The 576,716-nt window shown below is 40.1% G+C and overlaps 1 protein-coding gene and 2 long non-coding RNA genes across 3 annotated transcripts; 2 read left to right on the forward strand and 1 right to left on the reverse strand.

The window, feature by feature from the left end:
- The first annotated feature begins 4,219 nt into the window (after positions 1 to 4,219).
- Positions 4,220 to 33,569, forward strand: LOC122458724. The gene is made up of 3 exons (XR_006278916.1): positions 4,220 to 6,637; positions 33,009 to 33,148; positions 33,494 to 33,569. It is a non-coding gene; the product is annotated as an uncharacterized LOC122458724 (long non-coding RNA).
- On the reverse strand, positions 7,010 to 455,539 carry PIEZO2 (piezo type mechanosensitive ion channel component 2). Its single transcript, XM_043508112.1, has 54 exons — positions 454,727 to 455,539; positions 361,461 to 361,556; positions 289,479 to 289,604; positions 230,370 to 230,412; positions 190,800 to 190,962; positions 177,090 to 177,297; positions 172,322 to 172,535; positions 141,319 to 141,481; positions 136,478 to 136,597; positions 133,281 to 133,319; positions 131,627 to 131,765; positions 129,865 to 130,007; positions 127,556 to 127,792; positions 121,417 to 121,540; positions 118,533 to 118,753; positions 117,484 to 117,632; positions 116,261 to 116,434; positions 108,685 to 108,899; positions 102,997 to 103,157; positions 101,995 to 102,171; positions 101,679 to 101,804; positions 100,002 to 100,202; positions 97,867 to 98,071; positions 97,633 to 97,734; positions 96,897 to 97,062; positions 87,129 to 87,372; positions 85,314 to 85,410; positions 84,133 to 84,292; positions 82,030 to 82,119; positions 78,368 to 78,489; positions 76,950 to 77,021; positions 72,242 to 72,345; positions 71,256 to 71,354; positions 68,766 to 68,877; positions 65,470 to 65,535; positions 61,307 to 61,473; positions 59,228 to 59,403; positions 49,979 to 50,146; positions 47,371 to 47,760; positions 45,656 to 45,914; positions 44,891 to 45,073; positions 43,144 to 43,396; positions 42,179 to 42,311; positions 41,550 to 41,697; positions 41,223 to 41,437; positions 39,340 to 39,498; positions 37,413 to 37,560; positions 29,371 to 29,559; positions 26,357 to 26,449; positions 24,740 to 24,912; positions 17,742 to 17,861; positions 15,546 to 15,625; positions 9,585 to 9,762; positions 7,010 to 8,396 (listed from the first exon to the last, which is right to left on the reverse strand). Exons 1-54 carry the CDS (start codon positions 454,788 to 454,790, stop codon positions 8,144 to 8,146), a joined length of 8,427 nt encoding a protein of 2,808 aa, XP_043364047.1. The 5' UTR covers positions 454,791 to 455,539; the 3' UTR covers positions 7,010 to 8,143.
- Positions 455,540 to 564,823: 109,284 nt separating this feature from the next.
- On the forward strand, positions 564,824 to 568,294 carry LOC122458460. Its single transcript, XR_006278515.1, has 3 exons — positions 564,824 to 564,900; positions 565,102 to 565,188; positions 567,121 to 568,294. It is a non-coding gene; the product is annotated as an uncharacterized LOC122458460 (long non-coding RNA).
- The last annotated feature ends 8,422 nt before the right edge of the window (positions 568,295 to 576,716 follow it).

Raw genomic sequence — 576,716 nt, forward strand, 5'->3', positions numbered from 1 at the left:
ATAGCTGTGGTGGAAAGATGTTGCTGCAAATACACTGCATTGGCCTCCGACGTATAGGCTCTGCAACATATTTAGAAACAAAGTCATCTGAAAAGGGTCATTAATAATGTACTGAGTTACATCACTCTTGTAGCCACAAAGCAGCATAATTCATTATCTAATATAACAAGTGTGCTTTCCCCAAATGTATTGTTACAAGAGTTTGAAAAGCGTATCACTGTGAACACGCCACATGTGTTCTGGCAGCTTCCTCAATCACATTGTCTGTTCCCCTCTGAATATGAGGTAGCTGTCTGAAAATAAATGAGCCAACAAAAGTATGAAGGTGGATAAAACCCCTGTGTGTTGTAATGAATTCATGTGCTGCAAATGAGACAATTATTACAGAAAACTCAGTTCTAGGCCTAGGACATAGACTACTCATGCCTCCCCATACGGGGGGTGGGAATGGGGGTGCACATTCTCTAAAGGGGAGGACATGTGACCGCCCCATGTGTCTTCTCTGCCCAGCGACACCGCACCTCTGCACCCAGCCCAGGGCTGTTGCATTCTCCCTGCCCCATGTTACCTGGGAGCAGTGGGGAGGAGGCTCTTTCTCCCACTGTGCCTCTTTCCCCCGCACTCCCCCCGGGCATGTTCAGCCACTCTTCCTGGCAGCTGTGCTCGGAAGGGAGCCACTTGTCATGTGGCAGAAGCTGGCCACTTCAGAGCAGCCAGCAAGAGAAGCAGCAGGTCCTTCCCCTGCCTGGACCGGCTCACAGGGAGAGGGGGCAGATGGAGTGGAAGAAGGGAGCCCCTCTCCCCCCCCAGCAGGCCAATCGGAGGGGGCACTTGACCCCACATGCCCCTCCATGCGTTGCCTCTGCTAGACCCATAATTCTCTTTCAAAACAACCTCCACTACTTGAGCAAAATCCTCTTATGCAGAATTCATACAAAGTTTTACATGCAAATGTAGCTGGAGTATACTGTACTCTGCTGATCCCCAGCTTGTGTAATGGTCCCTAACGGGCTTTTACAAAACTGCATAATTTAGTGTAGCCTAGAGGCATCTCTAAATTACACCAAATGGAGACAGCCAAGAATCAGCCATCTGAGGATGAGCCCATTGTGTAGAAGATAGATGAAGGAAGGCAAGATGCAGTGGGAGACCTAGAGGAAGAAGTTGGTTTAGATTAACTTTTTACTTCTCACAGTTTGGTAGTAATCATATTTGTGGGTCCTTTCAGAAGGCTTTGACTGGAGAGGATGGTGGTGGATTTCGAGGACATTCCCAATACATAGGAGGTTGCAAGGAGGATGGCACCAAGACTGGAGCAGGACAAAGAAATGAAAGAGGCACCAAATCTGGCATTTATGGCAAGGGGGGAAGACAATAAGAGAGGGTTAGTGACCAAGGCCAGGTTAGAGCTATGCATCTACACATGCTGGGGCTCCTCTGCTTTAGTGTATGGCAAACTTTGGCTGTGGACTTTCTGCCTCAGGTTTCCAATGATCTTCTCATGAATTCGGGACACAGGGATTTCTTAGTGCCTATATCCAGTGCATCTTAATATGTGAGCAATTCATAAAGAATGCTGGTGCTTTAGTTGCAGCCTGGAACATGAGTGTCTTTATACATGGCCGTTGCAATCTTCTAATGAATAACTTTAAAATCCCCTTATTTTTATTTTTTGCAGGTGCTTTGCACACAGCTGTCCACCTGTGAATTCAGCTGTTAAATCTTGTAACACCCGCACAGGTTAAAGATGTCTACGAAGCTATGCAAGAAGAAGAGAAATATTTGCAGTTCGTCTGGGAAATAAATGTATTTGGTGGACTAGTTGAATCCAATTTCACGCAGTTTGTTCATCCTGGTCAGTAACCTCCCAAACCATTTATTTCAAATTACCTCTCACACTGTTAAAAATATTATTTTCAAGCATAGCAGAAATCTCATTAGAACTTCAACGTTTTTATCCAACTCATTTCCTGACTTGCTGTTCTCCCTTCACCTCAGTTCCTGACCTCCTACAAGTCACTTAACATCCCCTTCCATATAATAATGTTCATCTAACCTCACAGCCATGCTATTGGGTATCTTAATGGTTTTTAGATGATTCCCGGACGAAAGGCACTTGCGAGATGATGAAATGTCTCACTCAATAACCATGAAAGGACTAAATAAAATTCTCTTAATATAAATTGAAAAAAAATGTGATGTAAAGAATCCCTGTCTGATTAGTCCTGATTTTAAGGAGTTCTAAACAACCTACAGCACAAACAAGCATGAATACCGCTGGAGTGAAACTGTTTTTTTTTTCCTGTTCCCGGAGCAGGTGGAAAAATCCAATTTTATTTCCAAGAAAACTCTTGAACAAAACAGTTTTGTTCCAACCTTTTCACAGAAAACTTCACATTTTAACGAAAAATCTGAAATTTTAATTTCAATTTGAAATTTTTATTTCATTTTGGCTTTTGAAAACAGAATTGTGTGTGTGTTTTGCCTTTCTCTGTTCTCCTCCCTCTCTACCCCCCCTGAAAAAAGGGGGGCAAAGTGAGTAGAAAAGGGAGAGACCTTTCCTCAGACACATTGTCCCTATTTTGTAGTCTATCCTTCCCCCTTCTCCTTTTTCCCGTGGAAAAAGAAATGAGGAAGGCAAAGTAAAATGTAAGAGAGGGTAAAAAAATCTGAAAAAATGCACCTCTTTTGGTCTTCAGAAACCCAACTGGCAACAAAAATGTCAGTTTGAAATGTCTGTATTTTCATCAAAAATTAAAATTTTGGATGAAATTGACCTGATTTCATGAAACACTGACAAAACAACATCTTTTTTACTTAACCGAAAAAGTCAGTTGAAATATTGCAACCAGCTCTGCCTGTTACCTCTAGGAATACCTGAGTTCCCCTGCTGAGTGGGCCTCTCGGGGTATGTCTACTCGGCATGGGCCAGCTACAGGTGTCCATGTGCCAGCTGACTTGGGCTTGCGGGGCTCAGGCTAAGGGGCTGTTTAACTGCAGTGCAGACATCCAGGCTCGGGCTGGAGCCTGGGCTCTAGGAACCCATGAGATGGGAGGGTCCCAGAGCTCAAATATCTAGACCACAATTAAACAGCCTCTGAGGCCTGTAAATCCAATTCAGCTTGCAATTAGACACCTGTAGCTGGCCCATGCCGAGTAGACATACCCCAAGAAGCCCACTCAGCATGGGTTTTCAATTGCAGTGTAGATGTACCTCCCCCTTGGGCCCCTGCCTAATCCCTTGTGCCTTTACCCTTCTCAGTTGCCCCTGTGCTCTTACTAAGATGTTAGTTTCTACTTAAAAGGGAAAAAAGATAGAAAAGCAGTAAATAAGAGATGAGCAAAAATCCTCTAACATCCCTTAGAATGCCAACGTAACCCACACACCTCCTGGGTGTGGTGCTCTGTCCCATCTAGTGGCACGGAGACCACTTAGCTAAGGCTGTAGAGTAAACTAATTTTTTTACCTCTCTCAAAGAGCCAGTTAGCTTTTAGCTCATGCAGTAGAGGTTCATGCACTAAGCTCCAGAGCTGCTGTCAGCGTTACACTGGCACACAGATTCCCCCTTTTTACATGAAAACATGTCCCTTGAATTTTTGCTTTGTCACCTCTGTTGATTAGATTAGTCACTTCAGGGCAGGGACTAGATCTTTGTACATTTTTGTACAGCACCTAGCACATGCACGAGGACCTTATGCCAAATGTAGTCTTTGGGATAATACAAATAATAATTAAGCAACAATCCCTTTAGTAAAGCCCCATTCTTAAATTAGAACTCTCTGAACCTGATTGCTACAGTAGGGCTTCTTGTTTACTCACCTGTATTTCACCGAGCCCAGGGGTCTTAGGAAAGTAGAAACTTGGACCTTAAGTATAAAAAGCCTGAGCAACTTTATCCATTAAAGGGAGATAAAAACTGCTAGGAAAACAGCTGAAGTATGCACCAATGTGACTGTTCCCCACCCCATCAAGCTTACTGTAGCCACTAGGTCCCAGCGGCCAGGCAGCTCCATGCACTGCCCTCATATCCACAGGCACTGCCCCCGCAGCTCTTATTGGTCGTTGTTCCTGGCCAATAAGAGTTGCGGAGCTGGCACTGGTGCAGGGGCAGTGTGTGAAGCCTCTCTGGCTGCCCATGTGCCTAGGGGCCACAAGGACCTTGCAGCTGCTTTGGGGAGCCACATGGAGCTAGGGCAATCAGGGAGCCTGCCTCAGCCCTGGGCCCTTGCTGCGCCACTCACCGGACTTTTAATGGCCTAGTCAGCACCAGGGTCCCTTTTCGAGCGTGCGTTCCAGTCAAAAACCGGATGCCTGGCAACCCTACTGTTAGTGCAGGGTGGCTTCGCTGCTAGCACTGCTGATTTCACAAAGAAAAAGAATTTTCAAGTTTGTCCTAAAAGGATGTGTGGTAACTAGGTTCTACTTCACTTCAGGTATGTAAAATGCTCTGATAAAGCTGTTGGAAGGAATATGAGCTACTGCATTTATTCATTGAGAGAAAGGAAAAAAAACATTGGCAAACAGGCAATACACCAAGCATAGGAGAGAGGGGTCACATCTTATGTTTTATATTAAAAAAGAAAACAAGAAAAATGAGCAACGCTGCAGATGTTTTTTGTTGTTTTAACATGCTGAATGCTGACGAATAGCCAGTTTAGGGCTAATTTCTAGACATACTTTGATTTAAAGTGTTTTCTTCTAAGTGTGCTGGTTTAAATATTGTCCTTAGAAACTTAATGCATCCGTCCCAGCCTGGATCCTGACCATGGGGTTTTGTTTAAATCATACTGACAAACCAAGGCAGTTTTAAATTTGAAATTAAAATGGAGTAAAACTGAATTCAACTAAACTCGTTTGCCCCCCCTCCCTCCCGATAGCAGTAGAAATGAGACTAGTCTCAACAGGTGATGCCCCCTTTCATATGGTACAGTGGTATGTATCATTACTAAGGCACTTAACGGGCCTCAGCTGACATCAGGGCCTCTTGTGCCAGTACTGTACAAAGCTCAAGTAAGAGTGTAACAGGGTGGCTTGCCCTGGGAGCTGGAGGTTAAGCCAGCTTGACTGAGGGGAATCAGGGAAATTCCCCATAAAGAGCAGAAGGTGGCTGCAGTACTGGAAACGAGAGCCAGGATTAAGTGGTGGTAAAGCCCAGTTGAGAAAAGGGATGGAGAGAGTCAGGCAGAAAGCAGAGAGAAAGGAAATTACTCCAAGCGGGGACCGGGGAGAGACAGAGGGACCTAGAGGAAATACCCATGGAAAACTGCTGCCCCAGCTAAAAGGAGCAGCCCAGGGCCCTGAGCCCGAACCAAGAGTAGCAGGTGGCACTGGGCTCTCCTAATGGTCCCAAGGAAAGGTGTGCACAAGCCCATCGTAAGGGCTATCAGCTGAGCTGAAGGCAGGCTGAGGAAGAGCTGCAGAAAGGGGAATGACCATCGGCGGGGGGCACCAGCCCAGGGAGCTGCTACGCCACACTTGGCCATGAGGAGTTGTTGAGTAGTAAGTGGACTATAAAGAGACAATGCCCCTCATAGTTTAGTGTCTAAACCACTGTGTACTCATTCCCTCTGTTAGTCTGCACAAATGCCTTTTAGACTAGCATAGAGTGCCAAAAATTTAAAATGACTGAAATTGTGTGGGAACTTGGCAGCATGTCTCTTAACAATCTTTTCCCCGCTAACCTTCCAAAATATGGCTGTTTGCAATAATAGGAAATCCATATTGAATTTATGGTCAGATCCTTGTACTGTTCAAAGTCAGTGGTTAAAGGTTCTATTGACTTTAACGGTATGTCTACGCTGCAGCCTATAAGCACTGAAGTTTATAAGATGCAACGTCTATCAGTTTCTCTTATTTTTACCTAGCATCCACCTGCTTGAGACTTGAATTTCTTGCATTGAACAAGCAAGCTCAGCACTTCAAGTTAGGGCTCAGTTTCCCCAAACAGTTGGCAGGCATGAGCTCTTTCACAAAACCATGCTATTGCCTAAGGCCTTTGTAGCTTGAGCTGGAGGCACATGCACTGACATGGCTGAACTACGGAGTTCATGACAGGTCAGTAGAAAGATTGTTTAGTCAATTAATGAAAAAGAAGGAGCTGCTTTGCAAGTCTAAAAGGCTGTCTGCGACCAAGTTTTTCACCAGTACATAAGTGCCTATTAAGGAAGGAGGAGGGACAACAGTGGTCAAAGTAGGCTGGTTGGCTGGTACATTTTGGAAGCGTTACACACCAGCCACATTTAACTCCCAGTACCTTATTCTTCAGTTTAGAAAAGGGGAACACAAAGTATTGCCTCTGTTATGTCAGCCAGTCCCTATATTGGTTCTATAGTAAACCCTGCATAGAGTCACATGATGGCCATGGTGTGAGGAAGAACTAGACTTACAAGCTGAAGAGTAAATTACTCCACAGAGGAATGTTCAGCACAACCAGAAATCTTGCCAGCCTATAGAACAACTGCCACCTTTTCTTTATGGTATATGAAGAAATCAAATAGCCTTCCAGTCACCAGTTGATTTTATTGTTACAATATAACAAAGCAGTTTATTTTCTTGTGCACTTCATAGTGTCCAAAATGTGCTGCTAGGGTATAGAATGGAACTGACACCACTTTCATGGAAGTACTGAATAAGACGGTAAGTGTGTTGTAATTTCAACTGTGCTGTTTTTATAAAGCCCCGCACTAAGATGTGCCAACAAAGCTACAATTGTCCCTTTAGTTGAAAGTTACCTTGTATTTTTTGCCCTCTGGTAACTGACTACATCATTTATATAATAAATAGCAGCAGCTAACTGAAAGAATTTGATTCATTTGTCACTGGCCTTAACTCCACTGTGAATAGCTTAACTATATAAAGACGTTTCCCATTTAGTGTAAAGAGGAAGAAGAAAAAATACTTCTAAAATGACTTTGCATCATGTGCTTTATTTTAAGTCATTACTGAATCAAAACTACACAGTATTACCTTTTAACATACCCTATCCACTCAATGATTTTGTTTTTCAGAAATTGCATTTTTTAACATGGAATTAATCCTACATTGCAATCATAAATTTTCATGCTACAATGTTCTCTAATGAACCGTTTGTGTCACCAACCATAGTAATTTAAGAAAAGGCCATTTTTCAAGCTCATATGTACTTCTATATTTGGGAACTTAAAAAACCCGTCTCAGCTGTAAAAATGTAAATTGGAATATGTAAACATTTTTGTATACCTGAAACACTGGAAGGAGAATATCAGATAACAAAACCATTGCCTTAAATCATCAAAATGGGGGGGAGGGAGGGAGGGGAAGCACAGAGTAGCACACACTATTCAGTCTTCAAAGAGATATAAGAAGTGAAACAGCTCCTTAGTCGTTCAGTTGGCTTTTCTCTGTCTAAAGGAAAGCAGTAATTGTGGAAAGATGGCCCAGCAGAACATCCCAATATTTCACCATAATTCTTTAAGGTTTAACTAAGGGATAAAACCAAGTTTTTTTTCCTGAGAAAAGTCATTGATGTTTCATGGAAATGTCTCCTGGGACTGTACAAATAAAATAAGGTAATTAAAGAGATTGTCACTTGTTTTCTTTTTGCTTACAGAGGATTGTCCACAGAGTCTTCGGTACATCAAAACCTCTGCTTTTCTAAAAACGGATATGGCTAGCATTTCTTCAGCTCCCCCTATAGCCTTTTGGCATGGCTGTCCTGAAGGCTAGTCAGATTCCCATTACTATATCTTCAAAGTCAGTGACGTACAACAGCATATTGCACAAACTGTATCGCTCCAGAAAAGGTCCAGTGACGTCATCTGAGGGATCGTTTCTTTCTTTCCTTTTTCTTTAAGGGTAGAAATTTAATGTCTGGAAGATTAACTTACCCAGACAAGGATGCAGAACATTTGGTTGATTAAATTACAAAGCAAGGTCCCCTGATTTTAGAGGAGTGGGCATTTTAAAAAAAAAATCAAACCAATCTTCTTCACCATTAATCCTTAATTTGAAGGCAGCATGGACTCCTAAGAAAACAGCTTCCTAGACTCAATCAGTGAAAAATCATTGCTACCTAACTATAAAAGGCTTAGCTCTTATGAGAATATTGTGCTTTTTTAAAATTCAGATGAAATCATCTTGATTTGCAGTGTGACTCCAAAGGGATCAATTAGTTTTTTCCCTAGTCCATTTGATCATAGTCTCTGGTGAGCGGTACAGGAATATTAATTTGGCGTACAGGTCTTCCTCTAGTTCCAGTTCTCCAGTCTCTCTTACTAAGAAAATATCAGTACACAACTTCAAGATACGGTCCACGTTTGGTAGTTCTTCAAACATGATAGAGTGAGAGATCCCGCTGAAGAACTCACGGACAAACTTCCCTATCACCAGGACAACTGAGGCATAAAGTCCCATGATACTGTAAAACAAGAGTTCAGAGATATTTTTCTAGTCTGATTATAAATCCAAATACAGGTAAATGCTGATAAAACTAAGGTGGTGATGGGTTTATGAAAGATGACCATTTCTACTGAATCAACTGTGTTACACATTAGGAATAATAATGTGTAATCTTCAAAATCTAAACATTTCTCATAAAATCATTTCTAAAAATCTTTTTAAAAATTGTATACTATTAAAATCATAAAGGGACAAAAACCCCACCCCCAGGTGGAAAATATGCTGAGGAGAGGAATCTTCTTGGGGATCTCCTACTGCAGGTTCCCCCAAATCATTCCTACAGAGAGAGCCTCCAGCAGGTTTATCTTTCTGCTAAGGTTTCTCTACCAGAACTTGCAGATCCCTGAGATATGCTGGAGGCTAGGATTAACCATAATGCTCTACAAGGTCTGGGGCCTGTGGAGTTGGGCTGCTAATGCTTCCTCCATTGGCTGCTCCCTTTGGAACCCCCATGAAGGAATATTGCACAAAGTGGGAGGGCATAGGCAGAAAAGCCTCAGACCCTGTTAATTTCCCTGCAGGGTTATGGGAGAAGACAATGTATGTCTTCTCTTCGGCCTTGTCCCCTTCTCCCTCCCAGCTGTTGCTTCCTGAGCATGGAGAGGGTTCTTTGGCAGGGTAAGCAGCAGGGTGGTGAAGCAACCATCATGGTCCATCCCCCTCTCCACATGTGTAGGGGGAGCAAATCCCCAATCCTGAGAGAACATGAATGGAAAAACACCAGGGAGCAGAACTCGGTCTCTATTTATAATTGAGAATGACAAACCTATTTAAAAATTTTTTTTAAAATCAATTTCTTTATCCAGCTGCTAGGGCCGGAGTGAAGGGTTCTTATTCCACCTAAGATAAGGAATACTGTGTCTCAGATACCATGATGTTATAGCTATGAAGGCCATTAAAGATTCTAAAAAAAGATCTTAATTGCTAGAAAATCATGAAATTTACTCCCTTTTTAATGCCCTTTTTTGGGGGGGGTGGGGCTAGGGCCAGTCCTACACCTCTATGATTTATTTTAGGGATTTGTGATGCTGTCATCTGTTACAATAGGAACACAAAACCCTGGTCAACAGCAGTTACATTTCCCAGTTCACTTTAAATTATTTCTGATAGATGGTACTGTGGTTTTAAGTACAAGATTCTCTCTTACCCATAGCCAGCCAAGAATCCAAGGCTAGGAGGGCTAACTTTGTCACTGAATACAAAGAGTTCAAGACTTTCTTCCTGTCTGTATCTTTTTCCAAGCTGATTGAGAACCCACCATTCACGAACCCCATCTTTAGACTCATTTTTGACAAGAGAAACAGTGATGTTTTCCATCCTCCCCTCTATTGAAAGAGAAAACATTAACACAAAAACAAGCATGATGTCAATAAGTCAAATTTGTTAGGATCAGATGCTTATTAATATGACAAAGTGTCGGTGCAACCTAAAAATAAGTCAATTAAAACAATCTTAGAACCCATTTTAAAATAGTTTATAGAACAGTACTACAATGGTTCTCTAGCCTTTTAAAGTTTGCGTTTTCCCTCCCCAAATCTCTTTTTTTAAAATTTTTCTCACATAACCAGATTTAAAACTGCATAGAAACAAATATGGCCAACATTTTCAAACTTGAGTGCAAATGTCAGGCACTATCCAAATTTAGGGACCTAAATAAATGAAGCCTGATTTTTAGACATGCTGGGCACTCACAACTCTAAATGAAATTGCTTCGGAAAACTAGTTGTATCTAGGCCCTGCAAGGACTCATTTAAGAGCTTAACATTAATTCTGTTGACTTCAGTGGACTACAAAGTGTGTCTCCTCAAGATCCGATGCCCTAGATTGAAAGTTCTCTATAATAGACTTTGGGAACAGGGGCGGCAGGTGTGTATAATTTTTGGTGGTGCCCAGAAAGGATCCAAGTCCCACCCACACCTGCCTTGTAAGCCGATATATATGTTTTTAAAATAATGTAAAAATGGACTGGAAACAGTAAGCATTTAACAGTTTCTCTATATTGCACAATATCACTATTGTAAGAAAAAAATATTTAACTAAGAATAGCAACTTTATTAATACTCTTGAATATGGAAATAACCAAGCACGCTTGGATCAATAACCCTCAAAAGCAAATACTTTTTAAAATTAAAAAAACCATAGCCTCTTCTTTTGCGATGTTCTTCAGGAGGCAGCAAACACTTTTTGTCGTTGTTCGGTTCTTGAAATGAAGTCATCCAGGAGACTTGCAATGTCCAATTCAGAGGTAGAGTTCTTATGAATGTGCAGCAATGCCAAGTAATTTAGATGTTCTTGGCCCATTGTCGTTCGCAAATAATTTTTTCAGTCTGCGCAGGCAACTGAATGATCGCTAAGTGGTGCAGGTTGTAGTCGGACTTGTGTAGAATAATTTCAGGAGAATTGTAACTTCTGACAACATGTCACTCAAGCTTCATTTTGTTTCAGAAATTGCTTCACTTTGCCACCGAATTACGTTGACAATTTCTCAATCTGCAAATATCACTCCACATTTCTAAATGAAGAGAGAGCCTCTCTGTGTTAATGTCACCATGGAAAGCTTCACTTATTGGGGCAATGTCCTGTTTCGAGCCATTTCATCAGTTATATTCTTCTCCAATTTTACTGCAAATGTGAAGCTTTCTGTTGAAAACCTCTGTTCAATGGCAACTTTGCAAGCATCAATGATCCTGACATATGTTTTATGAAAATACCCTTTGGGGTCACTGAAGGTGTGAGGAAGGCTTCCAGGGTCGAGCCATCTCATGGCTTCCATTTTCTTGGAGTGTAGGGTCATCTAAATAAAAATTTCTTGCCTTCTCTACTGTTGTTTCCAGAAGTGATTGTACGATGAGTTGGTGTGCATCCCACTCAACACCTCTTGCAACAAGCCAACTTTCTTCATAATGCTTGCAATGACATGTTTGTTCGTTCATGAATTTTTTGAATTAATGCTTTGAATTTTGAATTAATGCTTTGAATTTTCGCATTAGCTTCTTCTACAGGACCCATGGCTTTCTCAAGAACCATTAGTATAAAGTACGTTGAAAAGACTGAAGTTCTTTGAGAGCTTCGAGAATCTACTACATTTTGAGCCAAATTCATCTGAAGAGTAACTAAATTCATCTAGGCAGTTCATCATAGCCTCTTAATCATGGAACAGTGATTTAATGCTACTGATCTTTAGTGTCCATCTTGTTGGGTGCAATGGTCGTAAAGAAGGCACCCCTTCAATCTCTGAATGCTGCCATATGCTTTGGTGACTCCCTGAAGGCACTGATGAGATCTTTCACCATTGAAAACATATCATGAAATTCTGGAATATTATGTAGGGCAGCCTGCATGGCAAGGTTAAGGGAACGTGCAGCATAGTGCACAAATTCTGCTCTCGGCTCTTGATCCTTCACTCTGGCTTGGACCCCAGTAAATTTGCCAGACACATTACCGACTCCACTGTAACACTGCCCTCAGCAATCAGAAAAGTGGAAATCACACCTGAGAAGTGTATCTTCCACAATTTGGAAAAGACACGCAGCATCCATTGCATCAGTTTGGTAAAACCCAATAAACTCCTCATACATCTCCCAGTCTCCACTGGAAAAGAATCCTAAAGAAAAACTTACTTGTTCTTTTCTTGACAAATCAGTAGTCTCATCCATTACAATGGCATATAACTTTGAAGCCTTGATCTTTTGCACAATTTGTCTGACTGACATCATTTCGATTTCATTAATAACCTCATGTGACAGCCAGTTGTATTTTGTGTGACTAAGCCACTGTCTCAGTTCCTCTGACTCTGTACTTCATAGCAACAAGAGCTGCATCAAATCTGAATCACTCTCATTATGTCCACGTAATGCTATTCCTTTGAGAGCTACATACTGAATAGGTTGTGCAGCGCATATGATTCTTTTCTGTAATTGGCCGACATTAGTGCAGAAGCGTTTACCTGTGATTGCAGAGCAGCATACTTCAGTATGGTTTCCTTGCGACAGGAGGATTTTTCGTGTGATGTAAAACCACGCACTGTATGTCTCCAATCTTGAAATCCAGATGAAATAAACGTTGGTTCGGCCTTGGTAGAAAATATTAAGATCTTCTTTCCAGAACAGTTTTTGCAGACTGAGCAAAAAGCTCTGTCTAATTTGCTATTGTACTCCAACCATGTAAATCTTGATTGCCAAGATTGCTGAAAACTCCTTTTCTTATCTTGTGGATTTGCCAACCAATTATATACTTAAAGGGTGTAAAATAATCAAGTATTGTGCTAAACATGACCCTACCCTCATGTAGCCCTGGGGCTAGGGCCAGAGAGGACTCCCCACAACCCTCTTCCCCACTGGCAGCAGCAAGCTCTGGGGGAGGTGGCTCCCACTTCTCCCCAGAAGCCCACTCACCCTTCACCACTGTCACTGAATGTGCTCCTAGGGCCCCTCTCACGTCCAGGAAGCCCCCTTGCCTCCCCTGTAGTGGGAGTGGGGGGCTGCCATCACATGTGACCTCCTCCCCTGCTGCTGCCCCTCACCATAGCCTCAGTGAGGGCTACCCCTTGCCCAGCATGAGGCAGGAGCAGTGACTGCAGGCGGGTGGGGGGGGGGGGATCAGGGTGTCACAACACTCACCCAAGCCCCAGCTGCTCAGGTCCAGGAAGCCTCCTCACCTCCCGTGTGGTGGGTGCCGGGGTGAGGGTTGGCCTCCACTGCTGCAGCCTGCTGCCCCTCACCGTAGTCTCCCGGGGGATGGGGCTGCCCCTTGCCCAGTGTGGGGCGGGAGTGGTGGCTGCAGGCAGGGGTGTGAAAGGCATGGATCATACGGTCAGGAACTCACCCAAGCCCCAGCAGCTGCTCAGGTGAGGTCTCCCGGAAGCAGCGTCAGCGTTGCCTCCTGGGGGTGCCGGAGGGGGGGGAAGGCTGCCAGTCATGTGCTCGCCTCCTTCCCTCCTCCCTCCGCAGGTGCAGCAGCCACCTCAGCCTGCCACCAGCGCCGCTCTTGTGTTGTAGGCAGCAGCGGCCGCTGGCGGTGGCAAGGGAGTGCAGTGTAGAGCGGCAGGGCAACCGCCCGCTTGAGGCAGGGATGCTACAGGGGACGCTATGGGGGGAGGCGTGCGGGGGTGGCAGGCAGGACTGAGGGGGAGACCTGGCTCCAAACATTGGTGGAGCCAGGCCCCTGGGCCCTGAATATTCCTGGAGCCCAGGCACCATGGGCCCATACAACTCACCGCCTCTGTTTGGGAAAGGAAGGGAGAACACCCATTAAGAGGAATGGGTCAGTTCACACCTCTCAGAGCTGTTGTGTTAGGCTGGCTTTGTCTCCATGGAGTGTTTAGATTCATCTGAGAATTTCCCGTTGAGTGGGCTACTCCCCACTTCCTATTCTGCAGAGAGTTGGACTCCTTCCCCCTGTACTATCTGTGAAGAGGAATACAGAGCCTGGGGCTCCTCTCCAGTACCCTGGCTGCCTCCTGCTGGTAGATGTGCTCCTCACAAACCATTGGTTACCATCTTCCTTCCTTCCTCCAGCCCTGCTGGGGACATGGAGAGGGACAGAGCTGATAGCTGAGTTGCAGTCAAGTCTCCCCTCAGGTACTCCGTAGTCATGACCCCCTCATTACCATCACCTCCTCAAAAAAACAAGGGAAATTCACTGTCTGAAAATGTAAGTCAGTACCGAGTTCAGGCAGAGCAGCAATGCCTCATGCCCTTCCAGAATGTTGAGTGCACCAATACTTAAACCTCTGAAAAACAGGAAATACAGAGTTAAGGTACACACCAGCTCCACTTCGCAACTTTCGCTCTGCCCTCTGGCACTAGCAAAAGCCACTGCAGTTATATTTTAAGTGTGTTTTAGGAAGGCCTGCCCTATAATAAGAAGACATGAAGAATGACTTGGTAAATGTGCCATTTCATGTGTATTGTTTCCCACAGAATTGTATTCTCTTATTCGCCTGCATGCACTCGATCTGACCTTGCTGTGTTAGGGACACTGTACTGACTGGTGCAGGGATTACTTGCAGCAGATTGCCACAGCTCACACTGTGACATGAGAGGAGCAAATGCACCCAAAAGGATCACAATCCCCTTGTTTCTGGGCTGAGTTATGTTGGTTGCAGAAATAGAGGAGCACAATAGTATATTCTTGCCCTGGGGATTTATAGTAGTCAGGTAGCATACGTGACAGAGCACTACAGAGGTAAGTGTAGGTGGTCGATCAGAGAAATCCTTAGCACAATGGCCAAGGGGTTATAACAGCTGGTTTCTCTGAGGTAGTCAGTGCATGTAGGAGTGGTTGAGTACAGGCTAAGTGTAGTCAGCTGGTGTTCTCTAAGCCTGCCATGGTCTGATGGTTTCTTCTACTGTGCCCACATGCTGTGTCTCCTCAGCGTTCCATATTATTTGGAAGGATAGAATGCTACAACATCTGTCAGGAGTGTGTGGGGGCATCACTCAAAGAGGGCAGAGTTAAGGTTACAGGCTGAGGCTAGTGTGTACCTTAACTATATAATTCCTGGTTTTCAGCAGTTTCTGTACAGGTGCACTTGTCACTCCAGAAGAGCATGAGGGTTCGGGTTAACCTTAACAAAGTTTTAACTGCATTAACAAAGTTTTTGGGCAGTTAATTCTTACTTGTTGGTACAAGGCCTAACACTATGGGGCCCTGATCCTCGGTTGGATCTACCATAATGCTAATACTAATGATTATAATAATAATAAATGAAAGCCCATGAGGATGCCTATGAAATTTGATGACTGACTTCAGGTATCGAAGTTTTAAAATGTTGCTATTAAATTCTCCGTGCCTCCATTTTCCCATCTCAAAAAAAGGGGGTAAACAATGTTTACACACCTTTTGCAAAGTGCTTTCAGCCCCTCAGCTAAAACATTCTATATAAGGGCTAAGTATTTAAACACAGCTTTGTGGGCTTTTCTTGTGTGAAAGGTGCTGGGTCGATAGCTCTAGAGCCCGATATCCTCCTTTTACCCACACAATAGGTACAACAGAGCAGAGCAACAGCGCAACCTTCCTTGACACAGTTCCATTATTATCTAAACAGCCTTGTGTGTTTCACAATGAAAAAAAATATACAGACATAACCACAGCCTGGAGTACCTACCTTTCCATAGTTGCTTTATGGGTTTTGCCAGAGAATCACTAGGTGCCTTGATGTAGTACGGAAACATCATTTCTAGCGTCCTGCAAGAAAAATGGGACAGCAAATAATTCCATATTTTTGTATCTTTATAAATTCCCTTAGACATCCCTCTTGGGGCAGTGGTAGAATATGATTCCAGTTTGAAGAAGGAGAGTACTTTGCTGTAATTTTTGGACTGGATTCTGATCTCACATCAGCTTTGAACCAGTGTCACTCCATTGACTTTGATGGACTTACCAGTGATGTTCTGCCAATATTTTAACAAAAGCGTTCCATTCAAAATTTCCCCACTCACCGGTCATCAACCATGAATGCTGGGTATGTGAGTGCACAGGGAGGAATGAGGGACTGGGGAACACATTCCTTTGTTTTCCCACTTAAACAAAAATATTGTATCACACTATCAAAAAGGAGAGAGGCAACACACCACCACTTGCTAAATAAATGAAGTACATCTGATGGAAATGTTTATAATCTCAGAATAGTACAGTGTTCAGCTAGTGCTAAGCTCAGGGAAGACCATGTGGGAGTGGGTGTAGCTTTTATAAAATTACTGCCTTCTGAGAATGGGGCTTACAAATACATCATTTACTTCTTGCCTCAAACAGATCCATACCCTCCAGGAAATGCCTTTATTAAAAAGTATGAGAAATAAAATATTTAAAAGACATGCAAAGGCATACACTATAGACCTATATGCAGCCATATATCTGTGCAACAGACCTACATATATTCTGAACAAAAAAGAGCTCTCAACATGCGTGTAGCTGTATCTGTTGCTTTGCACTGACTCACCAGACATTTTAGGCTTCAGAGTGATGTTCCTGGAATCTTAGGGTAGGTCTATGTTAAAAACATTGCAGTGATACAGAGTGATCGCAGGGTGTTTTTTCCTTTTATTATTTTTCTGTGAGAGTTCATTTGAGAACATAGCAATTGTCTGGTTTCACCCACATATTTGCTTTTGGGGCATTTAGTGATCACTCTATATCTGACCTATCAGTCCTCATCCTCAAAGAAAACCTGTACAACACTTTCAAAAGACAAGCCTGGGAATTTAAATTCATAACTTTGCTAGATGCTAAAAATCATAACCCATTAACAACTCCCCTTTCCGCCCCCAGCTGCTTTCTCTCTCTCTTTCTTCTCCCCTCTGGTTTCCTTTCCTCCCTATGACTGCAGGGGTGTTAAAGGGCTACTTCACCTTGAATGGTCCTTTGAAAGGTGTATTAACTACTTATGCTAAACAATCTGTTCCACCTTGTGTTTAGCTGTGACACTCTGATTAAGGCCTTGTCTATACTGCCACTTTACAGTGCTGCAACTTTCTCGCTCAGGGGTTTTAAAAAACATCCCCCCTTAGTACTGCAAGTTTCAGCGCTGTGAAGTGCCAATGTAGACAGTACACCAGCCCTGGGAGCCATTCTCCCAGCGCTGGGAGCTACTCCCCTCGTGGGGGTTTTTTTTTACAGCACTGGGAGAGCTCTCCTGCAGCACTGGTGCCACAACTACACAGCCACGTTAAAGCACTGATGCGGCAGCACTTTAATGTTGCTAGTGAAGACATACCCTAAGTTTCCTAGACCAGAAGAAGGGCTCTGTGTGCTGGAAAGCTTGTCTCGCTCACCAACAGAAGTTGGCCCAATAAAAGATATCACCTCACCCACCTTTTTTCTCTAATATCTTGGGACTGACACAACTACAACACCACTGCATATTACCTTTGAAGTAACATTTATTAGTATAGGGCTAGAATGTCCTTAGCCTTTGTGTAGGTGCTAGGAATTTTCACCCCTTTATAGTCTGTGCAAAAGCCAGGGGCTCTGCCAATCCTTGTTGCCAGGAAAGTGGAGTTGGCGAGGAGGACACAGTATGCTGCACCATCCATACATGCTCCCCATCCCCTGGTGTGCTAGAAAACACAATTCCTCTCACAGCTGCCCCACTGGTGGTGCAAGATGTGGCCTCACTCAGAGCTTTGAGTAATGTATTCACTTGGGTGATGACTGTCCATTTCGCTGTACATTCAGTGAAGTATGTTTCAGTTTTGTGGTATATGCTATGCTATGAGATTACATTATAGGTAACAACTGTGCACAAGTTAGTTATCTGCTTTAAGAGAAACATCTGTATGAACAAGTCAAGAACATAACTTACACCTTCTTTACCGTGTGATCCCCAGACATCATAGTAGCGATATTTTCTCTAGTTTTGTTCAGTAGGTTACAGGAAAGCTTATCCGATGCTATTTCTGCTTTTGCACCAAGAGAGAGGTTTCTATAACAATAAATGAAAATGAAAACAGATAGTGAAGCTCAGTACCACACAATGCGCAGTTCTCTGAGCTGTGCTTAGCTGATGTGCGGTTGCTAGTCTATCTGCATGGTGCTGATGGCCCTTCCCCATATCCTGTCAAGCATTAGGCTACCAAGACAGCCTGCGGAGCCCGCAGCCGATGTTTTGTGGCCTAAATCCCCCTGCCATTATTGATCATGGCTTTGAGGCAATTTTTGATAGTACAATGTAACTATAATTTTACTTACTGTGTCAAAGTCAAAATAGCAGTCTTACACAGAAACCTGCCTGACGGCTTGATTTTGAACACAGAGGCCAGATGTTGGCCTTGGCAGACGGCACATGACACCTCGTTGCCTGACTAACCACAACTTCAACTACCAATGCTCTCTGAGTGATTCTAAAGACTTTCATTATCATCAGTGGCCTCATGTACAAATGAAATAAGAACATGGTATTCATTCCCTCATTCAAACACCACATATAAATCAGGGTGTTTAGGCTGAGGGCTCCTGGAGCCCTCGAGACAAGATGAAAATGTGTATTTGATTATGAACAGAAAACATGTTTCCCCTGATGATTTTTAAATGGAAGTGCCTGAATCAGTCCTGTGCACCCTGGGGAGATGGATGGCGGCACTGCTTTCCAAGCTCCCTCCCACTACTTCCTTTGCAACCCCTAGGGCACTGATGGGGTGAGCCAATAAGGTTCTGTCCAGCTGCTCAGCAGCTGCCCTACTGATTGCATCACAGGACAAAGAGGAGGGTAGTTCTGGCTGCTCCATTGCCTGCTTCCTTGCTGGGCTGTGGGAGCTCCACGGAGAGTAGCAGAGAAGCTTAACTGGCTCTACATGAGCCTAGGGGAGCATCTAGTAAAGGCAGACCACCCTCTAGTCCACTGCTTCCCAAAGATAAAGGATCCAATTCATGACTGTTTTTAATTAAACTAACATAACTGATAGATTAGTTGAGGAGTATTAAAAATGGACTGTAGCTCTGAATAATGGAGGAAGCTATATTTCTACTGGATAACAGACTATCCTTTCACGGTAATAAAAAAGGTCTAATTAAATATTTTTTAATCTTAAATAAAGTATCTTATTTATTATGGGCCCAGTATTTGTTTTTGTAGTTTTTCCTAGTAATGTAGCTGTGAAGGGACAGCTGTTATGATAAGAGCCCAGGTGTCCATCTACATGATTCTCTTATCAGGGTTAGCTATTACAATTCCCAGAAGCTAGAAATGGGCAAGACGGGATGGATCACTTGATGATTGCCTCTTCTGTTCATTCTCTCTGAAGCATCTGGCATTGGCCACTGTTGGAAGACAGGATACTGGGCTAGATGGATCACAGGTCTGACCCAGTATGGCTGCTCTTATGCTCTTATTAATCTGCAATCTGTGCACACCACAGCATGGCTCTTACAGGAGTGTAGCAAAGCTTGAAGGGAAGACTGTACACCAGGGGGCAAATGAGCCCTAGAGTAAATGGGCGCAAGCCCCAATGAAGGGAATGGGCATTGGCTCTACTTAGTTCAGGGTGGCTCTAGATCAGGGGCAGGGAATCTTTCTTCTATCGGGGTCACTGACCCACAGAAAAAAACAGTTGTGGGCCACACACACACACACACACACACACACACACACACACACAGTCGTGGGCCCTGCGTGGGGGTGCGGAGGATCTGGGTTTCCCCTAGGTAGATATTTCCCCTAGGGGTGGGGCCAGAAATGAGGGGTTCAGGGAGGGGGCTCTGGGCTGGGGGTTGCGGTGTGGGAGGAGGTGAGGGAGGAGGTGGGGGTGGGGATGAAGAGTTTGGAGTGTAGAAGGGGTTCTGGGCTGGGGCCAAGGGGTTTGGAGTTCGGGAGGGAGTTCCGACCTAGGGCAGGGGGTTCTTGGTGCGGGCTTCGGCCAGGTGGCGCTTACCTCAGGCGGCTCCTGGTCGGTGGCACAATTGGGCTAAGGCAGGCTCCCTGCCTGCCGGGGCTCGGTGATGCTTCCAGAAGTGGCTGCCATGTCTGGCCCCTAGGTGGAGGGGCTGGGGGTTCTGTGTAGGAGGTGGGGGGCAGTGCGCTGAACTTCCCTGGTTGCCCCTGCTCCTAGGGGCCACAGGGATATGCCAGTCGCTTCCGGGAGCTGCATGGAGCTGACCAGACTTTTAAAGGCCTGGCAACACTAGCTTCCCCCCACAACGGGGCAAGCAAGTGCTAGTGGCTCCAGCACTACGAGGGGACACTGAGGCTCGGGGCTTCCGGCCCACGGCCTGGAGACTTGCTGCGGGCTGGATGAAATGAAGCAATGGGCTGGATCTAGCCCTCAGGCTGTACCCCCCACCTCCCTCTAGATGTTCAGGTAGTTAACTGCTTTTCATCTTGTGTCTTTCTATTTAATTCCTTACAGCATAAAGGGTATGGCCAATAGCGCTTGAGGCTGTAAAGCCTCAGCAAGAGGACTGATCGTTTCTCTTTTGTACCTTAATTTCATTTCCCCTTTAAATTATCTGCTAATACCAAATATTTTTCCAAAGGCCTGATCCTTCAAAGTGTTTAATTTACATAACTATTGATGAGCATGTTGTCTGAAGCAGATTTCCTATTAGTATGTTCATTGTTTTTTAAAACCTAAGGTTGGGATTTTCATGTATTTCTCTTAACCCACTTTGGGGCACCCCAAATAAATGGTTGTTTTTGAAGATGTAGGTTAGGATTTCAGTTTCTGGGTGCCCAACCTGAGGCATCTTAAAATTACTGGATTTTCAGAGAGCAGAAGCTCTGCCCTGTCTGAAAATCAGGCATCTCCAAAGTGTTGCAGGTTGGGCACTCAAAACCTGAGGAAGCAAAGACCTCTAGTCACTTTTGACAATCTTGGCCTACACTGCGTGCACTTTGTTTTAAAAGTGTCTTTTGGTCACAAAAGCTACAATATCAGCAGAAAGAAAAGGAGTACTTGTGGCACCTTAGAGACTAACAAATTTATTAGAGCATAAGCTTTCGTGAGCTACAGCTCACTTCATCGGATGCATTTGGTGGAAAAAACAGAGGAGAGATTTATATACACACACACAGAGAACATGAAACAATGGGTTTATCATACACACTGTAAGGAGAGTGATCACTTAAGATAAGCCATCACCAACAGCAGGGGGGGAAGGAGGAAAACCTTTCATGGTGACAAGCAGGTAGGCTAATTCCAGCAGTTAACAAGAATATCAGAGGAACAGTGGGAGGTGGGGTGGGAGGGAGAAATACCATGGGGAAATAGTTTTACTTTGTGTAATGACTCATCCATTCCCAGTCTCTATTCAAGCCTAAGTTAATTGTATCCAGTTTGCAAATTAATTCCAATTCAGCAGTCTCTCGTTGGAGTCTGTTTTTGAAGCTTTTTTGTTGAAGTATAGCCACTCTTAGGTCTGTGATCGAGTGACCAGAGAGATTGAAGTGTTCTCCAACTGGTTTTTGAATGTTATAATTCTTGACGTCTGATTTGTGTCCATTCATTCTTTTACGTAGAGACTGTCCAGTTTGGCCAATGTACATGGCAGAGGGGCATTGCTGGCACATGATGGCATATATCACATTGGTAGATGCGCAGGTGAACGAGCCTCTGATAGTGTGGCTGATGTGATTAGGTCCTATGATGGTATCCCCTGAATAGATATGTGGACAGAGTTGGCAACGGGCTTTGTTGCAAGGATAGGTTCCTGGGTTAGTGGTTCTGTTGTGTGGTGTGTGGTTGCTGGTGAGTATTTGCTTCAGATTGGGGGGCTGTCTGTAAGCAAGGACTGGTCTGTCTCCCAAGATCTGAGAGAGCGATGGCTCGTTCTTCAGGATAGGTTGTAGATCCTTGATGATGCGTTGGAGAGGTTTTAGTTGGGGGCTGAAGGTGATGGCTAGTGGCGTTCTGTTGTTTTCTTTGTTGGGCCTGTCCTGTAGTAGGTGACTTCTGGGTACTCTTCTGGCTCTGTCAATCTGTTTCTTCACTTCAGCAGGTGGGTATTGTAGTTGTAGGAATGCATGATAGAGATCTTGTAGGTGTTTGTCTCTGTCTGAGGGGTTGGAGCAAATGCGGTTATATCGTAGCGCTTGGCTGTAGACAATGGATCGAGTGGTATGATCTGGATGAAAGCTAGAGGCATGTAGGTAGGAATAGCGGTCAGTAGGTTTCCGATATAGGGTGGTGTTTATGTGACCATCGCTTATTAGCACCGTAGTGTCCAGGAAGTGGATCTCTTGTGAGGACTGGTCCAGGCTGAGGTTGATGGTGGGATGGAAATTGTTGAAATCATGGTGGAATTCCTCAAGAGCTTCTTTTCCATGGGTCCAGATGATGAAGATGTCATCAATGTAGCGCAAGTAGAGTAGGGGCATTAGGGGACGAGAGCTGAGGAAGCGTTGTTCTAAGTCAGCCATAAAAATGTTGGCATACTGTGGGGCCATGCGGGTACCCATCGCAGTGCCGCTGATTTGAAGGTATACATTGTCACCAAATGTGAAATAGTTATGGGTCAGGACAAAGTCACAAAGTTCTGCCACCAGGTTAGCCGTGACAGTATCGGGGATACTGTTCCTGACGGCTTGTAGTCCATCTTTGTGTGGAATGTTGGTGTAGAGGGCTTCTACATCCATAGTGGCTAGGATGGTGTTTTTAGGAAGATCACCAATGGACTGTAGTTTCCTCAGGAAATCGGTGGTGTCTCGAAGATAGCTGGGAGTGCTGGTAACGAAGGGCCTGAGGAGGGAGTCTACATAGCCAGACAATCCTGCTGTCAGGGTGCCAATGCCTGAGATGATGGGGCGTCCAGGATTTCCAGGTTTATGGATCTTGGGTAGCAGATAGAATACCCCAGGTCGGGGCTCCAGGGGTGTGTCTGTGCGGATTTGTTCTTGTGCTTTTTCAGGGAGTTTCTTGAGCAAATGCTGTAGTTTCTTTTGGTAACTCTCAGTGGGATCAGAGGGTAATGGCTTGTAGAAAGTGGTGTTGGAGAGCTGCCTAGTAGCCTCTTGTTCATACTCCGACCTGTTCATGATGACGACAGCACCTCCTTTGTCAGCCTTTTTGATTATGATGTCAGAGTTGTTTCTGAGGCTGTGGATGGCACTGTGTTCTGCATGGCTGAGGTTATGGGGTAAGCGATGCTGCTTTTCCACAATTTCAGCTCGTGCACGTCGGCGGAACCAGTCTATGTAGAAATCCAGGCTGCTGTTTCGACCTTCAGGAGGAGTCCACCCAGAATCCTTCTTTTTGTAGTTTACCCAGAAGTCACCTACTACAGGACAGGCCCAACAAAGAAAACAACAGAACGCCACTAGCCATCACCTTCAGCCCCCAACTAAAACCTCTCCAACGCATCATCAAGGATCTACAACCTATCCTGAAGGACGAGCCATCGCTCTCTCAGATCTTGGGAGACAGACCAGTCCTTGCTTACAGACAGCCCCCCAATCTGAAGCAAATACTCACCAGCAACCACACACCACACAACAGAACCACTAACCCAGGAACCTATCCTTGCAACAAAGCCCGTTGCCAACTCTGTCCACATATCTATTCAGGGGATACCATCATAGGACCTAATCACATCAGCCACACTATCAGAGGCTCGTTCACCTGCGCATCTACCAATGTGATATATGCCATCATGTGCCAGCAATGCCCCTCTGCCATGTACATTGGCCAAACTGGACAGTCTCTACGTAAAAGAATGAATGGACACAAATCAGACGTCAAGAATTATAACATTCAAAAACCAGTTGGAGAACACTTCAATCTCTCTGGTCACTCGATCACAGACTTAAGAGTGGCTATACTTCAACAAAAAAGCTTCAAAAACAGACTCCAACGAGAGACTGCTGAATTGGAATTAATTTGCAAACTGGATACAATTAACTTAGGCTTGAATAGAGACTGGGAATGGATGAGTCATTACACAAAGTAAAACTATTTCCCCATGGTATTTCTCCCTCCCACCCCACCCCCCACTGTTCCTCTGATATTCTTGTTAACTGCTGGAATTAGCCTACCTGCTTGTCACCATGAAAGGTTTTCCTCCTTCCCCCCCCTGCTGTTGGTGATGGCTTATCTTAAGTGATCACTCTCCTTACAGTGTGTATGATAAACCCATTGTTTCATGTTCTCTGTGTGTGTGTATATAAATCTCTCCTCTGTTTTTTCCACCAAATGCATCCGATGAAGTGAGCTGTAGCTCACGAAAGCTTATGCTCTAATAAATTTGTTAGTCTCTAAGGTGCCACAAGTACTCCTTTTCTTTTTGCGAATACAGACTAACACGGCTGCTACTCTGAAACCTGTAATATCAGCAGAGTCACAAATGAAGTTGTTAGGATTTTTTTTTACTTTTTATGCTACCCTTAGCTGTACATTTATGACAGACGTGCTCTTTAGCGTACTGCATGTTCGAATAAGGTCTGCAGTAGGCTTGGTAACAATATTTCACTGGTAGAAAAGCTCAAGCACCATAGTCCTACTCTAGAACTTGCTTTTCCCCTATGTTCTTCCATGCTGAATCTCAGATCATTTTACTCCTGCTTTTATAGTTTCCATCTTGGAGGTGCTAATGCCTGGCAAAGGGCATTCTTGTTCAGGAGTTCTAAGGCAAGCTCCCCTTTAAAATTCATGAATGTTATCTTTTGTTGCCAGGAGGGCTCATTGTTGAGCGACAAAGATCATTCCCTTCCCCATCTCCTCTCCAGCCACCCACTCTCAGCCTTCCTGACCTGGTGAATGAGAGAATTGGATGGGAAAATAAACACATCACACATACGGGGCAATGCAAAACACTTCCATTAAACCAGCAGCCCTAGCCCAACAATCAATCTGCCAATATCATCATACTATTTACCTTTGAATACTCCATGAAAGAACTAGAGTGAACTCAGCAGAAAAATCCCGGAGACCTTGAATCATTTTCTTTCTACTGGGAGGGCTGATAGTCCACAATGAATTTGAATTCCCTTCTAGTTCTGCTACAGTTATATCTTCTTTTCCATAGCCTTCTAGAAACTGCAAAGCACCCTGTACATGCAAAAAGAGAAAGGAAAGTTTAACATACACGAAACACACAACTATTCTTACAGGTCAGCCAGAACTGTAGGTGTACTACTAATTATAAGTCTAGTGATTTGAATTGATGGTTTTTCTCAGTCACCGGATAAGGCATAAGAGAAGAGAGGTTTACCCAAAATACAGCCCAGACTAGAAGTCATTGATGTGAAAAAAAAAATTGCATTGCTAGTGAAACTGATTTAAAAAACAAACAAAACCACCTAACCTGGTAAAAAAAAACATTTGCAAAAATGGGCCTGAATAAAATTAAGCATATGGATTCTATGCTTTTGTTTCTGAGGTCCTCAATACACATTTAAGCTAGTGGAGCTAATGAGCTATCCAGAACACATTTTAATTTGAGATAATATATGTTCTAGTCCCCACTTGTTTTGTGTGGCACCTCAAACTTACTTTAAGCAAGTTCACAGGGGCGCCACACAGCACAAGTGGTTACCATTATATGTCATTCGTCTGACAAATTCTATGCGATGTAGATTACCAGACATCGCATTGGACCACATGGTAACTTGAGGCTTTCTCAAAGTGCAAGGTAGAAATCAGGAGGCCCAAGATACCACAGAACATGGCCAGGGGTATCTTCTTTTGGCTTTAGCCGTGTTTCCCCTTCTACTCTGGGTGAGGTGAGTCAGGGAGAGTCCAAATTAATGAATTTTACATTTCTATCCCCAAACTCCATCTGCTTATATAAGTAACACTTTTAGCAAAGTGAAAATGGGGAATTCTGCATAGAAGAATGGGGCTTACAGACTCTTGTTACCAAAGGAGAAGGTGAGTATGGGACAAATATTTGTTCCAACTGCTGGCAAATAACATGGCATAAGATGCAATGCGCTTGTTTTAGGGGAAGGCATGTTGATAGTGTTTATAGTTTTAGATAATGATATGATGCAAAGTGTGTTTGACATCTTTTAAATAGAGTCTACTGAAAAACTGGCTACCACATGCATTTAAGGTCTGCTTTTGAATGCTTTTCTCTTACCAAGGAAACCTAAAGTAGCTTTGCAGACACTATTAAGTGAAATGATTACTGACAAACACTCAGGGTTCGTCTTAGGGAGGGTCCTAGAGCCTGGGTTGGAGCCACAGCCCAAATGTATACACTGCAATTGTACAGCCTCAGGAGCCAAAGTCACCTGACCAGGGCCAGCTGTGGGTATTTTATTGTAGTGTAAACATACCCTTAAAGGTCTCACCCTTGGAAGCTCTTATTCATGTAAGTAGTCCTTATTTCAGACAAATTCAATGAAACTAATCATCTTAATAAGGCCAGCACTATTGATCCCTTATTGTCACCCAAAGGAAATTAAACAGAATGATTTGGCCAATCAGAATACACTGGACGTATACACACAAATTCTTAAAATGATGAAACACTCCACATTTTACTTACAGTATTACCCGAATATTCTCTTTGAAATGAATTGAACTCAGTTTGATTCAAATCCTTGAGCTGGTTCTGCTGAGCACTCATTGTAAAAATAGGCTGGAAAATAAAATAACACATCCTTGTCAAATGTATTTCATTTTGTTTCTACATTAAAAATAAAACATTCTGTGAATTTCAGACTAAGACTATGTCAGTCCTCGGTGCCACAGGGAGAGATTCTCAGGGATGGAAGAAAAGGTCACACATGAGATCTAAAAACTTCCAGAACTGAAGCTCTGAATTTCTTGTCAAATTTTCTTAAATGGTCCAATTTTGGGGAAAACAAAACTACCCCTAAATCAAAACATTTCACCAAGCTTTGTTCCAAAATGGTCCTAATGTTAAGGAATCCCATCCAGAAATATGTGGAAATTCCAACATTTGAAATTTCTTTCAGGCAAACATCTATTTGCATTCGTCGGAGCAAACTTGAATGAGACAATAAACGGAGGCTATTCTGTATATGCTATCACACTTCTGACAGCTGTCATTTTAGATTTACTCCTTCAGAGAAATGAATTCCTGTGGCCGTTTGTGAATGTCCCAAGTTAATATTCACTTTGGAAATCTTGTGTGTTCATTTCTGTAATTGCTCCACAGCATATTTTAATCTGGAAATAATATTTTTTAAAATTTCACAAAGGACCATGAGACTCGCTCCTAAGAAAGGCAAAGCGAAAACGGACTCTCTGATCATTCCTCTCCCCCATAACCCCTTTCCTGGGAAATATAAGGTAAAATTTTAGTGTTTAAGGTACTTAGGTGTCTATGTCCCATTTTCAAAGGTGATTCAGACCCAGATTTTTAAAGATATTTAGGCATTGATTTGCTTAGCATTGCAATACCTCACTCATTTAGTAGCCCGGAGAAGAAGGGGAACAGGTTTGTAAAGGTATTTAGGCACCTAACTCCCACTGATTTAATGGGAATTAGGTTCCTTAATTCCTTTAAGAATCTGTCTCCAAATCTCATTTTCAAAAGTGACCAAGACACTCAGGTTTCTAAGTCCCAGTGACTTTCAGTGAGATAAATGAAGGCATCCCTACAAACTACATTGCTAGCTGGGCTCTTTCAAAATCTGATTGGACCCCGAAATTGGCCAGCTAGCACAAAAGTAGGCCCCAGTGAAAGAGACGAGATAAATATGGAATGATCAGCCAAATATCTGACTCCAGTTTGTTTACATTCTTTTCACTTTCCAGATTGCACCAACACTTGACAGAGACTTAGGGCTTGGCTACACTTGCGAGTTAGAGTGCATTAAAGCAGCCCCGGGCACCCTAGCTCACTACCTGTCCACACTGGCAAGGCACTAGAGTGCTCTGACTCCATGGCTAGAACGCTCCTGGTACTCCACCTCAGTGAGTAGATTAATACTTGTTGCGCCTTGGCTGAAACGCCCGGACATCAGTGTGAATGAGGTGTTGCATTACTGCGCTCTGATCAGCCTCCAGAAACGTCCCATAATCCCCTTAAGTCAAGTGGCCACTCTTCTCATTGTTTTGAACTTGCTGTAGGAATGCAGATAAGCCCTTTGGAAGCTCGGTTTCTGACAGCCGGCTGCTTATCTGCTCCAAGACAAAGCAACCATTACCGTGGAATGCTGTGTGTGAGAGAGAGGGGCAGGGTGGAGGGGGAGCCTGCTGATGTCTGAACTTACAAGACAGCATGCTGACAGGCTCTCAGCCCCCCCAACCCACTCTCTCTCCCCCCCATATACACACAACTCATTCCCTGTCACACTCCACCCCACCCACCACATTTGAAAAACACGTTGCAGCCACTTGCATACTGGAATATCTACCACAATGCATGCCTTCTGTGGCCATTGCAAGAGCTGCTAATGTGGCCAATCCAGTGCGCTTGTAGCTGTCAGTGTGGACAGACTGCGGCACTTTCCCTACTGCACTCTACGACAGCTGGTTTAACTCAAAGCGCTCTACATCTGCAAGTGTAGCCATGTCCTAAATGTTAGACCACGACTACACTAGCCAGCTTACAGATGGCTCATGCAGCCACTCTATGTCGACAGGAGAGCTCACCTAGTCTGACCTCCTGCATAACTCAGTTGACAGAGTTTCACCCAGTAACTCCAGTACACTCATGTCATAAATATAAAGGGAAGGGTAAACACCTTTAAATCCCTCCTGGCCAGAGGAAAAACCTTTTCACCTGTAAAGGGTTAAGAAGCTAAGATATCCTCGCTGGCACCTGACCAAAATGACCAATGAGGAGACAAGATACTTTCAAAGCTGGAGTGGGGGGAAACAAAGGGTCCTCTCTGTCTGTGTGATGCTTTTGCCAGGACCAGAGCAGGAGTGCAGGTCAGAACTCCTCTAAAGGGCTAATAAGCAATCTAGTTAGATATGCGTTAGATTCTGTTTTGTTTAAATGGCTGATAAAATAAGTTGTGCTGAATGGAATGTATATTCCTGTTTTTGTGTCTTTTTGTAACTTAAGGTTTTGCCTAGAGGGATTCTCTATGTTTTGAATCTGATTATCCTGTAAGGTATTTACCATCCTGATTTTACAGAGGTGATTTTTTTACTTTTTCTTTAATTAAAATTCTTCTTTTAAGAACCTGATTACTTTTACATTGTTCTTAAGATCCAAGGGTTTGGGTCTGTGTTCACCTATGCAAATTGGTGAGGATTTTTATCAAGCCTTCCCCAGGAAAGGGGGTGTAGGGCTTGTGGAGGATTTTTGGGGAAAAGACGTTTCCAAGCGGGCTCTTTCCCAGTCATATTTTGTTAGACGCTTGGTAGTGGCAGTAATAAAATCCAGGGACAAAAGGTAAAATAGTTTGTACCTTGGGGAAGTTTTAACCTAAGCTGTTAAAAATAAGCTTAGGGGGGTTTTCATGCAGGTCCCCACATCTGTACCCTAGATTTCAGAGTGGGAAGGAACCTTGACAGCTCAATGTAAAGAAGAGCACAAAGAAATATAGGGCAATAATTGACTTTTCTTTTGTCATTTACCTGATAACCTCCGAGGGTTATTGTGATTGATACATCAAGAGGCCTGTTGGTGACGCCTGCAACAGATTTGACTAAAGACATGAAGAGCAGAGGGAACCAGACAATACAAATCAGCAAGACAACGATCATGCCACCCATTCCATACTTCACAACTTTCTTTTTCTTCTGGCCTCTTGGCTGTGGGTATCTCTGCAACAAAAACAGTCACATGGTAAAGCAAACCATGTGTTCATCAGTGGGACAGTTTTAATATGAACCCATGTATGAATAAACAATAACCTCTTTCATGGCTCACGAGAAAACCTAGTTAAGGACAAGTTTCATGAACATTTTGAGTCAAAATTGGGCTGGGATTTGACTGAAACTTGGTTGAGTTTCAGGCAAACATGGAGGTAAGTTTCAAGTGAATGTGGGTCATTTTAGGGCTTGGGGTGAAAACCTTGCAAAACTCTGTGGGGTTCAGTATGTTCCCAATCCCAAATGAGATAACACTGCGGAGGTTCATTTGAACTTTCTTCTCAAACAGAAGGTATGAAACCATGTGAACCAAAACTTAAAAAACCTAAAGGTTTGCTCAATTCTTTGCCAATTGAAGCCATCAACTTTCACCAAACTGTGCTTTAAACACTGTTTTATCTCAGATCCCTTTTAGACAGAATTGAACCTTTTAGCTCCTGAAAATGTTGTAGTTTTTCTTCCAGAGAAAGGTTGTATTTATTTTTCAGCAATACAACTTCAGTCTTACACTGCACTAACTCCCCATACACTTCAGATATATTCAAAACTGTCCTCCTTGTTCTTAAACTCTCTGTGGGCTTGCCCCAGAGTGCTTCTCAGCCCACATCCCTTGTCTCTGATCCCCAATCCTGCTCTTTAATCTTGCCTAGCACCAGGATCTTTGCTCTCCCTTTCCACAATATGTCCACTATTGGAGTGAGAGCCTTCTCTTCTGCAGCTCCTGGGGTCTAGAACAATCTTGCATCTCTTCTTCTCTTTTCCCATCACATCAGAAAATAAATCTTCCCTCCCCCGCCCCACTATGATTCCTCTCCCCCTCTGTTACTGACCTCATGACTGAATGCTTTAATGGATTCACCAGCACATACAATGTCTTTGCATCACTGTGATTTATTCTGCCTGTTCTCTTATAGGATTTAACTCTGTACAGAGACTAGGTGGGTGAGGTAATAGCTTTTATTGGACCAACTTCTGTTGGTGAGAGGGATAAGCTTTCGCACAGAGCTCTTCTTCATGTCTGGGAAAGGCAGAGTGTCCCAGCTAAATAGAAGGCAGAACAGATTTTTTAGCATAACTAGTTAACCCATAGTCTAACCATTCAAGGTGAAGCTGCCAGTTAACACCTCTGCAGTCACAGGACAATAAAGAGCAGCTAGTGGGTTACAGATTGTCCTGGGACCAACACAGCAAACATTAACTCTGTACAACATTTTGAAATAAAATGTATATGAAAGATGGCATATACAAAATAAAGTTGCATTGCACGCATACACTTGCCAGAAATCTGGCTTTCAGGAAATTGTTCTTGCTTTACAACATGAATCCATAAAGCCCTAAGAGAATATTACATTTGTAATACAACTCTATATTTAAAACAAATCAGTTACATTTTAGAAGGATTGTGTCAAACCATTTGTCTCACACTACAAGACACTGTTTTCATTAATATCATATTGAGCTCACAAGGGACATATCATTTATCTGTAGAAGGTTATTTCAGGCACCTTTAATGCTATTACAAAGCAGCTCAGAGAGTTAGTAATAGCCAAGTTACTCAGGAATACCACTCAGAGAGGTACCTTGAACTACTCTCAGTTACCATCAGTTATTTTGTTCTTAACATCCAGATTTTTGAGATATGCAAAATCCATTAGCAAGTATGGCAATGTGTGTCATTGGCACACACATCATGACTTAGACTTGGAAACTTATATATTCTAGAATTATTCCATAGCACAGTATAGAATGTTCCTATTATAGAAAAAACAACACGTAGAGCACAATTGGAACTGGATTACTCCCTGTATCTTTCCCTATTAATTTCTGAAATGTGTGATGTGATGCAATTCAATTCATGGTAATGTAAACAACTAAATGCCGGGTATGTGTGGATATCTGGTTAATTTACTTGTAACTAAGTGACACACCTTGAAATCAAGTACAGTTAAGAAGTAGGATTATAATAAAACTAGAAATATGTCAGTAAACACTCAAATATAAGGCCATTTTATTATTTTCTGAATGGTTGGGTTATTTCCTATTCCTAAAGTAACACTTAATTTCTTTTTAAAATTGGCAAAACAACCAAGCATCTGGATGCTGTTTTTTACAAAGGTAACATTGAATCCAGGATCCCCGATTTTTATTCAAACTGAACCTTAACTCATTTAAACCGTCTGAGTCTAATGTTTTAAAAATTGACAAAAGAAAGACAAAGAAAGGCTACATCAAAGAGGTGGAAACAAATAAAAAGGTAAAAATAGGGGAATAGTGCAGAAAGGAGAATGAAGGAAAAACTAGGGATGGGAAGGAAGCAGGAGGGGAATTCTTTGGACCTCCATTGTGGTCTAGGCGGAGGTGGGGGCTATGTATTCTCATCTGCACTGACCTCTGTTACAAGCTGCCAAGGCTGTTCTACTCCTGGCTACTCAGCTAGGCCTTGTCTACACTAGAAAGTTACGTCAACGTAAGGCACCTTGCGTGGATGTATTTGTGCACTTGTCTACACTCAAATTTGTCTCCCACCCATGTAAGCATGCTGTTAAGGTGATGCAATAAAACCAGCTGCCGAAATAGCACTGAACCATGGTTGACCTACAGAGGTCAACACAGTGGGAGTGTAGACACTGTGAGAGTGTAGACACTGTGACCTATTTGTCTCACACTACAGGACACTGTTATACCCTAACAGTCCTCCAGCAACTGTGCCAAAATGCCCCACAGTGACTGCTCTGGTCACAGTTGTGAACTCCACTGCTCAGGGGTCAGAGACCAGAACCCCTTTAAAACATCTTGCATATTTTTCAAATGCCTGTCCCTGATTGTCCAGCTTGATGAGCACACACAGCATCTCTTCCTTGTGGTGTGCAACTGCCCAACTGACCATGCCAGCTCCACACACTAGCTGTGCTCCTACCTAGACCAGAGAAAAGATATTGGGTCTCTTGGACCTGTGAGGAGAAGAGGCTGTGTTGGCACCACCAGGGACCAGTCGTAGAAATGTGGACATCTGTGAAAGGGGATGCAGACAAAGGGGTATGACAAGAATCAGTCTCTGTGCTGCATGGAAGCAAAGGAACTGAAGCAGGCGTAGCAGAGGCCAACAATTGATCTGGGACTGAGCCATAGACCTGCTGCTTTTCTACCAAGCTTCATGCCATACTTGGTGGAGACTCCACCAGCACCCTGCAAACCACTTGGGATACCCCCAAGGAGCTAGAGACCCCTGCTGTGAGCAGCCAGGAGGAGGAAGGAGTGGAGGAGGAGGAGGAGGAGGAGATCTGCTCTGAGGCGGGGTGGGGGTTTGTTTATGTACATAGGGCTGTCCCTTATATCATCTTGAGAGATCTTGAATAAACTTTCATGGAGATACTCTGCAATCTTCTCTTGAAGGTTTCTAGGAATGGCAGCCCTATTTCTACCATGACACTCTGGGATGAGTACCAATAGTACCAGCTGAAAACAGACCAGCAGCATATGGACCTGGACAACTTCAGGATGTCAGCAGCAGCTGTACTCTGTGCCTTTGTTACCCTCAGGAGTAAGTTATCAGAAAAAAATCACCACCGCCTTGGAAAATAATGCCAATATCCAGTGCCATTGCCTTATAGTCATACCCATGAAACAGGCACTGAAATGTTGTTTCATGCAAGCAAAAATCTTAATGCCTTCCTCCTTTGCCCCCATACTTGCCCTTGGTGGGCCATGCTCACCATGGCTGAGGATGGAGAGTGGTTCTGTGCAGAAGCACTCCAAAAATGAATTGCCAATAAACACGCCTGGTTAAAAAGTTTTAAAGGAATAAGGGAAGGGAGTTTTGAAACTTAACTTTCACTTTCCATTGTGGCTGTAAATCCAATTATACATGCATCTATTTTATCGGCAGCTGCTGCTATATTGGCCTGAAGGGGTGCCACCCACAGAACACCTGACCGTGTGGAGGAGAAAGAATAGGAGGAGGGAGGATATGTTCAATGAGACCCTGCAAGCCAGTGCTGCATTGGACTGCAAACAAAGGGCCTGGTGGGCCAACATGGCAGACTGCCTGGAATGGCACAGAGAGGACAGGAGAAAACAGTGAAAAACCCAGGAATCTCAGCAGCAGCAGGAGATGCACCCAGATATTATGGGGCTTCTCAGGCTGAAAACACAGCAGACCCTAGTTGACCTACATGTCCAATAATCACAGACTCGCCACCCTTTGCAGTCCCTAGACAACTCCATGGTTGCAACTCCCTACATCCCTGTCATAAATATAAAGGGAAGGGTAAACACCTTTAAAATTCCTGCTGGCCAGAGGAAAAACCTTTTCACCTGTAAAGGGTTAAGAAGCTAGGATAACCTTGCTGGCACCTGACCAAAATGACCAATGAGGAGATAAGATACTTTCAAAGCTGGAAGGGGGGAGAAACAAACGTTCTCTCTGTCTGTGTGTTGTTTTTGCCTGGACCAGAGCAGGAATGCAGGTCAGAACTCCTGTAAAGGGCTAATAAGCAATCTAGTTAGATATGCATTAGATTCTATTTTGTTTAAATGGCTGATAAAATAAGTTGTGCTGAATGGAATGTATATTGCTGTTTTTGTGTCTTTTTGTAACTTAAGGTTTTGCCTAGAGGGATTCTCTATGTTTTGAATCTGATTACCCTGTAAGGTATTTACCATCCTGATTTTACAGAGGTGATTCTTTTACATTTTCTTCAATTAAAATTCTTCTTTTAAGAACCTGATTACTTTTTCATTGTTCTTAAGATCCAAGGGTTTGGGTCTGTGTTCACTTATGCAAATTGGTGAGGATTTTTATCAAGCCTTCCCCAGGAAAGAGGGTGTAGGGTTTGGGGAGGATTTTAGGGGAAAAGACGTTTCCAAGCGGGCTCTTTCCCTGTTATATATTTGTTAGACGCTTGGTGGTGGCAGCAATAAAGTCCAAGGGCAAAAGGTAAAATAGTTTGTACCTTGGGGAAGTTTTAACCTAAGCTGGTAAAAATAAGCTTAGGTGGTTTTCATGCAGGTCCCCACATCTGTACCCTAGAGTTCAGAGTGGGGAAGGAACCTTGACAACCCCACAACATTCTGCATGGCATCAGAGGCCGCATCCCTATACCTACCACTCCATGGTTACGGACAGTAAGGACAACCACAGCTTCACATATGCTTACCTGTGAGAGGCATAGTTGGTGTATGGATAGCCACAATGGACTTCATTTGTGGACTGAAGTGGATAAAAATGTTTGCTGCCTTCCTAAATTTAAATTTCTGTTCTGTTATTTTATGTTAGAAGTTTGTATTGTATTGCCCTTTTTTATTTACAAGTTTTTCCCCACTGCTTTTGTTGGTCAGTAAAATTCTGTTTTTTGAAAATAAATCTTTATTAGTTCACTATACATAGTGCAGTGAGTATAGCAGTACTCCAAGCACCCAGTACCATAGGACTCAGAGATTCAACAAAACACCTAGTTCTATGTGTAAATGTGCAGCAAGCACCACCCAATTCATAGCTTCAGTGAAAAACAGTAACAATTATAAATGCATAGCAAAGTCAGAATAATTCATACAGTCATTAAGAGACAAAGTGTTACATATACAAATGTACACCAAGCACTACACACAATTCCTAACAGCTCACAAACGTTCAGGGCCAGAATGAAGTGGTTTTCAACATGTGGTCTGTGGATGCGGACTCCTGGGGGTCCGCAGACTATGTCTAAGATTTCCAAAGGAGTCTGCACCTCCATTTGAAACTTTTTAAGGGCCAGCAAATGAAAGAAGATTGATGGCATGGCACATTAATGTGGCTGATTGTTAAAGTGCTCTATCAAAGTCTCTTGCAACTACATAGTTCCATGTTGGGCTTTCCTAATAGCCCTGTGTCAGCCGCTCTACCTTAGCCCTCTACCCCATGGCAAATTTTCCTTCTTTGCTTCACAGATATTATGCAGGACACAGAAGGCAGTTATAACCATTGGGGTATTTTTCTTGCTGAGAGCCAATCTTGTGAGTAAACACCGCCAGCATCCCTTCAGTCTATGAAAAGCACATTCAACAGTTGTTCTGGACTTGCCGAGCTGGTAGTTGAATCTTTCCTTGGTGCTATCAAGGTGGCTAGTGTACATCTTCATAAGCCAGTAAAGCAAGGCATAGACTGCGTCCTCCAGGATCAACAATTGGCATTTCAATATCATCCAGGGTACTCTGCCAATCAAAAAAGAATGTTCCTGCTTGTAGCTTTCTGAACAGCCCTGTATTCTTAAAGATGTGAGCATCATGCATCTTTCTTGACCAGCCCATATTGATATCGGTGAAGCATCACTGGTGATCCACCAATGCTTGCATAATCACAGAAATTCAGAAAAGTAGCCCTTTCTGTTGATGTACTGTGTGGCAATGTGGCTGGTGCAAAAACAGGGATGTGTGTGCTGTCTATCGCCCAACTGCAGTTTGGGAACGTCAGTGCTGCAGATCCATCCACTATGTTCTGCATATTGGCAGGAGTCACACTCCTGCGTGGGGGAGATGACTAGGCTGTACACACTTGCACGACAAAAACCTCCACTGTGGATTTCCCACTGACCCATACCAATCTGGTGTTGAAGAGCAAGTGGCCATCACACTCTGGAAGCTTGCAGCTGTTAGTGCAGCTCTTATTCTGCTGTCTCTGCATTGGAGGGCCAGGATGAGCTCAGCACACAGACTCAGGAATTTGGCCTTTCGTATCCAAAAGTTCCGCAGTCACGGATTGTCATCCCAAACCTGCATGATGCAATCCCATGGGTCAGTGCTTGTTTCTCGAGCTCAGAAGCAGCGCTTCACCATCTGCAACTGCATGAATACCACCAGCAACCTTGAATTTTTTTTTGCTATGTCCCTTAGCAAACTGTCCTCAAAAAATATTTATGTCCCCAACTGTTGAAGTTCTTCCTGTGACTCTGATAATAATTGATAATCATGTATCCTGCATTTGTAACATTCATGAAAATAGCACAGAGCTATTTGGGCTCCATGCTTCTGTCAGAGATGGCAGACACCAAACAGTGCCATGCAGGTTTGTAGGATTTTAAAAGAGGGAGCAAAAATTATGGGATATGAATGGCATTATGGGACAAAGAAAGTTGCATACTGGGAACTTGACCCCTAGCTCCTAGAGATCCCTGAGCAAATTATTTCTATCCCACAATACATTGTGAAAACTTCCCAGAAGGCATTGCACCAGATAGTGGCACATAACCCACTGAGATACTTACCTGTGGTGCACCACTGTTCGAACTGACAAATATCCCCGGTGAGTATGCACAGTGCTAACACAAGCAGCCAAGTATGCATGTGTTTGAATAATACAGTAACTGCGGTGGCGTTATTCCAACATAATTTGTAGTGTAGAGTGGGCCCCCGTTGTTTGACTATTCTTCCACCAACTCTGGACAACCTGAGTTCATTTGCTTACCTTCTCTTATTCTTAAATCCACCCCTGAAATCTAGGTCTACAATTGAGTATCTATGTTGGCAGACACAAATTACCATGATTTTACATAGAACTTGTATGAATGAAAGGAAAATTAGTTAGGCACAAACAAGAAGTTAGATGCTGGAAAGCCATTCAAATTTTCATCTGCAGAAATTGCACACAGACACAGGCACATAATTGGATGAATATTTTTGCACATGAACCTTAGGCCTCTCTGATAGAAATCTGGCCTTCTGATATATTTTTCTTAATTTAGAAACTCATGAATTGGCAGCTTTTCTTCATTATTACCACAATTAACTTTGGGTGTAAAAAAGGGTTTAAATCACTTGCATAGCTTTCTTACCTTTTCAGACTCTCGCCAACATTTCAAGATAAATATATGAGCATAAATATCCTCAACGCAGATCCAGCTGGAAAGGCTCAGAGTGGTATCTGTCCAAACCCAGTCCATTACTGCTCTCAACTCAGTCAAAAATGGAACCAGACGGAATCTAAAAGGAGAGACAGTATAGTAGATGAACTATCTTACTGTGCGGTAGTGAGGTATAGCATTGTATCTAATTAAGGAACACAGATAATTTTTAGTGATCTTATAAAATTACACCATGTGTGGGAAAATTACACAAATGTTAAATATCAAAAAGCTTAACGGAGGGGTTCAGAATTGAAAATAGAAAACATGAATGTGAAAACAATTGCATTTAGTCATTTTCTGGGGTTGCTTGGGTATTATTGATATTCACCATATTTTAATAACCCTGTAGAAAAGTCAAACATGCACTTATGTTACTTGTAATCAATAATCATGGGTGTGATGGCAGCGTCATAGATGCAACTTTATGGGATAGATTCTCTCTTGGGCCAAAGCCCCTTCTTCCCTTCTGCCATAGCTCCTAAACTGAGAGGGAAAGGCAGAAACTGATATAAGAACCGACTGCAGTTCAGTTGGAAGGGAATTTTCTGCTAGTCATTTGCTTTGTGGTGCTTTTGCACTACCTGATGCAAGGGCTGTAACTGTGTAGAGAAGTTTGGCCTTATGACTTTACTGTAGGATCAACAGGAGAAGCTGGGCTGTGAGTACACAAAGTAGCTTTTGCACAACTTGAATACTTTCTGAGGTTCAGAAATTGTTTGGTTACCTTTTAAAAATATTTTAATTAAACTGAATTATTTAATATTTATCCACCTTTCCACTTTCTTTTTCCTAGTGCCAGTGAAACCAGAAACACTGTTATAGTGAGAGGAAAGCTATTTCTGTGATTTTTCTAGCTGGACTGTAACCAGTACATACTAAAAATCTTGGAATACAGCCTGGATTATTAGAACAAAGGGATTGTGATAAATTTGATTATGGTATGAACTGTTTAGCTGGCAAGCACAGAACCCCAAAACTTTTCAGACTCGCAGTCAGTAATAATTAGCAATAATGGTAAACAAAATATAAGAGACAACTAAAATGTGAATGATTTAGGCAAGTTTAAATTTGAATTTCTCCAACATGAAAGACCCTCTTTAATAGGCTGAAGAGTGTGTACGTAGTCTTAAAATGTTATGATTCATCTCACCACACTTTTGACATTTAAAAAAATTATCACTTGTTAATCAACTTGTGGCTCATGTTATAGCTATTTCATAGTATATATGTGATGGCAATATTTATGCACTGCATTTAGAGTATCATGTACTTTTATTTTCTTGCCTGCATTCTGCCCACTGAGCCATCTTTCCAAGGGTAACTACTAATATTCCATATCTCTGAGCAACTTGAGAGACACTATTTTTTTCCAGTGACAGGTTTAAAGTCAGATATCTTGTTTCTTTGCAGAGTTAGAAAGAGCATTTTAAACTTGGAAAAGTGGAGAGTCCAAACTTTCCAATAGGACACACAGCACTTGTTTCTGGACCTGGAAGGTCCAGGGATATAGGAAACTACAGTGATTTTTATGTAAACTATGTAAGGTAATTGTTAGAATTCTAAAAATGGATTAATTACATTTTCTCTCTCCTTTAGAGGTCTGTATTATTGGGCTCATAGCAAAACTCATAGATTTAAAGAGCAGATAACATTTCTAAAATAGCTTTTGTCTTTAATTATGTGCAGCATATATTGTGGTGGTATGATAATATGATATGCAATAAAGGTTTTATTAGCACTCATTTGCAATGACCTGCAGAACTAAGTCATGAATAATGAGGCCTTCTGAGTGACAATTAAACCTTCATACTACATATATACAAGGGTGGCTGAGAGAGAGTGGGAATACACTTACCCTTGAAATAAGAAGAGGTTTACATAGTTGTAACTTTTGGTGAGGAAGTTGCCAAGAACACGGGTTGGGTAACCACAACGTATCTGATATGCTGATAACCCAAAATAAACACATTTCACAAAATACCAGAGCTGGGCAACTGTGTTTTGGCTAAATTTCCTGCAATTAAAAGGAGAGAGAAAAAATGGATGAGTTTTATATCTATGTTCTACAGAATTAATCCAAAATGCTTTGCACATCTCTCAGCTCTTCATTTATGAAAACCTGCAATCAATCCTTGGTTTCAGGTCCCTCTGTGGCTGTCACCCAGTTCTAGAGAAAAACTACATCTGAAAGTGTAGATATTTAATAACAAAAAATCTACATAATTGGGCTAAATCCTGACTCATGTTTGCAGGGCTGTAAGCAACACAGTAGCACTGTACAGCTGTTTCACCTGCTGTTCATTGCGCTGAATCTCCCAGTGGCAGATTCAGTGTGCTTATGGAGAAGTCCCACATCCATTCCTTGAGCAGCTTGCTGTGAAGCTGCAGCCGGGTGGATGGGGTACACATGCAAATGTATTACTCACCCTTCCACAAGCAACACTGTGGATTTCTGGTCTTGCCTCTCTCCCAAAAGAGCCTGCAAGTATTAATGTACCTCTAGTGATGATAAGGGTCAGAGACAGAGGACCAGGGTCCCTGGAATGTGTGAGAAAATCACTGATGGTTGGGATCCATCTCTGTTTCTCAATGACCAGGGATGCTGATTTAGACCATGTAAACTGGGAAGAGGCTATTTATGTGGGCATCTCAGAAGTGGAGTGGTCCCTAGCATGATTACAGCTCAGCAGCATGCTGTGAACTCCTCACCAAGGACAGTGTTTGGGGAGTAAGATATGAGCCAATGTTTTCAATGAGTTGTTTTGGAAAACTATTCTAGATAAGGAACTTTCATGGGTTTATAGAAATCAGTTTGATTTAAATTGACCCTGACAGGTTTCAAATGCAAATTCAAGATTTAAGATTAGGAGATACATATTTCTTAAAGACAGGGTAAAGATCAGGAGGGATTTTGTTGCCTTTTCTTTTAAACAATAAATTAAACTGACAATCCCAAACTTCATTTTTCTCTCCCTTTTCAATGCTCAGTAACTTTTGAGGTAGGAGGTCATTGGGAGAATAGCAGTTTTATTCAAGCATGGTTGTAATTACTATTGCACTCGGAAAAATATAATAAATACATTCAAGGACAATTTTTAAATGCAAAGGAGGGTCTTTTTGTCTTTTCTAATTAGTTTGTTTGTATTCTTCACATGCAATAAACCATTTTTCCCCTCTCAGTAAACTATTCTATCACTATATGCAAGGTACAATGCAACTCTCTTGGAATTTTAAGTTTGCACTTTTTCATTAGTTGCTGGGACAAATTATGACCTAATACTCAATAGCTGTATGACAGGTACAAAAAGGTCGCGTATTTAATGTTGAGGGGGTGGAAAATAGAGCTATTATAGGAAACAGGAGGTTGTTAGGAAGCATTCATTAAAGCAGGGATGGCCCAAGAGTTTGCATTATGTCAGTTCTGACTACCTTAAACTCAACTTTGAATGTAGTTCTCTGTGTCCAGATCTTCATGATACAGTAACTACAAAATTATCCCCCTAAAGTCAGTTCTAATTCAGTATGGTTTTACGGAGTTCAGTCTTTCCCCATTCAAGCAGTTCCATATTTGCAGCACTAATTATTCTGAAAAGGTACTTAAACAATCCATTGGTAATGAGATCAAGAAGAAACCTGTTTATGATTCAGTCTTTAGCTGTAATTCATTCAAATTAAATTAGGAATAAACTTGAAAAATGATGTTATTCAACTCTTATGCTTTATTTTTAATGGGTTTACCTTTCAGTTACTCCAGGTAAGATAAAGAACATCCAAAAGTGTATCCCAAAAACAAGAATGACCTGGAAGATGACTTTTCCCATGACAGTCTTTCTGAGGTACAGTGCTCGGTCTACCACCATGGTCCCAAACTGAATGAGCACCATCACAAGGAATGCCTCTGGTACCTGGTCCTCTGATAATGAAGAGGTGATATCTGCTGCTGCAGAATGTTTCTGGGAAGGAAAACATCACAATAACTTTGGGATAACAAATTCTACATGGTATTTCACAATTGTGGCGAAGATTCTGAAAGAGGATTTACAGAACAAGCCTCTCATAACATACCCCAAAAGCCCAAAACCCAAACACAATGATGATGAAGTCCACAGTATCTGCGAGGAACATCAGCACATAAACATCAGTCACAGCACTGTATTCCGGGTGAATGAGATTGTAGAAAAACTGTCTGATGGGCACATATATTTGAAGAGTCCTGAAACAACATACACCACAATCTGATTTAAGACAAGTACCTTGAACTCAAGTTCCTAAGCTTACAAAAGGAAGGGACTGATATCATTAATTTGCTTAATTATACACTTCACTTTTGGGGTTCACGGTGTTTTACAGAAGCCAATTATTACCTGTTGTGTTGGCCATTTTTGTAATGTTCTGCAAATACCTGCCCACTAGGAAATTCACTTAGTCCACCAACTCATTCACAAAGGACAACAATTAGCCTTCAAATGGACTTTGAAAGCCACTGTTGTTTTGTTTATATGTGAATTGGTGACCAAGAGTGAAAGCATCTGTATTCTATCACCAATCTACTGAATCATCCAGTCCCCTGATAAATTTATACTTTTATAACTTATTTTTTTACTAAGAGTAGCATATTTTTAGTTATTTAAAAAGTTATTTCACTGTAATTTCCCCTATCCACCTCTCCAGTCCCCTAGAGAAAATGTGCTTACTTTTTAATCGTAAATGCCTTTGCTTTGATCATTTGTTCTCGAAACTTTTCCATAAGAAGCTCTTTTCTAGATTTTTGCTTGATGCTTAATACACTGCTTCCTTTCTGACTGCTGTTTCGTGTACTGGTGCTCCCTGGAAGTGAGGATGGGAGGAAGAAAACAAGAAAGAAGGCATCCAATTAAAATTAAAGTTTAGATAAAAATACTGAAGGAATAAAATCACAGATGTAAATAAGTCACACATTTAAGAAGTTTTTAAATGAAGCCAGACACCTTTTTTTTAATATATACATATATAGTAAAGTCTTGACTGTTTGACACAGACTTGACAACTGGCTGAATCAAACCTTGACTTAATATGGCTATAAAAAAGAGTTTGTACCAAAACTGATGTGACTAGCCTGCTTCAATTGCCAGGATGGTGTGTGTATATATAGAGAGATTGATAGATAGATTTGTGATATTGATTTGGATATCTATCTATCTATCTATCTATCTAGTAAAGTCTTCCTCTTCAGGAGATAGGGAAGGTGATCCGTCACAATATCACAAATCAATACTTGCCTCACTTCAGGTACCATATGAACTCAGATGTTAACAAAAAGAAGTTCACTATGAATTCCTGCTAATTAGAGATGGTGCTGAGCCATAAAGTTTGGATCTGGACCTTCCCAAAGATTTGGAATGTTCAGTGCTAGCAAATTATAGAGAAAGCGCTGGCTGTAGTGCTTGGAGCTGGATCTGAACTTCATCAAAGTTGAGGGTGTTCACTTCTGGGTGTTGGGTTGGGCCCATCTCTATAAGTATCCGGGATTTTGATTCGCATATTTCCCAGTCTCACAAAGCAGCCCTTGTGTTAAATATTTTCTGAGCTCTCCACAGAAATACATCAAAGGTCTCAACAGAATCATCTAATCAGAACTGAGCTACTGGTTTTCAAGGCTCAGTAGTGCTGTGACACATACCTCTCTTTGACCTGTGTGAGGACAAACTGGATCTGTGTGAAAGTTGTGACCCACAGCTGGAACTTTTCCTCCTGATGGCAGCCTGCTGTTCTGGGAAGTGGACATGTATGGATTCCACAGAAGCCGCAAGGTTCACTGACTTTAAAGAGTCAGCAGAATCTCTCCTGCCTGCTGTCAGTGAGAGCTCATCGCCATATTCCTCTTTACTACTGCAGCTTTCACCTTCATCATCTTCATCCCATAACCCATGGCACTAGTGGAGAAAGGAGGAAAAGCATGTCACTCTTGTATTTAAGTTAGGGTGATATTTATTATGCTGCAAAACAGACTATATAATTATGAGCATCTTCTGTCTTTGTATTCTGATATTTATAAGGTTCAGATCCCCTTTTTAATTTGAAGTCATTAAAGTTTGTTTGACTAAAGAGATATAATAAATATCTGAAAGTTACATAGCAATCAGTATGTGTTCTGGGACACTAACGAGGCAAAGGAAGTGCCTACTTAATGTCCATTTTAGAATAAATCTAGTTAGAGATATTATTATATTTGTGTTGTAGTAGGTGCCAGTTTTAAATTCTGCAACGATATTATGTGTAGGGCAGTACTGTCCTTAGGTTTTTGGGGAAAAATTATGAATGAGCCACAGCCATAAAATCAGGGATTTTATCAAAATATATCCCTTCCATGATATTTTCCTTGGTTCATTTCAGCCGTACACCTCAATTCTCCCCTCCGTTTTCATCCCATTTCCAGAAAGAAAAAAAAAGAAAAAGATCAATTGTCCATTCACACAAATGTCATTAAAGTATTTCAGTATGAAAGTAAACAATACTGGCTAAGCAGCCCCAAAAGATGTGTGCTGAAGATAAATCTCAGGTGTCATATCTATTGTTCACACATAAGACTTTTAGTTGCTTGGTGCTGGACAATTAAGATTTGACTGTATTGATAATTTGAAAAATTCTTAAGGACGAATAAATGATTCACTCATTGCTATGGACACACCAAACATAAGAAATGGCCACTTTGCCTACCTTTGGGGACATACAATCTGCAAAGTCAGCAATGAGATCAGTATTTTTTTGTTGAGATATCTTTAGGCTTTTAATGAGTTTCAAGGCCAAACATTTCCTTAGAAAATGGAGTCTTCACAATTTAAATGGCAAAAACATTTTAAAATAAAGACAGGTTTCAGAGCAGCAGCCGTGCTAGTCTGTATCCGCAAAAAGAAAAAGGAGTACTTGTGGCACCTTAGAGACTAACAAATTTATTTGAGCATAAACTTTCGTGAGCTACAGCTCACTTCATCGGATGCGCATCTGATGAAGTGAGCTGTAGCTCACGAAAGCTTATGCTCAAATAAATTTGTTAGTCTCTAAGGTGCCACAAGTACTCCTTTCATTTTAAAATAAAGTAACTTAATTAAAAAAGTTAAAGTAATGTTAACTCAACACCTGTAATTAAACCTGTAAAAACGCTGATTAACAAGGGACAGAGGGAGAATGGCACTGCACAGTGGGACCAGAAGGTTTCCACTCTATTCCTCGTTCTGCCACAGCCAACTTGTATGATACTAGGCAAGCCATACAATCTCTCTGTTCTTCAGTTTCCCCATCTGTACAATGGGCATAGTAATATTTTATTTCACAGGGGTACTGTGAAGACAAATTCATTGTGCTGAGTCGTCATAGGAATGACTATAAAAATTAAATAAAATAAAGACATGCCTTTTATCTCAGTTTACCTTTAAAATGGATCGATGGAAGAACAAAGCAAGGAGCTGAACAAGGTCATAGTGCACATAACCCTCTTTCTTTTCTATACCAATAATATTGGGCGGATGGTAAGGTTTATCTTTGGTGTAATCCACATGTTTATTCCAGGGAAAGAAGCCAAACTGGAAGAAGTACTTGATAACAATGGTCACCTATATAGAAACATAATGTATCAAGAACAATTATCCAAACACCATTCAACTGACAGACAAGTAACCTCATGTCAGTAACATGAAATACCATGTGACTATTTCATGTTTTTTTTAAAATTAGATTAATTAGTGCATTTATTGTTCTGTAAAACTAATTATGTTTTCATACATTCCAATTAGAGGGATCGCCATGAAAAAAATCAGTGTTTACGAACAGGTGCTACCCAGTGGCATTTGAGATACCGCAGTTATTTTCCTATAAATACAAGAGACAGTAACTGCAGTATCTTGGATACCACTAGATGGTAGCTATTAGTAGATGTTGCCTTTTTAAAACTAGAAGGAGGTCAGCCAAGTGCAGCACAGAAAAATCAAACAATCACCTCTCACCAATCACACCAATGCCCAAGGATGTTATTTTTAGTATATATTTCTATTATAATGCCCAAAGAAGAGATATACAAGCACAGAAAAGAGACAATTCCTGCCCTGAGCAGCTTATTATTCACTTTTATTTGCAAAAAAGCATGTTATCTGTTCCCAATGTGTTTGTCAAATAAGGATGTAGGAGTAATGGCATACCTCAGTGTAGACAATGGCTGTCATCCAGAAGCGTTTGCTAGGCCTGGGGACAGACAGCATGGCCCAAAGGAATATAAGGATGGGAAGCACAAGGGTAATCATGGAGGCAGAGATCATGTGATTAAGGATAATCACAAAATAACACACCATTTCTGACCGGGCCACCAGTGTATTATACAGGGCATAAACGAGAAGCAATAGTCGAGGCTGACCACTGTAGAATTTCTCTGATTCCTCCAGCTCTTCATCACGAAACATCCTGTGAGAAGAAGAATTCCATGAATGACATCAATATGAAATTCACGAAAGCTGATATTTATTATTACCATTTTCTCCTTTATAATGGTTCCAGATTCTGTTGGAAAATCTGTAGACATGAACAGAATTTGGTATTCTAAACAAATATATGTAACATAGTCTGATGCTAAATAAATTCATGTAACATTAAACTCCAGCCACAATTTACAGTAAACCATTTGTAAGTGCTAGTTTGGTATTTAATACATGAAAACAATCAGCTTCCCTATAAACACCTAATCATTGCACCTCATCTGCAAATCATGTTCTGGTAGTGAGACATTGGATCCAGTTCTGATCTACTTATACCAGGAATCAGGAATAACTCCATTAAAAGTCAGTACAGTTACACTGGTGTGAAATTAGTGTAAGTGAGATCAGAATGAATGCCATTTTTATTTTGGCCACCAGATGTGCCTTGTCTCCTTTGACTGTTAGGGTAAACCCGACTGTTAATAAAAAAAACAAGTGGATGTTAAAAACATAATAAAATTGTGACAAAGTGTAAAATTATTACATGAACTCACATAGATTTAAATCTCTCCGCTTTTCATTAGTGTCATTTATTTATTATTATTTGTACTATAGTGGTGCCTAGGAGCTCTAGTCATGGGCCAGAACCTCGCTGTAGTAGGCACTGCACAATCACAGCATAAAAGAAGAGCTTTTTTTTGTCTTGTCAACACTTTGAATTTTCCAGCCTTTGGAAAGATTTGGTTGAATACATGAAAAACAAAGGAATATGGAAGCATAGACGAAAAAGCACTTGATTTGCTCAGGCAGTGTGGTGCCTTTTGGTCTAGTTATAACTGAGCTGATGGGATCATTTCTGGGATTTGAGATTCTGCCTAGCCCTTATGCAAGTGCACTGTGGTAAAGGAAGGAATAAGGAGACTTTTCACATCTTATGTGGCCTGCATAAGGGCTGGGCAGAATTTCAGTGTCTGTAGGCAACGGAGAACAGGGAAAGCTGCCTCCTTACTGTCCTTGGGAAGAATGATGTCACAAAGGAAGATGAGAAAGAAGAGCTATTGGCTCCAACTCCCAAGCACTGACCAGCATAAGTTGTTGGCTGCCTGGTGGGGAGGGGAGTATACTGCAGCCCATGAAGGAGTGCAGCATTGCCATTGGATTTCAACTGCAGAAATCCAATGGCAATGGGGGCTATTAACTAAGTGTATGTTGGGGGAGAAGCAGAGATTTTTTTCCCATGTAATTTTAGAAGAAAGGACCTTTCCCAAATAAAATTAAAACAATTAGAGAGAAACAGCCCCACCCCAACAATTAAAACCAATTTTTGAGAGAAAAATCCTCACTAATAACAGCAGTAGTTAGACAGAAAACACCTCCTAAAACAGGAATTAAAGTATTTAGGAAAACTTCAAAGACTAAGTTTTTTCTTCTCTAAAGTTTCTTACTTGTTTAGAAGCAGCTCACTGGCAGTCAGGTCGTGTGTCAATGGAGGGAGGATAGCATCATTTAGCTTGTCAATTTGACTGTCATCTGGGCTCACCATCATGAGGTTCTTGCCAGCAGAGTCATCTTGGGAACTGAAGGAAAGATGATCAAAGCTGACAGCTTTGCTGTATGAAGGTGGGATTTCGGCATTGCCATCTGCAGCAGAGTATGATGGCACGTCAGTATCAGGAGTGTATGCAGCTCCTTCTGAATCCAAGCCATAATAGTCCACCTCATCTTCTCGTCTTGATGTAGAACCTGCCCCTTCTTCTTCATGCTCCCCTTCTACTTCTTCAATGGTTTCTGTTGTGCCCTGACGAGAATACAGCATGGTGACCTGGGTAGGTTCACTGTCAGGAACAGGAGGAAGAAAAAGGATTTCTCTCTTAACACAATTACTCAGAAAACTTTGCTAACTCTGTTTTAACATGGAAATATTGGCAAGCCCTCACTCTGCTCCCAAACTTTGAAAATGCACTGCAGTTGGCAGAAGATGTACTGCTGTCACCTCTTCCTTATACATAAAAAACACTGATCCATTTGCACGCGGAGTGATTGCATGTTGAGCTTGCAGTGATTCAATACAGTTCCAAACCAAGACAAGACAAATTAATGCTGACAAAGAGGGAATTTGCACACAATTTTTTTAGAACAAACGAATTCTAAACACAATTAGAGCATATTTCTACATTTGTTTCAAGTGAGCTGGATGATGCTACAGTATAATATAGGAATGCACATACTTAATTGTAAATGTAACATTTCTAACAATCATAGCTTTATCATTTCAAAACTGCAGCTTGCAGGCAAAATTCAATTGGACACACAGAATCCATCCCCTCACGTTTCATGCTATATTTATATAAAAGGATAGGCCAATTGCAAACATGGAGTAATGCCATCCAGAGTAAATAACTGTTTGAGTAGCAGGGTATTATGGTATCTTACCTTCAGTTCACTCTACATTTTTCTTCTTCACTTTTTTGGCTTACCTGCCTCTTTCCTCTTCTGTGTGTACTTCCTCTTTTCATATTGTTCTTACTCACTTTTATCTGCTCACCTACCTCTCTGCTTCTCCACCTTGCTTGACAAAGCTCTTCTCCACTTTATGTGTTTTTCATCTCTCCTGTCTCCATTCTGTGTTTGCTCCTCTCTGCACCAGCTTCTCAGTTGGTGTAAACTGTTGCAGCTCATTGACTTAACTGAGAATCTGGCTATCCCCCTTCAGCTACTTTCCTGTCCTTGCTTTGCTTCTTGCCTTCTTTTGGCTATGCCCCACTCTTCCCCTATTCCTAGTTTCTTCTCTTTCTTCGCTCCCATATGTCCCTTTCCAGTTTGCCCCCATCCCAGCTCCAACAGTCAGATAATAAAAAGGAACAACATGGATTTTACATGCATCACATCCTTTTACTGCTTGCCAAAGAGACAAAGTTTGAAATACTGGCTGGTAATGGTAGAGCTCCCTTTGACTTCACTAGGATTTTACCCTATATAGATATAGATAGATATAGATAATACGCTTGCTATTGTAAAAGCCAGTTGACAATACTACCTCCTGCCAAAATTCAAAATAGATTTCTATACCCTTTTCCTTTGAAACCACTTTCAAACTGCAGCTATGTTAGGTCACCTTTTAACTTCTAGTGAGTGTTTTCAGAAGATACTGATGGTAGCTGTTGCTTGAATGTACATTTTGATGATTCTCAATAGTAAATAGTTCCTTTAAAGATGATTAATGAGTGAGAATGTAAAATGCTGAATTTCAAAATAAATCAACACCCAGAAGTTGCTAAAACAACTTGCAATATGGAAGTAGAATGATCTAATATGCCATACAATTTTATTTTTGAAATGAAATTTGAAACATTGCTTTTATATCTTGAAGCCATATAAAATTTAGGCAATTTTAGTCTTGAGTTGCAAAACTAAGTGAACAGCTCTGGAACAATTCTCTACTATGTTTTTTCTTTCACTGTTTGTTTATATTGCTCGCTATCTTTTCTTAATAATTTCCCCTGTCTTAATTCCAAAACTTCAGAGTCTGTAAATCAGTGGAAGAGAATTCAAAACATATTTAACAATTCTTTCCTCTGAAGAGAGTAGCTAAAAATTAAAGGAGCGTGGCCAAAATTTGCATACCTGGGTGCCTAAAATTAGATTCCTAAATCCATATTTAGGTACTGGATTATTTGAAGAGCTGGAGCTCCCATAAATTCCACTGAAGTCAATGGCAGCTGCTGGGGGTTCAGCACCTTTGAAAATCAGCCCCTTTTTTATTCAGGTTCCTATATATGGATGCAGGAGTCAACATTCAAAGGTCAAAATTACAGATCAAGTTATAATGAATAAAAGAATAGGGGACTTTTTTATTTTTAAAAAGCAAAACAACAAATACATAACTGGTTTATGATACTGTCTTGTACCTCAGTCTTGTCACAATATACAAGGGAATGAAGCTTCCAATAAGCATGCAAATTGTTTTAAACACACACATCTTCACACGTATACAATGTCACATGTAGAATGGCCAGGGTAAATGAGTGAACAAAGCATGCATGAGTTAAGCACCTTGACACTATACTGCCACTGTCAGCTGATGAGGAGGACATATCCATGCTGTACATTTTACGAAGCCTAGGTCGAGAGCGCTCACTTGTTTTAGGAACAGTGTCTGGTCCATCTAAATCATCAAGGGTTGACTGCCTTGAGAACAGCATGGTTGCTTCAGTGTAGCAGCTAGCAGCGCAAACAGTTATAAACACAATGTTAAATACCAATGACATTACTTTATACACAGTTCAGTAAATGAATGTGCTCGTCATGCAGCAAAACACAGACACAAAGACAAAAGGTTCAGAGAGAAGATAAGGACCTGATTAGAGTCACCATAAAACCAAATTCTTATGTAAAGCCAGTTTGTGACTATAAAAATATAGAAGCCATAACTACAAATCATAAAATATAACCGCTATGCATATAGATATTGGAATCAATACAGTCTCAAAGTTCCCATAGTGCCTAGAGATAACTTTGTACAAGTGAGAGTTTTTACTTTTGTTTGCTTTGAATAGAAATTCCCAAAATGCAATTAAAACATTTTGGAAGCTGATCTCCTCTGTACAATATCTATTTTATTAAAAATAGATTCTGTGGAATTCTTTTATACAGGTGCAGGCCAATTTCCTAAAAGGGCTTTCAGAATTAAAAAAACCCTCATGTTCTACTAATAGAAAAAACAGAGCCAAATCAGTACTTACTTGATGAATGCCATGTATAATTACCATTGCTTTGGATTTTGTATCTAATAATATTTGTATCTAATATTATATTGTATAATATTGACATTGATAATTAATCATTTTAAGAAGATTTTATTTATTTTGAATCATTTAAAAATATTTTCCCCATTATTTCAAAATTTGTAAAGCACACACAATATCAAAGAAAGGACATTTTCAGTTAAACCCTTATCTCCTTTCACTTGTCACTACAATGGGACAACAGAGGCATATATTATACATTCATATGCTACTGGATAAAATGAGAAGTAGATGAGTAATGAAAAAGACAACACTAATGTAAATAGAAACATTAGCAATGGGGAAGGGAAGCAAATACATTAATGACATATGGTAGGTAAACGCAATGTATTTTGCTGTAATTGTGAATGAAGTACACAGATGTGCATGAACTGAGCTGAGGGAACTGTTTGGAGTTTTAATCCATGCAGTCACCTCTCTGGGTCTCTAAGATTCATAAGCGAGAAAAGAAAGCACTAAACAATGAGGGGAGAACCACTCTTAGAATCTGATCCTGCACCACCGAAGTCAGTGCGACTTTTCCCATTGACTTCAGTGGGTGTAGGACTGAGCATCTGGAAGGTCCACACTATACATGGATCTATAGGGCACTCTAGTTCTAATTCTTTAAATGAGGTTTTTGGTATTGAATTATAGGGAGCTAATAGCAGATTGTATAATTTATGATATTTTAGTGTCCTTTTAAAACCCAAACTCCATCTCACCATCTATGCTGGGAGCTGGGTTTCTTTTCTGTAAGCACTGAGGGACAGATTTCCAAAGGTATTTAGGCATATAAAGAGGCAATACGCACCTTGTGGGATTTTCAAAAGCACATAAAGCAGATTAGGCATCTAACAACCATTGAAATCAAGTACTTTTGAAAATGTGATCCATTGCCCTTTTTCACTTTGGTGCTTAGTTAATCCACAATATAGTTATTACCTTGTAAAATTACAAGTTCCTCTCTAAATGTATATATGTGTGTATATAGATGTATTGTCTTGTAAATAACAGTGGGGAGAAACAGGGAAGGGAAACTAAGTAACTCTGGCACCTGTGCCACCAACAAAAGATGACTCATATTATAAGAAGTGCCTCCACTGGTACATTTTCATTGAAAAAATGTATTCCAGTTTCCCTCAACTGCTCCCCACCTGAAGGGCATGATCTGGCACCTGTTGAAGTGGCAAAATGGCAAAACAATTACTGATTTAATTAGGGGCAAGATTAGAGTTAGTCTTTGCAATGATTTTGATTACAGCTCAGTGACCAGAAAGAAAATCTACATCTACTGAGCAGCTGATGAGAAGCCTCCAACGTTTGGAAAGCGGCACAAGATTATACTGATAGCACAGTAAATGTGCTTCCGAATGTTAGGAACCTGCAACACCAATAAGCTGTTAAGGAGGATTTGATCTATACTGTGGTGTACAACTGGCAAAGTTTGTGTTGACTCAGTCACTAACCAGCACAAACATTTATCCAAGCAGATCCTTCCAGGTCATTTTTCAAATTGGCATCTCTAGAGACTTTGAAAAACACTAGCTTCTTTAAAAAACATTCAAAGAATAGGTATTTTAAATTGAAATGTGCATTAAAATCCCAAGTCAAAGTATTTGTAAATAAATTTAATCAACTATCCATTACAAATGGGTATATATTTAGCATAGATGTTTTTATTCTGAATGATAGGATTGGGTAAGAAATTTCCCATTCTGCTAGCTGCATTTCCAACAATTCTACCTTCCCTGGATGACTTATTAGCCAAATTTTTATAACTACAGTTTGTGGTCCAGTTAACCACTGTACATAGGCCACTGGTTGGCATTGAAGTTATTGTTATTCATCACATCCTAAGAGTTTTCACACAGCTTTGGAATAAATTGCCTGGTGGCAAACTGGAGAAGGGGGTGTGGCCAGCACAGGCTGCGTTACAATACTGAGCTGCCTACAGAACTGCAGAGGGGAAGGAAACAGAATTGTGGGAGACTCTGGGCTGAAGAAAAGCTTTGGTGAGAGCTTCTGAGCATCACACAGTTCCTATTAAAGTCAAAAGAGTTCAGTAGGTGCTAGGATTTGATCCTTGCTTTGACATCTAAAAACATTCAAGGTGAAATCCTGACTGCAGAAGTCAATCAGAGCTTTGCATTTGACTTTAATGGAGCTAGGGTTTTACCCTCCATTTCAGGGGTGGCCAAACTTACTGACCCTCTGAGCTGCATCGGAAGTTTGAGAGCTGGGGCATACTTACCGGGGCTCAGGGCTTCATCCCCGCTCCTGTTGAAGCCCTGAGACCCTGTTCCCCACTGAGCAGAAGCCCCTACTCCACCACCCCGCTGCAAGGCAGAGGTCCCAAATTCTCTGCTCCCCAAGTCTGGTAGGCGGACAATCGGTGTGTGTGTGTGTGTGTGTGTGTGTGTGTGTAGGGCTCTGCGAGCAGCACTTTAATGGTAAAAGAGCCGCATGTGGCTCGCGAGCTGCAGTTTGGCTATCCCTGCTCTATTCCTTTGTAATCTTAGGTCACATTCCACAAAAGACAACTAATTGGACTTTATCATCTCCCAGCCATTTTACCAAAATTGATAAGATATTTAGCTAATAAGTTAACTGGAAATAAAGGGCAATGAGCTCATTATGATGCTGGCTTGAAAAATTTTCTGGCAGGGCACAGGAAACAACTAGTTATAACAGGGCAAAACTGTCTTCTCATCTCTTCTGTGCCAAAGTCCACTGCCTACAATCACCATCCTCCCTCCCTAATTTGGTCACAAATATGCCGAGTGTTTAGCTATATCTGCTGTGGGCATTACGCTAGCCTCCCCACTACGGGGGGGCTGGGAAGGAATTTTTCCCTTACCACCATATCGGCCAGATGCAGTGGAGTTTTTTTTGCCTTCCTTGAAGCAGGTTCAGGTAGGCTCTATTCATGCACAGCATGACGGGCGGTAGGCCATATGTCACAACTCTTTATTTAACTGTATAGCGGATGTTCAGTGCAGGTACTCCATAAATGAAAGCACAAAAGAACGGAAAAATGGCATGTAAAAGGAATTAAGGAGAGGCGCTTGGTAATTAAGCAAGTTGGGGGGCAGTTGGGGACTCCTATGATTGGTACAGAGGGAGTCAACCCCCCCATCATCATAGTTCACCTTAACTCCTCCTGCAAGGGGGGTGGTCGGAAAGGTCCATGTACATTTTTTATCCACCAGGGTAGTCCCAGACATCTATCTAATAATAAAGTTGCAGCCTGATTAAACCCATATCTCATGTCTCCTGTCATTCTTTCGACCTAGCCAGATAATGTGCTCACTTTGCATTTAGGACATCCAGTGCCATCAAAAGTGCCTAAAGCATCAAATATACAATAGGGATCCACAAGGGACAGATCCACTGTTGATTAGAGAGAAGAATTTTCCCCTTAAAAATTAAAAAAAATGAATATGATAATTTTACTGACAGGACCTTTATAGAAGCCAGACAGATGTTTTGGTGTGTGATATTTTAAAGTATAATTGCCGACTTTGCTTTTTCAGAAAATAGTCAAGCAGAATCCTACAGAATTCATGGACATTTGCTTGAGTATAAACTGAGTTAAGATTTAATTATTTTAATTCAGAAATAAGCATCCAGTTTTTTTCCCATCACTAAGCACCTTATTAGACCAACCACGTATATGCTAAATAAAATCCATAAACGTGGTTCACTGACTACCTAGAATGAAAACTTTGTGCTGGCACAAACTAAAGACCACAACAACAACTTAATTATAGAGGAAACTGTCCCTCAGAGCATCCAGATACTGCTTAATCTTCAAGTGATGAAACAGGGATTAATCTCAGTCACTCTGAGGCTTGGAAATGAACTGGTATATAATGGTTAAAAATTATTATTTGAATCACATTCACCAGAAGTGAAAAGTACAGTTTATAGGCTAATAGGGAAATAATGTGAGTATAACAGTGGATTTCATAAAAATAATAGAACTGTGTATGAGAACATGTTAAGTATAAAGCCCAAACTGACTCTTGGTGACGTCAATTCGTGTTTTGCTATTAACTTCAGCTGAAACAGAATTAGCCTTACAATTAAGAAACACTGGCACATTTTAAAAAGTAATCTTGTTGTTGACAGGGCAAGCTCTATATTTAGCAAAGGAAAAAAATTAGCAAAGGAACTGGTGCAAAATCTGATGAGCTTTTGAGTGAGGTTTTTGACATGATAAAGTTCTCTTACTGTTGTTTGGGCAATGAAAATGTCACTGACTTGTGGTCTGCAATACTTTGTATTGCTAAAACAGCTCATGAGACCTCTTCATAATCCCAGAAAGAGACAGGCAAGGATGCTTTTATAAACAGACAGAAGATCTATCATTAGATCTAAGTGACTGGTTATTGCTTCCTCCATTTAGAGGTCATTAGTGATGCAGCAGATGCACATACTCTACAAACACTACTGATACACAAACACGTAAATATCTATTTCCAGGAAAAGAGTTTAAGATTAGAAAATCAATTGTGACAATTCTTCTGTTGTTCATTTATTAATGTGCCCTTGTGACATCTTATTTTGGGGAAACAAAGTTTTTTCAAAGATTATATTAGTGGGTATACAACAACTGTTAAAATGATAAATGTGATTTATCCTCTTGCCCAGTTTTGGTTCAGCATCACCATCAAAGTCTAAAGGTTTGAAAGAAGCAAGTGAGGTGTCACTCAAAAGCAGAGAGTGGGGGGGAGGGAGAAGAGGGAGGCAAAGAGGTTATTCCAACAAGAATTGATTGAATTTCAACAGTGGATACAATTTTACTACAGAGACTGAATTCAAATATTGAATTTACAAGAATTACATAATTTTTTGTAATTATGTTTGGCAACTGACTTCCTTTTATAAAACAAAATTACCCTCCCCAACATATGGCTTTCATTGTTGTCAGCACGCCAGCTAACACTGCCATATTGCTACTACACACTGCTAAACAGCTGATTTCAATTTCTACTGTACACCAGTACAGTATATATTGGGTAATGTGACTGAAATATTATTTAATGAAAATGGTTTTGCACCTATAAGTACTGTCTCTTTAAATGATCAGATGAATCCAGAGAGCCAAATTCTACCTCTCAGATAGCCATGTGAGACTCAAAGTAAAGTCAATGGGTCTTGCATTCAGGTGAGAGCAGAATTTGGCTGAATGACATTTTTCTTATACAATCTGACTCCAGTGAATTTTCAGACAACACATGCAGGTGCTATTTCTCCTGGTAGTTAGCCATGAGGAAATGTGTGCTAGCTTTATTACTGCATGAAATAAAGAATTTTGACAGTTAAACTGCAGTAAACTATTGAATATCTTATGAGTGTCAGCACTGCCCCTGGGTTTTTTTTTTGTTTTTTGTTTTTTACAGCCTGTGGAAATGCTGGGTCATTTTGTGGGTATTTTGTTTATGCACATTGTTTACACATTTTTATTTCAGATAGGTGTTCAGAGACTCAGTTACATTTACTTTTGAATAAACTCTGGAAGGAAGACAAGCCCTCTACTATTTTTAGCCTGTTAACCTCTTACCATATGTCATTAGTAAAAGCTGAGCAGAGTTACTGTACATACAAGCAACTGAGTTTGCAGGGGAATATCAAGTGTGAGCGGGTACTGCCACGCTTCAGAGAAGAAGAAACTGCAGAAAGCAACTATTAGATTATCAGAGGTCTCCCTGACCCACTGTAGAACAGCTTCTGCAGGCTCTCAAAGGTCAAAAATGCATTGGACACAGAGAAAACAGGAAGTTCTTGTAACACATGGAAGTGGACGAGTGAGAGTCTGTGCATGTGCGAAACAGCAAGGATGTGCTAAGCCTTTGGCACTGAACTCTCCAGAAAAGTGTGGAAAGGGAAGGTGGATTTACTCCTGGGGGGATTCTGCATGACTGTGTACCCACAGAAAATGCTGCCCCCCCACAGCAGAATCCCTGTGCTTCTCTGTGGAAAATGGCAGGGAAGCAATGGGAAGCCAAGTGGGGTGGGGGGAAGAGGCAACCATTGGCGCAATTTTTTTTGGGGGTGGGGATTTCAAACAGAGGTGAGGCATGGGAGAGCACATGGGGTTACATGCCACTGCCCCCCGCCCCCCATTTTTGCAAGCGCAGGGCTTCCCAGCTGAAGGAGGCTGAATCTTGGCTCTGCTGACTCTGCAGCTGAACGCCACTTCCTGGATCCAAGTGCCAGTTGTGCTCCTCTTGTGTGTGCTGGGAGCCTTCCTGTTTTTTGTGCAACAGTGAATGCCTGCGGTGGGGCTGCATAATGGGAGGTGGGGGAAATGAGGGAAGGGGGGATGAGGGAGTAGGGAAAGAAGAAGGGTGGAATGGGGCTGGGAGAGGGAATGTGGGATTGAGGGAAGGGGGATGGGGAAGTCGGGGAGAGGGATGAGATGAAGAAGAAAAGGGAATAGGGGAATCATAGGGGGAAGCAGGCATCCCTCGGCAGCAGCTAGGGCTCCCCCATTAAGCAAGCCCATCAAACTCTCACCCTGACAAGCCCTACCGCCCATACACCTGGATCCCTATGATGAGCACCCCACACCCAGACCCCCACCCCACCAATCCCCAGCCAGCTGCACCTGGACCTCCGCCCCATGAAGCCCCACTCCCAACAGCACCCAGAGCCCCCCCACTGAGTCCCCCCATCCAGAGCCCACTGAGGAGCCCCATTTCACCACACCCAGACCTCCCTGCTGAGCCCCATCCACCTTCACCCTGCAGAAGCCCATTGCCCCTGCACCCGGAATCCCACAACAAGCCCCGGTGCATCCAGATCTCCCACTGAGCTTCTCGCACCCAGACCGCCTCACACAGAAATCTCTCTCCCCACACCTGGATCCCCCCACACTAAGTCCCTCCACACTTAGATCCTACTGGGATAAGCCTTCCAACCAACACCTGGTGCACCTGGCCCAGAGGGGCAGAGCCCCAGGGTGTTTCTGAGGCAGACCCAGCCCTTGCACTGTGTCAGGGGCAGGTGCAGCCTCACTGCCAAGTCCCTATACCAGAGGTTCAGTGTGATCTTCCACCTCAATGCAGCCAGTGACCTGTGATCCTCACTGCCATGCTGGAGCCACATTTAATTATTGACAAATATCATTTGCAGAATTTTGCAGAATTTAAAATATTGTGCACATATTTTTTAATTTTTTGGTGCAGAATTTTACATTTTTGGGTGCAGAATTCCTTCAGGAGTAGGGGCTGGTCAGGTAAATGGTGGGGGCACAGACATGGGCCCATAAACTGCCCTTATCTAGTGGACCATTCCAAGATGAATGGAAAAATGCAGCAGGGAGGCACTTCCAGGGCTCTGTGCCCTGCCTTTGTCTTGTGAGGGAAAATTATATTCCCTCAAACCCATGTAGTTTCCCAGGACAAAGTCCTTTTACTCAGGCTATGTGCAGGAGACCAGAATTTAACTGTCCAGAACAAAACATTTGTAATAAGGATGGAATTCCTTCATTCAGAGCCTATTCTCACAATCAAAGTGAAATATCATGAGACTGTCTTCAGTGTATTAATCTCTATAAGATAGTTCAAAAACCCTCTAGAAGTTTGTCATTTGGTATTGACATGCAGAGGAAAATTAGTTCAGCCAGATGTTCCTCCCAGAGCTTGGTGACCGTGTTGCCTCTGCAAAATATCCATGCAGCCCCTCGATTGTGCAGGAAAAGGACTGAGGTCAAGGGTAAGAGGGAGCTGCACTAAGGAGTATGCCCTGACCCCCTTCAAAACTGCAGACAAATGGAGAGATAATGGTAGCATTAACATGAGCGGCATTCAGTGACTCACTCCCCTCTGCAAAGTCACAGACCATAATTGAGAGCACTGAGCTAATGACAGCATGGCAATTGCTCCTACTGCAGAATGTAGACAGGAATCATCCATGCGGCTGCCCAGTACCCATGAGGTTAGGGACCAGGATCCCTTCAGATTCCTGGCTTTGTCTTCCTTTTGGGGCTCTGCTCCATGCTCCCTGCCTACTTTGTGCTCCAACCAGGTCTGGTGGACTAGTGGTGGGTGGGGGTGGGAGGTTGGTTGGTGAGTTGGGAGAATAAGAATTAATTCACTCCCTTTGTGCACTTTTGCACAGAGGGAAACACATGGGACTGTCAATTTGATCATCTTTTATCTACTGTACAGGTTTCAGAGTAGCAGCCGTGTTAGTCTGTATTCGCAAAAAGAAAAAGAGTACTTGTGGCACCTTAGAGACTAACAAATTTATTTGAGCATAAGCTTTCGTGAGTGAGCTGTAGCTCATGAAAGCTTATGCTCAAATAAATTTGTTAGTCTCTAAGGTGCCACAAGTACTCTTTTTCTTTTTATCTACTGTACAGTGACTGATAAATCTGATAAATCAAAGGGTTCTTCAACTTCAGATGTGAAGTCCAACATTATGAAACAATTTCTTAAAATAATTTCTATCACATGATTTTTCTATCTATACAAAAAACAAGTGTTTTGTTTTTACAATAAAATACCTGGAAATACTGTCATGAGAAGCAGCTGAATCTAAACTATCCATCCTCTCAGATGCCTGTAAACTAGAATCTTGACCAGGATTTTCATCAATTGTGTCCAGTCCTGATTCCTTAGAAAGCTTCATCATATGGTTCTGGTAATACATATGGATGCTCTCACGAGTTGGAACATTCCCCTGAGAAAGAGAGAAGAGCTATAGTAAGGCATTTGTGTTGTGTGAGATTTTGGTTTCTTCAGTCATTTGGCTGCATGAAATGAGTCTTTGCAAAGAACAAATTGGCAAAAGTCCAAATTTCCTCAAACCCATTTCAGACAAAGTCAGATTATGATCTCACTTACAAAGGCATAAATATGGGGTAACTCCATTGGAGTTACTCCAGATTTACAAAGGTGTAATTGAGATAAAAATTTGTTCATAGAATTGTCCACGTAGAAAGAAGCTTCATTATCTATTCTCTCAATGACTTCCTGGTCAAATTTGTCAACAAAAGGATGGTTTCATTCACTGTAAGCACAACCCTGAGCACAGGAGCCAAGCAGAGTTCTTTCTGTCTATCACAACTTTATTGATGTTTCCTAAGGCCAAACAGTATCCAGCTCACTCCACCAATAGCTGTATTGACTTTGGAGCACGCATTGGGTAAGAAGTTTGCTATTTTGCAAAGTCATTTTTTTGAGTTTTATTGAGACTTTATGCACAGATTTCCTTAGTTCAGTGAAGTGATCATTATAAATTACATGAAAATATGTTGGCCTGTCCCTTTGCTAGTATTGTTACTTCTTCAAATTTCAGTTCTCTCCCTCTAAATTAAGTTTGATTCAAAACTTTTTAATTTGAAATTTTGACAAAAAAGAAACACATTTTAACCAAAAGTTTTGGGGAAATTTAATTTTTTTAAATATTATTTACCCACTGCTTCTGAGTGAAATTATAATCAAGTGTCTGTGACATTATAACCCTTTGCCTTTTAAATATTTATAAAGGCAAACATACATTTGACTTATGAGGAGAGGCTGAGGGAGCTGGGATTGTTTAGTCTGCAGAAGAGAAGAATGAGGGGGGATTTGATAGCTGCTTTCAACTACCTGAAAGGGGGTTTCAAAGAGGATGGCTCTAGACTGTTCTCAATGGTAGCAGATGACAGAACGAGGAGTAATGGTCTCAAGTTGCAATGGGGGAGGTTTAGATTGGATATTAGGAAAAACTTTTTCACTAAGAGGGTGGTGAAACACTGGAATGCGTTACCTAGGGAGGTGGTAGAATCTCCTTCCTTAGAGGTTTTTAAGGTCAGGCTTGACAAAGCCCTAGCTGGGATGATTTAACTGGGACTTGGTCCTGCTTTGAGCAGGGGGTTGGACTAGATGACCTTCTGGGGTCCCTTCCAACCCTGATATTCTATGATTCTATGATTCTATGATACAGCATTATAGCTTTTTTGTAGGTCCATAATAAAGAAGAATCACTGTGAAAGCAAAAACACTCTATGTTTTATATGTACATTCAGGAGTGACTATATTAATTTATATGATAAGCCACACATGCCCAGTGTGAGTTGCATTTCTAGGAGTCTGAGCAGATCCAGACTGAGTCGAATTCTTGAGCATTTATGTTGTGCCTTCCTCTCTCCTGATGTGATTTCTGAATGTCTACTATAAATCCCTCTCTTCAATGGGAGTTTCAGAATTAAATCCCCGAGAACATTTGTTTTTCCAATCAGCCGCTTTGGGCTCAGAGACAGAGTGCTGAAACTATTTTTATAGTGGGGCTGCTGAGACCCATTGAATCACACTGTAAACCATGTATATGATGGAAACCACTTCAAAGGAAGGGATGCTACAGCACCCTTAGTTCCAGCACATATTCTCAGAATCACAGTTCAAGATTTATCTGTTTTTGTTTTTTTGAAATAGAACACAACAGAAGATTACAGAATTCATACTATTTCTAAAATCTGTGTGAGACTTTTACAAATATCCATCTCTAGTACACCGCTTCAAATTAAGTTGGAATGATAAACCTCTCATTTATCACTGCCATGCAAATGGTACGAGCAAAAGTAAAGCACAACATATGTTACCTTTTTAATTTCCCTGGTCAGCATACATCTCTCGATTCTCAGCACAGTAGAGATATCAATGTGCTCTCTTGAAATGGAATTGAGCCAAGCTGTAAAACTATCTAGCGTTGCCAGGAAAAGGACCCAGGTGAACTTCAAAATATTAAATATTCTTTTGATGATATTATCTGAGAGAGGGGAAAAGTGACAGAGTTAATGAACATAAGCTTAGTTTATTCACATTATGATCCTGTTCTGACATTTCACAACAGCTTGTTCAATTTTTACTTTATTGAATATAATAATCCAGGCTGCAAGACCTTTCTATATCAGCAGCAGGAATGTTTGGAAATGGCTGAAAGCCATGTGGTTTGTTGGGGTTATTTTCCTACCTTTCTATGACCATGACAACATGTGAACACTCAGGAAACTTAAAGTGAATCAACTAAAGGTGTGAAGTCAATGTGCATAAATTAATCCATATTAATACCCCCACCTACCTCCCCAATGTGGCTGCTCTCATTCAGGAGTAAAATGGCCTTAATTTGCTATAACTTAGTCCTGGGGGTTTAACTTTGACTTCACACCGTTAGTCAATTTGCCTGAAGTTTCCTGAGTGTTCCTGTGTAGACATGGCCTGTCTGTCTGACTAGTGTTTGTAATCTTGGAATGCCTTTTTCCCCTCTAAAACGTTGATCCTGATAGTCACATAAGTAATTGTCACCAGCTTCAGAGGAACTCCTCAAGTGTGGAAGGGTTTTGCAGGGTAAAGCCTTAAGGGCTAAGCATCTCCTGAGAGGTGCAGACACCCTCAGTTCCATAAGCTTAATGGAAGTTGTGGGCGCTCAGCACCTTGTAGAACTGGGCTCTTTATTCATCCATCTGGAACATTAATTTTCTTCTGTCCAGTGGAATTTCTCCTAGCCAGGTCTCCATTCATGCCTGGACCTTGTTAGCCTGAGCTGGTATCTTTGACCTGCCTACAGTTATTACTCTTGTATCTGGGCTACACTGCCTCATCTTATGAGCCCTCTTTTTCTCATATATTCTTGCAACGTGTAATCAGTTGACTTCTACTCTCAAGTCTCTTCACTAGCTGAGATCTTACATATATATTCCTATTCCACAATAAGACATTGCAAGGAGCGATGGTTAACAACTACTGCATCTAAACACAAAACAGCAGTTTTAGTTGGATTTCTTTTTATGATTTCAATTCAGCAAACTTGGATTGAGGAGTACTTTCAGACTTGAATAGGGCTGTTGGCACTATCAGTGGTACTTCTCATATAGGTAGGTGCTCCTCTGGGTATTTAGGGGTTTATAGAATACCCCATAAATAGGTGTTTATGCCACTATTTGCAACCCATCGCCATCCCTCCTGCTCATAGTTTGACAGTGCTTTATGGGCTGCTCTTTCCAAAGCAAAATCTAGCCCTATGTTGTGGTTTCCAAATCTGAAAAAACCAGATATATGTATCTAATGCTGACCAAGTGGAAGAATCTGCAATATGCAGCTAGAATGTTTACAGTATGTGTTACGGAACAGATCTATGTCAGCATTATAGCTCTGCTGTTGAGAAGCTTTTTAACAGTGTCAGTACCCAATGTCACCAGACTATGTTGCTCAGCACTTTGGGGTGTGAGTAGTTTGTGTTTTGAAAGACATGCAAAAGTTGTATACTAACAAAGTAATATGCAGTAGATATCTAGAAATGTTAAAAACAGATTAAATTTCTAATTCAGGGAGCCACCCCACTGCCAAATGATTCCATTGACCCTCCCCCCATCTCCTCCACTTTTTTTGCATTATCATTATCCAATTGCTGTTTTCACTTCCAGTCTTTTCTGTAATATATGGGTTTGAAGGGATTTTATTATTTACTTACCGAAGCATTATTCCTACATACTTTTAGGTACTCATCTCTGGGCTAACCAAAATCTTGTCACTATAAGTTTAAGGTAAAGTTTAATTTTTGTTTCTGATGAGCACTGCAATTTGACTAAACTTCAGACATAGATGCTGACTCTGTGGGTGCTCCAGGGTTGGAAAAAAAAATAGTCGGTGCTCAGCACCAACTGGCAGTCCCCCCAGTCAGCTCCTTCCCCTTCACTCCCCAGCACCTCCTGCCCACCAGAGATCAGCTGTTGAGCAGCATGCAGGAGTGCTGGGGGGGAGGAGCAAGGATGGGGCATGCTCAGGGGAGGGTGTGGAACTTGGTGGGGCAGGGGTGGGAAGAGGCGGGGAGGGGGTGGAGTGGATGGCAGGGCCTGGGGTGCAGCGGGGATCGAGCACCCCCCGGCAACTCATAAAGATGGCGCCTATGACTATACTCATGCACAATTTAAAAGAAAATGTGATTCTCTATCTCTCACATACACACAGAGCATGTATGCAGGCAGTATAAAATGTGTTGAAACACACCCTCACAATTGTTGGGGTACCATTTGCACAGTTGAGATTAATTGCGTGGCAGTCTCTGCTTATTTACAAACAAGAAGTTTATTTTACTATTCAGCTATTATAGGTATCCTATAGTCTCACTGAGATGCTTTGCCAATGACTTCCAATTTAATCTAGAAGGTCATTTTTCTCTCAGGGTTGGAAGCAATTTAGTATACATTTTTAATGAGTTTGTGGCTGCTCTGTTCTCTGTCACTTTTTAAAAAACAATCTTTTGGGGATCGATCACATGTAAACATCTTCCGAAAGGGAAAGATATTTATTTTCTTGAGAGACTGTAATACTGTCGAATACCGAAAGAGAATGAACACCTGCTGCCCCCATTGACTTCAATGGGAGAAGCAGGTGCCTAGCAATTTGGTCCAAAGCTGTTAACTAGAATAACCCTTTCTAATAATTTTTCCTTCCAGTTTTGGTAACACTTTCTTCAATGAATTTTATCTAGGGGATGTGCGAAACAGTTAAAATCAAATATGAAAGATGCTACATGCTTGCTCCAATCAAACCCAATGGTAATCCAATTAGCATCATATTTCCCTTTCCTCAACCCTCATCAGACCATCCATATTTACTGAAAAATTCATCTCAGTATGTTAGTTGACCAAGCTACGCCATGAGATAGTAAAAGCTGAAAGAAAGTAAGAACCTTTTCTTCTTTTGAGAAGGGCTGATCTTATGGGAAAGGGACAAGGTATCTCATGCTTTTGACCTTTGCTACCTTATGGTTCACTCTGCGGCACAAGTTTTGCTGGAGAGTAGAGTGCCCTTTCCATTATAAATACAGGAGATAAATAGCTCTAGAAGAGAAGGTCATACTGGAGCAAATGAGAACTGGTCAAGGCTAGACTGAAGGGGAAGTCACCTTCTTCTGTTCACATCACCTGAAGCCAAGGAGCCAGTCCTGACGATCTGACACACATTGTTAGTTTTAGGATGCAGCATAGCTGTACTAATTTCCTAAGCCAGAGAAACCCCTTACCAGCTTATTCTTATTGGCCAAGTTGTTGACTGCCTCTTGTGAGGTGCTGAGCACTCTCAAATTCCATTGGGAATTAGAATCAATGGGATTTAAGGGCATTTATTACCTTGCAGGAGACATTCAACATTTTGCAGTATTGGTCTCTAACTGAGCCAGAACAGGGTGCTCAGCCGTGCACAACACATAATAAATATAAGGTCCTGGCTCTACTGGCCTTAAAATTTGAAGGCCAGATCCTGCACAATAAAAGTCAACAGAAGTTTTGGCACTGACTTGAACGGAAGCAGGACTGGATCCTCAGACAGGTATAATACAGTACACAAATGTATAATACAGATACATCCACCGGCCAGAAGACTATGCAAATGTTGATGTCTGTTTATGTACATAGGTTGCGGAAGAGCTTGAGAGTATTTGCTTCTATTGTGAAAGAACTTTTCCTTTAGATTTTTAAAACTGCTGGATAAAACACCTGAAAGTGAGAACACTTCTGTACTGACAGGGAAGTGGACTGGATGATTTAGTAGTCATTATCTCTTCCTCTGTGATTCCATGAATGAACATGGCCGTATTTGGTTAGACTAGAGTCAGTTGTGATTCTGTCTAAAGAGATGAAAGGTGGAGAGAATCATGTTGCTTGTATGTTGCCCTTGGATGATTCACACATTGACCAAACGCCATTTATCCCTGCAATCACAATTACAATGCAATACTAGTGCAACCTTTCTTCTGCTTGCATACCTGGCCCATCTGATTTCTTTTTGACAGGTTCATCTTCTCTCTCTTCATGTTCTACATCAGTAGCACCTGCCAAATTAAAATATAAGCAATGAGTAAAGCCTTTCCCTCAGAGGTTAACGTGTAAATCCCACTAGAATTGAAGTGAGATTTCATGCTTATTAAAAGTACTTGGATCCATCCTGTCTTAGCAGAGAAGGTTTCTCCAGATCTCACATGATCCAAATGAGGGGAAATATTCTAACAACACAGTTGGAGCTGGTCCATGAATGATACTGGTTTATTTTTTGTAAGGACATTTTATCAATTACCTTAAAAGCCAGATCCTTAGATGGTGTAAATCAGTGCAGTCATGTAGATTTCAACCGAGTTATGCCTGTTTACAGCTGCTGAAGATCTAGCCTTAAAAGTTTGCTTGTTAATCCTCTAGAAACTTTAATATGCTAGAATACTTTTTTAAACCTACTTTTGCCTTTAACTGATTGAACTCTAATACTGTCATGCTGATTGATAATAAATGAATTGACAACAGCATGAAGATGGACCCGATTAGCTGAAACAAAGCAGAAGGGTTGTTTTGAATCCATCATGTGCTGTTTTATTTAAGTATAAGTGGAACAGTCAGTATAGTGCAGATATTTGTCATTAAAAAAATCACAGACATGACAAAGTGGGTCAAAGAAGTGATCCAATAGTATCTGATACCTGAACATAGCTGTTGTAGCTTCAGTGATAGAAGAGAATTAAATAAGTACTAGAGGAAGATATCAGATAGAGGGACTTCTAATGTAACTGCTTCAGGATGAATGTTTTTTTCTAACACACATTGGCAAGAATACTTCTGGTGAGATTTCTGTTTAAATGTAGCAAAAACTCAAGAGTTGCAAATCACTTACAAGCTGTTTATGACAGGTTTCAGAGTAGCAGCCGTGTTAGTCTGTATTCGCAAAAAGAAAAGGAGTACTTGTGGCACCTTAGAGACTAACAAATTTATTAGAGCATAAGCTTTCGTGTAGCTCACGAAAGCTTATGTTCTAATAAATTTGTTAGTCTAAGGTGCCACAAGTACTCCTTTTCTTTTTGCGAAACTGTATGTACTCTGAAATGTTTAGTTTTGTGATGCTAAGAAAAGAATGTTAAATTTGAATGTATTTTCTTTGCTGCCTGCCAAATGCATTGTGAATTTAACTGTTGCTGGAAAATGTGTGAATCTACCATAATGAAGTATTCTACATGAAAACTGAAAAATAATTCTTGATTTTTCATGCCTGTATGCCAACTCAAGCACTTCTTTTCAGACAATGTGAAACTGGCCATTAAAATTGGCAAATGCAGCAAAAATACTGTGTGACTATTCATCTGAATTTTTATATAGATTCATTTGAACTGCGTTAGCTCTTCTATTGTGTTTGTTTTACATATATACATATATTGTAAGGAACAAGTTTACCGGCAAGAACGTTCATAGAAACAATTTTTAAGGTAATATTAGCTAATGTTTGCATAATACAAATTTTGAATTGCAAATTCAAGTCGTTGCAATGGAAAAGTTATGCTCATCAATGTTGGTCTTTGGTGATAAGTGAATCCATTCTACATAAGCCCTTTTTTTAATACATATATTTTTCCGGGGGCATTCCTCACTTACAAAATAACCTCCGAACTATTCTCTAGCTTCCTAGATTATGCAGCTTCACACAAAAAGAGGCTTTTTCAAGAAAAAAGGATTCGGAGCATAGCTATCTGTGGTGAGTCAAAGCAATGTAGGGCTAAAAGGGACCTCTAGGGGTCATCAAGCACAGCCCCCTGCACTGAAGCAGGCCCAAGTCAATTCAGACCATCCCTGACAGGTGTTTGTCCAACTGGTTCTTAAAAACCTCCAAGGACAGGTATTACACAGCCTCCCTTGGAAGCCTATTCCAGAGCTTAACCACACTTATAGTTAGAAAGCTTTTTCAAATATCTAACTTAACTCTCTTTCTTCAGATGAAACCCATTATTTCTTGTCCTTCTTTCAGTGGACACAGAACAATTGATCCCCATCCTCTTTATAACAGACCTTAACATATTTGAAGACTTATCAGGTCTCCCCTCAATCCCCCCCCCCCACAAGCCGAAACATGGTCAATTTTTTTAAGGTCAGGTTTTTTAAACATTTTATCATTTTTGTGGCTCTTCTCTCCAATTTGTCCACATCTTTTCTAAAGTGTGGCACCCAGAATTGGACATGCTACTCCAACGGAGGCCAAACCAGTGCTAAGTAGAGCAGGACAATTATCTCCCACATCTTACATAGGACATTCCTATTAAAACACCCCAGAACTATCCTAGCCTTTTTTGCAATTGCATCGCATTGTTTACTCGTATTCAATTTGTGATCCGCTATAATACCCAGACTGTTTTTTAGTAGTATTACCACCTAGCCAGTTATTCCCTGTTTTGTAGTTGTGCACTTGATTTTTCCTTCGAAAGTGAAGTACTTTGCACTTAACTTTATTGGATTTCATCTTGTTTATTTCAGACCAACTCTCCAATTTGCCAAGGCCATTTTGAAATTCTAATACTGTCCTCCACAGTGCTTGCAACCTCTCCCAGCTTGGTGTCCTCTGCTAATTTTATTAAGCCTACTCTCAACTCCATTAATTAGCCCAAGTCATTAATGAAAATATTGAATATTACTGAACCCAGGACTGACCCTGCTGGGATCTCACTAGATATAACCTCCCAGTTTGACAGTGAACCACTGATAACTACTCTTTGAGTATGGCTTTTCAACCAGTTGTGTGCACCCACCTTAAAGTAATTTCATCTAGACCACATTTCCCTAGTTTGCTTATGAGAATGTCATGTGGGACTGTAACAAAAGCCTTACTAAAATCAAGATATATCACATTTACTGCTTCCCAACTATCCACTAGGCCAGTAACCCTGTCCAAGAAGAAAATTAGGAATTTTGGAATACATCTAAGATATATAAATATTCTTTAACCTGTTCTTTCCCTATTTAGGCTTGTGTTCTTTCCTCCTTGCTGTTTCATGTTAAGCGGCTGGTCTTTTTAGTGAAGACTGAAGCAAAACAGGTCAGCACAGTATACAGAACATTATACAGTGTCTTCCAGGTAAAGACACAAGGCAAACTCAGTTCAGCACAAAGCACTCCTCCTATTCCCCTGGCAGAATTGAGAGCATTCTGTGATGGTATGGTTGCCTGCCACACCAGGGATTGAAAGAAGAATACATTTTTGCTTCATTTGTTTGTTTAAAGGGGACTTCTGAAGACCATCCAAAAGCATACACACCATCCCCAGATCCTTTTCGCCTTCGCTTGTCTTCCTTCCCAAACTTTTTCTTCTCTTTGCGCCTCTGTCGAAGTGCAGTTTTAGGATCAGTAATCCAGGCCTGATACACAAACTGGAGGAAACAATTCATTTATTTCAAAGTTCTTAATGTTTTGAAAGTAAACAGCAAAAGAAACTACACACAGGAATACATATTTAGGGTAAACACAGGGGTAAGCAAACATTTTGAATCTCAATCCAAACACCTTCCCTGCAGATCTGCTGAGTTTTCTTGAACTATTTTTGTCAACATGAAATCAAATATGAAAATGCTTGTGGGTGAACCAAGTTTCATAAGAACCCACAAAAATTAAAGTTCTGGGAATTAAATTTGGGAATTAACACAGTGTTGTACATATGGCTCACTTCCCCCAAATCTTTCTAATTTATATTTCTACTTTATCAGAATTACAAGTAAGGTGCAATGAAATGGAAACTTTAATAGCAGGTGTTATAACCAATAATCTAAAACATCAAAAATTGCTATAAATATTTCAATGCTAGTATTTGTGTTGGCAAATTTCATATACTTTATGTGATTTTCTTTCTATCTGAGGATTACAGACAGAGGTCTAGTAGTCTATGAACAGTCTACAACTAATAGCCAGGAACTCCTGAGTTTTCATCCTCATTTTGACAATAAACTTCGTCTGGTGCTTTGGGTAAGTCACTTAACCTTTCTGCCTCAGTTTCTCTATCTGGAAAATGGAGATAATAATACTTACCTGCATCCCTGGGATTTCATGGGGATGAATTAGCTAACAGGCCAAATCCTGCTCACCATACTCATATTAATCTGATTTCCATGAGTGAGTAAGCAGGAGTTTGTCCAATGTTTATTAAGTGCTGTAGCAGTGCTAAGTATTATTACCATGTAGTAGTAGTTTGAATAGCTCTTCTGAGAGTGTGGGGAAAGGTTACTGAAAAAAGCAATAATAATTTTATTTTTTTTCCAGCACAGCATAACATGAAACAGGAACAAAAGGCATTAAATACTATTTCCTAGCAATTTGAGAAAAAATATGTGTTTTTGTTTTTCTATGATTTTCATTCAAAAATGAAAATCATTTGCAACTGGCATTCTTCTTTTCTAGTCAACAGAAGTTGTTAAGCAAGGAGCACATGATTTCATGCATGAGGGGAAAATAAAGCAAACCAATACAAACATGCACACAACAACATGAGCAACCCTATGTCTCAGGGAAGCTGGAATTGTCCATTACAGGAAATAACATTGTAAATGTTCCTTTTGTTTATTTGTTTTTGCTATTTTATGAACAGAAATCACTCTGAGATATTCCAAACACACTCTTAAGAACTTTCACACAATTGGCTTTTCACTGAATTTACAGAAAAATAAATCTTCTGACTGGTTCTGATTTGTGAATGTGCGGTCAATAATTGTGAGGGAAAAATGATCTGGTACAGAAGGGAAGCTGGTCTCCTTCCTAGTCTCTCAAGATCAGCTATTTTATTTTTCCTAGGCTATTTGTCCAATGCAAATGTCTTGGCATAGGAGGCATGGAATCCTCTTTGCTTTTTAAGGAGTGTTTGTTAATGGAGAATGATCTAGAGGTATGTTTATCCAATTTTAATAATGACTTAACCTAACATACCACATTGGATACTATAGGTGAGGCGCTGTCAAAGGCTACTATTGAACAGCTTGCAATCATACTGTAAACAGAGGAGAACATATTGATGATGGAACAGACTGAGATAATGGGGGAAAGGAAGACTGAAGGAAAGAAATGAAATTAATAAACTGACTATAACTCTAGTTATGTTAAACGACAGGGTATTTCAACTTCTGCCAGGGAAAACATATATCTTGCTTTAGAATTTCAGTAGTGGACAACACTTGACAAGCAAAAACTTATAGGCTTATGGTCTGGTGTGGTTAATCAATAACGCATTTAGTGCTTACTCTAAAGTAGTATCATGTTGTGTATATGGAGTGCATTACCATGAGCACTATAAAAGGCTGGAATGTGCTAAATTTATTTGAGAAAGACAAAAGAAAATGCTAAGGATGCACAGATCAGATTTATCATGACCTAGCCCAGGAAAATAAAGTGCTAGGACAATGAGTTTGGGACAAAATGTGTATTTTGTTAGTTTACTTTTAAGATCTTACCACACTGTCTAAAGATGCATGCAACTTGATGTGACTCTCTTACAATACCATAGGCAGTAATATCAAAAGAAAACCAAAATTTGGATCTGCATTTTCTCTGAGGTCATAGTTAAAATAAGACAGACAACTTATTGTAGTTTGCACACTTCAAATAGTTCAACTGATGACATTTAATATGTAAAAAGCTTTGGACCCTCACAGCTCCTCAAACAGTTCATACAATAGGGAAAATGCAGGCAAGGGCAGTTGGGTACATTATACCAGAATATTACGTAATGAGGGAACATATTGCACACTAGTGAAATGGCAAATACCTTTGCTGCTCTGATTAAATACTGGAGAATAGTTTTGGGCAGTTTAATGACAGACTTTGGCAAGGCTAAAATGGCTGAAGCAAATTTCCCAATAGCTCTCTACAAGGAGGGACAAAGAAAGAGCAATTAGTAGAAAGAAAGGAAAAGTATTAATAAAAAGTTACCTTTTGTATGATTGTAATTATATACTTGTTATTAAAGGGTTTACATTAATTGAAAACAATGTGATAAAAAGACAACATGTGCTATTTGCTGTAAACTTTCAGCTAGATAATTATTGAGCTTTTTGTATTATCCTAATAAATAAAATGCTTATATAAAACATCATCTTTAAGTCCATAAATGTAAACCCTAGTGAATGGTCAACCTGATAAGGATATAATTATAATCCCATGACAGATGACTGTTAGAGGCAATTTATGGTAAAGGCAAATATAGCAGTTAAAAGTAAATATTTAGTAGGGTCTATAACAAACAGCAAGTTAAAGGTTAGTATTGTGCTAATAATGCTACACACATATACAGTGATGGAAGTTGTATGGAACGTGGAAAGCTGACCAAGCAGTTGACAAGCTACTCACAAGCTAACATACTTTTCTGCCTCCTCAACTCCACTCTCTGGCAAAAATGCACAGTATTAAGAGCCATATTCCACCCTCAGTTCTCATGTGCACAACTGGAGATGTGTGCATGGATCAAGAGCCTTATATGGTCACAGCTCCTAGGTACAAGTAGGATCCTCTAGTCTTAGAAATCAATGATTTCAGTCTCGAAGGTAATGTTTTAACAATATGAAAAACAAAGGACAATGTCAAGTATTTGAGACATCAAAATTGGGTTTTGTTCAAAAGCTAAACATCTGGCACCACCTAATATTAACAATTACAGTCAACTTTAATGTATGAGAGTATGTTATGAGATGCTTATATCTTAACTCATGCTCTCTCGGTAAGAAATTCAACTGACAAGCACATTATGTAAAATACCTGGAATGCGGATCTTCGCCGAGGTTCTTCATCATCTTTTTTTTCATCCTCCTCCTCTTCTTCGCTATCCGTCTCGAATAAATAATAATCTCCACTTCTGACCACTAAATGAAACAAAATATTTGCTTATTTCTTGTAAAAAAAGGAGCTCTAGGCTGAGCTAAGCCAAAGATGTATAAATAACCAGCCAGTCATTAATGGACTCCAAAGCAGGAGAAATGGAGATGAATCAAGAGATGAACAGGATTCAATGTCAGACAGATTATTTGGTCTTAGAGTAGAGTAGTACTTTGGGCATGAAAGAGATAAGAATAAGCTAAGAAAACATCATCACAAAGAGGAACAGGGCTGGCAAAATGTAAAGAAAAAGCTTGAAGTAGACCAAGTTATTACATTAAAATATTTGACAGGAACTTGATACATAATTAAACCTAAATGTATCCAGGATTGAAGGTTGCTTTCATTTTGTTAGAGAGTAAAATAATCTCAGCAGGTAAATTAATGATTTTACGAAAATTGTACAACTGGACAAAGAGTACAGAACTGCTTTTTTAAATGCTGAGGCATCCTTTAAACTACATAATGGGATGTATGAGTTATTTTCTTCAAACTTTTAAGCTTTGATGAGGTAATGGAAAACCTTGGCTTGTTTAAAATGAATCACTTTAATATTATTAAACATGATCACAAATGAGGTTTTTGCCCATGGATTCAGAAATGATCTGAAACCTCCATACATTAAAGATGCAGAGTGAATGAACTGGGCCTTATATCCTTGAACAGAAGCATTATTTTGGTATGTAATAAGGTAACAGGCCTAACATGAATGAACAAGGAAAACAAAAGAAATGAAAAATAAGATGATGAGCAAGAGAAAAAAAAAGTCACGGTATTACGTTTGGCAGTGAAGAATGGTAAAGTAAAACCTACATGTAAACGGAAAGATTTTAAAGGAATAGTTACTTAGACTAAATATCACATAGTCACCCAAGACATATGGAACAATATATATTTATATAAAAAGTGTACATTTTACCCTCATTATAAACCTTTAGAAAAATCAAAATAGCTTCAACCCTACTCAATCATATGTGGCAGTCTACATGTCTCTTTTGTGCTCAAATGGACACTAATAAATCATATTAAATTTTAAACCTGAGATGAAAGTTGCCAGTTCTCTATACAATCATAGACATGGTACAAGTTGCCATTAAAAACAGAGACAGTCATGTCTGCTCAGGTGGACCTCTGGGCTGTGCAGATCTCCATTTACATCAATGGGACTCTGTGGGCTTAAGAGTCCACCTGAATGGATTTGATTGCAGAATTGGGGTCATAAATATTGAGAAAACAGAAAAATGTTGAAACAAGTAAAAATATTTCACACAGGCCTCAAAGAATGTCCCCAGAAGAGATGTTAAAAATGAAAGCTTTCAGAGACATTCATAATTTAAGGCCCCTAACCAGGAGTTGTTTTTCAGGAAAAATTCCAGTTGCTGATAACAGAAGTTGTCCCCACAGACAGGTCAGCAGGATGAGATCTACAGTCTGTGTGATACTTATGGGTTAATATATTGCAGAGTATTACTGTCATACATTTGCAACTACAGACACCCTTAAGCCTGGAGCCCCATTGTGCTGCAGTAATGTACAAACACTCATGTAAATTCTCTCTCTCTCAGCTGTGCACTCAAGTATTTCTGAAGAGACACTAACAAAACATTCCTCTAACAGCTAATAAGGAATGTTTTAATTGAAAAAGAAAGTATGACTGAACAATAACACGCTCTGGCAGATACACCTCAGGATGGAACAGAGAGTACATTAACCACCTCCGGGCATTATTAAAACATTTAATAAGTAAAATAATTAATTAATGACCAGATTTGTGTTCACTCTCAGATCCCCTCTCCCCTTCCCATTGGAGAAGGGGATTTTGTGGCAACATTCCTCTTTTTTCCATGCGTCATGGAGAACTCTGCACAGATGTGGGGATTTGCAAGGGAGGAAGGGGCAGGTCAAGGGAGGAGTAGGGCTGGAGGAGCGGGAACTGTACTATTTTCTCCTCCCCACTCATATCCCATAGTGGGAATCCCCATTTGGGAGTTATCAGAACAGCTGGGAGCTCTGTTTACATCACTCCATTAGAGTAGAACTGTGAAGGGTGGGGATACAGAGCCCACAGAGAAGCAAAGAACCTCTATGCAGATGGCTCTGCCACCTGCTGATCCTTTTAGGGCTCGGGGCCTGTTCCACAGGGACTGAAGGAGCACTGCTTCCCTCATTGGAACAATTTGGGAGACATCTCAATGAGGAAAATCTCACAGATGTTTCCCATCCCATTGTCCGAGTGTGATCGGAAGGTAACTGAGTACATAACTGTATAAACGGAATGAAAAGGAAACACGGTCCAATTAGCGAACACCAGAATTCGCATAAAACACTGAGCTCCAGTACTGCAGGCTCCTCAACAAAAGTAAACACACCTACACCACGAGCCAAAACACTAAAAAGGAAATGTCTTTAGCCTTTTACGGAAAGTGGTTACAGGGGTTGGAAATACTATAAAGGATTTACAAATAGTGGTCCTTCCATGGAGAAGACCTTCCTTTCAGTCGGTATTAATGTCCAAATTGTGGGCCTGATCCTGCAAACACTTACTACAGTAAATACTATTGTGCTTCTACTCTGTGTAGTCCCCTTTATTTGAATGGCCATGGTAGTGAGTCTGCATAGCAGGGCAGGCAGTGTCTGTAGGCTCAGGCTACATTATGCTTTCCACAGGTTTCTGCATTATTGCAATAAATAATTTAAATAAGGCTCACTGCTTAAACACCAAAATGCATGTTGTTCCCTAAGAACATGATATAATGAGGGTGAAATGAACCAGAAATTGCTGAAATCAAGGCCTTGTTTGGGAAGTTCTTCTGTTTACTACAAAACCAGTGTGAGGATTAAGACAGACCATATCCAATTCCTTCCAAAAATATTGTAGTTTAAAATTGTAAGAAAACAGTTGCTAATTGTAGCTTGTGTTTATTTTGTTATTGTTGTTTTAAATGAAACTAAAATGACAAGAAGCAAGCTTTTGAAAAAGGATAGGTCTCTCTAAAGTAATATTATGCTCTTTAGAAACAGAAAAACATAGGCACAGTTTACTTGTGACTTGACAGAAACAGGCATGTAATATACTATAAAGTACTGTTGGCAAGAACACACATACACAAAAATACAGACGTGGACACAAAGAGCATAAAAATATGTCTGGAAGGGAAAAACAAGCAACTCTTGACGTGCAAGACTAAAAGTGTTCATTCATAAATGTTTCAGTTTAACTTTGCACTCTGATCAGTACCATTCACTTGTTAAATAGCCAATACTGTGTAAAAGATGACTTCTGTGAGCTAAGATCTAGTAACTGGACATATGAGTTTAGGCAATTAAGTGCCATACTCTTCTCTCTTCTGATTTATAAAGGGTGTAAATTAGGGTAGAACCATCCATGTATTATCAGGCTAGCTGAACTGAGTTTTAGGGCTGAAAAGGAATTATAAATATTATAAGGAGTCTGGTGGCACCTCAAAGACTAACAGATTTATTTGGGCATAAGCTTTCATGGGTAAAGAACCCACTTCTTCAGATGCAAGTTTTTCCCAGAAAAACCTTTTATTTCCTGTCCCCAGTTTAGTAAAAACAAGCACCACCGACTGAACATCAGCTGCACAGTCTAGGGGCAAATTTTGTTGCAACTGCAATGAAGTAATGAGGACAATTTTTTTGGCGGGGAGAGATCTATGGAAAGATTTGACTTGAGGAAGAAGTTGAAGATCAGAACTGTTCGCCAGTATTAATATTATAAACTTTTTGCTGGAATGGCTCTCTCAAGTCTCACCAATAACATCAGAGATTTTGGAAGAAGACCTTCACTGGCACCATCTGTTCCTATCTCAGAAACATGAATACATTTCTACGCCTCACATTTAAATGCTTTGTATTTATACAAGGTGGGATTTTCGAGAGCCTTTAGCCTAACTTTACCCTCACTGAAGCCAAGAGTAAATCTCCAATTGACTTAAGTGGAAACAGAGTTAGGCAAGCTCTCAACACTTTTGAAAACATCACACCAATCAAGGTTCTTATGGTTACTGAGGGACCCATCCTACAGTTTTTATTCAGGTTAACTTCTCATTGATATAACTGATTAGTGCGATTTTTAAAGAAGAATATTTTCCATGCACATGGCTTGATTCCATTCTCATTGAAGACCATGGTGATCTGTGCATGAGATGACAATTGGTGAACCATCTATCTTTGAAAAATAAAACTAATAAGGACTAAGCTCCGGCCCCAAATGCATACGACTAATCAGTATCGGCAAAGCTTCCACTCTCAAATTTAAAACCATTTTATCATCTTTTTGGAGGCTTCCCCTTCTTTGTATGTGAGATAGATTATTTTGGTTCATGTTTTTCTTTGACTGGATATAACCGCAAATGGTCAGAAATATCTAAATCCGCATTATAGAACATTACTTATTTGTCCCCTTGAGGTTTAAAGTTGAAATCACTGGTTTATACAATCAAGCACTCTATCAAGTCACAATCATAAAACCATGCATAAAAACAAACAAGTTGTGGGAATGCTTTCATTCTGGTCAAGGATATAAGGGGTAAATCCATGTATTTGTAAGATGATTGAGAAAACCTACTGGAAGCATGATCAACCCAAGGCCGCCACCACAGCTTTTTTTTGCCCTTGGTTTTCTCTTTGTCTGCTTCTCCTAAAATAAAATATGGCCAAATATTAATTTTACAAAATGAAAAACACATTTTTACACTTTGTTTAATCACTTATTTTTTGTAATAGATCTAAACTGCATAAGCACATCAGATTTCAGCTTTATTCAATATACTCAATATGAATGATATTTATGTTTTAAGAAGTAGCCCAGAATGTTAATGATCTTACAGAATAAATAAAAAAATAGTATTCCACTCCAAGTACAACAAAAAAGTTCACAGTTTATATATATACACACATACACACACACACACACACACACATATATAAATAAAATAAATCATCACCATGCAGACATGCATTACACACTGATGGATTTCATTGATTTTCCATAAAACTAATGGAAAATAAACAAAAAACAAGGTTTATATAGATGTCCAGTGACATTTGTTAAAATGTTATTTTCTAATAGGCATAAAACTTGCTTGTAAATGCTATAAACATGATTTGGAAACAGTTTCTATTAATCATCGATGAAGTTAAGTTCTGAAAAAATAATCCATTATTTGTTAACACTCTGAAATATTTCAGAGTAGCAGCCGTGTTAGTCTGTATTCGCAAAAAGAAAAGGAGTACTTGTGGCACCTTAGAGACTAATAAATTTATTAGAGCATAAGCTTTCGTGAGCTACAGCTCACTTCATCGGAGTGAGCTGTAGCTCACGAAAGTTTACGCTCTAATAAATTTGTTAGTCTCTAAGTTGCCACAAGTACTCTGAAATATGAAATTCATTCATAAAAAACAAAGCTGTAAAAGTACATTTCAAATGCCAATAACTTTTTGATCCAAAATTCAACCCCAGCTAGGTATGATTGGAAACAATGGAACTTCATGATATTTTAATCTATACTGTTTCAAACAATAAAAGATGTTTGTGTATTTCAATGGTTTCAAAAAAACTCATAGCAGCCAAGAAAAGGTTGCTGGAAAAATCGTAAATCTTTCTCTTCCTGAAACACTAAAATTTTTTATAAATACAGCTGTTTCTCAAGCAAATGTCCATTATTCAGTTCCTTGCTAAAAGACACAAATTAAAACCAAAGGTATGTCTGTTTACCTCAAAGCAAATCATTTTCTTAAAATGGAAGTACAAAAGCCAGATATTTATCTGGATGAATCAAGGTTTAAAATGGTATTCCACTAATAAAGCCCATCACATCAGTATTTCTCTCTCTCTCTCTCTCTCTCTCTCTCTCTCTCTCTCTCTCTCTCTCTCTCTCACACACACACACACACACACACACACACACACTTAGTGCTAGGAACTCAGTAGGCTTGAGTTCCAACTTCTGATACATTTATAGCATGGAAACATGCTAGAGATACCTTCATCATCTTCTTCAGAAGCCTTTTGAATTTCTTGCCCTTCTGTTGAATCTTGGGTCATGCTCAGCATTCTCTCTTTACCCTTTTTGTATTTTTGTTGCCTAGCTTTGATGCGGTCCATCCTAGCAAATGAGATATCATATTCAGTCCTTCATCCCTCTGGACCCACAAAGAAACATGACTTTTAAACATATATTACTTATAAGTATACATGTACGCGCGCACACACACACACAGGAAATTCTGGATGGGATTTTAATAGATTCGCAAATGATTCTGCCATTTGCAAATAAGCCCTGGTCTATACTGGGGGGTGGGGGGAAGTCGATGTAAGGTATGCAACTTCAGCTACGAGAATAGCATAGCTTAAGTTGACGTACCTACATCGACTTACTGTGGTGATTTCACGGTGATGAGTTGACTGCCGCCATTCCCCTGTTGACTCTGCTTGCGCCTCTCGCGGCGCTGCAGTTCCGGAGTTGATGGGAGAGCACTCGGGGATCAATTTATCACGTCTACACTAGCCGCGATAAATCGACCCCCGATATATCGATTGCTACCCGCCAATCCATCCTACACAGACATACATTAATCTCCCATTTAAAAAGTAGTGAGGGAGCCCTGAAGATGAGCTCTACATGGCCCTGTGAAATAGACCAGAATTGAATCTGCGGCCCAGTGTCTCACTCCAGAGGATGGCAGGGTGTGAGAGTGCTGTGCAGACAGAGCCTGGAGACTGAGAGCACCTTGTATCACATGGCTGCCCTAGTTGATTCACTCTAAGTGCTCAACTTATTTCAGGAGGAAAATGCCAAACAGTAAGTCGGAACATAGAATGTAGATACTCACATTTTCCTTAGTTCAAGCAAATGGCCCCTTTACTCCATGTTTATAGTCAGCAGTGAAAGTGAGACAGTACAGGCCAGTACGGCGTACCGATAAGAACTGCACTGGCCCATATGCAGCCCACATTAAAGCACTGCCGCGGCAGTGCTTTAACGTCCCTGCCCCTTTTGCCTCCCCCATCAGCGGCCCTGCTGGTAGGGTCCATACCAGCAGGGCCACTGACAGGGGGACGGGGGAGGTGCAGCAATGTTAAAGTGCTGCTGTGGCAAGGGACCCTATAGTGCTTTGACATCCCTGCCCCTTTTGCCCTCCCGGCTGCCAACGGCCGGGTGGGGGGGGGGGTGCAAAGGGAGCAGCTGCCCTGGGGCCGGTGATTTAAAAGGGCCTGGGGCTCTGGATGCCGCTGCTCCAGTTGCAACAGTGGCGTCCAGAGCCCCGGGCCCTTTAAATCGCCACTGGAGCCCCGGGCAGCGTGGGCCAGGTGGCCTGGGAGGGCTGGCTGGGGGATGTTGACCCCCCCAGCCCCGTCCCTTTTGCCCAAGGCCCTGCCCCTTTTGGGGGCCAGAGCCATCCCCATCCTGTTAAGTGTCTGGAGTTACTTTCACCCCTGTTTATAGTATAAAAATTCAGGCTCAGTCCTGCACTGGGGGCATTGGGGGCTATACTGCTGTAGAAGGAGCTCTGGGGGGAAAGCTGCCTCATGCAGAACTTCTCCTGAAGACTCCCACAACTCAGCAGGAGTGTGCATGGTATTACACCCCTTTAAGGGGTGCAGCATACTTCCTCCTATGCACTCGTGACTATGGCCCTAGCTCCTTTGGGAGTGCAGGGACTTCAGTTTTGTTCAAATGTAGCATGGGGTGCAGGGACTGGGGGTTGGGCATTTCTCATGCCCTCCTTCCTCTGAGCCTGAGAAGCCATCTCCATAATGTGGTGCTCAGTAAGAGACTGATCCATAGGCCACTGAAGCCAGTAGAAGTTTTTTGATTCACTTCAATAGGGTTTTGGATCAGACCCTTAAGTACCCAAATTTTGCAATAACTTTTTGAATTTTTTGAACTTGTTTAGAATCATCAGGGTCAAAAATTCTAGTGACTAAAAAGTGTCAACATAATTTTCAGTTGATGGATCTGACCAGTCGTTAGAAAAAAATTATATTCTAAGTCTCTAACTACACTATAGTACATATTCAGTTATATATTTGTACTACAGTCCAATGGATGATCAGATTTCTCTTTTTCCTTGTGTTCAGCTACTGTTGGAATTTCTCTAAGTCAGTCAAACTGGTACAGTTGTTTTTGATTTCCTGCTGTGTAGGCAGTTCTCTACATTCTATTGATGTGTATTATTGAATAAAATCAAACAAAGCACCCTTTGGCTTTGTTTTTGTTGAAGTCAGATTTACTGCAAACCCAAAACAATGATTTTTGAATACAGTACATTGGATTTTTGTTTGTTTTTTTAAGTAACATGATCACCTTGACCTCAACATGTCTATGCAGAATTAAAACAACGATGACTTCCAGCACAGGCATATTGTCTTTTTTTACAGTTAGGATGAAATTCACCCTAATGCATTGCAGCACCCTCCACAGCACTTATACACCAAGGAAAAGATTTACATGAGGAGAATGGCCACAGAGGAAAGCTTTGTAATGACCTCAGTTGGGCAGTTGGTAGTGGGTCAGGGGAAGGGTAACTGGATGTTTTGGCATATGAGTAGCAGATAGATAGGACTTTTAGCACTTAGGGTGGCACAGAAGGCAGATTGGGAAATGAGACAAGAACATTAGCAATATGTGATAGAAGTTGGGTGGCTGGGTTGGCTTTATACAGGAAAGGATTCTCCAGACCAGTCAGAGTGAAAGAAAATATTTTCAGTCAAGATAAAACAGATTCTCATTCTGGGCAAAAGCAGCACAAACTAAACAAAAGAACTTACACACAACAAAGGTCACTATGAATAAAGACACAAGAGATGAAATCCTGATCATACTGAAGTCAGTGGGGGTTTTGCCATTCACTAGCCAGCTCAGAATCAGAGCTTTGCTGACTAACCCCACTGCTACTGAAGTTTTTGTTTTTTATCCTGTTTCCTGTGTCTCAAGGTCCCACCTGGTAACCTGTGACTCCAGAAGGATACGACTAATCTGGCTCTCCAAGTTATTAGTATTCTCAAATGGAAAAACAAAACAAATTATATTAACTGACGTAGTCCCCTAAAGAGACAGACCAGGCTGCCACATTGCTAAAATGATAAGCAATGAAATAGTTAACAATGTTGGAATTTAAGTTATCATCCTTATATTTCAAAGGTAAAAAACCCCACCTTGAAACTAGTGGGGAGGTTCACACCTTCTGTTTTTATTTACAGTAAAGGGCTATTTATAGTATATTTTCAGGTTTTCTACAGACTAAGGAAGTCAATATTGCATTGGTTTACATGTTGTTCACATTTTAAAGGTTAATTGCACAACCATTAGTTATAGAAAGACAATTTTATTTTTAAATGAAAATTTAGATCCTTTGGCTTAATTGTGTAGCAAATTCTGCAGTCACAGAATAGTGGAATAGTGAAGGCTCTCAATTTACAGAATATAATTTCTATAATCAAGAAATTATATTTAAAAAACGAACAAACCAGCATATAAGCACTTGTTTGGTTGTGTGCAATAATATGCAGAGAAGTAGGAAAGGATGCTTTAGAAGACTAGAAGAATGCAAAAGAAATATCCCTTCCGGCTCCCAGAAAAGGGTTAATATGCTGTAGAGTAGAAGTAACCAGTGAAATAAATATAATTAATAATAATCCATACTGTCTCTTCAATTGATCCATTGATTTTTTCTCTTCTTCGATTCTTGCCTTTACTGCCTTGACAATTGTGGCCTGGAAAAGTTCAGCACCTCTACAGAAGAAACAGAGGGGAAATGTAACACTATTATGATTCCACATTCTCTTTATAGCAAGTAAAACATAGGGAGAAGCTTACTTTATAAACTACTTAAATAGTTTGAGACAAAACACTACCACCAGAAGGACAGTACAGAAATGATGAGCAATCCCAGCATAATAATTCATTTGTTTTCTGGCAACCATTACCAGATTTTGGGCCAAATCCTGCAGTCACCACTCAACCATTTAGTTACAATAGTCATTATCCAGTGCTTGGGTTCACTGGCCTCAAGGACTCAAATCAAAGCCTGAGTGAGAACTCCTTGCACAACTGCAGAATTTGATTCTTTACTTGTAAACGATGGCATACATTAAATCCTCTTGTCAAGCACGGGCAGCTCTGCCTCTGAGTGGGTGGAGTTCTGCCTGCCTAGGCCTCAGTGAGCACAGCACGTGCTTCGTGTTCACAACACAAAATGCAAATGCGTATGACTCCTCAAATGAGTACGTGTTCCACCTCCAATTTGGAGACATACTTGAACCTCAGTTAGTTAGTTAGTAGGGGGTAACAAAATGGTGAGGGTTAATTTACAATCGTCAGTGTGTATTAATTTAAACTATTTCTTGATGCATATCACCAGTATTTTGCACTTGCCTATGCTGAATTTTATCTGCCACTGTGTTGCCCAGTTGCTTAGCTTTGCTAAGTCCTTTCAAAGTTTGTTGTTCTTAGCCTACTTCCATGTTGACAACTGACTATTCCTACCCTTTGTTTTCTGTTTCTCAAGCAGTTTTTGATCCATGACAAAACATTTCACTCCATGACTACTTAGTTTCATCAACAGTCTCTCTCATGAGGTACTTTATCAAGGGTATTTTGAAAGTCAAAATAAATTGTGTTTATTGTACCTCCTTTTGTGGTTGTTGTTGACTCTCAGAGAATTTTAGTGCACTAGAGGCCTTTATAAAAGCCATGCTTGTTTGTCAACATCGCAGTGTGCAGACATCTAGAGGTTTCATAAATCCATTTTAATTATTTTTTAACCAGTTTATCTGGTACTGAAATGAGCCTCACTTATGTGCAATTCCCAGGATGCACTTCTTAAAATATAGGTACAATACTGGCATACCACGTCAGTTCTGTAGCACAGAAGATTATTTTAATAGGAAGTGCATATTGTTTGTAGCAACTCAACCACTTCATTCTTAAATGCCTGGATGAATACCATCTGGCTTTAGAGACATATTGCAATTGTCCTAAAAACAATCTAATCTTCTCTGGGTCAGAACTGTATGTTTCATAATGTTAACTGTTAACTAAAGATGGGCTCAGGTCTTAATGTTTGGATCCAAATCTAAACTTCCCCAAAGTTCAAGAATGTTTAGATCTCAGATTTTAGTGAGGCAAGGGCCCATCTATGAAGTTCTGCTCTATCTAGCAATGTATATGATCCTCATCAACGTAATATCTCAGTGCCTTACAATTATTCATAGATTTTATCCCAATGACATCTCTGTGACATAGAAAGTATTATCTTCATGTTTACAGCTGAGGAATTAAAACATTAGGTAGATTAAGTTTCCAACTTGGGGGGATGTTACTATCCAAGATTTGGTTTGAGCTAGCTTTACTCTAAACATACAATGGTAATGGATGCATGATTATATCCTGAATTGGCTAAGTTGTACAAGAAAGGGAAAGGGTCACAGAGACAGCTACAAAATGAAGCACAAGCAGCCTTGGGCACATTCAGTAAAATTCATCCAAGTGCAGAAATCAGAGAGCTCTATGGCATCTGATTCAGAGGCCTTTTGCCGCCAGACAGAATTCCCTTTTAAAGGAAGAAATGTGTTTGGAATTTTTATTTGGTATTGATTGTCGAGTAGTCAAACTTATGTCAAAGTGGCTGGAGCCTGGGTTAGTCAGACGCTTTATTGGCAATACTCAATATAAATACTAATAAAAACAAACCTAACAATGAAGGATTTGGGTTTAATCAGTTTTCATTATTACACTGAATGCTACCTTGAGGCCAGGATCTGTGAAGCTTTTATATCAGCAACCACATGTAGGAAGTAGTAGCTCATGAAGACTCTTCTTTGCAGCAGCAGGAAAGCAAAGCATATACTGTCCCAAATAATTCCTGCCTCACCGCTAGGTAATTTACAGTCTCCAGTTTCTTTAGCTTATAAAAACAAACAGAAATCACCAATGTAAGGATTATCATCTTCTTAAATATGTAAGCACATCTCCATTCTGCCCAATGGAAATAAGCCAGTGTTCTGAAAAGCCTTTTTGGGCCTGTAAATCATTTTTCTTAAGATAACTGAAACGTACCATTCCAGCCAATGTATGCTGTATTTTATCTTTTATATAGGGAGTTACTTTTTGGATGTCACAGAACTAAACCTGGGTTTTGTGGACCCAGATTGTAAACTCCACCTGCAAAGTTAGCTGGCCTTGGGGAAGCTGGACAGTACTCTGGAGTTAGAGGATGGCGAGGGCAGCCTGTGCATCAGAGCTCTAAAATCAGAGAAGCCAGCCTACTAGGTTTTGAAGTCCGTACTCCAAGTTGGAGTTTCAAAGCTTGCTGCATGAACCATCTTGATTTTTGCAAGCCCCAGAGAGGTTTCTGTTGCCACTCAAAACTTTTGCATAATCAGGGCTGCATTGTATGTAATTTTGTTTGGTGAACTGCCTTTGTATATCCTTTCCCTATTTAGATCAGAAAAAACAAAAACAAAAAATTTGAAAAAGAAAACAACAACTTTGCAGCAGAATTCCTAGGCAGGACACAGGTTCAGCCATTAACATTTCACAGAATTCTATGTTCTACTGTTTTACAGTAGAAACCATTAAAAAAAAATCTACATTTGCAATCCACTAGGCACAGACATTACAGTTAAATCTGTGATAAGTTAAGATATCAGTATTTGTTATCTTTTGCCAAATACTGATTTTTAAAAATGGTTATCACTGTATAAACAGCAGATAGTACTCAGTTTTATGCAGTATTTTCAGTATTTGATCATGTTAGTCTATTTATGTCCCTAGACCATACCTAATTTAGTTTGCATTATATAATATTGTTCTCAAGATATCAGATCAGTCAAGGGAAAAATACATTTGTCTGAAATTTTGAAAGGAGCCAGCGTAGTTAACCTTTATTTATAGAAAAGCATTGAAAAAAAAATCTAACTGCTTACGTTGATGGTATCCTTTAACTGTACAAGCCAGGCTAAATGCTTGAATCAACCAGCAACTGTTTCGAATTAATGATTCAATGTAGCCACATGCTCCTATCTGAAAAGCAAATGAAGAGACTGCTACATAAAGATCAGAAACAAGTGATAAGAATGTTAGCACATCGGTTTATGTCACTGTCACAGTTCCAGGGTGGCTGCATCTGTATGTCCCTCTCTGTGTTCCACTCCACACACTAAACATACCAGGAGTCACCAATCAGTCTTAGGGGGCCTTAGTGGACCAAAGTCTTTTTAGCCTTTCCACCAGGGTTGGGGCTCCCCTGGGACAGAAGGCCTCATCTGTTTGCTGGATCAGAAAGAAGGTACTTTAAAAGCCTTTTCTTTGTCTGTTGGTTTCTGGAAACCCAACTTGAACCTGTATATGCAAACCACTCCAGGCCGGTGGTATTTCTGTAAAGTTACTTAGACTCACTGATTCACCTTTATCACCTTCCACTGTGTTTTGTGCTTGGAGGAGCTGTGGTAACCCTCCTTCATGGAACAAAACACAATCATACATAAACCATTCATAGATTTAATACAGTAGTCCCCAAAGGTATTGCATGGGGTTGCAATATCTGTCACAGTTACATAAAAATGTGACTGCTAAGAGTTACACGTCTGCATTATAAATAAAATGAAAGAGACTAAATAAAGAATGTATGTCTTTGTCAGCGTCATATGTCTTTATACCATTTAAAAAAATAAAAAGTATTTCTGCCTTTTGTAGTGTGGGTTTTGGGGTTTCTTTGTTTTTTTAAAAAATTTCTTTGCTTTTTTTGGTTAGGGCATGCATGATACATTTGCAGTGTGACACAAGCTGACAGTTTAAACAACTGTTATAGACTGGTCACCTGATTCTGCAAGCATTTATGAACGTGCTGAACATTACACATGTGTAATCCCATTGAATGCACCTGCATAAAATTAAGCACATATGTAAGCATTTTAGAGTATTTGTAAAATCAGGTGACCAACAAATCAGCCTTGTTTCAACACACTGATTTATATATTTTTAAAATGAAAAATGCCCGTTTTTCTCAGTCCAGCAGTAAAAATGTTCAAAGGTAAGCTACAATTGCCAAAAATACATTAAAGTTATCTTTTATAACATTGTAAATTATTGGCTTTTCTCAGCTTATCGGAGGCATCATAGGAGTGTTCTCTAACTAATGGTTTAACAGTCATAAAAAGAACGCTAATAGTTAAAGAAGAATTAAATATTGACATTTTCAATTGAAACTTTGACCAGAATTAAAGGAAACTAGAAGCTGGTTTGCCATCTCTTGCATCAGGCCCCCATATTCTCAGTGTCAGAAACTACAAAGCTTCTTAGCATGATGACTGCCCAGTGGCTCCAAAATGCCAATTATAATTAAACACCATAATGACACAAACACTCTATTCATTGTAGACCTTTCAGACTTGTAGTCCTTACAAACTTCTTACTCACACAAAGCTTCTACAGACGTCAAAGGAGAGATTTCCCAAGTAAAGAATTCAGGATTTGGCTCCTTGAGAATTGCTTCTTACCTTGTGAACTTTCAGACTGTTGGACTGAGGAAAATAGGTACACATTTTCTTATAATATAGAAACCCACAGTAATTTTGGATACTGTATTTACAGTTTCTGAATGAAACATGGAAGACTCTTGCAGGCATTAGTACAATTTTGTGATGCTGAAAGGAAGGTTTTAGGACTGCTTAATGACTACACACTTTTGCAGCTAAAGTACAACAGCATTCAGCACTGAGACTATAGATGTAGCCACTTACCGACAGTATGTTTTTCATTGTAATCACAAAGACATTGTATGCAATCAGCCAGTCCCAATAACGTAGAATGCTTCGGATAGGTTTCAATAATAGATCACCACCAAAGAGCAGGAAATAGAAACAGGCCACCAAGTAACCCATACAAAATATGCTGATCCTTGTAGTTCCCGTGATGAAGATGATAGTAAGCACAAACCAGAAGAGGTAACTAAATATTATCACTTTATACATATCTAAGTAGGATCTGTAACAAGAAGACAGAAACAAAGAAAAAAATTACTAAACTTTTTCTGATCATTTTCCTACACATTTTTGCCCACTACTGACTTAACTTTACAAAGTGCAGAACACTCTACTCAGCAAAGCTCTTACACACCTGCTTAACTTCAACTCTAAAGCCAATGTAACTTCTCCCATCATGTGCTTGATTCAAGCTTAAGTGCTTTGATGAACAGTGGCAGAGTGCTCAGCCCCTTACAGGATCAAGTCCTTTATCATAAAAGGATGGAAAATACATTCTTCACAAACTTCATGATGCTGCGATTTATGTGGCAATGTTATATGCATGTAAAAGACTGTTTGAGCTCATTGCTGAAGAAGTTTGGGTAACTGTTCAGCAAATCTATTTCTAAAACCCACCTGCATGACCTCATTGCAAACAATTCTATACTTATTGATGACTTCTAGAGAATTCAGTCTGGTGAGAGGCCCCATTTCCAAAGACAGCTGCTAAAAATATCTTTCTTCAATGCAGATCAACTGTAAGAGGTTTGGGGAGGTCTTTTCTGCAGAATGCCAGTGTGTTATAATTTACTGAAACCTTCGCTAAGAGGCCTCAGACAGGACAATCTGAAATCCATCTTGATTGGGAGAAAGGAGGAACAATTCAGTATTTTCAGATTCTTCAAAAATCTTGACTTAATATTCACTTACAAGGAGAACAGAGACTACCATTAGAAAATGTGCAGAAGGCTGTAGGGAGTAGTAGGTATAACTAACAATTTCCAAACCAATGAATTCTTAGTTTCCCTTACTGGAATATTTTGCTTCCAGATGTTCAGGATCAGCTCACACAAGCTGTGAAACCTGCTGTTCCAGGAAACCATGCAGGGAGAGCATGACATGAACATTCACACCTTCTGTGCCAAACTACCTAAGGAGTAAATGAGCAACTGTACTGTCGATTGCCATGTGAAGAAACCCCTGCTTGACATTCTCATGCCTCATCAGAACTTTCTGGAGCTGTCTTGCTGGTCTATATTTATACATTCTCCCTGCTTAAATTGCACTCCCAGGGAGATACTTAATGATAGGTGACAAAAAGGTTCCTTTTTGTTTACTTCTTGTAAGCAATAAGACTACAGGGACTAAATAGGACTAAACTGCAGTCAAAATTTTATAGATGTTGTTGAGTTTTGTGTGATAAAGCACCAAATAACATATTGTTTATAAGTTTTGCAGGAGAATAAGTAAACGGGGAGAGGGGGCGCAACTGAACAGGTCTTCAGGGGCCCCTGGATGTGACTGAAATGGCTCTGTCTGTGATTCTGCTGAAAAAATGAACTGTTCCTTTACATAATAATTATTGATGTGTGGGATGTCTGGAAAGAGATCTGCTTCCTGGCCATACTTTTATCATCCTATATTTGAGAAGCCTTGTCCCATTGTGCTTACATATTCTGCATCAGCATTTTTGAGAAAAACTAACAAGAAAAAATACCAAAAACTGAAGCTGAAAAGAAATCTCTCAAAAAAGATCTAATCAAAAGCATTTTCCTACATTTTTTACAGACTTGGGCTATCAGCCTCAAGGGTTCTGTCTGGATGCAAACATCTCCAAAGTTCAGGTATATCTGGGGTTTTCATTCAGACAGAGGTTTCGAACAAAGTTCAGTTCTGGAGCAAAACATCCACACAGAGTTTGGGAGGTATTTGGATTAGGAAGCTGGTTTTGGAATAATCTCTTTTTGAAATTTAAATTATGTATGGATTAAATAGACTACATAACACTATAAAGCACATATTACACACTCATGCATTTTTTTTCCTCATTTTTAAACATGTAAAAAATTCAGTGCACCTTAATATTCTTATCTTAATATTCTTACACCAAAAGAGGAGAAAAACAAGAGCTTGGCTGGGGGTGCAGGCTCTGGGGTGCAGCCAGGGTTGAGGGGTTTGGCGTGCAGGAAGGGGCTCCTGGTTTAGGGGGGCTCAGGGCTGGGGCAGGGGATTTGGGCACGGGATTGGGGCATGGGCTTACCTCGGGCAGCACCAGGTCAGCGGCGCAGCAGGGGTGCTAACGGAGGCTTCCCGCCTGTCCTGGCACCGCAGACCGCGCTGTGTCCCAGAAGCAGCCAGCAGAAGGTCCAGCTCCACATGACTCTACCTGCAGGCACTCCCCACCCCGCTCCCATTGGCCAGGAACCAGCCATTGGGACTGCGGAACCAGTGCTCAGGGCAGGGACAGTGCGCGGAGCCCTGGGGTCCTCCTGCCTAGGAGCCACACCTGTTGCTGGCCACTTCTGTGGGGCACAGCACAGTGTCAGAACAGGTAGAGAGTAGCCTGCCTTAGCTGGGCAGCACTGTTGCCAGAACTTTTAATGGTCCGGTTGGTGGTGCTGACCAGAGCCGCTGCGACCCAGTGTCTTGCACCCAGCAGTACTGGGTCGTGACCCGTAGTTTGAAAACCAATGTTTTACACCACAGGGGATTGTTATTTATGCCTCAATGTTTAACAAGAGGTTCCAATATTGTCAAATCTGCTGTGAGGCAAAAAACAATGATCTGCAAAGAGACTGATCTATGTTAAAATCTACTCCAGATAGTCTGAATGACTATGTAATGTTGGGGCTTAGCTGCTGGCATCCTGGTGCCAAGACTTCTCAGCATGACGACACAGGTCAGCATCAATATTACAGCATCATCCCCTTTGAAACAAGGATGCTATTGCCCAATTAGTACTTTGGAGCTTCAAGCAAGGTTACCAGCTCTGTTGATAACTCAGCCAAAGGTTATGAATCTATTACAGGAGTGGGTGGGAGAGGTTCTGTGTGGCCTGTGATGTGCAGGGGGTCTGACTAGATGATCACAATGGTCCTTTCTGGCCTCAGAGTCTATGATACACCAGCCAGACTCTTCTGAACCCACTAAGGACAACCAAGATGTTGGTGTTCTGTAGCAGTAACTGATGTCTCAATGCTTTTTCAGGCTAATGGAATTGTCTCTCTCTCTTGCCCCCCTTCCCATATCACTCTCCTGCTTCCCTCTCCATCTTCTCAGCTCTCCCCTCCCCATCTCTCTTGCTTCCTCTCACTCAGGTCACCCCCCCCACTATCTCTTTATGTTTCCTGACCAGTCTCTTGTTCCATAGGCACATCTGTGCCCCAAGACTTTCACGTCAGTCTCCTACCCCTCATATCTTCCCTCTCTGGCCCTATTCTAATGCACCCCGATGTTTCCTTGCATCCCTGTCAATCTCCTTTTGTGCCCTCCATATTGCTCTGTCCCCTAGTCTTCTTCCTGAACCCCACATTCTCCTCCTTTTCCCTGCTGAACCCTGCAGTCCCTTTCACTCTGCTGAACGCTGATTTGTTGATTTTCCCTTTGCCTTTAGCTATATTAGCACTTTCAAAAATAAGCTTTATTTTTATTGGATTTTCCATGTTTTCTTCCAGGATATGCAAGAAAATTGGACCAAGTTCATAAGATCTCTGCAGGGCCTTTCCTACATGTAAGGGTATTTTTTCTTCTCCTGTTTTTCAAGATCATCTCCTCTATCAGCAAGTTCCTTTTTTCTTGTCTCCGCCTGCTTTAGGCTATGAATTCAAAGTTGCACTGGTTGTTAAAACCCTTTTTATTAGCAACAAAATGTTTATTTCATGCAAGTCTGAGCTGAAGTCTGTCATGATGATTTGCAGATCCTCTCTCATTAATCTAAGTCAGAATATGTATGGTTCCAAAGAATGCATTACATCTGCCTATGAGAGTGGTCTGCTGTTTCACCTGCTGTTGTCTCCTTGGTTGCAGGTGTTACAGGGGCCAGCTCTGTGTTAGATGCTGGTATTAGGTCCTGGTGTTAAGGGCTAAAATATTTTGATGTCTCCATATTTTTTCTGTCCATTTCTAGGTTCTTGCACAGGAGTTCTTCTAAATTGGGATTTTCCCACAACACAAGCAGTGGGAACAGAGATCCGCCTGTAAAGCCATCTTGGCTTTGCCTCTAGAAAGTCCCTACTTTTTTCTCTTTGGCTTTGTTTTGTCTTTTAAAATTTCTTCACTTGTGGTTTCCTGCAGGCTTAGTTGTGCATCCCCTGAGAAATCTGGGGGTGGAGTGAAATTTGGACTTTCAGAAAATCTCTTTCTTCAGGTTCATTTGTCACTGTTGATCTCAAGTATTTTTCCAGAAACAGGAAAGTTAAGTGATCGGTTTGGTTACAAGTTCTTTTTTCCGATTGTTCCAGTAGGCATTGCTAAAAGGCCTTTTATTACAGTAGGAACAGTTACTGTCAAGTGTTTCCTCAGGGGAGAAAAATCAGAAGAAAATCTTCAGATTGTTACATAAGATTTTAGCTATGTGACACTTCATGGAGAGTAATAAGAGATGTTTGACTAAAACCTCATATAACCTTTGGAAATGTGAAATGTCCCAACAGAGAGGACATGGGACAAATTCAGCCCGGTGTTAAGCAGGTGCTACTCCCTAGTTTACATAGGCACTCAATTCAATACAATTTTAGTTTAGATTGTAAAATCTAATTAGAGTGCAAGCTCCTTGGGTCAGGACTGTGTCTGCTATTTGTTCTATAAGGTAACTAACACATTTCTGGGTTCAAGAAAATAAATACATACTGATACACTGGGCATAATCTGATCCCACACTTACAAAATAAGGGAATTAAGGGAAAATTACTCAACAGCAATTCTCTTTTCCCTAGTCCTCTCTTCTTCCTTTCTAAACAGCAAATCCAAAACCAGGAAGCCTGTGGCTTTACCAACCAGAAGTAAGAAGACAAAAGATTAGTCAAATCCAAGACTTCCAGAACAAAGACATATATAATAAGATCAAACAAAAACTACACCAAGCAGCACTTCTTGAGGGGAGCAGGAGAGATGTTGCACAGGAAAAGAGGACTACAACAAACAGAATTACTGGTGAGTAATCTTCCCTTGTTGTATGTCCTCCTTCTCCTAGTCTACCTAGCAACAATTACAATTAGCAAATATCACAAGCTAGGCCTTTGGAGGGAGGGGAGGAGGGGTAGGAACTTATTATATATAACTATTCTTGGAGAATCGAATGCAAAGTAACATTAACAAACAAGTACAGATCAATCTGGTAGTGTAAGAGGAAGTTATGAGGAAATGAACAGGTGGCCACCTTATACATTTCAGAAGCAGATGCTTCTGCACTCTGAATCAATGAAATTGGCTACTGCAGAATGGAAATTAATAATTTTGTGTGTAGCTATTTGGTTAATGGAATACAATCTTGAACAAATCAATCATAGTCAGAGAAGTGATTGTAAAAATGGCATCTTGTCATGACACTGAACTCTTGATGGCTTTCTGTCTAGAAAAACTGAAACTGTTAACTTTTACAAAACTTTGAGTGAGAGATCAGTACAATTCCAGAACTTGCTTTGCACACAGAAAGGCACTTTCTCTGATACAGCAAAGGAGGACTGGGACACAGCGCAGGTAAACAAAAGACTAATTAACATAAAACTGCCCGAGTTTTGAATTGGACTCAGTGAGCATGTGAAAATTCAAGCACAGGTCCATTACAGAACATGGGAATGGGAATGCACATTCAACTTCTTTTGTAACTTGAATGGGGGGAAAGTGTTTCAAATCTAGGGATCAGGGACAGAAGTTGACTGCCCCTGAGCATGACCCAGTCACTAAACTCCTTGGAGAAACCTTTAGCAGTCTATCTGCCTTGCTCAATCTCCACACGGTCAGTGTAAGCATTCTGGGCTGAAGAACAGGATCAAACCTTCAATGCAGTCGTATAGGGCATTTCTAGGAATGCATTGCAATCACAGATTTAGGTTCTAAAACCAACAATGGTTGGACCACAGGGGCCAACACTCTGTCATGAATGTTCTTTTCTCCAGAATCAGAGGTAGGATCCCATGAAAATATATCATGTCCCCAGAGTCTTAGACTCAAATGATCATGAGCAGGAAGGAGATAGTTTTGCTGATAGGGTGGAGCTAAGCTATTCAAATAGGTGTCCTAGATTATAATAAATGTCCTGAAACACGGAGGTCCAAGCTCCACTTGGTAGGGACCATTATTATTCTTGTTATTAATAGATAGCTCATGCTGAACCAATCCACCATGATGGTCTCCTTCCTTTAGAGGGTCACTTGCTCAGAAATAAGGAAGAAGAGACTCTATCTAGGAAGTCAGCCAGGAGGCTTTAGAAAAGATTTGAAAACTTCCAGTTAGCATGGTAGGTGTAACATAGCTATAAGGAATATGACTCTGTTCTGCTTCAGAATAAATGGTCAGCTAAATTACAATTCAGAATCTTTATTACTAGTGATGACACATCAGTGAGGAAGGAGACACTTTTTGCGAATACAGACTAACACGGCTGCTACTCTGAAGCTTGATCTTTAGATCTCAGAGTGAATTTGCAATACTGACAGCTAGAAAAATCATCTCTCTGACTTGTGAGCTGAGCATATTTTACATGGGAGAAAAACTGGCATGATATTATATCATTTTTACAGTCACTTCTTTGACTATGACTGATTTAAGTAAGTCTAATTTGTTTAGTTTTAGGGCTTGTTCTAATTTCTCAGTGATACTAGTAAAAAGGATCTCCTCATTCTGCTCATCAGCATGGGTGTCTTCCTGTAGTCAAGTGGGAATCGCTACATTCAAAACTTCTGAAGACCAGGCACTAGTTCACTTTAGATTAAAGGAAGATACACCCCTAGTTCTTGCAAACAACGATGAGACATAGCCAATAGATATGGGTCAAGGTTACCTGAAGGCCTATCAAAATGCTTGGCTCTATTATCTTAAAGAGAGGAACTTTTATCATATACAAGAGTTTTCTCAGTCCAACTAACATGCTGTTACTCCAGTCTATGAACAATGAACAATTCAAAATTCAGAATCTCTAAATATGGCTAAACCAGTTGATATTTTAGTCTCAGAGTCTCCATATAGTGTATACCCTGGTAAAATACAGTAACCAACGTGAAAGTCATGAGATTGCTGTTGCTTATTCAGTCCCTGAGTTTTCTAACAAGTTTCCTTTTCTTGCTCCTTTTTCTGCCTTATTTTTCATTTTATTTTCTATAAAACATGAGTCTCTACACAACAGATCTACACAACATAAATGCATTAAATATAAAAGGCACATACATTTCCATGCTTAACCAGAATAAATATAGTCACAAACTTGTGTATTCACCCTAACACAATTAAACAGATTGTTTCTCTGGATTTTCTGTTTTTCATATCCAATACTTTCCAGCGACAACATTGCCAACCCATAAACGTGAGCAGCAAACCTTTTCTGAAAAGGCTGTATACTGTTAATTACCTATATAAGAATCTATTTTCTCATCACATCCCAAATACCGCCTTTGAATATGCATAGAGCGATCTAGGACTTCAAGGAATTTTACATATGAATCAAAAGGGAGAATTTGGTCCTAACGTTTATGGAAAGGCTGCAGTCCAGTTAAGGTTGAGGTTTATTTCCCAATAAAAGTCTGATTTTGCCTCCTATCCAAAAATCTTCAGAGTACATTCTTTGTGCTGCAGGTTCTTCATATTTTGCCAGCAGACAATTTCTCCCATATTCCTGGGATTCTAACAAGTTATTCTCGATTTAGATAAAAATAAGTCGATCATTACTTTTTGAAGATCTGCTAAAACCAGCTTTTCCTAAAAAAGCTAAAATGAAATTTATTTGAAAGAGCTTGACAAGTTGCAGTGCAAAGGACTAATTTTGTGGTGGGAAAAGGTGTAGTTGGGTAGTTATTCCCTGGAGTGATAGGCATGTCCACCAGACTTCTGAGGACATTAAAAAAAATGCCAAGCGAAGTGAGCCTTTAGCCCTTTTATTTCTGAAGAGAATTTTTAAATGTAGACTCATTGACATTAGTCACAGTGATTTTTCTGACCTAAATCAGGAAAATCACAACATGTTCGCACTGTCCCCTGGCATTCTCACCAGTGATGCTCTTGCCCAGAACCCCTAACTCAATGACAGCTTGGAATCATCTTCATCTCCAGTGCACTCTCCTCAAATATGAGCTCAGAGCTAAAGTGGATGTGGCAGCTGTGGCAACAAGTGGAATTTAATACTCTTCCTGTAGTATTGGAGCCAAAGCTGCTTCCTTCCCTTCATTCCTCCCAATTAAGCTCCACTGTGGCAGACATTTTCTGTAGGTATTTCTGGTTGCTGATAAGACTCCAGGAAATCATCTCCACTTGGTGCAATATCTAGTAGGGAGATGGTGGCACCAGGCTTCACCCTGCTATCAACAGTTGCCTGTTCTCAATGGCAGCAGAGTGCATCAAGTGCTATAATCTCCAAATAAGCATGTCAGCTGAATGCATTTCAATGAGTTCACCTTCAAAGCTATTCATGGCTTTGGCCATAGTTTCCAATAGAAACAATAGGATCCATTTAAAGATTTTATGAAGGGATTGCAATTACAATGAGTGTCTGGTGAAATAATAACTATTTATCAATTAAAAACAGCTTTCCACTCTGCTTCCTCTCAGCCCTCTGAGCATAACATGCTTTCTGAGTCACAACATCCATCTAGGGGGCAAAACATAGATGCTAATGAAGTTTCCCCCATAGTTATTCTTGTAAATATTGCACCAACCCTTCAGAAACGCATCAGGCTAGATGGCCAGCTGTGCTGAGCTTACACACAGAGCAGCTGAGGAGCAGGGAGAAGATGGCTCCAGGATTATGAGCTGCTCTAATTTTCAACAGCTGAAGTAGTTACATAAGAGCTGCTCCATCTGTCAAAGATTGGCTGGTGCAGTGTGTTTCTGGATACACCACACCACAACAACAGACCTCCAAAGTCCATGGGTAGGAAGGGGGTGTCATGCAGGGGAAATCCTCAGCTGTCCATATGAGACAGCTTTATGTCCCCTTTGCCCTTATTTGGGTTGAGTGAAGAATCTTTTTCTTTTCCAGAAAAGATTTTTGTTTGTTTAAATAGTGTATGAGATTCTTCAATTTGGAGCAAAGCAGCAAGATGTAATTAACTGATAAATACGTTTGTGATATTAAAGAGATACATAGACAGGGCCAGACTAACTCTGTCTCACACAAGTGCATGGGGCAGAGAAGACAAGGAATAGATCAGGTGTACCACCATGTACTCACCAGGAAACCTAGGGAAGGATTTTGCTCCTTCAGGCACAATCCCTCCTTGAACTCCACCTGCAATGTTGTTGATCTGTACCTTCTGCATGGCACCATCGAGGCCACCATCAGTGGGCCAGCTATACAGAGATATTCAGAAACATGCTCACCTAGGTTGGAAATAGCCTTCTAGGTAGTACCATATACCCTTTCCAGCTATTTCTTATGGAAGATAAATAACTTACTGCTGCACAAGTCGCATGTTGTAAAATGGGAAAATTTAAGACAGATCTCAATAGAGTTGGAAGCCAGAATTCAAACACTCTTATATTACAGATACCTTCAAAACAGAGAACTTTAAAAAGAAGATACATTGTAATTTCAAAATATTCCAGACCCGACATTACCGGCAATGAATGAAGTCGGGAACAGGGTTGTGCTGGCTAAATGACGCTGCATCAAGGTTCATGCAAATTTCCACATTGTCCCCAGCCATGATTCGCACAGCAGCCTTATTTTCATCCTCAAACATTTGCCTTTGTAAGGATGCACAGAGCAGCAACATGAAATCGTCTGGAAAAATGAAGATATCACCGTGAGAACTTCAGCCATTATCTCAGACCTATGGTGTGGAATGCTGAATGCTATCGGTGAAATGTTATCATCTAATCATGGCATAGTAGTTCTCACAATGATCCCTAGGAGACTGCATTATCTATGATGCACTGTAATACAAATCTGACATTTGTTACTACATTTCATTTTCACCTGATTATTCCACCGCCATGATTTTTTCTGAGAAAGAGATTAAAGGGAGGAAACAGAATTCATCACTTTTTATTCAGCTTTATTAAAGAAAAATGAGAAAGTACCAGTTGCATAAATTACTGAACATTTGAATGCACTGATTTGATAAAAACACAATTAGTGTTCAATGTACTGTGTTGGTATAGTGCCTAGCACAATGGGGTCCTGCTCCATGAATAAGGCCTTTAGGTGCTAGGTAATAAATATAATAATAATGCCCTGTAGAATATGCCAAGTTGCTTCTTCGAAACAAATAAAAGCTTTGTATTATACTTTTGCATGATTTGAAACCAAAGAAAAGTAAACAACTTTCATAGCCTGTGCTAAAATACTTACAGACAAGAAAAATAGGATTTGGTCTTTCAATGAAGTCTGGAAAGTATAACCACTTTATGATATTGGAGTTGAAGTTGGCATTAAAGCTTCTCCATGGATAGTCTACAATAAAAGGAAGCATGCAAAAATGTAATCAATAGTTTATAACAATTACTTCATTTTCTTTAAAGTATCTGTCAGTTTTCCAGCAGTTTCCTGTAAGACCAAATGACCATAAAAGGTAAGTGACTCTACCTTTACAAGGAGCAGGTGGAATGCCAATGCAAATGAAATACTGGAATATAATGGTGCATGCCAGAAAACAGCAGTACTTTGGCCAGATCTCTGCAATAGCTTTTCTTCTACGTCGATATAATACAGCAATTAACCAGAAGGCATGAATCATGGCAAAGAAATCCATTCGTTGGCCAATTACATTAACTGACAGTAGGAAACAGGTCTGTGGAAGAAGTAAAGAAAAATAAGCAGCATTTAGAACCCCTGAGATGGTCAGAGCAGATATAATAAATTAGCTTTTCAACCTGATTCTTGGAAATTTGATGTAGCTGAGTGTAGCTCTTCACATACTAAGCCTCTGAAATGGTTAATAGTCCTCCACTACCCCACACTTTGTGTAATTTTCTATCAACACTGACTATCTCAATACAACTGTAAAACAAGTTTCCATTTCATGCTACTAAAAAGATAGAAAATGGCCAGAACATTGTCATGATAAAGTCTAGATAGGAAATGCTTAATTGTTGCCAAGCAATGCATGTTACATAGACATATATTTTGATATTACTTACAGATGTTAAAAGAATGAACTCATAAATAAAAATAGTAACTGGAGGGCATCCTCAGATGGGAACCACATAAAAAGAATAAGCTTTGTGACAATGTAATTTTTATTTACTATAGACAAACAGCTCAATTGTTCTGAAGTGGTTTGCCATTATGTTTGAAGCTCTTTTTCCCAGGGTAGTTTCTACTCTCTGGTTGCACTTAAAACAGTGCCTTTAGGTGATGCTATGACGTGACACTTTGTTTTAGAACTCAGTGAATAATTCATATTGAATCATTTAGTCAATGAATTTCATCATTTCTCTCTCCAGGAACTGCTCTCAAACAGCGATGGTCTCAATTTTTGTGGCTAATTAATTTTGGTGAATTGCTCCCAAGAATTGCTTGTTAACCATTCATTACATTGACTATTTGGAATTTGAGATAGATGTTAGTTAGTTCTGATTAGACTCATAGGCACACAGTAACTTATAATTGGGTTTCCACTGCAAATACTTATGCACATGAGCTGAAAACTTGCTTTCTCTAAAGTTTGCTTAAAACTTGCCTTTTACACAAACATTCTAGCCACTACACTAAATTTTCTTCATTTGAATATTAATGAAAATTGAACACAAAAGGTGTGTGAACGTACCTGAAGCAAATTCACTGTTCTATTCAAGCAAATATTTATAAGTGTTTTATGAGGTATTTACTCAGCATTACTTTATTTTCAAGATGGATTCAATTTTGCTTTGTCTGTATGAGTTGGTGCCAGACTGGCAGGGAAGGGAAGGCAGAGGGAAGGTGGGAGCTAGACAGAGATGCAGGCCAAACAAGAGATACAGAAGGAGGAAGGAGAGTTGTCTAACCTCAGATCTGCCCTACCCCTTCCCCCACAGCTGCGGCTGGCAAAACAGAGCAACGTCATCCATGGAATACAGCATTGGTCTGGGACTCAGGAGCTCAGGTTCTACTTCTAGATCTGCCACTGACCTGCCACGTGACCTTGGGGAAATCACTTCCCCTGTATGTATCTTTCCCTGCCGATGCTTTGTCTATCTTGTCTATTTAAGTAGTAAGCTCCTGAAGCCAAGAAGCACAGTGGGGAATCAAGCTTCTTGGATCTACCAAAATATAAATAATACTAAAATAAAGAGTGACTTCTTTCTTTTCCCAGATCCTGCAACAGTCCAGAGTGCAGCAGGTGCAAGAACAGCTCACTTGTACTTAGCCATAGACAGTAGCCTGCCAGCTGCTGCTTTTCTCCTCTGCTCCCATGGTACTCAACTCAATTGTGGGTGACATCAGTGGATGCCCCTTGCCAATCCCTCCCTGAATAGCACACAGCCTTCCCTTTTGGTGAATTAGAAAAGAGCACAGGAATGAGAAACAAATAGATTGAAAAGAAAAACAAGAGAAAAAGCATGGGGAGGGGAAGATGGAGAGGGGAAGGTGGTGGTAACTGTGCCTAGACAACTCTGGCCCTAGTGAGAGTAGCAGATGAGGAAGCAGCAGGCTGTCAGTACATCTCTATCTGGGACCAACAAAACAAAACACCACAAGGTTGGGAATCATTGTCTTAACCACATGAATATGTTATTTACCTCCAACCCAAACTTGTAGAAGAAGTAGTTTATGAAATACTTGGCACAGTTTACAAGTCCATCATCCAAATGTAATCTTGTAATGTCATGGAAAATGGTTTTAGTCACAGGTGCAGTAAGATTATTTCGACATCTGTAGTACTCCTGATGCCGGTAAATTGTAACTTCAAAGGCCAGAATAGCCAGCATCAGTAAGTTATTCTACAAAAGAAGCAATAAAAAGAAGATAAAATCAAAACTGAAATATGAGGAGTTGGAATTTTTTTCTGAGAAGCATAATCAATGAATATTCTAGTGGATATTATTGTTTAATATTGCTGCAATACCAAAATGTTCTGGAATTCAATTTCAAAATGGGAAGTTTACTTGAGCCATAAAATGCATCAGGGGTTTACCAATTCCACAATTTCTGTTCCTCTCTCTTGAGGGGGTAGAGAGACTTACTGTTCCTCACTGCAGGTGTCATGACAACTGAGACTCTGAATTCATACTCGAATATCTGCAAGGCCACTGACTTCTGTTTTCACCAATGAAACAATGGAAGTGCTTGATAGAGTTCTTTTGGTGTTGTTTTCATAACCCTAATTTACGTGGGCTGTTCACTTTGCCTGCGTTGGTGCAAGAGGGAACAGCAGCACTATTAAGTACTGCCAGACAGCTCTTTTGTTATAAAAGACCAGAAACTGTGCATCTGTCCCAAATTTTGGCCTTGTCTTGCTGAAATCACATGAAGATAAGAAGCAGAGAACCTGAAATGGGCTGGGTCAGCACTGAGAAAATTACCCTCTGCAGAAGGGTGTAGTTCTAACTTCAACAAATCTGATCACTGTGTTCAGAACGAACACAAATCTGCAGGCCAATGAAGGTACCATACAGGTAGGTGAAGTAAGTCACTGATTGTTTTTTTTTAATTCAGGAGGAGTCACAAATGGTAATTAAACCTGTGATATAATCTAAATGTGCAGTGACTCAACCATGTTTTTTTCAGCCATTTTCCATGCAGAACTTCTTATCCTAAATCGTTAAGAAAGGGACTTCAGAGACTCTCTAATCCTATGGGAGTTAGCCTTTGGGTGCTGACATAGAGTAAAACTAAGAAATGTTTAATCCGAATGAAAGTAACAAAACACACCCTGCCTGCATTAAACAAAACAAAAACTAGAATAAAGACAGTATTATTGCTGTTTCCCCTCCCCCTCCCCCCACCTCCCAAAAAACCCACAAAATTTTTTCCAAGTTGTTTCTAAGGGATAAAAGTTTTAAAAAAATAATTGCAGGTGAAATGTGCTGGCAGCCAGAGACAATTATCCAGAGCAAACATTTATCTTAGATCTTATAACATCTGAAATGGATGTATGTTGTTACTTCTTACAAATCTTGTAAGTCAAATTTCTTGACATCCTTTTAATCCATAGTAGTGCAAGGAGAGCTATGGTTCTATGTGCATTTTATCTGAATTGTTGCATGGAATTTCCTTGAGTTAGGGCTTAGGAATCCCTGCATAACAGGACACTTGCCCCTAACCGTACATCACATTTTTTTTCTCCATTGCCCATAGCTCACAATTCATGGAATGATGTATTTTGTGTGTGGCACATGATCCATTTCAAGGATATTGAAAAGTTCATCAGAGTAAGAGACAGTCAGTCTAAACACAGAAAAATGTAGAGCAGTTACCCTTAAGTATACAAGCAGGGGATAAGACTTCCTTAATCCAACCCACTCTGTAGGATCAATGGGTGCACTGTAGAGAAGCGACGTCTTCAGTTCTTCACTGCCTATGTCAGTTTCATTTTCTGTAGGCTAAAACGCAAACAACGGTAAGTTCTTTAGTTAGAATCTCTTTGGAGCCACTGGGGGGGCAGGAATCATGATGATTCAGCAGAAACACATCAGCTGAACCGCAGCTTTGAACACTTCACATGCTTCCTTTGGCTCTGTCCTTTCACTGAAGTACCTAGCAATTAAACTCTTAATATGCACTACTACTCACCATTGTACAGTTACTGGAAAAGGTGCTAGGGTCAATAGATGTGAGCTGATATAACATTTTGCAGACGATAATCACACATGTCCAAACAGTGCAGACACTTGATGCCAATGGGCGGAATTGAGCATATGGCAAAGCAAGAGCCCAGGCAATCAAAAACACAAAGTTAAACAGAGACACCTGAAAACACAAAACAGAAATTACACAGAGCAGCCAGATGACCAGGCACCTTAATGTGACCTTTTATACCTACAATTCCTCACACACAACAGTCATTGAAAAATCCTTCAAAACAAAGGGCTGAAAACAAGATCTAAGAAAAGTAATGAAATAAACATTTAAAACAGCTCTCGATGTGATGCTAGACATGGATGTCACTGAAACTCAACAGTAGTTAGTGGCTGGTGGGAAACGTAGCAATCAATTAGGTTGGAAAAAATTCTAACTTCAAAATACTATTAGCACCACTAACCCACACAGTGGCATGCTCACTCTACAAGTATGGTTTTAAATAAAAAGGGCCCAACCTGTGGCCCTGCTTTTTTGCAGCAACAAGGTGTACACAGTGGACTGTTGGGGGTGGTAGAAAGGCTGATTTTTGTGGTAGGGGACTCACACAAATTATTTTCTAGGCACACCAGAGTTCTCCCTCTCATCTGAAGGGGCTGCTGGTGGGAAGAAGAAAGACAGAGGGACTATGACTTTGGCTCCCAAAAAAATTAAACAAAAACCCTAGTATCTTCATTGGTGGAGAGGACTGGCGGTTTCCTGTGTGAGAGGGGTCCCCGTTCCCAACTGATGACTTTAAGTGAAGATGGGACTTCAGAGTTTGATTAGGAACCAGTATCTGGAGAGCCCAGCTGGACCATAGAACCCCAGTTAAGCCTGCACCTAAGAAGTAGGTTGGAACGAGGTTTGGCCCAATTTGCCAATTTGCTCCATTTGCTGTGGAGCCAAGAAGCGTCAATAGAAGGATAAGATTTTGTCAGCCCAGGTTTTACTTGCCTCTTTCACTGTGACCCAGATGATGTATGAAGAAACAATTTTGATAATATGCAGCTCCAAAAGCCACCACACAAAAACTTGCAGTTTATGAAAATATTCCAGGAATTTCAAGAATAGCACTGTGAGGCGGTCGATCACCAGATGCCACTTATTCTTTAAATCTGCAAAGACAAACCCAATGGAGTCACTGAAAAACTCTTTACCTTTGTTACTTCCCTTTTTCAGTAGAAAATAGTAAGACAGGGTTTTTTCCGCTCAGACCCAAAATAAGAGACATTAAGGTGAGTAAAATCAGCTCTGACTTTCAATGATGGATTAAGACAAAATGGGGCCCACCACAACAACAAATCAAAGCCTGCCCACTACAAAAGTACTTGTGGCACTGACTGTGCATCCATTGGCCCTTGCAGACCCAGGGCCTGGATCTGTGAACCCGTGAATCCATGGATCTCTGCCTTAATCCACCCATTAATCTTGTAGAACTAAAATAGTTTAGTTTGATTATATTTAGTGGATATGGTCCTATTTTGTTCAGAAAAGTGTAAACATGAAAGTAATTCACAGAGGATATTTCTTCCTAGACAACTTTTATGTCAGCTTTGAGCAGAATCACATTCCAACCCTGAAAATAGTATTGCTGAGAGTGACAATGTGAAAATGGAAAAGACTGCCTGACACTAGCATATGGCCGAACACTGCTTTCTAAAAGCTGAATATGCCACTGAGATGGTTAAAAACATGTTCACAAGTCTTTCAGATGTTTACACAGTCCTCTAGGAAGAGCAATATACTGTAATAGAGTTTTCTGAAGAATTTTGCAGTCTGCAAACCCTCCTGCAGAGTTTTGCTTGAAATACAACTTTTTAGTTATCTTCATTGTACACTTAGCATTAGTACTGCTCTGTTTCATATACATAACACACTACATCATAGAATTCCATATTTTGCTAACCAATAAATGAAGGACTTGATGAAAAAACACAGAGATAGCATCACAGATGTACTTTGTTCATTTATTTTGACAAATGTAATTTGCAGGGAGGAGCCAGTCACAGACGTAAGTGAGCAGGAGCAGTTTAAGCAGGTAGTGTGGCACCCAGGAAAAGGAAGGCGAAAGATGGGGCCAGCCAGAGGCAAGCCTCCAGTGCTCCCGAGGCCCAGCATTATGTGGGAGTGACCCCACTTAGGCACTGTTAGGTTCCATATCCTTGGTGCAGAAAGGAAAAAACTGAAGGGAGGAGCCAGACAGAGATGGAAGGTGGCAGAAGCAGCTATAGAAGCAGTTTAAACAGGACCTGTCAAACAGCAATAACGTCACCACAAGGCTGTCCACAGTTTTCACTCTGAATATTCTCTGCCCTGTACTGATTGGCTGTTTGCTCCAACCCCTTCCTGTCTCCTCCCTTAGTCTCTTCACTTTGACTTCACTCCACCTGCCCTTCAGGCTCCTCTCCCCTTCCTTCTTTCTTCATTGCTCTGTTCCCCTTACAGTTTCCCCTCCCTTCAATGTCCCCTCTCCTTTCCTTTATTTTTCCAGGTAGCAAATACTCTCCTAACTTAACCTCACACAAAGGAGTTTAATTCCAAAACAACAACAACACAACAAAAAATGGGGAAAAGAAATCATGGCACTAACATGACCAACCATCACTCTGTTCTCTCTGCCTGTGTGTTCTGTCACTTTCCCTAGACTTTTGACTGTCTTGTCTATTTAGTCTGTACGATCTTTGGGACAAGGATTCTCTCTTATTTGATATTTGCACATGCCTCGCGAGTTGGCCTCTAGGTACTAGCGTAATACATAGATTCCAAGACCAGAAGGGACCACTGTGATCATCTTGTCAGACCACTGTATAACAAAAGCCATAGAACTTCCCAAAATAATTCCTAGAGCAGATCTTTTAGCAAAACATCCAATCTCGATTTAAAAATTATCAGTGATGAAGAATCCACCACAACCCTTGGTAAGTTGTTCCAGTGGTTAAGTGCTCTCACCATTAAAAAATTATGCCTTATTTTCAGTCTGAAATTTGTTTAGCTACAACTTCCAGCCATTGGATCCCATTATATCTTTCTCCTCTAGGCTGAAGAGCCCATTATTAAACATTTGTTCCTTCATGTAGATTACAGACTGTAATCAAATCACCCTTTACCCTTCTGTTTGTTAAGCTAAATATTGAGATATTTGAGTCTATCACTGTAAGGCATGTTTCCTCATCTTTTAACCAATCTTGTGGCTCTTCTCTTAACCTTCTCCAATTTATCAACATCCTTCTTGAACTGTAAGCACTAGAACTGGACACAGCATTTCAGCAGCAGTCACATCAGTGCCAAAAACAGAGGTAAAATAACCTCTCTACTCTTACTTGAGATTCCACTGTTTATGCAGCCAAGGATCACATTAATGCTTTTGGCCACACCATTACACTGGGAGCTCCTGTTTATCTGAATATCCTCTATGACCCACAAGTCTTTTTCAGAGCCACTGCTTCCCAGGATAGAGAGTCCCCCATCATGTAAGTATGGTCAACATTCTTTATTCCTAGATGTATACATTTAGCTGAATTAAAACTCATTATTTGCTTGCACCCAGTTTACCAGTGATCTAGATCTGAATTGGAGACCTGTCTTCATTCATACTACTCCCCCAATTTTGGTGTCATCTGAAAACTTTATCAGTAATAATTTTATGTTTTCTTCCAAGTCATTGTTAAAAATAATAACTATCATAGGGCCAAGAACCAATTGGTGTGAAACTCCACTGAGAACATACCTGTTTGATGAAAATTCCCCATTTATAATTATATTTTGACACCTAACGGTTAGCCAGTTTTTAATCTATTTAATGTGTGCATTGTTAATATTATATCGTTCTAGTTTTTTTAATCAAAATATCATGTGGTACCAAGTCAAAAGCGATACAGAAGTCTAAGTATATTTTATCAACATTATTACCTTTATCAACCAAATTTGTAATCTCATAAAAAAAGATATCAAGTTAATTTGACAGGATCTATTTTCCATAAACCCATGTGGATTTGCATTAGTTGCATTACCCTCCTTTATTTCTTTATTAACTAAGTCCCATATTAGCTGCTCCATTATCTTTCTAGGGATCGAAGTCAGGCTGACAGGCATATAATTATCTGGATCATCCCATTTACTCTTTTTTAAAAATTAGCACAACATTAGCATTCTTCCAGTCTTCTGGAACTTATTGAAAATCAGCATTAAATATCCAGTTAGCTATTCAGCCAGCTTTTTGAAAATTCTTAGATGCAAGTTATCTGGTAATATTAGTAATAATTTCATTTTAACTAATTGTAATAATTTATAAGGTACCATAATACATATGTATTATAAAAACAATATAGTCTTAGGACCTGATCCTGCAAGTTGATCCATGGATGTGGACCCATATGCCTGTGTCACTGAAGTCAATGGACTCCATCTTGGAAAAGGATCTGCTAGCCAGATCACTTTGCAGGATCAAACATTAGTAATCTGAGACTTCACTTAGCTCACAATACTATTTGATGACAAGTAGAGTGAGACCACTTTTTAAAATGAGAATTAAGTCTGAAGATTGGGTTAGTAAAATGTAGACGAATGAGGACCTAACGTACAGTAAGAATGGTTGCACAGTTAGTACTGGAGATGAAAAATTAGACGTGGTTACCTAAATTGGACTGAAGATGCAGAGGAATTTCAGGGCTCCTTAGACAATGATGTCAAGTTTTCAGATAATTATTTTTATTTAAAAAGAAAAAGAACTGTCTACTGAGTGCATATTTTGTATGAAATTCTGCCTTTTTGGGTGTCTGGCCACATAATTTCAGATTATTCATTTTGTTTTCTTCTTTTTTCTTCAAAAAAATCTCCTTTGCAAGTATGTTTCTGTATGCACGTGTATGAATTAAGATAGTCTTTCATGATATGATCACATACTATTTCTCAAAGAATAAAAATGTTATATTGTGCAATTTTTTTTTTTTACCATACTGGAAAACAACACTTTGAAGGTGCCAGGTGAATGAAGCAGGGCATGCAAATTACAGTCATGAGCACTATCTGGCACACACAGAACAACATATGGCACAAGATGCTACACATTTAAAAAAATTAGATGGAATATTGTATTATTCAAGAAATAGCATTTAATCATGCAACAAAGACTGTATGCATTACTCTGCTAAAATAATGCTGGCAACTCCAGACACTTGAGTGCTTAACAGTGCAACTTTATGATATAGCTTTTTGGTATTCACACGCACACACACACACACACACTCATTATATGTATATGTAATTTAAAAGTACCTCACATCCAGTCACAGATATTTTCTGTGCTGCTGCCAAGATCCATTCAGCGCAGCACAGAGTGGAGGCCTCCAGGGAGTCAGTTACTGCTCCCTGATTCTTGGCTCTGCCCCAGTTTAGGTTAACTTTCAACAGCTGGCCAATGTTCCCAAGGGAACTTCCACCAGCTAGGGATAAGCCAGAGTGCACCATATTCCAATCATGCTCTTGCCTGCACAGAAAGAGCACAGGAGCTGGGTATGTCAGGGCTATACCCTCCGCGAAGTCCTCTATGCAGATGGAATCCCCCAGCTAGGGAAGGATGAGTGGTTTCTGATCCCCTGGTGCTGTATGAACTAAGTGCAGGCTTCTTAGAGGATATAAACTGGCATTTTTCTTTGAGCAGGTCTCATTTCAAGTCTCTATTTCTGTTCTAGAGCTCTGGTAACAGTAGTTGCCCAAATTAATAAAAAAAAAAAGGAGTACTTGTGGCACTTTAGAGACTAACAAATTTATTTGAGCATAAGCTTTTGTGAGCTACAGCTCACTTCATCGGATGCATCCGATGAAGTGAGCTGTAGCTCACGAAAGCTTATGCTCAAATAAATTTGTTAGTCTCTAAGGTGCCACAAGTACTCCTTTTCTTTTTGCGAATACAGACTAACATGGCTGCTACTCTGAAACCTGCCCAAATTAATGTAAGGCAATTTCCAGACAATCTGATTTTTCTCTGTTCTAAACACTCTTCCCTCAGTTTCCTGTCTCTGACGTGTTATTTCTCTTGCTAATCTAAGTCATGCAGGGTTCATGTTCATAACTGTATTACAGAAATTATTTATGTTTTAGCCAAGGATATCCAAGATAACAGCATTAACCTCACCCCCCACCAAACTTCGGCATTTTTATATTAATTTAGAATCAGTTAGATATTCCTCATTCAAAATTGAAAAATGTGACACTAATGCTGTTCATGAACAATGAAGCAGAGAACTTACTGAAATGAATAACCTTAAAAGCATACAATACTAAAGAAAGAAAAACATTATTTCTTTCAGAATTCACATGGAAGGGGCTTTCCATGAGCTTCAGGAATCTCCTCATCCATCACCGGCTTTGTAAAAAGTTTTCCTCTAGTAGAAGTTGGAGGGTTTTTTTCATTTTGTAAGCATACTGTAGCTAACAGTAGCTGTTCTCATCTTAAGAGACTGAAGCATGTTGAATAATTAACAAGGACCATCTGCTCAATCCATACTATTTTGGCAAAGACTCTAGTCAAAATTAAAAGGAAACCATAATGTTACCTAAAGTAAGATGAGCTCGTCAAAGATGAACCTACAACTGAAGTTAAGTAAAGTTAGCAAAGGGCAACATTACAGCCTCAAAGCCTACCGGAAGTTTCTTCTACATCAGATTCATCATCCTCATCCTCTTCCTCATCTTCCTCCTCCTTCTCTTTTTCATCCCCACCTTTCTCTCCCTCCCCCTCTCTCTCTTCCATTCTTTCATCACCATCCTCTTCCAGATTTTTATCCTCTTCCTTTGCATTGCTGGCAGTGAAATTCAGCATGGTTAGGTCAGGCAGACTTCCATCTTGGTGCACCAGTCTGTTGGTAAATAATGAGTTATCAGCAAACTGAGCCATATTGGTATCAAGAACGATTTTTTTCAAGCAGTATAATTTTAAAAAAATAAACAATGCATGTATAAATGCCATTGAACTGGAAATGTTAATGATTCTGGTACTTTCTGCAAACAAACACTGCAAACTCAGTCAGAATGTATTAGTAATTATTTCTCACTCGGATGCTAGTGATTAGTTAGTAATGAGTGGTTTTGACACCTAAACTTGACATTTTCCCCAATGGAGAAAATGGTCAGAGTTTAAGGTGTAGAAGCATGAAATGACACTGTGAGAGAGTGAGCATTTCATTACTTCATGGGGACTTACTCATTGTGATGGTTTGGTATTTTTTTCTTGAGGCTGCTCAAAGTAATTGAAACAGAAAGAAAAAGGGAAATGAGAACAGAGGAGTTATAAAAGAAGATCAGAGATAATAAATACATCATGCTACATAACTACTAAAGCATTCTCCCACTCCATCTGCAGCAGTCTTCTGATGTCAAGAGCATGCATCATGGCATTAACTGGGCACTTCTAGTAAGAATCACAAAATCAGAGCAAAATGGAAAGTGTGCCATATAATTATGCTAAAACTAATTGCTAAAAAGTGCGCATATTCTCCCATGCTTTTAGTAATGCAATTGAATTGTCACAGGTAAGCTATACAATTCATATTTTGAATACATTTTCAACTTCTTGACATGGAAAGATGTAACTGGGTAGCAAAGAAACATGTTAGTTTCAAAGGTGTTTTTTTTCCAACTGCAGATTCATAAACAGTATAGCAAAAATTCCAAGGTCACTCCTTCAATAGATCTGATATCATGTAATTTTGGGAAGGCCTACACATTCCCTCTCTTTTCTAAAACTTGCAGAGGTCATACCTCAAATCCTGAACCATGTCTGAATGAATCACTTAGAAAAGTCAAGAATAAGCTGAAATACACAGCATGCAAATTATGTATTTTAAAGTAGAAATGATAGTAATGTTAAATCTTTTGAGAATTATTGTGATATTTAAACTCTTCCTCTTCTATCATCTTTATTAATTTTGTCTTCTCTTTTGTAAAAAAGCAATCACTCATTTTCTATGATATAAAAAGTTTTAGCCTAATATGAAACTCACCAATTCATTTTGCTTTTCACATGTATTTAAATAATATACAAATTGGAGACTGACTGCAACCAAAACCTTAAATCCCAACACCTCTGAACTTTGTGGACATTCAGATCTGGGTCTGGACTGGCACTGCACTGCCATATCTCACAATGGATCATGTGGCTCAGACTCCTCTCTAACATAGACTCTTCTGACATTAACATATTACTCCCCTCCTTTCTTACTGCCAGATCCTGCACACACCTCTAAGCATAGTGACATACCTGCACACATCTCTATCATGAATAGTTCCTTTTGAATGAGACTATTCCTGTAGCACTCTGTTTGGCAGTAAGGATATGCAAGATCAGGTCCCTAACCATTTAGCTACAGTAATAAATATCGTATAATCAGGAATGTTATAAAACATCTACTGTATTTTTTATTCAGGGAACTAATTTTAATAGGCTAAAGTATTGTTTCATTTTTATTTACAGGATGAAGTGCTAGCATATTATTCAATTTTATTAATTGTAGACAATAACCCCTGAAACTTTTAACTAGCATATTAGAAAATTGAAAATCTAGAAATACCTATTTACTCTGTACAATGTATTTCAAAACATTGCTTATAAAACATGAACAGCACAGCATGAGCTGCCAATGCAACAGTTAAACAAGCAAAAGCATCTTTCAAATAATTGGGACTTGCAATTTCTTCAAGTTGCAAGTTCAAGTGGCTTAAATAAGGGAAAGGTTACAGAAAACTGGCTAATTGATCCTCAAGCAGCAAATTAATTGCATGCTAATTATTGAAAGACAGAAAAGGTACAGTGCATAATATTGCTTTAATACAATAGTCAGTCCCAAACATATATAATCTTACAAAGTATACCTATGAAAATGATTACTAAGAAAAACACCATGGAATATGACTGGAATCTTATGCCCATTAATCTCATTTGACCAAATCCTTAACTTTCAGTAGACACCTCCCCAAGATATTTGATTTCAGCAACAAGCAAGAGTATAAATAGATATTAAGGGTGCTTGCTCCCAGCTGCAGCATAGATATACCCATATAGGCCCCAATTCAGCAAGGTATTTAAGCATGGCTAAACTTTAGGTACCTGAATAGTCCCCCAGACTACTGAGATCAGTGGCACTACTCAGGTGCCTAAAGTTAGGTATGTGCTCAAATACCCTTGCTGAATGAGGGCCACATTTAATTACGTTTAATATATTTACTAGAGCTGAGTGAATAATTAATAGTGAATAACGTGTTTGCCACATTTATGCCTCTTAGGCTCTTTGTGAATTTTCTGCCAACAATTTATGTTTTTTTTTTTTAAAAATTCACTTGTTCAGAATCATTTGCCAAATAATTTGTTAATAATGCTTGATCTGTACAATATTCCTGAGCCAACCATTGAGAGTACTAAATATCCAAGATTCAAACTGTTAGTTTTGAATGGACGCACAGCTCACATGGCATTTTTTCTGTTCTCTGACTGGATGGGTGTTCCTAGCATGGATGCTCAAGTTTACAAGTTAAGCATTTATTTTCTGTGATAATGCCTAATACTTACTTAAAATTTACTATTTCTGTGACCATTCCTGCCAGCAAACTCATTCACTACACCTGGGATTTTTAAAGGCACCTAAGGGGTTCAGCTGCCCAAGACCCATTCTCCTTGAGAACCGCAGCCTGAAATATTGAGTGCAAGTGCCACTTGCATAAGCACAGGATAAGAACATTCATTTTTCATTTAAGCAAATATTCACAGAAAACTTGTTGAGGTATTTGCCCAATTTTTGTGCTTATGTTCAGGAGTAACAAAAAACTGACCCCACTCTTATTCTTACCCTAATTTTAAAAAAAAATCCTTGAAAAATTGAAAGGAATCTTGCTTATGGAAATATTTTAAAAAGTTAATTTTATGATGGCATGATGATAATATAAGTTTTGTGGTTTAGATTCTGTAGCATTCAACTCAGTACACCACTTAACTGGTTTTAATATACTGAAATGTACAGGTGTTCTATTTTTGTCTATACTTCTATTACTTTGTATACAAGAAAGCTAACCCAAAGGCACAGACTTTCATTTTTCTTCAGAAAAATACTTCTTGTGCATATTTCTTTAACTCTTAAATGCACTATCTAAAGTACATCTGAGGTAAGTAGGCGTGTGGATATGGGTACCTGTAAAGCGTAGCTTTACCAGCCTTCTGAACTAATTCTGTTAACTGCAGCCAATTAGAAATAGTATTGACTATGCCTTTATTGAGCTTGAATGAAGTTTAAGAGAAGAATCTGAGTTGGGGAGAGAATTCACAGCCTCTAAATCCATGTGGCAGATGTGTTAACCACTATAAACCATCCGGTGGGTTTAGAATCTAAGCATTGTCTTTGCTTATTTCACCGAACTGCACAGCATCAGTGATTTTTGTTTCTAGGAACTGAAGAACTAAAAAACAAATTAAAGTACATTTTTTTAAGAAAAGGAAACATTGAAGTATACCCACCTATTTATTATTAGATAAACACGACCATTGACTTTAGCATGGCTACGAGGTAAGAGATGAAAGCACAAGAATGCATGCGATGGCAAAGGAGAAATGAGTTAGAGAAAGAAAAAAGGAAACTGTTAAACTGGAATGAATGTACTTTGTTACTTGTTACAGAAGCAAGTATTGTCACAATGAGACACTAAGACTAAACACTTATTACTAATCTTGCAGTGAAAAAGGCCTATACATACAAAAGCATTACTAGATGGCAAGCAACTTCCGTTAGAAGGACTGTAGATAAATCTCAGGGACCATAAAAATGTCAGAACAGGTGTTATTCTTTAGCTTGATCTCATATTTGTCACATACAATATTTATTGCTTCTTTCAATGGACATAAGTCTATTTAAGGTATTAATATGATCCCCTTAACTGTAGTATCTAAGCAACTCTCAGTCTTTAATGTACTTATCTCCACAATAACCTATGGGTTAGGAAAGTATCATTTTCTTCATTTTATAAATAAGAAATGTTGGCATAGAGAGATTAAGTAGCTTGCCTGAGGTCACAAAGATAGTCTTTGACGGAGCAAGGAATTTGGGAATCTGGATCCCAAATAAGCGCCGTAACCACTGGATCACTCTTCCTCTCACTTGAATATACTATTCAACAGCCCAATTCTGCCACCTTGAGACATATCCATGAGTTAATTCCATTGTGCCAGGTTCAACCACCCTTCCTTCTGGTAGAAACTTCCTCGGACCTTCATTGTGCCATCTTTAATCATGTTTGAGTAGTACCTTACTCCACAAAATAGTCCCGGTGATTTCAATGAATCTTAGTTTCAGATTAAAGCCTTAGTTCAGGAAAGCATTCTTGTTCAGGACAGAATTTAATAATGGGTTTAATTTTAAATGTGTTCCTAAATCCTATTGACTACCATGGGAATTAAAGCACGTGTGTAAGTGTTTTCATGAATTGGGGCTTAATATCTAATTAACAGTTTCTCTGTGAAAATGACTAAAACTCCAGTGTTGTCCACATACTGAAAATAAAGGTTTGTCTTCCTGTAGCAATCAGTTGATACAACACAGATAAAATTAACAGAAGTAGAAAAAAACATAAATAGTAGGCACAATAAATGTGGTGCTAAGTCACTAGATCTTTTAAAATGAAATGAATGAATGACTGCACGTTGCTTTGATGGCTTTATAAAAGCTAGACCTTGCTTTGTACATAATTACTTTTAATAGATTTTCTGTATCACATAACATCTTAATTTTCTGCACAACCAGGTTTTTACTGCTGACAGCACTGCCAGACCAGTATCGGTAGCTGTGCCAAATCCAGATGCATCTTATGCTGCTTCATATACCATGAAAAGAATTGATAGCTAAATTCTGGTTCCAGAAGCCTTTCAGGTGGTGTCAGTGCCAGCTGTCAGTTGACAACACACTGTGTCAAGAAGGAAGAAAACAGCTTGATTTTCAAATGTCAGGTTGTGTTTGTGTTAATTACTGTAGTAAAAAGGAGAAAACTTATTTTGATTTGCAAATAGGAAAGGCTTGCTGTGAAAGTCACTGATGAAGAACAAATATGATATATGTGACAATTATGGGTTTCAAAATACTATAAAAAAGTAAATGTTCTCACTTTTAGAAAACAATTTTAAAATCTCTAGCTCCTAGTATAACAGTTGCTCACCATCCAGTCCCACAGCTAGCTGTTTGACATAAAAACTGTGTTGTATTAGCATGGAACGAAAGATAATGTAACAATAGATATTCTTTCTTTACCATTTTAATAAAACAAAGTCCTAAAATGCTGACTGCAACTAATAAATCAACTTCTACTATCAGGGTCCTTAGACCCAGGGGGCCTAGAGCATAAGGATATTTTCATTGGCTTAAAATGAAAATCCACACAGTCACCTTCCTGTTTACTTTTTTTCTAATAAAAAACTAACTTTGATTGTTCTGCTTTCAATAAGATACCTAGTGTCGATTGTACCACTGGCTCCTCACTTTGGGCAATTACATCAGTTTTCTTCATGTCAGCATTTGAAGATGGACAATATTTTATATCCTCTGTCCCTACATATGGGTAATGGCAACAATAACAGAGGATGCAAAGACAGCTGTTTTGCAGGCAGAAAATGTTGCAGCATGAGTGCATCTGAAGGACTGGAACTATGTCAGGCAGTTCTCTCATATTGTGCCTTTGGAACGCATATTGGAAGTTGCTGCTTTGTTACTGAACACTGTGCAAAGTGCTCGATCTACAGTAAAATGTGTGGAGTTACCATATGCTATATATGCCTCCCAAATGGCAATCCCTCAGCCCAGGTTACACCGCTGCTCAAATGCAATCATCAAACTGGGCCCAGATTCAGGTGCACAGTTGCCTGGTAAGGAAAAGTTCTTTTAATTGAGTATCATGCACCTTTTGCTGCACAAAGAATTTGCAGCACAAAAGAAGGTTCACACACAGATTCTCTCAAGAGAGCCTTGCATTTACCATGTGATTTACTACTTTGCTAACATTAAAAAAAAAAAATGAAAAAGAGAAAGATGTTTGGAAAAGCAAAGAAAAGTTTGTTAGGAATTTATCAACAATTTTTTACAGTCCATTTAAAATATATACTCAAGAATTCTGCACACATACATTAAAAAAATAGAGCTTATTCTAAATACAATGCTGAATATGATCACAAACATACCTATATTCTACTGTTTATGTATGCTGTACATTTAGGTATAAACATATGTATACCAGATATCTGATCATGATTACCAGAGACATTCCTTTATTTCCTACATTTCAAGCCATTAAATAAATTGGGCCAAATTCTCAGCTGGTGTAAATTGGTATTGCTCCATAGTTCATTTATGGCACAATGCAGTCTTCCCAAGTTCATGACCATAAAAATGTCATTGTGTCACACATCACTACATGTTATATTTAGAATGCAAATGTTTTACTTCAAATTAACCTATCAAAATACAATCTAAAGCACTTTGCTACTTCACAAAAACAACAGTCAAATCCATTTCTAAAAGAAACTCATTTTTATCTCCTATTCTTTTGTAAACATGATGGAAGCACAAATTTGCTTTTGTGCAGAAAAATCTGTAAGTGTATAACAGTGAATATCTGAAGGTGGAATGGCTGTGAGAACCACAATACTCTGTTAGACATTTTGATGAGTTTGCTTAATAGTCTAGCGAGCTGGCACAGTATAAAGGCGAAGATTTTCAGAAGTGCCTAGTGGTTTAATTTGTGAGAGCTCAGTATGAGACACCTTAATAAAGGGGCCTGATTTTCACAGGGCAGATGTGGAGCACTTTCTAAAATGCGGGCCTCTTGAACGTGTCTCAATGTGGGCCCTCAAATATTGGGGACTCAAAATCAACAGTCACTTTGAAAATCTTCCCTATTCTTGTCAGGGTTCTTAAAAAGCACATGTGGCACTTAGGCACCTAATGCCCATTGAAAGTCAATGGGTGTTAGGTGACATAAGTGTCTTTTGTGCTTTGAAAATCTACCCCAAAGTCTAAACCTAAATATGTGTGTGCGTGCATGTGTGTGTGGGGGGAAGGGCGGGGAGGGGACGCTAATCAGTGGGTTATAAAAAAGGCAAATAACATTTCCTGCAAAGTAAATTGTTAGAGAACAGTAGAAAAGAGTACTATCTTATGGACAACTGGTAGCTTTGTTTACTTTGCTTGTTTACCTGTAAATAGTGCTGTCCTGTTTGCTGGTTACAGCTTTTAAGTCAGTAAGCTGGAGGAAATGGTCATGGAAGTAATGAAGGTGTAATATACACACCAATAAGAAAGAGGTTGGAATAAAGATACGTGTGAACAGCTCAGCCACAGAAAACTGTTTTAAACCGAGATCCTCTAGTCTGAAAAATAAAACAAGTCACTAAGTCACCTGTTCAAAATGAATTTTGCAATATTTCTCCCATATCACATTAGGTGAATAGTCACAAAATGGCACAGTAAGTAAGATTGTACTTGCTATGTATCTTTATTTTTTATTTTTTCTGAACAAAAAGGTAAGAACAATGCAAATGTACAGTACCTTACCTTGTCACTTAACCCTTTAAAGATACGAGTCACACTAAATGAGCACTATTAAATAAATTACCACAGCCACAAAATTTGTAGATTTAATTTCCTTCTTATATCAAATATTTTCAGTGTAGTATTTCAGAGCCAGCTTTTTCAGTTCCAAGCCAACAACTACATTGTTACAATATTGCTGGCAATGGAAAGCAGTAAAAGAGGTTTGTTCTGCTTCTACAAAACAGTTTACTGGAATCCTGTATAAGATGGCAGATTTGGCATATAGTTGCTGTTTCAGAAGATTTTGTTTTGTGTTTATATTTTTCATTTTTTGTTTTGTTTTTGTTATAGCCTTTAAGTCTATTTTTTAAGGTAGAGTTATGCCTTTGGGAGAATGATTAGGGAAAAGCAAAAAAGGTTTCGCAGGACACCTCCACTTGTCCACAGTGTAGTCAGAATTAGGGCTGGTCAGAAATTAGGGCAACCAAATAGCAGGGACAGCAAAATGTTCAGTGGCATTTTTGTGTGGCTGACAGCAGAGTTGCAGGGGCACATATTTGCTTGTGTACATGAGGCAGCAGAACCCCCGAAAGCCAGTAATAGTTGGAGAAGGTTTCCTGACATTTTTCCATAAAAATAAGGAAGTGGAGGAAGGAGATCAAAGGATGAAAAACATCACCATTTCTCTCATGTCAAAATTAATGCGAGTCCAGGTTTGCAAATTGTTTGCAAATATTGGTGAAAATCTCAGCTTTTTACTATGCAAATCTGCAAAGCAAAATAGGGAGTTTCACACAGACCTATATAAAGTCTTTGTAACAGTATGAAAAAAATCACTACCCATCTGCTTGTGCACAGTAAGTCCAAGTAAAATGAAAATACTCACTTTTTTTCATCTAGCCCCGTCATGTTCATCCACAAGCCAGGAAATGATTCAAACTGATATGTATAGATGAAGATAAGCACCAGCATAGTGTAAACAACCACTGACATCCAAAAATATTTTAGGATTCGCCTCCACCATTCATAGTGCACCTGGGAACCAGCCATTGAAGATGGTAAGGCAAACAGATCCAAAGCGGAAGAATCCACCAAACTATACTGTTGTGCAGGCAGATGTCTATAAAAATATAATCCTTCCCTCTAAACTAACACCATTTTTTATTCTTGACATGGAGGCTTAACTCTCATTGTTACTTATCAGAGACATGTCCAAGTAGCAAAGGGAGAACCAGTCTTTGTAGTATCATAGTATTGTTTATTTTGTGGTCTACAGCTAAGCAATGGAAAAGTGACCATCATCAGCAATCAAACATGAAGTCACGCAGTTCTAATGTAAAGATCATTAGTATTCCTAAATTCAGCTCGGGATGGTTAAATTGGCCTGGATAAAACAACCATGGTGAATCTTAGTCCAAAATTCTAAACAAACCCCACCTTGATCCATTTTTAAGTTAACTTTTTTCATTTCCCCCCTCATGTTTACATAAGCTCTATTCTTCCAAGTTCTAGCCAGGATCGGAAGGAAAAAAGTCAGAAATCTCATGAAACATCCTGTTCTCATAAGTTACCCAGATCAATTCTTCAGACCCAAAAGGTTTTGAGTGGTTGATTATTAGTATTATTTACTAATTTAGTTCTAGGGTGCCCATCACCATAGAGTCTGGGTTCTTGTTCAGCTAAGCATTCATATGTTTGGATGCTTATCCAAACTACAACTTTTAAAACTTTGCTTCTCTCTCCCATCAGCCAATCTATTGAGGTTTAATAGAATCAAAACTCTTCAAATGGTCTAAGCTGTTGAGAACTAGTGAAAGAAAAAATACACAGTGGATTAAATTATTAAATGTTGTTCTCAGTTCCACAGGTGCTGAGTCAAGAGGATGCACCAGTGCAATCAAATGAAGAATTTTGCTTAGTATTGCTCTCATTTACCTGGTACAGGGCCACACAGAAGAGGAAGAGCATCATATAGATGATTTTGTACATGACAATTCTGCCCTCAAAGCTGACGAAGAAGAACATTCCTCCACAGACATAAATCCAGTACTTAATGAACATAGCCATCACCAAGTTTCCCAGGACTTTCATAATGTCCTCTTCATCCTCATCTTCATCTGCTTCCTCTGTCACTTCCTCTTCTTGCAATTCCTCTTCTGCAAAGACACAAATCAAGTTGCATCACCCCCATCCTATTTTTACAGCATCTTTCCTTTATAGGATCTTTCCTTGTAATTGTAAACGAGGTAAAGCATAAAAGCTTTATGCAGGACATGGAAGCTTATGCAGAAATTTAGCAATGGTACATTTAGATGCATGTCTGAATTGACTTTATAATCTCTGCTTCTGATTGAGGGAGAAAATTCACCAGAAGGCTCCAGAGAATATTGGTCATGCATTTCCTTCTAAAGTATGTTATTTTCCTCCTCTACAAGTTGATAGTAGTGTCTCCACGACCACACTCCTAAGCCCAGGTGCCTAGTTGGTAAATGTACTCACTTTTACGCCCCTTTCAAAAATCTGAGGGCCAGATTCTCTGGTCCACTAAGGTCACTTTGTGCTGGGTAAGCAGCACAAAGTGTCTTTAAAACAGCTGGAGATAGCCAATAGAGTATTCCCTCAAATTCCCGCAAGTAGAATATTCCCTCTATGTCACCTTGTAAGTCACTAGTGTCCACCGCCACCATAAGGGGAAGAGACTTTTCTGGGGCATTCTGGAAGGTGGGTTGGGACAGGAGAAGGCATGCTGTGGCAGAGCTCCATGATCCTTCACTGGGCGTAAGGTCTGTAGCTTAATTTGCTTGGACTTCCACTGGGGCAGGGAGGCCAAAAGGTGAGGATGCCACACCAATTCCTTGCGATTACCGCTCCCCACTTTGTCCAAGCTGCACTCAGACATAGTGGAGAACTGTGCTAAATGAGAGCGGGGATACTCCCTTTTGTGGACACCCAGCCAGTCAGTTGGCTACGGAATCCTCTTGGTGGTTGCTCTCTACTTGCTTTACCTGTAAAGGGTTAACAAACCTATAGGTAAAAGGAAAGGAGTGGGCACCTGACCAAAAGAGTCAATGGGAAGCCTAGAACTTTTTAAAATTGGGAAAAAACTTCCCTTTGTCTGTGTGTTGTGGTTCTCCGGGAAAGAGGGGAACAGGGAGCAGTTATGCTGTGAGAAACTGAAAGCCAGGTATGAAAAACCATCAGATCATACCTAGAGATTGCTTACCTGAAACCCCAGATATATAAATAAATTAGGGAGTGTCTAGGAAGATGCGGTTAGGTTTATTTCTGTTTATTTCTTATTGGCTTGTGGACTCCTCTGTGCTAACCCTAATGCTTTCTGTTTTACTTGTAACCTTTAAGATGGGTCTCAAGAAGGTTGTTTTTGATGTTTAAATTTTGTAAGTGGGTTTTTTAAATCTGGCAAAAGCCTAAGTTCCAGATGTATTTTCTTTCATTTTGTATTTAATAAAATTTACCTTTAAGAACAGGATTGGATTTTTGGTGTCCTAAGAGGTTTGTACATGTTATTTAATTAGCTGGTGGCAACAGCTGATTTTCTTTGTTTTCCTTCCTCAGCTCTTCCCCGAAGGGTGGGGGGGTGGATGAAAGGGCTTGAGGATACCCCACAGGAAGGAATTCCCAAGTGTGCCTTTCTGGTTTCAAAGGGGTTTTTTTGCATTTGGGTGGTGGCAGCATCTACCATCCAAGGTCAGAGAGAAGCTGTGGAGTGGCTAGTATTAATTTTTAAAATCCTTTTGGGCCCCCACCTTCTGCACTCAAAGTGCCAGAGTGGGGAATCAGCCTTGACAAGAACCATGGCCTGAAGGCTATGTATTGGATCATTGTCAAAGCAAATATATACTGTAATGCCTATATTTTCAGGCAAAAAACATTGTTAAACTGGAAAAAAGCGTATCACTGACATCCAGAGACATAAATTCCAAAGGGAATACTGTGGTTTTGGCAAAAACCACGAACGTTAGACAGCTTTGAAATTCAAAGCAGAGGTTCCTGTTTAAAACCAACCAACCAAACAAACCTTAAAAAAACATAGATGTGTCATATCAGGTGGGAGTTAAATGCCGCATTTCAAAAGAATGACTATCTCTCCCTCTTGCTCTACTGTGACCAAACCATGAAAAAAAGGGCAAGTTACTGCTGTCCCATTAATAGGAGCAGTAAGGAGAAATCCCTATTCCTAGTCTTGCTATGCTAGGCGTGACGTGGGGGCCATCAAAAGGCATCTGCATATGTAAATAATGCCAGGGCCTGGCAATTTCAGGGAGTGACTCGTGGCTCTGATCATCACATCCCAGGTCTGATTCTGATCTGATTTAAATCAGTTTAAAACAAGAATAACTACACCTCACTGAAACCTATAGGCCAAATTCTGCTCTTGGTTACACAGGTGCAGCTCCCATTGAAATCACCAATGGTCATTATCCATGTAGGCCCTTCTCCTTTTATGGTTAAATTTTTGTACAGTGATCTTTTTTTGGGCATGGAGGGGGCGCAAGTGTGGTGGTAGAAGTGCATCTATAGAAGATTTTTCCTGTATTTCCCATTCAAGTTATTTATTTTGTCATATCATTTACTGTCATTCAACTGTAAAGAGAGTTTATATATTTTGTTTGATATTATCAAGTTCAAAGCTATTTTATTATGTCCCCTGAGAAATTTGTAGTGCATGGATTTAGCAACATATTGTTTTGCCCTTAGTCAATAACAGATGCAATTTTCCGATTACTTTAGCAATAAGAAAAGAAGTAACCATAACCTCCTACATTGATTGAAGCAGTCAAACTTGATATTCTTTTACCTTTTTCTTCATTTTCTTCATCTTCAACTTTGACCTCAGCTAAAGTAATTTCTTTTAGCTGGAGCACTTTCCGCTCTGTGAGGTGTTGCCTAAGCAGGAGCCAGAAAGTAATCGTGAAAAGGATCTGCAAGCAAAAATCAAAACAAAAACAAGAGAGACAGATTAATTGTACATCCTAGATCCTGCTAATGTTAACAGATATTTTGAAATGTTTTTCATGCTTTTGTTTTCCACTATCCAGCAAAACTGGCAACAATATCATCATTGCCAAAGAACACATTTCTGGAAGCTACGTCATTTAGGCAACCTATTCCGTTAAAAGCAAGTTTATTTTACTTCAGTTGTCATCCAGTTTGGGTAGGAAACTGACACTTCATTCTGTGGCTTTTGTTAATAGCTTTCTCTTTTGATTCCTTGCGCTTTTAGGAGAGGATAGTCTATTATTCCATAACCAGGTACATAAATAAATAAATATTTTAAACAAAGAGTGTGTACTTTTGTGTTTTGTATACTGCCAACTTCAGCAATGGTCAGTACCGAAAGTCAGCCAGAACACAGAAAACAGTATGGCACCTGTTTAACATGGGCTTGAGCCTATATCCACTGAAGTCAATGCTCCCATGGATTTCAGTGGTTCAGGATCCAGCTTCATTTCATTACTTTATACAGAAAACAAGAATAAAATTTTAAACAAGACATACAAACAACCACATATTTGGTATATTCTACTGTGGTGCTGCTGCTGCTGCTAACCAGGCTGATGATGTGACATAAAAAGTAGGGCTGTCAATTAAACTCACACGATTAACTCAAAAAATTCATTGTGATTAATCGCATGGTTAAACAATAGAATACCAACTGAAATGCATTAAATATTTTGGAGGTTTTCTACATTTTCAAATATATTGATTTAAATTACAACACCAAATACAAAGTGTACAGAGCTCACTTTATATTTTTTATTACAAATATTTGCACCATAAAAATGATAAAATAGTATTTTTAATTCACTTCAAGTAAGTACCATAGTGCAATCTCTTTATAGTGAAAGTGCAATTTACAAATGTAGATTTTTTTGTTACATAACTGCACTCAAAAACAAAACAATGTAAAACTTTAGAGTCTACAAGTCCACTCAGTCCTACTTCTTGTGCAGCCAATCGCTAAGAGAAACAAGTTTGTTTACATTTAGGGGAGAAAATGCTGCTTGCTTCTTATTTACGTCACCTGAAAGAGAGAACAGATGTTCACATGACACTTTTGTAGCCGGCATGCAAGGTATTTTCGTGCCAGATATGCTAAACATTCATATGCCCCTTCATGCTTTAGCCACCATTCCAGAGGACATGCTTCCATGCTGTTGACACTCATTAAAAATATAATGCGTTAATTAAATTTGTGAGTGAACTCCTTGGGGGAGAATTATATGTCTCCTGTTCTGTGTTTTACCTGCATTCTGCCATATATTTCATGTTACAGCAGTCTCAGAGGATGACCCAGCATTTTGTTCACTTTCACTGCAGATTTGACAAAACGCATAGAAGGTACCAATGTAAGATTTCTAAAGATAGCTACAGCACTCAACCCATGATTTAAGAATCTGAAGTGCTTTCCAAAATCTGAAAGGGATGGGGTGTGAAGCATGCTTTCAGAAGTTTTAAAAGAGCAACACTTAGATGCAGAAACTACAGAACCTGAACCACCAAAAAAGAAAATGAACCTTCTGCTGGTGACATCTGACTCAGATGATGAAAATGAACATGTGTTGGTCTGCATTGCTTTGGATCATTATCATCGACATGGATGTATATTCTCTGGAATGGTGGTTTAAGCATGAAGGGACATATGAATACTTAGCGCATCTGGCAAATACGTATCTTGCGAAGCCAGTTACAACAGTGCCATGCGAATGCCTGTTCTTACTTTTATGTGACATTGTAAATAAGAAGCGGGCAGCATTATCTCCTTCAAATGTAAACAAACTTGTTTGTCTGAGCAATTGATTGAACAAGAAGTAGGACTGAGTGGACTTGTAGGCTCTAAAGTTTTACATTGTTTTGTTTTTGAATGCAATTATTTTTTGTACATAACTATAAATTTATAAGTTCTACTTTCATTATAAAGAGATTGCACTACAGTACTTGTTTTAAGTGAATTGAAAAATACTATTTCTTTTATTTTTACAGTGAAAATATTTATAATAAAAAATATAAACTGAGCACTGTACACTTTGTATTCTGTGTTGTGATTGAAATCAATATGTTTGAAAATGTGGAAAACATCAAAAAATATTTATATAAATGGTATTCTATTATTGTTTAACAGAGCGATTAATTGTGTGATTAATCAAGTTTAATTTTTTTTAATTGCTTGACAGCCCTAATAAAAAGTGATTCTGCTTTTTCATGTAAACTGAAAGCAACTGATAAAACAATGACTTTTTGTTATGTTTTTCAGCCACTGATAATGGTTATAAATACTGACAAAAATGACTGTTTCTTTTAAGGAATTTTTAATGATATTTACTTCCTGTTTGTGCATTCAGATGTAATTTACATTCTGATCACAGTGTTTGTTCTCACTTGCTTCCACGCGACACATACCAGTAGTGTGAGAAGTGGTGCAGGAAGCAAGTGTTCCAAAAATACTGAATGGCCAGAAGTTGAGTGAGTGATCCTGCATCATTTCATCACCATTATATTATAACAAAACAACTGATTTCATCTCAAATCGATGAATTTACCATAAAAATGAACCTGATTTACACTGTAAGCTCTTTGAGGCAGGAACATGTATATGTAAAATGCCTACCTCCACAGGCCCCAATCCCTGAAGGGGATGTCTATACACTACCACAAGAGAAATAAATAATGACAGGGAAACCCAATTTTTAAAGGAGTGAAAAGGCACCAGATTAGCTAAAAATAAATACAGAAAATAAATATCAAAATTGCTAAACATACAAACATAACGGATAAGTGAAGCCCTTTCATGAATGGCAAATGCACAGAGAGTTTGGGTCAACACTTTTAAGCTATTTTTTGGGGGGTGGAATCTCCCTCCACTGTGTACTGCTCAATGTAATCCAGGGTTACAGAGCAGAAAACAAATCCTTGGGGTAAGTGGATGACTTAGGGAACTGATAGTGGGGTACATAGACCATCGTTTCAAAGTAACTAGTATGAATCCAGCCCAAACTGGCAGTGTCACAACATTCTTTTCTCAAGGTGGCTGTTCGTGGTGTCCGTAAATCAAGTTGGCAGCCTCATTCCAGTTTGCAGAATACATACATCACAAAAACCATTACAACTGTCACTAAATGGTATCTCAAGAGAGGTGGGTAATGGAAACAGAACTACTCTCTCCCTTCTAGAGATGGATGCTTCACATGAATGTTAAAGTATATTGGCAGATCAGCATGGAGGAAACCTACTCTGCCACTACCACCATCTCTTTGTTCTGTGGGGTAATAGAGGAATTCATTCTCAGGTCATATTAACACAGCACCTTTCACACACATGAAGGGCCATTTTATGGCTGTTAAGCTAAGCCCATGAGAATGGGTAGCAACAAGAGGTTCCACCTCATCAGAAGTGACTTTCAAAAGCATTGTGCTGACTCAGAGACAATGGGGGCAGATCCTCACTGGGGGTAAATTTTCATAGGTCCACTGAAATTAATGATAAATTTACACCAGCTGAAGATCTGCCCTAATCCTCCAGGAGTGCTGGGCAAATTCACAGAGAAGTGGCCATTGTTATGCAACCTTGAGCATCGGATAACATGCATTTACCCTTACACTGACTGAGCTCTATTTTGCTCAGCTGTTGCCCTCTTTGGAGTCACTGCCAGCATTAGACTAGCTTTTGGAGCTTTGGAATATAGAGGTGTTTTCATACTGCCTCTGACAGCCAGCCTCTGTGCAATGCAGCTCTATTTACCTTTCAAGCCAGTACACACTCTTCAAAGCCCATACAAATATATGCAGGGAAATTATGGTACATTCACTTCTCTTTTATTCCACTGAATTTTTATTTCAATCCACAGAGTGCATTTTATCCAGTCTAACAAATTCAACAGATGTCCTTCAGTTAGTTTTATAGGTGTAACTAAAATCATCCCATATACAAAATAATTTCACTTTCCTGACAGCAGTTAGTTTTAAATATGACATTCCATGATGCAATTCATTTTTGAAATTATTGAAAAGGGGCTGGCAATATATCAAGGCAGCTAAATCTCTTAAGAGAGATTTACAAAGTCAATGAAGAGAAATTGCAGAACTTGCCTCTTGACTATTTAATCACTCTTATCAAGACTAGCATTACCTTCCATAGGAAAAATAGTAGAACGTTCACTAGCATTCAAATACATTATAAATCCAGTCATGGCTTGGCAAGGGGCACTGCCAAGCAGGAAATACAGGTACAGAACCTCTTCAAATGGAAATCAAGTGTATCATGATGGAAGTGGCTCACTCAGTTATAAGGGAATTGGGAAAAACTATCCGCATTCTGTGAGAAGCTCCTCTTGATTGCTCTCTGAAGAAGCTTCTATTGTGTGCTCACTTTCCTCCCTCAAAAATAATCTGCCAAATGTAGTGGTTTCAAGACAGGGCAAATATCTGGGTGAAAAAAGCCTCATTAATTGAGACCAGGAAACGCTTTCATTTGTGATCTAAGGGGATTCAATTCATGTTTCTTCAACTGAATGACTAAAGAATTAATTCCGCTAAGTACTTGCGTGTGTGCCCAATTTTATGCGTGAAAGTCGTTCCATTAACTTCAATAGACTATTCATGTGCTTAAAGTTTGGCACATGCTCAAAAAGCTTGCTGACCTGGGCACTTCTATTCTTAGAGACAAATTTGTGTGTTTTTATATAGTCAAATGAACTCAGCTACTCTTCACAAATTAAAAAATATTTGACATTACAGGTTCAATTATCTTTTCCCACTGCTCTTATAGTGAGGCTCTTATACTTAAACTGGCATGACATCTCAGGTGTTCATTAATATACCAAAAATGGTACCTACGAATATTCTGGTGAATAAAAGCCAGTGATTCCACTCACTAAAATGTACAGTCCTTTTTATTCACTTGTTCAGAAGCATTCAGATGATTTTTTTATTCATAAGAATGTTTATGGACAGCCAATGTTCAGTGTCATGAATAATAGCACAGAGAAATATTCCTAAAAGTATCTGGACCACAAGTGTTCTCATGATATTTTTTTATTCTTCACACAGTACATTTATCTAGTATTTCTGATTGTGGATAACTTGCTAAGCAAAAAAGAGCTACACATGAGATTTTCAAAATGCTGGCCTAAACTCTGCTCTCGTTAAAGTCAACAGATTTTACCATATACTTACAAGTGTCTGGATATGCAATTTTTAATTCCACCAGACTCCACATGCAATGTGTGTTCATAACAAAAGTGTTCATGAATAGCTGAGACAGCATGTCATGGGCTGTGAGAGGTGAGGTGATAAAGTGTTGCCACACACAAATTCTGCCAACAAAATAACTAAAAATGGAAGGGAGAAAGGAGGGAACAACCACTGTATTGAGGTCTGCTACATTAGTCTTCATTCAAAAAAAAGAGAAGGGAATGGAAATCTTTTATTTAAGTACAACTACAGCACTGAGTTTTCATCTGTACTGGCTGATGCTAATGACAAAGCAGAAATGCACTTATAAAAATGTGTAATTTGTATATGTATATTGTTTATGTATAGGATGTGTGTGTATGTGTAAGTACAAGCAGGTTTCATCAAACAAAAGCTGCCTTATAATTCTATTTAATTTATCTCGTATTTAACAAATCCAAGTACATATTTTTTCTCTTCCCTTTCCTTCTGTTTTTACAGGGCCAAATACTAATGCTATTTTCTCCTTGGTGAGAACTATTTTATAAAATTATCTAAATTTGAAACATTCATTATAGTATTTAATTTACCGGCAAGAAGGAATTTTGTGCTATTGTATTTTTAACCACTCATCCTGTTCTGTAAGTCCCATGCTGAACAGGATTATTCATTGTATTAAACACCAAAGGACCTGAAATTTTTACTGATGGCTAGTGTATATTGTTTAGTTCTTTAAACTACAGATGTTTGTAAGCAAACTACACTTACCTTTGATGCTAATTCCCCAGGATCCTTCTTTTCTAAAAATCCTGAAACTTTAGGAAGCTCGTCATTATTTAGGTCAATACTCCATATATATTGTAATGTTAACAGCAAATTTCCATAAACAACCATGAAAGGTGAACTGATCATAGCATATTTCCTTCGGTCACGAATCATCCAAAGTGTGCAGGACCAGATCAATAACACAAAAGTCAACCAACTGTGATAAGTGATACTCCAAGCCTTGGGAGGAAGGGGATGGGAGAGAGAGACAAAAATGTTCATAGATTCACTTAGTTAAGTATTACTGCGTACAGTCAGTAAAACTTTACAGCACTGCCCAACCTGACACACATTGTCTAGGATATGTTTTCATATTTCATTATTTGTATGTAGATTTAGCCATGTGACTCCCATTTACGTTAATGAGAATTGGGTCACTGACAGCTACAGTAGATCCTCTGGACTACATGCTGTAAACAGATTCCTAGGAAATTCACAGTTTAGATAAAAAAAATTTTGCCTGGTACTTTTGCGTCTTGGTACTTCAGTAGAAGTGTTAGTTTAGGTCTCCCAGAGTTCAGCAGTGACTATAAAGCATGCTTTAGATTTCACTCTCTGTTGTACTCTAGATATTAGAGATGGAGTAGACTTAGACTGACCTAGCCTAACCCAACCCAGTGTAGCATTGTTTCTTACAGTATATTCAAATGCTCTGCTCATTTTACAGGTATCAAACTGGTTACTTAAAACTGTTCTGGACAAAACACTGTATTATAGTACAGGGGGAAGTGTATTTTTATTAAACACTGTTATAGATTTTGGACTAGATTCTGGTATTGGCAATGCACCAGTATAAATCTAGAGCAACTTAGCTGAAGTCAATGGAGTCTTAATTTCTTTTTTTGTTTAGACAGAAAAGCATGAAATATGAAGAATATTTTAATCAAGGCTGGATTAGTCCTGAACTGATAAAGTGTCCATTATAGCCTCTGAGAATTGTGCATATGCTATTCTTCCATTAAGATACACAACTGTAACACAGACAATGGTCACATTTGGGCATGGTATAAGTGGAATAGCAACTGAATTTGGTTCACAACACTTAGAACAAAGATCCTTCGGAGCTGATATTATCTCAATTTAAGACTAGAAGAAAGCTCAGAACAATACAGCTCCATCACTGATTTGAACACTGAATGGAATTTAAAGTAATTAAAGCACATGTGCAGCAGTCACTTCAAAAAAATGAATATACCACAGCAAGAAAGTAACTACTTACTAACATCTCAAAAAGCACCATATTCAATCCAGATTGTGCACAAAGAATCTGCTATGTTTTGTTTATCTCCAGAGACTTTTCATGCTAAGGGACAGCAAACAAAAGTCCGAAAACCAAACCAAAAAAATCTATTTTCTTTTGCTGTATGCAAACAAAAAGTGGCCAAACTATTTTTTAAAAAAAATTTAAGGCAAGATTGGGCCAAGAAACTTTATGGTAAATTGCATCCCAGTTGAAACCTTTTCAAAATAGTAAAACCAGACCTTGGAAGTGCTGACAGAGAACTATCTATCACGCTGTGAACTTGCTACAGTATAATCCGAGGCTAATTTGCACAAAATGACCCTATCTTTTAAGGGATAGGCAGTGTAATTTCAAAAAAAAGAAAATTAATGACAAAAAAAATTGTTGGCACAAAATTGTATTTTCCTAGATGTCTTCCCTGTGTAGATGAAGAAAATCAAGGTTTATTTTCATACAGAGTTTGAAGATTTATCGATTCAATATGAAGTAGAAATGGCAAGTTTAGATTTACTGTATGACTATGAAGTGCTTTACTTTTACAGACAATTTCTGATTTAAGTAAATGCATTAAAACCCACTAAAAACGCTTTTGAATCATCAGAAAAATTAGCATGTTGAGCATTTTCTGATCTGCCGCAAGCAACAAAATACTATGTAGTTTAAAGCTAGAATTTTAAGCCCCAATTCTGTAACGGAATCCCTGTGAGCAGAAACCTGTGCCCTACCCCATAAGGAGTTGATGGTAGGATCAAGGTATAATTTGAGGGGTAATGTTTTAATAAACCACATGCATCCAACGGATTCAAATCTCAGGTCCAGATTTTACAACGTTAAAGTAAACACCAATGAAAAATCAATATGACAAATTACCCTTCACCGAGACATTTGGAAGATAAATATATTTATGCTGTCAATAATGTGGCAGAAGCTCATTTCCAGAGTTAGATGACATCTATAATTAGATTATGTATAGTATCCCAACTCAATTATTTTTGTCTTTCTTACATACCATCATTGCAATCAGAGCACAAATGTAACTTTGTTTCATGATAAAATGGAAGACAGAGACCATGGCATGTATTTTAACACTTTCTTTTTTCTCCTGAATATCTTCCTCCTCTTCTTCTTCCTCATCTTCCTCTTCTTTCTTTTCTAAGTAGAAAAAGATTCTTATAGTGCAATTCAAATAAGTCTAATGGCAGCGCATGCACACACAGTTCAAAACCCTACAGTCTTTGCACAAACTGAGTACATTTTGGCGATCACGACATCCCCTAGCGATGAATTCCACAGGTTAATTGGACATTGTGTGAAAAAGTATTTTCTTTTGTTTGTATTAAATCCACTGCCTATTAATTTGAGTGACCCCTGGTTTTGGCATTGTAGGAAAAGGTAAATAACCCATCTCTATTCACTTTTTCCATATACCATTTATGATTTTATAGACCTCTATCATACCTTCCCTTAATCATCTCTCTTCTAAGATGAACATCCCTATTCTTTTTAGTCTCTTCTTGTATGGAAGCCGTTCCAGACCTTGGTTTGTCTTTGTCACCCTTCTCTGAACCTTTTCTATTCCCACTATATCCCTTTTCAGCTGGGGTCTCTAAAACTGGACACAATATTCAAGGTGTGGGTTTATCATGGATTTATATAGTGGCATTATGATATTTTCTGTCTTATTTTCTATCCCTTTCCTAATTAGTATTTTTTACCTCAGTTGGGCCTTCAACTGAAGTTTTCCAAGAACTATCTATGATGACTCCAAGGTCTTTTTCTTGAGTGATAACAGTTAGTTTAGAACCCAACATTATACATGTGGATTTGGGATTATTTTTTCCAATGCACATTATTTTGCCCTTATCAACACTGAATTTCATCTGCCAGTTGGTTGGCCAGTCACTCAGTTTTGTGAGCCCCCCTGTAATTCTTTGCAGTCAGCTTTGGACTTAACTATCTTGAATAATTTTGTGTCATCTACAAACTGTGCCACTTCCTGGTTCACTCTTTTTCCAGATCATTTATGGGTATGTTGAATAGGACTGGCCCCAGTACAATTCCCTTGGGGACCCCACTGTTTACCTCTCTCCATTCTGAAAACTGACCATTTATTCTTATCCTTTGTTTCATATCTTTTAACTAATTACTGATCCCTGAGAGGATCCGTATTATCCCATGCCAACTAAGTTTCCTTAAGAGCCTTTGGTGAGGGACCTTGTCAAATGCTTTCTGAAAATCCAAGTACATTGTATTGACTGGATCACCCGCATCCACATGCTTGCTGACTCTCTCAAAGAATTCAAATTGATTGGTGAGGCATGACTTCCCTTTATAAAAGCCATGTTGCCTCTCCCCCAACCAATTGTGTTCATCCACTTTTCTGATAATCTTGATCTTTACCAATTTGCCCAGTACTGAAGTTAGGCTTACTAACCTGTAATTGCCAAAATAATCCTCTAGAACCCTTTTAAAAATGAGTTTCATATTAGCTACTTGCCAGCCATCTGGTACTGATGCTTGTTTCAGCAATAGGTTATATACTACAGTTAGTAGTTCTGCAATTTCATATCTGAGTTCCTTCAGAACTCTTGGGTGAATACCATGTAGTTCTGAGACTTATTGCTGTTTAATTTATCAATTTGTTCTAATAGTTTCTTAAATCTTATGCCAAGCTGCTTAACAAAAAATGCACAAGGCAAAGAATTTAACTATAGAGTAAATAATAAAGTACCAAACATGCGGGTTTATTCCCATATAATTCATGTTACTACCTGACATGTCATCTGATGGCTCCCATTTGTACTGTGGGGTTGAGTACATATCAGCTTTGGCAGGGCCATTCTCCAAGTGAAGTGTGGGGTGTATGGTGTGATAATCTACAGGAGTCCCATTCACTGTTACGAGCAGGACCTGCCAAACGAGGATTGGAGAAAGGCATTCCTTTTAGAAAAGCTTCCGTGTGAGTGAAACTGCTACTTACTAACTTTCACTAGGTATTGTTTTTAAAATCTGAAATAAACTTAATGAAATCATTTCAGCAGGTTTCTCTATATACTAAACAATCACACATTACACATGATGTTAACACAATTGTCCTAACAATAAATTTTAGCAGACTGATTTATGCTAAAAAGAATTACACTGATTTCATTACAGTTTTTTTAACAAAACAGTAATAATAATGGTGATGGTGCTTTGCACTTCTACAGTAACTCCCATCAAAGAATCTCAAAGCTCTTTATAAACGTTACTTAATCCTCAAAGCATCACCGTGAGGTAGGCATTACACCTACTTTAAAGACATGCCAGTGGAGACACAGTTGTGCCTTCTGTTAGGTGTCATAGGCAATCTCTGGTCAAGCTATGAAAGAATCCTGATCTTCTGACTAGTTCTATTCCATAGCCATGAGTCCTATCCTTCTCTTTGAGGCAGTCTTGAGGCTGGATAGTTTTCAAGGTTAATTTTCTGTCTAATGGTTTCCAGTACCGATGAAGATGATGGGTACAAAAGATTTCCATTTTTAAATAGGTAGGGTGATCTGCATTTGTTACAATTAGTAAAATTAGGTGCGTTTGTTACAGTTGTTTATTACTCAATGTTTATGCTACTATTTGAACTTTCCTTTCTGCAACGTGTTGACTATTGTCCTTGTTTGGCAAGGGTTTCTAGCAGTTGACCAATGCAGATGAGCCAGTTTTACAGACCCAATCTCATTGCAAAATATATTTTGTGATTTCCTGATGCAGTAGATGTCACAAGGCCAGGGGGCCATATTCAGGTTTGGTTAAAGCTCTTTCCAGGCTGCATGGAGGAGGAGACCTGCAACTCCATTTGTTAGAGTATGGGAATGAAACAGAGCATTTCCCTCTTCAAAATCTGCTACGATTTCCTGACTTTGGGCTAATTAGTTTGTTGCCTGTTCAAATAAAGTTTTATACTTTCCACAATTTTAATATTCAACTCAGGTATGGGGTCATTTTTGCTGGACCTCAGCAATTCAACATGAACGCTTTAAAAACACATCACAAAGAAGGAAGTAAATCAAATTTTAGGGTCGCTTATGTTAGAAAAGCAGAGTTGCATGTTTTCTTTAAAATACAAGGAACTAAGGAAGATCTTTTGCTAGTTAATACAACCTCAAATATTCCAATGTCATGATTGATACTTAGTAAGTTTAAATAATCAAGATTTTGGATAATCAAAGGCGTTCTCAATGTAATTAACAGACAATGGGAAAATGATCCTGTTTTAGACAACAGGGAGGTTTGGATAATCAAGGCTGTAATATAATGGCTAGACTAATAAAAAGATGAGAACATTTTAAAATTTCATGTAAACTTGTCTCTGTAAGGCATATGGCATAATCCATATTTACACCATCGATACAAATACAAATAAATTGCAAAGACTGATAGTATACTAACATCAGATGGCTTGTATTCATCTTGAGTCATTGACAGAAGCTGTAAAAAGCAATGCAAGGACAGATTATTAATGAAGAAGCATAGCTCAAGCAGTAATAAGTTTAATAGATGCATGCATATTTGCTGACCCTCTCAACAGATCTGAATTAAGAAATTCAGTAAGAATTTTTAAAGAGTCAGCAGAATTGTATATTATGCCCAATAAAACATTTTAGCATAATTATTGGCATAACTTTATTTTTAAGTGTCTTAATTCCAAATCACAACTGAAAATGTTATATTGAAATTATATGTGATGGCCATGGGAATTCATCAATATGTTATTACAGTTAGTATGAAATGACTTTCTAATGAGACATTTACAATTAAGGTTTTTTAAAATGATCATTAGAATTTCTATAAGTATAAAATCACTGTCAACAGAATTATTACACTAGGATACAAATGTTATACCTACATTTCAAAGTATTAATATCATTTAAATTACTGGAAGAGAGCACTACATTTTCGTCAATGGCATCTAATTACTGCCCTGCATCATTCAGCAAAAATTATTTATATAATATGAAGCAGTAGATGGAGATATAAAGATCATCAAAACACACTCTAGTAATTTCTATTTGTTGGAAATTTGATAGATAATAATTACATAGGGTTAAAGGCTGCAATCTTTTCTCAGGCAAAGCTCATGATTGAAATCAATGGGAATTTTGCCTGAGAAAGGACTGTAAGATGTGACTCATAGAAGAAGAAAATATTGTAACTACAGTATTTTGAAATTTGTTAAGAATACACAAACTCATCTTCCTGCATCATATTGGCTTTGCCAAGATTACATTTATTTCCCCATGGTATTTCTCCCCCCCACCCCATCCCCCACTGTTCCTCTGATATTCTTGTTAACTGCTGGAATTAGCCTACCTTGCTTGTCACCATGAAAGGTTTTCCTCCTTTCCCCCCCCTGCTGCTGTGATGGCTTATCTTAAGTGATCACTCTCCTTACAGTGTGTATGATAAACCCATTGTTTCATGTTCTCTGTGTGTGTGTATATAAATCTCTCCTCTGTTTTTTCCATCAAATGCATCCGATGAAGTGAGCTGTAGCTCACGAAAGCTTATGCTCTAATAAATTTGTTAGTCTCTAAGGTGCCACAAGTACTCCTTTTCTTTTTGCGAATACAGACTAACACGGCTGCTACTCTGAAACTTATAGAAAATGTATTTTTTAGACAAGAAGACACATTTCTTTACAAGTAATCAGTACCACATGTAGTGAAACCGAGAATACAGTGGAAGGTTTTCGTTTGGTTGGTTCTTGGTTCTTTTTTTAAAAGAAAGCAAGCTTTTGGACCCATTTTTTCAGTTTTTATTTATGAAAGTGGCCCTCTTGAGTTAGGCTGATAGGGTTGGGCCCTTGCTCTGTGACATGAAAGCAGTATGTGGAGCACAATAACCCCACCACATTAATCAGCTTTTACTGTCTTAGACTTTTAAGTCTACATGAAACTTTGTAGAGAACCATGGCCTTACAATAGGACATAGCAAAGTCTACAACTGTATTATAGGATTATATATATTTTATAGTTTTTATAATAAACAATTATGACTGGGGCAGTCCCTTTCTGTACTCCAAACCATTAGTGCGTCTCTTGGGTAATAGATCCTTCAACAAATTCAATGCTATCTATTCTAGTTCCTTCTATTCCTATGTGTGTGAATGTCTCTATCACCTGTTGTCCACATATTACACTCCACTTCTGCTGAAACCCTCATCCATGCCTTCAGCTCCTCTCACCTAGTGCACCTCCTTTCAATGGCTTCCCCAGCCCCCAGCTTTCTAGAATCCAGTGAGTTTAGAATACTACCCCTCTTTAAAAATATGCAAACATTTTCAAATAACTCCACTTGGTCGGTTTCATTTCAGGATCTGGTTCAAAACTTTCTTTCTTGTTTATAAAATCCTGCATAGAATTGTTCCTATCTAGAAGACTTTGTCCTCCTGTTCTCCCCTCTTTATTCCTTCCCCTCATTGAACACATGCTTCATCTCGCCCTCAACATCTCAGGACTGTCAACTTAAGAGTCTTTTTCTCTGCAGCTCCTGTACTCTGGAACTGAACTGTATCTCTACACTTCATTTGTTATTTAAATGTTCTTTCCCGCTGTCATCATTTTACTTTGTAAATGTACACTACCACAACTCTGCAAAGCATTCTGGAATACAAATTGTCTGAAAGTTGTGATACCATATATATCATTTCATCTTTTAACTGCCTTTGTTGGCTTGTGTTATCACCATTCCAGATCAAACAGTATGAAGTTGGAGATACTTTCAACGTATGTCTTCACTGGCTTTTCTAATAGCAGCTGAGCATATAGGAGTACTAAAGTTACTACTGCAACTATTGGATATGGGAATATAGCAATCTGTCTGTTGTTATAGTTCAGTGTCCAGTTCACTCAGAGCAGTTTTTCTTATTACACTACTACTACTATACTGTTATTACTTCCATTTATTGTTACTTCCATCACAGTACTTGTGGGGATTGGATATGCTAATTTAAGGCTCACCCTAATATTTTTGGAGTCAAAATCTGGAGACAGCTAGCCATATGAGAATTCCCCTAGTGGGCAAGGAGAAGGGGACTCCTTGGTGCCGGGAAGCTGGTAGAGTTGGCTCCTACACCAACTACCCTCCCCACCCTAGCATAGGGGTGTACAGGGAAGAAAAGGAACATGTTGGTGGCAGGCTGGGTTGTGTTGCGGGAGGGTGATGGCAGCTTTGCCTCACTATTTAGGGACCCTAGTCAGCTGTCATTAGATAGATCAGCCTTTATTGCAAGTATCTGGCTCCCTGACAGCCCTCCCTGCTCTTCTGTCCATAGAGCCACCCAGGGAAGGAAAGACTCTAATCCTGGATCTTTTTTTTTTGGAAGCTGGAAACACAGGAAACATTCTGCTTTCACTTCCTTGCACCGTCCCTTGTTTTTCTTCTTCTAAGTTTTACAGAATAACAACATTCCTTTCCCTACCTCAAAATTTTGGTGTCATGCCAATTACATAATCACTCACACATTTTTACTTTGAACTTACACCACTATGTCCCCAAATAGTAATACATTACTTTACAAAGCTACAATAAAATGAACTGCATGTTTGAAACATTTTGATGTAGGGAACCCTTCCCCCAGGTCTTACTTTTCTCTCATCAGTTGTGTAGTGGCTTGCATACCACAAACTTCGCCTCCTTGAGGATGGGTTGCAGTCTGTTTCTTTGTCTTCTTCGCTGATACCAGATTTCTCTTCATCATCGATTTCCTAAACAATGGGAATGGCAAGGATAGTTGTAATTCTTAAACAGTGATTTTCTAAGAGTAACACTATGGTACCTAGATGCTGTTCTTCCTCTAAATTATATGCCTTGAAATATTGTCTAGTGTTTAATGTACTGTATCTATGATGGATGCGTTTTATTAGTATAACATTTTCAGAAAATGATGACAGAGCTATTCTATAATTACTAAACCCATCAATATCAAGATGTTTCCTGATTCCTACAGGATACCATAAGTAACCAGACTTCCACATCCTGCTTTATAGTATAAACCAAACCATAAAGTATAATACAGATATGTAATCATTTTAAAGCTAGATTTACTGAAATTAAAACTCTCTGCTGCTTGTCTATTTGAATGTGGGAACAGCATTGTCTTGCTATATTGAGCAGTAAATTAAATGAAAAAAATATTTTCTGGGCATAAGCAATACATATTCAAAGACTACAGAATAACACACTAATCCTGTTCCTGATATATGGTAACACAGTAAATGGATCAGAACAGTGAACAGATTCAGAACATCTAGAAACCACACCTTGGACAACTATGGAATCACATGCCCAATGGGAAGTTTCTTCCAATCCCCTACCTCTTAGTGGTTAGGTTTTAATCTCACCATGAATAGAAAAATTAAGGATTTTTAGGATAGAGTGTACATGCTGTAAAGTGAGTTATCCTGTCAGGAAAAGCACTCTATTAATAAGTATTTGAGTCTAACAAACAGGAAGCATTAGAGTCTGATTCTGCAATGCTGGAGCAATAACATTATAGTTACTTTAAATCATACTTCATCTCTATGTAATATCTATCAGCCCTGGCTAAACAGCAGGCAGTTTAGAGAGTTGATTACACACAAGTATTAAGCCAAATTCTGATGTTATTTATACTACTGTAAGGCCCCAATTCTGAAAACCAATCCCTATTTAACAAAGCATTTAAGCACATGCTTAACTTCAAACACACGCTAAGGTCCTTAATGGAAGTTAAACATATGTTCAAGTGCTTTACTAAATTGCAACCAAAATCCAGAGTATCTACTGACTTCTATGGTGTTGCTCAGGATTTATACTGATGTAAATTAGAACAGATTTTGATCTAGTCAAGTAATTTTCATATTTTTTTCACTTTCAGTGGTCTGGCTCAACAGGATGAAAAATGATGATTTATTTGGGGATTGGTCCTGCTTTGAGCAGGGGGTTGGACTATATGACCCCTGAGGTCCCTTCCAACCTCGATATTCTATGATTCTATGATTTTTTTCTTCCCATTTTATTCTATTTAGTAGACACATTTTATTTCATTATTTCAAATGAAGCCTGAATTAAATTGGCTTTTGATTTACTCCCCACCTCCCCCCCTTTTTTTTTTTTTTAAATAAAGAGGACAGTATCATAACCATTGTCCACTCAGCTCTGGGAACGTTTGTCAGTTTATTTGAGCTCCATCTGCTGACTCTGTTCAAAAAGCAAAGCAAAAAATTTTACTTTTGTCGACTTCCTCAGGCCAAGATTTTCAAAACCAAGATTCTAAAGTAGGGCTTTAATAGGGGTTGTGAGGTTCTCAGCCCTTCTATATCAGCCCTCTTATTCTGAAGTCACAAAAGCTTATGCTCAAATAAATTTGTTAGTCTCTTAGGTGCCACAAGTACTCCTTTTCTTTTTGTGAATACAGACTAACATGGCTGCTATTCTGAAACCATGAAATAGAGCTGAGATTACAAATCTGCCCATGGCAGTAAGGTGTCTAAATAATCTAGGTGGATTTGCAAGCCTGTAAGCCTCATATTAAGCCACTCTGCAAGCCTCATATTAAGCTCCTCTTTTTAAAAAGCTCAGCCTAAATAAGCAGTAGTTTTTATTTTTACTTCTCAAAAGCATAGCAGCACATTTCACACATGTATGTATATTTATATTTAGAATCTAGAGGATATTCCAAACCAAATTTTAACAAATGTAAAATAAACTAATTATGAGGCTTAAATTTGCCATGCCACTTTCATGTATTGAAAGTTTTCATATAAAAGTGGCCCACAACGAAACATTTACCAGCAACATTTTGTTTGGCATTGATTTGACCACACAAACACTAAGTATACTGAGGTATTGAGATAATGATTTTAAGTTATATGAACTTCAGGTGACGGTGGGTGTGGGTGGGAAATGGTGTCTTGTTTAATCTATTTCAAGGATGAGGAGAAAGAGGTCAAGAAGAGCATTATCTAGCAGACAATCTCATAATTCTAGGCTGCCTTTGACTTGTCCAACACTTTCAGTTCTCCCACCATACAAGCAACTATGATGGTTGAGTGCACAGCTCCAGGAGAGTTTAAGAGTAGCACTAACAACGTTCTCCCAACCCCCACCATCCCCACCAGACTAACTCAAACAACATTGTAGAGGCCTGGTTCTCTTCTCACATGAGCTTCACAGTGAAGTTTTTCCTGATTTACATCAAAGTGAGCGAGTTGAAGAATCAGGCCCTAGATTTATATTTTAAATATTATCCAGTGAATAAACTGATTCCTGATATAACTTCACTGAAGTCACAAGAGATACATTGGCTCCTCTTGTTTTATTAAATTATTGCAGGACTCATGGGCCCAAACATGAGGTCCTTACTCAAGAAAACTTTCAAACAACTTTAATGGGAATTTTTCTGAGTAAGGACTGAGGGTTAAATTCACTTCTGCGCAGAAGTAGCACAATCATGCACTATTTAAAATCCCACTTATGCTCCTTTTTGAGTACTTTTTCTCACCCTGAAAACTCAGGACCCAAATGTGGGCATAATTCCTTGAGCATTTTTCTGAAGCTGCATCAATCAGAACAGGGAAACAGCATCTGCTCTTAGATTGACCCATTCAGCAAATTTATCATCTTTGCCTTCTGAACTTGGTTAATAATTTAGAGGAGGTACCATAAGTTAAAGATGAGATTCTCACTACTATGCTGCTTTGACATTGTTTCAGATTATAAAAACAGAAGACATAGGCAGCTCCAATAAAAGACAAGGACCAAATTCAGGTCTCCATTAAAGTAGCATAAATCCAAATTAACTCTAGTGACTGCAATGGAATTACAGTGGATTTAGACTGTAATCTAAATTACTGGTGTAACTGAGAACAGAATTTGGTCTAAAATCTTCTAAGACAAAACAAGTAAAAAGAAAAATCAATCCCTGATCCATGGCACAATCAAAGGTGAAAACCATCTATAGCAAAACAGTCTATAAAGCCGCGATGATTTAGAAACCAGAACATATCATTTTATAGACAGATGTTGTAATGGTGTATCTTCTTCATCAAAAAAGAAGTCAGAGTACAAAGACAGCATTTATCTTACCATGTTTTTTCATATTTTGATATTTTCCCTTTATAAGAGTTAACTTTTTCAGACAGACAACCAGTTTCCTATCCTCCTAAAAATGTCTGACTCTTAACAAAGAGTGAGGTAATAAAGGTGAGTGAGGTAATACAGGAATGAAGACATTAATATTCCACAAGGATGCAACTGAAATTTAGACTCTTTGCAGTTTTAGTGCTGCATACCTGTACTACTGTGTGCAGCATTACCAAACCCAGCTTCAAAAATTGTGAGTCAGGCCTCTACAAATCATACCATGTTTATAAATAATGAAATTTGGGCTCATTTTATTTTCCTTTTGTTTTCTGAGTCTTCAGGGTGCCTTTGTAGTCATGTTCCACACTTTTCTCCACAACCATAAGATCTAAGAACTTTACTTTTTTAAAAAAATAGAAGCTGAGATGTTCACATAATCACATGAATCCTGGACTTGGGGCTTTAAGAAAAACACCAAAAGTTGCTAGACTCATGACAAAATTGCAAGATTAGGCAAAATTATGTACGTCTTACAGTATCCTGCACCAGCTTGCAGCTGATATTTTGGTTTTTGGGCAACGAGCCCTTGAGGCTGCTTTTAAATTTTCACTCTTTATTGCCTTTGGTAAGAGGAAACTTTCAAGGATGTGTAAAGACCATGAAATACAGAGTAACTCCTGTGTGCTGCACTTATTGCTCATTTTGCTGTGACTTTATGGTGCTTTGCATTATGAGAAAAAAAACCAACCCTACCTACTGTAGACAATATTCACATAGACTTTCACAATTCAAAAGTAAGCTAAGGACTGATCTACACTAATGCTGTGAGAAGATCTAAGTTATGCTAATTCAGTTACGCAAATTATGTAACTGAAGTCGACATAACTTAGGTCGACTTACTTTGGTGTCTACACTGTGACATGAGACGATTTCCCATCAACACAGCTTCTGGCTCTCAGGGAGATGGAGTACGCAAATTGATATGAGAGCACTCTCCCATCAATTTAGTGTGTCTTTACCAGACCCACTAAACCAACACCATTGCATTGATCACAGCTGTGCCGATTTAGCAGGTAGTGTAGACATGACCCAAGTCTTTGATTCTGTAGCCTTTAATCACAGAAGTAGTCCCATTGACTTTACGAGGACATGTAAGAGCTGGAGGGACTTATCAGAATGAGTGTATTTAAGACAGCAGCTTGGACATGGCTGCCTCGCATAAAAAAAATTATTCTACTGTTTGCAAATGCCAGTAACAATCTGAGAATCTTACAGTCACTAGTGAGCATTAGAAAAATTCTACTCTGGCGGCTTCATTCTCTTCATAAAGTGGGAAGAAAAAATAAAGTGGGAAGAGCCTTACAATGGGCTCTTGTAGCCAAAGGCGAATAAGAGTTGCCAGGGTGTAGTACATCACCAGCAGTAATATGGGATTGGCATGGTGATACCAGACGAGGTCTTGGTTTGCTATGATCTTCCAGGTGCTTGAGCAGTTGGTTTTAATTACTGAAGTGACACCAAATAACCTGTTCAAAAAGAGTAAGAAAAAAATTTAGAGAACGAATATTGTATTTTAAAATGTTTTAAAAGTGAAATTAACAGATACATAATTATCTTTCTTAATTTTGTTTAATTTTTTCTACTTGTGAAACATTGACTTTAATACAGTTTGATCTGATTAAAATTTTATTTGCTTAAAGAGTCTTAACTGAAATGCAGGTCAAAGTCAACATTTTCATTTCCCAACATTTAGTGAGTACAAAACAGGAAGGGTTATTTAAATATCAAGACAGAAAATAAGGACATTATATCTTTGCACCTCTCTGTTCCAATGAAAAAACTACAGGGGACCTGACCCTTGTAGACTCAGGTCTGAAGAAAAGGAAAAAGAAAACTTCATGGCAAATCCGCACGTTACATCGTGTCAGCACTCTGCCACTCCCCTGGGTCCAACCTTTAACATTTAGTAAGTTATGATTCATAACAAATTAGTAAATAGTCCCACATCATCTTTGTCCAGGACGGAGTTGGAGAGTAACTCTTCTCAGTAATATCTACTGAGGCTTCAGAACTTGTAACAGCTAGGAGTTTTAATGCACTGTCCTAAAAACCTAGGCCTCAATCTCCCAATACTTATATACATGGGTAATTTTACACAAATGAATAGTCCATCTGAATTCAAAACTGATGGAAAGTGAAGCCACTCAAGAAACACATTTTATAGGGAGCACAAGAAAAGTTATTTGTGAAATTACTTATGAAAAACAACATAGGTGAAGTTTTCCAAAAAGAAAACATGAAACATCTCAAAGAAGGATTTTTAAAGTATTATTTTGCTTTGGCCTGGACCTCACAAAAATTTCTGGCAGGTAAGAATGGCTATTTGCAGATTGAAAATTATTTCAGACAAGAAAACTGCTGTATTTTCTACAATTAAAATTTAAAGCAAGATGCTAGAAATTTAACAAAATTGGTGAAAACTCCATAATTAATCTAATCTCTACAGTTTAAAATATTTTTGTAGAGTTCTAAAGCAGAGTTATTAAAGTCTTCACCATGGTTTATCACTATTTAACTAAAGATTAACTAAAGATGGCAGAGCTATGATTTCTTTGGAAGACTTAAGCAGGGATCTCTATTCACTTAAGTACACTGTATTTTTTAATGTCTAATTAGGCAATGCCAGATAATGACTTTCTGCAGGATTATTGCATACCTTACCTTCTGGCTTCAACCAACACAATAATTCCACAGAAATGTACTGCCTGATGTGTGTCTTTTTGAGGTTATGAAAGACAGAGAATTAAAAAGAGGAGAGTTCATACCTTTTCATTTACTAGGGATTAGCAATATGGGTGTAACAGCAATCAATCACTAGTAAGAAATCTCTAAGTCTGGTGTTCTAACACATTCTATTAAACAATTTCCTTAGTGGTCATTTCTCATTCTGATAGCTAACATGAGCCAGGGGCTCTAAACTTTAAGACATTTTACAGTTTTTGGGTGGATACCACTGCTTGGAAAAGTAAAAGAGAATTCTGCATACAAAATAAAATGCTGTAACTAGAGAGGAGCCTGAGCAGCCAGGTTTGGATATGAACCAGAATCAAACTTCCTCTGAGTTCAAGCACATTTGGACCTGGTGATTTGGTTCAGGTCTATTTAACTGCAAAATATGCTAAACTGTGTTATGTTAATATTTCTACTACCATAGTGGAACATCCTCTGTTGCCTTCTGCCCAGTCTCTCAACTAACTCGCATCTCCTCTCTTACTGATCAGATACATCCAGCTCCCACCATTCTATCTTTCTCCTTTATTTTATGCTACATTCTTCTCGTTACTATTTTAACATTTTATTTATAAGTACAGCATTGAATCACACCAACTCTGTTTCACAACTGTATCATTGTTTCAGGTCATGATCCACTCTCACTGAAGTCAATAGAAACCTTTAGTTTATACTAAAATCAGGAAAAGAAAAGATCTGTTACTTTAGATCATCTACTTTATCTCTCTGCCAGTGTAGAAATGATTCCTACAATATATATTCTACTGCTTTGTACAAAATCTACAGTAATTTTAAAGTTTCTAGATTTAAATCTTCATTTAACCTCCCTTGGAAAGCTGCTACACATTCTACATGGTTTTTCTATTCAGAAGATTTTCTTGACATTCAGCCTAAATATTCTTTGTTTTATTTTCATCCCCTCACTCCTAATTATTCCCACTTTGTACCACAGTAATTAATTCAAGTCTCTTCTAGCTGTTTATTCCCATCAAATACTTGTAGATCATTACAGTGTGCTCCACTTAGATGTCACATAGCTATTTAGCTCTTTTAACCTTCTCATAACTCAGTACCTCTAGATCCATCATTCTTTATCTTCTCTGAAGTCACCCCAATGTTTCAGCACTCTTCCAGTATGAAGGTACTCAACACAATATTCACTATGTGCCTGATCCAAAGTATACTCAAGTCAAATGGAAATATTTTCATTCATTTAATGGGCTTTGTACCAAGTCACAAATTGCCTTTCATGCAGCATTTGTGCCTGGCCATTAACTTCAGTTCGAATTGTGGGTGCACAGCATCACTCAAGATCAGACCCTAAAACCTTTTTGTTATTCAAAGCTTTTAAATACATAACAAATATTCTGGGATGACTTCCACAATACGAAGTTGCATGAGAAGTGATATATGACATACCATGCTGTGTTCTAGATATTTTGATGTCAGAAACATGTCACAAAATCAGCCCAACTGAGGATCAGCTATATTTTGAGCTTGGTTCTGACCTTAGTAGATGTATTTTCCAACATACATAACATATACAATGAGGAAATAAAATGCAAAACTTGAAAGGATCTAGCTTGTTCAGTCTGGACACTGAAAAAACATCTGGAGAAACCCATCTATTACTATATACTCTTTGCTTAAAAATCATATTTAGCTCCTTGATAAACAAATGATTTTCCAGGTACAAAACAGTGAGCCATCCCGTTTGTGCATAGAGGCAGAAGTTATGTTTTTCAAAGTACAATTTAGTATTCCAAAAACATATTTTATAGAAAACAGTGAATTCACAGAAAGGCAATGATCCAAGAAGTGTTTTAAATTATGAAGGCCAGGAGGAACTTTATTACTCTGCTGAGGAACATTAGGAAACAGCTCACTTAAAAATAGCTTTTAAAACAAAGGTAACAGGTGGTTGTCTCATTGCTGCTTTTCAAGCCCATCTTCCCAGCAAAAGCTTCCTACTGAATCTGTGAATTATCCAGTTGGTGGATGTACTCTGAACTTCCAAGACTCTAGTTGACAAATTTGCAAGCTGTAACTATGATAAATATTTAATAATAATTTAGCATCAAAATCACATTGACTTAGAGTGGAAATGTTGCTTTTAATTGAAAACCATGAAAAACTTACTTTCTCATGATGTTCTGAATTATGAAGTTGAAGTGTCACACAGATATTAGCTGCATTCAGCTCACAGCTAACACTTGTCCAATTTACAGCAGTTTATTGGTACTTTAAGATGTTATTAGTATCAGTGCTATGTTATGGTTTTAAGTATCCGCTGATTAATGGTTAAGCAAACTTAAATGGAAATTAAACATACATTATCCACAAGACTGCTGAACAAATTAATTATGATCAGCTAAAGCAATATATGCTACATACAGTTGTCATGAACTGGGACATTTTTCATTTTAGAAACAGATTCACAGGCCCAGATTCTGGTCATGTTGATGTTATTAGCATTTTATCCATTGATTTCAATGGGACCAGGACTTGCTCCATCAATTTTTAAGCCAGAAGGGCAATTATGATAATCTAATCTGACTCACTGTGTAAACCTAGTAATTCTTGCATCAAATCATAAATTGCGGTTGTATATATTAGAAAGACATGTAGTCTTGAGTTACAGATTCCAAGTGATGGGAAATCTATCACATCACTTGGTTGGCTTTTCTAATGGCTAATTACCTTTATTGTTAAAATTTTGCACTTCATTTCCAGTTTGTATTTGTCAAGCTGCAACTTCCAGTAATTGGATCTTGTTATACCTTTCTTGGTTAAAGAGTTTGCTACTATAAGATATCTTTTCCTTGTGTCAGTAATTATAAATGTAATCAAGTCATCTCAATCTTCTCTTTGATAAAGTAAATAGATTGAACTCCTTGAGTCTCTCTTTTTAAGTACTATTTTTTAGACCTCAAATTATTCTTGCAGCTCTACTCTGAACACTTCAACAACCTTTTTTCAAGTACAGACACCAGAACTGAATTCCAGTAATAGTCTCAGCAATGCCATATGCAGAGGAAATTCCACCTCCCTACTCCTACTCAATATTCCCTTGTTTCTACATCCAAGGATTACTGTAGCCTTTCACCCACAGCACCACAATGGAAGATTATGTACATTTGGTTATCTACTATAATAACCAAGTTCTTTTCAGAAGCACTGTTTTCCAGGTTCAGTCCTCTATCTTGTAAGTATACCCTAGATTCTTCCTATATACATAACCTCAGATTTTGCTGTATCAAAACAAATATTGTTTGCTCCCAGTTTACCAAGCAATTCCAGTCATGCTGTGTTTGTAGGTTTGGAAGGATTAGATTTTTATCAATGTTGATAAGTGTCAGTTTCTCTGTATACACACACAAAATATTTCCATCGAGAATAATGGAAATTTACAGCTATGAAAGTAAGAAAAATCCTTCTTGAGAAATGATTAGTGCTAGATTTAAGAATATTTACTTTGTATATTTTGACATGTGATGTTGACAATTTGTTTCAACAGCTATGAAGATTTAACTTTTTGAATCTCAACATCTTTTCTCATAAATAATTATTACCTGACCCCTCACAATTCCCCCCGTTAAAATTTAAATTGATAAAACTTCATACTTCACTGAACAACAGTGATATGAGTACCAACTGTTGTATTACATCCTTACCACGACACAAGATAAGGACTGCAAAAGGAAACTAGTTCCACTTAATTCTTCCATGTCATAAATAAAAAAATATATTGGCTAAAGAAGCCAGTGTGTATCATTATCAAACATTAAATGAATGCATTGTTGTTACATTATTAGATCTGTCATTGCAAGTTTTTCATATATGACAAAGCAAAACAAAAATCCTTCTTTGGCAGTGAAGCTTTTCTTTATTAATGAAACGTTGTTTTTTAAAATGTACCACACTTCTAATTTCAGATTTTACATTTTAGAAATAACTGAGTATGTGACTTCATTACTGAAGTTCTCACTTAATCTGACTCCTATTTCTGGTGTTTAAGGTCAGGGAACAATAGGATATAAAAATGCTGGTTTTGACCACTTAATGCCAGAAACAGCCATTTTACATTAAAGGGTTAGGAACAGTCATTAAGTAATTAAGACAACTAAAAGCCACATGTTTACTGTAGAAAGCCTGCAAGTGAAAAACTAACAAGGTCATAGGGATTTAGATCCTGATTCACTAGATGGAAGTAAAATACACAGCAGTTTTTCTCATGAGCATAGACTAACGTGCAGCAATGTGCACTCCACACTTTATTCAGGTAATTACACATAAAAAATTCATTCAGTGCTTTGGATCAAAGAGGACATCAAATGATTCATAATGGCAGGAAAATGTCTCTTATGTACTATTGATTATGCTTCTTCTGAAGGGGCTTAGAGTGCAACTGATTCTCAGGCTGGCTAGAGTTCTTATGAGCCTCTCAATGGCCTAATCACAAATACTCATAAGCTCAACACACTGTTTTGTTTTTGGTTCTCATGTATTCTTGCTGGACCTCAAAATCTGGTGATTGAGAAATGACGGTTTTTGTCCCATTCTAATTGCATCTGTTGGCAGATTTATAAAAGCTAAACCTGTTTCCAGTATTGTCAAAATTCTCTCTGAACACCTGCCATAGATCATTCAGGTCAGACACACAACCTCAAGCAAACAACATGTGTACATATATGTTAACGTATAATAGTCTTGTAGTGTTCTACCCCATTCAGAGATGATAAAGTGAAGAGATGGAATACTTTACATCCTAACAGCTATTGAAATGCTAGAGAGGTTTTGTTTTGGTAAATGCAGAAAGAAAGAAAAGGATCTAAATGGTTCTCTGAACACAGCTGAGACTTACTTTTTTTTCCAAGCTGTCAGGGCCAAAAAAAAACAAACAGAGATTAAAACCAACCAGCCAATTCCCACCCACCCCAACCCCCAAAAATCTGTACAGCTATTGCATGCAATGTTACCTCATCTGGCAGAAGCCAGAAGCCGCTGCTTCCGTAGGATATAAAGACAAAAGGAAGTATAAATTCCCAGAACAAATGTGATTGTGTTATCTTTTGAGCTGGGGAAATGATAATAAAAAGCTTCACCATTATAATTTATAAGGAAAGAAACAATATTTGTAGAGGGAGCAGAAGCTCTTGGGCCCTCACTACAGGGGAATTTTTGTAACCAGTATAACATAAGTAACAATGCTGTCCAATTTTAGAGACAATAATGCAAAATGCTTTCACATGGTGCTGGCTCTCCTTCTTGTTTCCAGTTGCTACATTGCAGTCAAATAAATTAAAATACACTATTAAATGTTTTTCTAACATTACTTTTTTATACACCACCTTCTCAGATATTCTGTACGCTGTGGGGCCATATCCCCATGCTCTGTTATGTGGCTGCAACTCCTATTAATTTTAGTGGACAGTTATTCCATTAGAACTAAGAGTACGTGGAAATAATGGGCCCATCCCTGCAATTGGCTCTTCAATGGGCTACACATGGACCCAGAGGTCTCCCTGCAAGGATGATGTCTTTTTCCTTTCTTTCTCATGTAACTAGTACCGCTATCTGGTAATGTATGTTACAAAGTATGATCAATGCAGCATCATAGCATAATAGTGTAAAATGAAAATGTAATTAGGGATTGGAAAACTCAAATTGCAGCTTTGCAGAACATTTAGAAATTTATTGAATAAAGACATTTTCCCATCAAAAGCCTTCATATCACACAAAAGGATTTTTTAAATAAAGATTTCTCTCTCATCTTTAGAGCTTAATTTTTATGCTAAAATATTCCTGTTACTGCTAATACAAAATGTTAACACTTAAATCACGCAACAATATTAATGCTAGGTCCGTATTATAAAGGTAATTTGATCTGAATGGAGAGAATCCCTGATTATTCACACTCGACCTGCTCTCCTCTAGCATAAAAGGTTTACAATAGATGTACAAAAAGTGAAAAATGAGTATGGGTAAGTCTATTACAATGTAAAATGCTGACGCAAAATGGGAGATGATCAGAGAACAGGACAGAGAAAAGATCAAAGTTTTATACTGCTGAAGCAAAGCTTTATAGCAAATTCCTCTAGGATCAGCATTTCCTCTTTATTTACTTTTTTTTATTACAGAAACCTTTTGCAGTGCCTGATGCTTATAAAGTCACTATTTAAAATAACAGCAAGATTAACAGAGGCTTTATTTAAAGTAGTGTAATGCAAATTAAAAGAAAACCCTAGTCCCCCAGACTAAGATACAGTACTAGAACATAATGCAACTTTCCTCCTTGCTCAATATTTAGTATAAATTGAGGGGATTTTTTCCACTCTGTTTGAGCCCAAAATATAGTTATCCTAACAAAAGGGAGGTTAGCAAAACCTGAAATGAATATAAGTAACAGATTTCTTTTTAATTTCTTTGGAAACACAAACATAGTCCAAACATGAATATTTTTAGAAATGTTGGAAAAATTTACATCAGCTGATTTAAAAATCAGCTGAACATGAAAAAAAATGATTTTTCATGCTTTACAAAAATTGTTCAGCTACTTTTCCTTGAGTCTTTTAAAATGGTGTCATCTTTTTTAAACTGCAGACTTGACTTTGATTTAGCCCTCAGTGATGAATGTGAGCTTTGTCAAATCAGAAATTGGCTGGAATAAAAAATGCATCTGGAAATAAAGCAATTGCATAATAAAGAACAAATACCATTATTACGTATCCTTTTCCTCAACAATGCCAGTAGCCCTTACTCACACAAGCTGTCCCACTGATTTCAGAGAGACTAACAGGAGTGACTGAAGGCTACTCACATGAGTAATGGTTTGTAAAATCAGATCTTTAAAAAGTGCTCCAAGTTCTGTTATCCAGATAAACACACACACAAACATATATCACTCGATACATTACACAGTAAAATAAATACATACTTTTGAAAAGAACCCAGCAGGTCTGACAGCCTCTCCAGACTTTATCTCTACCCCAGAAGTTTATTATAAATTGTACATATACTATAGGATGTAGCACACTTTGGGGCACAAACCTCCAAAGTACACTAAATTTTAATTGACCTACATTTTAAAAGACACACCGGAGGATGGGGACTAAAGAATAGGAAAAGGTGGCCAGAGTATGTTGAGGGTCCAGAAGGATTAGGGTTAAGATGATCAAGTCAACTGTTACTAGTGAAAAAATTGGCATTTCTTTTGCCAACCCAAATTTCCTTGAAGATTCCACAAACACTTATCTTCACCAAGGGCTTGATCCTGTAAGTCTCCTCTTCACACAGCTCAATGGAAGTCCCAAGTACAGAGGGCTTGCAGAATCTGACAGGGTTGAAGCTTTTAAATTAGGCTGGTTTTGAGTGATGCAAAAATGTTCAAAACATCTGTGATAACCAAGTTTATAACATGTGAAAAAAACCCTTTTATTCATACTTGGATAATTCAAAATTGGCTTAATGGAATTTTTGCCATGCTTACAATAATTCATTGTTTGCTCATAATTCTTCTCAACCCAATTTTAGCTTAAGGAGTTTTTTTTTTTAAAGTATCTGACTTAGAATGAAAGTGCCTTCCCTCAGCCATAACTACAGTGTTGCTATCACAACACTACAATATACACATTGAGCGTGAGGCTTGATGGTTAAGCAGATCATTGTAACTTTTGTTTGAATGTCATCATGTTTCTATAGCTCTTTAGCAGATGTCTGTTTGTACTTTTTTCTACCAAGACCTGGTTTCCATAGCTCCAACTGGATCAAAGTTTTGCTGGCAACGACAAAACCAGTACTAATATATTCCCCACCCTCTTCTTTTAGCCAATGACTTTTCCTTTAAAGGAAAACTAATCTCAAATACAGAGCTGTTACATGTGAAACCTCATGAAAAAATACAGAATTTAAACCTTGTGGGCAAATATCATCTAAGTAATGTAAGTAAAGAGAGAAATTATGAGCCATTAATCCAGGGATAAATGCATAAAAGAAAGGGTTACACCCTGAGGACTGAGATTTATATAAAGTTAGCAAAAACTTTATTTAACTAAAACATGGCTCTTAATTAAAAAAATCTTATAAGCAGCCATAAAAAATTCACTTTTCTCTCAAGTGTATCAACAACTTTAAAACAGGATGTTAAATATTATTTGCTACATAACCTATTTTTGTAAAAGCAACCTAATAATGGAATTTTTTTCTGAGGCTGTGTGACTGGAAGCTGTTAGGCTTAGGACATCCATTAAAAACAACTGGACCTCAGACATTCAAATACTTAATGTGTGTGAAATAAAGCAGCTGTCTTCTGGAGACTTAAGTCTGGATATATAGATTTGGGAGTTACAGCCTGTTTCATACAACATTAGGGCTTTGGAGTTACTCTCTGCAGTGGTAGAAATACAAATGTCTTTACTTCACAGGGAATAATATCCCAGGGGTTTTACTAATGCTCTGGATACAATCAAAGCCCTTTGGAGCTCAGACGGAGGCTACTTTCTGAAACATGGCATGAAAAAGATATATCCATCTGTCAAATCAGTCCATTTCCCCAGGTTTACATTTTGTTTTCTCATCCATACTGCATCTCTGTTATAGCCTGAATGCTCTCATGGACATTAACAATGCTTGTTTTACAGTAGATCAATGATCTATATCAAAAGTTGTACAACCTGTAACCCTGAGGGCAGGCCTGGATTAACCAATGTGCACTCTGTCCACCTGCGTAGGGACCACACCAGGTTTGGCCCTAGAGTTGCCACTTGTTGGAGTTTAATTGTCCTGGACATTTTTGATTCTGCATTGCCAGTTGCAATGTGCCAGGATTTTTTCACTGGTTACTTAAAGTTGTAATTTCATAGAAATCATACGACCATAGAATCGTAGGACTGGAAGGGACCTCAAGAGATCATCTAGTCCAGTCATCTGCATTCATGGCAGGACTAAATATTATCTAGACCACCCTGACAGGTGTTTGGGGATTTTTAAGAGCAGGTTAGACAAAGATGGAGATTCCATAACTTCCCTAGACAATTTATTCCAGTGCTTAACCACCATGATAGTCAGGAATTTTTTCCCTAATGTCCAACTTAAACTGCCCTTGCTGCAGTTTAAGCCCATTGCTTTTGTCCTATTCTCAGAGGTTAAGGAGAACAGTTTTTCTCCCTCCTCGTAACGACCTTTCATGTATTTGAAAACTGTTATCATGTCTCAGTCTTCTCTTCTCCAAACTAAACAAACCCAATTTTTTTCAATCTTTCCTCATAGGTCATGTTTTCTAGACCTTTAATCATTTTTGTTGCTCTTCTCTGGACTTTCTGCATTTTGTCCACATCTTTCCTGAAATATGGCACCCACAACTGGACACAATGCTCCAGTTTGAGGCTTAATCAGCGTGGAGTACAGCAGAAGAATTACTTCTTGTGTCTTGCTTACATCACTCCTGCTAATACATCCCAGAATGATGTTTGCCCCTTCACCTTTGGGGGGGGGGCAAGTGTTACCCTGTTGACTATATTTAACTTGTGATCCACTATGACCCCCAGGTCCCCTTCTGCAGTACTTCTTCCTGAGCAGTCATTTCCCATTTTGTATGTGTGCAACTTATTGTTCTTCCTAAGAGGAGTACTTTGCATTTGTCTTAAGAACAGCCATACTGTGTCATACCAATGGTCCATCCAGCCCAGTATCCTGTATTCTGACGGTGTTCAATGCCAGGTACTTCAGAGGGAATGAATGGAACAGGCAATCATGAATAATCCATCCCCGTCACCCATTCCCAGCTTCTGGCAAACAGGCTAGGGACACTTCAGAGCATAGTTTTGCATCCCTGCCTATCCTGGTTAATAGCCATTGATGGATCTATCCTCCATGAACTTATCTAGTTCTTTTTGAACCCCCCAAGAACTAGATACGTTCATGGAGAATAGGATATATAAGTCCTTATTGGATTTCATACTGTTTACTTCTGACCATTTCTTCAATTTGTCCAGATCATTTTGAATTGTAATACTATCCTCCAAAGCACTTGCAACCCCTCCCAGCTTGGCATCGTCCGTAAACTTTATAACTGTACTCTCTATGCCATTATCTAAATCATCGATGAAGGTACTGAACAGAACTGGACCCAGAACTGATTTGCCATGTTGTAGTAGCAATGTGTATCCCAGGAACTGAGAGAGACAAGGTAAGTGAAATAATATCTTTTGTTGGGGGACTAATGTCTGTTGGTGGAAGGGACAAGCTTTCGAGCTCCACAGAGCTCTTCATCAGGTCCACAGAACTCTTTACATAGGAGCACCACAACTGTTTCTACTAGGGCATTCAGGTCATCTGGCCACTGGCAGCACTGCCAGCCCAGTATCTGGCTCTCACTCCATGTGCATAGCCCTCAATGTGCCCACAGTGGCGGCTGAGACTCCTGCTCCTCTCAGCACAGGAAAGCAGCATGGACCTGAGAGATTAGGTGCAGAGACCAGGGTGAGAGAAGCAAGGGCTCCTGGGAAGGGATGGTAGAGGGAGACCAGGATGAGGGAAGCTGAGGCTCCTGGGATGGGCTGGGTGTAGGGGTTATTGGAAAGGGGGGTCAGGTTGGTGGTTGTGGGGGACACCTGAGGGAGAAAGAAGCATCTCAGGCTGATGGAGGCAGGGGGATGCCTAAATGGAAGGTCAGGCTGGTTGGGGAAGCAGTGGCCACTTTTTCTAATCCACAGAGATGGCAACCTCAGTTGGTACCCAACCAAGTTTGTCCCAGTAGTCTCCCATCATGCCAGGCGCAGGCCAAATTTCAGTGAGTGGCACTGCAAGCTGTCGCACAGGGTTACATTGCCACTCCGGTTTGGTGCCCTAGGCAGATGCACAAGCAGGTTTGGAGCTCTAGGCAGCTGGGCTTCTTCTTTTCTGTCTAGTTTAAGGAAGTTGGAGAGCCCCCAATTACCATAGTGCACAAGGCCCCAAAATTCTTTAATTCCGTCCTGCCTTAGGGCTCTTTATGGTGATTGGGTTAAGAAGAATATCTGGTAACTACATGAAACTGTGTTCCCAATAGCTTTTCTTTCCCCCTGTGAGGGAAGGAGGGAGGGGAAAGAGAAGGGAAGCCTCTGAATTGCTACTCCATTAAGAGGAGGAGAGAAGGTAGAGAGAGACCAGAAGACCGTTGCCACATAGTCTTCACAAAGTGGTGAGAAGTGTGGAAGTGAGCAAGCAGCACAGCAGCTGGTGCAGGGAGAGAGGGGGCACCCTGGAGAGAATCCAGCAGAGCCAAGATCCCACACAAAGAGGTAGGGGCACCTCATTCCAGTTGATTTAAGGAGAGTTGTCAGGCTCAGCAGTTATCTTTCATTGGTTATAGAAAGGGAAAAACACATGTCCCCTCCCCACCTAGTCACTACCTTCCTAAAGACCTGGGAAGTCAAGACAAAGGTACCTGACTTTGGAGAGACCAAGCAGCAGGGCTCTTTTCAATGAATGGATTATTTCTCAATTCCTTTCCCACAGAGGCCAGGGTAAGAGATGGCCCCCTTGATTCATTTCCTCTTCCCCTCTATAGGGAGGGTTTAGAGGGAAGAGTTTGTGTTGGTAGTGGGGGACCTTTGCTCTGAGAAGAGTAGAAGCAAACACAGAAACAGAGGAGCACACAACAAAGATCCTCTTTGAGTACTCCCTGCAGCTCAGTAGGTGAGTGGCTTCCCTCCCAATACGCTGATGCGGACAGGATTTACATATCTGCACCAGAGACAGGAAATGCTGAGGTAAGAACTGGCCTGGCATGAGGAGCCTACAAGCTGCTTCCTTTCATTTGGCTCATGCTCTGATTTCGCTACCATAAAGTGTCAGGAGGAAGTCTAGTTGGGGTTCCATCTAATTCTACTTGGAGTTTCACTTACAGCTCCATCTCCTCTCATCCCCAACATTGTCTGTGGCTTTAAAACAACAATCTGGCCTACATATGCAATAGTCACAACAATCTGTCACTGAATACCAACTGCAATTCAGTCACTAAATCAGGACTAATATTGCTATTCTTCAAAAAGTGCTGTGCCACTTTAGTCTGGGCTCTCTTTGGAGGTCTCCCAATCAAACACTGACCAAGTGTGACACCACTTGATGATCACAGCCCAAAATGGTATAGCTTCAAAAGAAAAATAAACCTGGAAAAATGAAAGACAAGCAAAACCAGTGAACCTCATTTCCTGTTCTCATTATTGGGTCACATGCCATATTGCTTTGCTGAGGTACTTGGAAGAGATTTCTGAAATACATGGGAAGTGATACATTAACATTGATGCTGCTGGAACCTTTTGCAGAACCTCCAGGATGGGAGACAGAAAAAAGAAATGTCAAGAGTCAGAAGGAAGGAAACGTATTGGACATGTTAGGTGGCCATTCTCTCTCACTCCCTCATACACACGTTTAGTCAGAAGGACCAGAGCAGGAGAGGAAAAACAATTCATGTTAAATAGCACTGTCTAGGGGAAGGACTAGTATCAAGGAAATACAAGTGAGTTTTTATTTTTTATACACAGATGAGCGAAAGCAGTGAGCAAGTAGGCCCAGGTCTCTAGGAACAGTGTGGAAGGGACATAGGGGGAAAAATGGAGGGAATATTCAGAAACAATGCATAGTGTACAAAAAGGATTCTTCTTGCCAAAGGATGAATTTGGATACCCCTACGCTCAGCAGGAAGCGTGGTTTAATGTTGTCTTACTGTGCCAATTAGTAACTGAGGTTACTAGCTCTTTAAAATGAGTTGGCAGAGTGACTGGAAGGATAGCAGCCAACAATTCCACTTCAGAAGTTTCACATACATAGACGGGTGGATATTACAGAAGGGCAGATTGAGCGGATTTTCCTGAGCAACCAGGTAACTCAGGCTATCAATCTCCCTCTTGCCTTTAGTTCAGATGCTGGTGGAATTAAAAATTTGCTTGTGTGGTTAGCCCACCAAGTGTATTTTATGTCAGTGTCTTCAACAGAAATCACGTGGCAAAGGGAACACGTGCAAAAATAATGTTGGTGGACACAAGCATTTAGTAAAACAGAATTATCTGAATAAAACATTAGTGATTCAGGCACAACAACTAAGCATGTGATTGTCTGTTAGGACAATAAGTTTTTAATGGTCCATGGAGATTACTGTTAGCATTTTATTGCAGAGCAAAGGCTAAATTAAGTTTTGACAAGAGCAGTATTTGCCTTGACAAAGTATGGCACATATTTATTTCAAACTTCAGATGGAGAAAGCTTACAGCAGGATCTTCTGAACTAAGTTCAGCAGCTTGAGCCAGGAAGGCTAATCCAAGCTTTGAGAGACAGTGTGGGTCTTGGGCAAGTGATTTAATCTTCCTGTGTTAGTTTCTAATCTGTTAAATGGGGATAATAATATCTATCAACCTACCTGTGAGAGGCTCTAGAACTGTGCATGGAGATGTAGATCTATTCTGTTGATTCATCTGGCAGCCAGACCAGGAGGATTTCATTAGATTCTACTCAGCTGGATCAAAAATAGTGAGTTGTTGAGGCAAAAGAGTGACTAAGATCTTGCAGGGAAAACTCTAATAAGTCAACTCAGGAGAAAACTCAAGCTCAGGTTTATGTTTGTTGATCTTAAATTAAGAATAAAGGAAAACACCGGGAAAGTGACTGTGGATGCAGGGATGATGGACATGAAGGCCCAGTCAATACTAGAAAAGTATACAGTTCAGCTAGTTACACGACTGCAAACCTGTAATATGTATATGCACTTAAATGGTAGTAAACACTGACTAAATAGGTTTAATTTGTGTCAGCAGCTTACCAACATAAGATGAATTGATATAAGCAAGGGTTAAACTGGTTTAATTACATAAAAATTAGGGCTTTTCACTTGTTTAATTAGACTGATTTTTAAATCACACTTCTCTAGTAAAGGAGTACTTGTGGTACCTTAGAGACTAACAAATTTATTTGAGCATAAGCTTTCGTGAGCTACAGCCCACTTCGTTGGATGCATGCAGTGGAAAATACAGTGGGGAGATTTTATATACGCAGAGAACATGATACACTTCTCTAGTACACACTTCTCAAGTCTCTGCTGTGTTGAGACTGGGACCAGGATCTGTCTCTTCCCACTACCTCATAAGACAGTGGGATGATTCATTAGTGAATATTTGTATGATGATTTGAAAATATAAAGAGCTACATACGTACTAAATATTATCATCATCATTGGTAGGCATGCCAGAATATGAAAAAAGAAAGTTGGCAAGTAGATGTTAGGGAAAATTAAGGAGAGGTGTGTCCAGCCAAAAGCAAATTGGTAATTATAATTCTTTTCTTTTAATACCATAACGTGGTAGAGATCAGAAGCTGGTAGGACTATGATTTTATACAAATGTATGTATGTTTTCTGGGCATGGCAATGGTCCCTTATTTAGGAATCATGGCATACAGCTGTGCATTCAGTTGGTGATGTTTTCTAGGTCAGAGGACATGATGTGGCATCTTCTGTCACCAGCGCTTAATGCCAGCTTCTGAGTTGTGGATGGAGGAACACTTAGGAGAAGTGAATGGGCAGAGGCAAAATTCACAAAGCTTACCATCCCATTTGAGGCATACCCTTTTAAAAATATTACAAAACAAAGGACAACTAGCTTTTGATACCAAACCGAGGGCCCAGTCCCGTGAAATGATGAGTGCCTTTAATTCCCATTAAAATCAGTCCATCATGCAGGACCAGGGCCATTTCTTTCACTTAGATTTTATGCTTGTTATTAATGCTATATTTAAAATATTCACAAACTGATCGTCCAGATTTATCACATACTTTAAAGGCTAATATCACCCATTTGGACCCAGGCATATTAAAAGCTATGATTAACTATTTCTCTATTAATTATATGACGTTGGCATCATTTTAAGGATTCTTCCCCTTCCAGATAGAATCATAGAAATGTAGTAAAAGCCCTCTATTGCAGCCCTTTGAGCTGAGACCATACCTGATACTTGTTTGTCTAATTTGTTCTTAAAAACCGACAAAGGCAACCTCCCTTGGAAGCCTATTCCAGTACTTAACTATTCTTAGATAGAAACTTTTTCCTAATATCTAATCTAAATCTTCCTTGCTTTAGATTAAGTTGTTTACTTCTTGGCCTACTTTCAGTGGATCAGGAGAACAACTGATCACAGTCCTTAACATATTTGAAGACTGTTATCAGGCCCCCCCCCACTCAGTTTTTTTCCCCTCAAGTCTAAAAATGTCCTGTTATTTAACTTCTTTTCATTCTAAACTGTTTATCATTTTTGTTGCTGTCCTCTGGATTCTCTCCAATTTGTCTATATATCTCATAACGTATGGTGCCCTGAACTGGACAAAATACTCCAGCTGAGGCCTCACAGGTGCTGAGTAGAATAGGACAATTACCTCTCATTTCTTACTTATGATAAACCTGTTAACACACCTCAGAATGATACAAGATTTTTTTTTTGCAATTGCATCACATTGTTGACTAATATTTGTGCTGACTATAACTCCCAGATCCTTTTCTTCAGTACTACTACTTAGCTAGGTGTGCATTTGATTTTTAGTTGTGCATTTGATTTTTTTATTCTTGAGTGTAGTATTTTATACTTGTCTTTACTGAATTTCATCTTGTTGATTTCAGACCAATTGTCCAAGTTGTCAAGGTGATTTTGAATTCTAATCCCATATTCTAAAGTATTTGCAACCCCTCCTACCTTGGTGTCATCTGCAAATTTTAGAAGCATACTTTCCACTCTGTTATCCAAGTCAGTAATGCAAATATTGAATAGTAATGGACACAGGACAAACCCCATTGTCACCCCACTAGATACGTCCCCCGAGTCTGCCAGCGAACCTACTTTTTGAGTACAGTCTTTCAACCAGTTTTGTATCCACCCTATAGTAATTTCATCTAGACCATATTTCCCTAGTTTGCTTGGTATATTGTTCCAGCTGGAATACACTGTTCTTTGGCAAGCTTTACAATAAGAAGCATTAAAGAGTTTTGCATCAGGGTACCTTTGCCCAAACAAATTTGTGTAATTATGTATGTTAACTTAAATTTAATTAATTAAATGGACAGATTTTCAAAGTTATCTTCATGCGTACATTGTTCATGTGTAACATATGGGTGCACATACTCAAACCTGAATGAGCAAATCAGGTCTTTGTATATGCACATGGGACTGGATCCATCTCCATTTGGCTGCAATTGGAGTATTTCACATTAACTTTACTGGGGATTGGATTGGGTCCATGGTGAATTAGGTGCCTACTGGGCACGTGAATGTGAAAATATCTGCTGTGAGTGTGCATATACCTGATTTGCTCAAGCACATTTGACATTTGCTCACAGTTAATTAAAACTTTGAAAATCTGCCCCCAAAATCTTAACAATAAACCCAAAGAAAGATATGTCTTCCAATACTGGTAATATGTACCAATTTGGCAGCAGAAGGAGGGGAATTTAGCCAATGTTACGTCATGCAAAGGAGACTGATTTTATGTTAGCAATTCAAGCCTGGTTTCTGGATACAGCTTATCCATTGTTCTGATAGCCAAGACATTTTCCTCTCATATTAATGAGAGCCACCTGTACAGAAGGCCAACCAACAACCAGGTATGCCAAAGAAAACCTCACCAATTGCATACTCACTCACCACTGTAGCAAAACACATCTTGGAAACTGGTGTTTACCATGTGAAGAAGGCAGTTGTTTTTAAAAGGTCTTAGCATATCAATTTATTTACATCAGTTTCAAGTAAGGGGAAGATACACAGCCAAATTCATCCCTGGTGCAACTCCAAAAACATGAATAAAGTTATGTCTGCTTTTGCCAGGACTGAATTTGCCATATATAGTTCAGCAGCTACACTGAAGGAGCAACTCTGGTTGTTGCATCAAATTAATGGAGATACACCACATATGACTTCTATATAAAGACAAACAGAGAGGGGAAGTGGGGTATTCAAAAGGAGATTATCACTAACAAGCTGCCTAAAACAGGGTCCCATTGCCTTCCTCAGAAAACGAGTAACTTACTGATAGTCATGGAGCAAAAATATTACTGATCTTCAAGGAGTGCACCATTACTAAACTCTTAGTTGTATGAATGAACCTCAGAGTATTCCTCTTGGATCATCACTCCAACATTTGGATGAATCTGATTGCCTTTACTGCAGAAATTAAGCTGGAAATCTCACAAGAACAAGCTTGTGAAGTTTCTGATACTTTCTTCCTACAGCCAGTTGGGAACTCTTCCAAAAGGTCTCTTTCTATATTTTCATACTTCAACTTTTGGAATCTATCAAAATCAGAATGTTTAAAGGCACATGAAAAATAAAAGAAAAAACAAAACAACAAAAGTTAACCCAACTTTTTCAGTCTTGAAAAGATTCTGTTTGCGGTGAAAGCCTGAATTGGACTCATCATACATGTCTCTTATGTGGCCAATAAAATTGTGTTTGACAACGTCTGGGTGCAATAACTAAGACCCTGATGTTCCCCTTCTGAGGAAATACCCATGGGAGAAGAAACAAATAACCGGAAAAATGAGGTTTTGGGGGAATTGGCAGATTCCTGAGACAGGAACGATGACCTCATAAAATGGTCAGGAGGGGTCCTGCATAAAGCAAAGGATCTGTGAAAAACTCAGACCAAGGATATCAGGTAGACTCACCACAAGGCTTCCACAGTTCTCACCCTGACAACATCACCAGCTCTTCTGCCCCACTACCATTAACTCTCACTGCTGTGTCTACACATTTAATCCCCTCTATAGGTGGTTTTCATTGTCAGGAGGATATCGGCATTAGTATATACTCCACTGTAGCCTGTTATGGTTTGTACTAGTGGTCAATCAGTTCAGCTATGATCACATCACTAAGAGTGGTCTGACATCAGTTTGTGGAGTATTAAGTGTTCTCTGCAAAGTCATGGAAGCTTAGTGTTCAGTCGGGCCCTGTAGCTCTGATTTTTTTCTGTCTGGAGTTCATTTTCATAAAGGAACACTATCAAGGACTTTTTGACACAAAATTAAGGATATTTTAAAAAGAGTTAGGGGTGACTTATTAAACCATCTAAGATTAGTAATGATCCACAATTTTTATTTAATTAAATTATTCACCTGTAATATTAAAGCCCCCCAAACACAGTACGATGACAACACACGCAGAGGGAAATGAATTATAAACAATGGGTCCATGTCACTTCAGTGTAATTTGCTGGATATCTCAAGGGGATTAGCCCCAAGTAAGAGCAGCTTTAATCTCAATCAGAGATTCTTTAGCAGCGCTCACGGCAAGGCTGTTTACGGGATATTAATACTATCATAGTGGCTACCTGGACTGGCTGCAGGTCCCCAGGGAAGAGGATATTGTAGCTACTTTGTGTCTCTGCCTGTTGGCAGACACCAGTACTGACCCCTCATAACTTTGACCCAGAAAACGAAATTAACCAGTTTAAGCTTCACAGTTCATGAGGAGTGAAGGGCAAAAAGTAAGCCAAAAGCACAGAGAAATGTCAATTAGATTAAGGTTTCAGAGTAGCAGCCATGTTAGTCTGTATTTGCAAAAAGAAAAGGAGTACTTGTGGCACCTTAGAGACTAAGAAATTTATATGAGCATAAGCTTTCATGAGCTACAGCTTCATGCATCCAATGAAGTGAGCTGTAGCTCACGAAAGCTTATGCTCAATAAATTTGTTAGTCAATTAGATTAAGGAAAATGAAAGAATGTTTTAAAAGCCATGATATCTGTAGTAGCACAGTTAAGGATGTATGTATTTTATTACAAATAATGGCTAATATTTTTCAAATGAAGGAGTTATTTTCTCCTAAAGTTAGGAACCAAAATTTCAATCGAAGTTGCTAGGTGCTCAGCACCTCTGAAAATCAGGCCACTTATTTAGGTACCTAAATATGGAGTTAGGTTCCTAACTTTACTGTTTGAAAATATTGATCACAATTATAATGTTGTATCTTTAAACATACTTTGGCCAAGATCTTTCTGGGGGGGAACCTTGCACATAGGGGTCTGACTGTGTCTGGTTCTCCTCTTGTCTCTCCAAAAGCGGGGACATCCCTCTGGAGAGGTCAGAGAATAGTGTGTGTGTGTGTGTGTGTGTGTGTGTGTGTGTGTGTGTGTGTGTGTGTGTGTGTGTGTGTGTGTGTGTGTGTGTGTGTGTGTGTGTGTGTGTGTGTGTGTGTTGGGGAAGAGTAAGTCAAAGGGATGGAAGCGGTATGCTGTGGAACTGCTCATAAACTACAAGATTGAATGCTTAACTTTCCTTACAGGCAGGAAAATCCCTGGCAGAAATTCAAGGTGATTTTTAAAAAATAAATAAGATATTAATAGTTTACATTTTGAAAACCCAATTTGAGTTTACAGTGTTGTTATATCTAAGAACAGGGAGAAATCCTGGCTCCATTGAAGTCAATGGCAAAAATTCCATAATGTTTAGGGGGTTCGTTGTACCTTAAAGTGATAGCTTGGTGTTGGAGGAGGCTTGAAGCACACCATCCATGACCCAGAAGTAGCAGCACTGAGCACAACCATCCCTGACTCAGGTGGAGCACAGGTGGTGCATAGTCACTGTGCACCAACCTTTGTAATGTACACTCTCATGTAGACAGGGCTAACTCCACTTTGGGAAGGGTAGCACACAGCAGACCCTAGCCTGGTGAAGTCACTAGATTCAGGGGAGTGCAAAGACAAGATTGAATCCAATGACAAAGACTCAACAGTGGCCGTTTCATGCACAGTACATATGGTATTACAGTTTCTGCATTACAGCATACACAGTTCAGTTAGTTTTTACTTATGAAGCACCTGTGAACATGGGTGGTATTTTTCTATTTTGGGCAGTTGGCCAAGAAACAAAGCACATTTATTTTAATCACTGTATTCCTGATCTGTCGTGGGATGACTAAATATCTGATAACTTTTCAGAGAAGCAGTCTGAAGACTTTCTAAGCAATAGAACCGTGAGGTCTTCTTTGTAACTCTCTCAATCACACTGTCTCTTAGGAGAAATATAGTGTTGTCTTATAGCTAAGGAAATAGCCAAGGTAACTTTTTTCCATCATCTGTATATCTCGTTAGTCCTAGTTTATAAAAATAACACAGTCTTTCTGCCTCTTTTAATTTAACTCCTTGTCAATTTAACAGAATATCGTATTTCTATTAAGTAACTAATTACTACATACATTTTGGACATAGCAGTGAGGCAAGAGGAGTCTCATTACACAGCACCTGCTGTGCAGATTTTAGTAAAACTGTCTGCAATTTCACTGGATATATAGGGATTAACAAAGTAAGTGAAAACCAAAGTGTTAGGATTATTGACATAGTGGGAACAGAGAGATATGGCTATTGGGATGTGGCCTAAATTGAGACAGTTTTTCAAAGTTTTCCTTGTTTGAGTTAATAAAATGTTTAAATGGGTGGAGTTATTTTTTTTAAAAGTGGGCACAGTATTGAATTCCAGTATTTATCCTTAAAGTTCTGAGGGCAGTGACTTGTCCTCAGTCTTCATCCTCCCATCTCCATCCTCACTGGGAAACTTCCTCTTTCCAATACTCTCTGAAATGCTCCAGGTCACAGATATCATCTTCAACTAATGGGACCAAATGGGACTTCATGTCACTCCTAGCTTGGCAGTATGGATCAATGCAAAGAGACAGTAAACACTCCCATTCTTCAAATAGGGTTGCCAACCCTCCAGGATTGTCCTGGAGTCTCAAGGAATTAAAGACTAATCTTTAATTAAAGATAATGGCATGTGATGAAACCTTCAGGAATTCATCCAACCGAAGTTGGCAATCCTATTTTCAAAGCACCCCCCAGTACCTGCTGTCCCAGTAAATAAGAAATTAGGCTCAGGAATGAAACATGGATCACAGGACCAACATCATATCCCATGAGCTTTGTTTTACGATGAAGGCTTTGGTCATCAGTAGAATAAATCTAGACTCTAATCATTCAAGATAAAAAATGTTTTGTATCTTGACATAAAGAAAGAGGAGCCCCAGGGAACATTCTGAATTTCACTCCGTATTTTTCAGTAGTTAATATCCTGTGCATTGATAGAGCAGATAAAGCAAATATATACTAATAACAGTTTACAGAAATAATCACTAATTAATGATACAATAATCCATTGTCTCAATAAGAACTACTGCTCTTGACAAAAGACTGTATGATATAAAAATAATCATTTGAAGATAGATGGGGCTCCTTAAATATATCTTTATAACTGGATAGTTTATAAATTGAAGATGGTGGTTTGGCAATGCATCAAGTTCAAACTTCTTTCTGTCATCCTTGACATCTTTCACAACTCTGATCCTCCCTGCTTTTCCACTCATTTCTTACATTGCCCTCCCAACCCTGGCTCCAACAATGGTGCTATTTGTCAGCCTCTTCCACAGCCGTTCTTGCTTTCTTCCACCTCTAGATTTACACATGAAATAGCCTTCTGAACTAGTCCATAAAGCCATTATTTCATCCTTCTCCATAATCCTCCTTTAGATCTACTTCTATCATGAAGATTATAATAACTGTTAACTAACAATGTCTAAGTTGTTTAGCAGAGGTAAAAAACTAACACTGCGTTAAAAAAACCTGAGGCCAGATTCTCAGCTACAGCCAATAGCCATTTGGCATAGTAGGACAAGGACATCTGTCAGGCGGCAGGTTCTGGATATTTGATTCTCTGTCCAGTTCCATCTCAGCCTTAACCCTGGGCAGAGTAATTTGCCTAATGATCTGCTTTATGCTATACCATCTGACAGAAGTCCCCAAGGGACCATCCCTCACTAGGGATAGTTGGAGTACAGTGCACTTCAGCCATACTCTTCACTGCCTTCTACCCTGGAGGCTGCAGGGAGGTGGCATGGAAATCAGCTATGCCAGTATTACATATTAAGGAATTCCCAAACTCCAGGGGAATCCTCAGATGGCAAGATGGAAGCAGTTTCTGCCACCTTGGTATAGCATGAGTGGTGTAATGTGATTAGAGCAGGTCTAAGAATCTGGTCCTGTATTTTCTCTCTCCCCCACAACACTTTGTATGGGGCTTGTCCTGTGAGATTGTGAGCTGCCTGGGACACTTGGAAAGTGTCTAGTACCTAGTGGGCTCCATCACAGCCCAAATATTACTAAGTATAATATCACAATAACAGATGCAAGGGCCCTGTGTTTGGACAGCTCTCAGTAGAAATGGGATATTCACAGAGAGTATTGACCGTCCAAACCATTTAGAAAATATATGATTCATCATGCCACCCAGCAGTAAAGAAATGACTCCTAATGAAGGATTTTGTTGTATATAATGAAGCTCATCATGTCCTTGCTTGTTTGGTGGATGAAAACCTGGGACAAAACACTTCCAAAGAAAGGTGTTATCCAGAACAGCACATGCCTTGGGCTACCTCATAATTTAGATTTAATACAGGCAAGAGATTAGTATAATGGCAAGGACAAGTATTGCCTTTTACCAACAAGAGCTTGAACTTGCCTTTCCAAGCTGCTAACAGAACCAGCCAAACCTGTAGCAAAAAAGACCTAAAACTTCAAGGGAATTACATAGGTATTATTTCTAAATATTACTACGACTGTTCTGAGTTCTGGGATGTTTCATTATTAATATGCATCTCCTTGGGAAATTAGTGTGAGGACAATGACAATTAGCTACCTCTGTTGCTCTTTTACGTGTAAATCTTCCCCTTAAATCAAGTTAAAGTAGGCTCCCTGGCAAAATAATTAGTGCAATTCTGCTGTGAAAAGAGAAGTGTTGTGACAGGAGGACCATCCCTTGTGTGGTCTGGAATACCACTCTATAGGTGCTCAGTGTGCTTTCACTGGCAGAGGATGATGGGTAAGGGGCAAGGGCAACAGATAAGATCCATATAGCATGAATCCACTCATTTCTTCCACCACAGAGGGCACTCAGACATCATGTAATATCAATGCCTAGAAGGATTAGAAAGGGGACACAAGGAGCAGAGAGTCTACTCCATCCATATAGTGGCTCCATATAGAACATGCAAATGGATTTCTGATCTTCCTTCTGATTGGACATCCTTATCAATACTTGTCATTAGTATTGGGCCTCCAAGGAATGCCCAGGTCCAGTGGGTTTGTGGTTTGAGAAGAATGTTCCACTTGTCTCTAAGAGTTTTTGGGGGGGGGGGGGGAAGAGGTGAAGAAACCCAGAGAATTAATTTGTGAGAAAGAATATTCTAATATATTGCTGCAATGCAATTTGTGTCTGTGACTATTCTGAGTTACCCATTTCACTATTTTTCCTAGACATTTTTTTATTCACCATGTATACACATTTTATTCCCCTTGTATATCAGAGAAGGGATTAGGCTGCAAACTCTGAATCCAGATCCCAGCTCTTGGGGATGTTCAAATGAAGGGTTCTGAGTTGGGCCCAGGGAAAGGGAAAAACTTCCTCTATTTTGTAAATATGCAAATAATTCAGCCATTATGACTCTACCAGTATTTTGCATGATCAGAGTGGAAGACAACCTAGACTGGTCATGTGATGCAGTGCTTAGATTCTACTGTGATGGCTGCTATAAAAAGTAAACCCCATAAAAGATAAACAGACGTTATTCAGAAGGCAATTTCCCTTATGCTTAAAACAAGGTCTCAGATTTGACCTATATGTTCAGGATCTAATACAGCAACTTGCTGCGCACCCTCAATTCTCATTCACTTCAACTGGACTTGAGGTGCTTTCTACCTTTCAGACAATTGACACCACAAGATGAGGCCCTCAATACAACTGGAAGTTAGTGATCTCCATACACACCATATAAGACAACAAATCTACAGTTTTTGTCTTAGATTGTCTAGATTTTTATTAATTTATAAGGGTAAACTCACTCATTCTCTAGACAAACTCATTCATTTTTAAACTGTAAGTTTTAAATACTAAATCTGGCATTGATTGGCAGAGAAGCACACTAACTACTTAGTTATATACCTAAAGGATATAAATCATTCGGTGAATATACTATGTTACTAACAATTTTGTGAAGGAATAGGGTAAATGACTTGAGATAAGCCTTATGTTATTAGATTGATCCAATTTCTTCATCTTGGCAAGTCCTCTGCTACCCAACATACTAGATATTATATAAATAAACCACACCTGAAAAAACTGCAGGAAACACTTTGTGCAAGTGCCAACATATTGTTGCATATTTTTTCAGGATGCCACACTTTGTATATAGTTTCTAAGATCATTTTGTTTACTAGTCAATGTAAAGAATATATATATTGTGACAAAGTTCCTCCTTTGCCTTGGTGGGTCCTGCACTTATTGGCGGATTTGCTTGCCTCAGAGATTCACGGCAAACCTCAGTTTGGCCCCTTTTGCTAGTGGCTCAAACCTGCCGTCCACTCAGCTAACCCCATCACTGGCCAGCATGGGGGAAACAGAGAACAATCCCCACAGTCTCTGTGTCCCACCTAGTGGGTTGGGGACAGGCCAGATCCCTTTCCAATTTAGACCTTCCCTTCTAGTGTTTCTCACAAACCAGGTCAACTCCTCCTGTGTCCGATCAGGAGTTGCGGGGGATGGGGGGAACCTGGACCCACCCTCTACACCGGGTTCCAGCCCAGGGCCCTGTGGATTGCAACTGTCTACAATGTTCCCTGTATCAGCTGCGTGACAGCTACAACTCCCTGGGCTACTTCCCCATGGCCTTCCCCCATCACCTTCTTTATCCTTGCTGCAGGATCTTCCTCCTGAAGCCTGATCACGCTTGAACTCTTCAGTCCTCCAGCAGCACACCTTCTCACTCCCTGCTCCTTGTACACTCCCCTACTAACTGATGGGAGGTCCTTTTTAAACCAGGTGTCCAGATTAGCCTGCTTGCCATAATTGATTCTAGAAAGTTCTTAAATTGGCTCTAGGTGTCTTGATTAGCTTGCCTGTCTTAATTGGTTCTAGCAGGTTCCTGATTGCTTTAGGGCAGCCTCTGCTCTGGTCACTCAGGGAACAGAAAACTGTTTATCCAGTGGCCAGTATATTTGCCTTCTACCAGACTCCTGTACCCTACTGGTCTGGGGTACAGGAGTCTGGTAGAAGGCAAATATACTGGTCACTGGATAAACAGTTTTCTGTTCCCTGAGGTCTGGGGTACAGGAGTCTGGTAGAAGGCAAATATACTGGCCACTGGATAAACAGTTTTCTGTTCCCTGAGTGACCAGAGCAGGGGCTGCCCTAAAGCAATCAGGAACCTGCTAGAACCAATTAAGTTCTGTCACAATATTTATATGGCAGAAATATGATATTTTCAGAACTAATTTTAAAAAATGGTATCTTTTTGAGTTGGTGCAGTTTTCCCTTTCAATAAATCACCAACTTACCAATGATAAGGCATTGTAGAAGGAATCTGTATTTAAGAATTGGAAGAATATCTGTTTAAAAAGACAATAACAGAACCAATGTGGTCTAGCTGGCACGAGCTCAATTAATATTTGTTCGGTACTTTGAAACTTTACAGCACTAAGTCCTACTAAAGAGTTGATTCATCCTCACTGTGTAAAGGTCTCACAAACCACACCCTCCTGCACCAGCAAGGGACCCTGTTCCCTGAAAGAGAGGCACTGCTTGTGCCTCCTCCCTCCACAGGGACTGGTCGAGGGGAAAGATATCTTGAAACTGAAGATGCAGCTCCACAGGAGCCCTGCCACTGCAGAATGTCAAGGGCATATAATGAGTGCCCTGGCTCTATCTCCTCACTACCAGCTTTTCAGTCTACTTATCAGGCTTCAACATGCAAAACCGTTCTGTGCACACTGAGTTTTATGAAATGTTGCATGAAAATTACATCTGCATATAGCAGAGGCATAAATATAAGCAGGCTATGTGGCATGATTGCTGCTTTAAAGAAGTTTCATATATTTATCCTAGATAAAGCAGTATGGTAAAGACACAGTGCTATATTTTTCCATATCCTTTTTATGTTTTAATTTATTTATTGCTGCAGCTCCTCAGGAGGATTCAGATCAAAACATTCAAGTTCACCAACGTACACCATCCTGTTTTTATTTTTGGTTATGCCTCTTCTCATACAAGCGGTCAATTGATGCTTTTATTTTTATCACTAGTGCTGGATTTTGCAGTGGGGGTTTCTTAAAGGTACAGCATAGGGGGAAAACATTAGTGGATGAATACAGTTAACATCAGAACTTCTCTACTTGTCCGGATGTAGTTTAACTTAATCTAATCTGACAGAAAGTGGCATGCTGGCAAACTGATGTGTTTTGCTATCCAAAGCCGATTCGTTATTTGACCAGAAACAACTCACACATTTCTTGTGAATCCAGGAATGTCAATGTTAACGGCTTTTAAAAGTCCAGCCTTCTACTCCTTTGAGAGAAATATTATCCCTCATTAGCTCAACAGGATTTATTTTAATGTCAGCCCTTACATCTGCACAAAGTGAAAGAAGGGAGGAATCTAACCTGGGAACAGAGTCTTTCAATTTTACAAAGAAATAAAAGCCCTGTTTCAGGTGGATCCTCTCTATTTTGTGGATGGGTGAAAGTCACTTTCTCCTTGTAACAAAGCCGTGCCCCGCCCCCCAAGCAATAGCAAATACTTGCTGAACTGATTTCTCTAGCAATGATTTTAGCACAAAGAGGTGAAGTGATTTTCACATAAATTAACAAAGCTGAGAATTGTTACCGCTTTCTCTTGTAAGTGACTATAAAAAATATATTTGGATAGGAAAGAGAAAAAGAAAGCAAAATACAGAATAAAAGAAATAACTGGTAAAATATATTAAGAATAATGATTATTATCTCAATGTACTGGGATTTACGTGTGTGAGCCAGACACTCGTATTATGGGTCAAACTTGGCCTCAACTGAAAATATTGTGAATAAATAGCAATATACCACAGTTCTTGAGGTATGGGAAATGCTAAAATATTTTTCTGTGCCACCCCAAATACATCTGTATCTCATTTTTTCTATCCTTATCCACAGCCTAAGCACCACCCGTGCAGCTCTTTTTAATCCATATTTGTTGGCTTTCTCTCACTCTCAATCCAGATTTGTACATCTCTTAATGGCCAACAAATACCACTACTGCTCTTTCTTCAGCACTCTCCTAAAATTATTACTTCCACAAAGCCCATCAATAATCAATTCACTCAGATCAAGATGTGTGATTACAAAAGATACATGTACTACTTAGAGATTAGACTATCTACTGCTCCGTTGTCTTCTATTATTATTATGCATCTGAACATTATTGTCTGTGTAATTTAGAATATAAGATCCTTAAGACACATCATATATTTATAAGAACAGTTTCTAAAGCCCAAGGGTCTACTTTTCTGCCCCTACTGTCAAGTTACTTTGCATATTTACTAGGATGTTTTACTCATGCATATCATTTTTATTCTAAAACTTTCATTAAGAGGTGGCTAATTAAACTTGGTTCTTTAAATCTGTAAAGAGTTTAGGATAGTGAGAAATGTAAATAGACAATAAACAAAACATGCCCCAATATAATAAATTGTATAAATTTTTCAGCTTTTTGAGGTCTTGTATCTTTAGGAATCTCATTAGAGTCCTCTTTAAGTGAAATTCTATTATGAAAAAGCACAACTGCACTATTTACGAAGAAATTTAAAGCAAAAATTAAGACCTTAACTACATTAACTGCAAACTTTTAGCTGTTTTCATGTGTGGATTTGAAATATGTGAAAAGAAGAGTAGTCTTTATAAATGTTCAGATTAAAGAGAGAGCTTTACTGCTTTAAGTAAAAATACTATGCAGCACACTGAAAAGTAGATTAGAGAAGCTTTTCTACCTTGATAAGAATTTATTGGTGTGTAATAAAGGGCCATATCCTAGTACACAGGTAGTTAATGGGATGTTTGCAATTTTCTCCCAACATATTAAAAAAGAAGCAAAAGGAAGTTCTATGGCCTGTGTTATACAGAAGGTCAGAGTTGATCCCAGTAGTCTCTTCTAATCTTGGAATCTATAAACCTATGAAAAGAAGGGTTTTAGGCTGCTTAAGAATCTATTTTAAAAATACTTCTCTTTTTTTTCTCCCTCTAGGTTATGAGAATTCATACGATTGCCTAAGTTGGCCTCTAGATGGTAGAAAAGAACTTACATCTAGGAATCTTTTCTGATATACATGTGAAGATTTATATTCCCTGCACCATATGGCTACTTAAATCATCCTCCTAAAGTCAGTAATCCCAACATTACAAAATGTAGTTGTGGAATAAATAAAATGTCAAAAAATATAAATGTCAGAAACTGAACATAACGTGCCAATGTACTTAACATACCAACTGTTGTACGAAAACAGTTACATATACAGTTGTGAGACTCTATTTTTCACTTGTTTTAATGAATTGCTTTGAGACAAAAAATGATTAATACTGGCTCATCAAGTGTTCTTTCATTTTCAGTTTAAAATAGCTTAAAGTAACATGAAACTCACTACAGACAACATGAACATTAAAGAGTTAAATTAAATTTAATTCAATTAAATATTGTGGCCCCAAGCATTATTTATCATAAAGGCAATCTGAGGTCACAACCCAGTGGAACACATACTAACCAATAAAACACTTCCATGACTTCATATACTTTAGATTTTTTTTAAAAAAGATTTCTTCTTGTATGTTTTACATCCAATAGATATTTATTACAGACATGCTGTCTGGAAACTTCAGACACCAGCATGTTACATTTTGATCCAAGCATCCAGGCTGCCTGTATGACCATAGGTTTCAGAGTAGCAGCCGTGTTAGTCTGTATTCGCAAAAAGAAAAGGAGTACTTGTAGCACCTTAGAGACTAACAAATTTATTAGAGCATAAGCTTTCCGATGAAGTGAGCTGTAGCTCACGAAAGCTTATGCTCTAATAAATTTGTTAGTCTCTAAGGTGCCACAAGTACTCCTTTTCTTTGTATGAGCATAGAACTGGTGCATGATGTATTAGCACAGGATATACCTCTATATTCTTGAAGGTAAGGAAGGGTTCATGCTATTTGCCTAATATTATGCAAAGTAGGCATGATCCTCAAACTCCTGAGAAGTTATCAAAGTAGCCCTCAGTTCAAAGTAAGTGCACTGACAATGACAATAATGTATGCACACTCTCTACCAATCAAGAGGTGGTAATGTTGTATTTTATATCTTCTTGTCGGCACTGCCACAAACGTGTGTGTATGTTCCAGGTGATGTACTGCCATTCTCTTCATCCGTGGGTTATCATATCTTCTGGATTTCTCTGTCTTCTTATCTTTTTAGCCAGAGAACCTCTCTCTTTCCCACTGAGGATTACTCCTGACTAAAAAGAGTCATTGTTGTCATCTCTCACACAGAGAAACCTCTAGGGCCAATCCAGTTTACTTCATGCTTTGACTCTCAAAGGCTGAACATGGATTTTCCTAGCATTACACATTTTCCTAGAATTATGTTAAATTATTTGTAATGTGGAAGAGCAATTCCAACAACATCTATCATCAGAAAAGTGCACCACTTGTCTATAATTAAACAATGCAGACAGGTCTCTTACCTTGCATAGTAGTCCTTTGGGGGAACAACTTCCTGAAAGAATTGTAACTGGTACAGATAAAGTCCAATCAAGTGCCCCGCACTGTATATAGCCATTAATACACACAGACAGCTGAATATCAGCGGATCAAATGCTAGGCAACAGGACCACCATGTGCACAGCCCCAAAAATACAAAGAAATACACAGCTGACGTCAAAGATGGCAACATCATACCTGCAAAAACAAATATTGAGGATACTTTGAGAATATTAGCATTAAAAGCATTTATTAATCCTAAAACATTATGTAGTTATCAAAATAATTTCAAAATCACATTTCTGTTTTGATAGTTTTTACTTATTATACGTAACAACTAAGACTGCTATTAACTGAAAAATGGCCCCGGTGGGCCAGTCTATATTCCACCTTAGTCCCAAGGCCTGCCGGGGATGTCAGTTGGCGGCTCCTTCACGGGGCCACGGGGCGTGTACTTGGCACAGTTCACCTCAATCCCAGACATCTGCCCCTTTTGGCATGAAGGAAACCCTGACACACATATACCTGGAGTGTGCCAGGCTGCAGCCCCTATTCCGGCTCCTCACCAATATTTTATTATGCTTTTGGTTGCACTTTTCCCCTCATCTTCTTATTTATGCACTCCCTATCCAAGGCCCCACGAAGTCACGGGATCTCCTGGTCAACCTCCTCTTGGCCCTAGCTAAAATGGCCATCTATAAAACCAGAGTGAGGAGGTTGGCCGACGGAGTCTCCTGTGACTGTGGGGCCTATTTCCGATCCTCGGTCCATTCACGTATCCGGGCAGAGTTCCTCTGGGCGGCGTCCTCTATCTCCCTTGATGCCTTTGAGGAGCAGTGGGCACTGTCCGGGGTTCTCTGCTCGGTGTCCCCATCCGGTTCCCTTCATTTGACCCTTTGACCACACTCCTGTCCCTGTTATTTCATTAGTTGTCCCCTGGAATTATTTGGAATCTAGGTCCTGTGGATCCCCCTTTTAGGCTGGGGGGGATCCTTTAGCAGAGGACGGGCTTCGCCCACCCACTTCCCGGATCCCAAAAAGATTAACTGAAAAATGCCATAAAACATATATATATTTTCTTCATTTTGCTTTTTCTATGACAAAAAACACTTGGTATGTAGCTAAATTTAGAAGGATTAGATTTATATTAGTAAATGTTGATTTCATACCAATGAAAAAATATTTCCATCAGTACTAATTGAAATTTACAGATAAGCAGAGTAAGAAAAATGCTGCTTGATAACTTATTAGAGTTTGATGTATTTTGACACGTGATGTTGACAATTTGTGTTTAATGGTTATAAAGCTTTAACTTTTTGAATCTCAACATCTACTGTAATTAAAGAATTATAAAATCAAATTCTGCCATGCCTATATATAGTCAATTTCAATATTTCCTCTGAGTACTTCGTGTCCCTAGTTTGTGCAGCTCTTTCCCACAGTAAAAGGGGAGAGAAAAAAAGAATTTGTGATCGTAAACCCCCAAATCAGCAGGGAGACGCAGAGGTAGGTACTGTACCTGAAAGTACTTTTAACTTTTTTAAAAAAATTGTTAGATTTCAAGTTAACATTTCTGTAAAAAAATCTGTAGGATAATAAAATACTATGATTAATGAACATGGTGTGAAAGTTTCCCATGTAATCATTGAATTTCTAATCACTAGAAATTTGTGTCAGTGAGATACTGTGTACACTGGAAATAAAAGAGCATCTACAATATATCCAGTACATGCGGTCTATGTAAGTGCCAAATATGGATGAAAAGTAATCCAATTTATATCTCATAAATATTTGTAATACTTAGTGTATACCAAGGATACCTTGTATCCTACGTAGATTTTCTTTTACACACTTAAACAACATTTCATTTGTGAAGTTGCTATTTTCACTCTTCACAGCTGGAGCACATCTCATGAAACGTCTACTGTACCCTGCAAGAGGGGGATCTGAGGAGGTGGGGATGGGGAGATGCTCATATCTAAGATGCAGGAAACTGGAGGAAGTGACATAAGGAAGAAACTTTCATCCTACTTAATGGGCCAAAGGCATCACCAAAGCAACTCCACTGAAGTCAATGGAATCACACTAAGGATGAATCTGGCCCATTTTGCTTCAAAAATCTTGACAATTGAATACTTGAATGGAAGGTGGATACAAGAGATCTGGGGCTCATTCATCTGAGTCTGGGCAGTCATCCTGCAGCAGAGCGGCCTGCTGTGCCTCAGAAAGATCCAGGTCTTGGTGCAGTGGTTCTCAAACTTTTGTACTGGTGACCTCTTTCACACAGAAAGCCTCTGAGTGTGACCCCTCCTTATAAATTAAAAATACTTTTATATATTTAAGACCATTATAAATGCTGAAGGCAAAGCAGGGTTTGGGGTGGAGGCTGAAAGCTTGCAACCCCCCATGTAAGAACCTTGTGACCCCCTGAAGGGTCCCAATCCCCAGTTTGAGAACCCCTGCCTTGGTGCATGTGGCTTTAAACTGTGTTTGGAGCTCTACCATCAGACAGAAGCCACCTGATGGATGGGATGAAACAATGCATTCTTCAGCCAGCGTGCTCTCCTGGCCAGCTCCACCCACTCTTGGGTGATGATGTCTCCCTTTCAGCTCCCAAGCTGAGTAGGGTTGTGAACTCTTTACACTGATGAAAATCCCCACTTGCTGTTGTGTTTCAGCTGACCAGGGTCTTTCATCCTGGGTTATGTTAGCAGAAGCTAACATAAACCTGGGGTGCCTGCAGCCCTTACTGCTGAGGTGTAGGACACACAGTATTGTACATACTAAAGTTAGCTTTATATATCTGTGCTAAAAGAACTTTCCACTAACAGTAAATTGGTCTGTGTTGTATTAGCATAATCACAGGCTTGTACGCGGTACTTTAGGCCAAGCTATTGTCTCTCCTCCAGTATATAATCTGCGAGTATGTACCATTTTAATGATTCATATATTTAAAGGTCAGAAGGTTCCCTTATGATCATCCAGTCTGACCTCATGCAAAACAGAGGCCACAGAAACTCATCCAATTTGCATCAAGCCTATAACACTGTTCTTTCTTTTAAATAGATATCCAGTCTTGATTTAAAGACTTCAGTGATGGAGAATCTACCACATTCATAGGTAAGTTTTCAGAGTAGCAGCTGTGTTAGCCTGTATCCACAAAAAGAAAAGGAGGACTTGTGGCACCTTAGAGGCTAACAAATTTATTTGAGCATAAGCTTTCATGAGCTACAGCTCACTTCCAATTGCTCATTACTTTTGCTGTTAAAAAATTGCACTTTTTTCTAGCCTGAAGTTGTCTAGTTTTAGTTTGCAACCATTATGCCTTTTTCTGCTAGATTAAAAAAATGTCTACTATCAGAAAAATTTTTTCCCTTGGCAGGTACTTTCAGACTGTGATCAATTCACCTTTTAACCTCCCTCCCCCAACTAAACAGATTGAGCTTATTAAATCTCGCATGATAAAACATCTTTTCCAGACCTCAAATCATTCTTATAGCTCTTTTCTGAGTCCTCTTTGATTTTTCAACATCCATTTTGAAGTGCAGACACGAGAAAGGAAACAGGGCCACAATGATGTTCTCACTAATTCCAAATACCGAAGGAATATCACCTCTGAATTCCTCCTTTATATTCTTTACTTATATATCCATAGAATGTATTTTCCCTCTTAGCTAAAGCATCACATTGGAAACTCATGTTCATTTGGTTATCGACCATGAACCTTAAGTCCTTTTCCATGTTATTGCATTCCAAGATATAGTCTCCCATCTTTTAGGTGTGACCTACATTCTATGTTCCTAGATTTGGCTCTATTAAAATGCATGTTATCCCAATAAGCCCACTTTACCAACTGATCCAGATTGATCTGCATAACTAACCTGTCCCCATCACTATTTACCACTTCACCACTGTTTGTGACTATCTGCTGCAAATTTCACCAGAAATTTTATACTTTATTCTGTTTTATTCTTTGATAAAGACATTGAATAGCATTGGGAGTACAGACTCTTGCAGGACCCCACTAGAAACATCACCCTAGGATGATGTTTCCTCATTTACAATTACTTTTCATGATCCATCAGTTAATCAATTTTAATCCATTTAATATGGATTACATTAATTTTATATAGTTCTATTTATTAATCAGAATGTCATGCAGGAGTGTGTTGAATGCCCTACAGAAGTCTAAGTATATTATGTCATCAGTGTTACCTTTATCAACCAATTTTGTAATTTCATAAAAAAAATCATATTTGAACATTTTTTATTACAGAATGTATAACAAACCAGTAAATAAAGAGTAGCAATGTTTTGTTTGTGTATGTTTAATATTGTGTGACATGCAGGTTTGTGACATGTGAGACGTGTGAGTGTGAGCGAGTCAGTGTGAGTGTGCGTTAGTAGAAGAAGCCAGCACCTAGTCTATTAATGCACATTCCTCTTCTTACCTACAACATGTAGCCTTTCACAGTTTGGCCATAAAAATAGCTTTAAAATTAATATATGCAATGAGTGGGCCACTTAGTACTAGCACCAAAATAAATAAATAAATAAATAAATAAATAAATGAAATTAAGCAACTCAGTGTAATTCCATGCCTGCCAAAAAGCTAATTTAAATAAAAATCAACAGCAATTAATTTTCCTTCCAAATTTCCATTTTTATTCCCCAGTGTGCCAAAGTTCTGAAAATTCATTTGTACAATGCATAACCTCAGGGACTCTTGATGAATTTATCAAAAGCACCAACCTGTTGAACCAAGTAAAATTGTAACAACAACTTTTCCAGCGGTGGTTATAATGTTTCCAATAAACTCTTTCAGTTTGGAAGCCAGTGAGGCAATTCTGCGCAGTAGTTTTAATTTTGTGGTTTCTTCAAATTCCTCTTCGCTATTTTCTCCACCATCCAAATCCTCACATATCAATGCATCATCTGGCTCTAACTTTTCTCTTCCAGCCTTAGAAAGAGAGAGAAAACAATGTGATATGAAACAACGGACCTTTGTCATATAGGTTATTTGTCAAGTCTTTTTTATAGTGATTGACTCTATAATCACAAAATAATCCAAATAAAGAGTTGTGAAAGATATATATTAGAAGTCCATTTGGATATCTAAGGCTACCACCTTAGACTTGTCTGAAGAAGAAAGAGATGACAAATATTTCAGAGTGAGATTTTCCCTGGCAAATGCAATTCAGCTGGTTCCTCTGGCAGCTAGCAGGTAATTCCAGTTCTACATGTCTCTATTCAAAATTATGACCACTCAACATTCTGCCAGATTTGTTGACTAGATTGTGTTAAGTCCCTTTGAGACACAGATCATTAGTATTATTTCCAGGTCCAGGCCAAAGGTGGCTCCCTACCAGATGAGGTTCCTGAGGGTAACCTCCTTCTTGGGATGATTACCATTCCCTATTGCAGGTTCTTTCCTCCCCCCTTCTTATGACCCTAGAGTTTATCCAATGGATGGAAGGGTGAGTTAGCTGCCTTTTCCTTGATCTTTCCATGGATTAGTTAGCAAGAGGCACTGGCACAACGAACAGCCATGACAACTATCAGTAGCATGCCTGGACTCAGAAATCAAAAAATCTAGGCCTTCTTCCAAACCTAGATTTGCTTCATTATACCAAATAGTGCTACTATCAAGGCTAGTTTTCATAGAGAAAGAGAATTCTATATATGTAATTTTAGCATGAATGTAGAAAGAAGAAAGCGAAGTGTGCATGTGTTTGGGATAGGGGAATAGAATGAAAGAGCTGTGAGGAGGGTGATAGCTCAGGATGGATGGATGGATGAAGAGACTAGGAGGGAAAGAGATGTACCATGGAAGCTCAAAGAAAGGTGGAAGCCTGGAAGAATGAGAGTGAGGGAGAGAATGTGAGAAAGAAAGATGGTGAAGAAACAAATAATACAAGGGACAGAAAGACAAATTTGAAAAATGTTACGTAGCAATTAAACAATGAAAATGGGAGGGAAAGGGGAATTAAATAATGAAAAAAAGAGAAAGAAGAAGAAGAAAACCAGAAAAGACACACCCAATAGGTAAGTAATTTGTTAGGACTTGATGGTACCCTGGTCCAGGGAAAGATAAACTTTCTGAAGAACAGAAAGATATTTATCATTGAGTGAAGGGGGTCTTAATCACCCTAGCTAGCCTGATACAGGACACGGGGGCATCTGCATTACCAGGAGGCCAGCCATGAATACAATTGAAGGAAACTATATTATTCCAGACACAAAATAAAGGACATTTTAAGAAAAATCTAACAATAAATGGGCCAGATCTTCACCTTGTGTAACTTGGCATAGCTCCATTTGTTTCACTGCAGTGACTCAAAATTAAACCAGTTGAGCATCTGACCCAATTACTTTCTTTTTGATAGCTAGGGGCATGTGTGAGTATTATATCTGTAATGACTTTTCAAGAGAACAACATATTTATTGCAGCCATTGGAAATGACAAATTAGTCAGCATTGATTGGGAGGCTTCCAGTGGCAATTGCAGAACTGTTATCCTGAGTATTTAACTGTACAGAATACTTCATTACAATTTTGTTAGGTGGATTCCCCAAGGAAAAGAAACTGCCTCTTGTTCCATTTCACCTTTAAACTTTGTGCCAACTTTCTCTTCCCATTAATACTGTCTGTGACTGCCCAGAAAAAGCTTGTTCCATCTAGAGTTTCTATTTTTCAGACAATGAAATATGTATTAAATGTCGTAGAGCTGGTCTGGGAAATCCTCCTCTCTCTCAGACACATCCAGCTGTTTCACTAATTACGTCCATTATAAGTGGAGTGCGCTGGCGTCACAACCACTTTGTCATCTTCACAGTTTATTTTCATGGCTTTCAACAAACAAGGTTAATAGCTCTAGAAGCAATGCAATCATTAGGAGGTTGCAATGTGCACACCCAGTAAACACTTCCCTGGGGGGGGAGAGGGGTGTTAGCATGGAGAGGAATTACTGTTGTCTGCTGCCCTTGCTGGAGCTCATGTCTAGAGAGCTCTCTAATTGATGCTACTTTACTTAAATAATTAACCACAAAACAATGCTGCAGTTCAGCTAAATGCTGCATAATATTCTTCCTATCACTCTATCAATGGGAAGGACACAGGAAAAAGAGTGCAATGACACCTTCCTGTGTACTACAATTACAATTACTTATTTCGCCCCATTGGGTCCAATCCTGTGTTTCCAAGCCAACTGTAGCTCTAACTACGTTTCTTGTTTAACATGATCATTAAACAGATAACTCTTATGTGCATGCAAAAAGCAAATGAAATCAGTGGAAGTTCTGGATATTCAGGGATGTGGGATTGAGCTTTTAGTGTGCACGGACCTATATAAAGGAGGACATCTTCAGCTCTTCCATTTATTTACCTGTATCTATGGAGATACTGTTTACAACAAAAATAAAAATATAATTTCAAAGTAATTGCTATTATAAAAGAGACTGGCAGACGTTCGATATAAATGACAATGTGAATTCAAACAATGAGCTCAAGTGGAAACTTTGAAAACAGATTTTGTTTGTATATATACAAATTATGCTTTCTACTAGAGATTGGCATGTCCAGTAATTGGAGCACAGACCTTTGGGCTAAGAACTCCCAATGTCTAATCCCAGCTTGAAGAGTGACTCTTTTCGTAGACTTAATTTATGTTCTTAAAGAATGTTCTTAATTAATCTTCCTTATTTACCCCATCTGTAAATGTTGATAGTATTTAGCTACCACACACAGGATTTTATTAAGGACATATTTGCTAGTTCTCAGGCCAGATTTTCCAAGAAGTTGCAAGCTGAATCATAACATCATCTGGCCATGCTTGCAAAATCAGTACCTGAGCAGAGCAGCACTCTTCTAGGAGACCAGAATGACAGCCACTTTCTTCTGCTATGAAGAATTTGGCACAGATGGATCTGCATAGATGAATGTATGCAAAATGCCTTGAATATAAAAATCATTACATAAATGCTATTGCTAGGAGTCTGTATTAAATAGGAAGATGTTATACACAAGCTAATTTCATTGCAAACTGAAAAGAGAGCTCTTTTAAATCAATAATGATGATTTAATATCCTGAGTCAGCACCTTCACATATGTGCAAGAACAGGAAATATAAAACTGAAGACAGAAAAAAACACAAAACCAAACCACCACCCCCCCAAAAAAAACCTCAAAAACCCTTACCCTGAAGGGAACAGAAAAATTAATTTAAAAACTGGTCTTGGGGGGATAAAATGAAAATTTAAATAGTATTAAACAAACGGCAGGAAATACACAAGATGGAAAAAAGGGAAAAGAAGGGAGGTAAAAAGAAATAAAAGGAAAAAAACAAGGGTGACAAGTAAGGAAAAGAAGGGAAGTTGCTTTGTTGCACAAATGGTGGAGCAGAAACCCTTTTTCTCTCTTCCAACCCATCTCAGCTGCTAAACTCATCCTATACATATCTTCTTAACTCCTGCCAAAAATAGTCTTTTGGTTTCCCTACAACACAATAGGGATCCTGGTTTTTCCACTTTGAGAGTCTGGTCACCCTTGTTTGGCTCCCCATAGTTCTAGTCAATCTGATGCACATTCTGTCTTACTCCCCTTTAGTCTGGGTGTTGGGGTGTTTGTCAGGGTGGAGGGGGGAGACCCACTAGGAAGAAGAGTCTATCTGGATTTACCAGTCCCTGCTTACCAGTCTCAATTAACATTAACACAGATTGTTTACAATGACAACTCTGAAGCTTCTATTGTTGCTTTCTCAAATAAAAATGGAAGTAATCAATGAGGTTGGGATAGGTTGGGCACAACGTGAATGGACTAAGGATTTTGACTTCCACCTGGTGATAACCTGTCTGTTGTTCTAACAGCTTTTGATGCATATGCTGGACATACTCATCATAAAACAGCATTATTCAAGGCAGACTGTTTTGCAAAGCCTTCACCCCACATGGATCAGCCTGAGACTACAAACCCATGCTGCATAGAACATAGTTAGAAAAATACTTTTACTTCCATAATAAATTACTTATTATGCAACTACAGAATCCCTGTGGCTGCCAATTAAATCAAATAAACCTCTCCATTCAACTAGTATATAACATTTTTGAAGTCATAAAAATGTGTTTCCGTGGCCTTTTCTATGTAGAATGGGGCCCCCTGACTTTTTTATAAAAAGATTAAATGTAGTTTAGGTTTTTCAACTTTGTGCATGTCCCTGGAGTGTTCACTGTACAACACTTTTTAAAACTGCCAAACAGAGATAAAGCACAGGCAGAGAAACAATCTTGCCTCTGTGGCAGCTACTATCATGACTAGGGCCAGAATATCCATTAGCTACTTTTGGGAACTGCTTTAATAACATCTAACTTTTACATGTTTCATCTGGTACAGTATAAACACTAACGCACTGAGATATCCTAGGCCCCATAAATATATTTATTAACAGGCAGCCTTAGTCTCAATTTAAATTCATTCTTGCACCAGAAAACCTTTTTATATTGTACCTACAACTAAGGATACTACATCAGTAAATAAACAGAATAGTCATTCAGTGACTTTTGGACACTTGCAAGGACAGGAATCTAAACCTTTAAAAATCTCATGGTTGTCATCATGTCAATTTTTACTACCCAGAGATGTTATAGGAGACATAGGTGGATCTCAAAAGGTTCTGTGGCTCAGAAGGGGAAAAAAAAAACCCTCCAAAGTTTGCCAATATATTACACTATTTGACCTTTTGAATCCGTTTAATGGCACTGGAAAAGCTCACAAGAATAGTCTCTCAAGAAGTTCAGGTGCTTCCTCCTTCAAGTTAGATCATAAAGGCTGCACAAATAGCCTCTTCTGCAGTATTTTGATATTTCCTCCCAGGAACCAGGAAACACAGAGGAGTAAGAAAATGAGAAATCAGCTTGGGAAAAAAAAGTTATCTGAACTTATCCAAACCTCAAAGTTTGTTTTTAGTTTTGAGCAACTATGTCAGAATCAATTTTTATTCTAAATGCAATGGCAAAAGACTACACATCAATGTATGTGTATGAAGCTGTATATGATGCTTATAGACATAAACAGGAATGTAATGGCAGGACATACTATTATAAACTTGATGTTTGGATGAATGTATTCATGTTTCAGAATGTTTCGATTATATACAGTACAGAAGTGCAAAACATAATCAGAGATACAGTGTGTACTAAGATGACAGGAATTTCTGAGTTCTAATTCTGGCCCTGACACTGTCTTGATGAGTGACCTAAGGCAAGTTGCATGAAGTGTGATTATACTTTGAAAAATTACTATATAAAAATGGTTCCTTCTTATTCAACAGATCCCTGTGAGTCAGACAGTTTACTGGCTGTAATAAATTCTCACAACTTTGAAGTCCTGTCAGCTTTCTAAAGCATGCTCAGCTAAGAGAGAGCAAACTGGATTCTATTCCTTTTTGTTCATCATCAATAGAATTCTTAACTAAATTCCAACCAGTTACACCTGTGCTAATTCATAGAAGATAATGGGTTTCCCCAGGTGTCTCAGAGAGCATAATACAGAGACAGTGGGGGTTGCATAAATGTGGTGGAAGGCACTATTTGACCTGTAGAACATTCATTGCCAGTGATGATTCCTGACAAATTTTTGGGGTTTTTTTAAACCAACTTAACTCTGAGATCTCTGGTTCCATTTGCAGAAAAGACATATGAGCCTATTTTATCTGAAAATAAAAGAGCAATGCATGGAGAGCCCCACAATGCCATTTTCATAGTGACATATTTCAGACTACAACTGCACTGTCACCTCTTGTGTCTGTTTCTCTACCTGCAAAATAGGGAAAATATTTATCTTCCATACTTACCTCACAGGGGTGTTGTGAGGATTACTTAAGGCCTGAATAGCCCTATACAATTGTTAGGTATAATTGATATAGATCATTGTGGATATTGTAACTAGTAACTGGATTACTTCAAAAAGTTTCTGTTTAAATAATGCTTATATCTGAACTGTTTGGCCTGGAAATTGGGATGGAAATCTTACACCACTAGGTTTGCATACAAGATCTCTGCTTCCAATACCTTGGTTTCAGCTGGACTATGAGAATAATTTATGGTATTTTGATTCAATTTTCTCTTTTTTTTTACTCAAACCTCTTTTGTTGAATTCTCAATGTAACTTGTGATAAATTTTGTAGGTCACATTTTTAAGCTCATTTGTAATAAATCTAAAGGTCCACAATGCGCAAAGCATTTCTTTTTTAAGAAGCTATCTACCATTTACTTTAAAAAATGAGAGAACTGGAAGGAAGAGGGATTTCAATGTATGTGCAGAATTTTTCAAATGAGGATATGATCCAAAAATATCCAAAGAAAAAATAAGCAAGACAATGCAATATTCTGCTGACAAACTTTCTTCTGATGATGTAAGCTGGAGGAGCTATTGAAGTGTCACAGACACTTATGACCCCTAAACACCTCTGAATGACTTTAGTGGGCGATAGACCAGGCCTTTACTTAGTCAGAAAGTGACTGGGGTTCCTTTTTAAAAAATGTAGTAAGAGAACTGCAGATTATGATTGGTAGAACAGACCTCCCAGATTCCACTCTTGACGTTAGCAACTCTAATGTTTGCTCATTCCAGAACCAAAATCAATGCATGATGACAGTAGGATGCAGTACCCCCATTGATGCTGAATTAAATATGGCATTTATCAGTTTTACACCCCTCTTCAACACAAATGGAGTCACTCTGTGAAAGGTAAACACAAACCAAACAAATCATAAGACTATCCTTCTTGTTAATCAATATGAATATTTTTCTTAATATTGTGGTTTATGTGTGGGATTTTTGTAGTTAGCTTTCCAAGTATTTTTAATTCTCCTGCTGTTCTATTTGGTGATTTTTGACAGAAACATCGATGGTATTTTATATCCAGTATTTAGATACCTATATTAAAATATAATTGAATAACTGCTCAGAAGAAACTGTGGCTTGCTCTCTCTTCCAAAATGAGGTAGGGAAGACAGAGAATGGCATTTGACACTGGACACAACTGCCTACTGAACTGGCCTGCCACAGAGCATAACAAAGGACAGAGCTGCTGGCAGGCTCCTTGTTGCACAATGTTTCCTTAAAGCTCCCTTGGAGGAAGGACCAAGCATAATGACCCCAGAACAGACCTACATCTAACAGACACAATCTAATCCTCAATATTTACAAGGAAATTAGGGATGAAATCTTGGCCCTATTGAAATTAACTGAAAAACTGCCACTGAATTTAAATGACAGGTTTCAGAGTAGCAGCCGTGTTAGTCTGTATTCGCAAAAAGAAAAGGAGTACTTGTGGCACCTTAGAGACTAACAAATTTATTTGAGCATAAGCTTTCGTGAGCTACAGCTCACTTCATCGGATGCATTTGGTGGAAAAAACAGAGGAGAGATTTATATACACACACACAGAGAACATGAAACAATGGGTTCATCATACACACTGTAAGGAGAAAAGGAGTACTTGTGGCACCTTAGAGACTAACAAATTTATTAGAGCATAAGCTTTCGTGAGCCGATGAAGTGAGCTGTAGCTCACGAAAGCTTATGCTCTAATAAATTTGTTAGTCTCTAAGGTGCCAAAATTATTTAGGTTATTAATGACAACAGAGGACTGAGGAACTTCCTAGACAGCTAATCAAGCAAGGTGAATGGACAACATAGTGACAAAATTCAATGTTGACAAATGCAAGAACCACAAGTTCTAATGCACATTGGAGGGAAATTTTTAAACTACTCATTCACCCTACAGAGTTCTAAATGAATTGTATCAGCTATAGAAAGGGACCTGGATATTACTGCATACGTGTTAATGAAAACTTCAGCTCAGTGTGCAGTTGCAGTTAAGAAAGGTAAGACTATGTTAGGATGCCTAAGGAATAGGATGGTGAATAATGCCTTTATATAAATCAGTGTGTGTGCCCTCAACTGTATTATTGTGTGTAGTACTGGTCACCCCTTCTCAAAAGGATATTACAAAGCTAGAGTGGATTCAGAGATATGCACAACAATGATCAAGGGCCCAGAAAGGGAAGAGAGGGATTGTTTATCTTAGGAGACAAAGAAGAGGGGACTTGATAAAATAATATGAAAGAATTATTAGTTGAGAGATGGTAAATTGAAAACTTCTATGCTCCCTGTCTCGTATCACAAGAATAAAGGAACTTAAATGAAATTAAAAAAATTTAAAAAAGGAAATACTTTTACACACGATTAAACTGTGGAACTTATTGCCATAAGAAGTCACTGAGGGTAAGAATTTAACATTTTAAAAGGGATTGGATAATTATACTGATATCAAGAATATACAGTTGTCAGAATGAATTATAAAATTTGGACGGGATATTAAAGCTCATGCTTCAGGACTTCAGCCAGTCTCTAACTATTAGAAATCAGAATATGACTTAATATGGGGACAGGCTATTCCATATCTGCATGTCCTTACACATTCCTCTAAAACATCTAGTCCTCGCCACTGTCTAGAGACAAGATACTAAAATAGAAGGACCTTGGGTCTGATCCTGTATGGCAACCCCTATGTTCCAATGTAGTTTTAAAGGTTTTGGATGCCTTAGGTGAGGCATGGGACAGTTTTAGACCTCAGTATATTTCATACCATTTGTCTTGGATTATCATTCAACGAAAAATGATTCCCCATTGTGCTAAGTGCTGGACAGACACATGGTAAAACACAGTCCTTGCCTTAAATGGCTTACAATTTAAGTGTATGAGATAGGCAAAGGGTGGGAGAAAGGAAGCTTTATTATCCTCATTTTACTGATGGAGAACTGAGGTATAAAGAAATTACGAGACTGACCTGAGGCCACAAAAGAGATTTGCGGCATACCCGGGAGTTGACCCAGATCTCCTGAATCCATTACAGTGCCATGAACACAAGACTATCCTTCCTTGCTGACTTTCATTTTCTAAACTTTTCATCAAACATTTTTGAGATTCCAAACTGAGAGTCAGGGACAGTCTGAGCCTAAACCTGGCTCAGATACTTTGACCTAAAGCACAGACCAGGGGTTTTTAGGATTTTAAGTAGCATGGACAAGAATAAAGTTTTAGGGGGAAGGTGATAAGTACAGTGAGAGCAAAACTAAAAATGTACATTCCAATTAAGATCACCGTATCTGGTAAAGTTTAAGTTATGCAGTCTTCCAGGGATTTTTTCAGTCACTTACAATACTAGACAATCCATAGATTCAACTATTATAATGCCAGAAGGCACCAAGGTGTTCGTCTAGTCTGACCTCCTTTATAAACACAGGTCTTGTTTGAATTAATTCTTGTTTGAACTAGAGCATATCCTTTAGAAAAGCATTCAATCTTTATTTTAAAATTGCCAGTGATGGAGAATCCACCACAACCCTTGGTAAATTGTTCCAATGATTAATTACCCTCACTGTTAAAAAACTGCTTTTTATTTCCAGTCGGAATTTGTCTAGCTTCTACTTCCAGGCATTGGACCTTTTTATACCTTTGTTTTCTAGGCTAAAGAGCCCATTATCAAATTTTTGTTTCCCATGTCGGTACTTACAGACTGTAATCAAGTCACCCCTTAACCTTCTCTTTATTAAGCCAAATAGATTGAATACTGCATTCAGATTGCCCTGTTCTGTTCATTCCTTCTGAAGCATCTGGCACTGGCTATTAGAGGACAAGATACTGGGCTAGCTGGCCCATTGGTCTGACCCAGTATGGCCATTCTTATGTTGACCTACTTGAGTCTATCACTATAAGGTATGTTTTCCAATACTTTAATAATTTTTGTGGCTCTTCTCTGAACCTCTGCAATTTATCAACATCCTTCTTGAACTGTGGGCACTAGAACTGGACACAGTAGTTCAGTAGCGGTCACACCAGTGCCACGTACAGCAGTATTATAACCTCCCTACTCCTACTGAAGAGTCCTCTGTTTATACATCCAAAGATTGCATTAGCCTTTTTGACCAGGGTGATACACTGGGAGCCCATGTTCAGCTGATTACCAACCATGACCTCCAAGTCTTTTTTCAGAGTCACCTTTTCCCAAGACTGTAAGTATGGTCTTTATTCTTTGTTCTTAGATGTAAGACTTTATATTTGACTGCATTAAGACATATATTGTTTGTTTCTACCCAGTTTACCACTGTCAGTGATCAGTCCTCTTCATTATTTACCACTCCCCAAATCTTTGTGTCATCTGCATACTTTATCAGCAACCATTTTATGTTTTCTTCCAGATGTTGATAAAAATATTAAATATAAGGTCATGAACTGATCCCTGTGGGATCCTCTAGAAACACACTTACTTAATGATGATTCCCCATTTACAATTACATTTTGAGACCTGTCAATTAGCTAGCTTTTAGTCCTTTACTGTGTACCATGTTAATTTTGTATTGTTCTAGATTTTGTAATCAAAATGCCATATGATACTAAACCAAATGATTTACAGAAGTCTATGTATATTATATCAACACTATTACAGTTATCAGCCAAACTTGTCATCTCATCCAAAACAGGTATCAAGTTAGTTGGACAGGATCTATTTTCCATAAACCTATGCTGACTGGCATAGTCTTCCATAATCTCAAGAAAAACAACTTTTTTTTCCTAATACCTATTAAACTGTATATACTGTCTCTGCAAGTTGGCACATAAAATCACCATCTGCTTCAGTGACTTATACTTTCAGACACAGCTGGGAAGTTAACTTTTCTCTTTTCTTTTCTCTACTCGCCCCCCTCATCTTTTATATTTTTTGACTGGTATTGTGCTTATCTGAGTTTGCAGTCTGGGCCCTTCTCCAGCTGAATTCACCTGCTTTAGATTTTCTGAGTCCTAATAAAAAAGGTTTGCAGACACATTTGCTCCAAGTGTGCAACCATTTAGGGGTGGTAATGAGTTGGACTGCAGCCTGGTATCTGGCAAACCTTTCTACTTCATGACTCACTGCTCATTAAAACCACACTCTATGCTTATTACTGGGACAGCATTACTTACAAATAATTGAGTGCATCCCACCCCCTTTCCAGCGTTTCACAATACTGTACATTTTTTTTGTTCTGGTGCAGGTCTGTTTCTCTGAAAGTTGGATGCACTATTATGAATCAGGATTTCCATATTTTCATTGATCCTTACTATCCTTAATCCCTTAGGGTTGGATCTCAATACCCTTTCACGCACTGAATTATATCTTACTCTGTGAGCAATCTCGCTGATTTTATTTTACAGATTTACTGCCTGTGGAATAAAACACTACTCAGCATGAGGAAGGATATCAGAATTTGGTGCTTAACCACCCTAAGAATCTCTCATGTGATGTGTTTAACTTAATTCAGGAGTGATGGCTTGAAGTGTGACCTTAACAACATCTGATAATGAAAATATCTTGTTTTTATCCAATCTTTTTATATTTACATTTTATTTCAGAGGGTAGATGTGTTATCTTTGTTTTTTACACTGCTTACCATTATGTAATTCTATGCCTTGAAAACAGAGAGAGCACTGAGAGTATATGGGAACTGTTTTATGTATATGACTACCTGCCCTAAATAGGCAAAGCTGCAGGGCGTACTATTTGCTTCTGAGTGCAGTTCAAAGTGTTGACTTTTTGATTTATAAAGCCCTCTATGGCTTGGAACCTAGTAATCTAAAAGGCTTCCGATCTCCTCAGGCACTGTGTAGCTGGGGACATCAACCGATGCACCCTTAATGTTATGTCTGGCGACGGGTGGCAGGGATTCCTGGCAGAAGTTCCTCAACTATTGAATTTGCTTCACTTGCTGGTACAATAAACCCCCAGATTGTTCACTTTGTGGTACTGTGCTGGACTTACCACTTTTTCATATGCTTTTATTTGAAGATACAACAATTTTAACCACTTAAAGACTCAGTCCAGTGTGCTTCCTAAAACATGGTAATTTGCAAGCCATTGCAGTGTTGAAGAACTGGTATATTTATTTATTTAGGTTTCCTGATTCAACACACTCATCCAAAACATAAATCCAAAATATCAATTAAAATTAATACAAATGGGGCCAGTGTGCAAAAAATTATGAATCCTTCAAAATCCCCACAAACCCCGACACTAAGTGATACATTCCATAAATGTATCAGCCTCGCTGCAGCCAGCACAGCAACGTACAGACTCCCAATATTTGTATTTCTTTGTCAATTTGTTTCTCTAGCTTTAGGGGAATTTTCTACTTTAATCTTTCTGTCACTCTCTGCTCCCATGATGTCACTATATACTCAGAGTAGGCAAAGGCAACAAAATTATTCACAAATTTAACAATCTCTTTCCAAAAAGCACAGTGCATGAGGTATCTTCCCTTTCAGATGCTGCTGGTCATGGACGTTAGGCTTTGGGAAATACAGACAAAAGTTGCAATCTCGGGCAATATTGCAAAATACCTAGTAGTGACTCTGAAAAAAAACCACCCAGTTCTGAGTACCCTCAAACTTTGGAAAAGAAACAGATCCAAATGACTGGCTGGTTTGTCACCATAATGGGCTAAATCAAAACCCTGGATCTGAAGACCCTGAACATTTGAATAATTCAGACCCTAATGCAATGTTTGAATCTTTGGTCAATCAATAATTATTCAATTTTTAATTTTCCATTTTGCTTCCTTAGGACAATGATTTGGGTATGTTTTTCTTCTTAAGATTCATTCGTTTTTGTTTTCTGAAACCAAGGTCACTTTTAAATACACTTGTGAGATATTTTCCAAATTTAGCTCAGACAAGGCCCTCAAAACACAGTATTAACTAAAAGTCACACTGACCAATACTGTCTTGTTATTTCCTTATATTTCCCTGTCTGTCTCCATATGTTGCCTCTTACTCTTATCTTATATTTACATTATAAACTCTTTGGAATGGGGACTGTCTTTTTGTTCTGTGTATTGGCAGAATGGGAATTGTTCTATCTAAATGATTATGTACTCTCAGTGCTCTTTCTGTTTTCAGGGCATGGAATTGATGTAAGCAGCAAAAAAAAAAAACAAAGATAACACATGTGCCTTCTGAAATAAAAATTACATATAAAAAGATCTGATAAAATTAAGATTTTTTCATAATCAGAAGTTGTTAAGGTCACACTTCACTCCATCACTCCTAAATTAAGTTAAACACACCACATGAGAGATTCTTGGTGGTTAAGCACCAAATTCTGATACCCTTCCTCATGCTGAATAGGGTTTTATTCCAAGCCGGGCAGTAAAATAAAATCAGCAAGATTGCTCACAGAGTAAGATACAATTCAGTGCGTGAAAGGGTATTGATCTCCAACCCCATGAGATTAAGAATAGTAAGCACAATGGGATTCATGACTACGGCTCCTAGGTACTATTGTACTATAATACAAATACATAATAAATAATAAAATAATAAATAATAATAATAAACATTATACAGGTATAAATGTGCATCTAATACCATTTCTTCATTTTCAAATTGTGTGTTGTATTGTGCTGCATCCTCTGTCACTGGCTTCAGCACAAGGTTTCTGCAGACAAGCCATATGGTCAAGCTAGCAATGAACATCCCAATATCTGGTACAAACACTCTGATCACGTTGCCAGCATCGGCTCCCTTCACACTGTATGGATAGAAAAACAAAGGAAACATTTGTTACTTCTAATTCTGCATTGGCTTGAAATATTAAGTTAACTGGACACCATTCTTTTAAAAGCGTTGGAGAGTACACCTCCCAGAGTGAAACAGTAAGTAATTTGTACAGCTGTGACAGAATGCCTTGGTGCCATGTAATTACAGTATAAGTGATTCATTACTAGTAGTGTCTTCTTATGCAAATATTCCAGCACATTGTTTGTCTGATCAAAAGTCATTTTGTAGATCCTAAAGTTATTTAGTGGAGAGAGTAAACTGCCCTAGAATCAACATTAAATTCCGATGGCTCTCAAGAAGTCTCAGTCCAGTTCCAAGAGGACAGATGTGTACAAACATAGACCCAATCATCATCCTGGGTGGTATTCATAGCAGGGAGAAAAACTACTGCATAGTTATGGAGATAGAATTACATTCCCACCCACTCTTATCCCTTAATCACAACTGAGACATAGGTGGGTAGTACTGAAAAGCCTGCAGCCCAGTGATATACCATTACTATGAAAATTGAATTTAATTCTTTCTATATTTTGACATCTTTCAGGAGTGCTATATTTACTTTAAAGATATGAAAAATAAAATAATATATTTTACTATAATATTTAACAAAATGTTTTCTTTAACCAGATTCTTTAAATACCACTTAATCTTTTTTTGGCCTCTACTGTGAAACTTTAATGAGCTATAAAATTGTATAACTATTGGAGACCCTATGACGCATACAGTATTCAGGAATATATACAAGCTGTATGTCATTTTCCTTTTACTACTTTTCACAAAAGCAAGTTTAATCCTTAAGAACTAACTAGAGAGAAAGTGCCATGTCTTTCCTTAGGACTCCCACTTCCTGTTTCTAAATACCTGGATAGCTCAGTGAATTTAATGGAAAGTACACAATATGCTGTACTGTGCAGATTTAAACTGTTTTCTCTGGGGACTATTACCTCTATGGGTTTGGATGCTGCATCTGAATTTGATTCATTTTGTTAACAGAATTTAGACTTGTAGTTAGTTGACACAATGACTGGTCTATTTAAGCTGACTTCCTACACTTTTTAACTACTACTAACAGGAACAAGCTTAATTATTTCAAAGATAGTTTTGCGATTAAGTGACTTTTTAAAATAATACACATCTAGAACTATTTTCAGGTTTAATGACTGCAATGGATTGTGGAAACACACAGGTTACAGATGAGTAGGCTAGATTACCAGCTCAGTGCCTGAACTGTATGAGTGAAAAAAAACAACAACCTGACATTTTTTAGGGTCTATTAAAAATTATTATCTCTGTCTTTCTGTGTCTATATCCTAGCAGCAGTGAAATTTACAGAAGAAATCCTTGCTAAGGTGCAACTGGTAACTGGGTATCATTCCAGTATTTTTGGACTCACCAAAATACCTCTAGCATCACTGCTACGAATCAATGCTGTGTGTACTAAAGACATACATAATTGCCTATAGGACTCTTGCCCATTAGTGCGCACACACAGGGTCAAATCCTACATTTTTTAACTCAGGCAAAAACTTAAACTGGACCTGATTTTTCATTGCCTCACACCTTCTTGTTTGTGCAAATCAGGTACAAAGTGCTAAGAATTAAGAATGTTAGCTTTTAACACCCACTTTTCACAGGTGTGATGTGAATGACTACAGATAGTCCAACATGCTGCTTGAGCTAGTGTACTAAAATAGCAGTGTGGATGTTGTGCCACTGGTGGCAGCTTGGGCTAACATGAGTCCATCTATACCAGCTGAGAGTCATACCTCTCAGCGGCAGGGTAGTCATCCCCTTAAGTCCTTTCTCTACCTCTGGATTCAAATGGACTTGAACCCAACTGATTATGTACCTTATGAAGACTTATTTGCAAAAGAAAAAGAAAAGAAAATAGAATCTTTGTATATTATTTCAATCTTCCTGACTTGTGCATCTCTCAAGTATTACACTCTTGCAGTATTAAACTGGAGTGATTATGCATTGTATCATCAGACACGCAAACTGGGTGAGATAATAGCTCTTATTGGACCAGCTTCTGTTGGTGAAAGAGACAAGCTTCCAAGCTTCACAGAGAAAAAAGCTTGTCTCTTTCACCAACAGAAGTTGGTCCCCCAGCTTTGTCTTTCTCATACGCTGGGACCAACATGGCTACAACAACACTGCAAACACGCATTCCATGGCAGCTGAGTATCCTGAAACTGTTTTGGCCAATGCTTTTAAGTGGTACTAGAGGAGAGAAAAGGCTGAAGTGTCCAAGAAAGGCTTCCAAGACAGTCCATAGATAGCATGAGCCTCTTTATTAGTAGAGCACTGGCATATTTCTTGTGCTACTGTTTCAATGCTGTAGAACTGAATGGGTATCTCCCGATGTAAGAAAGTAAGCTCAGCGCCACAGGAAGTGAAGGCTTTGTAGATGTTCAGAAGTAAATTGTGCAATAGGATAGTACTTGTTGTAATAGATAGAGATTGACTGGACACACATAACAGCAGATTATCAAGATTCACTGTGAAAATGGATCGGATCTGTTCCCGTGAAATAATTGTGTGAATGGACCATTTCAATGCACACTTAGTGAGAGTTTTCTAGAAATAAAGCCACTACAAAATGTGCCTTATTGAGGTTTAAAATTCAGTTCCATAGGATCCAATCAGCTACACTAGGATAAATTAAAAAGGTGATTTTAACACACTAGTTGTTCTCAGAAGTATACACCGCTATGGATACAGGTCCTATCTCTTCTGCAAATCTCTTCCAGAAAAACAAACATGAAAGTCTGTTGTGTCAAAGTTTTGTGTGCTGTTGCTCACAGTTCCTTTTACTAACAAAATCAAGTGCCTGTAGGATTTTACAAAATGCATAATGAAATGTGATATTATGAGAAATGGGATTTAAAACAGGAGTTAAGGCTAAGGGGCCAAAGCCCGTACTGTAATACTTGGGGCTACCTGCACAACAAAAAGAATGGAAAGGATTTATAGATTGACTGCCGTTTTTCTACACTCATTAAGGACTCCATTCACACATTGCCATATTTTGCTAACAGCCTATGTATTGTGTTCTTCATTCCCAAAACAGCCTCAAAAAAGTTTAAAACCAGAATGGACACGAAAGCATATAGAGCATATGTCCTTAAAAATCAACTTTCCCCCTGCAGGAATCATACTGGACAATGAATTGGCAAAGACCTTGATCCCTAGTTAGCATGGCACCATTCATTTGGCTAAACTCAAGAGTTTGCCTTAAAGCTAATTTTTCTATTAAAACACACTATTGTCAGGAGTTTATAACAGAGCCATAAACATGTTCTGCAGTGAAATTTGAGATAATCAACATCATCTTGAATGATTTTTTTTCAATATTTAAAGAAAAATGGGCTAGACCACTTAAAAGGTTGCTCTGTACGAGAGCCAAAAAATAAGTTAGGGATTTGAAACATTAGTTGACCATATAGAATTGACTGCACATTTTTGAAGACAAGAATAACTATGTTAGGGTTGCCATAGCTGCTTTTTTATTCTGGGGGGATAAAAAAAGACATGCTATGACTTCAACATACATATGTGAAGCTTATGTCACTATCACACCAACATGATTCCAAAACAGAGTTTTCCTCATCTATCCATCTGAATCCACCTGGTGTATCTAGTGTTATACTTAGTGTTTCAGAGTAGTTTTCCACCAAATGCATCTGATGACTTGAGCTGTAGCTCACGAAAGCTTATGCTCAAATAAATTTGTTAGTCTCTAAGGTGCCACAAGTACTCCTATACTTGGTGTTAAACTCTTTGTGCAGGGATCATCTTTTTGTTCTGCATTTGTACAGCGTCTAGCAAAACGTGTTCCTGGTTTACTGGGGCTCCTAGGTGTTACAATAATACAAATAAGAAATATAATATCCAAATCACATTTTCTATTTTAGGTGTCCTGCAATATAACTAATAACCGTTGGTTCTAGGTTGCAATCCTACAGACCTCCTATCGACTTTGTGGGAGCAGGGAAGAACCCTTAAGCCAAAATCCAGACCCAAACACGCAGTGAAAAAAGTCAGGAAGACACTGGGAAGACGCATGAATGAGAAATCCTTTTCCAAGCTGAGGTGCAATGCAGAGATGCAGTACCCCTGTAGCTGGGGAGTGGAGGAGCCATGCATGCCTTTGTCCCTGGCCCCATGCAGTGAAACTACAACAATTCCTATGCACTGAGGCTCTGGGCAGCTGTGGATGTGAGAGAGCTGCATTTGCCCCTTAAGGTATAAAAGTGAGAATTTGGCCATTAAACTGCAGCCATACTTTGAAAAGTGTTGTTTTTAGAATGACACCATGAGCTTCTATATCTATTGCCTCTGAGGGCTTGCCCCAAAATAGCTGTGTAGAAATTGCTTTGACAGTGCAATTTGGGCTGGAGCTCAGGCTCTAAAGCCCTCCGCCTCCCACCAGGCTGACAGCCTAAGCCAGAATGTCTATACCACCATTTTTAGCATGCCAGCACAAGACCCACTAGTGTGGGCCCAGGATGGGAGGCTCATTCCCAGATGCTGTGTAAATATATCTTAAATGAGATAAAATATGCTCAGTTTAAAATAAACAGATTGTGTATGTGTATTTGAAAGGGTGAGTGGTTTTTTTTAAAACATATGGATTTCAAATTTTTTAAATTTTAAACTTCAAAAGAGAATTTTTAAGACAGGTGATTTTGAGAAATGTTATGTGAAAAAAAGAAACTGCTGTTTGCTAAAGTCGTTTGTAACATGCAGCATAAACAGATTAAATTATTAGATCGATTTAACAGGATTCCAGTTTGTGGAATTAAATTGGTGGGTCTGGGCATTAGCTCACTGCTGGCAATGTGTATGTAAGCTTAGATGTACTCCCTATCATTTAAACACAAATTAAATACCCATAAGAAACTAATTCAACATAGTTCCTATTTGTTATATTCACATTATGATTTACAAATCAGTGGCAATAAAATTACAGCTTTAACTTTCCAGGACAGTTCTTTCTCTCTGATTAGAATGAATTATTTCTTGCTTGAAATGAACAAAGCATGATACACACTGAGACAAACACATTGCATCATCTGTTATTAAGGTTGCCAGATACTTTCCAGTATAAGACCCAGAATTGGGGGTGTTATAACTTTGCCATACTTTAGCCATTTGAAGGTGAAATTTTCCATGCTGGGTGTCTGCCTTAGACTATTTATTTATTTATTGATGTTCTAGCAAAAATTGTTCAGCCATTTCTGAGAATGAGGCTAAGGAAAAAAATCATGTTTTGCCCATGTTAAAAAATTCCAGAGACCTTTTATTTGAAAAGCTATAGAGCCCCCATGATGTGGAGCAGGCACTTAGCATTTGGCAGCATGGAGTCTTGTGTGTCAGGAATGTACGCTTTGCCACCGCAATGAAATCTGCCCAAATTTAGCCAAGTTATTGCAGTTTGCACATGCTCAGTAGAGACATCTTAGAGGTTAGCAGCAAAACTTCCTGAATGTTTCATCAGCATTGGGCATGCTTCATCCCAGGGCTGAGCAGGACTTTTCCTGCAACTACAGGTATGGGTTGCTGCAGAGAAAGCAGATGGTTTTTCCTGAGCATTCAGTGACACCTCTGTGCTGATCCCAGGCAGGATAAAGGCGGAAGCTGTCTGATTTGAATGCAGAGAGAATAAGAGCCATACCTGTGTGGAGAGGGGTGGATGCTGGGACAGGATGCTGGCGGTAGGGTGACTGGATACCAAGTGTGAAAAATCGGGATGGGGTGGGGGGTAATAGATGCCTATATAAGCAAAAGCCCCAAATATCAGGACGGTCCCTACAAAATCAGGACATTTGGTCACTCTAGCTGGCAGGGAAGGGGAGAGGGAAACTAGGACTGGCTAGGCAAGGAGACTCGGACTGGCTAGGATCAGAAGCAGGGGATGGGGAAAAACATAGGCGCTGACTCCGTGGGTGCTCCAGGATTGGCGCACCCATGGGAAAAAAGTGGCAGCCCCACATCAGTTCTCCCTTTTCCCCCCAGCGACTCCTGCCTGCCAGCGGGCCCCACTAATCAGCACCTCCCCACTTCCTCCCCATGCCTCCCGCCAGCCGCGATCAGCTGTTTCACGACGTGCAGGAGGCTCTGCAGGGGAGGAGTGAGGATAAAGCAGGCTCAGGGGAGAGGGCATAATGGGGTGGGAAGAAGTGGGATGGGGGTAGAGCGGGGTGGGAAGAGGCAGGTCGAGGGTGGAGCCTTGGGGGAAGGAGTGGGGGCAGGGCCAGGGGCAGAGCAGGAGTCAAGCACTGCCCCCGGCATATTGGAAAGTCGGTGTCTGTGAAGAAAAGGCAGGTCAGGGACACATTAGATGGTATGGGAAATGGGCAGAAGAATCTGTGCCCCCTAGAGAACACTCCCCTCCAGAGCCTGTAATGGAGGATTCCTGTGTCTCACCATTCCTCATGCTGTCAGCAAACATTTGTGAAACCCACTGGCAAAGCAAACGCTCTAGTGCTGGTCCACACAGAAGATGACAACCTATTACTGCTACAAGTTACTCTGTAAGTTTAAATGGCAGAGGTCTGTGTGGTAGATTTCAAGACTTCAGCTATGAGAGTATCAATATGATGCTAAATAATGCAATTTGTATTTTTTTTGCTTTGTTAAAAACCTAAGAAATTACATAGAAAAATATGATAAAAGAACATTATTAAGGTCGCAAAGTCAAGCACTCAGAAGTTAGGAAATGCCAGAATTAAGGCTGCTTATGTATTGCAATAAAATCTTTAATTATATGATCACAAACTATTTTTTCAGTGCAGAGAGTGGATCTGCTCTAGAGATGAATCAGGGTTGTGATGTTTTTATTAGGATTTTTTGTATATATATAAAATAAATGGAAGGTAGGCAGGATTAATTTTATAGCTGATAATTTTAAATGGAATTATTTCTAATCTTTTCAGTTACTCAAGATCCAATTTTTCTTTTCCTGATCAACCGTTTTATAAATATTAGACTAGGCTGAAAGTTTTCCTTTGAAAGTTCCCGCCCCCCCATTAAAATTTGCATTTGTAACTAACTAGTTTGTGGAAAGTTTTTGCTCTCCTTTAATTTTTTTTTATTTTTTATCATAAAATTGAAGACATTTATTTGTCAGCAGTTTTGGCAAAAAAAAACTTTCTTTTGTTGAAATTTTCCTGACATATTTTCTGATCAATACTTACAAATACGACATTTAATCATTTGTATTCCTGAAGAGCTGAACACATGACCTTTCACTGAGGTAATAGACTACTTTAGTGTAAATGCACCTGATATAAGTACATCTGCTATCCATACTTATAAGGCACTGTCTCTGGGCAGCTGCCCTTTATGGGGAGTTAGAGCCCAGTCTGCCTGTGACTGACTACCTTATAAAGACTTCAAATAAAGATTACATAAGCTTAGTTAGAGGAGAGACAGGAAGCTCCTGTGGAGAAGAGATCCCAAGAGAGGTCTGAGTCAGAGGCCTGAGCAGAAAGCCAAGAGTATGAGCTGTCTGGGGAACCCACAAGAATGAGGAGCCTGGAAGATGTGCTCCTAGAGATGGGAGCTTCATAGACTGTGGGCTACAGTCAGCAGGCATCCAAGAGAGTCTAGTATCAGCCAAGGGTCTCTCTGATGCTGGCTGGAGGCCTTGCCTGCAAAGGATGACCCTAGTCCCTGGAAGAGAGTCACAATGGATAAACCTCCGAGATCACTCACTCCAGAGAAGGATCTTACTCTGGTAGGTTCAAGATGCCTAACACCAGGGACAAATACTGGAACAGAGAATGCATGAGGAAGAGCCTGGAAAGATGAGAGCACAAGACTCAAGTTGGGGACAGATGGACTAAGAATGACCTGATCACCCAGCTAAGATGTTGGGATGAAAGTGTTGTTGATTTCTACATTGACTATTCTGTTAATAAATGAGGCCTTCCAAAAAAGGGGTGCTCTTTATCATGAAGAGGCCTGTCTGGACATGTTGATAATGCTGGGTGAGGGAAAAATCAAGTAAGGGTTCACCCGCAACACCATGCCTGCCTGCAAGCATAGGTCACTAGGGCAGCCTGGAATGATGACATGCATCTATTGTTGAAACAGAACCACAAAAATGTGCAATGGAAACCTATCTTTTGACATCCAGATCAGTGGAAAATCAGAAGATTTTTACGTATCAAAATAAAATACAGCAATAAATATACATTTTAAAGTACAGTGTTATTTCTTGATTCATGACATTTAAAAAGTCCTCCTGAAATACATTAGAGATAAACAAACCTTGGATACACAATACAGAAACTGCTGCCTGGAAATATACAATGGAAGTGTGTAAATCTACAAAAATACTGAGAATGTATACAACAAATAGTAAATAATAATAATAATACCTAGCTCTTATATGGTGCTTTTTTTAAAAAAAAAAAAGGACAGGATGAAACTTATCCATCAGATCCAAGAATACTCTTGAATATCCTTCCTGAAAATGATTCCAAGGTACTTCCCACAGACAAGCATTTTTGCCTGATCTTTTTTTCTTATGCAATTTTATATAACACAGCTGTGGCAATAGAAAAGTTCCCAGTAGCACCCAAATGGATTTCTGAGGACTCACCATGTGCCAGCAATGAAGAAATGGTTTATTCAATGAGAAACAAGATTTAAACAATAAAAAAAAATGGGGCCAGATGTTGACACCTGTTGCAGACTGCATATCACCAGCTTCAGACAAGAATAAAGTCGATTTATCCAGCTGTGCAAGGATTCCCCTGATGGTCTATGACCGGTATAGCTAGCGCTGCACTCTCTTGGATAACCCCAACACAGGGGGCGTGTTGGGGATGCTATGAGGGATGTGGCTTGTGTGCCCTTCTGATTTGGTAATCCTCACTGTCAGAATGGCCCTTTGGAGACTACTGCAGATGGGCACAAATTAAGGAAAGCCTAAAGCCGCTTTAACTTGAATAGAATGTCAAACTGCCTCACGATTAGGGGAGTATAAAGTCAATGTACATCCCCCATTGCTTTCCTTTGAGTTAGGAGCAGATCTTGTCTTGACTTGAGGATCGAATCTGGACCTAAAGCCAGAATCCCAATCACTGACCACATAATGAAAATGAACGATGTTACAAAAGTAAAAGGCAAGATTACTGGTCAAACTCTCAACCCACAGTATTATGCGCTATCACACAAACCTTGCATTCCTTTAACGTGAACATCCTTTCAGTGTCCTAACACCACAATACTTGTTTTTACAAAAATAGCTGAAGTTGCAATTTGGGAGAATTTTGGTCACTTGAAGTAAAACAGTGGGAGAAAGAGGGAAGTAAAAACGCACAGAAAACTACTTATAAAAACATTTGGTACATGCTGGACTAGCCAACCCACAAGTTAAAAGAGTTCCTGAAATATCTGTAAAATCTTAATAATGACTTACAAACGATGTCTGCATGGATTGTAAAACCAAAAGTACACTTCACTTTCTCAGGACAGCTATGTTGCAAGGAAGAACATTTTCTGTATTGCAAAGTGTTTAACCATATATTAACCCAACCTTTGCTTTCCAAACATTATTATACAGAGAGACTACCTCTACTGAAAACTAAATGCACATGTCAGGTTTTCGGTGCCTCATTACAGACATCAAACATCCAACACTGAGAAATTTATGAGTCTGTGCTTCATATGAAAAACTGGTTTATGTCAGGTTTTTTTTAAACACCCCCGCTCTTTCTTAAGATTTATTGATCTTCTGATAAAAGGTACAAATTCTGAGGTGTCCAGGGCAGTGCACAAAATTGGTAAAATTTAATGGGGAATTAGTGGACATCATGCAGAGCATCCTTGTGTGCTACAATTTGAATCCTGGAAGTACCACATAATGCCACCTCTACTTGTGTTCTACAGCTCCAAATATGCAGGGCAAATAGACGATATAAGCCAAAGAGGAAGCAGGTACATTCTTACCCTGGTCTTGTGCCTGCCAGTCCTGAGAAAGCTGTTGAAATGGCCCGCCAATTTGAGGTGCAGTTTATTCAGATCAAAGTGATAATAAGTTCCTGGGTGGAGGCAGAGCTGAAGTAAACAGGGGATAGCTGAGGACAGTTCAATTATAGGTGCATTTGGACTAGAATCTTCTAAGTGGATTTTGGTAGTGGGCATCTTCTGTTTCTCACTTATACACCTGCTTTCCACATAAGTATGAATTTCACCAAAAATATTAATTAGCTTGTATCAAAAATGGTCATAATTAAGGTTTGGTTCATCTCTCAATATAAAATCCTGCATAATCTCATCACATTAATTCTTGTATCTATGTGGTGACTGACAGCCAGCCTAAATACATTTGTATGTTACAACACATTCCTGATGAACTGGATCAAACAGTGCCCAAAAACTTAAAATATGATGATCTATTCTGTGATGAGTTCAGCAAGTATTTCAAAATGTTCCCTCTCTCTGCAACTTTCATCAATTGGAGTTCAACATGTCATCATATAAGATCTATCTTTTATTTTGTCCTATTGTCAGAGTAGTCCATGAACTGTAACAATACTAAGGATATGTAATATTGCTGTGTAACAAAAGCATCTCTAAATTTTTCCAACAGTTTAGGATCAGAAGAGATTAATATTTACAACTCAAGTACATTTCTGCTAACGTACAGTATATTATATGGTAAACTTTTGTATGCAGCCAGATCACCCACTACTCAGAAGAAATCCATGTAGGGACCAGTAAATACAGAGTTTCAGCCTGGGGTGTCCATCATATAATTCCAAATTTACTCCCTCACAAAATAGGTGTGTGGAATCCACTAATCCATAGATGTCACAAGTAACATAACATGAGACAAAAGGTAGGAGCATTCACTTAGATGCCCAGTTGCCCCAAATTGAGACCTGATTCCCCCATATTTTTCACTCATGACATGACTCCCAATCATTCTCAGCTTCCCCAGAAAATCCAGAGGGTTGGTTCACTTTGCAGAGTGGGGCAGCATGGAAGATAATGCTGACAATTCTTTGTTGTTATCTGCCATGAAGCGTATATGTTTGTGTGTGGGCAACATAAGATGTAAAACATAAAAAAACTCAGCTAAATGGTCTTGAGCCAATCAATGGCCTCTGAATCAGCAGTGTTCAGCTCAAACTGTCCTCCTGGGAGCCCAACACAAAAACAGCAGCCATCCAGTACAGCTGCACAGTGGGCAGTCCTGGATGCTGCATACATACCTGAACCTTTTAGGCTGGCTCCAAAGGCAACATTGGAGCCCAAAGCCAGGTAGCCATTCATCCAGCCTGATGATGATGTAGGATTCCTGGTATTTCTGTCCACCACTGTGAGCTGATGATGTTATCACCTGGATGGAAAGTGTGGAACACTGTCCAGATATGATTCTGCTAGGCAGTTATTGGCCAGGTGCATCCCATATGTTCCTGAATGGTAGTATTTTCTGTACCTTTGCTTCAGTTCGTAGGCTTAATTTTGATACCAGATGTTAGGTGGAAGAATATTGGTTAGCCAAGTTTTGTTGGCTTCAATGTGACTGTGATAATTCTAATAGTATGAGTAAACTGTACATCTAAAAGTCTAGTGTGGACAGAATTTAACCCAACTGGGGCGCAGTATTTGCAAACTGAGTATAGAAAGCAAGCCCCAAACTACACAGTGTCTGTGCACTGGCTCCCCAGGTGGACCCTACCAGTTTGTTCAGGAGCTAGTTTCTTTTGATGAGATATTTTAATTTTAATATTTTAATATTAAATGATATTTAATGATATTTATTTTAATGAGATATTTGTATGAAAGTGTGCAATCTAGGATGACCCCTAGATACAGTTTGACATTGGCTTTGAATCACATGTCAACCATTGACCATTCAAACAACTCAAGTTGTTAAGCTCAAGTTGGCTCTGAGCCTGGTGTAAGTGGAAGCACTTTGACAGTTTTTAACATACTTGGTTTCAGTCTCCAATTCTTGCCATAGTCACCTACATAAGGCAGCCATATCACTGTTCAGGTTCTCTTTAATCTTTTGGAAGTCCTGGTCCCTTGAATCCAAGCAGTTATCAGTGTACATGAATCATGTTTGGTACGCCATTGGTGGATATATTAAATAAATAAAGTTGGTGCCCTGCGGGAGTCCGTTCCTCTAGAATCTCCAGGTGCTGGTGCTGTGTCCCACAGCCACCTGAAAAAAATCTACCTTGGAACATCAATTCAGTTGCCATGACAACCCTTGACATTTCATACAGCAAAGTGTACCAAATGGTGACATAGGTAAGGTCAAAAAAGGGAGCTCATTTTCTTCTCTTGAAATCCATTCTTAATGTGCTTAGTAAGCACTAACACTTGGTCACAGGTGCTTCAATTTGTTTGGAAACCCATCTTATCGTTTCTCAAAAGTTGTTCTGTTATGGGTGTAATACTCTGTAGGTTCATTTGCTCCAGGAGTTTGTAGCTATAATTTAGGACTTGTTGGGTGATAGCTGGCTACTGAAGAGTGACCTTTATCTCGCTTTAGTAAAACTATCACCTTAAGAATATCTTGAATATCATATTCTCCTATATGACACAGTAGATGAAGAAAGACAACCCACCATTGGCTTTTTCTTGCTAATATATTGTAATCTTTCTGGTCATACATTGTCAAAGCTGCAGGCTTTCCCTGGTTTCATTGATTGATTTAATTCAGTGACTTTTCTACTTCTTTCCTGGAGAATGGTTGGAAGAAGTTTTTGTCTAGGAGGAATCCATAACAAAAACACATGGACACTTTGGAGTACAGACTCCGCAGATTTGGGGCTCTGTGAAAAGTGAGTATCATGCAGGAGGCCAATCTCTCCCACCTTCCACATAACTCAGCTGATTTCCTTGAGGTTTGACTATAAGAAACACCATGACTGCAGTACAGTACATCTTGTTCCAGTGTATGGCACTAAGCTAAAAAGTGACTCTGATAGAAAATGAGAGTCAAAGTAAATGTGTTTGCAGCCTGAAATGCCACATTTTAAAAAAAATCAGAGTTACTTTGTGTCCAACATTTATTTGGCAGAAAACATTTGTGTTACCCATGTACCCAGAGCTATTTCATTTAGTAACTACATAAATGCACAAATGTAAACCAGCGGCAGGTAGGTGTTCATGGAATAACATGTGAAAGTTGCTCTGAAGAGGCTTGGTTGCAAACAGAAATGACTTTGAGGAGTAACATTCTGCAACATGGCTGTCGCCTCAGGTGAGGTAGCATAAGGATCTGCAGCATGTTGCCAATGTAAAGAAGAGCTCTGTGTGGCTCAGAAGCTTCTCTCTTCCACTAACAGAAGTTGGTCCAAGAAAAGATATTACCTTGCCCAAATTGTGTCTGTAACATGGAAGACTAGCATCTTGGCAGAGAACTCAGGAAGACATTTTTCAGCTTCAAATGGAAGGAAAATGATTTGCAGGAACACCTCCCACTTTTACCTGTGACATGTACTCTTTGGTATTAGCTCCCCAGCATTCTTTTCAGAACCCTCATGCACATTATGTAACATTTAGTACTCCACTGGCTATGAGCATCATTACCCTTTCTGTGCCAGTTTCTATCTGAAGTTCTCTTATGATTTATTCATAAAAAAACAAAATAAAACACAAAGCCAAACCGTTACACATGTATCCTCGGACGTTTTTGGACACTAACGGCAATGCTGATTGCTCTCCAGATTAAAACAAAGACTGGCTCACATTCTACAGCTGGTAAGTTTATGACTGTAACTCTCCCAGCTACCGTGGTCTACAGGAGGCGAGGCTATGCCAAGAAAAACATTGACAACAGTAACAATTCAGTGCTCAGACTAAACTGACAATAAATACCATGTATCAGATGTTCATTTCCATATGAATCTGTGCATTAAAATGGCATGAGAAAAGTTAACTGAAATTAATTTAAATGAAAATAAAATAAGAAGCACATGGGGTGGCAGGAACAGAGCAACTTATAAATCTTGAACTAATATTGGACCAAATGGTCTATTATTAGGCGGAGAGTGGCAATGTTTTTTGATACAACCAATTTCTATTATATAGGAATTGACACATCAGAGGATATGAATGGTCCTGCTAGTCCACTTCATGCTCTCCAACACTGGCCAACACCAGATACATCAGAGGTACAAAAAACCCCAAATGGACAATTACGGAATAACTTGTGGAAGTTTCTTTCTAATTCAAGTCATTTAGTAAACAAGAGAGCTTTTATCCGTAATATAATTTTATGCTATCTAATGTACAGTGGCTATTTTTATAAGGGGCAAAAACTCTTTACAACTTCATGATGCTGTGCTTGTGCCTTGGCTGAGTAACCATGTGGTGTTACTGATGTTACTCACCATTATTCCCTTGCCTCACTGCCTTTTCCTGATGTTGAATCTCTTATAAATTTGTGAGAACCTCAAGGCAGGGATCATGTCTTTTCTGGTTTTGAAGGTGCTCAGCACTCCTTTGTGTGTCGCTAGAAATGAAATCAAATAATAATCCTCCAAATTTGAGAGTAGCTAAACTCTTGGTCTCAGTAGCCTGGGGGATATGCATTAATTATGTATTGTGTTAAAAAAAAGTTGTTTTTTTCAGCTCTAAATTTGTTCTCTTCATTTCGTTGGGGTTTTTTTGTTCTGTTATTATGAGGGAGGGTAAACAGGAGCTCCTGATATACCTTGTCTAAACCAGTGGTTTTCCAACAGGGATTCACGTACCCCTGGGATACACAGAGGTCTTCAACTCATCTAGGTATTTGCCAAGTTTTATAACAAGCTACATAAGAAGCACTAGTGAAGTCACTGCAAACTAAAATTTCATACAGACAATGATGTTTGTACTGCTCTATATACTATATACTGAAATGTAAGTACAGTATTTATATTCCAATTTGTTTATAATTATATGGTAAAAGTGAGAAAGTAAGCAATTTTTCAGTAACGGTGGGCTGTGACATTTTGTATTTTTATGTCTGATTTTGTAAGCAAGTTGTTTTTAAGTGAGGTGTAACTTAGGGGTATGTGAGACAAATCAGACTCCTGAAAGAGGTACAGTAGTCTGGAAAGGTTGAGAGCCTCTGCTCTAACCTAGAGTAGCAGCCGTGTCACTCTTTTATATACATATATCATATAAGCTCTCATTTGTCTCCTTTCAAAAGCTGAATATGCCCAGAGTCAGATGTCAGCATAGGTGAAATTGCTTTGCGCCACTCAAGTAGCACAGAGAGACTTAAAACTGCCACTTAGGGAAGCTGGGGAAAAAACCCTTGTTGGTACAAAGCCAGCATAGCAAGCTATACGTAAACTCTCGTCCCCCCTCAGTGAAGGAGCACATCAGAGATGGACAGGGGGGCTACAGGAGACATGCCTGGAGTGCATCGTACTCTGGAGATCCTGGTCTAATGGAATGCTCTTTCCTGTGCAATCCCATTTCTCCCCCTAACATGTTCCCCAGAGCTCCATATTCTCTCTGGTATAATTCATTTTAATAAACTTTATATCTCGACAAGGTGTACAAATACTGCCTGTGTTAGCAAACAATGCATTTGGTTTCAGTCTCCTCTCTCCCCATTAGTTACAGTTATTCTTCCCTCTCTTTGCAGTGTGTATGAATCTCCTGGTTTCAATATTTGTTGCTGTATGAGCTCTGGGCCTGTCTGAATTTGTATTTTGCTTTGTGAAGTTCGGTTGTTAACTGACATACACTGTTACAGCCTCTGTGGAGAAAGGCTAACAACACACGGTGGACCCCAGCCAGATCTGCTGGGGAAATTACAGTAAGGTGCAGAGGGATAGCAAATCTAAAGCTCTAGTATGGCGGAAAAAACCATGGGTCTGTGCCCCACAGAGATGGCAACTAGGAAGCCTAAAACCCAAGTAGGGTGTTCTTGGAGAACCATGGGATGGGGTGTGTGTGTGTCAAAAGTGTAGTTAACCCTGAAACTAGGACAATCTGTACTTTTCTAGAACAAGATTGTGTGGTCAATATTAATGTTATGACAACTAATGTCTTTTTTTTTTTGCTTGTGATTGCTTGTATTATGGGTCTCAGAGTCAATGTAATTTAGGACTGGGAGTAAAGCTCTACAGAAGTGGAACGTGTTTTTTTTCCCCCAGTTTCTCAGTTTGGTCTTCCAATGCTTTGTGACAGAAGAAACGTACATTGCTTTGATTGAGACGGAAGTACAAACTCCATGGGGGGAGGTATATTTATAAATGGAAGAAATCTTCCTATTTATGTTCTTGGATTTTAAATATAAAACCAAATGATTACTCATTTGGCAAGAGAGATTATACCTCATCATCCTCTGAATTTGCCATCTATTCAGATTAATCTGGTTTAGTCATATGGGATAACAATATGGTTATCCATTTCTCTAAGGCTGCGGCTACACTAGAGAGTTTACAGTGGCACAGCTATAAGCTCTCTAGTGTAGCTACTCTAAGCTGACAGGAGAGACAGCTCTCCCATTGACTTAATAAATCCACCCCCCACAAGCAGCAGTGGCAGAGGCAGCTCTCCCGCTGACATGGCGCTGTCCACACCAACGCTTAGGTTGGTGTAACTTAGGTCACTATAGGGTTGCCAACTTTCTAATTGCACAAACCAGAATACCCTTGTCCTACCCCTGCTCACTCCATTCCTCCCACATCGCTCACTCCCCCCCCCACTCACTTTCACAGAGCTGGGGCAGGGGGTTGGGGTGTGGGGGGGGGCGGGTGAGCGCTCCGTCTGGGGGTGCAGGCTCTGGGTTGGGGCTGAGGGTGCAGAAGGGGACTCCAACCTGGGGCCGAGGGGTTCAGAGTGAGGGAGGGGGCTCAGGGGCGGCCAGGTGGCTCCACGTACTGCCCCTGCCTGCAAACACAGTCTCCGCAGCTCCCATTGGCTGGTAAACAGCTGCTGAGTCGGCATTCAGGTCAGGGGCTGTGTGCGGCAACCCCCTGACCACCCTATGCCTAGGAGCCGGACATGCCAGCCACTCCCTGGAGCCCCATGGAGCCAGGGCAGGTTGGGAGCCTGCCTGCCTTAGCCCAGCTGACTGCACATTTATCGATCTATTAAAATCTCCCAGATTGCTTTCAATAGTCACCGGGAGATCAACGTCAATTCCGGTAAACTCCCAGCAAATCCAGGAAGGTTGGCAACCCTAGTCATTCAGAGGGGTGGCTTATTCACACCCCTGAGTAATATAAATTATGCTGACATAAGTGTAGTATAGACATAGCCTAAATCTCTGAGTTTAATTTTCAGGCTGGCCTATCAGAAGAAGTGTGTACTTTTAAAGTACTGAACCCACAAGTAACAGGCATTTTGTTACCTACACATTTGCAAAGTCAAACTTATTTCACAGTTCATACATGCTACTTATGTTTAGCATTGGTTATAAAGGACAATAAATCTGCTTTGCAAGGACATTTTCTGCATAGCACACATTTGTGTAAAATGCATCCCGCCACTGTTCTTACCAAAGGCACCTGAATTAAGTACAGCGGGACACTGGGCTGAAATTTTTTTCAATGTGTATATCTGACAGCATAAGTCTAGCCTTACATCTAGTGTGCATTGCATTAAAGTTTTCATTGTCAGAAAAGAAAGTTGAGGACAGTTTCTCAAAACTCACATGATGTGACACATACAGTACAGTGACATGCCAAAATTTTTGTTCTTGGACATCTTGCAGCTTTCCTGGCAATGTTTTTCTTTATGTCATCTAAAATGGTACTTCATAGATTTGGGCTGTTAAATCAGAGTTTCTAAAAAGCTGCTAACTCTGTTTCACTTGGCACCTCATCTGCTGAGTTCATTTGAACTGCTAATGGCAAAAATATTTTAACTGGCTCATGTCAGATAAATACAATAATTCTGTGAATTATATAAAAAGAAAAGGAGAACTTGTGGCATCTTAGAGACTAACAAATTTATTTGAGCATAAGCTTTCGTGAGCTACAGCTCACTTCATCGGATGAAACCTGTGAATTATATAGGTTGTGTATTTATTGAATAGCAACAGTCTTTAAATGTCCAAACTGGATTTTAAAAATCCTGCAGTAAAGCCCTGTTTCTAAACTAATCTTGAAAATTGGGCTGTTCTTTTTCTTGTCCATATGCTGATGAAAGAATATCTCAGGCTAAGATGATTCCCTTCTACTATCATCAGGTTTAAAACTCTATTTAAGTGCCAGATTCTTTTTCTCCTAAAATCAATTGTGTGCCAGGTGCTCTATAGAAAACCATTATGACAAGGCCTCTGCCATGAATAGACTACAAACTAAGGCTATATTCTGGCTGCTCCTTATGCAGGTACACAGGGGGATGGGAATGGAGTAAGGAGCATCTCTGACCTCTTGTGCATCCTATGTAAGGGTCAGTCAGAATTGCCTCCCCTATCCTTGGAGGATTACCCCAGTGTTGCCACAGAAATGCCCTCCCAGAGAGGAGGGCAGGGTCAGGGAATAATGAAGGCAAGGCTTTGCCCCTCTGTTTCCTGACAAATGGAGTTGGCTAGCTACTCAGGCAGCAGTACATGCAGTACCCCTTAAAGAGCAGTTTGTATGCTGCTAATTGTGGAGCACCTCACCATCCTCAACAAAGATCTATGTCTAAGTGCCATAATCTAGCCCTGCAGAGACAGCATACTAACAAGGGAAGGAGAGACAACATACAGTGAAAGGAAAAGTAATTGAGAGATGATGAGGAACTTGCATCTAGTAATAGTTCCACAAATTTAGTATGGATTTTTTTGGTTAAAGTTTATTGTTGAAGACTTTGTTTCCTTTTTTGCCTGCATGAATTTAATTTACTTTCTTGATGTAAACATTACTTCCTGAAGAAAAGACATCTCTGATTGTATCTGGAATTTTTCTACTAAATTACTCCACCACTTTACATGACCCTTCTAAATTATCCCACCATTTGCCCAGCATCTTTAAGAGTAATTATAGGTCTTGTCTACACAAAGAATTAGGAAATAGCTCTTTTGTTAAACTGAGGTTGTGTGTGAATAAGGCCTTAGTGTATTTGACTTGGTTTCTTTTGCTGTTCCAGTCACTGAAAAGCTCCAGAGCTTTCAATAAAAGGCATGTTTGATGAAACTTTGAATGTATTTAACTATGACTTGAACATACTGTAGTTGCTGTATAGACGGTAGCATGCTTAAGATACTATAGATACATTGTTAACCAGTTTTCCAAATAAATTATTATTAGTTGTAAAACAATCACTCTACACTAGTTTGGAAGAATCCCTTTACAGATAACATTAATGTAGCTAATGTACTGTATCTCCTTTCAATCATGGTAGGTCTTATTGCATGTCACTGTTTTAATTGTTTACCATTCTCATGCATACACTTGGCTTTTTCATTAATGTGATTCATTTTTTTAAATGGGAAACAGTTACAACTAATTTGAGTATTCTCTTAGAAATGTACCTGCCAGGGTGATGAATCTTTTTCTTGTTTGCTATAGCTGTCACTTCACAACAGAACAGAGGGATACAATTTGCAGGATACATGTCATCCCCAGGATAAAGACTAGTAGGGACCAGGAAAGTTTCTCCTAGGAAGAGACCCTGCACATTGCATTACAGTATATACCACAGATGTATTTGTAAAGAGATGTCAGATAGATTAAAAGAGTAGAACACTGACATTTAAAAATAATAATACAAATACATACACCACACAGGCAAATTAATCAAAATAAAAAGCCAAAAACAGCTATAAACTAATCAAACAATTTTTCTTACAGGATGAGATAGAAGGAAGAGATGCTCAGATGCTATAGTGACAGGAGCCAGATAGTCATATGGTATATAGAGAAAAAGGTAGAAGAAAAGTGCTGCTATTTGCATTACTGTGGGAGAAATTAAAAACCATACCTCCACTTCCACTTCTACTATTTGGTTGCAGGCCACATACAGAATGAGAAACCTGACACCTGCCTAAATCAGTCTCCAACTGGTGTTCATCAAAATATAACACTGCAGGCAATTTTTTGTTTATTTGTATTACAGTAGCATCTGGAAGCCTTAACCAAGGTTGGCACCCCATTGTCCTAGCCCCATAAACTCATATAAATTAGAGACGGTCACCATTTCTAAACAGACAAAACAAGACAAAGGTAGGAGTGGAACCTGCATCACTGAGAGGTGAAGTGAATTATCCATGGTCACCTGTACTAATTAAAATTACCTGTACTAATTAAAATCACAAAATCTCCGGATCCTTTACACTTTGCTTGATCTGATCACATTTGACAAATGTGATCTTTCCCTTTCCTTTGTACAAATTGTTATGTTGTTCTTTAACTTTCACATCAGTCATGCTTATTTTTTAAGAAGGCCAATATGACATGAAACATTCAAGAGTCTAGATGTTGCCTATAATTCTCTGAATACTGTAAAGATATTCATCTCCTTTACACCAAACAGGGCCAGAGAGGTGTGAAGGGTGTCTAAAAGCCACAATCACGCATGGAGGAGAAACATGGTTGACTTCTGAGGACTCTTTCACAAGTCCTTCATAGGGGAAGTGTCAATGGAGGGACTAAGGATGGTAGCGATGTGCCGGGGAGGGGCCACAGCATGAACTGGGACACAGATTCCCTGTGAGACTGTTTTAACTTAGAGCTGTACACCTGGAGCAAAGCGCCCCTGAAGAAGCATAGGAATTGCAATGGTGTTAAGGTGGTTTAAAACCCTAAAGCCTTCCAACTGGGTTGCAAGTCCTGCACTGTACCTCTTAGAGAGGAAGTACTTAAGAACCTTATGTGTTGTTTTCACTGTACATCATGGCATACCTAAACATAAAATTTGCCATATCAGATTGACCTTTAGTATCTTGTCTCCAGCAGAGCCTAGTATCTGATGCAGAGGCAGAGAAACAGAAAATGAACAAAACAAAATGGGCAAAGTTTTCAGACTTGAGTGTTGAAGATTAAATATCTGAAGGCAAGTACTAAATAAGTGACCTGGTTTTCAGTGGTGCTGAATACTCTCAGCTCCACTGAAGTCAAATAGATCTGAGGTGCTTAAATATAAATTTAAGTACTGCTGTACAAGGGGAAAAATTATTTCTACCTGCTGCAAAAGAAATTTAAATACCTTTATCGTTAGCACACATAACTACAAATCATTTGTTATTAAAGATGTACCTAAGCTACAAAAATTACAATTTGAATTTTGATAAACATTTCCTCAACATTCATAGTTTAGCATCTGGTGTTTCAGTCTAAGTCTATCTAGTCCAGTCTAGTTATCATTGGTTATGAAATGTTCAACTTTTTAAAAGCCAGACACGATTTGACTAAATGCAACGTAACTTTATTGAGCAGTTTGAATGTGGCTATTACATACACCCTCTCTCTGCTGTTACAGAAAAAGTAAAAAGAAAACATTCCCACTGGCTGAAAAATAACAATGGCAGACTTGTTTGAAAGACTTCTCCATGTGTGCTTGGCTTTTATTCATGAACAGCAGACCCAACAGGTATAAAACCAAAAACCAAAGTCTTGTAGAATGTCATCTTATCGAGAGAGAGAAAAAACAACAACAATATTCCTCAGCTGTTAACTACAGTAGCTCAATAGAAGCTGTTTTATATGTCCCTTCTCCCCAGTGATTTTTCCCTACTCGAGAAATTTATGGTGTAGATACAATTAACAATGCAAAATGCAGTGAAACTGTTGTTTTATTAGCACATGGTATATTAAGAATCATGGAATTAATGCAGGGTTACTGGGAGTCATTCACCAAAACAATGGTTTCTGTTGTCACATTTTTTAAAAATAGTGAAAAGTGATTAGCAGGTATTTGACTACTGAACATTGCTAGGGGAAGTGGATTTATTTATTCCTTTTGTTTAGAAAAGCAAAGCTGATCCAACTGTCTCCAGCCTCTTAAGAGACTTTATTGGAACATACAGTTGATCCAACCAGTCTGGATATTTTATTGGAACATAAAGAATACAAGTGCAATTTTCAAAAGCTTCTAAGTGACATAGACACTTAGAAACTTCAGGCTTAAGACAATTTTGAAAATTGGATTAAGATGATTTAGAAAAATGTACCCTTCTACTACAGGGAGAGTGGGTATCTTCACTTATAAACACATTTTGATTTTTCATGGACCGACAATCAAAGGCCTCTGGATGCCAAAAAAAAAATCCCTTACAGTTAGTACTAATCGACACCCATATTGTAGTCTCAGAAGGTTAGTCAAAGGAGGACATGACCACGAAGACCACCCTACCTTCTCAGAACAGAGGAACATTTGTGGGAATGTTCTGGCAAGTTTACATTGCCATGGCTGGTGCTGAACTGGTTCTGTAGCTAAATAATGGAGTTTGGTCTCCCAACTGTCAGTTTGGGTCTGTCACAGCCTAACAATTATTTTTATGGAAAAAATTAAGGTGTCTATTGGCAAAGTGCATGGTGATCGATAACACTGTTATGTAACTACTTTATGTGGTAGGATTAATGAGTTATTATGGAAATTTGAAACAGCCAATAGACTCGAATATTTAAACACAAATCGTTGTTACTTGTGAAAGACCTGTTTTTCAGGATGCTTGCAAGTCAAATTTTTGATGGGTTTAACAGCAGAGTAAATGGGAAATACGACTTTCCTTCCACCTGTTAGTAAATGGGTCCTTGACTTTTAGCATACTCAATATTAAATCTTACTGATCCAACAACTGTATTTTATTTGTATAACAAACAGTATGATTTCCTTCCAGACTATTTGTCATGCTGCCCATTTAGCTTTTTCAATCTCTAAATTATATATAGTTCATTTATTTATACCACTAACAACCAATCCAGGGGTTGATGATCCTGCAACATTTACTCATATGAGTCCGATTCTTAAATTCAGCAGAACTACTCACATGATTAAGGATTGCAGAATCAGCTCCCTAGGAAGTTCATGTTGATGCTTTCAGTGCTGTATAAAAAGAAGGTGCCAATGTAACTGAAATTAACACAAGGGAAGCAAGTTTATTGACATATTGCAGTTATGTAACCTGGAGGATATCTATGATCTTTGTAATTACTTTAACTAGAGACTAATTACATGAGCATTAAGACTCTTGCTTAAATGGAAACTGGGGATTCTGAACAATTTTTTCAGATATAGATTAGAAGCAAGTCAAGATGTTTCAATGAAGGATTACATCTTTAAAAAAATATTTCATAAGTGAAATCATGGCTCTCGTAGAAGGGAGTGTTTAAGAAAAGCCAGTAACCTACTAATATCCTTTCCTAGTTAAGTGTGTTAGTCATGTGGTAAACTTTTCCCCTAAATGAAATAATCCTTTTTAAAATATCATGTAATTGTAAATTGTTCTACATTTCAAAATGTAGAGTAAAATGTCAGAGTTATAGAAATGTTAAAACTAAGATACTGTAAAAAAAGAAAAGGTGTTCTATTCTGCTTAAAGTTAACAGAGTAAATAATTATGGAAGAAATATAAAGGGTTTTTTTCTTCTGCAAAAGTGAAAAAGCATAGAATTTGTCAAGAAAAATGTAAGTTCAGATGCAAACTAGCTCAAGTATATAAAGAAAAAAAGAACAAAAACACGTATGAGAAGGCATGGTGGTTGTCACATCTACATCACTGAAGAAATGGAACATATTTTTATTTTATTTTGATGATGTACGTGAATTTACTACTCATGCCAGGCATCAGAGTTGTAGCCCCTAGAGAATGTAGTCCTCTTTACACTCATAACAGATCTACCACAGGCAGTGCCAGCACAAGCTTCCCCATATTGCCTAATCAATGCAGATCAACTGTTTCCTTCAGGGTGGCAGCTGTATTAGTCTGTATCAGCAAGAACAATGAGGAGTCCTTGTGGCATCTTAGAGACTAACAAATTTATTTGGGCATAAGCTTTCGTGGGCTAAAACCCACTTCATAAGATGCATGGAGTGAAAAATACAGTAAGCAGTATATATATTACAGCACATGAAAAGATGGCAGTTGCCTTACCAAGTTGGGGGACGAGGGGGTCAATTGGCTAATGAGGCCAATTCAATCAAGGTAGAAGTGGCCTATTCTCAACAGTTGGCAAGAAGGGGTGAATATCAACAAAGGGAAAACTACTTTTTGTAGTGTTAATGAGACCAGTTCAATCAAGGTGGACGTTGCCCATTCCCAACAGTTGACAAGAAGGTGTGAGTCTCAACAGAGGGAAAATTACTTTTTGTAGTGACCCAGCCACTCCCATCTTTATTCAGGCCTAATTTGATGGTGTCCAGTTTGCAAATTAGTTCCAGTTCTGCAGTTTCTCATTGAAGTCTGTTTTTGAAGGGTTTTTTGTTGAAGAATTGCCACTTTTAAGTCTGTTATTGAGTGTCTAGGGAGACTGAAGTGCTCTCCTACTGGTTTTTGAATGTTACAGTTCTTGATGTCTGATTTCTGTCCATTTATTCTTTTGCGTAGAGACTGTCCGATTTGGCCTATGGTTGTTTTTGTCTCCTTCCTCTCTCTTCTCCAGGAGAACAACATTTCACAACAACTAAACAAGCTCCATTACCAATATTACAAGGCCCTTCAGCACCCCATGGAATGCAAATGTTTAATCAGATACTGCAGCAGTAAAAGCAGTTATCACTGGAGACCATATTTCAGTTTATTCTGGCAAGCAAGAGCCCCTAATTTTTTTTTCCATCCAAGGATGAAGGAGAAAGAAATGCTGCAGAATTATGCTTTATTATACCATATTAAACATAGGATTTTGTTTGTTACCAGGTAGGCTAACCTCATTTTAGCCAGAGAATCACGTCTGTGTGAACGCTGGAGGTCAATCTGCTTTCATGCACGCTGGTGTAAAACTAGAGTCATTCTACTGAAGTCCAGAATCAAACTAATGTAAAATTTTATCTCATTCAGTATTTAATGCTGACCAACAGACTCTAGATGACCTAAAATATCAAAAGTAAACATAACTCGTTCAGATCTCTTCAAACACTCATTTTGTTTTTGTTTTTTAAATATAAATTTATTTTTAATCTGAATTTTCTCCATTATTCAGACATCTGGATAGAAGTTTTATTTAATGCAAAAGAAGCAAAGAAAAGTTTATTTAAAATAAAAGATTTTAAGCATGTAGTACATACCAAACCAGATTAAAAAAACCCATATTTCTCCTTCTATTTTCTGCCCTATAAACAAAACCAACAGAAGCACTTTAAACCACATGAGTTCTACAGACATGACTATAATGAAATTACAAGACAAGGACAGGTTTGGAAGTTAAATTAAAGCAATCACACCACTCAGAAAAGAAAGGGCTCATATCTGTGGTCTGTGCTATACAACACCCTGAAGTAAACACACACAACAAGATAGCCACATCCCCACTTGTACCTTGTTCCTTAATTACTGTCTACTCCTAGGAAATAGGACAACTAGATTTATTTAGTTTAAATGATATAAACACGTTCTTGTGATGTGGTTTTCTACTTTAAATCCTGCATTTACCAACTAGATAACAGCCAGACAATACAATGAATGGACTGGGATGGAATCTGGGATACAATTTTATCATAAGCAGTAAATTATAAGAAACAAAACTTTACTGATTTCATTCTCAAACTCTGAAGGGTAGAAGGAGAATACGCTCAATTTCTTTTCAGCTCTGTGGCCTCATGCTATATATATGCATTACATTCAGCAGGTGAAATACCCAAAAAATACACGGTTTCAGAGTAGGAGCCGTGTTAGTCTGTATTTGCAAAAAGAAAAGGAGTACTTGTGGCACCTTAGAGACTAACACATTTATTTGAGCATAAGCTTTCGTGAGCTACAGCTCACTTCATCGGATCTGAGGTGCCACAAGTACTTCTTTTCTTTTTCCAAATACACGTAATTATAACCACTGTAGAATAAATTCACATTCATTAATATTCATAAGTTCCTAAAGAGAAACATAGAGGTCACCGATTAGACAATAATATGAAAAGGAATCTCAGGGACCCCCCATAAATCAACCTGTGTCATACTCAAGGATCAACTGACAGAATTAACAGAAAAACTAAAGAAAGAGTTGCGTCATCTAGTGTTCATGATGCAAATAAGTAAAGGACATGCCTTTTGGGGTGAGAAATGTTTTCTAAGCTAGCTTGACTTTCTGACCCCCATAAACCACATTTGGAATCTTGTGGTTAATGTAAAAGTAAATTACACTCTCGGACAAATAATGGCTGGTCATGAATGGTTGTGTTAGGGAAGAAGGAAAGTAAGAGAAGCCGTGATGGGGAAACCCAGGGAAGGGGGAGAGCCAAGAAAGGTAGGAAAGGCTCAGAGGAAAGCAGCAAGGGACAGAGTAGGGCAGACTTTGGCTGATGATGAAAGGGCCTGAGTTGGAACCCAAAGTAGCGGGCGGGCTTGGGTTCCCCTACCAGCCACTGGGGAAGTGGCATGGACCAGATGACAGAGAGAGTACGGCCTGGGACTGTTCACGTTGGAAGTCTCTGACACCCCTAGAAGCAGAGGACTACTGTGGCCTAGCTGGAAGGCCAAGCCACGAAGAAGCAGCTGCAGCTCTTGAAGTGAGGGGCTGTAGGGAAAGAGAGAGCACGACTGGTTGATAGGTGAGACACCTTCAACTTGCTGGCCCCTGGACCAAAGGCTGAAATATCCTTGTGAAGCTGATACTGGAAGACAGCCTGACAGCCAACGATTTACAATCCTGGTTAATGATTGTCACGCTATCTGTTATGTATGAAAGCTGAGAGTGCCAGTCTTAGGCCAGACTGTCAGAGAACAGGGCAGACCCCCCAAACTGGTGCTATATTTTTAAATTAGATTTCACCAAGCTTGTAACAAATGTGTACTCCTGAACTACTACGTTAGTCTGACCATTGAGCCACAGACAGTCCCCTTCAGCTCCCCAACCCCTCATTACAATCCAGACAAACTGGACTTTATGATGAAAGGTTATAAAAACCAAAATTCACCACACATTAGATTATTCCAACCCCAAAGAGTCCGTCACTCACTCCAGGTCAGTGGATGCTCCAGATCTCATGCCAAAAAACATGTTCACAGCCATTTGCTTTAGTAAACTAAACTAAAGATTTACTAGCTAAGAAAAAGAAATGAGAGCTATTTAGAAATTAAAGCAGGTAAAATACGTTATAGGTGAGTCAGAATTTGTAAGTTTGTAAATTGATAGCAGAGATGTAATGCCTGCTAGTTTCCATAAGTCTCTCAGGGTTACTCAAAATGGCTTTCTGGAACTTCTGTCCATTTGCTCAGAATTCTCCATGTCAGAACTCATCAGTGCAGAGATGCAGAATCATGCTCAGGATTCCTCCTTATAGCTGAAAACAGTCTGGCAAGAGTTTTCAGCACCACATGGGCTCTCAGAACACAGACAGGGTTTGTGAATTTTCCATGGTTGAACGCAAAAACCCATGCTTTGAAATTACCATGTTTCTTTATTTACAGTTCTGAGGCTTTCATCTCATTTAATGGGCAATTTAGAGATAATGTATATGGTTTCAGCCACCCAGACAATCTCTCATTAGTTTACAGGAACAGAGAGATAGCCAGAAACAATCCTACATTAGTTTTTGTGCAGTTTTACATATTAAATAAATTCTCATCCGAATGCTAGAACACCTTTTGATCTAGGGCTAACTAAGTAGAATGTAAATCAACCAATTTCAGATGAGCGAAGACAACATTAGCATTTCACTAGTTTTCAAGCATTTAGGGGAAATGTAATTGTAAGGCACGTGATAAATACCTCTTTCTTCTATTCTAACAGGTGAATCGGCCTGTGCCTTTGATTTGAGCTGGCTCCTGGGTAGGGAGCATCACAATGATAAAATGCAACAAACAAATGTATGGAGATGAGAGGACAGGGTAACAGCAGTATGAGCATTTTTTACATAGACTATGTCCCCAGTATAACTCACTGCCTGCCTAACTGTTGCATAGATTGAAGCATAGCTTATTTAGACACCATCCCCATGCCTCTAGGGGAACCTATCCAGACGCACCAACTCTCCATCTCCTAAAGCATACCGGCCCTATACACCTCACAACCATGAAAAAAACCCCACTCCACAGTAAGAGTCAACTGTATACAAAAAGTCAGTGTGTTCTACACACAAGGGGCTAAATTCACCCCGGGCAGCACAGGGCCCAAGCATCCCTTAAGTCCCACTTAAGCATTCAGAATTTCCCCCAAGGGGCATAGCAGAGCCAACATTTTCTCACTTGGTTTATAGTACTGTCAACAAATACATTAGTCTGTTTTCTTTAGGTGAATGCAGGATTGGGAACAACAGAATAAGCAGTAACACTGAGATGCAAATATGACAGAAGGACATGCTTTAATTAGGATTTCCAAACACATATTTGATTTAGAATTAACACAAAATGTTGCATGTCCATATGCTAGTAATAGTTGATTTTGTAAACATTAACTTGTGGACAAATAGCCTTGTCCACAATGTGTGTACATTACACAGCTATTGACAGACTAATATGTTTTTAATAAGAAACTGGTATTCAAACCAAAAGGTCTTTTCTCGGTGTTATTGAAATATCAATTTATTATGAAAAGTGTATTCATCAAGTTGCCAATCATAATAATCACACATCTTTTATTCTTCAATAATGTGTTTTTTTTAAATCAGTTGGTATTTATCTAACATATAATATCCGTGATTAAATTGATCTTAAATCAGTTTTGTGGAATTTTAATGTAAAAGCATTACACATGAGAGAGAAACCATGGGAACAAGGGAAAAGGAGGAGAGAAGCCATATTGTTAGTTGCAGTGGGAGTTGAATTATTCATTGGAAATGGGAGAGGGTTCAGAAAAGAGTTACAAGAATGATTTAAGGTCTGGATTGCTGGTCTTTATAGTGAAAGACTTAAAGAGGCTCATTGTCCAGCCATGAGGCAAGAAAGACAGGAGGCTATGGATGGGATTTAATTAGGCCACAGCTTTACTCACCTAAAATATCAGAGTATCTGGCAATAAGTTGTACAGTGCAGGTCATCATTAAGGCTAAATTTTAGTCATGGGTATTTTTAGTAAAAGTCATGGACAAGTCACAGGCAGTAAACAAAAGTTCATGGCCTATGACCTATCCATGACTTGTACTATATACCTCTGACTAAAACTTGGTGGGGGAGGGGTCCAGGGTGGGGAGGCACAGGTGTTCTGGGGGGGATGGTCCGGGGGCGCTATGAGTGCACGGTGGGGAGCAGCCCTCGACCCCCACTGGTGCTTGGGGGAGGGGAGAGTGGGTGGCGGCCCACGGTCTGGGACCCCTGCTGGCACTGGCTCCCTACCCGGCTCCTCATGGCTACCTGGAAGCAAAGACATGTCCCTCTCTCAACTCCTAGCTCCACGCGCTGCCCCTGCCCCAAGTGCCGGCTCTGCAGCTCCCATTGGCTGGGAACAAATGTCGCCACTTCTGGGAAGCCCCCCCAAGGTAAGTGCTGCCCAGAGCCCTTAACCCCTCCCGCACCCCAACCCCCAGCCCCCTCCCACATCCAAACTCCTGCTGCTGCTGCTGGGAGAAAGGGGTGTAGTGGCCCTGACAGCTCCAGCGGTGGCTGGTCCAAGGGCTGCCTGAGCTGCTTAGGCTCCGGGCCCGTTGCACCAGCCTCTGCAGCAGTCATGGAAAGTCACAGAATCCGTGACTTCCATGACCTCTGTGACAAACTCATAGCCTTAGTAATCATTAATCATTTCCCTTTGTTTGAGGATGGCATCAGCTCTCCCCCTTTCCAATCGGGTCCCAGCCACCTTGTTGCTGGAATGCCACCACATCTCTCTCATATGAAGGTCAAAGAGGCTTTGAAAGGAGGGGATTGGGTCCCCAATGTACCACGTTGGCAGCCCTGAACGCCCTTCCCTAGCTCCCTTAAGGGATGTTTTCCTCTAAACCAGCGTTTCCCAAACTGTGTTCCGTGGAACACTGGTGTTCCACACGATGTGAATAGGTGTTCCGTGAAAGAATCTAGAATTTAATTTTGACTCTAGCACTTGATTTTTCTACTACTTTATACACGCTTTCCAGTTAGAAATTGTTAGTTCAAGTTATTTTAAATTTGTATTTTTGTTTTGTTTTATAAAACATAAATGAGCATAAATGAGCAATTTTTTATTTGAAAACCAAACAACTACAAAATAATATTATAAGTGTTCCGTAATAGGCTAAAAAGTGTTCCGTGGCCAAAAAAGTTTGGGAAACGCTGCTCTAAACCCCCTTCCAGTCGATTTTTTCTGATGCCATATTGCTTCTCTTATGAGTACCTGCACTGGACATCTGCCACAAGGAGGTACCAGCAATTACCTTGGCTGCCTCCCCACACATATCCATCATGCTCCTAGGTACTTACTAATTCCTTCCTTAATATGGGACTGTGATAAATGAAGGGGGTGAGGGTAGCTCCCTTTTATGGACACCCAGTCAGCCAGTTAGCTATAAAATCCCTCTTGATAGCTGTTCTCTACCTGCTTTACTTGTAAAGGGTTAAAAAGTCTGACTGAATGCATAGGTACAAGGAAGTGAGTGGGCACCTGGCCAAAAGAGCCAATGGGAAGGCTAGAACTTTTTAAAATTGAAACAAGATTCCCCTTTTGTCTGTCTGTGGTTGTTCTCCCAGGGAGGAGAGACAGAGCAGCAATGCTCTAAGAAGCTTTAAGCCAGGTATGAAAAATCATTAAATCATACCGAGAAACTACTCATTTGAAACTCCAGATATGTAAGTAGATCAGGAAATGTCTAGGAAGATGTGATTAGGTTTATCTCTTTTACTTCTTTATGGCTTGTGGACTTCTATATGCAAACCCCCAAAAAGCTTTTGTTTTGCTTTGCTTGTAACCATTAAGCTGGACCTCAAGAAAACCATTCTTGATGCTTAATTATTATATTTGCTGTTTTTAAATCTAGCAATAGCCTAAGTTCCAGATGTATTTTCTTTCTTTTTGTTTTTAATAAAATTTTTTTAAGAACAGGATTGGGGTTGTTGTGTCCTAAGAGATTTGTGCGTAAGTTGTTTAATTACCTGGTGGCAACAGCTGATTTCCTTTGTTTTCTTTCTCAGGTCTTCCTGGGAGGGAGTGGTGAAAGGGCGTGAGGGTACCCCACAGGGAGGAATTCCCAAGTGTGCCTTCCTGGGTTCAAAGGTGTTTTTTGCATTTGGGTGGTGGCAACATCTATCCATCCAAGGTCAGAGAGAAGCTGTAACCTTGGGAGTTTAATACAAGCCTGGAACGGCCAGTATTGATTTTTAGAATACTTGCGGGCCCCCACCTTCTGCACTCAAAGTGCCAGAGTGAGGAATCAGTCTTGACAGGGACAAAAATATATCTGCTCCCCAGTCGGAGAGGTGTATCCCTGAATAAGTCAGGTACCCAACCAGAAGACATGTGCAGATGCGTAATTAATCTTCCTTGGTCACATATGAATTTATCCACCTCACATATCCCCTGGCCTTCATGATATCTGTCATACCCTCCATTCCAACATTTCAGACCAAACAATTGTCACCCTAGGAAAAAAAATCCCGCATCTGCCCCAGATCACTCTTAACTCAAATTATCAAGTGGATCCCTTTACACTTTCCTAGATTGTTCAGACCCAGGTGAAAAATAATCACATGCAATGCCTGCTCCCAGGCGACCAAATGGTGTACAAGGGGCATCTACTGATCCCGGAGCATGTCCCTCCTTGACCCATTCCCTTGCCCCTGTGGACCACTCCTCCATCCATGCCGACTCAGAACTGTCCAACCCCTGAAGCCCAGCAGTGAACTGGTGGGTCAAATGGGGTGGGGTAGGGAGGAGAGAGCTCAGCTATGTCCTCAACCCACTAAGGGATCCACTGGCCCTCCCCCAGCCAAGAAAAAAAAATCTCTGATGGGGGAAAAACAGCTACACTTCTTTGGGTCCTGTCACTGCCTCCCACTGCTGCTGCTTTCCGTTCTTTCTCTTGTGATCCTGGGGTGATTCTGGCCTCCTCCAGTGCCTCTGGGATTCTGGCTCTACACCTCCTATTACTGCCTGAGGGGTGGGAGGGTTTCTCCTCCTTCCACATGCTTGGTTCCCAAGCCCTGCACCCTACACCCAAGGCCTTGCTAACTACACTTGCATGCTGGGAGGGGGGATTCCCCTTCTCCCTCCTGATCTCACTGCACTGCTGCAGTGAGCATGTGGAGACATCTGGAGCTGTTGCTGCAATCTGCCTAGAAGTGGAGAGAGGGCGAAAGGACTTCTCTGGAACTCCCTGGGGTATAAATACCTTTCTCCCTCTCCTCTCAGGTCACCTGTAAGGACAGTGCCTCACCCCCTGGTCAGGTCACTTACTGTTCATTCTTGCCTCATCCAAGTAAACCTTCTAAGGTTGCCAGGTGTCTGGTTTTCGACCGGAATGCCCGATCGAAAAGGGACCTTGGCGGCTCCAGTCAGCACTGCCAACAGGCCCTTAAAAGTCCTGTCGGCAGTGCTGCAAGTCTAAGGCAGGTTAGTCCCTATCTGCCCTGGCACTGTGCTTTGCTCCGGAAGTGGCCAGCAGGTCCAGCTCCTAGGTGGAGGGTCATGGGGCTCCGTGCGCTGCCCCTGCCCTAAGCACCAGCTCCGCACTCCCAAGGGGGCGGGATGTGCCTGCAGGCAAGAGCAGCATGCGGAGCCTCCTGGCCGACCCACCTAGGAGCCAGACCTGCCGGCTATTTCCGGGACGCAGCACGGTGCCAGGACAGGCAGGGAGCCTGCCTTAGCCCCACTGCCTGGGAACTGCCAGAGATAAGCCAACCCCCTGCCCCAGCCCTGAGTGCCCCCCAAACCTGGAACCCCCTCCTGCACCCCAAACCCCTCATCCCTGGCCCCACCCCAGAGCCGGCACCCCCAGTCCAGAGCCCATACTCCCTCCAGCACCCCAACCCCCTGCCTCAAACTGTAGCCCCCTCGTGCAACCCAAACCCTTCAGCCCCAGCCCCTCCCCCTTCCCAGAGCCCGCATCCCCCAGCCGAAGCCCTCACCCTGTCCCGTACCCAAACTCCCTGCCCCAGCCCAGGGAAAGTGAGTGAGGGTGGGGGAGAGCGAGCCACCAAGGGAGGGGGAAATGTAGTGAGTGGGGGTGGAGAAGGGCCTCAAGGAAGGGGCAGGGCTAGAGTGTTCGATTTTGTGTGATAAGAAAGTTGGCAACCCTAAAACCTTCCCTTCCACCCATTGCAGATGGAGCCCTTTTAAGGATAATGACTTCTTTCCTTCTGTCCTGTGGGACAAAGGACCCACTGTACTTGGTTGTCGTGAGCACAATATATTTAGTTTATCCAAAAGAAGGTTTAGAGGTGATTCGATCATGGCCTAAAAGTAACTAACAGTAGACAGCTCCTAACAGTAGATAGCTCTTTAATTTATTAGAAGGTGGCATAGTGAGATCCAGTGGTTGGAAGGTGAAATTAGACAAATTCTCAATAGATACAAGGTGCAATTTTTTAAACACGAGGGTAATCAAGCATTAGAACAATTTACATAGGGATGTGGTGAATTCTCCATCTCCAGGAGTCTTCAAACCAAGACTCGATGTCTTTCTAAACTATATATTATAGCTGAAAGAGAAGTTATGTGTTTGATGCAGTAATTACTGGGTGAGATTTTATGGGCTATGAAACACGGGTAACCACACTAGATGATTATACCAATCCCTTCTGGCTGTAAAATCTAAGAATCTATAACAGTCCTTGTGAATTCATCCTTTTTCTGTGTTGGCAAAGTATCTATGAACCAACGATGATTACCTTAAAATGTATTAACTATTCATAAATATTTTGCCGAACAACTTTCAGCCTATTGGCTCTTTGGAAATTATTTTTTTCAGCTATTTGAGTTTCATTATTTGTGGTATTTTTCTCCTCTGTGATTGGAGGACTGAAAAATCTTTGAACAAGCAAATATTGAGCAACATACCCTCTGCTATGAATTTTTGATCAAAGCTTTTCTAAAATTCATAAGACTTTCCTGCTTTGTGGACATTTCCACAAGTATTTGGTGGTTATCTGAGACAGTATTCACAAATTATGAACAACACAACCCCACAAACAGCATTGGAGTAAAGTCAGCCTAATTATCCACAAGCATATGTATCTGTTTGTTTGGGTTTTTTTCTCATCATACAGCAAGCTTTAGTTATTAGCACTAAAGGAATAGAAAGAGGTTACATTACATGTAAACAGATAAATTCAACATTTTAACATATTCCTCATTATGACGGAGGTATAAAACTAAACATTTTTTACATCTAATTTCTCCAAATGCACAGATGCTGTAGTCTGTATAGATTTCGATAAAGGTAATAGCTACTATAGTATGTGGCAATTATCTTACTTGTAATGTCTCAAAAAAAACCCCAATCAATAACAATAAGAGCTTCATTTAAATCTATCAAACCCAGATACACTCCATTTAATTGAAAGGCTCTTAACTCTAGTCATTTCCTGGATATAAAGCTACTTTACTTAAACTCCAGCATTTTTAATTTATCTCGTGCTAAAAAGCAGCATGTTGGACTTGCAAGGAGTGCTTACATAAAGGCTCAGACAACCAGATCTCTTGGTGTCTCTTTATTTTGCAGGATACAAATACAACAGCAATGTAAATATTCAACTGCAGAGGAAACATCATGTAACTACAAAGTAATGATGACGTGCCCTGTACATTATCAGGGCCGAATTTCTTGAAATGTATGCTCAGTGTCTTCATTTCCTTCTGTCAATCAAGCTAATCTGAAATGTCGCAGTAAGAAAGGGACCTAAATTCTTCTTCCTACATACAGGTTTCCCAAACTTTAAGTACTGGTCTAACCCTCTTAAAGCCATGATTCTGAGGACTGACCTTCCCCCATATATCTTAAAACCTGCCTGCATTCTGGGATAAGAAAACTCTTATCTGTGCCAATGTCAGTGCATCTGCACAGCTCTATACCTTAGTCTACACCTTGCAAGAGATGTGCTTGCAAACAGTGAAGGCCCATTCTCCTCTCAATATATCTATTTCCTATTTACAATTCAAGCTATGGGTACTACAGGCATCAAAAGATAGTTTACAATGCAGTGTACCCTAGTACCTGCTTCTCCCTTTGCCTTCTTTGGAAAGTACTGTTCATAGGAGAATACTGCTGTTTTAAACAATGAAAAGCTTCAAAACCAAGACATTGCTTACAAAACCAAACATTGAACCTCCAAAGTATTTTTTGACAGATCACTTAAAATATGAGCTAGTTCACTGTAAGAACACCTGACAAGGTTCATAAAATTAAGCAAGTCCTATAAAGAAGACTGTTTAAAAAATCAGAAATAAGTGAAAACACCAGGAAAAAGTATGGAGATTCTGTTGAACAAAACTGGGTTAAATGTTCAACTCATTTAAGAGTTAGGGGGAAAGAGGTTGTTTTGTTCTTCCATGCCCATCTGGAACTGACAGAGAAACAATTCCTGCAGTGGATGTGATATCAAGGACCAAATACATTGGCTTCAATTAAATTATTCAGTTAAATTATTCAATTAAATCAGTGTAACTGAAATACAGATGTTGTCCTAGGAGAACACCTAATTTCCTGCCATACATGAACATATTCAGATTCTTCACAAGGCCACCTTCTACAGTGAGAATTGTGTATTGTTGAACAAATTAGAGCATGTTAGCATCTTGTCTACAATAGGAATGATCAGAATTACTATTATTAGATTGTTAATTATGTCTTCTACAAGTCCTTTTCTCCATGACTAGACCTACTGACAAGATAGTATCATTAAAGTCACCTTTTCTAAATACTAGCATCTTCTAATGAGCACTATAAGTAAAATCTAAAATAAATAATCTATATTACTGCGCCCTTTATATTTCTAATCCCTGACAGGTTCAAACCGGTCATACATTTTCTCTTTAGTTGAAACTACCATTTTCCCGCTTCAGCATGACATGGGAAAACAGCAGCAGCAGGTGATAAAACTTTAAAGAAAACTATAGCAATGAAAGAGTCAGTATTTCCCTGTTTTGCACCAAAGAAACTGCCTTTTAAGAAATAAAATTAGATTTAACTTGTGGGAAAAGCAGCACAACCCTACAGAAAAGATGCACCCAATGCTGTTAGTCCTAACAATTGAAAATGCATAATTTCTGTAATGAACTAATGTGTTTTATATCTTCCAGCCTCACTATGCTATAAAAACAGTCTGCCTGTAAATGGACAAGATGCTGTCAGACGTCACAAATAATGAACTTCAAATCTAATTCATCATCTTGCAGTTAATTGACTGAAAGTGTGAATGATTATAAACTAGAGCCTCAGAATATAGTAAAAGAGAATTATAATTATAATTTAAGTAATGTTAAAACCAGAATGATCCCCACACTACAAAAAAGTTCCAAAGTACTGCATTCCAATTAAGGTTCTTGTAAGTGATTATAGAAAACTGAAGAATTAGGCCAAATGACCACATAAAATGAGTGGACAGAGGTTTTTAAATTTTTCATGGTATGAACCATTCTGGAATGAAATCCTGGATGGGTTTCAGATCAAAACAAGTCTGAGTATTTCTAACTTTAGAGAAGCTCTGAAATAAAATTGTGCACATTTTTCTAAGACCTGTCCTGCAATGGAAACAAGCTCTAAAACTCTGATCCATCCACTAGCATAATATGTGCTGAATTGTCTCTTTCTGGAGTCTAGTATAGACAGATGGAAAAAACTGTCTGAAGAAGACAGGAAGAGAATTCTGTGGCCTATCTTGATAATTATTTCCAGGACCCTGCGCTTGAAGACTTTTTATTTTTTTACTCAGTCAGCAAGCTATTTCTCTATTCTAAGCAGTTCACCCACAGAAGGAGGATTTAGAAAGCAACCAAGGGCAGCCATTAATCTTGAATTTAAATATAGTTAAAAAAAAGGGGGGGTTAAGATACTGAGATCTGAGGCCGGAAGACAGAGTTCACCAAACTTCAAGACATGACAACTCTCTGAAAGAAAATGAAACACACATATCCAATGCTTTTCTTAATTTTTCAGAGGCATAAAATCCTCACTAAAAGTTTAAATAGTAATTCACAGCCTTATTGAACCATTACATAGACTGTCTTCCCTTAAAGGGTTGGTTGGCCAAGTGAGACTTCTGCAGGCCAGAATGACTGTTTACCTACTAAATTATTAGTAGACCATCTCATCCCCCACATTTCCTGTTTAACTCTTGTTAAAAATATGGGACAATGCAATCAATATTTTTGGCAGGTTAAAAATGTTGGACCAAACTCATAATAGGTATAATAATATAAATGATTTACCCAAGAGATTAATTTGGCCCATTTTTTTTATTTGGTGATGGGTGGTTTGTTTTGTTTTAATTTATTCAGTGCATTAAATTGACAATTTCTCTTCAAAGGTCTGAAAATTAAAACACATTATTAAAATACAAATGTTGCCATGAATCCTTAGATACTTCTTCAGTGAACATTAAGTCATGTTACTTCAACTGGGACCTATGGTATTTTTTAGCAATGCCATTTATATATGTTGTTAGAAGCTCAAGCAGCTCCTTTGTGGTTGAGTGCATCTTTACATCTCAACCAGCAATAGCCTGTGAAACTAAAAAGGCAATCAGTACCAATCAAAAGGTAACTTTTACTGCTGCAAAGATTCAAAATTATAACTTCTTCCTCTCAGTCCTTTTAACTTTCGGAAACATAGTGTTTCAACATATACCCTGCAAATAGTTAATATTCTGAAGGCATTCAAATTAAAATCAATTCTTTCCCTGAATTGTCCCCTGCCAAAAACAGTACAAATACCCTGTGTGTGATCCTCCAGCCTTTACAGAAGTAAGCCTACCACTGAAATCATATATAATTAAATATACCACAGAATAAATACAACAGGCCTACACTTTGTTAAATTCATACAATGAAGATGCGTTCAAAATTATTATTTTTTAAATAGATCAGTAAGGGTATCATCAGCTCTTTGTAAACGTCAAGAAAAATGAAGCTGTAGAGAAATGTGTGGACAACTTTCAGAGCCTCTATTTCCAAATAACTTCTAATGCTGAGCCTTAAGAATAAATCTGAGGAATGACTCTGGGACACTGTCCTTGAAGTCCTGAGGGTAAGTTGTTTAATGGTAGTATTGATCCACCCCTTACATTTGCTGATACTACAGTGGTTCAGTGTTCAGTCAATTTATGTGCTCAGGAGGAATTAGTGAAGTGGAATGCTTTTAGACAAGAATGACACAGAGCCGCCTTTCATTTATTGTTATTAATGTCTGAGGATTTTAATCAAGGAAGAGGTTTAAATTTAAAGATAAATTTTATTGTAATAGAAAAGCTCTAAGGCACCAATTTATGCCTTGTGCAGAATAGTTTCATTCTGGTTCAATGAATTAGCCATTAACTTAAATACAGGCAAGTTGTTTAAATTAACCAACAAGGCAATAAAAGTGAGAGCAGCTAGAAAGATAATAGTAGGTGGAGACAATGAAAAGGAAAGGCTTTCCTCTCCTCAACGTCACCCTGGCTTTGAAAAGGCCATCTATGTTATTAGCACCAGCCAGTCTACGCTTAATGTTAAAAGACAACACTCTCCTTCTCTCATACATATGTAGACCAGTTCATAGTGCCCCCATGCCTTGCCCTAGCACACTCTTGTACAGTCTAGAAATATTTGGTTTAGACAGAAGATCAAAGCTCTATATTTGGACAGGAAGCAGATTACTCTGCTTCATGTTTGTAGATGGGCATACAGGGGACTGAATATTTCCAGCCCTGAGAACAGATTACTCTTTAGCAAGACCTGGCCTAGTTTAAGTTCCATGAGACACATATGTTTCTGGTATGACGACCTTATGGTTATGTTTGGCTGAAAGAAGCCTTTGCACTTCAGGAATGCTGAATTCCGGATTTTCTCTGATGTTAAATAGCGCTTTGCCAATCATGTTCCTTTTCCACGTTCATTCGTTTTTGTTAGTTAATATGCCATAGTTCAGAAGTCTTATGAAAAATATGGGAAAGCAGCAATACCTTCATTCAGAGGTAAGACTTCAAACCAAATACTCTACGAAGCCTACTTTAACCCTAATACGTTATGTTGCTCCCAGCTAAAATGATTGTGAGCCGGATTTACAAAAGAACCTTGTGCTCCATGATGATCACAGATATAGTTAAAAACGAAAGTTGCGAACATATCAGTAACTTTGCATACCACTCCCCCTAACTTTGACATCCCAGATAATGTAGGTCAATTAATCTAAATAACTCTGCCAACCTGTGTGTGCACATCTCTTTTTTTGTTTGTATTTTTCGATGTAACATGCATAGGAGATAAATACACTGCTTACCTTTCAAAACCGATCTGTCGTAATGTTTTCTCCCATGTAGAACCTAGAAAAAAAAACATTGAATAAAGAACCTCACATTTTTAGTTTCTCTTATTCGTCCACTTCCTCTCTCTAGCTAGATTCTGTATTTTATTTTGTTTTTTTCCACCCAACTGAAAACATCTTTAAATGGTGTCACCTCATAGTGGAGACCTGCCAGAACAGACTACCACAGAATGATATGGACTGCTTTAAGGTGTCAACTTACATCACTTGTTCCCCATTGCAAAGCAGTTGGTCACTGTCACAGTTGTCTTTAAATTCAAATGTGGCCGACTCACTGCAATATGATCTTCACACTACTGCTGAAATTGCTGAATCAGCATATTCATACACTACACTCTTGAAACTTCACTTTTTCGTTTTACTGGTAATATTCATTAAGATTCTTGTAGAAAGTTAAACAGAACCTTTGGAAATCCCACCACGTCTTTTGTTTTAAACTAAGTAACATTGTGAAAAGATTTTCTACTGATTGTTTAACACACGCAAATCTTGCAGACAGCTAATACTGACACCTCTAAATCTTCTTTATAAATCAAGGACTCAATCCTGTAAGCATTACACATAAGAGTTATCTCTAACCATGTGAACAGTTCAGCTGACTTCATAGCATTGATTCCTATTGGACTACTCATGTAAATCGTGCAAGATTGAGCCCCATGTATTTAAAGGGATGCAATCACAAAGCCAAGATTCAAAATTTGACCAATATTTTACACTCTGTGGGAAATATAATTACAGAAACTGTAAGAGAGAAAATAATTCCTGTCAATGAATGACCTTGAAATATTATTGTTTTGCTGGTACAGTGACAATAATCCAAAAGAGGGAACACAAATTAACTATAACTCTGTCACCAGACTTCTGCCAACATCATAGATGACTCCCCATCAATTATGTGTAGGACAACAGAAAAAATCAAAAAGAAAAAGCTATGTTGGATGTTGCTCTATAGAGAATAGAGGAGTGGGGAAAAGAAGAGATGGTCAGATTCAAAGAGCTGGATTTGGAGAATTTCAGCTTCTAATCCAAATCTGAACTCTGTAGCTCAGATCCATCTCTCATGAAAAAATGGAGAACATCTTTTTCACTGGCAGATCAAAGTCCTACCTGATGAATGTGTGTGGAGCGTATGATGACATTTTATGGTCAGTGTGAAAAAATCCCAATACATATATCCTTTACAGTCGGTCCCCTTCTATTCTGATAAAGGGATTTATCCTAAACTGATATACAAATGACTTTATGGAGAGCTGCTGGGTGCTCAGCACTTTTGAAAAATCAGGTCACCTATTTAGGAGCCTAACTTTAGTGAAGTTTATGTTTTTATATATAAATGATGGCATTGAGGTGGTTTCTATTTTATCTGCTAAACTATGAAGAGTACACCAGTAAGGAAGTGGTTAACTCCCAAAATGATCTATTTCCCCATTTATGTTACCTATTAAGTACTACAGTGCCACTTTTGTTTTCTAAATTAAAAATTATACCCATTAAAAATAATCTAGTAAAAAATGAAGTTTGTTTTGTAAACGCATTATGTTTTATAGGGCTCCCTTCACCCACTCCTAAATAGAGAATAATATAAATAAGGCCATTAGGGCCTGCTGAACAAATCTAAATATTTAATCTCCTGTTTTTAAAATCATCTTTGCAAAAAAATCCCAATAAAATGTACATTCCTGAAATCAATAAATGTTTGACATTTAATTTCATATTTAAAGTATTTTGGTAGAGCAGGTGGCTAAGCATACAGACTGGTGCAGAGTTTGGTCACTAACGCTCTACATTAAAAGTTTCTGGAAATCCCCTTTTTTTGATCTTCATCTTCTCGGCCTGTCACTGTAGACTTGGTTTACATACATTTTTGGAAACGCTTAAAATAAAATTATTTTTACAGTGCAGTAAATGCTCAGGGCATGGGACACAGAATCTTTCTGCTCTTTGGCTGACAGCTTTTATCAACTGAGGTGTATTGATAATTAGTGTGAAATGACGGATCATTTCCAGAGCATACACAAAGCTTTTCTTCAGGTCTGGGAAACTGAGGCTGTGTCTACACTGGCAATTGAATGACAAAACTTTTGTCTTTCAGAGGTGTTACTACCCCGCCCCCCAAAAGGAACATTTTGCCATGGCAAGCGCCAGTGTGAACAGCACGTTTTTGGAAGGAGCGCTCTCCTGCTGACAACGCAAATTCCACTTGTTGGGGGTGAATGCTTTTTGTCGGCAGGAGAGCTGAGAAACAGTGGCTACACTGCGCAACTTTCAGTGGCACGGCTGTAGTGACACAGCCATGTGGCTAAATGCTGTGTAGTGTAGACATGCCTTACTCAGAGTGTCACCGCTAACTAGGAGATGGAACAGATTGTTTACCATAAGTAGTTAACACATATTTCAGGGGACTATTCAAGGTGAATGTGTTAGCTACTTTTGCTAAACAATCTGTTCCATCTCTCTAATATCCTGGGACTAACACAACTACAACATGGCATACATTTGGTTATCTCCACTCAGTTTAAAGTGGGCTTGGGTCTATAGCACAAAAAATCATAACCACCCTCACAAGCAGTCTCAGCAGAAAGATCAAGACATGACTGAATGCTGAGGATGGAGTATTTAACACCCGGAGGTGGTCCTTTCAAGCAGTGATATATTTACCATTAGGCTAGCAGCAACATCTAGCAGTCAAGAGAGAGGCGCACAAGATTCAAATGGAGATAAAAAAAACTCTACATCTTTATCTTCTAAGATGATTGTTCCATTTTCATTTCTATTTGTCTCACTAGGACATACTGGAAGATTCTGATTTCTTGGTCACTGCATTTTAACTCTTGTCTGCATGCCACATTTTATGCTTGCATCCAAAGGACTGCACAGAGACTTGGGCAAAACTGAGTGAACAATCAGACTGACTGACTGAGGTACATATATATTATACTATGACTACACTATTGAATTTGCCCTCAAATCCAGGATTATGTACAGAACAATGGAATACAGTCACATTGTCTCCCTGTTTTGCTTTGTGGTGCTGCTGCTATGTATATTGGATGGGAATCTATCTGCTTTGTATGAACATTGAAGATCCTTTAACACTTTTTGTAAGAGAAGGGGTTAGCCTTGGTGTTTTTGGTCACATTTCAGTTCCCTCCACTCTTGTGCAGTGTGCTGTGTACTGGTTGTCTGTAACCTTTCGCTCCACACAATTCAGTTATATGACACATACACAGCCACATTGTAGAGAGAGAGGGAGACCAGGAAAGTGGGCTCCCACTAATTTGAAATCCTCCTTTGGCTGCAGCTGCTTATTAAGTGCTCTTTGAACTATGTGCTACTCCTCTGAAACAAACCCTGCCAAGAATGAAAAGACCATTTTGCATTTTTTTAAAATGTATCTCTTTATGGAGTCTCATTTTATAATGTTTATGACCTCAAACACTATGTTTTAAGACTTTCATTCTCAGTAGTGTAAACCTCTAAATTGCACTAATAGCCAAGAGTAAACACCCTGAGGTAGCAGCATTAACATGCTGAAGAATAAGGCTATTAACGCAGAAAAGTTACAATTTGATTTAAACTTGCCCTAAATGCTTCCAAAGCATTAAACAAAATTTAATTCACGTGACTCCCATTAAAAACAACAGGGCACCTTTATGAATTAAGCTGATCCTGCTCCCATAGTTGATAGGAATTTGGCTATCATCTTCAATGGGAACTGGAGCAACTCCTAAATCACTGGTTTAGTTGGGGAAAGCATTCACCCCTGAAGTTTCAGAATCCACCTCACTTTTTTCTTTTACTACTTCATATCAGAAACACTAAAACTGTTGTACTTAATTTGGTACTCCTATAATTAGACTTTTGTTCCATATATTTGTTCCAGATTGCCTGACCATAAAGAATTCCCATCTGTTTCTATGATTCTGGCTTACATGAACTACACTAGCATTAAAACTCTTCAAAAGATGAAGCATAAAGTACTTCAAGAATTACTACTTGCATTTAACAGGAAGAATGGTGAAATGCACACAATGCTCACATATTTGCTTAGTGAGACAATATTATAGGAAAGTAAGGTGATTCAACCTCTGAAGGTAAAATGAAAAACTTGCTTTTCACTTCTTTATGAACTGTGAGGGACCAGGTTTTTTGTTTGTTTTGAGTTTTATTGTTGTTGTTACTACTACCTGCTTACTGTGAATTGAAGAAGCTAAGGAGGAAGACAATCCACTACTAGATAATTGACTCATGCTGCCTAGGTCCTGTAATGCAATGATAGGTATTAGATGTACATAGGTATATATTAGACAGATGTAGCATAACTATTAGCCTGAGGCCAGATTGTGTCAATATATTACAGGTCTGCAGCTCCCAGGGAGCAGTCTGGGGTCCATTGTGCAAGCCGAGAAAGGAAGCACACCTACTTCACCATCCCTGTAGAAGGGTGTAGTATGCATGAACTACCCTACACATCTGATAGCATGAGACCTGCATGGCCTTATCTCCTCCCCACTCCCTTGGAGGTGGGTCGTTCTGTAAGAAAATGCAGGAACTGCAACTGTGCCTGACCCTGTTTGGAGGGCTTAAACAGGGAGACTGCTTCTTGCAGCCTCTCCAACGGTTACCCCATAAAAGGGCCAGGCACTATTTGGCCCTAAACTAATTCACCACAGCAAACCAGAGGTTAAAATACCTTGCAGAAGATGAGAAGGGAAATTCAAATTAAGACCAAATCCAAAGATATTTTTTGTCTCTTTTTATCTGGAGTCCCAGTGAAGAGCCCACCAGTTTGTATGAAACCACACTGTATAGCTTTACCATTGTGTACAGATTTTGTATAGATGAATACACCCTATGGAAATCAGATGGAAATCCCAGTCAACTCAGAAGAAACAGAATAGTACAGCTACTGCACTTTGAAGTCATTAAGTGACAAAAAGTGTAAGATGTCATTTTTACAGATTCTATTATTTTTTTGTTTGTTTTGTAGAAACAGATATATTTTCTTTGGTTTCCTGATTATTCCAGTATAAAATGCACTAGGCTTGTCTCCTCTTTAAAGTGGTGGGGTAAGGAGAAATAGTACTAAAGGTGGCAATGTTTGGTATTTTGGCATACTCCTGCAAACTTCATGACGTCATCCTAAAAGAAAAAAAATTACTAGCTTATGCCCTTTATGCTTGTGAAAAACAAACAAACAAAAATTATAATTTTCCTAATGGCCAGTCTTTAAACAGAGATGCATGGAACTCCTACAAAAACTAAAGCCTATTAACATACTAGGCAGATTATCAACTTGATAGTCTCATTTCAACTACCACTGCCACTTCTCATCTGCATCACCCAAATAAGATGGCAGAGGGGACCAGGAATTACACCTACAATCACAGGGCTACAATGGTCCCATGGAACTTAAGTATTTGTGGCCGTGGGTGAAAGATCACAGTGCACTAGGGTGAGTAGATTAAAATATATCTATCCTAAAAGCTTGTTATTTAGGTAAGGACTCATCTGCTCCCATTACATTCAGTGGCAGTTTTGCCATTTTATTTTTATCTTTCCGAAAAAAGTGAAACTAAGATGTAATTATGTTTTCCCAGCAATTTATCAGTTGGCAAAATGGAAAATGATTTTTACAAAATGGACCTGTTTTTTTAAAAATTACATTTAGAAGAAAGTAGCTATAAGATTGGTTTCAGAGTAGCAGCTATGTTAGTCTGTAGCCGCAAAAAGAAAAGCAGTACTTGTGGCACCTTAGAGACTAACAAATTTATTTGAACATAAGCTTTTGTGAGCTACAGCACACTTATGCTCAAATAAATTTGTTAGTCTCTAAGGTGCCACAAGTACTCCTTTTCTTTTAGCTATAAGATTGACTCCCACATGACCTGGCATGGACCCACAGCACCCATATAAAAATATAATAATCAGAATTCAAACAAAACCACAATGAATATTTTTTACTTCATGATCAAAATCTTGCTTTTACTGTCCCTCAGCCTGAAGAGTGATCTGTGAAGTCAAATCTGTAAGCCTTCTGGAGTTTTTCAGCCAGCTGGAAAGCATAGTTCTTCTCAGACGTATCCTTTTGCTGGCTGTGTCAAAGCAAGGCTTACCAGTAAACCTTCCTTAAAGCAACATCTGTCATAGGACAATACTTCATTTAGGAGTACACACAATGTAGGCCAAGAGCGCCTCTCTTGAACTGTGTCTGTTGTGTGGTTTACCCCTAGCTTTATGAAACTGGGGAACAGCTCTTCCACTGAAGTACTGTGGGAAGATTCTCTAGAGGCTCTGTTTACTTTCCTTTATAAATCCCATCCTTCTGATCTAAATAGTCACACTATCTGAATTTGCCAGGCATCTAATCCTGGGATAAGCCCCTCAATTCAAAAAACAGAGAATATAGGTCTATAATCTCTTTCCCTGGCTTTCTCTATTTATGTATTATACTGTAGTCTTCACTGTGGTACCTGAGCATCTTGGTATACTCATTCTCAACCAACTTCCCATGAGAGTTCTCGCTGAATAAAGTGCACAATTCAGCCCTGGATCAGAGAATGTCATGGGAAAGCACTCTGTGTATTTATTCCTGTTCCTTAAGTATCTATAACATTTTTGTCATGAGCTAAAAAGATTGCTTTCTCATTAAAAAGAACCGTGCCTCATTCCATATTAACTGGGCTGGGAGAGGGGGATAGACTCATAGACTCAGAAGGGACCATTATGATCATCTAGTCTGACCTCCTGCACAACGCAGGCCACTGAATCTCACCCACCCACTCCTGCAATAAACCTCTCACCTATGTCTGAACTATTGAAGTCCTCAAATCATGGTTTAAAGACTTCAAAAAGACTAAATTTTTTCAAAAAAGATTTTAATGAGTGGGAACATATACTTATAAATTGGGCAGGCCATATTAATGTATTGCAAATAGCAATATTACTGAGCCGTGGTGTGTGTGTGTGTGGCTAATGTGACAGACTGACAATATCCTGCAACATCCTGGACAAACCTTACTGAAATTAAATCCTATTAAATTCAGTCTTTGGAGTTCTTGGTGTTAAAAATTCAAATATTTATGTACGGTTCTGGGATCGTATGGCACTTCAAAGGACTTTTTGGAACAATACGTATAAAGTGGATTTCCTAGAAAGTACTTGGAAGGAGGGAAATGCAAATTCTTCCCTCCAGAGCCAATCTTTTGAAGCTAACCCTGGGTGCAAGCCCTGTAGTCCGCTGGTTACCTACTCCTGGAAACTCTAGATCAAAGACCCCTGAACAGTATAAAATGACTAAATGTGTTATGAGTGTGCTTGTTCTGAGCTGAAACTGTGATGAACTTGTGACCAACAAGGCAATCCCCATTGCATGGGGGTTTGAAGGACTGCTCCTCCCAATATCCATGTTAGGTGTGGGGAAACACTGATAAGTTTATTCGCATGTGTGTGGGTTCGCTTTTTTTTTAATATGTTTTCTTTGTAGTGCTTTTTTTTTAAACCTTAAGTATGCTACTGCTGCAAAGATCATTTGCCTAGCCTGTCACCTTGACCATGTTCACCCTCTGTTTTTTTAATCCCTTCACAGGCTCCCTGTGGAGGGTATGATGCTTGTCTTCACTTTCCAGGTGCTTCATAGTCAATCCCCACCCTACATCTCAGCTCTCATTCATTATCAAACTGTTTATGCTCACCACCTCCAATTAGCCTGTGATGCCAGCCTCCCCTGCCCACTTGTTAAGTTTTCAAACACCATTTTGCTTTCTCCCATGCTGCCCACACACTTGGAAGGTATTCTCTGTAAATAGCTACCAAGTTACCTCATTATCCTCCTTAAAACTCTCCTCTGATGCGAAGCATACAAAAACCTTGACAACAGGGTTGCCAACTTTCTAATTGCACAAAACTGAAATCCTTGCCCCAGCCCCTTCCACTGCTCCTTCTCTGAGTCCCCATCTCCCACTCCCTCCTGCCCCCGCCCTCCATCGCTTGCTCTCCCACACCATCACTCACTTTCACTGGGTTGAGGCAAAGGCAAATGTGGTGCAGGGGGGAGTGAGGGCTTTGGATGGGGGCTGGAGATGAGGGGTTTGGGGTGCAGGAGGGGGCTCCAGGCTGGGTCCAAGGGGTTTGGAGTGTGGGAGTGGGCTCAAGGCTGGGGCAGAAATTTGGGGTGTGGGAGAGGGTGCAGGCTCTGGCTGGGGGTACGGGTCTGGAGTACAGGAGGGGCTCCAAGCTGAGGCCAAGGGGTTTGGAGTGCAGGAGCAGGCTCAGGGCTGGGACAGGGGATTGGAGTGTGGGAAGGGGATGCGTGCTCTTGGAGGGGGTTTAGGTGCGGGAAGGGTTCCGACCTGGGCCAGGGGGGTCGGGTGCAGGTGGGGGGTCTGGGAGGGAGTTAGGGTGTGTGTGGGGGTTCTGACCTGGGGCAGGGGGACCAGGGCATGGGTTCCACCCCGGCAGTGCTTACCTCAGGCAGCTCCCAGTCAGCAGCAAAGTGGGGCTAAAGCAAGCAGGGACTTTTTTTTCTTTTTTAAGTGAAGAGCCAATTTGTGTTAGCTAACATGATCTATAGCGAGGGCCCTACCAAATTCTCAGCCATGAAAAATGCGTCACGGACTGTAAAATCTGGTCTCCTCCCATGAAATCTGGTCTACTATGCGCTTTTATCCTATATTATACAGATTTCACAGGGGAGAGCAGCATTTCTTAAACTGGGGATCCTGACCCAAAAGGGAGTTGCAAGGGAGTCGCAAAGTTATTTTAGGGAAGTCACGGTATTGCCACCCTGACTTCTGTGCTGCTTTCAGAGCTGGGCTGCAAGAGAGTGGCAGATGTTGGCTGGGCACCCAGGTCTGAAGGCAGCGCCCCACCAGCAGCAGCGCAGAAGTAAGGGTGGCAATACCATACCATATCATACCATGCCATCCTTACTTCTGTGCTGCTGCCTTCAGATCTGGGTGGCCGGAGAGTAGTGGCTGTTGACTTATAGCCCAGCTCTGCAGGCAGCCGCACAGAAGTAAGAGTGACAATACCATACCATGCTATGCCATCCTTACTTCTGCGCTGCTGCTGGCGGCTCTGCCTTCAGAGCTGGGCTCCAAACCAGCAGCCGCCGCTCTCCAACTATCTAGCTCTGAAGGCAGTGCTGCCACCAGTAGCAGTGCAGAAGTAAGGGTAGCAGTATCGCAACCCCCCTACAATAACCTTGCAATCCCTCCCGCCTCCCACAACTCCTTTCTGGATCAGGACCTCTTCAATTACAACACTGTGAAATTTCAGATTTAAATAGCAGAAATAATTAAATTTGTGATTTTTAAAATCCTATGACCGTGAAATTGACCAAAATGGACTGTGAAGTTGGTAGGGCTCTATCTATAACACTACTTAGTGCCTGGTATACACTTTGTCTTAGCTGGTCAAGTTGTGCAAGGTAGGGAGGCCTTTTGCACACCCAAAATAGAGACAGGGCACAATCTAGAGCCTTGTTTATACACACATTTGCACTGGTTCAAATAAGGGTGGACTTTAAATCAAATCCCTATATGGACACATTTAAAATTGACTTAAACCTGGCTTTTATCATGGCATTAATGGTAGTTTAGGTACAAGTGATCATGGAATCATAGAAATGTAGGACTGGAAGGGATCTCGATAGCTCATCTAATAGGTCCCCTGAAGTAAGGCAGGCCTAAGTATTATATAGACCATCCCTGACACGCGTTTGACTAACTGTTCTTAAAAACTCCTAATGATGGAGATTCCACAACCTCCCTGAGTAATTTATTCCAGTGCTTAACTACCTTGACAGTCAGGAAGTTTTTCCTAATGTCAAACCTAAATCTCCCTTTTTGCATTTTAAGCCCATTACTTAATGTCCTGACCTCAGTAAACAAAGAGAAAAATTTAACAACCTTTTATGTACTTGTCTTCTTTCTCCAGAGCAAACAAATCCAATTTTTCAATCCTTCCTCACAGGCATGTTTTCTAGATCTTTAATCATTTTTGTTGCTCTCCTTTGAACTTTCTCCAATTTGCCAACATCTTTCCTGAACTGTGGTGCCTAGAACTGGACACAATGCTCCAGTTGAGACTTTATCATGCTGAGTAGAATGGAAAAGTTACTTCTCATGTCTTGCTTATAACACTCCTGCTAATACATCCACGACTTATGTTCACTTTTTTTGCAACAGCGTTACATTTTTGACTCATATTTAGTTGATGATCCACTATAACTCCCAGATCTTTTTTTGCAGTACTCCTTCCTAGGCAGTCATTTCCCATTTCATATTTGTGCAATTGATTATTCCTTCATAAGTGGAGTACTTTGCATTTCTCCTCATTGAATCTCATCCTATTTATTTCAGACCATTTCTCCAGTTTGTCAAGATCAATTTTCAATTCGAATCCTGTCCTCCAAAGTGCTTGCAATCCTCCCAGCTTGGTGTCATCTGCAAACTTTATAAATGTATTCTCTATGCCATTACCTAAACAATTTATGAAGATATGGAATACAACTTGGCTCAGAACAGATCCCTATGGGACCCCAGTCAATATGCCCTTCCAACTTGATTGTGAACCACTGATAATTTTCTGAGTATATGTTCCGACTAGTTGTGCACTCATCTAATAAAAGGTTCATCTAGGCTATATTTCTCTAGTTTGTTTATAAGCAGGTCATTTGAGACAGTATCAGAAGCCTTACTAAAGTTGAGGTATACCACATCTACTGCTTCCCCCGATCCACAAAGCTTGTTACCCTGCCAAAGGAAGATATCAGGTTGGTTTGACAAGATTTGTTTTTTGATAAATCAGTGTTGACTCTTACTTCACCTTATTTTCTTCTAGGTTCTTACAAATCAGTTGTTTATTTGCTCCATTATCTTTCAGGATACCAAAGTTAATCTGACTAGTTTAGAACTCCCTAGGTTGTCCTTTTTCCCGTTTTTCATGACCGGTACTATATTTGCCCTTTTTCAGTCCTCTGGGCTCTCTGCTGCCTCCATGAGTTCTCAAAGATGGCATGGATTGCATCCTCAGCAAGTTTGAAGATGACACTAAACTGGGAGGAGTGGTAGATAAGCTGGAGGGTAGTGATAGGATACAGAGGGACATAGACAAATTAGAGGATTGAACCAAAAGAAATCTGATGAGATTCAACAAGGACAAGTGCAGAGTCCTGCACTTAGGATGGAAGAATCCCATGCACTGCTACAGATTAGGGACCGAGTGGCTAGGCAGCAGTTCTGCAGAAAAGGAGCTAGGGGTTACAGTGGATGAAAAGCTGGATATGAGTCAACAGTGTGCCCTTGTTGCCAAGAAGGCTAACAGCATGTTGGGCTGTATAAGTAGGAGCATCACCAGCAGATTGAGGGACCTGATCATTCCCCTCTGTCCAGTATTGGCGAGGCCTCATCTGGAGTACTGTGTCCAGTTTTGGGCCCCACACTACAAGAAGGATGTGGAAAAATTGGAAAGAGTCCTGCGGAGGGCAACAAAAATGATTAGGGGGTTGGAACACATGACTTATGAGGAGAAGCTGAGGGAACTGGGATTATTTAGTCTGCAGAAGAGAAGAATGAGGGGTGCTTTCAACTACCGGAAAGAGGGTTCCAAAAAGGATGGATCTAGACTGTTATCAGTGGTAGCAGATGACAGAACAAGGAGTAATGGTCTCAAGTTGAAGTGGGGGAGGTTTAGGTTGGATATTAGGGAAAAAAATTCACTAGAAGGGTGGTGAAGCACTGGAATGGGTTACCTAGGGAGATGGTGGAATCTCCTTCCTTAGAAGTTTTTAAGGTTAGGCTTGACAAACCCCTGGCTGGGATGATTTAGTTGCTGACTGGTCCTGCTTTGAGCAGGGGGTTGGACTAGATGACCTCCTGAGGTCCCTTCCAACCCTGATATTCTATGATTCTATGAAAGATAATCACTAGTGGCTCAGAGCTCTTCAGCCAGTTCTTTAGGTATTCTAAAGTGTATTTCATCAGGCCCGGACAACCTGCAGACATCTAACTTGTCTAATTAGTTCTTAACTTGTCCTTTTCCTATTTCAGCCTCAGATCATACCCCATTTACACAGCTCACCCTGTTATTGTTCAATCACTGCTAACTTTTTTGGTGAAAACAAACAAAAAAGCCATTTAACACTTCAGCCATTGCTGCATTTTCTGTTCTTGTCCTTCCCTCCTCAATGAGTAATGGGCCTACTCTGTTCTTGGTCTTCCTTTTGTTTCTAATGTATTTGTAAAATGTTTTCTTTTTACCCTTTTTGTCCCTAGCTAGTTTAATCTTGTTTTTTGCGTTGGCCTTTCTAATTTTCTCCCTACATGCTTGAAACACTGGGGAAGTGCCAGAAGACTGGAAGAAAGCTAATGTTATGCCAATATTTTAAAAGGATAAACACAATGACATGGGTAATTATATCTGTAACTCTGACAATGATTCCAGGCAAGATAATGGAGTGGTTAATAACAGGACTCTATTAATAAAGAATTAAAGGAATGTAATATAATTAATGCCAATCAAAATAGGTTTATGAAAATAAATCTGTCCAACTAACTTATCTTTTTTGATGAGATTACAAGTTTGATTGATAAGGGCAATAGTGTTGGGGTAATATACTTAGACTTCTGTGAGGCTTCGTACCACACAACATTTTGACAAAAAACAAAACAAAACTAGAATGATATAAAATTAACATGGCACATATTAAATGAATTAAAAGGTGGCTAGGTGATGGGTCTCAAAATGTAATTGTAAATGGGGAATTGTCATTGAGGAGGTATGTTTATAGTGGGGTTCTGCAGGGATCAATTCTTGGCCCTATTTAACCTTTTTATTAATGACCTGGAAGAAAACAAAATCATCACTGATAAAGTCTGCAGATGACACTAAAATTGGGGGAAATGGTAAATAATTAAGAGTACAGGTCACTGATTCAGAGCAATCTGGACTTTATGGTAAACTTGGGGCAAGCAAACAATGTGTGTTTTAATACAGTTAAATATAAGTGCATACATCTAGGAACAAAGAAAGTAGACCACACTTACAGGATGGGGGACTCTATCCTGGGAAGCAAGGATTCTAAAAAAATGATTTGGGAGTTGTGGTGGATAATCAGCTGAACGTGAGCTCCCAATGCAACACTATGGCCAAAAGGGCTAACGCAATCCTTGGATATACAAACAGGGGAATCTTGAGTAGGAATAGGAAGGTTATAATACTTCTGTATTTGGCAGTGGTGCAACCAGTGCTGAAATACCATGTCCAGTTCTGGTGTCCACAAAATTCAATAAAGATGTTGAAAAGTTGGAGAGGGTTTAGAGATGAGCCATGAGAATGATTAAAGGATCAGAAAACCTGCCTTATAGTGATGACTCAAGGAACTCAATCTATTACCTGAACAAAGAGAAGGTTAAGGGGTGACTTGATTACAGTCTGTATCTACATGGGGCATGAATATTTAATAATGGCTCATCATTCTAGTGGAGAAAGGTATAACATGGTCCAATGGCTGGAAGTTAAAGCTAGGCAAATTCAGACTAGAAAAAAAGGTGTAAATTTTTAAGTCAGGGAAATTAACCATTGGAACAATTTACTATGGGTCTTGGTGGATTCTTTAACACAGACAACTTTTAATGAGGATTGGATGATTTTCTAAAAGATATGCTCTTGGCCTGTGTATACAGGAGGTCAGACTATATGGTCACAATAATCTCTTATGGCCTTGGAATCTCTATGCATGTGCCTTAAGCCAATTTCTTATTAAATTAAGCTACATAAAGTGGCTACATTAAGGGCTCGATCCTACATAGTGAGCATCTGGACTCCCACTGAAGTCAACAGAAACTGAAGTGCTCAGCATCTTGCAGGATTGAGTCCCAAGTGTCCAAACTAGGGTTTGCATTTGTTTAACTCAATTTATGGATAGACAAGGCCAACTTCTGGGTCTGATTCAAAGCCCTCTTCTTTAAATGGCAAGAGTCTCATTGAGTTCAACGGGCTTTGGATCAAGTCTTATAACACCATGGTTTAAATGGAAAAACCCCCTCATCTGTAATGACATTGATAAGGATAAGAAATGTATTTTCTATTATTAAGGTAATTATAGTTACATCATCATGGTATTATCATTATCACCTCAGTCATAGACCAGGACCCCCCTTGTACTAGGTGCTGTACAATGAGCAAAAAGACAGTCTCTGTCCCAAAGATTATTAGCATAAACGGGTATGTTAGAATAAAATATTGTTCTTTCCAGCTCTACTGTGTGTAATTTATGGAAGGGAAGGGGGACAGTGGGGACAGAATTTAGAATCTTAAAAAAAGCAATCAAGATTTATACAAAGTTATGGGAGGCTGAATTTATTCAAGTTTGATATGCAGGAATATTTATCAGTGTATATTTTATTTGTAGTATGATTCATAAGTATTTTTTATTTTAGAGTCACAGCCCTCTCCTTCTAAAAATCAGAGATTACTTGGTTATTAAATATTATAGAAAAGAAGCTAGTGGAAGGGAGAGACTTGGAAAAACAAAAGTAACGGGCAAGCATTTTCTGCATTGCTTCTTATATGTTACATTTGTATAAAATTACAGGTAATAAAAAATAGAGCCCTGACTCATTCAGTATTAATTGTAGGTGGCTGAATTGTAACCAGTCAGCATGACATTGTAAACTAGCTGATCAAAGAGCAGTTTTCCATAACAATGACTTTTTTGTTTTTACAATACAGCAAAACCAAACCTCGTAAGGCCAAATACTTCACACCTGGAGCAGAGTGAACACACAGTACTCATTTTGATCCCAACCCTAGAGTTTCTATGCAGGACAGCAAAACTTCAAATCTCCCAGAACTACACAGGAGTGCAGGGCTCTTTGGGAAATTTCTGACATGAAACTTGAAATACCCTATTAGTCGGAAGTTTTGTACTAATCTCTTCAGGAGGTTTATAAGAAAACTCAGAAGAATTTCCAGCATGTTCAGTAAATCCTTATGTATTCTGTGGCAAATCCTATCTCCATTTTTTCAGAGGCCCCCTGCCAACAGAACTGTTGCAGGGAGATAGGAAAAGGATTCCAAGGACACAGTGGCTGCAACTTTGTGTGCAGAATAGAGCACTATGGGGACACCTGCACATGATTACAAAAGGGGCAAGTCTGAGAAGGACCAGAGGATCCACAGGTATAAGGACCCTCCCCCTCCTTCCCACTACAGAAAGGGGCATTAAAACCATAGGACTGCAAAATCAGCAACAGTGCAGTACCTTGAAAAGGAAAGAGATTTTACCCCTTAAGCTCCACACACAACCATTCAGTACCCACAGCAGCCATTCAGACTGGATAGTGGGCTCAAGATTTTCCAGTTCTGCTTCATATCCACTGAAAAAATGCCAAGTGAAAATAAAATGGGTCTTCTGCGAATAAAGGAGGCTGGTTTTGTCTGGGTCAAAATGGCTTTGGTTTTCACAGTAAAAGCAAACAAACTTGAAGGAAAATGGCAGTGTGTTTTGTTTTTCATATATCTGAAGAAAATGTGGTATTTCTCCATTTTTGTAGGCAGAGTGAAATTCTCCCCTTTCCCTGCCTCAGCTCTGCCTGCTAATCATCTTAAAGGCAAAGGAAAAGTTTTAACTTCAGAGTGCAATTTAATTGGCCTCCCTCCAAATTTCTATTACTACCCTCTGCATAGTTTTATAGTAACACAATATACTGTTATGAATAATAATGTTGACTTAGTTTCCTGCAGTGATGGATGTATACAGTGTGCACTGCATAAAGAATATGCATTTCAAGGTTTCATTCTTTCTGACCACCTCATCACAAACTTATGTGGAAATAAATTTCATCCAGAATATCAGTGGAAAATATAAATAAGGGGAAGGTAGGAAAGGATGGCCTTCAGAGATGCAACTACATGGAATAGGGAGGATGGGAATTTAGGATCTGCAGGTAAGCTGAAGGGACTATTAACAGGAGAGAAAACTACAGATCCTGTGGTTGTGTCTATCACTGTGTTATAACATTTTGTTACATACAATCGTCCCTTGTGATGTTTGTATATAGACACTATTTAAAAAAAAACAACCACCACCAAGATGATAGAAAGAACAATGAGTGTTGATCACTTCTTTTACTTGAACTTCCATCACACACTAGAAAATCAAGTCTTATATCTTCTAATCTGAAGAGAGCAACTTCTGTGACGGAGGGTATGGGGACCTGCCTATAATTCAGATTTCTTCACAAAAGAAAAATTGCTTAAGGGAGATTACCAAGAGGCATGACTGAAACTAGATACAACCAGCCAAAGGTGGTCTGTGTAAGGCAGTATCAGAGCTAGATGGCTATTAATCATTGTTAAAGAGTATTCAGAACCTTAGTGGTGTTGCTTTCTCTGCTATAGGAGATGCAAGTCCAAACCCTATTGTGTGTGTGTAGATAGCTGGAGAAAACTGGTTCGGCAAGCAGGGGATGGCTGCCATACACCCAGAGAGGTTTGTGCGTCATGAAAGCTGACCCAGCCAAGCAGACTTCATAAGAGATGTCTGGACACAGCAAGAAGTCTCCCTGTAGACAGCAGCACAATGCAAATAGGCAGACCCGAGAGGCCTTTTTTCAAGAGATGTATTTTTCTCTGTAAATAAGCTGAAAGTGCCATATCTAGTCTAGCTGTTGAGATGTGTAAATCTAGATACTTTGAACAGTTTATTTTCATTCTGTTTTCTCTGTTTTGGGCTAACATTACTGTTGTCTGTGTGAAATTACCTAAACATTCCCAACCCTGAAACCTCTAAGAAAAGGTATTGAAGGGTAAAGAGTTTCTGGAACCTACAACCGCCCAGTTTCAGCACAGAGGCACACACACAGATAACCTATCCCTGTGAAATAGTGTTGCCATTAGGCTGCTGTGGACAAACTCAAGAGGAGCAGCAAAAAAAGGAGGAGATGAGATTTGGAGGGGCGCTGGTCACAAGATCATCATATGGAAAGTACATCACCATTTTAGGAGTGCCACATTTAGTGTTAACTAAAGGCACTCCCCAGGAGTTACTGCTTGGAGACGAAGGGTGGGGAACTTGCATAAGTTAAGGCTGATGACAGCAGTATGATTCTAGGAGTTACCACAGGGCACTGGGGTTTTTTGCAGGAGTGGTAGACTGATGTCATCAAGAATGGCCATTGCTTTACCTATGGATCACTCCCTTTCAACCCAGTGAGACTGATCACTGTGAGGGGCTTCTATGGGAATGGGGAATGAGAGCATAATGATGTCATGGGCAATGATCCTGCAACTTATTGCATGCAAAAGGACCCCTATACCCCGACACAATCCCAACGACTTCAATGCACAGGTACCCACCCACAAGCAACAAGTTGCAAGATCAAGGCCAGGATGAGTACTACTCATTTGGCTCTGCACCTATCTCCTCCAAAACAATGGAATTCCAATGAATGGAGGCATCTTTTAAGATTTCGGGGGGAGGGAGGGGAATTCTTCTGAATTTGTCCTCCTCCTTCCTGTGTATACCGGTCATTTCTGGTCCAGTACATGTAAGTGTTCCCACTCTGCCTAAGGCTCATCCTGATTGAATACCTTGGCCTGAAATCAATGAGAGTTTGTCTAAAACAAGGCCTGGATAAAGATTGCAGGATCGCACCCAGTGTATTAGCAGATCATTTACCAATGCTTAACTACTTCTAATTAGAGAGCCACAAATAACAGCACAGTCAACAAACTGATGAAAACACTAGATCTGCCTAATTATCATCACTTTTAAAAGTGCCTGGAATTCCAATTGTGTGTGATTCAAGTAGTCTATTTGTTCTATAGTTATATGCTTAATCAAAGGAGTTATATTTCTCTTGCTTTAGTAACTTATAAAATGAAATATAAATGTTTGGCCATCTTAAGAATGTGTCTAAATCTATCCTCCTCTAGCAGGCTAATGGATAGAAAGAGTGCTCTCACCCTGGTCTGATTGTGGTCATTTATTTCCCCAGAATGTGTTTTAGCGCAAATGATTCTTCAGAGTATTAAAACCTTTTCAAGTATTTTAACCAGAAATTAAAATATGATTATGAAAGGTAATAAGTTCCTGCATAATAGGGATTTGTGTGTTATACAGTTTATAGGTAATTTCCAAGTGCCACTCACAAATTTGTTTTTAATCTGGGTAGATTCCTCAATCTTATGGCATTTGATTGCCCACAGAAGAAATTATATCAGACATGCTGGATGAGGGGACAAACAGAACATTGTCTTTCCTTTGTATTTATTTTTTTCCAGAGATTCAGGGCCAACAGTAGCATCGCTTCAAAAAATGGTGCTATCTGGCTTACTTTCCAACAGCAAGTGTATTTGAAGAACTGGAAGGTCCCACAATGGGATTAATACAAAGAATGATGATTCATGGGTGCAATCAGTAGCATTTGAGAGTATAATTTATAAAGCGTTTTCTGAATATGTTCAAAGATACACTGGGAACATTCTTAGTTTACTCAAAATGAGACATCTCAGATGGGAAAAAGGAAGAGGACAAGGAACCTTGAATTTCAATAAAAAGAAATTTCATATATTTTATGTCCTGTCCCAAACTTTTCTTTATGCTGATGCATTTTTATAATATTACAAATACTGCATACAAAAATCAGAATGTCTTGGCAATGTTTTCTGAAATGTAGATAGACTGTCATAATTTCTTTCCCAGACCAGCTGGAGTGCATTAAACACATTTTATGTGGTAAAACATATGGACTATTCACAGCACTATTGGACCCTATACCACTATATGCTGGAAGTGGAGGGACATGCATTCAATGGAGAGACGGACTGAAGAATTTAAAGGAAGATAAATCTCTAAAAAAGAACATGTCATACGTGAAAATTTCAGCCTACCTTGGAGTGATCTCTAAAGGCCAAATTCTGCTTTCGTTTACACTGATGTAAATCTAGTTATAATGTAATTCAGTGGAATTACTCCAGATTTAAACCACTAAGAATGAGAGAAGAATTTGTCTCAAAAGCTAAAACTTTCACATCGCCCTTTCTTTTCTATTGTTATGGGGATGAAAAGTTTAGTACTGAAATAATTCATAATTCTCCATATGTCACTAAACGATGGTTATGTCTCATTTTCTCACTGTGAAGTGTGTGAAACAAGAGCATGAGACAAACGGACTCAGATACCACTCTTTTTATGAAGTCTGTAGACATGAAGTACTAAAACTGCAGCAGAGTTCCCAGGGTTATTTCACTCTGACTGTTTCTGTCATCCAGGACTAGAAATGCCAATGTCAGAGTGGATTTACTGAAGTCTGTACAAGTTTAGTTTTAGTCCCCAAGGTGATATGCTTGTGGAGGAAGAGGCCTAATAGTGAAGTATAACTGACTATGCCTGTGGAAGTACCGTATGAAGATGTCTCTCTTTTGTGGCAGTACTTCAATCAGGTATAGAAGGAAGCATTTAATTCATCCCATTGCTAGACTGTTTCATAGGTCAACAGTATGCCAGTGTCAACAGTATTGTTTTGTACTGGATATGGGTCTGAAAGCAAAACCTTGGCTCTTAACACACCAGAGATTTGGGTTCAGAACTGACTTTCACAGCTAAAGCCCAGCTCTGTTTTGAATGTGCTTGATTTGTGGCTGTGTTCAGAGTTATTACTACTTTATGAGACGGCGTTTCAGCCTCCACTTGGAACACATACATGCTTGTGTCTGCACTTTATAGCTCAACAGCCACATGCTAACACTTGTACACATATAGGTGTTAGAGTAAAGGGCACATGCTAGAGTTAATATTCTTAGCTTCAAAGTGCAGGCATAAAAATGTGTGTGGGCAATTTTTTTGCACACACACATTGAGGGTAGCTAGAAAACTGAATGAAACTTTGTGTGGGATAAGTAAAGCAGTGGCTTTTGCCTTTATAGTGGTGGTGGTACTGAGCAAGAGTGTAGGTAGAAGGTGGTCTCTGAATTTATTTTCCTCGATTAAATTGAGGTGACAGAGGACCTGAGCCAAAGCCTATTAAAGTCAATGGAAAGACTCCCATTGGCTTCAGGTCAGGCCCAGGTAGTGAGTTCACTAGGATGGCTAAAAAAGTCAATGTTTTTAATCTACCAAAATGATATTTTAGATATAACATTGCCTACTGTAACATGACAAAGTTTCCATGGAAACTGAAAAATACTGTGGATAAATATTCGAGGTTGTTTTTTTTAATAAAAGTGGAGGTCAAAAGTTTTGACAGCCTAGGAATGAATTAGCATATGTTTTACACACATATTTCTCTCTTTTAAACAGTGCCAAGATATTGATAAAGATTTTGTATCTGCTTTTCAGGGAGAAATTATCCTAATATATTAAAGAATTGTGAACTCAGAAATAAATATCCACTCCAAAATCTTTTAAAATGAACTCTGTACTAAGAAAAAAGGTATGTAAAATTGATGATGTAGGTATGGTACCATACCCATTTATAATGGGCTCAATAGTGACTTCCCCATGAGTCCCATTCAGGGAGCAGTGCATTGTTGCATAAGGAGACTGAAGCAGATTGTAACTCAATGCATTACAATCTGGGACCTAGTTCCCTCCCCCGGTTTCTTGGAAAGGGGACATACCCTGCATCTACCTTATATCTGGCAGAATATGTCCCCTGGTGTATTGGTGCTGTTGTGTTGGCAAGAGCATTGGGAGGGGAAGTGGAGCCATTCCTCACCCCTTTCTGAACACAGTTAGGGGAGAGGCTAAAAGTAGCAGTTCCATGAAGGCTGCTGTTGTTCCCCTTCTTCTTTGAAGCTACCCACAGTATGGCTAGCCAGTTCAGAAGAGAAGGGGGGTACTTTATGCCTCTGACCTTCCCTGTACAGTTGTACAATCTGGTCCTGTATGAAATACAAAATTCCAAAACATACACCAAATTATAATTTAAAACAGAAATAGGCTATCGTCTATTGCTATTAATCTCTGTCTTTTGTTTGTCTGGATTTAAAAAAAAGGCAAGTCACCATCATCCTTGCTTAATGGTTTCATATGGATATATTCATGTGAAAAAAATATTTTTAGTTTCTATCTCAGTACAGAGCTACAAAGATTTACAGTACTTCACTAGGGTTTTTGGCTGACTGCAATCTCCCATCTCTCGTCAGGAATGTGTCTATGCATCTGTCTTTATATAAACACTGTGCATTAACCACTGCTGTAGCATAAATCAAATCCATAGAAAATGCTCTTATTGACATAGTTAACTTGAGCATCTACACTGTTGGCACAGAGAATTATACGGCCAAAAATGGATAAAAAAAGATGGTAAGAAAATTGAAACATAGGAATGGGGATACTCAAGTAAGTTCTGGAACTCATGAACCCTTCAGATCTATTCAGAAAGCAGTAAATATAACATGGGTCATCTACACTTCTAATAACTTCTGAAAAAATATTATTGTTTGCATAGTAAGTTCTATCATAGCTAATAAGAATCAACCTCAAACCTCATTGAACAGATGGCTCAGAAATTTGTTAGAGATACAAAGCTTTTCATCTATAGGGCTCTAGCTCACACTGAACCCTGAAAAGTAGTGACCAGAAGTAACTGCCATGTGACAGCTATTTGGTGGCATATGTCAAATGAAGGTTTTTTCAGTGCAGTTTCTACTAACCAAGAGTTCACATCATAAAAGTCACCTGACACCCATCTCAGCAGTCGGAAGAAAACCAAGCATCTAAATATTCAAAAAGGATTAGTGATTTTAGTGTCTCATTGTTCGGGTGTCACTTTAGAAAGTTTAGTCAAAGGGCCTTCTCACATGTCAGTGTGATTCTTCCAAGCTGAAGCACATTGTTAATGAAGTGATAAAGACTCTACTGCTACCTCTTCTTTATTTAAAGAAAAAATATTCAATATTAGCCCCCAGCAGCACTATCATTATTTTAAGCTATAATATAATGGACAATACTCCACTCCTGCAGTGCTCCTGAACTATTCTTGATTTCTACATTTCAAAATACAAGCATGAGAAGGGGATCCACTGAGGGTAACTATCAGGTTGCCAAACCTAATCATCAAGAATGTTCTACTCTATAGAAAAATGAAATATTTTAACTTATTTTATGTATAAGGAAAAGTCACTCCTCTAGGTGATTCATTACTCATTCCACAATTATTTTTTCATGTGGCATTAATAACATGTTATTTGAGGTTCCCCAGAAAATTCTGGCTTTAAGTAATTAACTGCTTGAGTCAAAAATATGTATTGAATTAAGCAATAATTCAAGAGATGTATTGTAGACTTCAAGCAAAATTTTTTTTACTACTGCCTCATAATAAAGTAATTGTCGAATTAGTAATGCATTTACTACTCCTGTAAGTAATTATATAACTTAAACAAATGAATGGCTCATTTTAGAATGTAAGTGATGGAGGTGTAGGGTGGGATTCTAATTATCTACTGGATATGAGTCACACCAAAACAGTGGGGAAATTGTGTCCAACTTATAACCTCCATGTGACTCATTAGGTATGGCTTTTCAATCTTACAGCTCCATTCCTTCAAGTACAAACCCTGGGTGGGCTCTGTGCAGGTGCTGGAGTTGGGCCACTTGCTACAACTTCCAGGACCAGGGTCTAATCCATTGAACAAGGATAACTTCAATGGGGATACACTGAGTAGAAGTCAGTGCTGAATTTAGCCCAATATGTTAAATCTCTGAAGTAGTAACTTCACCCTTTCTACAGTACAGCAAATAAATACACACATTTAGTCATAAATAATAATTACACAGAATGATATTTTGCACTTATATAGAGAGAGGGAACAAAGACACCTATCAGGATCTAAATTCAACTTCCTCCAAAATTCAGGGTTTTTGTTCAGTCCATTTAATGAGAAGGGGTAGTGTTAGGTTTGGATCAAGCTCTGAACATTTTAAGAGTTGTTTGACTACAAGTTTTTGGTTTGGATCCATCTCCACTTATAAAGGGCCAGACTATACAAGGTGCTGGACACAACTAACTTCCAGGATTAACTCAGGGTGCTCAGCACCTTTCTGGAGAAGACTCATAGGAAGATGGAAGAGATTTCATTAATTCCTGTTCTAGAAACACAATTGTCTACAATAGGCAATATCCTGCAAGGAAGATATCCTTTTTACACATTTGTTTGCATTCTCTTGAGAAGACATAAAACCATTGTAAAATAAACTAAAATAAGGGGGGAAACAGTTACATTATGTATTATTGGAAATATAACATATTATTAAACCCTGCAACAAAATGATGGAAACGGCTCTTGTCTGTGTCTACCTGCTCCACTTCCCTCACCCCTTGCCTGCCTATTTACTACAATTTCTTCATGCTTTCAAGATCAAAGGATCAAAAAGGTGCTAATGTGCTCACTTATATTTAGAATGATTACCCATTATGAGAGGTACCAAGACTCCTAAAATTATCATTATCCCAAACCTAGTAACACACTGTGAATTGCCTAATAAGAAACTCTGACATTACTGACAGGTTTCAGAGTAGCAGCCCTGTTAGTCTGTATCCGCAAAAAGAAAAGGAGGACTTGTGGCACCTTAGAGACTAACAAATTTATTTAAGCATAAGCTTTGAAGTTTTTTTGTTGAAAAATTGCCACTTTTAGGTCTGTAATCGAGTGACCAAAGAGATTGAAGTGTTCTCCAACTGGTTTTTGAATGTTATAATTCTTGATGTCCGATTTGTGTCCATTCATTCTTTTACGTAGAGACTATCCAGTTTGACCAATGTACATGGCAGAGGGGCATTGCTGGCACATGATAGCATATATCACATTGGTAGATGTGCAGGTGAACGAGCCTCTGATAGTGTGGCTGATGTGATTAGGCCCTATGATGGTGTCCCCTGAATAGATATGTGGACAGAGTTGGCAACGGGCTTTGTTGCAAGGATAGGTTCCTGGGTTAGTGGTTTTGTTGTGTGGTGTGTGGTTGCTGGTGAGTATTTGCTTCAGGTTGTGGGACTGTCTGTTAGCAAGGACTGGCCTATCTCCCAAGATCTGTGAGAGTGATGGGTCGTCCTTCAGGATAGGTTGCAGATCCTTGATGATGCGTTGGAGAGGTTTTAGTTGGGGGCTGAAGGTGATGGCTAGTGGTGTTCTGTTATTTTCTTTGTTGGGCCTGTCCTGTAGTAAGTAACATCTGGCTCTGTCAATCTGTTTCTTCACTTCAGCAGGTGGGTATTGTAGTTGTAAGAACGCTTGATAGAGATCTTGAAGGTGTTTGTCCTATCTGAGGGGTTGGAGCAAATATGGTTGTATCTTAGAGCTTGGCTGTAGACAATGGATCGTTTGGTGTGGTCTGGATGAAACTGGAGGCATGTAGGTAGGCATAGCGGTCAGTAGGTTTCCGGTACAGGGTGGTGTTTATGTGACCATCACGTATTAGCACCGTAGTGCTAATAAGACGTCAAGAATTATAACATTCAAAAACCAGTCGGAGAACACTTCAATCTCTTTGGTCAATCGATTACAGACCTAAAAGTGGCACTTCTTCAAAAAAAAAATTCAAAAACAGACTCCAACAAGAGAGTGCTGAATTGGAATTAATTTGCAAACTGAATACAATTAATTTAGGCTTGAATAAAGACTGGGAGTGGATGGGTCATTACACAAAGTAAAACTATTTCCCCATGTTTATTCTATTACTCCCTAACCCCCGCTGTTCCTCAGACATTCTTGTCAACTGCTGGAAATGGCCCACCGTGATTATCACTACAAAAGGTTTTTCCCCCACTGCTCTCCTGCTGGTAATAGCTCCCCTTAAGTGTTCACTCTCATTACAGTGTGTATGGTAACACCCATTGTTTCATGTTCTCTGTGTATATAAATATCCCCACTGTATTTTCCACTGAATGCACCCAATGAATTGAGCTGTAGCTCATGAAAACTTATGTTCAAATAAATTTGTTAGTCTCTAAGGTGCCACAAGTCCTCCTTTTCTTTTGAAATTACTGAGTAATACAACTTAAGGTAGAAAGACAAGGTGCTTGACGTAACATCTTTTATTGTATCAATTTCTGTTGGTGAGAGAGAGAAGCTTTTTTGCTTAGGGAAAGCCTACACTACAAAATTAAGTTGACCTAAATTACATTAATGTACAACCACCACAGTAAATAAATCACTTTTGCATGGCCACACTACACTGCTTATGTTGGCACTGCGTGTCCTCACTAGCAGCACTTGCGTTGATGCAGAGAGCAGTGCACCCTGTGTAGCTATCCCACTGTGCAGCTCTGCACTATTGTGATGAGTGCTGCAAACACAATGCACATAATCTTGCAGTATTTCCAGAGCCGCAAGAGGAACCATGAGGAATATGACTATTCCTTGCAGGCTGGCTTGCTGTGTGCCATGGAAAGAAACAATTCAAGGTTGTTGTTGGCAGTTGCGGAGCAGCTGCGATGGTGTTGTGCTGGTTCTGGGCCCGAGAAACAAGCACTGACTAGTGAGAACGCATTGTTATGCGTTATAGGATGACAAGCAGTGGCTGCAGAACTTTCAAATGCACACAGCACATTTCTGGTATTGTGTGTAGAGCTCACCTCAGCCCTCTGGCACAGTGACACCAAAATGAGAGCTGCACTGATGGTAGAGAAGCAAGTGACAATCACTGTGTGGAAGCTGGCAATGCCACATTATTACTGATCAATTGGCAATCAATCTGGAGTTGGGAAATCCACCGTGAAGGTTGCTGTGATGTAAGTGTGCAGGGCCATTAATCACACCCTGCTACAAATTGTGATTCTGGGCAATGTGCAGTACACACTGGAGTGTTGGAGTTCCCAAACTGCGGTGGGGGGGATAGATGGCATGCATATCCCTATTTTGGCACCAGACCCCATTGCCACAGAGCACATCAACAGAAAGTGCTCCTTTTCTATTGCAAGCACTGGTGGATCATGGGGGACATGTAACCAGTATCAACGTAGGCTGGTCAGGGAAGGGGCATGCATCTTTAAGAACACAGCACGTTCAGAAAGCTGCAAGCAGGAACTTTCCTTCTATACCAGAGAATCACCATAGAGGATGTTGAAATGCCAATAGTGATCCTGGGAGACCCAGCCTACCCTTACTCCCATGGCTCATGAAGCTGTACACTGGGCCCTTTGACAGCAGAAAGCAGCGCTTCAACCACAGGGTCAGTAGGTGCAGAAGGACAATTGAATATGTCTTTGGCTGTTTGAAAGGCTGCTGGTGCTATCTACTCACAAAAGTAGACATCAGTGAAAAAAAATCCCAATAGTTATAGCTGCCTACTGTCTGCTTCATAATATCTATGAAGCAAAAGGAGGAGAAGTTTCCACTAGGGTGGAAGGTGGAGGTGGAACGGCTGTCTGCCAATTTGGAGTAGGGGTATAAGGGCTATAAGATGAGCTCAAGGGGAACTATATGGCTCAGGGAAGCTTTGAAAGACCATTTTAATAATGAGCCACAGTAATGTAATTACACAGTAATGAGTTACTGTTGTGTGGTGTGCCTGCCAATTTTTTGCACCCCAGTATGAGCCTTGTAATGAGTGCTCTGTGTGGGGTAAATTTACATTGTAAATGCACTATTGATATTATCTGCGAATGATGTCAGCCCCCGCCACCATATGTTATGAACTAATAGAGATGAATAAAGTTTCCATAAATAGACTTTTATTCCAAACCCATGCAAACCAACATATTTATAACTGAATGAAATTTTATAAATACAGGGGAAAGAATTTTTGAAGAGGAAAGAACAGTCATTTTCATTTCACAAACACATACACCAACCATGTCTTTCACAAGTCAGTGTATGTGCCGCTGTGATTGTCTGTATACTTCCCCAGGATGGAGTGGTAGGTATAGTTCAGTGACCCCAGGTGCCATGTAGAATGGGGTGGGGGATGGCTAGGGAGGTTCCAGAAGGCAGTTCTCTGTGGGCTACAGAGGGAGGCAACCACAGATCTGTTGAGCTTGAAGGTCAACAATATTCTACAGCTTGTCTGTTTGCCGCCTCAGAAGCACTATCATCTCCTGCTGCACATCACTCTCCTTTTCCCACACTTTTCTCCTGTTTGCACTGTCCCTGTCCATTCTGTCCACGAGAGTGATTCTCCAAGCCCTCTGCTCTGTATCTGCAACACCAGAGGCTTGCAGGATCTCTTGGAACATGTCCTCCCATGTCCTCTTCCTTCACCTCCTCATCAGGCTGAGCCACTCTTCTGGTGTGGATGAAGAGACACTCAAGGTCACATTTCCAGCTGTAAAAAATACAATGCACAAAGGTACTATTGTGAGTGTATTCACTCCCGTTGATCCACACAAGTTACAAGCACTACATTCTCCATTTAGCTCGGGATTCACAGAGCACGGCAGCAGTCCCAGCTACGGTGAGTACGGCCTGGTGGGAGGGGGCAAGCTGGCACAATAAGCGGGGGGCAGCTCACAGGCATGAGTATATGTGGACAGGGTAACTGAACTGAATACTGGCATCATTTTCCACAGGCAATGGAGACTTTAGCTGATATCTCACTCCTGAGGATAACAGAGACTGAAAGGGAACAGCTCCTGAACATGTCTTCCTGCAGACTGGGTACATGTGCTGCTAGCCTGTGTGCTGCAATGATGCCTACTGAAGTAATTGTTGACTGGTGTGGGAAAGTGTCCTACTGCGTCAAAAGAAATAAGGCAGCTCTCCCCAGAAACCTTCGGCAGAGGATTGCAGACTAACCCCAAAAAAGCTTCCTCAAGATCTCTATGGAGGATTTATGGAATATCCCAGTGCATGTAAACAAACCGTTCTGCAGGGCCCCCCTCTGCCTAACTGTACAGGGAATTAGAAACACACAACAACTCTACCTCTCTTGTAGCATGATTAAAAAAGAATAAATGAACAGATGTCTCCCTGTAATATCAAAGCAAGCTGCATACTAACCTGAGGTTCCTTCCCCTGCATCAGGCTCAATTGTGCTGACCTGTAGGGACTGGTTCAACTGCTCTGGAGTAAAAAAAAGAGGTCCTGGCTCGCTGCGCCACTGGATCCCCCAGTCACCCCCTTCTCCTTCTCATCTTCGTCGTCCAACACCTTGTCCACGGAGACCTGTGATTCTGACTCCTCCGAAGTATAGTTTGGGCTGGCGGTCACCACTGAGGATGGCATGCAGCTCCTTGTAAAAGCAGCATGTCTGTGGCTCTGCACCAGAGTGACTGTTAGCCTCCCTTGCCTTCTGGTACACCTGCCATACATAGTTCCTTGACTTTCACACAGCACTGCTGTGCGTCCCTCTTGTAGCCCTTATCCTCCATACCCCAGGTGATCTGCTCATTGCTATTAGGGTGATCAGATGTCCCGATTTTATAGAGACAGTCCCGATATTTGGGGCTTTGTCTTATATAGGAGACAATTACTCCCCCCCCAATTTTTCATACTTGCTATCTGGTCACCCTAATAGCTATTGACGTTTCTATGGCTGGTTTGGAGCTTTGCCTGCACAGTCTCTTCTCACCACAGACCCCGGAGATCTACGGCCTCCAGTGTGCTCCAGGCTGAAGTGCATCTGCAGCGTGGAGCTGGCATGGTCAGCTGGGCAGTTGCTATGTGAGCTCTCCACACTAAGCAAACAGGAAATGGAATTTTAAAAATTCACAGGGCTTTAAAAGGGGAGGGGAATGTCCCTGTGTACCTGGCTGCTGGGCAGCAGAGTTCAAAACGGTGACCAGTGCAGTCATGGTGGAGCATTGTGGAACACCTCCTGGAGGCCACTAAAGTCAACATAAGTAGCACAGTGTCTACACTGACACTGCATCACCCTAACTATGTTGACCTAAGCACTATGTCACTCACGGAGGTGGAGTTAAGTTGGCGTAGCAGGCGAGTTACATCGGCGGGAGTGATATTTTAGTGTAGATGCTTACAGCGAGTGAGTAAACTTAGTGCAAACCAGGCCTTAGACAGAGCTCTTCTTCAGGTGATGCTCGACAGCTTGTCTCTCTCACCAACAGAAGTTGGTTCAATAAAAGACATTACCTCAACCACCTTATCTCTCTAGCAAATATGGCTACAACACTACTGCATACAACAACTGAAGATAACAATTCAGAAAAAAGTGTGGGAGGAAAAAAAAATCACAAAACCACCTCTGTTATTATTTAGTTTTCAGGGTAATCCAATTAGTCCTCAGGATTGCAATTTTAAATGTAGCTCATTACTGTGTGTTGACATTTTTAAAGTATTCTGATTGTATGGTAACTAACTAATTTAACTATTCACTTTACCAATTCTTAATATGTATCACTACTCAGCAATGAGGGATATACAATAAAATGGATCTGTAAAACTCTCTACAGTGCTGGAGTGCTCCCGACAGGTTTGTTTAATTTCCTTGATTGGATTTAGCATCAGCAGTTAGAAATTGCAGGAGTCCCTATATTCCCTACTCATCAGTTCATAAACCTTCATAACAGGAGAGCTTGTTTTGTCTATTGAATCCTATACTCCTGGGATGACTTTTATTCACATTTTTCATAGAAAGCAAAAGCTTTGAAATGATAGAAGCCAGGCTTTGTGAGCAGTAGTAGTGAACTTCTGAAAGCTGAATACATAGATTCCTATTTAAGGACTAAAACAACAAAAAAGCTCCATGTTGTTTCAAGGTCCATGCAGCTATCTGTGCCACAAATGCTCACGGCAGTAAAATCAGAAAATAATATACAATTATTTTATGGTGTCAGACAAGAGGAAAAATTCAGCATGGCAGTGACTTTTCAAGTTCAGGGTTTCAGAAAAAAAAGGCTGAAGTGAATGAAGCCACTGTTAAACAGGGAAGCAGTACATAATGCAGGTCGCTAAACAGAAGAATTACACTTAGGAAAATGGGGGAAATGAGAAACATTTTCCCCATCTTCCCTTGTTACATTTTATAACCCAAATATTGGGATTCTCTTGGCAAATATTAGTAGAACTACCGTAGCCTCATATCTGTCTTATTCTTAATGTTTTTTCCCAGCTCTGCCATTCATTTGCTATATGACCTTCGGCCGTTTGTGCATTATTTTCCTCATCTGTAAAATGGGAATATTACTGATCACCCATCTTTGTAAAACATTGAAATTTACCCATGAAGGGTGCTACATAAGCGAGAACCATTAGCTTCACAGCTCTAAAAGCACAGAAATAATGTTGCATACATTTTGGAGAGTACTAAACTTTTAGTATAACTAGCTACCTACAGTTGGTAGCTCCTTCTTAGCACTCACAAAATTACCATTTAGTTACAATATAAGCACAGGCTTAATAGTAGAACAAACATTGGAAATATCATCCCCAATGCATCTCTTGTTACTTTCAGGTCAGCTCACCCATGGTTAAATGAGACAGTGTTTAACAATTAAAACATTTTTAATTACAGCAATAACCTAGCATGGTAAAGAAGATGGGAATGAAAACAGAACACTGTCAAAAAGGGTAAGAGAGCTTAACTGAATTTCATGATTTTGCTTACACTCAGAATTTTCCAATTAACATAACCAAGACTACAGCCAATTTCTGAGAAGTCTCTCTGCAACCAAGATACGAAGAGTGAAATCCTGAGCCTACTGAAGCCAATAGCAAAACTACCACATACTTCAAAGGAGCCAGGATTTCACCTCTCCTCCTTAAATGAGTCAAACCTGTAATCTTAGTGTTGGATTTAATAAAGACCCTCCCCATTACACCACTGCATCAAAATTAGATTGGATTTGACAAATTACTCAGTATTTTGATTGACATATATAAGATACAGACATATATTCTTATACACTTAAAATAATACTGTATATTAGTGCATTGCTAAGTATAAGAAAAATAATTATTTATATACATTTAACTAAAAAAAGTTCATTTCTCAGTAGGTAATAAGGATGTTGGTTTTACCTCAGTTGTACATGATATTTTCCAGGAAACTTATTACACACTTAAAAAGTTGGCTTCCAAAAGAAAAATAAGAAATAAAATTACTTCCAGTTCCTGCCAGATGTAAAAGTCTGAATCAATACTAAAGCAGGATATGAGATGAGAATGTACTTTGTTTATGCAATGGGCAAACATAATGTAGCACATCTGTCATATTTACATTTTCATACCCCGCATAAAAATATTTCCTTCACTAAAGAAAAAGCCCACCGAACCTGTGAAATAGAAGAATCCAATTTAATATTTTTTAAAAATATGGAAATGATAGTAAAGCACTTAACTTCCCTCCTTTGTTTGAGCACAATAACATTTTTTTAAAGACTAAATTTGTATCACATTACACTGTCTATCTATATGCAATATATGCATTGCTAATATTTATTATGTCATACCACATTTCTTCAGAGGCTTAGTTAACAGAATCAGAGGAGTTATAGTAATCATTTAGACTGAAACAGTTTTCAACAGCATCAGTAAAAGTAGGTAGAAAATCAAAAAGATTTCATGAAAAACATACTTAATAAATACATCACTACTACATCTATTACGTCTTATCAAAACATGATTAATAACATAACATATTTTACCATTTGAAATCCAATAACCAGTGGCTGAACTTGATTTCCAAATGCCAGGAGTCTTAAAAAATAACTGCTACTAACCACATATTTTCAAAAATGAAAGCACTGAATAATGGCGAGCAGCTGGATTTCACTCTGGCCAGTAGTTAATGACAGGGCACAGGTGAGAGAGACAAGGTGGGTGAGGTAATATCTTTTATTGGACCAACTTCTGTTGGTGAGAGAGAGAAAAGCTTTCCAGCCTCACACAGCTCTTCTTCAGGGCACAAGTGAGGTTTTGATTTATCTTTTCAAGTTTCGGTGCCGACAGTGCTGTAAATTCACAACTAAGTTGGCTACAAAAGAAGGGTCACTGTGAACAGAGAGAGACCAATCCAGTTTAGAACTGTTTTAGAACTGATCAAATAGGAGTTGGGAAGAATACCAACTGAAATGAAATTGGGGCATATTTATTCTGATACTCACCACTACAGGTCTAATAGTTGAAACTAATACAGTGGTTTTCAACCTCCGATACACAGACCCCTGAGTGTCCACAGCCTATGTCTAAGATTTCCAACGGGGTCCACACATCCATCTGAAATTTTTTCAGGGTCCAAAAATGAAAAAAGATTGAAAACCACTGTACTAATACAAACCCAATATTTGCGAATATGTTCCTGATATGAATGCATACATTCATGTCAAGAGGAGAGTTAGGGTGATAAGAATCGCTAGATCCTTTTTCGAAAGGCCTTGATCCATTTTTATTCTACATTTTTCTCTGACTCCTGGAGCGTCTTCCCCATCAAGTCATTATGATCACGAGGCTTCATATAGCCAAATTAATGTTCTTTGATTGTCTCTTTGGCACATATTAAAACAATCACTAAGGCCATTATTATGAAAAACACCTATCCAAGTGCACTTTCGGATTAATCTACTATGGGTACAGAACAGTCATATCACATAATAAATGCAGATTTTGATTCCATCATGACATCCTTGTGTTTGTTGGCAGTGAGTAGCAAGTTCCAACACTTCCTGAAGGATATTCCTGCTTTTCAAGACCTCCCAGGTTGGTAGTTTATGAATAATGTAATGTTTCATGGAAAACACCCATGTTACAATGCGCAGAAACGCAAAGGACAAATTACACCAAGAACAGATTCAGTCATAGAACCAATGACTTACCATCATTCTAAATACACCTGTAGGGTGTGGTGGCCTAGCGTTATTAATTACACACAGCTGTAATATAACACTTGTGTGAATATAAGACCTACTGTTATATATTTTATTTTTAAGTCTGGGCTTCTTTCTATATTTATATAAAGGAGGTTAAATATGTAAAGTGACAAAATCAATTTTATACAGTTAGCTGTGAACGTGTTTTGTTTTGAGCTTGGCTGTTATTATTCTGTCATTCACTGGCTCACAAGCCAGCAGAGTTATCCAGCGTAACTTCTACATCTCCATAGCAGGCTTCATTTGGGAGACAGCAGGCCATGGATCCCCTGGTGTTCCCTGGGTTCTTCCAGTTAGAAGAAGAGTGTACATTGCCTGTGGCCCAAAAAGGAAGCTGTGGGGAGAGTCTCAATCCCCCCTAGATGATACACCAGACCAGCATCCCCTGGGCCATTTCCTACCTCCCCTGTTCTCTCTTCATTTGGGGCATGGTCCCCAGCCTCAGCTTCCTTCCCAGTGGAGCATTGCTTGTCTCCCCCCCTCCCGCCCACACCCTGCAAATTCAGATAGTCCGTTGGGATTTTCCAGCACCCTTTTTCAGTATCCATTTGTCCCCCCTTGTCAGGAGAAGTAAGAGGAGAAAAAGGGTCAGGACCCTTTCTTCCTGGGCAGGTCTTATCCACAGTCCAGACCCTTTCCTTATAGGTCCCTTTATGCCAGAAGCTACAAACTGGCTTTGTTCCTGCAGACAGCCTCTCCTTTATTATGCTTGACTGTCAGCTCCCCTTTATTACCCCCCTGCTTGACTGTCAGACTGCCCTTTTAAACAGGTCTTCCACTTGGAGCCCGCTCGGAAGCTGTTGAGGGACAGGGTCTTCTTAGCCCAGTGCTGTTCCATCACACCCTTGGCCTTAGTGTAGGCTCTGTAAATGCCATCACATTCCTCCTCCTGTATGCAGTCGTCTTCCTGAGTATAAGATTGTAGCACGATGAGACACCATCTTGCCAACCCCTGCTCATGTCATATCACTGACACCAACCATGTTCACATGATATTTTTCATTTGTCACGTAAACAGTGCCAGCTTTCCCATACTATACAATGTATATGCATTCTACGTGCCTACTCTTGTTATAGATTTGGTCATCAAGATTTGATATCTTGAGATCTCAGCTTCCTTTTGGTTTTCATGTACAGTCCTCAAGTTTTGGATTAACTGAACTGTTTCGTTTGCAGTAAGACCCGAGTGGGTCGCAAACCGCAGAAACATCCTCTTTTATCTGGACTTTGGGCTGGCACTGTTGGTAACAGTGGCAGAAGCCTCCACACCAAACTAAAGGTCAGATTATACTATAGGATTGTACCAAGCATGCTATTGTATGGAGCAGAAACTTGGCCAATGTTAGGAATGGTCCACAAAAAGAGTTTGGAGGCTGCCCATCACAGATGGCTGAGAAAGCTATTACACATTTAATGTAAAAACAAAACAACAAATGTGAGAATAAGGGATCTGACAGAGCAGGACACGTCAGAAAATAACAGCAATGGAAGGTGGTTGTGACGTACATTGTATGAAAGATGAGAGACATGCTAAGCAAGCATTGAATTGGGTATCTGGGAGGAAAGAGAAAGCAAGGAAGAACTGGCAGAAGACAGTGACAGAGAATATTGAATATGCTCGCATCACCTGGGAAGAAGAACCATAACTAGAGAGTGACTGTAATCAAAGGAGGAACTGGACTGCCCTATATATCAGTGGCACAGGAGGAACTGAGATCTAAGGTAAAGTAGCTGTGAATTAGGGCTCTCCCATACTGCAACCAATGTCCCAACGGTGTACAAAACAGGAAAAGGAAAGTATATTTTAAGCTAGGGTATGACAGCAGTTCAAAGTCTATAACACATTCATCCAAGAAGTGTCACTTGTGTGATTATTTCACATTTAGCTACTTCTTTATACTTAGCTGTAGGGATATTTATGCTTATCTATATTTAAAGAGAAATAAGAGAAAAAAAACTTAAGAAATGATTCTAAGGTGATCTGGTGAGGGTGGAAAAGACCACCTTTTAAAAGGCTACCAAAGTGCACGCATGCATGTGAGCTCTCTCTTCTCCCCCTCCTTCTTCTCCTCCAGTGGCCTCATCCATTATAGTGATCGCAGCTCTCTGTGATTTTATACTGAACACAAACCTGTGCTATTTCAAGTACCAGGCAGACCAAGTTACCCATTGGTAGCTAATCAAGAACGGTATTTCAATACTGATCCCTCTTTAACAAGTAGATTCAAATTTCATACAAAAAGAAAAGGAGTACTTGTGGCACCTTAGAGACTAACAAATTTATTAGAGCATAAGCTTTCGTGAGCTACAGCTCACTTATGCTCTAATAAATTTGTTAGTCTCTAAGGTGCCACAAGTACTCCTTTTCTTTTTGCGAATACAGACTAACACGGCTGCTACTCTGAAACCTGAAATTTCATACAATTGGCCAAAATATAACTATCAGCAGAAATAATTACAGATAGGAAGATATCTATTACATTGTTAAAAATCATTCAGCCCTTTCAACTGTACAGATATGGTTACAAAGATTTGGCGAGATAAGGGAAATGGACAAGATTACAGACAATATAAAAGATGAGGTTAAAAGGTGGAAATAAAGAAAAAACAAAAACTTTATAATTGGAGAGGGAATAATGATAGATGGCCACTCACCTATCTTTTGAGTATACTCATCCACAGTACTCATCTCATTTGTTATCATATCCTCTGAGGTCAACATCTCCAAAAGGATGAGAACAGTCCATTGAACAAAAGCTTCCCCTAGTCACCATGGTCAGTGGTGGCCAGGGTGTGGACATGAGAAGGTGTGGCTAGGAGAAGGATAAAGACACACACACACACACACACATTCTCTGAGTGACCACCAGACCCCAATCAAAAGGCAGAGAGCTGCGACTCCATCTCAGACGCACTTTTCCCCTATGTGGGAGCAGAGTTGGGGGTAATACAGCCCTAGATATGCAGTAACCTCCATTGCTTCAACTGGAAAGGGAGGAGGAATGGGTTAGGATTCAATAAGAATTTCATGTGGGGTAGGGGAGATTATTTACATAAACGCTGTACCTTATTATGCAGCACCAACCTGCCAAGAAGAGCGAGTCTTCTCTCCACTTGTTTATACATTAAACATTCAGGATCACTTCTTGAGAGCCAGTTTAGAGAGTCTTTTACTGCCACATAAACATGAGCCAGGATTTTGCTAATGGAATACTTCCTGAGTTAGTACTGAGGAAGTGTTGCAGAATTGGATCCCATGTTATTTTCTGCTACTGTAGTCTAACAGTCTCATGTTATCTTCAACAAATGACTCAACTAAAATAAATATTTGTTGTGTGGTGCACTTATATTCCAGTCAGTCAAACAGCACAAGCTTGAGAATAAAACAACACATTAATTGCCGCCACATTCTCTCAGCCATATTCCTATAACAAGTTAGATTACACAACATCTACAATAAATCTGTTTCCCTGCACTGTATTTTATGGGAAGTTTTTTATTAACCTTCATATACTCACTGAAATGTTGGCTAAGTACTCTATGAAAAATATCTAAGCAAGGAAGTTCATCAAATATACATCTACCTAAAACAAAGCCAGAATGCTGATCCTGTTCCACAGACATCTGGAAAAAGTCAAAGATGGGTTTCCACAACTATTCTGTGTCATTCTAGATAACAATAAGAACATGATATAACATTTCCGCTTCCTAGTTCTCCTCTGTTCCTGTCACTAAGGTGTTGATGAATATTTTTTAAACTATAGCAAAGAATGAAACAGCAGCTGCAGGAACTGACAAAAATCTATTGTCTTACACTGGTAGGTGACAAATTTCATCAGAAGCTATATATTAATTCTCAATGTGTTGGTGAGTAAATACCTCACTGAAAGCAAAAGTAATAAATTTAATTGAGTCACAGAAAAGTTCAGAGTACCCCTGTTACTAACAACTGTTAATAATTTCAGTGCAGTCTCACAGCAGTAAAATGTGAGAAGTTTAATCCCTATTTAGTCTGAGATTTGCAAAAGGGCCTAAGGAAGATGGATATGCAACTGATACCAAATGTACTGATTTTTCAATGGATTTGGGCACCCAACTCTGTTAGGCTCCTTTGAAATTCCCATCCTAAATAGCTATCAGTTCTCTTTATTAAGGTGATTAAAATTATAGACACACATCATGATAGCAACTCCCATGATTCCTGCTAAGAGTCATTGGCTACAGCAGCATTATCATTTTGGGCAACATTCCACTCTATTGTTCTGGTGTACTATCGAGTAACGCTACTTAATTAAATAGAGTTGGTCGGAATTAAACAGAGTTGATCATACCAGTGCAACAGAGAAAAACTGGCTTTGTGCCTTTTTGGATCCCTTCTCTTTTTGCGGGTATTAGTACTCATTTGGAGCATGATCAACTGAGTTCATCTGAGAGACAGCTGCCACTCGGTTTCCAGATGAATGCATCATCTTGACCAATGTTTCTGTTAAGAAACTGTTAAGAAATGGAGTTGAAATGGCACCTGCAACATTCTTTAAGAAGGAACCACCAAAACCTGTTCCAAACTATTTTAAAGTTGGAATGAAACTTGAAGCAGTAGACAAAAAGAACCCTTATTTAATTGGGGGGGGAGGGCACCTTCCATAGTAAGTCATGTAGGAAGGCATGAGTCTTTGCTCCATTCTGGTGGTGAAATGTCCCTAAAACTCATTCTTTTAGACTCTGATGTAGAACAATTTTCCATGGATGAAAAGCTGAGGGAGCATACCCAAATGCCACAACTTCAAAAGATGAAGGGATTTTTGTTTAATTGACTGGAGCACATTGTTCATTCAAATCATGGTATTACATTAAGTCTTTTACTCCCGTATAGCATATACATTCTGTTGCCTAGATTGCATTTAAAACAATTGGGTAAACAATATTTCTTTACATCGATCACTGTATTGCAACAATTCCTATAAAAATTCAGAAAGGCAAAATATTAAAGTGCACTGGATGAGAACATTACAGTAAGTTAAGTATAGAAGGCACTCTTCTGGATATAAAGTAAAATATATATTCCCTATATGTGGGGAAATTACTGTTTAAGCAATGCTCAATTAAGATTTGAAAATATTACTTATTGTCCAATAGGAAAGAAATTTTATAATAGAAGTTCAAAATGAAAATGTTGCTTTTATGATTTAAATGATCAACAATAACATATTTCAATATTTTTATCTACATCACACTGAAATCCTGTGTTAACACAGTTAAGCACTTTGCTGGCCCTTTCTAATTCCAGCATATTTGCTGCAAGGATATGCTTTGCATATGCCACAATTCTAACTGAAAACCAAAGAGATCATTCATGATACATTCCGTATGCTGGGAAGCACTGTAGATACATTTTGAGTACATACTATACAGTTGTAAAGCAGTTAAGTGCATGATTCAATATTTTAAATGTTCAGTACCATGGAAGTCTAGTTTCTGAGCTTTTGTTGTCTTGAACAGGTTTTAATTTGATACAAATTAAATGATATATAGAAATGATAAAAATTTAATTAGTGATAGAAAGACTAAACATATAACCAGGGGATATGGGATTGGATTGCTGTTCATATGACTACATAATAATATTTTCAAAGCAGCCGTAGGAATCACGGATGGTATTTCCTTATAAGCTGACAAATATCCTGTCCTGTTTAGTTTTGATTCTCTCCATTCACCATTTTGCCTTTTCACCTTCCTCTTTGACATTCAGTTTTATGAGTGTTTCCCCCATCACAACTGGGTTATTGCTGTGTTCTTTATGCTTGCTAATGCATTATTGTACTTCAGAGGATAGAGTGGGAGGCAGACAACAGAAATTCTGTTTTACCCATGAGTACAGTCCCACTGAAAAGATTGATCATCAGCCTGCAGTCCAACTGATTTGTAACAAAGTCTACTTCTACTGCAACTGTGTAAGACTGTACATGACTGCCCAAGATTACATCACAGACTTAGAAAATGAACTGTAAAATTATTATGGGAAATTGCTCTGTATTTCCTTGGGTGTGATACTGGAATATGTTCGGAAGTCCATCAACCTCAAGTCCAAGTTTCATGCCAAACAGATGGCAAAGTTTGAAGAGGATGACATCAATAATAAACAAGGGACTCTAATTCTGCTTCCCAGGCACAGAAAAAATCTATTACTCAATAGTTCATAGCAACATTACTAAAAATTAATCTTCCACTTGAAAAATCATGGTCCATTTCTGAGTATCTCACCATATAAACAACATCATGCGGAGAATTAAGGAGAGTTATACCAGTTTGATGTGTACAAGGCCAAGAAATCTCTCTTAAACACATAAAAAATTGGTTCCAAAAAGGTTATCAATCCTGAATACAGAAGAGGAATAGAGTTTCCCTCTTTCTAATAAATTTGTTAGTCTCTAAGGTGCCAAAAGTACTCCTGTTCTTTTTGAAGAAATTCTACGAGTATTCAAGAGGCATTCAAAGGAAAAGCACAGAAATTGAACAAAGATATGTTTCCAGATTGTGAAACAGAATATGAATTTTTGAACGAGGTAAAATTGTTTGATCCCAGGAGATCACTGAAGCAACGCTAAAGTCTGAGCCAGGAAGCGGTCACTTTTCCACAAAATCTTTATATCAAACTACATAACCAACAATGCACCATCCATGAGAAACCTTATACTCTAGAAAAATGCCTGTGTCAAGGCTGAATCTCCAATCTGTCTCTCCGAGGGCAGGAAGTGGGAGCCAGTAAGGATTTAAAAAATTAATACCTGCCACTCCAGGCTTTGATTAAACTCCCAAGGTTATAGCTTCTCTCTAACCTTGGCTTGGTTAATGCTGCCACCACCCAAATGCAAAAAAACCCCTTTGAACCCAGGAAGGAACACTTGGGAATTCCTCCCTGTGCAGTACCCTCAAGCCCTTTCACCCTCGCACCCCTCGGGGAAGAGCTGAGAAAGAAAAAAAAAGGAAATTAGCTATGGCTATCAGGTAATCAAACAACATATGCATCGACCTCTTAGATGACCAAAAATCCAATCCTGTTCTTAAAAAAGGTAAAGTTTATTAAAAACAAAAAGAAAGAAAATACATCTGGAACTTAGGCTTTTGCTAGATTTTAAAAGAGCAATTCCAAAAATCAAGCACCCAAAATAGCTTTCTTGGGAAGTTCAGCTTAAATGTTACAAGCAAACAAAAGCATCTGGGGTTAGCACAGAGGGATCCACAAGCCAAAATCAGAAATAAACCTGATGGCGTCTAACTAAACATTCTCTATCCAAATTATTTCTTCTAGGTATGGAATACACTTTTTCATACCTGGTTCAAACCTTACATAGAATTCCTGCTTATAGCATTGCTGCTCCGTCCCTGCAGCCCAGGGAACAACAGACAAAGGGAAAGTTTCTTTTCCAAATTTAAAAGTTCTAGCCTTCCCATTGGCTCTTTTGGTCAGGTGCCACTCCTTTTCTTTTACCTGTGGGCTTGTTAACCCTTTACAGGTACAGATAACTGGCTGGCTGCACATTTATAAACAGGAGCTCCCTCCGCTTCTTCATTTATCACAGCCTGTGGCAGAGTTCCAAAGATGGCTAATATATTTACTCAAGTCACAACCTCTGCCAATGTAGACCAAAGCTTCAGCCTTATATTCTCTGATTCATATTAAGGATTTTTCAGAGGACAGCATCACTCAGGTATTTATTCTATGCTTCAGTGCAAATAAATACTACAAATTTAGTTAAAGAATTTTACTTTATGATTCAATTTTAGAATTATCTCAACTGGAGATTATTAGATGATTTCATAGTTATTGCTGCCCCATAAATCCATGTTCTTGGTCACAGAGATGAGAACTAAAGTACCACATAAGACATGATGCACTGTAGGTAAATTTGGCCCAGAGAATAAATTTTGATGCAACAGAAACTCAAATTATGCAATGTAACCGCCACCCCCCCCACATACACAATACCTTTGCATTATAAATGCAAAGAAATTAATTACAGCTTTTATGAAAGTAGGCAGATGTCAATTTCCCATGAGCAATGGGCATTTTGCTGCTCACCACATATCAGTGGTGAATATTTTGCTGTCAGCAAAAGTATGCCTCTGCACATTATAATGAATAGAAGGATTTTTTTAAAGAGTAAACTGTCATGAATGAAGAGTGTTTGAAATGGGGCAATACAAACTAGAATGCTAAAGGCATTAGAAAAGAATTAGATATATTTGCCAGAACTTATGATATATAATAGCTGAAAATGAATATTTAAAATACTAGTTGATGTACATGTGGTAGCACATGACTGGTAGCAAATAAACTGGCCATTCCTGGAAGACTAAAAATACAATGAATACTCACTTTCTGATCTGTTACACAGTAAAGTCAGCAGGAAATTAAATATAATCTATTATATATGCTTAAAAAGCAATGTTAGAAGCTTCTGTTTCCCCAATCATAAATTTCCTGGCCTTTTAAAGTTGTTTATAATGGGTGAAATAAAGTGGAAGATAATTCTCCCTTAATTCAGAACACAATTAACTTCTTGTTAGAGAGAAAATTATATTTAAAAGTTATCTCATCTGGCCTAACAAATACATTCCAACACCATAATATGGCTGCAAGTTTATATAGTATACACTCTGCAAAATCAATGGAGTTAAACTATAAACCACAGACTTTTGGAAACACTGATTATACTTTAAAAAACAACAATGAGGAGTCCTTGTGGCACCTTAGAGACTAACAAATTTATTTGGGCATAAGCTTTTGTGGGCTAGAACCCACTTCATCAGATGCATGGAGTGGAAAATACAGTAGCAGGTATATATACACAGTACATGAAAAGATGGGAGATGCCTTACTCCTAACTCCCCTATTTTACTTGTGCTACACTGATGACATCTTCATCATCTGGACCCATGGGAAGGAAGCTCTTGAGGAATTCCACCAGGATTTCAACAATTTCCATCCCACCATCAACCTCAGCCTGGACCAGTCCACACAAGAGATCCACTTCTAGACACTACAGTGCTAATAAGCGATGGTCACATAAACGCCACCCTATACCAGAAACCTACTGACGCTATACTTACCTACATGCCTCCAGCTTTCATCCAGACCACATCACACGATCCATTGTCTACACCAAGCATTTGCTCCAATCCCTCAGTCAGAGACAAACACCTACAGGATCTCTATCAAGCATTCTTAAAACTACAGTACCCACCTGGTGAGGTGAAGAAACAGATTGATAGAGCCAGAAGGATACCCAGAAGTCACCTACTACAAGACAGGCCCAACAAAGAAAACAACAGAACGCCACTAGCCATCACCTACAGCCCCAAACTAAAACCTTTCCAACGCATCATCAAGGATCTACAACCTATCCTGAAGGACGATCCCACACTCTCACAGACCTTGGGAGACAGGCCAGTCCTAGCTTACAGACAGCCCCCCAACCTGAAGCAAATACCAGCAACTACATACCACACAACAAAAACACTGACCCAGGAACCAAACCCTGCAACAAACCCCAGTGCCAACTCTGTCCACATATTTAGTCAAGGGAGACCATCATAGGACCTAACCACATCAGCCACGCCATCAGGGACTCATTCACCTGCACATCTACCAATGTGATATATGCCATCATGTGCCAGCAATGCCCCTCTGCAATGTACATTGGCCAAACCAGACAGTCTCTACGCAAAAGTATAAATGGACACAAATCTAAATCAGGAATTATAACATTCAAAAACCAGTCGGAGAACACTTCAATCTGTCTGGTCACTCAATAACAGACTTAAAAGTGGCAAGTCTTCAAAATCAGACTCCAACGAGAAACTGCAGAACTGGAATTAATTTGCAAACTGGACACCATCAAATTAGGCCTGAATAAAGACTTGGAGTGGATGGGTCATTAGAAAAACTAATTTCCCCATATTAATTTCCCCCTACTGTTCCTCACATCTTCTTGTCATCTGTTTGAAATGGGCCACCCTCATTACCACTACAAAAGTGATTTTTCCTCCCTTGTTATTCTACTGTAATTGAATTGTCTCATTAGCACTGACCCCCTCTCCCGCACACTTAGTAAGGCAACTCCCATTACCACTACAAAAGTGATTTTTCCTCCCTTGTTATTCTACTGTAATTGAATTGTCTCATTAGGACTGACCCCCTCTTCCCCACACTTAGTAAGGCAACTCCCATTTTTCATGTACTGTGTAAATATAAAAAGAAAAGCAGTACTTGTGGCACCTTAGAGACTAACAAATTTATTAGAGCATAAGCTTTCGTGAGCTACAGCTCACTTCATCGGATGCATTTGGTGCCACCAAATGCATCCAATGAAGTGAGCTGTAGCTCACGAAAGCTTATGCTCTAATAAATTTGTTAGTCTCTAAGGTGCCACAAGTACTGCTTTTCTTTTTGCGAATACAGACTAACATGGCTGCTACTCTGAAACCTGTGTAAATATACACCTGCTACTGTATTTTCCACTCCATGCATCTGATGAAGTGGGTTCTAGCCCACAAAAGTTTATGCCCAAATAAATTTGTTAGTTTCTAAGTGCCTCAAGGACTCCTTGTTGTTCTTGCTGATATAGACTAACATGGCTACCACTCTGAAACCTGATTATACTTAGACATGGCTGATACACTCTTCCCTTTTCCTATGTACTTGACTGTATTTGCTATCACAGAACCATTCCTCACAACTATCCCTTATTTCAAAGGATGGCCATCCCTGTTAGGTCTAAGTTTGCCTCCATCCCGTAAAGACTTACTGCTTTCTTTCTTTCTTTCTTTCTTTCTTTCTTTCTTTCTTTCTTTCTTTCTTAGTATTGTATATTACTTAGATCTGAAGTACTGCACCATGAAACTGGAGTTATAGAAAAGGTTATATAAATGAAAAGAGGGTCCTATATCATTTTAAAGCATCCTGCAATGCTGATATTTCTTGGATCCTTCATTTTAGGTCTTCAGGCCTCATTCAGTTCTTGCCAGGTGAAGAGATAAGAAGATATATTCAACTATCAACTCTTCATACAGAAGACTAGTTTGAATTTGCTGTGCTAGTTTTACACACATTTCTGCAGTTTGTTCTTGCTCTCATAGGTAACACAATAAGGTTTCCATTCCCCAAAGATCTGGTCTGTTATCATGGTTACATATGGACATTCTTTGGTTACAAGCAGCAGTGCAGGAATCCCATGTTATTATTATTCATGTGTACTGTGGTAGTACCTTGGAGCCCTAGCAAGGGACCAGGACCCAACTTGATAGGCACTATATAGAACAAAAAGATATTTCCTGTCTGCAAGACCTCACAATCTAATTACTGGAAGTGGCTTTGGAATTCATAGTGTAGTGGAGAGCTAAGAGTATATTCAGGTGATAATCCCATGAATTGTAAAATCCAGTTCCTACCTCTGGGGAACTGGAATTTGGTTCCAAAAGAATGTTACAGATAAATTTTACAAGTTTGACAGGAAAAAGGGGATGTTTAAAAAAATGGTAACTTTCTGGTGACAATGTTTGGAATAAGTTTTATACATATTTACAGGCCATATTTTATCCTGAGTTTTTGTGAGACATCCTAGTAATTATCAACGGAATTTCTACATACAGAATCAGGATAGAATTTGGCCCTTATAATATGCAAGACATAGTCCATTTAGATCATAACATTTTAAAAGGTACAGTATCTTTTCCCCAAAGTTTGATCAACTAGACAACTTCTTTTTCATCTTCTACTGCAACAGTACAAGAAGATTCCTGACAGGATATATTGATTAAGATGTTTTCATTTCAATAATGAAGAGAAGATGGAGGGAAAAGAAAGAAAAACCCATGAAACCTGAGTGCCAGTGGTGAAAATCAAAGGCTGATACAGACAGGATGAAATATAAGGCATTTTTCAAAGCCTACGAAGGGATTTTTCAAAGCCTACGCTAAATCTGGATTACAGTTCAAGCGAACCTTCCTACCAGACTCCACTGAAGGTACCAAATCCCATTCCAAGGAGTCATCCAAGCTGGTAAACTGTTTCATCAATCCTGAGAGGCAACAATCTACAACCAAACTGAGCACCATCTGCTACAAAGAACCATCATCCCAATTTGCTGACAAGATCATGCACATTTGGGAAGCCTTCTCAGTATCAATTCACTCCACCTATGTGCATCAACCAACAACCTACCTGCATTCCCAAAGTTCAGAGTCTTCACTTATCAAAAAGTTCTGGACACTCTACAGGACTTGCAACCCAAGATTTGTGAATCTGACCAATGTCCTTCCTGCCTTGTGAAAGACAGTCATGAACAAACTGCTACAACTCTGATCAAAAGAGTCTCATGGATCACTGACAGAATCAATCTTCCCTTTCTACTTTAAGCACATGATAGTTCAACTGATACTGAAGAAACCCACCCCAGATACATGAGGTCTAGCCGAGTTCCGTCCAGTGTCAAACTTCCATTTCCTGAGAAAACTCTCAGAGACCACCAAAGGCCACCTACAAGCACATCTAATTGCAACTAAAATTCTAGACCTGACAATCTGTATTCAGGCCAAGACATGGAACTAAAACTGCCTTAGTGAAACTGATGGATGATCTCCTCCCATCAATGGATAGAGGCAGACATCCGTTCTCATCCCCCTGGACCTCTCTGCATCATTCAACAGTGTGACCCTGAGAGGCTACTGTCTCACCTGAAAGAGGTGACAGGGGTCCAGGGTAATGCAGTAAAATGCTCTGAATCCTTCCTGGGGGTATGCACCCAAGAAGGTAACTTCACCTCCACCACTAGATCCCTGTCTTGTGAAGTCCAACAAGGATCAATTCTCTCTGGTCCTTTTCAACATCTACACACAGCCACTAGGTAAACTGGTCAGATGACATGGACTCAAGTGCCAAAAATATGCAGAAAACATTTTGATGAGTTTGTGGCCACGGTGCAGTTTCTTTGGGTTGAAGGTGCACAGCCCATCAATTGGTCAATTCACCACAGAGTTTAGGAGTCTTCTTAGATTCCTTGCTTACCCCTTGCTTACCCCCAAGCTCTCACATAGCAACAGTCTTGAGAAACATCTTTTGCCATCTCCAGTTGGCTATGTTACCCTGCCCCATCCTGACAGATGATGATCTGGCCTCAGTTATTCATACCTTTGTCACCTCTCAGCTGGACTCAGCGATACACCTGGGCACGAAGCCTTCAGTGCTTAGGAAATTCCAGATAGTACAGTACACTTCAGTGAGTCTCCTCAGCCACACAGAGTATCGCAAGCACATCAAATCTCTCCTCCACTCCCTACACTGGCTTCCCATAGAATTTCAAATCAAGTTCAAGGGCTTGATCCTTATGCTCAAGACATTCCATGCCCTAGGCCCAGGATATCTAAAAAAGGATATAAAGCTCTGGAATGAAGACCAGAGTTGACATTAACACTCCTCTGGCATAATGGAACTCTCCACAAGAAAGTTGAAGCTTGTGTGGGAGATAGAACTTTCCTGGAGGCTGGTCCAAGACTATAGAATGAATTCCCCTAGGAACTAAGAATCATCACAAACATTAACACCTTCCACTCTAAGTGCAAGGCACATTTCTTTGATCTTACCTTCTCTGACATAAACACATAGCAAAGAGTATATTTATAAGCAACAAACAAACAAACAAAAAAACATAACAAGCTAAAGGAAAAAGCCCTACCAATGCAAGGTACTCCATTGCACATGCTTCTGCCCCTGAGGAGAGGATGAGAGAACACACATGTAAAAATGATATTCATGTTGCTTTTAATGCACTACTGGAAAGCACTCAGATACTACAATAATGAGTGTGCTATAAGAACCTATATTTAGTGCCCTACCAAATTCACGGTCCAATTTGGTCAATTTCACAGTCATAAGATTTTTAAAATGGTAAATGTCATGATTTCAGCTATTTTAATCTGAAATTTCACAGTGTTGTAATTGTAGGGGTCCTGACCAAAAAAGGAGTTGGGGTGGGGGGTTTGTAATGTTATTATAGTGGGGGCTTCGCTGCTGCTGGTGGCGGCATTGCCTTCAGAGCTGGGCAGATGGAGAGCGGCAGCTGCTGGCCAGGAGCCCAGCTCTGAAAGCAGAGCTGCTGCCAACAGCAGCACAGAAGTAAGGATGACATGGTATGGTATTGCCACCCTTGCTGCTGCTGGTGGGGCTCTGCCTTTAGAGGTGGGAGCCCAGCCAACAGCCGCTGCTCTCCAGATACCCAGCTCTGAAGGCAGTGCAGAAGTCAGGGTGGCAATACCGCAACCCCCCTAAAATAACCTTGTGACGCCCCCTGCAATTCCCTTTTCAGTCAGGACCTGCAATTTGAGAAATGCTGGTCTCCCCTGTGAAATCTGTATAGTACAGGGTAAAAGCACGCAAAAGATCAGATTTCACAGGGGGAGACCTAATTTCACAGTCCGTGATGCGCTTTTCATGGCCGTGAATTTGATAGGGCTCTACCGATATAGAATAGAATAGAATAGAATAGCTCAATGCTGACTTCCCAAGAAATAAAGAGATACACCGCTCCTTGAATGCTCATCTTGAATATTCCAAAAAGAGAAAATAAACAATATATTCAAAACAAGATGGATGTGCTTACAAGTCTCAAAATTCTGAAGCTCTAGGGTCCTTCATAATGTTAAAAGAGTGTTTCTTCTCTCACCTGGTAAACATACTAGTTCTGTGGTCTGACAAATGAAAAGATTTTTTTCTAGAAAAGAGCCAAGCCAATATTTGGCTGATCACACACTAATCAGCAGGCCAAGTATTTTTGTAACTGTTACCTTTGAACCTGGTGGATAAAATATTTCTGGAAAATACAGTTACGCATTAGGATCAAAAGAGCTTCATTGGCTGGTGCTGTAACTTAACCTGGATGAGTTATCTTCTTCAGGACAGCACTACCTGGAATAATGTGAACACATCTTGACCCCCGACACATAGGAGGAGCTCACAGATAGGGTAAGTGTTAAGGGAATGCTCAGAGGTATTTGGAAGATGTGCATGTGTCTGACTATCTCATCTGCAATACGAACATGAAATGAAATCCTTTAATTCTCTATCTGTTTAGCAGAGGAAGTAAAAGTATTTTTTCATGCAGGTAATACATCAAACTAGAAACATGCTGGAGTTTAAAGACAGAGTATTAAATCAAAATCAATACAATCTAATAAGAAATCCCCAGTAGTCAAACTCACAAAATCTTACTAGAAAGACAGAACTAAGCAATGACTCATTGCTATCAAAGTTCTGATATAGATTTTGTGCTTGAAAATTCAATAAACAGAGATACCAAATTTACTCATGCTAAATGTGGTTGTTTCCTAATACAAACCAAAACATCAAGTATACTTTGGTAGTACTGCAAATGAAACGCTTTTGTAGCAGTTCCCTAAGAAATTATATTTCACTTTAATTTAAGGAAAAAATGCCCCAGGGGTGACAAGAATTCATTTGACAGTTACCATAACATGCTATGCAATATCTAATGAGCTTCTCCCCATCCAGAAAGCTTGTTACTCTATCAAAGAAAGCTATCAGGTTAGCACAATTTGTTCTTGACAAATCCATGCTATTACTTATCACTTTATTAACTTCTAGGTGTTTGCAAATTGATTGCTTAATTATTTGTCCATTATCTTTCCGGGTACTGAAGTTAAATTCCCCGGGTTGTCATTATTTCCCTTTATATTAATGGGCACTATATTTGCCATTTTCCAGTCCTCTGGAATCTCTCTAGTCTTCCATGACTTTTCAAAGATAATCCCTTATGGTTCAGATATCTCCTCAGTCAGCCCCGTGAGTATTCTAGGATGTATTTCATCAGGTGCTGGTGATCTGAAGACATCGAATTTAAGTAATTTTTAACTTGTTCTTTCCCTGTTTTAGTCTCTGATTCCACCTCATTTTCACTGGCATTCACTATGTTAGTTGTCCAATTGCTACTAACTTTTTTGGTGAAAAACAAAGTCTGAAACAAAAAAGTCATTTAGCAATTCTGCCATTTCCACATTTTCTGTTATTGTTCTCCCCACCCCACCCCCCACCCCCACATTGAATAACAGGCCTGCCCTATCCTTGGATTTCCTCTTGCTTCTAATATATTTGTAGAATGTTTTCTTGTACCCTTCATGTCTTTAGCTAGTTTAATCATGTTTTGTGCCTTGGCCTTTTCTAATTTTGTCCCTACATACTTGTGTTTATATTTACCCTTTGTAATTTGACCGTTTCCACTTTTTCTAGGACTCCAGAGTTTCAGATCATTGAAAATCTCCTGGGTAAGCCAAAGTGGCCTCCTGCTGTACTTCCTATCTTATCTACGCAGTGGGACAGTTTGGTCTTGTGCCCTTAATAGTGTCTCTTCAAAAAACTGCCAACCCTCTTCATTTGTTTTTCCCCTTAGACTTGTTTCCCATGGGATCTTACCAACCAACTCCCTGAGTTTGCTGAAGTCTGCCTTCTTGAAATCCATTATCTTTATTGTGTTGTTTTCCCTCCTGTGTTCCTTAGAATCATGTCCTCTACCATTTCATGATCACTTTCACCTAAGCTGCCTTCCACTTCAAATTCTCAACCAGTTCCTCCCTATTTGTCATAATCAAATCCAGAACAGCCTCTCCACCAGTAGCTTTCTCCATCTTCTGAAATAAAAAATTGTCTCCAATACATTCCACAAACTTGTTGGATAATCTGTGTCTTGCTATATTATTTTCCCAACAGATGTCTGGGTAGTTGAAGTCCCCCATCACCACCAAGTCCTGTGCTTTGTTAGTTGCTTAAAAAAAAAGCCCCAGGCATCCCTTTTTCCTTGTTAGGAGATCTGTAGTAGACCTCTATCTTGACATCATCCACCTTTTTTACCTCTTTTATCCTTACCGAGACACTTTCAGCAAGTCTGTCTCCTATTTCCATCTCACCCTCAGTCCAAGTGTATACATTTTTAGTATATAAGGCAACTCCCCTTTTTCCCCTGCCTGTACTTCCTGAACAAGCTGCACCTTACTATACCAATATTCCAGTCATGTGTATTATCCCACAGAGTCTCTGGGATATCAACGATATCATAGTTGTGTTTATTAACTAGCATTTCAAGTTCTTCCTGTTTATTCCCCATACTTCTTGCATTAGTATACAGACATCTAAGACACAGCGTTACACTGTTGACTCATATTTAGCTTGTGATCCACTATGAACCCCAGATCCCTTTCCGCAGTACTCCTTCCTAGGCAGTCATTTCCCATTTTGTATGTGTGCAACTGATTGTTCCTTCCTAAGTGAGTACTTTGCATGTGTCCTTATTGAATTTCATCCTATTTACTTCAGACCATTTCTCCAATTTGTCCAGATCATTTTGAATTATAATCCTATCCTTCAAAGCACTAGTAACCCCTCCCAGCTTGTTATTGATATATACTGATTTGATTTGCCCCCTTGTTCTCTCTTGTCTCTCCCTAATCCCTGTTATAACATGCTCCCCCCAGATTCTGACCTTTTTCCCAGGTCTCCAAGTTTTTGACTTACCTTCTCTTAAACAAACTAGGGAAAATCAATCTAGATAGAGCTATGACAAGGTGGATGCATAACTGGCTGGAAAACCATTCCCAGAGAGTAGTTATCAGTGGTTTACAGTCAAGCTGGAAGGGCATATTGAGTGGGGTCTCGCAGGGATCATTTCTGGTTCTGGTTCTGTTCAACATCTTCATCAATGATTTAGATAATGGCATAGAGAGTACACTATAAAGTTTGTGGACAATAACAAGCTGGGAGGGGTTACTAGTGCTTTGAAGGATAGGATTATAATTCAAAATGATCTGGACAAATTGGAGAAATGGTCTGAAGTAAATAGGATGAAATTCAATAAGGACACATGCAAAGTACTCACTTAGGAAGGAACAATCAGTTGCACACATACAAAATGGGAAATGACTGCCTAGGAAGGAGTACTGCGGAAAGGGATCTGGGGTTCATAGTGGATCACAAGCTAAATATGAGTCAACAGTGTAACGCTGTTGCAAAAAAAGCAAACATCATTCTGGGATGTATTAGCAGGAGTGTTGTAAGCAAGACACGAGAAGTAATTCTTCCACTCTACTCCACGCTGATTAGGTCTCAACTGGAGAATTGTGTCCAGTTCTGGGCACCGCATTTCAGGAAAGATGTGGACACACTGGAGAAAGTCCAGAGAAGAGCAACAAAAATGATTAAAGGTCTAGAAAACATGAGCTATCAGGGAAGATTAAAAAAAGCTGGGTTTGTTTAGTGTGGAGAAGAGAAGATAGAAGGGACATGATAACAGTTTTCAAGTACATAAAAGGCTGTTATAAGGAGGAGGGAGCAAAATTGTTGTTCTCAACCTCTGAAGTTAGGACAAGAAGAAATGGACTTAAATTGCAAGGGAGGTTTAGGTTGGACATTAGGAAAAACTTCCTGTCAGGGTGGTTAATTACTGGAATAAATTGCCTAGGGAGGTTGTGGAATCTCCATCATTGGAGATTTTTAATAGCAGGTTAAACTAACACCTGTCAATGATGGTCTAGATAATACTTAGTCCTGCCATGAGTGCAGGGGACTAGACTAGATGATCTCTCGTGGTCCCTTCCAGCCCTATGATGCTATGTTTTCCAGGTAGGGAAACTGAAGAATGGCGAGAGAGACTTGCCCAGGGTAACAAAGGAAATCTGAGACCAAGCCATGATCTGAACCTAGATCCCATATTTTAACCATAAATTCATCCTTCCTCCTGACATCAAATCTTATGCCACACTCTGCAAATATAACATCTAAATAATACAGAATAAAACTAAACCATAACTTGTATAATCTTTAGAAATATTTAAAAATATCTGTTACATGTTGAGAATTTGATTTATATGGAAAAATTCGAATAGTTGAAGTTCAGACTTTGGTATTCTAACTCACACTGAGTAGAACCTTATCTCTGTAAGTAGTACCATTGTTGTAAGTGGGATGTCTCATGGTGTAAGATACTATTCAGTCTGAATAAAAGTGTAAACAGGACTTACCACAGAGTACAGCAGTAGCCAGTGAGAGCAAAGGTGGCAGAATCAGGCACTAAAAAGGTATGGCATTGGCCAAAATATAATTAAGAGGAGACAGTTGGATTGGAAACTATCTGCAGATGTTAGAAGGGTGCAAACACCAAGACATGAATTGTTTAGGGCGGCATAAGGGAATGGGGGTAATGGCATTAATTTAAAGAAAAGAAAACTTAGAATAAGTACCAGGAAAACTCTTTTACCTATGATATCATTTAGATCATATTGCAGCCTGCCACAGAAAGTGGTAGAAGCTCCATCGATTAAGTCATTTAAAACTCATTTAAAGTCATTCAACAGTTACAAATTGACAAAAATTATTTATAAAAAAATTGCACTACTGTGCCTATATTACCACTACATTAAAACCAGATAATATATTATTTGCAATGGCATAAGTGAAACCTAGCTGATATTTATTTTAAAAGTATATTTCTGACAGAATAAAAAATATTTTAATAGGCAGCACAACAGATATTTTGGGAAGGTTTACAGACCTTACTTCTGATGTATCTATTTCCTCTCTTACCTAGATGAGCTGTATTTTTTTTAAAAAAGCAGAGGTATTAAATGTCAAACCTGCACAATGCAGCCTTTAACAAACCAGAAATCTGGTGTAAAGTTAAATGTGCAGTTTTTAAAGAATTTTTTTTTACTTGTGCCAGGTAATAGTCACTGGATTCAAAGGAAACAAGAGCCCTCCAATGATACAATATTTCTAAATGCTAATGTTGCCACAATAACATGTGTCCTAAAGACTCAAGAAGATGCTGTGGATTTTCATAGCTGTGCTGAAGGTGAAGGTGTATGAGCTTTGAATGGGAGTGAGGTAGTTAAAATAACAAAATGAAGAAACTGTATACGTGCTGATATTTGATGGTCCTGAACTGGAACACTATCTACTGGTGCAAAAACCAAGCCATCTGGAGTATTTCATTTTGATTTACAAATGTCTTGGATAGAAAGCAAAATGTAAAAAAAAAACAAAAAAAAAAAACAAAAAAAACCCCAGTTCTGTATATCTAGACAATTTTTACTTTTCAGTTTGACATTTGCTACTTTGCTTCTGCAGATGCCAAAATCTATATGTTTCTGGACTTTAAAGATTAAAGAGGTGGGTTTTAGTTCACTGGTTAAACTGTTACTGTATCACTTTAACTCTTTAAAAAATGACAGTTTGCACTATCCCCAGTTTTTAAAAGATTTGCAAGGGTCTCTATTACCAACCCTGAAAGTATTTTCAGGGGTTTAATAACTCAGCAGTGAGAGAAAAAAATTCTCTGAGCTAACAACTTGAGCTACATTGGCTCAGGATCAAATGGATTTACAAAATTTGAAAAAAGAAACCTGTTTACCCATCTCTCATCCCCAGTTCAAGTTGGCAGTAGCTCGTAAGAGGCCTGAAGAATTCTATGGAACCTTAAGACTTATTTCTGAGGTACAAACTATTGAGTTCTGGGGCCTAGTTTTCATTTTCCTACAGCATGAAAGCAATTTCATGTCATTTAAACATTTTGTGGAACACCTGAATACTTAAAAATGATCAAATAAACTACACACTGAACTAATTCAATGTTATCATTCTCTTCTTTCCTCTTCTGCTGTCACTCCCTTCCTTCCCCAAGTCCTAGCGTCACTATTTTTAGCATAATGGGAAATGCTCTCCTGAAAACCCCTGGTCACTCTCTCCATTAAATAGCTAATAAATAACATCAATTACATATATTCTCTATATTTAAAATGAGGGCAACATTTGCTCTAATTTATTCAAACTCTGAGTGAAATTTACACTTCCCAGCAGCTCAAAGCCAGGGTAAACAGGCTTTTTTTGGTTAAATTAAACAGGGGTCGAGTCATCCTACCTCTCCCCCTGAGCCAGAGCGCCTGTGTAGCTGGCCCAATAAATAATAATAATATTGCAATTTGCAAAATAAATGCAAATATCACCAATGGTCGATCCTGTACCTTGAAGCAATACTAAACTGCAGTCCTTATATTATGGAGATGCCAGTCATGGATCCATAATGAAAGCTGAGTTGAGTTTTGCATCTAAAAGCAAAGATCCAACCTCTTTGTTATATATGAAGAATATATTGTATCCTCCCCAAAATTACAGCACTGTAATTGTGTACACAATGATTTATCTGAGAATTTACAGGAAATCCATCAGTTTATGAGCTAAAATTAATTTTAAAATTGGGTCCTTCAAGAAATTTAGCATGGGTACCAAACCTTTTCTTGTCCTGAATGATCTCAACAACAGAATTACACAGACTCTCAAAAAGTGTCCATGTAGATCAAACTCATTGAAATCTCAGGCATATACTGCATTTGAAGAAATTTAGTTGTAATTATCCTAACTTATTAGCCATTTTTGTTTCTGACTGTCATTATTACAATAAAATATTGATGGGTCAACAGCTCAGGTCACTCTCAGCTGCAGCTATTGTGGCATCAGAGGCAACAACAAGCCAATGCTTTCCTTCTACAGCAAACTGAAGTAGCTAATTCTTTCTATTCGATTCTGCTATGGATCTATTGGTTGTAATTGGTCAGTGGTATCAGAAAGTTGAGTGAATAAATGTATCAAACCTTCCTATGGGCATGTTACTTGGCCCAACTGTCACTGCTTCTTAAAGGTATGCTATGCTGAAAACCCGTGTTACAAGAGAATTAAGGCTGAGAGTATGTATTAGTAATTTAAGAGTAAAAATATTATAGGTTATTATATTTATATAATATAAACTGTTATAACTAGTTACAGTTATAATTATACAAAATAATTACAAATCCCAGAAAATCAGAGTTAAACTTAAAAGAAATCCAAACATGCTAAGGCTCCTACACAACCTTAAATAAGCTCTCTAGTGATGGGCAAAATATTAGGGGAGGAGGAATGAATGTGTCTTTAAAAATCAGCTTGCTCTATAATGCATTGACTATAATTGCATAGTAGCACTACAGGGCACAGTTAATATCATTCAGGTGCTCTGTTGCCAATGTTGTCATGGCTCATCAAATTATATTTTAACATACTGCCATGCACAGGTGGCATATCTCCCTATGCTAAATACAGGTCACCTGGTAAATTACTCATATACAAGAAGTTAAACCGCAATCAATTAGAACTATGCAGTACAAACATTCAAATTAACATCAGGTTGACTGAGTCCACATTAAAAAGAAATACTGTGTAGCTGGATTCTTTTTATTTACCTTCTTATCTTTAAGACTTCAGGGTTTACAAGGGAAGAGGTGGGACACACACCCACCCATACCCCTCTCTCGCACAGAGCGAGTGACCGACCAACCCGACCCTCCCTGCCCAACACTCTCCACCCTCCCTGCCTCGCTGGGCCACCGGGATGAACTCCCGGTACTTGGCACCGCGTCTTCCCAAGGCAATGCATGTGTGTGCGTGCGTGGGGGGGAAGTGGTAAGCAGGGTCACATGCCCCCGCCCAGATTTCTGCCAGGGTTCACACCAGTATGTGGCCAGCAGCAGCATTTCGGCACTGTGCAGAACGGAAGGGATAGGAACCGCTTCCAGCTACAGGGGACGGTGGGGGAGAGAGAAGACCTCACCCATGTCTTTGCAGAGCTCATTCCTCCCCCTCCCCCTGACCCCCTGTAGGTTAGGGGCAAGAAGAGGCTGGAAATCACTTCTCTACTTCCCCCCCCATCACTCCAGAGCTTGGCTGAGGGGGAGAGGATGCCCCGTGCCAGTGCTTTGTGGGGCTTGGCTCCTTCTGGCCAGTGCTCTGGGCTGGAGGGTTTTGGCTTTCCCAGGTTGCTGGCCCAGCCAGAGGCAGTGGGGGTAGGAAGGAGCCTGCTGGCCAGGCTGCTGGTGAGTTGAGCGCTCTGACCAGGGGCCGATTCTCTGCACAGCACTGGGAGAGGAACGTGCCTCACCACGGGGATATGGAGGAGCAGCGGAGCTGAGGGGGGCAAAGGGGCAAAGCAGGGACAGGACAGCGAGAGAGGAGCAAATAAAAGGGACAATGGATGGGCAGCAGAGGCGACACGTAACTGGATGCTTCCTGGCACCTGCCTGCACTCATTGGCCACTGCAGCTTGCAGCACGCAGCCAGCAGCGGCTGGAAACAAGATGCAGGGACGGGGTTCTGCTGGCCGAGACCAGGCACGCAGTGGGGGCTGTGCTGACAGACCAATAGGGGGAGCAGCCCAGCCCCGCATGCTGCAGTTTCACCCCGCCACCAGCCTTGCACACCCATCACTGGCCACTGGACCCCCCACTCACCACCAGTGGGCGGGTGGCTGGTGAGCAGGGATCTGACCAGTAGCAGGACCCCCCCAGTACTGATGGGGGAGAGGCAAAAAATACGGGACAATTTGCCCATTTTTAAGAAAAAGTTGGGACACCTGCAGGCGGGCTTAAATACAGGACTGTCCCTTTAAAAAAAGGACATCTGGTCACTCTAGCTTTGCACAACCTTGCAAAGCCTTATTTGCATGAGTATTCCCTACTATATGAGTGCAATAGGGCTACCTGCTTGAGTAAGTATGAGTAAGGATCCACGATAGTGCCCCAAAATTACTACTTGGAGTCGGAATCATATCTTATTTCTCTGGTAAGTACCATACATATTATGATACCATTATTTAATAATAAATAATATTAAGGTTTCAGAGTAGCAGCCGTGTTAGTCTGTATCTGCAAAAAGAACAGGAGTACTTGTGGCACCTTAGAGACTAACACATTTATTAGAGCATAAGCTTTCGTGGGCTACAGTCAACTTCATCGGATGCGTAGAATAGAACATATAGTAAGAAGATATATATATACACATACAGAGAAGGTGGAAGTTGCCATACAAACTGTAAGAGGCTAATTAATTAAGATGAACTAATATCAGCAGGAGAAAAAAACTTTTGTAGTGATAATCAAGATGGTCCATTTAGACAGTTGACAAGAAGGTGTGAGGATACTTAACATAGGGAAATAGATTCAATATGTGTAATGACCCAGCCACTCCCAGTCTCTACCAATGTGATATATGCCATCATGTGCCAGCAATGCCCCTCTGCCTTGTACATTGGCCAAACCAGACAGTCTCTACGCAGAAGAATAAATGGACACAAATCTGACATCAGAAATCATAACATTCAAAAACCGGTAGGAGAACACTTCAACCACTCTGGTCACACAGTAAAAGATTTAAGGGTGGCAATTTTGCAACAGAAAAACTTCAAAAACAGGCTCCAACTGAGAAACTGCTGAGCTTGAATTAATATGCGAACTAAATACTATTAACTTGGGTTTGAATAGAAACTGGGAGTGGCTGGGTCATTACACATATTGAATCTATTTCCCTATGTTAAGTATCCTCACACCTTCTCGTCAACTGTCTAAATTGGCCATCTTGATTATCACTACAAAAGTTTTTTTCTCCTGCTGTTAATAACTCATCTTAATTAATTAGTCTCTTACAGTTTGTATGGCAACTTCCACCTTCTCTGTATGTGTGTGTATATATGTCTATATATCTATATCTATATATCTATCTCTATATATCAAGTAAACATATGTTTTATTTATGCATACGATGAAGTGGGCTGTAGCCCACGAGAGCTTATGCTCTAATATATTTGTTAGTCTCTAAATAATATTAAATATTTCTTTTATTACCTATGTCCATCTCCTCCACACTATCAGCCTTGACACTCTTGTTTATCCATTTCAGCCACAACCATCTTTGCACTTACTACCATGCCCCTTTCTAAATGAAATATCCTGCCTGAACTAGTCCATAAAACCAATACCAGGTCCTCCTACTAATCTCTAACCAAAACTTACTTATACTATGACATATGCAAGAAACTAGTCATCTAATAAGGCATTAGTTTGAGGGCCACTTGGGCATACTTGATACTAATTATAGGGGGGAAAAGATTTTACATTTTCTCTTTCTCCTCCCACCCTCTTTGTTGCTTGCCCATGAAGATTATAAAGATTGTGGGGGTAGGAATTATTTATCTACATATATGGAAAGTCCCTAGAGCATTGTGAATGCTACCATAATAAAATTATAATAGCCATAATAATTATGAAATAGAAATAGCAAAGGAACTTATCTAATTCACTGGATCAATTATATGCATTTTATATTTTGAAAATGCAAAAATTTCTTTTGAGAACATTAAAGATCTGACAAAAGCCCAATAAGTCAGCGTTAAAACTGTCATTTGATGTGCACAATTGTATCTTTTCTTTAAAAAATAGTATGACTTAAGGATGAAATGTTAGCATTAATTCTGAGTTTCCTGGGGCTTTTGTTCTTTTAAGTCAGATGCTCAGCTTTTCCGGTGTCTTTATTTAATTGTAGTACTACTGTTTATTCAAGTGATAGTAGCACATTCTGTGAAAATAAAATGGGCATTTATCAAAGGTAATTTGCCAGTTATAAATATCAAACATAAGCATTGTAAGACAAATATAAATTGTCTATCTGGAGCTTAGATTTATCTTATTTCAAATCTTTGGATAATCAACATGTGTGTAACAAGGTTCACATTTGAATTATTGAAGAATATTTTTGGAAAGAGGACGATACAATAGGTTACATTATTTACTTTTAATTAATGTTAGGGTAAAAAGAAAATATTAAAATACTATTTCCTATATAATATTAGAGAAGAAGAAGAAAGTAGCGTGTTTAGGGTTGTAAACTTTGAATCCAAGGTTTGGATTCAAGGTTTAAAGTTACTTAAATTAGCAAATACAACAAAATTTCATAGGAGGCATAATATGATAGCGGTAGTCAGTCTAGATGGATTTGCATTAATATACAACAGTTTAATTTTAATGTAATGAGATATGCATTAACTACATAAAAGAGAGGCCATTCCAGGCTGTGGATAACTTTGATCAACTCTCAAAAATAAAATTCACATGTAGCACAATGCATAATAGACCCATTGAGAACACTACCCTGACAGCAATATAAGTATTACAAACATTTAATAATAAATCCTCCCACCTCCCTTTGGGCCATAAGGAAAAGATAGGCCTTGCAGCATGCCAAAGGTTAACAAAGTTGGTTAGAGCCTTAATGGTAAAAAAAAAAAGTCCAGCCATCAGCACCCCTCCCTTTTATACCAGCAAAGCATTCTTTCATCCTTCAAATTAATGCACCAAAGATAGAAAGGATACTCACAATTAAAACCGGGTTCAATATTGTTTCCAGCTTCAAGGCTGTTTATTGTGATTTGGAAGATGATGTGCAGCAGTAGGAATGATAGACTGATGAAACACAAGGATTTTAATAACCTTCCTGTATGTCCTAGAAGACACAATATTGAGATGTACATAGTTGGGAGAAGTTCCAAAGAGTCAAAATAGTGTTTAAAATTATCCAAGCATAGAAATTTTATAAAAATCTGGTAAATGGAAAAGGTTTCTAAAGTAAACCAGTTATCCACTAGTTATGAATGTTACCTTGAGGGTTCTGTCACTCATACCACAGTATACAACACGATTATAACAAATGTCCAAATATGGCATTTCAGATATATAAAAACCCTTGATTATAACTCATACAATATTTTCCTCAAATGTTTTTTAGAAATTATCTAGAATCTCCAGATATCAGTCTTAATGAAGAAAATTTTCAATATTTTTATCACCTAATCATCTGACATAGACACTGTAAATAAGCAAATGTTGATTAACATTTCTAAAGGCAAAGAGAAAGAGCTACCCATCTGTTACTCCTTTAATTACATACAACATGGCCAGAAAGGTTAGCGACTTAAAACTGCTGTGATGGTCAGAAGGAGCATAGATACTCTTTTAAAATGAATGCTTTCCTTTGTGCAAACTGGGGTTGACAGACAAGCTAGCTGATCAGTCTCCTTTGGTAGCTTTTTGGAAATAATTTTCAAAACAGACTAAGAGACGATTTTTCCATAGGCACTTAGTTGTTGATTCTCTATGACTTGCTGGAGATCCACGTCAGACAACAAATAAAAAATGTTTGGAACAGATTTTGAAAATGTCCTCATACGTCCCCAGCAGTGTCCTGCCTTTCCCATCAAAAGTGAAAATGGAAAGAAAAGAGTGAATTCAAAAGAGAAGAGATGGAATTATGTAAATCACTGATATTTCTTCAAAAACAACATTCTTTTTAAAATCTAAAATGTATTGCTACTAAAAAATGGGCAAGAACTATCCATTTGTCTGCCTTAACTATAATGAAAAAAAATAAATAAAAAGTTGCATCTCCATGGTACCTTCCACCCAAGCTTCCATAAATTTACTTTCAGATCAAATCTATGAAGTTGGTAAGTATTATTAGCCAAATTTTACACATCAAAAAACAGAGATCTTGGCCAAAGTAATATAGAAAGCCTGTGGCAGAACTGATGGGGACAAAGGCTCCTCCAATTCCCCATAACTCCCAGATTTGTAATTAAATGACTTTCTCCCACAAGTATCCAATGGCTCATGGAAGGGAGTTGCCTCAACAACCATGGAGACAGGAGCAGACCAAAAATAGGGGTTGTGGTGCACTATAGGTCTCTTTCAGAGAATCCCTCTTGAAATTTGACAGGGACCATGTAACTATTTACATTATAGACAAAGATACAAAGGCACTTGGGATTCAGATATACAAGGCAGTCCTGGGATTCAGGAGACCTGGATTTCATTCCCAGCTCTGCTCCTGACTCCTTGTGTGACCTTCAGCAAGACACTTCACATCTCTGTACCTCTCTTTTCACCCTTTGCCAACTTATCCATTTCAACTGTAGGCTCTGCAGGGCCTGGAGCATCTCTTATTACATATACAACACCTACTATGACTGCACTCTGATTTCAGTTGCGGCCTCTAGGCATTCCCATACTAGTACAGCTAGAACTACTAAATATAGAGAGGCCAAGTTTATAGTGGTTAGTTATATTCAGATACTACTCTCTAATATGGATACTACCGGCACAGATGCTTTAGATATGCAGTTTGATTACACAGCTGACAAAATGCCATGAATTTATTTTTGTTGATACAAATGTGAAAGGTTAATGACGCTCTATAACTTGATAATTCTATCATGGCCACACTTTTCCATTTCACTCTTGTCTCAGAACAAGGAACCCGTTTAAAGGCATGTCATAATGCTATCAATTTAAAATCTTTCAGACCCAATCACACTATTCATTATATTCCTGACAGACCGTTTAGTAGATTACCATGAAATTCTCATTTCTGATATACTTCAAGTGCTATTATTAATATGACCCCATATTAATACAGGGACATCACCATTACTTAAAATGATGTTTCTTTTCATAAATAGCATCAGCAGTACTGTAATTTGTATTCACTTATTATGTGAAATCAAGAGCTCCTTGCAGGAATGCTCAAAGAAAGCAACTTTTAAAGTTTGCACACAGAATTACTTGATGATAGTGAACTGAGTTCACAGGCACAACTATCCACAATTGAAATGGTATATTTTTATGGGTTTAAACTTGACACAGCAGGGGATCATGGCTTCTAATTGCCCTCACCAAATTCTGGCACAAAGACAATTAAACAAGCATCTGACCACTACTTTTGCACCACATGTTCACATCCAGCTATTTTCTGCCAATGTGTGTTATGATGACAGAAAATTACAGACTAGTCAGAGTAGCAGCCGTGTTAGTCTGTATCTGTAAAAAGAAAAGGAGTACTTGTGCACCTTAGAGACTAACCAATTTATTAGAGCATAAGCTTTCGTGAGCTGAGCTGAGTTCACAAAAGCTTATGCTATAATAAATTTGTTAGTCTCTAAGGTGCCACAAGTACTCCTTTTCTTTTTACAGACCTGTCAATGCAACGTACTTGGGAAATAATCCAAACTCCACTGAAGTCCATAAAGTTCAATGAGCTTTGGATCAGGCTTCTGATCTACTTTTATAGAGGAGGGAACACCTTAACAGGATGGAGGGAAGGGTTCCTAAAACTCCTTCCACAGCAGTAGCCCAGAAGTAGTTAAATAATCTAGACAAGGACCAGACTACACTATTCACAGCTAGGACTACATGCCCACACACAAGTACTTTGTGTTAGAACTGGGCAAAAAATTGCAGACAAATAGTTTATTTTCCAAAAAATGTAGTTTTGATGATCCAAAACTATTGCAAATTTGACATGAATTTCCCAAATAGCTTCAGCTAGAAATGTGTTGTTTTGGGCATCAGGCGCTAGTTGCAAAACAGCATTAGCATCATCTCCCTAACAATGCTGAGCCCTACTTGGGATGTGGGAGATCCAGGTTCAATTCCTTGTTGATGTAGAGGGGGGATGTCAAGGTTCTTTCCCCACTCTGAACTCTAGGGTACAGATGTGGGGACCTGCATGAAAACCTCCTAAGCTTACTTTTACCAGCTTAGGTTAAAACTTCCCCAAGGTACAAACTATTTTACCCTTTGCCCTTGGACTTCTACTGCCACCACCAAACATCTGGGTTTATTTTTGAGAAAGCGTTGTTTGGAAACATCTTTCCCCGCAAAATCCTCACCAAAATCTTGCACCCCCCTGACTGGGGAAGGCTTGATAAAAATCCTCACCAATTTGCATAGGTGACCACAGACCCAAACCCTTGGATCTTAAGAACAATGAAAAAACATTCAATTTCTTACAAGAAGAATTTAATATATGAAAAGGTAAAAAGAATCAGGATGGTAAATACCGTACAGGGTAATTAGATTCAAAACATAGAGAATCCCTCTAGGCAAAACCTTAAGTTACAAGAAAGACACAAAGACAAGAATATTCATTCTATTCAGCACAGTCTAATTTCTCAGCCATTTAAAGAAATCATAATCTAATGAATATCTAGCTAGATTACTTAGTAAATTCTAAGATTCCATTCCTGTTCTGTCCCCGGCAAAAGTATCACACAGACAGACCCTTTGTTTCTCCCTCCCTCCAGCTTTGAAAGTATCTTGTCTCCTCATTGGTCATTGTGGTCAGGTACCAGCAACATTATCCTAGCTTCTTAACCCTTTACAGGTGAAAGGTTTTTTCCTCTGGCCAAGAGAGATTTTAAAGGTGTTTACCCTTCCCTTTATATTTATGACAGGGGATTTGAACTTGGGTCCCCCACACTGCAGGAGAGTGCCTATGCCACTGGGCTATGGGGTATCTGGGAACAGGTCTCCCAAATTCTGCTGTTGAAGTTGTTCCACTTTATATAAAATAGTTGCATAGTCATTGATGTGGACACTGGCAAAATGAGGAGAGAGACATGCATGTAATTAAGTGGCAGGCTCCACTACCGCAACTTTTATTAAATTTTCACACAGGAGAGGAGCACTACCCACCCATCACCCATACTATACAATGCCAGGCATTTAAATAGTTCCAGTGTGGGCGCCTTACCATATAACCCATAATTGGTGCCAGGGTTACAGTACTCCTTACCATACAATCCATAATGCAGGGTAGGCTACTCCTCAACCTACCCTCCAGGACTCAGGCCAATTCTCTCGATTTTAGTGTGAGTCTCGTGATATTTGGTGTTTTTCTTACATCACCAGTTCCTGGATTCATGTCACTTCATGAGAACTGAAAATTTCATTAAAAATAAAATAAGTTTCTGACCCTTGTGCTTGCACAGAAATGCTTAAAAACATGAACCCTATCGCCTCAAAAACCAGGAGACAAATAATAAGAACACAGTAAGTTTATTATGTGCTGAAATCTCATGATTTAAAGTCAGTCTTCTGATGTTTGAATGTTTAGTCTGGGACCACAAACAGTAGAATTCTTTAATCATAATCATATGGTTATTGCATGGTGTCATTATAGAGCATAGTTAAGGGTTTTGGGGGCCTTAACTAGAGGAATCCTATACCTTACAATTGGATTTCTTTTACCTTAATTCTGATTTTCCTGGGTTTATACCACTTGGTTTCAGGATAACTACAACATCTCTGTATTGCATTTTACCCTAAATTACTGATATGCACTTTCAACTTTAGCTCCTATGTTAACAGCTTTTGTGTGGGAATCCTCAGACATTTATGTTTACCAAAGAGTCTTTTAGCTGGTTACAGCAGAAGTAACATGAAAATACAAGTCAGTATTTATGCAATTTTTGCTAATATGTGAAAGTATATAAAATAGGTGGTATTTCATGTATAATTATCTCCTGAAATGGTTTCTAGTTAATGACTTTATACATGTTCTATGAAATATGGGTGGGATTTTCTAAAGTGCTTGGTGTTAGTTCACCACTTCTCCCATAGAAGTCAAAAGGCATTTAGCCATTGACCTCAAATGAGAGCAAAATTAGGCCGAAGATGAATGATTTTGAAAATCCCATCTTATATTTTCATACCTAATGCACACAGATTGGGGGCGAGGGGAGACGCACCTTTCCAGGAGGCAAAATGTTTTTAGGCTACCTTCTCAATTGGATTTTTCAGATGTGAGAATTCAGTTATAAGTGAGACTCTTAGTGCCTCAATATCACATTTAACCTTACAACTTTTAGAAATGAGAGCAAAATTAAGATGAAAGGTCTACCAACACAAAATTTAAATTTGGAGTTTACCTCCCCCCAAAGTTTCAGCAGTGCTTAAAACTGGAAGTTTGGTTCTGGACAATTGCAAGTATAAAGAAAAAAATGTTACTTAATTTTGCATGAAAATCTGTCATTTTCATGACAAGTATTAAAATTAGATACATATACATATGTACACAAAAGGTTTAATATGGAATATAAACTTTGACCCATCTACTTTATCCACCTTCTGCTTGACAGGAAAGCCATCTATTTTAGTAAGTAAAGTTAATAATACTATTGGCTACAAAGTTCCTGTCAATTCTTTTCTTGAATTCACCAATATTTTCTGCTCTTATGATCCTCTAGTCTATATTCTGATGATCCTGGGAGAAGCAGAGCTAATCAGATATCAGTTCCAAACAAAGACTCAGAGATAAACTTTTCAAGGTGCTGAACATTCTAGCCCAATCCAATAAAGCACTTATGCATGTACCTAACTTTAAGTACATGAGTAGTCCCACTGAATGGGACTACAGTCCAGCACATTTAATTTTTTTGTTGTATTATGCCAGAGTGTACTTTGTAGGATCAAATGCTAAGGGGGTTAAGACACCCAGTTACTGCTGAAAGTCAGTGGGACTTAGGATCCTAGGTCCCTTAGGATCCTTTGAAAACCCCAGCATTATACATTACAGTTTTCTAAGTTGTCATGTAGTCTTTGCATATATTAAGAGCTGATGTAAAGAGCTGCAGAGTGGAAGCCACTTTCACTGCCCGCCCAACAACAAATTTTATTGATCTAACAAAACCTAGTAACTATGCTACATATTCTTGAGTGCCATCTACTTACCTATTAAGTGTTTACATATACACAGATATGGGAACTCTCTTGTAATAAGGTTAAACATTAAACATTTCCTGCATTCCACCCCAGAGATAACTCCTAAGTAAAGTAACAACTGTATGTATAGGATAGTTTTAAACAGCTCACTGGGAACATTTAGGTACAAAGGGACTCTTGAATTGTTTGATCTTTGTGTATATCTGTATATTTTCCTTGCTCTGCAGGATTGTTTAACCAGGTTGTAATTTGCACAGTGTTTGATATGTTTTGAATAATCAGAGATACAAAGATTGCGTTAATAGCACTGATACAGGGTTGGTCATCTCTAAAGTGGTGGATGACAACAAGGCAAAGGCTATGAATAAAGAAAAGGGGAACGCAATAGTTTGAAAGGATTTGATTTAGAATAAAATTTGAAACTGGTGTGCTTTCTATATTGTATATTTATACAATGGCAAACCATTAATCCACAGATTACAGAAATTATACATTGGCACAAAACCTGAAAAAAAAGATTACTTCCATTCAGTGAGCCTTAAATATGCTTCCTAAGTAGGACCCAAGCAAATAAAATGCTTAAGTCATCCTGTAGTTGCCAGTGTTTTCTTTTTTTTTTGTTTCCCCGCACCAAAGAAAAATTTACTTTCTTCCTTTCTTGCAAATAGTATAGTTTTTTTTGCTACATTGTAAGCATTCCATTACACTGCAGCCTGTCTAAATTTAGATAAAGATTAATACTATATATAAAATCTATTTTAATACATTTTAAGAATTCTTTGCACTTCAACACTACTTTCTACTCAAGGAATTTGCTTCTAGTACAGCCAAGGTAGATGACAGCTCTAAGCATCACAAAAACACTAACTGGCTAACTTGCTAGGAGTCTCAGCAAGAGGCAAGGAATGAAAGAATTAATAAACGCTCCTGTCCATGCCGTACTTGCATGGGACCAAGCCCCACAAAATTTACATCTACATCCAATAGCTCCAGAGTTCCAGGTTGTGTCTTAGAGAGAGGGATCCAAGGTGTGAAGGTCATATATACATCCTAACTTCCCCAATACCACAAGAATTTTCAGATCCAGTGCTTCCACTCCAAATTTCCCCCAAGTTTGTGGGATTTTGATCTGATTTTTTGGGTTCATTTCCATCTCTAGTGTGAGTTAAGGGCCCAGTCAAGAACTCTGATTATTACTGTGCTCTAGTATAAAAGAAAAATGTAACAGAAGAAATGTTAAAACAATATATAAATAAATTTGATCAAATTTTAAGCAAAATATTATATTATAATAAAATGCTGTCTATCCCAAGTAGCATCCTTCCATAGAATCATAGACTTTAAGGTCAGAGGTGACCATTATGACCTTTAACATTACAAATTCTTGTATTTTTTGTGATAGCTCATATGTCATTAAAACATGTTTATCAACAAATTTTTTACTTTACCTTCTGTAAACAAATTAACTATTCTTTATTTCTATGTAAAACAAAGATACTTATCTGCCTCTCTCTCTCTCTCTCTCTCATTTTAATTAGGATACTATTGAATTTCAGCACACATAAAAATGAATAAAAATGTTAACAGGTATGTCTGATTATGTTTACAGGAATGTAAAATGGACTTGGGTAAACCTGACAGTCAAAAGAGTTGTGTAATTTAAAGTAACCTGATTTAGAAATGAAAACAGAAAAAGACCTACATAGAAAAATGAATGCTTACTTACTCTAGCTTCTTGCAAGACTTCCTGTTTTTTCTAGAAATTGTCGTGCCCAGAATACTATTAGAACTGAGATACATCCTCTGCATCAATAGACAATGCCATCCTTCAGCCAGTTATAATCTTTGACTAGCAAGTTTACAGAGGCAAGTTACCCATTTTGTTAAAATATTTTTCCAGACAAGCCTTAGAACTTAACCACTCATTATTTTTCCAGAGGATCATTGCAGACTTTTGTAGTGTTAAACAATTACTTCAGTTTTACAGGAAATAAAAACTATTTTATACACTAGTATATACAAATATTGTAAAATTTTATGCCAAGATATTTAGTTATAAGAGTTTGAATTTTATGGTGTACAGACCCTAGATGAAATGGGTATAGTGACTGTGGTTCTTCAAGTTGTATGGTCCACATGTATTCCAATGACGTTCACATGAACCCTGTGCCCTCCAGTTCAGATTATTTTGGCCAACAGTGTCCACTGGGAGCTGGGATTGCAATTTGAGTGTCCTTATACCTCCAAAGGGCATAAAGGGCAGGGTGACTCCAACTGTTCCCCACTTCCTTCGCCAATTTAGAATGCAGGTATTATAGAACTCCACAGTAGCATGCAAGGGCAGGTAGCATATATGAATAATGTCTCAAAGAACGACTGTAACTGTAAGGTAGATGACGGTTTCTTTTTCTAGGAGTGCTTGCCCATATATATATATGATGGGGGCTCACAAATAATGAAAAAAGTCAATGGAGGTGGGAGCCAGGAGTCTAACTAATGATGACTGAAAGACATCCCTGCCAAAAAAAAAACAGACTGGGATGTTTTGTGATTAAGCAGATAGGTCCCCATACTGGCAACAAGTGAGTTAATGAGAGAGTCTATGAACCCAAACTGGCCCTACCACACTACACCTGCAACAGATGACAGTCGTGGAAACTGGAGTTAAAAGGAGGAAACCTGGGCCAGTTTTGGATTGCCCAGGAAGGAGAGCAGAGCTCTGTTTCTCCTGTGTGAGAGAGGGTTGCAGCCCAGAGACGGAGATAGCTTGCCTGTTGGATGAACTTCCTGCTAGATGGGACAACCACTGGGAGGTTGGGCTGACTGAGTACAGACTGCTTGGAGACAAGCCCTGAATAGAAATGCAGGTTCTCACTGAAGGTTTTGAGTTGTGGGGTTTTGTTCCTGATTTCTTTGAGATCTTAATATCCTGGATGCAGTAGGACTGAATTGTGCCTTGGCCAGAGGGCTAAAGCACCATTATCTCTGACCTCAGAAGAGGCAAAGACCTGCCAGCTGAGATCTGTGGTCTGATGGGCCACAAGGGGTATTGCAGAAGCAAACCTGGTCATGTGCTTTCATGATGGAGTGGACCTATGTGTTGAACTCCAAGTAGCTGCCCAACATATTTCGACCATGGGCACACTTCTCAAAAAAGATACGGAGGCTGGCTGCCTGAACCCTGGTGGAGTAAGCTGTGACTCTTTCCAGAGAGTCTACATTAGCTAATTCATACCATAGTCCACTGGCTCTCAACCTTTCCAGACTATTGGACCATTTTCAGAAATCTAATTTGTCTTGTGTACCCCAAGTTTCACCTCAATTAAAAACTACTTGCTTACAAAAATCAGACATAAAAATACAAAAGTGTCACAAAAAGAAAAGGAGTACTGGTGGCACCTTAGAGACTAACAAATTTATTAGAGCATAAGCTTTTGTGAGCTACAGCTCACTTCATCATGCTCTAATAAATTTGTTAGTCTCTAAGGTGCCACCGGTACTCCTTTTCTTTTTGCGAATACAGACTAACACGGCTGCTACTCTGAAAAAAGTGTTACAGTCCACTATTACTGAAAAAATTGTTGACTTACTCATTTTTATCATATAAAATAAACAATTTGAAATATAAATATTGTACTTACATTTCAGTGTATAGTACATAGAGCAGTATAAACAAATCAATGTCTGTAATAAATTTTAGTTTGTACTGACTTCACTAATCTTTTTAGGTCTTTTTGCTCCACTACAGGGGCAATCATCCCAGGTTAGCTAGATTCCTGTTTGACCTTATTAGAGTCTTCCCCTCAGTCAAATAACGTATGCCCTTAGGCAAACATCTAGATGAGTTGATGTACCCCATAGAAGACCTTTGCGTACCCCCAGGGGTACACATATCCTAGCTGAGAACCACTGCCATAGCCCAATGCAACTATAAATCCAATTAGAAAGCCTTTAGGTTCAAGTGTGTTTACCTCTCAATCTTTCTGCATAAGATACAAATAACTTATCAGATATTCTGAACTGTGTAGTCCTGTCTAGCTGGAATGCCAGAACCCTGTACATGTACAGTGTAGCTTAGCTTCCCTTTTATTAGGCTGTGGCTCAGGGAAGAAAATAGGGATGTCACCCATCAGAGTAAGATGGAAATCAAAAACTGTTTTGGGCAGAAAACTTGGAATGAGGTCTGAAAGTTACCCTGTCTTTTTAGGATATAAGGCTATCCTGCCACAAGGGCCTAAATCTTTCCCACCTGTCTAGCAGATATTATTGCTACCAAAACTGCTGTTTTACTGGACACGTGAAAACAGGATCATGTAGCTAGAGACTCCAAGAGTGGTCCCACTGATACCATTAGAACAATGTTTAGACCCCAAGAGGGCATAAGTCTTTTGACTGGGAGGTAGACTCTAATAAGGCCAAACAGAAATCTAGTTAACCTGGGATGATTGTCCCTGCATTGGAGGATGATTAACTGAAATGGCTGCTAAGTGGACCCATCAGATATGTCTGCGCTGCAAAGTAAGACCTGCAGCAATGAGTCTCAGAACCCAGGTCAACTGACTTGGCTCACACTATGGCTCACGTAATGCAGATGTTCAAGCATAGGCTGGAACTAAGGTTCTAAAACCCATGTGTGTGGGGGGGTGTAAGTCTCAGAGTCTGAGCTGCAACCTGAGCCTGAATGTCTATACTGCTATTTGTAACCCCATAGCATGAGCCCTGTTAAGCCAAGTCAGTTGGCCAGTGCTCTGAGACTTGCTGCTACAGGCCTTTTTTTGGGGGGGGGGGGGATGAGCATTGACATACCCTTAGACAAATCAGGCCAGTTCACGTGTCTTTAACGATAACTGGTTATCGAGTACATCTGGGATCCATGAAGTATGTCTCGGTGCAGATTGGCTTGGATAGTAAACCTTTTCCATTTAGCCGTGTACATAGCCCTGGTCATGTACTTTCTGCTATTAATAGGGATAACTTCTCTCAACACTGACAACCATACAGCATCCATACCGTAGGGTGCAGGGAAGTTGGATCTGGATAGAGAATTTGGCCTTCTTTCTGCAATTCAGATACAGCTGAAGAAGCAGCTGGATTGGAACTGAACTAAGAGGTTCATCAGATCTGAAAAGCAAAACCGCTTTGGCCAGGCTAGCAACAGCCCTATCATCTTTGCTGAGTTCTGTCTGAGTGTTCTGACTAGAGTAATTAGGATTAGAGTAATTGGAGAATAAGCATATATGAGACCTGGAGACCAAGAATGCATCTGTTAGATCTTGACCTCCTCTGGACAAGAAGTTTTGACATTTCTTGTTGTTCAATGTTGCAAAGAGATCTATAAAGCAACTTTCCCTCTCTTGGTATTGACCGCAACTGGTGAATATTCCTTGAATGATGTTGTGCTTTATTGACTATAATATATTAATATGCAGTTAGATAACTGGTCCATTGTCCCCTTAAGAGAGGCACAGGCAATGACTCCAATATGCTCGTTTTCTCTGTGTCTTTGTGCTGAGCTAGGATGCTCAGAGCCAAGTATGTACTTGAAAATCTTGTAAATAAAACCTGTTTAGTTTACCCTATCCTGGGTAGATCTCCATTCCTGTGACCACTATAAATGAAGACAATGCACAGTGACCTACTCCCAGGGGAATTCTGCGCCAAAAATTTGAAAATTCTGCAAGTTTTATTTGTTAATAAATAAATGCAGAGACTCCAGCATGGCAGTGGGGAGCACAGACCATGGACTGCACGAAGGTGGGAGCTCACCCTGAAGCCCCCCCACCCCGGGACACAGACTCAGTGGTGAGATTGCACCTGACCCTGAAACGGCACAAAGCCTGCCCCAGAAACACCCGGGGCCCTGCCTCTCTGCTCCAGGCGCACCAGGTGTGGGGCAGGCACGCTCAAAGTGTGCAGGGGTCAATGAGGGTATCCAAGTCTGGAGTGAGAGGATTCTGTGTGGAACAATCTGGGTGCAGGCAGCTCAGTCGCTGCGGGGAGTCTAGGTATGTGGGGATCTGGATGCTCAGAAGCTCGTTGGTGGGGGTTCCAAGTGCAGTGGCAATGGGACTCTGCAGGGGTTTCCAGGTGAAGGTGGTTGGGGCTCAGCAGAGGGGTCAGGGTGCTTGGAGAGTGGGGTTTGGTGGTGGAGGTCTGGATGCAGCTAGTTGGGAGTCAGCAGCCTAGGGGTCTGGATGTGGGAGCTTGAGGTTGTGCCTGCAGTTAATTGATTTAGATCAACTATGTTGTTGAAGCTCTCCTGGGGAAGGTAAGCCTTTGTTGATGTTACATCCAATACTGCTTCTGTACGGGGAGACTCTGGCAAACCAGTAAAGTGCCTGAAACCACTATGGCTTATTGCTAAAAGCAGCCAAGTCAGCAGGCTTAGCTTAACCAAGGCAGGAGGAGAGGGGAGATTTTGGGTGCCAGAGAAAGGGCAGCTTGACCCCGCATCCTTCCTGATAAGAATTGTGTTGAAGTTGCTGATACATGAATCTTAGAAGAGTAGGATGTGCCCAAGGAATGTCTATTGGGGCCTCAAGGCTGCAAACTCTGGAAAAAACCACACCTAGTTAATCGATAATCAGAAGGAGCCTCTTGCTTGCCCATTGGAACTGCTTGCTTAACAAGTTTTCTTTAAGGGACATGTCATTATATTACTAATGTATAAATAAGGGAGAAAAGTTTGAGGTAGGGAGACTCTCCCTCTGGATGCATCTTGTGTTCCCCACTAGCAGACAGGCTGCCGCTGTGCCACTCGAGAGCCACACTCAGCCTTGGTAATTATCAAGGGTTGGGGGTGTTTTACTAATCTGTTGCAGACATGTGTATAAGTGCTTGAGACTAAGTAAAGTTTAGCTTTAAGTGAAAGCACTCTTGTGTTATCCTGTTTGTGCCAGCCATCTATTGGTTGGACAGCCGTGTCTCCCCTGATTTATTTCCTGACACCACCTCGCACAAAGTAAAAGTTACCAAGAGCTTTGGGTTGAAAGAACCCCGGGTAACACTTCTATTAAGTGTATTTTTGTTTTGTTTTACGTTGTTTGGCTGCCTGCTTTGTCCACAGCTGGCAGCCTCCCTACTCCCTACTCCACCTCCTGCCCGCCGGCAGACCCCCCGGATCAGCACTTTCCCCCTCCTCCCTCTGCCTCCTGCCCACAGCAATCAGCTGGCTTGTGGCTTTCAGGAGGCAGGAGGGAAAGGGGAGGAGCAAAGACTTGATGCGCAGTTTCCCCCTCCCTCCCCTGCCTCCTGAACACTGCAAACCAACTGATTGCCCCAGGCAGGAGGCGGGGCAGGGGGAAGGAAGGGGAGCCTGCGCGTCAAGTCCTCACTCCCCACTCCATTCTGCCTCCTAAACACCGCAAGCCAGTCTCCTCACTCCCTACTAAACATCGCAAGCCAGTCTCCTCACTCCCTACTAAACATCGCAAGCCTGTCTCCTCACTCCCTACTAAACATCGCAAGCCAGCTGATTGCCCTGGGCAGGAGGGAGGGGAGAGGAGCAAGGACTTGGTGTGCCTCCCCCTTCCCTCTCCTGCCTCCTGCCCATGGCAATCAGCTGGCTTGCCGCATTCAGAAGAGAGGGGAGGGAGGGGGGAGGAGTGAGGACACAGCTGCAACGTAAAAGGGGAGGAAGTGGGGGGGAGAGAAGAGGCAGGTCAAGGGTGGGACTTGGGGGAAGGGGTGGAGTTGGCGGGCTGAAGGTTGATGACGATCCTGACAGGGAACGCAGCTTCAAAGTGATTAGGGGAGTTGGTCATCTAATGACTTGGTATAAAGAAATTTACCAAGAAAAAAAAAAGGAAAGCAAAACAACAATCTCTAGATGTGTTTTTTCGAGTTCAGAAACTTCAGGAAGAATCCACCCGCTTCCATTCTCTGACTCCACCAGCTCAACAAAGCTTCATACTCAGCAATGATGATTGTAGTATTAAATTGCTTGTTTAAAATGTATATAATGCCTTTTGTCTGGCAAAAAAAATGTCCCTGGAACCTAACCCCCCCATTTACATTAATTTTTATGGGGAAAATTGGATTTGCTTATCATTTCACTTAAAGTCACATTTTTTAAGAACATAACTACAATGTTAAGTGAGGAGTTACTGTACAACAATTTCACCAAGAAACTCTAGTACCTCCCTGTTTTGGAGCATGGGCTTGAGATTTGGCAGGGATGGGGTCTTAGTGTGAAGGATGTCTCTTTTGCCATTCCCGTGAAAACACACCAAAATTTGGACAAGTTATAAGCCCTTGAAAAATCTCTGTTTGCACTCTTTGATTAGATATTTGTTTAGTTTAGATGTTTGCAAAAGAGGGGTGTGAATTAAAGTTTCACAGGTAACATTAATTCTGGCATTTGCTAACTTTTGAATGCTCGGCTTTGCAACTGATGACCTATGCAATCTATGGCCAGATTACATCTTCCATGATACACCAGCAATCATGTGACTTTAATGATGCACCCCTTGACTTGGTCAGAGGGAGACCACTGTGCATCATAGGTAATTAAAAATTACTGTGGGGTGGTAAACATAAACATAGTTATTGTGACATGGGTTTGGGATAGCTGTACTACTTACAAGTGTCAAAGCCATGAATGGGTTCTGCAGGGCATTCCAAGTGAGTGAAACTAAAATATTTATACTACACCTCAACATATGTTATGCACATGCCACATATTCAGCAAAAATAACCATTTTAGTAGTGTTTTAAAGTAGTTTTAGCCCTTCATGGGATGCATGCTTTTGCTGCATAACCATTTTGTTTTTTACTACATCATCCTTTCGTTCCCTCAATTCCATATCTTTACCCTGAAAAATAATGTTCTGTAAGTGATAGAGCTGGTCAAGAACTTTCTAGTGATTTTTGATTTAAAAAAATGCAGTTCACACAAAATCAGAGTATTTCCACAGAAGATTTTGATTTTGAAGAATTTTTTTAAAATTTTCCATCAGGAAACTCCAAAGAAAATATTTAGTTTGGGAGTGGTTCAACCTGTACTGAAATATTTTGGTTTGTTGAATTGAACTGTTTCATTTCAAGTCAGTAAAGCATTAAACTGCATCTGCCTATGGCACCTCATGCACTCATCCTTTCCAGACAAGTGCAATGAATTTTTGGAAAACGGTTAATAAATTTTATTTTAAAAAGCATTAAAATCCCATCCAGTGTGAGGTATTAGCATTTTATTTACAGCCCATTGCCCTTTTGGTCACATGTGAATACATTTCTGCATAAGCACTTCATATTAGCAGTCCCTAATAATTTTATAATGAAATTGTTGAGGAGACACCATAAATGATTCCCCACATTTAAGTTGTTATAGCGAAGGTTGAAATGGATCAAAGTACATTACAATAATTACAGTACAGTCAATCTTTATGATTTCAACAATTTCCATCCCACCATCAACCTCAGCCTGGACCATTCCTCACAAGAGATCCACTTCCTGGACACTACGGTGCTAATAAGCGATGGTCACATAAACACCACCCTATATCGGAAACCTACTGACCGCTATTCCTACCTACATGCCTCTAGCTTTCATCCAGATCATACCACTCGATCCATTGTCTACAGCCAACCCTACGATATAACTGCATTTGCTCCAACCCCTCAGACAGAGACAAACACCTACAAGATCTCTATCATGCATTCCTACAACTACAATACCCACCTGCTGAAGTGAAGAAACAGATTGACAGAGCCAGAAGAGTACCCAGAAGTCACCTACTACAGGACAGGCCCAACAAAGAAAACAACAGAACGCCACTAGCCATCACCTTCAGCCCCCAACTAAAACCTCTCCAACGCATCATCAAGGATCTACAACCTATCCTGAAGGACGACCCATCACTCTCACAGATCTTGGGAGACAGACCAGTCCTTGCTTACAGACAGCCCCCCAATCTGAAGCAAATACTCACCAGCAACCACACACCACACAACAGAACCACTAAGCCAGGAACCTATCCTTGCAACAAAGCCCGTTGCCAACTCTGTCCACATATCTATTCAGGGGATACCATCATAGGGCCTAATCACATCAGCCACACTATCAGAGGCTCCTTCACCTGCGCATCTATCAATGTGATATATGCCATCATGTGCCAGCAATGCCCCTCTGCCATGTACATTGGCCAAACTGGACAGTCTCTACGTAAAAGAATGAATGGACACAAATCAGACGTCAAGAATTATAACATTCAAAAACCAGTTGGAGAACACTTCAATCTCTCTGGTCACTCGATCACAAACCTAAGAGTGGCTATACTTCAACAAAAAAGCTTCAAAAACAGACTCCAACGACAGGTTTCAGAGTAGCAGCCATGTTAGTCTGTATTCGCAAAAAGAAAAGGAGTACCCGTGGCACCTTAGAGACTAATAAATTTATTAGAGCATAAGCTTTCGTGAGCTACAGCTCACTTCATCGGATGCAGTGAGCTGTAGCTCACGAAAGCTTATGCTCTAATAAATTTGTTAGTCTCTAAGGTGCCACGGGTACTCCTTTTCTTTTTGAGACTCCAACGAGAGACTGCTGAATTGGAATTAATTTGCAAACTGGATACAATTAACTTAGGCTTGAATAGAGACTGGGAATGGATGAGTCATTACACAAAGTAAAACTATTTCCCCATGGTATTTCTCCCTCCCACCCCATCCCCCACTGTTCCTCTGATATTCTTGTTAACTGCTGGAATTAGCCTACCTTGCTTGTCACCATGAAAGGTTTTCCTCCTTTTCCCCCCCCCTGCTGCTGGTGATGGCTTATCTTAAGTGATCACTCTCCTTAATGCATCCGATGAAGTGAGCTGTAGCTCACGAAAGCTTATGCTCTAATAAATTTGTTAGTCTCTAAGGTGCCACGGGTACTCCTTTTCTTTTTGCGAATACAGACTAACACGGCTGCTACTCTGAAACCTCTCCTTACAGTGTGTATGATAAACCTATTGTTTCATGTTCTCTGTGTGTGTGTGTATATAAATCTCTCCTTTGTTTTTTCCACCAAATGCATCCGATGAAGTGAGCTGTAGCTCACGAAAGCTTATGCTCTAATAAATTTGTTAGTCTCTAAGGTGCCACAAGTACTCCTTTTCTTTTTGCGAATACAGACTAACACGGCTGCTACTCTGAAACCTGTCAATCTTTTATGTATGACTGATTAAAATATGGCATAGATTTAGACTACCTTGTACCTGAAAGAACCTTTCTCTGAATTTAATTTACATCTTCTTTTGCAACCCTCAATATTACTGTGATTACCTAGTGAATTTTGCAGAGGGTATTGACAATCAAGAAATTGGTTATATGTTCTAAATGAAGCAGTGATCCCCTTTAAAATATTCAATCTTGACCTTATCTTGACCTGCAATGAGAGCAGGGTAAAGACTAAAAACATTTGAGACTATTTGCTCAGATAAATGTTATTAATTATTATTTGTATTACCAGAGCATCTAGTAGCCCAAGTCATGGACCAGGCCCCCACGAATTCAGTTCAGTCATGTTCACACTTCTTGTATTGACCTTTTCTGAATATTCAAGTGAGCAAGTTTACTTGTGCAAAAGCTCTTAGGAATAAGTGTTAGTGGAGATAAGTTTTCAACTCACATGCATGAGTATTTGCAGCAAGAGTGGTATATTTTGGAAATTATTAGACAGCAAACGTATTAGGTTCCTTAAGCCCTCAGAAGAGCTCTGATGAAGGCAATTAACCAAACCACATCTTTTGTAACTAGATCTATCTACACACGTAACTACTTTGTGTGCACCTGGGGAAAAATATATATATATATATGTAAACTCTTTTCCAAGCTAATAAGTCTTACAGTAGCTTAATTCTTCTACAAATGATGTCTGAGGAAAGGCCTGCTAGGCCAAGAAAGGAAAATATTTAGTATTTTCTAAAATTCTCTACTCATGTTTACCCATTACCTTTCCCTAATCTTCTCTGTGTCCCTTAGAGATTCAAAGCTATTTCAAGTTTTGTTCCTGTTTATGAGTTACTCTGGTCCAGTTAGGGAACAGAAATGATACTATGTGACACATGACCAATTGTAACACAGGTCAGATTTAAATGAATTACCAATCTTAAACAGCCTTCTGGTCTTTGAAGTTTGTGAATTCCCAGAGACACCAACATGAGCTATATACACACCCCTCCAAGGTCAATATTTATACCATAACCTCTGTTTAGCAGGATTCATCCATAACATCTCCCATGCACGCAGCAGAAATGTTCATGAAACTCCAGGAATCCACAAAGCTAACACGGATGAGTTTCACAAATGACCCACATGGATGCTACCACAAGTGTTTAAATTCCTTAGAAGGTCTAAAATATCTGTTGCTTTCCCTTTCTCTGTGCCTGATTTACTAGGGCCACCCATGGCTCTCTGTACTATCAGCCAACAGCCTGACATCATCATGAAGGTTAAAATGTATCCAGCTGAAGACAGATTTAGTGGAGCCTCCTGATTGCTAGATAGGTAACTGTTCACAACCAGTGGACAAAGCAGAAAATGTTTTATTGAGATCTGTATGTTTGGTAATAATGGCAGCGCAGTTTGCTTCAGCACAGACCTGATTACTACTCTTGATACAGCTTTTGGCTATTAAACTGAGGGATCATTTTTTAATCATCCTGGTATCTTAAAGAACATGCAAATTTCTCAGCAAAAGAAGGATTATAAAGTAATCTCTAAGTGCCTCTGTACCTCTTGAGTGAATATCTGTAGACACCAGACATTTGCTTAGTGAAGTGCAACTGCTGCTATTATTGCTGGTCAATTTCCCTATATGACTGTAGGGATTTGATGGATTTAAAAAGGATTCCAACTCTATACCCATGAAGGCATAAGAGAGCATGCTATCTAGCTCAGCCCTGCAGCAATGATGGAAACAGACCACCAGATGTATGAGGAGAGCATACAAAGTCTAAGTGGGAGTATGTGACACTGTTACAGATTTTACGATGTTTACTGTTTGAACTGTCAGCAGGAACTGAAAAGGTCAAAGGAAGACAGCATGTCCACTGCAGAATTACATTTCAGGCTCAGCACGCACACGCGCACACACACGCACTCCTAAGCACAGAACAAAGAAACTAGAAGAGGCAAACAAGCAAAACCAGATGAGAACTCTGAACTACATTATAGCAGGTGAATTAAGTACTGGGAACAAAAAAAACCTGGTAGATCTGAAATTTTATCAAAAATATAGAGAAAAAGGTAAAAGTACATATCTGGACTAAACAATAGAAATGAAAAGATATATTAAAGAGATCCTTTTTATACCTGGAAATTACAGGTTAACAAATGAAGGAGGAGGGACACATTCTGGAATTTGAAATATTCTTAAAAGATATAAAACCCAGATCAGGGTGTTGCCTAATATTCAAAATTACTTGGATAGATGACTGACAAATCTCACTAATGTAGGGGAGGTTATGACTCATACAACTAACTGTCACTTCCTTGACCATGAGACGTGAATGAAGCATAATATCAATCAGTTTTTTACATATCATAAACACTTACTGACAATATACATTGTACTCAAATTTTTCAACAGAAAACTTCCCATACTTTCAGAGTCTGTAAATCTGAATGTTGTAAATGGAAAATTAAAGGCAATGGTTAGGAAATCAGCAACTCTGCAGTGAAACACCAGAAATTATTAATCTAAGCTTTAATAGATACAATTTTTTTTAAAAAAAAGTATTTCCGATGGTGTAAATCAGCACAGTGCCGCTGAAGAAAATGGAACTATGGCAATTTATAGCAGTTGGAAATCTGACCTTCTCTGTTCAATTTAACAACATAAACAAGTATTAGGCAAATATTTCCCAAATTTACTGCTGAACTTCTTACATGGGAGTCAGATTGCATTTCTCATCTCTTAGTCACCGATCTAAATGAAGTGACTGCTTAGCACATTCTGATGATAACATGAAGGCCATTTTTTGGAGAAGGATGTCTTATGCAAACATCCAAGGTGCCTGTTAACTAGCATCGAAGCTTCACAGGAGGGGCAAGTTTTGAACCCTGGAGATTTAGCTTCTGCCACGTTGCAAGCATCCCTGTATGGCTGGGGTGAGGGTCCTAGCCTCAAACTGAAATGTAACTAAGAAGAGCATAGACATATTTACTTTATAGCCAGTAGGCAATAACTATCTACCTAACTACGTGACTACTAACTAACAATAGCGCAGTGCACAGATAGAAGGCAACGGATACTGCAGGGGCTCTGTCTCATTCCTATGGGCAGTACAAAGGAACCAAGGCACTCACTCCATCCTTTATGCCCTCGGGTGGGGAGGCACGGCCCCAATTGATACTGCTTGCCAAAAAAATTGAGCCTTGTGGCACCTGGGGTGCATGTGCACCAAGAGTGGAATCCATGTGGGCAATCACTTAAAGAAGAACCTCCTTTCCCCAAGAAGGAAATGCCACACTGGACTAGACCAGTGATCCATCTACTCTAGTATTGTGTTTTCAACAGCTGCATAATCAATCAGAGAAAGACGCAAAGATTCCTGTAATGGACAATTACAGCCTATATGGAAAGATTCTTAGTCCTGTGCAGTTAACAGATTTTGAAGTTAGCTCAGCTCCCATTTAGATATCAAAGTAAGGGGAGCTGCTGGGTACTGAACACTTGAAAATCTGGCCACTAGTGGTTGTCTTATGACCAGGAGCATGAGAAGAATAATGATGTGGGTAATATACTTTCACACTATAGGTCTTTTCATTATCCATATAATCATGTGGCAGTGGGTTCCACAGGGTAATTCTTCACTGTGTAAAAAAGTGGTTCCTTTCATCAGTTTTAAATTTAGCACCTCTTCCATTGGATGTGCATTGTTGTTTTATTGTTCTTTTTAAAATGGTTATTAGGACTGTCCCATTTACCTTTTCCATATCATTCATTATATTATATTATAAACCACTATCATGTCCCCTCTGACAGATTTCCTCTCTGAATTACACAGTGTTAACATTTTCTCTGGTAGAGAACAGAATTTAGTCTTCAAGCTCCTTCTAGCTCAGGTAATAAATGCACAAAGTGGGCCCCAGTGTTAGCTGGGGCTTTTGGATGTTAGAGTAATTCAAAATATTATTAATAATGCATTGCATGTAATATCATGACACCATGGGTTGCTTTGTCCTGTAGGCAAAAACCCCGAAGGTGTAAACCAATTTAATGATATGCAAGTGTGCTGTAGCTTTAAGATTCTATTCTAGTGTCAATGTTACTGCACAATGAGACTTCAAAATAATAGTTTTGCTAATGGTCTTATGATAGATGTACATTGTGCTGTCTAATAAAGATAGCCAACTTGAACATATGCAGTTATATTTTTAACACATAACAGACATTTAAAAAACATGGAGTCTATGTGTTTGGAAAGAAACCTTCAAAAATATTCAGAAAAATTCCACCAAGGACCAACTCTTGCAATGGAATCAATAGGGAAGTTGTCTGACTAAGGACTACAGTAATTACCCCAAGTAGCAGAGATACTTCAATGTCTAAAAAATCTAAAACCAACCAAAACTGGATGTCCTTTTAAAAAGCTCAGACCAAAGTTGATTTCAATGAATGATAGGTACCTAACCTACTTAGGTGCTTTTGAAATCCCTCTAGACATCCACCTGCATCTTTAGGCACAGACATACCTTTATAAATCTGGCCCACAGGGATTTAATATGTCCTCAGCTATAAAACTTACAACAGACACCACAGAAATGCAAATAAGAATTTTAAAGGACTTACACCTAGATTAATGAGTAGCTGGTTTATTTATTCATAATAATCTTGGGGTTTCTCTCTGGAATATAGACTTGTATTCTTATCAGTTGTTATACATAACTTGTTTGTAATGGTTATAAGTAGTAGAAAATGACTCATGCATCCAGAAAGGAAGAGTGGCACTACAAATAGGCATCCTCATTCCTTCCCTCATCCCAACAGAGTATTTTTTTAAATGCTATGTTTCTTGGTGCCTTGTTTTGCAAATTTGATAAGGTATTATTTAATTACTGTTTTAGTGTTTATTTTTATTTTGGTGGCATTTAGAGGTTGCCAATTGAGATCAGGGCATTGTTTTGTAAGGCACTCTACAGTTCCATAGTAAGTAGGCCCCTGCCCCATAGAGATTGAAATCTACAAAACAGATGAAGGAAGGATCATCATCCCTGGAGATGGAGAACTGAGGCACAAAGAGATTATCAGACTTATTTCAGGTCACACTGGGAGTCTGAAGCAGAGTTAGGAACTTGAACACTTATCTCCCAAGTCCCGATCCAATGCCTTAACCACAAGATCAACCTTCTTCATGTCCCAATTTTTGTTTTGAGTCTAGCTACTGCTTCCATGCACATATAAAATGTAATAAAGAATTCTTGGAGTATATGCTAAAAACATTTTAAAAGTTATTCTCCTGGTTTTATTCAACTTAGAAAAGTTTGCGTTTTTGTTTGGGATTCTTACTCTGAAGGAATAGATGGAAGATGGATAAAGAAAAGGCAGCAAAGGATCATCACCATCTTCTTTGACCAAAGAAACTGCTATGTGAGACACTGTAGGCAACAGAGGCAGACACTGCCATAAAAATTACTGATGCATCTCCATCTATCCACATGTACCCTCACTGGAGTATGGCCTTATGTAGAAACAGCATCAATGGCCATATCCCCGATAACCAGTTGTTATACTGCTGTCAGTATTCTGCTTGGCTCTTGCCTTGTACAACACGCAGGTCCACAGACCCAAAACTATTTGATTATTGAGGTCATATGGTGAAAGTACGAGATTGATAGATTAAAAAAAAATTTAAAAAGATAAAATGAAAGTTTGGAAACTGATATGTAGCATGATTTGTACTCTTTAGTATAAGGCACTAAAGTCAGAAATGGTTACAAGAGAAAAAATGCTTTCTAGTAACTAAAACTTAACAAGATAGACTTGGTTCAAGGTAAAAACCCGACCACAGGTTCCCAGCAATATTACTGACCAAATTCTCAAGTCAGAATCTGCCCACAAAGTCCAAAGGTCTGGTTCCTTTGTCATCTTAGGCGAGAGAGAAAGAGAGAGCGCAAATGCACGCACAGGCAACCTGGGGTGTTTTGCCCCTTCACTTTTAAAGTCCAATCCCTCTTTTATAGTCCAGTACCCCTCAAAGAAAGTTATTCAATCAGTAAAGAAGGTGACATGGAGTCTAGAGGTGAAAGTGCCATCATTCTCTCTCTCTCTCCCCCTGCCACCATGCATGCTGAAATGTAGATTTGCCTTGCACACAGATTATTGCAGTAGGGTGTGACTACAAGGATGTATTCGGTCAGAGTCTCTCATTCTCTCTCCCCATACCTCTGTCCTTCCAGGATGCAGTGGATGTGGTAAGATTAGGCCACAACTTTATTAACTTAAAAGAGCTGGAAGTACCCAGCAAAAAACTCTACAGTGTGGGTCATCGTTGTTTTCTTGATCATTTCTATATAATCCCAGACCTGATCCAAGCCATCCCATTGCTGAGACGCTGCAGCCATCCCCTCATGTGAGAGTTAAAGAGGCTAGATGTCCCCAACCCCTCCCTTCTTCAGCTCCCTTAATTTCCTTCAAATTCTTTTCCAATCCAATTTATCAGATAAATGTATCCCTTCCATAATAAGTAGTTGCCAATCCAATCTGGGTGAAAGAGGGCTTCTCCAGGCTGCACAGGGGTGTGAACACCCCTCATACTTTACACACACACACACACACACACACACACACTCTCTCTCTCTCTCTCTCTCTCTCTCTCTCTCTCTCTCTCTCTGCTGGTCTTCAGGAAAGGCAATGCCCCTTGCTTCCCACTCCATCTTGCCTAGCTGCTTCCTATTCCTCCACACTCTGTCTTGTAAACTTTCCCCCTCTGCTCAGATTACAGAGAAAGCCCTCAAGGACTAACTGCACAGATCTGAGGTGGGCACCTAGTCTGAAGCCAGAAGCTACGAGCATATGATGCTAAAGTCATGAATCCTCAAATTGGTGGAGGGTTCTATTATTTATTACATTATTATGATTACCAAGCAATTGGGCAATTTTTCCAACAGTATTTAATTTGATTTTATACAACCAGCAATAAATTCATCCGCTCCAATGTACTGTCACTCTTTAACACATAAATAAAAACAAAGTTGTTCGTCTTCAAGGATTCTTCTTCATTTCATAAGGCAAATAAAACTACTCAATTACTACATATTGCAGAGTTTAAAGGTCTCCTTCCCTGACACTGAATTTATACGAATCATATTCTAGACAGACATCAAATGTTGATGAAAATATCTTCAGTTTTACAACACCCTAATGTTGCCATAATTTATTTTCTGTTCACAATCACTGGAATAGTTGTAAAGAAGCATAAATACTATCTTTAGCAGATAAGGGCAAAAATTACTCTCCGCAAGATACATCTTGATTTTGATATTCTCATCCTACATGTGCAGAACTCCCATTTTTATTAGTGGTCAGACCAAGCACAAACTGAACAGAATATTGGAGCTGCAGACTGATCTGAGAGACCATTTTTTCCTTAACATGGTCCCTTCTTTCAGATTATATCTGTAATTCCCTTTCTTCAGTTTGACATAAACACAAAGCAGCCTTCTCAGAAGTAATATTCTCACAAGACAGCTTCACTCAAAATCAAGATTCTCTACTGTTAGTATTAGAATTTTCACATTCAGTGCAATAATCTTTTCATTGTGCTTCAGTATAAAAACAGACTAACACGGCTGCTACTCTGAAACCAGAATTTTCCTTATATCCCAGAGTTCATTAAGAGCCAAATTCTGAATTCCTTATGAAGGCAAATCTCCCATTGGGCCAAATCATGAAACATGCTGATAAAATCTGCCATCAGCTCATTGTCTTTGGTTTCATGACCTCCAGGAATAAGGTATGTGAAGCTAATAAAAGGAAACAAGATGAAGAGATATAAAAGAACTACCAACAGAAACATATTAGTATGTTTCAAAGTTACTATACAGGCATTAAGTGCCTTCTCAATTATAAACAGGATAATGCGATGTGGTGTGTTATGTGAAAGTACAATAATTTAGTTTGGAGAAGCTTGCCAGACAGAAAATTCATTTATAATATTAATAATTTATGAGCCAGGAGAATGCTTTTCATGAGAAAGAGAGGAAGCAAGTTTACCATAGTACAAAGAGACATTAAAGGTAGGCACATCTCCATATTCAATGTGGAGTGAATCCTGGCCTTTCCTTCCTCTCTCACACACATACCCTCACCCACCCCCCCACCACACCCCCCCCCCCACCCAATAGGATTCCTGGCCTAGTGGATGGAGGAGGGGAAAGCAGTGTGTGAGATATATCTTGATTTTAGCCAGGCTTTTGATACAGTCCCACATGATACTTTCATAAGAAAACTAGGAAAACGTGGTTAGATAAAATCTCTATAAAGTGAGAGCATAAAAGACCATACTCAAAGAGTAGTTATCAAGGTTTTTTCTCAAACCGAGATGATATAGCTAGTGGGAGATATGTCCTTAGTCCAATACTTTTCAGCATTTTCATTAATGACTTGGATAATGCAGTGAAGAGCATGCTGATAAAATTTGCAGATGACTCCAAGCTGGGAGGAGTTGCAAGCATTTTGGAGGACAGGATTAGAATTCAAAATGACCTTGATAAATTGGAGTATGTGTCTGAAATCAACAAGATGAAATTCAATAAAGATAAGTGCAAAGTACTTCACTTAGGAAGGAAAAAATCAAATGCACTTCTACAAAATGGGGATTAACTGGCTAGACAGTAGTATTCCTGAAAAGGAACTGGGGCTTATAGTGAATCCACACATTTAATATGAGCCAACAATGTGATGCAGTAGCAAAAAAGCTTAATATTATTCAGGGATATAGAGTGTCATTTGTAAGACATGGGAAGTAATTGTCTCGCTCTACTCAGAATGGGTTAGGCCTCATCTGTGTCCAATTCTAGGCACCACACTTGAAGAAAGATGTGGACGAACTGGAGAAAGTCCAGAGAAGAGCAACAAAAATTATAAAAAGTTTAGAAAACCTGACCTATGAGTGAAGGTTTTAAAAAACTGGGTTTGTTTAGGCTTGAGAAAAGATGACTGAGGGGGGATTTGATAATCTTCAAATATGTTAATGGCTGTTATAAAGAGAATGGTGATCAATTCTTCTCCATATGTCCTGAAAGTAAGACAAGAAATAATAGGTTTAATCTGCATCAAGGAAAATTCAAATTAGTTCTTAGGAAAATTTCTCTCTCTCTAAGGATAGCTAAGCTCTGGCATATGCTTCCAAGAGAAGTTGCAGAATCCCCACCATTGGAGGTTTTTTCCAACAGGTTAGACAAACGTGTCAGGCATAGTCTAAGTATACTTAGTCCTGTCTCAGCACAGTGGGCTGGATGAGATGACCTCTCAAGATCCCTTCCTGCCCTACATAGGGTTGCCAATTTTCTAATTGCACAAAACCAAACCCCTTGCCCTGTCCCTTCTCAGAGGCCTTGCCCTCCTGCTCACGCCATCCTCCTGCCCTCTGTCACTCGCTCTCCCCAACCCTCACTCACTTTCTGGGGCAGGAGTTGGAAGTGCAGGAGAAGGTGAGGGCTTCAGCTGGGGATGTAGGCTCCAGGGTGGGGACAGAAAGGATAGGTTCACAGTGCGGGAGGGGGCTCCAGTCTGGGACAGGGGTTGGGATGCGGGAGGGCTGCGGCTGGGGGTGCAGGCTCTGGGGTGGATCTGGGGATGAGCGGTTGGGAGTGCAGGAGGAGGCTCCTTGCTGGGGCCAAGGGGTTCAGAGAGCAGGAGGGGGCTCAAGGCTGGGGTTGAGGTGCAGGAGAGGGTGTGGGCTCTGGGGTGGTGCCAGGGATGCTGGGTTTGGGGTGCAGGAGGGGGCTCTAGGCTGGGGGGGGTTGAGGTGCAGGACAGGGTATGGGCTCCAGGAGCGAATTTGGGTGTGGGAGGAGGTTCAGAGCTGGGGCAAGTGATTGGGGTGCAGGCTCTGGGAGAGAATTAGGGTGCGAGAGGGGTTGGGCTCCGGCTGGGTGGCACTTATATCAGGCGGCTCCCGGAAGCAGCCGGCATGTCCAGCTCCTAGGCAGAGGTGCCAGGGGCTCTGCGCTCACAGGCACCACTCCCACAGCTCCCATTGACTGTGGTTCCAGTGCTCAGGGTGGGGGCAATACACGGAGCCCCCGGGGCTGCACCAGCGCCTAGAAGCTGAACATGCCGGCTGCTTCTGGGAGCTGCACAGAGCCAGGGCAGACAGGGAGTCTGCCTTAGCCCCGCTGCGCTGCTGACTGGACTTTTAGCAGCCTGGTCAGCAGTGCTGAGCAGAGCCGCCAGAGTCCCTTTTCGACTGGGTGAATTCAACTACATTGGAGAGGTGGGGAATCTGAACAGGAGCTCTGTAGGCTCTCCTTGCAAGTATTTGGGGTGGGGAACAGGATCCACAGTTGTGGAAGAGCCAAGGAAGTGGCAGGGTCATTAGAAATGTAGGGGGGAAAGACAGGTTTTGTAGCATCCCTGTAAGTCAAAACCTGTTTTTATAATATGTAAACTCAGTTTTAGAGTTGAGTCTTTCCAAATCTCTCTCAATAAACAGGTATAAAGATAAACTTGTAATTTCCATTAACCTAAATGAGTCATTCATACAGCTATTACAATATTTTCTAGACACGCCCATGACCAATTAGGTGGCAGATTCCAAACCCCTCACTCACATAAAATAGGACCTTACTCCAGCAGTTCTCGACCAGGGGTCCTAGGTCCCCCGGGGGGCTGGAAGCAAGTTTCAGGGGGTCTGTCAAGCAAAGCCAAAATTAGAGTCACCGGAGTCCAGGGTAGAAAACCAAAGCCCTGCCACCAAGGGCTGAAGCCAAAGCTGAAGCCTGAGCAACTGTGGGGCTGTGGGCAATTGCCCTGCTTGCTACCCCCTAATGCCGACACTGGCTTTTATATGGAGGAAAACAGTTGTTGTGGCACAGGGGGGCTGTGGAGTTTTTAATAGTATGTTGGAGGGGCCTCAATAAGAAAAAGGTTGAGAACCCCTGCCTTTCTCTACCAATAGTCTCTCTAAGAGCTATGGTGGAGTAAGGTTGCATTCAACGTAAGTGACAATGACAGAATCTGCGCAGAGTTGGATTGCATAATATTCTAGACTGGTGTCTCTGCACCTTAAAATAGAGGGCTGCAAGTGCCCTGGAAACTTTCCAGGAGGCTGAAGGACACATCTAATCTTCACATAGTTTACACAAATTTCTTATCAGAAATGAATGCACTTTATTGTAATTTTCATACATTTTTCTCCCATGATAGCAGAACTTCTGTTTGTTGCCTGAATTTACCAGACATTAAAAACTTGTGCAATTACAGGGAGGAGGTAGATGAAAGCTTCATTTGGTGTTTGACACTCTGGACTGCATTTGAGTCTTGGGCTGCAGTCCTATTCCAGGCAAATTTGCATGAAAGAGCACCAGAATAAACTTTGGGCCCCAATTCATCCCTTAGGAGTTCACAGGCAATGCAAGGTTTATCCTTTTGGGTCTCACGATCATATTCCAAAGCTCCCCTTCACCAGCAGGATTCCCACAGAAAGATCACAGCTGGGCCATTGCCACCCTGCCCAGTGGTTCAACCCTATTCAGATGACAACTGCTGCCATGGGTATATACATGGGGATTCAATTACAAACAAACCCCTGTATCCCTTAGAGTTGACCTGGCCCTTTGACCCAATTTCACTATCAGGAAGCATTTTAATGATCTTGATAGGATTAGCAGGATATTTTATGCTTTGAATTATTTTCTGTAACATATCTAGATGACCCGTGTAAATAACTTCACTATATCACTAAATGTTCTCTATATACAGTGTAAGTAGAATAACACCCTCCTCTCACAGATAAATAATTTCCCAAGCAAAATTAGTACAAACATCATGAACATTCTTCAAAAATCAAATTGCTGTTAACATCCTTTTTGGCTTCCTTGAACATTCCACTATTGATTCTTAGGACAAATGAAGGATCTACCCACAACATATCTGATGGGTAATATGTGCACACACTTTTTTCATAAGCAACTACATACATTTTTAAAAAGCATCAGGAGTGTTCTCTTCAAATACAAAGCAATTAGATATTAATCTTCATAATGTTGCATTTTAGAATGAAAGAACTCTTACTGAGCTCCAATACTCCTCAGATATGAAACATACATATACACATGTGTAGATAACATATTTAAAATATAATATATATCATTTACACTAAAGCCCCCTTTTATGTCCCTTATATAATTTATTTTATATTTTAAATATATAAATATAAAATACACACACACACAAAATATATTCTAATAGTTTGCATAGGATCTTCCATCAGAAAAATCTCAAAGCAATTTATAAACATGAATGGATTAAGCCTGGTTGATATTAATATGCCAGGTTTTGATGTGTTCAAAACCGATGTACCAGTTTCTCCAATACTATCACTTGCCGTGTTGTATTATACTGTCATAGAATATCAGGGTTGGAAGGGACCTCAGGAGATCACCTAGTCCAACCCCCTACTCGAAGCAGGACCAGTCCCCAGTTTTTGCTCCAGATCCCTAAATGGCCCCCTCAAGGATTGAACTCACAACCGTGGGTTTAGCAGGCCAATGCTTATACCACTGAGTTATCCCTCCCCCCTTCTGGCATTACAACAAGAGAAGTTTCCTTTTCTGAAAAGTGGAAATTAAGCATCCATCTGCCACTAGGAATAGATTTGAAGTTATCTCACAAGACTGGATGCCTTTCTGGAAGATAAGCTTTAGTCAAATAAAAGTTATTGGGATCCATACTGGGATAACTGGATGAAGTTTAATAGCCAGTGATGTAAACAAGGCATCATTCCAGATGATCTAATGGTCACTTCGGGCCTTAAACTCTATGAATCTAGTATTTTCATTTATACTAAGGCCCCCTTATGTCATTCTCAGAACGTAAAGGGGACTTACAGTGGGCTATCATTATACTTACTTTAAGACCCTTTTATGTTGCCAGAATGAAATAAAGGGGCTTTAGTGTGAATGAGACTCAGGCCCATTAATTTTATATGAATACTTTTCTATTGGTAATTCCAGAATCAGACCTATCGATAGATTTCAGTGTGCCTATCATAATGGAATCTAATTGCCCAAATCATTACATGTATTTACTCCATTTATATTATAATATCCCCAACAAGTACCCAGCTGATAATCTGAATTCTTTCATGAATATAAAACTATCAATAATAATATGTATGGCTATCCATCCCACTCTAAAATATTTCTTGCCAAACTGTATTAAATGACTCTTCAGATTATATCCCAAATTCTACAGGTTACTTCTTCCTCAAATACCCAAGAAAATCCCCCAAAGGTCACTAGATAGAGCACATCCTGTGACTCGGTTACTTCATTGCCTAACCTCACCCAACTACTCTTTTCATAATCAACACATTGTTTCCAGCATACATAGGCCATTTGTGTTTTGCAGATTCAGAAAAGATTAAAAATTTACCATATAAAAGAGTAGAGGTTAAAAGTGGATTTTGCTAAAGAGTAATTTTTTCTGCTGGAATGAAAATAGTGGCTTGCACCGGAGAATCAAGTATTTGGGGAAAATTAGATTCTCTTTATGGGTTCTAAAGCATATTTGCACTGTGCTCATGACATCTTTCATATGTCAACTGCTTAATTTGATGGGAGAAGCAAGCTCAGTTGTAAAACTTTGATTCAGATTTTGTAAATATAAGTAGAATTTTGTACCTCTTGAAGACTTAAGTACCATATTCCACCCTCCAAATGTATTCAAAGTTCTCACTGATGCAGATGAGAGTTTCATGCATAGAGGGGAGATACTTAAACTAAATTTCTTTTTTACTACATTAACTATTGCTCCTAGTAATTATTTTGATCAAAAATAAGGGTAAGAACTTACTTCCCAAAAGTTATTTCCTATTGATGTATTCGCTCCCACTTTATGCTGATCATTTGGGTCATTCAGTTATAAGGATGAGATCACACATTTCTGATATTTCCAAGGAAAGAATTGCACACCTTTCTTCAGCACAGATGGCTGAAGGTATAGAATGCTACAGCTTGTTATAGAGTGTCAGTTGAAGTCAATTATAATTCATCTGACTTGCCTCAGCAAAGTATCTAGGTAAACTTGCTCTGTCCTTAAAAGAGGGAGGTTTTGCTTCTAGGCACATGTCATTTTCTAAATTGTGTGTTTTATAGATTGGGATATAGTGATAATTTGGCTAGAATGGCCAAACCAAGTTGTTTACAGAAAGAACAATGTAACTAGACCCTCCTGATGATGTTCTTAGCCAGTGAATGATTTTTCTCAAGTCAGAAACACTGTAAATTAAAGGGAAATAGCACAAGGTGGACCTTAGCTGCAATCTTATGCAAGTGCAGTTTAGCGTCAAGCTCCCTCACCACCTGCCTATTCCCCCTACTGGTCAGGTGGTATGAAGTTGCAAGGCCCCTGTATGTGGCTGGTCAGGTGGTATGAAGTTGCAGGGCCCCTGTATGTGCAGGACCCTAGGAGATCCATAGGTCATACAGGTCTTAGGAATATGTACTGAGGTACTAGTGGAGAAATGAAGCACCATCTATACTTCATTTAAGAGTGAGTGAAATTCAATTGTTACTACTGCAAAAGAAAAATAAAACCTGATACTGTAATAATTTCTAGTCCCTTAGTGCTATGCTGAGCACCATGACCACTTAGAACTTCATTCAGTAGGTACACGATAGATTCCACAGATCAAGCAAAAGAAAAAAAATTTAGGAAGTAGAACCCAATTTTAGTAATCTCACACAGTCAACCTGAGACTCAAAATTTATCTTCAAAATGTACAGGTAAGTTGCTACTCAGGTGTACCTCATTCTTTCTTTTGAGCAAGTAAAATCTCACTGCTCTGCAGAGACAAGGAAGATCCCAGACAATGAATATATGCAAACTGCACAATAATTTTAAATTACTAAAATCGCACATTTTAATTGTAGCTTGCTGACCTCCAACCACAGATTAAAAATGAACTCTTCTTTTGACCTATTAACCAATTTCTAGATATATTTTCATTGCTTCTAAGTTTTGGCTTTTACACAGCAAGAGAACATTGTCCACTCTGAAAATGTTACCCAAACAATAAGGTAAAGGATTCATTTTCTTAATTAGTAATGATGAGCAAAGGGGGCCATGCTCACAACCAGGGTCTTCTCTGCATGGCAAAGTTGTACTACTTTAACATAAATCAGTTTTAAATTGAGTTAGTTGCACCAGTGCAAAACTTTGTTTGAACACTTATTTTGGTTAAAGAATGGCTGATTGCAGTTTATCTTAAATTGATTCCCAATCAATTCCCAATCAATTTAAGCTGAACCAAAATAAGCCACTCAAACTGAAGTAAGAGATTGTCCACACAGGTGTTCGCACCAGTTTGAACCAGAAACAAGACCTTTGGTTTGGATCTGCTTTGGAGCCATACTACAGATACAGGTTTGAACACGTAGGGATTCAAATTAGCAAGTTCATATTTGAGGTATGGTTTTGACTCCTCGAATTTTAATATAGTATGGCTTTAGTCTATATTAAACAATATTTAACTGAGCTACATTATTTATTTATTATTTATTTATTAGTTTTAAATTATATTTTAAATAATTATATTTATTATTTTTAAATTATATTAGTTTACATAATATAAGGGTGTAAGGGTGTTATATATTCAAAAATAACCAGTAAACTAATATAATTTAAAAATACCAATACATGGTACATGCCAGACTAATCTGATTTCTGTGTTTGAGAAATAACTGGTGTTACTAGATATGGGAAATGAAGTAGATCCAATATACTCAGACTTCAGTAAAGCATTCAACACAGTACTACACAGGTAAATTATTAGTTAAATTAGAGAAAATGGGGACCAGTACAAGCATTGTAAGTTGAGCTGGCTAAAGGGGAGAAGGCAACAGATTGTGCTGAAAAGTTCACTGTTGGATTGGAGGAAGGTTACTAGTGGAATTCCTCAAAAATCATCTTGGGACCAATATTATTCAATATTTTAATTAATTTCCTTGGCACAAAAAGTAGGAGTGCGCTAATGAAATTTGCTGATGATACCAAGTTGGGAGGCATCATCAATATACAGGAGGTTCAGAATATTATACAGGAAGATCTGGAAGACTGGAGTGACAGAAATGGGATAAAATTCAATAGTACAAAGTGCAAGGCCATGCACTTAGGGTCTAATCATAAGAATTTCTGCTACAAGCTGTGGGCTCATTAGTGGGAAGCAACAGAAGAAGAGAGAGCCTTGGGTATGTGGATCAATCACAAGAGGACTGTGAGCCACCAATGTGATACACCTGCCCAAAAGGCAAATGCAATCTTAGGATATATCGGAGGAGGCATTTCCGGTAAAGAAAGAGAAGTATGAATGCCACTGTACAAGGCACTGTACAATGGCAGAGATCATCTGGAATGCTGTGTACAATTCTGGTCACCCCTGTTCAAAGATGAATTCAAACCTCAACAGATGCAGAGAAGACCTACTAGAATGGTCAGGAAATGGAGGGTCTGTCTTAGGAGAGGTGACTGGAAGAGCTTAGCTTGTTTAGCCTAGAAAAAAGAAGGCTGAGAAGGGACATGACTCCTTCCTATAAACATATCAAGAGTGTAAATACAAGGGAGAATGAAGAGCTATTGAAGTTAAATGACAGTGTTGGCACAAAAACAAATGGATATAAACTGGACATGAACAAATTCAGGCTGGAAATTAGAAGGAAGTTTCCAACTATCAGAGAAGTGATATTCTAGAACAGGCTCCTAATAGGAGTTGTGCAGGCAAACAACTTAGGTTTAAGATAGAGATGGACAAATTTATGTGTGCAACTGTCTGAAGGAGCTGCTTGTGATTGGTGAGGGGTGGGGGGGAGGCAGGGCTCAGCAGCTCTGGCTTCTCACTTCCAGTTTATGTCTTTCATTCCTAAAAGGTCATGCTTCAGGGCTTCAGTTGGTCACCTGCCAGGATCAGGTAGGGACCCCCTCCCAATTTATCCTAAAAGGTTGTTTTGTGGGTTGGGGATGGGGAGGGGGAGAGAGGGGGTTGTCGCCTTCTGAAGCATCAAAATGCTTGAGAGGGGACACTGGACACAGTGGGCTGGTACTTTGAGGGGGTACTGAGCATTCTCCCTCATGTGCTTAGCTGCCTGGTTCTTGCTCACATGCTCAGTACCTAACCGATCACCATATGTGGGGATGGGAAGGAATTTTTCCCCAGGTCAGATTGGCAGTGACCTCAGGGGTTTTTCTCCTCCTTCTGCAGCATGTGGGTACAGGTCACTTGCCAGGATTATTGGGTATATTTCAGTTAATCATTTCCATTCAAATGCCATTACAGGGGCCTCAGACACTGCTCGTTGGTTCCTCCTATTCTCTGCCTGTGGCACATGATAGTTTAGTCTTCTGAGAGCTGTAATACTGTAGTTTAATTTTGGCTGTTGGGCTTAGTATGCAGATGCTGGGAGATACTTGTGGCATGAGATTGCCGGAGGTCAGACTAGAGGACCTGAAGCCCTAAAACTCTGACTCCATGACGCTATTATAGCATCTCAGCCTAGTATCTCAATGCACTTTTATAAAGAGCCACAAAAGCCCTGTAAAATAGACAAGGAATATAAAGAGATAAATTTGCCTAACACTGAAATGCAGCTATCTCTGGGAAGGAACATGACCACTGTTTAACAGTCCAAAGCAACACTACACAGCACTTTAAGATAGGACTTGAATAGCATAAACCACCAGAAACTACACAACAGGACTTTACAGTGGGTAGGCCAAATGCAAACATTACAAGAGTGCTCTATAAATAAGATGTGCATGCATATGTAAATAATAGATAAGGTGCCAACAGATGGTACTCAAGAATATATAGCATGGTTCTTGGGGTTTGTGGGATTAATGAAACCTGTTGTTGTACACTGATGTCTTCCCCTCTGTAGATCTTTAGAAGGAGCTCTTAACAGTAATTACCCAACTTGGTGTTTAGCTAACCAATGTTAAATAGAACAGAATAGCTTGTTCTTGATAAAAGTTGGCAGAAGGTTTTTATGTGCTAAAGGTGAGGATTTTGGTTTTACATTTTATCCAAAATGCAAATCTTCTAGTGCCCTCAAATACCATGCTACGGTACTGAGTCAAGCACTGATTCATAGGGAAGTGCTACCTAGACAAAGTCTTTGCTTTTAAGATAAACCAACCTCCTACTCCCCCTCCTCCACTCTACTTCCATCCTACATGCAAAAGGATTTCTATCACACCAGATTTTGAAGTCAGCCTGGAACGGTATAACCTTTCTGGGTGACATTTCCTTAGGGCTAAAATAGGGGCATGGTACCTAATTGACCCACTCCTGCCCTGACCTACCCACTGCCCACCTCCTCCCCCAACATGGATCCTGGAGCCACACCACAGGGCCAAGCAAATGGCTATGGAACACCACTGCAAGGCAACCAGTCTCCCGTTCCATATGCAGAGGAGGAGATCTGGAATGTACAAGCAGACCCTTTGATTTTAAAATGAAGAAATTATCTTTAACTATTTTTTGCTGAAATTCCAGGGAGGGAAATTTTGGGGTTTCAAAATTCCTCTGCCAGAATTAATTAAGCCAAAGCACTTTTTTCTGTTCTTTTCCAGCTGAGTATATAGAATTTGGCTCTAAAAGATAGACCAGGACCTGTAAAACTATTCATATGAAATGCCCATTAGATATCAGCAATATGTGCTGTACTCACTTTTTTTTTTTAAACAAACTGTACGTGTTCAAATCACCAAGTCAGGACCTGGAGTAAACTCCCCAAAGCCAAGCCAGATAGCAATTCCAATTGTTGTGGTTTCTGTATCTGTTTCTATCCTAGTGACATCCGGATACAATGTGCGCGCCCACAACTAAAATCTAGTTAGTACCTCGTGTGCATATATTTACTTTTACATAGTTCCAAGTACCCAAAGTTAACAGGATCCAGTATACTATTCTTCTTATTCGTGCTATAATGTACTACATACCTGAGCATTCTTAAGATATGGGTACAACCTGGGTATTGCAAACAGTTACCAGGGGGTTGTTGTCTTTCCACATTGTTAAATGGGAGGAGTATCCTGCTATGGAAAAGGAGAACCTCTGCTTTACACCAACATTCATTCATGATCAGTGCAGGTGATTTGAGGCTTTTGGTTTCCTGAACAAACACTAATGTTAGTTTTATTTTCTAAATTAGTAAATATTCAAATCCTGGACAAAGGATGGTGAAGTAAATGGGAGCCTTGCGTGCATACCTAAGGGAAAATATCAGCTCTGTATCTCCAGAGTTGATAGAGAAAAAGAAAGCAATGAACACAACAACAACTTGAAAAAGAGGATACAAAAAGCCTTCTATGATGGTTTAACAGATTCAGACTTGTTCCAGACATGAGAATATAGAGCAGTGATACTCAATAGGTGGCCCATAGGCCACATGTGGCCCACTAAATCTCTGTGTGGAAATGTTTGTAATTAAATTCACAAACAGTCATGTGCTGCCTATCATTTGCTTATGACTTTCTTCGTAAGTTACTGGCAGTGCTTAATTTGTAATGAAAGAGGTGCCAGAGCTCAGCCTGGCAGGCGCCGTACAAATTAAGTACTGGCTGGGTGGCTGGAGAGCGGCAGCAGCTGGCTGGGCGCTAGGGTTGCCAGGTGTCCAGTTTTCAACAGGAACACGTAGGCAAAAAGGTACCCTGGAAGCTCTGGTCAGCATAGCTGACCAGACCACTAAAAGCCCAGTTAGCTACAGCGCAAGCAGTGTTGGGGATCTGTTTGAAAAAGTGTCTGCCTTTCAGAGGAATCTTGATGTTGCACTTTCCTACATTGAGTGCTGTTGCTACAGATGAAACCTCAATGAAAACTATGCAAGAATTCCTAAACAATCTGATCAAAAATTTTTAAAATATGATTTGAGAATTTTAAAATTCCAAAGGACTTGCATTGTTGTCTCTGCCAATGGACCTTGCCCTTCTGAAACAAATAACATTCTTGATTCAACTGATGAAGGTGCCTTTCAATTAGAAATTGTAAGGCTCCAGAGCTCAGACGTCTTGCACGCAAAATTCAGAGAAGTGGGACTTTGTGATTTCTGGACTCGATATGCTGACCAGTTTCAGAATAGCCAGAATCTAGCCATCTATCTTTGAATGATGTTTGGACCAACACACCTCTGCAAATCTGAGTTTTCTATCATGAACATTATAAAAAAAACAACATCGTAATTGCCTGAGAGATGAGCATCTTCACCAGCGTATGTCCCTTGCCCTCACTGCCTACAAACCACCCTTCACAAAGCTTGCTGGAGATCGTGGATGTCACCTCTCCCATTACAGTTTGCCACAAACACAGGTAATAATGTTGATTTCTAAACTTTATTAAAAGATAGAAATACCAATACTTATGCTGCAATCGAAGTCTTTATTTATTGGCAACTGAAGAGTTTTTAAATTTTTATTTTGTCAACCTTCTGCATAAATGGCCTGCCTCTTGTCATACAATTCTCAAATCAGCCCATGGGTAGATGTAATTGAGTATCACTGGTGTAGAGTCTTCCCACCAGTAGTCTTGGACACAATAGTCACAGAAATATTTTAATTAAATTTTATCTTTTTCTTCAAACACGCATAGTCGGATCATTTTTGCAGAAGAAGAATATAGAAGACTTAGTTTAAAAGTATATTCATTTTGTTTTTAATAAAAAAAAATTATTTTATATTGCACTTTCCAGTGGTAAATTGCAAAGCATTTTTAAAAGGAAGGTGCATGTAATTACCCCAATTTTTCACATCAGAAACTGAGGTCAAAGTGACTTGCTCAAGATCGCAAAAAGTCAGCTACAGAGCCAGATACGGAGCCAACATTTCCTGGCCCCCAATTCAGTGCCATATCCACTGAACCATGCAGTACCCATATGGATAGAATTAAGGTACTGTGCCAGTCAATGGCACTTAAGAATGTGTACTATTGTTCCTAGATTTTCTAGGTCGAATAAAAGTTCTTGCGCATTATGAACGGTTTCCTGAGTACAGCTCTTTACATAGTGCTTTTAACAAACATGGAAGCTTTAATGCATATTAGGCTGCATTTAGAGCGCATCAAGCCCCATAACTTTTTTAACAGATCACTAGAGGCGCCTTCAAATGAAATAATGCCATTCCTACCATTGTCTGTTCATTCACCTCAGTGCCTGGAAGATGTGAGTGGATGACATACTTTCTCCTAAGAAATAACATCCTTTTCCCATTTCAAAAGAGAACACGTACAGGTCATACAATATGCAGAGTCCGGTGCTATATAGAAAAGAGGTACTTGACCAACCAGCTGTAATTTTGATTAGATAGGGCCTGATTCTGATGCAATACCTGCACTCACATCCTACTCCCATTATCAGTAACAGCACTGTCCAAGGAAAAATGTGTCATGGAACAAAGCACTGGAACTTCAAAGTTGCCCCTATCTAACTGGCATAAAGTTTTCTACAAATAAGACTTGTTAAATGAAGTAAAGTAAAGGCCATATATCTACACAGAGAGAGAGGCAGAGTGTAAGTTAAATTGTGCAAGCAGGAGCAAGAAGCACAGAAAGGCATGTGCGACTACAAACAGAAGTATTTGTTTAACTTGCTTTCATTGGCTTTGTACTATCTCAAGCTCAGTGCTCCTTTGAGATACTAATTCACAATTAAGAGTATCTCAGACACACCATCCATCCTATTCTACATCATAAGATTTGTCAAATGACCCTCTCTCTCTCTCTTCCTCTCATTAGTTTTATTATTTCAAAAATGTGGGGCCTGAGTCTATGGAAAGGAAACTAATTTTCCTGAGTTCAAAAGGAGTCTGCTAGCTCTCCAGTAAACTCAACCTTTTTAACCTAGATCGGAACCAAATTCTTACAGGCCAGTGAGCCTAACTTCAGTACCAGACAAACTGGTAGAAGCTATGGTAAAGAACAGAATTATCAGTCACATAGATAAACACGATTTGTTGTGTTTCAGAGAAGTAGCCATGTCAGTCTGTATTTGCAAAAAGAAAAGGAGTTCTTGTGGCACCTTAGAGACTAACAAATTTATTTGAGCATAAGCTTTTGTGAGTTACAGCTCACTTCATCGGATGCATGAAGTGAGCTGTAGCTCACGAAAGATTATGCTCAAATAAATTTGTTAGTCTCTAAGGTGCCACAAGTACTCCTTTTCTTTTTACGAGTTGTTAGGGAACAGTTAACGCAGCTTTTGTAAACGGAAGTTATGCCTCACCGATCTATAAGAACTCTTTGACAGACTAGCATGCAGATAAGAGTTATCCAGTCAATATAATGTACTTGGATTTTCAGAAAGCTTTTGAAAAGGTCTGTCACCAAAGGTTCTTAAGAAAATAAGTAGTCATGTGATAAGAGGGAAGGTTCTCTCATGGATCAATAACTGATTAAAAGATAGGAAACAAAGGGTACGAATAAATGGTCAGTTTTCACAATGGAGAGAGGTAATCAGCAGGGTTTCCAAGAATCTGTACTGGTACCTGTGTTGTTCAACATTGTTCAACAGAACAATGGTCTGGAAAAGGGGGTGAACAGTGAAGCAGCAAAGTTTGCAGATAATATAAAAGTATTCAAAGTAGTTAAGTCCAAAGTTGACTTCAAAGGAGTTACAAAGGGATCTCACAAAATTCTGTGACAGGGCAACAAAATGGCATATAAAATTAAACAATGATAAGTGCAAAGTAATGCATACTGGAAAAAACAATCTCAACTACACATATATAATGGTGGGTTTTAAATTAGCTGTCACTATTCAAGAAAGATCTTGGAATCATCATGGATCATTCTCTGAGATCTTCAGCTCAATTTGCAGCTATGGTCAAAATGTCTAACAATGTTAGGAACTATTAGGAAAGGAATAGATAAGAGGCGGAATATTGTTACCCCTACACCTTGAATATTGTGTCCAGTTCTGGTCACCCCATCTCAAAAAGGATACATTAGAATCAGAAAAATTACACAGAAGGTCAAGGGCATGGAACAGCTTCCATATGGGGAAAAGACTAAAAAGATGAGGGGTGACCAGCTTAGAAAAGAGACAACTGAAGTGGGATATTATAGAGGTCTATAAAATCATGAATGGTGTGAAAAAAGTGAATAGATAAATGTTATTTATCCTGTCCCACAATACAAAAATCAGGGGTCACCCAATGAAATTAATAGGCAGCAGGTTTAAAACAAACAAGAGGAAGTACTTTTTCACACAATACACTTGGAACTCATTGCCATGTTCTGTTGTGATGGCCAAAAGTATAACTGGGTTCAAAAAAGAACTAGATAAGTTCATGGAGGATAGGCCCATCAGTGGCTATCAGACAAGATGGTTAGGGATGTAACCCCATACTCAAACCTCTGATTGCCAGAAGAGATGGATCACTCCAACTTCCCTTTTCCATACACTCCTCCTGCAGCTTTGATACTGGCCACTGTTGGAGACATGATACTGGGCTAGATGGATCATTGGTCTGATCTGGTATGGCCACTCTTATGTTCTTAAGAAGATACATAGGCAATTCTTTGGGAGCATGTAGTCAACTATAATTTTGAGGGTTTTGCTACCCATTATAAAACTTCAAAATTGTCCTAAATATGAAAAAACACTGACCGACTTATTTGTGGTTAGAACAAGATTAATGTTAAAGTTAATATCAGATCGGACAAGTCTTCTGTTTTTCCCTGAAGACTATAGGTTTTTGGCCCTTTCAACAGATCTGGAGGGAAACGAACAATCCACTGATTTTCCTGATGCAGGCTCAATGCAAAGGAGGTAATGAAATCAGAGCGATATTAAGAATTTGCCCAGATATTAAAATGTTTCAAAGTCATCCTAGGTCTCCCCGACTTTTCTTAATTTAGATTATCCTAATTCAGATATCCCAGGCTCTTTCTAAAGATAAAAGGACCAGATCACCTGCTGGTGTAAACCAGCACAGATCCATTGAATTCTGGCAAATATCTCTAAGCAAACACCTCTCTCTCTTCTTTTACAAAATAAAGCCCATATTTCTCAGGTATCTCATTTCTTCCATATTTAAGATTCATAATTACTATGGGCTTAACCCTATACTTACTGAAGTCAAAGGGAAGGCCTCCATTTACTTTAATAGTTCAGGATCAGAGCCTGTGAAAATCTGTGGGGGCTACCTTGACATTTTTCTAATTGTTATCCAAGGTCAGAAAGCAAACACTTTTGAAAGAAATGGGGAAGTGAAAAGAGATGATGCAGTTTTCTGAATCCCTGACCATCTAGTATAAAACTAAAATGTCAGCACCACTTCTAAGGACATGAGTGCATGATTATTTTAAATAGCACGACTTTCTTTATTTCCTTGCGAGTTTTTGGGTTAAGTGAATGATAACCAAACCAGAAGTAGCACTAATAGACACTCTTCGTCCTCCTCCTCTTTATGACTTGTCACCATGAAAAAAGAATACAAACTATACTGGATATATTGGAATAGGAAATAGGACATGGATTTTTATTTCTTAGATTGCTGTCTGGAAAACATCATAGATTGTCAAAAAATGCACACAATTATTTCCCCCCACCTAAGAGCTTGCTACAGCATACATTTAAAATGGGAAGGTATGTACTTGTGATGGTTTCTGCCAGAATTATGCATATGTTTGAGTATTTTTTCAAATCTGCAATCTACTGTTTACGTCAGAGGATGTTGGCAGGTATGTAATATAATGTTGCTCTACTGGCCAAATTTTTTTATGCTACAATTTTTATTTTATTTTGACCACAGCACTGCTAGTTGCTTGTCGGATGCAGTCCATAATAAATATCTGACTCATAAATAAGTATAATTTACTGGAATCAGACACCTAGAGTTATACACTGAAAAAAAAAAACCCCACCAGCCAGCCAAACACCAATAATGCCCATAATGAAATGTGTTCATTGCTTTTATAGCTGAGGGAAATTTTTACAATCAAAAGAATTCAGTGTCTATAGAAAAGCCTCTTTAAGTAAAAGATTTAAATTACAGCTGGGCAAGTAAATTACAGAGATGATCCCCATTGCCTTCCTCCACAGTCAGTAGCCAGCTATAATTCAGCAGGCTGCCCTGTGGAACAGAAGAGGTGGGGATTCAGGTGGGACTGACTAGGGCTGAGTGCAGTACTAGCAGCATCAGACAGGCCACAGCCTAATTGCCATAAGTCAGGTTACATGGCTAGCGTGGTAGGCAGGAGAGTAAGTGGGGTGGGGGCGGACAAAGTATAACAGGACCTACTTCCCCACTGCAGCCCTGGAGGCCCTTGCTTCCTAGACAGCTGTGCCCCTTTGAGCCATATATTAGAGTAGCATGAAGTGCACTGCAGATAAACTTCAGAAAACAAGTTTCATTTCTTTTTTCACCCACTGAATCTTATTGCTCTTGTTGTACAACACCACTTGAAAGAGCTAAATAGATTTCACTACAGAAATGATTTTCTGACAAGTTGCTAGCACAGTACTCTTCAAAAATATTTTTGAAGTGAATATGGCTGGTTAGAAATCACTAAGGACATTTCGGGTTTTGTTTTTTTCAGTGCTCCCTTCAGTTTACTTTGAAAACAGAGTCAAATTGTTTCCATTTATTTCAAAGGGCAGTTTATATTAAAAATGAGTATAGCATCGCCTAAAGAGACTAAAAAAAAAAAGAAAAAAAAAAGACAGGAGCATCTCAGGAACCAAGACAAACATGCAGGCCTTGGTGTGCTACCAGCAAAAACACTGACTCCAAATATGAATGGACTACAACCATCACTAACTTTTCCTACTGATCTAATTATTTTCACCAGACTACAATTTTAGTGCTGATAAAATTTCTGTATAGACTAACAGACTCTCAACTGACTGGTAAACAAGTGTACTGTTTACAAGATCTGTTTCTCAGCATTGATCTGAATGTACACAATATACATAATAGCTGCACAAGCTAGGGATCTTGGACTAGACAGAAAAGACTTGTGCGATCAGAGTTCGGCTACTCTTTATGCTCTTCTCACATGTGACCAAGGCCTTGTGATTCTAAATAAAAAGAGCTTGTGCTAATGGGATAACTTTAATGAAAATTCATGCTGCTGGAAGAAATCTGGGGAAGAGAAACAGCTAATCCAGGTTAACAAATTTGGACATGGCTCAGTGAGTTATGTGCCAAAAAACTAATGTATCAAACAATATATTGAATCCTCCTGTTAGACAGATTCCACATTCCTCACCATCCCTCTTCCATTTAGACCCTGTTTCTGTAGTCCATCCCTGTTCAGCAAAGCACTTAAGCAAATTGGCATCTTCATTTCCACCAGCAAGGATTTCCTAAAAAGCAGGCTCTCCATTTATTTATTTAACTACTGAGGCTATGGCTACACTACAGCTTAATCGACATAAGTTATGTCACTAAGGGATGCGTATAAGTCACCCCTTGAATGACATAACTTGGGTTGCCAACTTTCTAATAAAAAAACCGAAGACCCTAGTCCCATCCCTTCCCTGAGGCCCTACCTCTGCCCCCCCTCACTACATTCCCCTTCCCTCCCTCACTTTCATTAGACTGGGGCAGGGGGTTGGGGTGCAGGAGGGGGTGAAGGTTCAGGGTTGGGGTGCGGGCTCTGGGGAGGGGCCAGAAATGAGGGGTTCAGGGTGCAGGAGGTGGTTGCAGGTTGAGGCAGGGGGTTGGGGCATGGAGGGGGTGAGGGCTCCATCTGGGGGTGTGGGCACTGGGGTGAGGGTTGCAGTAGGGTGAGGCCGAGGGATTTGGAATGTGGGAGGGGGCTGCAGGTTGAGGCAAGCAGTTGGGGTGTGGGAGGGAGTACGAGCTCTGGGGTACGGGAGGGGGCTCCAGGCTGGGGCTGAGGGATTTGGAGTGCGGGAATGAGGCTGAGGTTTGAGACAGGGGGTTGGGGTGCAGGCTCTAGGCTGGTGTGCAGGAGGGGGCTCCAGGTTTGGTGGGGCTCAGGTCTGGGGCAGGGGGTTGTGGCTCAGGGTTGGGGCATGGGCTTACCTCAGGTGGCTTCCAGTCCATGGCGCAGCAGGGCTAAGGCAGGCTCCCTGCCTGTCCTAGCTCCCTGCTGCACCTGGAAGCAGCCAGCAGGTCCAGCTCCGAGGTGGGGGGGAGGGGCAGAAGGCTCCGCACGCTGCTCTCGCCCACAGACGCTGCCCCTCACCAGCTCCCACTGGTCAGAGTTCCCATCCTATAGGAGTGCGGAGCCGGTGCTCGGTGCAAGGGCAGCCCCTTGGGGGGCATTATGCCTAGGAGCCAGAGGGGGGACATGCTGCTGCTTCTGAGAGCAGCGCGGAGCCATGGCATGTAGGGAGCCTGCCTTAGCCCAGTGTGCTGCTGGCCAGACTTTTAATGGCCTAATCAGTGGTGCTGACTGGAGCTGCCAGGGGCCCTTTTCAACTGGGCATTCCAGTCAAAAAACGGACATCTGGAAACCCTAGACATAATTTATGCCAATGTAAGTACCAGTATGGACAGCTCTTCGTTGGAGGGAGAGCTTGTCCTGCTGACATGGCTATCGCTGCTCACGGGGGCTGCAGTAATTAAGCTGAGGGGAGAGCTTAGAGTGGCTCCACCACTGCACCACTGTAAGCTCTTTAGTGGATCCATAGCCAGTAGTGTAATCAAGGGTAATCTTGGGTTTGAGTTTACCCACGTCTCATTTGGGGATTATGGAGTTTAGTTTAAGAGGTTTCCCATTTCATTATTTTTTATCACTGCACCGCTGTATCTGACCCTTCAAGATTTTCAATATATGACCTCATCAGCAGTCCTGCTGTGCAGTCAGGGCAAGGCCAAATTCTCTGAGCATACAGAATGACTGCCTTGCACCTTTTAAGCGGCGTGGAGGGGGTGTATTTGGCTTGCTAGACAAATGAAGGGAATAATGCTTTATGGCTGAGAGGAGGTGGGATGAAAACTGCTGCAAAAGGGCCAACAGGGTCACTGACTCATCCCCTAGGATGATACAGGGTTTAAAAGGGGCAGCTCTGCACACGAAGCCTCCCTTTTATATGGAGCAGGCTGAAGCAGACCCACCCTCCCTCCCTCCCCTTTAGGTGGTAAAATACCAGGTTTGGTCCAGCCCTGCTGTGGGCATTACGCTAGCCGCCTCTTTTTTAGGGGGGCTGGGAAGGATTTTTTTCCCTTACCACCATATTGGTTTGGGTGCAGATGGGGTTTTTTCGCCTTCCCCACAGCAGGTTCAGATGGGCTCTGTTCATGCATGACGTGAAGGGCGGTAGGTCATATGTCACAACTCATTATTTAAGTGTAGGGAGGATGTCCATTGTAGGTACTTCATAGGAAAGGTATACAGTGACCAAATAAATGGCTTGGAAAAGAACTTAAAAAGAGGTGTTCATTAAAGGAACAAATGGGGGGTGGTTGGGGAGTCCTGTGATTTGGCAGTGAGCCAACTCCCCAGTCTTATAGCCCATCTTAATCTTCCTACGTTGGTAAGGGCCCAGCAATGGATTTGCTGGAGGGACCTGAATGGAAAAAGAGGGGGAGCTGGTAAAAGCCTCCCGGATAATTATGGAATAAACATGGGATTACCTGCACTGTACACTTTTATCTGCCAGGTGGTCCTAGACATCTAATAATATAGTTGCGGCCTGATTAAACCCATGTCAAATGGCTCCTGTCCTTCTTTCAGTATAGCCAGACAATGGAGTAGTTCTCTACATATCTATTATTTTGAGGGATGTCACTCACATAAGTCCCAAAAAGAAAAGGAGTACTTGTGGCACCTTAGAGACTAACAAATTTATTAGAGCATAAGCTTTGTGAGCTACAGCTCACTTCATCGGATGCATTTGGTGGAAAAACAGAGGGGAGATTGATATACACACACAGGGAACATGAAATAATGGGTTTATCATACACACTGTAAGGAGAGTGATCACTTAAGATAAGCCATCACCAGCAGCGGGGGGGGGGGAAGGAGGAAAACCTTTCATGGTGACAAGCAAGGTAGGCTATTTCCAGCAGTTAACAAGAATATCTGAGGAACAGAGGGGGGTGGGTTTGGGTGGGGGGGAGAAATAACATGGGGAAATAGTTTTACTTTGTGTAATGACTCATCCATTCCCAGTCTCTATTCAAGCCTAAGTTAATTGTATCCAGTTGGCAAATTAATTCCAATTCAGCAGTCTCTCGTTGGAGTCTGTTTTTGAAGCTTTTTTGTTGAAGGATAGCCACTCTTAAGTCTGTAATCAAGTGACCAGAAAGATTGAAGTGTTCTCCAACTGGTTTTTGAATGTTATAATTCTTGACGTCTGATTTGTGTCCATTCATTCTTTTACGTAGAGACTGTCCAGTTTGACCAATGTACATGGCAGAGGGGCATTACTGGCACATGATGGCATATATCACATTGGTAGATGCGCAGGTGAATGAGCCTCTGATAGTGTGGCTGATGCGATTAGGCCCTATGATGGTGTCCCCTGAATAGATATGTGGACAGAGTTGGCAACGGGCTTTGTTGCAAGGATAGGTTCCTGGTTTGGTGGTTCTGTTGTGTGGCTGCTGGTGAGTATTTGCTTCAGATTGGGGGGCTGTCTGTAAGCAAGGACTGGCCTGTCTCCCAAGATCTGTGAGAGTGATGGGTTGTCCTTCAGGATAGGTTGTGGATCCTTGATGATGCGTTGGAGAGGTTTTAGTTGGGGGCTGAAGGTGATGGCTAGTGGCGTTCTGTTATTTTCTTTGTTGGGCCTGTCCTGTAGTAGGTGACTTCTGGATACTCTTCTGGCTCTAGCCTGGTGGCTGAACTTTGTGACTTTGTCCTCACCCATAACTATTTCACATTTGGGGACAATGTATACCTTCAAGTCAGCGGCACTGCGATGGGTACCTGCATGGCCCCACAGTATGCCAACATTTTTATGGCTGACTTGGAACAACGCTTCCTCAGCTCTCGTCTCCTAATGCCCCTACTCTACTTGCGCTACATTGATGACATCTTCATCATCTGGACCCATGGAAAAGAAGCCCTTGAGGAATTCCACCATGATTTCAACAATTTCCATCCCACCATCAACCTCAGCCTGGACCAGTCCACACAAGAGATCCACTTCCTGGACACTACGGTGCTAATAAGCGATGGTCACATAAACACCACCCTATATCGGAAACCTACTGACCGCTATACCTACCTACATGCCTCTAGCTTTCATCCAGATCATACCACACGATCCATTGTCTACAGCCAAGCTCTACGATATAACCGCATTTGCTCCAACCCCTCAGACAGAGACAAACACCTACAAGATCTTTATCATGCATTCCTACAACTACAATACCCACCTGCTGAAGTGAAGAAACAGATTGACAGAGCCAGAAGAGTACCCAGAAGTCACCTACTACAGGACAGGCCCAACAAAGAAAATAACAGAACACCACTAGCCATCACCTTCAGCCCCCAACTAAAACCTCTCCAACGCATCATCAAGGATCTACAACCTATCCTGAAGGACGAGCCATCACTCTCACAGATCTTGGGAGACAGACCAGTCCTTGCTTACAGACAGCCCCCCAATCTGAAGCAAATACTCACCAGCAACCACACACCACACAACAGAACCACCAACCCAGGAACCTATCCTTGCAACAAAGCCCGTTGCCAACTCTGTCCACATATCTATTCAGGGGACACCATCATAGGGCCTAATCGCATCAGCCACACTATCAGAGGCTCATTCACCTGCGCATCTACCAATGTGATATATGCCATCATGTGCCAGCAATGCCCCTCTGCCATGTACATTGGTCAAACTGGACAGTCTCTACGTAAAAGAATGAATGGATACAAATCAGACGTCAAGAATTATAACATTCAAAAACCAGTTGGAGAACACTTCAATCTCTCTGGTCACTCGATTACAGACCTAAGAGTGGCTATCCTTCAACAAAAAAGCTTCAAAAACAGACTCCAACGAGAGACTGCTGAATTGGAATTAATTTGCCAACTGGATACAATTAACTTAGGCTTGAATAGAGACTGGGAATGGATGAGTCATTACACAAAGTAAAACTATTTCCCCATGTTATTTCTCCCCCCCCACCCCACCCCACCCTCCACTGTTCCTCAGATATTCTTGTTAACTGCTGGAAATAGCCTACCTTGCTTGTCACCATGAAAGGTTTTCCTCCTTTCCCCCCCCTGCTGCTGGTGATGGCTTATCTTAAGTGATCACTCTCCTTACAGTGTGTATGATAAACCCATTGTTTCATGTTCTCTGTGTGTGTATATCAATCTCCCCTCTGTTTTTTCCACCAAATGCATCCGATGAAGTGAGCTGTAGCTCACGAAAGCTTATGCTCTAATAAATTTGTTAGTCTCTAAGGTGCCACAAGTACTCCTTTTCTTTTTGCGAATACAGACTAACATGGCTTCTACTCTGAAATAAGTCCCAAAGTTACTTAGATGCCACATAAAGTTGGTGTCTCTCATTTTACAGCTAAGATCATTCAGATAAAAAATAAAGAATTTTGAAACTAAAGTTAGATAAAGTGATCTTTACACCACAGCAAGTGGAATGGGCCTACAACAAAAATAAACTGATTTGATGTACTAGATTACTGGAAATGTGTTTATGTGGCTTATACCTTCAATACAATAGTTGCTGCTGGTGCAACCAGCCTTATATCACAAACTATCTTTGTGTGTCATCTTTAAATATCGATTTAGGCTAACATTAACTTACCTTTTAAATTATATATTTTATCATCAATTTTTGTCAATAAGCTGTTCCTGGCAGGAAGTATGTCTGTATGTCTGCACAACACCATGCACATTGTTGGAGCTACTGTAACATAAACAACAGCTTGTAGCTTTATTCCAATCTAAAATGTTTATGCCTATACAACGAAACAATGAGAGCCTGAATGGAAAAATAATTTCTCATTATTTGTGTATTATACTAATCCCTACAGTTGCCTGAAGTATGCAATATGTCATGGATAAGAACGTTTGAAAGAGCTACAATAAAACACATGATAGGCCAATAGCTATGCTGTTTTTTGCTGTTAGTAGATATTTCTACAGATAGAGAAATACCTGTCAGAGCCCCTGAGGGGAATGGTGGTCTATTACAGTAGGTACAGAGTTTTAAAGCAAAGGGAATGAGAGTCAGGAAACCTGGGTTCTCTTCCTGGCTCAGTTAATGCCTTGCTGTTTGCTTTTGGGCAAGTCACATAACCTCTCAGTGCCTCTGTTCAATAACTCTCAAAATTAAGAATAATAATTTTCTACATTGCAAGACTGTTGTGAGGCTTATTTAATTTTTAGAAAACCATTTAAAAAGTCTTGGATACAAAGTCTTGTGGGGGGAATGGAGTTGTCTGTATATAAATGCAAGGCATTATTGTCCTGTATAATCTAGGTAATGGGGAAAATTCTGACAAATTGAAATCAGAATGGCATCCATCTGCATTTCCAGACATTTGTCTGTTTAACACTTTTTACATACAACATATAATATTGTATGTTGTCTAAAAAAACAACACTTGATTTATTAAAGTGAATTCAATCTTAAAAGCAAAAACTAATGACTTAATGCTCAGACTTCTGCTATCATTTTCTATTATTATGAAGAAACTATAGAAACAACAACATAACAATGGATTAATTGCTATCAGCAAAAAGCAAACATTCTTTAAGATATATAGCATAGCACTCATGGTGAATAGCAAAACCAATACTTAAACAAGTTTATTCCAGGCATTTCTATAAGAAATTTTTGTTTTGTGTTATAATCTTCAATAATTTTAGATATAAAATATGGTCAGCTGTGTATTTACAGTTCTGATGGTCATTACAGTTCATCACGATGGCATAATGCACATGCTCTCGTGACATTAATGGACTTACTCATTCAATCCATTTTTAAATTTTAATTGTTTAAAAAACATGATTTTTAAAAAAAGGTCCCTATAAGATGAGGAGCCACTGAGCTCTTCCTGTGGGCATTTTAAAAAAAAATATTAACAACATATGTAAATGCATTTCACTGTGCGTAAAAAATAATTCCCAAATCCAGAAGTTTTGCCATTTCTTGTCAATTTTCCAGAGATGCCACTGAAAAAATTTTGATTGACTCTTTTCTACTTTGGTTTTGTGAGGAAGGCTATTATGTTTGAGAAAAATAGATATTTATGGATGATTATTTAAGTTCATGAGTGCGCTCACCTTCTGAAAACCATTTCTTCATTAACTCACATCTCAAAAGAGACCCATATAATAAAAACTCTTCAGACCAGATTCTCTGCTGGAGCAACTACATCGTCAGCAGAGAATTTGTCACTTCACACGCTCTGCATTTCATCTGAGTCAGTCAGCACCATAACCTCTTGGGATCAGAATTTATCCTAACAATCAGAAAGCCATGCACAGATTCTTTCAGTCTAAGTGTCACCTTTTGCCTTGCTTTGAAATCCCCTTCATACTTGTAACCTTTTAGAGCTCAGCAATTCCAAAAAGAGCACTTGTACTATTTTTCTGCCTTTCTTATTGACTGAGACACAAGCAAGATGAAAAACATGAAGTCCTGGAAAATAACTGCACGGGCAGTGAGAAAGGAAAGACACAACAGCACCCCCTGGCAGAAGTAGCTCTCAGTTTGTGTAAGAACTTTCTGCTTCCAATAATCAACAGAAAAAGGGAAAAGCCCATTTTATGAAGCTTTAATAGCCAATGAGTTTTTAAAGATCAGTTTATTTTTTTAAAACTGATTTCCCACCTCATCCCAACACTTAAATATGCAGTAAACCTGTAAAACAGAGCCAAACAGTCACCAAAAACTATAGGACACACTTCTCAAACAAAACGGCTTTAGTCTTAGCAATAACAAAAACAAACATCTTTGACTTTGTGCAACATTCTTCTACAAAAATCAGCTCCAGCCATTTGCCAGCAATAACCTATATACTGATTTAGAATTAAACGAAACTTGGAGGATTGAGCTGGGAGACAAACAGTCAACCAATCATTAATTGGATTTTATGATGTGACTCACAATTTAGCAATTCCCAGAATTTAATCACAAATGCACCCAGAAGATGAATTAAAGAACGGGCTCAGAATTTGCTAGAGCCCTGTGTGAAACAGATGAAGATGACGACCTCAGCAGCTTTACCACAGAATTTTATGAATGAACAAAGAAAGGCTTGAAAAGGCAAGATTAATTTTATCTTGTGTTTCCTCACAGCCCCTTTCATTGTTTTTTTCTGAGTAGCCAGGGTCGTTTTTTGGGTTGTTTTTTTTAAATGAATGGCTGTACCCAAAGGATTGCATGTTGTCAGCTACTGTTTGTTTTACAACAATATCTATACATGGCTGTGGTCACTCTAGGTTTGAACTGAACTTCCTTACTTTTAAGCCACATCATTTTTATGATGCCTATTTCTGAAAAAAAACATATGCAGTTAAGCAACTTCCTTTATATTCCTGTATGGCATCAGAGGCATTATTAGAATGTGTCCTGCAATGAAAAGTACAGAATTTCCCATTTCTCACAAAAGTCCTAAAGTCACAATAAGAAGTTTTTAAAAATGCAGACAATATGGCATTTTGGTCCACAATATCATAAGACTTCCCCCATGACTCTCTATTTCTCTTCCCGCTCAGATAGTACGGGACTCCTCTCTGTCCCGCCACACAATCATGTCACAGCTTTTCCAATCTGGAACAGTCTTCCTGCAGCCCACTTGTGTCACTGATTGTCTTAATAAACGGATGGGGCAGGGTAGACATTATGCAAACTTTTTTAAAATCTTGAAGTGATTTTGTTCAAGTTTTGGGCAAAGGTCCAAGTGAATTCTCATTTTACCAAATGACTTTGCCTACTGCTAATTCTGGAACGCCATGCACACATAATTGTTTATACAATGCAATCCATATGTGCATCACACAAGCATGCTTAGAAGCTTATTTCCTTCCTTTCTCCTGCAAAATTCTCATTGTGCTTCTCCGCAAAAGGCTCTTGGGAATGGGATTTAACACATTTCCTTGTGTCAGGCTAAATGAAGTGAGAATAGATTGATCTGGTCCTGACATCAGAGCTTTGAAAGATATTTTAAGCATTTTAAGATTGGTTTCAAGTCTTAAAGTTTTATTAACACACACCATTAAAATGCATTCCCTTGTAGGTTTTCCTTCCCATATTATGTAGCACCAGCCAACTCAATTACAAAGCAGTAAAAAATGTCATCTTATAAACATACACCTACAGAATAGATAACTGGAATCCCCAAAGTCATGTTTTTATATTTAAAGCAAATGTTTCTTGATCTCTTCAAATAAAAAATTAAGTTAGTTCACCTGGCTATTTGATGGTGGTATAACAGAATTAATATATTTGGCACGGACATTTAAATGATTATTTGGCAACAAAGTACACATTCCACCCACACGGCCATTCCTTTTGGAAAAAATAAAAGCCAAAATTTTCAAACTTGGATGCCTAAAGTTAAATACCTAAATAAGTGGCCTGATTTTCAGAGCTGTCAAGACCCTGCAGCTCCCATTGAAATTTTAGTCATGAGAAGACTTAACATTCATTATGGATCCTACATACATTATTTTTCTACTACTTGATCTTCACCAATAATGGGAATACTTTTATATAGTCTTGAGTTTGGTTCATTTTATTAGGGATCAAATCCTACAGTGCTTACTACAATAGGAGTTTTGCCAGATTAAGGTCTACAGATTTGGTCCTATGGGAATCAACTGCTCATCAGGGTAAGGTATCCAAAAGACATAATGAAAATTACACACCTATCACTCTTCAACATTTGCCACTGAACTGTCCCCTATGTCACATGGCTGTTTGCAGGTAACTATGAAAGACTTTGAGGCAGGTTTTTTTTTTCAATTAACATTTCTGCTTCTATGGCATATTTTTTCAGGGAACTGTTTATTTCCCCCCAAACTTCCTTAGCATTGTTGGGACAGATCTAGAAAATCTTTGTACACAAGTTAATCCCACAAAAGTAGTGGAATTCCTCACATGAGAACTATTCATGAGCAAAAATGTGTTGGTTTATTATGCCATTACATAAAGAGATCCGTACTTATTATTGAGGGCACCCATCTCTAATGAGAAAAGTAGCCTAGTTCAAACTCTTCTTTCTTCCTATTGTCCCACTCCAGCATTGTCACAGAATCACAGAAATGGAAGAACCTGGAGAGTTCATCAAGTCCAGCCCTCTGTGCTGAGGCAGGACCAAGTAAACCTAGACCATCCCCGTTCTTAAAATCCTCCAATGGTGGGATGCCATAACCTCCCTTGGAAGCTTAATCTAGAATTTAACTACTCTTATAGTTAGAATTTTCCTAATATCCAACCTAAAACTCCCTTGCTGAAGATTAAACCCACTTAATCGTGTATTTGTTTTATGTACAGTGCACATGGAAAACAATTGATCGGTCCTCTTTTCTCACAGACCTTCACATATTTGAACACTTATCAAATCCCCCCATAGTCTTCTTTTCTCAAAACTAAACATGACTAAGGTTTTTGGGATTTTTTTAACCTTTTCTCATAAATTACATTTTCAAAACCTTTTATAATTTTTGTAACTCGTCTCTGGACTCTCCCCAATTTATCCACATCCTTCCTAGCATGTGGTGCCCAGAACTGGACAAAATACTCCAGCTGAGGCCTCACCAATGCAAAGTAGAATGGGACAATTATTTCCCATGCCTTACATACAGTACTCCTGTTAATACATCCCAGATTTATATTAGCCTTATTTGCAACTGCATCACATTGTTGACTCATTAAATTTGTGATCCACTAACTCCCAGATCATTTTCAGCAGTACTGCCACCTACCCAGTTATTCCCCATTTTGTAGTTAAGCATTTGACTTTTTTTCCTCCCTAAAGTGCAGCACTTGTATTTACTGAATTTCATCTTGTTGACTTCAGATGAATTCTACAAATTGTCAAGGTTGTTTTGAATTCTAATCCTGTCCTCCAAAGTGCTAGCAACTTCTCCCATATTCTCCACTTCATTATCCAAGTCATTAATGAAAATATTAACTAGTATTGGACCCAGGACAGACCAATCTGGCACCCCACTAGATATGTCCTCCCACTTGGGCAATGAACCATAGATAACTACTCTGAGTGTAGTCTGTCAACCATTTATGCACCCACTTTATAGTAATCTCATCTAGATCCCTTTTCTTGAGTTTCCTTATGAGAATGTCATGTGGGACTATATCAAAAACCTTACTAAAATCAAGATACATCACATTTACTGATTCCTCCATCCACTAGGCCAGTAACGCCGTCAAAGAAGGAAACAAGGTTAGTTTGGCATGATTTGTTCTTGGCAAATCCATCCTGGCTATTATTTATTACCCTATTATCCCCTAAGTGCTTACAAATTGCTTGTTTAATAATTTGTTCCAGTAATTTTCCAGGTATCTAAGTTAGGCTGTAATTCCCCAGGTCACCTTTGTTCCCATTTTTAAAGGTAGGTACTATGTTTGCCCTTTTCCCCTCCTCTGGGACCTCACCCAACCTCAAAAATAATTGCTTCAGATAGTTCCTTAAGTACCCTAGGATGAATATCAGCAGGCCCTGCTAACTTGAATACATCTAACTTATCTAAATATTCTTTAACCTGTTCTTTTCCTATTTTGGCTTATGTTCCTTCCTCCTTGTTGTTAATATTAACTGTGTTAAGTATCTGGTCACCATTAACCTTTTAGTGAAGAGTGAAGCAAAACCGGCATTCAACATTTCAGTGCGCTTGATGTCATCAGTTATTGCCTCTCCTTTCCCACTTTCCCACTTAATTAGAAGACCCACACTTTCCTTAATCTTTCTCTTGCTCCTCATGTATTTCAAGAACCTCTTCTCATTGCCTTTTAATGTTCCTTGTGAGATGTAACTCAGTTTGTGCCTTAGCCCTGGTCTAAACTATGAGTTTAGGTCGAATTTAGCAGTGTTAGATCGATTTAACCCTGCACCCGGCCACACAACAAAGCCATTTACTTCAACTTAAAGGGCTCTGTACTCCTGTACTCCTCCCCCGATTTCTGTACTCCTCCCCCGACGAGGGGATTAGCGCTTACCTTGGGGTAGTGTGGTCACAATTGGACGGTATTGGCCTCCAGGAGCTATCCCAGAGTGCTCCATTGTGACCGCTCTGGACAGCGCTCTCAACTCAGATGCACTGGCCAGGTAGACAGGAAAAGGCCCACAAACTTTTGAATCTCATTTCCTGTTTGGCCAGCGTGGCAAGCTGCAGATCTCATCTTTTAGCCTTTCTGATTTTGTCCCTACATATTTGTGCTAGTCTTTTGTACTCCTTCACAATTTGTCCACGTTTCCACTTTTTCTAGTGTTCTTTTTGATTTTCAAGTCATTAAAGAACTCTGACGTGGCCATATTGGCCTCTTCTATTCTTCCTATCTTTCCTTTGCACTGGGATAACGTTAAAGGCACTTATTCAAACTGTGCCCTTAAGAAACTGCCAGCTCTCCTGAATTCTTTTTTTCCTTAGATTTTCGTCCCATGGGACCTTACATAGCAGTTCTCTGAATTAAAGTCTGCTTTTTTGAAGTTTGTTGTCCTTATTCTATTGCTCTGACTCCTTCCTTTCCTTAGAAACATGAATCTTGTGATCACTTTTACCCTTCTGCCTTCACATTTGCAACCAATTCCTCCCTGTAGTCAGAATCACGTCTAAAATAGCTGTTCCTCTGGTTACTTCCTTCACTTTCTGAAACAAAAATCTGTCCCCAATACATTCCAAGAACTTACTGGAAATTTTGTGTTTTGTTGTATTACTCTTCCAACAGATTTCCCACATTACTACCAGGTCTTCTGTTTTGGATACTTCAGTCATTTGTTCTAAAAATGCTATATCCTCTTTCTCTTGCTGATTTGGTGTTGCCAGGAGACCTTCTACCATGACGTCCCTGCTACTTTTTCCCCTTTTACCTTTACACAGACACTTTCAACTGGTCTTCCTCTCACCTCTTTCTGGACCTCAGAACAAGTGTTATATTCTTGTCATATAATGCAACACCTCCTCCTTTTTTTTCCCTGCCTGTCCTTCCTGAACAAACTATCGCCTTCTATACCAGTATTCCAGACGTCAGATTTATCCCACCAGCTCTGTGATGCCAATTAAGTCATAATTTATCTTATGTACTAACATTTCCAGTTCTTCCTGTTTATTTCTCACACTCCTTACATTATGGGAATTAACTTTACATGAAATAGCAGCATAAAAATTCTTGGAACTCAAACTTGAGTAATTAAAGAAATACTCGAAAAAGCTCTGTTCTCTAACTTAGCAGCAGCAATTGCATGGACCCTTAAAAGCCTTTGCAATGGCTACATGATAAATATTTGATGGACAACATCTGGCTTACTGACAGAATCAGTTACTGCTATTCAAATGTAAAGACAAGTGAATCAGCACCTTATTATTATTTTCAGCTCAGATAACACACACAAAAAAACAGACCAGCCTGCTGAACACTATTTATTTTACTAACTAGTACAACCCACGTTAACTGTCACAATAGGATATAAATATGCTAGTTAAAAAGCATTATGAATAATTTAATCCAAATCTATCAATATTTTGCTCTGACTGCTTGTAAATGAATAGTTTTCTAACTCTAAATTCAATGTCTGTGATTTGAACAATGTGCTACACATGTAGATCCAGATAATGGCAAAAGGAAATATCAGTAGAAGTGGTGGGGACTTAATTTTCTTCTTTACCTCTCCCCGCTGTCTGTATTTTCTGGTTTCTAAATGCTCTCAGCGATCTGAAAAACTGTCAAGACATTTTCATTAAAATTAGAAAGCCCTAATGTCATGTGTCATTTAGAAGTGCATGACTGAGGCAGCAAAAGGAAGCAGCAGAAGGTAAGAAACCACATGGAAGGTTAATTAACATATATGTTCCTCAACACTCTCTTATTATAGGGCTGCCAGTGACAGGTCTTTGTCACCACCTGGAATTCACAATTTTTTTTTCTTCTTTAACTAGCGTACTGAAGGAACTCTTACAGAAATCAAACAAATCTGGGACAAAAGTTGTGTAACAACAGAGGGGAAAGCAAAGCTGGACCAGCCAAAGGGAAGATGTAGTATGCCGACAACCCATACTCTCTGCGGAGGAATTGTATGTTCAGTTATTCCAGGGTCTACTCATAGGCTATGAAGAGGTGAACCACCCCACGCAATACCTCCTACATGGGCTTTATTTTAATTTTTTAAAATATGTACTAGAAATGGGACCAAGATGCAAAATCTGGGCCTACCTCTGAACTTCTTCAAATATCAGGGTGTCTGAATTCAGGATTTCAGTCCATTACAGAGACTGGGCCAGCCACAAAGTTCAAGTTAAGGTCAGATCTGTGGTTTGGGCCAAGCCTATCTTTATAACACACACTTATGCAATATTACATTCTACTGCCAGTTTTTGATCAGTTGATTACATTCTACTCCCTTCTACTAAATGGTGAGAAGTACATTGACAAATAAAACAGAAAACAGCAGCCAGCCATTCCAGGGTGTCTACTTTGGGGAATACATAGGCACTACTGCTAACCACCCCCAGTCTCATCTGATTGCATGTTAAACAAGATATATACTGTCTGAAGCAAAACTGGGGAAGGGTTAAGGATGGGAAAAAATCCTTCAAGCAAGAGAAATAGACCACAAATAAATATAGTTTATTTACTGGCAACCCTGCAGACAAATTTCAAGTAGTACAAGTCAGGCAGTTTTCTAACAGAGAAGAGATTTATGATGAACAGCCCAGGCTGCAACCAAAGCAACAACAAATGATGCCATTGTCACAGCCTGGCCCGCTGGCTAGTTCATTCTGCAGCTCATTTTTAAGAGCTCCTTCAGACATCCTCTTGTTGCCTGGAATACTGTACATAGTGGATTCAGGGCAGTCCTTGAAGTACTGTAGTATGATTGTATGATCTTGGGCGGGGCAGTATCAACAGGAGAGTAACTGAAAACAGCTGCAATTGCTTTTTACTGGCACATGCTGCTTTTATAGGAATTCCTCTCATCTTTAGGTTGATCACTATAATAAAAATACATACCTAATGGTTTACTGGATTTTCTTCCCTCTGCCTTTATGATGACATAATCAAACATGATTCTTTAAAATATAATGGTATTCAAAAAGGGGGCTAACGAAAGTGTTTTAATGAAAAACAGATGCAGGTAGCTTTATATGTCTGCTATTATTTTATATTCAATACTTAAACATACAATTACATGGTACTACCCTCCCCATCTAGTCAAATCCACAGTTCTTTTTTCTTCTTCTCACTAGGGAGCAAATCCTCAAACCTTCCCCACAGTTCAAGTAAACGAGCTGTGAGCAGCAGTTCTCCATTGTTATCAAGCAAAAGGAAACCTTCAACACTGCCACAGTGTCCTCTGAGCACTACAAAGTTATAAGCTGTCACAGCCATTAGGCCCCTCCTACGAAAAGTGGGAACTGACCAGTGGACATATGTAATTATAAATCCATAAGCCTTTCGTCCAAATCCTGCTATGTACTGCTCTGCTCCCTGCAAATGACTTGGGTGCAATACCCTCTCCCCTTCACACAGCAGAACTACAATGTCCATTCTGCATTCAGGGTCCTCCAATCCCACAGAGGAAGGTGGAGCAGGATTCCCCTTATGTCATTATTATAGCCCAAAATCTAGAATACATATTTAAAATACAGCTATCGGGGATGGGGAGGGGGTTGAGGACCAGCTTCTACTACAGCAGTAAAGATAATAAAATCAATTTACTGTAATAAGACAATTCCAATCTTAAAAAGTGTTCTGATTTTATTTATACCTTAGGGTCTAAATTGTGTTATTAGTTCCACGGATTTAAGACCTGAGTAACATCACTAGGGCTTTGTCTAAACTAAAAAATTAGGTCAACATAGCTATGTTTGTCAGCATTGTGAAAAAAACACTCCCCTGGCCAGTGTTATGATGACCTAACCCCAGTGTAGACACAGCTATGTAGATGGAAGAATGCTTCCATCAACATATCTAACGTCATTTGGGGAGGTGATGATCCTACACCAATGGAAAACCCCTTACATCAGTATAGGTGGTATTTAAACTAAGGAATTATGCTGGCATAGCTATTTTGACATAGCTATGCCAATATAATCTCCATCGTGTTACCCCGCTGGTGTAACAATAGAATCTGGCACTAAAACTGAATACAACAATTAGTCCACTGTAGTTAGTGCATGTTTGCTAACGATACTATCCAGTGATTTTGGGGGCAAAAGGAGGGGTAAAATTACACACATTTCCTCAACTAGAATTGTTTAACAATCAACCTCTAAGAAGTATATTTGATGACAAAATTTCCTTTTAATTATTCTGGATTAAGTTTTCTAAATGTGGTTTCCATTTGTTCATACTCTTTTTTTTTTGGCATGCTATTTGCCATTTGAGTATGCAAATGAAAGAATTTGGATGCATAAATCAAGATCTAGTAAAAGTATGGAAGACTTAGATTTCAAGGCCAGAAGGGTCACAGTTCAATTTCTTGATGTTAGTACATTTCAGTTATTCTTAAAATTAAAAATGTTTCTATAGGCTTAGAGGAAATGGATTTTTTTTATTTGCTTATATATGGAAGGAATAAATACAGATTTCCTAGTAAGGAAATTTATCATCTTATATGACAAGGATAAATCATGCAGGCAAATTGTGCATCCAAGCCATGAAATGGGCTACAAATGCAATAAAAAATAAGGTATTCAAAAGTTTAACAAATGTGGGGGAGGGCACCAAAGACACTACTCGCCTGGGACGCCATTTGGTCTAGGGCCTGAGTCAGAAGGTCTTCATAGTGCAGTCTGGACACGCTAGCACAGCTGAAAGATGCAGGTCCAGCAACTCTAAGGCCAGATTCACAATGCAGTTTGGAAGCTCAAACGTGAGCTTGGAAGCACCGAAACTCCTGGGTCCCAGAGACCTAGGTTCACAATACAGTGTAGGCATATCCACAGGTGCACCAGGCTGAGGCTGATTTGCCCAGAGGTGCTCTAACTGCTTCCTGACAGGGGTGAGGATCTGCTCCACCACAATCTCATGTTCTTAAATGTAGACAAATTTACAAAACTGCTCATTACAATGAGATTCAGCAACTATTTTATGACTTCACTCTAGACACACATACACTCTAAAATCATTTTTTATTCCTCTTTTATGAATATTTGAGGGATAAAAGGATAAAGAGAATTTCACTACCAGGTCCTTGCCTTAATGGGAATGGCCAAAGCTCATTAATATGACAGTAGTTTGGTGGCCTGTATGTGAAATAAACTGGTGTCCACGTCTTGGTAGCCCAACAGCCCAGCAGCGCTTCTAGCACCTGTATTCATGCCCTAATTTCACACCATCACAACTAACTCCAGGCCTTCTTCAATGCTGCTCCTATCTACAGAGCTCTTATCCAACTCCAGGCTGCAAAGACACTACTCTTCTTTTCATTCAGATCACTCCTGAAGATATACATAAAAAAGCACCAATGATTTAATAATATAAGCTAAAGTAAAAACCCTAGTTATTTCCTTTTGGCTTCCCACTTTACCCTGTCTACCAGGCCTATTTTGCTTCGGTTGTAAAGTTAGGACCAGGTGCTGTCTGGATTCTATGTCTTATTCAGCTCCAAAAACACATCTGGCACTTAAACAATGATGATGATGAAGATGAAAACTGGTGTTCACAGCATAAAATTAGCCATCTACCTGGAATCTCTGTTGACAGTCTCTTTAGAGAGGCTACGGGTAAACGGGCACAGAATCAGAGATCTATCTTCTCACATTAGAGCATGCCACTTTCCAAAGTTTGAGACACACCAAAGGGTACAGTTGCTGTGGTATAAAATACTCCAGCAATGAATGAAGGATTTCCATTTCCTGGGCAGTCAGTATGATGCTTTTCATAAGCAATAAATTCACTTAAAATTAATTTTAAGAAAGTTATTTTCCCCACCAAATGGTTTGATATGAAAACAGGGAGAACGGTATATGATATTAGTAACTAACAGAACAGTTCTCCACTTAAGAAAAGCAAGCAGATTTCCAATGTTGGGCTAGATCTTAAAGACCTGCTTCATTTTTACTAAAATTTGCCTGAATAAGGAATGAGTAAGTACTCCTGGATCTGGCCTGTTAGTTATAATGAACTCCATTGTTCACCCCCTGGGAATATGCATGATGCTAAAAATGAAGAAACCTAGCTGAGATGCAGTATTTTGAGCCAAAGGATGTTTATGTAGCAGATTGGCATGGCTCCATAAACAGACATATGCCCAATCCAGTAAAAATCACATTTTTAATTGCTCAAAAGCATTTTCTGAACTATAAATAAATCTCTCTGATGCCTCAAGCGTATACAAAGACATTCAGTAGTTCTGGGGACATCAAACAGCTCTCCCTCTCTAGTCAGCAACCCAGTTATTCCTCAGTGTACTTTATAATTGACAGCTAAAAGCCAATGGGCAATAAACCTCCAAAAAAATGGAAGAAATTATCTCTGTGGTTACAGTTACAGTATGGATGGAAACTTTCTAAAACACATATTAACATACAGTATTGCCAAGACAAAAATTTCAAAAGTCGTGAGTCAGGCCCCCTCCAAAAAACATGAGATTTTTTAAAATCATACATATGAACATAAGAATGGCCCTGCTGGGTCAGACCAAAGGTCCATCTAGCCCAGTATCCTGTCTTCTAACAATGGCCAGTGCCACGTGCCCCGGTGGGAACGAACAGAACAGGTAATCATCAAGTGATCCATCCTCTGTCGCTCATTCCCAGCTTCTGGCGAATAGAGGTTAGGGACACCATTCCTGCCCATCCTAGCTAATAGCCATCGATGAACCTATCCTCCATGAATTTAACTAGTTCTTTTTTGAACCCTGTATTGGTGTTGGCCTTCACAGCATCCTCTGGCAAGGAGTTCCACAGGTTGACTGTGAGTGATGTGAAGAAATACTTCCTTTTTTAAAAAAACCTATTGCCTATTAATTTCTTTTGGTGACTTCTAGTTCTTGTGTTATGAGAAGTAGTAAACAACACTTCCTAATCTACTTTCTCTACACCAGTCATGATTTTATAGACCTCAACGATATCTCCTCTTAGCTGTCTCTTTTCCAAGCTGAAAAGTCCCAGTTTTATTAACTGTTTTATTATTACCTCTCCTCATACAAAAGCCATTCCATATCCCTCATCATTTTTGTTGCCCTTTTCTGAACCTTTTCCAATTCCAATATATCTCTTTTGAGATGGGGCGACCACATCTGCACACAGTATTCAAGATGTGGGCATACCATGGATTTATAGAGAGGCAACATGATATTTTCTGTCCTATTATCTCTCCCTTTCTTAATTATTCCCAGCATTCTGTTCACTTTTTTGACTGCCACTGCACATTGAGTGGACGTTTTCTGAGAACTATCCACAATGACTCCAAGATCTCTTTCTCAGCTAATTTAAACCCCATCATTTTATATGTATATTTGGGGTTATGCTTTTCAATGTGTATTACTTTGCATTTATCAACATGAAATTTCATCTGCCATTTTGTTGCCCAGTCACCCAGTTTTGAGAGATCCTAGCTCTTCGCAGTCTGCGTGGATCTTAACTATCTTGAGTAATTTTGTATCATCTTCAAATTTTGCCACCTCACTGTTTACCCCTTTTTCCAGATCATTTGTGAATATGTTGAATAGGACTGGTCTCAGAACACACCCCGGAGGCACCACTAGTTACCTCTCTCCATTCTGAGAATTGACCGTTTATACCTACCTTTTGTTTCCTATCTTTTAACCATTTACCATGAGAGCACCTTCCCTCTTATCCCATGGCAGCTTACTTTGCGTAAGAGCCTTGTCAAAGGCTTTCTGAAAATCTTTGTAGTACACTATATCCACTGGATCCCCTTGGTCCACATGTTTGTTGACCCCCTCAAAGAATTCTAGTAGATTGGTGAGGCATGATTTCCCTTTACTAAAACCATGTTGACTCTTCCTCAACAAATTATGTTCATCTATATGTCTGACAATATTATTCTTTATTATACTTTCAACCAGTTTGCCTGGTACTGAAGTCAGGTTTAATTGCCGGGATCACCTCTGGAGCCCTTTTTAAAAATTGGCATCACATTAGCTATCCTCCAATCATCTGGTACAGAAGCTGATTTAAATGACAGGTTACAGACTACGCTTAATAGTTCTGCAGTTTCACACTTGAGTTCCTTCAGAACTCTTGGGTGAATACAATCTGGTCCTGGTGACTTATTGCTGTTTAATTTTTCAATTTGTTCCAAAACCTCCTTTAATGATACCTCAATCTGAGACAGTTCCTCAGATCTTTCACCTAAAAAGAATGGCTCATGTTTGGGAATCTCCCTCACATCCTCAGCCATGAAGACCGATGAAAAGAATTAATTTAGTTTCTCCGCAATGGTCTTATCGTCCTTGAGTGCTCCTTTAGCACCTCGATCGTCCAGTGGCCCCTCTGGTTGCTTAGCAGGCTTCCTGCTTCTGATGTACTAAAAAAAAAAATTGCTATTACTTTGAGTCTTTGGCTAACCGTTCCTCAAATTCTTTTTTGGCCTTCCTAATTGTATTTTTACACTTAATTTGCCAGTGTTTATGCTCCTTTCCTCACTAGGATTTAACTTCCACTTTTTAAAGGATGCCTTTTTGCCTCTCACTTTTTCTTTTACTTTATTGTTTAGCCACAGTGGCTCTTTTTTGGTTCTCTTACTATGTTTTTTAATTTGGGGTATACATTTAGATTGAGCCTTGATTACAGTGTCTTTAAAAAGTTTCCACAAAGCTTGCAGAGAGTTCACTTTTGTCACTGTACCCTTTAATTTATGTTTAACTAACCTATATAATAAATAATCATATTTTTGTTCTGATATTTTAACTCACACTCTTCCTCTTCAATGTATATGACAATTACAGCACTGCCAACTTTCACAAATTCACAGTGAATAAGACCATTTTGGCCCCAGCTGTATGAACACTCACTAGAGAATCCAACTACAAACAGGGCCTGTGGTGGAGGCACCATACAAACACACAGTAAAAAAACAGCCTCTGCCTGAAAAGCTTATAGTCTTGTGCAAAACATAGCGGGATGTTTGAATGGGGATTCAAACTCATCTCACATAGGGGTTACTAAATGTCTATTAGATGGGAGAAACTTTTAATTCCTGCTGAATTGGGAAGGATACAAACTGATGACTTGCAGGTGAAAGGCTGTATGCAGCATTAGCCACATCCTGAGGTATCAAGGCCCCAAAAGTGAACCCACAACTGTGACAGGGGTTCACAACTGTGACAGGTCGGGCCAGATGGCTATAGGAGAGTAATAGAAGATAGACATATTAGCCCCAGGCTAAGTAGGTCCCTTTTCCCTGGGTAAGGTAACAGGGAAGGTTCCAGAACAAACAGGCTGATTAGACAGCCTGATTAGAACACCTGCAGCCAATCAAGAAGCTGCTAGAATCAATTAAGGCAGGCTAATCAGGGCACCTGGGTTTTAAAAAGGAGCTCACTTCAGTTTGTGGTGAGCGTGAGGAGCTGGGAGCAAGAGGCACTAGGAGCTGAGAGTGAGAACGCGGACTGTTGGAGGACTGAGGTGTACAAGCATTATCAGACACAAGGAGGAAGGTCCTATGGTGAGGATAAAGAAGGTGTTGGGAGAAGGCCATGGGGAAGTAGCCCAGGGAGTTGTAGCTGCCGCACAGCTGTTCCAGGAAGCACTGTAGACAGCTGCATTCCACAGGGCCCTGGGCTGGAACCCAGAGTAGAGGGCGGGTCCAGGTTCCCCCCAAATCCTCCCAACTCCTGGTTAGACACAGGAGGAGTCGACCTGGACTGTGAATTCAGAAAAACGGCCACGCTGAGGGTTGCCATGAAGCTCCAAGGCGAGCAAATCCGCCAATAAGTGCAAAACCCACCAAGATAGAGCAGGAACTTTGTCACACAATCTTCAGATCCACACAAAAGTCCTCTTCCATTTCAGCTATATAAGTAGCTGTTGCAGGAAAGCATGTTATCTCCTCCTAGCTGGATCAGACCATACAGGGAGACACAAAACACAAATTGTGTTTGGGTTAAACAGTATTTGAGAGACAGCAGTGGAATGTAGGGCATTAGGATTCTTGATTTCTACCTCTGTCTCTGAAAAGATGTCATAGACTAATGGTTACCAGTGGCAAGGCCAAATGTAACACCAGCCCTGTTTGGGTTGCTTGTGGTGACTGAACCCAGGACCGCTGAATATAAAAGCATGAGCTCCTACCACTTCAGCTAAAGAACCAGCTCTCTTAGCATAGAAACAGTGGCAGATCTGTAAACCTCTAAATGTGGTTGAATTTATTACCTCTATATCAAGTTCAATGGTATTACTCACAGAGCATAACAGCTATGTACACAATTCTTTGCAGGGTAAAGGTCTAAATTTCTGTTTTAGGAACTCAAGTTGATTCAACAAGCCCAAGATGCCTGTAAGCACTAATATTCCCTACAAACCTTATGTTCTTTATCAATTTCTGTAAACAGCACTGGTAAAAGACAGGATGGGGGATGGGAAGGGCTGATGGAAGCTTCCCAGGTATACATTAAAATAATTATGGAATTACCTGCACTATACACTTTTATCTGTCAGATACTCCCAGACATCTAAGAATAAATATGCAGCCTAATTAAATCACATCCAGTGTCTCCTCTCCTTCTTCCAGTGCAACTGGGCAAAAAATATTCTTGAATATTTGCAGGTTTGTGCATGGTTTAATTATATTCATATTTTAAATGGATAATTCTTATTACATTAGCTCCTCAGCCAAACAAGATATAAAAATACCTAGCAGATATTTATTTTGAGCCAGATTCAACCAGTCTTCTCTCACACTGAGTAGTATCTTATTCCAAACTAGTTCTATTCATGTTGTTACTCAGCATGAGAAATGATAGCTGAATCTGATCCACTGCTTTACTAAAGTGATGTATATTACTTTAAAAACACTATCTGGTTAAGAAGACTTCTTATTCACAGCTACGATAATATAAATTAGCTACTGGAGTAAGGAACAGCTAGTAAACCTAACAGAGTGCAATTTCACTTCTATAAAGGAAAGGAAAGGAAACTGGAAAACCAGTTATTCAGTACTGATAAATGAGCAATTTCTCCTGTCCAAGTCAATTAAAATATAAGACATAACTTTACTTACTCTACTCTTTCATGTCAGAAATAACACTATCATTAAAACTGTTTTAAACACATTACTCGATTGATTCCCAATCAGGGCAACAGAATTATAGTTTTCATCTGATCTATTAAGCGGTTACTACTTATTCTTTGCCTCAAGAGAGCTACTACAGGTAATAAACAAGTCACTAGTCAGCACTGTTTATACAAGGAGGACCACTACCTAAAAAGCTGTATGGTTTTAGAATTACTGTAAAATTATGGTTGCAACAAGAGCAGTTCCTAATGCTGCGCTTGATAACTTAGCCTAAACAGTTTTAAACCACCTCTATAATCAAATGAAATAACCTGTTATCTGCACCAATATGTCCTCTTTATAATGTTTAGATAGAGAATATTTCACTTTGTGTTTATACTAATGTCATAGTAATAGCCAATAGTAATTGATTTCAAGACCTATAAACATTAGAGGTAGAGTTGAACAAATAACTACCCAAGATGAACAAACAATGAACCCAATGAATTTTAAAATGCATAAGTTATTTGTGAATACGTTTCCATTATGAATGGTTGAACAGTATTTCAGCAAGTAAAATGTTCAACTAATTTTTTCAGTCAATTGAATATCTTAGTTTTTTAGCATTAATTAGAGAAAATATGTCATTTTAGAGATGGATGAGATCTCAGATCAACGGGCAAGAACATATCTCATGGAGAAAGGAGAATATATATGCATTAAAACACGAGGTAAGAATTACTATTATTGAGTTATTTTAGTGATCACATTTTTCTAGAAGATAAACATTACAGAATAAAGAGAAAGAGGTTAAAAGGGATTTCATGTACAATATAGTTCAATACAATATTTCACTCCCCATTGTTTACAATAATGCACTCTCTCAAAACTTTTAAAAGAAAATTTCCCCTATACTGATTTTTTCCATGCCAACCTACGAACCTGTAGTCATTTTGTAAGTATCTCCTTGGAAGTTGAAGGAGAGAAGACTAACGAAGGAAAAGAATTAGGGGGAAGAAGGAGGAAATAGTAGAAGAGCCAAGGGAAAGAGAAAGATGGATGGGAAGACCCAGAGGAATGGGAATGGTGATTGAAGAGTAAGTGGTAGGTGGATGAGCGGACTGGGTCAGAAAGAGGGGAAATGAGGAAAAATGGACAGAAAGAAAAACACAAAAGTAACAATGAGATGGAGGAAAAAAAGCAAGAACAGAAAGTGAAAAACAAACAAACAAACAAAAAAACATACAATGAAAGAGAGTAGACTTTAGTGAAAAATTAATTGGTGGGAACACATTAAAAATAGGTAACAAGATCCAGGTATTGTATAGACTAAAAAGTGAAGCATAGCAAGAGAAAAAGGAAAGAAGGAAAGGAAAACATTGAGACATAGCGAGATGTTTATTTTTTCTATTTTGTAGAAAGTTTGCTTTATTTCACAGTTTGACTCTATGATTTAATGGTGGTTTGGCTATTTCCAGTTAAAATAGCTATAAATTTTTCCTTTTTATATTCTGTGGACACACACATACACATATGACAGAAAAAGATATACATACACACGTATACAATTTAAAAGTCAACAAGCTAAGGTATTTAACCCTCCACATTCCACACATTTAAAGTTAACAGCAATCTTCCCCAGATTAGTCTGTTCTAATATTAATGTTAAGTTTGGATTTTAAATTCTTTCACTCTTAACACAAAATGCACCAAGACATCACACTGTAGCTAGCTTATGAGCTGTACAGTGCACCATAACTTAAAATTACTATGAGACCATCTGAAATTTTTTGAAAGCACTCCCCACGGAAATTGGATTGTTTTAAAGTATATCTATCAGACCATTTTAGAATTTGTTTTAAATCCAATAAATTAAAAAACAAAATTAAAATGAGGATGAGGATGACAGTCAAAAAATATCACACTTGGCTGTTAGAAAATAACTATATTTAAGTTGTCAATCATTCTTGCTGGCATGAAAAGGGCAGAAAAAGCAACACACATAAAATCAACATGGTAACCGGATATTAGCTAGGAAGCTGCCCCTTCTAGGCTTGCTGCTTCCGTCTCGTGTGTCACCTTCAGCGCTTTTAAGAGAAACTTTAATCCACATCTGGGCATTTACTAATGTTTCATTTTCTCACTGTCCTTCTAACTTTCCACAGTAAAAATAACTGACAGTTTTTCTTAAATTGGGATTTCCTAAAATTGAAGATTTGCTTTTTAATTTTATTTTTCAACTCTGTTTTTGCTGGCTGCACAGGGCACTTATGCATCCAAGCATAAACAATCCCGTTGCATTAATGCCACTCAGGTTTTGTGGGGATTGACTGGTTAAAACTACAGGAGCTTTGGGAAGGGGAAAATTAAGGACCCATAGTGGAAATATATGAATTAGTGAACGTTATAGAGAGGGAAAGATGAATGCTCCATTTTATTCAATAATACAGGAGGATGATGGTTTTAGATTAAAAGCAAAGGAACGATTGTTTGGGGATTAAGTTACTGAACAGGGATTTGGGATTCCTAAATTCAGTACCTGGCTCTGCCACATACTCCATGGATGTATTACCTTGGCCAAGCCACTTGGGTGGAATTCTCTAAAGCACTCAGCATTGACCTAACTCTTCTCCCACTTAAGTCAACAGAAAACTATACACTTTTGAAAATTCCACCTTATTCTTGCTGTGCTTCAGTTCTCCATCAGTAAAATGGGTTAAATAATACTTCTCTTCTGCCATTCTTTGAATAGCTTGTCTATTTTGACTGTAAACTTTGTCCCTCACTATCTATGTGTACGGCGCTTAGCACAGTGGGGCCCCATCCTTTGTTGGATTCTTCAGGTGCTACTGTAATCAAAATAATAAATTAAAAGGCAATACATTTCCTGTAAAATGGATTGACTAAATGCATTTTCTAACCTACATGTAACTAACATGTGGAAATAAATGTGGCATCATATTATTTTGGAGGTTTCAAAAAAGCATCAGCATTTACACTCACTGTGTTTTATCCTTGTCAAAGTCATAATTAATGAATTAATGGTTAGGTGAGGACATATTTTCCATAGTGCAAGACTAGCTTTGACTCCTTTCTCCTCCAATGGAACTTGATGGGGAAAAAAGCCTCTTTTCCCCATAAAATATTGTATATGTAGGTGCTCAAACACTACAGTACTGTAATAGAGGCCATGTAAATAAGATGAGAGATATTTTCAGTTTAATTCCTTTTTTTTCACCCTATCTTCAAACTAATTTTGTGCATTAACTCTTAGTGAGGTCTATAACAGAACACAGTATTCTAACTTGGTAAAAACAACCATTTCTAGTTAGGTGATTTCTCTGTGTGTTATATAATGAACAACAATATTACAACTTCCTGAAAGATTCTATTTCTCGTCTCTTCTCCCCCGTAACGAGAAAAAAGGAGAATACCCTGGGGATGGGAGGCTGCACTTAGATTCCTCAAGGAATGTTTTCAGTGAATTCAAGAAACAAAAATGTTTGATGCCACTGACCGGGGGCAGGAGGGGAGGGTAAATGGTGTATGTGCTAATTGAATTTGCATATGCAAGACACTGAAATGGTTTCTGTTTTTTAGAAGAATATTGTTATTTAATCATTAAAACACTTGTAAGTAGGTTACTTGCTGGTTAATGTACATTGGTGTATGACTTATTACTCAACCAAGTCACTATAATCTAAAAAGGTAAGAGGCAGATGTCTTTCAAATTGGCAATTGACTAGGATGATTCTCCTTCCCTCTCAGGTTCTCTCTTATCTAGTATTCGGAAGGCCGGACATAAAACAGGAGAACACTGGATCAGATGCAAACGGTTTTCCAGAAACACAGATTTTTATATATAGTATGCGACATGACTCTAGATTCTAAATCTATCTATATGAATATTAGAAGCTAGAGTCATGTTGAAAACAAAACTGCCAGACAAAAGCTATCCTGGGAGAAGGTCAAGACTACTGATGCTCAGGAAGGAAGAGGAGCCACACTGACCCCATTCCGAAACATACCAGATGGAGGTTGCCAGGAGAGTATAAACTGAACCAGACTGGTGGCTGAGAGTTACTGCTGAAAATGGAAAGGGGTAGCTCCAGATGCAACCTGGGAGACTCCTTTTGGGTAACTGATGTGGTAATAGAAGCCCTGTATTCAGAGAGATGTTTTGGGGTCTTTATATGGACGTGATGCTACTGATCCGTAGGAGCCTAGTAATTTGAGATGTTTCTATGTTTGAAGTCTAGATTTCCTAGTTTGTTTCATTAGGGATATTTATTTAATAAAATGGTGTGATTTTCCATTAACCATCACAGTGGTGCAGTGTGTTGTTTGAAAGAGCTGCTGTAAGGAAAGTGTACTACATGCACATGGTACCCACAGCATTCAAAACAAAGCCAATAATTTAGGTAACACATATTCAACTTACAGCATCAGCCTCGATAGGGCCCCATATAATATCTCCTTTTCCTTCTCTCCAATATGGAAGAAGCTTACTTTTATTCTTCACCTCAACACTCACTTGAGTAAAAATAAAATGTTTCTTGAAGAGAGATACTATTGTAAATAAGGGAGGTACAATAACTGCTTTAATACAAGAGTTTGAGTCAAGCCACATAATGGAGAGTTCTGAACTGCAGGGACCAGTTCAGAGACCTACCCACTAAAGCAGCTCCCACAAGCTACTGAGTGACAATACATATCACTGATAAAACACAAAAAGGAAATATTAGCTTACCACAACAAATTTTCATGGACTGTTCAATGATCCTGAAGTTACAATACTGTTGCCAGAAACTTCTGAGAACTAACTTTTACAGATTAACCCATTTGTTGTTGCAATATACTCCACAGGAATAACAAATATCCTATTTCTGAAATGGCTTTTGTCTTTTCATCTCTGGAATCCTATTTTCACATTTTAAATTGAAGTGCCACTATTACGTGACATGTGGGTGATTTTATCCATGGTGCATTTAGTTATTCTACAGCTGTAAAACTGAAAACAAAAAAACAAAAACTTTTCAAGATTATGGTAATGGGGAGATCAATGTCTATATAGGTGACTAAAATATACATTGTTAAAAGAATACTTCATAGTTGAATTTAATCAGATCAGCTACTAGGGAGTACTCACTCCAAATCCAGATTCAGTGAGTTTACATGACATATTACAAAACCAGTTCACTTACCGGAGGAAAAGTTCAAACCAATGAAAGTATATTGAAGAAATACCTGTAAGACTCCATCTTATACCACCTACAAGATTTTTGTACATATTACATGTTATGTATCTTTAAAAAACCATCAGGGAAACTCTTACCTTGCATCGTTGTTTTTGTAGGTTCTGAAAACAGAGGAATGAGCAAGAGGTAGACGAGGTACACAAAAGAGAGCCCATTGTAACGGAACACACATGCTGCAATGGAAAAAAGAGAGAGTATGTTTGTTAATCTGGCCAATCATCTTGGAATACTTAAATTTAAAGACAAATTGCATTCACCATGAGTGGCATATTTGACTAATGCTTATAGCTACTAAACTTCTTCACATAAAAAGATAATTGTATCACTCTCTGTATTTGTTCTACAGAATCACTAAAGGTTCTATTTAAGGAAGAAATATAGTGATTCAAAACATGCCTGCAGTATTATATATTTCATTTTAGAGGAAGGGTGATCTTGTAGTTAAGGCAGAAGACAGAGTCAGACAAGGTTTCATTTCCCAGATGCACCACAGACTTCCTGTTTGACCTTGGATGAGTCTCACTTGATATTTGTGTGTCTCACTTTCCTCATCTATAAAATTGGGATAATGCTATCTACCTCTCAGGAGTACAGCAATATTTAAATCATAAATATATGAGATCCTCAGGTAGAAGGCACTAAATTTATATATTATTATTACTACTACTAAGTAATGAGGAAGATATGCTAAATTCATAAAGTTATTCAATGTATCCAGGGAAATTAAAATCTTTTTATCCATTTTCCTCCTCTTCTTTTTGGTTATGCAGAACAAAATGTAACACTCTTTATTATATTATAATTTTATTTTATTTTTAACCACACAAAATTCTGGAACCAAAACTTAACATTTAGTGTTTATCCTTTAAAAAGCACTCTGCTCATTCCAGAATTCTTTCTATGACCAAAGGCAAACACCAGATGGTAAAACTGAACAAAAGATCCTGTAGTGAGAAAAAAAACTGTGAAACCACCATGTAAGATCTTCATGCCAGTGATATTTTAAAATCTCATGCTGATAGTGTAAATACAAGGTGTTTTGCAAAGGAGGCAGTTTGTTAACTTTTTTTAGTGTTTCTTTTTTCGTATGTTCAGCATTACCGTACTTTCACTGAATTGGATACTTTCAGGAGACATTTGTTCAAGAAGCAATATCACTAAAGACTGTGTTTGCAACTTCAGAGTTGTACATGCATACTACGCTGCAAGTCAAGTATATGGACTTCTTTATTAAAAACTCAGCAGGATGTAATCCACCTGCATGGCAGATGTTAAAACGTTATAAGACCTACCACATTCAGTTTTTCCTACAAAATAAGCCAGATACAGAGGAGTAAGGAGAAAAAAAAACAACATTCCTATTTATTTACACCACAATCGTCGAATGTAAGTAAAATCATCAAATCAATTCCCTCAAATAATTCCAAAATGACTAACTTTTGGAGGAAAGGTATTGGCTTACTCTGTCAATTCTGTTGCAAATTTGGTTCCTAAATAAAGTTAGATTTACTAAGCCAACTTCATCCCTGGTGCATCATCACAATCTTGACTAGGGCTATACCAAGAATGAATTTGGCCTATACTCTGCATGTAATCAACATACTTAGATCTAGCCTGTTCTAATCGTCATAACTTCTGCCCCACCCTACTTATAAATGGTACAATAAAGAAAAGTTGTGATATTAAATAACCAAAGTTATATAGCAGTTATAATTTAAGATTGCAAAACTGTACAACAGTTTTGTACAACATCAATTTTGTACAACATCAATTTGTAAGGGATTGTACTATTAGTTTCTAAACTGACAGAGATTAGTCTGATGTAAAAACTATATGGGTCTTCTGTATTCTACAGATGCAGAGTGTAGCTATGAAGCGTCTGTGACCTTCAGGAGTAGCCTCAACTAGGACTGCTAGCAAGGAACTCCCAAGTTCTGTTTCCAGACTACATCAATTCTGTCCGTTACTGTCAACATCTCAATAAGGCCTAAATTTTCAAAAAGAATCCACTAATTTTAGGTGCCCAATTTGAGATTTCTAAGGCCTGATTTTCAGAGCTGATTATTACCCACAACTCCAGCTTTAATCAATGGGAGCCAAAAGGGAGTGTACCATTCCTCTGAAAATCAGGATCCAATTGTCTTAAATTTGGAACAATTTAGGTGTTGCATATCTGCAAAATGGTGTAATGGTTAAAAGACAGGTCTGTTGTAAGAGCTGATGTTTGTAAAGTGCTATGATGGTGGAAAGACAAATAATTTCTTAGGTATATTCAACTGGAATGAGGAGTTAAAGCTTCCTGTTGATCTGTAAAACCTGGGCCAAAATTTTCATGAAAAGTCTTTTTTCATTAAATTTCTTATAAAAATAATTAAATGTTTTAAATATTTTAACCAATTAAGTAGCCTGCAGACGCTACCACAAAATAAATAAATAAATAAATAATAATTGTAAAGAAATAGATTTGCCAATTTTTTCTAGCATTTAATATTTTAGTGGCTTAATTATGTTTTGCTGTACCACACTGTGTTCTTCCATCTTGACAGTTATCACACAATGGACTTTCTGGATAGTTTTAAAATTTCTTCAATCAGCTAAATAAGAATATCTGGAGGACAAACAGAATTTAAATGCTCATGGATTTATACCTCTTTGGTCTTTTGAAATAATACCATCACCTAAGTGAGAAAATATTCTATATCTAATTGGATTGTCTAAAACTCTGAAAAGCTTTGCAACCTGGGGTCCTCCTAACCACTAAAATACTTTGAATTGCAAGTTTACTTTGGCATTGCGGATGTCTACTGCATCCCTGTTTGTAAGCGATAACTGTGGCAAAAACCAAAGATGGTAGCAAAAAAAAATGGTGAAGGACATAGGCAGCATAAGACAAAATTAGCCATCCGCTCAAATTGTTTTCATATTTACCTTACATTAACAGCAGTGGCTTTTTAGGAATGGAATTAATTTACTGCCTGCTATTGCTTCCTTCTTTCAAGAACGACATAAAAATAGATTTTTTGTAAGCTTTTACTGTAGGCTTGAGTAGATTATGTATTATTCTTGGCAACATCCTCTCTGGACTGATGTGTGTGCATTAGCATGAAGAGGAATTGATCCAGCCAACGATAATGAAGTCATATTTCTTCTATCTTCAGCAGAATATTGCATAGCACTTGCATCTTGTTTAACAAGTTTACAGTTGAAAGTTTATTTAGAAGGCTCAGCAAAGATATGCTTCAAGGAAGATTGTTACTTATAGACTTCATTTTGGTTCAATTTTCATGCTATTTCGACAGTAACAAAAGATATTGGATAAAAATCTTCATTTGAAGAAGTGCTGCTGGCAAAATGTTTAACACACTGCAAAACAATGTTGTTGGCTGAAAGAAAGATCTGATGCTGTTCACACCTTAAAATATTCAGTCAATCCTAAGGAAATCTACTTTTTTAAAAAGCAAACTGAACACTGACCTGGGCTTTCCACAAGAACTCAAAAGAGTGATATTGCCCAACTTTCACCCAAAGCCAGAGATATTGGGCACCTATCTCCTGTGGTCCCCTGTGAAAATCCAGTCTATAGCTATATTCTTTTCATTGTTATCCCCAAAAGAAAGTTACCAAAAAATAACCACCTGCTCTGAGAAACAAACTCCCTAGAAAACATGAAACTCAGAAGTTCTACCCATTTTACATTTGCAGTTCTTTAAAATACAGTCTTGTGTAAATAAGCTAGAGTTGAAGGGAAAATACTGAAATATGTGACACTTAATGGAGAACACGTAACTTGTAGAGCACATCTTCTAACTCTATTGGAAGACACTTGGATGAGTTACTACAGCACTGTGAAGTTATTTTATAGTAAAAAGATCATTCACATCTAATTGTGCAAGGAAAGCAAGATAGGATCCATTCTTGCAGGCTCAAGGCAAATCATCAACCATGCCTCCTTCACCTAATCACAAGGCAGAACACTTGATATTTGGCTGGTTTCTACCATGCAGAACACATGAATAGGATGACTATAGGTTTGTACGGTGCCTAGAACAATGGGACCCTCGACCATGACTAGGGCTCCTAGGTAGTTTTGTAATAGAAATAATAAATAATGTATCTCCATTTTCAAATCAGGGTGCTGCATATGACAATGTAATAACGGTGCGCTCATCAGAAATCATTACACAGGACAATATGGAGGTAACATGGAGAACATACATTAGTGCAAATGATTCACAAGTTCAAGGCAAACCAAACCAAGTGAAAGATCATCGTGAATATAACACAAACTATTTTTTAAGGAATGTTATTCAGGTTGCTAAGTCAAACACTCAACAGTTAGGAATGCCAGAATTAAGGCTGCCTTAATTTGTTCCCTAAGTATATGAATTATGATACAATCTATAATTACAAGGGCTGTCAAGTGATTAAAAAATTAATTGTGATTAATCGCACTGTTAATAATAGAATAGCATTTATTTACATATTTTTGATGTTTTCTACATTTTCAAATATATTGATTTCAATTACAACACAGAATACAAAGTGTACAGGGCTCACTTTATATTTACTTTTGATCACAAATATTAGCACTGTAAAAAACAAAACAAATTGTATTTTTCAATTCACCTAATACAAGTACTGTAGTGCAATTGCTTTATCATGAAAGTTGAACTTATAAATATAGAATTATGTAAAAAAACCCTGCATTCAAAAATTAAACCATGTAAAAATTTAGAGCCTACAAGTCCAATCAGTCCTACTTCTTGTTCAGCCAATCACTCAGACAAACAAGTTTGTTTACATTTGCTGCCTGCTTCTTGTTTACAATGACACCTAAAAGTGAGAACAGGCATTTGCATGCACTGTTGTAGATGGCATCACAAGATATTTACATGCCAGATGCACTAAAGATTTATATGTCCCTTCATGCTTCAACCACCATTTCAGCGGACATGCGTCCACACAGATGACAAGTTCTGCTCCATAACGATCCAAAGCAGTGCAGACACATTCATTTTCATCATCCGAGTCAGATGCCACCAGCAGAAGGTTGATTTTCTCTTTTGGTGGTTTCGGTTCTGTAGTTTCTGCATGGGAGTGTTGCTCTTTTAAGACTTCTGAAAGCCATGCTCCACACCACATCCCTCTCAGATTTTTGAAGGCACTTCAGATTCTTAAATCGTGGGTCAAGTGCTGTAGCTATCTTTAGAAATTTCACACTGGTATCTTCTTTGTATTGTGTCAAATTTGCAGAGAAAGTGTTCTTAAAATGAACAACATGTGCTGGGTCATCATCTGGGACTGCTATAACATGAAATATATGGCAGAATGTTAACAAATCAGAGCAGGAGACATAATTCTTTCCCAAGCAGTTCAGTCACAAATTTAATTAACGCATTTGACTTTTTTAACGAGTATCATCAACATGGAAGCATGTCCTCTGGAACGATGGCTGAAGCATGAAGAGGCATATGAATCTTTAGCACACCTGGCACATAAATATCTTGTGACGCCAGCTACAACAGAACCATGCAAATGCCTGTTCTCACTTTCAGGTGACATTGTAATTAAGAAGTGGGAAGCAAATGTAAACAAAATTGTTTGCCTGAGCGATTGGCTGAACAAGAAGTACAACTGATTGGACTTGTAGGCTCTAAAGTTTTACATTGTTTTGGTTTTGAGTGCAGTTATGTAACCAAAAAAACTACATTTGTAAGTTGCACTTTCACGATAAAGAGATTGCACTACAGTGCTTGTATGAGGTGAATTGAAAAATACTATTTCTTTTGTTTATCATTTTTACAGTGCAAATATTTGTAATAAAAAATATAAAGTGAGCAGAGTACACTTTGTATTCTGTGTTGTAACTGAAAATCGATATATTTGAAAATGTAGAAAGACACCCAAAAATATTTAATACATTTTAATTGGTATTCTATTGTTTAACAGTGCGATTAATCGCAATTAATTTTTTTTAGTTAATCGTGTGAGTTAACTGTGATTAATCGACAGCCCTAATAATTACATGATCACATCCTATTTTTCCCCATAGGACCCCTGCCTCATTCAGTGCACATAATGGAGGATGCTCAGCTAATGAGCAGCTATTCAGTATTTCATTTTTTCCCTGTTGTTCAAGGTGTGGTCCCTTGCCTTATTTACTGCACACTATCAAACCATGCTCTGAAGACAATTATTGATTTCCTTTTCTATGGCATTCATCACTCTAGCATCTGAATGCTTCACAAACATTCATTTAGGTTTACAATACTCTGTGCGGTGAGGGAGTGGTCTTATGCCCTTTTAACAGATGGGGAACTGAGATAAAGATTAAGGTCGGATATCTCACTAATTTTGGATTCCAATCTGAGATAACTAGTACCTGATTTTTCCAGAGTACTTAGTACTTAATATATTAAAGCACACTGACTTCAGTCACAGATGTAAGCACTCAGCACTTCTGCAAAACAGGCCCCAGGATCTCACATTGGGCACCCAGAAAATGAGAAACACCTAACTAGAGACCATTTGGTTTAGGTATCTTGCCTAGCATCACATAGAAATTCAGTGGCAGAAGCAGGAATAGAATCCAATAGAATCTAAGTAAAGACGTGAAAAATAACTAAAATATTAAGTTGTGTCCAAAAATGCATGATTACATGGACGAGAACGGCATTTTTATCATCCAGCTGCAAAATTCTTTGAAGAAGTGTGATTATTTAACATTTCAAGGTTTCTATGCTAGCACTTAGAGAGGATGTGTTCTGTTCTAGCATATCAATCCTTGAAGAACAAAAAACATAGCTAAGAAACTACTGAATTTTCCAGAACCACTCACCATTGGCCTAATTCAGCTCCCGTTGAAGTCAATGGGAGTTGCACTGTAAGATTTTCAAACACACACAATACTTGTGGAAGATTAAAGAAATCAGCTTAGTTGGATTGAATGAAAAATCCACTGGTGGTAGGCTAGTGTAAAATGTTGCCCAGATTTGACAATATTGTAGCTAGCATCTTTGCACGCCAATCCACGGAGCAAGTGCTGGAAGATCATTTTCACAGTTGTGGTGCCATTAAAGAACAGATGCAGAAGCATGAAACCAAAGAATTTCCATCTATACAGCAGAATGGAAATCCTACCAAACATGAACAACCAAACCAAAACTTTCCTAGAACAGAAATATCAGGTTTAAGTTGATTTTACTGAAATCTACTGCATTTTTGAACAAGTGACAATGGGAACAGTGATAATGGCACCACTCACATGCTTAAAGTTAAGTACAGATTTAAAGGCTTTGCTGAATCAAGGCCTTGTTGTACAAGAACTATTGCCCCAATTTTGCAATGTGATACATGGAGACAGACCCTGTGCCCATATGGAGTCCCGCTGAATTAAGTGAGGATCCATATGAGAAAAACAACTTGTAGGACACTGGACTAAGATTGCTGTTAGGTGCAGAAAGGACTACTGGAGCCTGGTCCCAAGCAGAGCCAGACAATCTACTTCATAGTTTTTATTAATACTGCAAATACAGCACAGTTTTTAATTATAACAAAGTGTTAATAAGGTGGTAATGATTCAGCTATGGAAGTTATGAGCAGCATTTCAAGCTATGATCCAAGTGTGCTATGTGTGGGATACAAGAGCTCAATAAAGCAAAAGCAGTTTAAACACAAAATGGGAGTGGTTGTGTTCAGCAGCTGCAGAAATAGAGACTAATATGTCCTCAAACCATTTTGCTGTTTTTGTTTTTTGTTTTTTTAACACCCACTGTCCAAGCAGACAATGTGCATTTCCAAGAGCAATAGGATTTGAAGACCGCATGCCTGACTGAAGTAAGTACATTTTGCTGTGATTAAACTTGGATGAAATTTTTTTTGATTACATTTTTTCCATTAAAAAAATGCATATTTGGGTCAATCAAAACATTTTGTGAATTATTTCAGGTCAAACTCACCAAATTGCTTTGGCTAGAAATAAAAAATAATAATAATAAAAAAAGCAGAAAAAAGTCAAAACATTTTGTTTCAATATTTTCAAAATGAAATGTTTTGATTTTCCATTTTGAAATGACTGCTTTCAATTTTGCTTCAATTTTGTTTTTACCGGGGTTAAAATCCTCAAAAATTAAACAAAATATTTCATTTCAGTTTGAATATAACGTTTCATTTATTTTTTCACCAAAAAATTCAAACACATTTCATTTCAGGTCGACCTGAAACAAACGTTTGAGGTTTTCTTCACTTTTTGGTTCAGACACCAAACCAAAAACTCAGTTATTCCACAGCTCTAGCAGAGATGTATTAATGTTTTTACTATATATTTTTCTAATAACATTCTTGTTTAACACTAAACACCAAGAGTGAATGAGAATAAAAATGCAGTCTTTTCCTCCATTTATATGTGCACTTTTATTTATTGTCCCTTTTAAAAATACCTATCACATTAGGTAAATTTTGTCTTCTGAAACTGGTCTGTAGCTCCCATCGCCCTTCAAGACAGCTGCAGGTAGGGAATGGAAAGGAAAGTTGGCCACAAACTTCAGAATTCTATGCAGTTTGTTCCTCAATTTGATGAGCCTTACATTGATTATAAAATAATAAAACAGAAAATAAAACAAAGGATTTGTCTACATTACAGAAACTATGCGAGCATAACTCCATAGTGGAGATTTAGCCTACACCAGCATAAAGGGTTTTTCCATCAGTGGAGGAGCACCAGCTCCCCATACAATGGTAGTTACATCGACAGATGCACTCTTCTGTCAACATCACTGCATATGCATTGGTGTTTAGGTTGGCATAGATGTGTCGGTCAGGGGTGAGAAAGATCAGGTCTTCCTTATCACCGTCTGGATAATACAATCCACTATTAAGTAGTTGAAAAACAAAACTATTCAGATAAAAGTGTTGCTTATAAACTCCACTAGTCTTCAACACTTTGGGCCAAACTCTGCTTAGTTAAACCACACAGGTTCAATTTCTGCTCAGTTACACCAGTGCAACCCTAGAAAAGTCAGTGGGGCTGCCTCGGTAGCAGAGCAGAAGTGGCCCTGTGAGAATAAACAAATGGTCAATATTAGAGTAAAGTTCATTTCGGCATGAACTTCTCTTTTCATTACTAGTTTCTGCCATTATTAAATATCAAACACCAGATATCCAGAAAGTAAAGTTTTAGGATTTATTTAAAAAGAAAAGGAGGACTTGTGGCACCTTAGAGACTAACAAATTTATTTGAGCATAAACTTTCGTGAGCTACAGCTCACTTCATCGGAAGTTTATGCTCAAATAAATTTGTTAGTCTCTAAGGTGCCACAAGTCCTCCTTTTCTTTTTGCGGATACAGACTAACATGGCTGCTACTCTGAAACCTATGATTTATTTAAATTGCTATCCCTCTATACTATTTTACAACTCCCCCTACACACACACCATGGTCTTATCCTTTTTTTTTTGTCACAAGAAACTCTTACTACTTCTCCCCTGAGCTTCCTACAGCAAAGGTAAGAATCATTGTAATTACATGCCATATAATGGATGGCAAATGTGCTATAAATATATTATGTTCCAAACTGCCTTCTTGAAAAAAAGTGGGACGATTTACACTTTTGAAACCGTACTGAGAACTTCAAGAACTCAATTCCAAATCAGAACTACATTCCTTACCAATCATCCTAACTATATAATGCCCAGATACGTTTTAGTCTTATGTTAGTATTTGGTCTCCCTCTCTTTCTGAATTCCTGCTACGCTTAGCCCGATTTTGCTCTCACATCAATATAAATTAGGAGTAATTCCATTTAAATCAATGATCAGGGTAGATGAGTTTGAAATCAGACCTTATTATACAAAATAACATGGAATAGGTTTCTTACAGTTAGCCGAATAACTGTTTAGTGTAATAAGTATGCAGTAGCTTCAGACAGAAAACTTTACACTTTTGGAAAGCCAGTGAATGCATTGATAGATATATGGATTAACCTGGATAAAATTTATAGGTTTGGTTTACGGATGTATTTTTAGAGTCACATTTTCCCCTTGGTTAATGCTCATCAGCACAGATGACTGCTGGACAGTGACTCTTTCATCGTCTCAGAGCAGCAATTTCACTAAGCTCACTCATCCAAAAATTGTCTGGAACGTCTTAAACTTTGGGCAGATTGTCTGGGAATTGAGTGTAAAGAGTATTGCTCCCTCCTTTCTTCAAATTTAGAAATGCACAGCAGCTATTCTCCTCAAGATCTTTCAAACAAAAATGAGAACATGAAAAGTCAGACAGGGAGAACAGCACCAGGAATCTCTTTTTCAAACTTAGAACAATGGAGATGACATGATTTGCTACTTTTCATATCAACAGCACTTTTCACTTCAAATGCTAAGTTAAGTTTTTACAACTTTGTGATTTTAGTGCTTGTGAAAGGTGTTTGCTTGACAGCCTTGGAGACTAAATCTTGATTTAATCTACTGAGAAGGGATAACAGGTTGTGGCAATGCAAACTTCTCTACAATGTCCCAACATGCCCCACCAGGTCAAGTTTGAGAGATAAGGCAATGCTTGACTTTCCTTGCCCTTTGTCTCACAATGGAGTCTCTTAGCTAGGAAATTTCATACATAGTTTCAAGTTTTGGTACTGCAACTGAGTTGCTAACTTCAGAGTGCCCTGTCTTGGCATGAGATGGCCCTGCAGCATCTCTGCTTCAATTTCTTCCGCCAACGTGAGTCCCTTTGGCCTTCTCCAGATGGGTAGGTACCAGTGATGTGGCCAAGTTACTAAACAAATTAAACTTCTTTGGGGATAATAAAAGGCCATCTAAAAGTCCAAAAAAAAAAATCAGGTTCTTCTGTCCCTCTTGGGCTACTCTTCGGCCTACCTTCTGGGCTCAGTTGATGGCAACTTCCAGGCTAATTTTAACTCTTTCCCTGCTCAGTTATAGAGCGCTGACTCAAGTTGCTTTCCCTGGAGTTCCTCTTGCAATCCACCACTCATTGAAGTTCCCGGCTCTTCAGCCCTACTTTTAAGCTTTGCCGATTTGTTTTTAGCTAAGCACTGCCTTCCAGGACTTTCTCCCTGAAGGCCTTTTTTTTCCTCAGCAGGTTCCCACTGCCTTCCCTTCCTGGGGCCTACCTATCTACTATGTCAGGGTCTCCCACAGGAAACTAACCTGCTTCCTGCAGTTCCTCTCTCTGAGTTCTCTCAGCTCTTTTTCAGAGGCCCAGGTGCTCATCAGGCTAACACCTGAACCCACTTGTCCCACCTTCTCAGGCTGGAAGGAAGCTAATTATGGCACAGGCAATACAAACCAATAAATTACATTTTGGAGCCTCAGCTCCAAAGAGATTTATGTGAATTGCTCAGAGAACTCTGCTGGCTCACTTCCCTATAACGGGCCCAGTACCCTCTACTCCACTTTTGCAGGAAGTCCAACGTCAGTAACTCTGTTGGCATGACAAGGTATACAAGTGTTTTGAGAGATAAATGCAATACAATCAAGAATACTTAGGATACGTTTCACAGTAGTAATGGACCATTTAGCATTATCGTTCATTTCAAATTCAATGGCAGGTTGCCACGTACTGTGAGACTATTTTTGCTGTCTCTTTTATATGTCCCAGAGTTTTGCTGTTTTTCTTCTCAACTTTTTATTGGAGATCTCTGACCATGCCAATAAGTTTGAAGCACTAGATACCTTTTGCTCCTTCACGTTTTGAGTGAAGGAGTAGAAAATATCATTCAAGTTCAATCTCTCCTCCTCACAGTGGTTACAGAAGGTTTTTCCCTGATTAATCACTGTATCTTTTGTCTCCAGGCTTCTTTCTTTCCAGTTTATAATCACAGATCCTGTAGTTTGTGAAGGTCTAAGAGTTTGTCTACATATTCAAGTTAATTTGGAATAAGATAGGGTGTGAATTTAATGTGGATTAACTATTTCTGATAAGAGTTTCTGCACATGAAGCTTATTTCACAATAATATGGTACTCCACATGTGCAGTCAGTCAGGATTAGCTATTCAAGAATAACTCCCCATGTAGACAAGCACTGTCTGAGGCTACAGTTCTAGTGCAGACAAATGAAGCTAAAGAAGTCAGCCTGTTCCTTGAACTACTTACTGGGGATATAAGAGGGTGACAATCTGACTCTGAGCCTGTCTCTAGGCATTGAGTGGACCAGTTGTATGAATGCAAGTGTCCAAACAAACCTAAAACTATGTGAACCATTGCAATTTTAACATGCTGGGTTTGGTTCACAAAACCCATGTGAACTAAAATCAGAAGGCTCTACACAGTGCTACTGCTAATCAGGGTGCCAACTGGTGACAGATGTGGTGGTGATTTTGTGATGTGGACACCTTCACCAGGAAATGGGCTAAGACTATCAATTCATCACATTTAGCCACTAAGCACTCATCAGATAGCTGTAACTTTTAGCCACTTATACACCAAGTCAGATTCTTACTACCAGCCTAGATGTGAAATATTCCATGTCCATTACTAATCCACTCAGCCATCCAAATACTCCATGGCAAATCATGTTTTCAATATATCAGTTGTCAAATGTCAATTTATATAAGATTTGGAAAGGAACAGCCACTTGTTTGTGATGGTGTCATTAGGGTAAGGAAGTATTCCTAAAAACTCTGAGTCAGATGAAGGATGTGGCAAAAACTAACCCAGAAAAAATATTTATGATTAAGTATGACTAGGATACCAGTCAAGTGCTAACATGAAAGAAATAAGAATATCATTATCATGGTTATAAATATTAATATGAATAGAATGTTTAATCTTCTACCATTATTTCAGTTATAGAAAAGAAACACAAAAGGCCAATTTCACCTCTGGACACATCAGGGATAAAATGGGCCCAGAATGTGCAGAATTGCAAGTGATTAGTGAAATGGCAATCTAAACAACATTACAAAGACATAATATTAGAAAAAGGGAAAGTGACGAAATCGAAGAATCACAGTGATTGTCAAGGAATCTCTCTTCATCTGAAGGAGATGCTAGTCTTTTATTCTTATGGTCCAGTATTATCCAAACTCTGAGATGATCTTTCTTGTACAAAAAATAATAAATAATTCACTTTATATGAAGTGGTAAAGAGAAAGAGAAATGGTAATTATTTATTCCTACTTAAAATATAGTGAATTATTAATTCATTACTGGAGAACTGTTTCTCTTCTGCTGTGGCACTGCCTGTGCCACGGGTACTCCTTTTCTTTTTGCGAATACAGACTAACACGGCTGCTACTCTGAAACCTGTCCAAACTGGGACTTTTACTCCTTAAAAGCATCATGGATAAAAGGCACGTAAATCTGTTACATTCTTCTTATGAAGGATGCCAGTAAAACACATCATCAAGTATCCTACAACACCGTATTTACAATATACACCAGTAGCTTTTGATAGGTGAGGCAGCCAAGACAAGAAAAAGAGCACGGTTTCTATAGCTCCACCCCAGACACCAAAGTAGTGAAGATGTCACCGATCTAACTGTTGGACAGTCATCCAACAGCTGTGAGGGGATCCAAACACTGATTCCTATGTACCCTATGTAGTATTTTACTGATGAGCAGAACAGTTTCAAGATAAACCTTTTATTGTGAACAGAATTACATACAGAGATGAGGTAACAAACTTTCTACAGCTCTGTATAGCTGCAACCTGCCACTACGGTCCTGAGCTTCTGTTTCAGTTCTCAGCAAGAAGACAGGGAACCCAAAGACTGCATGAAGTGTGTGAATGATGTGGCATCTGTACGTTTCCTGGAGGACTTACTCTACAGCACACCCTTTGCCTAACTCTTCCCTGTCCCTGACTTTTGGGTTCTAGACAGATGCATTCCTGATGCAGACCTCATATCTGAGAGCCCTCTTAGGAATGGAGACCCCTTTGATCAATTGCATACGGCTTGAAATTAGTGCCCTCTCTCCCCAGCAGCACTGCATGTTCCCCAGAATCCTGCCAAAGGTATGAACCTTCTGATTTACAGTTTACCTTTTGAGGGACATGCAACAGTGAAAGCCAGACACCCAGACAGACTTTGCATAGGATTCTAACACACCAATACTCTTTCCGTAACAGCACAAGAAATACACAGCTCTAGTCAAAATAATAAACACACCAGTATGCATTTCCCTGCCTCAGGTTTCTCACCACTCTGGAAAATTCTTTATGCATAGGCCAGAGTCATCTAAGAAGTCCAGAGTCAGCAATTTCCTGGGAAAAACTAGTTTAGCATGGGCACTAGTAAATACTGGCTCAAATTGGGATATTAGTAAAAAAAATTAAATTACTATTAGAATATACACTATGAAAATTACTGAAAAATATTTAGCAATTTGATAACAGTTTTCAGTATATAATAGTTATATAATATTGAAAACGGAAGTGTCATGACATATATAAACTTCCTTGAGAAAATACCAAACCAAATTATATATTTCTGATATTCAGTATTGTATTACATACTACGCCTACTGCAATTTTAATTTTTTTGTACAATCCTAGATTAAATTTCTGAATCTACTGCCTTCATAGAATATCAGAGTTGCAAGGCACCTCAGGAGGTCATCCAGTCCAACCCCCTGCTCAAAGCAGGACCAATCCCCAACTAAATCATCCCAGCCAGGGCTTTGTCAAGCCTGACCTTAAAAACTTCTAAGGAAGGAGATTCCACCACCTCCCTAAGTAACGAATTCCAGTGTTTCACCACCCTCCTAGTGAAAAAGTTTTTCTTAATATCCAACCTAAACCTCCCCCACTGCAACTTGAGACCATTACTCCTTGTTCTGTCATCCGCTATCACTGAGAACAGTCTAGATCCGTCCTCTTTGGAATCCCCTTTCAGGTAGTTGAAAGCAGCTATCAAATCCCCCCTCATTCTTCTCTTCCGCAGACTAAACAATCCCAGTTCCCTCAGCCTCTCCTCATAAGTCATGTGTTCCAGTCCTAATCATTTTTGTTGCCCTCCGTTGGATGCTTTCCAATTTTTCCACATCCTTCTTGTAGTGTGGGGCCCAAAACTGGACACAGTACTCCAGATGAGGCCTCACAAATGTCGAACAGAGGGGAATGATCACGTCCCTCGATCTGCTGGCAATGCCCCTACTTATACAGCCCAAAATGCCATTGGCCTTCTTGGCAATAAGGGCACACTGTTGACTCATATCCAGCTTCTCGTCCACTGTAACCCCTAGGTCCTTTTCGGCAGAACTGCTGAATAGCCATTCGGTCCCTAGTCTGTAGTGGTGCATGGGATTCTTCCGTCCTAAGTGCAGGACTCTGCACTTGTCTTTGTTGAACCTCATCAGATTGCTTTGGCCCAATCCTCTAATTTGTCTAGGGCCCTCTGTATCCTATCCCTACCCTCTAGCATATCTACCTCTCCTCCCAGTTTAGTGTCATCTGCAAATTTGCTGAGGGTGCAATCCACACCATCCTCCAGATCATTTATAAAGATATTGAACAAAACCGGCCCCAGGACCGACTCTTGGGGCACTTCATTTGATACCGGCTGCCAACTAGACATGGAGCCATTGATCACTACCCATTGAGCCCGACAATCTAGCCAGCTTTCTATCCACCTTATAGTCCAATTCATCCAGCCCATACTTCTTTAACTTGCTGGCAAGAATACTGTGGGAGACCATGTCAAAAGCTTTGCTAAAGTCAAGGAACAACATGTCCACTGCTTTCCCCTCATCCACAGAGCCAGTTATCTCATCATAGAAGGCAATTAGATTAGTCAGGCATGACTTGCCCTTGGTGAATCCATGCTGACTGTTCCTGATCACTTTCCTCTCCTCTAAGTGCTTCAGAATTATTCCTTGAGGAACTGCTCCATGATTTTTCCAGGGACTGAAGTGAGGCTGACTGGCCTGTAGTTCCCAGGATCCTCCTTCTTCCCTTTTTTAAAGATGGGCACTACATTAGCCTTTTTTCAGTCATCCGGGACTTCCCCCGATCGCCATGAGTTTTCAAAGATAATGGCTAATGGCTCCACAATCACATCTGCAATCACACTTGTTATGTAACCACAAGTTGAATATATAGCTAAAACTAAGGAATGTGGTGTGTGCATTAATTAAACAGTTTTTAAAATAGAAAATGCCTTGAACTGAGACTAATCGGTTTTTCCCAGGGCAGTACAAACCATTTCACCTGGTAAAAAAAAAAACACCTCTGGTGAATACCTTGCCATTTCTGGCAGGATCCTTCCTCTCTCCTCTGCCCTCCTGCACAGGACTTCTCATTCAATCTCAGTCTCTTCTTCTTCCCTCCCTCCCTCTCTCACACACAAAATGGCTGCTGAGAGCCCCTCTTTTTTTGTAGACTCTAGCCCCGTTTCTTAGGTGACCTCCTTAACACTTGAGCAAAAACTCCCACCAGTTGTTGAATTTACATGGTCCTTTATATAAACAGATCAAGACACCACAAAATTCTTTTCCTGAAAGAGATTCCAATCTATGCCTTGTGCTTGCTTTAAATTGCCAAGTATTTTGTACTTTTTGGATGCTTTCTTCCACATACTGATTGTCCATTCTACAGCATCCTTAGAACCTGAATTATGGAAGCTCCCCAGGACCTTTGATAAGTTACCAGCCAAGTTCTAACAGGAAGACTGGACATCCAAAATGATTTAATGCCTCCTTTATGTTTAAAAAACAAACCATTGTTTTCTTGTCCAAAAGTATTTGAATGTGGGAATTTAAAGAGAAGTCTAAATTGGAAAAAACTTCCCACGCAGTTAATAATTCTAATCTGTTTATATCTAGGCTCAATAAAAAATCTGATTACGTTTTACTTTGGAGCCAAGCCATTATTGTGAAAATACTCAATGAGTCTCTGAAGAAGCAAATCTATATGGAATAGAAAGGAGTTAAATTAGACTAAGGGAAATTAGAGTTCTTGATTCTCAGTTCATATATGAAGTTCCACATCTGATGCAGTTATCTAAAGGTGACAAAGATTCTTTGCTTTTCATAGAAAAAAAAGACAATGAACTTTTTTCATTAGACAAGTGTTGAGTATGTGAAGGCTGGTAAAAGAAAAGTTAACGGAAAATAACCAAAATACAGTTGTAAGGTCACATTGTGAAAATTCCTTCTTCAAACAAAATAATGCATCTCTGTAATTAAAACCAACTATCTCTCTGTAATTGAAAACTCATTTTTGGAGAAATGAGTCTACTGAAAATCTCAGATGATCTGTTCCTTGAGAAGGAGCCAAAGTATACATCCTGAAGGATTAAAATTAAATGACGGGTGCATTAAACTTGACTTGGAAATTTAAAAAAAAAAAACACCAAACTGTTTTCCAAACAAAAAGTGTTCTTTCCTTAGTGATCTCAGTAGGGAAGCCACTGATCCCTCACTGGCACTGTAAAAGTTCTATATAGTGAGGGGATCCAACAGTAAAGATGTACAAACCCCTCTTACTTTACTCTTCTGAGTACTCCCAGTGGGCTAAATTCTCACCTAGTGTCAGCCAGCCTACTTTTATTAATGTCAATGGAACTGCAATAATTTATGCCACTTGAGGACCTAGTCCATTGACTCCAAAGTCTTCAGCAATAAAGTGGCCAGAATTTAACTCAGGATGAAATCTACAGCTACCAGAAAGGAGCAGTTAGTGTAAATGTACTTGTGGTCTCTCTTTGCACAAGGGAAGTTCCCTCCCTTAGACACTTTAAGGTTCTGTAGTAGTCAGTCAACCTGGGATAAAAAAAGATGCTCCTGAAAGATAACTGGCCTTAGGCTTTATCACAAACAGTAGAATGGCAGCAGTGGTGGGGGGATGGAAGTGAGAAAGAAAAACAAGGCTCTTCCAGGAATGCAAGAAATAAGCCTCATACAACCCCTATCTCACCCATTTCTCTCCTCTTCACTGCTACAGCCCTATGGTTCCATTACTGTAACTAACTTAGCATGTGCCCTCCCTCCCAGACCTTCAACCTGGGTGGGGCGGGGGAGGGATGGAGAATGAAGAAGAGATTTCGCATGTAAAACATAAATTAGTTCTTAACTCCAGAAGGTGCTCACATATGATGATGGAAGATATGGTAAAAGAGCCTGAACAGAATGGAATGTAGAAATGCAGACTCACTGTCCTCTGCACAAAGAAATCAATTATATTCTTCATGCAGAAAGCTATACAATATTTGCTTCCGGAGGGCCATTCTTACAGAAATTTGCAAGATTATTGCAGATTTTGCAAATTTATCTAAGACAATAATTTTATCATATCTGGCATTTCTAACAACTGGTAAAAATTATTCATTTTCAGGCAAATGGATGAAAGGAGAGATTCTGTTCTCCCTTGTGTTCCCTGTGCCTGTAGAATGCCTCCTTCTGCAGACAAAGGATGATCCTGTGGTTCAGAGTCTAGACTTGGATTTAAGAAACAGATTCAATTCCAGGTTTTGCTGCAGACTTCCCATGTGACCTTAGGCAAGGCACCTAATCTCTTTGTGTCTCAGTTCCCCATCTTCCCTGTGTTACCTATCCTGAATCTGCCTTGTCTATTTACACTGTAAAGCCCTGCCCTAGGGAGCAAACTCTGACTATGTGTTCGTACAGCATCTAGTACAAGGGGACCTGATTAGGTTAGGGCTTCCAGGTACTACCGAGCCGTCCCGTGGGTATGGCGAATCAGGGCAACTGCCCCAGGCCCCATATTTTGTGGGGCCCCACAGGCAGGGAGGTAAGGCGGGAGGGGAGAGGAGGCAAACGGGGAGGTGAATGGCAGGTGGGGAGGCAAGGAGGATCCCTCCACCAGAACCTCCCCCTCCACCCAGTGCCTCCTGCCCACCAGCAGATCTCACCAATCAGCGCCTCCCCCTCCTCAGCACCTACTGCCTGCCGCGGATCAGCTGTTTCGTGGCATCAGCAGGCACTGTGGGGGAGGAGAGAGGAGTGAGGGCACAGCACACTCAGGGAAGGGAGTGGAACTGGGCAAGGAAGAGGTGGGGTAGAGCAAGGCGGGACAGAGGTGGTAAGAAGCAGGGTGAGGTGGGGCCTTGGGGGAAGGGGCGAAGTGGGAGTAGGGCCTGGGCAGACCCCCCAGCACATTAGAAACTCACTGTCTATGTCCCGGGCCCCGGACCCCACTAGGGACAACCCTGGGTGCTACCATAATACAAACAACAACAACAACAACAACATGAAGTCTAAGGGAAGTGGATATGCAGGTCATGGCCAATAGTGTCTTACTCTCATTTTTTTTCCCAAATCTTTTTCCAAGTATAGATCTTACACTTCCTTTGAAGATAAGGAATAGTTTTTAGAGCTGGTCAAAAAATAGAAAACACTTACATTTTTCACATAAAATATTTTTTGTTCCATAGGTTTCAAGAAGGAACAAGTTTGTGTTGAAAATATTCATGAAAATGTTTATGAAAAATGTTTTGTTTAGAAATGTATCATTTCTCAATTTTTCAATATTACTTTTTGCCTGTCCCTCCCCCTTGCCCTTTTTTCTCCTTTTTCCCCACTGAAAAAGATGGGTAGGAAAAAAGATGAAAACAGGGAAGTAATGGAAAAATATAATCCACAATCCCCCCCAAATTTATATATATTAGTTCTATATCTGCTGATTTTTATTTTAGAGAGACAGTTGGGTGTATAAACTAGAAAAAGTAATTTCCTATTTGGAAAAGCAAGATTGCAATAGCAAATTTCACATTCAGACTGGAAAGTGAGAAGATCTGTGGCCATTCTAGGTTTCTTCTCAACTCTCTAACTTCCACGTAAGTTAGTAGTTCACAGGACTGGACTTCTAAGCAGGATGTTAGTTAAAGAAACACCGTTAAGATAAAAATCACAGGTGAAATCCTGACCCCACTGAAGTTAATGGTAAAAACTGCCGATGATTTAAAATGGGGCCAGAATTTTACTCCATATTAAAAAAAATTACTAACTTGATAAATATCATCTTAGATTAAAAAAACTAAAAATATTTCCATTTTAATAAACTATCGTATTTCATTGTATGTGTTGTTTACTTGCTTTCTGAACTTCACTCAACTTGGAGTGTGAATTTAGACTGGTCTTGTTACATTTAATTTCATTTGTTCATTCCCATAAACTGGTAAAATGCTGCAGAATTTAGATCGGGGGATAAGTTAAAAAGATTTATGGAGAATTATGTATTTATGTATGATGTATTATTGTGTGTTTATGGAGAGTTATGCATGTTATTTTTATGAATATCAGGTGCACCTCAGTTTACCTATTTGACATTATCCTGCCTGACTGCAAGGATTTAAATCTAAGGACCCTGTTACAGGGACAATGAACTAGAAATGAAACAGTGGTAAAGATAAAGAATGAGTCTGAGGGAATGAGTCAGAGTGCTTAAAAATACAAAAGGGAAGCTAAAAGAAAAGGAGTACTTGTGGCACCTTAGAGACTAACAAATTTATTAGAGCATAAGCTTTCATGAGCTACAGCTCACTTCATCGGATGAAGTGAGCTGTTGCTCATGAAAGCTTATGCTCTAATAAATTTGTTAGTCTCTAAGGTGCCACAAGTACTCCTTTTCTTTTTATGGATACAGACTAACACGGCTGCTACTCTGAAATAGGGAAGCTATTAATTGAGGGATACCCTTGTGTTGACTCCACTTAAGGCTTGTCTATACTACCAAGTTTTGTTGACAAAACTTATGTCGACACCCAAAAGCCGACAAAACAAAAAATTGCCAGAGGGTGTTCACACTTGCTCCCTCCGTCAACAGATCATGTCCACACTGGGGACACCATCATTGACAGGGTGAGCCATGCACCATGGGTATGTATCCCACCGTGCAATGTTGTGAGAAGAAAGAGCTGATCGCTGCGCATCTTGGGATTCTCTCCGAATTCTCCCACAGCCCCCTCAGCTGCTGAGGGCAGCATCATGAGCAGCTCTGTGAGCTCTCCCTCTTGAGGAAGGGCAAAGCAGCACAGCAATCTGTCCCCCGCCCCCTGCAGCAGCAGTTTGCCTGCTGCTGTGTTCCTAGTGCCGGGCAGAACAGAAGCATTCCAAGGATTTGCTCTTTGTTAGTTCCCCAAAGGGAGCAGCAGACAGATATTTCTCCAGAGCTTTGAAAGGGGAGGGGCGCATGCCTGCAGGGCAGCAGAGATCACTGAGCAGAGCAATCAGGGCAGGCATTGTGGGATACAGGCATTGTGGGAAGCCAGTTCTGTGGACAAAACAATCAGCAGTGTCTACACTGGCTCTTTGTCGACAATAAAGGGAGGGGAAAAGACAAAAGTCTCTCCTAAGGGTGGAAGATTTTTGTCACCAAAACTGGGCGTTTTTCACAACAAAAAAGTCCTGTTGTAGTGTGTACGCTCTTGCTGTTTTGCCAAAAGGCAGTTTTTGGCGACAAAACTTGCCAGTGTAGACAAGCCCTTAGTCTGTCAAAGTTTATTCTTTCCAGCCTGAGCCTCGGAAGAAAGGGAAAACTAAGCTATTAAAGGATCCTGGGCCTTGGGGAAAAAAAGGAATGGTGGTGGGAGGTGTTAGCAGCTGCCTACGGACGAGATGCTGACCAAGACACACCAAAAAAAGACACACAGAAACTGCACACAGAAAGCTTATGCTCAAATAAATTTGTTAGTCTCTAAGGTGCCACAAGGACTCCTTTTCTTTTTACAGAAACTGCAAATTTCAGCTGTTTTTCCTAGCCCAGAGTTGGAGGTAGATCAACTAATGGATTATACAAAAGCTTGCACGGAAAGATTAAGGTTTAGGCAAGGGGAAATAGGCACATAGTCCTTTACTGTTTTTTACCCTTTGCTCTATATGCTATGTACCTTTTAGTGAATACATAATGCTTTCCTTTGAAGAAGCTAGTTCTGGGTCACTTTAAAACAGATTGACTATCACAGGTCCCAGGAGGAAAAGGGCTTACCTGTGCCCGACACAACTGGACTAGTTGTGTTAACATTGGTAACAGGGGGGTTACACCTCAGAGACTCACTTCCCAAGTGGAAGGACCATGTTATACCCAGAGGGGTGAAGATAGCAAAACCTGACCCCAAAGTGGTGCACTCAAGGCGGACTAAAAAGGTCTAAAAGCACAGTTTACCCCATACCAACCATAACATAAATATTTGTATTAAAATTGAAAAATATTCACAGGCATGTGTTTACTAAAACTAGGTTTTTGTGGAATTTGCTTAGTAGGATACAATAAATCTAACACTGGTGCCCAAAAACTCTTATCTCATTTACCCAAAACCTGTAATGTTTTTAAACCAAGTGTTTATTTCTGCATTTGTGACTAAAATCCCCTGCTCCTTCTACACCAGAAACAAATATTGCATGGTCTCACTCACTAGCGAAAGGTCATCTCTTCCTTTCTGGATGATCATAAATGTTAGACTAATAGGTTCATTATATAATCTGAGTCTTAGTTAATAAGTTTGGCAAACAAACATTTAGGTTAAAAACAGGGTTTTTGCTATAGCAGTACAAAAGGGATTCTTAAACCCTTCACAACAATCAGAGGTTCATTTCTTCTCTCTTTGAACCAGTTCTTCTAAGGAGCTTTATTGGTCTTGTTCCTTATCTTATTGAAGGTCCTACACCAGAGTAACTCTTGGCGATTCCAGAAAAAGTCACACATATGGACATGTAAATTTCCATTTGAAAGAGTCTGTATCCTGGGAGCGATATACAAAGAGCTATAACAAGCTACACACCGCTCCTACTGGCTAGGACACACAGAGGCTCTCTCTTGTCTTGTCTGGACTGGGAGGAAAAATAGGAACCATGAGGAAGTCAAAGTTATAGGGTAATAGTCTGATTCCACATTTCTTGTTCAATCACCACTCGTACCGACTTCCTCTGGAGTTTTGAGTGCTCAAGTAATGCTCTTCGAAGTTTAGCTACTAGATGACGGAGATCACTAAATTTCCTCTAGAACTGTGAGACTAATAGGCAAAACATGTCTCTGATTTACAAACCATTTTAATCTGATCAGCTACACTGACTCAAAATCATTGGTCAAACCACAGTATTTCTAAAATATCAGAAACAGACTAGAAGCTTTAGGAATATTTCTACAGCACAGTGAATGACACAGTCAAGTAAATTAGGCCTGAAATCTGACCTGCCTTAAAATGTTTATATTGTGGTTAGGACTGTTTTATTTAAGAAGTAAATCACTGCATAACTGAGCATTTTTAAATCCACCAATATTTAGTTGCATGGCAAAACAATATTGCATATACTGCTCTCTTGTGCTGCCTACCAGCAAACAGTTAATATACAAAATCTGATTCCTAAAGCAATAATAAACAAGCACATAGACTAGAAAATAATCAAAAGGAGCCAACAGGGTTTGAGTTTCAATCAAGAAACATGAACAAAAAACCAAATCCATTAAAAAAGAAACTTTGCATGCCCAGAAGAAAGTTTAACTGGTACTTGTTAAGAATACTCATGTCAGAACTCCTTCACATCTGAGCTACATCCTGCATTGTACATATCAACAAGGCTTCCTTTGTTCATATTTCCATAGAACAGAGATAATTAATTAGCTTTTATGTATGTCATATATAGTTACAGTTGTAACTATAGAGCCACACACTTACAATATGTACATTATATAGAAACACTCTAAATATTTTTATATAAATATATATTTGTGAGATAATATACATATGGACAGACAGGGGAGACAATTCTGTATAACTTCAATTTGTATATGTTTTTCAGCTTGGCACACCCTGCCGACCAAATTCACCAGTTCATTTTCTTAGTTAATGCTAACCCTTTAAATGGGCAAAAGTCATTTCTTAGCCTTTAGCTGAGAAAGATTCTAAGAAACACTTTAAAAGTTAAAATGCTGATTGAAAGGAGTATGAATGGCTTGATTTTTATATGGAGTTTGGGGCTGAGGAGAGGGGAGCACATCCTGTTTTGTGGTCAAGTAAAGTTGGCAATCCTGATATGAACCCCCTTTTGTATGATCCTTGCATAAAAAATCTGGCATTTAAAAGAAAGCTCCCATTCTCCTCCAACAGCCTGAAGCCTTCTGCAGAGAAAGAGAGAAAAGTGGGTCCTCCACTCATTCATTCAGTGGTCCACATGGTTTCCAAAAATAACACCCTGCTATTTCAGTTTATTTGCAGGCAGCAGAATCAGAAGACTCCAAATTAGATTCAGATGCTGTAAGTGAGGAAGACTCACCTTCCTCCAAATTCAACATCTAAGAGCTGTTCATGTTTTTATGCTTATTAAAAATGTTTTATAAGCAAGGAACTAAACAACTGAGTTCTAAATCAGTCCTTCTTTCAAGAGCAAGAGGCTCTGGATTCAGAAAGGAATCCTAACCTCAGTCAACCTTGGAATCTGTAATTCTACAATATCCAACTTCCTGCTATTCTGTTTATCCAACTTCCTGGATTTCATAAATCACATAAGACAACACACTAGAGCAGGTTTGGGCAAACTACGGCTCATGGGCCTAATACAGCCCTCGAGCTCCCGCTGGGGAGCTGGGTCTGGGGCTTGCCACGTTCTGGTATTCCAGCAGGGTCGGGGGCCACTCTGCATGGTTCCCGGAAGCAGCGGCATGTCCCCCCTCCACTCCTACATGTAGGAGCAGCCAAGGGGCTATACTCTGCACGCTGCCCCCGCCCCAAGCACTGCCCCCACAGCTCCCATTGGCTGGGAACTGCAGTCAATGGGAGCTGCAGGGGTGGCACCTGCCGATGGGGCAGCGTGCAGCAGAGCCGCCTGGCCACGCCTCCACATAGGAGCCAGAGGTGGGACATGCCGCTGCTTCTAGGAGCTGCTTGAGGTAAGTGCCGTCCAGAGCCTGCATCCCTGAGCCACCCCCAACACCCCAACCCCCTGCCCCAGCCCTGATCCCCCTCCCACCCTCCAAACCCCTCGACCCCAGCCCAGAGAACCCTCCTACACCCCAAACCCCACACCACCCCGCTGGAGCCCTCGCTCCCTCCCGCACTCTGAACTCCTCATTTCTGGCCCCACCCCGGAGCCTGCATGCCCCAGCCAGAGCCCATTCCCCCCACACACACCCCAACCCCAATTTCGTAGGCATTCATGGCCCGCCATATACTTTCTATACCCAGATGTGGCCATCGGACCAAAAAGTTTGCCCATCCCTGCACTAGGGTCTAGTGACTCCAAAAAGCAGGGGTGGCCAACCTGTGGCTCCGGAGCCACATGCGGCTCTTCAGGAGTTAATATGCGGCTCCTTGTATAGACACCGACTCTGGGGCTTGAGCTACAGGCACCAACTTTCCAGTGTGCTGGGGGGTACTCATTGCTCAACCACAGACTCTGCCACAGGCCCTGCCACCAGTCCACCCCTTCCCACCCCCTCCTCTGAGCCTGCCATGCCCTCAATCCTCTCCTCCCCTCCAACACGGAACAGCTGATGGGGAGGTACAGGGAGGGAGGGGGAGGCCCAGACCGGCAGGGCTGCCAGTGTGCAGGAGGTGCTGGGAGCAGGGTGGGGAGGGAGCTGATGGGGGCTACTGATGTATTATTGTGGCTCTTTGGAAATGTACATTGGCAAATTCTGGCTCCTTCTGAGACTCAGGTTGGCCACCCCTGCCATAAAGTGTTAAAAGGTAGAATATCCCAGAGCACTAGAATAAAAAAAAAATACTAAAAATCTTAAACAATTCCAGACTCACTATATCAGTGATCGAGAGAGCTGTTCCTGCCACTCCCTGACTTTGCAGCTGCATCTTAAATTTGATACTCAGTAGTAGTTTTAGAATGATGCAAAAGGATATGTCAGCTACCTTTGTGTTTTCTATACTAGACCAGTCTCAATGCTGCCAGAGTAGTATTCGACAAGGCAGGCACACAGAATGCCTGCAATGTGGGAACATTTTCACCTCAGGAAAAAGGATGCTTTGTGGTTCAGATGTCTGCCATTTTCCAGTGCAAGTATGTCCAGAGCACACAAAAATACAATTGCAGTAGATTAGCAAAAATTTGGATGCTTCCATTAGAGCAACTTATGTCCAGGAAATTTGGAAAATTGTATTTCAAATAAAAAAAAAATACTCAGCCAAATCCTAATGCCCTTAACTCAAGCAAATGTCCACTGACTCAAATAAGAACTGAGGGCCAAATTAATGTATACTAGTGTAAATCTGAAATAACTAAAGTCAATCAAATTTATCTAAATTTACAGCTCTGTATCAGAGATAAATTTGTTTCTCAGTAAAGCTGGAATAGGGACCTATTTCAAAAGACATTTTATCAACAAATGCTGGACCAATTGAGACTGTAATGTAATGGCAACAGAACAGGCAAATACATAACATGTAAGATAGCATTCCTGTGTTGTTCTTGAACCAATCTCTGTTTTGTCCACCCCTACCATGGTTCCAATTAGGAGTACCACTGAAAAAAGCAAAGTGTATACTTTAAAATACGGCAAAGATTAAGGCAAGTTGTTAAGGAGATACTGAAAATACTACTCTTGATCTAACATAATTCGGGCCAAAACCTGCTCACCATAATCACTCAAACTTATCTCTGTTCATAGGATGATCACAGAAAATAGCTACTATGGCTTTATTTTTACTCTCTTGGATGTTCAGTGCACAGTGCACTTCATTCAGAGCTAAAAATCTGGGCTCCATCCTGCTCTCAGGCATGGACACATGCTGCACATTGCCACATACACTGTCGTGCAAACTCAGCCACTACATAAATATGCAATGGAAAAATAGCTAAATGAGTCCATGTAGCTGAAGGAAGATTAGACCCCAGAGTTTGTACTACTGATAGATCTCCTGGGATTTTTGTATAAGCATGTGCTTAGTTTATACAGAAGAATTAAAAAGAAGGTTAAAATAGGCAGAAATCAATTCTGCACTTAAAGTTCCGGGAATAATTTAAGGAAGGTTATGAAAAAAAATAGTCATTCCATGCTATAGAACATTTCTTGAATAAAGAGTCAAAATAATGCATTCACATGTATACTCTGTGGTAAACAATAGGCTAAATTGTATCTTGTATACTGCATGAATAGGTTACAAATACTCCAAAAACATGGTTAAATATATCATACAAGTAGAAACCAACTTTAATCAACAATAAAGAATGCTTGAACTTGTAGCACATTTCAAGCTGATGTTATTCCCTAAGTGACAAAATGTCAGTCTTTTCAGAGCACCAGGTGGATAGAAATTGTGCAGTGTAGCAGTTCAGGAATGTTGACTGACTTCATCCTCCCCAAAGCAAAGAAGCAGTATTTCTTTTCTTCTTTTCCCTTTTCTGTGTGTGCGCTAATGTGGTAATAATTTTACAAAATGATGACGACCCTTAAAGTTAACTTCTGCACATTTTTAGCAGAAACTAATCTTACTTGCCTCTTTTCTGCACTATATAGTCACTATTTTCCTAGTATCACAATTATTGAACCCTTTTTGATTTGGCCTCTGATAAAATAGCACTCTCTAAACACACATTTTTTCTTCACAATATGAAATGCACACCATTGAATCATAATGCAAGAAAATGAATGTTCAGAATTATTCTGTAAAATAATAATATTGTGTTGTGGATTTTACAGTCCATATATTCTTCACTACTAGAGGATATACAATACATGTGACATAGTAAGAACAACATACATTTTTTCATCATATTATTCAGATTCAGGTCATTTCTGTTTGCACTGACATTCCTGTAGATAGAGTTTAATAATCCAAATGTATGCGTTTCTTGAGCGACGGCATCAGGAATGCAGAATTCAATTGTAGGCATTAAGTTGTCAGAACGCGAATGAAAAAAAGTGGAGATAGTTCAGAGGAGAGATACAAAAATTGGCATGGGTGGACGATTTCTGTGGCAAGATCTGTAGAGTTTGGCTAAGCAACCACTAAGGTAAAGATAGAAAGAGTGCCTCTTAAGATATCTGAAGAACATAAACACCAAGGAGGGAAAGGAATTTAGTGCAATACATGGGGGCACAACCAAGAGGAATTGAGTGAAATTAAGAAAGGGAAAATAGACTGATCATCAGGAAAAACTTCCAGAAAGTGAGACGTATTACTTGTGGAATCCCCATCCCTTGAGGACCTTAAAATTAGACTGGACAAAAACCTAATGTAGAGAAAAATCTTGCATTGGCAGGAAGGTGGCTTGGATGACCTACAATTCTTTTCTATCTCTGACTCCTAGTTCTACGATAATCTCCAAAAGCACAGCTATGGAATCTTACAGTGATTTATAGTGATGCATGTCAGAATGTTATGTAATGATGAATGGGATAATCCCTACAGCTAATGAAGTCTCAGCTGCAGAATAACAAACAGCTACAAGTATGTATATTTTATATGATCGGTTTGTATTTGGCCTGGTTTGTCATGTGTCCATAAAAGAAAGAAAAAGATGCCCCAGTTGAATTTAAGCATTTTTAAAGAGTTTTACAAACAAGCTTAATAGTCTCCATCATTACTCCACAATGAGTGAGCTCTCCCCTGCCATCTGTTGATGAACTAGGGGGAAAGATTTCAGGAGCAGACTGAATTTGCACAGACACACCTACTTTGCTTAGATGGTCAGCAGAAAAACCTGTTTTGACAAAGTGATCATCTTTGACTGTTTGGGGTTAAAATTAACTTTAGGCATGGATGCAGGGGTGATGAAATGTTGTTATCCTTATTCTATGACTGAAGTGCAGAAGTGTAGTTAATATGTCTTAATGGGGCAGGAAGTCACCCTACCTGTAACATCTCTCTCTAAGCAGTGATGCCAAATTGAAGTGAAAGTTAGAGGGTGGGTGGGGATAGCTGGTTGTCAAGGCTGATTCCCTACTCTGACACTTTGAGTGTAGAAGGTGGGAGCCCACAAAGACTCTAAAAATTAATACTTGCCACTCCAGGCTTGTATTAAACTCCCAAGTTTACAGCTTTTCTCTGACCTTGGATTGGTAGATGCTGCCACCACCCAAGTGCAAAACCCACCAGGAAGGCGCACTTGGGAATTCCTTCCTGGGGGGGTACCATCAAGCCCTTTCACCCCTCCCCTCCGGGAAGAGCTGACAAAGGGCGGGAGGAGAGGAAATCATCTGTTGCCACCAGCTAATGAAACAACATGTGCACAAACCTCTTAAGACACAAAAATCCAATTCTGTTCTTAAAAAAGGTAAATTTTATTAATAAAAAAGAAGAAAATACATCTGGGAATTTAGGCTTTTGCTAGATTAAAAAAAATTACAAGGATTAAGCACCAAGAATAGCTCTCTAGGTCCATCTTAAAGGTTACAAGCAAAACAAAAGCATCTGGGGTTAGCACAGATGACTCCACAAGCCATAAAGAAATAAAGGGATAAACCTAAATGTGTCTTCCTAGACTTTTCCTGATCTACTTACATATCTGGGGTTTTAGATGAGTAGTTTCTAGGTTTGATACTGATGATTTTTCATACCTGGCCCAAGCTTCTCACAGCATAACTGCTCCCTGTCTGCCTCTCCCAGAGAGCAACAGCCGACAGACCAAAGGGGAGTCTTGTTTCAATTTTAAAAAGTTCTTGCCTTCCCATTGGTCTTTTGGCCAGGTGCCCACTCAATTTCTTTTACCTATGCATAGCAGGGAGACTTTTTAACGCTTTACAGGTAGAGCAATTAGCGAACAGCTACTAAGAGGGATTTTATAGCTACTGACTGGCTGGGTGTCTAAAAGGGAGCTACTCCTCCCTCCTCCTCCCCTCTCCCCCGCCCCCCCGCTTCATTTATCACAGGCATTCTGGACGCTTAAAGAGTTTTGAATACAATTTGGCAATCCCCCTTCAGTGTTTAAAGACAGAGTTGATCAGACTCAATTTAGTGTCCTTGTTTCTTGTTGGTGATCACTAAAGCTGAAATCACTGGTAAGCTGGTTTAGGGGGCAGAACCTTAGACCTTGTGTGGGGGACAGTGCTGCAGCAAAAGACAAAACAGAGTGCTGCAGCAGTGAGGTTCTCCACCAGCTGGTGCAATCACTAAGCGCTGAGCTAAGTAGTGGAACCTCAGAACACGCATCACAGCTGGAGCAGTGGCAACAACAGCAATGGTGAGCAATGACAACAGCAGAGGCATTGCTTGATCCCCCTTTGGTGGGCGGGAGGTGAACCCACATGAACGTACCCCTGAATTCTGGGTCTTCACTGACTTCAGACAACTAACTGTGAATGGGGTGCAGTGGAAGGAAAGGAGAGGAGAGGAGGTTATTAAAGAGACATTCATCCTTCAGGACTTCCAAATTACAAGGTGAGAAACTGAGAAACAGTTTGCAAAGATAACGCGGAGTGGGTGTTTACTTATTGTTTGCATATTTTCAAATTGTGGTTGCAGTGTTTTCCTAAATTAATGCTGATTCCCTCTGCCTTTTGATAAAAAAATTTATTTTGTTATACACAGACTCACTGTTTGTGAGAGGGGAAGTATTGCCTCCCAAAGGCTCCCCAGGGTGCTGTTAGTTTTACCAGGTTTCTGGGTGGGGGCTTCAGTCGGTTCTGTTTTGTAATGCTAAGAGGAACCCCTACATATTGAACTCAACCCTTGTTGTTGCTGACTTCACTTGGCAGAAGGGTGACGTATATAATACAGCCTTATTATTCCTAAAGTAACACTTATTGGTGAATACAAGAAAAAAAAATCCGGTCTCCTGAATGGCTGCAAACAGACATAAAATGAATCAGTAAATGTCTATAGTCCAAGGCTTTGTCCACACCAGAACTTTTGTCAGTAAAATTTTTGATTTTTTTCACACCCCTGACCACCACTCCACCCCACCTCCGACCAACATAAATTTCACCGACAAATGTGCTGGTGTGGACAGCGCAATGTTGGCAGGAGAGGCTCTCCCACTGAGATAGCTACCGCCACTCCTTGGGAGTAGTATAATTAGGATGGCTGGAGACCTCTCTCCCATTGGCATAGAGCAGGTGCATGGGAGATCTTACAGTGGTGCAGCTGTAGCAGTACAGCTCTGCCGCTGTAAGGTCTGTAGTATAGACAGCCTTAGTCTTCAGAGGTCAATAATACTGTGATCTGGAGCAAATTTTAACCAATATAGACTGCACAAACAAAAAAGGCACAACTATCTTCCTCATTCCTAAAAAGGAAGAATAATAGTTCTCCCCATCCACTTTATTTTTTTTAAATTAAAATACAAGTAACTTCATCTGTCCTTTAAAAGATGTTTTTCAAAAGGGAGGAAATAATCCTTCTGCCTTTTTTTGCATTTAGAATTCTAAATTAGAAATTAGAGATAATCCTTGAAAATATGCATACAGATCTCAACTCTTCGAAGTTTGGGAATGATTGGCATCAGAGTTTCAGTTCAACCCATTATAAATACACAGCCAATTACAAAATCACATGTTCTAATTCCAAAATCCAGCTACTACCCCTGGAAGACAGGGAGTTCAGATGCAGACTTTTGATTCGGGCTTATATTTAATTAGAATGATTGTTGCAATACGCAATATGTATTTTTGACTTGGTCCAGTGAATATCAAAGCATTGGCTAGCAAGTTAAATATTGACCAAAGTGTTTCTCTCTCTAGTCAATACATTCAGGTATTAAACTCAACAAGAGTCAGTATCCGCTTGCAATAATTAATATATCCTCTCTTCAGCAAATGTGATGTTAGAAACTATTGATTGAAGGATAAAGGTGGTATACTACAGATAGTCCTTTGATTATAAACATGTTGCCAAAACATGTTTTCTTTATGTCAGTTAGTAATCTGCTACCTCATTTTCTGCATTCTCTCAGATGTCAATCTTTATTAAACTTTCCCCATTAATTTTTAAAAAAAACAATTCTGAGCCTCCCTTTTGAGCCAAATTCATCTTGACGGTCCACAAAGCGGTGACTACTTCTGTGAAGTGTGAATCTGGCAACCCATCTCCCTTTCCATTCATGAGTTCCATACTCATGTTGCTCAGTTTTTGCTCTACATTAGAACTGGTCAAAAACCAAACATTTTTAGCTAAAACACGTTTTTGGGTGAAATTTCAGAAAGCTTCAAACAACTCTACTCTACCCACCAAACATTTATAGAGTACACTTGAACAAGGTCTCCAATCCCACAGCCACACACACAAAACATTCTTTTTGCCCTGAATCCCTTCTCATTCGTTTTCTCTACCCTTGCAATCTCACAGTTAACAACTCACTTTCTTCTGACAAATACATCAGACACAGTTCTCATTTGTATATAATTGACACTAGAGTCATATCAACGCTGGAGATTGTCGTTAGACTATAAAAGCACAGTCTTCCAGAAAGCAGTTACTGATGCACCACCATTCACATTGCCAATTGTCATTGCCACTTATTAATTTTAAGATAACAGTTCTGTACTGAATCTAAATTAATATGAATCCTAGTTTCTTTCTCCGTTAGTATAAAGCTTTTCTTAAATAATTAAATAAACTGGGACTTTCTTGACCTACATTTGGTGAAACAAAGTTAAATCAGTATTTCAGGAATTTGTATTGCTAATGGAGAAATATAAAGACATACAAATTATTCTCCATAGCAATAAGAGTTTGGACACATCTTGGAAGCCTTCCGAAATGCACATTTTCTGATACAGCCCAGTCAGGGGACAATTCAACCGGAGTTTACAATACTTTTTTGATTTTCATTATATACATTAAGAACACACTTTTAGTCAATCACTCAATACATAACATTTAATATTTTAATAGCAACTCAAGAGATCTGCCTTTACAAATTATTAATGGTATTCCCTAAATGAAATAATGTTTCAGTTGACTTCATTTTATATTATCACTTACATGCATTGCATTCATAACTATAACTTTAAAGTTAGTTTGAGGCAAGATAATTTAAACAAAGTAGTATCTATTAAATACACTAGCCTCACTTTGCCATCCTACTGTTCCAAAGTACGAACAAGGAACCATTTTAAGTATGATAGATTTTCTGTATTAATATAAATTATGACCATTACTACTCAACTCAAAAGTTGAATCCACTCTAGGCTGCATACACATTACAATGAAATCATCAACACTAATCATGTGTTCCATTTTTCAAAATGTTATTATTTCAGTTAGGTTCAAAGGCATTTTGTTTATGACTTTCTGCATTTGTTCACTTTAAGATGTTCAGAAATGCAGTATACTTTTCTTGAAAAGTTCCAGAAATCTAAAGACTTTAGTGTCTGTACCTTACTAGACATGTTCTAGACCTGGAATACTAACAAGAAAAAATGCATGTCTGGGATGTTACTAAAATGAAACACTCTACTGATCATGTACTTATTTACAAGATTCCCAATTTGATTCAAATATTTTAAAGTCTGAGGCATAAGTTAGGCAGGAAATACCAAGAATTTCAACCACCATGCTCATGTAAGCTAATGTGAAACAGAGTTCATAAGAATAAGTAGAACAGAACAGTGCCCATATAAATCCAATACCATCAAAAATTCAAAAACAATTCTTTAAATGTCATTTCTGATAACTAGTGATAGAAACAATGTCCTTTAAGGAAGAGAGATTAACAAACAAATTTTGGACACTCCCAGTAACTATCAAAATGTGGAAGGCTGGGTTGCTTCTTTGCCAGTTTCATAACCAGATCTTTTGGGGGGGGGGAATTCCTCTCCCTCCTTATATGCTAAATTTTGCTAATTTTGCCACAAGATATTTTAAAAAAAATAATTTAAGATGTGGATAATGACACTCAAAGGTCAACTTCAGATTGACCTCAAGAGATCCCAGATCTTCATGCCAGATATTAATCCCAATATCCCCCAAAGTGCAAAATTTCTATTTACATCTATGGGAGATCTATTTACATTTACATCTCAAATGAGCTTTGTGCTGCCATATGGTAGACCCAGATCCAAGACCCACAAGAGATTTTGAGGACAAACTATTCTCATATTTGTAGTTTCAAAAAAATGGAGTGGATCTCACTCAAAAGTGCCCTCTAGTGGTCTGCTTGGAATGCCATTAAGGCGTGGGGGCTCCATCTTCTCAGGTAAGGAGTCTGGATGCTACAATGTAATTACAAAGTGTAAACAGCAATGATCATGAATTAAAAAGGAAGAGAGAGCCCTGGAAAGAGGAGGTAGTTTGAATGGAGAAAGCCTCCACAGGACTCCATTGAGCTGGATCCTTTACTGTTTAACACAATGAGAGAGAATAGCTTTTAAAGAAAACCCAGAGCAAATGAAAAAACTTGATAGGTGGCTGAGGCGGGGAGAGCCTAAAAATTATACATGTTATCCCTTAGGTTATAGCCTTGTAAGATGGACTTTTCTTCACCTGCCTGTCCCACATGAAGGATGAGCTCATTACCAAGATTTCAATTCAGGAATTTGGACAGAACAAGGCCCTTAACATTTTAGCTCTCCCATTCTTTCCAGCCCTTTCATGCACACCCACTACCTAAGCATCTTCACTTCTGCCAACTCTCCAATTACTACTGCACCAGCTCTATGAAGCACAAATATTCATTATGGGCTAGGCTGTGGAATTTAAAACATTCGCAGCCCTGAGTGCAGAGATGAAAGGATTTGTGCCTCTATACTAAAAATCAGAAGGTGCAGCTCCTGTTGGCTGCCCAAGTACAATTCCTACCCAGTAACTGGGTACCTACTTGAGCTGCTACACTGTTATTTTTAGTGGACTGGCTCCATCAAAGTTAGCTCAGATATGCCTACACATGCTGCAGCCCCACCTTTCAACTCTGTGGCCCGTAAGGGTGGTGGTACAGTCTGCTGACCCACACTGATGTGATTTGCCACACCCCCAGAATTTGCCACACCCCCAGCAAGCTGGCAATGCTGCTTAAAATCATCTGCTTGGTAGTGCAGTAGAATCAATGCCTGTTTTGGATACAGAGAATATCAACAATAGGAAATTCCCAGCCTCCAATGGCTCAAGGAGAAAGAGCCAAACCAAATCAAACCAACAAACCTACCAAAGAACAAAGAATAGTTCAAGCTGAATTTTTAACCCTGAAAAAAGAAGAAGAGCGCCAGAAACTCCACAAAAATCCTCTAAGGTTGTCTACACTGTGATAAAAAAAAAACCAGAGCACTAACGCTCAGAGCTTGGGTCAATTGACTCAGGTTCAAGGAGCTAAAAAAGCTGTGGCATTTAAAAAACCAACAACAACAAAAAACGGTAGACATTTGGGCTGGAACCCAGGCTCTGAGACCCTCCATCCTCATGGGATCACAGAGACCATGTTCCAGCCCAAGCTTGAACATCTACACTGCACTTTTATAGCCCCAAAGCAGCTAATCCAGGCCAGCTGCAGCTGCACCACGATTCTGCTATTGCAATGTAGGCATACCTTGTGGGACTTCACTTTTGCTAACAATTTTACATGGAAGGTCCTCAGAAGTAGCAGTGATAGGCAAAGTATAAAACCCTGAAATAGAATCCCCAGGTGTCTCTGGACCTCAGGCCTCCTGCATCACGTCATGCTGCAACAACAATCATGCCATCTTATCTCAATGTAAATTAGACACAGCAAGTGGAGAACAACACAGCTCTTTTGTCTGTGCTAAACTGAGACAACCTCAAGGAAACAGAGTATCCTTGATTCATTTTTGTCAAGAAAATAGACTGGATGTGCAAATGTATCTTTTGCAAGTGATGATCAGTACAGCTGAGCCTAAAGTTTTCTGACATATTTTTGACTAGTGTGTGCTGCTGTAAAAGAGACAGTATAAAATGTAATGCCTTATTTTTTTTATTAAAGCTGGCAAGAAATTTAAGATGGATAATTTCCTGAAAGATGTTTGCTCTAATCTAGTAAATGTAATTCATAATTTTCTCCAGAAAGGTCACCTGAGAGAAGATCTGTATTTTACAAATTAGACTGGTAGTAAATGCTAAAATAAACAGGAAATTCATGTTTGACTTGAACTCAGACTAACAAATTACTTTCTACTCATATAGGCATAAGTGAGCAGAACAGAGTGAATACTATGCATGAAGCAATTTTCTGGCAGGTATTCAATTTTTGTTTCTTTAAAGAAAAAAAATTGAAAAGATCTATCATGCCTTATGTTCTTATGCCTGAAGAATTCAGCTCTTTATATCGGCTAGGTATTAAAAAACAACAAAGTGATAGGTGAAGTGAGTGATGGTTACATGGTGATGTATGTACTGAATTACTGTGGTAGGACATGCTTTCCTGAAGTACAATTTTCTGGAAATTTTCATTAGAAGACATAGCAGTACCCACAGAGTTATGAGTTTCAGATATTTTCAAACCAGTTGGGCCCATCTACTCTTAATTTTAAGTGTAAAGCTATTTTTATTAGTCCAAGCCATTCCATAGATATAATTACACAACACACACACACACGCCCCAGCCTATGTTAAACAACATCAAGGTTGCAATTTGTCAAGCTAACAAGCTTGCTGAAACCAACCTTCTCCCTTGAAAAGTTTTGGTTTTGATGAATCAGCATTTTGGTCATAAAAATATTTTGTTGAAAAATTCCCAACCAGCTCTAGGTAACTCCACAATACTCTAGATTTAAGGACAAGGAACCCTATTATCCAGCTGCTGCATACATACAATGGCTAACGATTTTCTTAACTAGGGGAGAAAATGAGAGTCATTTACAGGTTAAAGCAGGCAAAAATATATACACAAATGAGTTCTAGTCTATGGTTCAAAATGCTGACAGAATTGCAGTTATCTGTCAGCACTGAATGTCTTTTAGGGCCAACCCAGGTTGACCCTGTGGATCTCTGCTTTTTTCATAGCTCCAGCCCTATCAGAGTCCAAACAGCAAACAAGATGAAAAAATTTCTTGTGAGTTATTTTTTACTTCTTTCTTCCAGAATTCATGCGGATGGGACAAGCCCTTTTGCGTGTAGCCTCTTCAGGGGTGTGAAGGGCCAATTAAAGGTTTTGGATTGTGATGTTCCTCAATGGCCCATTTAGTTTTGATAGCCCTTCTTGATGAGCAGGAAACCATCCCTCCCGACAGGTTCACAGTTCCAGAGCAAACATTTTTTACAGTTATAAAAGTAAAAAAATTACTTTATAGCATGTGATAAACATATAAGTGAAATTAATGCATGGAGGAGCTTACAAGCATTTCATAAAGTCTAAACCCATTGTTATAAGTGCAATACCCATCTGAACCATACTAACACAGGTGAAATAGACTGGTTTCCAGCAATGTATTTGTCAGTGCTCGACTGAGACCTAAAGCCTTGGCAAGAGCTGGCAGCTGGTTTGCCAGTGTTACAGTATATACAGACCTTCAGATCTGTACTTGGAATGCATGGAAATGAATGAAGATTGTGGACCACATGATATGAGCAAGCATAGATCCATGATCAAATGAATTATGTGAGTCAAAAAAGGTTGCAAAGTCATGCCACAAAAGCTAGGAAATGGTTGCCTTCCAGTCTCTAATCATGTGATCCATTCTATTTTTTCCCCCACAGGAAATTCATTCAGTGCATTGGATGGACAGTGCTCACTTAAACAGCTATTCAATATTTTGTTTTCTCCTCATTGTTTAACATGTGGCCCCAGAACTTGTTTATTTCACACTAGTCAAACCCTATTCTGAAGACAGAATTACTAATTTTCTCATGGGCTTTTTCTATGGCTGTTATCATTATAGTATCCTGGTACTTCACAACACCCCAGTAAGCTGAGGGGGGTGGTATCCACATTTTACATATGGGAGCGGAGGTAGAGAGGTTAAGGTTAAAGTTGCCGCTCATTTTTGGTGCCCATTTTGAGACACCTACGGTCTGATTTTTCAGAGTACTTAGCATCATATAGCACTTTGTACATTCAAGCACATCTCCCATTGACTTCAGCTGCAGCTGTGATCATTCAGCATTTCAACAGATTAGACCCCAGGATCTCAGATTGACTGCCCAGAAATGAGGCACATACAGTTAACAACCACCTCTCAATAGTCTGATTTACGCAACTTGCCTGGCATTAAATAGAAAGTCTGGGGCAGAGACAAGGTTAGAATCCAGTTCTCCAGAGTAGAATTCAACTACTTTAACCACAAGACCATTTTTTCTCTTCCTGGAATCCACTGCCTCATTCACGATATACCTTCCAACTTCTGCAGCAAGTTCGTAGGATCCCTGCTTCACATTACACAACCTGCATTACACAACCCTGATTTGTCCCCAGAGCAGCTCCGTCATGTGAACTGAAAAAGTAGTATCTGATCATGTAATTAAAAGACTGTATATTAATGCATACACACAAAGAGCCTGAACGAAGGTTGCACAGACAACCTGAATTCTGGCATTCCATAACTTTTAAGTGCTTGACTTTGTAACTTTAATAATATTCTTTTAACTTCCCCTCCCCTGCCAGGTTTTTAAAAAAACTAAACTGAATATACACAAATTCTATCACGTGGGCTCACATTACACCCACATGGTTCATCAGCAGAGTTGAAACCTTTACACAACTGCACAGACCTCTGCCATGGGGTTTCACAGATAGTTGCTGACAGCAGAGGAATGGTGAAATTCAGGAACCTTGGATTCCATCCCAGCCTCTGGAGGGGAGCGTGCTCCAGTGAGCACAGACCCTTCTGCTCATCCCCAGCCCCAAGTTTGACCCCTTCTACTCCATCCTCTCTAACCTGCCCCTGTGCCAGGCCTCTCTTCTCCACTCCTGGCTTCTTATCCCAGTCCCACTCTCCTTCCCTAACCAGTCCCAGTCTCCGCTTCCATATGCTTCTCATTCCAGTCCTAGTCTCCCCCTTTGGGCTCACTCTGAGTCCTCATCTCCCCACACCCCTAGTCTTTCCCATTTCCCACACCTAGTCCTAGTCTACTTGTCCAGGCAGTTCCAGTTCCCTCTTCTCAGGCTCCCCATCCAATCTCAGTCTCTCCCACGGCCTTCTTGTTCAATCAGTTCTAGTTCTACCCCCACACCCAGCGTCTTGTCAGATCTATCTCCCTTCACCACCACACACTGGTTCTTAGTCCTTGTCTTTGTACAGCCAGTCCCAATCTCCCCCTAGCTCCTGAACTGATGTCAGTTCCCTCCCCCCCCACAGCCAACTGGCACCCAGTCCCCCCCCCCCACATTTCCTTCACTGGCTCCCAGTCTCCTTGCCCAGCCTTTGCCCCCAACTCCCAGTCCTGCTTTCCTTGCCCAACCAGTCCCAGCCTCCCCCATCAGATCCCTATTCCAGACTCCTCTCACACATCCCCAGTGCCCAGTCCCAGCCTCCTGGCCCAGCCAGTCTCAGTTTCTTTTCCTGACCCCACCAGCGCTAGTCTCACCATACTCATTCTCCCAATCTATTCTATTTCCTCCACCCTGATCAGGCTTTTGTCCCCTCATGCATATGAATCTGTTTCCTCCTCCACACTGCCTGAGTGCCAACAAGAGTAATGGGATCATTAAGAGAACAGAAGACACAGGCTCCCTCCTGTCAGTTCTGGTGCCAGGCCCCAACCCCAGTCCATAGCAGATGGGAGCAGCCATTACAGGAAAAATCCAGCTTTGGCCCTTTAGCCATAAGCTACAACATGCTCAGAAGATCTGTAAGCATGACCCATGGGCAGTCTGGTCAGCACTAGGAGCTGTGAGCATGCTCCGTGACAATGGAATCTTTGGCGATTTTAGCTGTTAAGATCTAGCAAATTTCTACTGAGCATGTGTGAACTGTGATTTTTCATAGGCCAAACTCAGAACTTGGCCAAATTTGGGCAGATTTTGGATAGCAAGAGGCACACAAAGACACAAAGATCATGCACCTGCTAAATTAGAAGTCCCTTCTTCAAAGCATGCAGGTACTACTACATTTTAAAAACAGGTCCCCAGATTTTTTTTTAATATAAACATGGACAAAACAATATATTTTCCCCTCACCTAATTCTTGGCAAGGCTGAACCATTTTGGCTGAAATTTAAAAAAAAACAAAAAAAAAACAAAAAACAAAAAACCACAAAACAAAAAACAAAAACAGATTCTTGCATACATCCAGCATGGAAAACAAGATCTTATAACAGGAAGTGTCATTAATAATAGGCAGTGCCACCAGCCTCATCTATAATCCAGAATCCTAAAACAAAGCCACACGTAGGTATTAGCTTAAAAATAACCATTAAAGTCACTGAGATACAAATACGTTCAAATCCTTGTGCACTGGTTTCAAAAGTGTAGGGTCTGCTCAAGCAGAAGGGTTACCTATATTCTCTTGAGCACTGACACCAACAGAGGTTACTCTATGGTCACAGACAGATGTATCCCCTCTCTAAAAGTTGCAGAATGTTGAAATAGGCCTACATTCTGCAAACACTGATGGGACTACTCACAACCATTAAGTTAAGCACATGCATTAAAGTGTTTATAGGACTGGGGTCTCTTAGTCATTCTGCCTTTTTCCCCTGGACAGAGCTATTCATAGGCCAGAAGGGACCATTGTCATCATCTAGTCTGACCTTCTGTGTAACATGTCACAGGCCAGAGAACTTCCCCAAAATAATTCCTAGAGCATATTTTTAGAAAAACATCCAATATTGATTTAAAGGTTTCAGAGTAGCAGCCGTGTTAGTCTGTATTCACAAAAAGAAAAGGAGTACTTGTGGCACCTTAGAGACTAACAAATTTATTTGAGCATAAGCTTTAGTGAGCTACAGCTCACTTCATCGGATGCATTTAAGATTTAAAGAAAAGAAAAGGAGTACTTGTGGCACCTTAGAGACTAACAAATTTATTAGAGCATAAGCTTTCGTGAGCTACAGCTCACTTCATCGGATGCATTTGGTGGAAAAAACAGAGGAGAGATTTATATACACACACACAGAGAACATGAAACAATGGGTTTATCATACACACTGTAAGGAGAGTGATCACTTAAGATAAGCCATCACCAACAGCAGGGGGGGAAGGAGGAAAACCTTTCATGGTGACAAGCAGGTAGGCTAATTCCAGCAGTTAACAAGAATATCAGACACCCCCCACTGTTCCTCTGATATTCTTGTTAACTGCTGGAATTAGCCTACCTGCTTGTCACCATGAAAGGTTTTCCTCCTTCCCCCCCCCTGCTGTTGGTGATGGCTTATCTTAAGTGATCACTCTCCTTACAGTGTGTATGATAAACCCATTGTTTCATGTTCTCTGTGTGTGTGTATATAAATCTCTCCTCTGTTTTTTCCACCAAATGCATCCGATGAAGTGAGCTGTAGCTCACGAAAGCTTATGCTCTAATAAATTTGTTAGTCTCTAAGGTGCCACAAGTACTCCTTTTCTTTTTGCGAATACAGACTAACACGGCTGCTACTCTGAAACTTAAGATTTAAAGATACTCATTGATGGAGACTCATTGATGGAGACTCCATTACAATGCTTGGTAAATTGTTCCAATGGCTAATTATTCTCACCCTTAAAATGTTATGCCTTATTTCCAGTCTGAGTTTGTCTCTCTAACTTTCAGCCATTGGATTGAGCTATACCTTCCCTACAAGATCAAAGAGCCTATTATTAAATATTTTCCCCCATGTGGATACTTATAGACTAATCAAGTCACCCCTTAACCTTCTCTTTGTTAAGTTAAATAGATTGAGTTCCTGGAGTCTATCACTAGAAGGTGTGTTTCTAATCCTTTAATCATTCTCGTGGCTGTTCTCATAACCATCTCCTATTTATCAACATCTTTCTTGAATTACGGGCACCAGAACTAGATAAAGTATTCCAGCAACGGTCACATTAGTGCCAAATATAGAAGTAAAATAACCTCTCTACTCCTGCTCAAGATTCCCGTTTATTCATCCCAGGATCACATTAGCTCTTTTTGCCATAACATCACATCATGGGAGCTCATGTTTAATGGATTATCGATCGATCACAACCCCCAAATCTTTTTCAGAGTCACTGCTTTCCAGGACAGAATCCCCCATCCTGTAAGTATGGCCTATATTCTTTGTTCCTAGAGGTATGCATTTACATTTAGCCATATTAAGATGCATATTGTTTGCTTGCACTCAGTTTACCAAGCAATTCAGATCTCTCTGAATCAGTGATCTGTCCTCTATTATCTAGCACTCCCCCAATTTTTGTGTCATCAACAGGCTCCTCTCTAAGACTCAGAGAGGCATCTAGCTGCTGGAAAGAGAGACAGTAACTAGTATGTATTAGTCTGGCAATAAGTAGAATAAAAGATGACATCACAAAAAATCCTAGACTTTTCTGTCTCCATCTGCTGGCAGGCAGGAGCCACCTAGCAGAAACTGTCATTTCCACAATCACTATTGCTCAAGCAACCACATCCGCTTAGAATCCAAATGTTCATACTCAGACAAAGATACTTTTATGACCCATCAAACCACTCTTTCATCAGCTCCAGTGTCAACAGCATGACCTGACTAAGCAGTTAGAGATTTTTACCAGCATGTTTTTTCCCCACTAGAACCTTAGGGTGCCAACTAAGTGGAGAAGATGGAAACTCATTAACAATTCTCTTGAATGTCTGAGATGAGAAATTAAAAAAAAACAGAGATATCTTTGTATTCTTCTATTACACAAATTAAACTTGGACTTAGACTCTGAAAAAGGCCCACTGTGAACATTTGTTCTTATATCACATGCATAACTAAGTATTTATGTTCGCAGAAAGAAAAGGAGTACTTGTGGCACCTTAGAGACTAACAAATTTATTAGAGCATAAGCTTTCGTGAGCTACAGCTCACTTCATTGGGTATTTATGTTGTATTTCTAAGGTCTGTTTTACTTGTGTCTTCATGGATCATGTCTGAAAACAGATGCAAAACAGTAATAAATATGACATGTGACAAAAAGGTTTGAAAATCCTAGTTGTTCAGTTTTGCATATGAATGACAAAGCACTCATGCCTCAAGTTAAACCCATAAATGCAGGAAATGTTATCCAAATGTCATAGAAGCAGGGGATCACCGTAGGTGGTTCTTCAGAATCTAATCCAGCTACAAACATCCGTGGATATCTGAGAGATGCAAGACTCCAAACGTTGTATGTCTTTCCTCCATGACAGCCTGATTTATTCTGAAGAAAGCTCAGGCTATCAGACATGTATTGGCACCCATCACCATAAAGAACCTAGACAGATGTTACAAGAACCTACATAGAGGTTACTATAACAAAAGTCAATACCATTATTCACAGGGGCAGGGGGAGAAGGAGAAGGAACCAAAATGGGGTGGCCAACCTGTGGCTCCGGAGCCACATGTGGCTCTTCAGAAGTTAATATGCGGCTCCTTTTATAGGCACCGACTCCGGGGTTGGAGCTGCAGGTGCCAACTTTCCAATGTGTCGGGAGGTGCTCACTGCTCAGCCCCTGGCTCTGCCACAGGCCATGCCCCCATTCCACACCTTCCCACTTCCTCCCTTCAGCCTGCCATGCCCTTGCTCCTCCCCATCCCGAGCCTCCTGCATGCCATGAAACAGCTGATCGGGAGTTGCGGGGAGGGAGGGAGAGGTGCTGATCAGTGGGGCTGCTCGTGGGCGGGAGGTGCTGGGAGCCGGGGGGACCTGATGGGGATGCTGTTGATGTATTACTGTGGCTCTTTGGCAATGTATATTGGTAAATTCTGGCTCCTTCTCGGGCTCAGGTTGGCCACCCCTGAACCAACAAACCCTACCCTGCTGTTCTTTTCTAGTGTTCCTCAGCACAGAACTCTTCATTCATTTGAACTCACCATTCAGAGCCATGCTGGAAAGAGAAGTTCTATATATACATATATATGCTATAAGTGGAAGGATATAGACCTAACTTCTCTATAGCCTTCCACATATGGCACATATATCCAGAACTTAGTGACCTGTTATATGGCAAAGCAGATTAAGTCCTTAAGCCATGCTTGTTCCTTTTCTTGCTCTATTATCTGACAGTCGGCCAGGGATACCATTTGTGCTAGCAGTTGATCTGTTTTTCAATAAATGCTAGAGCATGTAGAGGCTAATAAATGGTAAAATGAACAGACCCATCAACAAGGAAAGAGTACTCTGGTAAAATTCAGCTATGGCCCCTTTAAGGTTCTTGTCTAGGTGATTAAACATCTAGTCAAGAAATCATCCCTATCATTTCTCTCATGGAGACCCAAAACCCTTCCCCATTGCCTGATTTTCCAGAGGTGGTCTGGCCAAAGATGCCTGTTTGGCAATTGTTTGTCTTCCTGTATTGCAATGAGGAGTGTGGCTGCACTAGAGAGGTCCACCCTTTTTTACTGTTGCTTGAGCTCAAAGAGTAGTATCCTGGCCTATGACCCAGCCAGTCCATCCCTGGGATTTCTAGAAGACTGGCAGAGTCAATATCAATCCTCTGAAGAAGAAAGAAACTCAAGTGACAAAATTTGTTCCATGCCCTCTGAGAGGATAAGGTTAATCCCCTAAAATCATACCTAGTTTCTGCAGCTGTGGCACTCAGGAGATTTGTGGTGCTCTCATGGCCAGCAGCATAGCAATTAAGTTTTGGCTGCATCTTGTTGTTGGAAAAGATGTTAAATGCTCATTACTAAAATGTAGTGTTGTGTAAAAACCATTATCTTTAGTTATATCAATCTGCTCAAACACTGTATTTGAAAACTTGTATGAAAAAATAAATATATCAGTATTATGCATTAGTGCTTCTAACTACGAGATATCTGTTCAAAGTGGTAGTTTAATGGAGACAAGATAAAATACTGATAATAAATTAATCCCCTTGGGCCAAATAGGAAAGAATGATAGATGTGAGATAAAACCTTGATTGATTAAACATATCCTTAACTTTTTGTTTAACCTAAATTAAACATTTTAATAATATACTGACTTACAATGTATATTAATAGTATGACCTAACATAATAAAATTAGCCTCATACTAATGTTAGAAAATATAACTAATTAATTTAGAAATACTCTTTAAAACCCATATAATCACAAACACTGACATTTCAAAGGGAATTGCAAGTGCTACTGCACAAGAACTTTTAATATCTGGATTCTACCTTTCCCTTATTAGGCACTCACAGTTTTGGTTTGGGGTTTTTTTTGCAGTTGGTGGTAGAGTTTTTTGAAAGAAATATTTTAATGAAATCAGATATATAGCACAAGTGAATTTGTTTGATTTTTTTTTAATCCCATGAGACTGGTTATCTGAATTATTTGTATACAGACTGATATTTTAAACAAGACTTGAGTGCTACCTATTTTAAATAACTTTGTCCCACTGTTACTTAAGTCAAATATTATCTGTTTTCCACATTTAAGCTTTAGCTTGTTAAGTTTGTTAGTTATCTTAAGGAACATTTTTCATGATATAATCAAACACAAAGCTGATTTAACCCAATTAATCACTCTGACACCGATATTTCTCAACATTTTATAGTCTATTTTGTCAATCCAAACAACATTCTGTCTAAATTAATCCAATGTAATCACAAGGAATCAATTAGTCAAGCAAAGGGCAACAAAGTAGAGAACACTTCTTTAGACTAAACTAATTAAACCTGAACTTTCAATTGATTCTCATACACATACACACCTATCAACCTCAACGAAAGTTCCACACAAGGAATAATTGTAGGAGGCAACCAAGATTAGGTCGCAATTTTGCTTTGCAATGCACAAGTGCACTTGGGCCTGCAGAGGATGCAGGAAGCCTCTTCCTCTTTTAACTAGTGCAGGAGACATAGTACTTTCCTGAGTGAGGTAGGGGGCCTGCCTAACTTTTCCAGTGGTGGACCACATAGCATGCTCAGCCATTTTCCATTTTGGAAGTGAAGACAAGCCTCTTCCAACCTTGCAAAATTAAGTGGTACACAAAAGAAAGTACTAGTGGGCAGGCAGAAGAGGGAGGAGTCCATGGTGCAGCTTTCTTTGCTTATATGGTGATACAATTACCACCATATACTAAGAACATTTTATTCTATATATGTGCAGTACTGTAAGAAAGTTGAAATCAGGGCCCTTGTTGTTGTACTGTAATGTACTGAGCACACAATTTGAATCTCAAAAAGTGGAGCCTCCTTGCAATTGACATAACATCTACTGATTATAAGTGTCATTACTTAGACTTAGAATACATGCAAGTTTTTTAAATGTAAATGCCTGCCCTTATCCAGGAGGGTGTTCTGTGACAGGAATATGCGGCGTAGAATGAAAAAGGGCTATGGCATCAAAAGTAACTCAACTAATCAGCTGATCTTAACTTATTTGAATATATGATCCTATAGGTTAAAAGAATAGGAAAAAAGGAAAATTCCATGGCTTTATGTGCGAGACCACTACAAAGAGGACGATCCAGAGGAGTTGTTTGAACCGAGGATGGGGTAGGGGAGGAAGAAACAAGAGAAGCAGAAAAAAGAGCTAGATTATGGTAGACCCTGAAAGTGAGAACTAAGAGTGCGAATTTGATTTGGGATGAATAGGGAGCTAGTGTATCACAATATGATATCATTGTGTATTTGTGCAGAGGAAGAGAAAAAACACAAATGTATGCATATGCCGGATCACAATAACTATGGCATATTCACTTACTGTGTGTCATGTACAGAGCAGCCTTTTATTTTAAAAAATTGCGTTCTATATGGTGCAAATCCTAATAAAATATACAGTAAGACAGACAGCTGCAGCGGCACAGGAGCTAGCAAACAGAGCTCTAAACAGGGGAGTTTGAGTGGGAGTTTATATTGTGGTGCTTGTTTGGGGTTTGCTTTTGCTGGGGGAGGGTGGTCTTCTTGGTGTGGCTTGTGTTTCCCAGATTAACAGGATTTAGGTGGGAAGGAGATGACAGATACAGAGGCAGCTGTGGGAGTGACTCCTGTAGTGAAAGACACATTGAGGATGACTGGATGTGGAAGCTGTGGTATGTACATGATCCTGGAAGGGGGAACCGGTAAGAGTTTTTTCCTGCATGAAATGCTGTCTGATAGAGCTGATGGAGGAAAAGATCCGAGGTTTGGAGATGCAGGTGGAAAGTCTGGTTGAGTTTAGGAAGGGGTTTGAGCAGATGATGGAGCAAAGATATGAGGTATCTGAAAGGAAAAGCTCAGACTCACAGATGGAAGCAGGGCTGGGGAATTTTGAGGAAAGTGGTCAGTGGAAACATGTGACTTAAAGAACCAGGCAGAGAAAAAGACGGGCTAGTGAAGGAGAAATAGAGCTTAGGAACAGGTTTGCAGAGTTGGAAAATGAAGAAGGGGCTCAGCAGGTACTTGTTGAAGGTGGAAGGGTAAGGAAGAAGAGAAGAGAGGCTAGTCCTATAGAAAAAGAGGAAGAGTCAAGGGAGACTACACCAAATATGAGCCCCAGGAGGATACAGGATGGGTTGAAGAAGATTGTAAGGGAAAATAGGAATGGAAAGAACTTGCAGCCAGAGGGAACAGGGGAGAGACTGGAGAATAGCACTGTCACCAGGAAGAGGCAGGTCTATGTGATCGGGGACTCTTTATTGAGAAGAATAGACAGGCCTGTAACTAGAGCTGATCCTGAGAATAGAAGGGTGTGCTGTCTTCTGGGTGCTAAGATACGGGATGTAGACCTGAGGTTGAAAAGGATCCTAAAGGGAGCGGGAAAGAATCCCCTAATTATCCTTCATGTGGGAAGGAATGATACGGCTAGATTCTCGCTGGAAAGTATTAAGGGAGACTATGCTAGGCTGGGGAAGACGCTTAAGGAAATTGAGGCTCAGGTGATCTTTAGCGGGATCCTTCCTGTTCCTAGAGAAGGGCAACAAAGGTCTGACAAGATTATGACTGTCAACAGATGGCTTAGGCAGTGGTGCTATAAGGAGGGCTTTGGGATGTATGGCCACTGGGAGGCATTCACGGACAGAGGTCAGTTCTCTCGGGATGGACTTCATCTGAGTAGGGAAGGAAATAGACTTCTAGGATCGAGGCTGGCACAACTGATAAAGAGAGCTTTAAACTAGGAATTAGGGGGAGATGGATGGGAGATGTCCAGAAAATCTCCACGCCAGATTTTAGCATTGAGAGGGAAGAAGATGAAGTAAGAATGGATACAGCCGTGGGTAGGAGAATGTATATAAGGAGTGAGGGCGGTGTGGATACTAGTCTAATAGGTTATACTGGATGTAGTATGACTGTGCCTAATAGGGTACAAAATGTGAGCGAGGCCAAACAGCAAAAATTAAGATGTTTATACACCAATGCGAGGAGTCTAAGTAACAAAATGGAGGAACTAGAGCTACTGGTGCAGGAAGTGAAACCAGATATTATAGGGATAACAGAAACATGGTGGAATAGTAGTCATGACTGGACTACAGGTATTGAAGGGTATGTGCTCTTTAGGAAAGACAGAAACAAAGGTAAAGGGGGTGGAGTAGCATTGTATATCAATGATGAGGTAGAATGTAACGAAATAAGAAGCGATGCAATGGATAAGACAGTCTGTCTGGGCAAAAATTACATTGGGGAAGAAAACTAGTAAAGCCTCTCCTACGATAGTGCTTGGGGTGTGCTATAGACCTCCGGGATCTAATTTGGATATGGATAAAGCCCTTTTTAATGTCTTTAATAAAGTAAATACTAATGGAAACTGCATGATCATGGGAGACTTTAACTTCCCAGATATAGACTGGAGGACCAGTGCTAGTAATAATAATAGGGCTCAGATTTTCCTAGATGCGATAGCTGATGGATTCCTTCATCAAGTAGTTGCTGAACCGACTAGAGGGGATGCCATTTTAGATTTAATTTTGGTGAGTAGCGAGGACCTCATAGAAGAAATGGTTGTAGGGGACAATCTTGGCTCAAGTGATCATGAGCTAATTCAGTTCAAACTAAATGGAAGGATTAACAAAAATAAATCTGCAACTAGGGTTTTTGATTTCAAAAGGGCTGACTTTCAAAAATTAAGGAAATTAGTTAGGGAAGTGGATTGGACTGAAGAACTTATGGATCTAAAGGTAGAGGAGGCCTGGGATTACTTTAAATCAAAACTGCAGAAGCTATCAGAAGCCTGTATCCCAAGAAAGGGGAAAAAATTCATAGGAAGGAGTTGTAGACCAAGCTGGATGAGCAAGCATCTTAGAGAGGTGATTAAGAAGAAGCAGAAAGCATACAGGGAGTGGAAGATGGGAGGGATCAGCAAGGAAAGCAACCTAATTGAGGTCAGAACACGTAGGGATCAAGTGAGACAGGCTAAAAGTCGAGTAGAGTTGGACCTTGCAAAGGGAATTAAAACCAATAGTAAAAGGTTCTATAGCCATATAAATAAGAAGAAAACTAAAAAGGAAGAAGTGGGGCCGCTTAACACTGAGGATGGAGTGGAGGTTAAAGATAATCTAGGCATGGCCCAATATCTAAACAAATACTTTGCCTCAGTCTTTAATAAGGCTAAAGAGGATCTTGGGGATAATGGTAGCATGACAAATGGGAAGGAGGATATAGAGGTAGATATTACCATATCAGAGGTAGAAGCGAAACTGAAACAGCTTAATGGGACTAAATTGGGGGGCCCAGATAATCTTCATCCAAGAATATTAAAGGAATTGGCACCTGAAATTGCAAGCCCATTAGCAAGAATTTTTAATGAATCTGTAAACTCAGGAATAGTACCGAATGATTGGAGAATTGCTAATATAGTTCCTATTTTTAAGAAAGGAAAAAAAAGTGATCCGGGTAACTACAGGCCAGTTAGTTTGACATCTGTAGTATGCAAGGTCCTGGAAAAAATTTTGAAGGAGAAATTAGTTAAGGACATTGAAGTCAATGGTAAATGGGACAAAATACAACATGGTTTTACAAAAGGAAGATCGTGCCAACCAACCATATCTCCTTTTTTGAAAAAGTAACAGATTTTTTAGATAAAGGAAATGCAGTGGATCTAATTTACCTAGATTTCAGTAAGGCATTTGATACCGTGCCACATGGGGAATTATTAGTTAAATTGGAGAAGATGGGGATCAATATGAACATCAAAAGGTGGATAAGGAATTGGTTAAAGGGGAGACTGCAACGGGTCCTACTGAAAGGCGAACTGTCAGGTTGGAGGGAGGTTACCAGTGGAGTTCCTCAGGGATCGGTTTTGGGACCAATCTTATTTAATCTTTTTGTTACTGACCTTGGCACAAAAAGTGGGAGTGTGCTAATAAAGTTTGCAGATGATACAAAGCTGGGAGGTATTGCCAATTCAGAGAAGGATCGGGATATTATACTGGAGGATCTGGATGACCTTGTAAACTGGAGTAATAGTAATAGGATGAAATTTAATAGTGAGAAGTGTAAGGTTATGCATTTAGGGATTAATAACAAGAATTTTAGCTATAAGTTGGGGACGCATCAATTAGAAGTAATGGAAGAGGAGAAGGACCTTGGAGTATTGGTTGATCATAGGATGACTATGAGCTGCCAATGTGATATGGCTGTGAAAAAAGCTAATGCAGTTTTGGGATGCATCAGGAGAGGCATTTCCAGTAGGGATAAGGAGGTTTTAGTACCGTTATACAAGGCACTGGTGAGACCTCACCTAGAATACTGTGTGCAGTTCTGGTCTCCCATGTTTAAAAAGGATGAATTCAAACTGGAGCAGGTACAGAGAAGGGCTACTAGGATGATCCGAGGAATGGAAAACTTGTCTTATGAAAGGAGACTTAAGGAGCTTGGCTTGTTTAGCCTAACTAAAAGAAGGTTGAGGGGAGATATGATTGCTCTCTATAAATATATCAGAGGGATAAATACAGGAGAGGGAGAGGAATTATTTAAGCTCAGCACCAATGTGAACACAAGAACAAATGGGTATAAACTGGCCACCAGGAAGTTTAGACTTGAAATCAGACGAAGGTTTTTAACCATCAGAGGAGTGAAGTTTTGGAATAGCCTTCCAAGGGAAGCAGTGGGGGCAAAAGATCTATCTGGCTTTAAGATTCTACTCGATAAGTTTATGGAGGAGATGGTATGATGGGATAATGGGATTTTGGTAAGTAATTGATCTTTAAATATTCAGGGTAAATAGGCCAAATCCCCTGAGATGGGATATTAGATGGATGGGATCTGAGTTACTATAGAAAATTCTTTCCTGGGTATCTGGCTGGTGAATCTTGCCCATATGCTCAGGGTTTAGCTGATTGCCATATTTGGGGTCGGGAAGGAATTTTCCTCCAGGGCAGATTGGAGAGGCCCTGGAGGTTTTTTTTGCCTTCCTCTGTAGCATGGGGCATGGTTGACTTGAGGGAGGCTTCTCTGCTCCTTGAAGTCTTTGAACCATGATTTAAGGACTTCAATAGCTCAGACATGGGTGAGGTTTTTCATAGGAGTGGGTGGGTGAGATTCTGTGGCCTGCGCTGTGCAGGAGGTCGGACTAGATGATCAGAATGGTCCCTTCTGACCTTAGTATCTATGAATCTATGTAAGCACAGGATCATTTAGAAACATTGTCACCACACTTCTATATGAAAATAAACAGTATATTATACTAGTTTATTTGTTATTGTTAGTTGGAAAGATTTCACATAAGACTTTCCCAGGATATAGTCTTTGAATAATTAAGTACAAATAAAAATACATAAAAAGTAAAGAAATAGTTATCCAGAAAAGGCACATTCCTTATTCACTCTTTGAAAGAAAATGTCATAAAAGCTCATTACTTCTGTCTCTACGTGATGGTGGAGGGGAGGGGTTAAGAATACTACCAATACATCATATGGTCTAAGGATTATTGTCAGTCTCTCAGCGAGCTATGTAAACATGTGAGAGCATGTTAGGAAAAATTATTTTATTATCTGCACCTGCAAATTACAGAAAAGTTATATGCTGAAAGTGAACAGATGACAATTTAGTTTTATAACTAGAAAAACCCCAGCTATTCAAGTAATGTATTCATTTCCTCAAACTTCTCCAAAATAAACTACTGTAAAAATTCAGGGAAATTATCTCTAAAGCTGAATGACCTTCAGGAACTACTCCTCACAATTTTATTTTATTTTATTTTAAACAGTACAAATATCAAGACTAAAATATGGCATGTAGGCTTTATTTTTGTTTAATTATCAGGTTGGATACAACACCCAAATTCTAAGGTACATATTTTCAAGTGTTCTTCAAATCTGTGTTACCAAAAGTTATATTCTAAAGTTTGTGTATGAATATTTATGCACCCACATTTTTCCATATACCAAAACTCAAAATTAGCATCAAACTGCATGTGTGAAGGCAAATCAGATAGTTATGCTATCTAATTATTAGACTACACAAATTTTCATAAGCAACTGTAATTTACATTTATTAAGTAAAAATAATAAAATTTAATTTGTTTAATTGTATTATTTCTATTATGATACCATCTCTAATTACATGATCTCATACTATTCTTACCACACAACCCCTGCCTCATTTAATACATAGGATGGATGGTGTTCTGGGGATGAACATAATTGTATCACAATACATACACAGAAAGGGTTCAACCAAGGTTCCACAGGCAACCTTAATTTTGGCATTTCCTAACTGTGGAGTGCTTGATTATGCAACCTTAATAGTTCTTTTAACATAGGGGATTATTTTGGATGTAATTATATATATTGTGGGGCCTTAAAACACGACTCTATACTGTAAACAGTAATCTGTATATCAGTGGAATAACAAAATAAAAATGTGTGGACAAAAAACCAATACAAGCTCGTGAAAAAGACAAAGCCTTATTCATAGATTTCAAGGCCAGAAGGGACAACTACAACCCTTGGCAAACTGTTCCAATGGTTAATTTCCTACATTGTTAAAAATGTATGCCTTATTTCCAATCTGAATTTGTCACGTGTCAACTTCCAGCTATTGGATCATGTTAGACCTTTCCCTGCTAGATTGAAGAGCCTATTATCAAACATTTGTTCCCATGTAAGTAATTATAAGACTAATCAATCCTTCCCTTAACCGTCTCAATGTTAAACTCAAGGAGCTCCATTTATCTAATTTATCACTAGAAGGCATGTTTTCTAATTCTTTATTCTTTCTTGTGGCTCTTCTCTGAATCCCCTCTAATTTATCAATATCCTTATAGAACTGTGAATGCAAGAACTAGATACAGTATTCCAACAGCAGTTGCACCAGTGCCAAATCCAGGGGTAAAAGAATTTACATCCCAATCCTAAACCTGAAGAAGCATGGATGCTGACTGACTTCAATGGGACTCTGCACAGGTGCAGTAGACCAGCCACACTATCAACTGCAGGATCTGAACCGTAATGTAAGTGACATTACCAGTGAGTTGTATTTCATGAATGTCATTGTGATGGTGCCCCCCATAAGGCTTTATGGAAATATGCTTATATATAAAAATGACATAACTGGAATATGTTTTATGCTACTATGCCATGTAACATGTCTATGTAAAGGTTATGATCTACTGAATCGATTAATCCTATTTGTATGCATGCATCAATTTTGTATTAGAAGTTATGAATATTGGCTGTGTACTGGCTTGATTTCTAAAAAACCTTAGTAGAGCATTTGGTCAGCTTCTTGAGAAAGAAATGTGCAAAGTAGGTGCCCAATCAAGAAACACTTAAAGGACAATTAATCTTGTAAGGCTCCAATCCATATAAGAAGTCTACCCGAGGATGTTTAAGGAAGCATGTGAACCATGGCTGCTACTGGTAAGAAACTCAGTCATGCATGGACATGTGACTTGCCCATGTGACTCCAAAACTCCATTTTGTAGCTGGATTCTACACAGGGGGAGGGGGTTATCGACCCACTGGAGAAAGTCTATTTAAACCCCTGGGAGACCCCTACATTTTGTCTTCAGTTGGCTAAGGAGACAGCGTTTCCACCCACAAGCATACCTGAAAGAAACTGCAACAAAGGACAGTAACTACAGCGGATGTGATTGATTGCTGGACCCAGACTAGGAGGAGTCTAGTCTGTAAAAGGAAGCTTACTGGAATTCCTCTAAGCGTGAAGTTTTTATCTGTATTCAGAGTTCTTACTGTATTAGACATAGACTTGCGTGTCCTATTTTATTTTGCTTGGTAATTCACTTTGTTCTGTCTGATACTACTTGGAATCATTTAAATCCTAGTGGCACCTTAGAGACTAACAAATTTATTTGAGCATAAGCTTTCATGAGCTACAGCTCACTTCATTAGATGCATGCAGTAGAAAATACAGTGGCGAGATTTTATATACACAGAAAACATGAAACAATGGGTCTTACCATACACCACTGTAACAAGAGTGATCAGGTAAGGTGAGCTATTACCAGCAGGAGAGAAAAAAAATCTTTTGTAGTGATAATCAAGGTGGGCCATTTCCAGCAGTTGACAAGAATGTGTGAGGAACAGTGGTGGGGGAGGAGGGGAGAACTAAACATGGGGAAATAGTTTTACTTTGTGTAATGACACCCGCATGGCCCCACAGTATGCCAACATTTTTATGGCTGACTTAGAACAACGCTTCCTCAGCTCTCCTCCTCTAATACCCCTATTCTACTTCTGCTACATTGATGACATCTTCATCATCTGGACCCATGGAAAAGAAGCCCTTGACGAATTCCACCAGGATTTCACCAATTTCCATCCCACCATCAACCTCAGCCTGGACCTGTCCACACAAGAGATCCACTTCCTGGTCACTACAGTGCTAATAAGCCATGGTCACATAAACACCACCCTATACCGGAACCCTATTGACCAATATGCCTACCTACATACCTCCAGCTTTCATCCAGACCACACCACACAATCCATTGTCTACAGCCAAGCTCTGCGATACAACCGCATTTGCTCCAACCCCTCAGACAGAGACAGACAAACACCTACAAGACCTCTATCAAGCATTCTTACAACTACAATACCCACCTGCTGAAGTGAAGAAACAGACTGACAGAGCCAGAAGAGTACCCAGAAGTTACCTATTACAGGACAGGCCCAACAAAGAAAATAACAGAACGCCACTAGCCATCACATTCAGCCCCCAACTAAAACCTCTCCAATGCATCATCAAGGTTCTGCAACCTATCCTGAAGGATGACCCATCACTCTCACAGATCTTGGGAGACACGCCAGTTCTTGCTTAAAGACAGCCCCCAACCTGAAGCAAATACTCACCAGCAACCACACACCACACAACAGAACCACTAACCCGGAATCTATACTTGCAACAAAGCCCGTTGCCAACTCTCTCCACATATCTATTCAGGGGACACCATCATAGGGCCTAATCACATCAGCCACACTATCAGAGGCTTGTTCACCTCCACATCTACCAATGTGATATATGCCATCATGTGCCAGCAGCACCTCTCTGCCATGTACATTGGCCAAACTGGACAGTCTCTATGTAAAAGAATAAATGGACACAAATCAAACGTCAAGAATTATAACATTCAAAAACCAGTCTGAGAACACTTCAACCTCTTTGGTCACTCAATTACAGACCTAAAAGTGACAATTCTTCAACAAAAAAAACTTCAAAAACAGACTCCAACGAGAGACTGCTGAATTGGAATTAATTTGCAAACTGGACACAATTAATTTAGGCTTGAATAAAGACTGGGAGTGGATATGTCATTACACAAAGTAAAACTATTTCCCCATGTTTATTCCCCACCACCACCCCCACTGTTCCTCACACGTTCTTGTCAACTGCTAGAAATGGCCCACTTTGATTATCACTACAAAAGGGTTTTTTTCTCCTCTTCTGCTGGTAATAGCTCACCTTACCTGATCACTCTCATTACAGTGTGTATGGTAACACCCATTGTTTCATGTTCTCTGTATATATAAAATCTCCCCACTGTATTTTCTACTGCATGCAACCAATGAAGTGAGCCGTAGCTCACGAAAGCTTATGCTCAAATAAATGTTAGTCTCTAAGGTGCCACAAGTACTCCTTTTCTTTTTGAAGATACAGACTAGCACGGCTGCTACTCTGAAACTTAAATCCTACTTTCTGTATTTAATAAAACCACTTTTTACTTATTAATTAACCCCAGTATGTATTAGTACCGGGGGGGGGGACAAACAGCTGTGCGTATCTCTCTATCAGTGTTATAGAGTGTAAACAATTTATGAGTTTATCCTGTATAAGCTTTATACAGGGTAAAACGGTTTATTTGGGGTTTGGACCCCATTGGGAGTTGGGCTTCTGAGTGTTAAAGGCAGGAACACTTGTTAAGTTGCTTTCAGCTAAGTCTGCAGCTTTGCAGCACATGGTTCAGACCCTGGGTCTGTGTTGGAGCAGACTGGCATGTCTGGCTCAGCAAGACAGGGTGCTGGAGTCTCAGGCTGGCAGGGAAAGCAGGGGCAGAAGTAGTCTTGGCCCATCAGGTGGCAGCCCCAAGAGGTTTCTGTGATCCAACCTGTCACAATCGTGTCATTACCATGGACTGAGTCTTAAGCACTGGAATTGCAGTACATAAATGAACCAGTACATTATATTCTGATTAGCGAAATTACCACCATCACGGTCACCTAACTGAATTCTAATATTTGAGAGATGAGGTGGATGAGATAATATTTTATTATACCAACTTCTGTTATTGAAAGAAACTATCCAGCTATACAGAGCTTTTCTTCAGGTCTGGAAAAGGTACTCAGACCTTGTATACACTACAACTTACTTCAGCCACTCGGGGTATAAATAATCCATAAATTATACCACTGTAGACAGAGTTTCTCCAGCCAACATAGCTACCGCCTCTCATGGGAGGTGGAATAATTAAGCCAACAGGAGTGCTTTCTCCCATCAGCTTAGAGCATCTCCACCACAAGCAGTGCAAATGCGCCGCTGTAAGTGCTGTAGTGTAGATGTAGCCTCAGAGTGTTACAGCTAAATACAGGGTGGAATAGACTGTTTAGCATAAGTAGTTAACATATATTGTAAGAGATCACTCAAAGTAAGGTGACCAGTTAAAACCTCTGCAGTCATAGGACACAAAGGGTGGATGACTGGATTACAGATTGTTGTAATGAGCTATAAACCCAGTGTCTTTATTAAGCCCATGGCTTCTAGTGTTGTTATGAATTTCAGCTCCCAGGCGCCTCTTTTGAAGGTGTTTTGCAGGTTTCCTTTGAGGAGGAGGACAGAGGTCAGATATAGTGATGGGTGAGGACAGAGGTCAGATATAGAGTAAAGTTGCCCATGGGTGATATAGAGGTTTTCGTCTTATTTTTCTGTGAGAGTTCATTCAGGAGTGTAGTGATTGTCTGGTATCACCCACAGTTGTTATTGGGGCATTCAGTACACTGGATGAGGTACATCACATTTTGTGATAGGCATGTGAAGGACCCATGGACCTTGTGGTAGCAGGGGAGGTATTGTCATGGCAAGATCTAGTGTCGCTTCGACTTGGTAGGTCCTGGTCTGTGGGTACTTTGCTTCTGATGATGAGCTTGGCGAGGTTGAAGGTTGTTTCAGGATGCAGGTCCCATCGAGTATGGGTTGCAATTGTTTAATGATACCCTGTATGGGTTCCAGTGAGACAATTAGTGATGTGTGGTCGGGGAAGCGGATGTTCCTTACTGAAGCAGGGTGTCCTGGAGTATTTGGGTGAATTCTAATATAACATAAATGAATGTTCGCTTAGTTTATACTTTCCTGTAACAGGCCTAGCCAGTTAAGGTTGAATATCAGCTTCCACTCTAATACTCTATTCCTTTCTAGCTGTTCATAACTTTCTCATACAAATCCCTTTTGGGATGAAACTTGTGATACTTGGTCTCAGTCCAAATGTAATTATTTTTAAAGTTTGAAAAACAATTGTTTCAGCTGCTTGAGGTCAGTGTGGTGGTGACAATATTTTTCCCCCATTTCAGGTGAGTTTTTCCACTCAGATATCTTCTTAAAAAAACTGTTGAAAAGAACTCTCTTACTTATTTTGCAGACTGGTTTGAGATTTATAGCTGAACATTTTGAAAGAGTAGTCTTAGACTTATGAGTATTTAAAGTTGGAAATTTGGCCCATGAGCAGTACTTCTCTATTTTCAGCAGTGTTTCATGGTATAATTAAGTTAAAAGCTTAATGGTTTGAGAATCCAAAACAGATAAGTAGTCACTGATTATTAAAATATCTAGAAAATTTCACAAAGTCAAACTCAAAGGCAAAATAAATAATTTAAAATTAATTGAACATGGTGAAATACTGAAACTTCTGTTTTGGTATTCAATGGGTAGGCAAAATTAGTTTAATTTATACATCAAGATAGGTGAAGAGTATTCCAGCAGGAAAAGTAATTTACAGAAAAATTCAGGTTAGGATTAGGACTACTTTAAACAGTAAATGAAGCATATTTTGTCTTAAACCCTCCTTTAAGTTGCTACAATCACCTTTGATGCGCACATTAAGTTCATTTTGCATACCAACTGAACATTAAATCAATGAGAGTTGCACTACTTCCAAACTTGCACCCACTTTAAATCTAATTTATGCCAGACAATTTTACATCATTATTTTCAGTCAGTGAATTTGACTTAGAGACTCTCAGGAGCTGCTCCTGCTTATTTCAGAATCAGAACCATAGGCGCTCCATCCCCGCTGTGCCCAGAGGCCCTGACCTCACTCTACAAAGGCTTGCTCCCTTGCTCCATCTCTTCCCGCCCCCGCTCCACCTCCTTCCCAAGGCCCCCGCCCGCTCACTGCACTCTGTCCTCCCCCAAGTCCCTCCCACAGCTGCCAATCAGCTGTTTGTGGGCACCACCAATCAGCCATAGCTGATAGGTGTTGAGCACCCTCTGTTTGGGGGGGGGTTCCAGACCCATAGCACCTATGGAGTTGGCACCTATGATCAGAACATATGAAATTGTAATAAAAAATAGGGCCATGTCAACAATCAATCATCTGCTGCACCAGGATAGCCTGACCACTACAGAAAAATTGGGACAAGGAGAAAAAATTGATCCAGAGAATATGTAATATGTAATAGTTATACAAGAGTGTATCAGAATTTAGTTTATCATCATTCCACCCAAAGGATATCCCTATGTCTTTTAGTCCCATTTCCCCATAGTTTTCTTCTATGACAAGTCTACAGTTTCTTGGGGAGGCAGGCCCCAGCCTGTGCCCAGCTCTCCCCAAACCCTTTTATTTCTTCTTCTGCCCCTCCCTGGGCACTCTTAGTATTGCTTCAGCCTCCCAGTCTTCAAGAGAACTACCTCATCCTTCTTTCTCTACGTTGGAATGATCTTGCAATAAACTGCTCCAAGGGCAACTCCTGAAGCATCAACTTGGGGGTAGGAGGACTATAAAGGCACTATGCTTAGTCCCAGAAGATTGAGGTGGGGGAAGCAAATATTTTAAGTTGCTCTCTAGACAACCCTTCCACTTGACTTGGAAGCAACACAGGTGAGTTCCATAGAGAGATCCATCCAAGAGGAAGTTTAACACTACCTAAAGTGAGGGTGAAATTAAAGGAGAAAAATATACCACGTCACCCCAAACCAGAAATAAGTTACAATAAATTAAAAACTATTGTTAATTGATAATGTAGCTAAGAAAAAACAGAAATCACTCATTTCATCTCAAAGCAACTTTTAGCAGAACAAGGTGCTTTCCTCTGCTTTGCACACGCCACCTGTCAACACCTCCTACACCTTAATATGGTAGGTAAACTGCCAGCACATCAGCAAGTACAGCTGCTGGTGTCACCTTTGTTTTTTTGCCACTTTGGGAAATGATGACATTATGTCAGCCAAACAATGCAGCGGGTTAGTAATGACAGTGAGTAAATAGCCTGCATAATGTACAACCACACATCTGACAACGCTACTGATGATTGTTACTGTTCTTCAGCGGATATGCAGCAATATATTTTATTACTATTTTATTGCCAGCATGATAATTAAGCACAGTAAAAAGCTTCTCTGGCCAAAAACAAGAGACAGGACTGAATTAGCCATAGCTTACCAAATGAGTAGGGGATTTTAAAAAAGTCAGAGTATTAGGGAGAATTAGCAATTCTTACTTAGGCTGGGAAAGAAAAAAACCCAACTTCTTATGCTACTAAATATTTTGCAAAGGATTATCTCATTTCAAATATAATGTTTGGTTGCTTAATGATATCAGCTGAAAATGTTTCCCCCAACACCCTAAGCTAATGATAAAGAGGATGTTCATTTTAGGTAATCTGTACAGGTATCCTGCATTTGGATGTGCCTCTACTAAATATACACAGTTTAGTCCCCACTGGTCATGTCGCAAATACCTTATACAAATAGCCCCAAGCTGACTCCTAGTTCCAGACTATCACTTCCCAAAACTTAACCAGCAGAAACTGAAAGCGGTGTCAAAGGAGGCCATTTTGTTGTAGAGAATAGAGTGTTTTAGTTTGCTAAACTGGGAGCTTGCTAGTAGTGATGTGGAGGATTTGAGGTTGCATAGCATGAGAAGTAAAGGAAAGCAGAAAGAACCTTAGTAGTGATAGCCATGCAGAGGAGTTCACAGTAGAAAGCAAGGTACGTTCATGGCTGGATCCAAAGGCAAAGTCAGTGAGTCTTTCCACTGACTTCAAAGGGCTTTGGATCAGGCCCTCACTACAGTAATCTAACATTCTTCATGATATACAGATCATTTTCAAGAGTTGAAAACATGGAGAGGACAACAGAGTGCCATTGGTGGAAGACCAGCAACAATTTCAATAGGCTCCATCATGAAAAAAGTTGCAATCCTGTGCTGGGTTTGTAGTAGAGGCCAAGAGATCTTTCCCTCCCTTTCTGGCTCAGATCATTGAAAAAAGTAGAGGCTGATCAACTTCAGTAATATCTGAAATCTATTAGTTTTTCAGATCTCAATCTTTGAGTCTTCAGAACAAGATTTTACATATAAACAGTGTATTTTTACTTGTCAGTACAGTGAGGCAACAGTTCTTCTCTCGCACTAAGAGCTCTCAGGTGTGGAATTCAAAAGTGTTCAGTACTGTGACCCCTTCTGTTCAGCATATATGTGAAGGCACCACAAGAGACTAAGATATTATAGGCTACAGTGTCATCAATATAATGATGATACTAAGACCAACATAAAACAAATATATTATTCAATACATGTGGCCAGCTAAATGAGAGAAAGATGCATTCTTTTGTTCTTTCAGTAAGATGGATTATAGGTCTGATGTTTTAGCATCCAAACAATACATAGTTTCTTGCTCTAATTGTACAAAGTTATCACAAGGTCTGTTTACAATACTCTTGTTTGCAGTAGTTCCTGGCACTTCATGCATTTTTCATAGCTATTTGTTAATATATACTGTGCTCCTTGGAGAGCTTGCAAAAAATGATGCACTTAGTTATAAACAGCATTTTGCATCATGAGTTTAAGCACAAAACAGCAGCAACAATACACACCACCTTCTGAAAACTTTACGAGGCTACAGTTTCCTCATGGTACAAAAACCATAATCACTTTAATAGCCTTTCCAACATGTAAAGTTAATGTGACCGAAAGATGTAAAGACAACCTTAATCTCCTGATCACTTTGTGAGCTGAAAATAGGAGCCAACATTTTTAGCAAGCTTCCTTACTCATGCACATACATATCTTTGCATTCTTTCCATATCTATAAGAATGTGTCAACACCAGGCTTCTGCAAGCAAAATTAGTTGATGCACAAACAACTGCTGATCCGCAAGCGTAGTTTGCCATTTGGTCCTCAAATACCTGTTTTGCATTTACAAAAGGTGAAACTTTGCATGAACAAACAAATATGTCCACAAATATTTAGGCTGCAATTAAGTCTGCCTCACGCTTTGAGCTTTCTCATATCCTCCTCTCTAGCTCTTGTTCAAGAAACTTAAGAAGCCTGCCTGTATGCTCTTTGAAAACGAAACTGAAGACTTGCTTCTTTGGTAGTTCAAGTTTTTCTTCCTAAGCTCCTAAAACATATTTCATACTTAACTCCAGTTTCACAAAGCTTTCTTCTTGGGAATTTTCTTAATAAATAGTCAGACAATTTCAGACTTAGTTACATTTTTTTAAAAATATTTGAAATTACTGTTAGGAAATCCTCATAATAAAATTGATGGAAATAAATAGTGAAGTGCAGGATAAGAACTAAAAAAAAAATGCAACTGTTCTTTTACAAGCAGGAAAGCAAGAGTGTCAATGCATTCATTTTCAAATTAACAAAAGTTACTGTAAAAATCATATGTAAACATTAGGTTGTAAAAAGAATCTCTCTGGGGCACCTCGCTAGCCAGGCTGGGACCCCTCGCCACACCCAATTCCCACCACAGGGTTGGCCTAGTGCAGGTAATAGCCTCTTAGTTTTAGTAGTGGACTGCCCTTGTGGGTCTATTTCCTTTACTTCTGGGTGAGGGAAAAGCAAAAGTTCAGGTCAACACAAGCCAAACCCCTCCTGGAGTCAATAACAAGGGGGAAAAGTCTGAGGCACTACCTTACTTCAGGGGTGCCTTGGTAGCAGTTTTGTTGGAGTCCTTATGGCTGCATAGCCAAGTCAGCCCCTCCCTATCAGGCTACCCCTGGGGTTTGCTGGACTCCTCGCAGAGCTGGGAAGTTTCTGGCATAAAGGTTCCCCCTACTAGACGCTCCCTTCTCAGGGTTTCCCCCCTTTGTGTACTGCTGCTTCCTCCTTTTAAAGCCCTCTTCACTACTATACATGATTGACAGGGATGGAGGGGCGGGGCTACTTTCACACAGTCTTCCAAACCCCTTCCCTGTCAGTGTGGGGTTTATAGACCTCATCATGTAGGTGAGTAATAATTTTCTGTATAGCTATTTATCCTCTGACAATATGAAACACGGTATAATCACAATTCTGAGTATTCCTCCAGTCAGGATAAAGTTACAGACAGAAGCATTTAATTAGTTTAAAATATGTTCTGAAGAAGAAGAAAATGAAAGAGCTCATTGACATACTAGCACTATAAGGTCATAACCCTATGAGGAATTAGATGACTAACAGAATATATTACTAAGAAAAATAAAATGTCCTGAAAAGTACAGAAAGACAATTTATGAAGATGTCTCTATTTAGTTCATGGCATTTTATGCTTTTTAAAAGCAATTATAAGACATGAGAGAGTATGAATCTCATAGCACATATAAAATATTACTCAGATTCATAAAGCAACAGTGATATCAAACAGAGTCTCTGCCAAACAAGCTGGTTGCTGAATGGCTTATCAATTTAGTTGATAAAGCTAATATTCATGATTTTAGCCAGTCAGAAACTAATTGATTCATAAGAATAGACTATATTCTACCACACTAGCTAAATGCCAAATCCACTTCCCCACTGTATTCAATGTGTTGTGAAACAGCCGTAAGTGAGATTAGTTAAGCCATCTATGGAGTAGTAGAGCTTACTCCTGTTACCAGGTAACAGTGGTGGTACTCTAAGCTCAAATGGTGAGGCATGTAACTTGAAGCTGAAGATGCTAGATTCTCTCTTTACTCACAGTCTGGGAATAAAGTGAGAATTGGGGGAGGGCAGCGGTGGATGTTTATATGTAAAATTCAAAGTTACCCTCAGAGTACTAATAGATGGTAACTTCTGTGTTTTAATAGTCTAAACCCCAGGCAGCTGGACAGAGGCAACCAAGACCCTAGAATCAGTAAAAATTGCCCTCCTACCCTTTAATGGCCCATCCCCTCAAGTACCACCACATTCAGCTGCTCCTCAAAAATTGTGGTTGTGGGACCAGCCTCCTTCCACACAGACCTCAGTCCTTTGAAATGGGGGGGAGAGGGTGGTGTATGATGCACCATTACACCTGCCAATAGCCCCAATATAGCAGGAACAATCTTGGGTTTTCAGAATAATCAGTCTTGGGGAACTGAGGTCCCAGACAACATCCTGAGACCAGGTGACGAGCAAGACGAGCAAGAGCAAGCTTCTTTTCCTTTTAGTTGCTCCTCTCCCAACAATTCACTGCATTGCTTCCCCTACCATTGAATGGTTCTCTCTCAAAGCAGATGACAGTTCCTCCCACTTGCAACCGCATTCTGAGCAATTCACTGCAGGCAGTGAAGGAGTCTGCTGCTAACAAAGGGAGGCAGGCAACAAGAAATGGGACCTCTGAGTACCCTCGATGCCTGCATGGGACAGAGAGGTGTCAGTCTCTGAAGGGCAAAACTGATAAAGCAGCCATATGGTTGAGAGGAGCAGAGTAGGGATAGGAGAAGCAGCTATGTTAGGGCGTAGTAGATTCTTCCACTTTTGGGTCCATACTGACCATTCTCAGTATTGTAGCATGATACATGCTTCCTTTTTAATGGAAACAACCATCCTTTGATTAAATATGCTCATCTCTGGTTGGTCAATGCCCACAACAGGCCTTATCTAAGAATCAATCCATATACGGCAGGTGAGGATATTAACAATGAGTAAATATTCTACAGCCTCAGCAGCCACCAGATTAAGCAATTAAATCTACATCAGCCATTTGCTGCAATAGAAATAAAGTCACAGAAACAGATCACTGTCACAAGAGCAATATGCCCAGCTTTGAAAATAAATATTTTAGGTTTACCTCTATATTTTCACAACCAGCCATCTCTGCACCAATGATTCCCAAATCTGCTTGTCCACCCGTTCCTCCCAGAATTCTCTCCATCTACCCCACCTCACATCCCTAGCTGCCTCTCTGGAATCTCTTCTTGGTTGCCCAGCCATCATCTCAAGCTAAATCCCTCCAAAACTCATCTTTTATCATGATCTCTTTTCTCTCCTTAGCTGACAACTTCATTACCTTTCCCATCACTCAGGCTTATCATTTGGTGCAGTCTATGATCCTCTCTCTCCTCCTCTCTTCCACCATATCCAATCTCTCACTGAAGTCTTCTCACTTCTTCCTCCAACATCTCCAGAATCCATACATTCTGCGAGCCCCCCCTGCTAAAGTCATTGCAGCTGTCAGGGTCATCTATTGCGTCTATTACTGTTCGGCCACCTGGCCTAGCTGCCAATCTCCCATCCACCCTCCAGTTTTACCCAAAACACTGCTAAACTTATCTAACTATCCAAACCTCTCCAAACACATCCCTCTTCTCTCTGAATCCCTCCACTGATTTCCTATCTCTTACCAGATCAAATTCAAGCTCTTCATCCTCCTCTTCAAGGATCTCATCTCTCCCTACATCCCTGCTCCCACTCCCTGCGTTCTTACTTTTTCCTCTCCATTTGTCTCCTTTTCCCTTTCTCCACTTCCAGTCTTCCACCACGCTACCTTCTACACCCAGAACAGTAGCTTTCTCTTTGTCTGCCTCAATTCCTTCCTTTAAACCATCTCTATAAAATGGGGTTATGGTACTGGTTGAAACCAGTGCTCTGACCACAACTGTGAGGAAATTTACATTATATAAACATTCTGAAATAATGTCTATAGGAATAGAAAACTTTATCCTGTGACAACGTTCAATTCCTTTGATATTGGGTTATATTTGGATTTCATTTACTCCAGTATAAATCTAGATTACGTCACTGAGGGCAATAGAATTATTTTCGAATGAAACCACTGTCATCACATTCCAGATATCTTCCATTGTCTCTCAAATCCTGGCATAATTTTGGAGCTTGGCATCTTTTGGACCATGTTTTGTTTAATCTACAATAGCCCTTACTACTGAAGTTTTTCATCATAAATTTTCACTCTAAAGTGCCCATAAAAAGAAAACCACTCTTAAGTGTTCTACAAGAGGACAGAAACCTAAACTTCTTCCGTTGGGACATCAATAAGAGGCAAAAATGTATACAAACCAAGTCAGCATAAATCCATGACATATGCTTCCAAGGTTAGTGCTCAGCATGACATTGACTGGTGAGATGATAGCACTTGGGAGACTAAGAGAGTTAGCCAGCTGATGAGCATCTCTGAGCAACTTCTGTTTTGTTGTTATTGACTAACTTGGTTCGGGGAGGGGGGCACTTTTCTATGCTGAAAACTTGCCATTGAGTGTGGTAGGACTGTGCTAGTTTGAAGTTTACGCTTGGTTGCTGGCTGTCTGGGCTAGGTTGCCCTGAATTAGGTGACTAAGCACCTGATTTCTCGCAAGGCTGTTGCGAGAACGGTGCCGTTTTTTTTTTAATAGGACAGTGATTAGAAGTGTCTGAGTTACACATTCCAGCTGCATGGGGGAGGACAGTTTTTAAAAGCCTGAAGGCTCCCCGGACATGTGACTGGTGAGTTGAAGGCAGTTGGGAGACTAAGGGAGTTAGCCAGCTGAGTTCACCAGCAAAGAAAGGCAGGCAGGCAGGGCTTTATCCTTAACATGCAGGTACCCTACATGAAAGAGCCCACAATGGGAGGAATACAGCATTATTGCCAACACCACTGCTAGCTCTTCCTCTGCCTGCACTTGCGAGGCCCCTGGCCAGAGAAGCATCCTGACCCTGAAGGCTTCTTCCCAGGCCCTAGTCTTGACTTGCTGGGAAAGCGGCCTGCCTGTCTCTAGAAACCAGTTGTGTTTATGTAGAGGCTAGCCTGCTAACACATGGCCACCTGTGTTAAAGGCACTGTTCCAGATTACTCAGTTTTCCCTGATGTGGTTGATTAACCTAAACTCTCTCACTGCTGGCAAAAAGATGCAATAAATATTACAAGATAATGAGAAGATTCAACAAGTGCCTGGTATTACCAGCAAGTCTATACGCGTTTATTCAATCTCCCTGGAAATATCTTTGTGCAACTGAACAAATTCAACAGATACTTTGATGTGGATTGAAAAAGTCAGCATACCCTCAGCTAAAGGAGTTTACTTTTACACTGCCCTGGTACTCTAAATACACACACACACACACACACACACACGTCTCTTGTGGAGCTTCACCTATACAACTATCTTACCCTCCTGCAACCACCATTCCTATCAAACCATGCCAACTGATGAAGAGGAGGCAGGTGACTGGCGGCTATTACTTGCGAGGCAAGATTTTCTGATTATACAATTATCACAACTTCTCCTTTCCCCTCCAATCTTTGTTTCATCCACCTGTTGTCTTGTCATAAATCAAGACTGGAAGCTCTTTGGGGCAAGGAGTATCTTTTTACATCATGCATGTACAGTCTCTAGTACAATGGGATCCTGATCTCCAAATGGCTCTCCTCAGTGCTATCAGAATACAAATTAGAGCTGGTGGGGCAGAGAGGAAAGGGGTTCTTGATAACTTTTTTAAAAAGCCTTTTAAAATCCAATTTCCAAAATCAAACATTTTGACTAACTCTGCAAAGAATTATAACGACGTTGTTCAGTTCCACAAGCAGTAATAATTTTGATGATTCTGTGACAGCATGTCCAGTAAACGGTTATTAAAGGACTTTGACGTGCTAAAGGACAGCTGCAGCAATGCATTTCAGCGGACAAAAGGGTGCTATTCTCATCATGCAATATGCATCATATAAAAATGGGACATGTAAGCACTAGTACATTGTTACATAATTCCACAAGGTGTCTTTTAAAGTATTCCAGTTTTTAGTGCATTCGGGTAGCTTGCTGTACACAAAGGTGAGTGGCAGAATCATATAAATTATAACATTTTCTGCATTTGGGGTCCTGCATAATCTCTTCTAGTCTGTGATAGAAAAGGAAGCTTCCATTCTGAAGCAGTGACATTCTTCTCCTCATAACTTAACTTTCTCTTTGTAACCATAGGTTTGAAATCCACATTCAGATAATGTGGTGTCTACTAGCAGAATTAACCTATTTGTATAATTTGGTTTTAGAGTAGGACACTGGGAGTTAAATTTAAACTCTATTCCCAGTTCTGTCATGGATTTGTTGTATGATTCACCTCCCATTTGATAGGGTTTCCTAATTTGGGAAATAGGGATATTACATAATTGTCAAGTTTTGTGCACTGCCAGGTATGACATTCATTTCCTATCCAGGGTCCACACTTCTCCTCTGCACCCCCTTACCAATTGCTGCCGATGTGGGGGAGACAGGAACTTATACCCCAACACACCTAAAACACAGGGGAAGTTGACAGGGCTAGGGTACTGGACGGAATTGAGGGCCACCAGGGAGATGTTGCTGATGGAAGAGATTCTGGAATGAGGAGTCTTAAGGCACCCTAGGGAGCATTGGGCAGCCTCTCCATTTTACACCTTACCCCATCCAGTGGTCCTGCAACAATTTTTATAGTGCGGGTGCTGAAGTAGAAGTAGAAACCATGTATTACTACTTCAAGCAGCACCCCCAGCACCCCTAGTTCCAGCACTTCTGACCCAATCACTGTTCAGCCACTGCTCCCCATTTTGTTCTCTCCAAGTTATGTTATTTGAGTCAAGCGCTCTTCTACCTCCTTTCCTCATCTCCTCCCATGTATGCTTTGGTATCTGCCAAACAGAATTTGGAAGAAAGTAAACATGCCAATTCAGTCAGAGAACTGTAGGAATCTGCAGCAGGCCCTGTGACCACTAGTATGGTTACCTTCTGTATGCGCTATACTTCCAGGCCCTGAATTCACTGGCTGGCTCCAGCAGTGCTTGGCACCATGTAGACCACTAATGGTTGCCTTGGTGATTTTTCAGGGTTATGTCCTTATAAACCGAATGATGTTCCTACATCTCACACCACAGGTCAGAACAGTGATCCCCTCCTTAAAATTCTTCTCATTGATTTATTTCAGCCCACTACAGTCAACTAGCTTTTTCATAGCAATTTTGACTCCATCTGTTTCACCATAATATGCATGCACATGGACGGAGCTTGATCAACCCAATGAATACTTAAAGACCCTTTCAATGCTAAGTGCCCGAACCTTCATCTTCTTAACCTTCTTCTTAAAAGGGTGACAGAAGTTTAGATGCTCCTAAAATCACTGACCCCTACAAATTTGTGTCATTGATATTATAGTTAATATAGTTCTATGTACTAAATTGTGTGTGTTAACTAACTAAGTCTGGAAACAATCACGTTTATTAGTACTTTGTTTATATGCAACGTTTGGACCAATGGCTTTTCTTCTGGGTCCAATTCTAATGTCAGATATACAGACATAAATGCAAAGTAATGACACTGAAGTTACTGGAATTATAATACCATAATGCTGTTGTACATGAGATCAACATCCAGCCCTTTAAGTCTACAGTCTCCAAAAAATACGTACCAGAGTGTGTGAAAGGTGTAAATTACAAGTCTACCCTTTGCTATGAACATAAGCACAGAAAGGGGAAAATGGGTTATGGATTGGCGATAGGATTGTACACAGCACCATTTTTTCCTGCATATTAATATCCAAGTCTACTGGCAATATCTTCTCATTCTTTTTTGATTAATCACTATGTTAAATATTATTCTCTCTACTGCATTCAAGACTGCATTCCCAATATCTGCTTATCTTCCACTGTCTATGCATCCATCTGTTGACATCAGCTGTCACCTTACACTAACTGTAGAGATCATCACTGCAAAATCAACAATAGTATCAGATATCAGAGTTTCCCCTTATACTTAGAATAGGAAATAACTGTAGTATCTCAGGTAAGTAAATATTGGCTAATAAATGGTGATCATTCTATTTAGCATAACAGGGATCTTTTTAGAATGGTTACGGTCAATGTGAAGTTTGTTGAGTCTCTAGTCCCTGTGAAAAATGTCTTCATTACAATTGCCTATTGGTTTTAACATATTAGATAATTCAGCATATTTGTTGTCTGTCTACAGTATGATTGCTAAGCGTTAACACATTATAACACAATTAGCACTGGAGTAAAGAGAGCCTATAAGTGTGGATGATTTTTTGCATTTGCTGCTTCTTTATATAGTGTGCATCTGCTCCCAGAGAGTAACCCCACATTTCTGCTCACATTATACACTAGCTTTCAAAACAAAAAACAAAACAAAACACCAGGAGCATATGGGGATGTTCAAAAGCTTTTCCATTTTAGAACCATTTTTGGAGCACATTTTCTTCCCTGGAATCATGATTTTTAATTCACAGGGCATGAGAGGGTCCCATTTAAATTGATGGGAATTACTCATATCCACTGGGTATGATGACAGTGGGAGAATTCTGGCATCACATGATAAAATGTAACCTCACATAACCCACTGCAAGCTGCATCTAGAATGGCAGTATAGATGGAATTCTGTGCTTATCTAAATCAGAACAGAAGCTATAATAATAATCTATTAGCTTAAAGCACAGAAAGATTCCTCCATGACCAAAGATATTGAAGTTGCTCATAGAAACATGGAGCTTTACTGTATAACATACCACATTCAGCATCCATGTAACTCCATCTACTTACCTGGATCTACATTTAAAATTGGCTCTATTTACACTGACAGGGGCCAGACAACTTAATGAAAACCTTCTGAAGAGAGACACAAGTGTAACAAACAAACAGCAAGAAAAAAATATTAAAAACCTTTACCATTAAAGCAGCATTGGTTATTAAAGCAGTTTCTTTTTAGATTTAAATAATTTAATTTTGTTAAGGTGAAAGAATTTAAACCCTTTATGTGCCATGTATTTCACAGAATGAAAGAACCTAGCATTTGAAGCATACTCCCATTTGGAACTGACAGAGCTCAAACTTGGACAACTGCCTATGGGACCATTACTTTAAAAAAATGCCATCTACAACACACTGCATCTGCTTTAAAGAATCTGCCAACCTAAAAGGTAATGTTTTGAAATCAATTAAACTCTTCTTTGTGTGTCAATCTTAGCCACCAACAATAACATGTCAACCACTGAATCCATATAAACTCAAGTCAATGTTCTTTGCTACCAATATGTCAAATTCCTTGAGGAAATTTCTGAATATCAGTCTCTCTCAACAAAGAGGATAGCTGCATTCAAAGATGTTCATAAGATCATAATGTTGACTTTGATTCATTTTAATTGTTTTGACCAATACTAAGTTACAACTGGTAATTATGTGGCAAGTTACTAGGTGCTATATTTTTAGCATGTAGGTAATGTTATCCATGTTATTTTTCTCCTTCCCATTGAGATTTCACTTGTCCCTATTATACAGTTGGATAGTAGGCATAGATTTGGAAAGCCAACAGGAGACTCATAAATGGAGCTGTCTGAATACCTGATTTTTCAGTTTGCTGGCTACTCTGAAAAAAAATCCAGATTGAGTCAAACCAAAACTGAAGGTATTTATTTTTGAATTTCCAACAAATCTAAAAAGCTAGAAAGCTTTCATTTGGGGTTGAACAAAATATTTTAGTCAACCTAGAAGGAAGTGTTTCAGGGTATTTAAAATCTTTTTAAAATAAAATAAAAGCAAAGGAAATGAAGAGCTAGATTCACCAAATCGTGGAGGCGGCAATTCACTAAATGTTTCTTCTGACCTGAAGCCATATTTTTTGGCAAAACATTTTTTAGCTGTCATGCTTCACCCCGCACTACTCGTAAGACCTGATGTTCAGAAGGCTGAGCTCCTAAAATTCCAGCAAAAGTCAAAGATAACAATGTGCTCTGCACCTCTGAAAAATCAGGCCCATATTGTTCAGTCCCTTTCTATTGTTCAATCCTGTGATAAAGACAAACACACCAATTGCCACCAGAGCCTTTCTAAAAACTTGTTGCTTTCACCTCATTTTATACCTCATTATAAATCAGAACTATCGATATAGATAAAATACAGTTTTGAAACACCCTTATATGATCTATTTCATATTATTTCTAGACACCTTCGAATTAGGTTAGAAAATGGTCTCACAATAATAAATTGATCAGTCTGATTTGTGTGACAGAGTCATCCAATGTATTTTTTTTTTTAAATAAGAGTCAGGAGAGTCACCTGGGCTGCTTAAAGTACGTTACATTATTGTTTTCCGTATGTAAATTATCTGTTCCTTCGGGGCAGGCAAATGTAGATAAAGGAAAAACAGAAAAAATTCATATATATGACTACTGGTACCAAATCTCTTTATTATATGAAAGCCACTTTTGCTACAAGTTGCTGATCAGTTATAATTGTCATACGCTCAAAATGTAATTTTCAATAATTTGGAAAAACAGCCTTCTGATGTTCAAAAAGTGACCTTTTGCATTTAGTATATATTGTTTGCTACACACTGCAATTGGTTAAAGTAGATCAATTTTGTATTCTTCTATAGCAAATTTTTTGAACTGTTAGTTCTCATTGGACTCATAAAATACAAACACATTAGGGTCTCTGAAAAATTGGTATCAATTGCTTCTGAAATACAAGCTTTTTAAAAATCTGGATATTTGTAACTGCAACCTTAGATTAAAATAACCATTCTGACCAGCTGTTCTGCAAGCATTTCATCAGGATAATTAATAGTAAAATATTCATTGTATTTTGTGAGGAAAGAATGCAATGAGGTGACATTCAAAAGTAATCTTTTCAGTTCTGTGGTTTTAAAAAAAAGGTATACAGAAAGCTGCCATTCACAATGATTTGCAATGTAAAAAGTCTTACTGTCTAATTAAGGTAATTCTATTATATGATCATGATTACTATGAAATAATGCCAAGAATTTACGAGCTAGTTAGCCCTTTCAGAACACTGCCATCGGATATTTCCTGAAATTGAAAAGTAATGGCTTAGACCTCAACTTCCCCCATAAATTAATTATTCCGTTACAAGTCAGTGACAGATGACTGTGCCAATGTAACAGAACATCATCCATTAATAATCAACACATCCAACTGAGAAACATTATTTTAACCTTTTCAATTCCTTTGGTTATATACCATGAAGTGCTAAAAAAAAAAAAAGGACTCAGCAGAGCCCTACAGATATATAATGTGGCTGAATGTCATGGGAGGGGGAAAAAAAGTGAATGGAAAATTGGATCCTCTGAAACGTGTGGTACCAATAAGGTTAGGGAAAGATTAAAAAATAAATTTTCACAGTAAGATTTCCAAGAACAACTGCTATACAACTTGGCGCATATATAAGAAGCCATGACTAGGATGTTTTGACGTGCATATTTAGTCAACTTCTTCCACGCTATGGGACAACTTAAAAAATAACATTTACTGAATAGATTTAGAGTTCTCAGAATAATTTTTATTAGAGAAGGCCCTGAACAAAAACCCCAGGCCCAAATGCCATTGAACTTTAGACAGGTTTTGATCTTCTAAGTCTAGATCTTAACATCACTACTCAGGTATGACCCTATTAGTAAATGTTTACATGAAGGCTGAAGCTCTCTAGACTTCAGGCATCCATTTCTTGTCTTTTCTTGAATACTTTTGGAGTTATAAGTTTTTAAAATAAAAACCAAGGTAATAATTTTGAGTGATCCTAATACCTTCAGCTTCTTACACTTGGAGTATTTTACACAAATTTATGTCAAAGTCTACTCTGTGGAATTCAGCATTAGTTGCATATGTTTATAAGAACACATGAATTGCCAGGATTCAGTCACATTAGTGGTCCATCTATTCCAGAATCTTACTTAAGGGTAGTGGCTAATACCTACTACTTCAGAAGAAGGTACAATAATCCCAAAGTGAGCAATTATAGAATAACTTGCCCACAGGGAAATATTTCTCTAACCCCTTCAGTACGAGGTTGACTTATGCCCTGAAGAATGAGGGTTTAAAACTATTCCAAACATATTATGAAGGGTTTTAAGAGAGAAAGAGAATTTGAAGAGTTATCCATATCAACATCTAAATCTTTGTGAACCCTCTTATGCTCGTAGTCTCAATACTATCTGGCGGCAATAAGTTCCACATGCTAATTATTCAAACATGGTCTTTTGATAAAGAGTTTTTTCTTTGCTTTTCTTATTTTAAAGTTTCCATTTTTATACATATAAAGTATAATTGTTGGAATTATCCTGCTTCTATGTAGTTACTTTATTTTTAAGGGACCCTGCCAATGGCAACATGGCTTGCTCAGGAGCTGTACTGCCAAGATAGGGATGCTAATGCTGTTTTTCAAAAATACAGGACAGACTTCAGAAGTATTGACTTGAGCATCTGGGGGTGAGTTCCTTCTCCCCATCCTTCCTAGGGGTTCTCTCTCTCCATCTCTGGCGCTGCAGAGAACCCAGCACCTCAGACACTGGGTCGAGCAGCTGCTGCAGCCCCTGTTCAGATTCAGTGCAAGCACTGGGAGCTGTTAGTGTCTGCTTGATGATCTGGGCCTGCTGCTGTAGCACCATGCACTACTGGGATGGGGCTGAAATAAGGGATGTGGACTGGAGGAAGGCAGCAAGTGGAAGAGACTTGCTCAAACTAGCTGGGGCACCTTTTCAGGCTCCAGTGGGAGGAGCAGTTTTCAGAAGGGGTTCAGGGACAGAAGGGATGCTAGGCCAAATTTCAGTGGCATTGCAACCCCATGAACTGTGTCGCAACACCGCTCAAATTTAGCCTGGCTGTCCCTCCATCAGCAGCACTACTCAAATTTGGCCCGGCTGCCCTGTGTCTGGCATGACTCTGGGTGGCCAGAGCAAATTTGTGTGGCATTGAGACCCCATGTACCAGGTCAAGCTTCCAACAAGTGTCACTTTGGAAGTGAAGTGATGGAGCAACTCTGCATCTTGGATTGCAGGTGCCGGAACGACACTCCGCACTGCTCCAGCAACACTAGTCGAAATACAGAACCAAAAGCTTCCTGTAATGATTTAGGGACAGGCAATTTTCATTTAAATAAAGAAACATCCATTATAAAATGGGACTGTTAGCAACCTTATGTCACAAGTCGCAGACACTGGAGGCACCAGGCTATCCATGCTTTGACAGTTCTAGAGATTCTTGTCCAACATGGATCCTCATGATCCATGGGTTTGGGCGGGGAAGTGCGGGAGGGGATTCTACCTCTTGTTCACTTCATCACTACCTAGTACAATCCCCCTCCCCTTTGAGTAGCCAATTTATAGGAAACATAGGAACCTCATGGAACTTTTCTGTCCCTCTGACACAGCTTTCTTTGTTGGAGGGAGGAATCTAGGCCATCACCACTACATCTGTCATCACATAAATCCTTGAAATTGGCACTGTAAGGCTCTCTCTTACTTCAAACTCTCTAGGTCACACATAAAAAGTGGTAAATTATAGTGTTGCTCATTGGGGGTTGGCGGACCAAGGTTGATGTTGGCTTTATTTGTACAAAGTTATTGTATCTCAAAGCAATTTTTTGTTTAATTTTCTATCATATAGCGAATTGTAAGTATTTAACAAAAAATATACATTTGCCTTTGATCCCCTAAGAAGAGGTCTTTGAGCAACTAAGGTGCTGTATTTGCATAGAACAATGAAAAATTATGAATAATTAACTGAATTTAATGTTAAATGTGAAGTTTGCATTGGCACCGGTTGAGTCAATTCAATGAAAGTGAATGGCTGACAGGTTAAACACTGTAAATGTGTAATTTAAGATACAGTACAGCATTAAACTTCCATATTATCTGCAAATCTTACTTTATTTTTGGCCACATGTCTTGGTCTATTATATTTCAGTTTGGAAAGATAGCACATTCAGCACTTTATATGATGGTCTTCATTCTAGGGTTTGGCTGATTGGTTGTTTTGGATTTTTGTTTTGGTGTTAAAGTTATATTTTGACCAGATTCATGAGCAAGATAGATAACTAATTGGCTTTATACAGAACTCCTGCTATGACCTTATTTACAGAGTTTCTACTGCTCCTCCATAAATTAATAAAAACTAAACAACTGATTGTATAGATCCAGGAATCCTGACCTGAATGTATTTTGACTCTGTGAAATCAAAGAAATATTACCTGTCAAAATCAGTTAAAATAAGGGGTAAACCAACCAGAAGTAATGGATGACCATAAGCAGGGAAGCCCCAACATGAAGCGATTGAAAGTGGAGCCCAGAAAGAATCTCCAAAGTGGGGGCATATGGAAATCAGCAGGGAAGGGGTGACCAGGAGAAGCTCCCAAATGGGCACAGGCAGGACAACTTGAAGCTGTGGGGTGGGAATTGGGGAGACTGACAAATGCTGCCAACCACACCCCCAAAAACATCATATATCCCCTTGCTCATCACCATTTCCTCTCTCATGCCTGCCAAATATCTCACTGATAAGGAAGAGGTTCTGCAAGTGTCAAGCAGACCTAAAGTCCTGTCAGGACCTGGGAGGCAAGCTGGCTTTGGGTCTTAGAAGTTCAACCCAGGCTCCACTTTCTCATACTCATGCCTCATATTGTGTGGTGCAGAAGAGGAATGAAAAGCTAGCATTAACAGAACTCCAATCTCTCCTGCAACCACAGGCTGTGCAGCTAGGATGAACCAGACCAGATAAGGTGAGCAATTAAGTCACAGAGTATAATTTTCCAATAGAATGGCGGAGACCTTATTTTTGGGGACATTTAAACGTAAGTCCCTAGGGAGACTGGCTTAGATGACCTGATAATTATTTCCTATCTCTAACCTGTAGGATTCTATAACTATGGAAATATGAAGTAAACAGCAAGATTTGAGATAACAACTGTGGTTGCTATGTAAGTGTAGCACTAGTCTAGTATGAGGGAAGGAACTCATACAATACAATCCAAAAGTCATCACATAGAGCCTGCAACCGAGGTGACTCACTATTCATAGTGCTATAAATATGCACATCACTTGCCAAAGAAAGATGAAGTCTCTGTTCAACCTAAATTAAGGAAAAAGAATAAATGAATAGGTGATGGACACAAGAAGGGTTAAGACAATAAGCTTGTGTGGTAGATTAGATGAGTAATGTTCACATATTAATTTAAAACACTGAACTTCCCTTAGTAGAATGGATGACTAGGATTTAAAAAGACTCCTTGAAGAAATGTGTTTGGAGAAGGAATTTGAAGGAATTGCATTTAGGAGGCTCTAAGCACATGGCGACACAAAAGCTGACCTAGGATGCAGGAGGTAGTCAGACAAGCAAGTAGGCCAGGGATCGGCGGCCAGCACATCCCTCGGCCTGCGCCGCTTCCCACAGCCCCCATTGGCCTAGAGCGGCGAACCGCGGCCAGTGGGAGCCGAAATCGGCCGAAACTGTGGACGCAGCAGGCAAACAAACCGGCCCGGCCCGCCAAAGCTTGCCCTGAATTAGGCTAAGCAAGGTGGGTATGGGGTGAGTGAAAGGAGACAACAGGTAAGTTCTGGAGGGCTCTGAAGATAAAGATAGGAGCTTGAATTTGTTACAGGAGGCAATGAAGGGATTTAGAAAGGAGCTGAACACAGTTGGCAAAGCAGATAATTTTCACAGGTGAGATTCGGATAGGTTGAAGGAGGAAGAGGTGAAGATCAAGGAGGTCAGAAAAAGTATGAGATCAAAGAATGGACATGGATTTTGGCAGTGTGAAAGGGGTGGAAAGAGTGAATTTTGGAGATTAATGTTTTGCAATTAATCAAAGATCTACACAAAGTCAGAGACAGATATGATTTAACATTAATATTGATGTTTAACTCTATAATTAGAGTTAGCAATTTCCTCCCCCCCCCCACAGTAACTTTAAAAACACTGCAATTTTCTATTTAAAAAAGTAATGTCATTTCATCCAAACTTTTTTAAAAGATATTTCATTGATTTCCCTTCAGTTTAGAGAAAACTATGGAAATGTTATTTATTATTTACACAGCACAATACAGTAAATATGCATGGCTAGTATTTAACTAACAAATAAGAGACATGGGCCCTGCCCCAAAGACCTTTGTCTTCTAAGTTAAGCAGTAATTTGACAAGTGTTAAACTTTGGGAGGAGAGGGAAAGGAAGAGGAGAATAGCAATAAGATCATGCAGCTGCTTTGGTTGGTAATGCACATGCCATGGAGGGTGCAACAATTTTTCAGGTGTTCATGTGTACACAACTGTGATTCAAAGTATCACATGAATATCACTGTCTAATACTATAGGTACAAATATACTTTTATAAATCCAAACTTAGAACAGTGGTTAAACCAGAACTACAGAATTTCTTCAATGCAAATATTCTGTATGTGTCATGCAGATGCTTAGACCCAAGCTACTAGAATTCTATGCTCCAGTTAAAAACATATTCCAAAAGATGCACTGCAATACACACATCTCAGAAAAGAGATGTGGTATCTGGGAAAGTGGATGGAATAGCTTTAAAGCTGTGTCACATGTTGTGTGACAAAGTTCCTGCTCTACTTTGGTGGGTCTTGCGCTTATTGGAGGATTTGCTCGCCTGGGAGCTTCACGGCAGCCCTCAGCTTGGCCGTTTTTCTGAATTCACAGTCCAGGTCGAGACTCTTGTATCTGACCAGGAGTTGGGAGAATTTGGGGGGAACCCAGGCCGGCCCTCTACTCCAGGTTCCAGCCCAGGGCCCTGTGGAATGCAGCTGTCTAGAGTGCCTCCTGGAACAGCTCTGCAACAGCTACAACTCCCTGGGCTACTTCCCCATGGCCTTCTCCCAACACCTTCTTTATCCTCACCATAGGACCTTCCTCCTGGTGTCTGATAGTACTTGTACACCTCAGTCCTCCAACAGTCCGCATTCTCACTCTCAGCTCCTAGTGCCTCTTGCTCCCAACTCCTCACACGCACACCACGAACTGAAATGAGCTCCTTTTTAAAACCCCAGGTGCCCTGATTAGCCTGCCTTAATTGATTCTAGTAGCTTCCTGATTGGCTGCAGGTGTTCTAATCAGCCTGTCTTAATTGTCTTCAGAAGGTTCCTGATTGTTCAGGAACCTTCCCTTATCTTATCCAGGGAAAAGGGACCTACTTAGCCTGGGGCTAATATATCTGCCTTCTATTACTCTCCTATAGCCATCTGGCCCAACCCTGTCACAGTTGCTATCTGGAAAAATTACAAATCAGTGTGGAACATGTAATTATGCTCAACAATAAGTGCTGCGTGAACAGTAGGCAAGTCCTTAAACCACTGAAATATAATGACAAAATTGCACATCAAATACATTGCACCCACATATTGATCAGAAACATCTCCCAAACAAGAGGTCTAACAAAAGGACAACTTGAGCTGAGCTGATGTAAACCCACAATCCATCACAATTACCCTCTGCAACTCATTAAGCCAATGTATATTGAATTTTTAGAAGCTGCGTTCAATTTCTGTGACAATCTTGTGATACAAAATAGCAATCCCCTCACTTGCCATTGGGTTACAGGCCATCCTATTCTCAGGGTATAGCAAACTTTACCACTAACAGAGTGCATAAAGGTCATACACATGGAAAAGGAGAAAGACAACATGTTGTTAAATGTGGGAACCATAATTAAACATGTGTTTTGCATGGTGCCAGTGCTAGCCCACTGGGGGTCCCCCCGAAGCAGGAATATCCTCCTCCCCCGTACACACACCACATAATAAAAAGCAAATAGGTGGCCCCCTTGAGCTGTTTGGGGCCCAAAGCAATTGCTTAGTCTGCTTATACCTTGTGCTGGCTCTGCATAGTGTATTAATTTATATCAAAAGGGTTACTGAGTTCACAAATACATGAGTTAAAATGAAATCCAAGTAAGCTGCTGAGGACATTTGCTGGAGATACACAGGAACAGACTACAGATTGGTGTAATTGTTGTAGGCTGCACTTCCATTTTATTAATCAATCTGGAAATAAAGCTGGTTCTGAACTACCAGGAAAGTATATTGGTTCTTTAACAGTTTTCACTGCAGTTCATCTCACTCTTTGCAATCTCTTCTGCGTTTAACAAAAGCTAAACAGGTCTTTAAGGATATCCAAATGAGTACTCTGAAATTCTTTAATATACAAAAGCTATTGAAAGGAGTTAGTCTGGAGAAGCTGATCCAACCATACACTTACCCAACGTCATCTTAATATGTGGGTAAGGTACACACTTGGAGCTGGGGTAACAGCAATTTTGCTGTTAATATAGGCTTGGCGAGGGTGGAGATAGCACCATTGGGAAAACTGCTTAGCATCTTTTGACTACACCCAGGAAGAGATGCACAAACCGAGGTGTATATTTAGATCAAATCCATAGTAGTTTCCTCTTTAAAAACTATATATTTCAATGTATAATCTCATGCAACACTTTTGAAGCGAGGGCCAGGATCTGACCCACAATTTAAAAAAATAGTTATTGCTCTGTCAGGCTAGATGTAACACAGGTCTTGCAAAGAATAGAAATAATTTGTAATGTCTGCAATCTTGTGTTTTATAATAATTAAAAGAAAAAGAGTGCTCTCTCTCTCTCTCTCACACACACACACACACCTTTTCATTTTATTTGCAACAGAACTTCCAAACTGAAGCTATCTGAATGAATTAAAAGATGAAATGCCATAATGTGCTTCTCTCTAATCTCTTGAAATGAACACTGCATGTATACTACAAGGGTCTGGTTAAAAAGCAAAATAAAAGTGTAACATCTCATCCCTTGCTCCTCAGACAAGCAGATCGAAAATTTATGGCTGTTAATTTCTACCGTCAATCTTAATGGTTGCTTTTGTTTCCTGCAAATGCTATTTCAACATTTTAGAACAAAGAAAACATTACATTTTTGTTGATCTAAATGATTATATATTACTTCTCATCTAACAGATTATTTACTGAGGCAACAAATTTGAAATTGATTAAGAAGTACTCCTTTTTTAATACAAAGTAGAGTTAACCTGTGGAATTCACTGCCACAGGATATTATTGAGGCATATATCTTAGCACAAAATCAAAAAAGGATTTAATACTCAAAATAAAATAGTAACCATAATGCAACATTAAGGTTATGGTTTTTGCACTACTCAAGAAAGTAAACAAACAGGAAAAATTCTCAAAAAAAAAAGGCCAATTAACTCAGCAACACTGCACATCCTAAATGTGTTTAACAATAATGCATTAAGAGACATTTAATAAAATCAAAAATAGAAACTACTACACCTGTGCAAGATGACAGCTTAACATAATTCAGCTTTTTCATTTTCTGATTTTTGAACGCTCAAAATCATAACCTGATTCATATGAAAGAAAGACCAATTCCCAGCACCTGGTGCCTTAGCACCAGAATGAGGCAAGTTCAACGCTGACTCAAAAATCAGAGTGATACTTTCTGTGTTACCAGCTCTACTGCCAGCAGCACCTGGGCTCTCTCCAAGTACTGCCCAGGTTTGACCCTGCTTAGCTTTTGGGATCTGAAAAGATCATAGCTAGGCTTGGAAGGATTAGATTTTTAATCAGTAAATGTCAATTTCACCGTACATACAAACGAACAAAAAATAGTTCCATCAATAATAACCAAAACTTACAAACCCGCAAAGTAAGAGAAATGCTGCCTCAGAATTCATTTTGATTTAAGGATGTTTCCTTTGCTTATATTGCCCATGTGATGTTGACTATTTGTGTTTTAACCATTATAGCTTTAAGTTTTTGAATCTAAATATTTACTGTAATTAAATAACTATTGTCTGATACCCCCAATTTGAGCCCCCCATATTTTCCCACAACTGTGAAAATTTAAATAGATAAAAATTGGGGGGAAAAAGCTTAAAAATAAACATTGATGATATCCATTGAAATTGTAAAAATAAATAAAAATTGAATCCTGCCAAGCAATCATAGCATGAAGTATTATGAATATTGGAAAAGTCAGTGCTATAGAAAACTGGATAATCTGGCAACAGAGGATAAATTGGGTGTGGGTTATGTTATAAATATCGACATGTCTGCTGTAGCACCAAAGGAGAAACACATTTTAGTGTTTAGTGGTTTAGCAAATCATATTTACAGAAATGCCTAAAATCATGGGCTTAATCACAAACCACATACATACCATAGATAACCTTTTCCTTTAGTTAGGGCTTTTTAAAGTCATCCTTCGTTGTACAAATATGATTATCCACAGAACAGGCACAAAAAACAACTAAGTATGGTACTTAAACATCTAAAGGGGCAATTAGGTGCCTAAGTCCCCCTTGTGAATTTAGCCCTAAGTCCAACATTTAGGTGGCATTGGCATTCACTCCCCTAGGCACCTACATTTCTGTTGATGGGCATGTGCAAAGCTGCCTAAGTCCTGACAGTACCAAGCTGCTCAGTGGTTAATCCCCAGCAGGACTCACAAGCTAGCCGTTCCCTTCGTCTTTCTCCACAGCAAGGCCCAACCCTAATGGAGCTGTCAGTGTACACCTACCCTGCGCAGAAGACAGAGTGGTGGTACCCATGCCCTTATGCCCAGTGGCCTGGTGGTTAAGTCACATACACAGGACAGGGGAAATCTATGAATCTAGCCTCTAGACTACTAGTCTAGACTACTGCATGGTATGCCAGAGGTTACTTCCTTCTCAGTGAAAGGTTGAGAGCCAGGCATTTCAGTCTCACAAAGCCCTGTTGTGACCATGAAGGAAGGCAGAGGAGAAATTGGAGCTCAAATATGCACAACTTTATGCCTGAAAAATGTTTTAATATCCAACATTTGTCATAAGGAAGGAGGGTATTCTTTGAAATCTTCCTCAGATAAGATAACTGATATCCTCTACTGATAGTCTTTTTTAGCACTGCCAATACTTCTGGGGTATTTGCCTGCTTTTGCCAGCATCTGCTATTCATCTGCTCCAACAAATGACCCAGCCTGGCTGCCGTATGAAATGAAGATTTTAGTGCTGTAGTAGTTCAGAGACTGTTGAACTATATCCACCAGCTGTTAACTTACAATTTTTTTTGTGGGACTCAGATATTTGGAATTATAGCAAACATTTTCAATCGTATATAGAAATGGACCCCAGCACAAGGGGTCTAACTACAGCTGTATTAATAGTACTATTATCTTCATCCACCCACCACAAGAAAACAGTGTCTTAATAGGTTTCCAAAATATGTGAAGCTCTGCCTTGTCATGCTGTGCATTGCTTGCTCTGATACATAGATAATCAGAATACAGTCTATATTTTCTGCTTGTAATTTAAATGCAGAGAACGAGAGTCCTGTGCATGACATGATCATAACTAAAAGTGAAGTCTCTAAAGAACTACAGCCCACAATCTATTGTGGGAGTTTAGGTTCTAAATGGGTCTGACCAATGTATTTATGCCTGAGAGCTCAAGTATTAATAAACAAATGGATTTTTATAGTTCCATTCAATTCAGAAGGTCACTAGGCAGGTTGTCTTCATCCCCATTTTCATTTGTGTTGGCATACACTGTGCAAAACAACAAGCCAAATTCAATCTTCGACAAATGTGAACAGAGAAAAGAGAACAGAACTGCCTTGTACCCAGATCATCATTAACTGTTTTTAGCTTTCCCACTGATTTCATTCCCAGTTTAATCTCATTCATTGAGCAATTCAATTTGCTTGCAAATTCCAAGTATTTCATAAATCTTGTCAAGTGATTGACAGGACCTACTTGGCCTATTTTAATCTTCTAAATGAGATCGAAGTTGGGTAGAATTTATTAAATATTTAGGGATTAATAACTGCGGTATGTGTAGCAATGTAACTGTAAGGGAGAGGTAATGATTCTATCGTGTGTGTGCTGCACCTTTAAATGAAAGGGCATGCTGGGAGGCAATGTTGTGAGTAAATTCAAGATCACCACACTATACTCTCTTGCATGGATATTTTGTTAGTTTTTCTTATGTTTGGTTTTTCATTACTCTAAAATAAAAGTAATGCAGATTTAAATCAATTTTATTCTTTCCACAGCGTTGGAGAAATATTGCCCCGGCAAGGCTACAGAAATATACATTTCTTTTCATTGCTAGCTTAACCCAAGGCTTGAACCTGCTCCCATTAAAATCAATGGCAAAACTCCCACTGATTTAACTGAAGCAGGATTAGCCCCCTCGGTGTTGAAGCTTAAAACAAAAACAAACCAAACATACATTTTAGGGTCTCACATGCAGTTTGGCTGAAGTGGCTTCTCAGTGTCATATCTTTCTTATGCTACTTAAGTTCCTCAATATTTTTTGTTGATCTGATTAATACATTTTTATGGGTGTGCTGGGAAAAACCCAAACGTAAGTTTTAAAGTGTTACAAGAAGACTATGTTAAAGAAGGGGTTACGTGGAAGGTGTGTGTATACTGTCAAGCTGAATTTTTATATTGGCATCCATCACCAGACTATGTGAACATCTCCCAACAATAAAAAGAATGACAATTATGTCTCTCTCTTCCTTGCCCTTCCTTGGTACATCAAAGATGATTTTATTGCGATTATGTGTCACTGTAATGGCAATAAAATGAACAGTTCTTTTCTTAATATCTGGATTTTTCTTTACCAAGGTGACTATCAAATAACCAGCAGTGCTATCATTTTCACAATTTAAAATTCACTGTAGCTTTGAAATATTTTGTTATCTTCACAGCATGTCATCACTGACATCATCTTAATATCATAACTATGATGCTATGAATAGTAATGCATAAGAACTGTTTTGCAATCATCTTGACTTTTTAACATTACCTTCACAGGTTTGCATTTAAATAATTTTATCTTCAAAGCATAACATACCGTACAATCCAATTTTCAACAGCTATTCTCATTCAAAGTAGTGGGAAGTACTGTTTATAAATAAATGGCATGGCATGGTCAATGGATATCATATCATATCAAAATTTTCTAGACTTTCTCCATACTTCTTTTAGGGTAACCCAAGGAGTAATAAACAGATGGTCTCATAAGGGATTGTTGTATTCTGAAACACTTTTTAGCACAAACTATTAAATCATTTTAGCAACTACAGGAACAATATGAATAGAATCATAGAATCATAGAATCATAGAATATCAGGGTTGGAAGGGACCCCAGAAGGTCATCTAGTCCAACCCCCTGCTCAAAGCAGGACCAAGTCCCAGTTAAATCATCCTAGCCAGGGCTTTGTCAAGCCTGACCTTGAAAACCTCTAAGGAAGGAGATTCTACCACCTCCCTAGGTAACGCATTCCAGTGTTTCACCACCCTCTTAGTGAAAAAGTTTTTCCTAATATCCAATCTAAACCTCCCCCATTGCAACTTGAGACCATTACTCCTCGTTCTGTCATCTGCTACCATTGAGAACAGTCTAGAGCCATCCTCTTTGAAACCCCCTTTCAGGTAGTTGAAAGCAGCTATCAAATCCCCCCTCATTCTTCTCTTCTGCAGACTAAACAATCCCAGCTCCCTCAGCCTCTCCTCGTAAGTCATGTGCTCTAGACCCCTAATCATTTTTGTTGCCCTTCGCTGTACTCTTTCCAATTTATCCACATCCTTCTTGTAGTGTGGGGCCCAAAACTGGACACAGTACTCCAGATGAGGCCTCACCAGTGTCGAATAGAGGGGAACGATCACGTCCCTCGATCTGCTCGCTATGCCCCTACTTATACATCCCAAAATGCCATTGGCCTTCTTGGCAACAAGGGCACACTGCTGACTCATATCCAGCTTCTCGTCCACTGTCACCCCTAGGTCCTTTTCCGCAGAACTGCTGCCGAGCCATTCGGTCCCTAGTCTGTAGCGGTGCATTGGATTCTTCCATCCTAAGTGCAGGACCCTGCACTTATCCTTATTGAACCTCATTAGATTTCTTTTGGCCCAATCTTCCAATTTGTCTAGGTCCTTCTGTATCCTATCCCTCCCCTCCAGCGTATCTACCACTCCTCCCAGTTTAGTATCATCCGCAAATTTGCTGAGAGTGCAATCCACACCATCCTCCAGATCATTTATGAAGATATTGAACAAAACGGGCCCCAGGACCGACCCCTGGGGCACTCCACTTGACACCGGCTGCCAACTAGACATGGAGCCATTGATCACTACCCGTTGAGCCCGACAATCTAGCCAGCTTTCTACCCACCTTATAGTGCATTCATCCAGCCCATACTTCCTTAACTTGCTGACAAGAATGCTGTGGGAGACCGTGTCAAAAGCTTTGCTAAAGTCAAGAAACAGTACATCCACTGCTTTCCCTTCATCCACAGAACCAGTAATCTCATCATAAAAGGCGATTAGATTAGTCAGGCATGACCTTCCCTTGGTGAATCCATGCTGACTGTTCCTGATCACTTTCCTCTCCTCTAAGTGCTTCAGGATTGATTCTTTGAGGACCTGCTCCATGATTTTTCCAGGGACTGAGGTGAGGCTGACCGGCCTGTAGTTCCCAGGATCCTCCTTCTTCCCTTTTTTAAAGATGGGCACTACATTAGCCTTTTTCCAGTCATCCGGGACTTCCCCCGTTCGCCACGAGTTTTCAAAGATAATGGCCAAGGGCTCTGCAATCACAGCCGCCAATTCCCTCAGCACTCTCGGATGCAATTCGTCCGGCCCCATGGACTTGTGCACGTCCAGCTTTTCTAAATAGTCCCTAACCACCTCTATCTCTACAGAGGGCTGGCCATCTCTTCCCCATTTTGTGATGCCCAGCACAGCAGTCTGGGAGCTGACCTTGTTAGTGAAAACAGAGGCAAAAAAAGCATTGAGTACATTAGCTTTTTCCACATCCTCTGTCACTAGCTTGCCTCCCTCATTCAGTAAGGGGCCCACACTTTCCTTGGCTTTCTTCTTGTTGCCAACATACCTGAAGAAACCCTTCTTGTTACTCTTGACATCTCTTGCTAGCTGCAGCTCCAGGTGCGATTTGGCCCTCCTGATATCTTTCCTACATGCCCGAGCAATATTTTTATACTCTTCCCTGGTCATATGTCCAACCTTCCACTTCTTGTAAGCTTCTTTTTTATGTTTAAGATCCGCTAAGATTTCACCATTAAGCCAAGCTGGTCGCCTGCCATATTTACTATTCTTTCGACTCATCGGGATGGTTTGTCCCTGTAACCTCAACAGGGATTCCTTGAAATACAGCCAGCTCTCCTGGACTCCCTTCCCTTTCATGTTAGTCCCCCAGGGGATCCTGGCCATCTGTTCCCTGAGGGAGTCAAAGTCTGCTTTCCTGAAGTCCAGGGTCCGTATCCTGCTGCTTACCTTTCTTCCCTGCATCAGGATCCTGAACTCAACCAACTCATGGTCACTGCCTCCCAGATTCCCATCCACTTTTGCTTCCCCCACTAATTCTACCCGGTTTGTGAGCAGCAGGTCAAGAAAAGCGCTCCCCCTAGTTGGCTCCCCTAGCACTTGCACCAGGAAATTGTCCCCTACGCTCAGAATAGCTCAGTAGCGACTTGTTCTATGTGGTTCCCTTGTCATCAAAGCAAAATGAAGCTATGGGATAAAATTTCCAAGACTGCCTAGGTGATTTAGGAATTTAAGTCCCATTTTCAGAGGTGAGATATCCCATTGTCCATGTTCCTAAGTCAATTCTGAAAACAGGATTTAAGCACTTTTGACATGATTATCCACAATGTTATCTTCACATACTGAAGAAATAATTTTCAAAAGATCATTATAATGAGTCTTCATGATTATTTGAATGTAGAATGAGAATTGTAACAAAATTATGGAACATAATTTATGTTAATTAGAGGGGAAACGCCCAAAGTTAAGAGTTTTGGTTTGGATAAACAACCAATAATGCCTAACTGAAAAAATCTGACCCTCTTGGGTCTACAGGAACTGACAGAATGATTTACAGACATTCTTGCTTTTGGTCACACCAATAATATCACAAAAACTGATATTCTAGCAGCTTTTCAGAGATTTACACTTTTCATCCTGAACAGAACCCAAAAGTGTAGAATTATAATTTATCCAAAATGATTCAGCCACATCTAACATATTATTTTAGCGAGAGAGCGAGCGCGCGCATGTGTGTGAGCGAGCAAGGGCACAGACCTAATCCCACAGAATTAGCTAAAACCAAAGAAAGCTGATCTCTCAGGTAGGTTCCTTCAGCATCCCACTGGAAACCAGATTATTTTATTTTCTACAAAATTAATTAAGTGGCGCAAAGTAAAGCGATTGGAAGCAGAAATAGAGAAAACTGTGGTTTACATCAATTTACTCTATCAATTTTGTGGTTTTTAGACTGAGATGTTTTAGACAAATTAATTAGTACAAGGTTAATTTCATAATTAGCCTCTTAAAAATTCTGAGGTCTTACTGCAGAGAGAGAGGGAGAGAGAGAGAGAGAGAAACAACATTCTGTATATAACAAATTAACTTGCAATATAAAATAACCATTTTATGCTGATTCCAAGATAATTGGCAGAATTAAACAATTATGCATTTTCAGCAACAATGCCAGCGGTTCTCATTTTCCTTTTCCTGATTATTTTTAAATACTAGTAACATTATACAATGAAGTATGATATGAACGGTCTCTTACTATAGAATATTGCACTTAACTGTGAGGAAAGTTTGAAATCTTTGGGGTTACAATGAGTTACCTTGTATCCAAATCACTCATGCCATATTATACAGAAGTGTTGCAACACTTCCCAGGACAAAGGAATATTATGGCAAACTAGTAGTGACACACAGATATGGTTGCATCAGAGGTTTCACCGTCCAAAAATCTTTCATTTTCATCTTTGAGATTCTTGTCTTTAATGAGAATTTTGTATCTAATAAGTATCTAAGACAAACAAATGAAATAAATACTACTATATACAAATCACCAAATCTTTAGAAAACAAACAAAAACAACAACAAGAAAAACACAAGTTATTCTTTTCCCGTGAAAATATTTGGACTTATGCGCACGGTGCAACACACTGGTTTTGGCACTGCTGTCCTTGCCCCCAAAATGTTAATTACACTAATACATAATACTATTTAATACATGGGAGACACTCAAACATTGCAGCAGTGTATATACATTTTAAAAAAAGTAAAGTTAGATAACACTAATTTTTCAACTTACTATGGAAATGTTTTAAATATATAACCACTAACAATTTGGTGCACCTGTTGTGTTATTTCCTCAATCTATTTAAATTGTATTTTTGACAGCAATACATGTAATCAGATAAGCAAGTTTCACACTACTCTGCTATTATGAAAAATCAATACATCAAGCTTATCTAACCATGCAACAGTTAAATATTGATTAAGAGAAACTATTTTCCTCCTTTTTGTATAACTGTACAAGTACTGCTTAGATTAGGCTAGGAGGCACAATGAGTCACAGCACACTCGCCCTTTAACTCCAGATGTGTGGGTTAAAAAGTCTGTTTTAAGGCACACGAGTGAGCATCACTTTGGTATTAGAATTCTAGTGACAATTGTCCAGAAGCCACTATAAGCTTCCTCATGATTGGGGACAGATGGTGGCCTTTGCTCATGAACAAGTGAGGACTAGAATAGCAGAAGTGTGGTGAAATGAAGTTGAGCTGTATTGGCAGCTTCTCACCTTTATGAGAACTGCATTCACATTTTATAACCATTAAAACATGCACATAACATAATAGATTACTTAACACACCAAGCTAATATCCTATTTAAAGGTTTCAGAGTACCAGCCGTGTTAGTCTGTATTCGCAAAAAAGAAAATACAGCTCATATGCATCCGATGAAGTGAGCTGTAGCTCACGAAAGCTTATGCTCAAATAAATTTGTTAGTCTCTAAGGTGCCACAAGTACTCCTTTTCTTTTTTATCCTATTTCAAGTACTTCCTCATCTCCAACTGAGCAAGATCACTGGATCCAAATAGTGGGATCTAAAAAACTTTCCACTACCTGAAATCCAAAAATCATGCCTTACATTTTTATTTGGACATTTTTCCCTTGCAGCTGAATGAGATATATAACTATTAGAACTTTTCATGACAATGTCTATTCACATCTGTTGAGATACTGCTACAATAGTAAGGCACGTTTTCATTACAAGTTACCAACAATTATGATGGCACAATGATTCTGAAACAAATCTATTCTGAACACATGATGCAAAGAGGGTAGCAAAAACAGACCAACACAATGTCATCATTTCAATGCTAGGGTTAATGTTACTGTGTCAGAATGGCTGCTCTGTGCATATATGAAGTTTCCATTATCATATCAGTTTATTCCTCTCCCCCAAACTTGCAGTATAACTTTTCTGCTAGTTCCTCTTTTGAATTCCAAGGATCGCTTGTATATACTACACATAAGTGCGGCCACCGCTCTGTCTTAAAGATGTTCTCCAAAGACTGTCATATCACTCTGATGTATGTGTACATACACATTTCTAACATTATCTACAGCGAAAATACAGAAGTAAGGGAAATGTGTTCACACTTCACTGAGATCTTTGAGGTTGTCTTGACTAAACATGAAGATCTCAAAGACAGGGTTGGCCCTTGAGCAGCTGGGGCCCTCTGTGAACATTGAAACAGATTACATGGCTGATTCTCCAGTGCCTTGTGCCATAAGTAGACACGTACACGTATGCAAAGGGAAATGAATGTCAAAACCAGTTTGAACAACGAGGAGTCCTTGTGACACTTTAGAAACTAACAAATAGTCTCTAAGATGCCACAAGGATGCCTCGTTTTTGTGGTACAGATTATCGTGGCTACCACTCTGAAACCTAAAACCAGTTTGATTACATCTTACACCCACTTTTCACAGACATGAAGGACAGTACTAGGTGGGAGACAGTGGAGACCCAGGCCCTGTGGGGAGGGGGAGGGGGGTTAGCACCAAGGGAATTGGAGGCCTAGGGCTCCCCTCACTCATAAATCAGATGAAGCACAATTGTGGTGATCTAGCTGATGCTGTGGTGAGGAGCAGAAATAGTGCACTTTGTGGGAGAATTTGAAACCTTCACCATTAGTCAGAGGAGGGGCATGGTAGGGGGATCCCTTCTTCTTCAGAAGAGCAGTGCTTTGCTTCAGGTGCATTTAAGACCACACTTCCTAGATACAAAATAAAATAATAAAACCAGGTCCCAACAGCAGGTAGCTCTGTGCGATCTCCCGTTGACAAGAAGCGGGGAAAGCTGCCTGAATGTTTGGTGGAGGAGGCTTCGGGAAGATCAGGGCTGGAACCCATCCACTGACCCTGTGAATCTCATCTCGCTGTTTGAACAGCTGCTGGCCCAATACTTGGGACCGGCTCCGCTGAGCAACCAGAACCATTAGCGGGAAAGTCGGAGGAGTTCAACACGAAGTCCGGGGGTGGGGGGGTGGGACGGCGGCAGGGACCCTGGGGCTGCACCTGCTCGGCTCAGCCTCCTGCATGGTCCCTTCCCTTCCCTTCCCCCCGCCTCTCTGCTCCCTGTAGGGAGCACAGGCCGCTCCCACGTGCGGGGCCCCTCACTGACTGCAACAGGAAACGAAAAGGGGGGAGGAGGGGGCCGTCGCGCTGGCTGGGCAAAGCTGCTGCCCTACGGCAGGTTTCTCTGCAACCCCGGGCCGGTGCGGGTGGAACAAGGGGCTGACTCGGAGCAGAGCCGTTGCTACCCAGCTGAGCGGGGGCGTCAGTGGCAATGCCGGGGGACTAGTTCCACCTCCTGGGAGGCACCCAGAGGTCAGGCCCGAGGGCGACTCAGCTGGAGGAGCGGCGGGGGCGTTGGCCGCTGCGGGCGCCGGGGAGCCCCCTCCCCCCGCCACTGGGACACAAAGCGGGAGCACGTCGAGATCCAGCCGAGTCCCGCGCTTCTTGGGCAGCAGCGACGCCCCGGGAGCCCCCCTCGCCCGCGCAGCTCGCGCCCGCTGCAGGCCGGGAAGCTGCGCGGAGCTCTCTTCTGCAAGCGCGCCTCTTCTGCACCGGGTCGTGGGGCGCTCTCTCTCACCTCCTGCCCCGGATCGTCCAGGGCGTGCTTGTATTTGGCCACGGTCAGAGGCTGTAAAGCGGAGCTGCCCTGTCGGGTTTGCCTGGGGTGGGGTAATTGTCTCTTTCTAACGGTCCGTCTCGTGTCCCTCCGCCCCCCCCCCGCCCTTTGAAGACATAGTCGATGCGCTTGGGAAAGCGGAAAGCGGTCTGACTGCTGCGGCATCTCGCCGCGCTATGCATTTGCAACGATTTACCCCCAGCCTCAGTTATGCGGGGGTGTTTGAACAGATCCCGGGTGGCAATCCAGGGTTGCAGTACTCCGCCAAACTCCTCCGTTTCCCCTCACCTGAACCCTAAGTATTTTGGAGGCGGACACTAAAGACCTCCTCCTCGTGCCCTAGTCCGATGTGCCCATGCCTTGAGATCGCACAGCGGGCAAAAAGGTAAAACAAGCGCCTGCCTGTCAGATCCACAGTGAACCTTAGAGAACCAGCGGTTCACGTCCTGCTGTTGGACACAATCCTTCAAAACGCGGCGGAGTGCCTAAACTGGATGTGTAACTGCAGAGCTCCGGGCTGTGCACAATGTCACATTACCTTTGAAACGCGGTCTACTCAGACCTTAAATGGATTTACCCCAGCCTATGCGCATATCTATTTGTTGTGGGCAAAATACAGTAAAATAGTAAAGGTTTCAGAGTAGCAGCCGTGTTAGTCTGTATTCGCAAAAAGAAAAGGAGTACCCGTGGCACCTTAGAGACTAACAAATTTATTTGAGCATAAGCTTTCGTGAGCTACAGCTCATTTCATCGGATGCATTCGATGAAGTGAGCTGTAGCTCACGAAAGCTTAAAATATTAAAGAGACTTTAATACTAAAGTGCATTGTTGGCATGAATACCACAAAAATCCTGGTGACGTTTTAGTCCCGCTATGTTTTTGAAGTTTAAATAAAATTTATCGCATACATTTAGGCAAGTGATGGTAAATGAATTAATCAAGGCTAAAGCAAAACACCATCTCAGAGAGTTGTCTCATTCATTAACTCGTGCTTGGTTTATCATCTTAAATCTCTTTCTTTTTTTGGTAGATTGAGGTTAGCTTTTTCAGTTCTGTCTAAAAAGTAAGCGTGAGTTTATTCAAAGTTTTATTTGCAGATTAAGAGGAGGACACTAACCCATCCACCAATAGCTGTTCATTACAGTTCTAAATCCCAAAATAATTTCATTTCATTTTTAGGTAGCTCTGCCTGTTAGTAAAATAATTTAATAAATTAAACTTTCTCAGAACCTATTAAACAAATTAGTCATCTACCTCTATCTCAAACATCAATTCCTGATATTTTAAATCTAAAAATAATTTACTTTTTCAAAGGATACTGAATTCAACAAAAAGGAAAATATAAAATGCCTAGAACGAGAAAGTATCTTATTAATATTTTTTGCATCGTCTGTTGGGATGGGGAAGGAAAGTACAGATTTTTATACACTAGGATTTTCGAGTGAAATGATACAAGGTTATGTAAAGATCTGTGCAAATCGAAGAGTACTGTACAGTCTTTCGCTTGACCAGTTCAGTGCCAGTGATACAGTAACGATTATTATCCTCGCATATTGCATGAAATCAAATACACGTGGGGCATCTTGCATTAGTTGTAAACTGCTTCAAGCCTATCCAGTAGAAAAATGTAAATTAGGTGTCAATGAGCAGCAAACATGAAAGTTTGTGGGGAAAAAGTAATTCCAGAATCAACAACTTTCAGAAAAAGGCAGAGGGGATTTCTGAAGCCCATGCATAGAGCATCTTAAGAAAAAAGAGGAGGTAATACACCGATGGCTGCGTTTCTAGAACAACGATTGCCAAAGAAACACAATTTCATTTTAAAGGTAAGGCGTTCAGAAAAGTAAAGCAGTTTTACAATGATATGGATACCTTTGGAGAAGCTGCGGATAAGAACAATAATTTAAAATTAACGCCCTCTCCTCCCGCCCCCACCCCCAAACACACTCAAAGCAAAATTCACGTACCAGCTGCTAGACATATTGGAAGTAGCAGTCTGAAGATCAATCCACACACCACTTCTGTTGCCATTGCTTGGAGATCTGACTAGTTCGAGTCTTGATTCAAGAAATGAGAACAATATTTGCTTGCTGTTACGACAGGTACCACTTCATAACTTTTAGGTCCACCCTTGCACAGCGCTAATGCAGTTTAGCATGGTCTTTCACCGGATTTTCTCGACCTGCTGCAGATTCCTAACAAGTCCATTAACGTCTTTGGAAGAGCCCATTAAATGCCGAAGCAGCTGGATTTCTGGGGACTTCAGTTGCAAGACGCACGGTTTCTTAGAGGAGCCTTTTCTTCTTCTTCTTACTGGAGAACCATTTTGTTGTGCCCCACATCAAGAAAGGAGAACCAGCATTTTAAAATTAAATCGCACTCGATCGCTTCTGTTATAGACCAAAGGCTTTGCTCTCGCTCGCTCGCTCGCTCTGTTTATATATCCGAGGAGCGATGTGAGTCACGATTCACAGATTCCCAGACACACGAAGGACTCCAGCCGCTTTCTTCCAGCTACTGGCCCGTACGACCCAGCTTGTGGTACACTGAGCACAATCATCCCAAGCTGCTAGGTTGCTGGCATTTTGCATCCTTCTAAAATGACTGGCACGCTCCCCTCCGCTGGTGCATGGCCAGAGCGCTGTAGGTAGGCAGAGGGGGAAGTAGACCGCCTCTGCCGCGCCTGCTGTCTGCCTTGCTGCCCCTCACCGACGCTCACACACCGCCGCAGCTGTGCTCTTTGCCCACACTTCCCCACCTCAATGAAAACTTTGCGAGGCCCCGCCCCGGCGGGGGGACAGGCCGGCGGAGCAAACAGGCGGCGGAGCGGGAGAGGTTTGCGCCAATAGGAACGGGCGTGTGGGGCCGCTCTCGCTCCGACACAGAGCCCGAGTTAGAGGCATAGCAAAGGCGGCTCGCGGCGGCCGGGCCGGCTGCTCTGCGCCGCCGATCTGCGCTCGCCACCCGCCACCTCCCTCCTGCTCCCGTCACCTGTGCTCGCTTCTCCGTCGGCGCTATTCTGAAGACACCGTCGATCCGGGACTCCCGGCGTGATGACTCATGCAAGTCGCAGCCGCACACCCCCCACAGGAGGCTCTAGCGGGAAGATCTGCCCTGCCTTGAAGATTCCGTGCGGGAGCCGCTGCAGTAGGCACCCTATTCGCTCCCAGAGGCATTTTAAAAATGAATGACAGGTTTGTCCCAGGCACCAGTCGTTTGGTTTATTCATTCCGGGTCCTTCCGTGCCTTTTTTACTCAAGCAAAAGCTGTATAGACTGCAGCAGGAGTTATTCTTCCGTTAGGAAGGCAAGATGGTGTTCTCAAGGAATAAAAATCAATTTAGAAGTTTACTAATGTAAAGGGACACCGGGATACACACAAATATACGTAAGGGCTGGAACTAGGGGTGCGGCAGCACCCCCTGGCTTGAAGTGGTTTCCATTATACACAGGGTTTGCAGTTGGGTTCAATGGCTCTCAGCGTCGCCACTATATAAATTGGTGCAGCGCCCCTGCAAATATATGAGATTTCCTTACCTATAATTAACACCGTCCCATCACCTTTGGTTGAGAAACAAATAATTTTTAAAAATCCAATGTTCTTTTCACTGGGCTGCTTGTTTATTTTTTGTATTTCTCTGAAACTGGGCACTCAGGCGTAACTTTCACAGGTGGGCTCCCCACACTAAGACAATGCTTTCAGAGGGATGGCCATTCAAACAAGCAAAAAACATATTTCCATTGGAATTTATTTAAAATTTGTGGAAACATTTTCACTGACCATAAATGTGTAAAAAGCTTACTTTTACTAATCTTAATTTGGGGAAAATTTTGGTCACATTGTGTCTCTCCATGTTGTGTAACTCACAATGGCTTCAATTTTTTTACAGTAGTAATTATATATATTAAAATGTAAGGAAGGAGGGAAGGAACTCAGATATGAAATTGCAGAACTACTAACTGTGGTATGTAATCTATCACTTAAATCAGCCTCTGTACCAGATGTCTGGAGGATAGCTAATGTGACACCAATTTAATAAATAAATAAATTAAATAAAATAAAAAGGCTCCAGAGGTGATCCTGGCAATTCCAGGCCCATACACCTAACTTGATTACCAGGCAAAGTGGTTGAAAGTATAATAAAGAACCGAAATATCAGATAGATAGATTTGATAGATGAACACAATATGTTAGGGAAGAGTTAACATGGCCTTTTCAAAGAGAAATCATGCCTCACACTTTACAGAATTCTTTGAGGGTGTCAGCAAACATGTGGACAAGGGTAATCCAGTGGGGATAGTGTACTTGGACTTTCAGAAAGCCTTTGACAAGGTCTCTCACCAAAGGCTCTTAAGCCAAGTAACCAGTCATGGGATAAGAGAGAAGACCCTCTTCTGGATCAGTAACTGGTTAAAAGATAGGAAACCAAGAGTAGGAATAGATGGTCAGTTTTCAGAATGGAGAGAGGTAAATAGTGGGGTCCCCAAAGGATCTGTCCTGGGACTGGTGCTATTCAATATATTCATAAATGATCCAGAAAAAGGGGTAAACAGTCAGGTGGCAAAGTTTGCAGATGATATAAAATTACTTAAAATAGGTAAGGCCGAAGCTGACTGCAAAGAATTGCAAAGGGATCTCACAAAACTGGATGATTGGACAACAAAATGGCAGATGAAATTCAGTGTTAATACATGCAAACTATTAAACTCTGGAAAACATAATCCCAATTATACATACAAAATTGTGAGGTCTAAATTAACTGTTTCAAGAAAGAAACCTTGGAGTCCTCATTGATAGCTCTTTGAAAACATCTGCTCAATGTGCAACACCAGTTAAAAAAAGCTAACAAAATGTTAGGAACCATTAGGAAAGGGATATATAAGATGACAGAAAATATCATAATGCCACTATATAAATCCATAGTGCGCCCATACCTTGAATATCATGTGCAATTCTGGTTGCCCCATTTTCAAAAATATATATTAGAATTGGAAAAAATATAGAGAAGTGTAACAAAAGTGATTAGGCGTATGAAACAGCTTCCATAGGGGAGAAATTAAATAACTAGGACTGTTTCGTCTTCAAAAATAGATGACTAGGAGGGAATATGACAGGTCTATAAAATCAACAATGGTATAGAGAAAGTGAAAAAGGAAATGTTACTTACCCTTTTGCATAACACTATAACTAGGGGTCCTCCAATGAAATTAATAGGCAGTGGGTTTAAAACAAACATAAGGAAGTACTTCTTCATACAACCTGTGGAACTCATTGCTAAGGGATGTTGTGAAGGCCAAAAACATAATTGTGTTCAAAAATAATTATATAAATCATTGAGTACAGGCTCATCAATGGCTGTTAGTCAAGGATGCAGCCCCATGCACTGGGTGTCCCTAAACCTTTGACTGCCAGAAGCTGGGACTGGATGACAGTGGATGGATCACTTGAAATTGTTCTGTTCATTCTCCACTGTTTGAAGACAGGATACTGAACTAGATGGACCATTGGTCTGACCTACTATGGCCATTCTTATGTTCTTAAGTTATAAATTATAATTCAAAAATACAAACAGAGGTCCATAGTCTCAGTTTAAAGCAAGAATTTGCCAAGAATGTGGAAGCAGTGATCATATACTCTAAAATTCCATTCCAAATACTTTCCTTTATCAGGAACTATATATATACACACATACACACTTGCATGATACAGAGTTGCCAACTTTTGCAATTTCATCATGAGTCAGACAATATTTGGTGCTGTTCTTGAAGCCCTAGCCCCTGGAATCTTATGATTCCATGGAATCTCATTTTTCACTTAAAAACACGTCTAGCTTTCATGGCTTCAGTGTAAAGCTTGGAAAAGTGACCTAGTTGTAGCCCAATAGTATTCAATACCATAAGGAAAATAAAAAGAATCCCTTTAAAAAAATCCCTCATGATTTTAAGCCAATCTCATAATTTTGGGGACCTCACTCATGATTTCTGAGCAATAGATATGTGTGTGTGTGTGTGTGTGTGTATGTATATAGCTGGCCCACACGTGGTGTATTTTGAAAGCAAAGAACTGAATGGTAAGTTCTTTCAGAGTCTGGACATAAAGAAAAGTTACTTCTGAAGATCTTCTTCATTGTTATTGTACATTTATATGTTTTTTAATCTTATTGACTGTTTCTCCACTATAAGGCATGATACTGTGATATTTATGTAAAGAAACTCCTAGTAAAGTCAACAGGAATTTTGCCCATGTTAGCACTGGGCCTTAAATTTGCTCTTTATTCAACATCGCTTAGTCATGTTTATCTTGTTTGACTAATCTCCTGTAGAGAAAAAGCTTTGTTCAGCTGCTGACCTTTTTACTGTTCCCCTTCATGTCAGACATCCATAATGATATTGTTTAAACATCTCAGACAATACATGGAAGAAAACGTAGCTTGTGATTCGTATATAATCTTGTTCTTTCTTTTGTCCTACATAGGAAATAAAATGAAGTAATCTGTAACTGTAAAAGTATTCCCCATATAGGATTTTAAATATGCATATTTGTTTCTAAATATGCAATTGCACAGTGATCCATAATTGATGAAATGCTATCTCTCAATCTGCCATGTTATGCCTAGATATTACAGAATATGTAGTATGTCACACATGCTCATTCTTTATTAGGGGTTCCTATAATATCTAACCATGACAACACAGATTACAAATGGATGGTTGTTTCTCTCCACTGGCACACAAAGATGCAAATTGCACCACTTTTGCCCATGAGAAGGGCATCAGTCCCCCAGAGGATGGCTGTGGCATGCTCCTGAGGGTTCCCTCAAGGGACAACAGCTTTAATGTGTAAGCATGGCCCAAGAGAACCCCTGCCAATAAAAGATGTTTAGGGGATGCATTCAATCAGTACTTATTCTGAGCCATGGTCACACCTTCCTTATCAGTCAGCATCACCCATTTTTTAGGCTGGGTCAATGATTGCCATAGCTCTGGCACAACTGGTTGACAGGTCCTTTGTGACCTCCCCTCCAAGTTGCCTTTTCCCCACTGGGGACCAAATTTCTCCAGTGGAAGTGAATCTAGCCTGGAAGTTTGATTCTGAATTTTCTGGCTTCTATCACTTCAAAACAAACATAGTTACAAAATCCAATTAGTGACCTTTTTCATTAATGGACTAGTTGAACAACACCTACAAATCAGCTAACTAAGGACCCAGTCCAGTCCCCACCAAAGTCTACCTCACAACTCTATTGGCTTTCAGTGCTGCAAGATCAGGCCCAAAGTCACTGTTTTTAACAAGCAATTCTCCTTTTGCATTGGATGCTGCAAAACAAAACTAGCTGTTCATAAACTAATAAAGAAGTTTTGTTTATGCACCCTATGACATCATATTGCACACATATTGGCAGTGTTAGATTTCAGAGATTGTTTATTTGCTTAATCAGTTGATTGGGATCACTTAAGTTAGTACAATTCCTTTATTATTTTTACAGTATGGTTAGTTTTTACATGGTTTGTATCCTGGAGAGTTATTTGCCTATATTTTGGAAATAATGAACTCATTGTTGCTTAAATTACAGTATTTACTTATAATTCACATGGTATGAAACCAGAAATTATAATACATCCAGTGAATAGCTTATTAGCTCACGTAAGACAGCTAACCTAAAGTAGAATGCATGCAGCTGCAGTGCCACCTTTTGGTTAGAATGTCTTTTATAGAAGTGCAACATTTCTCTTGCCAGCTGCCAGAAAAGAGCAATGGCAGACATGAGCTGCCAGGTTTGAGCCTTTTTGCTTTGCAGAGTAGATGTAGCACCCTCTCTTCCCCCGCAATCTTTGGAGTCCACCAAAAGTATCCCACAAACCCATGGGTGAACTTCTTTTGTCCCCTCTACTCCAAGAAACTCCAATTGGTTCTCTTACTATGTTTTTTAATTCGGGGTATACATTTAAGTTGAGCCTCTATTATGGTGTCTTTAAAAAGTTTCCACGCAGCTTGCAGAGATTTCACTTTTGGCACTGTACCCTTTAATTTCTGTTTAACTAACCTCATTTTTGTGTAGTTCCCCGTTCTGAAATTAAACGCTACAGTGTTGGGCCGCTGTGGTGTTTTTCCTGCCACAGGGATATTAAATTTAATTATATTATGGTCACTATTACCAAGTGGTCCAGCTATATTCATCTCTTGGAACAGATCCTGTGCTCCACTTAGGACTAAATCAAGAATTGCCTCTCCTCTTCTGGGTTCCAGGACCACCTGCTCCAAGAAGCAGTCATTTAAGGTGTCAAGAAACTTTATCTCTGTGTCCCATCCTGAGGTGACATCAGTGGCGTAGCCAGGTGGAAAAAATAGGGGGAGCGGAGATAAAAAAAGGCACCACCCACTAGTACTCACCCGGCAGCGCTCCAGGTCTTCAGCAGCACTTCAGCGTCGGGTCCTTCACTCGCTACGGTCTTTGGCACTGAAGGACCCCTCCTCCCACCACCGCAATGCCACCGAAGACCAGAGAAGTGAAGGACCTGATGCTGAAGTGCTGCTGAAGACCTGGAGTGCCGCCTGACCTGCCACCGAAGACCCGGAGCGCCGCCGTCTGAGTAAAAATTTAAAAGGCTCCAAAGAATTAAAAAGGTGCCACTTCTGTTCTGCGGGGGAGTTCTGCTACGCTACTGAGTGATCAGTCAATATGGGGATAATTGAAATCCCCCATTATTATTACTGAGTTTTTTATTTTAATAGCCTCTCTAATCTCCCTAAGCATTTCACAGTCTCTATCACCATTCTGGTCAGGTTGTCAGTAATATATCCCTACTGCTATAGTCTTATTATTAGAGCATGGAATTTCTATCCATAGAGATTCTATGGTACAGTTTGATTCATTTATGATTTTTACTTTTATCATTTGGTGGGAATAGCATCCCAGATTTAGCCCAGTATCCTGTCTTCCAACAGTGGCCAATGCCAGATGCCCCAAAGGGGATGAATAGAACAGGTAATCATCAAGTGATCCAGGCATTATGAATTACTTTCAATTTAATTAAAAAGAAAAGGAGTACTTGTGGCACCTTAGAGACTAACAAATTTATTTGAGCATAAGCTTTCGTGAGCAACACGAAAGCTTATGCTCAAATAAATTTGTTAGTCTCTAAGGTGCCACAAGTACTCCTTTTCTTTTTGTAAATACAGACTAACACGGCTGCTACTCTGAAACCTTTCAATTTAATTGTTAGTTTTGAAGATGCTACAAACTACAGTTTGTGCTCCCCTGTCGGTGCTGCAATACCAGCATTAAATATCATTCCCAATACCATACTAAATAATCAATTATGTAGGTACACAACAAAGCTTTGGCAACTTCAGACACAAAATGCATGGAATTTGGTACTGTTGTTTAACAAGATAACCATGTTAGATTAAACTTCATAGAAACCACGTGGTGAAAAAACAGTTTGCCAAATGGAAAAAGACAGACACAGAAAATCCGTACTTAAAAACATTAAAACTTGCATTACTTTATATTGTCCAATTAACTCTTAGAACATATCCACAGTATATTGGTATGAACCCCAGACTCTAAAGCATGTACTACTAGAAAAAAACAGAAACAGCAATAAGTTCATATCCCAAGCAGAGAGTCTCCTCTAACAGGAAAGGAGAAAGACCAGAAGACTACATGATGAATTCCACTAGGGGACCTCACCATGCAAATCTAATTCAACTGGGAAGCTCTTAGGTACTGTATGACAGGCATTACAGAAGACTAATAGGTAGATTGGGAGGTTGAGCAGAATGTAAGTTACTCTATTAACAATTCCAGTACACCCCACCAGAAAATCTCCCCAAAATTCCCAGAGAGAAGAAAGAACACCAAGTTTCAAGTTATTATCCAGCCACAATTTGATCTGTTTTCTCAGAGCTTAAAAAGGAAGACTATCATTTTAGTTTAAACTAATATTTCCTGAAAAAAACATTCAGAGAGGTTTTATAAAACCTGAGGTAACATGAAGAGAAATATTTTGGCACAGTCTAATTTAAACCTTCCCCCACAGTACTGTGGACCCAAATATGACAGCATTGAGCTAGAAACAGGAACATCAGAAAATAAGATGGTCGCTAGATATTATTACTATAAAAGTGAAACCAACCAGTCGTTTCATTTTTCAAACTGAGCAAAATGAAACAGTATGCATATCATGAATATTTAATAAATATATAATTAATTGAAGTAATTGAAGGTATTAAATATGTAGTTTATGTAAATATGTAATTGTAATTTAACAATTATTTCAAGTGTCTTTTTAAAAGATCAGATTTTTAAATATAATTGGAACAATTATAGAAATCAGAGTCCAAATATTCAGTTATTGTTGCTACATAATTTATTGGTTTGACACTAGCTAATTAGAAAAGAATGTCAGCACAATGAAACTAAGTGGTTCCAAGATAATTCTGGATCCATTGTCACAAACACTGAGCAGAAATTCAGCTATGCAATTGGCCTAAGATAGTTGGAATTAGGCACATTCTCCACCCTGTTTAGTGGCCGGAGCATCTGTTTGGTGATCTGATTTAACCTTCCTCCAGAAGTGAAGGGCCAGACCGACACATCACGAAAAGCATCTCATGATCATTTACACTAATTTGCACCTTTTTTGGCAGCCTCAGCATACAGCAGAACACCAAGAAGTCAGGCTGGACACATCCAAAAAACTGAACAAAAAGAGAACTCTCCAAAGAGTAATCTAGCAGTAAGATAATACATTTGTTACCCAAATGAAAAGCAGACATCGGTGCACACACACACACGTTTCAGCCAAAAGTCTTTTCTCCAACTGAGTCTAAGCAATCAAGGAAATTCCTTACTCTTCTCATTTACCAGTTCAAATCCAGCCTAGCTCAGTGACCAAAATTCATTATTATCTGACAATTGCTCATTTGCCTATGTCAAATGAACTGATGCTCTTAGTGCAGTTGTTAGTGGACTGTGTCCACATCACAAAGACCAGCCCAGTTGACTAGGCATGGTGCGGACCCAAACCTTTTTGAAAGGGATTTAAACTATCCCCAATCTTTCTCTATGTGGGTTTCATCTCCTGCCCTCCTACCTTGTCTTTTTGCATGGCCCAACAGACATTTTTTCACAGGGATTTTAGGAAGGGGATCCCCTTCTTCTTTCCACTTATGCAGGTGTTGGAATAGTAGTTCCATCTCCCATCTGCACTGTCATTACTTTCCTCCCCAGCCCCAGCCATTCTCTATGCTTCCCTTTATAGTGCCAGAGCCTCAGGGACGGGTAGGGAAGCAGCCAGGAGATTCAGCTTCAAAAAGGGAGAAGCAGTAGGAACGACTAATGGCTGCTGTTGAGAAGCCAAGAAAGCAGCCCTTAGAGGCAGAAGGGGAGAACTGCAGAGAGGAGATTGTTTTGCCGTTTTCTCCAGGTTAGGGTGGAGAAATCTCATTTGTACATTTGGCCTATTTGTACAGTTCATCCCCTCTCCTGCAGACGATACAGGGAACTCAGTTGGAGGGCAGCACCAGACACAGAGGCTGAGGGAGATTTAGGACAGGGTTACTTACTATAATAGTATACTTATTAAGAACATAATGAAGAGTATTCATAATATATTCATAATAAGTATACTTAATACATAATAAGCATACATAACTATACTTAATATTATGTATTAAGTTTAAAGTATATAATTATAGATTATTGTTAATTATTATTATTAATAATAATAATAATAATATAGAGTGCTATAATAGTATACTTTTAAAAAAGACAGGAAGTGGGGTGCCTGACCAGGCAACACATCCCACAACAATGGACAAGCACAACAACTATGTATCTATTACAATGAAATGCAGTGAAATCAGGTAACAGTGTTGGAAATTAACACCCCTTTTAGATGGATGGGGCAATTCACACAGAATGTCTGCAAATTCTGGAAAATCACACCTATAACAGTTGGTTTTCAGAAGATTATTTCTGCAAACACATAGGGTCAAATTATAATTTGTTTTAAAATACTGCAGCAACCAAGGGAAGTAGGAAAAATTTGGGAAGGGCTTTAAGTTGAACTCTAGTGCTGGCCATGCAATTGGTAGTAACTGGTACTCTTGATGGCAAAATAAAGTGGACAGAGAATGTATAGGAATGGCTACTGAATTATCCTCATCTCTGGAGGTAGCCTTCCTGGTTAGATTTTGTACAGTTTCCTAGATTGCAAAAAAGGCTTTTCTATCTCAATCTAGAATCTAACACTACTAGTTTAGCCATTTTTGCAATATGTTTTTCTTTACCTTTCAATGAAAAATAGGTTCTCAGCAGGGCTGAATTAACCTTTTGTGGGCCCGGTGCCAAACATATTTGTGGGCCCCCATGAAGGCAATGGAGCATGGTGCGGGGAGGTCAATCCCCGAAGCAAGGGGCCAGCCAGAAGCAATGGGATATGGCATGGCATGGCAGGGGAAGCCCCGCTCCACCCAGTGTGAGGGCATGATTTACAAACTGGCAGTTGCCAGACTCACAGTGGCCTGCCCGGCCCTGTGCTGCCAGCCCCTCAGAGGCAGGCCCATGCCACACCACACACACACCCCGTCCAACACCCCCCGACTCCCTATGGCTAGAGGCCCCCCAGACCCACCCACAAATGTCCACCCTGCCTACAACCCCACCACAACTGCCCAGCACCTGCCTCAGAACCCCCACTCCTTAGTGCCCCAACACACAGATCCTCCCCACCTCTTCACAGCCCAGCACGCCCCATAATCCCCACAGACCCACTCCCCCAAGCCCTGCCCGCCGGCCGCATTCACCAGCCTTGCTGGGAGGCGACTGTGTCTGCCGGGCTGAGTTGGCAGCGCAGCCAGGGCTGGTCCCAGGGCTGGGAATTGCTCCAGCCCCTCGGGAGTGGCGTGATCAGCCAGGCCAGGACCTGCCCCAGCCGGGGTCCGTCAAGACGCACTTGCCTGGAGGGGGGGGCCCAGCCAAGCCCTCCGCACTGTTCCCCCCCAACACACACACCTGGCTGAGACTGGCCAGGCTTCTGCACTAGTCTCAGGTGGCTCAGCTCGGGAAGAGAGGCGGGGCCCTACAGGTGATGGGAAGCAGAGACTGCCCAGAGCCGGACGTGCACTGGAGTCCAGCCAGGGGACTGAGAGGAGCAGGGGGAGGGGGCAGGCAGTGGAGAGGGGCCCTGGACCAGCTGGCAGGCATGCTGAGAGAAGCAAGTGGTGGGAGGGGGGATCCAGTGGGGTCTTGGGGCGCAGTGCAAGCAGAGCAGGCCATGGCCCCTTCTGAGCATGGGCCCAGCTCCATGGAGCCAATGGAGCCATTGTAAACCTGGCACTGGTTCTCAGTTCCAGACTTTTCTTCATCCTCTCAAGTTCTTAAAATCATGAGATCTGGCAACAATGGAAAACTCAATCTAACCAAACATAAAATTCAATCTTATAACATTATTGAGATATGTGGAGTTTCTGTTAAAACCCCAGCTTCTGGAGTCAAGTGATTTTGTGACAATCTTCTCTTTCTTTTTCTAAAAGAAAAGTTTCTAGCCCTCGTGGTTAAGATAAAAGTTTTAAAATGTGACTTCAGTGTGCTCTAAGGTCTCAGAAACCAGAAAATAAAAAGAACCCCAAAATTATATTTTTAAAAGTCTCATGATTTGGGGGGCCAGGCTCATTATTTTTCAAACACTTTTAGTTGTCAATAGTGAGAGAAAAACAAAAGGCATTAACAGATTTGTGTGTCTAGTGTCATTCTCTATCATCTTCATTATATTTCTGCCCATCTGTGAATCCAGTTCTAAACTAATCTGATTAAAAAATATCCTTCTCCATGGACTTTGACCTTCCTTAACATCCACCTATTGCCTCTTCCCAATGACTCCACTATTGCAGTCCTGACCTCCTCATTACTATCCAGCAGCTGGGTCACTGTTTTACTGCTGCTGTAGTCCTGTGGTAGTCTCTGCTTTCCTCATTTGAAATAAAAGGATATTCCTGAAGGTGAGATTTTGGGCCTGATTTACAAAGTCCATTGAAGTAATGAGAAGACTTCTGTGAACCTCAGACCCTAAACTAAATCACACCTTCTAACTTTACCTTTATCTTCTATTAACTTAGAGCTCTTTCCTATCGCTATAGTGTTTTGTGTTCTGTGAAGGGAAACTTTCCCTGGCACCATTTTTTTTTAACCTTAATAAATCAGTTTCTAGATGTGTGACACACAAAATTCTACACAAAGATTTGTATATCTTTAACTTAGATTGCTGATAAACAAGGAAATTCAGTAACATCTTATTACCCAAACTGCTACATTTAAAAAAAAATCACATTTCTGGACACAAATATTCTAAACTCTCTAAAAAACATTCAGTTCTCATAATAATTGAACACACTGTTTCTTCTACTAAATATTAATGGAAATGCATATTCAAACAGTTTCTAAGATTCCATTTGATAGACATGGTACTATTGTTCCAAAAAGAAGAACTATTTGAACTGGAAAAATGATAATGTGAAACAGCAAGGTCAAATTGGCTTTATTGCATTTGGGGGGACAACAAACTATCATGTAAGAAACAAAACAGGCTAGTTCTTGGGCAAACTATTTTGTAAAGTTCCTTATTAACAAGAACAGGCAAGAGCAAAGCATGGCCAGGTAATTACAAGGTCAACAAAAGTGGGTTTGAATGTGTACTTTTGTGGAGAAGAATTAATGGCTACATGGTGTTCCAGCTGTGCAGCAGAGTTCCAGCACATTCTATTCTGCATTCATTATTAAAGGACATGTCACTTAGGGTCAGTTCCTATGATATGCTGGGTGCTATCTGCAAAGCACTGAACACTATCAATTCCTCAAGTCAGTGGTTCAGGTTCTCTCCTAGTATAAGTGGATGCAGTTCCAGAGTACAATGGACTGGGCTTAACACAAGGGCTGGGCTTGCTCCAAAGGAGCTGGAAGTGCTCAGCAAGATCAGCTTATTAAGCACTGTTGTCAACAGGACAGGTTTGACAATTGGGATTGTGCAGATCTTCCTCTGACGTACCATCCCAGTAGTCAATTCATGGTTGTTTTTTCACTGCAGGAAGGTTGCTAGGATCCAGGCAAAGCGTGTACAAATCAAAAAGTGCTGAGGCACACACAGCACAGCAAGCAGCAGCCCCAAACAACCACTGCATAAAATACCACAAACCCATGGATCTTGGCAACCTGCCAGCAATGTCTCAACTATTCCACTTTGTGCATGTTACTTACACGCAAAAAGTGATGTAAAATGTTATCAGTGGGGTCTAGGACTCTGCTTCTCTCCATCCACCTCCCCACTTGGATTCTCTAGTGCTGTTGTCAGCACTACACTCTCCTGATCCAACTCCCATTCACTTAGATGATTGTTGGAACAGGCACAGGGTTCACAAGGACAGAAACTGTGGCTAGTCCCTGCATGGGAACTCTTTGGACCCTCCCTTCTCCTTGCTCACCTATGTAGGACTAGCCACAATCTCGTCCTGTGTATGCCGTACATACAAATCAGTTAATCCACCACTGAAGTGCAACAGAACAAATCAGCTCTTTAAGAGCACATAGCAGTACATACTATTTTAGGATACAAAGTTAAGGAGTATACTGCATTTATATGAAATAGACTTCAGGGAGAATTTTACTAGGTAGAATAGAATTACACAAACTAGAATTTGACCAGGACAACAGGGCTAATGTTCTTATTCTTGAAACAATCATTATGGAATCTTTAACGATCATAAATAGTGCCTCACTTTTAAATCTCATGATGTCATTCATACTGAATTCCTCTAAATTATGAGAAAATCTGCGTAATAACAAAGACCAATGTCGCATTTTATTTTATTTAAAAATAATTTCACATGATTTCTGATCTATACTTTTCTTTACAGTTATAAAACACAAATGAAGAAAATACATTTGGAAAAGGCTTGCTTGGAGATGAGAAGTAGTTAGAAAGACAGAACAAATAAAGGGTAAAAACCCTATAAAATCTAAAATACAATTGGCATTAGCTTCGTTATTTAGTATGTTTAGTTGCATCCATAAAGAGAGACGATTGCATGTAAGTTACGAACAATAAACATACACGCAGGGCTAAATGGTGCCACATAGGTGCTGCCATGAATTGAGGGCAGGGCAGAGCCATCTCATTCCAGTGGAATCTCAAGAAAATGCAATCCACCCCAGCTCCCTGCTACACAGGGTGAGTGTTATAGTGAGGCAGGAACTGTTTTTTTCTCATCCCACAAAAATCTGAAATTTGATAAGATTTTTCCCATTCTGCATTGGGAAACACATGCCAGGTGAAACAGAGACCTTTCAAAAGTTTTCATGGAAAGTAAGAGATGCACCCACCTTACAATACCCAAAAGCTCAGTGGTTAGAGCACTCACCTGGGGGCATGGGAAAACCAGATTCCACTCCAAATCCCTGCTCTGAATCAGGCAGAGAAGACACTGAAATCCGATCTCCTATATCGCCAGGCTATTGATGATTCGGGACAGGGGGGTTGCTCTGAGTCTCTTCTGTTGGAGTTGTTCCACTTTGTATAAATAATTAAATATCTTTAGGCCAGACACATTGATTCTATAGCCTGGTGGTTAAGACACTCACCAGGGATGTGGAAGAGACTGGACTTTCAACCCAGATTTCCGACATCCCAGGTGAGTGTCCTAGCACCAGACTGTAGAATCAGTTTTCTCTCTCTCAATATTTAATTATTTATACAAAGTGGAACCCCTCCAGCAGAGAGATTGATAGAAAGAGAAGCCAACTAGAGCACAGTTGTTAGGACACTAACGTGGAATATGGGGAAGTAGACGGAGCAGCGACTTGAACCTGGAACTGAGAAATCTTCACAACAAAAAGTTTAGTTGAAACTGATATGGTCCCACAAATAGATTCAATTTTGACATATGGATTTTTTTTTAAAACGTCAGAAAATCCCTGACCAGCTCTAGTGCCCTCTAGTGAGGGCATCTGTTAGGATATAGATACTCAGGCCTGTCCGTAAAGGCCTATACTCTAATAATTTAGGTGTATTCTTATCACTTAGCTAGTTATAGAGGTATAAAAGAAAGAATCAAAGTCACTATCTGCAGGTGTAAGAGCCTTCTCTTATTGTGACAGTCTGAGGCCCTGTTCTTAGGCTAAGGCCTTTGGCTAAGCAACAGAGGCAGCCATAAACTAGGAAGCGACCGGTCACCTCCTCACATTCCAAACTAGTCACATTGAAATAAGGTGCTATTGGGCCATTAGGAATACAATCCTGTCCTGATAATGCCTATCGCCTCCATTGAAAGGGAAGTGCCTAGAAGATGTAAAAGGAAACTTAGTTTGATAGCATCCTGTCTGGCAAGAACTCACTTATCAATTGCTGGGATGTGAAATCCTCACTTCTGTATTGTTCTGTCATTATAATTCCCACTTTGCTATTGTTTGTCTGTATAATCTCTGTCTGGTTCTGTGATTGTTTCTGTCTGCTGTATAATTAATTTTGCTGGGTGTAAACTAATAAGATGGTGGGATATAATTGGTTACATAATCATGTTACAATATGTTAGGATTGGTTAGTTACATTTTAGGAAAATGATTGGTTAAGGGATAATGAAGCAGAACTCAAAGTTTTACTATATAGTCTGCAGTCAATCTGGAAGTGGGTGGGTGTGTGTGGGGAAACGGGAACAGGGGGTGGGGAAATTGGAATCATGTTTTGCTAAAGGGGGAAATGGGAACACGGAATGGGGGTGGGAAAATTGGAATCATGTTTGGCTAAGGGCAGGAATGGGAACAGGGACACAGGTGTAAGGCTCTGTGGTGTCAGAGCTGGGAAGGGGGACACTAAGGAAGGAAACTGGAATCATGCTTCCTGGAAGTTCACCCCAATAAACATTGAATTGTTTGTACCTTTGGACTTCGGGTATTGTTGCTCTCTGTTCATGCGAGAAGGACCAGGGAAATAAGTGGGTGAAGGAATAAGCCCCCTAACAGCATCCTTGATGCACCATGTCCGGGCCACTGGATGACAGAAGGAGAAAAGCCCTACCTCCTTCCTAGTCCCTTGAGATGGTAAAAAGAAAAGGAGTACTTGTGGCACCTTAGAGACTAACAAATTTTTTTGAGCATAAGCTTTCGTCAGCTACAGCTCTTTATCGGATGCATTCGGTGGAAAATACAGTGGGGAGATTTATATACACACACAAAGAACATGAAACAATGGATTTTATCATACATGCCGTAAGGCGAGTGATCACTTAAGATGAGCTATTACCAGCAGGAAGAGGGGAAAAGGAGGAAAACCTTTTATGGTGATAATCAAGGTGGGCCATTTCCAGCAGTTAACAACAACGTGTGAGGAACAGTGGGGGCTGGGGTGCGGGGGAGAAATAACATAGGGAAATAGTTTTACTTTGTGTAATGACCCATCCACTCCCAGTCTCTATTCAAGCCTAAGTTAATTGTGTCCAGTTTGCAAATTAATTCCAATTCAGCAGTCTCTCATTGGAGTCTGTTTTTGAAGTTTTTTTTGTTGAAGGACAGCCACTCTCAGGTCTGTAATCGAGTGACCAGAGAGACTGAAGTGTTCTCCGACTGGCTTTTGAATGTTGTAAATCTTGACGTCTGATTTGTGTCCATTTATTCTTTTATCCAGAGACTGTCCAGTTTGACCAATATACATGGCAGAGGGGTATTGCTGGCACATGATGGCATATATCACATTGGTAGATGCGCAGGTGAACGAGCCTCTGATAGTGTGGCTGATGTGAACAGGCCCTATGATGGTGTCCCCTGAATAGATATGTGGACAGAGTTGGCAATGGGCTTTGTTGCAAGAATAGGTTCCTGGGTTAGTGGTTCTGTTGTGTGGTGTGTGGTTGCTGCTGAGTATTTGCTTCAGGTTGATGGGTTGTCTGTAAGCAAGGACTGGCCTGTCTCCCAAGATCTGTGAGAGTGATGGGTCATCCTTCAGGATAGGTTGTAGATTCTTGATGATGCATTGGAGGGGTTTTAGTTGGGGGCTGAAGGTGATGGCTAGTGGCGTTCTGTTATTTTCTTTGTTGGGCCTGTCCTGTAGTAGGTGACTTCTGGGTACTCTTCTGGCTCTGTCAATCTGTTTCTTCACTTCAGCAGGTGGGTATTGTAGTTGTAAGAATGCTTGATAGAGATCTTGTAGGTGTTTGTCTCTGTTGAGGGGTTGGAGCAAATGCTGTTATATCGTAGAGCTTGGCTGTAGACAATGGATCGTGTGGTGTGATCTGGATGAAAGCTAGAGGCATGTAGGTAGGAATAGCGGTCAGTAGGTTTCCAATATAGGGTGGTGTTTATGTAACCATGGCTTATTAGCACCATGGATCTCTTGTGTGGACTGGTCCAGGCTGAGGTTGATGGTGGCATGGAAATTGTTGAAATCATGATGGAATTCCTCAAGGGCTTCTTTTCCATGGTCCAGATGATGAAGATGTCATCAATGTAGCGCAAGGAGAGTAGGGGCATTAGGGGACGAGAGCTGAGGAAGCGTTGTTCTAAGTCAGCCATAAAAATGTTGGCATACTGTGGGGCCATGAGGTTGCCCATCGCAGTGTCGCTGATTTGAAGGAAATGGCCCACCTTGATTATCACCATAAAAGGTTTTCCTCCTTCCCCCTCCCCCTTTCTGCTGGTAATAGCTCATCTTAAGTGATCACTTTCCTTACAGCGTTTATGATAAAACCCATTGTTTCATGTTCTCTGTGTGTGTATATAAATCTCCCCACTGTATTTTCCACCGAATGCATCCGATGAAGTGAGCCTCAGCTAGTGGGGGAACCTGATGGGGCCAGTAGTGAAAGGAGACAGCCCCAGCAGTGCTCACTGAGGGATACCAAGTAGTTCCTCCTGCCTTTAGAATCTGAACCCACTTGCTAGTTGGGGGAGGGGTGTGAATTGCCAGCCCTGGCCCAGTTCCTGTGATTTAACCTGCAGTGGGGGCTATGTAGAGTGTCCTTCAGCTCCATTTCAGCAGCTTCACGCCCACCCACCCACCCTAACTAGGAATGGGAATCTGACCTGATAGATGTGGGTTTAGCAAATCACCTGTTTTGGGGGGATAGTGTCAGGAAGGAATTTTTTCTACCATGAGCCAATTCTACCTTCCTTGTAGCACCTTCCAACCACAGTTAGGTACTAAGCGCATTCCTACTTAATGGAGGTATTTGGTTGAGTTGTTAATTAGTCACAGCTTGCAGCTGGTTTCCAATGCAGTTAAAAAGGATAAAAATCAATGGTTCCCAGAGGTAAGAGACCTTGGATTTTGGTAATGGGCCTTGGCCTCATAACACCTTGTGGACCCTTGCAGGCCAAGGTCCCCACCATTCTGCACTCCTGCGTCAGTAAGCCGAGGAGAGCCCACCCCAAGTTACAGGTTATATGGTAGGAGCCCTGTAAAGGAACTAAGTAGCGCCCCTCCCCATGTTTAAGTTGAATAAAAGTTGCGGTCTGCTGCTAAGAATCCATCCATGTATCTCTCCTCATTTTGCTGCTGTGTCCACATGAAGGCACTTCAATCACTGTTAGCTTTTGTACATGGCCATTCAAGGCTGTAGATGAGGAGAAGGGAATCTCCTTTGTTCTCTCATCTCCTTGCATGTCCATACAAAGGCAGGGGCAATTTGGCCCACAGTTTCTATGTTGTTCACAATCAGAATATGTAGGTTAATCATGCAGAACAGGCTTAGGATTTGTTTAAGATTTAAGCTTTTCATTTGACTATATCATAAAAAAAGAAACAAATTGTGTGTGTGTGTCTATAAATGCAAACAAATATACACCAAGTAATGACATTTATGCCAATTGTATTTAATTTGAGGTTTCCCTTCTCTCTCCCCTCTCCCTTTTTGTCTTACTATTTCCTCTCTGCAAACAAAGACTTTTTCAAAGATCACATTCAAACTAGATAATTGCAAAATAAGCTATAAAATGGCTTTAGAGGCAGCTTTTAATAATCATAGAATCATAGAACTGCAAGGGACCTCAAGAGGTCATTTAGTCCCGTCCCCTGCACTCAAGGCAGGACTAAATATTATCTAGACCATTCCTGACAGGTATTTGTCCAACCTGCTCTTAAAAATCCCCAATGATGAAGATTCCACAACCTCCCTAGGCAATTTATTCCAGAGCTTAATCACTCTGAAGTTTTTCCCAATGTCCAACCTAGACTGCCCTTGCTGCAATTTAAGCCCATTGCTTCTTGTCCTATCCTCAGAAGTTAAGAACAATTTTTCTCCCTCCTCCACGTAACAACCTTTTATGTACTTGAAAACTGTTATGTCCCCTCTCAGTCTTCTTTTCTCCAGACTAAATAAACCCAGTTTTTTCAATCTTCCCTCATAGGTCATGTTTTCTAGACCTTTAATCATTTTTGTTGCTCTTCTCTGGACTTTTCCAATTTTTCCACATCTTTCCTGAAATGTGGCACCCAGAACTGGACACAATACTCCAGTTGAGGCCTAATCAGCGCGGAGTGGAAGAATTACTTCTCATATCTAAACATCTAATAATATACAAATTATGTCTGACTGAACAGTTTTATAACCACAATTACAGGGTATTCATCCTAGACTTAATTCAAATCTCTTACTTAAATACTTTTAAAGCATTTTTTAAAACTGCAAAAGAATTGCTTTTGATGTTTACTTCATGTTTCTGCCATGCATGTGCTAGTATACGTAGTGAAACACAGGCTTTCAAATTGAAGTAAAAGTAGTAGAACTTGTAAATGCACATGTAATAAATGTGAACGTCCCACAGTCATATGCAGCATTCCCAGGGCTTGAGTCCATTCTTCAGAAATCTAACAGGAGGAACTATTTTCTAAGGGAAAATTCATGGTCATAGCTCAGGTGTTCCTGAAGATAGCAGAGGCGCCAGATATAGTTGAAGTCCCTTTGTGTGTCTATGGAGGCCCTGCATTAGCCTGTCAATCTGGGCACATCCTATGGGATGGTGTGGTGTGTGCTCTCCCAAGCACACATGAAATCTGCAAGAAGGATTGTGTTTCCTGAATAGAGCTGGGCAAAAAATTGTTTTGCCAAAAAAAATGCGTAGTCAGGGCAACTGAAACATTTAGTGAATTTGTGCAGAATTCATCAAATGGTTTAGATTAAAAAAAAATCCAAAAAATTTTAAACAAAATGTTTCAAATTTTACTTCAATTGTAACTTTTTTTTTACATTAAAAGGGTAAAAAACGGAAATGAAATGAAACGTTTTACCAGGAACAAAAAATTTCAGCTTTTTCAGTTCACTGAAAAATTGAAAAAAATGTTTTTGGTTGACCCAAAACATTTTTTTAACAATTTGACAAACCAAACAAACAAAACAAAACAGGCAATTATTCACACAGCTCTATTCTTGAGGCACAGTTGAGGAATAGCTCTATTCTTGGGGCACAATTCTAGCTCCTCTTGAAGTGATGCAACTCTACAGGCCATCCCTACTTACGGCTGAAGCCAAATTCCACAATCTAGACCCAGCTGGTAGACTGATGGCAGCCTTTGGGACAAATGGAGATTTGATTAGAAGGTTTATGGCAATACTAAACTTCAGGCAAACAGCTTGGTACAGCTGTGCCAACGAGAGATTAGTCTTTTAATATGGCACGAAAGTTGATAACATGGTCTGCAGCCTTATAATATCAGCCACACTCATATCATAGGTGAAAAATTCCATGTTATAGTAGAAGAGTTACATTTATATACTTGCAACAATTTCCTACACGGAGAACAGCTAGTAAAGATCAGAGATAGGACAAGAACAATTTAGTCTTCACAGTAATTGTAAGATGGAAAATGGTTTCCCTCTCTTAGAGGATTGTTCCTGATATTTTTAAGAATCTGTCATTTCCTTAAATTAATGTTTATGGCAGCTGGCTTTCAACTTTTTGGTATTTCTCTCAGAGTTATTATTCATTGCAGTTGCTCTGTGTTCACTTTTCCTTCTGAAGAACTGACTTCAAGCAGAGCTGCTCCATGCCTCTTAGTGGCATATTAACTCCTATTGGGTTGTGTCAGAATCATTTCAACCTATTTGCATGCATGCCGACAACAAGGTCAAGCTTTTTGGGACCTATCCTATGGAAGATGTAATCTGAATGCCAAAAGAAAGGAGAGACTCCATTAAAATGCTTCCCCCATGCACCCACACCACTTCTTCTACTCTCTCCCACAAGCACCGTACACCATACATGAAGATTTTTATTTTAAAATGAGCCCAGTCTGTGTAGTTGTGTTAGCTGTCTTTTAGTTTTGCAACGTAATGCTGATTAGAGCTTCTTTAGTCTGAGCACATCCTTATTATCCTCCTGGCAACACAGCTAGATGGTATTTTACCTGCTCGCACTTAATAATAAATAAGTTGGTCTCTTCAGCTGAGGGTGTAGGTAGCATCTGAGTCTATTCTTGTGAAACTTCCAGCCCACCTCTTCTCTTCTGGATAAAGCTGTGCTCTGTTGGTAGCTAGAAAGGGACAACAACTGCAAAATATGGATATGGCTCAAGATCTGTCTCAAATTCAGAGGCATTTTAATCCACTGTTAAAGAAGGCAAACTTCAAAAAGCTGTGTGTTTGGGTTTAGTTTGGATACATGCCCAAAGCTCCAAGCTACGTAAACAACTTGTGTCTGTAAAATTGAGTTGAAAGTCTCTAAAGAAAAGACTCTCTCATGAGATTTCCAGTACTAACTGCTCCAGTTTGGGCCAGACCTACAGTGACTTCTCCTGTGATCGTACAGCTCTTCTAGTTCCAGCCCAGTCCAGGTCTGAAGCTTGAGAGGGCACAAATGGAGGAAAATTAAAATTAATGAGAAGACAAACAGTTAACTATACATTTCAGAACCTTCACAAACATGGTTCTAAAAACCAAGCGAAGCTTTGAGAGGTGATTTTTTTCTTCCTGACCCAGTTTGCCTATTCCTCAGTAGTTAAGCTCTCCACATATTCAGATGGCTACAAATGCAAGAAAGCCAGGCATTATTTCTGCATCCCCTGGAATAGCTGTTAAGATCACTTATGGTGTCAAAACACATGTAACTTGATAATACAGCCTGCAGTCATCCATTGGTAAATCCCATGACAGATAATATCCATGGGGAAATGTACAAAGGCCCTGTTTCTGCACTTCCCCTAGATATTAAAAGCTCACCAGTGACCCACTGGGGCTGAGCTATCAAGTGCAGGGATGATTAACAGTGCTAACAGTGTCTTGCCAGAGTGTGGGTTTCTATAGAACAGAGGTACAATATTGCATAAGTTACTGTTAGGAAATGCAAAGACAGCAAGCAATGCTCTCCAGCATTCCCTCTGCCCTCTCTCACAGACACTTCCTTTGTCTGTACAAGCAGGGTCATTAACACAATATTGCTTTACATTCCAGTTCTCCTCCCTTTGGGCTTCCTATAATTCTCGTCACAGAGAAGAAGGTAAATAAAACATTTTAATTACATGGTTTGACAGAATTCTTCCAGACTCACCCAATTTATTAGGTTTTTAGTAAAACAGATTCATTTAAGAAAAAGTAAAGGAAAGTTTTTCATACTTTCACTTATTCTACACTGTGTATCTCAATGCAAAAAAAATAATAATAATGAATTAACATGGCCCTTCCCCTATAGAAATCAAGAAACAAGTCCATACAAATAAGTCACATTTTACACTGAACTTTAATTCTCTTCATGTAGCATAGTAGACATTTCCATGAGTCCTGGAAATGTTACTAAGTGTACCAAAAAGAAAGAGAATTTAGCATTTTCTTCAGAGTCAACAACAGACTGGTTCTTTGCTGTGTATGCTTCAATACATGGCTTATTTTTAAGAGGACTTTTATATTTTTATACTTTCTCCAGAACTATAATAGAGTTTAAACAGTCAATAATCCATACACCATCAAACTCTGGTTGCAAAGAGAAAGTATATCTGGTTATATTAGCCACCAATGGCATTTCTTTAACTTTTTCAGTTAAGTTGAAATGGCACTAGTATGCACACTATTGTACCTTCTCAATTATGGCTTTGTGAAAATAGTTGTTCTTGCCTAGAGGCATTCTAAATGCAGCACATGAAGTCAACTAAAATAAATAAGTACAGAGTGAGTCTGTGTGCTAAATAAGAAATTTGTCCAATATTTGTTAACCTAATGGATTTTATGTGTGGAAGATTAAAAGGTAATTTTTATATATATGCATGCATAAACAGACACACTCATCCGTCCCTAGCACCTCTCACTCACACCCACTATCGCCTGGAGCCACCCTTTCCCACCCCACCCACTCACACTCATGCAAGAATTTGAAACCTCACCCAAACTCACTGAGACTGGAACTCCAGCTTCTCTTCCCCCCACCCCTCAATCCAGAAAACTCATACCAACTCCACTATGGGTTCACGTTCTTAGATACCGTCCCACAAAATAAAGTAAAGGAGAGAGAGGGAATCATCAAATGGAGATACCTGGAGGATGTCTTTTCCTCACTATTGCATACCCGCAGAGAGGAATTTAGCCGTCGGGGACGGGACACTGTCTTGCATGTGGCATAAGCCACCTTGTAAAATGAGAAATATAATGTATTTTTCACCTTTGTGAAAGAATCTTGTTGCACAAGTATTAGTCATTTCAATGAAAAATACATAACCCCTATGTAAGAGTCTCCCAGAATGTAGTAGAAAGTGATAATCTTGCTATGGCATTTTAAAATCAGCCCATAGAATTATTTATTAATAACTATTTAATAGAGAATTGCTATAGTTCTATAGCAAGGTTCCATTTACCTATAGAAAGGATTTAATTGTCTATTAAATACTAAGGGACTTGAGTGTGTGCTTTACCTAAGAATTTCCTTTCTGTGAGTAATAAGGTGTACAGATAATTATAATGGGTATGGCCTGGTCTGTTCTGCTTTGATCTGCCATGTTTGCATTCCTCAAATGTGAACAAGGGACCCAGGCATGAAGGTGAGTAAGGAAAACAGTGCCAATTTTATTTCCCCTTTGGAAGTTTGTCACTATGGCCCTGCTTCAGAGGAGGTAGCAACACAGACCTCAGAGAATGCTCCAGAAATATTTCAAGCGTCCAGTGATTCCCAGGGCTCTAGGAGGCTTGGTTTATTTTTCTCCCAGCCCCCTTCTGGGTCTTGCAAGAAAAATACTGGCCTGGGGTCCATACGCACCTCATGGGTTTGTATTTCCCTTAGCGGCCCTTGGGATAATAGGAGAGATCACCTGGGAGGCCTGTTATAGAAGGTGAACTGGGCCTATCGGCCCCTAACTGAGCTCTCTGGCATCAGCATTTTCTGTGCTGTGTTCGGTGTCCTCAATCTGCAATGCATGGAAAGACGGGAGGTGGGGGTAGGAGAGGAAGTGGTTGAGGTCCGCAGTCAGACCAATATTACTTCGCCCTTCGGGCTTCTGAAAAATATTTGAAAGTACAAACAGAGGCTCTGATTGTGCTTCCAAGATCTGCCTGCAGATGTCCCTGAGACCCTGACAGCATCCCAATGCCAGAGGGCAAGGGGCTGCTTGGTATCTGGCAGTGAGTTTCAGCTGACCAAACCAGTTCAGTATACCCCAACTCACTACTGTCATAATCTGTGTCATGTAAGGTAAAACTGATAACACCGATTAATATTGCATAATGTACATACAGTAAACCCACAAAATGGGACTAAAATGTGTTCAAAAAGATAAATCTGGGATTGGTAAACAGGTTTTTCCCAGAGAAAGGGAAGTCCAGTGCCTCCAGGTGCAATCATAGTTAGTTGGTTATTCATTTGTATATCTGAGATTGTAGGAAGAGATCAATTTGCATTGTAGCAATCACCGACAGGGGAGGAACCAGCATGGAGCCTTATCATCCAGACCTCATGACTCCTTTTCTCAGCATGAACTAAAACTTCATCTGGGGGAACCTTTTAGAAGAATACTTTTCAAATGTTCACTGGACTATGAAAGAGTCAGGCAAAGAACCCTGGGTTATCCTTCACTTTAGAAGACAAAGGAACCAAGTGATTTATCCCTGTTATGGATCCTGGCCAGTAAAAGCTGGAAAGGAGCCTATGGGTCAGAGAAACCATCTTAAACAAAGACTATCTTGCTAGATTAAAATTTTAGTCTTTTAAATTTGGTTTTACTTGTGTCCGTTTCTACCTTCATCCCTCTTACATGGTATCACTTAACCTACGTCCTTTTGTGACTAAACTTGTTTTATTTTTACTGTAGATCAAGTCAGTGCTGTATTTGAAGGGAAGAATATGTTTACCCCACTTAAATTAAGCGGTAATGTAGTGACTGTTTTAAAGGGCAGCAAATTTAATCTCTTCTGTGAATGTGCAGTGATACGGGCTGTGCATTGCAGAGAAACATCTCTGAGGCGCTTGGGAGCTGGAATTCACTGATTGTTAACTGCTAGGTAAGTTTGGGCTGGAGAGTCTTGAGGATTTTGCTGGTGAGGAAAACAGACTAGTGTGCAAAGGATCTTATACACACACAGTCTAAGCGCAATCAAAGCTAACTCTTGCTGAGGCAGAGAGGTAAAACCATGTTGCTCAGCTGTGGATATCCCCAGCAGTGTATTGAAGTCCCCCACCCAAACAGAATGAGTCAATTGCTTCCATGGCAGAAGAATCCTCTTCCCACAGACCCCATAGAGAGTGCACTGAGGATCTGTCTGGGGCCGGGGGTGATTCAGGATAGAAGTGGAGGGGGCCAGGGATACTCCCATCATCTCATCACAGCCTCAGGAACATTTCCCCAGGAATGATGAGCCTGCTCCACAGTGGGGATTTGCTTTAAGAGGACTCCCAAGGGAGCTTAGGATAGGGGAGTCACTGGCAATAAAGCCACTGATGTAGAGCAGAACCTCAGATGCTGCAAAGGCAAATAGCCTCCATGAGTATGGCTCTAAGCTTCCCACTGATGCCACATGATCCACCCACAATGTTGGAGTTCTCTAGGTTTGGGAGTCCAGTCCCATGGATGGGAAGCAAACCCTAATCCGCTGATGGAATGACATGGGAAAAATCTCTTCAAGGAGAACCTCAATGAGAATTCCTGCTCTTTAGCCCTTTCCAGCGCCCAGACACAGATTATATACACAGATAAACATACCAAAAAAATGCTACTTGCCTCTTGTGGTGAGTGTTAACTAGATCTAGTGGTTGTGGACCCCTAAAAAAATGTGAATGTGCAGACCCCTTTGGAAATTTTAGACAGTCTGCAGTTCCCCCAGTGGGCTGTATGCCAACTGTTGAAAACCACTGTTTTATGGTAACAACAGCCTTTTGCAGACCCCTTAGACATAGTCTGGGGACCCCCAGTTGTCCATGGACCACACGTTGAGAACCTCTGAACTAGATTCCTGCTGTTGCAACCTAAAAAACACATAAAGGTTTTGGCTTTAATGCTTCTTCATGGGGGAGGAGGGGAATGGAGGTGGATATAAAGATTCTGGAAGCCAGAAGACATAAGGAAGGCTCTGTCTGAGGCATAGTATACATGCTCACCTTTTCTTATTTACACACCAGACTTAGCAGAGCTCACTATTTGATCATGAATATATTTTCTTTGTAGGTCTTCAGTTTAAATGCAATCAGGCTCAGTAATTTAATACTCACAAGTGAAGTGAGTTGCATGCATTCCTTTCTTGAATTCACTTTAAAAATGTAGGATCTGATTTTTCACTTCTCCCACAGGATAGAAGTAACTCCCATTAGCTTGAATTGGAGTTGTTTGGATTCTTGGAGGAGCAAGTAAAACAGATTAATCAGGCTCCCATTGTCTACATTACATGAAATTACTTAATCCTGGAGTGCTAGAAGTATTTCCTCTAACGCTTCTGCACTGTAAAACCATGGCTATTTCCCAGAGTAAGAGCTCTTGCACATCTAATTTAACTTAAAAAGTCTGAATCTTCCTCATCTCAAAGCAAGTTAACTAATACTGCGGATAATCATGCTTGCTTCAAACAAACCATCTCTGTAATTGACTATTGTGGAGAAAAAAACACCCATGGAAACATAAGGATGTTCCCTACCCTGATTTTTGCATTCTTAAATATTTTGACTGTGGTCGCAAGCAAACCCAATATCTCACAGGTATTAAAAACCCACCAAGAAAGAGAAATGTAAAGTTCATCACTTGATGTATTTTATCCATATCATTACAAAAGTATTATTTTTAATCCTGTCATTTGTTGCCATTAACATTTGAATCCTTGTGATCATGTTCTGGTACCTTGTGTTACTATTAAAACCTTCCTTATGTCATATCCCATAAAGCAGTCACCATGAATTTGTCATGTCCAAAAAACAGACTACCTCATAAAGTGTACCTGTAAAGCCTCTGTGCCATATCAGGGCCTTATACCACGATAGGATCATTCAACACAATTCACATAATTCCTATCACATGGAAGGGCTTGATCCTACCAAAACTACTGGATTTAGTGTTTACTATTATGCATAGTATTTGTGAAGTAAATGAGATTACTTACAGTAGGACGCGCTATGCCTAGTAATATGTGTTTGCAGGTTTGGATCCTAAAGCCATAAATAGTTAAAAATCATCATCTAGAAAGGACTCTAATTTGAAATGCCCTGACCCTAAGTTTTCTTTTGAATATGTCATTTTTAATTGGAACTAACAAAACTCCTTCAAACATTTTTATGTTATAATGCAGTATATTGGTTGTACATTGCAGTTATGTTCTCCTTTTTACAGTTTAATGACGTACTTATGGAAACATTAAAACAGCCACACAGTACTCATGTTTGTCAAGCCATTACAGTTTTTAGTACCATGCACCCTTTAGGAACTGATTTAATTGCCTCGTGTAAATCATACCATGTGCTACTGTAGAAAACTTATTTTGTTATTACACAGAGAGCTGTTTGTAGCCATAGACCCATCTGGGGGATAATAGGGTAACAGAATTATATACAAAGAAAGTCCCTTTTTGAAGATTTTCATTTGAGAAAGCTTTTTTAGGGACAAATGAGTACATGTGCAGTAACAAAGATTGAATGCAAACAAACTGATTCACTCAATTTACAGGAAAGTCTAAAAAATGCCATGTAGGTAAACAAATATAATAAAGCAACCAGAAGAAAGCAGAGAGAAAAGAATGAAGAGGAGAAATAAATGAAACAAGAAGAGATTGAAAGAAGTAGGCCAGGAAAAGGAAAAGTAGGTAAGTAGAGTTATTACAGATATATTGGCACAGCTGCTGTCTTTGGAAGATGAGATTTATGGGCTAAAATAGGATAGCTGAAGAATCTCTCAGATGAAAAAATAATCTGGAGATTCTTCCTCAAGAAACAACCTGTATGGCAAGCGTGGAGGATATCTCCTGCTCCTATCCACTTAATGAGGGAGCATTAGGGTCTTTACAATACCATATGAAAATTCTGAAGATTTACATCTGACTTCAACAGCATTGCTGCCATCAGACAATGAGTAAGAAATAGATTCAGGATGCTCATTATGCTAATTTTGGTCATTCCTGACTCCCCATTTTTAGCATTATCTTACAGTATAGTAACTAAAGTGCTTGGGCCAAATCCTGAAAAGAATTAAACTTCTGGGGAACATAAGCCACAGAAAGATCTGCAAACTGACCAAAAACCCAACTGACCCAATCTGGAGAAGGTTGGTTTGGTGCATAAGTAGTTGTTGGGGTGGAGGGGTAAAGGGATCTATAGCCACAACTGCTGTAAGTATGGAGCTCCTAACAAAGGAGAATGAGCTCCCCATCCCACAAGCCACCCTCTGTGTCCCCAGCCCTCTCCCAGATTGCTCCAATCCTGGCGCTGAAGCAGGTTCTCTTACCTTTTTAAATGCTTAAACTATTCAATGTGGATAAACTATAGAAGACCTTAAGGAAATAAAGTTTTCAATATGAATAAAAGTCTCCTCCACTCCCACATCCATGGACTACTAACTCCCTATTGTGTCCAGAAATAGTCAGTCAGTCTCTGGATTTACCAAGTGGGTAGGAGAGAAGCCTCACTTTGGCAGGCCTCTAAGAACTATGGAAGCAGGATTCCCCTCCTATGCATTTTATATGCCAACTCAATGTAAACAGTTTTTGGCACTCAGTTCAAACTAAACAAAACCTGTAAAAAAACGGAAGTATATTTTAACCGTAGCTCAGCTGACACTCCAAAAAATTACGCTTTCTTTACAAAAATCTGACATCTTTAAAAATACCCCAAAATGTTAAGTCTGGAAATGAGCAGTTAAAGGATTCAGCCAAGGTTTAATCACCATATAATTGGCACATTTCATACAACTAATCACAGTCATTCCAATTCTCTGTTTCTGCTCCACCAATTTGAATAAAACCATAAGGAACGCAGCATAAGAAACCGAGGACCCCCAAAGGTGGCACAAACTCGTCTTTTCTCCTTTTCGTATGATCAGCCAAACCTGTCCCCACCCCTCCACAAAAACTTTTTCTCCCCTCCGCCCCCAAAACAGACCCAGTAAGTAATGAGTTTGGCAAAAGATAATAGCCCTTTCATTCAAATATGGGACCTGATACTGTAACATTTACAGGAATACTCTAAATCAAGTCAATAGTATACAGTTCCCATGAATCAGAACTATTTGTATGAGTAAGTAGTAAAGCACTCAGAAACCACAGATATGGGTGCAGTATAAGAACTTAAATCAATATTAGGGTGACAGAAATGGACACATTATCTCTGATTTAATTATAACTGCAGGACTTTAAAGCTCTGGTGAAGAGTTCAAAACCTCTATATGCAAACACGAGAACAATCGTTCTGTTTTTCACCCAATATAATTTATAAAGAAAGTTTAAAAATCATTTTAACAATTAATTGATCAACTTTTCCATCCTTTTCCCTCAATAATTATTGCCCTCAGCATTGTGAAGACCTTTAATTTTCATTATCCAGCTGGAATGTCTACTGTGCATTCGTCAATCTTTGAAAGGCTGGGTCATCATTTTAAAAACCACACTGAAAAGGAAGAGTTTACCACAAAATGCAAACTTGCTTTTAAAGTTCACAGTGCAGTTATAGAGGTCATTGTGATACTTAGTGTAAATTGAATCATGCAAAAGTCAATACATAAAATACGTTGTCTTTGTTCAATAAGTAGGTTTTATGATGTGCCAGTTTGTTTACCACGGAACTCTGCAAAGTCAGCAAAAGAATTTAGAATTTATAGGGACTTTAATTCAGTATAGCAAATACCCAGAATGTGACAGCCTAATACCTCTATTATCTAAGGAATATTTTTGTTTATTTGGCAGAAATTATATGGAGACGTATCATAAAAATTATCTTCAGCAACCAGTTTATTCCCACGTTAAAATGAACCCATTCACTACTGCTACTGTGCTACAAAATGCATCACTAAAATGTTGAGAGATCTTCTTTGATGCCAGGGCAATATGCAGTATTGATATTGCCTTATAGTCAATTTCTGTCTAGATGAAGGTCATTAGAAGGAAAAGGGTCCTGGGCTCTATACAGGAAACAGAAACAAAATCCAAAAGGACTGTATTTGAATTTGGCACATTTCAAATTTATAAGTAATTTTTTTCCTATTTTTTGTGGGCCTAAAATACTAGTGGTTTTCCCTCTAACTAATGCATTGCGGACAAGGAACAGTGTATGTGACCTTTTATTCAAAAGCCATTCAAACAGTGTTTTTTTTGGTTTAAACTGCATAACCTAGTTCAAGTGTAGTTGTAGCCATGGTTCCAGGATATTAGAGAGACGAAGTAGGTGAGGTAATATCGTTTATTGGACCAATCTCTGGTGGTGAGAGACAAGCTGAAGAAGAGCTGTGTGTGGCTCAAAAGCTTGCATCTCTCACCAACAGAAGTTGGTCCAATAGAAGATATTACCTCACCCACCTTGTCTAACCTAATTCCAGTTTATTCTGTATTAGATCCAAATTAGCTACCTTTCCTAATTACAAATGTTTACATAGCCTGAGTTATCAATTTCAATAAATGCAAGAGAACAGAGCATGAACCTAAAGGCAAATTTTTCAAAAGTGCCTGAATAATTTAGAGTCTAAGTCACTTAAGCACTTTTAAAAAAATTGTCCTAACATTTTGGCTCCGCAGAATCTGGCATCAGGTATCACTTGATTCATCAAAAGGAAAGGCCAAGTCCTGCTTGTTCTGAGGCAATATTGTCTTAAGTCATCATGGGAACTGTACAATTACCTTTCATGCTTGAAAGGGGAAAATTTAATCCAGACAGATATTTAACACACAGAGAAGCCGATGCATTATCTCCTCTGGGTCTGGGGAGTGATTAGAAGGAAGATAGAAGAGGCAGGGAGGATAGCCTTTTAGTCCCATGATCCCTTTTAACTGGTGATTGAAACATATGATTTAAAAAAATCTACATATGCAAGATTTTCAGAAGTGACAGTGATTTTGGGTGACTTAATTTTTGAGTATCAGACTTGAGACACAATACAGCCATTTGATTTTCGGGAGGTAAGTGCTCATTACTTTCTAAAAGTCAGGCCTCTACTTTCTAAAAATCACCCAAAATTGAGGCAGCCTGCATGTCTTTTGAAAAACTTGGCCAAAGTCTCTATTTAAATAGTATAAGGAGTGCTATTATTACCCCTGAAAGGCACTTGGTACCTTACAGAAAGAAAGAAAGAAAGAAAGAAAGAAAGAAAGAAAGAAAGAAAGAAAGAAAGAAAGAAAGAAAGAAAGAAAGAAAAAGAAAGAAAGAAAGCTGGCCCAGTGAGCCAGTTCTAACTGCCCCATTGAAATGGGGCATCATCCTTCCCGCACATATTCACACAATTCATTTGCCAGTCAACTGAAATATCTTGTGCTTACCAGACTTAAATTATATGATAAATGTTTCAGAGAAAGCTATTTGCCTTCCTTTAATAACTCAAAATTCTCTTCAGCTATATCAGTGCATCAGGATCCTACAGATGCAGCAGAAAGAAATATGGCCCATTTAATGAGGAAGTTTGTGCTACCAAAGCATGTGCTATATACAGCTGCGTAAACATTTTTATCTGAAACTTTTTTCAACTGACAAAAATGCAGATTTTTGATCAAACATTTTGAAAAATTATATCAGTTTTAAGGAATTGTTTTGCTTGTAACAAACAAATTGGCAGGGTTGAAACTGTTTGACTCAACATTATCAAAATGAACTACTTTGATTTTTCAGGCTAGATTCAAAAAGCTGAGGAGGACCTGGCGCTTCCTATTACTCAACACACCAGTAGTTAGGGGCACTCATCTGGGAAACCCAGTTTCAAATCTCTGCTCTGGAGCAGTACGCTAACCACCCCGTATTCTGGGCTGGGTTTTGCTGAAGCTGTTCTATTGCACACAAACAAACAAGGATTGGAACTATCCCCGTCCCTCTCCCGCAAGTGAGCACCCTAATCTTCTGGACTTCCAGAAGAGGGAGTGGCACCACCACTGCTATTTTATGATTCTAGCCCTTTATTTCTTTTGCTTTTTAAAAAAAAAAAAGATTTAAAATGCCCAGAAAGACAGTGTTTAATTTCAGGTCAAACAAAACATTTTGTGTGCCCCAAAACAAGATTTTTCTGACTTTTTTTGATTTGCCAAGAGATCTGGAGAACTTTGGTTTCAGTTCAACCCGAACTGAGGTTTCTTTTCCCCTCCTGATTTTTCAGAACTGACAGCAAACTGAAAAATCAGTTATTCACACAGCTTCAGTTCTGGACCTGCACTGCTAAACTTCAGCCTCTAGGGCTGCCAGTCATGCAAACCATAGTCACTTGAGAGAAACTGGCACAAGCCAGGCCCTGTGCCATGCCTCAGTTTCCCTTCTGGCCATACAAATCAGTCCTGACTCAGAGGTTATCTACAATAACTCCTTATTTGGTGGGGGAATGGGGAGACAGGAACTTTATTCATTAGTAAGCAATCAGTGAACAGAGAAATAGGCCCACGATTCAGTTTCCTGTAAGAGTTTTACTCTTCTCTTGTTAGGAAGTCAGCAGCAGTCCCTCGTGACTCCCAGTCTTAGCTGTCCACCCACATTCATGCTGTGCTTCCGCTATTCCTCCCTGGAGAGCTCTTAGTTATATTGCTCCCTCTCCAGGGTATATGTGTCTCTCTTTCTTTTTGACAGCACACTCTTCATCTTCCTCTTCCCTTCCCAGGAGCCTGGCTCAGGCTGTAGGTCTCTCTGACCTACAGGCAGACCAGCTCCCTCTCTGGAATTTACTGACATGTGCTCCCCTCTATCTCCCTTCCCCAGGGACTCTGACACTTTTCTTGGCAATCCTACTGTGAACTCTTAGCCCTCACACAGTTCTTGTCTTCACAGAGGCATCGTCTACCTCGTGCAAGCTCCTCCAGCTTCAGCAACCACAGGGCTTCCCCCTCCCCATAGCAAATTCCTCTTTATACTGTTCTAGCAGTCTCCTTCTGCCTCAGCTGCTCTATTTCTAATGTATTAAAGGGGCACCACCTGGAAGCACCTCACTGCTCCCAGGTATTCCCCACAGGGGTATCATGGACCATTTAGGCCCTGATCCTTCCTGTAGGGCCACTCGCCCCAGGACAGAAACATAAAGTCCCAAAGTACAGACTTAATGAAAACGTAAGTTCTAAATTTGTCTGATTTGATATGGTGAAGTTTTCAACATAAATAAAAAACTGTAGGCAGCCAGGGAAACACACAGTGTCACAGCTCTTTACAACAGCACTTGAGGTTAATGCAGAAGGTTAAAAGCATTATTCCTGTGGTTTAAGAAAATGAATCTTAAAGTAGCCCTTTAACTGAAACATAATTATATACTAATGTAAAGAACACCAGACTGTTAAAATAATTCCATATTAAACTGTGGTTTGACAGCTTTATCTCCTGCTTTTATATGTCTGCAACAAGGCCAAATTTTGAAAGTGTATGGCAACAAAGATATGCTTTCATTCATTTACAGTGTGTTCTAAATCTGGGCCTGAACATTATAGGCCTGCTTCTGATCCCTTTGAGGACAGTGGAAAGTCTCCCATTGGCTTCATAAGACCAGGATTGGGCCCCATATAGAAGTAAGACTTTCAGACAGGATGTACAATTGCAATAGACTTCTATGATGTTTTTAATAAAGGAATGCTTATATTTCTTTATGGTAAATCTGACTCATAGTTCTGAGTGTGTAGCAATGAGAGTGTGTAGCAATTTTTACCAATTTATAGATCCCAAAGCACAAGAAACTGGGGGCTTCTAGAATGATATCTATAATTTATGCCTTACAGTACAAGTATTATCTTCCTTTTCACTAGTACAACTTTTGATCACGCTATTCCACAATAAAGGTCTACCATGTTTTATATCTTTTCAGTCTTAAAACTCCTCACTGCACCAGGAGGTGATACTCCTGCCCAATCCACCATACTGACTTTAAGTGCATGCTTACCTTCTGTCCATTGGCCCCAGCAAAGGCATATACCAAATAGTCCCAAAGCAGTGACTCAAATGATCATGTTTAACTGATAATAGCCCATTCCCATGTCTTGGGGTGGATGGCAATCATGATCATACTTGGGACCTTGTAGACACAGACATGAAAGACATTCCTTTATTCTCTTGTAAACCAATAAAAATGCAATGGAATGAGGAGCAGCATTCCTGTATTTATAAAACTCCTCATGTTGTTATATTAACAGTTGTCCATTGTGCCATACAGTACAAGTATTGTCTTCCTTTTCACTAGTACAGATTTTGATCATATTCCACAATAAAGGAGATGATTAACACATTGTTATCTGCCATCAGATGATTCACAAGTAAAGGTGACATCAGCAAGCTTTTGTTGAAAAGTACACACAAAACCCAGATCTTGAAGAGGAGTGCAGAATAATTTTTTCAAAATAACTTTCCTTGAGATAGTTACTCATGGGGAGAAAGCATGATGGATGTTCAACTGCAATAAGCCAGAACTTTGAAAAGTTGTGTCTTCTCTACAAACCCCAATTGGATTTCTTTCTGGAAAACATCTTATAGTTAGCTGCTGGCATAAAAAGGGTGCAGATGCATTTTTATGAAACCTTTACACTTGTCAGATACTTTACATTATATTGTATTGAACAACTGAGACCCTGACTTTGTGTGGGCATGGGAGTAGAATCTGGATGTGGAAATGTACATAGGTAGCATTGATTGTATAAAGAGATTGTTCTTGTGGACAGATCTGCGGCTAGTTGTATTATTTTATGCACAAGGACACAGCTATGCGCCGATGACTAAGTGCTTTTATTTAAGAGAGGGAGATAAGGAAATTCCCAGATTAAAAACTTTGAGATGAATTTAGGGGTGAATGTAAATATTATGGTTTTAATCATGATTGACTTCTGTTTTACACTTAGAGCAGAGGACTCAGCATGTTTGCACAAAAAATATAATGACCAAAAATTAAAAGAGCCAAAAATGGATTCAAGGGCTGGATAAAATGCCTTACAGTGAGAGACTTAAAGAGCTCATTCTGTTCAGAGTTTCAAAAAGACTGAGATGTGACCTGATTACAATGTATAAATACCTACTGGGTATTTAAAAGGCTCTTCAACCTAGCAAAGACACACGAGCCAATGGCTGGAAGTTAAAGCCAGACAAATTCAAATTAGAAATAATGAACAATATTTTAACAATGAGGGTGATTAGACTTTGGAGCAAACTCCCATGGGAAGTGATGGATTCTCCATCTCTTGATGTCTTCAGATCATGACTAGATGATTTTTCTGAAAGATATCCTTTGGCCAAACACAAATGATTGGGCTTGTTACAGGGTTAACTCAATGAAGTTTTCCTGTCAGTGTTATACAGGAAATCGGACTAGAATATCTAATGGTCCCTTTTGACCCTAAAATCTTTTTTTATACACACAAGTTGGCTGCACATCTTTACCATATCCCATTGCCTGAACCATTTAAAACTGTCCTGGATAAAGTTCTAGAAATATATCAAATCCTAGGTATAATGTAAATAAATCTATCTAAATAAGCATTTGTTTCAGTTACAATATCTTACATATTTCACCTTTTACAAGTATAGCAGTAGACTACAACATTTGTAGTAAAATATTTGCCCTTGACAGGCTCTATTACCCAGCTTTTATATCACTGTTATAAAATTACAGAAATGAAATGAATCAATACATGTCCTCAGCTAAATCATTCCACTGCGTTTCACATATGTATAGATGATACCCAGAAATAAAATGCACTATACTATTACTACAGCATATGCAAAGAACCAAGCATTTGGGCTTTTCTGAGAATTCAGTTGTATCATTGTGAGAGTTGTACAGATTACAGAGACCAAGGACACCATGCTCAGGGCAAATGTAAGACTGTTTTTATTTCATGTTTACACAGACCCCTACCTCCTTGCTATATGCCCTCAAGTGCCCAGCCCGAATAGAGACTCTAAACATTCACAACTAGCGCCATAAGAACTAAAAGCCAATGTTGCTTAAATGTCACAGTCTCTTAATGTGTGGCACTTAATAATCAGACACACAATGGGGGGTCTGGTCTTTTCTAAGGTGGGGGAGGGATTGTCTCTCAACTCCCCCATCCCAAGAATTTAGAAAACAGATTGCAATGTATCAAAGGTGTAATTCTGGCCCCATTGAAATCAATGGAAAACTCCCATTGACTTCAAGAGGGCCAGGATTTCACCCCAACTGTCTATTATACACTTGCAAAGTTGATAGTACAGCTGGTCAGGAACTTTTTGATGAATTTTTTTTTCCCCTTTAGAACATGCAGATTTGTCAAAAACGAACATTTTTGCAGAAGTGTATCAGTTTCTTCAAACTTTAGTTGGAAAAAGTTTGTCAGTTCCAGGATGGAATTGAGGGAGGGACAGTGATGGACACACACACACACAAACACACACGCAACCCCACCACTGCCACCACGAATAGCCAATAGCCTGGCAATGTGGTTCAATTCTCTAGCACTCCCCTGGTCTGTGGGACTCACATCCACGGTAAGGGCCCTTCCCATTGTGCTAGTGGCTACGCATCAGAAATGAAACAAATGTCACAGTTTTTCACAAAAAGGAATTTGTGTTTTCCAGCCAGACCTAGCTGCCAGTGCTTATTAACTCCACTAGCTGTTAACATATCACTTCCTCATTTTGCCAAGCTGCTTTCATGTACACAATCTGTGTCTGAGATACTTAATCCTAGAGAGTACTTGATGGTGTTACAAGATGCAAACAGAGATACCACTAATAGCTACTTAAATGAAGGGATATTTTTTTTTCTTGATGAACAGCAAGTATTTTCTTGAGCAACAGCATTTTCAGGCTACTAGAGTCTATATAGAGAAAGAGAAGGGAAATAGATGCAGACAAAGAGAGATGGTGCAGTGATGATTGTTGATAAGCTAAACAAGAATAAGTTTCAGAGTAGCAGCCGTGTTAGTCTGTATCCGCAAAAAGAAAAGGAGTACTTTTGGCACCGTAGAGACTAACAAATTTATCTGAACATAAGCTTTCGTGAGCTACAGCTCACTTCATCGGATGCATGCAGTGGAAAATACAGTGGGGAGATTTATATACACAGAGAACATGAAACAATGGGTGTTACCATACACACAGTTACAAGAGTGATCAGGTAAAGTGAGCTATTACCAGTAGGAGAGCGGGGGGGGGGAGGGGGAGAGAAACCTTTTGTAGTGGTAATCAAGGTGGGCCATTTCCAGCAGTTGACAAGAATGTGTGAGGAACAGTAGGGGGGGAAATAAATATGGTGAAATAGTTTACTTTGTGTAATGACACATCCACTCCCAGTCTTTATTCAAGCCTAAGTTAATTGTATCCAGTTTGAAAATTAATTTCAATTCAGCAGTCTCTCGTTGGAGTCTGTTTTTGAAGTTTTTTTTGTTGAAGAATTGCCACTTTTAGGTCTGTAATCGAGTGACCAAAGAGATTGAAGTGTTCTCCGACTGGTTTTTGAATGTTATAATTCTTGATGTTTGATTTGTGTCCGTTTATTCTTTTATGTAGAGAATGTCCAGTACCAATGCCAATGTACATGGCAGAGGGGCATTGCTGGCACATGATGGCATATATCACATGGGTAGATGTGCAGGTGAACGAGCCTCTGATAGAGTGGCTGATGTGATTAGGCCCTATGATGGTGTCCCCTGAATAGATATGTGGACAGAGTTGGCAATGGGCTTTGTTGCAAGGATAGGTTCCTGGGTTAGTGGTTTTGTTGTGTGGTGTGTGGTTGCTGGTGAGTATTTGTTTCAGATTGGGGGGCTGTCAATGCTTGATAGAGATCTTGTAGGTGTTTGTCTCGGTCTGAGGGGTTGGAGCAAATGTGGTTGTATCGTAGAGCATGGCTGTAGACAATGGATCGTGTGGTGTGGTCTGGACCAGTCCACAGAAGAGATACACTTCCTGGATGCTACAGTGCTAATAAAGCGATGGTCACATAAACACCATCCTATTCCGGAAACCTACTGACCGCTATGCCTACCTACTTGCCTCCAGCTTTCATCCAGACCACACCAAATGTTCTTACAACTATAATACCCATCTGCTGAAGTGAAGAAACAGATTGAGAGAGCCAGAAGAGTACTCAGAAGTCACCTACTACAGGACAGCCCAACAAAGAAAATAACAGAACGCCACTAGCCATCACCTTCAGCCCCCAACTAAAACCTCTCCAACGCATCATCAAAGATCTACAACCTATCCTGAAGGACAACCCATCACTCTCACAGATCTTGGGAGACAGGCCAGTCCTTGCTTACTGACAGCCCTCCAACCTGGAACAAATACTCACCAGCAACCACACACCACACAACAAAACCACTAACCCAGGAACCTATCCTTGCAACAAAGCCCGTTGCCAACTCTGTCCACATATCTATTCAGGGGACACCATCATAGGGCCTAATCACATCAGCCACACTATCAGAGGCTCGTTCACCTGCGCATCTACCCATGTGATATATGCCATCATGTGCCAGCAATGCCCCTTTGCCATGTACATTGGTCAAACTGGACAATCTCTACGTAAAAGAATAAATGGACACAAATCAAACGTCAAGAATTATAACATTCAAAAACCAGTCGAAGAGCACTTCAATCTCTTCGGTCACTCAATTACAGACCTAAAAGTGGCAATTCTTCATCAAAAAAAACTTCAAAAACAGACTCCAACGAGCGACTGCTGAATTGGAATTAATTTTCAAACTGGACACAATTAACTTAGGCTTGAATAAAGACTTGGAGTGGATGTGTCATTACACAAAGTAAAACTATTTCACCATATTTATTTCCCCCCCTACTGTTCCTCACACATTCTTGTCAACTGCTGGAAATGGCCCACCGTGATTATCACTACAAAAGGTTTTTTCCCCCCGCTCTCCTGCTGGTAATAGCTCACCTTACCTGATCACTCTTGTTACAGTGTGTATGCTAACATCCATTGTTTCATGTTCTCTGTGTATATAAATCTCCCCACTGTATTTTCCACTGCATGCATCCAATGACGTGAGCTGTAGCTCCCGAAAGCTTATGCTCAAATAAATATATTAGTCTCTAAGGTGCCACAAGTTCTCCTTTTCTTTTAAACAGTAATAAGTCACCAGGTCCAGATGATTTCACCCAAGATTTCTGAAGGAACTCAAATGTGAAATTGCAGGACTACTAAGTGTAGTCTGTAACCTATCATTTAAATCAGCTTCTGTTTCAAACGTCTGGAGGATAGCTAATGTGATGTCAATTTTTAAAAAGGGCTCCAGAGGTGATTCCAGCAATTGTAGGCTGGTAATCCTCACTTCAGTACCAGGCAAACTGGTTGAAATGTTAGTAAAGAACAAAATTGTCATACACATAGATTAACATGACTCTTCCCCCAACAAATTAACATCATTTTTGTTAAGAGAAATCATGTCTCACCAATCTACTTTGAGGGGGTCAACAATCATGTGGACAAGGGGGATCCAGTTGATATAGTGTACTTAGATTTTCAGAAAGCCTTTGACAAGGTCCCTAACCAAAGGCACTTAAGCAAAATAATCTGTCATGGGATAAGAAAGAAGATCCTCTCATGGTCTGGTAACTCGTTAAAAGACAGGTAACAAAGGGTAGGAATAAAATATCAGTTTTCAGAATGGAGAGAGGTTAAGAGTGGTGTCCCCCAGTGGTCTATACTGGGACCAGCCCTATTCAACATATTCATAAATGATCTGGAAAAAGGGGTAAACAGTGAGGTGGCAAAATTTGCAGATGATACAAAACTACTCAAGATAGTTAGGTACCAGGCAGACTGTGAAGAGCTACAAAAGGATCTCTCAAAACTGGGTGATTAGGCAACAAAATAGCTGATGAAATTTAATGTTGATAAATGCAAAGTAATGTACATTGGAAAACATAATCCCATCTACAAATATAAAATGATGGGGTCTAAATTAGCTGTTACCACTCAAGAAAGATCTTGGAGTCATTGTGGATGGTTCTCTGAAAACAACCACTCAATGTGCAGCGACAGTCGAAAAAGCAAACAGAATGTTGGGAATAATTAAGAAAGGGATAGATAATAAGACAGAAAATATCATATTACCTCTATATAAATCCAGGTATGCCCATATCTTGAATACTGTGTACAAATGTGATCGCGCCATCTCAAAAAGGTATATTGGAACTGGAAAAGGTTCAGAAAAGGACAACAAAAATGATAGGGGTATAGAATGGCTGCCATATAAGGAGAGATTAATAAGACTGGGACTTTTCAGCTTGGAGAAGAGATGACTAAGGGGGGATATGATAGAGCTCTATACAAATCATGACTAGTGTGGAGAAAGTAAATAAGGAAGTGTTATTTACTCCTTCGCGTAACACAAGAACTTGGGGCCACCAAATGAAATTAATAGGCAGTAGATTTAAAACAAACAAAAGGAAGTATTTTTTCATACAATGCACAGTCAACCTGTGGAACTCCTTGCCAGAGGATGTTGTGAAGGCCAAGACTATATCAAAAAAGAACTAGATAAATTCATGGAGGATAGGTCCATCAATGGCTATTTGCCAGGAGGGGTAGGGATGGTGTCCCTAGCTTCTGTTTGCCAGAAGCTGGGAATGGGTATCAGGGGATGGATCACTTGATGATTACCTATTCTGTTCATTCCCTCTGGGGGCAGCTGGCATTGGCCACTGTCAGAAGACAGGTTTCAGAGTAGCAGCCGTGTTAGTCTGTATTTGCAAAAAGAAAAGGAGTACTTGTGGCACCTTAGAGACTAACCAATTTATTTGAGCATAAGCTTTCATGAGCTACAGCTCACTTCATCGGATATTGGGCTAGATGGACCTTTGGTCTGACCCAGTATGGCCAGTCTTATGTTCTTATGATGTTCTGTGGATCTCTTTTCAGTCTAGTCTGATCCGTTGTATCTTGCAAAAGTAAAAGTAAAAGCCTCTGGGGCACAGCTGTAAGACGGTAAAAGAAAAACCAGGAAGACCTATGTTTAATAGCGAGGAGGGGGCAATAATTGATACCCTACTTCCTATAATAAAAACACTTTGGGAGTGGGTAGTTGTGTCATTTCCCGATTGTTCTGAAGGTGAAGCTGTTCACATCAATAAGTCTGTCCCTGATGTAAAGATTTCATTTTACTTTGTTTCCTTTTCTGGCAATCATGTTAAAACACATATTTACACATTATTCGTTTCAAAGATCTCAGGCTCAGGCAAACCTAAACTACATCTTCAGAAAAAAAACAGTCAACAAACTGATTATACAGCGGTTGCCAAAATTCTCATGCCTATTGCTGAATAATTTTTTCCTTTCCGATTGGACGCTGGCCCACAGATTTGAAAATTTACAAGGCAAGAATGAATAATAACCTTCTGATTATGCATAGTGTCTGTTTCCATTGTAAGCACAATAGTATGAAAAAAATTCTTTGCATAAAATCAGTTCCATCTTTTTTAAACCAATGTAACATAGTATTTTTAGTTAGGTCTGCATCTACTGTATTTTGCTACATTTCATTAATATATAAGGCAATTCATTTAATGGAGGGGAGACCTAGGATTTTTAAATAGGTGGGCAAGTGAAGGAAAAACACAAATGGCTGGTAATTTTGCAGTCAGAATCTGCTTAGATTCCCTTGTCCAGTTATGCCAATAAATGAATGTTAGTACAGTCAGTCCTGAGTGTCTCCTGAGCATAAATAACTACATGTATGCCAGACTTTCTGACAGTTCTGTGATGTGGTCAAATGTGCAAGAAATTGCCAGACTTCTTAGGTTATGCCAGAGGTCAATTTTTCAATCTACCTTTGGAGCTAAATGGCAGGTTTATTAACTTGCAGCCCCACTTTCCACCATGTAATTCAAAAAGTGAACTGTCTAAATCACAACAATCAAGAGAAATGGCCTATTCAGTCAGGGATAAATTCACCTTGATTTGGAGAAAAAACCAAGTAGGGGGCAAGAAATTCTAGGAGCGTCAGCTTACACTTCCCCCAGCAGGGAAGAAAATAATTCTACTCACCCACATCCATGGGATTCAGAACAAACCAGGATCCAGCCCAGGGATGTGTACAGGAATACAATTTTGGTAAGGCACTTTCTCCTCCCCGCTCACTCCCCCTGCAGTCAAAAGACCTCGCCCTTTCTACCCCAGTGCTGGAGGACCTGGTCCTCCCCACCACGGCTCTGAGGCCAATGGAGCAAGCTTCACTCCCTCCTCTTCCCCCTCCCCCCCGACCCCAGGGCCTAGGGTGACCAGATAGCAAGAATAAAAAATCAGGACAGGGGTGGGGGGTAATAGGTGCCTATATAAGAAAAAGCCCCAAAATCGGGACTGTCCCTATAAAATCAGGACATCTAGTCACCCTACCAGGGCTAGAGGAGCTGTCATCTTCCACCCCGGCCCAGGGCCAGAGGAGTTCCCTCTCCCTGCCCCAGCCCCGAAGAAGTTCTGTGCCCCCACTGATCAGGGGACCCATGTGCCTGCTTTCCCTACCTCCCTTGCACATGTCCCTCCAGCACCTAAACCATTAGCTGTCACGAGAGCCAAAGATATTACATAACACACAAGGCTCAGCACCTCCATAAGCTTCTGAAGGCAACAAGTCTGCTAGAGACATAGTGCTATTGATAAACTCCCCTCATTGCTGTACAACTCTAGGTGAGGAGGAGCCCCACCATAAGTTAATGGTGCTGAGAGCAGCATTCACTCACACTATGGGGCTTATTCCAGGGAGAATTTCTGGTCTTGCTCAGAAACACCTGAAAAGAGCTCCAGTTAGGAGAGTGGGTGGGTCTGAGCTTGGGTGGCAAGCCGAGCCTCTGCCAGTGCAGCAACATCAACATGGGCATTTTTTAGAATGCTAGCTCAAGCCTGCTAGTGTGAGTCCAAATACCCAGGCTGGGAGACCCCCTCCCCCACCCAAACTCCCTCCCAGAGCCCAACCTCTCACCCCTTCTGCACTCAAACTCCCTCCCAGAGCCTGCACCCCAATCCCCTACCCAGACCTCCTCCCCCACCTAAACTCGCTCCCAGAGCCTTAGGCAGGTGGGGGATGGAGTTTTGGGGGGTGGGTTCTGGGCAGTATGAGTGACATTATTGGCCCGCTGGGAGGACTTGAACCGGCCCTAAGGTAAATTTGAGTTTGAGACCCCTGCTTTAGAAGTAATTTTCAATAAAATTAACAGAGAGTGTGATCCATTCAGTGATACAAGAGATACAGTTCTGAGACTTTAACAGCCTTTCTAATGAGATATTCATAGGAACTGATATGCTTCTCTGGAAAGACAATAACATTTCAAATCCTCAAACTTACAGCTTTTATTAGGGGTAACATGTGAGACACAGGGAACTTAGAAACATGTACACTATAGCCAGAAAACAATGATTTGGCTACACATCTGAGAGGGGTCAAAAACATTATATAATTCCATCAAAATTCTGCATTAATTTAGTGCCTGAATTTAGGTCCAAATCTGCTTTGAAGAGAGATGAAAACAAAGAACATCAATGTGTTAGGGGGCTTATTCCTTCACCCACTTACTTCCCTGGTCCTTCTCGCATGAACAGAGAGCAACAATACCCGAAGTCCAAAGGTACAAACAATTCAATGTTTATTGGGGTGAACTTCCAGGAAGCATGATTCCAGTTTCCTTCCTTAGTGTCCCCCTTCCCAGCTCTGACACCACAGAGCCTTACACCTGTGTCCCTGTTCCCATTCCTGCCCTTAGCCAAACATGATTCCAATTTTCCCACCCCCATTCCCTGTTCCCATTTCCCCCTTTAGCAAAACATGATTCCAATTTCCACACCCCCTGTTCCCGTTTCCCCCCCACACACACACCCACTTCCAGATTGACTGCAGACTATATTGTAAAACTTTGAGTTCTGCTTCATTATCCCTTAACCATTCATTTTCCTGAAATGTAACTAACCAATCCTAACATATTGTAAATGATTATTTAAGCAATTATATCCAACCACCTTAATTAGTTTACATCCAGCAAAATTAATTATACAGCAGACAGAAACAATCACAGAACCAGACAGAGATTATACAGACAAACAATAGCAAAGTGACAGGTTTCAGAGTAGCAGCCGTGTTAGTCTGTATTCGCAAAAAGAAAAGGAGTACTTGTGGCACCTTAGAGACTAACAAATTTATTAGAGCATAAGCTTTCGTGCGCTATAGCTCACTTCATCGGATGCATTTGGTGGAAAATACAGTGGGGAGATTTATATACACACACAGAGAACATGAAACAATGGGTTTTATCATACACACTGTAAGGAGAGTGATCACTTAAAATGAGCTATTACCAGCAGGAAGGAGGGGGGAAAGGAGGAAAACCTTTTGTGGTGATAATCAAGGTGGGCCATTTCCAGCAGTTAACAAGAACGTCTGAGGAACAGTGGGGGGTGGGATGGAGGGAGAAATAACATGGGGAAATAGTTTACTTTATGTAATGACTCATCCACTCCCAGTCTCTTTCAAGCCTAAGTTAATTGTACCCTGTTTGCAAATTAATTCCAATTCAGCAGTCTCTCGTTGGAGTCTGTTTTTGAAGTTTTTTTGTTGAAGGATAGCCACTCTCAAGTCTGTAATCGTGTGACCGGAGATATTGAAGTGTTCTCCGACTGGTTTTTGAATGTTGTAATTCTTGACGTCTGATTTGTGTCCATTTATTCTTTTACGTAGAGACTGTCCAGTTTGACCAGTGTACATCACTACATTATTTGTGCTACATTGATGACATCTTCATCTTCTGGACCCATGGAAAAGAAGCCCTTGAGGAATTCCACCAGGATTTCAACAATTTCCATCCCACCATCAACCTCAGCCTGGATCAGTCCACACAAGAGATCCACTTCCTGGACACTACGGTGCTAATAAGCGATGGTCATATAAACACCACCCTATATCGGAAACCTACTGACCGCTATTCCTACCTACATGCCTCTAGCTTTCATCCAGATCACACCACACGATCCATTGTCTACAGCCAAGCTCTACGATATAACCGCATTTGCTCCAACCCCTCAGACAGAGACAAACGCCTACAAGATCTCTATCAAGCATTCTTACAACTACAATACCCACCTGCTGAAGTGAAGAAACAGATTGACAGAGCCAGAAGAGTACCCAGAAGTCACCTACTACAGGACAGGCCCAACAAAGAACGCCACTAGCCATTACCTTCAGCCCCCAACTAAAACCTCTCCAACGCATCATCAAGGATCTACAATCTATCCTGAAGGACGAGCCATCGCTCTCTCAGATCTTGGGAGACAGACCAGTCCTTGCTTACAGACAGCCCCCCAATCTGAAGCAAATACTCACCAGCAACCACACACCACACAACAGAACCACCAACCCAGGAACCTATCCTTGCAACAAAGCCCGTTGCCAACTCTGTCCACATATCTATTCAGGGGACACCATCATAGGGCCTAATCACATCAGCCACACTATCAGAGGCTCGTTCACCTGCGCATCTACCAATGTGATATATGCCATCATGTGCCAGCAATGCCCCTCTGCCATGAACATTGGTCAAACTGGACAGTCTCTACGTAAAAGAATAAATGGACACAAATCAGATGTCAAGAATTATAACATTCAAAAACCAGTCAGAGAACACTTCAGTCTCTCCGGTCACATGATTACAGACCTGAGAGTGGCTATCCTTCAACAAAAAAAACTTCAAAAACAGACTCCAACAAGAGACTGTTGAATTGGAATTAATTTGCAAACTGGATACAATTAACTTGGGCTTGAATAGAGACTGGAAGTGGATGGGTCATTACATAAAGTAAAACTATTTCCCCATGTTATTTCTCCCCCCACCCCACCCCCACTGTTCCTGAGACGTCAGACGTTCTTGTTAACTGCTGGAAATGGCCCACCTTGATTATCACCACAAAAGGTTTTCCATCTCTTCCTGCTGGTAATAGCTCATCTTAAGTGATCATTTTCCTTATAGTGTGTATGATAAAACCCATTGTTTCATGTTCTCTGTGTATATAAATCTGCCCACTGTATTTTCCACTGAATGCATCTGATGAAGTGAGCTCAAAAGCTTATGCTCAAATAAATTGGTTAGTCTCTAAGGTGCCACAAGTACTCCTTTTCTGTTTTGCGAATACAGACTAACACGGCTGCTACTCTGAAGCCTGTGATCTCTGCTTCGTGATTGCTGTCTCAGAGTTGGCAAGGGAATGCTGTGCTGCCACGTGGAGTTGGAATGGTTTAGCAGTAAGCTGTTGTTCAAACCATAATACTTCATTATTGCCAGACCTCTGGGTCCCCCGCCCCCCGCTCAACTATGCCTACATTTTGTAATACAATGGTGGTTTTTTCACAGTATTTATGGAAGTATGAATCACAGACATTAGAAATAACCTATTATCAGGATTGTTCCAAGCATGCTAATTAAAAACCATCACCTCCTCTTCATTGTCAAATTTAATAGAGGAGGGCAGAAACCAATGGGGTGGTGATAGGGTGGAAGTAGAGATTGCTGGTCCAGTGGCATGTGCCCACCATCCTTCAGCCCTGCAGAAGTCTCTCTTCAGGCTGTTTGCGCCAGTCCTCTCCCTTCTCCTCCCTCAGAATCTCTTCTCCCCTGCCCTAACCCCTCACCCCACTTCCCTTACCTTTTCTTTCCATTTAGCTTATCCCCTTCTCAGTAAATCTTCTCTTCTTTTCCCTTCTCTGCCCCTTCCCCCCCGAAATGATGACACTAACAAGACCTTTGCTGCCATCACATTATTTGTTTTGCTTCTCTGTTACACCCCTTTCCACACCCTGTGTCTGTCTTTTCTATTTAAACTGTAAGCTCTTTGAGACAGGGACCATTTACTCTTCTGTGTTTGTACTGTGCCTAGCACAGTGGTGCCCTACTCTTGGTTGGCCCTTAGGTACTACCAAAATAGCCTATATTATTATTATTATCAATCATGTGTATGTCTACACTGCAGGCTCTGGGCTGGGGTAGGAGTCCAGGCTCTGGGCTGGGGCAGGGGTGCAGGAGGAAGGGGTGGGGTTGCAGGCTCTGGGAGAAAGTTTGGGGGCTGGGGTGTGTGGGGAGGGGGTGTAGGCTCTGGAAGGGAGTTTGGGGGCAGGAGGGGGTGTGGGAAGGGGCTGGCGGTGTAGGCTCTGGGGGGGGGGCAGCGCTTACCTGGGGCTCCAAGGCAGGGCGGGCCAGAGGGCACAGCTTCCCATTGGCTGCAGGGGCGCTTGGGGCAGAGGCCCCGCCCCGCCCCACCCCAGGGCCGCAGGGAGGAGACACATGGAGCAAGCAGGCTGATGCCGCTCAGCTCCGCTGAGCTGCCGGGCCCCGGGCCATTTTAAATCGCCTTGCACGGGGGAGCACCCGGGGGCTGCAGGTGGGGTCGAGGGAGAGACCTGGCCCCAAAACTGCTGGAGTGCCGGGGGCCACGTTGGGGAGGTTCACATGTCACAGATGGCCCACGGGCGGTGAGTTTGAGACCCCTGTTCTAGAGAATGATGTACATATTTCAGACATACTAAAGGGTTCATGTTTATTTTTCATTAAAAATAAGGATGGAGGATATTAGAAATTTGAACATACATAATATTCTATAGCTTGCATTTCCAAAAGTGTTAACTAGTACATATCTGATGTGTATGTTTCCAAGTACTCATCCAAAAGGGGAAAGAGGGATCCTCAGTATGAGAGCTGAGCCACTAATTCCTCATGATTCAGGTATGCTTCAAATTATCTGACATTTCTTAATCATTTCTAAATCAGCTTTTGTTGGCTATTGACAGACCAATGATGTATGCAATAGAGATGACCATTTTACTGACAGCATTATCCTAGAGAATAATTAATGTATCACTGTAACTTCAGGATGATGGAAGTTCATTCCAAAGCACATTAATAAAGGGAAGATTCTGGACACTAATCCCAAGTATTTACATCGTTTCAGGCCAAGAAGGACTGCACAAATTTCCTTCAGGAAATGGATTTGGAAAATGTATTCACGCTGAGACTTCTCAAGCCTACTTGTTTCAAGTGTCAGTTTTCCTGCTTTTGAAGGGACAGAAAATGTCATGCTTTTCAGACCCAAAGCAGAACAGTTAATTTTTGCCCATTCAAAATTACCTTTCATCCTAGTGAAAATATGCAAAAATAAAAAGGCCACACTTTTTACTTTTTGGAAATCTATTTAAAAAAAGAAAATGGGTGTGTCATTTTTTCTAGCCATTATATGTTTTTGTATTTCTCTAAAAAGAGCTACTCCTTCCAAAAATATATACAAAAAAGGTAATGTTCATTCCTATTATAATCTAATAACTAATCAAAAACCAGTACGCTTAACAATCCTAACATGTTTGTGAACGTGTAGCAAAATTCATATCAAGTCCTCAGTTCACGGCCTGAAATCTCCAACTCTAGTATAATTCTAATCTAGATCTAGATCCAGATCTGAGCCTTGCCTCTTCAGGCCATCTTCAGATGCTGCATTGCTAGACAACCCATTTGCTCACTTTTCAGTTGTCAGTTGTTATTAGTGCAATATGCTGAGCTCTTCCTCGTTCAAGCCTCAAAACAAATCCAGGTTTTATTACAAAACTTCGTGAGTAATGTCTCACAAAATATGTGGTGTACAGCATACCAACAAAATGTCATCAATTTTCTTTGCGCTCTAATTTTCTTCTTTAACCCCCCCCAAAGAGTACATTAATATATTAAACAGTAGTATGACAAAATAAAATTCCTAAGCCAAGGTTACTAGATGCCAAAGCTATTGTTTCTATTGTTCACATAATGGTACATAAAATCTGTTGCTGAAACTAACAAGGCATGTAATCAGATAATTTCACAAATACTCCAAATTCCTATCCTTCCATACTATATAACAATTTATATGCTAGGTTGTCTCTTTGACAAACATATTAATTAGGCACCATGACATTTTATTGTGGGTGAGAACAACACTGTCTATTAGTATTATTCATGTAGTACATTGACCTATCTTCCAGTTTGTTCTATAGTCAAAGTACAAGGATCATCAGCATGGAAAGGACAGGAAAGTCCCTAGTGGGCCTGAGCTATAAAGTTCAGATCTGTATCTGATTCCATCAAAGTTCAGGGTTTGTTCAGATCCGATGTCCACAAACTGTTTTGTAATTCTGGAATGGAGACAATTATTTTACAACATTCATGGGCATATTGAAAGTACTCAAGCTTTACTATATAACATATTACTTATTTCCAAATTTGTATAAAATAATATTTTAATGTTTACATGTATGCGCGCGCACACACACACACACATACACACACACAGATGAAGTCTTACTCAATAGCCATTTACTCTGAGAACAAAGCACCATACCCAGCAGGCATGTCTCCAAGATGCTGATAACTTATTAGTAGGTCAAATGATAACTTTAGTCTCCTAAAAAACTGCATCTGATATACATGAAACGATTTTCGGTGGAACTACACTTTTGGAGATAGTTCTTATGGCATGTAATTATTTACATTTGTGCAGAGATGCTAGTACAAAGGTTGGAGAGAGTGACATACTGAAGTAGAACTGCAATAAAAATGAATAAGCTATGAAATATTTCCACAAAGCAGAAAAGGAATTTTATCAAAATTAGAGGCCAATTTAAAAATGGAGTTCTGCTCTGAAAAGGGATTCCATGTTTATTTTGCCTCCATGACTCCAGATCAGATGTGTTCAGTTTAGAACTAAAATGATGGGTTTGTGTTTGTTTTTTCCTGAGAGCTCTGAATATTCTTCCTGAAGTCTGAGCATCAAACAGGTACTTATGTTTTAATAGATATTCATCAGAAATAAAGGTTGCCTTCAATGGGTTTCCTTAGGTGTACCTAATTGGCCCACCTATTAGAATTTAGTAAGCAATTTTGTGGATGATGGACAAAAAGGATAGAACCCAACTCTTTTCCTCTTCGTTTTTTGTGGCTGCACAGAGTTAAAAGGAATAAAAAGCAGTTTATAATAAGAACCTTATTTTTGTCACTAACAGACAGATTTTATTCTGAATACACTGTAAGAACAGATTTGGTGAGTAAGAAGGTGCCATTTTTATACAGTTACTTTTCCAAATATAATCTCACTTTAAAGTATATTCCAGGTGCTTTGAATGCTATCCAAATATACCTACTATTTGAGTCTCCTACAAAAGCAGTTTAGTTTTCAGGATATCAAACACAGACTGAACCAAAATGTGTTATGACCCTAAATTCATCTAAAACAGAATGGTTGTAGTCAGTATTGGCTCTGCTAATTCCTGTTAACCCTGTCCCAAGTTAAAAAAAACAAAAACAGGAGTATTAGTGAGGTCTGTGAATGTAAATATGATGTTGAATCAAAAAAAATTCTTCATGATAGTTGGACTGGTCAAAAATATTCAATCAAAATATAATCCCCCAATGGAAAATTGAGTTTTTGACTAAGTAAAATTTTCACAAAATGCCTGCTTTCCTCAAATTTTTTTTATTGTTTTCTTAAATATCTGAAAAAAATTTCATCCAAAGACCACAAGTATATTTCATATGAAAGCCTCATATTTTCAAATGCCAAAAACTTAAACATTTTTGTTTTCTGTGGTTTCCATTTTTTGATGAAAAGTCAAAATTTTATGCTTTTTTTTTTCATTTTGGTTGAAATTTTCCATGGAACATTCCCCCCTTTCTTATATTTGGATTAGCTCTATGCCATAGTAAAAAAATTTCCATTTATTTCCATTGGATTGCTCTTATAATAAGTGCCTATGATACAAAGTTTCACCTTGAAATAAAAAAGTTTCATCTTGCACTCTCTCCTTATGCAAGCATGGAACTTAGACAAAAACATCTCTGTCCTTCTCTCTATGAATGACTAATATAAAATAATGATAAAAGGTACGTTTGCTGCTTTTCCAGAATAGCTATGACATGGAGCCAAATGAAACATGACATGGCAACCAACTAAAATGCTACAACAGCTAAAAATTTCAAACATCTCCAGACCTATGTAAAAATAGCTGTAGGCACTAAGGAAGAAATAACATTTAGAAAAGATGCGACCATCTTCCTTATGTTTTTTAAGCTCACATAATTAGACATAGACTGTTCAACAAAGAAGTTTAAATGAGCAACATTTTCATCTCCTACATTTAGGTTAGTAAAGCCACAAAAAAATCTTATGACAGGTTTCAGAGTAGCAGCCGTGTTAGTTTGTATTCGCAAAAAGAAAAGGAGTACTTGTGGCATCTTAGAGACTAACAAATTTATTTGAGCATAAGCTTTCGTGAGCTACAGCTCACTTCATCGGATGCACTTATGTGTTCTATTGTATCAATTTGAATCTATCCCTATCAATATGACTTCTGGATAGCCGATTATTATTTGCTGATTAATGGTAAAAAGGAACCATAGTTGAATAAAGAGATTGTGGATAATTCATATATCCAAAAAGTACATGCTGTTAACCCAGGACTAGAGACAAAAACTGGAGTAGACCCATTCAGGTCTCACTGAAGAGACTAACCCCAGTGAAATTTATTGACAATTTTTTTCCATTCAGATTACAAGTGGACATTTAAAATGTTCTCACAATAACCAGATTCTTTTTTAGTAGTATAGAGTTACTCAATTCACTCCTGTGGGAATTCTGCACCACTGCACATGTGCAGAATTCATGTCCCCCACAGAATTTTTTCCTCATAGAAAATACATTCTGCTGGAGGGGCACTGCAGTTACACCTTTCACCCACAGGTGCTGCTGTGGTGCCAGAACAGAGGGCAGCCACTCCCAAGTGGGAGCAGCCCAGTTATGGATAGGGAGGAGATGAGGCTGCATTCCTCACAGCTCCTTGCTCATGGGGCAAGGAAGGATGGGATTGGGGGGAGTCACAGACTGGGATTCAGAAGGGCTAGTGTGGGGGACAGACTGGGACAGGGGCTGAATGAGTGCTGGGGTGGAGGTCCACATGGGGACAGGGGAGAGGAGATTCAGGGACACATGGGAATGGGGGAATGGTAGGAATAAATTATCCGTTTTCAGAAAGGAGAGAGGTCAAGAGTGGGGTTCATCAAGGATCTGTACTGGGACTAGGTCTGTTAAACATATTTATAAATGATCTGGAAAAAGCGGTAAAGAGAAAGGTGACAAAATTTGCAGGTGATACAAAACTACTCAAGATAGTTAAGTCCAAAGCAGACTGCAAAGAGTCTCAAAGGGAGCTCACAAAACTGAGCGACTCAGCAACAAAATGACAGATGAAATTCAATGTTGATAAATGCAAAGTAATGCACATTGGAAAACATAATCCCAACCATTATATATAAAACAATGGGGGCTAAATTAGCTGTTACCACTCAAGAAAGATCTTGGAGTCATTGTGGATGGTTCTCTGAAAACATCCACTCAATGTGCGGCGGCAGTCAAAAAAGAGAACAGAATGTTGGGAATCATCAAGAAAGGGATAGATAATAAGACAGAAAATATCATATTGCCTCTATATAAATCCATGGTTCGCCCACATCTTGAATACTGTGTGCAGATGTGGTTGCCCCATCTCAAAAATAGATATATTGGAATTGGAAAAGGTTCAGTAAAGGGCAACAAAATGATTAGGGTATGGAATGGCTTCTGTATGAGGAGAGATTAATAAGACTGGGACTTTTCAACTTGGAAAAGCGACGACTAAGGGGGGATATGATAGAGCTCTGTAAAATCATGACTGGTGTGGAGAAAAATAAATAAGGAAGTGTTATTTACTCCTTCTCATAACACAAGAACTGGGTGTCACCCAATGAAATTAATCAAAAAACAAACAGAAGGAAGTATTTCTTCACACAATGCACAGTCAACCTGTGGAACTCTTTGCCAGAGGGTGGTGTGAAGGCTAAGACTATAACAGGGTTAAAAAAGAACTAGATAAATTCATGGAGGATAGGTCCGTCAATGGATATTAGCCAGGATGGCAGGGATGGGGTTTCTAGCCTCTGTTTGCCAAAATCTGGGAGTGGGCGACAGGATGGATCACTTGATGATTACTTGTTCTGTTCATTCCCTCTGGAGCACCTGGCATTGGCCACTGTTGGAAAACAGGATACTGGGCTAGATGGACCATTGGCCTGACGCAGTATGGCAGTTTGTATGTTCTTATGAGTATCAATTACTCAATTCATATAACATAAAATAGTTTCTCTAATTCCTGATCTTAAATGTATGTATGCAGATCTCAAACCTTTCCATCCCTTCTGATGCAAGGCAGTTTCATAATAAAAAATCCTATTTGTTTTATGAGCCAGACCAGCTGGTGGACCATTATGAATGAGAAATCTTTTAAAACTATAAATGAGCAATTCATATTTAGCTGGAGCCACTAATGGAATCCTGGATATGTTTATTTATTTATTTACCACAGATTGAATGTGCTCTTGAAGTGTTTTTGGCATACAGAGTTAGACCATTTCTATAGAGGTATATTTGTGAGGCTGTATGGACATTTGTTGGAAATGATTATAGATTTATTTCCTGTTAGCTAACTTGTTGTTGTCATTTCTTTGTTGGTTTACTGTTGATACAGTACACATTATATATAAACAGCAGAAGACAGGATTACCAAAGGTTCTTACCTTTTTGAACTGTGTTAATTTTTGGTGGAAAAATCAATAAATATGTTAAAACAATTCATTACTGCAATGGATGCCCCTTAGTACTTTCATGACCCAGCTAATTAGAATTTCATTAATTACATTGCTTGGAGATGAATACTTTTGTCTAATATAATCTGAGCTCACATGTGTTAACACAATTTAGGGGATGATGTACGCAGGATTTCAGATTTTGCTGAAAATCTCATAGTGAATATCTGAGATGGTCTATCATACTTTATGGGTGAAATGGATATTATTTAGATATCTCTTAAATAATACTGAAACTTTAGGATCCATTCTCATGGTCTCACAGCATGATTACTAGTGACAACACATGGTGTTAAGCCTTCTATCTTTATCTGCTTAAATACGCAGAGAAAATTGTTGGTTTCAGAGTAGCAGCCGTGTTAGTCTGTATTCGCAAAAAGAAAAGGAGTACTTGTCGCACCTTAGAGACTAACAAATTTATTAGAGCATAAATGCATCCGATGAAGTGAGCTGTAGCTCACGAAAGCTTATGCTCTAATAAATTTGTTAGTCTCTAAGGTGCCACAAGTACTCCTTTTCTTTTAGAGAAAATTGTAAATTACAAAAAATTTGAGCAAGATCTGCAGTTGGTATAAATTGGCATAACTCCATTGACTTCAGTGTTTTACACTGAAAAAAACACACACAACATTGTATATCATGAAACCTACAGCTGCCAGAACAAACAGTTCTAGAACACCATGTTCCTACTTAACATTTCTTTGACAAAGGGTGGTAGGATTCTAGGGAATAGTCAGGGTATAGGGCTTTAGCCACTTTACAGATCTTTTTCCCATAGGTAAGCTAGATCAGTAGGTTTAATTGTCATTACAGGTATGCAAATAGTACATCTTGTAATGTGCCTCTTTGGACATAATGGCACAAGAGTTATTAGAGAGGCTTTATGTTTACACAGGCTTATCTTTCTTGGTCGACAAACAGTTATATAACTGTGCAAGTACTTAATCATGAACAAATTCAAGGCTCTTTGAACCGGTGTAATTAAATCAGTCATTGAGTAGTGAACAGATAGTCTAAAAGAAATCATCAACTAATCAGAAATTAGTAGATTCATAAAGCTACAGAATGCTTTTAACAAATTACATGTACAGAAATCAATATCCAATTGGATGAAGTATATAACAGACCCTTTTCCTAAGAGAATCAGGATTCAGGATGTAAAATAGTATAATGACACAGAGGGGAACAATTGTTCTGCTGTACCAACATCTTGCAGATAAAATGTTCACATCTACACTGACCCAATACTGCTCCTATCCTTTCCACTGCCTCAGCCTTAGTGTGGTGTTTGTAAACCCATTCATAGTGGACCTTTAGTAGACTCTTTTTTTAGGGCCCAATGCTGCAAACACTTATGTATATAAGTCCCATTAACCGTAATGGAACTATCCACATAGAATAAAGATGAATACAAGTTTTCAGGATCAAGCCTTTCAATACCATTTAGAATTAAGCCCTAGAAAATAGCAGCGACACAAATATGCATAAATAAAGACATAATAAGTAGCTTCTAATTTTGAGCGCTCAAAATTCCAGTCCTCACACAAAGACCATTGAAGAAAATAAAAAGACTCCTGTGTTAATAAAATAAAGCCAATATGATGAAGTTATTTACATGTTGCTATGTGCTTATTAGAGAAGGCAAGTTTAAAGAAGAGCATCTGCACTTGGAGTTGAAGATGGTGAATGGAAGAGAAGTTTCCCTACATCCTGGTGTACCAGGACATCTGGTTTCTTCACATTAAAACAGTAATTTTAATGGAAAGCAGATTTTTTGTTTCATATCAAAACTGTTATCACAGTGTTTGAAGTAAAACCACAGCTGTCAAAGAAAAGGAAAGTGGGAATGTATATCACACAAAAGTGGAATTTTTCTTTTCTTTGGGGCCTGCTGTTCCATTTTAACTCTTTTAAATCCTCTGCATTATTTGGTGATGGATTAATCTCAAAAGCTTCAGTTTGAATATGAACCCAGAAGTTCAGATAAAGTTTATTCAAACTACTGTATCAGAGCCCATTGCTGTATCCAAACCTATGCATCTCCCTCCTCAGGATCTCAAATAAACTCTATCTCCCTCCATCCTTCTTGGACCAAGAAGTTCAGCAGGTGTTGCAGCCACTTTGCTGGCCCCTGGATTAAACACTGGTAAAATTTCCCACACCCAAGAGTGCTTTGTGTGAGAGAACATGCAAAACTTAAAGAGGTGCCTGGCATCAAGCAGAAAGGCTGCCAGAGTTGCTGGGTCCCATACGTTCCTATGAAAGAACTAAATCCTAAAAAGCTTCTGAGCACCTTCAACTCCTAATGAAATTGACAGTCAATGTTCAGTGGCGATGGTAGCTGCAAGGATAAGAACACAGTACAAGAAGCAGGCAGACATCAGAAGGAAGGAGAGAGGGAATCTGATGAGAGGTCAGTGGAATGGGGCATCTCTAAAAACTTTTTTTTTTAAGTGTGGATTTGGTTTGGGAAATTAGCAATAAAAAGGGGTGGGGATTGAGGTATTTTTTATTTTATACAAACCCTTCTGTAATTAATGCACAAAACAGGAATTTCACACCACCCACAAGAAGATCACTGTAGTGTTTACTGCAAATTAGAGCTGGTCAAAAATCAGAATTTCCATTGCATTGGAAATTATAATCTTTCAAAACTTGTTTTCACCATAATTGGGGATTAAAAAAGTCAAAAGAATTTTGTGGAATGAAAAGTTTGGAAAAAAATTGAATAAGAAATAGAGATTTTTCATTTTAACTTTTTTGATTGAAATGAAACATTTCAATATTCCTGGACTGAAACATTTCACTGTAATTTGTTGAACCAATTTCAAACATTTATTTTTGGCTAAGTTAGATATTGAATGGCCTGAACAACCATAATACCTCATGGGAGTTTGAGCTCAGGTGCCTCATGCCCTCATTCTTCCCCATAATCTAGGATCCCAGGATGGACTACATCTCTCAGGATGGACTGCAGTCACTGGGACTACCATGATGCACGACAGGAGTTCACCAACAGGTGCATCATGAAAGACATAGACCAGCTGGAGAGCCCAACCTATAGGGAAGAATGGGGACCTAAAGCACCTGAACCATAGCTCTTAGGACATACCTTGGGAGCTCAGGCAGACACAGATTAATGTTGAATTTACCCAAAATGAAACATTTTGATTCAGTTTGATGAACCAAAAGGTTTTGAGTCTGGCTTACTCAACTGAACATGAAATAGTTTGTTTAGATTTTCCTGATGGAAAAAAACTATTTTTTTTCCTAAATGAAAATTTTCCCCTGGAAAATTTTAATGTTGTGGAAACTGCATTTTCAAAAAAACATTTTGCAACCAGTTCTACTGTAAATATCTGTTTGGAAGAAAACTCATTTGGAATCAACAGCCAAATATTACCTCCACCATCTTGTTCTCATGTCATTCTGTACTCAGGTTGGAAATTTAACAGTCCCAAAGACATTCTTGTACAAGAGGTTCGCCTAAAGTGCCAAGAACTGCTTAAATGACGCTGAGGTAGATTGTTTTCTTTTTCATTCTCAGGGGAAACTGGGAAAAAGATGTATGTAAGCGGGGGAATAGTCCCGCTATTGTGGGGAACTTTCCTGGCTTCTGCACTACCTCGGTGAAGTGGGCTAGTGAAAGGATCTGAGTCCTCGCTCCCCCTTCCTTTATCCAGTGGCCTCCCTGCCCTTGAGGACTCCCCTTCAACTCTCCTGTCTGGCAGAGTCCTCGTAACCCCAACAAGGCTGGGCCCAGGATTCCTGGGGGGCTCGACCCCCAACCCTGCTGTGGTCACCTAGGACAGGGGCTAGGGTGTCCCCACTCTGGGGTATTCTCTCTGCACTGGGCACTTCTCTGACCCATTGACCATTACATCCAAGTTAAAGCAAATGCAAGTTATTTAATCAACAATTAATTTTAAAAAGAATAAGGAATAATGAGAAAGGTTAAAGGAAACACATCAACCCGCTCTGTGGCAGGGAACATCACAAACAGTGTCTCTGGGATGTCAGGGCAGTTCACAGTCTGCTCCTTGGAAGTCCCAGGCCTTTTTCTCAGGCCCTGGCTGTGCTGCAGGGATGCTGTGGGTTGGACACTTGCTCTGGTGGTGGCCACACGCTCTCAGGCTCTAAGTGGTAGGACCCTTCCCAGCATCGCCCCTGCCCTGTCGGGGATCCAAGCCTGGCCTGCAGAGCCCCTTGGCTGAGGCCTGCTGCCCAGGGTCCCCCTTGGTCTCCCCAGCTGCTCACCGCACCCAGCTCCGGACTGCTCCAGCCCCAGCTCCACCACTCTGTCTCTGCGCTGCTGCTGCTGCTCTGCCTCCAGTTCCCTGGGCTGCTTCTCTAGCCCCTCTGGCTCTGGTTGCTGCAGCTCTGCTCCCAGGACAGGTCTGCTCTGCAGGCTGCTTCCGTGACTCTGCTCCCAGCACTGACCTGCTTCCTGGGCTGCTTTTCTGGCCCCCTGGCTCTGGTTGCTGCAGCTCTCCTCCCAGCGCAAGTCTGCTCTCTCTGGACTGTGCCTCTGGCTTTGGGGCTGCCGCTCTGCTCCCAGGACAGGGTCTGCTCTCTCTGAGCTGCTTTTCTGGTCCCTCTGGATCTGGCAAAACTCTACTCCCCAAGCTTAGCTTGGGCCCCTGGTTTCTCCTTCACTTGGCCCCACTCTGTCTGACCCAGGCAAATCCAGCTCACACGGAGGACGGGACCCCCCTGGACTCCTGACTCCCTGATTAGCCTGCCCATCCTGTCATTCAGGCTGACCTGGAGCATTGGCCTCTCCCCATTGCTCCTAGGGACTGGCAGTCTTAGGGTTCTGATTCCCCATCTACCCTTCCCCCTTTTAGTACTGGGAGTTAGCAACTAAAACACCCCCACTGAATATTAGTAAGGGGGCAACAGTCACCTTAGATGTAGAAAGTAAATCTCTCTAAAGACCACTCCTTCTAAACATATCTTTCCTGGCCTACCAACTCTTTATGTCTAACTTTCAGACAGACACCACTAGATGCCAGATGCTAAACTCACACCCCCGAATGATGTAAATTGTCCTGGTTTTCTGCATAATTTCTCTCAAAACTTTTTGTATTTTTTAAAATCAAGCCATGGTTACTGTGTCTGCTTTATTTTTTTAAAGAACTAATTTATTTACGTGACATTTTAATAAAGAAAACCCTACTAGAACTGGAAAACATACCTCAAATAATTTCATCTGAGATGTGGCAACAGAATTATTTAAAAGCTAATTTATTTCAGTGGGTCAACTTGCAAACAAGAAGAGTACTCACATAAGGGTTTTCAGGATCAGGCCCAAGTGTTCTTGCCCAGAAAAAGTAAATGAAGCTTCAGATGTTTAGAGGCTATCTTGTTGTTGCTGTACTGTTAGCAGCTATCTCTGCTTTTGACAGTATATACTAAACTATCACATTATTAGCAATAATATAGTAAGAGTGTACTGGGGTAGTGTCCCAAGGTCCTAATCAGCACCAGAACCCTGTTGTTCCAAGTGCTGACCAAAGATCCACAGGAAGAGAAGTTCCCTGCCCCCAAGAGCTCACTAACTAGGAATGTTTAAGGCTAAAATCCTTGAATCACATTCAGACTGGTCTATATTTAAAATGGATTCGTAAGGCATCAGAGTTAGCTGCTTGGGGGCAAAGTATTTCCCCACCTGTCGTATTCAGGATTTTTTTCACAGCACGTATGGCATACTGTCTCCTGCTACATCTCTGAAAAACTAAAATATGAAGAGGGAGAAGATCTTTGGACTCCTTACGGATTTACTTTGTTTAGGAAGCTTCTCCTTGTGTTGCTCATATCTTCATCTCCTGCAGTCTATGAAAAGTTTTGGCTGTAAAAGAAATGGACTTACTTTTGAATTCTCATTTATTTTGCTTTTTTCCCAATAAGGGTAAAGAAAACAAAACTTTGTCTCATTGCAATATTGTAAGTTTTATCCTTTTGTAAAATGCAGCTTTTACTTTGTTGAATCCCAAAATTTGTAACAAATGCAAAACAGCAACAAAAACAATATAGAACTACAGCCCTTCAAAATGGCTTTAGATGTCCTAACATTTACTATATTTTTTAAAGACAAGTAAATTTAGTGTACAAAGCAACCATGTTCCACCAAAGAAATGTCGTGATCCTGCACCAAGCCTCTGGAAACCAAAAGTTCTCTATTCCTTCCACAGAGGAAAAAAATCAGATGACATGCCATAGCCCAAAACTTTTCAGAGTAAAATAAAGTTGGCTATAGAATACAATGTTATGTTTTACATTGACAATGAAAGGAGATTCAAAGTTGACAGTAAAGAAGATTAAATCACACCAGACATACATCAGGATGACTGATTTACATGATGGAAGGAAGAGTAGGAAGAATTTATGGAGTGTGGGACCACTGAATCTACATAGTAATCTGGAGAAATGCACTATAGTAGCAGAGAAAAAGAAATTTTCCAGAGAGGCAAGAATAAAGAGAATGACACTCAGGGTATCCGTTCACTGCAGCTGGGAGCATGCTAGAGTGCTAAAAATAGCAGTGTGGCCACTGCAGCACAGGTGATGGCTTGGGCTAGCCACCTGAGTACATCCCCTTGGGCTGGACTTCAGGTGGTTAACCCAACCTACTACAGCCACACTGGTACTTTGGAGCAGAGCCAGCACGTCTCCCTTCTTTACCCCCCCCCCACTCTGGCCCTATGCTGGGAAGCCTGCTCCTGGCTGCAGTATAGACATACGCTAAGGAACATACACTATCATTGAGCCACATTCATAACTCCCTTATAGCAGAGGTCTTTGGGCATGAGATGCCTTATAAAAATATATTTATATAGAAATATTGGTGCATATACAATATCATTTTCATCAATAGATGCTGCATTCATAGATTGGTTACAGTATATGACTGGCAGAATCAAATCTAATGCATTGCTAAGAAACCAAACAAAGGAGTTCATCTAAGGATACATTTAGTACTCAAGGTCTAGTGTATTAAGGTTCCCACTGAAACTGATTGTACAGTATGTTTCTAATATTAGTACCTGCTATGCAATAATCAGTGAAGAGTGAGAAATGGACGTTTCTGAAACTTTTGTCTTAAACCAATACAGATAATGTATTGCACTGGTGAAAAGGGGAGAATTAATTTAAAGAACAAAAGAGAAGGAAAGAAACTTAATGGTGAAAAAATAAGGATTCTGATTAACAGAAAAAGAATAGCTGGAGTTTCATTCACCACAGTCAAGGATTACCTCATTCTCCAGAATTGTCACAGATCTTATTTCTGACTAACTTGTGTGGATAAGATGTGCAAAAAAGATACACACCTATAAGGCCTGATTCTCTTATCACTCACAACAATGTAAATCAGGAGTAAATCTGCTGAAGTTAATGGAGTTATATTAATGTATAATTGGTGTAAAAAAAATCAGGTTCCTACTGCACTACAGTATTGCACTACCTCTATTATTGTACTAAGGTAACAATATGTCTGAAACTAGATGGAAGTGATCTTCAACCCTAACATCACTGGTAGTGCTTAGTGTGAGCCTAATCTAACCACTGATGCCAATAGGAATCTTTCTATTGACTTCAGTGGGCTTTGGGTAAAGCCCTATATGAACAACCTACTGAATGGGTATGAGTGTACACTGATTATGTCATGCTCATTTGGAATATACACTCTAGTTGTAAAGATATTAATGCTCATTTAGGTCATTCATACAAATAGTTAAAAGAATAAGTTAGAAAATCAGCCAAGTTGAACTTCCTTCTAGTTCATTCCTTCTTAATTCTTAATAATTAAATAAGGAGGCCTGTGTAGTTGGGGCATTGGGGGTGTAATTCTGTGCCCATTGAAGTCAATGGAAGTTTTGCTATTGACTCAGTGGAGCCAGGATTACATTCTGGATTCACCATAAGTAGTGGCAGGTGATTCAGTGATCGTCACTCTGGGATTCTGTTCAGAGCGACGTTTCTTCCTACTGTTCACTTTTTCATGAAACAGGAAGCACTCTGTAAAGGATCTACGTGAAAGGTCACGCTCCCTGGAAACAAAAACCATGAATTGCTGGCTACAATTTTTCCTGTTTTCAGTAATTTTAAGAGGAAATAGAGTTGCACATGTATGTGTGGGAGAACTCCTATGGCACATTCAGATATTCCATACTGTGTAACAATTCAATCCAAAGCTAGAAAATGAACACAGTTGAAACTTGTTAATGTGTACACTTTATAATCTGTATAAACACTGGACACCTTGCCCCATCTTTCAATAAAGATTTAATAGGAGAGTCTCTGGTGAGTTGACATATTGTAAATAAAATGAAATATTAGCAAAATATACCACAGAACATTTATTTGTACATGAAGTATCATAAATAATTAAAACTGAACTGCATGGTCAAAATAAATGAACAATGTAGTGATCCATTATCTTTGCTTTTATTCTGTGTTTATTCGCTTGCTAATTCAGAAAAGTCAGTAATTCAAAATGGATCTTATTAGTGCATCGTTAGTGAGGTTCTTCTGTACACATATTTTATAAATTAAACAGCCCATTAGGGAAATAAATCTAGAAACAGAGGTCACATTCTGACAAATTCTCTCTTGTCTTTCAAACAAAAATAAATCTTTTCCGGAGTGGGAACCCTGAAATCCTTGGCTCAAGGAAAATCCTCATTAAATGTCAATGGAGGCAAACAGAGGACTGAAGCCAATGGGAGCGAGGTATGAATAAGGACTTTGTAGAAATGAAGACCAGATTCTTTCTAGACCTTATGTGAATGTTAGGGGAGGGAAGATTTTCCCCCTTGTGTGGCCTATGTAAGGGCAAACTACAAATTCCAGTCCCTTCACTTTGAGGAGCGCATTGTTAAGAGCTCTATGTAAATAACTGCACACAAAAAGCCATATACAGTGCACAACAACAATTATTATTGGTCCCACCAAAGCCAGGAACAGTGCAGCATATTCTTAAACATCATCTACCAGCACATTATTTATTAAACTATTTTTGTATGTACATACATCCCTTTTATATGGCATTCTTGTAACACAGCTTAACAACTCACTCCTTATGTTCTGGGGTCACACAACACCCCAAAGAGGGAGGACGCAGAGCCATGGTTATGTGTTGCTACAAATACCAGCCGTAAAATGAATAAATTACACCCCCATGAAATGGTCTAGCAGCAGATATGTTACCTCTTTTAATGGGTCAGTCTGAAAGCCAGCTAGCCTCATGGTCAGGCCATGGCTCTAGCCCTTTTCAGTCTCTCCATTCTGGAAGGGGCCCTCCCAAGTGGCATACTGCAAGTCTCATCCCCTGCTCCTCTCCCCCCTCTGCCTCCGTGTGTTTCTTCTTCTGCCCTCAAGTCTCTGTTGTGAGAGAGGGGAAGGGGACAAGGTAAGGGAGGACCTGGGACTTCACTGGGTTCAGACCCAGGGCCTAAAAGGGTCCAGACCATCCATTGGTCCTCCACCCCAAGTTACATGCCCCCCCCCGGATCGCTTCCTACCACGCTGGAGCACCTTCCTTTGGGGCATGGTAACGGTCTTAATAATAGTAGTTTAGTCTGCCCAGAGGGTAACATCTCACTCTTCGGTGCCAAAAGTAGGGAGGTGATTCCATATCACTGCTTCCAGAGCAGTCTTACCAGTGCCGTAGTCACTCTTCCCTCAGCTCCAGGCAGCACCCTCACTTTTGGTGCAACCTGTAGCTTTTTCCACCCTTCCCCAGGGCTGCCAATGCCCTTTTAAACTGTCCCTCCACTTGTTGCATGCCCCTCAATTGCTGAAGGGCAGAGCCTCCCTAGTCCAGTATTGCCCCATGCCTGGCTCTGGTTTAGTGTGGGATTTGTAAACCCCATCACACCTCTGTTTACCAGATAAATCCAGCAGGCATTACACACACACACACACACACACACACACACACACACACACACACACACACACACACACACACACTCAGCCAGCCAGATTCTCAGCTAGTGTAAATTAGTGTAGCTTCATATACAGATTTGCATCAGCTGAAGATCTGGCCTATTAATTTTAGTAGCACATGTAATTTTGGGATATATTTTACTTGTGCATTTCTGGTTAAACTATGTTATGATTTAGTTGCTTATACTAAATAGTTGATATGTTGCCTGTAGTAAACACTCAGTATTAATACAAACTTGTAAAATATGTGTGACAGGGTCGGGCCAGATGGCTATAGGAGAGTAATAGAAGGCAGATATATTAGCCCAGGCTAAGTAGGTCCTTTTTCCCTGAGTAAGGTAACAGGGAAGGTTCCAGAACAATCAGGAACTTTCTGGAGACAATTAAGACAATTGATTAGAACACCTGCAGCCACTCAAGAAGTTGCTAGAATCGATTAAGACAGGCTAATCAGGGCACCTGGGTTTTAAAAAGGAGCTCACTTCAGTTTGTGGAGTGCCTGTGAGGAGCTGGGAGCAAGAGGCACTAGAAACTGAGAGTGAGAATGCAGACTGTTGGAGGACTGAGGTGTACAAGCATTATCAGACACCAGGAGGAAGGTCCTATGGTGAGGATAAAGGTGGTGTTGGGAGGAGGCCATGGGGAAGTAGCCCAGGAAGTTGTAGCTGTTGCAGAGCTGTTCCAGGAGGCACTCTAGACAGCTGCATTCCACAGGGCTGGAACCCCAGAGTAGAGGGCGGGCCCGGGTTCCCCCCAAATCCTCCCAACTCCTGGTCAGACACAGGAGTCGTCGACCTGGGATGTGGGTTCAGAAAAATGGCCAAGCTTAGGGCTGCCATGAAGCTCCAAGGTGAGCAAATCCGCCAATAAGCACAAGACCCACCAAGGTAGAACAGGTATTTTGTCACAACTGGTGTGAGAAGTGGGATCTGGTGTCCACAGCGTGGCGGAAGAAGGAGGGTGTTTGGAAGGGGGGGGGGAAGGGAAGAGGGTCTATTTTTATTTTTTTCACCACAATGGAGGAGGTAGTGCGGTCACTGATACAAGCCATGGTTGCCCAGCAGGAGGCTACTCGTGTCCAGGCAGCCGCCCAACAGGTGGCAGAGCGGCCGCAGCAAGAGACTAATTGCCTGCTGATGGACCAGCTGCTCAAGACCGGACTATGTTGCGGGAACTGGTAAACCAGGTAAAGGCTCTTACAGAGCTGAACCATAGCCATGATGGGATGCAGATCATGCGGGCCAGCAATTGGCTGCAGAAAATGACACGGGAGGATGATGTAGAGGCATACCTCCTGGCCTTTGAGAGGACAGCCCTGCGGGAGGCTTGCCCCCAAGAACATTGGTCTGGCATCCTCCCTCCATTCCTGTGTGGGGAGGCTCAGAAGGCCTAGTATGATTTGCCTGAAGAGGCTGTGGCAGACTACTGAAACCAGCTGAAAGCAGAGATCCTGGCCAGATCTGGGGTAACGACCGCAGTGCAGGCCCAGCGATATCATGAGTGGAGGTACCAGGAAAACAAAACCTCGCGGTCCCAATTATATGACCTCATCCATCTCGCACGAAAGTGGTTATGAACTGAGTCCCAGAGTCCAGAGGAGATACTAGAGGTTCTGGTCATCGACCGGTACATGAGAGGACTACTGCCAGACTTTCGTGCCTGGGTAAGCCAGAATGAACCCTCCACCTACGACGAGGTTGTCGCGCTGGTAGAAAGGCGAAGGATGGCGAGGGAGCTGATCCGACTAGTTAAGGAAGAAACACCCTGGGTTAAACTAGCAGCACCAAGCCCTAGAGCTCGGGTGACTGAGCCACCAGGAGAGCCCAGGTGGAAAAAGAGAGGGGCTGAAGGCCCACCAGAAGCCACAAAAAAGGCGGAGCACTGAGGGGGAAGAGGATCGTGATGTTAGACAACCCAAACCAAGAGACCGGGGAATGCCTAGGGCTCCATACAGATGCTACACCTGTGGGGAGTGGGGACACATAGCTGCACAGTGTCCCAATGCCGAGGAGCCTATGCAGTGCAACCTGGGGAACTGGGCAGACCCATACTCCCTAATCCACCTTGTGTGGGTCTCACTACCCCACATATGTACACTAGACCAGTGAAGCTAAATGGCGTAGAGACCACAGCAATGGTTGATTCAGGGAGTGCTATCACGCTTGTCTCGGGGAAGCTCGTGAAGCATAGTCAGCTGCTGTGGGCTAAGCGTATGGGGATAACATGCGTCCATGGGACAGTTGGTTATTACCCCACCATCCCAGTAAAAATCAAGATTCAGGGGAACACTATTGAGGTAGCAGCAGGTGTAGTCCCTAAACTCCCATACCCAGTGCTCATAGGGAGGGACTTCCCGGGGTTTGGAGACTTACTCCTGGTAGGGGAATTGAAGAAAGGGGGAAAGCCTGAATGTAGTGAGGCATCCACAGTAGACTGTCAACCCCCAACCTTCTCTGAAATATCCCCAGATTTGTTCTCCACTCCCAGACAGTGAAGAAAGACAAAAAGGGAAAGAAGGGCAGCTAAGGCCTTGGGAACCCGAATACTGGCCCAAAGCCAGCGGGTTGCTCTCATAGGTAGGCGGACGCAAGCAGCTGAAAAGGAGGCCACCCAGGAGGGAGAAGCACCTGAGTCTGACCCCCATCCTAACACCTCTGAACCAGTAGAGGCAACAGAGACTGGCCTCCTAGAGCTCGGGAAGATTAGCCCCAGGAGAAGAAATTTTGGACGGGATCAGGCTGAAGACCCAAGGTACGACAACATTAGGAAGGAGATGACTAAAATAGATGGGGTCCCCGTGGAAGGGAAAACCCAGGGACCAGGACCCTACTTCATAATGAAGAAGAATCTCTTATACCAGGTTCCACCGGTACAGGGGCAGAAGGTACAGTAGACCCTAGTACCTCAAAAACACCAGAATGCTGTATTAAGTCTGGCCCATAATCATCTTTTTGAGGGGCATCTGGGGGTAGAGAAGACCCTGGCTCGGGTCCTGCGATGATTCTTCTGGCTCAGAGTACATGAAGTGCAGAGGTACTGTGCATCCTGCCCGGAGTGTCAGCTGTACAGTCCCCGTCCCCACTTGAGGGCACCTTTAATACCCCTTCCCATCACAGAGGTCCCCTTCGAGCGAATAGCCATGGATCTAGTGGGACCCCTGGACAAGACAGCCCGGTGCCACTAATATATACTTGTCGTTCTGGATTATGCTACTCGCTACCCAGAAGCCATCCCCCTGCAGAACACGGCCTCTAAAACGATAGCTAAAGAGTTGGTTGGGATCTTTGCCCGAGTGGGGCTAGCAAAAGGAGATATTAACAGACCAAAGTACCCCATTTATGTCAAACCTAATGAAGGACCTCTGTACGCTGCTCCATATACATACCCTGAGAATTTCAGTCTATCATCCGCAGACCGATGGGCTGGTAGAAAGGTTTAACCGAACCCTCAAGGCAATGATAAGGAAAGTGGTAAGTTGAGACGGGAAGGATTGGGACACCCTACTACCCTACCTTATGTTTGCAATCCAGGAGGTACCTCAGGCCTCAACTGGTTTTCCCCCTTTGAATTATTATACGGATGCCATCTCCATGGCATACTAGATATTGCAAAAGAAATCTGGGAAGAGGAACCCAATGAGGGGAGAAATATAATTGACCATGTGTTGCATATGTGAACAGATAGCCCGGATCACCCCTATTGTATGGGAACATTTGGAAAAGGCGCAGGAGGCCCAGCAAACCCATTACAATCACCAGGCAAAAGTCCGACGGTTCCAACCAGGGGATCGGGTGATGGTGTTGGTACCCACAACAGAAAGCAAACTTTTGGCCCAATGGCAGGGGCTCTATGAGGTGGTTGAACCCATGGGGGAAGTAACCTACAAGGTGCGGCAGCCAGGACGCCGGAAACAAGAACAAATTTATCACATTAACCTCTTAAAGCCTTGGCACCAACAAGAGGCATGTGTAGTGGCCCAAGAGACCCTGATCCAGGGAAATAATATGCAGGAGCAGATCAGGATATCCACTGATCTGACACCAAACCAGAAGAAGGAGGTAACTGAGATAATCAACCGATACCAGGACATTTTTCAACCAAATCAGGCCAGACCACCGAAGCATATCACCACATTATCACAGACCCTGGGGCAAAGATAACTTTAAGGCCCTATCGGGTTCCAGCAGCAAAAAGGGAGGAGATCAAGGCAGAGGTAAAAAGGATGTTGGAGCTGGGAGTCATCGAAGAGTCCCACAGTCAGTGGTCAAGCCCGATTGTGTTGGTGCCCAAACCCGACGGCACCACTAGGTTTTGTAATGACTTTCGCCTGCTGAATGAGATATCCAAATTCAATGCATACCTCATATCGATGAGTAAGTTGACCACCTGGGCAATGCCTGATTTTTGACCAACCTTGATTCAACAAAGGGATACTGGCAGATTCCTCTTGCCAAAGATGCGAAAGAAAAGACAGTATTCTCTACACCAGAGGGTCTGTTTCAATATACTGTTCTTCCTTTTGGACTGCATGGGGTACCTGCCACCTTCCAGCATCTTATGGACAAGCTCCTACGGCTCCATACCAGTTATGGAGCGGCATATCTGGATGATGTGATTATTCATACCTCTGACTGGGAAACCCACTTAGGAAAGGTGGAAGTGGTTCTGGACACGCTAAGATGGGCTGGCCTCACAGCCAACCCAGCCAAGTGTGCTATAGGGCTAACCGAGGCTAAATACCTTGGCTACTTTGTAGGAAGGGGCATGATCAAGCCCCAACTAAACAAACTAGAGGCTATCCAAAATTGGTCCCAGATGAATCTGAAAAAGCAAGTCCGGGCATTCCTGGGTGTGGTGGGGTACTACCGACGATTTATTCCCCATTTTGCTACCGGAGCGAGTCCCCGATGGACCTAATAAAAGTCTGGGGTCCAGACATGGTGAAGTGGACAGATGCTGCAAAGAAAGCATTCATGGGTCTACAGACAGCCCTCTGCAGTAACCCCGTGCTTATAGCCCCAGACTTCAACAAAGAATTCATTTTACAAACAGATGCATCTGAAGTAGGATTGGGAGCTGTCCTATCACAGATGGTCGGAGATGAAGAACACCCAATCCTCTACCTCAGCAGGAAACTCCTCCTGAGAGAGCAGAAGTATGCCATGGTTGAAAGAGAATGCCTAGCTGTGAAATGGGCCATAGAAACACTACGTTATTACCCTCTGGGACAACAGTTTACCCTTGTGACCGACCATGCACCCCTCCAGTGGATGCAGCAAAATAAAGAGAAGAATACAAGGGTGACCAGATGGTGCCTGTCCCTACAACCTTTCCAATTCACCATACACCACCAGGCTGGAAGCCACCATGACAATGCAGATGGCTTGTCACAAGTACACTGCCTGATGTCCCAAGTTGCCCAACCCTGTAGTGTTGAGCGGGGTGGGGGGGAATATGTGACAGGGTCAGGCCAGATGGCTATAGGAGAGTAATAGAAGGCAGATATATTAGCCCCAGGCTAAGTAGGTCCCTTTTCCCTGGGTAAGGTAACAGGGAAGGTTCCAGAACAATCAGGAACCTTCTGGAGACAATTAAGACAGGCTGATTAGAACACTTGAAGCCAATCAAGAAGCTGCTAGAATCAATTAAGGCAGACTAATCAGGGCACCTAGGTTTTAAAAAGGAGCTCACTTCAGTTTGTGGTGTGCCTGTGAGGAGCTGGGAGCAAGAGGCACTAGAAGCTGAGAGTGAGAATGCAGACTGTTGGAGGACTGAGGTGTACAAGCATTATCAGACACCAGGAGGAAGGTCCTATGGTGAGGATAAAGAAGGTGTTGGGAGGAGGCCATGAAGAAGTAGCCCAGGAAGTTGTAACTGTCACACAGCTGTTTCAGGAGGCACTCTAGACAGCTGCATTCCACAGGGCTGGAACTCCGGAGTAGAGGGCGGGCCCGGGTTCCCCCCAAATCCTCCTGGTCAGACACAGGAGTCATCGACCTGGGCTGTGGGTTCAGAAAAATGGCCAAGCTTAGGGCTGCCATGAAGCTCCAAGGCGAGCAAATCCGCCAATAAGCACAAGACCCACCAAGGTAGAACAGGTATTTTGTCACAACTGGTGTGAGAAGTGGGATCTGGTGTCCACAGCGTGGCGGAAGAAGGAGGGTGTTTGGAAGGGGGAGGGAAGGGAAGAGGGTCTATTTTTATTTTTTTCACCACAATGGAGGAGGTAGTGCGGTCACTGATACAAGCCATGGTTGCCCAGCAGGAGGCTACTCGTGTCCAGGCAGCCGCCCAACAGGTGGCAGAGCGGCCGCAGCAAGAGACTAATTGCCTGCTGATGGACCAGCTGCTCAAGACCGGACTATGTTGCGGGAACTGGTAAACCAGGTAAAGGCTCTTACAGAGCTGAACCATAGCCATGATGGGATGCAGATCATGCGGGCCAGCAATTGGCTGCAGAAAATGACACGGGAGGATGATGTAGAGGCATACCTCCTGGCCTTTGAGAGGACAGCCCTGCGGGAGGCTTGCCCCCAAGAACATTGGTCTGGCATCCTCCCTCCATTCCTGTGTGGGGAGGCTCAGAAGGCCTAGTATGATTTGCCTGAAGAGGCTGTGGCAGACTACTGAAACCAGCTGAAAGCAGAGATCCTGGCCAGATCTGGGGTAACGACCGCAGTGCAGGCCCAGCGATATCATGAGTGGAGGTACCAGGAAAACAAAACCTCGCGGTCCCAATTATATGACCTCATCCATCTCGCACGAAAGTGGTTACGAACTGAGTCCCAGAGTCCAGAGGAGATACTAGAGGTTCTGGTCATCGACCGGTACATGAGAGGACTACTGCCAGACTTTCGCGCCTGGGTAAGCCAGAATGAACCCTCCACCTACGACGAGGTTGTCGCGCTGGTAGAAAGGCGAAGGATGGCGAGGGAGCTGATCCGACTAGTTAAGGAAGAAACACCCTGGGTTAAACTAGCAGCACCAAGCCCTAGAGCTCGGGTGACTGAGCCACCAGGAGAGCCCAGGTGGAAAAAGAGAGGGGCTGAAGGCCCACCAGAAGCCACAAAAAAGGCGGAGCACTGAGGGGGAAGAGGATCGTGATGTTAGACAACCCAAACCAAGAGACCGGGGAATGCCTAGGGCTCCATACAGATGCTACACCTGTGGGGAGTGGGGACACATAGCTGCACAGTGTCCCAATGCCGAGGAGCCTATGCAGTGCAACCTGGGGAACTGGGCAGACCCATACTCCCTAATCCACCTTGTGTGGGTCTCACTACCCCACATATGTACACTAGACCAGTGAAGCTAAATGGCGTAGAGACCACAGCAATGGTTGATTCAGGGAGTGCTATCACGCTTGTCTCGGGGAAGCTCGTGAAGCATAGTCAGCTGCTGTGGGCTAAGCGTATGGGGATAACATGCGTCCATGGGACAGTTGGTTATTACCCCACCATCCCAGTAAAAATCAAGATTCAGGGGAACACTATTGAGGTAGCAGCAGGTGTAGTCCCTAAACTCCCATACCCAGTGCTCATAGGGAGGGACTTCCCGGGGTTTGGAGACTTACTCCTGGTAGGGGAATTGAAGAAAGGGGGAAAGCCTGAATGTAGTGAGGCATCCACAGTAGACTGTCAACCCCCAACCTTCTCTGAAATATCCCCAGATTTGTTCTCCACTCCCAGACAGTGAAGAAAGACAAAAAGGGAAAGAAGGGCAGCTAAGGCCTTGGGAACCCGAATACTGGCCCAAAGCCAGCGGGTTGCTCTCATAGGTAGGCGGACGCAAGCAGCTGAAAAGGAGGCCACCCAGGAGGGAGAAGCACCTGAGTCTGACCCCCATCCTAACACCTCTGAACCAGTAGAGGCAACAGAGACTGGCCTCCTAGAGCTCGGGAAGATTAGCCCCAGGAGAAGAAATTTTGGACGGGATCAGGCTGAAGACCCAAGGTACGACAACATTAGGAAGGAGATGACTAAAATAGATGGGGTCCCCGTGGAAGGGAAAACCCAGGGACCAGGACCCTACTTCATAATGAAGAAGAATCTCTTATACCAGGTTCCACCGGTACAGGGGCAGAAGGTACAGTAGACCCTAGTACCTCAAAAACACCAGAATGCTGTATTAAGTCTGGCCCATAATCATCTTTTTGAGGGGCATCTGGGGGTAGAGAAGACCCTGGCTCGGGTCCTGCGATGATTCTTCTGGCTCAGAGTACATGAAGTGCAGAGGTACTGTGCATCCTGCCCGGAGTGTCAGCTGTACAGTCCCCGTCCCCACTTGAGGGCACCTTTAATACCCCTTCCCATCACAGAGGTCCCCTTCGAGCGAATAGCCATGGATCTAGTGGGACCCCTGGACAAGACAGCCCGGTGCCACTAATATATACTTGTCGTTCTGGATTATGCTACTCGCTACCCAGAAGCCATCCCCCTGCAGAACACGGCCTCTAAAACGATAGCTAAAGAGTTGGTTGGGATCTTTGCCCGAGTGGGGCTAGCAAAAGGAGATATTAACAGACCAAAGTACCCCATTTATGTCAAACCTAATGAAGGACCTCTGTACGCTGCTCCATATACATACCCTGAGAATTTCAGTCTATCATCCGCAGACCGATGGGCTGGTAGAAAGGTTTAACCGAACCCTCAAGGCAATGATAAGGAAAGTGGTAAGTTGAGACGGGAAGGATTGGGACACCCTACTACCCTACCTTATGTTTGCAATCCAGGAGGTACCTCAGGCCTCAACTGGTTTTCCCCCTTTGAATTATTATACGGATGCCATCTCCATGGCATACTAGATATTGCAAAAGAAATCTGGGAAGAGGAACCCAATGAGGGGAGAAATATAATTGACCATGTGTTGCATATGTGAACAGATAGCCCGGATCACCCCTATTGTATGGGAACATTTGGAAAAGGCGCAGGAGGCCCAGCAAACCCATTACAATCACCAGGCAAAAGTCCGACGGTTCCAACCAGGGGATCGGGTGATGGTGTTGGTACCCACAACAGAAAGCAAACTTTTGGCCCAATGGCAGGGGCTCTATGAGGTGGTTGAACCCATGGGGGAAGTAACCTACAAGGTGCGGCAGCCAGGACGCCGGAAACAAGAACAAATTTATCACATTAACCTCTTAAAGCCTTGGCACCAACAAGAGGCATGTGTAGTGGCCCAAGAGACCCTGATCCAGGGAAATAATATGCAGGAGCAGATCAGGATATCCACTGATCTGACACCAAACCAGAAGAAGGAGGTAACTGAGATAATCAACCGATACCAGGACATTTTTCAACCAAATCAGGCCAGACCACCGAAGCATATCACCACATTATCACAGACCCTGGGGCAAAGATAACTTTAAGGCCCTATCGGGTTCCAGCAGCAAAAAGGGAGGAGATCAAGGCAGAGGTAAAAAGGATGTTGGAGCTGGGAGTCATCGAAGAGTCCCACAGTCAGTGGTCAAGCCCGATTGTGTTGGTGCCCAAACCCGACGGCACCACTAGGTTTTGTAATGACTTTCGCCTGCTGAATGAGATATCCAAATTCAATGCATACCTCATATCGATGAGTAAGTTGACCACCTGGGCAATGCCTGATTTTTGACCAACCTTGATTCAACAAAGGGATACTGGCAGATTCCTCTTGCCAAAGATGCGAAAGAAAAGACAGTATTCTCTACACCAGAGGGTCTGTTTCAATATACTGTTCTTCCTTTTGGACTGCATGGGGTACCTGCCACCTTCCAGCATCTTATGGACAAGCTCCTACGGCTCCATACCAGTTATGGAGCGGCATATCTGGATGATGTGATTATTCATACCTCTGACTGGGAAACCCACTTAGGAAAGGTGGAAGTGGTTCTGGACACGCTAAGATGGGCTGGCCTCACAGCCAACCCAGCCAAGTGTGCTATAGGGCTAACCGAGGCTAAATACCTTGGCTACTTTGTAGGAAGGGGCATGATCAAGCCCCAACTAAACAAACTAGAGGCTATCCAAAATTGGTCCCAGATGAATCTGAAAAAGCAAGTCCGGGCATTCCTGGGTGTGGTGGGGTACTACCGACGATTTATTCCCCATTTTGCTACCGGAGCGAGTCCCCGATGGACCTAATAAAAGTCTGGGGTCCAGACATGGTGAAGTGGACAGATGCTGCAAAGAAAGCATTCATGGGTCTACAGACAGCCCTCTGCAGTAACCCCGTGCTTATAGCCCCAGACTTCAACAAAGAATTCATTTTACAAACAGATGCATCTGAAGTAGGATTGGGAGCTGTCCTATCACAGATGGTCGGAGATGAAGAACACCCAATCCTCTACCTCAGCAGGAAACTCCTCCTGAGAGAGCAGAAGTATGCCATGGTTGAAAGAGAATGCCTAGCTGTGAAATGGGCCATAGAAACACTACGTTATTACCCTCTGGGACAACAGTTTACCCTTGTGACCGACCATGCACCCCTCCAGTGGATGCAGCAAAATAAAGAGAAGAACACAAGGGTGACCAGATGGTGCCTGTCCCTACAACCTTTCCAATTCACCATACACCACCAGGCTGGAAGCCACCATGACAATGCAGATGGCTTGTCACAAGTACACTGCCTGATGTCCCAAGTTGCCCAACCCTGTAGTGTTGAGCGGGGTGGGGGGGAATATGTGACAGGGTCAGGCCAGATGGCTATAGGAGAGTAATAGAAGGCAGATATATTAGCCCCAGGCTAAGTAGGTCCCTTTTCCCTGGGTAAGGTAACAGGGAAGGTTCCAGAACAATCAGGAACCTTCTGGAGACAATTAAGACAGGCTGATTAGAACACTTGAAGCCAATCAAGAAGCTGCTAGAATCAATTAAGGCAGACTAATCAGGGCACCTAGGTTTTAAAAAGGAGCTCACTTCAGTTTGTGGTGTGCCTGTGAGGAGCTGGGAGCAAGAGGCACTAGAAGCTGAGAGTGAGAATGCAGACTGTTGGAGGACTGAGGTGTACAAGCATTATCAGACACCAGGAGGAAGGTCCTATGGTGAGGATAAAGAAGGTGTTGGGAGGAGGCCATGGAGAAGTAGCCCAGGAAGTTGTAACTGTCACACAGCTGTTTCAGGAGGCACTCTAGACAGCTGCATTCCACAGGGCTGGAACTCCGGAGTAGAGGGCGGGCCCGGGTTCCCCCCAAATCCTCCTGGTCAGACACAGGAGTCATCGACCTGGGCTGTGGGTTCAGAAAAATGGCCAAGCTTAGGGCTGCCATGAAGCTCCAAGGCGAGCAAATCCGCCAATAAGTACAAGACTCACCAAGGTAGAGCAGGAACTTTGTCACTTATGATATATTATATTAACTGCAGAGTGGAATGTCTTTATAAAAAGATCCATCAAGAGACACAACCCCAGACTCTGGGTGTCCCTAAACCTCTGACTACTAAAAGCTGAGACTGGAAGTGGGTGGATCACTTGAAATTGCCCTGGTTCTGTTCATTCCTTCTGAAGCATCTGGCACTGGCCACTGTCGGAAGACCAGATACTGGTCTAGATGGATCATACTGGTCTGACCCAATATGGTTGTTCTTATGTTCTTAAAAAAAACAAAACAAAAACAAAAAACAAAAAAACCATAAGATGTCACCTATTGATATTTTGGTTTAATTTTCAAATAAAAGACACAAATTACACAAGCTTTGAGTAAGAGCTTAAAATATTATTTGCCTATTATCAATTACTAATTTTTGCTAGTGTGGGACTACAGTAAAATCAGAAATCATAATCATTCTAGATTCTCTCGGCTGCAATATGGATGCCATTTTTTACTTGGATCTCTCCATAGTTTTCAAATCTTCACATCTTTCAATTGGGATTTTTCTCTCTGACCCAATTGCCAGATTTCTTGTCCTTATCATTTAACAGCTCAACTACACCAATCTCTTCCTCTCCAGCCTTCACTGCTGCAGTCTTGCCTATTCAGATCCCTTCAAAATGCTGATACCAAAATAATCTTCCTAGATCATGACTTTGATCATGACAACTCCTCTTAGCTTTCCACTACATAGAGGTAGAAACTTTTTGTCCATAGCTTTGAGGCTCATCATGGTTTAGCCACATCCTCCCTATGAAATTTATTATCTTTAGAGTTAATCAAGCAATGCTAAACATTTTTCAGGAAAATATTTTAAATACAAAAATTTGAGGGTTTTTTTTAGTTTGATAAGAAACCAAAACTAAAAATTTAAAAAACAAACTATTTTTAGTTAGAGTTTTGGTATTCAGCAAAAATTGTCAGTTTTTGAAAACACGATTTTTAAAGGAGGTTTTTGGTTTAAAATAATAATAATTTAGCAGAAGACTCAGTCACTTTCTTGTAACATTGAACAAAGAACTTTATTAGAATTAGGAAACCAGTATTAAAAATAATGATGGTCTATCGTGCTCTGTTTCATAAAAGGGCTACAGTAGCGCCTTCACTATTACTTGACTATTTCAGATTTAAAGAAAGAAAAGGAGAAAAAAAAAGACACACATGTCCTCAAAACTCTGATTCAGGCCATAGTTCTCCAAAGTATTCATCCAGAGCATTCCCCCCTAAACTCAGTGGCATGCAGTGAGTGTATAAGGACTATGGCTCTAATTTGGTGAACTCAGACAGGACTGGATAGAATAGTTTGTCTCTTATCTGAGCTATTTGCATAGCACAACTAAAATCAAAAGCCGATGATGGGATTGGGATTCAGTACCCTGAGAAAAGAGAGGTGGTGCTGAATTTTCTTTGCAAATCAGAGTAAAGTAATATATTTAGTTTTATTGTACTAGCAGTAAGACAAAAAGTTATTACTTATCCAATTTTGTATACAAGCTGAAAACAATTTTAAAAGTAAGGGTAACCGAGACACCATGTTTATTGGAGCCATATTTCTGAGAATTGTCTGAAGAGAAATTAAAGTTTGAATCAAAGCTTTGTATAACTCATACACATAAAACTACTTAATGTTTCTTGTGGAAATTAACACAAGCTGGGATATTAGAGAGACAAGATGGGCAAGTTACTATCTTTGATTGGACCAACTTCTGTAGGTGAGAGAGAGAAAGTTTTGAACCACCTGAAGCTCTTCTTGAGATCTGGACTCAATACGGCTCAAAAACTTGTCTCTCTCACCTACAAAAGTTGATTCAATCAAAGATAGTACCTCATCCACCTCATCTCTCTAGTATCATGGGACCAACATGGCTACAACTACAGTACATACTTTAGTAACTGCTGTTTAACATCTTCCTGAGATACTAGTGGAATGGAAAGCATGTTATCATATGACATGACTACATTTTCTGATTTTTCCCAAATACAGAACAGAAATATTTATTAAACACTTCTGCTTTTTCTGTATTATTGATCATTCTACCATTTCCATCTAGTAATGCACCAATACCATTGTTAGGATTCTTTTTGTTTCTAATATACTTTAAAAATTCCAACTTATCGCCCTTAACTCTGCCAGCCATAGATTTCAACTTTTGCTTCCCTTCTCAATTTTCTACAAATCCTACCTTCCAATTTGTATTCCTTACTGTGAACTTCCCCTTTCTCCCATTTGCTATAATTTTTATCATGTGATATACATTCTTACCCCCAGTCTCAACTAAACACCAGATGCAATAACTGGAAGACAGTGATGAATTAAGAATGCTGTTTCCATTTCATCCCTGAAGTTTCTGGCTTCCATCACTTTAAAAAGAAATGCAGGTGTAACACCAACAGACCCCAGTCGTTGGCAGGTGAGATTGAATTTAGGACCTTGGGAGTTTAGTGCATGATCCTCTATTGAATGAGCTAAAAGCCATAGATATGGTTGTTAGTGAAGGCTGTACAGCAGACTCATTTTATCTCTCTCCCTCTAAGTGGTCTCAGGGTCACTAGAGGGGGAGAACATCACACCCAGGAGGTGTGTGGGTTACACAGGCTCTGTGGTCCCTTTAGAATCAGGGATTCTAAGGTTCATTTAAGATCCAGCCAAATGAATTCTTACTAATGTACAATAATATTTATTAAAGCAAGAGAATAAAGCAAATTAGATTGATACAAGAATCAACATTTCAACCCTTCAGTCTTCCTTGAGATCTCTGTTTCTAACTCTTAGACTGCCATTGAAAATTCCACCCTTAAAAATAATTATCAAAGTAAGCTTAAGACCTGATTTTCACAAGTGCTGAGCACCCACACCTCTCTTTCACTGCAATTTGCTTTATTAACATTGTTCTCAACAATAAAAATTACAATCTTAAAGAAAATTTCAAACATGTTCAGGTATTTTGTTAAACTGGATAGCTTTTAAAGTGCAGTTTTAATCTGAAAAATGACCATGAAAAAGTGGCACCGCCTTACTTATCACATCTGCTCCATTTTGTGTTCAATCATATCTGTTCACTATAGTAACAAAAACTATTGCAGAGCCAACACAACTAAGGATAGGTCTTCACAGCAGTTATCTATACTGGAGTTAACCCCTCTCAAGTTAGCTTAGCTTGAGTGAGAGCACCCATATTGTGAAATAACATTTGAGTTGCAGAATGCTTGTTTCAGCATCTGAGGAAGTTGTGTTAACTCAGATTTTAGCCTATTCCCTTCTGGTTCTGCCTTCTCAAGTTAAAACACCACCACACCTGAGTTAAGCGCCACGTGTGGATGGGACTCAAGGTAGGGGCAACACAAGTTATGACTTGAGTAACTCTGCAGTAAAGACAAGCCCTAAGAACTGGATCCTATTCCTTCTTGGGCAACACCAACAGATTTCCAATCAAGTACACTGTGCTACTCCATTGAAGGCAATGGTGTATGTTTCTTTGCCATGATATCAGCATGAAATAAACGCAGTTTACAAGTAAAAAGATGTTTGTTTTCTGCCCACTGCAAACTCAATCTGGGCTGAGAGTCAAGGAGGCTTCTTTTCTTCTTGTGAAGAAACTAACCCCAATTTAAAAAAAAAAGAGTTTGACAAGCCCAGTTAGGTAACATTTACACCTGTGAAACCTTCCATGGTTTCTGTTCCTGCTTTTCCTCTACTTTGTATTATAGCACTGTGACACTCTCAAAGGGCGATGCACTGAGTTGAGACATAATTTAGCATTGATTGTCTATAGCTCTTTACATCTTCAAAGTGCATTATAAACATGAACCTATACAAGATGTGCACCCAAAAGCATGGATGCTTAGGACTGAGGGTCAGAGGGCTATTCTATTTCTAGCTCTGCCAGAAACTTACTGCTATGACTCAGGAGAATCACTTCTAACCTGCTCCTATTGAAGTCAGTGGCAGCAGATTTAAGCCCTTCTGAAAATAGTAGATCACTATTCCTTCATAGGTTGTAGTGAGGCTTAATAAATTAATATTTGTAAAGCACATTGAAATCTCCAATGAAGGATGCCTTAGAAGTACAAAGCAATATTATTTCTTTATAAAACTCCATAATTACATATTATTCATAATACAATTATTAAAAACTTCGCTGCAAGGGAGACAGGAAATATTCTTCAGCCCATTCAGTCTTGTTAATCCTTTACTTCATTAGGTCCATCTGCTTCTGGTATAATGGACATGGCAGGACTATAATTTTTTATTACTTACTTTACAGGATAAGGTGTGTTTCACCTCCAACTGAACTTGTTAGATGCCTGTAATCTTATATCTCCCAACATAATTTGCATTCTTCTTTCAACTATATTTTTCTCACATTCCTCACTGAGCCTTTTTAGAGATGGTAATTTAGAAAAAAAAATCTCATCTCTGGAATTCACTTAGGGACTTACAAAAGTGTATTTAGAACTTGTCAAATATATATAGCAAAAAATGCTAAAATCTATTATATATACATATTTACACAGTACATTTTGTGTTTGCAGTTATAGATACCACAATCTATAGAATATTATTCACATACATTATAGACCCAGATTGATAGGGTTCATTCTATGGGTGTAATTTTCCACTTCATGCCCTCAAAATACCCCTTCTAGTAGCCGATTTCTATTGCTGTGTTCATTCTCCAGGCCGGTAGATGGTTAAGCACTAAGCAATTGTCTATTATATTAATACTAATTATATTAATGCTGCTCTGTACCCACCAGAAACTCCAAAATGATTGAACATCCAAGAACCCACAACAAACCCCCAGTAAATCATCCTGTGATGGGGTGTACCAACCCCACACTGGACCTATGGGGCCTGACCAATCACTATGGGCCCAGAAGACCACACTGCATCACCCCTACTATGCATGCTCCAGGTGGAAGGGACAGATAAAAGGAAGCAGCTCAGCTTAGTCTGGGCTGGCTGAGGAAGAAGGAGGACGTGTGTTGCAGTGATATATATAGGGTCTTGTAGAGACACCTGCAATTCTCTAACTGGTAGGAACCGTGGACCCAGACTATGCTGCGGACGACCAGCCAACCATGGAGACTGACTCGGATGCTGTACTGCTGCCAGTCAAGGAGATACCGAAGCCAACCCTTGCGGTAGGAAGTAACCCAGGGAATGTATTAGAAGCCGATGCTTAAACCATTAACTAGGAATTTCCTAGCTTCATAGGGCCCTGGGTTGAAACCCAGTGGAATAGGGAGGGTCATGGTTCTCCTACCCTGCACTTGTCACTGGGTGTGGCTGCTGGGGGCTGATTGTTTGCTCTGCCCTATCCAGAGCGTCAGAGCCCCAACTTTTGTTTGCCTGCCCCAGCCAGGAGGCTCAGAGTCCATAGGTTGCTATGCCGGGGGCTGCAGAATGATTGTTCACTCAGCCCTGCCAGGGTCCTGAATCCTCCTTTTCACAATTGCCTGATCTCACAAGGAGTGATGACGATTGTGTGACAGGGTATACCAACCCCACACTGGGCCAACCAGGACAGCCCCGCTCAACACGCAGGAGACCCCCATGACACATCCCAAGAAGGAGAATAGAATCAAATTAGCTGAGAGCGAAGGACCAACATTATTTCATAACATGATTTACCAATGCATGTGAAAATGCTTTGCACTGTTATCAAGTCACCATTTCTACAACTTGTAAAGAGTCAGTAACACTTAGTCTGTAGTAAGTGGTGGGTAAAATACTGTATGGTTAATACTAGAATTGTCACTTGCCTTTTCTGCAGAGCAGGCTGCCAGGCCAATACATTGTAGTGAAGATGTCAGTCATCTGCTGCAGCATGGGAACTCATTTAAACAAACTTACAACTAGTGCCTGCTCATTTCTCTTTAGTATAGATACCCATTATCAGCCTCTCTTATCATTCCAATTGTCACAAACATTTTTAAACAGAATTTGTTTTTTAAAAACAGTGATGATAATCAGTATCCATTCCATTCTCAGAATTCAGCCACAAAAATGAGACAAACTTTCATTTACTCATTTCTTATTATGCAGGCTATTGGGGCTTTTCCTTGAGCTGACACACTTATTTAATGTGAAGATTTCTCTTTTTGAGAGATACCAGGTCTAATCTAGAACAGAGACTCCCACCATTCGGTGACACAAACACTGGCAGTATCCCTGCATCAGCTATTTTCCTGAAGTTTTTTGAGGCAGGCATAAAATATATATTTTAAATTATATATTGCCCAATTTGGACAGAATTCAACTGGCATCAAGTGCACTATAAAAACATGTTAGTGAACAGTTGAGTGGAGGATTCATGGCTTAATATTGCCAAATGAATCAAAACCCACTGTCGTCTAGGGCAGCAATCACAAGAATCACTTTCCTTGTAAAAATCAGATGAATCATCACAATACTGACCTCATTTACACTATATGTCACACTTTTCAGACATTAGGATTAACAAGTGAATGAAGAACCATCAGATTTCTGAATGTTGACAAGAAGTCAATGCCTCAATTGCAAAGTACTTGATTCTGCTTCATGTTTACAACACTGAAATAACTCACTGAAAGAAGCTGGTACATCTCCATTTTTGAGTGTTTTGTTCCCCAACACACCCACACGGGTTCCTCCTCGCATCTGTCTGCAAGTGGCTCTTTGCCTATCACCCTTTAATATAGCCATGACCCATAAAACCTCACCTGGTTTAAAACTAGGCTCTGTTGCACAAACACAGACAGATGCCCATCTTTGCCAGAAACTGGCTGATTCTGAAGGGAAAACAAAAAATGGAGTAGTATTGTCAGATGGTTATGACAGGTTCCTTAATGGCAAGTAGGTAGATAACCAATCCTATTAATCCTTAGAAAATGACAATAGATTTTGTAAAAGTCCATAGATTTTATAAAACTGCCCGCATACATTTATATTCAGTAGCCTACAAAAAATACGAGTAATTCACACAGCTCAAAAATAAACGTGCTCGGGAAAAACCACCTCCTCAGACAGCAGGAGGGAAAAATAGTTCAATATTTAAAGAAGAAAACATTTCTCTGAAAATGGTGGGGAACTGGCAGGCTCTCTCTTCTCTCTGACTTCAGGCAGTCTGAGCTCTAAACCTCTTCTGGGAGGGAGTAACATGGAGCCAACAGACAAAGGCCCAGATTTTTAAAGTACTTAGGTGTTATTCTGCTCAGCACTGCAAGACCTAAGTGACTTAGATGGCTAAGTCCCATTCAATTTTCTTTTCAATGGATTCCATCACATGATGTATACAGGAGAGAGGAAGCTAATGTCCTGGTCAAAACTGGAAGATTGGAAACTCAGGTTGGAATGACAACAGTTGAGGATATTGATGCCTAATCAAGGGAAATATTAGATGAAATAAATGATGAAAAGATGCAAAATTCCCTGAACGGTATCAAAGCATCTCAGAAAATAACACCCACCATTGAGAGACTGGGGACAGGGTAAACTGCAAGAATGAAGCCAATAGAGATGGGACCAAGATATACCCAGTCTGCAAGATGTGTCAGGAGCAGGCCTTAATACCAGCACACACTTCTGAATGTAATATTGTAAGGAAAGTTAAGCTTTTCCCATTGGACACCTAGATTAAGCCCTTCCAGAGGATCTTGTATGAATTTCCAAATTTATTCTCAAACTTCATGGCCTGATATGATTATTGCGGGACAAGACAAAACCAAAACAACAGTCCCACTTTCAAAAGTGATTTAGGTACTTAGGAGTCAATAGGAATTAGTGCCTAAGGGTACATCTACACTTCCGGATAGCAGTGTAATTTCCAGCTCAAGTAGACATACCTGTGGGTAGCTCTGATTGAAGAGTATTCAGCGTGGTGCTAGAAGCTAGCTGCCCAAATCCGAACCTAACAACTGGGACGCGATTATATTTGAGGAGGCTAGTCTCTATTGATGCCTCAGATACACTTCTGTTTTCAATCACACTAGGTTGATGAGACCTAGAGTGGGGAAGTTTCCTCAAGCTGGAAAATACACCTCCGCTCAAAGCGAGGACGTATCATAAGTCACTTTCGAAAATGGGACTTAGCCATTTAAATCATTTAGGCCTTAGGAGGCTGAGCAGAGCAATACCTAAATACCTTTAAAAAATCTGGGATAGACACCTTTGAAGAGCCACTAACCATTCCCTATTCACCACCATTCATAACACCCACCGTACAAATCCACCTCTCAAACGGTCAGGGCTGGCTCTACAGTTTTTGCTACCCCAAGCAGTGAAAAAAACTGATGCCGCGGACAGCAAAAGGGAGAAGCTGCTGCCAAATTGCCACCGCGGATGGCAAGACTGAGAAACTGCCTCCGAATTGCCGCTGGTGCTTGGAACACTGGTGCCTGGAGCTAGCCCTGCGAATGGTTTCCCTTCCATCTTATTATTAATATGAAATTACTTAAATATAATCAAGAATGTACAAAATGGCTCTGCAGGCTTAGTCACTGCCTTAAAAGCTTACAGTCTACACTGACAATATACAAACAAGGAGTGGGAAGGGAGCCAATGAAAAGCATTGTGACTGTGCAGAGAGAAATGTGGTACATGTCATGTTAGTCCCACAATTTTTATTGAATAGGGATTATGAACATTCCCCTGGGGGAAAAACTACAGTTTCATCTACTGTAGGAAAGATTAGCAAACCTTTCCCTTAAATGCCTCTCATCACACTCACTCTCAACCAAAAAACCCACTCTAAAGGAAGGGCGGGGGGAGGGAGAGAAGCAGAAGGGGCAGCACTTTTCAAGTGCTCAGTTCAGATAAATATACATCCCCAGGTCAATATGGGACAATCTGCCCAACTTTATCACAATGACTCCACTACATCATCATCATAATTAGACCCAGCATGCTCAGAAAAGGCAATTAATTCTGTGCATAACTGTGAATTTATGATCAGAGGAAACATATAAGGGTTATTGAAGTCCCATAACATTGGGCTAAGTTCCTACATAACCAACTACATACCACTACAGATGAGGCCACATCTCAGCCATTTTGTGTAAAGAGTAGTGGCACTTGAACCCAGGCCTGCAGGCCTACCAGCTAACCAACACTGCCACCCAGCAGCAACTGTAACCTCGCTACCCCTGTGACCACAGTCTGTGGAGACAGCATGCAATGGGAGTGATCTGACTGACAGTTATCATAGCGATCCCTGATTGGCACATTGATCCTTTATAAACCCATGGAATATACCACAATTGGCCACACTGTGGATACTTAGCTATTTGCCATGACCACTCTGCTTCCAAACTCTCAGTATTGCTCTCAGCTCTGACTTGGATTCTGACTCCTGATTGACCCTCAGAACTGTAACACTTGGTATACCAGATACCTGGAATTGACCCTCAGCCTGATTCTATCTCCAGCTCTGCCCTCTGGCTTCAGTTCCTAGGTCCCACTAGTCCTGCCTACCTTTGCCCAGTATCTTGACACTTCCTATGCCGGGCCAGCCTGCTTTTGCTGTCAAATACAAAGGTGTGTGAATGGTACGAAGGCCTGGGAGGGATAGTATAGATCTATATAGCATATTTTTTTTCAGACCAGTAAGTCATACAGTATCAGATCATCTGGGCTCTCTTGTAGATTATTTGGGGTCCAGATCTGATGTACATGATCTTGTACAGGTGGAAGTCATGGTGAACAACAGTACTAGTGTTGGCGGGAGACACTGAGGAATGATGTTAAAGCCTTACCTACCAGTGGTACATCTGAAGCCCACATTACTTGGGGGTTCATGAGACTTAAGATAGTGTATGATGATAACTGCATATAGGTATGACTAAGAGCCTTTGCTGGATGAGCATGCATTGATTAGTCTAAAACATACTAATACAAAGCAGTGGTTAATCTCTGCTACCACAACATCCACACATGCATGAATGTACATCTAATCCTATCTATGTCATATCACTAATCCTTTGGAAGCTCTGAGGTATGACACACTGTTCAGATGTCATGACCTAGGCCCCTCTATAAAGGGGTCAGGCATCAAATACGTAGCACATAGTAAAGGTGTCCAAGATTTGCAGGATTCTTTGAAGATAATGGGCTGGAAATTGAAGCATCAGAAGTGTTAGGTCCTCACACATTTTAGAGAACTGTCTCTGCTTTCTCATCTGATTGGGAGTTTACATAGTAGACATTGGTAGGCATCCCAACACATCTTCTCTCACAGAGAGAAGCCTCTAGCACACCAGTATTGTCATAAGGTTTGCACATGGACACAGCTCCTAACATTCCTCTTTTATGAGATATGCAGAATAAAACCTCTGATACTTAAGATCCAGAAGCTTTAAATCAGAATTGTGGACAGTCCAAAGAAACCCAAGCAACAGATACTGTAAGTGGATAAAAGAAAAGGAGTACTTGTGGCACCTTAGAGACTAACAAATTTATTAGAGCATAAGCTTTCGTGAGCTACAGCATCCGATGCATCCGATGAAGTGAGCTGTAGCTCACGAAAGCTTATGATCTAATAAATTTGTTAGTCTCTAAGGTGCCACAAGTACTCCTTTTCTTTTTGCGAATACAGACTAACACGGCTGCTACTCTGAAACCTGTAAGTGGATAGAATGCATCCAGGGCAAAGGGCAGTCAGGTGATAGGCTGGATCTGTAATTAAAGGTTTTGTGGTAAAGCAGAAGGAATCATTGTTGAGATCTAAGAATATGAGAGAGAAGGTTTTGGGAAAGGTTAAACTCAGTGAGAGTTTGAACTTCTGCATCTGTATTAAATGGATCCTGGAGAGCACCACTAATAACCAAATACAGAGACAGCAAAGGCAGAAAACAGCATGTGGCTTTCATGACAGCCAGCTGCAAAGATTTACATAAGCAGCACATGAAGCTAAGAGAGTAAATAAGCAGCCTTGTTAGAGTTTATTCTCTTATTACCCTTTAAGGATAAAGAAAAAATTCTTCTGAAACCCTTGAATGCCTCAGGACATACAGTACAGTATATGTCAAATGCAGGATCACTGATAAGGATTCATGAATGTCTGTTGTATGTCTGGATGATGTATCTCTAACAGGAGGGAGAGAGAGAGAGACTTTCCCACTTTTATACCAGGATAATACACAGTAACAGGACCATGTGGGAAGTTTAAGGATTTTTGTAGATCTGATACAAAATCAATTTTGGAAACAAATGAACATCAAGCAGGAAAACACAATACAGTGCAAACTACAAAAGTTTTAGGAACATATTTTCAAAAGTCTACATCAGCTTCAGGTGTAGTGAAAAGGGTTCATCAAAGGTAATGCATTGATTGCATTGTTGCATCACACCAGTTAACTATTTAATTAATAGAAATACTTTGCATTCAAATATATACAATCATCCATCAGAGAATCTCAAAGAACTTCTTTAGCCCAGTGGATAATTCTAGCCATTTGAAGGATTTTGTTGACTTTAATAGGACTCATTAGACTTTTACATTGCTAAGGCTGAGAAGTATGGTATGCAGATGGCAAAACTTCAGAAATGGGGCAATGCTGCTAAGAATGCAACCACTTACAGTGAGAAATTTATAACTTCCAGCGATGATGAAGGAGGGGGAATGAATTTAGCACATATAGAACTTTAAAGCATTATTATTATTATTATTATTAAAGCATTTAAAGCATATGCCCCTTCTGCCACAGGAGGGGTTATGTTTGTGTGGCAAGTATGTCACAATGTGGGTCAATCCTGCACTGTTTGGTAAATAATAAATTAAACCCCAATACATTTTGCTTTTCTAAGTGTCAAAACAGAAGTTGGTTAATTAATAAGACAAATAGGTAGTCATTTGTCCTACCCATGAGTTCTCACTTTTCTGCTAGTGAATTAAAGAACCATTCTGAGATACGAAAATACAGATACGAAAATCCAGGAAAATATGTCTTCAAAATTAGGCACAAAAATTGACCTTGTAGCTTACTATGACTGATGTATGTCATGGTAACAGGCAGACAAGTACCACATTGTCTACAAAGGAAAACTTAGGGATCTGATGTACTGCAGACATGATCCATAGTATGTTATACCATTATAATGATAAAAACTTGTACTAGTAATATCATTACGTAAAATGCTCTCACATCTTTTACAGAGGAGTTTGACTTTACCTAAGGACAAATCATACCCATTTTTGAGTCATTTCCAGTCTTAAAAGGTTGTGTTGGGATATCCGCTCTTTTAGTGACAAACAAGGCATTGAACTAGCGACCTCCAAAGCTAAAAGCATGAGCACCTACAGCTTGAGCTGAAAAAACACCTCTTTATAGGTTGGGTGTTATAACTCATATCTTCTGTGGATCAGCACAGAGGGAGACCTGTAGTACATTCTCACTGGTAGGCTCCTGTGGGCTCAAAACAGTGCCCATATTTCACCAGCTGTGATGGACAAAATATTTAGGAATAATCCTTCTTAGTCCTCCCTTAGTCAGGCAGAATTCCTACTTACTTTCAGGGGAGTTCTGTGTGAATAAAGACGGAAGGATCATCATCTATATTTTGCCTAGGGGTGGGGGAGGAGAGAAGGAGCTATTTAACAGTTAATACAAAATGTATTCTATTTTATTTTAAACCCTTCATTAAAGTTACTATCAAGCCCCAAGATAAAGCTATCAAGAGAAACCAAATTCAAAAGGTGCAAATTGTGGAGCAGATTTTTTTTTCTTTCCCTTGTCTTTATATAATGAAAAGAATCCTGGGACATTAATACCTCAGAAGAGGGTTGGGAGGGGTGAGGGGAATTATAGATTTGCTTTTTGTTTGGTTGGGTTTTTGTCATTCTGGGTTTCCTTTGGATCTAGATGAAACCAGCAGTACTTGTCAGTCAACACCAATTTGGAGTTTCTCATGCAGCACCACTAGGCATGCAGCATTACTGTGTCCCATTGAAAGGAACAGGGAGCTAATCAACATTTGTATGTTGGTTTTGTTTGATCTGTTGTAATTATTGTTTGCCATCTTTACCCATGCATGGTATGTGGACCCGGAGACCTCTTATTTCCTCTGAGTCAGTTAAAGTGGCAAATTGTTTTTAAAAATGGGGGTTTTTTTGTTCTTTATCAACACACCTTCCTCTTCCTGCCCTCAGCCCCACAAAAATGACGTTACCATGGTGAGAAAACAAGCATGGAAAGTGGAGAAAGCTATTTAACTGAAACAGGGGAGAAGGCATTGGAGCCAAGGAACTTTAAAGTTGGTGTCTATGAAAGACTAGGTTAGGAGCCAGTTTTGGTTCCATTTAGATCTCTAGGATTCCAGCATGAGCTCTCTAAAACTGCAATGCTGGGTCTCTAGAAGCAGTGATAATATTACAAGAATTATGTTACCTAAACTTTGCTGAGTCAAATTAAATTTACTTTTTAATGTGATATTTTTAATAAAAACTTTTGATAGGAGGTATGTAGATTCCAACTTTACAGATGTAGAAACTGAGGCACAAAAAGGTTAAATGAATTGTCCAGAGTCACATATATCAGCATCAGGATTTCTTTTTCTTGGATGGTTTAAGCCACACACATTAATGGTGCCTGTTTTAATGCTTGGTCTCTTGGTCTAAATTTTCACAGGGTGCATCATTATTACCTTTTGTGGAAGAATAAGGATAGTTTCTGTATAAATGGTACATGGGAATGCCCTAAGATAATAGTATTTTGGTGGAAAATAATTGTCAAGATAACTAAACTTTGCCTACCCACAGTGGTTCTAATACATTTCTGTCTGAAGTATCTTATTGACACAAAGAGGGCCTATTGATAACACAATTACTACTAGCAGCCACAGGGGCAATAGTTTGTTTTTGTGGAAAAGGACAGATTCCCCCAATATTAGTGACATGAAAAAAAATAGTCTTGGAAATTTTTTCTGGGGAAAAATGAAACACAGCCTTATATCAGGATCAAGTAGATTTTTAAAATATATGGTTACCATTTTTTTTAATTTGAACAACATACACAAATACAAATAGTCCTTTTAAAGGTAAAATAAGATTTCTTAATACTTGTATGGAAAGTTTACATTAATAATGATAAATTAAACATTTTTTAAAAAAATCTGAGTCCCTGTGCCTTAATCTTAATTCTCCTGTGACTTAATCTTCTTCCCTCCCTTATTTATGATGATACATGTTTATTTTGTAATTTTATATAGACACATGGGCATATTGTAATTGATACATATTCTTTAGTAATGCTGAATAAAGGAACAGTTCCTCTTTTGACTTTATACACATTTGGTGAAAATATGGACAAATCCTTTGTTTGGATTAAAGTATGGGTAGTAAATTCTCCCTGCCTCCCTTCCAAAAGTGAACACTCCGACTGATTTCAACCAGCTGTGGGGCAGAACACTATGCAGAGAATGCACAGCATGAGATCTGAGCAAAATGCTTTTTAGAGTGCTTCAGAATCTTTATGACATTAACTCTCTTTAATAAGCATTTTTAATTTAAACGAGAAAAGGGACAGCATAGCTAGATACCACACTCCTTAGAAAGTATTGCCATGCAAGAGTGGACTATGAAGTACATATATTTTCTGCAGTAGGGGATGAAATTTCTCCATTGATTTATTGGACACAGTGCAATACACTTTTTGTCTATACCTTCTTCATCCTGGTCATAAAACTATGCTAGCAAAAGCAGTGTTTAAACATAGTGGTGGCTAACAGAGTTTCTCCAGCCATTGTGGACAGACATGCTTCTCTGTGATATATCTTAGGAAATCCCAAAAGTACAGATTACTTAACTATTTTTGAGAGAAAGGAGGCAGCGGGGGGACCCTTGTTCATATTAGGGAAGGAAACCATGCAAAAACCTGCTAAGCCACAAGCCTTAAGAGAAATCAGAAGAGGTTAGAATAGATCCTGGCCCTACATGTTGTCAATTGGAAATGGAATGGTGAGTGAAGCATTAAAAACAGAAAAGGAGTACTTGTGGCACCTTAGAGACAAACAAATTTATTTGAGCATGAGCTTTCGTGAGCTACAGCTCACTTCATCGGATGCATTCAGTGGAAAATACAGTGGGGAGATTTATATACACAGAGAACATGAAACAATGGGTGTTACCATACACACTTGTAACGAGAGTGATCAGGTAAGGTGAGCTATTATCAGCAGGAGAGTGGGGTGGCAGGGCGGAACCTTTTGTAGTGATAATCAAGCTGGGCCATTTCCAGCAGTTGACAAGAACTTCTGAGGAATAGTGGGGGGAGCGTGTGGAAGGATAAGCATGGGGAAATAGTTTTACTTTGTGTAATGACCCATGCATTCCCAATCTTTATTCAAGCCTAAGTTAATTTTATCCAGTTTGCAAATTAATTCCAATTCAGCAGTCTCTCAGAGTCTGTTTCTGAAGTTTTTTTGTTGAAGAACTGCAACTTTTAGGTCTGTAATTGAGTGACCAGAAAGACTGAAGTGTTCTCCGACTGGTTTTTGAATGTTATAATTCTTGACGTCTAATTTGTGTCCATTTATTCTTTTACGTAGAGACTGTCCAATTTGACCAATGTACATGGCAGAGGGGCATTGCTGGCACATGATGGCATATATCACATTGGTAGATGTGCAGGTGAACAAGCCTCTGATAGTGTGGCTGATGTGATCAGGCCCTATGATGGTGTCTCCTGAATAGATATGTGGACACAGTTGGCAACGGGCTTTGTTGCAAGGATAGGTTCCTGGCTTAGTGGTTCTGTTGTGTGGTGTCTTATTGCTGATGAGTATTTGCTTCAGGTTGGGGGGCAATCTGTAAGCAAGGACTGGCCTGTCTCCCAAGATCTGTGAGAGTGATGGGTCATCCTTCAGGATAGGTTGTAGATCCTTGATGATGTGTTGGAGAGGTTTTAGTTGGGGGCTGAAGGTGATGGCTAATCACATTCTGTTATTTTCTTTGTTGGGCCTGGCCTGTAGTAGGTAACTTATGGGTACTCTTCTGGCTCTGTCAATCTGTTTCTTCACTTCAGCAGGTGGGTATTGTAGTTGTAAGAATGCTTGATAGAGATCTTGTAGGTGTTTGTCTCTGTCTGAGGGGTTGGAGCAAATACGGTTGTATCGTAGAGCTTGGCTGTAGACAACGGTTCGTGTGGTGTGATGAAAGCTGGAGGCCTGTAGGTAGGCATAGCGGACAGTAGGTTTCCGGTATAGGGTGGTGTTTATGTGACCATTGCTTATTAGCACCATAGTGCTAATAAGGCATCAAGAATTATACATTCAAAAACCAGTCGGAGAACACTTCAATCTCTTTGGTCACTCGATTACAGACCTAAAAGTGGCAATTCTTCAACAAAAAAACCTTCAGAAACAGACTCCAACGAGAGACTGCTGAACTGAAATTAATTTGCAAACTGGATACAATTAACTTAGGCTTGAATAAAGACTGGGAGTGGATGGGTCATTATACAAAGTAAAACTATTTCCCCATGTTTATCCCCCCACACGCTCCCCCACTGTTCCTCAGAAGTTCTTGTCAACTGCTGGAAATGGCCCACCTTGATTATCACTACAAAAGGTTCCCCATCCACTCTCCTGCTGATAATAGCTCATCTTACCTGATCACTCTCGTTACAGTGTGTATGGTAACACCCATTGTTTCATGTTCTCTGTGTATATAAACCTCCCCACTGTATTTTCCACTGAATGCATCCAATGAAGTGAGCTGTAGTTCACGAAAGCTTATGCTCAAATAAATTTGTTAGTCTCTACGGTGCCACAAGTCCTCCTTTTCTTTTTGCGGATACAGACTAACACGGCTGCTACTCTGAAACCTGTCATTAAAAACAGACTAACTTCTGTTGAAAATGCATTTGAATAGATTGCACTGTTGACTTCAGTTGCATTCCTGGATTTTATCTAATCACTTTTTGTGTAACAGAAACATTTAATATTGGCCCCAGAGAACTCACTCTGAAGTAGAGCTGGAATAGCAGAAAAATTATATGTATTTACAACAGCAACAATACCACCAAATGAGTTAATTATCAGATTAAAAAAAGAAATCAATTAGAGATATAAACACTCAAGATTTAGGGCATAAGCCAACTATTAATTGATGAGATTAGGAAGAAAATTTCCCCTATGGGCAGGTTGTTCATAATTGTCCATTATGGTGTTTGTGGTACTACTGGCCATTGACAGAGTCAGGCTGCTAGACTAGATGGACTGCTGCTGATCCAGTAAGGCAATTCCTATGTTCCTTTAAATAGCACTACAATCAATAGAAAAGGAGTTAATTAGATTATAGATCTGCTTTACATACTCAGTTGATATTTCAGACTACAATGATAAAGGGCCTGATTCGCACCACTGGACTCAAAGGGATTTTTGCTGTTGTCTTAAATTGGAAATGTTTTAGCCCAAGAGAGCCTTTCATCCAGAAGGACTCCAAAAGCTTTCAACAAGCCTTATAAATGGATTTATTACTCTTATTTTAGAATTGTGTCACCCATCCCTAAAATGCAGCCAACTCCGAGGTGAAACTCAGCAACTCTTTAGTATAGGAAGTAAAGGGTAAATTATCCTGTTGGAACTACAGGTGGTATTTTAGGTAGGCAAAATCTAATTACCCAAACTGGAATATGGCCAGCAAAGCATAATAATGTGCTTACTCTTGTGAAGAGTGCCATGGGATTTTCTTTTAATAACTAAAATTGTTCAGGACTTCAATTTTACATCTCATCTGAAAGACTGAGAATGTGCTCATTTGTGTGAAATCATTTATAATGGATATAATGAAAACGTACACAGGTCTTGTATAACTGGTTTTAACTGCTAGAATCTTAAAATTTAGATTTAGACAGCATTAGGCCACAAAGGCACCTTTGTATGGTGTTGAAAAAAATTGGCAGAGAGTGGAGACAAGTGGCAATAAAAATTAAAGTGTTGAGACTGTCTTTTTTTAAAAGATTTCACACACTTCATAAATAAAATGCTGTATGTTTAGAATATTAATAAAACTGTCCTGGTTCTACCCCTCCAGTTTCAGTACCCATCAGCTCTTTAAAGCACTAACCCTGAACAAGGGAAAAATTCAGAAAGTGCAATAACTAACTGCCCTTATAGATATCCTGAAGACAATAAAATAGTCCAACTTTACAGAAATTCAAACCATGTTGGTCCAATTTCAAAATAGGGCTAATTCTTTTTTTTGTCTTTTTTTAAAGACAACAAAATGACATTCATATTATAATTCTGTATAATTTCTGCACTGTACTATAAAGCACCAAAGCACAGGTAGCCTGTGGTATTCTGCACTGTGAGCCAAAATCTGTGAATTTGTTAAATTTAACAGTGAACTCTTTAAAACCAATGGGCCAGACTATCAGAATGATTAGCAATGAACCACTGTCAATAGCTGGTTTCAGAATAGCAGTCGTGTTAGTCTGTATTCACAAAAAGAAAAGGAGTACTTGTGGCACCTTAGAGACTAACAAATTTATCTGAGCATAAGCTTTCATGAGCTAGAGCTACAGATGCATCCGATGAAGCATCTGTAGCTGTAGCTCATGAAAGCTTATGCTCAAATAAATTTGTTAGTCTTCAAGGTGCCACAAGTCCTCCTTTTCTTTTTGTCAATAGCTGACATTTCTTGGTCTTTAGCTTTACAGGATCCCTAATTAAGCAATCTTTGCATTGTTGTGATGTGATTGAGATAATTGATTTCAAATGTATCTCCAGCAGAAGGCAACAAAGTGAACCATTGTGTTCAGTTAGCAATTCCTACTGTCAAAAAAAAATGCATAAGTAGTATAAATGCATAAATAGTTGCATGTTGAATCTGAATAATTGTCCTGTACAGTTTTCTGGCTTGGTGATTTAGGGTCATTGTAGGGAGAAGACAGGGAGAACCTATGTTAAAGTATTTATAGCAAACACATTAGCAATAAAAGTCAACTATCAATATTGATTTTTCAGTTTGACAGTGCCCAGAAGTATGCTATGTCACAACACAGATAAGAAGACATGATCCCTAGTCCAAATGCCTCAGAAGCTAGTTACAGATGGCACATAGCATTTATCCCAATCTTTTCCGACTCCTCACCCCCTTGCTTCCATTCAGACTGTAGTGGTTCAGGGGAAAAAAAACTGGTTTTGCAAAACCAAAAATTTGACAGACAAGGTTTTCAAAGGTTTTCCCTGTTTTTTTCATTATAGAAATGAGACAAAATATAACTATTTACTCAATCCACGTAAATTTTGGTGGTCCAAATAAAATGGAACCAAATCAGAATGATTCCTGGTTTAGGTACTTTGGCCTATCTCTAGCAATGGCAGAATAGTATTCCTCACATAACTGATTATTTTCCAAAATCAGGAATGGAATTTTACTGCTGAATCAACTATATTGCATGGAATATATCATGTGTACTGTGGCTATTGCCTATTATTGCCACATCTTGAGGGGTCAACACATACACAGCTATAGATTTTGTCACAGTTTATTTCAAATTTCGATGGTTCTGCCTTTAAGCCACTGCCTTAGACAGATAACTTAGAGTGGCATTCTGTTAGAGAATATGATGCGACAGGAAGGATGATCACAAAATTAAATAGTAGCCTGCAGCTCAGGAGACGTGGATTTAATACCGGTTTCTTTCAAAGATTTGCTGCGAGACCTTGGGCAAGCTATTGAATCATTCTGTGCCTCAGTTCTCCATTTGTGAGATAGGAATAGTGAACTTTCCTTTATTTGTCTGGCATATTTAGACTAAACTCTTCATGGCAGGAACACTCTCTAACCATGTGTTTGTATGTTGCCTAGCATGAGGGAGCCTGGATCTCGGATAGGGCTGCTCTGCGCTACTGTAATACAATAATAATCACAACTCTGGCTACTTATTTGTGTCCAAAAAGAAAAGGAGTACTTGTGGCACCTTAGAGACTAACAAATTTATTTGACCATAAGCTTTCGTGAGCTACAGCTCACTTCATCGGATGCATTTGGTGGAAAATACAGAGGGGAGATTGATATACACACACAGAGAACGTGAAACAATGGGTTTATCATACACACTGTAAGGAGAGGTTTCAGAAGTGAGCTGTAGATCACGAAAGCTTATGCTCTAATAAATTTGTTAGTCTCTAAGGTGCCACAAGTACTCCTTTTCTTTTTACTGTAAGAAGAGTGATCACTTAAGATAAGCCATCACCAGCAGCAGGGGGGGAAAGAAGGAAAACCTATCATGGTGACAAGCAAGGTAGGCTATTTCCAGCAGTTAACAAGAATATCTGAGGAACAGTGGGGTGGGGTGGGGGGAGAAATAACATGGGGAAATAGTTTAATTTGTGTAATGTCTCATCCATTGCCAGTCTCTATTCAAACCTAAGTTAATTGTATCCAGTTTGCAAATTAATTCCAATTCAGCAGTCTCTCGTTGGAGTCTGTTTCTGAAGTTTTTTTGTTGAAGAATAGCCACCCTCAGGTCTGTAATCGAGTAACCAGAGAGACTGAAGTGTTCTCCAACTGGTTTTTGAATAATTCTTGACGTCTGATTTGTGTCCATTTATTCTTTTACGTAGAGATTGTCCAGTTTGACCAATGTACATGGCAGAGGGGCATTGCTGGCACATGATGGCATATATCACATTGGTAGATGTGCAGGTGAATGAGCCTCTGATAGTGTGGCTGATGTGATTAGGCCCTATCATGGTGTCCCCTGAATAGATATGTGGACAGAGTTGGCAACGGGCTTTGTTGCAAGGATAGGTTCCTGGGTTGGTGGTTCTGTTGTGTGGTGTGTGGTTGCTGGTGAGTATTTGCTTCAGATTGGGGGGCTGTCTGTAAGCAAGGACTGGTCTGTCTCCCAAGATCTGTGAGAGTGATGGGTCATCCTTCAGGATAGGTTGTAGATCCTTGATGATGCGTTGGAGGGGTTTTAGTTGGGGGCTGAAGGTGATGGCTAGTGGCATTCTGTTATTTTCTTTGTTGGGCCTGTCCTGTAGTAGGTGACTTCTGGGTACTCTTCTGGCTCTGTCAATCTGTTTCTTCACTTCAGCAGGTGGGTATTGTAGTTGTAGGAATGCATGATAGAGATCTTGTAGGTGTTTGTCTCTGTCTGAGGGGTTGGAGCAAATGCGGTTATAGCGTAGAGCTTGGCTGTAGACAATGGATTGTGTGGTATGATCTGGATGAAAGCTAGAGGCATGTAGGTAGGAATAGCGGTCAGTAGGTTTCTGATATAGGGTGGTGTTTATGTGACCATCGCTTATTAGCACCGTAGTGTCCAGGAAGTGGATCTCTTGTGTGGACTGGTCCAGGCTGAGGTTGATGGTGGGATGGAAATTGTTGAAATCATGGTGGAATTCCTCAAGGGCTTCTTTTCCATGGGTCCAGATGATGAAGATGTCATCAATGTAGCGCAAGTAGAGTAGGGGCATTAGGGGACGAGAGCTGAGGAAGCGTTGTTCTAAGTCAGCCATAAAAATGTTGGCATACTGTGGGGCCATGCGGGTACCCATCGCAGTGCCGCTGATTTGAAGGTATACATTGTCCCCAAATGTGAAATAGTTATGGGTGAGGACAAAGTCACAAAGTTCAGCCACCAGGTTAGCCGTGACATTATCGGGGATACTGTTCCTGACGGCTTGAAGTCCATCTTTGTGTGGAATGTTGGTGTAGAGGGCTTCTACATCCATAGTGGCTAGGATGGTGTTTTTAGGAAGATCACCAATGGATTGCAGTTTCCTCAGGAAGTCAGTGGTGTCTCGAAGATAGCTGGGAGTGCTGGTAACGTAGGGCCTGAGGAGGGAGTCTACATAGCCAGACAATCCTGCTGTCAGGGTGCCAATGCCTGAGATGATGGGGCGTCCAGGATTTCCAGGTTTATGGATCTTGGGTAGCAGATAGAATACCCCAGGTCGGGGTTCTAAGGGTGTGTCTGTGCAGATTTGTTCTTGTGCTTTTTCAGGGAGTTTCTTGAGCAAATGCTGAATTTCTTTTGGTAACTCTCAGTGGGATCAGAGGGTAATGGCTTGTAGAAAGTGGTGTTGGAGAACTGCCTAGTAGCCTCTTGTTCATACTCCGACCTATTCATGATGATGACAGCACCTCCTTTGTCAGCCTTTTTGATTATGATGTCAGAGTTGTTTCTGAGGCTGTGGATGGCATTGTGTTCTCCACGGCTGACGTTATGGGGCAAGTGATGCTGCTTTTCCACAATTTCAGCTCGTGCACGTCAGCGGAAGAACTCTATGTAGAAGTCCAGGCTGCTGTTTTGACCTTCAGGAGGAGTCCACCCAGAATCCTTCTTTTTGTAGTGTTGGTAGGAAGGTCTCTGTGGGTTAGTATGTTGGTCAGAGGTGTGTTGGAAATATTCCTTCAGTCGGAGACATCGAAAATAGTATTCTAGGTCACCACAGAACTGTATCGTGTTCATGGGGGTGGAGGGGCAAAAGGAGAAGCCCCGAGATAGGACAGATTTTTCTGCTGGGCTAAGAGTATAGTTGGATAGATTAACAATATTGCTGGGTGGGTTACAGGAACCACTGTTGTGGCCCCTTGTGGCATTTAGTAGTTTAGATAGCTTAGTGTCCTTTTTCTTTTGTAGAGAAGCAAAGTGTATGTTGTAAATGGCTTGTCTAGTTTTTGTAAAGTCCAGCCATGAGGAAGTTTGTGTGGAAGGTTGGTTCTTTATGAGAGTATCCAGTTTTGAGAGCTCATTCTTAATCTTTCCCTGTTTGCTGTAGAAGATGTTGATCAGGTGGTTCCGCAGTTTCTTTGAGAGTGTGTGGCACAAGCTGTCAGCATAGTCTGTGTGGTATGTAGATTGTAATGGATTTTTTACCTTCAGTCCTTTTGGTATGATGTCCATCCGTTTGCATTTGGAGAGGAAGATGATGTCTGTCTGTATCTGTACGAGTTTTTTCATGAAGTTGACAGATTTCCACTCTATACGGCTAAATTCAGTGCCTTGCATAATGACAGGTTTCAGAGTAGCAGCTGTGTTAGTTTGTATTCGCAAAAAGAAAAGGAGTACTTGTGGCACCTTAGAGACTAACAAATTTATTTGAGCATAAGCTTTCGTGAGCTACAGCTCACTTCATCGGATGCATTTGGTGGCCAGAGTCTGTGACCTTTATTCACACTGAGTAGAACTTTACTGGCCAAGTAATCCCATTAATTAATCTCAAAGAGTAGATACTAGTCAGTGTAAAGGTGACAATATCTGGACCTTGGGTAGAACCTTAAGTTAATAAATATCTCCTCTTGCTTCACTTCCTCTTGAGCTCTGGATAGCTGGTACAGTTCATTCCCTTATATCTACAGATTCAGAGTAAATCTAAGGATCTTGTTTCAAGCTCTTGTTTTGTTAAGGAAACTACACTGATTTCACTGTCAACATAAACTAACCATCCTAGTCCTCAGTTTTTCTGCCCCTTTTGATACTTTTTCTCATAGCCAACTTTTTAACTGAATTAGGACTTCAGGATTGGGTCAATGTATGTAGACAGGCAGGTATCACCTGGAATATTGACAGTTCTGATTTTATAACATTTTTGAAATTCCATTTGGTTGTTGTGGAATTAAGTAGTGTCTGAAATAGAACATGGAATTAAACTAAAAGACAAAACTCTGAAGTTTCAAGTCTGAGGAGATTAAAGTTTAGTTTCATTGGGTTTTATGGTAGTCTAAATACTCTACTGAAGGACGATCCCTCACTCTCACAGATCTTGGGAGACAGGCCACTCTTCGCTTACAGATAGCCCAGCCCGCAACTAAAACCTCTCCCATGCATCATCAAAGATCTACAACCTATCCTGAAGGACAACCCATCACTCTCACAGATCTTGGGAGACAGGCCAGTCCTCGCTTACAGACAGCCCCACAACCTGAAGCAAATACTCACCAGCAACCAGATACCACACAACAGAACCACTAACCCAGGAACCTATCTTTGCAACAAAGCTCGTTGTCCACTGTGTCCACATATCTATTCAGGGGACACCATCATAGGACCTAATCACATCAGCTACACCATCAGAGGCTCGTTCACCTGCACATCTACCAATGTGATATATGCCATCATGTGCCAGCAATGCCCCTCTGCTATGTATATTGGCCAAACCTGACAATCTCTACACAAAAGAATAAATGGACACAAATCAGACGTCAAGAATTATAACATTCAAAAACCAGTCAGAGAACACTTCAACCTCCCTGGTCACTCAATTTCAGACTTAAAAGTCACAATTCCCAAACAACAAAAAAAACCTTCAAAAACAGACTCGAATGAGAAACTGCAGAACTGGAATTAATTTGCAAACTGGACACCATTAAATTAGGCTTGAATAAAGACTGAGAGTGGATGGGTAATTACACAGAGTAAAAACTATTTCCCCAGGCTAATTTCTTCCCTTACTGTTACTTACACCTTCTTGTCAACTGTTTGAAATGGGCCATCCTGATTATCTCTACAAAAGTTTTTTTTTCTCGTGCTGATAATAGCCCACCTTAATTGATTAGTCTTGTTACAGTTGGTATGGCAACACCCATTTTTCATGTTCTGTGTGTGTGTGTGTGTGTGTGTGTGTGTGTGTGTGTATTCCTACTGTATTTTCCACTGCATGCATCCAATGAAGTGGGCTTTTGCCCACAAAAGCTTATGCCTAAATAAATTTGTTAGTCTCTAAGTTGCCACAAGTACTTCTCATTTTTTTCTACTGACCAAGTAATTTACCTCAGCAAAATGAACCAAAATAATTCTGGAATGGATGAATAAAGAAGTTTATAATGAAAACTGCCGTTTATGGAGTGCATGGCAATTGCTCTCAGTAAGCTGATCTAGGGATAGAGAACTAATAAATAGACATAGACCAAAAGTTTAGAATTATGTAGAAACCTTCAAACACATGTATTTAGAGACATACATAAGTAGGTGAGAGTATATTTCTGCTATAAACCCATCCACTTTGTATGCATATTGCTATTTTAATACAATTCCTGAAAAGCCTCTTCAAAAACATAACAGTAGTATTTTGGAGGGGTGTTGAGAATGGTTAATTCAATGAAGTTATCAGAGAATGTCCAAAGCCACAAAGCTACGATTTAGACCTGAACCTTCCCAAAAGTTCAGAGGTGTTCACATGCAGAGTATTCTTGTTTTGGCCTTCTCTGTGGAAATAATTCCTGCAAGGTTCCAGATGAACAGCACAGAAAGGTAAAACACATGCTCACACTACAGGACAAAAACCGCTATAGAGAGAGCAAAGGCAGTGATGCTACCCTGGCAATGTGATTCAAATCTCTTACAAAAGGATCATCCAGAAGTTACCTACTACAGGACAGGCCCAACAAAGAAAATAACAGAACGCCACTAGCTGTCACCTTCAGCCCCCAACTAAAACCTCTCCAGGGCATCATCAAAGATCTACAGCCTATCCTGAAAGATGATCCCTCACTTTCACAGATCTTGGGAGACAGACCAGTCCTTGCTTACAGACAGCCCCCCAACCTGAAGCAAACACTCACCAGCAACCACACACCACACAACAAAAACACTAACCCAGGAAGCTAGCCTTTCAACAAAGCCCGATGCCAACTCTGTCCACATATCTATTTAAGTGACACCATCGTAGGACCTAATCTCATCAGCCATGCCATCAGAGGCTCATTCACCTGCACATCTACCAATGTGATATATGCCATCATGTGCCAGCAATGCCCCTCTGCCATGTACACTTGCCAAAACGGACAGTCTCTATGCAAAAGCATAAATGGACACAAATCTGACATCAGAAATCGCAACATCCAAAAAACAGTAGGAGAACACTTCAACCTCTCTGGTCACTCACTAATAGACTTAAAGGTGGCAATTTTGCAACAGAAAAGCTTCAAGAACAGATTCCAACGAGAAACTGTCGAACTAGAATTAATTTGCAAACTAGATACCATTAACTTGGACTTGAATAGAGACTGGGAGTGGCTGGCTCATTACACAAATTAAATCTATTTCCCCATGTTAAGTATCCTCACACCTTCTTGTCAACCGTCTGAAATGGACCATCTTGATCATCACTACAAAAGATTTTTTCCCCTCCCTCCTGATAATCTTAATTAATTAGCCTCTTAGAGTTGGTATGGCAATTTCCACCTTTTCATGTTCTCTGTATGTATATATATCTTCTTACTATATGTTCCATTCTATGCATCTGATGAAGTGGCCTGTAGCCCACGAAAGCTTATGCTCAAATAAATTTGTTAATCTCTAAGGTGCCACAAGTACTCCTGTTCTTAATGACGGGTTAGTTCACTCTCTATGCTCCAGCAGTTCTTGGCCTTTCTGCTGAGGCTACCAACAGACATGTCAATTAGCGTTAATTATAACTGCTGTTTTGGTGCTGTGGACACTTCTGCTAACAACTGGTCTGAGACCACTAATTCATCATTAAAGTACAATAAATGTGTAGGGTGTGAATAGAAGCTTATGCTCTAATAAATTTGTTAGTCTCTAAGGTGCCACAAGTACTCCTTTTCTTCTTGGTGTGAATACAGAGTCACAGTGTTTCTTCTTCCTACTGCAGGAGAATGTCTTCCTGCATTTCCTCTCTGTAATCTTCCTCCAACCTTTCCCACAGCACTTTATAGGGAACACCTGTCCCCCCCTCAGTTGTATCTAATTAGTGAACCATGTTGGTTGGGTACCAAGCCTCTAACTGTTAAAGGATCAGGCCACCTTGTTACATGTAAGCTATACTTATGTCAAATGTATATCAATTAAACACACAAAAAGAGTGTATGATGGTGTGGCTGTCTGCCTGAATAAGTTCATACTAACAAGAACTGTGATAAAGCCCAATGAAATATGCAGGTGAATGAGTATGGTTAAAAAAATGGCTTTTTTTTCTTTTTAAAAGGAAAAAAGAACAGATGGATACAAAGTCAGCAAATGAAGTATAGGGGAAAGATCTTTTACAATACACTAAAACTAATACCTCAGAGCATTATTACATTGACTCTCAATGTTAATGACCCATATTTATAAATGAGTATTGCCAGCAACTCAGTGAAATAAGTAATTCAAAATGATATTTTGAATTAAGTTTATTGATTCTTGGAGATAAAGCTAAAATACATAGATCTCTATAGAGAAACAGCATCCTATCTAAATTGCATAAAGGCCTTATATTGCTCCCATTGAAGGTAACAGGAATTTTGCCGTTGACTTCAAAAGGGAGCTGGTTCAATACCACCTGAGACTATTTCTTGCTAATTTTCTATCAAATAATGTTACAGACCAAACTCAGAGGCAAGTCTCAACTGATGTATTGTATCTCTTCCTTAGCCCCCTCAGTGTGTTAGATTCCCTTAGTTTCACACCCACCTACTAAAGCAGTGGTGGGCAACCTGCGGTCTGTCAGGCTAATCCGCTGGTGAGCCGCCAGACAGTTTTTTACATTTGCACAGCCGCCCACAGCTCCCAGTGGCCACAGTTTGCCGTTCCCAGCCAATGGGAACTGCAGAAAGTGGCGCGGGCCGCAGGTAGCCCACCACTGTACTAAAGTGTAGGTTACATTCCCTTACACACCACCTCTGAATTTGGCCCATTGAGTCCAAATGGATATAAATTTACTGCAACTTACATTCTGAGAGGCCAAAGAGAGAAGTGTGGTATGAAAAGTTTGGACTAGGAACTACACTTAGGGTCAAAACTGGCCCTTTTTGGAAACAATGAAAGCAGTTACACATGAGATTTCACTATGGAGATTCACATCTTTTACAGATGACTAGTACATCATTTGGATTTTCAGCCTGTTAAACACAAGTATTGCTACCATCAAACGTATTCACAACAAGTAATTAGTGGGATTCTTCTCTATTCACCATGAAAAGTATTCTTCACTAACTCCAGGCATAGTCCTTCTGACACAATACCTAGAATACTTCACTTAGTTCTAATCCTTTAATTAAGACATTGCATAGATGTACAACACACAGCAGAAGTAACCTCATTGATTCTGGAGTTAGGAGATTATGAGTAATAAGGAGGCTAGAGAGATTTGGCCTAGAATGTATCATTTAGTGGGAAAATGAGGCCAAAAGGGTGATCACAGGGTTGCATCAGACCTGAAAATGCAGCAGTAGGCACCAACGTGCTGCTCAAGATAGTAAGCATGGTCGTTGAAAGTCATGGTGGGTTAAACTGAAGGAAGAGATCAGCATATCTGTAATTCAAGCAAAATCTATTTATGTTTTAATGGCATAAAGTGCTGATGGTAGCCATATAGAAGCACCCTGTGTAAATCAATTAAAGAGGAAGCTGGAGGCATTTTTGGAGGAGAAAGAAATCAGATGGCTTGCTGGCTAGCTATATATTTTTGGATTAAGATCAGGAGATACAGGTTGACTTGTATTTCTTAGTGTTAATAAGAGCAAACCTCAATGATTCACACAGTCTGCCAGCTGTCTTTAAGTGCTCCTAATTATATAATGAAAGACATTTTGAAATGTTGAGTTTTAGAGATTTTGGTTTTAGAAGACGGTTTTATAAAATGTTTGGTTGCATACTCTGTTGTAAGTTTAAATACAATTTACAAGCATGTCTTCATGGGATCTGACAGAGCTCCTTTAATATGTCAATTCATTTTTAAAATAGAGTAAAATAAAACTTAAGAATTATAATAGAGGAACCCTTATATGAGTGTGACCCACTGGCTGGCATGCTCCACTGTGGTGAGTCATAGCACAGCAAGCTCTTCTTCTTTTGTGGCCCCTCTGGACCTGCAGTGGCCTGCTTCTTGTGACTCAGTTGTCCTTCCCAGTCACATATAGTCCCACTCCTTCTGGGATAAACCAATAGTCCAATAAACAATAGCCCATCAACCTCACAATGGACCCTCAATACAAGTCCAGTCCTTTTCCCTGGTATCAGGGAGGTTTCAGTAGTCCTTGCCCATTGTCAGGATGGGGTGTGGGGAAGGGGATTCCCACTCCACCTTTTTTGATGAGCTGGTAGGAAAGCCCAGGCTCACATTTCCTACTGCTGAAGAACAGAGCCCCACTGCTTGAGATGGATCTATGTACAGTTGGCAACATTTGGAAAAGTATTAAAAGGACAAATGGCCCCATAAGCCAGGGTTCCATACTGCTAAATCACAGCCACTAAGAAGAATCATGTACATGCTGGTGAATTTTAGTAACTATACAGCACTTCAGAACCATTCACTATCATAATACTTCTGTGTATTTAGGCATTGGATGGTTTCCAAGAAGCATAATACATATGCTCCATATGTTTTGGGAGTGTGACACTGCAAAACTGGTATGGTAAAAAGAATTAATTTCAGCCTAAACTCTTACATAATCTGGTCTCATCTATTACCAACTGTATCCCATGTAATATGTAAAAACTACATGAACTAAAACTATTCTGAATGAACCTGCTTTCTTAGAGCAGAAACATTCACTCCAGACTCTTGAAAAACCCATTAAGAGCAACAAGCAGGCGGAAGGTGGGAGCAGAAGGTGGGCTGGGAGTAGCTGGACAAGGAGACAGACTGGAAACCAGTGTGCGGGGGAAAGAACACGCTCAGGGAGAAGGGAGAAAGGTAGAAATTGCAACATTTGTTGGGGGTGGGGAGGGGGTTTGGTTTTGTTTTAGAAAAACTGACCTAAGCCATAGAATATCTCCTTCCCTCTCATGTTTCCCTATCCCCCACATTTTTTCCTCCACTGATGCCTCAACATCTTTTTCTCACTTTCATGTTTCTTTGTCTGTCCTCCACACTCTATGCCCCTCCAAGTCTCCTTAACTCCTACTTCTCTGGCCGGTTTCCTTCTTATTCCCACACACTTTCCCATGTCTCATCCAGTTCCTTCCCTTATTTCGAGCAAATGCTTTCTCTGTCTCTCTGAGGTTCATCACAAGCGCTTTCTTCCCCCAATCCTCTCATAAACCTGCACCAGAAGGGGAGTGCTTGAACCTCACCACTGCAATGCCAGAAGCATGGAGTGCTTTGGGCCACCATTCCCTGCCACTTCAGGGTTGCCAGCGCACTCTCTTGGTTTGGGACCTTCTGTAGCTATTTATAAATAGGCCTAAGAACACATACAGTGGAGAAAATGTATTAAACAAAAGCTTTATAAATAAATAAAAAGGACTAAAATTGTGACCACTGATCCCTTGGTGCAGGGTTTTCCCTAAGAGTCAGCAGCAGAGGTGGAGTTTGCTTATAACTACTTTGGAACATTTAGACAGCCATCAAAAATGTGCAGTTAACTGTAGTATAGTTCTTATAACTCAAAACTCCTTAGGTGCAGGTTTGTTTATTTTCACCTTTAAATTCACTGCCCACTGCTATTAATATCTTTAGCCTCTAGAAGTCATAAATAGGAACAGCAGTATTAATTTTTAAATTCGTTAGCTCATATGAACTGGTAGAGCTAACAGAGAAAAAAACACAGCAAAACTAAACCAGACTAATGAATGAATTCACCAATTTCAATTCTAAATGAGTTGCCTCTCTCAAATTCCCTCAATCCTTTTACACTGAACTATTATTTGTAGTTTTTTAATTCTTGGCCGGGCTGGTGTCTGCCTCAGGCTGATGTTTTTGGAAAACTTTTGCCTGAAAAGACTTAGTCCTCTCTCAATAAAACACTAAGCATGATCTCATATCCAATATGTGAAATCTCTGATTTTCTGCATTGGAGTACAGTTCAGAAAAGAACACAAAATGCTTCAGCAGTGTCTGAGAGTGAGGATAGGAAAAAATTCATTGTTTTACAATGTTTAAGAATTCTGGCAACTAACTCTTAGAGAAGTCTGTATGGCCTCAATGTTTTGGAGCAGGGACTTGAAATTTGAGAGAGAGTGACCTTTGCAGTAGGGAATGTCTTTTGCTGTTCCCATGATAATCCCCCCAACACGTGTCCAAGTTATAATCCTTTGGGGAAAAATATCAATTTGTATATGCTTGGTAGAGACGACTTAGAATTTAGCAGCTAACCCATCCCCACAAGTCTAGAGGGGCTCAGAAGAACTCTTCCTATAATTGCTGCTCTGGGCCAGAGTGGGACAGGACACTGGAACTGAGAGCAGGGAGCCTGTCTCTTCTTTGCTCTCAGCAACTCCCCTGCTGGCACCCAGGCAACCTAGAGGAGGAAGCCATGTGAATTGAACAGAGAGGAGAAAGTAAGGAGTACATTAGGACAAGGAATCTGGTAAGAAGAAATTGTGACTGGGAGTTTGGCAGGGGGGACTGGGAGCTGGCAGGAACAGAGGAGGCTGGGACTGGGACAATGAACCAGGACTAGAATAGGAAAAGGGATAGGTTGGAGGGGATGAGGCAGAAGAATTTGTGACCACTACGGCACACTCCTCTCCAGAGCCTGGAATAGAAAAATGTTACTTACCTGTATTGTAACTCTTGTTCTTTGAGATGTTGGTGCAGCCATGTGCTCTACTCAGGTGTGTGCACACACCCAGTGCACCAAAGCCAAAGAACTTTCCCTAGCAGTACCAATAGGGGTGGAACTCACACCCTGTGACCCTCGCCACTCCCTGGCTATTCAAGGGCAATGTTGTCCCAACCTTCCACAGCTCCTTTTCACTGAAAGTCAAGAGCAGAGACTCTGATGCAGAGCAGATGGAGGGTGGGTTATGAAACATGTCTGCATCCACATCTCAAAGAACAATAGTTAAAGTACAGGTAAGTAACCATCTTATTCTTCAAATGGTTGAAGACACATATTCTACTCAGGTAACTCACAAACAGTACTTGTAGGAGGAGGGCTTGAAGTCTACTTAAAGAATGACAGCAGGTCTGCATTCCCAAAATTTGCATCTGACCTAGACACAGTGGTAACCACATAGTGCTTGGTTAAGGCTATGATATAGCCACAGATGTTTTTAGTAAAAGTAATGGACAGGTCACAGGCAATAAACAAAAATTCGTGGCCGGTGAATTGTCCATGACTTATACTATAAATACCCCTGGCTAAATCTTAGGTGCTCTGGGGGACTCCGGGGCCCCAGGTGACGCTGCTGCTTGTGGGGGGGGGTGAGTTGCTCAGGGTGGGGGAGCAGAGGGCCCTGCAGTTGCTCTGAGGGCAGGGGCAGCCCAGACCTTGCGACTGCTTGAGAGCAACACCTGGGACTACTACTACTCCAGTGTCCCCTGCGGCAAGCTGTCTGGGGCCACCTGAGCAGCTGCTGGCCCTGGGGCTGCCCCAGCTGCTTGGGTGGCCCTAGGGGCAGCCGCAGTGCCGCTGCAGAAGTCGCGGAGGTGCTGGAAACTCACTGAATCCATGACTTCTGTGACAGATTTAGCAAGTATAATGCTGTGAGTCTATGTATAGAAGACCAGGTAGCAGTCCTCCAAATGTCCAATATTGAGACATCACCGAAGAATGCCGTCGACGTTGCTTGGGCCCTCATTGAATAAGCCTGTGGAGGTATGGTCTGAGCTACTTCATATGCTGAGGTAATACAAGAAGTTAACCTCCTGGAAATCTCTTGCACAGAGGATACCTGACCCTTCATTCAATCCACAAAGGAGACAAACAGACAAGGCAATGCCTGAAAAAACTTAATCCTCTCTCAATAAAACACCAACATAATCTCATGTCCAATATGTGAAACTGCTGATTTTCTGCATTGGAGTACAGTTCAGAAAAGAACACTGGTGAGTAAATCATTTGGTTAAGGTGAAACCACTTTAAACAAAAATTCTGGATGTAGCTGTAAGGCCAGTTTGGCTTTGATAAACTGTATGTATGGGGGCTCTGCCATTAAGGTCTTCAGCTCGCATACTGTCCTTACAGATGTCATAGCTGCACAGAAGGTGGTCTTCTGGCACAGGGGGGACATAGAACAGGTTGCCAGGGGCTTGAACAGAAGTCCCATAAGGGCAGCTAAGATAGTATTAAGATCCCACAAAGGAACCAGCTCTTTCACAGGAGGGTGGAGATGAATGACTCCTCTTAGAAATCTCACTACCATGGAGTTAGAGAAAACTGACTTCCCTTAGATGAGCAGATGAAATGCCAAGAGTGTTGCTAAGTGTACCCTAAATGAGCTGAGTGAGAGACCAGAAGACAGAAGGTATAACAAGTACTCCAAAATGTCTTGAAGGCAGGACAGCATTGGCTTAGTTCCCCAAGCTAGCAACCAAACTGAAAATTGCTTCCACTTGTACAAATAAGTCACCCTAGTAGAGGGCTTCCTACTATTAAGCAACATCTGTCAAGTAGCTTCTGAACATCATTCTTCACCCTCATCTAGCATCCATGTCAAGAGAAGCAGAGTCCAAGTGCTTGGTCCAAAACTCGACTGTGGTGCTGAATCAGTAGTTTGGGATAAAAGGGAAGAGAGATGGGGGGGGTCATCAAGCTGATAGTTTGAGTAGACCAGAGAACGAATATTGTCTATTCCACCTAGTGTGATGAGAATCAGTTTGGAAGGATCCAACTTCAGCTTGAGAATGACCCATGGGATGATGGGATTGGGGGAAAGATGTACATCAGAGCAGATTCCCAATTCAGGCTGAAGGCATTGGTTAAGGAGCCTGGACTGAGACCCACTTGAGAGCAAAATTGATGGCACTTCCAATTATCTCTCATTGCAAACAGGCTGATAATTAGAATACCTGGTCTGCAAAAATGGACCTCTGCACACTGGATTTCAGAGACCACTCGTGATTCTAAGAGAAATTCCTGCAGAGGTGATCTACTGAGTGATCTCTGGACTCAAGGTAAGTGAGCGGTTCTGGAAAGAATACTTTCCTTGATGTAGAAATGCCAGAACTTTATTGGCTCCTGACAAAGCTGGTCAGTGTGGGCTCCTTCCTCCTTGTTCACATAATACATCACAGTGGAATTGCTGGTGAGTATATGAACCTCTGAACCCCTGATGTGATCCCAAAAGGCATGGCAGGCATTGCTCAGAGCTCCAGGACATTGATTTCGAGGGAAGCTTTCTGTTCCAACCAGAAGCTCAGAATTTTTAATGTCCCTAGCTGTTTTTCCCAACTTATTGAGGAGGCATCAGTGACTCTAGTCCTGGTTGGTGTAGAATGAGCAAAGGGAATGCCCTGGCATACATTGATCTGAACTGCCCAGCACCGTCGGGCCCAGAGGCACTCAGATAAGCCTGTCTAACGATTGGCAACTCGAATGATAGACCAACTTCTACCACACTTGAAAAGAATGAAGGCACAGTCTTAGATGCTGGACTACAAAAGAGCATGCAGCCACATGGTGAGAAACTTCAGGCATACACAGATCATAGTTGAAGGTTGAGCCTGAAATGTCAGACAGAGGAGACAAATTGCTTAAAATCATTCAGTGCTCTTGAACTCAAAGAACCTATTAGGGCCCTGTGACAGAGTGCTAACTCACTCTGGTCACTTAGGTAACTGAGTAACAGAGAAGATTACATGCTTAATTGGAATCAATTAACCTTTTATGGTGGGGATTATTGACACCTGGGGGAAATGTTTGGGCTAATGAAGTAATTAGCTCAATAAAAGTTGGAGATATGTAATTGGCAGGAACAGGAAGTGAAAGGGGGAGCTCAGTGAGTGACCTGGGGGCTGATGGAGCAAGCTGGTTGGAAGACTCCTCTTGACACATACTGTACTATATTCTGCAATGCTTGGAATCTAAAGATTAAAGATACACGGGGAAGAGACTGTGTGTAGGATGTGAATAAGAGACCACGCAAATGTGTCAGGCAGTATTGCACTCCAGATAGCCAAGGGAGCCCCAGGGAGCCCTTTTGATTCCCCAGTGAACTTGATTTTTTGAGTTATTAACATCAAAATTCCTTTTGTTCAGGATGAGACCCAGGTGATCAAAGAAACAGTGTGAATTGGACATAAGCGAAGCCTTGTTTCCTGGAGTTGCCTCTCAGTCACCTATCAGGTATCAGAACATATAAATTCCTCTTTTTCTGAGGTATACTGTCACTACCCTCATGCATTTGGTAAAAATGTAAAAAGCCAAGGGCAAGCCAAAAGGGAAGCATAGTGTACTGATATTATGATGCATTTTTAATTACATTATTACATACTATTTTTTCCACAGGACCTCAGCCTCATTCAGTGCACAAGATGGACCTGCTTTGAATGAATTAGGATTGTGTAGTGGAAGAGGCTGTTTCTTATTAATAGAACCCCTGCTTTATTTGTTGCAGAAATTGGAAGCTCTATAGTGAATGAGCCAAGGGAATGCAGGAAGAGAAAGGAGGATCTCATAGTTAAGGTGGTTGAATACCTCCCTGGAAAAATGGATTTTATCTTTGCCTTTGCCACACAGTTCCTATACCCAAGATGTTCAACCCAATCTTTTTACATGTGGTCACTGATTGTTTGTTCTTTGTTTTCTGGCTGCTATGCTGGAGAACCTGGGATCCGGTTAGCAGAAGTTTTGAGTACTCACAGCTGCAACAGAATTGAATGCTTTGGACATATAAACCATGCTTTGGACATATAAAGCACTTTTTAATGCTAAGTACTCTGAACAAAATCAGGTGTTAGGCATCTCAAATTGGGCACCCAAAATGAGTGGGCAGTCTTCTTCTTCTTCTTCAATCTGTCTGTGCCTTTGATCCTTTAAAGTTCGGATAATACCATTCCCTCCCCTGACAGGGTGTTGTGAAGATAAATTCATTAATGTTTGTGACGCATTCAGACACTACAGTATTGAGCATCATAGAAAAGTCCATGAGGAAAATATTAATTTTGTATTTGGAGCAGGGTTTGAATAGTATGCAGTAATTCAAACCTAGGCCTACTCATTAAACAACGAGGAAAAAACTAAATTATCATTGAATAGTTGCTTGTTAAGTGAGCATCATCCATTTCTGTGCACTGAATGAGGCAAGAGTCCTGTGGAAAAAAATAGTATGTGATCATGTAATTAAAGAACATATCATAATGCATGCACACAAGGGCGATGAATTAAGGTTGCACAGGGAACCTTAATTCAGGCATTTGCTAACTTTTGAATACTTACATTGCAACTTTAATGTTCTTTTAACATAGTTTTTTGTGTGTAACATAACTATACTTAGGAAGTCACTGGTGAAAAGTCATGTCATGCAGGTTAATAGATTAGAATAATAAAATGAAGAGTGGAACTTATCTTGTCCTCATAGAAGTCAATGGGAGTTTTACACCTATGCTTAGCTCTCTATCTCTGCTGCCATTTAGATTCATTTCAATGACTGGTTTCAAAAACCATGATAACAACAATGGTTACAAATGTTTACTAGTTTTTGGAGTCCAAACCAAATTAATCCTGTTCAGATTTGGTAGCCCCAAATTTTGCAGCTGAACTCACAGGAGAGGTCAGCTGCATGTGAGCCAAATCCAGAAAACAGGCTTCTTTAAGCTTTGGATCCAACTTGGAACACAACCGATGAAAGGGATGAAACAAAACACATAAGACCCCCACCCCCCTCCAAAAAACCCAAAACAAAACAAAAAACTAAACCACCTGTGAAATTTGGTACATCTTTATTAGTTTCATAGTTTTTGTATAATTTTGTCAGGGGAGGGTTGGTTGGGGTTTTTTATTGTTTAGTTATTGGATTTGACTTCCTTTCTCACTAGGAAAAAAAAATCCAATATTAAATTATATAACATACAGAAAACCAACTCAAGCAAACATTCTATTGTTTGAGATTTTGAGCCAGTCATGTCACAAATCTTTCATTCTTCTGGCTTTATTCATTATTAACAGCTTATGCCTGAATTTCATTAATATGAGCATTAAAGGTTTGGATTTGCTAGCATCTTTTAGGGCCTAACATACTATGTGCTCTAATCTCTTTGTATCCCATTTATATGCTAGTGTAATGCCATTATTGCTCTCCTGGCTTGCATCTGGGTGACATCTGAATCAGGACCTATGGGTTTCAAACAGAGAAAGTTGAAGGTCTGTTTTAAAGAGGAAATCATGTAATGTCTGAAGGCCGGTTTTACAGGCTGAATTGAACCCTGAAGAGAAGATCATGCCCCAGCTCTGATCTATGCCTGTTTTCCTGACTTGTAGTTCTGTGAACTCTAGAGTTGTAAACCAAAGAGAGAGGCTGCTGGGAAAGGAAGTGGCAAGCGCAAGCCACTTTTTTCAATTGAGAGAGACTTGGAGAGGAGCAACAGCAACCATCGCTGCTGGCTGGTAGGGCTTTCCACTGACTGAGGTACAAGCTGTAGTGGAGCTCCCAGCTAAGGAAGGTGTCCAAGGAGGAGATGTGCTTAAGTCGTCTGTGGAAGTGGCCACAGAGGCAAACATAGGAAGTAGCCTTAAGAAAAGATTATCTAAGCAGCCATTGGCTTCATTGTTTATAGCCTCTAGGCTGGAGCCCATGGTAGAGGGAAAGGACAGTCTCCTCTACCACAATGAAGTGGTTCTTAATCTTGTATCATCAAGGTTGAACCCAAGATGAAAGAGGATGTTTGTACAGACCCATGAGAGAAGGCTGTGGTCCAGAGAATGAGGAATTGAGCAAATGATGGTTTTGTTGGGTTGTGTTTGCTTGTGAGATTTTTATATATCCCGGAAGGAATGGATTTGTTAGGTGGTTGGAGGGCTAAACTATTCTTCCAAAAGAGGAAAGCCAATGCACAGAGGGGGAAAAACCAAGGCAGTAGAAGAGGTAGGTATCATGGTTTCAGGCCAACTGCACCTATGTTCCCTCATCATGGTCCTTCAAGGGCACCCACAGTAGGGTCTGGCTCCTCACCCATTACCCCTCGTGCATGGAAATCCAAGTCTCTCTTCCTCCTGACCAGGGAATCTCTAAGGCTTCACAGTTCCCTATGATATCCCCAGCAAAGCCAGACTGTCTAAAAGGCCAGCAGCCTATGCTTTGCTTTCTCTCCAGAGACTTTGAAGAGCTGTAATTGCCAGCAGCTAACTTACCACACAGCTCTTTCTAAGCAAGCACATTTATTCTTAAGGTGAAAGCATTACAGAGAAAATATTAAAAAGAAAAAGAATTTTAAAAAAATAAAAACCCACATGCCTTACTAGAGATCACCGCCAAAGCCTCGAGCTTTGGTGGGTATCTGGGTTTCCACATGGTTACAAGTTCATAACAGTCTGAGATTCAGAACAGAAGCCCATGTGAGCAGATAAGCCATTTCTTTACACACTTTGGGCCTTTGATCGTTAGTCTTCAGGAAAAGTTAATCAGCAGTTAATGACTCACTCCTCAGGACATACTTTCAAAAGACTATTTTTGCATAACTAGAGGTGAGGAATTTGCATTAACCTCTCCCTAGGATTCCACAGGAATTCACTTCACACATTGTCCCAAAAGTCCATTCTCATCCAGCACATTGTTCACTACTATCCTTTGAATCCCCACATCTCATACTTGTCACATCTCTCCCCTCAGAAGGTTAAATACAATCCCAGCCTACAATAATCCATAAACTATTCATTTAATACAATGTACCCTGAAGATACTTAAACTAATTCAATAAGGTATCCTAAAGATATGGCAGGACATTGCCATATCTGTCACACCAGGTAATCTCACACAGGTGGCTATAACATTCTTCCCATTATTCTTTCTGTAATGCCAGTTGTCTATACTGTGGGTCAGCATTTCTGAAACTGGGGTCCATAAGTCTGGGGGCCCCACTGATCAACTCCTCCCTCTCCCTCCCACATCTCCTGCATGCCAAGGAACAGCTGTTCAGCGGCATGCAGGAGGTACTAGGAGGGATGGGGAAGAGTAGGGATGGGGCACGCTCAGGGAGGGGGTGGAGTGGGGGTGGAGTCTTGGCCTTGGGTGTCTGCAAAACATTTTAAATCAAAGGGGGGGCCCTCAGGTTGCTAAAGTTTGGGAACCGCTGCTATAGGTGTCTTCTTCTGTTGCTTGATTTGCTCATCATTTTTTCTCTCCTACATCTCCTGCCCTTTTACTTCATCGATTTCAATGATCATTTTCTGCAGTTCACTTTTAAGTAAAGTCCATGCATGAGTTGACATTAGAGACATTGCAGAGGCAATAGACGTTCAGAAATGCAGCCAATTCACCGACCAGTCAGTGTTGTAGTGATACTAGGCCTTGTGCTAGGTCTTGTTACTATGCTGAGGCTACTACTGTTTTGGGGTTCTACTTGTATAAATAGAGTTCACCCACCTCTTCACTTGCTCTACAATTTAATCTAAGCAAAAAGCATTCCGGTTATTTTTTCTTAGTTGGATGCCAGTGGGAAAAGCAGATAAATTAAGCAACTTCCAGGAGCCAGGTGATCACCACAGTTACATTTTTGAAGTTCACATTGCAACATGCTCAATTGCAACAGGATATTTCTTTTGGTAGTTTCACTTTTAACTAAAATTACTCTACTGCAGCCAACATTCCTTTTTGCTCTTTTTTCAGGTGCGCTCTCTCCTCTTCATGTATGTTGGATGTTATGTCACTGTATATTTTTGCAGAGGGGTTCTCGTACTTTGTTCTCAGATCAGTCACATAGCAATTAATGGTCATTGATGAGCATTCACAGAAAACTATTTCCTATGAATGTCTTTATAAGAAATACTGTACAACACTGCACAGATTGCCAAATTATAGCAATGTGTGTGTATCCCAAAATACTTTTTAAAAGGCATCATGTTGCGTGAGCCTTCCTGCACTTTTTAGAGCAGGAGTTGCAGCAGAGTGGGTTGTTACTAGGGATTGATTTTAGGATGATCAGATTTCCTGGTCACAGACCAAAGTCTAGCAATTAGTCAGACAGTCGCAAGCAGCACCATCTGTAATTAATTTCCTTTTCTCATACAGAGGGAATACCAAGTACCCAGCTGCTATTGCCTAGGCCTTTTCCCACATAGCAACTGTCTCTTCACCTTGACCCAGGGCTGGAGTTCTCAAATCCCTTTCTTCCTCACTGAATGCCAGTGCCACCAGAACTCATCTACTCATTCTCCCTTTAGCTCCAGTGACCAGTAAGGAGCACCATTCCTCGCTCCTTTGGCACCAGCCAGAACCTGACCTGCTCAGGCCCTGCAACTCCTTTTATATGAGACTCTGGTCTCTGATTGGCTGCTTCTGTGCAGTCTTTCTAGGCAGGCCAGGAGGACCCACCTCCTCTGCTCCTTCCTAGGGTGGGGTGTAGTAGGACCGCAGGGCCTCAAAGGGCTAGGTACATCCCATTCCCACATTCCCTTTTACATGTTTTTAAATATAGTAGTGTCATTATTCATAATATTTTAGCTTGCACCAATTGTGCAGTCCTACACTGGACCTGACCATACCTCTCCAGTAGAACCAAGAGATGGTTAACTGCTGCTCTTCCCCAAAGGCCCTCATTTGTGGGGTCTCACAAGGATTAATACTGCCACCCCTTCTCTTTAATATCTATGAGACCAGTTAGAGAAATAATGAGATGTCTAGGGCTCCGCTACCAATAATACGCTGATGACATCCAAATGTATCTCATTATCCATTGACATACCCATGAGCACTGCTTAGGTGTCACATTTTCCACAAGAGATCAGCTTCTTGAGAAAAAGCAACTGGCTCAAACTTAACCTAGGACGGACTTAAGTGATGGCTGACAGTAGAGGAAATGCTTTGAAGAATTATCAAGATATTACCTCTCCCCAAACAGGCCCATTCATCAAAATTATGTGAAGCCTTGGGGTCTTGTTTGAGTCATCACTGAGCTTGGCTGACCAGATATCAGCAACAATTTACAGCTACCAAGGAAACTTTGCTCCTCCTTCCTATATGAGGACTTGGCCACAGTAATTCATGCATTTGTCAGGTCCTGGCTGGATTACTGTAATTCACGGTACATAAAGCTGAATGTGAAAACCATGCAGCACTCCAGCACATGCAAAATGCATTTGCCCACCTCTTCTGTGGTTTAGGTTATCATGAGCACATCAAGCCTATGCTCCAGTCCCTCCACTGACTTTGGGTCTGCCTTCAGTGCCAGTCTAAGCTAAGGTCTTCCTCTGAATCTTCAAAACAATTAATGGCTCAGGTCCCAGCATCGGAGACTGCATCTCCTTCTATAAACTAGCCTTTTCTTCATGGCAATGCATATCACAAAGCCCAGAACAAAGCATCTGAGATCTGGGAACAAAGCATTCTCAGTTCAGGGGATCCAGCTAAGGAACAAACTTATAAGAAAATATAATTATAGTGAATATGATTTTAAGTCAATCTGTTTCTTCACTTCAGCATTTGCTCCAACCCCTCGACAGAGACAAACACCTACAATATCTCTATCAAGCATTTTTACAACTACAATACCCACCTGCTGAAGTGAAGAAACAGATTGACAGAGCCAGAAGAGTACCCAGAAGTCACCTACTACAGAACAGGCCCAACAAAGAAAATAACAGAATGCCACTAGCCATCACCTTCAGCCCCCAACTAAAACCTCTCCAATGCATCATCAAGGATCTACAACCTATCCTGAAGGACGACCCATCACTCTCACAGATCTTGGGAGACAGGCCAGTCCTTGCTTACAGACAGCCCCCAAATCTGAAGCGAATACTCACCAGCAACCACACACCACACAACAGAAACACTAACCCAGGGACCTATCCTTGCAACAAAGCCTGTTGCCAATTCTGTCCACAGACCTGTCAGGGGACATCATCATAAGGCCTAATCACATCAGCCACACTATCAGAGGCTCGTTCACCTGCTCATCTACCAATGTGATATATGCCATCATGTGCCAGCAATGCCCCTCTGTCATGTACATTGGTCAAACTGGACAGTCTCTACGTAAAAGAATAAATGGACAAAAATCAGACATCAAGAATTATAACATTTAAAAGCCAGTCGGAGAACACTTCAATCTCTTTGGTCACTCGATTACAGACCTAAGAGTGGCTATTCTTCAACAAAAAAACCTTCAAAAACAGACTCCAACGAGAGACTGCTGAATTGGAATTAATTTGCAAACTGGATACAATTAACTTAGGCTTGAATAGAGACTGGGAGTGGATGGGTCATTACACAAAGTAAAACTATTTCCCCATGTTATTTCCCCCTCCCCACTGTTCCTCACACATTCTTGTCAACTGCTGGAAATGGCCCACCTTGATTATCACCACTAAAGATTTTCTTCCTCCCTTCCCTCCCCCCGCACCGCTGGTAATAGCTCTTAAGTGATCACTCTCCTTACAGTGTGTATGATAAAACCCATTGTTTCATGTTCTCTGTGTGCGCATATAAATTTGCCCACTGTATTTTCCACTGAATGTATCCGATGAAGTGAGCTGTAGCTACGAAAGCTTATGCTCAAATAAATTTGTTAGTCTCTAAGGTGCCACAAGTACTCCTTTTCTTTTTTTGAACTAGGCTATTGACCTGATCCAGTATGACATTTCTTATGTTCCTAATGCACAGGACTGTTCATATGTTCTATAGAGACAATGTGGGTAAGGTAATATCTTTTATTGGACCAACTCCTGTTGGTGAGAGAGACAAGCTTTCAAGCTACACAGAGTTTCTCTCTCACCAACAGAAGATGGTTCAATAAAAGATATTACCTCACCCACTTTGTCTCTCTCTAATATCCTGGACCAACATGGCTACAACAACACTTCATATTTTCTCTGTCATTGGCAGTGTAGATTTTTACAGGAAACATATATGGGCAGAAAGCATCTTGCTGTGAATACCCACTGACCTAATCAGTAAGATAAGAGGGCTCTATTCTGAAGTGTGTACCTCTCTAAATTAAGTACTACAAAATTCATTATGTGATCATCATTTTCCCTCCATGTTCTGCACTAGCTCCCAATCAGCTTCTGGGTGCAACTCACAATATACTGGTTAGTAACCTCTGAAGCCCTGAATAGCCTGGGTCATGGCTCTGTTCGTGACTGTCTCTTCCAATAGGTCACATCCAATAGGTTCACATCAATTACCATTAACAGACACCTTTTCTTTCTGTCCCCACAATGAAACACCAGAGGGTAAGCACCAGGCTGTACTCAGTGTGGGGGCTAAAACATGCTCCCTCATGTTCCAGACTATTGAGCCGGGGGCTATGTATCTCATCAGCTGATGTACATGGCAGAGACAGTGCTGGGTTTGATCTGTGACATGAATCAGCAACAGGTGTTTCTTTTATTTGTCTAATTTGTGCCCAGATGTGATGATGGCACCCAGATTAAATACTTTTAAAAACGAATCCCTCTTCCTTTCCCCACTAAACACAACTTGAATTCACCCTGGGTGGAGAATTGCCACAGTTACCATTAGACATGGGTCCGAATCCCTTCAAACATGGGGAAACTGACTCTGAAACCAGAAATGAACATTGACATTAAGGCTTCTCTTATTTATAAGAGCACAACTAGAAAACAAGTCACTGATATTTCTGCATTTGCAGTATCCTCTCTTCAAAGGAAGAAAAAAATATTCAAACACAATGGATGAAATCCTGACCCCATGCAAGTCAATGTCAAAATTCCCATTTTCTTCAATGGGAAGAGGATTTCAACTAGGGTGACCAGATAGCAAGTGTGAAAAATTGGGACAGGGGTGGGGGGTAATTGGCACCTATATAAGAAAAAGCCCCAGATATCGGGACTGTCCCTATAATATTGGGACATCTGGTCACCCTAATTTCAACCTATGTTTTTATATGTATAAAGAGCTGAATAACCACCATAGCAACTAAACAGTACATCAGGTAAGAGTCAATTATAAAGCATTCAATGTACAAGAGTCCCACCTCATATTCAGCTATAGTTTTGAACCACATTAACCTGCACACAAGGCCTCAAAGAAGAAATAGTTTTGCTTCAAATCTGTGTATGTCAAGAACCCACACACCTTACTAGAGATCACTGCCAACTCTTAAATTTGTAACTCCAATGGTTAATTTGATTCTACCATATATTTTGGTGAGCAATGGGTCCGTCCTTAAAACAGTCTTTGATTTGTTTCCTCTCTCTTTAAACCACAGTTTCCACTGCTCACTGTCTTGGGTCCATTACATCTATTTTCTCATCTCAGTTGACACTACTATGTTAATTATGAGCAAGTGATGACTTTATGGTTGCTTCTCATTTCTCTGTTTGAAGAGAAGATGGCCATAAGCTTTGGAGTTCTTCAGACTTGCTCTAGAAAACCCACAACATTCAACCCTACTCGATATGTAGAAATCCCTTTGGGGGTCTAGCACGTCTGAGGGTGACACTGCTTTCAAAGAGCTGTGGAAAGCTATTAACAATATGCAGCTTTTACAGATAAAATGCAATAAACCCAGCTGTGACCTGCAAGCAAGAATACTGTAGTATATGCTTGTGCCTCTTGTATTACACAAGTGAAACATTATTCTTGGCCTTGGCTCTATTTAGCTGATGGAGGTTGGATCAATCTTATGAGTGTTTGAAGACTGGCCCATTATTGTACTGGAGAGCCAAAAATGGGAGTGGAAGCATCTTATCTAAGTGTATTCCCTGGTTCATGTCTTATCTCTGAGGAGTTGCTGTCTGAATGCCTCAGGACTGGATAAATTCCAGACAGCACAGCTCCTGGAGACACGAATTGTTGAATTTGCTGAGCTTTGTTTAATTGTATTCTTTTCTGTTCAATTCAATGAGGAAGAACTTTTGGGGCTGGTGACATATATTTTTAAAAAATAAAGCAATGGGTAGATCTCACCTTCCTTATTTGCAGAGTCTGTTAACTTAGGTGTTTCTGTCTGTCTCTGTGGTAGTCACTATTGTGCAGACAGCCATTGTCTTCTTTCACTAGGATATTATTCACAAGCACAATCGATTGTTTTAATTTTCAATGTATAACTACATTTTTGGTTGGTTTTGTTTAATAGATGGCTTAAAATACTGATATGCACACAATGTAACAAGCAAATTCAGCACTCTTGAACAATGGAAAGCACACTTGTATTTTTTACACTTTCACTGATATTCATATATAATGCCAGGAAGTTGGTGGAATCATCAAAACATAAATAAGACAAGAAGGACTGAGCAAGGCCAGAAGGATTATTTTGGAAGCAGTGTTTCCCAGAAGGATATAAGGTCCTGGTCACCACTAGCTGAGAAGTACGTTGTTCATGGAAAATAAAACATCTTACATTTATACAACACCCTTCACGTTCGGGGCTTCCAAAGTCCTTTACAAGCTGGCATATAAGGAACACTTCATTCACAAGGGCCAGTCTAGGCAATCCTGCAAAACCTATAGCCCTGCAAGATGGTAGGAACAGAGGAGGCCTAACCCAGGTAAAGGTAGAAACGCTAGCATATTTACTGATCTTGCTCTAGTGTCCCATTGCATGGATTACAAGATCTTCTGTGCTGATACAGCTCTGTAGAGATAATAACTTGAGCTCCCTGCATTGGTCAGGGCAGCTGTCCCTTTCGGATGTCCCTGGCTGTGAGAATCCACCTACCAAGTCCTTAGCATTAAATAGGAATAGTGTTCTTCCCCTAACTCCCTGCACTAGCTTCTGAAAGAGACATTGTCTCCAAAATTATGCTTCTGTTTTCACTCAGTCCCTCTAGACTTTATGGTTTGATGTTCCTATCAAGTCTATAGGCTTTAAAAACAGAATAGAAGTGAACTGTGTAATAAATAAACCCACTGTAGGTTGCTGACCTGTCCCCTAGTACATGCAAGACTCACTGTCACATCCTTCAGTCCTTCAGGGCACCATTTTATTCTTCACACATATAACTTATCTAGATCACCACAACAAATCAGTTCCCCTGCCCACCATGGGCTGCAGCTCCCAGAGGCTTTCCCCCTGGCCCTTCTCAGTGTTGAAAGGAGGACATACCCTTCTTTTCAATCCCCCTACTGCAGGAGCCCATCTCTCTCATGCAGCTGAAATCACTCAACCTTTTATAGACCGGACCCCTTCCCAACTGGGTCTGATAATCAAATAGGGCTGGCTGACTCCAGACCCCCCAGGCCCTCAAAGGGGGAGGCCAACCAGTTACATACACCTTCCATACACCAGTCCTATAAATCTTTGCACAAAACACACATATCCCAGTGCTGTGTTATTTACAGCTGGCCCCTCCAATCCCTTTATCCTTGTTATGGCAAAGGAAGTAGGGCTTGTGGCAGGGGTAAGGTTTCACCCTGAATCTTAGAAATTGGCATTGGGATGGGGGCAACTGAATGGTTTTGCAACCAGGGGCCCTAGAGTTCCTTGAATCAGCCCTGCCACCCACTCCTAGGATGAAACACAGCTTCTGTAAGCACATGTTGGTACAGGAACAAGAATATCATACCCATTTGAGACTACAGGGGCAATTTTTAAATAAGCTGAATATAATGACACAAGTTGAAATTTGGCCAGAATACTAGTGTTAACACTGGTGCTATTGCAAAAAGTGCCATGGCATCTTTAATCATCACCAGTGATCTCTTATGTCTCAGCCAAAAGATGGCACCATTAGCAAAACAGTGCCCTTCT

The sequence above is a fragment of the Dermochelys coriacea genome, chromosome 2 (assembly GCF_009764565.3).
Source record: "Dermochelys coriacea isolate rDerCor1 chromosome 2, rDerCor1.pri.v4, whole genome shotgun sequence".
In the NCBI taxonomy this organism is placed as follows: domain Eukaryota; kingdom Metazoa; phylum Chordata; order Testudines; family Dermochelyidae; genus Dermochelys; species Dermochelys coriacea.

What these genes read in the sequence shown, in the direction of transcription:
- PIEZO2 (XM_043508112.1), bottom strand. Translation starts at nt 454,790, where the DNA reads ATGGCAACAGAAGTGGTGTGTGGATTGATCTTCAGACTGCTACTTCCA. An exon ending in GCGAAAAGGATCTGGGGATG is followed by an intron (nt 65,536 to 68,765) that starts GTGTGTATGCTT and finishes TTAATTTGGCAG; the next exon opens with GTGCTACTGATGTAGAACAT. An exon ending in TTGGGTTTTGGGCTTTTGGG is followed by an intron (nt 41,438 to 41,549) that starts GTATGTTATGAG and finishes TTTCCTTCCCAG; the next exon opens with AAACATTCTGCAGCAGCAGA.